General features: G+C 41.4%; 9 protein-coding genes across 14 annotated transcripts; 5 read left to right on the forward strand and 4 right to left on the reverse strand.

Annotated features, from left to right (window-relative positions):
- Positions 1–960: 960 nt before the first annotated feature.
- Positions 961–32,480, reverse strand: EPM2A (EPM2A glucan phosphatase, laforin). Of its 2 annotated transcripts, none has more exons than XM_033143937.1 (4): positions 32,348–32,480; positions 20,166–20,340; positions 6,197–6,438; positions 961–2,341 (listed from the first exon to the last, which is right to left on the reverse strand). In XM_033143937.1, exons 1-4 carry the CDS (start codon positions 32,397–32,399, stop codon positions 2,067–2,069), a joined length of 744 nt encoding a protein of 247 aa, XP_032999828.1. In that variant the 5' UTR covers positions 32,400–32,480; the 3' UTR covers positions 961–2,066. The 2 variants fall into 2 exon arrangements, with proteins under 2 accessions (XP_032999828.1, XP_032999827.1); XM_033143936.1 differs by lacking the exon at positions 32,348–32,480 and adding an exon at positions 31,736–32,183.
- A 1,525-nt stretch (positions 32,481–34,005) lies between these two features.
- FBXO30 (F-box protein 30) lies at positions 34,006–53,294 on the reverse strand. 4 transcript variants are annotated; one of them, XM_033143938.1, is made up of 7 exons: positions 53,099–53,294; positions 43,697–43,737; positions 43,325–43,424; positions 42,303–42,334; positions 40,628–40,732; positions 38,217–40,281; positions 34,006–36,839 (listed from the first exon to the last, which is right to left on the reverse strand). In XM_033143938.1, the coding sequence occupies exons 5-7, from the start codon at positions 40,690–40,692 to the stop codon at positions 36,636–36,638; spliced, it is 2,334 nt and encodes a 777-aa protein (XP_032999829.1). In that variant the 5' UTR covers positions 40,693–40,732; positions 42,303–42,334; positions 43,325–43,424; positions 43,697–43,737; positions 53,099–53,294; the 3' UTR covers positions 34,006–36,635. The 4 variants fall into 4 exon arrangements, with proteins under 4 accessions (XP_032999829.1, XP_032999830.1, XP_032999832.1 ...); XM_033143939.1 differs by lacking the exon at positions 42,303–42,334; XM_033143941.1 differs by lacking the exons at positions 42,303–42,334; positions 43,325–43,424.
- Positions 53,295–56,640: 3,346 nt separating this feature from the next.
- Positions 56,641–72,785, reverse strand: LOC117043834 (pancreatic secretory granule membrane major glycoprotein GP2-like). The gene is made up of 9 exons (XM_033143942.1): positions 72,626–72,785; positions 67,057–67,145; positions 65,876–65,980; positions 64,600–64,760; positions 63,438–63,573; positions 62,151–62,245; positions 61,204–61,372; positions 57,652–57,769; positions 56,641–56,930 (listed from the first exon to the last, which is right to left on the reverse strand). Exons 1-9 carry the CDS (start codon positions 72,705–72,707, stop codon positions 56,758–56,760), a joined length of 1,128 nt encoding a protein of 375 aa, XP_032999833.1. The 5' UTR covers positions 72,708–72,785; the 3' UTR covers positions 56,641–56,757.
- A 7,970-nt stretch (positions 72,786–80,755) lies between these two features.
- Positions 80,756–120,463, reverse strand: SHPRH (SNF2 histone linker PHD RING helicase). The gene is given in 31 exon segments (XM_033143944.1): positions 80,756–81,158; positions 82,649–82,729; positions 83,209–83,387; positions 84,699–84,785; positions 85,088–85,180; positions 86,079–86,267; positions 87,163–87,234; positions 88,646–88,747; positions 88,987–89,130; positions 92,823–93,048; positions 93,380–93,442; positions 93,741–93,914; positions 94,662–94,804; positions 96,523–96,579; positions 96,581–96,631; positions 98,570–98,662; positions 100,619–100,683; positions 100,686–100,706; positions 101,969–102,090; positions 105,184–105,440; positions 105,530–105,693; positions 107,328–107,406; positions 108,370–108,621; positions 109,216–109,896; positions 110,957–111,213; positions 112,757–112,862; positions 114,197–114,347; positions 115,009–115,090; positions 116,224–116,442; positions 118,471–118,600; positions 119,775–120,463. Coding segments are annotated over 31 exon segments (5,076 nt in total). The 5' UTR covers positions 120,414–120,463; the 3' UTR covers positions 80,756–81,061.
- Positions 120,464–137,919: 17,456 nt separating this feature from the next.
- Positions 137,920–300,659, forward strand: GRM1 (glutamate metabotropic receptor 1). 2 transcript variants are annotated; one of them, XM_033143946.1, is made up of 10 exons: positions 137,922–138,097; positions 139,706–140,604; positions 185,882–186,131; positions 256,701–256,936; positions 265,769–266,015; positions 272,205–272,373; positions 273,726–273,852; positions 275,515–276,445; positions 291,244–291,328; positions 299,425–299,532. In XM_033143946.1, the coding sequence occupies exons 2-9, from the start codon at positions 139,842–139,844 to the stop codon at positions 291,302–291,304; spliced, it is 2,784 nt and encodes a 927-aa protein (XP_032999837.1). In that variant the 5' UTR covers positions 137,922–138,097; positions 139,706–139,841; the 3' UTR covers positions 291,305–291,328; positions 299,425–299,532. The 2 variants fall into 2 exon arrangements, with proteins under 2 accessions (XP_032999836.1, XP_032999837.1); XM_033143945.1 differs by lacking the exon at positions 291,244–291,328 and having other exon boundaries at positions 137,920–138,097; positions 299,425–300,659.
- Positions 300,660–321,768: 21,109 nt separating this feature from the next.
- RAB32 (RAB32, member RAS oncogene family) lies at positions 321,769–344,483 on the forward strand. Its single transcript, XM_033143947.1, has 3 exons — positions 321,769–322,266; positions 340,677–340,954; positions 343,218–344,483. Exons 1-3 carry the CDS (start codon positions 322,029–322,031, stop codon positions 343,365–343,367), a joined length of 666 nt encoding a protein of 221 aa, XP_032999838.1. The 5' UTR covers positions 321,769–322,028; the 3' UTR covers positions 343,368–344,483.
- On the forward strand, positions 327,248–330,157 carry LOC117044511 (small nuclear ribonucleoprotein F-like; the record flags this gene model as incomplete). Its single annotated transcript, XM_033145330.1, is given in 5 exon segments — positions 327,248–327,302; positions 329,908–329,993; positions 329,996–330,026; positions 330,029–330,126; positions 330,128–330,157. Coding segments are annotated over 5 exon segments (300 nt in total), but the record flags the coding sequence as incomplete, so codon positions are not given.
- A 5,979-nt stretch (positions 344,484–350,462) lies between the features above and the next one.
- LOC117044615 (androglobin-like) lies at positions 350,463–358,857 on the forward strand. Its single transcript, XM_033145422.1, has 4 exons — positions 350,463–350,631; positions 355,615–355,792; positions 357,718–357,810; positions 358,810–358,857. The coding sequence occupies exons 1-4, from the start codon at positions 350,558–350,560 to the stop codon at positions 358,855–358,857; spliced, it is 393 nt and encodes a 130-aa protein (XP_033001313.1). The 5' UTR covers positions 350,463–350,557.
- A 406-nt stretch (positions 358,858–359,263) lies between these two features.
- LOC117043838 (androglobin-like) lies at positions 359,264–412,953 on the forward strand. The gene is made up of 32 exons (XM_033143948.1): positions 359,264–359,331; positions 360,800–361,009; positions 362,395–362,534; positions 365,017–365,103; positions 366,324–366,523; positions 368,749–368,877; positions 369,697–369,791; positions 370,534–370,708; positions 371,612–371,702; positions 373,479–373,611; positions 374,818–374,869; positions 376,693–376,858; positions 377,791–377,854; positions 379,982–380,084; positions 381,316–381,460; positions 382,555–382,669; positions 383,933–384,100; positions 385,799–385,934; positions 387,741–387,872; positions 388,826–388,919; positions 390,499–390,633; positions 391,070–391,223; positions 392,486–392,673; positions 393,445–393,629; positions 394,771–394,967; positions 397,491–397,602; positions 399,164–399,348; positions 400,522–400,677; positions 404,163–404,265; positions 407,167–407,269; positions 407,924–408,107; positions 412,580–412,953. Exons 1-32 carry the CDS (start codon positions 359,320–359,322, stop codon positions 412,748–412,750), a joined length of 4,320 nt encoding a protein of 1,439 aa, XP_032999839.1. The 5' UTR covers positions 359,264–359,319; the 3' UTR covers positions 412,751–412,953.
- Positions 412,954–547,237: the final 134,284 nt, after the last annotated feature.

The raw sequence follows: 547,237 nt of genomic DNA on the forward strand, positions 1-547,237 counted from the left end.
ACTGAAAGGGGCACACACACACACACAAAAGAAAGGAACAGAATATTGCAACAAACCAGTTTTTGAAGTGAAAGACAGAAATTCTAGCTGGAAATGCAGAAGAACAGAATGGCAGAACAGAACACAGGGGAGAGTCATGCCATAAAATAATTTCACAATGGAACATAGGAAATCCATCCACTCCTAGCTAAAACAATGTTGTCATTAGATTCAGAAAGAACTTGAGTCAAGAGAATTGGGGGTTAGCATTCCCAAGCTGTCATAAAACAAAAATAAATATGCAAAAGTTACATAACTTACATTTTTATTGGATGCATAGGATGCACTGGAAGATGTGTTTAGAAACAAACAAAAGCAAAGTAGGATGCTATAGATAAGCATTCCACTGTGCCACATATCATTTTATATGGCTTTTGGTGGAGGTGTAAGTGTGGCTCAATACTGACTGATGCAACTGTCAATTTTAGGAGCCTGCAGCGATCCACTTTCTTTTCTCTTTTACTTTTCTGTCTTTCCCTATAATTTCCTTGTATTTTTTTTTCTTTCAATCTCATCCCTTTCCTTTCTCTGATTAATCTTCCCACACCCATAACTGACCTCACACACGAAGAGCCATAGCCACTGTTGTTCCAATCCAGCAAATGCCATCACTCGAAAACTGTTTTTCCATGCAGACTAGTCCTATAAGAGACTAGTGAGTGGGAGGGGTGGGATTCTGCATATGCATCTAATGTAAGCCATAAACTCAGAGCTCTTGCATTGTACATATGCCGGCTAACAGGTTCGTCAGCAGCCAAGCTGTGTGAAAAAACTGGCATACTTTTTGAGCCATAGTACCAAAAGATGAAACAAAATAATTCCCAACCTCAGAGATTTTATGACACAATATAATAAAAATTGTTGCTTTCAATGTATGAAATCTACACAACATTTGAAATACACTAAGTGGATTAAAACCTAAGCTTTAAAAGTTTATTTTTTTATTTATTTTACTTTTTACTTAATTATTGATAAACCACATTATACATGCTTAATACACAAAAATACAAGATAATGATCCAAACATAAATGCAAATGATCAAATAAAGATATAAAGGAGACATTCCTGAGGACCTTAAGAAATCATTTTCAACAATATTCCTGGCTTCTCTATCCTCTGGTTTTTCTTCAGATCATATAAATATTTTGCTGTTAAAAATCAGTTAAAATCTAAAACATTATACACATCCTAAGATAAAGGTTTGCACACACATTACAAATAAATATGTCAATGCAGACAAGAGTAATACCCCCACTTTTTATTTTTCTTTAAAATTTTATTTCATTACAACTTCTATTTGCCAAAGACTGTGCTAAACGCTCCCTTTGAAATGACCAAATAATCCAGACTGCGCAGGTGTGGGGGAAATGGTTTTTTCGTTTGTAACAGCTTGTGTTCCGATCCATTCTGACTTCTTCCTATCCCAAGTGTTTCTTTTAACTCTTTGCATAATTCACCCATGCCTGATATTGTATAAGAATCTTATGTGTGAGTATCCAATTGGCTAGGAAGTTTAGAGGAATTTTGCCCTGATACAGCTAGGGGACATACATGCTTATCTTTAGCTGGATGATGGAACTAAATGCACAATCAAGTTCTAAACTTGCAGCTCCCCTCTTGGTCCAGCTGCCAGGGCTCTGCATGTGGAGTCTTGTTACTAAATCTACAGTGGTGCTTGTGAAGGAAAGGAGGAAAGATGGATTTAATTCCAGCGGCTTCCCCTCCCCAAACAGCTAATCAATGTGCCAAGCAGCTAATCAATGTGATTACACCTTTTCCAACAAAGCTGCACAATCATAGCCCTCACTGCTGCACACACATTCGGCTGAATCGAAGCCATTTTGCTTAATTGTTTCAGAGAGAAAGAAAAGGCAACATATGAAAGATAAGACCCAGAAGACATCTTCACCGTTATCACCATCATCCCACCGTTTCCTCAGGCAGTGATACTGTTTTTGGAGCCAGTGTCACAATTCCTCAAATGCTTGGGTTTGGCAACACTTCTAGTGATGTCCTCTTTTTCTTGCTAAGGCTTGCATGAGGAGCGAAGAGGTCCAAATTTCTGAAAGAAATCCTCCTCGGCACGCACCAGAGCTTCTTCATCGATGTAGACAGCTGCTCTCCTGGAGGCCACAAAATACTGCACTTTTCTCAAGTTCCATCCTAGCACATATTTTAACCAGCCGCAGACTGCAGCTGTGGACCTGCCAACACCAGCATTGCAGTGGACATAGACATTGTGCCCGTTCTCCAGTAGCCCGTGGAGGAGACAGACAGCCTGAGGCAACATTTGGACTCTACCTAGAATTAGAAACAGGACAACTGTCAAATGTATGACAATGCCACCCCCACAAGTTAGAAACACTGGTAGTGGTTTGCGTTTAAAATGTGTTGTGCCTTGGTTCTAGGTATGGCCATATTTAGCTTGTGAGGATATTCACTGGTGAAATATGATTGCTCTTTTACCTTTGTGAACTGTAATTAAATAACTGCTTTACAGTGACAGGTCAGAGACTAGCAGAAACAGCAACTGATCAGGAGTTCTTCAGCCTGTGTGTCCTCAGGGATTAGATTAGACTGAGGACTCTGACCACAGTTCACATAAGTTGTTTAATGCTACTGACACTAGTGACCCTTAAAGGTTTAATAATAATAATAATAATAATAATTTATTTGTACCCCACCCATCTGTTGTCTTTGTCCATGGAGTTTTCTTGGCAGGGATACTGGAGTGGCAGGGATACTGGAGTGTTCTCGAAGCTACTAACATGAGTTTGGCCAAACTACGAGAGGCAATGAAGGATAGGCGTGCCTGGCGTGCTCTGGTCCATGGGGTCACGAAGAGTCGGACACGACTGAACGACTGAACAACAACAACAACACCCATCTGGCTGGGTCTCTCCCCCCCCCCAGCCACTCTGGATGGCTTCTACAAATATAAAAATACATTAAAATATCACAGATTAAAAACTTCCCTAAACAGGGCTGCCTTCAGGTATTTTCTAAATATCAAGTAGTTGTTTATCTCTTTGACCTCTGATGGGAGGGTGTTCCACAGGGCGGGCGCCACTATCGAGAAGGCCCTCTGCCTGGTTCCCTATAGCTTTGCTTCTTGCAGTGAGGGAAGAAGAAGAGGAGTTTGGATTTGATATCCCGCTTTATCACTACCCGAAGGTGGGGTTAGTCTCAAAGCGACTAACAATCTCCTTTCCCTTCCTGCCCCATAACAAACACTCTGTGAGGTGAGTGGGGCTGAGAGACTTCAAAGAAGTGTGACTAGCCCAAGGTCACCCAGCAGCTGCATGTGGAGGAGCGGAGACGCGAACCTGGTTCACCAGATTACGAGTCTGCAAGCATAACTTGACACTGCCCTTTGGCAACTGCCTAGAGGTTGGTTCTAATGATATGGAGAAGACCAAACTGTTCCTTTTGAATTGGGAAAATAATGTGTTCACAAGAGGCAATAATGGACTACGTTTTGTTGTGACTGTAACTCAAGAACATATGAAAACTGCACATACTAAAAAAAAAAATGGCAATAACCAGACTTTATACATTGAAGTCATTTCATAAGGGCCACCACCCACTCTATGTGGCTTTTACCTGAAGTGGAGGGATGAGGGTGTGTGGGTGGGATTAGAGTTGATGACTCTTCATTCCCTTTTGCCTTCTTGCTTCTAGTACAAGAGTGACTACTAACCTGTGCACTTCAACTATCCCAAGCACTCAGGTTAACAATAAATATTAAAAATTGCCTTACATTCCAACTATGATCTCCAACATGGCATTTTGTTAAGGGTGCTGGAAATTGTAGATCTGAGAGGTACTCTACAGTTCCCATGATTCTTTTTTTTGGGGGGGGGTTGCTTTAAATTGGCTTTAAATGGTCTTCATGCAGTTTTAATCTCCGGGTAAGAGCTGGCCTTTTTCAGGGCAAGTTTGGGGCACTTTGAATTTGAAGTGTTCCTCCTGCTAGGTTACTTTCTTTTGTTGGCTCTTGTTCTTTTGCTTACTGCTGGCTAATTTAATTTTATTAATTCTTGCTATTAAGTTGCAGTTGTAGTTACTGTTTCCATTGTAAAAAAAAATCATCTTTCATCGCTAGGCACTTTGCAAGTCCTTTTGGTTCAAAAAGGCAGGGCACAAATATTGTAATAGGTGGTAAATAAATTTTAAAATGTTCAAGCACTGTGACTTGGAAAAACACAAACATGAAGACCATTATGGAAGTATATTGATTTTGCCTAGAAGCTATTGCTGGAACATTAAAAACAAAAGTGTAATTGTCTTCATCACAAATTAATTTGAAATTCATGGGGGTAGCGATCTAGTGCGTTGCATCAGAAGCACCATATTTTTGTGACATGAACTTTTGTGGGGAGCAGCATACTTCCAGTGCATTAAAGTCACTATGAGTGACCAATGTCAAATGTGATTCTTTGACTTTTTTGGCATATCTAGTTCCTGGGGCAAAGGGTAATATTTGATGTGAGTAGGAATGGATGAATCTTTCAGTTTCAGTTTCTCCGATACTTATTTTTCTAATTTTAAGTTCAGGTTTCCACATTCCTGCATCAACTTGCAAACCATTTTTTAAAAAGGAAATCATCCTGAAAACTCACCAGCATTGTAGTGTGACTTTCTCCTAATATACACATTTTTGCATGCATTTTTGCAAAGCAATTTCCCCTAATATAATGCGTTTTGGAATATTATTTTCTACTGATATATGCCCCTTTTACTCAAATATATACATTCTTGTACACATTACTTGGCTGGAAAACTTTATTGCAAAATCCAGAGAAGTATAAATTTTGAAAGGTGGCTCTGTTTTGCTTCAGATTAGATAGATTTGCATTAAATGTGAAATGAATACTTTCTCCTTCCACATCCCTAGATGGGGGAAAGTGTGTGCTACCTTTGAGATCAATTGTGATGGTGTACTTGTGGGAAAACTTCAGATTATGAAATAAATCCCTGTATATTTTGAGTACTACAGATAAAAGCAACTTTTAATATATTGGGTATATATGATTGCTTATCTTCATTATCATCATCGTCATATTAATCTCAGTAATAAGGATAGAGCTTTCTTTCAGGTACTGTTGAACATCAAGTGCATTCAGCGTATTTCAAGATTGCTCAATGCAGTTAAGAGCAAGCAGTATGTCCCCCCAAGAAGTACTGTTCTTGGGGGACAGGAGGCGGGCAGGTTTGGAGGACTCCCTAGTCCTGAATGGGGTAACTGTGCCCCTAAAGGAGCAGGTGCGCAGCCTGGGAGTCATTCTGGACCCACAGCTGTCCATGGAGGTGCAGGTTAATTCTGTGTCTAGGGCAGCTGTCTACCAGCTCCATCTGGTACGCAGGCTGAGACCCTACCTGCCTGCGGACTGTCTCGCCAGAGTGGTACATGCTCTGGTTATCTCTCGCTTGGATTACTGCAATGCGCTCTATGTGGGGCTACCTTTGAAGGTGACCCAGAAAGTACAACTAATCAACTACTGCAATGCGCTCTTTGTGGGGCTACCTTTGAAGGTGACCCGGAAAGTACAACTAATCCAGAATGCGGCAGCTAGACTGGTGACTGGGAGCAGCCACCAAGACCACATAACACCGGGCTTGAAGCCACCCAGAGTGGCTGGGGAAACCCAGCCAGATGGGCGGGGTATAAATAATAAATTATTATTATTATTATTAAGCACAATTTAAGTTTTTATATATGAGAGCTGCTTGCTAAATCCATAGAACACTCTGATCTCTATCTCTGGGCATATGGTGTGCCATGGCAGCAAATTGCCTGGAAGATAACAGTAAGTACAGTGGTACCTCTGGTTACGAACTTAATTCATCCTGGAGTTCCATTCTTAACCTGAAACTGTTCTTAACCTGAGGTACCACTTTAGCTAATGGGGCCTCCTGCTTCCCCCATGCCGCCGCCCGATTTCTGTTCTCACCCTGAAGCAAAGTTCTTAACCCGAGGCACTATTTTTGGGTTAGCGGAGTCTGTAACCTGAAACATCTGTAACCCGGGGTACCACTGTAATTTGTGATGCTGTGTGAATGTTGATGCTAACCTTTCACACAATGCATATCTTTTCCTGAATGCTTTTCTTATTCTTCAAGTTATTCTAACTCATGGCAGAATGTGAATATTACCTTCAGTACTCATGTCTGGTGTTGGCATCCAGACATAAGCAAGGCCTTCTTCTTTATATAGCTTCATGAGAACTTCTGGACTCATAGGTTCAGGATAGCGATTACATCCCCAGGAATTCTGAACAACGTCCCATTCAGTCTGGAAGTTCATTACAGCTGTAATGCCCAACTCTCGTTTTAGCTTTACAGTCACATGCTCCACTTGACGAGGGCAACTTCCTAACCATATATTTGGCAAAATTCTGAAAAAAAAGACTTTCTATAAACCAGTAACATGATATAAATACATATGAAGGACATGATGGGTTTATAGCTGCAATAGCAAGACACCTATGCGCCTGTCCTATGTATTTATATTGCTGTATAGCTGGGGTGGCTAACCACTTTTGGCTCAAGATCTGCACTGACAGCCAGCCAAAGTATGAATGGCTGAAGTGTGCATGGCCCACACAGTCACTTGCTGGGCAGAGGAGGAATGGTGGGGACCACCTCCCCAGCCTGACCCTCCCAGAGAAGACAGCTCAGAATTACAACAGGGGTTTGAGGGAGGTCACAGCTCAGAGGCAGATGAGCAGAAAAGCTGGGAAATAATGGGAGAGGGGGAGGGGGAGGAAGCACCAGGAGGGCAACAGTTGACGGACACGGTGTCTTTAGAAAGCATTCCAGACCACCCCCTCCCAGAACCTGGCGAGCCATAAAAGTAGGAGAGCAAAGGGCTCAGAGGCAAAGGGCCCTCGGTGCCACCCGTAGGGGAGATGATGACAAATGAGGAAGTGGGAGAAAAAGGGGGTGGAGAGTCACTCGGGACAAAGCCATTATTCCAAGAGGCTGCATCCCAAGCCTCTCTCTGTAAATATTGAATAAAAAAGCAGGTGGTAAAAACTTTTCCTTGTCTTATCTGTTCCCAGCAACCTGCCGTTGGAGTTGTTTCCTCTGCCGCCTGACACTTGCACACTACATGCTCATTACATGCTCATACAGACATTCACTCAGGCTGGCAGACTCGTACACACATTCAGACAGGTAGACACAAACATTGAGATAGTGCTGGTGGGGAAAAGGAGTCCGTTGCTCTCCACAGACATCTCACTGGTGTGATAAGTCAAATTCTGCCTGAACAGAGTTTGGAATAGGGTAACTTACACCAGCATGCCTTATGACTGGAATTTACCCCAGCTTTTTACAGTTAGCATTGGTCTATGAGTCTGCAATAGGATTAGTCTGGATATTATAAAGCAGGATACAGTGTCCCATTGATTATCATTTGTGCTCCATTAACACCCACAGTATTCTAGCAGCCATTCATTCAGAAGGAAAACAGTGTTCTTGACATCAAGAGCTGACAGCTTTAGAAACTCTCAAAGAAAGTATTTCTACATTTGCAGCAGAAAAGCCTTTTATATGGATAATTGATGTGAGCACTACAATATGACATACTTGTTAAACAAGCACACTGTCATGAGGACTGCCAGCATAAGTTATAATAGCAATTTTTACCATTCTGTTTTTTACAAAATCTGCCTTAAAGAGTTGGTTCATTTGACTGTGCTTTAATGAGAGAAGTTTAATTCCTCCATTAAATTTATCTCTCTAGAATGTGTGGGCTCTGCTTCCGCACAGTAGTAACAAATGTATTCAATACTGAATATTCTCCCTGTATAAGGTAAACCCTCTATTAATAGCAAAACAGACTGTGCTCAGTTGAAATACTGATTGTACCAACCCAGTATCAGGACAACTGTAGCTCAAGTAATAAATCAATCAAATACCTGGTGGAAGTTATGAAACTTGCAATTGTTTGCAATGTTTGTTGTTGTTGTTTTAAGCCTTCACTAAGACCTTCCTTTTACATATAAATCATTGAGGTCAACATCACCTCACTACATTATTTACTTATTTTTACATTGCATCACACTTTTCCTCCGAAGGAGCTCCAAGTGGCATAAACAATTCCCCCCCCAATTTGTTTCCTTTATATTAAAATGGAAAATCAAGCATAGAAGAAAACCATCACATAAAACAGATGGGAAATATTGAAGCAGAGACAAAGAGGGACCATAGATTTCAGTAATACATTCCAGACTTTTGATACAATAGAAATTATAACAAATATATAAAAATAAAAACACCATTGATATGGTTAACCCTTATTTTCCAGGGAGATGAGCTTCATTTTCGGTTAACTTTAGTTTGTAAAGTTCTGCACATCTTCCTGTTTTACTGTATTATCCACAGCCATTTATAGACGGGGGTAGGGTGAAATTGGTTATGTTCTGCATTATTAACGTAAACAATAAAATCTTATCAAATAGAAAGAAAATTGAACTTACCTGTTTGTCTTACCTGTTTATATGGTCATTTTTAAAGGGCTGATTCCCTACATTTGTGTACCAAGAAGAAATATCTGTTCTGGCTAGATTCCTCCAAAATCAGGCTATTCTGGCTCCCCCTCCCTTCCTTATTGTCACAGCAACCCTGTGAAGTAGGTTGGGCTGAGAGACAGTGACTGTCCCATTGTCAGCTAGAGAGCTTCATGGCTGAGTGGGGATTTGATCCCTCTAACCACTACAGTATGATCTCTGTAATGTACAAAATGCTACACAAATGGTATGTGGGGGTCTAACTGACCTCACAGTTTTTTAATCACAAAAAGCATTATCAAAACTTATTCGATGGAAAGTTGGCATTAAGTCTGGCAACCTGGTGAAGTGAGGGTGCAGGCTACTTACAAACATTTGTAGATTTGACTGGGGTCTCAGTGACCCCCACCAAAAGTTGAACTAGTAGGTTTTGTGCAAAATAATGGGTGGGGAAGGTTCACAAGGGATGTTCTAATTTTGGGGAAAAAAATGTTTAAACAATTCAGGTTTGTAAAGGCATTCTATAAACCTGTGGTGTACCATATGTTCTTTCCCCCCGCCCTCAGTACTGCCAATGTGGTAGAGTTGACCTCAAATGCCATAATAGTAAAAACATTGGTGTATGTGTGCCTCATGGCAATTTTCATCTCAACATGGCTGAGACCTACCTGGAACATGGAGTTGTGAAAGAGTGACACAAAGTTTTATTTTTGTCAGTGCTGCTGGGGTACATTTAGTTGAGTGTGTTGTTGATGGAGGATTAAATTGTATATTTTAACCAGAGGGCCATGGAAAACCAACGTTCATATGATGTATAATCCTTGTTCATTATTTTCTTGTTTCTAGAAGTGTAGATCCCAAATCAAGCAGAAGAAATGAAGGCATTTTCACCCTCATGGCATCTATATGTGTTCTCTGAGCCTCCTGTGAAATCCAAAAACTGATGTGGGAACAAGCTCCATGCACCAGACATTTAAAATTAAGTTCAGATCCTATCTATAGTCCATTTGGTCATCTCAAGTCTACAGTGTCATATTGGCTCCCGAGAACTTGGCTTTCTCTTATGTGTTCTTGAGAAGCTGTTTGAGTAGCAACTATCATTTTCTATAGTCAACAAAGTAACAGGGCAATGCAGAGCTTATCCCTGAGTTAGAATCAGAACACTAAGGAGCAGTATATCCATTATAGAGATGAGGAAAAGAAAAACAAACTGTGAATGACTCACACTTCTAATTTCCCTCCTTGCAGTATAACATGAGCAGTGGGACTTGGGGATTTATCCTCTGATAAGATTCACAAGCCCCAAATAACTACTGGAGCTTAGAGCTCTCTCAGTGAATGAGATCTCCAAGTCCCACTTTCCATATAATGGGGGACGTGAGAAAGTGTGCGGGACAGAGAAGCACAAATAGTTGGAGTTCTTTTCCACCTTTATATAATACAGAAGTCACTTCTGTCGAATGTGGACAGGACAAGAGGCCTACAAAAACAAGTCATGTATATCAGAGCAAGTCAGGCCAACAGAGGGCAAAGGATGGTAAAACTGTCTGGACCTGAAGTGCAGCTGGGAATATTATCTACCCATTGTGACTCCTGCCTCCTCTTATATTGACTGAAAATGGTCAAAGAAGCCTGCCCCAAAGCCAGTGATACCCCTAGGAGACAGAAGGGTAAGTAGCCATTTGATCCTCAGTGCCTTTGAAGACTATATTACAAAGTAATGCAAAGAGGTGGAGGGAACATTCTTTCATATGTGGTGGACTTGCAAAAGGGTAAAAGAATCCATAATTCTTTTGGGAAATGGGAATTCTTATGGGAAATGATCCATAATGAATTGGGGAAAAAAATGTTTGAAAGTACTTCCCCCAAAAAACCAGAATCCTTTCTGTTGGGGATAATTCAGATTGAAATTCCCAGGTGTAAAAAAAAGGTTATTTATGTATGCTACTACTGCAGCCCATGTTTTGTTAGCCCCAAAACTGAAAACGAGCGAGGTCCCAACAAAAGAAAATGGCAACTTAATTTGACAGAATATGCACAACTCGCAGACTTAACATATAGAATAAGAGAACAAGAAGAACATACATTTAAAGAAGATTGGAAAACATTTACTGAATATATGGGAAATAATTGTGTACAGCTGAAAACACTAGCAGCATTGATAAATTCAACAGTGTAAGCGAGTTTTGATGGATGCAATAATGGAATACTGAATGGTATAGTTTTTGTAAATTATGCAGGGATTTATGATATGTAAAATGAACCATGGAAAGAGAAGGGAAGTCATTGATATCTTAAGAATTTAAAATGAGTATTTTAAATTGTAAAACAGAAAACTTAATAAAATTATATACAAAAAACTATCTTACAAGGATTTCCACTGACCTGGCATTCTCATGTAAGGACTTGACAGCAAATTCTTCAGCACTAATCTAGATTCATTTTTTTTTCTAGATTTTTCTCTAATCTTGGGTTTTTGTGTAGAAACCAGTATGGAGGAGGATATCTCTTCCCCTCAAGACTAAGGAATAGGCCAGGTTCTGGAAGTCTGTGGCAATTTGGAAATTGAGCCAAAAAGAGCAGAGAAAACATGGGATCCTGGGAAGTCACTTTTACAGAGTGTTTCTTCCGTCAGAAGATTTTAATTAGTTTAAAGATGCCAAAGCACCAAATGCTTGGATGACTCCCTCCCCACCTTTGTAGATTCTTAATCAAATTTGACAATTCACTCTAGATATAGCTGAAGCCACACATTCTTTTCATTTAATCAATACACACGTGAATCACCTTCTCGCCCACAGAGATGTTGTGAGCCTAGAGCTGTAAAAGATCTTTGCTGTTTTGACACTATTCTGCACTGCGCACCGCCACTCTGAAGCACTAAAAAATCAGCAGCCTCATAAAACTTGCTTCTAGTCTCATGAGCAACCCGTCCCTGTCCAGAAGCCTTGTAAAAATCAGCCCCATGTAAGCAGACTTTAAGTGGGGCATTTAACTTGCTTATCTATAATGAGGCACTATATGGCCATCACCTATGGTTAAAAGGTAAACGCTTGCCAGAATTAAGCTACTTTGCAGAAGAAATTGGTAATAAAGTCACTCACCAGCCATTAAAGTTGTTTATACTGCTGATTTTGATTAGATGAAAGCCAATGCATTCTTTTAAAAAACACAGCAATGAACTCCTACTTTAGTATCTACTTAAACTGTGCTAAGTTGTCAAGAGAAACAGTTCACTCTACTTGACCAGTCATGTGCTGACTCAATCTTTTTGAAGGCTGCTTCACACTCTACATGGCAGATGTTCTTCCAGAGGGTGTGGCACATGTCCCAAGGGTGAACTTTTGCAGTCTGATCAAATGCAGCATCAGGTATTCCTGAGTCCATTGATTTGAATAGGCACACTAACACTGCATAGGATTTGGCAATGTTACATTTGAACATAGCTTATTAATGCACAATGGGCACATCAGGGAGCAGTGACTAATTTTGGATTCCTGATCCATGCATTCTTTCTTAGATACTCATTTCCCTTTCAGAGCTTCTGCTGCTCACTGGTACATAGTCACACCCTGAAGGGTGCTCTGCCCCTTGCAGTGTTGAGCTCTCTGAAGGGAAAGAAGAGTGGTCTGGCACATTTGTTCAAAGGCAAAACTGAAAGAGGTGAGATAAAATCAGGTCCAAATTCCAAAGGGCAGTCCAGGCAGGTCAGAGGGAGAAGTAGGCAGTAGTGGGCAAATTTTCTTCCTAGTTGTTATTTAGTCTACTTATCTGATATCCTCACAAGGGAACAGACTTGGCAACTAAAAGGAGGCAGGCACCTTTTTATCACTGTTTAACACCACATTATATAGTGATATACAACATGTTTGAAACCATGGGATAATAAGTGTTATGCCACCTGCTTATGAAACTATTCATGCTGAATTAAAGAGTCTTGTTTTCTGACCTACAAGGTGAATAGTGCATTATATTTGCTGCAACAGGCAGAAAAATTATTATAAGCTGTCCGCCAAGGCCCTTAGCAATTGCCAGGTAGCCTGTAGGAGGGAGTTTGGGAACCACTCTGTTAGAAAATCCCAGAAGGAGCAGCATGAGTGATAATGGGTAGTTAGTTAATTGGTCCATTCATTATAATAAAAGGACAATTCACTGATGGAATCCTGTCATTGTTCATTCAGGGATGGGGAACTTGTGGTCCTCCAGTTGTTGTTGCACTCCAATTCCATCAGCCACAGCCAGCATGGCAAATGGACAGGAATGATGGGAGATGTGGTCTGAAAACACCTGGAGGGCCACAGGTTCCTTATTCCTTATATACACTAAAGTGCAATCCTATACCCCCTGACCTAGAAGTAAGCCTCACTGAGCGCAATGAGACTTACTTCTGATATGTAGAAGATTGTGCTGCATAAGTCAGCTTGCTTCAGTTACAGAAAGGGGGGGGGGGATCCCAACATCAATAACTGATTTGCAGAGTAGTTTAAACCACTGAGCATCTTGGGCTTGCCGATCGGAAGGTCAGCAGTTCAAATCCCTGCGACAGGGTGAGCTCCCGTTGCTCGGTCCTAGCTCCTGCCAACCTAGCAGTTCAAAAGCACGCCAAAAAGTGCAAGTAGATAAACAGGTACCTCCGGCGGGAAGGTAAACGGCGTTTCCGTGCACTGCTGTGGTTTCGCCAGAAGCAGCTTAGTCATGCTGGCCACATGACCCAGAAAAACTGTCTGTGGACAAACGCCAGCTCCCTTGGCCTGTAAAACGAGATGAGTGCCGAAACCCCAGAGTCATCTGCGACTGGACTTAACTGTCAGGGGTCCTTTACCTTTACCTTTTTATACATTGCGTAGCAAGTTACTAGTAAAAATAAGCAATATTTTCCCAGCATCATGAAAACTTGGAGTGCTAATAGTCTCCCCCACAATACCTTTATTCCTATCTTTCCACCTCAGTTGTCTGAACAAAGTGTAATTGCTTTCTCTTTTTATAGGAAGCGGTTAATTTCACTCTCAAAATGATGAAACCCATTTTATCAACATGACCTCTTCCCTTGGATTTAATTTTAATGGAAAAAATGCATGTTCTGCCCAATTCCTTTACTCTTTTGTATCTATCAGATATTTATAATCTTGGTTTTAAAAAAAAAGTTGTGGGGAGCGGGAGGGAGAATATGGAATGAGACACATCGTTCTGATTTTCAAGTCTTCAATGTTGCTTAGCCAGTAAAGAGGAAATGAAATCCATATTTCAAACAAGTTGGCAAACTGACAGAGCTCAATTTTTTTATCGTGGTTCACAGAGATTTGAACAACATTTTTAACTGTTATAGGAGCTGTACATCTAGCCCCCTGAGTATCACAATAAAATCTCCCGCTGCATAGCATTAAAGCAGGGAAATGGGAGATTTTTCAAATGAGCCTCTTAAGTACTCTCTCTACAAGCACAGCCACAATTCAACTGTTTGGAATTTTGTTTTCTGCAGAAACAAAAGGTCTCTTGGGGGGAAAACTGCAATAATTCAGTAATGTTTGTTTACTTTTAAAAATAAGAAATGTTATAAAAACTAAGCTATAGGCGAGGAATATGCAAGTTTTCTTCTGATAAACCATATATAGGTTTCTGAGCTAAAATATGAAAGTTGTAGATAAGCCTGAAACGATATACAGTCCGAAGACACAATGCGGTTGCATCGGTAGGATTCTGGAATCCACGAGGATTTGAACTTGTGTTCTCTTATGATATATGAGGAGGCAGGGGAAAAGAGTCCCTGTGCTCTCGCTGGGTCTGTGGGGTGCTAAAGTATAGTCCAGAGCAGAGAGGAAGGAGAAAGGACATTTAATTACTTACTTCAGAATAAATACACTCATGGAATACTCAAGTGCTGTACGGGCACTACAGGCATATGCCTCTGGATTCGCACATAGCTGCAGCAATCTCAGGGTAGCTAAGGAGGGAGAAGAAATTCAGATTGCACTTAAAAGGTGAACCCACCTAATTCACATGTACTGAAACACAGCCATCCTTTGAAAATTCATTGACTTTTGCAATGCAATTCTCCAGCTAAGCGATGTGTACAAAAATGCATATATTGGGGTAAGTGTGCATTAAAATTCACATGTCTGAGAAAACAACATACAAAAATGTGTATATTAGGGGACACAGCTAACGTAGAAGCTGGGGTGCCAGAAGAAGTGTGGATAAGTAACTGATGAGCTTGGCCTATGAAGTTTTGTAGCCAGTAGCCAAGTTTAAAAGGCTTTATCTATTCTAGAGGCTATCAGCAGAAACAAAAGAGTAAAGTTGGAGGAACAGTCACTGTAACTGGAAGACTTTGGGGAAGAGAAAGTGTAACATGAGAAGCATGATTGGCTGCCTACCCTGGCTTGGAGAACTGTCTGCAGACTGGAATCATTGGTGAGGGAAAACAAACTGTTATAGGTCTAGTTACAGGTAGGTAGCCGTGTTGGTCTGCCATAGTAAAAATAAAAAAAAAAAATCCAAGAACATACTTAGTTGGTCTCTAAGGTGCTACTGGAAGGAATTTTTTGTTTTATTTTGTTTTGTTATAGGTCTGTTTACCCTAAACAAACCCCAGACAATATTTAATGAGTGGAATCAGTGAAGATTGGGGAGCATGTCTGACTTTATCTGAGATCCTGTGCAGTAGAAGCAATAGGGATGATGAAGGGGAACATTTGTTACCCATAGCAAGAAATCTAGATGAAACAAGAATACTGTAACAAGCCAAGCTTTCAAGCCTTGGAACCATGAAAGCCAGGTGCGTTCAGAGAGATGGTGGACAATGTGTATTTTATACATATTTTGGATACACAGGCATACACACACACACACACACACACACACACACACATTGAAGTTGCACTCCTGTATACGCTTGTTTGTGAGTAGTGCTTAGCTCAGTAGGACTTCTAAGGAAGTTTCCATAGGATCAGGCTGCCAATTGGAGCATTTTTAAGACAACAGCTTACACAGTAATAACAACAGAAAACTTAGGGTGACATTATTTGACATTGCTTTACTCTTTTTTCCTTTCCCCCCCTGCTCAGTTACTTACGTGGGATAGTTAAATGATAAATGATGCACTAAATATATTTAACTTTCCTGAGCTATTTGGGTTCCAATGCTGTTTGGTCTGAAATCAATGGCAGAATTCCCACTGACTTCAAAAGGGACAGGTTAAACCCATTAGCATGCATTAAAAGCAACTCAAGTCTTGTTTCCCTGTTTTAAATGAGAGCCTGTATCTAGACTCTCTTTAAAACTTACAATACAATCAATGACTTTGGCTCTGTAGCTCATTATTTTTTAGCCTTGTTACTGATGCAGTTGCTATTGAACTTCTAGGGAAAGAGAAGGGGAATTGGGCCTCAGAATTTAGTTCCAAAGGTAGAAATCCCAATAGATGTCATAGCTCTGTTCTTAATTAATTATTTAACCACAGGGCATCTTTTCAGCTTTCTACTCAAATGGCACAGCTCACTGAATTCCAGTTAAAAGTCGTCACTTTCTCCACCATAGTTCATGCTATAATTTAGCAATAAAAAATCACTCCAGGGTGACACTTAGCACACAGGTTATTTTTCTTTAAACAGCCGAATGGATTTCTTGCTTCTCTTTCATACTTGGTTCTCATATATATTCCAGACAAAGCATTATTCTTTTTAGAGGTATTTTAATAATTCACTGTTGACTTTACCTTTATTAATGATGAATAGAAGTTTTAATGGCCTTTATGAAACAATTAATTTTGTTACAGCAAGGCAAAGAGTCAAAGCTAACATTGCCACCACCACAATACTTGCTGCAATTGTTCTTATAAAATGCTTATCAAAAAGATTTTTAAAAATCCAATGCATTTTGAGTATAAGACTCTTCCATTTAGGGTAAGTAATAAAGCAATCTTGAACACTACTTATACCTGACTTCAAGGTGGCATTTCGAGTTAAGTTCATTATCCATTCCCAAATGTTTTATTTGAGGCACTGCAGTACCACACTGCACATATTCACGCCTAAATTGTTGACAGCTAGGCCTGCATGTGGTCTATGTGCTGACAAGGCAACAAGCATTAGAGGGATGTTGCCATCAGTTCTTGGGACCTGACTACATTTGTAGTGTGATGGGGATCTGGAAGATCAGACATTATCAAAAGCTTGAATCTGAGTTGCAAACTACAAACTACCGTACTGACCAGTTTATTTTCAATTATTACAGTTTTGCAATATTACAATTACACTGCACTTGATCCAGCAAGGGAAAACTATGCGCTGAAGGAAGGTTACATGCACATAGCCAGCATAGATGTGTATCTGCACGGTTATACTCAGCCAGTCACTTTCAACGCTATTATTTTTTAAATGGATGACTAGAGCTGGATCAAGGCTATAGGATTGGGTAAGGAGTAAGAAGAGATGATATGAACCTAGGGGTGGAGGAAGGGGGTGCCGTGGGGACGGCACGCCCCGTGTGTCACCACTGGGGGGGGGGGTGACAAAATGCCGGGTGGCACTCACCTCAGGGCCTGCAGTGCGCCTGCGTCATGCAATTCTCCTGGGAGTGACGCGGTGGCTTGGGCACGCACAGGCTCTGTGCTGCCCCAAACGGTCTGCCCGCCACCTCCCCCCCCCAGCTGTAGGGCGGCTTAGTGGGAGGAGGCAGGCAGACTCCTTGGAGGCCCAGTGGAGTGTCCTGCCCTGGCTTGCCCTGCTCCACAGGCAGATGGCCCTGCCCCTGCGTGCAGGGCACGCACACCACCCCAGGTACCCAATCGGCTTGCTCCGCCGCTGTATGAACCCCAACTTTTAAAGAGCATATTTGGAAAAATCTAGGTTACTTCAAAAAGTCACATTGTAATACATCTCAGTTTGAATGTTCTGCCTTTCCAAGGCTGGTTCCTTTGGGGCAAATGGCAACTTTCCCCTTATATATCACATCTTCAAATGCACACCCCCCCAGTGGTTTTCCTTTCACATAAGGGGTTTCATTTTAAGATTACTTATTTATAATTACATTTATACCCCACACCTTTCATCCAAGCAGTTCAAGAATAGGGGAAGCATGCTTAAAGAGCCAACCTTGGCATCTGGTGCTCTCACATAGCTCTGTCCCATTTGCTTCATGTTGGCCAGCCTCAGCCTTACAAGAAGGGAAGCCAGCTGCACCTACAGTATGGCAGTTTTGTGGCTTTGTTTAAAAGAACCAAACTTGCTTATCTCCAAGTGTCAGGCTCCTGGCACTGCACCTGTCTACCAGTCTTACACCTGCTGCTGCGCAGCTTCCTGACCCATCATCTGGCTTCATTCTCAGCTGCCAGCTTCTGGCTCTGCTCATCGCAGTTTGACTGTGAATTCCTTATCTCATCTCTTTGTTTTCCATGTTTATTCTCTTCACCATTGAACACCTGGCATCTGTTATTACCGCTATTAGTCAAGATGTTGAAATTGGAAATTAGCTACCTATCTGCAGATGTTGTAGAATGCTATTGAGAATCTTGTTTACTGGACAATAACTATTTTAGTTCTAGAGGGCAGACAGGACAATGCTTTGCTACTTCAAATAAAGACGACAGCAGCTGGTGTTAAAAATAAGCATCCCGTGTCATAATCAAATTGTCATTTGACACAATGTCAGATGTTTCTAAAATTATGTAAGTTAAGTTGACTGGCAGTTTTTTGCATTAGCTGATTCCAATAATTGATCTTCCAAGTGGTATCAGTAAATACTACCACTTATCAAGTGCCCCATAAAAGCATGCAAAAGCAGTCTTCTGATCATCCAGGGCAGCTAGAAATTCACCTTGCGGGTGGGGGAACAAATTTGGTCTCTAAGGTGCTACTGGAAGGAATTATTTTATTTTGTTGTGAGTTTCTAGTCAACACAACTGCAAGCAAAACTTTTGAAAATGTGACTGGGGTATCTGGGTATCTGAGCACCTACATGTTTGCATATGATCATCCATCAGTAAATAATACCAAGTATTTTGTTTTCCCAGCTAAGTCTGCAATCTTTATCATACTTATTAGGACATAAATCATCCTGAACACAGCGTGACTTGCTTCTGAGTAGACATGCTTAGGATCATGTCATAAATCTCCATCTTTGCGGGGATTCTTTTGCTGGAGCCTCCCGCGCACAGGACAAAGTCAACTGCATGTGGGATACCAGTTGCCAGGGGATCTGGTGGCCAGCGCCTCACGTGCACCCTTGCACGGAGCACCGGCCAAGTCTGCGGACGGGACGGCCGGTAATTCCGGAGCCCAGCTCACACCGCGCCGTGAAGTTCAGGATGTCCGCCAACTTGAATCTGAAGGATGAGTGAGTTGAGTGAATGAATGCCTCGTAGATGGATTTGCAGGCGTCTGCGACCTCTTAAGTTGTTCCCGAAAGCAAAGAACCAAAGTAAAGGGCGGCCAAAACTGCGGCCAAATGAAACACTGGTAAACGGTAAAAATTAAACTAAAATGAAATAAAGACTACGACCATGGTCTCTTTGAAGGCGCCTTTGGCTAACCCCGCGTGGGTTGTTTCGTTCTCTCTATACCTTGCCACGCAACTTTCTCTCTGGGCTTGTCCGCTCTAAAACCGTCTTCCACGCGCGTTCTATCTCTTTGTCTCTCACACGATCTCTTCTATCTCTCACACTTTCTCTCTCTAACTATCCCTCTCACTATCTGCCCAGCACGGGGAGCCGCAGCCTTTTATTGACAAGAACAAACAACGTCATGATCAATACTTTTACCAATCAGAACACTGTTACTGCCCTTGAAAAGGGCGGGAAGCAGATTAACTGACCACCAAACAATTTGAACTTGGAGCCAAAAAGTCCCGGCGGAGGGATCTCAGCGGCAAGTCGCCTGCTGGATCCTCCTTTCACTTTCACTTTCTTGCGGAGGGATACATTAAATAATGCATAATTAATAACAACAGTGCTGTCAAGTATCCCGTTTCCCCCGGGATTCTCCCTTATTTCAAGCAGTTTCCCGCTGCTCTGCCTTATTTTTTATTTCCCTTAAATTTCCCGTTTTTAATGGAAGCAGCTCCTCCCCTGCTGGCCAGGGACTGGGTGGGAAGACCTCGCCTACTTGGAGAGAAAAGCCTCAGCCCTCAAAGCAAGTGGGAGCCGTTTCCCGTGCTTACAGGGGGGTGTATTCCTCCCCCTGCATCAGCCCCTGTCCGTTGCCACCGAGCCCCTCAGCTAGCCAATAGGGTTAGCTGGTGGGCGGAGCCTGGCTGCCTTTGAGCAGCTGCTGCTTCCTGTCCTGTTTTGATGGGATCAGACAAGAAGACGATGGGGCTCCATCGCGCGGAGCACATGGCTGCCCTCCTCTTTGCTCCGCTCCAAGCCCGAGCCCGCTTTGAGTTTACATTGCTGCTCCGCCCACTTTTGCTTCTGGCTCCGCCCACCACTGACATGTAACTGTCCCTGGGATAGGTGAGACTGCTGATCCCTTATTTTCAAATCCGAAACTTGACAGCTATGAATAACAAACAAACATAAATGACCGCAGGTGCAGATGCACCCACGAAGTGTATTCCCACACATCTTCCCATTCTGTTTTCCATAACACCTAATCTCTTTTTTTTGTTGTTACCTGGAGTAGTGAATTGCTTGATGTCCAGCAATATTAAAATAAAAGTCAGTTGTATGTTTCATCTCATCAGTATGGCCAGAAACCTCAATCCAATGGCCTATTGGGAGGCAGTAAACTCCATCGATCAAATTGCTTGGGTTATAGACACTACATCGATCATGGTGGGGCCCATTGCCTGAAATGAGAACACACACAATTTGTCAGTCAATATAGCTCAATGATGTAAAAACAAAGAGCTCTGAATTCATGGGATTTTCATTTGGTAGATAGGGAGGATACATATTCTAAACACACACACACACACACACACTATAGGTTGATCTAGACTTAATTATGCTTAGAGTAGACCTATTGAAATCGAAGAAACTTAAGTCCAATGGATTTCAGTTGCTCTGCCATAAGCATGAGCAAGTCTGGATTCAACCCTATGTGTCTCCTGTTGTGGGGAAAGCAAGACAGCCATCCACTGGAGTAAAAGTCATTTTCCTTCAGGAAATGGAAACAAAAGGTGTTGTGTAAGTAAAACCTAAATCTAAAGGGGGAAATAACTCATTTCATTAACTGTCACTAGAATTCCTTTTCTCACAAGCTATGTGCAAACACATGTGCAAAATGTTGCTATGTGCAAACACATGTGCAAAATGTTGCTATTCAGCAATGACTTCAAAATGCTGTTTCATCTACAAGGCTTTCTAAAATTTTCACCTTCCTTATTATAAATCCATCACACAAGGAAGCAGATGTGGTGAGAACTCCTGAGCAGACGACTGCCACGTTATGTTTCTAAATGAAGTGACCTAGACACCAGCAACTACTTTGTGCTAATTCTGCACCAGAGATTTCAACACACATTGTTTATCTGTGGATTCCTTCCCTATTTCAGGCATTAAGAGTGCCATCTGCTGTGTGAAACATGGCATGTGCCACCATTTGGCACAGCTTGCTTTTGAAATCTCTTGCCTGGATTTGTAAACCCTAATTCCACATTTGGAAAGCCAAACAAAGTTTTTTCTAGCTTTTACAGACTGTTCATGAAACATCTGGTTAATTTTTGTTGTAAAGGTAAGACGTACTTTAGTGAAAGAGAATATAACTACCAGAAAGGTAGATCAAAGAGACAGGAAGCAATATCAAATATGGATCAAATCCTGCATAAATCACCATTAGCCCAAATGGACTTGTTCCTGAGAACAGAGAGTCCTCCAAAGAATCACCACCAGGCCCCTTCTTCTTCTTCTTCTTCTTATTCGTCTTATTATTCTTGTTCTTCTTCTTCTTCTTCACTCCCCCCCCCCCCCCATTGCAGGATCAGTTTGGTCTTGAGCCAGAGAATAAAATCAGAGAGGCATCTAAAGGAGAAAAAGTTGTGCAAATGTGGTAGATTGAAAAAGGTATTCCTTTTTCTTTTTTTTAAAATACAAGTGCACAGGAAAACACATACATACACACTTGCCCACAATCAATCTTAGGTTTCTAGAACTTATGGTGGGTAGGGAAGTACTAATTGACACAAACGGACAACAGCACAAAGTGCGAATACATCCCATCAAGCACTGCCCAATGATGTAGATGGGAAACATAAGAGTAGATTTCAGAGGCATAAAACTGGAAGCCCTCATGTGTGGATGAAGATGCACAAATGACCATATGGAAACTGCTACCTACATATGCATTAACGCCCCACTGTGGACACAATCAGATAGTGGCGACAAGAGATGAAGTTCTAGACCTTATTGAGAAATTGAAAAAGGACAAATCATCAGGTCCAGATGGAGTTAATCTAAGAGGTGGAAAATCCATATGAGATTGGGGGGGATTATGGGGAGGGAAGGAATGGTATCCCCTGATAGACGTTTTCTCTTGTCCAGGCCAGACCATTCTGGCAATAGGGGAATTGGAAATGCTAAGAGTAGGAGCAGCTACTGAAATCAGCTCATGCCTCTCCTCCTGTGAGAGACACAGATCATCTCTCCAGGCCTTTAATGAATACAAAAAGATATACTCATTCACAATCTGTTCCTTTGTTTCAGAACGAATGAAAAATAAACCTAACAGGCTCTTTTAAGTTCAGCTTTCTATTTATTCTGAAATTACTTCCAGCCCAGATTTGGATGTACTTCCTTGGTGTTCCCTCTGAATTAGCAGATTTAGTTGATTGGTCCTCAATCCACACATACAAGGAAAACAGGCTTTGGGGCCAATCTTGAAGGATGAATTTCCTGTAGAAATATCTGGACATAAAATGCTCCTGTACATGGCAGAATATGCAGCTCACATCTGGCAAAACCACAGTAGGGCATCAAATGTATAATATATCCTCACATGCAGAGAAAAGAAATATCACCGGATTTACCAATTTTTGCTCAAAAAAGAGTTAACAAAGTATCACACCCTTCATGAGGAAGCTTTTTGGTGTTTTGAGGGAAGGACTGTGATTGGTTACTTAGTTTGTAACTTTAAGCAGTTATACATTGAAAAAAATGTCTGTAATAGACCACTTTAGAAATAATGGCTGTTTAAATCATCAACCTTTCTCAATTTCCACATATCCCATTCTCCCATACAGAGTTTAAAGGACAAAATTAATCAGTTTCCACCCACCTCCTCTTTCACTTGCTGAATAATAAATGAAAGAAACACAAAAATCACTTTGGAATAGGGATGTGGCCAAACAAAGAGCACATTAGTAAAGTCCAGATCGATTGACAAATACATTTTTCTCTCATTGCGATAGCTTTAGCTTTCCTGTTTGGATAAATGTAGTTTTAAGAATTTCTTTTTTAAAGAAAGCGTTTTCTTAACATGAAATAAAGCACAACCTTGTACAGCACCATTGCAATATTTAATCTATTTCATTTACAAATCACACAATAGCTCAGATCCTATAAGTTAGCTCAAGGAAGTTCATGCACGGGAAGTTCCTGGTCCTTCCTTCCCAATGTAACCATCCTTGCCTGATTTTTGCCCCCGTCCTACATTGTCCAGGAGCAGTTTTCCAAAGGACAGAACATCAACTGCTGACATTTCCAATTACAAAAGTTAGATAGCAGGGAATGGGAAAACCCTATGCTTGAGACCCTGGAAAACTACTGCCAGTCAGAGTAAACAGTACTAAGCTAGATGGACAAATAAAGCAGCTTCCTATGTCCTTCCTAATATTTATTTATTGATTGGATCGATATATCACCTTTTCCTCCAAGGAGCTCGATGAGGTATACATGCTTCTCCCCTCTCCCACTTTACCTTCACAGCAACTCTGTAATGTAGGTTAGGTCCAGAGACAGTGACTGGCCCAAGCGTACCCAGTGAGCTTCATGGCTCAGTGGGGATTTGAACCCTGTTCTCCAAGGTCATAGTCCAACACTCTAACCATTGCATCATACTGGCTTTCCAGTACACACACAAACACTTCTACCACACTACAGAAGGAGTGGTTGAGAAAGGGCCAGTGGAAGCCTGTAGGCTGCTCTCAGACTCTTTTGCTCTTATGCAAACACAATTGGCATGGGGAAGATGGTTTCTGTGCATGGACACTTTGCTAGACGCGGTGCGCAAAGCCTAAAAGCTGAAGCTGTGTGCCTGCATTATGTCCGTTACTGGTGTGGCCTGCATATCCTATGTGAAAGGAGATTTTCATGTCTAAAGGCTAAGATAAAAACAATGGAGCCCATCACTGACAAACATTAGGAAGCCAAATAATGGTTATTCTTGAAAGGATATATTTCTGTACCAAGGTTTCCGAACTAAGTCGTTTTTTATTTCACTGTTGTTCAAAAACTCTCCCATGCAATTTGCTTGCACATCAACATGTCCAAGAACAAAGCAATCAGCAAACTCTGCCTTACAAATCAATCTTTGTGAACAGTCTTTCTTTCAAAGCCTGCAGGACTGCCCATATGGCTCCTGGCATGATGCGTAAGAAAGATGATCAAACTGGCATATCAAAAAGCCACTGGCTTTATTGCAAAGGAGATTAAAACAAAGATCTCTGAGCAATGAGCGAGAGCTCATATGGGAGAGAAGAACAAACAAGAATATGAAAAGCAAGTAAGACATGATCAAAAGAAAGAAGTAATCCAGAGTAGCCCAAGATCAGTGATGGGAGGGAAAACATAAGCTCCAAAAGGGTGTGGGAAGAGGGAGGAGGTGCAAACATCAAAAGAGCTGAACTCAAGCACACAACATGGTGGGTAGCATCTTATGCATGGAAACATGTAACACAAGCAGGCTAAGAGTCCTGGGGCAGTTCCAAGTGGTCCCAACGTTCTTGTAAGGCGTCCACTATCCACTTTCTTAAAAAAAAAAACTTATTAATGGTTGCAAAGAAAAATAGGCATAGATAGCAATGTTTCTGAAAGAAAGATCCAGCTAGCCAACTAAGAAAAAAACATATTGAATGCACCATATTTCATATGCTCTCCCAAGAGAATCAGAGTACAGAAAACAGATTTTCTCATGGTGTGATTGTTCACTAGATCTGAAATTGGTGCCCTTGTTACTGTTCCAGAGACTTGATCACCACACTGGGTCTGGCAGGCCTGTTTGTAAGTTCTGTTTTCTGGATTGTGACTGCACCAGCCATGCCATTTGTGTGTTCATCAGCACTGTCAGACACAGGACCAATAATTTCAGGGTGTGTCCTTCCCAAGTGAATCTACTGACACTGGAGCTCACATTGCATCTCCCAAACACTGAGGAGACATGTCTGCTACATGACAACAATGACTGTACTATACAGACTCCTCAGTATCAGGAGACCTCTGTGGAGCTTTCCCCAAACTTGACACTCCACTGCCTAGAAAAATCCAACAGCTGCAGAACTGGGCAAAAGATTCCTGCATTGCAAGAGGCTGGATTAGATTACCTTCATGGTCCCTTCCAACTCTACCATTCTATGACTCTATGACCTTGTGTAACTAGCCCAGGCTACAAAACTCTGCCAGCTGCTCCAAGGCACCACTGAATACCACTAAATAACAACTTTATTTTCTGCCTCTGCTACACTGCCACAACTGTAACCCTGATCTTACCCAAGGTCTTGGCCTTGCTTTGCTTTACCTATCATGTTTCAGAACCCTGGCTCTACTGATCTCTATCTTGCTTGGGTCATCATCACCTTCCCTTGGTGCTGAACATCACCACAGATCAGGACATTTCATTAAACTCCCCATTATGATCTTGAGCTCAGTCAAGATCAGTGTTTATGTGAACTTATTATTCCCCCCCCCCATGTGTTTTACTTTCCCCTTGCTTACACTGAATTGCATTTGCCATTTTAATGCCATTTTCACATATTCTGGATACATCTTTTGGAGCATTTCACGAACCTTTTTTTTTTCTACCACCCTCAGTGGTTTGGTGTCATAACTTGGCTACCTTACTGCTCATTCCAGATCATTTTTTGAACAAATTGTTTGGGAGAAAGATGACAGAATTATGTGGAAAAAATTAAAATTTTATTAATAATAGCAAAGGTTGTTGTTGTTGTTGTTGTTGTTGTTGTTGTTGTTGTTGTTATATTTCCCCAGAATAGCTCAAAGGTTGAAAGCTAGTCTGTCCTATATAATTGAAAGAGACAGCTGTTTAAATCCAGACAACTGGGTTGCAGCTCAGCAGCTGAATTTAACTGAATAAACTATGAGGGGGAAAGAGCAAGATTTTACAATATGTAAAACTGGATTAATGATTATTGAAGAAATGCAGACAGGCAGATTGACACAGAACTCGTGAATGTGCAATATTAAATGGGGAGGTGAGCATTCAGTTTAGCTGTCTGACCAGATGCTTTTTTAAAAAAAAGTTTCATAAAGAGATTCAGATAAATCACTTCCAACTTTCTGTAGTCTTGCATTACAATGAAAAAGAAAATTCATTGAGGTCCAGTTTTCACTTACTGTACTTCAAGGAATGATATTTACCTGTTAACATTATTAGGCTTCACCATTGAACAAAACAAGTCCCAGGTTTCTAAACCTTTTTAGATTGGAGTCTGTTATGGAAGCATCCCTGCTATTTTATGTTTTGACTGAAATTCAGTATCAGATGGCTTGGAATAAAAGACTGAATTGGTATTGGTTGTTACTGTATAGAGCTATGGGCATGTTGAGCTTCCTTTATCTAAATAGAGATGGCTCAGACCTCTTGGTGATGGGCCTGCTTGGTGTCCAAATAGTATTCCCCCTGTACATTTCTAAAGCCTGGCTTAGCATATCAAAGATGCAAAGGTACATTACAAAATATACATTACAAAAACTGTATACCTGGTCTCTGTTTTTCAGCAAATTATGGTGGATAATAACTTAAGTAGAGGTATAGTGTCGTTGTCCCCCTTAGTTGTTTCAGCAGTAAACAATGGGGGGGGGGGAAACAACTCACTTGCTATTCTGCATGCGTTAATTTTTGCTCATTGGATCAGTTAAAAAACCTGTCCCTTCGTTCAGGGAACTGAGGCATTGCTGTGTTAAGTACCGGTACACATATAAGCTTTATTCACACACACACACACACACAAATCTTGCAAGTCAGGAAGAGAACAAAACCTTTCTGTTATCAAGTACTTATAGGTGGCACAGAGGCAGAGATAAGGCTGCAATCCCTTATACACTTACCTAGAAACACAATGGAATTTACTTCTGAGTATACATGCCTAGGATTATGCTGAAAGTCTCTTTCACTGCTCTTATTTACAACCAGCAAATGGACAATTGCAAAGATAAAACTAAAGGCTTGATAAGCTGTAGCTAAGGAGCAGAGCACATGCTTTGCATGAAATAGACCCAGGTTCAATCTCCAGCATTTCTAAGCCGAAAACCCCTTGTCTAAGACCCTGCCAGACAGTTCAGACAATGCTGAACTAGATAGACCAATGCTCTGACTTCAGTCCCTGGCACAACACAAGTTGGTCTGAGGAGATAGACTCTGATGGTAAATTTCATCCCCTGATTTTTGCCCCCACCCTAGAAAATATCCAATATGCCTCCACTGCCTTTACAACCTATGCATGGGGGCACAAAACTGGAAGGAGAAAATCTCAGGCTAGAGTTGCCACCTGTGCCTATAAAAAATGGGATTCTACTGGTTTTGAACAAAAGTGTATCCCCTGAAGTGTAGGTGGGTTCCCACAAGGCAAGACATAGTGATAACAGCAAGAACCTTTATTGAACTACAGAACTGGACAATAGTGACAAAGCAACTGCTTATATACATTTCTGAAGGCCTGGGCCACTCCCACTCCCAACGTGATTGGCTGCCTAAACTTCCAAGCTGCAAATCGTAAGTTAGAGTTTAAGGGACAATGGCAGAGGCCCAAATCCTGAAATGTTCTGTGACTGGATATCAGGCATCGAATCGGAACACAGGGACTCAGAATCCTTAGTCCAGACTCAAGCTCAGGCATCACAGACCACTGACTATATAACATCCCCTTTCCCATTTGGACTTCAAACAGGACGCCTTTTCCTTCACATTTGAGCTCAGCCATCCCCAAATGGAAGTTGCATCGCTGTTGGTGTGGTTGATGAGGAGCCCAGCCAAGCACAAGGGACAAAAGAGAAAAGGTATAAGGAGCAACCTCTTCTCCCTCCCTACCTCTCGCTGGTGCTCCTCCTCTGCTGCCGCCCCCAAGTCTAGCATGGTGTGGAGCTGCCACTGCTCAGCCCCCTCTGCCACCCTGACCTAACCTCTCCTCCTCCCTCCTCCTCCGTACTCTAGTCTCTTCTGATACCAGCCTGGGCAAGAGGCTGGAGCTTCATCTCAAGTTGCCTGTGGGAGCTGGCCCTTGCCTGTCTATGCGAGTTGAGGCAAGAGCAGGGCCAAAATGGTGAGGGAAGTGAGAGACCAAATGCAGGGAACCCCGCTCCACAAAGTGGGGGAGAATTTGGTGCCATGAGAGTATGTGTGACCCACCCCACCCCGGCCTGTCCTTTATTTTGCCTAACCTGTCTCATATTTTGCCCAACCAAAGGTGCCAACCCAATTTTAGACCATACCAGAAAACTAACCCATAGAGGATTGTTCTATTTTCAATGTTTTGATTTTACAACATGTTTGTGTTTACTTCTAGTCACTCACAAAGTATCATTATACCTGAAAAAATTAAAAGATCTAATACTGTTTGCCCAGCAAAAGGATTGAAATAAGCCGTGCTTTTTTAAAATTAGGCAGTCTGTACCAGTTGTACTTAATGTTCCTTCGCTTCTATTACATTTTAGACAAGATTGAAATGCACAAAGGGAATAAAATTTAAATTTGTTGAGTTAAAAGTCGATTAAGCTCTCATAGTGCTGTCTTGTAGGAAAAAATGAGGGTTTTCGATTCTCAGGTCCAAGAGGGACATCTAGTGGGAGCAGAAAGTATTGAATTACAGACCATTCTAGCTTGAGGAACTCCTACCTACCTAGCAGTTTGAAAGCACGTCAAAGTGCAAGTAGATAAATAGGTACTGCTCCAGCGGGAAAGTAAACAGCGTTTCCATGCGCTGCTCTGGTTCACCAGAAGTGGCTTAGTCATGCTAGCCACATGACCTGGAAGCTGTACGCCGGCTCCCTCGGCCAGTAACGCGAGATGAGCGCTGCAACACCAGAGTCAGACACGACTGGACCTAATGGTCAGGGGTCCCTTTACTTTTACCTTAGCTTGAGGAAGAAAAAGAGAGAGAGCAAGAGAGCAAAAGGTTGAGGAAGGGAATAAAAAAGACATGAAAGGGAACAAGAAATCACAACTGCCCTTCTCTAGAAATATAATTATTTCAGTAAAATCTTCTCTGGAGGTCACAGATTTGGAGAGTGTGTTATAGGGGTAAAGACTCACATTAAATATCATGCCCAGAAACAATATTTAAAGTTTATTTATTTGAATTATAGTAAAACCCCTATTGCTGCCATATTTTATCATTAGAACATAAGGAGTCTTTATGAAAATCGTCTCCACAAACTCTGATTCATGTGATAATTAACGTGTGTGCCCATTATAAGGTGTTTGACTACTTGAAATCATACATTCTGCAATTCAAAATGTCATTCATTCTGGATGTTTGTTAAATAGGATATCAGTAATCAATTAGTAGAACAGCAGGTGCTTGACATATTTTCTGTAGTACAAATGGTATAAAAAGCTATAGAATAAAGCTATAGAATTCCTAGTTGTCATAATTAGATTTTACTAATACCACGAGGAAATGATCGGCTACCAACTGTAGTAGCAAGTTAAAGATGCATTGTTTCTGAAACCTACTGTCATTTTGCAATGGAACAGGAAGATTTCCTTATGAAACCGAGCTACAGTACAACAATATAGAGCTACCTTCAGTACCCAGTCTATTCTTCCCTTCCAACAATTTATCAACTTTAGCTTCTCCAGGTCTTCTCCCTATTTCCAATACAGTATTGTCTAGCTTTTCTATGCAATTATAAGTAGAGCAGAATAGATTCTTACCACCATTACACACACACACACACACACACACAATCCATAAGAAATGTACTCAGGTGTTTTAAAATAACACCTGGTTTTGAAATTTTAAAGCAATAAAGCACAATTCCAAAATAATAATACCAAGATAGTGTAATTATATACTACATGTCTTAGCTAAATATTAACTGTACATGGTGCAACTTTCAATCACACACCTTACTACTCTCAATGTGCAAATAAAAACACTTAACTGCAAAAGAATGCCTTTTATTTTCACCAGCCTACTGCAACCTTGAAACAATGTGGCTTTCTTTATTTTCCTCTCGGTGCCATAAACCATGCTTACTTCCTTAGCTGCAACAACTCATAAACCTTTTTGTCTGGAAGCTGCACTATGTAAACTATACTCTCAACTTTCATTATTATTAAGCCCTGCATTTGGATGTGAAGCCATCTTGTACACTGTGAATGGGGAAATATAAATCCTATGTGACCTCTGTGGGTGCAGTAGTTTCTTTCCCACCATCCCTATGAGCCTGCATAGCATTATTGTGAGTCATTCACCCCTTGAAAAAGACGTCTACACCTTTCTAGCAGTGTTTCAAAGTTACCAAAGAAGTATGACCGACTGGAACTGTTGGCCTTCACCAAAATACACATGCCCACAGGATATTTCAGTGATTGTTTTGGATACAAGTGCCTTTCTTTCCTAAATCCTGCCTAAAGGTATCCAACCACACTTTCTTCGCAGGAGCCTACATTTCATTTAGAAGAGATTTATGGCATATCTTTGCAACAGTGGGGTGTATGGATGTACCTCTAGTGGGGGACACTTTGTGCTCTTTCTGGAAGAGTTTGTTCACCTTTGGTCCCCACCTTGCGCTCACTTCTCACCTGTGGCTCCTAGAAGCTGTCAGCATGTGGACAGCGGCCATACCGTGGAAAACAGCTTCTACTGGCTGGCTAATCCAGGTGAGGGTAGCCGATGGGTCTCAAGTCAAACCCTGGCAAATTGAGCAAATGAAACCAATAGTAGGTTCAATGGTCAAGAAGGCAGTTTCTGCATGTGCTGTAGAGGAAGGTGGGGGACAGATGGAGCTCATCAACCTGGGAAGGTAGCTCATCTAGGAGAAGAAAGACTCATATCCTAAACCTCTGCTGCCTTAGATCTTCAGAATAAAAGGCTAAGGATTATAGAATCATAGAATCAATTCCTTTGGGACCACATCAGCAAGGTTGAGAGGGGGGTCTTGTTGTCTAGGCAGCCCAGGACCTCCATACACACCAACCAGGCTTCCGCCTCACAGAGAAATCACTTTGGTGCTGTTAATGCAGCGGTTTGACTTCATTGTCTCTCTAGACAGCCAGATGCCAACAACAGACCTGTGTGCCCCTGTATTCACTCATGGCCCTTGTTAATTCCCTGTGTTCATCACAAGCTAACCACAACTACAGCCATACCTCGGAAGTTGAACGGAATCCATTCTGGAAGTCCATTTTACTTCCAAAAAGTTCGAAAACCAAGGCGCGGCTTCTGATTGGCTGCAAGAAGCTCCTGCAGCTAATCGGAACCCATGTCAGACATTGGGATTCCAAAGAACATTCACAAACTGGAACACTCACTTCCGGGTTTGCAGTGTTTGGATTGGGAGCCAAAACGTTGCAACTCACAAGGCGTTTGACTTCCAAGCTACAACTGTACTTGGACAATGCGTTCCCAGTACCAACAGAAGGATGTGTGTGTGTGTGTGTGTAACCTAATAACTATCTCCACCCACCCCTATTTACAACAAACAACAACAACAACAACCTGTCCCTCCTTTTGTAGCCAACACAGCACCATCTACGCGAAGAAATATATCTCAGCACGCTGAGTGGAAGACTTTCTGCATTTGTGAGCTACCTAGACCTAAAAGATCCGCGCTCAAGGCAGACTGGTTTTTTTCTTTATTACATAACGGTGACACAGCTGTGCTGATGCAATAAGCGCGCGTCCCTCGCGCTTCCCACGAAGCGGGCAAAAACATTCGCCCGCCGCCCACGACGCGAGAACTGGCCGTCATGGCCACACCCTCGTCGCACGCGCATGCGCGCGTGCACAGGCACGGAAAGGAAGAAGGCGGGGGGGCGGGGAGCTTGACTTGCTGAGCGGCCGTTACCTTCCCAGACGGCGTCCCCCGTCTCGTGCCGCCTGAGGAATTTGTACCAGAAGGTGCACGCGGCCTCGTCCTCTCGCAGCGCCGCCTCCGCGAGCCACAGGACCGGCTCCTGAGCGGGCAATGGAGCCAGCGGCCGCGCGGGCTTCATGGCCAGCGCCTGCTTGGGGTCCCACTGGCCCAGCTCGGGCCGGGAACCCGAGACGCACAGCGCCGTGCCGCCTTCGGCTAGGCGGGCGGGCACGATGACCCCGAAGCGGAACAGCATGGCAGGAATCGGCGGCGGAGCAGGCAGAGAGAGTGGCGGGGAGAGCGAGCGAGCGAGCGCGTGGTTGGTCTCCCTCACGCCGCCGAGCGACTGCGACGTCACTTCGGCCTCCGTGAGGCGCTGCCCGTCCGCGCTCCGCTACCGAAAATGGAATGCGAGCCGGCGGCGAAAGAGCCGGCGGAGGAGGACACGTGACACTTAGGGAATCCGTTATAAAGGCCTCTCGCGCCGCCTGTTATTTTATTTTAAAGTCCCCTGCAAGCTCGCAAAGGACCAGCGCTTCTCGAAGGGAGCGAGAGCGTCTCTCTCTTGCATTGTATTTGTTCCACGGTTCACTTCCATCCTACCTTTCCCTCCAAGGGCTTCAATGCGGCAGACATTGGTTCTCCCTTTCCTCATTTAATCCCCACAACCACCCTGCCAGGTAGTTTAGCCTGACTGGCAGTGCTCGCCGCAACGTCACCCAGGGAGCTTCCTGGGCCACCAGGGATTTGAACTCTGGTCTCCCAGGTCCTAATTCGATGCTGCATCACACTGGCTCTCCTACAGGGTTCAGGAAGAGAAGGCGAGCAAGTGGAGGGCCTGCTTTGTAGGCTCTCCTGTAGGTTTGTGCGCAGGGAGAGGAAGAAAGGAAGGTCTGGTCACTTCGTCAGGCAACTGGTCCATTGAGCTGTGTTACTGGTTATCCCCACCGTTGCAGACAGTAGTCGTTCCAGCCCTCCCTGGAGATGTCCAGGATCGAGCCAGTACTGTATGTGCTAAGCAAATACTCCAGTGCTGAAATGTGTCCTTCCTGCACAGCTCCAGGAGTTGCAACTCATTCCCAGCATCTTGTTCACACTTGGTGGTGATCGGTGCTTGGTTTTCCACAGTTGCAGCTTAAGAGGGAAGTGGGTGGGAGGGTTAGATGGGGATAAAGGAGGCATACCATGTCCCCTACTGCATATAGCTGCCTGCCAGGCCAAGTTACTGTGTCCACATACAGCATATATGAGAACCTGTTCAAACCACTCAAAAGATTACATTGAGGTCTCAGTGTGCAGCATTCAGTTAACTTTCTGGCCCCAAATGTGTTTTTAATAGGTTGGGGAGAGAAGAGCAAATACTAAACTTTTTAAAAAGTTGTACACCTGTATACCAGCTCCCTGTAGCCAAAGTAGCTTGTTTGAACACATTAGTAACCATGATTTCATTAGGAAATACTGAACCTTCATACTTAGGATATGACAAACACTACAAAATAACCTGGAGGGTGGGGAGAAGAGACGAAAATCCATTGGATTGCTACTTGGGACTGAACAGTGGAAACTGAATGGTTCATTACTCAGTAAATTTCTTGAAAAATTCCAGAAAATTCATGGTTAAAACAAAATAAAATAAAAACATTCATTCCAGTAGCACCTTAGAGACCAACTAAGTTTGTTCTTGGTATGAGCTTTCGTGTGCATGCACACTTCTTCAGATTCATGCTTTGCTTCCTGAGAAAATGATAAATTCTACTTAGCAGCTTTGGAAAACTAACAATAAATCACAGCTATACTCAGTTTTAGACCCAAATTGGTTCAATATTGTCATGCCATCAGTCCATTTAGCAGAGTATTGTCTCAGCTATACTATCTATACTCAAAACAAAATTAAAAAAATCCTTCCAGTAGCACCTCAGAGACCAACTAAGTTTGTTCTTGGTATGAGCTTTCAAAAGCTCATACCAAGAACAAACTTAGTTGGTCTCTAAGGTGCTACTGGAAGGATTTTTTTATTTTGTTTTGACTATGGCAGACCAACACGGCTACCTACCTGTAACTGGAACTATCTATGCTGTTAGCAACTCTCCAGGGTTTCAGAAGGGATACTCCCAGCCCATTGTGTAGATTGAGCCTAGGACCTGCTTGCAAAGCAAATGCTCTACCCCCTACCTCCACACCATGGCCTAGCACAAATAGCATGAGGGTCACTAGCACAAAACACATCGTCCTAGATGAAGGAAAAGCATGCACTAAAGAGAGAAATGGCAAATACATTTTATTAAGATTATGACAGACATTGCAAAAAATGGCATTAACTGAAAACATTCAAAGGAGTGGGGTTGGTGAGAAAGGAATAGCTGGAAAATGTAAATAAAGGCAACCAACTGGAACAAAGTACTGGGGCAGATTTGTGTATTTAAAATATAAGGTACAGTACAGGAGAAAAAGTCAAGTATTGAAAAACTACATGCCACTGTTTTGTTTAAAAACTGCATAGCAGTATGAAATACTGATATCCTAGATTTGCATTGAATTCCTGCACACAGAAGAATATACCAAACAGATTATTTAGCATTAATGTTTTAATAGCTCTGGATTAAAGTTTTTAAAACCCCACAGTATCTAAATTTCAAAGTAAAAGTGCACAGTATTGAGAATGAAGTGTTCAAAAAGCTAAATGTGGAAAAATTAATCAATTTTCCTAACAGGTACAATTACTTTTGGAGCTAGGGAGCCTTCTAGTGTAAAAGGTCTCATGTTACAATATTTGTCTCAAAGAGGCCAAGGCATATTTTTGCCTATCTCTATATTTAACACACACACACACACACCCAAAACCCCACAGTTAATACTTAAGTACACACTGGTGAGATATTTGATGGTTCAAGATTAGTGTATACGGAAGTATCTTGTAAAAGCTGTGGAATGGACATTCTTGATTGTTCCTGGGCTGACATCTCTGTTTTGGAGAATGGCAACTTCCCACAGATTCTTGAAGAAAATGTCTATACATGGGTACTAGAGATTTATTGGTTGTAAGAGCAGTATACTTGAATTTACAAAGAATGTTCATAATGATGTCCCCTTCTCAGGTATTACAACTAAAATTAGAAGTGTTCTATTGATTGAAGAAAAATTATGCAGGATTAAAGGAAAATTCTCTAGACCCTTCAAAGAGAAAGGCAGCTTTGTGAGAAAAGTTAACTGATCCCAAGATCCATGCATTACCAAAAGCCATGTAGAGCAAGCATTCCCGTTCCTTAATGGTATCAATATATGGCACTAGAGAATGAGGCTGAGGTTTGTTTTTCAAAAAATAGGGCAACTTGTTATGAAAAAGGCAATTATTTCCCAGATTGGAGTCATATATGCTGAACATATGAACTCTTGGATCAAGTACTTAAATGATTTCATTATAAACACTTCAAATGTAGCCATTTTTATAACCATCTTTTTTCAAAATGGAAACACCCTATTAATACAGTCTTGGCTTTAGTCTATGGCACAAGCTCAAACTAGCATTATGGTATAAAGAGAGTTATGGTAGTATAGTTAAAGGCATTCTTATAATTACAGTAAACATTCAACACAATGTCCTCATTATGGAAGACTGGAAAACCATGGAGTCATGATAAAGATGAACATGCATTTAAGATATGCTGTTTGCAATGAACAGGTTTTCATCTTATAAAGATGGCATGACACCTCTAGCCTAAAAGCATTTGCTTAGAAGCAAATTCCAAATTTCAGTGGAACCAACTTCAAAGAGTGCTCAGAATCAAGAGTACTATGCAATTTAAAATAGCCTGGAAGCAACTAGTACATTTGTAGACATGTTAACAATAAAATGTATTACGTTGATACCACAAAACAAGCCCTTCATTAGATCAATGAATTAAAAATTGTGGATCCTTTGTAGCTAATTTACAACAAGCAACATGAATTTTGTTCAAGTTCAACTTTTATCAATCTTTGCCAACAGAAGATGGGAGAAAATTTATTAATCCAAAATGCTAGTCTAGGTATACATCGAAGTCTGAAATAAAATTAACTTTTGTTCCATTACACCAGAGCTGGGGAACCTTTGGCTGAACTGCAATTTCCATCATCCCTGATTTCTGACCATGCTGGCTAGTTCTGATGGGAACTGGAGTGCAGGAACATCTGGAGGGCTAAAGGTTCCCCAGCCCTACATTAGACTTTTAGCTGCAGCAGCCTTTGTTGACCATGAAGAAAAAGTGTCATTAAAAGGAATTTTGCTTCATTAAAATCAGGAGTTTTTAACGGACTTCAAAGAGCTTTGATTGCGCCCCTTACTTACTTGCATCAACACCAAAAGCACCCAACCTATATAAGTCTCCTTAACTAGAAACTAGAAACAGTGTTACATACCACTGAATCAACTTAAATGAGCACAGCAATCTTTCAAAAATGGAAAAGATTGTTCATAATATGCACTGCTAAATGCTAAGTAGCATTCAGCTTCTCACTTGTATCCTTATTTGAAAAGAGACCAAATATATGCTGTTTGGTCAGATTCCTGTTTATATAATTGCTCCTGTCTGAATGTGCATACCTCTAGAAATGAATAAAAAGAAACAGAACCGTAAGTCAGGAAAATCCTTAATGAAAAGTTTACAGATAGGAGTTTTATATAAACTACCCTGTCCAGCAAGTTCCATTGTTTCAAACAGTAAGGCAACTTTCATTACTTTTAACCAGACAGTATTATAAAAAATAAATGCCACTTCAAAAATTTATGTACATACTGACAGAGTAGATTTACCTAGAAATTGTATTTAGTAAATTAATAAAGTGTCACAAAGTATTACATAGAGGTTACATCAGGTGCTTGAGTGTATGTGCAATTGGAGTAAATTCTTCGTGTTTAAAGTACAGGTTTCAAGACAGAGCGCAATGACCGTCCTTCTTTTGTAAGTTCTCGTGTGACACACATACACGGTAGTGGTACAGCTTCCTCCCGTCTCTCTACAGCATTATAACTGCATTTCTTCAAGTGGTCAGCCATGCTTACAATGTCAGCAAATTTCCATTCGTTTACAGTACAAAAAGCTGTGCTGAATCGCCACACCTAGAAAATAAAATTTTCTTATCAAAGTGCATTTAGTTCTGCTTTTTCAGGGTTCAAAGACTGCATTTATAACAGTGTTTGGCAGCAGTGTTTTTCAACTACTAAGTGCATGGCAGTACAGCAGTAAACACAAAACCCTAAGTTCATAAGAAATACAATGGTCTGATCAGGAAGCTACAGTTTGATTATTAAGACTCTTCCTCCAGCTCATCCTCCTTTTTGGTATGGGAGGTAACTGGCTAACATTGCAATTGCAATTGATTTTTTTGCTAACCAGTTACTGCCAAACCATGGTTTGAAAATATATTCATATGAGGGTTTGGTTATCAGGTGTTGGTGTAGATGTAACACTAACCACTTATCGCCAAAAGTGAAGAGCGTAGGGAGGAGGGAAATGTTCTTACTGGCAATTAAGCCTGTGAGATGTTATCAACCAAAGTGTAATGGTTTGGCAACCAGAAAACCTTTCATCTGCATCCACCTTTCTTAGCAATAAGAAGCTATGGCAAGAATAAGTCAAAATGAAAGACTCAAATAATAGTTATCAGTAGGCGTCCATCCTCCTGCCACAAACACATGAACTTCTATGGCAATTTTAACCACACTGGATCCTAATGATTAGCTGCCTCGAGAACCAATCTTTAATAAAAAGCAGGATATAAATATTTTTAAAGGTACAGGGCATTATTAACACATTCTTATTGTTTTTGTAACAATAAGAACAATAAGATTTTGTAACAGCATTCCCTTAAACCATGTGGTGCTTTTATTCTCAAATTGTTTTAGATCAAATGTGCTAGTCTTACAGAGATAGCCCATCTACAAATATTTATTAGGGTTGTGTTTATGTTTTACTACTGATTCAATGTTCATGTTCAATATTTAGCTTGTGCTCACTAGCATAACCTTTTACAGATCCAATTATTTATAAACTCACTACAAACTCCTGCTTCAGCCAGGGTCCCACACTGTCCAGTGCCACTTGGCTCATCCAGCATATGTCTCACTACCTTGGCCATACATCAGCTTTGGTCTTACCTCTGATCAATTAGCACACCACACAGGCCAATGTTTTCTTTGCTTACTCTCATTACTTTGCTGCCCACTCTATTTGCTATAGGCTCACTAGCCACTGGTTGACAAGGCTAGGGAGGAATCTGACCTGTGTTCCCAAGGGGCCATTTGCTTCCAGGGGTTTATGAGGCACTAGAGGCTTCCTGTTCAAAAAGCACAATTCTTACCTTTAGTTCCTCTTTTATCTTTATTAGCAGTGATGAGGACCCACCATGCTTGGGAGACCACAACCCATAGACAAAAGAACATACGAATTCTAAAACAGAGGTAAAGGCAATTCCATGTATGGTTATGCATACAAACCTTTTCTTTTATTTGCCACGAAGAACTTCCATCTGGATATGTCCTCTTTTCCCACAGTAGTATGACCATTCCTCGTGCCTGTAATAAACTTCCGCACACATCCCTCATTAATCGCGACACTCGTGAAAGCTGACATAAACTAAAACCATCTAGAAAGCCTGCAATGTGTTGTAGAACTTCAAAAGGAAGATTACTCAGGTGGTCACTACGCAGTCCTAAACAGCATCTCTTATCGGGCTCCGTCAGCACAGTAGATATACATGGCTGAACCCCAAATGACCGAAGGTGCCGGTCATGAATAATCTTTGCCCCTTGCGTTGAAGGACAGAATCTGCGTTGAGAATATGTGCATCCATAATATGCCAGAGGACACCTCTGCTCCATCCAGCCATTGAGGCCAGCATGAATGTCACCATGTACATTCTTAAAATGCGAAGGAAATTCATTTCGTCTAAACAATTGTCCACAAACAAATGTAAACATTGAACGCTTTGTTTGGTATCTAGCCACACATTCTAGCACCAAGTCTAGCCCAAGAGTCTGGAAAGGGCTTGGATTTGAGAGCTGTGGATTTGCATGATCGCATGCAGAGGCTGAAGCAATTTCCCCTACCATTGTATTTGTGGCCAGAATTGCAGAAGGGAGAGAAAACGTCTGCGTCCCAAAATCAACACGGTATCCGTCAATAACACGACTATCAGATATTCCCCTACCACCGGGAGAGTCTCCAAGACAAAACAGTAATGCTGCTGTGATTAAATCTATTCCATGAAGACCCATAGGATCTTCTGTTATCTCCAAATCTGATGTATCCACTGCTTTGTCTTCCTTTGGTGCAGATAAGTAGTGATTTGCAAGGAAATTGTAGGTACGATGAGGAATTAAAGAAAATACATCTATGCTTCTCAGTCTGTCTTGTTCAATTTGTTTCTGTATCAGTTCTTCATTACAGTACTGTGGCAGATATACATGATTGACAGTGCCATTAGACAAACTGTGGAGAGGTAATTCTTCCTTAAGTTGTGTTGCTACAGGAATAGGGCTGCAATAACCCAATGCTTCAACATGGGAAGCATTACATATACCATTTGCTACATTAGATTGGTCAGAATTACACATACTAAGTTCTTTACTCTGTTGCAGTGTATCTGCGCCTATATTGTCTGCATGAAAGCCATTGCATAAAGAGGTATCAAGACCCATATTCAAATTGTACTGTTGCATGGTGTCGTAACAAATGTCACTTGAGCCATTTTGTTCCAACTGCGTATTTTGATTCAAGATATCCAGGTGAATACCACCAACTGCTCCCATGTTATCTTCATCTAGACAGTCAAGTTCTACTTTATGCACTCTACTACAATTTTGCTCTTTTGGCTGAAAATCTTCACTTGTTTTAGGTGGTGAAATGCCAAGCTTTGAGCTTAACATGCTTATATCTCTAGTAGCAGTGTTCAGGATATCTAGAGCTGTAGCTAAACTCTTTGTCGTTTCCACAGTAGCTTGATAAAGTGCACCATAAGACTCTTCATCTACAGGCATCAAGCCATTTGAAAGTGCAGCATCAGGGGCACCTGCAACAGAAGTCTGTTCTCTGGATTTTACCACCTCATCACCTGTTTTCGATGTCATAGTTGCTACTTTGAGAGATTCAAGGAGCATTCGTTGATCCTGAAGAGCAAGAGCCATGTCTAACTGTTCAACTTCATCAACATCTTTACTAAGATTTTCATAAGATTTTCTATCTGCATAACTGACAGGCCATCTGTTCCACTCCATAGTGCAGCATACCACACTTGCAGGGCAAATTTCTAGATGTTCAGCAATTTTGTTTCGGGCTACAGTAAATGGACAGCCAAAGCCACTGTTGAGACAAGGCACTCTTTCAAGTGGGCATAAAAGGCGATGCTCTGCAGCTTTGCATGAATGAAATACTGCTCCACAAACCAAAGGGCAACCAATCAAATCACAGGAAATGCCAGCCTCTGGTCTGGTCATACAACGCCGACTAACACAGTTGACGCAATGTAGATGTTGATGTTCTTCCACGGTGGCAAGTTCAGCTCTAGGAAAAGAGAAAGATAAAGCAGACCTAATGTCCATATTTGTTTTTAAGCAAGCATCAAAACTTGTGGTCATATAAAATATCTGCAAGTGCCACTGTATGCACATTATATGCCATTGTATGTAGGAGATTTGGCTACCGCATATTAAAAAAACCCATAATTTCACATGTTTTGCCAATCTTTGTATTCAAAAGCATTTCATTCATTCCAAAAGAAAAACTATTTCCTAGGAGCTCTACTCAGTGTCCCACAAACTTTATAGGTTTGGGATTTTACTACCACCCCACATTGACATTTCTAGTCCTTTTTAGTGTTTTTTAAAAGCACTGGAGCATTAAAACTTACTTGCGTTCAGGCACACTCAAAGCAGGCATAGTAGGAAGTCCTCCCCCCGCTGACAGTGTAAACATGGTGACAAAATCACTTCACCGCTGCAAAGTCCTGTGGCACCTGTTTCCAAGATAGATTTTAATCAGGGGTCAGCAAACTTTTTCAGCAGGGGGCCTGTCCACTGTCCCTCAGACCTTGTAGGGGGCCGGACTATATTTTGAAAAAAAATATGAACGAATTCCTATGCCCCACAAATAACTCAGAGATGCATTTTAAATAAAAGGACACATTCTACTCATGTAATAACATGCTGATTCCTGGACCGTCTGCGGGCCAGATTTAGAAGGCGATTGGGCTGCATCCGGCACCCGGGCCTTAGTTTGGGGACCCCTGATTTTGATCAAACCCTAGATAACATCAAAACAAATTTGCAAAAATAGTTAAAACAAAAATAAAAATAAAAATAAATTCCTTCCAGTAGCACCTTAAAGACCAACTAGGTTTGTTCTTGGTATGAGCTTTTGTGTGCATGCACACTTCTTCAGATCTGAATAAGTGTGCATGCACACGAAAGCTCATACCAAGAACAAACTTAGTTGGTCTCTAAGGTGCTACTGGAAGGAATTTTTTTTATTTTTTTATTTTGTTTTAACTATGGCAGACCAATACAGCTACCTACCTGTAATTGCAAAAATAGGATATTGTCTGGGCATATACAAATGGATATTGTCTGGGCGAATACAAATGCAGCAAACAAGGCTTTCAAGCTAAGACGAAAGTTATTTGATATTTACACAAACTCTTTGTTTATTATGTTAAATTTCAAAATGGTATTTTAGCTCCCTCTAGTGACCAAATAATGAATAATAAGCTAATATGAATTTTCAAGGACTTCAATACCTTGTTAAAGAGGAAGGAACCCTGTAAAGCTCTTCACCAACACACACCTGTGTGTCTGCACAAGACCTATAAAACGGCACTACAGAAAAACTGTTTGATCTAGGCTTAAGAATGTATCTTCCCAACAAACATAAAGTGAGCAATGAGTTCTTTCATGTTTGTCTAATACCACACACAAGTTGAATATATATACCTGCTAAGATCCTCAGGTGGAAAGGTGCTTTACATGCTAAACAATGTAATTAGGAGCTATATGCACCCCAAATTCTTGATCTCTTTTATTTTTTTGCAGAAGAATTTGGTGTGCTAGAAAATACTAATAATGAGGAATAAGCTATAATTTAGAGACCATATCCACCTCTTAAATGCAAAAAACCAACTTGAAGGTAGATGTTTCTGCAATACGACCCCAGGTCAAAGCCTACTGAATATGTTTCAGTAGAGTGTGATAAATGGTAACAGCCTAATCACATTGTATCAATCCTTTCCCAACTAAGTTCAGGATTCATACATAGGACTATTGAATTTTATCTTCACAAGTACACTGCAAGCACATTACAAGCACATTGCAAGAAATGTGGCTATGGCTGTGAAAAAGTTTTCAATGCACCTCCCATTCAAATCCAACATGAGCCTTACTACACTGTCTCTGAATTAAAAACTGGCCCCTGAATAAGCCAATAAAAAACTAAAAGCATAAGAAACCAAAAACGTATTTTAAGCCCAAATGTTTCACCACCAAATTTAAGAAAAGTATTCTTCAAATAAACCAAATCTTGTCAATACGTACTTGAACTTGCTCCTCTAAGATTTGGAGAGTACCTGAAAAAGAAAAAGGTTGACATCCATCACTTTGACAATACCATCATACCAAAGAAAGAGGGCTTCATTGAGGAGTCCTATATGGCATTAACAGTATTCTAGTCTCTTGCTTTACTCATGTGTCATTCAAGGATGAAATTAACAGATGCAGTAAAGAATCACGCTTGGTCTTACTCCAAAACCATGCAGACACCACACACGAAGAAGAGAGCCATCTGCCTTCTTTTAATGAATACTTTAAAAGATTCAGGCCCAAAGATGAAAGTGGTGACAATATATGCACAAAATTCACCTTAACTTTTAAAAAGCCATATTTCAGGTAATCCAAGGTGGGTACCAATTATTCACTGCAGCTCCACCCCACCCAAAGGGATTCAGGAACTTAAGAATTAGTGGAATTTTCCTTTTTTTATTCCTCCCTCTCAATCTCTTTGCCTTCTGTGCCATGTATTTTTAGATCAAGGACAGGGAACCTCAGGCCTCTCTACCTGGTCCTAGATAAGAAAGGGAGGGGTGTGCAAGTGTGTAGAAACTAACCTACTGGTACAAAGGTAAAATTCACATTCATTGCCCTGCTCGTTTTTGTCTCTGGCCCTGCCCACCACTGACATGAGGTTCACACAGAGGAGAATGTGGTCCTTGGGCTGAAAAGCTCCCCATCCCTGTTTTGGATTGTAGGTCTCTGAGTAAGACTGTTTTCTAGTTCTAATCCATTCTGGGAGCCCTTTTGGCAGAAGAGTGGGATAAAAATGCTTTAAATAAATAAAAATAAGCTTGGCTAAAGCCACCTAGTGAACTTGCAACAAATGCAAGAACTCCTCAGCTCACAAGCCATTCAAATACACCAGGCCTTAGAGCAAATTCTGCTACTTATAAATGCAACCAAAATAGCAAGACGTCATTTTTCAAGCTTCAGCTCTATCTTCTCTTGCTCAAGAAGTGGTTCAGTACTGGTTTTGAACATCCCTATGAACAGGAAAACTGACTCACCAAATCAAGACCTTCCAAGGAACAGCAGAGCAATGAGACTTTTCTGTGTAGACTTCATTCCTATAATATGCAGATGAGGATAATCTCACAGCTAAGGAAACTAGGAAAAAACAGAATCAGATATCAGAAACTATGAATTATCATATCCCTTTCCCCCTTTGTGAGGTGAGAAAATTTAGTGACTGACACTGCTAATTACATCTATTGCAAGAACTACAAAACTGATAAACTCTTATGGTTGTAAGCATCCAATTATGATAGCAGCATATCTGATGAAGTTTCCTCACCATTAGTTTTTCCATTCAATGTATTTCCTTGTGTTTTCTCCCCACCCCCCGCCCTCCAGCCCCCTTGTTATAAGAGCTTACTTACCAGTTTGTTATTGCTGGAATAGAGTTCAGGTTGATTTTTTCCTGTAACAAATCATTTTCAGTAAAGTTAATTTTTTAAAAAAATAGTATCAACCTTTGAATTATAGTTTACCAACTTGATTAGAAAATATACATATACATACACATACATATATATACACACCCACCCACCCAGCCACCCACTATCTTCTTAACACCAATGTAAACTTTAAAAATTATTAACATTCTTTCACAAGGCAAGTTTTTTGATAGACTAGCGGAGAAGTAGGTGTTTTCCACATCTGGACATTGCTATCAACTGTGGAAATAGCCTGTTATATACCAATGCACCCTAGCTGTGTTTTGTGAAGCTGCTTCAGAAGCAGTAAGTACAGAATGGAATAAGCATGTGTACACACACACACACACACACACACACACTTTTCTGTTCTAAACGCCACTACTCCCTTAACAAATAAGTCACTGGGGTTTCACAAAACGTGGGCATATAAACTGTTGTTATGATTTTCAATATTGCAATTCAAAGCACACTTCCATGGAAGTAAGTTCTATTCAAATAAAGAAATATATGTGAAAGTAAATATACTTAGCATCCAGATAAGTTAAATTTATAGAACACCAGACAACTGATAATAGAATGCAGTGCTTTATTGGTATTTCACCATGCAGTACCATGCCGTTCTTTTCATGGCTGTAATATTTTAATTCCTGGTAATCCAGGTACTAAACCAGTTTCCACAGTCAGATGTGATGATCTCGTGTTTCAATTCAGTGCATGTGACAGTAAATCCCATAAATGCTACTCAAACAGCATATTTGAACTCTGTCCATAAATTGCGACCTGTAGAATTTTCTTTTTTATATCAACATTTAATTATTTATCAAAACAGGCATCTCAAAATGAATTATATGCATAATTAACAATTTGTTTTTAAAGCTCCACCTCTGAAAAGCGTGCATTTAAAATAATTTACAGGGTTGGACAAATATTATTCCAATTCCTAGAAGTCAGAAAGTACTCTTTCAAAGAATAGCAAGAAGAAGCTGTTACGGGTCACTGCATTAATAGTGAAACAGGAAGAGAAACAGAAAGTGATCAAGAAGCAAGAACACAAAGAAAGCACACTGGAACAAGAAGGAAAGGAAACAACATATTGATGTAGAATAGAGAAATTTATGTGGTAATGGACAGTGAAAAAGTTAACCAATGCCCTTAGCTCAGTTCTACCAATAAAAATGATTTTGTATGCTGGTTCAGGAGCAGAGAACTGCAGGACTCTTGGCTGAGAGTCCTGGAAGACCTGCTCCCTGCCTTTTTCCACCTGGCTTGAGAGGGTGGGACCCTCATAGACTCTAGCTACAAAAGCTGAGGCTGCTTAAGAGGTCAGAGACCATCTTGGCTACCTCTTAGTGCAGACCTAGGTCATTAAGCCTCAGCTTCCAGTCGCTGCTGGATTGGCAGCAAGCAGCAGATATCTTCTAGGATTATGGTAATATTTTATTCTTTTGCTAATTGTGCTGTTTTAAATGTGCATTTTATATTTTGACTTCCTTTAGTAATGTTTTCTTTTTAAACGTTTTAAGAGAATATTTTAGTTTCCTGTTAATTATGTTCCTTTGAATGTACACTTTATATTAGTATACTCCAGTGAAGTGATGTTTTATTTTGGATTGTTTTATCTGATGCTGTGGTCAAAGTGTCACAAGATTTTCAGTTCTTTTTAAAGCAAGCATGCACACAATGCCTATGCATCATTTCCCAATAATTCCCCTCCCAATCCCTCCTTGCTGGTTGCCAGCACTGGTATCTGAGAGAAAGGGTGTGCAAAACCTGCAAATGCCAACACCGTACCTTTTAAAATTCTGACAGTTCAAAGTATTATTTTTCATAGAACTAACTACACTACATTCACTTGGAAGAGCAAGGTAGTTGAACTGCAATCCTGGTGAAACAAATATATTTCAGCTGGCTCCTAGACACTTGCTTGCCAAAACCTAGTCTTATTGACCATTGTGAATCAGTACGGTAAGGTAACAGCTTCTGATATACTGGTCTCTTCCTAATGAACAAACCTAGGCAGAACAGCTGCTCATTTCTGATTAGGCAATGTCAGCAACTGGGTTCAGTTCATCTGAGATGTTGAAGTATGCGTGCTTGCCTGTTACCAACCAAGAAACCTAAAAATACACACAGTTCTGGTGAGATGTACACTGTTCTTAGAAGGTACAGATCACCTGATGTTATTGTACATACTACAATCAGCTGACTAGAGCTTTCAAACTGTGTTTGGAACGTCTGCTGCCAAAACTAAAATTCCAGCTGTAGCAAACAACCCGATGACCAATGTTTGTATGAACAACTAAGAGCATAATAATGACTTGAAATAGAAAGCTCTTGGTATTCAAAGTGTAATTCAACTCCTTCTCTGCCTCTTGTGTATCCAGTTACTATAGCTACACTTTAAACTTTGAACACTGGAATTCTAACATGTCAGTGTGTATTTTTCAACTGTTTCATGCATTTAATAAAGTACACTAAGATAACTGTTTAAAAGTCAGTGATATGGTAATCTCTTACCAATTGGTTAACTAAGACATCAAACATCCTGGTTTGTGTTAGGTGCAACTCAGAACCTACCCTACACCATGGTTTGCACTTTCAGAACAAGTAAGCTGTGGTTTAGAGCTGCTTGTCTTCTTGTGTTTTTCATCTGCTTAGCACTCAACTTCACAAATTCATAAATTTACTCCCACCTCCATGAAGAAGTAAGCCTCTTGAGACAGAACCATGGGAGTGTGGTTCTGAATTCAGATGTAACAGCAAATCACAGTGAGCCCAAGCTGTATTGTGGAAACCTGCATCAGTTCAAAGTATGGTCTGATATGAGTTTAGCAGCCCCTCACAAATCATAGTTCATACACAGGTGTAAGTTCAGGATTGCAAAACTAATGTGCTGAAGCCTCTTAACAGTAAGTAGTATTTCAGATTAGTTTGTAACATCAATTGCTCAAAAATATTGCTTACAAGTTCTAAATTATTTCTGCCTATTTTCAGAATTCAGATCAAAATTACATCACACTGAGAGCTCCACATGAGCACCTTTCATCATCCTCTTCTTTTCCTCTTCCTAATATTCAGTTTTAAAGTCTGAGCTGGGATCACTGCTGTGAACATCTCAATCCCCTACCCCAACGTGAGCTCTGCTTTCCCATTTCAAATATCTTTTTAGAACGGCTGGCCTTCTAACTTTACATACCTTAAGACAATTGGTACAGCTGATACTACAAACCCTCTATCTTGCCTCCAGAAACTGTACTTAATTTCAGTATCTGGCCAATAAAGTGGCAAGAAGAAAATCAGAGCATATTGTTTGTTACTGTTACTTTAAGTCATTAAATTCATGTACAATGGAAATATTTCTGCAATAGACTTTCAATTATTTTACAATACTTAGCACATTCAAAAGTAGGCAATAAATTCCTTATTATTGCACATACATATACTACACACAAGTCAAGCAAAGCATGGGATAAAATATCTAATTTTACAGTATTTTTCTGTCTTTGCTTTTTAGGTGACGTAGAATTCTGTTTATTTCACTATTTTCAATTAGAATTTTAAGTTTATTACTAGATTACAATCATTTCATTACAAACGTTTAGCTTTGAGATGGCAGTTCAAAATAACTGATTTTCTTAATGTCTCTTTTTTTGGTAACTTATCTTTCTATCCTCAAAACCATTATTTACTAATACCTTGATGAACAGTAAACGTACTTGTTTTAAAAATATCTTTTTTAAAAAGATACAAGTATATTTCTGACAGATCCGCTTTCAATCACATGCTTTATTTTCCTAAGTACAGTACTTGGTACAGTAGGCTGTTATACAAACATAGTAAAAAAAGAACTTGGATAGATCAGACACAGCAGCACTACCTGGTTAAATTAGCATAGGAACCCAAGCAAAGAGTCAAATTTAATGTGTAACACATTTCTGCACATTTCTCCTCACATGCAGCAGGCTGTGCAGAAGTAGGGTATGAAACATTTAAGGGAGAGGGTTCTCTTTAAGAGTCCAACAACTGTTCTAGAGTTGGGGGGAAACAATTGATCACTTAAAGATTAAAAAGCCAAGAATAGCTATGTGTAAGTTCCAGGTTTTTAACTGCATCCATAGAATGTTATGATTGTATCCTGAGGGCCCTTTGCTCTCCAGCCAAATACCCAATCCCTCATTTGGTTTCAGGTACCATAGGCTTTGCAATTTGCTCCATAAATTTTCTGCCTTCTCCTCTCCCAATTACACCACATGACCAAGATTTTCTTACTAGTCATGTGCCATAATTATAAGCATCTCTGAACAGGAACTGGAACACAGGAGTCATGATGAAGCATGAAGCAAGATGAGGCAAACATCAGAGCAGCACAGACTGCAAGTGCCCAAGACTATCATCAAATTCACTGCATTAGGAAAGAGGGCTTCCTTATGATCTGGCCAGGTTTCTGTGAAACTCTGGAATCTTAAGAATAGTCGCTTCTGTACCGTAATTAGTACAAAACTGTCTGTGATCCATGCCATTATTCTAACACTGAAAATACCTGGTCTATAGATGAAACTTCTCCTTCTCTGTTAAATGCTACAACTAAATTGACGTTTCAGCTCTATTTGCATTTAAGGATTATAGCTTTGCACAGTACTGTACTGTGTTTATACAAAGGTAATCTTTAAAAGAAGCATTCAGCTTTAGGATTGGGGTGAGAAATCTACCACACACATTACACTACAGTCTGCAAATTGTTAATTTCTGTAGTTGCACTTGCGCTAAAGAAGCCACTTGCATAGCTTGGAATCTGAGGCAAGGAAGATAGACTTAACACTGAGGACATAGTATTTTATACACAATTTTTCAAACATTACTTCTAGAAATTAACATAAATTTAGAAAAGAGATGCGTTTTTCTCAAAATAACGTTTTCAGAAACAGTTATCCAGAGTTTGCAAGACTGAGCCTGGACCACCAAATAAATGTACAAAATAAAACCCAGGATAGTTGTAACTAGGCATCTGCACTCAACTGCTTGCCCTCTACCTTCACTGCTAAATTTACCCCACCAGTGAATTATAACTATTTTTGCTTTTCCTGTCACCCATAACTTTATTTCTTTATTTTTATCTTCTGCACTGCAGCACCAAACTCAGTGCTGGTCCTATAGCCCCTTTGTATTTTCTTTCCTTCTGACCATAAGCACATCTGGTTGAAAGTCTACTGTGCAGTCTGTCTTGTATACTTTATGGTGACCTGCTGCTGCTCTCAAATTACCCAGTAAGAGCATCAGATAGTGACATGTCTGTACTGCAAAGGAGAGGGGGGAAATAAACCCCTTCCCACCTCACAATTAATGAATGGAAACAGCTCAAGAAAACAAAAGTAATTTAAAAATGTGGGGAGGGAATGAATGGACACAAACATGCAAGTGTGACGTGCCAAATAAAAGGAATAAAAATACAAACAAAGGGAAGTGTTAAATGGCAGTAATAAAACCATTAAGGAAGAGGTGTGGATGTACCTGTAGTTACAAACGAAAGGAAGCAAATATCAAAATAAGCATGTCAGCGAGCATTATCAGACTTATGCCTGTCTTAACATTAATGTTCTAATTTTAGTTTTAATATTCAAGGGTAGGGGTTTCTGAAATAATTTATTTAACTGAATGTTCAGATCCCACCTCCTTTTGGTTTTGCAACTCCAACAGGTCTCCAAACACCCATTGAAGCTCTCAACTCCCCAAAATGTTCCCCATCCCTGTAGTAAAGGCTATTTCATGCATCTTGTGGTGTACAGCCATCCATTTACTAATGCCTTATTTTTAAAGCTTAATAATAATAATAATAATAATAATAATAATAATTTATTTATACCCTGCCCATCTGGCTGTTTCCCTAGCCACTCTGGGCGGCTTTCAACAAAATATTAAAATACAATAATTCATCAAATATTAAAAGCTTCCCTAAACAGGGCTGCCTTCATATGTCTTCTAAAAGTCAGGTAGTTGTTTATTTCTTTGACATCTGATGAGAGGACGCTCCACAGGGCAGGCGCCACTACCGAGAAGGCCCTCTGTCTGGTTCCCTGTAACTTTGCTTCTCACAGCGAAGGAACCGCCAGAAGGCCCTCGGTGTTGGACCTAAGTGTCTGGGAAGAACAATGGGGATGGAGACGCTCCTTCAGGTATATCTATGTATTCTAGGCTGTTCCATACATTTACATCTTATGCTAATAGTATTGTCAGTTTTCACTTGATAGAAATTAAGGGTGCTTATTAAATTTAGATTAAAATATTATAAAAGTGATTAGTTCTCTCAAAATGCTATGAACTAAAACACATGGCAATGTGTTTTCAATATTTCACAATTATGCAAAGACTGCCTACATTCCTTCATCATGGTTCTGGACACCAAGTGTGTTTTGTACCTATTTATTTTTATTTTAAATATCTGTAGCCCAATGGAGACTTTCAAACTTTGGATTTAATTTAAAAGCAAGATAATGGTTTACTAGATATGCTGACTTGTTTTTGCTGATATGCCCTGTTCTAACATCTGCACCTACAGAAAGAGTTCTAAACTGGGGCCTAGGGCACAGATGATGCACAGAGAAAAATCTGCATCCAGCTTCAATAGCTGTAAAGTTTGCTGCTACTTGCTGGATTGGAGAAACACATGCAGCTTTGAACAAATGGTGAATGTGGTTAGGTCGGTTGGAAACAGATTCCAGACACCAATAGCCTTCTCTTTCTCAGCAAGAGCTGTCAGCACCCAAACTCTGCTCAACACAAAGCCTGTTGCATAGAGCAGCATGTCTATAGCCTGCAACTGTGTGTTACAGTTTCTAGATTGGGAATATAATCTGATGTATGACATAATGTGGAAAGAACCCCCACCCCAAGGTGTTACTGCCCATAAATTGCTATTTAACATAGTAAAGGTAAAGGTACCCCTGACAGTTGGGTCCAGTCGCACATGACTCTGGGGTTGCGGCACTCATCTCGCTCTTATAGGCCAAGGGAGCCGGCGTTTGTCCGCAGACAGCTTCCACGTCATGTGGCCAGCATGACTAAGCCACTTCTGGCGAATCAGAGCAGCGCATGGAAACACTGTTTACCTTCCTGCCAGAGCGGTACCTATTTATCTACTTGCACTTTGACGTGCTTTCGAACTGCTAGGTGGGCAGGAGCTGGGACCGAACAATGGGAACTCACCCCGTCATGGGGATTTGAACCGCCGATCTTCTGATCAGCAAGCCCTATGCTCAGTGGTTTAGACCACAGCACCACCCGCGTCCCATTTAATATAGTAAATTCCTTTAAAATCAAATGGGCTTAATCTTGAAAAATGTGGTTGGGATTGAAGTGTTTTCAGAAACAACTTCACAGATCAAATGGCTTAATGTACTACAGCTGGGCAATAGTTTCTCCATATGGTTTCCAAAGCTATGTAATTTCTAAAAACTCTGGAAGTACTGCAGGACATCTTTAAGAGACATTATAGTAGTATGTAAAAATAGGAAGCCGCCTCAAAGCTTGCTTAAGCACATACATATTACGTTATCCACCCAGCCACCACATCAGCCACCCCTTGATTGCACCTAAGATAAAGAATGTAGGGAGAAGCTTAAGGAAAAGGTTGAAGTTTGTGAATACAGAAATTCAGTGCCTAATCACAAATACTGAATGACTCCAAGGCTTATTTTCAAAGAGCTGCTCACAATTGTAACAACTTTTTTCAGATAAAATAAGCATTATCAGATACATATACAAACCATGTCACTTAAAGAATTTCATATTTGATAATGTTTTATTGAACAGGATTACCCCCACCCCTCTTTTTAAGTTCAGGCTTAAGCCATATACTTAAGCATAATTCAAATCCCAGCTATATTCTTTCACTATCAATTTTTTTTTTAATACGTAGCACAAAAACTACAAATGGTTCTGTTACAGTAGATGCCAACAAAATGTGATAGGGAAATTCTTTCAGAGAACTAAAGTAGTGTTAATATTCCTCTCTGAACAATAGTCCCTATGGTCACTGTTTGATGTCTTTTTAAAAATCTGACAAGGTTCTCTTATTTCACAATAACTACAATGTCTCCTTTCCCAAACTGTAGCTTTTACTGCATTCTGCTTTCAGCTTACAAACGTTTACAAAACATTATACCCATCCACTCTAATTCAATAGGCGATTTTGATTATTAAAGACTCTTCCATATTAGATATGTAGGCAAAGATTCAAGATGCTATTCCAAGAATCAATACCACTTTCTATTGTGTTCTATTCCTCCTTATAACAAGTGACAGGCAGAGCCATACTCCTTCCCACCCACATGTTTAACATAGGGAACGATGCCGTCTCCTTTTAAGGCTCAGGCTTAACCACAGGACAACCCTCAATGGAGCCAAGTCATCTAGGGCAGAACTGCCCTTGCATTTAACCACTTATTTTTAACACACGCCCATATAGGAACCCAGGGAAATCCCCGCCGGTGAATCTAACACGCTTATCTGTACTAATTTGTTTAACACCTTCCCTTGAGGCGAGGACCGGGGGCGGGCGGGCGATGCCTTGCAGCAGCCTCACCAACACACCCCAACTCACAATAGGGCTTTTCTGACCACTGGGAGCTGGGAGTCTGTGTGTGTTGCGTGTGGTTGAGCAGCTCCGCATTATAACTGCCGTAGCCATGCTAAGTAATCGGCTCAAGGAGGAGGCGGTCCATTCCCCTCTGTCCATTGTTTCCATCTACAGTACACCGAAGGGGAGAGAGAGAAGAGGAGGGGCGGGCGGCGAAGAGAAGGGAAGGAGCCAGCGCCACAGGCGTTATCTTCCCCTTCCCTCGCACCCACCCCTACCCTCCTTTGAGACCCGTCTTTAAACACAACGGGGGGGGCGGGGGGAGCCATAAGCAGCAGCGCGACTGCCCCAAGGAAAGCACCTCCCGGGGCCTCCTCCTAAAGGACCGCGCCAGCTGTCAGCCACTCATTGCAACGCCTCCCCCCCCCCTCCGGGCCCCGACGACCACCATCACTCCCATCCCGCTTCACAACCCTGCGAGAAGGTGGGCTGACCGCCCCAGACCAGGCCGGGCCCGTCCTGCTCCGGCAGGAGTCAGAGGGGGACCCCGCAGCTCCACACCACACCACGCACCGCACCACCTCCACCAGCCGCCATTTGTTTACTTGTCGGCCGGCAGGGAGCAGCAGCAGCAGCCGTAGTTCCAGCCCACCGAGGGGAGCAGAGACAGACAGACTGAGAAAAGCCCTCAAGACTCGTCCCGCCCCGCGTCCGTGTTCTCTCTCTCTCTCTCTCACACACACACACACACACACACACAAAAGACTCACCGCTCGGTCGCTCTCCCGCCTCCTGCGCGTAAAAGCAGCTCGAACGCGGAGGGAGGAAGAGAGAGGAGCAGGCGAGAGAGGCAGCCGCTCCCCCGGACGCCCTGAAGATTCGATCCGGTTCCGGTGAGGGGTGGGGCGGAGGACTTTCCAGAGCTGGCTCGCAGCGGCGCTTTCCGGCTACGCCGCTCGCTCGCGCTCTCTCTTCCCCAGCTGCACGCAGCGGGGCGGTTGGGGGAGCGGGTGTCGTAAAGGAGGGAGGAGGAGGAGGAGGAGGAGCAACGGGAGTCCTTGCGACCAGAGGCGCCGGTGACGCAGCGAAAGGGAAGCGAGCTTCCCACCGGGGGAGCGTGGCCGAGGCTGTCCCGGAGTCCGGCGACACCTCCGCGTCGCTCTCCCTTATTGTAAAATACAAGGGCGCCTTGTATTTTATTCGCGGCCATTATCTCCGGGAATTATGCTAATTTACAGTAAAAGTATGAATTGTTATTTCGGAGGATAATGGCCCCGGAGGAGTGCAAGCGATCATGCGGGAATAGTTTTATTTTGTTGTTGTTGTTGTTGTTGTTGTTGTTACTGCTATTATTATTACCATTATTATTATTATTATTAATCTTCTTCCTTAATACTTACGGAATTAAGACTGTTGCAGCCGTACTCTGGAATTTGCTTCTGAGGAAGCTCCCCAGTTCCAGGTTTCTTTCGCACATGCTCTGCTTCATATATGATACGGCAAGGGACCGGGGAACCAGACTATTGGTTTTGAAAGGCATGATTTCCACTGCATGCGGATGCAATGGGATATATACCGATGCTTTGCGGAAGGAAAAAGAAGGCCCTGGCATGGTGGTACTTGCAGGCAAGGGAGAGGTCTGCCCTGCTTCATTTTTCTTTATTATTATTTCAAGAGTTTGACAGATACAGCTATCTTGCCACATAGTAAAAATGTAAGAATAAAAGACAATTTCCATGGTACCTCTTCATTGTCCCCCTAAAATGAGACTGCCTCACTGTTCAATGGCTGGCTTTGCATTCAGTGTAGGCACTCGTGACGGAGGCACTTTTCTGCTTTATTGCATTTTCCACTATTCTTCTGCTGAAAAGATTCTGGGGTGAAGGCTGCTGTCATAGGGTACAATTCTTTGCTGGTATTTTTCTGAACCTCTTATCTCCATTTACAGGGCACTTGGATTTCTGCTTACTATCATTACACCTTGTTTGTTGATGGTGTCATTTCCTTACTTTGAAATACAGTACAGTAATCATATCCAAAACTGGCGGAGATATGTCCCTGGACATGAGAGGCTTTTGGCCTTGCTGGGCTTGGATATGGATCGTCTCACAAAGAAAGGTGTACAAATTCCTTCATGTTACTCGGAAACACAACTAATTTGTGCATGTTTTGTGTGTACTGGTTGTCAAAATGTCTGAAGTATGAGCTAATTTAGCTATTATGGTTTGAGTGCCTGTGCCTCAAATGTCTAATTATTTTCTGTTGCTATTCTACTATCTACATTTGTATTTCTTCTATAGAGTTGCTACTACTCCTCGTTCTAGTTAACTGTCTGCAGTTGAGCAAATGTTCCTCAAATAAATGAGATTTTTCTTTATTCCCAGAAGATACCAAATTACATTTGCAAATATATGCAGCTGAGTTTTTATGTGATTGATTAAAGCATCCCATTAGGATTATGATATTTATTATATTAAAGTACCAGTTATTATTACATAATAATCTGTCTCACCCATTTGCCAGCACCTTGTGAGAATATACATATGTTGCATTAAAGGGAAAGGTAAAGAGATCCCTGACCATTAGGTCCAGTTGCGGAACACTGGAGTTGCAGCGCTCATCTCGCTTTACTGGCCAAGGGAGCCGGTGTACAGCTTCCGGGCCATGTGGCCAGCATGACTAAGCCGCTTCTGGCGAACCAGAGCAGTGCACGGAAACGCCGTTTACCTTTCCACCGGAGCGGTACCTATTTATCTACTTGCACTTTGACTTGCTTTTGAACTGTTTTCAAATGTTGCATTAGGGAACCTATAAAACAAGGATCATCCTCTAGATATCATACCTGACAATTGGCCATACTGGCTGGGGCTGGTGGTAGTTGGAGTCCAACAACGTCAGGTTATTTATTCATTTAAATCATTTTTATCCCAAAAGGAAAAGAATTTGAGGGCATCAGAAAAAAGAAAACTCAAGCACTGTTTCTTAAATGCAGAGTTCTTGTAATGACCAGCTGGAATAGAAGAATTTCAAGAAGAGCCAAACATTGCTGGTCTTTCAGCAGACTCCTGGAGTCTGATGGAATGGCTGCTGTAGATTATAGTTGCATGATGAGTTGTTGAGCTATAAAGAAATGTATTGTGCTGATAAGGCCCAGTCCCAGTCCTTGGCATCTTGAAGATGGGTGGTAAAGATGGCTGGAGCTCACTGCCATCAGAAGGGCTGTGGAGATAGAACAAAGCATGCACCCCCCCCCCCCAACCTCTTTTCAGGGCAAAGGAGCATACCCCTTTTACTACTGAAGGGATCCATTTCTCCTGGAACCTGTGGACAGGAGAACCCAGAACAATTTTGTCTGTGTTGTGCTTGCATCCTGCTTAGCTAAATTCTTGATAAAGGTATTCTTTGTAGCATCAACTTGGACTTGAGAAAATAGTGGGTTTGTATGAGTGAGTGTACTAAGCATGCTGCTGTAGTTGTCACAGTAAGATGTTAACAGTTAATCTTCACCTCTTTTTTGTTTTTGCTGCTACAGAGGGGGCATGGCTACCTTTCTGGAGGTTATGATAAATATTGTAGTCAGGGAAATAAGCTCCGAGTGATTTTTTCATTCAGCATTACAAACTTTTTAGCAGTAGATCAGTGTTTATTCAGAAACAATTCTATTATCTTTCTCTTAAGTAGCTCAGACAAATCTTAACAGTTCATAAAATTAGCAAGTACTGCACTTGCGGAATTGTGCCATAATTCTCTGGTGCAGCACAGAGGGGGGAAAGGAGTAAAGGGAAGATGGGTCACACAATTTCACCGTTTCTGCTATTGAACAATGCTTTGCTTATTGAGGACAATTGATCGCAATTAATAACAACATAAGCCATTTCATAGCAAACGGTAGGAAAGCCGTAGTTTTCATCTGAGTGTCTGAGCAGCAGATTATACCTATAACATTCATTAAAAATGAAATGACAGCTGACTTGTTGACTGCTTCCATGGGGGGGGGGATCTCAGAAAATAAATGTTTTTTCCTGAGAGACATTTATCTAACATGTAATTGAGGAATGGCTATTCAAGCATGAAAAACTTCTTATGTGAATAGCACTCTTCTGATGGAAAAAATATATGCAATTAGCATGCAGCTCGTGAAGTATAATGAATACACACTCATCCATGGCCATGCACACTCACCCAGCGATTATACTGAAAAGCATTCCATCAGAACATGCATGAACACAGCAAAATGTACATATATATACAATCTTCAGGGCATTCTTTGTGCATGAGAAGTTGAGAACACAGTTCACATCTGAAGTTGTCCTCAAATTGTAGGTTCACTTGCATTTATTATTTACCTACTTTGGGTAATCTTTACTTATAGCTAGATAAAAAAATCTGTAGATTTCTATAGAATATGTAAATATATGGGAACAGTTAATCATGATGGTACTTCAGAATTGAGAAAACGGGACATTGTTAGTTGTGCTTGCATAGTAGGGTAGGTCCTCCGTGACTGAAGAAAAAGGTTTCCAAAAATTACAGTTGTCGCTAGTACAGCCATCAGAATTCCACTAAGGATCAAAATTTCTACTGGTAGAAGTTTTCCTCCGTCTGAAAGAAAGCAGAACAATTTCCAGAAAAGTTAATACTTTCGCACCAAATATAATGTGTGAAATAATGTTAACCATCATAAAACTTTGAATTGTATTTACATGCTGCTTTAAACAGAGTAGCAACATGAATTTCACCTGCACCAGATGGCAGCAATCCTGACCTGAAGTTGCAGTGTGCTAATCACTGGTCCATCTAGCCTAGTGTATTGTCTACTCTGTCTACTCTGACTAGAAATGGCTCTTCAGGATCACAGGCAGAGGTCTTTCCTGACTCTCCTTACCTGGAGATGCTGAATATGGAACCTGCAGACATACACATTTAGGTGAGTTCTCAATGTGTTTAAAGTCATTCTTCTGGGAATGGAGGCTGAACCACTACTTATATTATTAACCTTAGGATTTTTAATTGATGTTGCTTAATTGATTTTTTTTTTAATTCCTGCAAAAAGACTTCTGTTTACTCAATAGGGCTTTCCCCCATCTCCCTGCATCCCCCCCAGAACAGTGCATGGGGGCAGGAATGTGGGTTGTACTGTCTGGTAAGCTGAAATGCTTGCTTAGGAAGGATGTTAATCAAGCATAATGGTGAATTCCATCCATTATCTTTATTCTACTACATTGGATATTTGTATGCTGCAAAAGAGAACCACTATTGTTCTCTGTACTGTAACTCTATTGAAGAATTGTATTTTAAAGCATGCACTTTTTAAGCCACTTACCAACATTAGTCTCTTCATTATCTTCCACCTTTCGCTTTATAGGGCCATAAGATACCATGTGACTAGAAAAGGGTGGGACTTCTCTTTTAGTTCTGGTCAGACTGTCACCTGTGCAGTTCTAGAAAAAATGCAAACTCGTAAATATGTGTGAGCCTAAAGTGATTATCAGAGTACAGTAGTACACAATAAGAAACCCTAAGATTACAAGTAAAATCCCATTTGGTTAAGTAAAAGGCTACTTAGAATATAATTTGCCAATCAGAATGAAAGGTATTGTTACACACCACACCAGTCTCTGGGAGTGGGTGGCACTGTGGTCTAAACCACTGAGCCTCTTGAGTTTGCTGAGTGGAAGGTTGGCGGTTCGAATCCATGTGACAGCGTGAGCTCCCATTGCTCTGTCTCAGCTTCTGCCAACCTAGCAGTTTGGAAGCACACCAGTGCAAGTAGATAAATAGGTACCACTGTGGCAGGAAGGTAAACAGCATTTCCGTGTGCTCTGGTTTCCGTCACGGTGTTCCGTTGCGCCAGAAGCGGTTTAGTCATGCTGGCCACATGACCCGGAAAGATATCTGGACAAACGCCCGCTCCTGTGACCTGAAGCAAGATGAGCGCCACACCCCATATTTGCCTTTGATTGGACATAACCGTCCAGGAGTCTTTTACCTTTTCTTACCTGCAAGATTCCAGGGGTTCCAGGTTCTAGGGTCTGTGTTTCCTTTTAGATATGAGGCAATGCAGAAACTGGTGTCTCTATATAGGTTATTTACACATATATAGAACCTGAGACTGCAATGGAGGGGTCCACAACATTAACACCCCAAAATGGTCTTGTTTCTCCCATAGCCATAGCCTTGGATGTCAGCAATATCAGCCATGGCTCTCTAGCTTGCTGCCTTTACCAGACTGTAACTTTTCTCCCTAGGTCATGTCACAGCCAACTCTTAAGACTCTACTTCAATCTCTGCCTTTGTCTTCTCACTATATAGGAGTTGGAGGATTGGCCCTGCCCACTTTCCTTCTGGCAAAGACCCCATTCTCTATAGCTTTCTTAATGGGCTATTGCCTTCATTTTGCTTTCTTGATGGTTTAACCCCACTCAGTTACCAATCTGGCCTGGCTTAGATTTTAACCCTTGCTGGATCCAGGGGTTTAGACAGCTTGATTAAATTCTAACACCTACTGGAGCCAGGAATTTAGGGTGTCTAACAAACTCATAAGTATATTGCCAAAGTTTTCCAACTTAAGTACTGAAGGGTGATATGCAGGACATGTATGAATGTTCAGTCATAAAGTTGCTTAACACACCATGCCAGACTATTAGAATCATATAGATGCATAACCCACCAATCTCTTGCAATCTATTCAAAATAGGAACATAGGTAGCAACCTTACATATATATACCTTTGACCCATCTAGCTATGTACTCCCTACACTGAGTGACAGTGGCTTTCCAGTGTTTTAGGCAGGAATCTTTCCCAGTCCTAACTTGAGGTAACAGAGATTGAACCTGGGACCTTTTGCATGCAGAACATATGTTCTAACTAAGAGCTATGGCCCATCCCCAACGGGAAGTAGAAAGAAGATGGCAATGGGTATGACTAGAGGAAGTTAAGCATTGTGTGTGCATGTGTGTGAGAGAGAGAAAGGGGTGTGTGGATGAACTGAAGGTTTACTGCAGAAGATACTGCTCAACATGGAAACCAGAAAGAATAGCAGAACAGCATTTCTTCCTTTTATGTTATGTAGGAATTTGAGATGTAATGTCTCCTATTTTTTTACGCATCTCTATTCTGAGCAAGCAAGTAATAAGTCCCATAGTAAACTAACCAGAAAACTCCCTATGATCCACATGACTCACTATTTTGGAACTCTACACTACTACTCTGTGCAAAGTTCTCATTCTACATACACTGTAGACTCTTAAATTTAACTGAATGTGGCTTGTTTGCATAAGACTCACTGCTGTTATTGGCCTGAACAGTTTTATAAGCCATCTAGTGCTAGCCTCTGATATAACTGTTTCCATCCAAAACGTCACACTGACTTCAGAATTCATTTTGTCCTTGCTTAGTATTTAAGTGTAGTGACATTTTCATTATAGCACTAGGAAAATAAATCCTTTTCTTGAGTTTTTTCAGAACGATGACAATTGCTGCTAAGGTAGAAGCATCTATTTTCTAAAATAATTCACAAGGATACTAAAGTGTACACTATTCAGTCACCTACCAGCTGATGATTCAGATACAAACAGTTTTAAGGAACAGTGTCGTTCTGAAACAGGATATTATACTGCATCCGTTAAAAAGCCCTGCTTCAATTGCAAGGATAATTTGCTAGTTGACTGCCAGTAAAGGTCACCTTGTTATACTGCCATTGGGACTGAGTACATTTTCAGATATGTTCCTATGACACTGCATTGTGTGTTTGAAAGGCTGTGATTCAGGAATCTGTAAAAGCAGTACATACACTATAGTCCTTAGCCCTTCTCCACCCAACCCCAAATTCCCCGCTGACAATTGCATGCTATATTGTAACCTTCCAAATCAGAAAGGGGAAGAAGCCACAACAATCCTTATATGCGAGATTAGAGGAATTCCTCCACCACCTCTTCTCTGTCTCAACCCCAGAAACCATTCTGATCTCCTTGGCCTTCCCATATCACAGACTCTGGGTCAGGAAGAAAAACCCAGAAGGCTTCCAGTTCTGCTTTAATAAATGGTGATGCTGGATATTGATTGGATCATTCCTGCTCTGATGGAAAGAGAATGGATGAGTCATACAACCATGCTCATTATTTGATAACCTGTAGCTGTATGAACTGGCTGCAATTAAAGCTATGAAATGATAGTTTTATCTGCAGTGATAGCTCTCTTAGCAAGAGGGGAAAAGCACAGAGGAAGAAAACCAAAAAATGAGCTCCAGTGTATAACCAACTGTTCAGTCAGCTTGTGTTTTTTTTTTTTTTTTTAGGATTCTCCTTCATTGGCAGCTGCAAAAACCATTCAATCTCTTAGCTTTGACAAATCAGGATCTGTTAAATGCACACATTAACATATTTTTTCTTGAAGCATTCCTACACTTAACTCTAATTTCAAGATGACTTTTCCATTCAGAGTACTGTACTCTGATAGCTTATTCCTTTCTTAAAGTTGCCACGAAATGATGAAGTGATAAGTGATGAATATTCATGTGTGTCACACTCCGGAAACACATGGATAGAAGTGGAACAGCACAACAGAAAATACTTGAATGTGAAGAACCAATGAGGGGGCTTCAATAGTGATGTGCATACAAGGGCTCCTGTTGAAACACCTTGTGTGCTTCTTTTTGCCTCACAACTAGTCTCCCCAATCATTCCCCCCCCAAGCCAGGCTCACTTCCATTCAGAGTCCAGCTGCTAGAAGGAAATAACATCTTTAGCATTTTCTTTTCATTCCCTTTTCAGTAACACACCAGAACAAAAAATAGCCTCAACTTTGAGTGCGAAATGCAAAGTTTTAATTCAAATTTTGAATGTGAATTTTTTCTGTAAAAAAAACCCAACTTACTGGTTTACAAGCAGCTGTTGTGCCATGACAAATCTGAACTGTGCAGTGTAAGAAAACATGGTTGTATGCGATGCCAACAAATTTGAACATTTGGATCCTGAAGAGTGCTTCTTCGCCTTCTCCATTTGTTATTACTGATAGGGTTTCATCTTTTACAAATTGTGGGCAGCTATGCAGGAACAAAACCAAAAATATATTATTACATCAAAAGCTGGAATCTCTTCAAAAAAAAAATGAATACAAACATTATGGATAGACTACCTAGAAGAAACCCAGTCTTTGTGCAAAGCACTTGACTCAATAGTATACTACTATTAGAATGCTTTTTCAACTGTGAGCATTTCTTGCATCAAAGAGGTCTATACTGGACATCTTTTTTCCATTTTACCAGCCCTTTCAGCATGACCAATGTTTCCCTGCTCCTCGCAAGTCAGAAAAACCATCTATGCCAAGGTACTTGAGGTTACCATTGAAGCTATGGGTTCTGCCATTGTTCAAGGCTGATTTGCTGAAATTATACTGTTTACATGTACAGTTTTAGAGGTACAGGCACATGTGGACAAGCATGTATTTACTGTCACATAAAGAGAGATGGGCCCACAGAGGATGCAAAGGCACCTGCTATTTGTGAAAAATAAGCCTCTGGCTCATTTGCTTAAGAGAAGAGGAAACGGGGAGAGGTCAAATTCAGCACCATTCACCAAAGCAACCTTTTGCTAATACTAACATTCTCATTACAGTCTCCCTCAAAGTGTGTTCTAGTATTCTCAACAACAATGAGATCAATGAGTATGATGCTGATAATACCTACACTCAGCTCTTGAAGCACAGCTTTGACTTCATCTGGTCACAGCGGTCATTTTGCTTTGTTTTTTAAAGGAAATGGAAAGCTCAGCCCAATATGTTTTCAGAATGAGATGTCCATTTTACTATAGCGGGATACAAACCTGTCTCTGATAAAAGAATACTGGACAGCGTGAACAGGATCCTTCGTTGGGGTAGACCAGCAGTTTTCGAGCCTAATGATTAAGTTGCCTGGGACCTGCCAAGTGCAGAGACAGAACATAAACCGGGTTCTTGTTTCTTAAGTCAGTAACTTTCAAAAGGACTAGATAGGTACATGGACTGTCAGCCATGATAGCTAATAAGAAACTGTGACAACTAGATGCTGGGTACAAATAGAAGGCAGCTGTCACCAGGGCTAGACAAAGCTGTCAATTTTGGGTTCTCTGTTTCGTATTTTTCCAGACTTCAGTTCTGCATCAGTTTGCAAATCTTTTTTTTTTTTTTTAGTCCTTGCAAAAATCCACCAGTATTTTAGTGCACCTGTCTCCTAGAGATACAGATTATTGCAAGCAATTTTCTCTTCTGCATTCCCCCCTCCCCCCAATTACATGCACAGACAAAGAGTACCTACCCCATCCACAAAGTTGGTGGATGAGCAGTGTTAGGAATAGGGTACAGGTTTGTCTCGGCTGGCTTCTCCCACCAGCAGTGGCAAATGGTAAGCTCCAAATCAGGACATTTTGGAGTAGGGGGCGGGTGCCAGAAATTTTAGATCTCCTGGATCCAATTCCTCACATGTCCCCTGAGGGGCCTTATCTCAGGCCCCTGAGCTATACCATTTCCTGGCATGGCAAAAAATGGGGAAGGGGGGTCTTGTACCTTCACCCTTAGCTGGTGTTAGAGCAGTAGGGTAGACTGCTGCCTTAATTCCTCCCCAGGCCCCTGGTCATAGCTGTCAACTTTCCCATTTTTTTGCAGGAAATTCCCTTATTCCAGCGCCGTTTCCCATTGCAAAAAAGGGAAAGTTGACAGCTCTGCCCCTGGTTAGGATTTATCCATGAACAGTAAGGCTGAGGCCTACAGGTGCATGTCGATTCTCTGATTTGGGTATTGTTAGCTCTCAGTCCTAATGCTCCTGATATCCCTATTCCCACTGGCCCTACCTGTCTGAAACCGTATACTGTATTTGATAGGAAATTCATTCTCTGTTTTAAAATATTATGTATTTTATTATCCTCTCCCAACCCCACTCCTGCAAATAGATGATAATAAAGTAAGTTACAAGTAAACAGTAACATTCAAAAATGTTCTCAGATTTCAGTTGCTTTTGCTTCCCCCCCCCCCAATGGATTTTGGCTTGTGCCTGGTGGGATGAAGCTGTCTTGCGTTTGCTGTCTATCCGCCACCTCAACTCTCAGATTCATCAGGGACTCAATAACCCCAGGTACCATTTTCACTTTGACAAATATGTTGTCCTCTAGAGTCAGAAAGGGAATGGTAGTCCACATGTCTTCAAAATGCCAATCTTTGTACAGCATCATGGATACAGAGAAATTTCCATCTTCTGTATTTAGTGTAATGGTCCTGTCATAAACAAAGACAAATAGATATGATGGAGATGCTGAAATGACACAATTTCCATGATAATTTGTCATCATTACACACACACGCACACACACGCACACACACACACACACACACGTGTGTGTGTGTGCATGATTTACTAGGGAAGCCTAATGGTGAGGCCTGGGCCAGCTATGGAAATTACAACACTGGTATCACAAATACTGGTACTTCAGTATTATACACAAATGTCTAGGATCAGGTTGCAAGGAATGGAGCAGCTCTAGTGGCCAGTGGTGATGAGATACCCTTTTAAGTAAAGTTGCAACTTGTTTCTGGCAAGCTCCTGTGACTTGGACCAGCTGCATGACAGGCATAAACTTTCAGCTGGTGAAAGTTTCCCAAGTATGGTGATACGATGCTAAGCTTGTCCTAACTAGATGCATGCCTGCCTTTCATGCACAGAAGTTATGCTATGGAATACAGGGTAAGAGCTCTAAGCAACAGATTCCCACTCCTCTCAAGGAACTTCAACAGAGCCCACCATTTATGCAGCTTACTTAGTGAGTGATTAACCCAATATTGTCTGCATACTTCTCAAGTGACTTTAATCCAGATTTGGGATGGAGGACGAAATGAGTTCATTTTGCATTTTAATGTGAACATATGTAATTTGCACTTCCCAAACCAGTATGTGAACCAAAAGGCACACTTCTGCAAACATTACAGTGCAGTTATGCAATCAGAAAAGCGTGCCAAAATACTGCACAATATGGAAAAGTGCACACAAAAATGCTTGCATTTGTGGGGGGAAATTCAAAAATGTATCATGTAAGGGAACATTGCTTGCAAAAATGGATGTATCGGGAAATGCTGTACCAAAATATGTGCATGTGGTTGTTGGTTTTTTTTTAAAAAAATCACAAACTAATTTGAAAATGGTGATAACTGAATTGGAAAAATGAGAAACCAAAGTTTACAGATTTGTCTATTTCTAATCCAGGCACAACGCTGGTATACAGAAAACAACAAGGGCAACAGGCTTACCTGATATCAACACTGATTTTATTTTCTCCATTAGGTTGCTGTACCATATAATTAATAGGATATCGGCAGGCAAATGTGATATTGATAAAAGTTCTTGTGATTATATCAGAGAGGTTGTTCTGTATGGTGTTGGTGAAAATAATATGTGCACCATCGGAATCCTGCAAGTTAGTAAAATACAAAAATATCCCAGTAAGTCCCAAAACTTAAGTTGATAGGAAAATAAAAATAAAAATAAAAATGTAGTGGGAATTGAAGGTTGCTCTGAAGCTGTGCTTCCTGACTTGGAAGCTTTGCTCCTTAACCAACTAGATGCACCCAGTAAGGAAAGGAAGGTCCTCACTGATGTCTTATCAAAGGTCCATTGAGCAGAGCCCCAGACCCAGGTCAGTTCTTAGCCTTTCTGCTCTCCCAGTTCAAAGAAAGAGATTAAGGATCACACAAGTAATAGCATATTCTTTGTGGGCAGGGAGAGGGGAGAGGCGCTAGAGACCTTTACAGACTGCTTCTATCCTTAAACCCAGATGTGTAGTGAAATACTTTGATAAGTCACAAATGCACTTGTGGGATTTTGAGTATTGGTATAGTTTCTGCCACCCTAGAATGGCCACATCCACATAATATATTTAAGGCACATTTAAAACACATGGCTTCACCCAAAAAATCTTGGGACCTCTAGTTTAGCCCTTACAGAGCTACGCTTCCAGCACCCTTAGCAAACTACAGTTCCCAGGGTTATTTGAGGGAAGTCAGGTATTTTAATGTATGGTGTGAAGGTGACCAATGTTTAACTAATGGTTTTTGCTTCAAAATAATAGAATCCAATAGTATCATGGAACTTTTGAACTGTTTTTAATATTGTATTTTTAAATTGCTGTAACCTCCCCTGGAACCTTATCATGAAGGACATGTAAGAAACGGAAAAAATAAAAAGGAACACCACACACACACACTTCCGCAAACACAATCAAGTAAGCTGCATATAAATCTATGCCACCTCTGTATGATTCACATGTTAATCGGGTTCTTGGTGTTTTGGATTTTCTCAATCAGTTTCTAAAAGGCAGGAATGATGTTTCTGTGGTTTACATTATGAATAGAGATAAAGCAGATGATTGTTTAATCCCATATAGCATTTAATGTGTGTGAGATTCTGTCATTCTTCAAAAGCTGTTCTTTCGTATACTAAATAATCAGGATGCAAGAGGATAAATGCAGTGTACAGAGAAAGTACGCAAAAAGCCATAAGACTACAGCAACAACTTTTCCATATTACCATTCGTGTTCCACAGTCTGTGAAGTTGGTCTTAATGCTGAATATGTAGAGGTTTCCTACTTGAGTACCATGACATGCTGGGTCATTAAGGTGTAAATCAGAGACCTGCAAAGGAAAAACCTTTCTTTTTCCTTTTAATTTTACAATATAATTCTCAACACAATTTTAGATTATGTTTACAGTTGCGCTAGCTAATCAGCATATCCTTGGTCCTGACACCTGTCATTTCACTTCAAAGCATGGCATTATTGCATGAAAAATGCCTCCTCCTTTGCCTTCTGGGACTCACAGCCATCAAGATACAATCTTACCAAGTGCCAACCTGCCTTCTATCGACAGGTACATTCTATCATGCGATAGTAACAATTTTGGGGGGGAGTGAAAATCCATTCATGTGATGTAGCCTATGATCCCATTAGGAGTTGGAAAAAAGAGAAAGCGGCAGCGTGAGAAAAATCTGCCCCTCTTTCAAAAGCCACTTCCCCTGAATTTTCTGAGCACAGCTAAAGTATTTCATGGTTGAAGGCACTAAGAAAGGCCTGGCATTTTCCTAATATTTTGATGTGATATAGTATGCAATATACCAGCTCAGCTCACATTTTATCATCGTCTGGCTGGCAACTCCCAGAAAATTAGAATATAAAGCATATGACGATGAAGATAGCGGAAGATCTCTATAGATAAGATTGGGACAAATAATGTTCCCTTATGCTACAGTTCTAGAAACTAGAGGCAATGAAATGGGCTATTAGCCACAACTCTTTGTGAGCTCCTCTGGGTTATTGAATTGTAATAGGAAAAAGGAAAGCAGCCAGAAAAAACCCCCCAAATGAGATCTACAACAAAATGTTGCACTGTGGGGTTTTCGTGTTCAGGGGGCCAGCCGTGCCCTTCCATTCTCATCTCCTCTCCACCACACACAACAGTCAGCATTCATGGCAACTCAGTCCTCCTTGGGCTGTCTTTGGGTCCCACCCTCCTTGTTGGGTCCACCCCCCTTCTTTTGTTTGCAATTCTACAAACCTCAGGGTTCCTCCCGTGTGTGTGTGTGTGTGTGTGTGCATGCAGTGGTTGCTAAATATGCATTGGCGCTCACATCCAAAATAAAGGGGATTACCTCATGGTAAAGTGACTGAATGGATTGTTTTTTTGAATTAAAATTATAAAATCACAGTACTTACTAATATTGGAGGCTTCTTTGACAGGAAGAATGTACTCGGAATTTCTACTTCAATCAGGTCCTTAGTACATATGATGGTCTCATTGATTTCTGTGTCTGTATATAAAAACACTGCTTGTTAAAGGGGAAGGAATGGGAAGAACAGACCCGGCTTTCTGTTGTGTGTGTGTGTGTGTGTGTGTGTGTGTGTGATCTGCATGTGAGTATGTACAGAGTTTGAATCTGGATCGCTGAAAAGCAAAGGTGAAATTCCAAAGGAAATATTATTCTTGGGATACATTCTAGAATACAGGTGGATTCTGCAGCTTCCTAGAACTCTTGGGATTCTTACCAAAGTTAAAGCCCAAATCAGATGCACTGGCTGCAATTCAGAACTCACGTGTGCATGGCCAGTTTTTCCCTAGCAGTGTACAGGTTTCTTAGCAATTTCCAAAAATAGCACAGCCCTACTTGTAATGTGGGGCCTTATTGCCCAGTTGCAAACATTGTCAGTCACTCATGTCCAATTCTTACAATAATTACTACTATTCTGGGAAAGCGAACACTTCTGTATAGCCCAGTCCTATGACCCACTGCAATAAAGATATCTCCTCATGTCTTCAGTTTTATTATGTATTCTTCAGTGTCTCTGAAATGCTAAACTAGTTTAATGGTATCTAGGATTAGACCAGATTATCCCAGCTGTGGAACAGCTACAGTGCCTGTTTCCTTACTGAGGATACCAGTTGTTGCTGCTTATCCAAGCTTGGTTTTTTTTTGGCAGGTGTAGTGTCAGTATTCTTGCCTTGCTATAAGATAAGGAATATTGTGGGTGAAAGCTATTCCATTTGCAGGAGCAGTTCAATAGGTTTTGATTTGTATGGCGGGAAATCATATTCCTGCTTGTGATGGAGGCAGACTGGAGTCTCCCCAGACTTGGATCCTTCTGCATTTGAGCCTGGCTTATATTGTAGGACAGCCTGCCAGAGCTGTCAGTCAGTCTTCCCTCCCTTCTTACCATCCCTTTCCTTCCCCCAAACTCACTTGGCAGTAGTGTGACCCCAGCAAGAGCTCTAGATGGATCTGTGTAAGGCTTGCCTCTCTCCCTGGCACATACAGTGCTCTAACAGCTGAGTAAAAAACGTGAGAGAGCTTGTAAACCAGAGTCCTCCAGGGTGTTGACTCAAGACACTTGGGATAATTACATGTCACAGCTCCCCTGATGCCTAGAACTCAACAGCAGCATCTAAAATGCAAGGGCTGCTGGGAAACATGGCTTCCCAATTTCTCTTTCACAGGTGGATTGGGGGATCTGAAGAGAGTGGTTTGAAAGGAGGTGTTTTGACCTGTTGCATTCCTGATTATGAGGATCATTACAGAATTTACAAATGTGAGGGGGAGTAAGCTATTTTTTTTAAAGTTTTATTGAGCGTTTTGAAGATAGCTGGTTTCGTTGAGTTCTATTCTATTGATTTCCTGGTCAATCTCTTTGTAGATATGAGTCAATATGGTGCCAGGTCTTTCACATCTCCAATACGTGGCAACATCAGAGTGCTTAAATAAATATAATGGGAGACTAGTGTTTCCTCAATAATTTGCTGTATGAGTCACTGCCTTAAGTGTTGAGGTCACTATAGAGTTGAGAGTCTGCTTGTGGTTGGGGTAGCTTGATAGCAAATCCTGTTTCTGTATTCCAGGTCAAATCAGCTGCAGGGCTTTTCATAAAACACATTAGTTTATGGATGCAATGGAAGTATCTTCAGAATACCAATTAGCTTTGGCCTTTCAGAAATGGTATATTTATCAAACCCAAATAATGTTAACAGAGCTTTTGGCTGATTGATTCTTGCATTTCTTGAAGCATCGCAGAGCAGGTTCCATTGAAGGTCCTTACTTACTAATGGTCTGCTGAAATGTCACAGAGGTTATTGGCTTGAAAGAAATATAATTTACATTCAGTAATGAATTGTTAGCCTTTGGGTGGCTAAAATGGGAGATGAATTAGCACATTGCTTTCAGTGGTTGATCAGTATGTATTGAAAGCCTAATCTTAGCACAGAATTGTTTTCAGAAGTGAATGACTAATCTAGATTGTCATATTTCTATCAACTGGAAGATGAGGTTAGCAAATAAGGCCTCAAAGGGAGGGGGAGGGATGGAAAATAACCCCTGCCCAAACCCCTAGACTATTATTACTATCTCAGGTTTTGTTTGTTTGTTTGTTTGTTTGTTTGTTTGTTTTTGGAATCCTGAAAATAAATTTGAGCTGTAGTCTAGAACTGATGGAAGAACATTGAACTGATCTATCCCTGAATTAGTAAGTGGTCTACAATGCAGTTTACAGAGTGGTTTACAATATAATACTGCTGCTGCTGCTGCTGCTACTAATTTTATTATTTATACCCTGCCAATCTGGCTGGGTTCCCCCGGCCACTCTGGGCAGCTTATAGCATATCTAAAAACATAATAAAAACATCAAGCATAAAAAACCTCCTGATTCAGGGCTGCCTTTAGATGTCTTCTAAAAGTTGTGTAATTCTTTAGCTCCTTGACACCTGAAGGGAGGATGTTCCACAGGGAGGGCACCACTACTGAGAAGACCCTCTGTCTAATAGTTCCTTGTAACTTCGCTTTTCGCAGTGAGGGAACCAGCAGAAGATCCTCGGAGGAGGACTTCAGTGTCTGGGCTGAGGCCGTTTAGGGCTTTAAAGGTCAGCACCAACACTTTGAATTGGGCTCGGAAACATAGTGGGAGCCAGTGAAGATCCTTTAGGACTGGTATTATATGGTCTTGGTGGCCTCTCCCAGTCACTGGTCTAGCTGCTGCATTCTGGATTAGTTGTAGTTTCCGAGTCACCTTCAAAGGCAGCCCCACATAGAGCACATTGCAGTAGTCCAAGCGGGAGATAACTAGAGCATGCACCACTCTGACAAGACAGTGTGTGGCCAGGTAGGGTCTCAGCCTGCGTACTAGATGGAGCTGGTAGACAGCTGCCCTGGACATAGAAAGGGTTTCATTCTTAGATGTATAATGCAAAATAAAAAGTTGAACAAACATATGGAAACTCTGATTAAATAATAACTATTCTATGAAAATATTCTAATAAAAATATTTCTAAAACATTTATAGTGTTTTTTAATGTAAAATGTAGAATAGAGTGGGCTATTTTATAAATTCAGCAGAAACTGTAAATTTTTAAAATGGAGTGCCACCTGTGTTATTCTAAAATCAGTGATAAAGAAGTCCTATGAATTTTAAGAAAAATATGTTGTTGTTTATCAAGAATCAGGGGAAATATTGTTGTGTCTCTCTATTCACTATCAAACTTTATCTGGAGGACTTATGCCCAAAGGCTGGTGGGCCAGCTTTCAAGAATTTACCCTACTTGTCCACATGTAAAATGATGGGTTCAGAATTACTCCTGTTTTCATGTTCCCAGAGTTTTGTTGAAAGAAGCTAGAGCTTTGCAGCTGCCAATCTGTCTGTAAAGCTGCCAAGAAGCAGCAGTTAATTTACGGGAAGGGAGGAGAGTGCCAGCAAAAATCTTGAACAACAGCATGCACAGAATAATTCTGAGCATGACTGTGCTGTACTGATGGAAAGTGACTAGGCACAATTCATCTTAGGATTCATGTACCTTTAACAGTTGTGTGATAGCATGGATGTCAATAGATGTAGCCTCTTTCATCCTTGAAGCATTGGAGCACAGGGCTTCCAACAGAATTTTCTGTACCCAGTCCACTGTGTGTAGTTTAGGCCCTCTGTCCCACTTGCAAAAGAGGAGAGAGATTTGCATAACATTTACAGATGCTTTGTGTCATATGCAAATTTGTAACCTCTTTTGCAGGTGGATTGGAGAGTCCAAAAAAAAAAAAAATCTTCTGCCACACACATGACAAAATGTCTGACAGACAGAATGTCAGCAGGTGAAGCTTTCCCCAATTGTAAGTCCATACTAGAAAATGCTTAACCTGTTGAATTTTTAGTTGCCATTCAGCTCTTTAAGGCACAAGAACCCTGCTTTCCCCCAATGCCAACCCTAAACCTACACTGCGACCCTGTACTCTCTTACCTGGGAATAAACTCCATTAAACAGCAAAGACTCATCAGTAGACATGTATAAAATTCAGCTGCAATAGTGAATTCTTGATGCATGTCTGGTCTTTAGCTTTAAATGTGCCTAAGCTTTGCAAAGTTTTCCCATTTGTTAATTTGGAGTGGGTGGGATTCTATAGCATCCACCTGCACTTATTGTGTGATAGGATTTGCAGAAAATAACTTCTAGAGTACTAAAATTAACCCATCACCAGGAAACGTGCATCTCTAGTTTCTAGGCAAACTATAGAAATTTCAAGGAGTACAAAATGAGACAGAAGCAGGAAAAGTGCATTAAGGACAAAGTGAAAAGAGTGGATCCTAAGGACTCAGGGATTTCTATCATGTGGTGTTCAAACTCCTTAATAACCTTTCAGACTTCACTTATAGTCTAAAACACTGAAAGATGGGAGCAGCCAGGTTGGCTCATCTCACATAAATTGCTTAGAAGGATGCCTGCAGAATTTGCTTCATGACTTTCCAGGAGGGATCAATTCTTCCTTGTCCCCCCAAAAAAGACAACTCAGACTGACTTGTGTTCCCTCTTCTAAACTTTCACAAATGCTAATGGCATAGGAGTCCTCTCCTTGAATGCAAGACTAGAGAATCATTTTTTCTCTGTCACGGTCACATTCCCACAGAGGTAAACTTTGTGATGGTGAGTGGCACCAAAGCCAGTGGTGGAAAGTTTGCGGCATTATAGTGTGTTGTGTGTTTGTTTTTGCTCTAATCTCTCCATCTCATTTTCTCCCTTGCCACAAGTCTGAGCTGATCACTTGCAGAGGATTTTCCCTCCTCCTTTCCTCCCTCCATTTTTATTTGTGCCCCGCCTCCCACTTTTTGCTCCCTCGCTCTTTCCCCACTGTGGGCTCCCCCAGCCTACATGAAGGACGGCTGGCTATTGTGTTTCTTAGGGTTCATCCTTGCTCCTCGAGAAAGCTTGCATTCCTTAGACCAGGAAAATTGGACTTTAAAAAGTCACCCAGATACTTTCTCTCTCAGTTTAGACTATTATTAAAACTGGGGACATCAGTAGCCTAAAATCACAAGCCTCACATGGTAGTTTATTATAATCAGAAAAATTATATTAACCTTTTTAAAGAATGTATTTCAACAAGTGATACTTACCCATTGAGGCAAGCAGTTTCAGGAATTTCAGAGGAGGTACTTTAACACTGTATTATTTATTCTAAAATCTAGAACTGTCACAAAGGTGGTGTGCAAGTCCAGGCCAATTCTTATTACTAATATTGATTCAATAGAAAAAGGTGACTTTGTAATTTTTTTTAAAAAACCTGTTAAGATATCTATACTGAACCTTTACCACAATGCATAGAAACATTAAAGTGTGCTGCAGGCTATGTTTTCAAAGCTACATTATGATAAACACATTTAAAGTGCAGATATAAGACAAAGGTAAATTTAGAATTGGACCAATAATATCACAGAAGATCTAGACATTGTTTCAAAGTAGATTCCTCCTGAGAGAACTCACCCTCCTCAATGTTGGTCCCACTTGAAGACATCAGCAGAGAAGCCGCCAAGAGGGCAGAGAAGGGCATTTTGCAAGGTGCCATCACAACCGGAATTCCCTCAAAGAGCACCAGCCAGGAACTTAAACAGAGACTTCCCGCCCTTTCAACTTTGTCTCTTGAATGAGGGTTTGGATGAGGGTGTGGTATAAATGGTTCCTCACAGCTTTTACCCTGTGGTGTTTCCCCCCTCCCTTTCTAAACTTGTTCACTGCGATGAATGCCTCCTGCCTGAAGACACAAGGGTGTTCTGGGTCCAACAATAGGATTCCACAGAGATAGCCACTGGAGACCATGATTACTCATGCCAAAGTCACCACCTATTTTAGAGCTGAATTCTCCCCAAGAAGAAAACCCTCCCCCCCCCCCACTTCGCATTTTTGTCTTTACTATAGCAGCCGCTTAGCACGTCCTTTATCTGGGAGAAGGAAGACCTCCCTCGACTCCCTTTGGGATTCTCCCCTCTGGGTGTTTTATATGCTTCCATTCTGCTCTGCAGAAGGGCAGTAAATGATTTACAGCTCCTTATTTATTTATTTATTTATTTAGGTTGTTGTTTCTTGGGAATGAAAGCGCACAATAATAGAAGACACTAACATCATCCCCATAGAAGACAAAGCATGAATTGGAAATAATGTCCTAATTTTCTCGATGGGCAATGTAAATTAATAAGTGCCTTTCTAAAAGAGGCGAGAGTTTCAAACTTACTTTCAAAATTATGCTATTAACTTGAAAGAATGTATACTTCTCTCAAGTCACTGTCTTCCGTTATTTTCAGGAAATGACCCCGACCATTTCTATGGAAAGAATTTCAGTAGGAAATACAGCGGCTATAGCTGCCTGAAGAATACGAGAGAAACAAACCTAAAGATTTAACGGGCCCAATATAAGGATGGATTGTCAAGAGTTGTTAAGCCACTTTTTGAATTGTCTGTTGCAGCCCATGGAATTGTATTGGATCGAACAACTGTTGGAGTTTTGTGTTAGAGGGCAGGTGTTCATCCACAGCAGTATTATGAGGTAAGAGGATTTAGGAAGACTATCAGTAGAGAATGATGCCAAAATATCATTCAGGATCCAAATGACAGTGAAACAAATTCCGAGAGCCCCTAAATTCTCACACCCAATTCTGCAAATCAAACTGCTTTTGAATCTGAGTTTTCAGAAGATGCTTGCAATCTAGTGTTTGGAAAGGAGGTGACCAGCTGTTCAAAAGAGAAAAAAACCCTACAGTTAGTGCAATCCAGAATGTAAAAAATAATAATAAAATCAATGTCAGTTGGACCATTCAAGGGCAAGTAGTACAATAATAATTTTATTTAGTATATAGTTATGTGTAATGCTTTAGTGCTGAATGTTGTAGGAATAGCAATAAAGGTTGCAATCCCATAAACACTTATTTTGGACTAAGCTCCCTTGACCTCAGTGGCACTTACATGAAGATTAGGGTTTAAAGCAAATAAAGAAGATTTAGGAAGAAAATCCACTACCATTAGTTTATCAATTTTTGGATTAATTCAGTGGGAACATTCCTCCCAATACAAATAGCAGCATTGGAAGGTAAGGAATCATGGTGAGATCATGGTGGCAGGGTGCATGTGAGAGTGTGTAATTAATGTATTTGTATTTAATGTCACACTGATAGTTTGGCCCCTTTACTGCTAGTCTTGAGTCCAAGACTAAACATGTGCAGTGAGCGTTCCCCACATCAAATGGGGTGTGCATGTTGCGAGGTTGCGGGGAGACCCGTTGGATCACGGTGGCAGCTCCTGGCAGTTGGTTTAGCTTCGCCTTCCCCAGGTTGGGATACCTGTGGACTCCACCTACTCTAGCAGCCGCCCAATCCCGGCTGGGGAGGTGTTGCCAGGGGGATTGGCCAGGCAGAAGGAGGGATTATACAGTACACACAATAGAGAGTGAGTCATACCTGGGAAGCGACCGTTGGATTCAGAGCTTCCCCACCCTCCACTCCCTCAATTGACGCTTACTTTGCAGGTTTAACCACCTTTTTTCCGCAGCCACACAGCCACGCAGGCGCTGCTATGACAAGGTCGCTGTTGAAGGGCCGGAAAGGAATTTCCCTGCATTGGCAGGTTTCGCCTTTCCCGTAGCAATTCGTCACAACTTTGGCGGTTGCAGGCCTTGGGTGGAATCCTTTAGTCATTTACAGGATTGGGGGGGCACGGGACGGTGACCCCCGCCCCCATTGTGGTGGCAATAACAGGGTTCCCGTTAAAGGGGTCTCAAGGGGAGGCATTGACCAAACGCCCAGGGTCGTCACTGCCCTCCCCTTCCAGCGGCAGCAAACATAGGGGGAGTGGGCTATCTGCTTGAACATATGTTCTCCAGACTAGCCCACTTCCCAATCATGCTGGATAACCCTGAAGTTACCCAGAACCCCGGCTGGGGGGCTGGGAAGGATAAATGCCCAATGCCTGAGCCAAGGTCTTCCTACATCTGAAATATTAATAAAGTTGTGGCCAATTTAATCCCATAGAACGTTGTCATGAGTCGTTATTTCCCTCAGGGGCTGCCCCGGGGTACGGGGGGACTTTGCTTGGCCACACAATTAACAATTTCTTGCACTCCCTGCATCTCATTGGTACTGAAAGACGGCAAATGCTTAGCTTTCTCTGACCGTAGTCTTTACTTGCAGGCACAACAAATTCTTAATTCAACTGGGAAAAGGAAGAATTAAAAGCCTTGTTTGTGTTTTAATCTAGGCAAACTTCCTCCTTTTGTCAGCTGGAGGAATCCCTCAGCTAACCTAGCCAGGAATGGCAACTCCAGACATTACGATCACAGTAACTAGGTTACAAAGTTAGTAACAGAAAGGCTATTCCCAGGAGCAATGGTTCCAAACTGAACTCTGGAACAAATTTCATTACAGAACTCTGGAACAAATTTCATTATAAAATGTAAATCTTCAAACTTTCAAACCCTCTCGTTTCTTCAGTGTACTATATAATTTAAACTCAGCAATGGACCAAACTAAATATGATGTTTTGGATGCTCCAAACAAGAGAGATAGCATTCAACCTGTGTACATTATAGTGGTTTATAAGATAAGCCACCTCTTTCTTGATTATATCGCCTGATGGGAAAGATGAGGCATCTTTACAGTCAACACTTTAATGTGAACTCATATGTTTAGATTTAAAAGATTTCTTAGGCACCCTTTTTTTAAGAAAAGGGGGAAAAGATGCAAGGCATGTTACAGTAAATAAAATACACAAAAGTAAAAAACAGTACAGCATAATGTACGAAAACCACACTATCTCCCCATTCCAAATCCTCAACAAATCGCGCATGAAGAAGCCATTTCAGGTTCATGAGGACCAGGTGTGCAACCTCAGGGTCATTTTGGATTCACAGCTGCCCATGGAGGCACAGGTTAATTCTGTGTCCAGGGCAGCTGTCTACCAGCTCTACCTGTTACACAGGCTAAGACCCTACCTGCCTGCACACTGTCACGCCAGAGTGGTGCATGCTCAGGTTATCTCCAGCTTGGATTACTGCAATGCACTCTATGTGGGGCTATCTTTGAAGGTGACTCAGAAACTACAATTAATCCAGAATACGGCAGCTAGACTGGTGACTGGGAGCAGCCACTAGGACCATATAACACTAGTCCTAAAGGATCTACACTAGCTCCCGGTATATTTCCGAGCACAATTCAAAGTGTTGGTGCTGACCTTCAAAGCCCTGAATGCCTTGGTCCTGTATACCCGAATGTGCACCGTCACCCATCTTTCAGCCTGGACACTGAGGTCCAGCTCCAAGGGCCTTCTGGCAGTTTCCTCATTCCAAGAAGTGAGGTTACAGGGAACCAGGCAGAGGGGCCCTGGTAGCGGGGCTCACACTGTGGAACAGCTTCTCATCAAATATTGAGATAAATAACTATACAACTTTTAGAAGACATCTGAAGACAGCCCTGTATAGGGAAGCTTTTTATGTTTGATATATCTGTTTTCATATCTGTTGGAAGCTGCCCAGAGTGGCTGGGGCAACTCAGTCAAATGGGTACAGTACAAATAATAAAATTATTATCATTATTATTATTAGGGAAACCTCTATCGACCGTAGAAAGCACAAGTTCTGTTAGAGTATAATTTCTACAGTACATACTCAGTTTGTGAATTTCTAAAACAAGCAGTTTTGTTACTAATCTTCCTGCTTGATAAGCAGTATTATTATTTTGGAAACGACACTTATTAAAACACAAAAGGGGGTAACGAAATTGTTTTCTGCAATGGTTGTGTTTGCTCCTTAATTCACTGTGGGTATCATCTGCTGTATTACACAAGTATTTTAAAAAGATGGATACAGTATTCACCTGAAAGGCTCTTTGACCCGGTGAAGCTTTTTAGCAGAACAGGGATCACAGGGATTTCTTCTTCCCCTGCCTGCCCCTTCAGAACAGCGTGAGGAGCTGCAGGAAATCACCAATCATTGCCTGCATACTTGCTCCACTGAATCAATAGCCTCTTATCACAGGACCACTAAATTGATATATCCAGATCCCCTTTCCCCTTATAACCATGTGACTTGATTTCTTGTGATGTATGCAATCCCTGCTGTGGTGCTGTCAAGCATGGTACCTTCATTTTGAGAGGTAGGTTTTGTTCAAGTCACCACTTCAACAATGGGATTTCTTGTTTTAATGAGAAACAAATGCAATTACCACGGTTAATTACTCATGGTTTAATTTGGGAAGCCGCAGGCAAGTAAATTATTATATTTAAAACTCCAATTGTAATTCAAACTGTGGGTTCCCGTTTCATGGGGCTGCGTAACTTGTGGAGCAGTGCGGATGGGTATTCTAGGTGTGATAAACAGGAACATTTTCCATGCGCCTAGCCCAACGAGAGTAGCCAGTTGGCATTTTTCACCATACTGAAGCTCGGTCAGCTTTTAAAAGGACACAAATTCCCAGAATAGTGTTGCTGAGTGAATAACTTCTCAAAAGTGGCTTGGCTTTCCTACAATGTTAGTTCTAAAACACACTTTTCATTGCAGCCAATTTATAGATTGTGACTCATCTGCCCTAATGTCATTGACCAGACACAATCTTTGTCAGACTGAGCAAACGAGGGGGGTTGGGAGCAAGCAAGCAATTTCCTTGGCTTCCTTTTTCTCCCAGCGTGGGATCTTTTTTCAAGCCTACGTTTATAGTACATGACCATTCTCGTAAACAACTTTTATGTTCCAGGCAACCAAAAAAGGAAGAAAAAGGCTGGTTGTACCAACGGATGCTTTGCAGGCCAAGTCCAGCTCCTTGAAACGGTCGAAACTCTTGTTGTGACTGAACCAGCAGCTTAGAGCTTAGACAAACACACACGTGCTGCTTATTTGTACTGTGTTTTAGCTCAGATATTATTTGCCTTATGCGTAACGATGTTAAAGATGCTTAAACAGAAATAAACATGATCTTAAAAATCTGTAAAGAAGTCTAAAGCAGCTTAAAGATAGCTACATCCATCACCCCAATAAAGTGAGGCATCCATGTTTACATGCCATCCATGCACAAGCTTTAGCTCTAGCAACCAAAGGTAAACTGCCAAGCCACTGAGCCTCAGGGAGGACTAACACTAAATCAAGGGCAATAATCATAAAACAACTCAGAATATGTCCCCAAAGTCTGTTTTGGAAAGATTAAGAGGCATGGGGTGGCATGGGATCTGCCAAATGGATTTATAATCCAGGGTTTTCTTCACAGAAAACCCATGTGTTACAGCACAATCCTTTACTTGTGTACTCAGAAGCCATTGAGTTCAATGGCGCTTATTCCTAGATAGGTATATGATTACATCCTTAAGTAACCTATCCCCATTTTACAAGGAAAGAATCACAATCTGCAATATTTAGTAAAATATTAAGATACTAAATACATATGTATATTTAAAAGAGTGGATCAATGACCACAATCTATTCAACAGGGGTGGCTAACATAAGAGTAACCAAGATTCCTAAGCCTAACAGCTCCATACAAAAACAAACAGACTCATATGGCTGATAAACACAGCACACACCTCAATTGTGTCTGTTCTGGGACCCTGCTCTGAATCTTTGGGCATTCCCAATAACCCCTGCTAACACTGTTTCTAGAGAAAGGGCATGGCTAAATGATTATTCATCTCCACTTTCCTAACAAACCCCAGTTCCGTGGAACCAATGTTAAGAATTTTCAGGGTAGGTTCAAATGCTATCACAGTATTCTGCGATGGTATGAAAGTCTCTAGCCTCCAATATGTTGGTTTTGGTTAGGTCAGGGGTGGATAACCTTTTTTAGTTCAAGGACCACAATCACTTTGGGGTGGGGGGAAGGACATGAGAGTGATGAATGGGGCCAAATGCAAAAGTAGGTGGAGCAATGCATGCAAATTTTAACTTTGTGCAGTACATACATTCACACACCTCTTTCTATCCTCTATCCAAGGCAAGCAAAAGGCACTACTGCAGCTCAAAGATATGCATAACAGCTAGGTAAAAACACTCAAGGGGTGTGGCCAGAATGTACTTGTGTGGAGACACTGAAGAGCCAGACAATGAGACCTGGAGTATTTGGTCCCCAGGACTGAAGTTGAGTGCTATTTGCAGGGAAATGAAGTTGGAATTGAGCCCTGTGTAAAAATATTATTCCTTCCACATGTGGGTTCCACTTCAACCATCTTTCTGCTTAATAAGAGACCTCCATGGTAGCAAACGATAAGTAAAGATTAAGGACACACAAACACCCCCATACATTCCAAAAGACAGTTATGATTGATGACAGCTCAGATGCTGCAGGAAGATGAGTATGCAAAATACCCATTTGAGAGGTGTACTTGAAAGTGACGGCCCAAGCAAGCCAGGACGATGTTACTTGTAATAGGCATTCCCATGTGAAGACATACTATGAAAAAGTCCCTCTTAAAAGGAGTATTCCATACAAGTATTTGTCTTCTCCAAGAAGCTCTTATTGAATCTCAGTGTTTGAACAATTTAATTTTTCAGTGTTGAATACACATCTGTTACCATTAATACTTGCCCTGTGATGTAATTCTGATAAGCTGCTAAACTGATTAATAGATATCAAGTGAGCTACACAGGAGGAAGCTTTACCAGTTTAATAGGATACAAGAATCCAAATTTTAAACAAGAATGTAAGAATGTTTAAAAATCTATCAAACAGATGTTTTCAGCTATTATTTCAAGACAAAAGATCATACAAAAGACATAATTTATCAAGAGAAGAGCAGACATTAACAGCAAACGTTTAAATATTAACAAGCAAAATATTTTCATAGAATCATAGAGTTGGAAGAGACCACAAGGGCCATCCAGTCCAACCCCCTGACAAGCAGGAAACACCATCAAAGCATTCCTGACAGATGGCTGTCAAGACTCCGCTTAAAGACCTCTAAAGAAGGAGACTCCATCACACTCCTTGGCAGCAAATTCCACAGCCGAACAGCTCTTACTGTCAGGAAGTTCTTTCTAATGTTTAGGTGGAATCTTCTTTCTTGTAGTTTGAATCCATTGCCCCGTGTCCGCTTCTCTGGAGCAGCAGAAAACAACCTTTCTCCCTCCTCTGTATGACATCCTTTTATATATTTGAACATGGCCATCATATCACCCCTTAACCTTCTCTTCTCCAGGCTAAACATACTCAGCTTTTCAGATTTCTACAACATATCATCACGTCATAAATAACTAGAAAATGATTACAAATGCCAAAGTGGTGTCTAAAAATTAGTAGCTAGGATTAACTGGTAAAACTTGCATGATAATATGTCAGCACCGCTAGAAGCCCTTTCTGAAAAAAGATTTGCTTACTCACTAACTTATTTTAGTAATTAATTCTAGGGGAAAAATGAAGGCAAAACAATTGCTCCAGATTTTCACACTCTTTTCTGCCATGCAAAGCTTTCTTTCCTCAATGTCTAGTCAAACACCTTGAGCAAACAAGTCTCTTGTTGGTTTAGGAATGTCAGGGATATCTCAGATGTACATCTGGGTATGGATACTATCTACCCATACTCCTTGCTTTCAATGGTATGTGAATCCCCATCTGTTTTCTGGCACAACTAGTCATACATTTTTTTTAAAAAAAAAAAATCACACAACTAAAGCTGGACTGGGGTGTTCATGTTCTTTGGAAGTGCAAAGCTATACTTAATGTAGTGCTTGTGTAAAGTGCAAGTTTTCTTCTTAACAGAAATGCGCTGAAGAAATCCACAACCACAGAACTTAGTGGAAACTGTTAAAAACACTTATCAGTTCATAGAACCCTAATAAGGGTGGGTGTTTGGTGACCTCTACAGGAAGCTCTGAACAGTTAGCTATTTGTGTTGTGTTGCTTAGAAAACTAGGTTATGGCCCTCTTCTGGTCTCAAAAGAACATGAAATCCATTGCTTCATTCAAGTTCTTCAGTTTCTGCTGAGAAAAGGTCTGCGAGATCAGCTACTGTTAACACAGAGGCCTCCGACTGCTTCATGGAAGAACTAGAGTGGCTTTGGGGGATGGGGGAACATGGGAGGGGAGAAGGGAAAAATACATTTTAAAAAATGAGAAATGTAGCTCACATCTACATTCATTACATACAAGAGGCAGCTCTACTAAAGAGGTTTATGTTGCAAAGATCATGGTTGAAAAGGAGAGTCTCAAAAGCACAGCACTAGGTTTTAAAGGTGGACTAAGCTGTCTATTTACCTGAAGAAAATAGTCAAAAGTAGGTTTGCAAGGACAAGCTGCTTTGTGAACTGTTTTCTTTCTAAGCCAGTGTTTTGCTTTAGTCATTTTTGTATTATCAAGGTTCACAGAATTATGTCTTTCAAGTTGTGAAAGTTGCTAGAATTTTATAAGCAAGTCTTCTTTTATTGAAACAGCTTTTGTGTATTTAAAGAACCTTATGAGAGTTGTTATCAACATGCTAAGTTACCTACAAAAGATGGTCAGAAGCAAACTTAGATTTCTCTATTATCGTAAAAGCGGACTTACAGAAAAGGGCGATTTGTACTTGTGAATGGTGAACAGGTAGATAGTTCTTCACCTGTTAACAACCTGTGCTGCTTTTTGTGCACGCTGCTTTGCATGATACCTGACAATCTGGGCTCACTATGAATATCAGACAATGAATATCAGACAATACAAAAATTCAAAGTAAATTCACTCTGTCTTAATTTTGTTTGGAAAAATGTCCCCATGTCAATGAGGAGTAAAGTTTGAATCTATGTAATGGCAAACCACATCACTAGTTTTGATTCTAGGGCTCTCTACATACATGAAAGATCTACAAATCAGAAGGACAAACCAGAGAACCATTTCCATATGATCAGTTTATATTGAAGTGTGCATGCAGTTACTTACCGCCTAGGATTCAAATGTTTGATCCTTGGGGGAACTCTTCTGCTGTAGGGGTTTGATTTCCACAATACTTCAAGGGGCTTTATTTTGCTTGTGGTAAGCAATATACTTTGGGCAACAAGCCCACTTGTTGCATTTGTGAGTACTGTGTAGAAATTTGCAATCATTTGTGACTGCAGAAGTATCACTTGCATAATGCCTCCCCTTCTTGCACCATAATACATTTTTGTTAGCATTTTTTTCTGGCTTCTGAGTTCACTCAGCCAGTGTGGTGTAGTGGTTAAGAGCGGCAGACTCGTTATCTGGGGAACCGGGTTCGCGTCTCCACTCCTCCACATGCAGCTGCTGGGTGACCTTGGGCTAGTCACACTTCTCTGAAGTCTCTCAGCCCCACTCACCTCACAGAGTGTTTGTTGTGGGGGAGGAAGGGAAAGGAGAATGTTAGCCGCTTTGAGACTCCTTCGGGTAGTGAAAAGCGGGATATCAAATCCAAACTCTTCTTCTTCTTCTTCTACTAGGACTTCCTTACATAGCAGTAAGTGTCTAGGATTTCAGTTTCTATGTCTGGGGTAGCTGCCCTTGCAAATCTGAATACAAATTTGAAAAATGAAATATTGTATAGACAGGCTTTACTTACCTCCTTTCTACAGTTTTCAGCATTGTCTGCATTCTTTCTTCAATTGTTGCTTTGATTAAGAATCTATGAACAATTGTGGGCCTGAAATTTTTTTGGGGGAAAGAAAAGACTATTCAGCACAAGCTGTTCCACTTACTAGAAAGGGAGTATAGGATTATAGTCTTAACAGTCTTTATTGTTCAGTCTATAATAGCTCCAACAACAAGCATGTGGTGTGTATTATAAACTAAACCACTTACTTTTCAGAAGATGCTAGAATTATAATGTAGCTTTAGGACAATACTGGCTACAGAAATTTTGACATGTGTTGACCAGCCAATGTCATTATGAGATCAGTTTATTGGCAATTGGTTGGTTCTTGCTGGTACTTCGTTTCTACTGACCTGCCACTTACTCTCAATTTATTGTCATACACTGTGTGAAATCCTAACACTGCATTTATTTAGTTAATTTATTTCATAGAATTTATATACCGCTTGATTGTAGAAAACATCAGAGTGGTTATCCATACACTGCATTAAGAGGAAGTTAGGTGAGCCCACAACAGTTTTGATCCTTACTTAGTTTGCCCAATGCGATGCACTCTGCCAATGGCCTGTAGCTCATGTGCTGGATTCAAGATAGGTTCTACTAGGAGGACATGTGTTGCCTCAATAATATTCAATCCATTTGAGCCAGTATGGAGAGGCAATAACAATATGTTGATCTTGGGATCATACTTAAATGCAGATAGATTTTCCTGAAAGGCAAAATAAATAATAATATTCAAAACTTCATCAGCTCCCTGTATATTTAAGAACAAATTCAGTTGCTATGAAGTGTGATAGACTAGTGACACTCGAATCCTAAATTCTTTACAAAGACAGAGTGGATCTGAGAGTTACAGGTAGGTAGCTGTGTTGGTCTGCCATAGTCAAAACAAAATAAAAAATAAAAAAATCCTTCCAGTAGCACCTTAGAGACCAACTAAGTTTGTTCTTGGTGTGAGCTTTCGTGTGCATGCACACTTCTTCAGATACATTGAAGTGTGCATGCACACGAAAGCTCATACCAAGAACAAACTTAGTTGTTTGGATCTGAGAGGTAATGGCTAGTCAGAAGGGGGTTTCAGGGCTTGCATGAAATGAAATGGAACCCTTAGCCACAGTTAACTTCAAAGCAGCGATGAACATGAACAATGGGTGATCAAATTTTAATCCCACATTACAAACCAAAATTGGCTCCCTAAGCAGACACAAGACTAATTAAAATCACTATAAATAATTAAAACACAATAAACAGTCTTAGGCTAGATGTGATGTGAGAGTGTTGAGACAGAGAGATCAGGTGTGCACTATACTTGAGCACACGTATGTGGGAAGGGTGCCTGGGCATGAAGTATGGCTACAGATGTATACAGGAATGATAGAGGGTTGCCTGGTTGTTGCCTCCTTTCCTTCTGAAGACCTCAGAAATTAAAGGTGCTAGGTGGGCATGAGGGGGCTTTTCAGATGGAGCTTAGTCCAGACACAATTTGTGTGGGTTTTTTTGGGGGGGGGGGTTTACATGCACATTCCTGAGTTATTTTGACTTGCTTAGCTGCAATTAACAGAGAGTGGGCATTATCTTTCTAGTAGCTCTAAAATTAGCCTTGCTCTCTGACAGTTTAATTCTTTTTATTTCTGCACCAAGCAAGTGCTATGTGCTATCAGCTCAAATGCAATGTCACAGTCTTCTGATCATGCCTTCAGCACAAGTATTTCAGCTTGCCAAATGGAACAATTTCAGCTTGCCAGATAGAACAATCTCCCCTGTTCTCCCTACCCCCTAGTCCTGGGGATTTGCCATCCCCCACCCCGCCCCGCCAATTTTGGGGGAAAGGGATGCACAGGAAGAAGCTCCGTTGTGCAAGCAGAAACCCTTGAGCAAGGCTTCTGCTAATGGGACTTGTTAGGTGAATCCTGTCCCAGTATGTTCCGGCAGACGTCTGTCCTCTGAAATCCTCATATTGTTACTCTCAAGACAAAGCAAAGGATTAAATTACAATCAGAGAGCAGTTGAAGAAACATACCTGAAATTTGTTAATTCCATTGATTTGAGAAAACTCCATGCTATTATCATATAGCGCTTTTGCAATGATATCGAGCACATCTTGCCACTATAAAATATAAAGGGAAGATATTTCCACATTACAAACAAGATGGTACTTATTAGAGCATCCAGCATCTAAAATAGGGGGGGGGGGAACCAGAAGATACACTTTCCCGTGTATCCTAATTTCATCTTAACTTAAAATTATCTTCATTAGCTATACAATCACCCAATCCAAACAGATTTGAGGTCTGTATGTGCATTTACAATCAAGCAGTAAACAAAATGTATGAAATAAACAATCTAGCTATATACCACCTTTTGAATAATGTACAGGTACATCTTAATTTTTAAAACTTTTAGACATACCGTTGAGAAAACTAGGGATTTGGCCCCTGGATCTTTGAATTGGATTTTCTTTAGAGTCCTGACCACAGCTTCCACTTTGGTGGAGTGACTTCCCTTTGAAAAAGAAGAAATTGAAGATTATGTTTCCTTTACATAGTTCACATCTCATTAAAGTCATTCAGTAACACTGTGTTGATATGTTTGTTTACATAAATATATACAGTTAAATTTGCCATAAATGATTTCCATAAAGAAATCTATCCTATTTTTAAAAGTTAGGTATAAACATTGTAAGCATTTCGCAAAAATGTTATTCAAATGGAAGTTCCTCCATGTGATTTATTTATTTTTTTAAATTAAAAGTAATTAGTTGCGGACTGAGGTGCAGTGGAGCACAAGGTGTGAGTGAAGCGGGCACACGCAAAGTAACACAAAATAAGACACAGGACAGCAGTATTGGGATTAAATGAGGCCACAACTTTTAATGACTACAGATGTCAGAAGGTTTTGGTGTAGGCATTGGGTGTGTATATTGAAATCCAATTAGCCCAATGGCTGGTTGATGGTTGAAGGGTATTTGGGGCTTAGCACTATAAATATCAACAGATTAATCAGTATGTTTTGCTATCTAAAGAACTAGAGTTTATAGTTTATAGTGATATTGTATTATTGTTTAAGAGTTTATAGTGATATTGTATTATTGTAATTGGTCATTGTGTTGCCTTGGTTATTACTGACTATTGGTTGCAACACAGGGGTTTATTTATTTATTTATTCAGAACATTTGTTGAATGTTTGAAGTCCTTGGTTGGTTTACAGAAAACTCAGTTCAAACTCAAACATACTAAAACATTAAAAATTAGTCATTTGGTTTCCCTCCTAAAAATCTAGGTTTGTTGCCAGTCAGCATGGCATCTAAACTTTCTTCCAAGTAATAAAAATGTAAATACTCTTACAGGATGATTAGAAACTTGTATCAATATAAAAAGTGCCCATCTGTATGACGGTTTACCTTCACAGGTATGTCATCTTCTTGGTTTGCTGCCTCTGCAGTGAAGACGTAGGAGATTTCTTTATGTGATGTTGTTTGTCTGCAGATGGCACACTTGATTGAACTTCTGCGGGTGCCAACACTATACTGTTCTATAATAATAGCTATACACTCATTGCAGAAGCAATGTCCACATGTCAACACTGCCCACTAGAGGGAGAAATAACAGCAAGTAAGTACAAAGACATATGTGATGTTGGAGTTCACATGGAAACATGACAATACATTAGAACTAAGTAGAAAATTGAAATTTTTGACATTCAAATTTAAGTTCAATGAAGAAATCCAACTACAATGCTGGTTGCAATTAATATGTTCACATTACTTAAGGATTCTAAAGGCATGAATCAGGGAAGAAGTCAGTAGTGATGTTGCTACCCCATACTGTACACTGATCTCTGGAGTAATCAGAAAAATCTCTCATATCTATCTATAAATCTATATACAGTTGTACTTTGGTTGTTGAATGGCTTGGCTCCCGAAGAAATCAGCTCCTGAATGCTGCAAACCCGGAAGTGAGTGTTCTAGTTTGCGAACGTTTTTTGGAAGCCAAACATCCAATGCAGCTTCCAATTGAGTGCAGGAAGCTCCTGCTGCCAATTGGAAGCCGCACCTTGGTTTTTGAACCATTCTGGAAGTCAAACAGATTCCTGGAATGGATTAAGTTTGATAACTAAGGTACCACTGTATCTATATCTACATCTATCTATCTATCTATCTACATACACAGAGAGAGACAACACAAGGAGCTTTTGATTATAAAGTCAGAAGAAAGGTAAAAAACAAGGAGTTAGTGAAATGGATATAATTACAAATCTAGCATAAAAACACAACTGAAACCAATCTGGACCCTGTCATCAACATCAAGGGCCCTTCAGGTGTCTCTTCCAAAAATGTCCAGAGGGTGGAAACACAAGAATGGGCCTTTTCTGTGGTGGTTCTCTGTTTGTGGAATGCTCTCCCCAGGGAAGTTTGGTTGGCACTAACTTTAAAAATACGAAATCTTAAGATCCTCTACAGAAAAATCCATAGGTGAACTTCTTACCTGTTTTCCCAGTTGCCGTGCACAAATTGGACATGGCTCTGGATTCACTCCTCCAGTTGTTTTATCCTGAGACTATGGAAGTGTTAAAGAAAAACATTCTGGGTGAGGGAGTAGAAGTAAATTAATACTGAAAGTAATACTACAAATGATTTGAAGCTGGAAAAACTTTAAAGCTTGGTAAGTTTGGCAATTCATTATACAGGACCTGTTTGTAAGTATGTTAAAAATAAATCAATACCTGGAAAAATAAAAGCATTAGCTTGGATTCAAAGACTCATGTTTGTGTTAGTGCTATCCCAAGTGTTCTTGTGCAAGCTTGTGGAAGACATCTTACAGTGCAGTACCACAATGTATTTGGGATTGCATTACAGTATGAGAAACATACAATACAAGCTGTAGCATACCAACTCCATTAATAAATTTGTGCAAAATCTTTTCTGAATTGGGGTTACTTTCTCATGCTATGCTCTCTCTCTCTCTCTCTCTCTCTCTCTCTCTCTCTCTCTGTGTGTGTGTGTGTGTGTGTGTGTCAACAGCCCTTCTGTAACCACAAGGGCATATTTGGATTCAAGCCAATATTTTTCAGGAGTTACAAAACTAAAAGAGAAAATGCTATCTGAGATTCGGTGATCAGCTTTAGGATTTCTATGAGAGATATTGTTTAAAAAGAATTGTTTAAAGCACTATAGCTGATGAATGCAAACAACTCTATGGAAAACTCTATTAAAACTTCCAAGGGACAACTAGGGGGGTAATTCTGAGTCATGATTTTAAAATACAATCCAGACAATTTTAGGTGTGTCCAAGAGCTTGTACAAGCCCAGTGGGACTTCTGTCTTTTTAGGCAATAGCCTGCTTCAGTATTGCAAACTGGATTTGAAACTTCCCTGAGAATTAGTTAGCTATGTAGTATGGTAAGTTCATGTATATAAGAAAGAGGCAATGAATCCATTTTGTGCACAAAATGGCTTGCATAGTTCTCATAACCATGATCAAAAAATTACAAAGCTGGCATTTAAGGAAGAATGAAATTTTTCCTTTTGCTTAATTAGAGCAGTTTGCAATGATTCAAATCAGCAGAAAGTCCCAGTTATGTGAAGGTTAGCAATTTGTATATTTTTTTACAGCTATGAAGCAATAGTCTGGAAGGTATGCTGCTTCTTGGCATAGCTATACTAACATCTGCAATAAGTATCTACAGCTGTTCAAGGAGTCATAGTTTGAGTCTGTATTCTTTAAATCCACTGGACATACGTGAAGGAATGAGGTAAAATCTGCAGAACCTCAGCACAGCTTTTCTTGTCTCGGCTCCAAGAACCCATTTGAGGATAATGCCAATGCAAATTAGGAATCCCTACTCACTCAGTTTCTTTCTTTTAGATATTCAAACAACACGAGGGAAGATTAAAGAGAAAATCGTATCTACAAGGTAATAGAGGGTTCCACGTGAATGCAATTTGGAAATGGTGCAAGTCAACCTTACCTTTTCCAAATTTGTGAGGTAGAGGAGCTGGCCCAGTTTCTTTTGAAGCTGTGATTTGGCAACTGCTTTGTCGTTCAGGAGTTTCACTCGATTTTGTTCTACCTAGAAAAGAAATGTAACCCTTCAGTGATCATTAAGGCAATCTCTAGATATAATATAATAAACACATAAACCTGGTGTGCAAGTTATATATAGTCCCAAACAATGAAGAGATGCTACAAAAAGAACATTCAACCAACAGCAGGGCAGAGGTTTTAAAGTCCTGTTTAGTGACAAGCAGCAGTCCCGAATGGTGGCTTAAGCAGCACTACTGTTCTTCAGATACAATGTAATCTTGTCACCTCATGCGGCTCAATTATGTGAAGAACAGGGTGGTTGGGTTTTGGCTCTTCTGGATGACGCACTCTAAACCGTTCCGTAGCCATGGCAAGCTCATCAATGGCAGACACGTGATCTCGGAGGACCATCCAATATTCATGAAGCAGCTGAAGGGAAGATAAAAAGATAATCAGCAACAACACGGTAGGCTGTGGTTAACAAATAATTCTGTGTCCCAGCACTAAGGATTTCAAAATAACACAAACACAAAAATAATGGAAAATTACAGCTTTGCACTGTAAATTACTGTACTTTGTAGTGCAAAACATATGCATACCCACCCACACAGGGTACACAAAAGGAAAGTTACAGTAAACTACAAATTCTGTGTTAGCTATGAGTGGGAAAACCAGCTATTTTTGCAAAAATAAGCATACTTCAGTATGCACAATGCCTGGTTGTTATTGCTTTTAAAGGGTCCAAAGAAAGAATAAAAAGCCCACTTTCACAAAATAACTTGAAACGTAGTAAATATAAGTCAACATTTTAAAAGGGACAGTACTCTTGGCACATATATCATGTATATATCATTACAATGACCTAGGAAAGGAAGCCTGTAATTATTATCATCCCCAAATTGCAGCTATGGATCCAATGCTGAGGCACTACCTCTTGCCTAAAGACTACTTAAAGGTAAAGGGACCCCTGACCATTAGGTCCAGTTGGAGACGACTCTGGGGTTGCAGCGCTCATCTTGCTTTACTGGCCAGGGAGCCGGCGTACAGCTTGCCGGGTCATGAGGCCAGCATGAACTAAGCCACTTCTGGCGAACCAGAGCAGCGCACGGAAACGCCGTTTACCTTCCCGCCAGAGCGGATACCTATTTATCTACTTGCACTTTGACATGCTTTCGAACTGCTAGGTTGGCAGGAGCAGGGCCGAGCAACGGGGAGCTCACCCCGTCACGGGGATTCGAACCTACTTAATTTCTGCCTAAAATGAGACTTAACCTACGGCTTCCTAGTTTACAATTCATTCTCTTGCCAACAGCTATAGTCTGAGGAATAAAGAACTATACAACTTAGGCTTCCGGCGGCTGACAGCCATTATGGGTGGTCGTGGTTGCTTCGGCTGCGAAGCACCCAGTTTCATCCCGGGGGTCAGGAGCCCTGCAGCCGCATAGCTGGGCTCCGTTGGGGTGGCGGGAAGAGCTGCCGTGCCCTGTGCTCCCCGGCTGTGCCCGTTAGTGGCTCCGAACCCTTCCCCCTCGCCCCCCTGTAAAGGGGGAGTGGGGGTGGAAGGGACTACGAGCCGGGCTATAGGGGACATGCCCCAACCGGGATGGAAATGCGGCGGCAAAGCCTGTGATGAGCGTCTAAGTTCTACCTGTCATCAAGGAGCTGATAAGAACCCAGAGCTGTGAGTATTGATTGACTCTTTGTATTCCTGGAATGCTCTGGGGGAAAGAAGAAAGGCAGCCCGCCTCCCTCCCTTCGAGTGGGTGAAAGAGATTAACCCTTTAAGTGACTGCTGCTACAACAATTACAGAAAGTACTTGGAATTTGAAAACTGAGTCTGTTGAGATCTCCCTTCGGGGGTTAATTGGGGGAAAACATATCTCCGTTTGAAGTTTTGGTCTTTATACTCCGGCTTCGGAGAAATGGCGGCGACTTGGTTTGTCGTGGGAAAAATTGAGACAAAGGAAGGAAAGAGACAGGAACTGAAATCTGATACTCACCCTCTCTCTCAAAATGCTGGACTTTGTGATCGCACTGGCATCGAGCTCTGATTTAAGGATGAGGAAATGCTCACTATTTTGCAGATGGAATTGCTTAATCGGAAACTACAGGTCTTGAGTGGAATTATTCATAAAAAGGATGTACTTTCCACAGAGGAGGCTTTTCAAAAGTTCTACACAATGGAATCAAGCCTTGGCAAAGAGCTGGGAGGGGCGCTTGGAGGATGGTCGGAAATGGCTGGGCGAATGGAAAAGGAACCTGAAACAGGAAAATTTACAATATCCAGACCCCGAGGTGGCAGCTCGGGGGCAGAGACATGGAATTAAGATTTCTACAAGAAGAAGGAGCAAAAGAATCGCCCAGAATGGAGATGTGGAACGCCCTGAGGCTCGATGCTGGGGTTTGATGTGGACGCTGCCTGGATCTGTGGACACTCAGAGGAAGACATGAGGGACTTGGCTGTGGAGAAAGACAGAAAAGGACAATGGACAGAGGGGGAGTGGGTTGAAGCCTCAAATGTATAATCTGAATGGTCTGCCATGGTATCCGAAATCGAGTGTGAAGTCTGTTAATCACAAGTTTATTTAAATAAGTAAGGAGATATTGAATTTTAAGTTATAAGCAGCATGATAAAGGATAGAAGAAATAAGTTTAGCTATAAGAATACTTGGTTAAGATTTAGGTTATAATGCAAAGATTAAGACAATGGTGTTTTTTCTTTTAAGTAAAGTTAAATTTTTATAGGAGAAAAGTTGTTAAGAAAATGGTATATTGATTTAAAATCGAAGGTGTATAGGCGGGGGAAGTCAAACGTCAAGATTCAGAACTAGAATTTTTTTTTTTTTTGTAAAGTATATAGATAAGTAAGAAGAATCCTGACATTATGTGTATATGTATTTGTTTTGGTATTTGTAGGTGTGGGGTTGGGTTTGTGTTATATTATTAAAATGTCAATAAATTCTGTTAAAAAAAAAAAAAGAAACTATATCACTTAAAAATGCCTTCATAGGAATCATTTTCAGTTTTTAAATGCTGCTAGCCATGCAGCACAGAACACGAGGCCTTGGTAGAGTTACCAGGTACAGTACTGCAAAGACTACATAGCCAATAGAAAGTTTATTAATACTGGACAGATGGAAGATACAAATGCACAGCCTTTTGTCACTGGTAACAGGTTTCCATATGTGTCCTCAAAGCAACCGTATGTGAAGAGACAATTTGTTCCCCACTTGCAACACTAGAAGGACATTAATGTCACAAATGGCTGATTAGCACCAGTAATTTGACTGCCTCTATGACAAAGCCTCCATTCCTGCACTTAAGAGTTGAGACATGAGCAATGAAGAGCTGGGAATGGCATTTCAAAATGAGCCCTTTAGTTTAGAGAAAACTGCTTTGGGAACATCTATAACAAAGAGCTCTGTGGCACATTAACCATTTTATTGTGGCATACCCTTTCATTAATCAGAGCAGAACCTTTTGAGTATATGTTACCCAACATATTTGGTTACATATTTGCCCAATGAGACCATTTACATTATGTGCATCTCCACCCAAAGGAAAACTACTGTGAACAGTGAAGTCAAAAGATTATGAAATGCAAGGGGTCATGGTGGTCTGTGACAATTGCCTAACACAGCAATAAGAATTTACATACTGACCACACATATGAAATGTTGTGGTTGTATGTGCTATGTATTATTATGATCCTTATTCTTTATTGAATTATCATTGTATGAAATGATTATCTGTTAGGTAAAAGGTAAAGGTAAAAGGACCCCCTGGATGGTATGCTTTGGAACTGCTAGGTGGGAGAAGCTGGGACGAGCAACGGGAGCTCACCCCGCCACAGATTTGAACCACCAACCTTCTGATCAGCCAGCCCAAGAGGATCAGTGGTTTAGACCACAGCGCCAGCGTTATAATATTGCTGTTTTATGACTCCTGGCATTATAATTCTTGTAAGCAGCTTTAAGCATGTTTTTGTGGAAAGGAGGTTTACAAATAAATCAATTGCTACGACTGGTTATGCATGAGTTGTCTATATGCCTATCAACCAACCAATTCAAAATGCTCCTTAGTGTTCTGAACTTTTCACCATGAGTTTCTTCTTCTTGTACCTTATATTCCTTTTTCCATGCTTCAAAAAGTTCCAAGAAGATGCTTCCCTCTTCAATTGCCTTGGCATCTATTCGATGAGCTTTGGCAAAAGACAGTATAGCTTTCAAAGAGCGCTCAGTTTCACTTGCTGCCCAGAGACCTCTGCTTGTGGTAGGTAAGCGGTCATCAACCAGACCGTCTTCATCTTCTATCATTTCTTCAAAGATTGCCATCTGTCCCTTTACACTTAAATAATGTAGAAGAATTAGAGTAGCCATCATATCTGAACTTCGTATGAATCTTAATAAAATCAAAGATAACAGGCAAACAAACGCTACAGTGCTTGATATAGTGACCTTATTTAAAAACTAATACCAATTCTCCTTACAAGAACACAGTGAAAGAGAACATAATTCACCTGAGATTCACACTCCCAAGAGGTGGAGCAGCTCTCAAAGAGAAGGAACTTTGTTTCTATCCAGAAACGATACAGAAGGTCACAGCAGAAACTGCTTTCTGATCTATGAAAGAAGTTTGCTTTCATCACAAGTGCACAAAAAGGGAGAAAATCACTTACGTATGGGAGAAGAGCTTTGACTCATATTCTGTGAACAATTCATCGGCCTTACAGAAGACACAGCTGGAATACAAGATATTACAAAGAGAAGCATTTAGAAGATCAATAAACAATTTAATTTTCCAAAGTTTGGTAGCAGTATTCTTTCAATTAATAAAAAGATTCAGAAACAAACCCCACTGAGATGACTAATAAGAAACGTAACATGAAAATCAGAAAAATATATTTAGGTTTTAAAAACTCAACAGGATCCATGCACACACTTGATTGCTTCACTTCAGTTGTGGGATATGTGTCTCATTATTAGGAGAAATGCTAATTGGAATCTCAGTGACAGAGGTGTAGGTGTTTTCACACCTACTTGTTTAGGGGCAACCTCACAGGGCGCAAATGGCAGATAGTGGCAGCCTCGATAACCTCTTTGGAAGGAGGGCCCTCCAGTTTTTTCACAGCCTCTCTCACACGTTTCTGGAATTTCTTCACTTCTTCCATTTGAGTTGTGAGCAGGTACTGAAGGCCTCTGCAGTCACGGAATCTAGCAAAAACAGGAAAAATCAAAACTTTATTTTGAAATCACTGGATTGACTCACGGCCCATATACTGTATGCAGCTTCTTCTGGCTGAACGATATGAGGATGCAAATCTTACTTCAAATTTTTATCAGGGGAACAATCAGAACTAGCTATGTGGCTAACAGCTTGCAAACCATTTCTGCTTTTGACTTTTGGCAGAATGCAGAGCTATCTCTGTGAGTAGCCTATTAAGTGAGGTAATGTGCCTATACAAGACAAATACAATTTTCTGAAAAGGCAATTCAATGAACAGCATACACCAATATATACTTTAAAGCAATCTGACACGCACAGTGGGAGAACAATTGCCAGTGACCAAGCTGATTTTTAAAATATACATACAATTCTACTTATTATTAGAAAATGGTGCTTTAAGAGCAAATGTTGTAAATTTTTTAAAAAAAATGTTACGCTCCAGAGCAAAAATAATTGCTAAAGAGATGAATGAATCCATAGACTATTATCTCAAACATAAGAATACACCTAATGCACAACTAAGATTTAAATCAACATAAAGGGAAACAGAAGACTTACATTTTTAAAAACAAATGTTGTATTTGGATACATCGTTTGAAGCATTTTCAAATTTTAAATAATAGCCCAGATGGTTTCAAGCAAGCAGTGCCTGGGGCATGGTGTATGAGCGGTCACAAACTGAGTAAAACTTGAGAACTATGATAAGGATCATTACTTTGTAGTTGCTGACTTACTTGTCTGCCATAGAAAGTTTGTTAGTTTGTTGTTTGTAGTTGCTAGTAAGATCATTTTGCACCCGTTGAACAAGCTCCTCATCAATAGCATATTGTATTGCTGACTGGATCACATCCAACCACCAAGGTGAATTGGAGCGCATCTAGGTGTAGGACAGAAAATAGGCCCATAAATACATGTGCCATATCTTGTGTGATAGAAAGCTGTGCCTGAGAAAAAACACACTTCCTTGTGACTAAATACAAGACCAGCAACTTTTCCCCAGGTAAATTTTGACACACTGCAGTCATCTTAGATAACTTCAAAACTGATTTTTAAATATATACAATTGTTTAAGTATTTTCTGCTACTTTGTTTACTTATCTTTTGTAGCGTTTAAGACAGAGAGAGACAAATCAGTAGCTAGATTTAACAATGAAAAATAAATGAGGAATATTTGAAACAGTGCAATTAGGTGGGCATAACTCTTTAATGACATGAGTACTTCCCCCTTTTCTTCATATGTTACACCCCAAAATGAGGCTTAAAAGGGAAAGGCCTATTGTAGTGAATTATTTTCTAAGATCTTCCTTGAGGAGCTACATGTTAAAAACTGACATATTCTTGCCTTAAAGTTATTTTGCTTCTTAGAAAGAAATGCAAGTCTCATCTGAAGAACTGCTTTTTATTAGTTTTAGAGAAACACAGCATCTCCAAGTGAAACACCATTTGTTTAAGGATTACAGAAATGACACTACCCTTGATCATGCTGTTCCACACCTGGTATAAGCGATTGCTCAACTTACATTTGAAGAAACAAATGCAAATGTGATTCATTGAGGAAGTCAAAGTGGATGCATTTGGATGTTAAAATAAACCTTGGTTTAGAGTGTTGTGAATGAGCATAGGTAAGCCTCAGAAACTCCTACTCTCCCAATGCAAACAGGAGGAATGAGCTGGCTTCTTTTAAACTAGCAACTTGTCAGTTTGAATGAAACAAAATGCCAGGCATAAGCGAAAAGGGAAGTGAAACCTTCTGAACTCCTTGCGGCCATGCCAAGGCAGTAGGGGAATTGTGTGCAAGCCCCAGGCTCATTCACATCACAGTGTTATGCCTGAACATAGCCATCAGTGTTCATTATCATCCCAGCGCACAATGTCTCGTAGAGTGCAGCAGCAAACAGAGTGTCAGACTAGACTCAGAAGGATCAGCCACGAGCTTCAGCCAATCATGCTCTTTTATCCATTGTCAAGTGTGAAGTAAATTAGCCGAAGATGGAATGAGCTCCTCGGAGGAACAGAAAAAATCCGTGATACAAGAAAATTTGCTTTATCTATTTTATTTTGGCAGTTCCCAGGTTTTTATAACATTTGCATGTATTGAAGCTGTTAACTTGTATATTCACAGGTCAATTCATGCATCTTAAATGTTTACGGACAGGACTGAGGCAGAGGGAAACATGAACATACATTATTCCGTAGAAACTCTGTGGAAAAACAATGCATTGGTTGCATCTAAAACTGGCATGCACATTTTAATTCACGTAACAGGACTTTTCCTTCCTCTCCTCCCTCCCTGCACCCCCAAAATATGCTCTGGAGCAGACTTTTGAGGGCACAAGTGGGGCTGCAGGAAGTAGGAGAACAACAGAGAGCCTGTTATATGGGTAGAAATCCACATGCACTGTGGAAGTCTGTGTGCATGAATGGAAACTGCAGCACTGGATATAACCACTGAAGGTCAGTTTTCTACAACTCCATTTCTGATCAAGCTTGTTGCAGTAGGGAATCTTTTAATGGACAAATTTTTAGAGATTTATAAGCTCCCACGTATCTCACATATCATCAAAAAGCAAGTCAAAAATATTACTAAATCCTTACTTTCTTCTGGAGTTCATGGATTGTCTGTAGCACTGGTTGCAAAGCCTGGTGGGCTTCAGGAAACTTCTGCATTCGATTTACTCATATAATGTTGACGGAGTTGCTCACACTGTTTTTTAAATGATAAATGCAATTAGCTAGGTATTCGAGAGAAAGACACCAAACACTGAAATACTTACAACATTGTTACTTATAGTTGATACATTATTACCAGTGAATGTAGATGAAATAGAGAATACTACATTTTTTTAGAAGAGTGTTAGGCCATTTTAAATTACTTTCACTCTCCAGAAAGGCCACAACATAATTGCTATACCAAGCTAGAATCACATATGAACACAGCTGCTACCTACAACAAAATCTACAGAAGGACTCAAGAGACATTTATGTTGAGATTCCTGCATCACAGGGGGGTGGACTAGATGACCCTCGGGGTCTCTTCCAACTCTACAATTCTATGATTCTATGGGCAACCCATAGTACGTAAGACCAACCAACCATAGGGAATATAAAAAAGCCATGTTTCAGTAAGGACTGCCCTTATCCCTAGAACATAGAGAAACTTACACAGCTTTTCTAAATAGAAAGGATATTCACATTTATCTGGAATATCACAAGTTTGTTTGAATATTATCAACACAAACGTAACTTACCAGTTCTGGACAACAATGAAATATTACTTTGTCCATAACACTTATCTGGATAATTACCTTTAACATTGTGAATTTCAACTCTGGGCAGAGATCCTGTCTATCACCTTGTTAGTGTTAGTATATATTAAGCATTAGATGTTTTAATGGCATCAGAAGAATAAACTGATATTAAGGTATATAAAACTCTTAACTCCTTGAGACCAGTTTACTTAAGAAATTCACCTTGCCCCACATGTGCCTATTCAATCACTTTGATATGCAGAACCACAACTTTTGCAGTCCCATAAGCCTGTTGCACATTTGTGATGAGTTTTTCTATGTGTGGTATGTGCCCTGGAATTCCCTGGCTACTGACATTAAGAAGGCACCATTACAACATTGTTTTAAAACACATGCTGAAAACTCTCCCATTTTAGCAAGCCTATCAAGAAACATCTGTTTTAAAGTTTTTTTGATTTTATCTTTTTTAAAATGATTATCTTATGCATATTTATTTTTAATTGTTTTTTTGCCACTTTTTATCTGTACATGCTTGGATATATATATATATATATATATATAATATATATATATATATATATATATGCCATTTATGAATAAATAATACTCCTTTGTATAACCTGAAACATTACTCAGGCAACTGTAGTAGCTAGCAAAAGATAAAAGAAAGATCTTGCCAGGGTTTGAAGGTTTTGCCTAGCTGGCTCTTCTCCTATCAGCAATCAACTGAAAGTAGAACAGTCTCACTAAGCAAGACGAAAATTACCAGCCTCCTGAGTGGATGCCATCATTTTTATAGTGTATTTTATGCAATCTTGCCTTCAAACCATTGTTTTCTGTCCAAATTGATTTGCTTGTTATCCCTCTTAATTCTTATTCAAATATAATGCTACAACTATTGCCACTAATTCCCACTCTGTGTTCCAATTCTACAGTTCTTCATTAAATGTCACATCCTTGTTTTGATCATCTGTGAAAGTTACTTGGTCAGCTTCAAAACATCTGATCTATTGGTATTTCATTCTTGCCTTGCTAGGTTTTCAGCTTCAGTTATCCCAGCCAAACATTTATCCAGGCCCTGATAAACCTCAGGGCCTATTAACTCTACAAGAATACCCAGGATAAGGATATGAAGAAGTTAAGCACAGCAGTCTCCATAAGGAAACTATTCATTTGTTCTTGCAGCTTGTTACTGACAGTTGTGACCTTGAAGTGCACTACAGCTGCATCTGGAAAGATGTGGCAAACATGGAACTTTCCTTACATCTGACCTTAGGATTGTAAGCATTTCTGTAAGAGGCCTCAGAGCTATCCTGTAACAAATTACATTCTTTATAAATTCTTTTGCAGGAAGTATTCCTAACCACACTGAAGTGAACAAAGGGTACAATCACCTCTTCTTGAAGCCTGCTATCACGCAAAGTGGGTGATATCCCAGGATGCTTTCCTGCCAGAAGCTCCATCAGGTTGTGCGTAGAATGAAGTCTCTGCGTTTGTCAATATACAAGGCAGCAGTGATTAAGTTTGACATACTGTGACAATTACGAGCAATAAGCAGTTTAAATTGGCAGTAAAATCCCCACAGAAACATGAATACATTACCACATAGAACTAAATAATCTTCTACCCACATCTCAAAGTTATGGCACTATACTTATTCACGTTATACAGAAAAGAACAGTACAGGTGACTCCCCATTTATGTGGGGGTTATATCCCGAACCCCCGCATGCATATGCGAAATTGCGTAAAATGGGGAGCACCCTGGAGAGTCCTCCTGACTCTCAAGGAGACCCGCCACAGAGCTCAAAGAGGGCCTCTTCTGGTTCTGGGAGAGTCTCCTCATGAGCTGGAGGAGCAACAGGGCTTTGCTGAGGTTGGTTAGCCTCCCTGACTAACAGCTGATGCACTGGGTAGCACAGCAACCACCACCACTTCCCCACGCATCAGCTAAGGGAGCCCCGATGTCCCTCCAGCTCGTGTGGAGACCTGGGCTCTGGAGAGGTTCTCTGGATGAGTCAGAGGCTATTGAGGCTGCCTCAGATGACGTGCTGGAAACCTTTCCCATGTGTCAGCTGAGCAGCTCAACCCAGCTCCATTGCCCCTCAGCTCCCACAAGCCAGAGGGAAAGTGGAGCTCAAACAGCTGATGTACGGGGGAAATCAGCTGGGCCCATTCAATGGAGTCACACTGTCCCTCAGGCTCACATGAATGAGCTGGAGGGACACCGTAGCTTACACAGATGATGGGTGGGGAAGCAATGGCAGCAGCGGCCAGCAGCCGCGGCTGCTCTCTACCCCACACGTCAGCTGTTAGGCAGGAGCCCTCAGCAAAACCCCACTGCGCCTTTGGCTTGCAACGAAACCCTCCCAAAGCCTGGAAAGGATGTCCTCTTTGGCTCTGGGGAGAGTCTCATCGCAAGCCAGGAGGGACTCTCCAGGGCTCTATCCATTTTCCGAGATCAACTTCTGGGATCCTGGCACCGCGTGTGTGCATGGCCGTGCGCAAATAGTGCACACGTAATGGGGAGTTGCCTGTAGCAATTAACATGGTGCACCAGATGTTTCTGAACTCTAACTCTCTTCATCCATGACCACAGTCCAGGCTGGCTGGGGAATCTTATGAAGCCCCTTGCAAAACACCCAGCAAGATAGTGCTTTGCAAGTAGCCTTCGAAGGATTAAAAACACAGCTGAGTGTCACATCTTGTATAGTACTTTGAAAAGCTCTCTGCAAAATCTATGTGGGCAAGTAGGGTCAAAAACATTTGGAAATAGGTGTTTGGTTGGTGGGCATCTCTGTCCACTGTTAAACTTGGTCCATTGGCCAGGTCCTTTTCTCTACTCCTGTAATAGTGTAATAACTGACTCTCGTACATTATAGAACTATAGGTGCCCACAGGTATTCCATAGTGATGCTTTAAAAAAACACTATCACCAGCTGAAAGGCCTACCTCACTGTTACATTGCTCATCTGGTACCAAGATTGAGTATTACTGTTCAAAATATTTATATCTGGTCTTCCATACTTCCAGGGTGGTTAACAATTATGAGATCCTTGTGAAGAAATCATGGTTTTTACTGGCAGTCTACGCACTAGTTGCAACCCAATGCTTGCCTAGCACCTGCCTATTCATATGTGAAGCTGGCTGTAACATATTCAAACAGAGGAATTAGTTTTCCTCTTTGTGGATAGATTGAATTAAACTGATGCAAAATATAAGCTGCCTCCTAAATATCAGAATATATGCCTGCTGATAATGATGATTTTTGAAAGCTGACAACCTTACCAGGTCTCTCTTGGCAAAAGAGGTTGGTACTTGATGGCTGATCAGATGATCAATCTTTAGTTCATGAACAGACATAAAAGCCAAGAAAAGGCAAAAAAAAAGTTCCACAAAATTTCTGTACTAGTTTAAAGAGTGCCTTCAGAGATTAGCACCTACTTGCAATGAATCTGTTTTGAGCTTCTCTTTGTGCTCCTCAGAGGAACGCAGCACCTCTCTATACTATCTGCTGCCAATGCATATTCACCTGAAAAATTAGCATATTTCAGACTGGAGTATTGGGATTTCTATCTTTCAAATGTCTAATTACCTACAACTGTACACACAATGCCATCAGGATTTCTTAGTAAGCACTTTAATTAGAGACATCTATGCTGCATAACAAATTATAACTGAACAGGAGTTGGAGAATAAATTTCCAACTGTGAAACAAAGCTAAACACAGAATTCTACTACTACCACTGTGATTGTTCATTCCAGGGAAGTAGAAGCAATGGGAACCCTCTCCCTACCCTGGAAATGGAAGACACAGACACTTTCTATGTCTGTTCCCAAACAGAAATAATTCCCTATTTACAACACTTAGAAACCTCACTGTAAAGCATTACCGTATATTAAATTGTTTGGCTATTTACATATGGAAGCTTGACAGAGACAAACCAGCAAACCTGTTGTAGTATTAAGATCAAAAGTGTCAAATTGTGTATGCAGCCACTGATAAAGTTAGCATATTTTTTAAATGTTGTAAAAAATATTTTTTGAGAAAAGAATGAGATATAAAATAAAGCTGTATATAGTCACTATTCCCTATTAGATTCAAGTACTTCTTATGCTGATGCTGATTTGTGTGATTCAGTGCTGGCTCACCAGACTTTTGAGTGGGCCTGTAAAACTGCCCTCCTCTTTGCTGACTGCTTTAAAAAGGCATGCAAGTATTTCCTCAAGTGCCATCTTCATTTCTGATTAAATTTCTCTTCCTGCATCTTGGTGTACCAAGTCCATCTTGAAGTAATATTTATAAAACTGAAAAAGCAGCAACTTACACCTCCTAACTTTCCACAGGCTTACAATTCTACAGCTTTGCTTGCAGCTAGTACAAATGTCATTTCTTGAGTATCTTGAACATACACATTTTCCTTTAGGATCTACCAGTAACTCTACTAAAGAAATGCCTAAACACCTTGCCTGGTATTTAACTATTTAAGAAACAACAAACAGATTCCACAGGTTGTCCAATTTAGTTTGGTGCTCAGAGCCAAGGGATATTCATAGTTAGTAAGTGGCTAGATACAGAGGCTTATATTTTACTTAGAGGAAACTGAGGCAAAACAAATCAGCCCTTTGGATTTAGTCTGAATTAACCAAATAGTAAAGAACACACACACACACACACACACACACACACACACACTATATATATAAATATAAATAAAATATCTTTGCAATTAACTTCAACATGGGCTACAGCACTCATAAGAACTGCACCAAACTATTTTGAGCCAATTTTACCTTTAATAATATGAATACCAGCTAATCCATTCAAAGCACACACCAGTTGCCTATGGACTTCCTCACATTCTGTTCGACATTTTTTCTGTAGTGATGTTAGAAGCTCCTCCATTGTCATTGTGCTGGAACAGAGACCCAAAGCATGAAGTGCAGGCATTCAATATACATCAGAGGTCACAAGTCCACCTTTTCAAGAATGTACTTTTTATTTACAATAATAAACTGAAAGAGCTAGCAACTGGTATAATTAAAAAATGATGCTGTTCTACTGCTTTAATATTTTTACTAAATATATTCCATATACAGAAAAAAAATAAGGAAGTAAGGATACAATCCTTGCCTAGATGCCTTGTAATCCCACATTATATGCAAAAGTGTGGTGAGAGACTATAATGACAGACTTGACATGACCAAGTGACATGACCTTAGTGACACAATGAATAGTGGAATGGCACTGCTAGCCTACAGGAGTATGTTAAGCAGCAGGAGAGGGGGAGAAGTAACTGCAGTTGGGATTGTACCCAGTAGAAGGGTCTCCTTCTTTCCCCCCAGTCCATGCTGCTCACGGTCTCATGATACCATTGGCCAAGCCAAATAAACTTCATTATTTGACACACAGCCCAAACTCTCCACTGGACCTGCTAAGCTGACCCATGGAAAAGGGAGAAACACTTTAAAAACATTCCAGTCTGGGCTTGTTGATGGTGACAACGTTCAACTCAACTTTTTTTAAAAAATGTTTTTAATGCTGTGGACAGTACACTGCTATCTCATAATCTGATGAAAGTGGAATGAGAAGGAACAGAAACCTGCAGAAGGCTTCCAGGTGGAGGCACCCTAACAGAGAAGCAGATTGTTCTAAGAATATCAGAGGAGCCCATCTGGACCAGAGCAAAGGCTATCTAGTCTCGCATTCTATTCTCACCGAGCCAGCCAGATTATCTATGAAGTCCACAAACAGGATGTGAGCGCAACAGCACTCTCATGTTCACATTCCCCAGGCACAATACAGAACCAGAGTGGGAGAAACAGAGAAAGTAGCCATTGTTCACTGTCAGATTCAAATTGTAAAATAAAAAATAAATGCTGATTTCTAAAAGACAAGCTCTGAGGAAAAGTATATATATTTAACAACAGGCAAAGAAACCTGAGACTGGTCCATGCCATTATGTAGATAAAAGACAACCCAGCTTCACAGAGAACAGGATAGAAAAGCAACAGTGAACTAGCTTGCTAACCTGATAGAGATGATGGGTTCATTGTTTCTATTATTCAGAAGCCCTAGCACTATGTCATGGACACAGAAGTAAAAGGATACCAACATGTAATTTCAATCATTTGTTGTAAAAAATGGACTATTGCTCTCAGACAAAAAGAGCTTAGAAACAGGTCCTTTTCTGCAATCCTTTTTATGGGAGCTACTTGTTTTGTTACTGTACTCCTCCTTTACTGAAGTGGCTATGTTGCTGCTACCCATGAATATTCCACTGAATATAGGTTGCTAGGACAGATAAACAGTTCAGTTAAAATTAAAGCTGCTTTATTTCACTGACACATTTCCTGAACTTGCTGCATCAACTTAAACGCTAAAGAGTTAGTGGCAATGTTCTGCTCCCAATGCAAGCTAGTATTATATTTCTAGAACTGTGAGAGTATGTATAGTCAACATCAGTTGTCATACTGCTATGCTATTTCTTCTCACAGCAGAGTACAGAAACATGTAATCTGCAGAGTTGAAAAGGATTAATCAATCAGTACTATTACTTATCCCCTTCATGGATCACTGCCTTGTTGTGGCGAAGGGGCTTGAATTACTCAGGGAAGCTATGGACAGGTCAAGATGGACAGGTCATAGTGGAGAGTTTGGACCAAACGTGATCCACCTGGAGAAGGAACTGGCAAGCCACTCCAGTATCCCTGCCAAGAAACCTCCATGGACAAAGACAACAGGCATATAAAAGATATGACGCTGGAAGATGAGCCCCTCAGGTCGGAAGGCGTCCAACATGCTACTGGGGAAGAGCGGAGGACAAGTACAAGTAGATCCAGACTGCAAGAAGATCAAACCTATCCATTCTCAAAGAAATCAGCCCTGAGTGCTCACTAGAAGGACAGATCCTGAAGTTGAGGCTCCAGTACTTTGGCCACCTCATGAGAAGAGAAGACTCCCTGGAAAAGACCCTGATGTTGGGAAAGATGGAGGGCACAAGGAGAAGGGGACGACAGAGGATGAGATGGTTGGACAGTGTTCTCGAAGCTACTAACATGAGTTTGGCCAAACTGCGAGAGGCAGTGAAGGATAGGCGTGCCTGGCGTGCTCTGGTCCATGGGGTCACGAAGAGTCGGACACGACTGAACGACTGAACAACAATAACAACTATTACTTATTGGTTGCAGATCAAAATATGAATTTCAATTGGTGGTGTGCGCAGTGAAAGATTATTCAGCACTGTTGGATTTATGGTAAATGAATAGTTTTGAGTCAAGAGCAAAGACCCAACAGGTCAATGGATCCCAACTACAGTTAGGCTAAACCTATCTGCATAGTTTAGATCTATTTATTTCTTTGCTCAACTAGTTGCCTCAGAATACTATCAGTTAAAGTAAAGATAATTAAAATTAAAAGATTTGATATCTTTATATTCATAGCCTTGGATCAAAAGCTGCTCTTTTGCAAGCAAAGGGCACCTCTGCTTCCTTCCTCACTTTCCACTAATTTCCCCTTCCCACTACAACCTCACTTGCACTTTGTTGATGCAAGTCACAATGATTAAAAACATGGAGTGGGATCTCAGTTTTGCATATTATCTTAAATTTGAACTTCAATAACTATCTTTAATGTTCCATCAGGTGAGGTAACAAGACCACAGCAGGTTGCACACATGTATGTATATCTTGCTCTGTATGCAGAATATACAGAGTATTTTCAAACACTGTCTTATACTTATTCAACTTCACAAGTACTCTGCTATTTCTAGAGTCACTGCCTGGAATATGAAGTCCAAACAAATAACAAATAGCTTTCTCTTTCATATACCAAACTGGTGAATTTTACTCACCAACCGACTTTAGAGTAACTACAGAAAAAGCCCAACCTTTACATTTCAATATTGTAGGTCTACCCAGAAATAAGTCCCACTGACCCATGTACATCAGTATAAGAGTCCCATAATTATGAGAGGTCTACAGTCACTTTAAGAATAAATGTAATTAACCTTTTCTGCAGTGGCAGGAATTCTCCACGTACAGCTTGTGGGTGACAGCAGGCCTGCCTCAAGCGCAACAAAGGGTACAGAATGGAAGCAACTGTCCTCCGATCCAAGCTGCTAAGTTTGAGGGACCAATCAGAAATCTTCCTGAGTTTTGCCAGAGCATCCTGGCAGCAGACCTCATGTTGGCGATGATAAAAGTGTCTCTCCACAGGAGAAAAATAGAGCCAGTGTGTATCTTCTGTCTGAGCAGGGATCTGAATCTAATTATAAAATGAAATGACAAATGAGTAACTCAAATATTAGGTGAAAATGTTGTCTATGAACATATTCTTAGAACTTGTGTGTTTACTTGGTCAATCACGTCCTTCTTTGCTGACCTCCACATTATCTTGGCTATGAAGTTGTAGAGAGGATGTGTGTTTTTCCTGCAGTATGGTCGATACAGAAGCTGATCCCACCAATATTTGACCCAGTAAGGATCAGCTCCAAGGAACAGTACTAATCCATATAAATCTATGATAAAGGAACAGCACATTTAACTGCATGCAAGAAATACTTTAAAAAAAAACAAAGCTTATACACAATTCAAGTTAGCTAAGCCTGACAAGTTTGGGGAGGAGAGATGGAACTTGGGTGCTGTGTATACAATCAAATCTCTGTGAAAGCTTAAAATCCCCTTATAAGTATCACACAGAGTCCATCAGCAATTTCAAAGCACTGACATTTTTCAAAATCTGGGCTTCAATCACAAATGTAAACTTTATATGGAAGTTCATGGAAGGACAGTTTCCAGCTTCCTCCTAATTCTTAGGAGGCTTTCCTGAACAAGGATTACTGCATGGAGGCAATGATAGAGGGTAGAAAATTTTCCAGTGCTTAAAAAAATATTTTTGTTGTTGCCGTTTCTTAAGTTTATTATGAAAAATGAATAGATGCCAATTGTAAATGCAATTATTAGGCGCTCATAATCAATTCAGTGTTGGCCAAACTTGGGTCTCCAGCTGTTTTAGGACTACAACTCCCATCATCCCTAGCTAACAGGACCAGTGGTCAGGGATCATGGGAATTGTAGTCCCAAAACAGCTGGAGATCTATAATACTGTAGATCAAAAAGGTGGAGTTCATTCTGTTTTAGAGAAGGTCCCACTTCCCTTGATAATGAAGTTCACACTTGGGGAGCAATCCTGGAAACTGGATACACAGGCAACAGGTTGTTGCTGGAACTATGTTTGCATAGCTTTTGCTAGTATGTCAACTACATCCTTTACTTGCGATACGGATTTGGCCATGGTAACACATGCCCTAGTCAGAAGAAACAAAAGGTAGCATTTCTTCATACAGCACCCAACTTAACTCTGGAATTTACTACCACAAGATGGAGTCTTAAAAACAGGGTTAAACTCATGGAATATAAAGTTATAAATGACTACCTGCCATGTACCTCTAGTACTAGAGGCAGTATGCCTCTGAATAACAGTTTCTAGGGAACACAAGTGGAGAAACTGCTGATGTGCTCATGTCCTGCTTGTGGGCATTCTATAGGCATCTGGTTGGCTACTGTGAAAATAGGATGCTGGGCTCTACGTACATTTGGACTATTGCAGTTGCTCCAAAATGCTGCAGCCAGCCAGACTGCTAACTGGAGTAGCTGATGAGGAGCGTGTGACTCTGATCACAACAACTGAATTGCTTTCAAATTAGTTTCCAAGCCCAAATCAAAGTAGGGCTGCTTTTGACCATTAAAAGTCCTAAATGTTGTGGCATCAGTGTATCTGAAGGACTGCCTGCTCCAATACAAACTTGCCTGGGCATTAAGATCTGCAAATGAGGTTACTGTCTGTATCTCACCAATGTCATAGGTACATTTGGTGGGAACATAAGAGAAGGCCTACTTGTACTGTTTAGTACTGTTTTGTGCTGCTTTTTTCTTTGGTGTGTTTTAAAGCATTTTAAAAATGCTTTAGTTTGCACTTGATGGATTCTCTTTTATTATTAGCTGTCTTGAACAATATGCTGTTGGATAGCCAGGACACAAATATTCTGGATTTTTTAAAAAAAGAATTGCTTTCTAGAAGGGAGTTTGGACCAAAATACTCTTCCCATTACTGCATGCTTGTTGATACAGACAGATTAGCTATACAATTCACCTTCCAATCCTCGTTGCACTGGTGTGCCACTGACACACCAGCGATTGATTCCACTCAAACGGAGAGCCATTTCTGCAGCCTAATAAAATATTATAGAAAATATAATTAAAACCCATGACTACTAGGAACAACCTCATGCTTAGCCCAAGAATATTAAGCAATACTAAGGGTCCACCTGCCACCATGCTTTCTAAATGTACTTGCTACGTGACTTGAATGGCAAGAAGGATGAATACCCCAATAGTTAGTGAAGAATAACTGCTTTAGGAGATTGACAAGATGGTAGTTCCCCACCTTTCTATTTCATCCCCCTATAGAGACCAACCAGAAGAAAGAGTCCTAGTGAAAAATGCTCAGATGGAATATCCCAACAATCTGCACAGTCCACACTGCTATAGCTCAGTTTTGTGAACAGGGAAGGGGTGAAATAGGCTGAACATTTGAGCAATGTAAACTGAAGTACTGAGATAACACCCCATTTCTATTTTCCTACTCAGGTGAGTTCCTGGCCTGCCATCATTACTGCATCTTGCCATCAGAACAAAGCCCCTTATATTCACAGACACAATTCCTTTACTGGAGGTGAAGCAGGTATTCACAGCAGTATTGCTTTGCAAACAGCTGAAATGGTCCTGCTTAATATTTCTTAATGTCAACAAAGACCGTTTTACAGCTTCTAGACCCAAGGGCAGAACCTCTGCCTGTTTAGATAGGCACTGAAACAGACTAACATCTTGCTTTCAACTATCAAGCAGTGTAATATACATGATGACCTAGTTCTTTAAACTGCCAGAATACATTGTGTTAGGAGATTAAATAATAAAAAAGTACTAAGCTTCATAGCAAGTCAAACCTCCGGCAGATAAAACATTTAGTAACACCTCCAAGTGAAACTATATTATTAGTCACTTCAGAAAAATAAATGTCAAGGTCAAATTTATATGCCTGCATGTTAAAAGGGTATACAAGTAGGCTCTTCATTTGCTTTTATGTTGTACATCTTCAACAGGGTCATACCCAAGCAACTCATGTTCATTCTCACCTTTGCAGTGGTGCATTCTACCATCTGTGCTTCATCCAGACAAATTCTCCACCACTCCACAGCTACCAAAGGACTTGGGATAGCCATATAACGCTTCTGGTTCCTGAAACGGCGTCCATCTTCACTATTACTGTGAGGAATGTCCACATAGTTCAGCTCACTACGAAGGACATCATATGTGGTGATCACTACTTCCTGCTCTGCCAAGATGTGAGGCTGTAAGAAACCATGCTTCTTCACTCCTTGATAAACCTGCATAAATTTGGGCACAATGCACATGAGAGCAAGCATTGACAATTAAATGGGGGGGGGGGCACACAGAGCACTGAGAAGCTGAAAATTTCCTGACTTGCAAGAGGATTTTAACACTATGATGACAGCTTTATTCACAGTTAAGCATCCTGTGGTTAAAAAAAATGTAGGTTCCCTATAACTTGGCTCTTAAGTTTCACGACAGAAATAACTGCTAAATCAAGGACTACTTTAGAAACAAAGATTTACAAGAAATAATCTGTTTCAGAAGGTAAGAGGAAGTTCTGTGACAAAAGCAGAAGTATTTGCACGAACAATTTTGTTCGATACAGCCCTTGATTCCCACTGGCAGTTTTTCCTTGTTGATTTTAAATCACTGATTTAAATTGTCTTAATATAAATCAATCTATCCTGCAAAAAATTTTTAAGGATTACTACCAATATCAAAATGTACTGAAATGCTGGACATTTATTGTAACAACTACCCAGGAGTAAATACATTTTCATTCTACTCACTTAATAACTGTATTTGCCGCACTCTACCTCAACATAGTATACTTCCCCTATTGGTTGCTGTGAAACACCTTTTCTTACCAACACTCGAAGAGAAGATGATCTCACATGCCTGTTAATCTCATCAACCCACTGGTGGCAGATAGAACTTGGAGAGATTATCAGAGTAGCTCCTGTTGGAACTGGTTTCATTGCTACAAGGCAATGGGGACAGTAAAAGGGCTTGATCTTTAGATTTTCTTCTTTGTAGTTCACACACTCAGCATGCTGCCACAGGTGGCAGTTCAGGCACTGCACACGTGCCTTATAGTCAACCAAGCCAAGCTCACCACATATGCATTCAAAGCGATAATCAGAGGTATTGAATGGAAAAATAGAACCAGGATGTGGTACAAAAATGCTTGTGTGTTCTTGAGAGGCTGGAGACTGGCCTTCTGAGTTGTCTTGCTGCTCTTCAGCTTCATCATCTTTTTTAGAAATGTCAGTAGAATACATTTTGTTTTTTGAAATAAGCATATTTTCTTGCAAGTCAGCAGTTCTATGCAGAGAATCTTCTTGCGTTATCCAGCCCTTAGGATCCAGTTCTGATTTTGTATTATCTTTGCTTCTTGTACAGTAATCATGCTCTTCTGCTGTGATGTCTACTGCCTGAGATAGTTTAAGACCACTTGGATAGCATGTGCCATTATCTCCCAATTCTTTGGTTTCATTCTTATTTTCTGGTGGATTTTTCTTCTCAACCCTATCTGAAGTTTTTATTTTCTAAAACAAAACAAGCAAACAAACAAATAAAAGAAACTAAACTTATTTTGCTTTTTCAGCTTCATAAAAACACTCTGGACTAAATCAAACACTTGATTAGGAGGCACAAGGGAAGGGGAGCTGGAAAAGTCCCAATGTGCACGCTGCATTCTGTGCATGATTGGAACAAAATACACTTTCAGGATACTGAGTAGACTTTTACAAAACTTTTTAAAGGGAGTTCCAGAGAAATTGTGTGTGTGCACGCACGCACACACGCATGCACACTTACTAGGGGTTGCCACCCCTGCTCTGTTCACCAACCCCTTTGCCCTTTCCCACACACCTGACCAAACCCCCACCCTTTTATATCTCAACCCTTACCTACCCAACTACTGTGTGAAGGGCTTTCCCCGTTAAACTGTGCTATAGCATCCCACCCCTTCCAATAAACAGCTCATTGATAGGCTGCCTAGCAGTGGCCTTGCAAATTGCAGTGTGTTGACATCTTGCATTTTAATGTGTATAGGAATATGTGTTTGTGTTTGTGTGTGTGTGTGTGTGTGTGTACAAACTGTTATACATTTTCAGTTCTTTTTTGTCCTCCAATTCAGCACTGCAGTCTAACACTAAAAAACTACACCCCAAACTACAATGCAACACATCTGTAATTCATTAAACAGTGTAATCACATTACACCCAAGAGATCTACTGCACATTATAAGCGGTACATTCATCCTCATTATCAGCCACTAGGGTTCATACGCAGCTCTCCCTGGCGTAAATTACATGCAATTATTTCAACCCGTTAAAATGTTCAGGGATTGATATGAAGATATCTCACAACAACTTTTGAGATGACAGTCATTAAAGCAGATGGTGGAAAATATCCAATGGCAAATCCAGATAAGATTTCCTACACAGCAATTGCCCCCTGAATTCTATCAACTCTTGTTCAATTGACTTAGCTGTTCTGTTCTCATTTGCTCCCATTCCCCAAACTACTATAATGGACATGTATCAAAACACTTAAATGGAAATTATTCCCTCCATGGATTAAAAAAAAAACCTCCCAGGTTACCTCTTTTTTGAATTTATTACAAAAATTCTGTTCCTTGTAGTTTCTGCCCAGCTTGAAAGAACCAGCAAGACCATGACCTTTGACCTGTTCCACTATCTTCTCTGCAATTAATTTTTCCAGAGTCCTTTTAAGAATGCGACGGTTTCTGTGTGTGTCGTACTTGTATATGGCATGGACATACTTAAAAATTGCTACAATAGATGCTCCCTTCTTCACATTCATTTCTTTTATAGCTGTTAAGAGCATCACTCGCAAACCTATTGTGAAGGCAAAAATATCTACGATAAGGAGTTGTGCAAAAAGAGGTAGCAAAATAATGTTAAGATTTTACCAGTATTTATGTATTTATTTAGGAATCACTTTCCATGAAAACTTCTCAAAGTTATGAACAATTTCAAATACAGTACAATAAAATACTAATGCAGCACAGCTATTCTTTTTTTATTGATGTAACATTTATTTTCATATATAATCAATTCTGCAAAACTAGTTAATAGGAAAAGATTAACAAAATTAAAGGAACTTATTTAAGTATTTCAAATAATTTTGAAAAAAACAAACCCTTAAACATAATTATTCAATTGTCATATCTGCATGCAACCAATTTAGGACCAGCCCTGATGTGAAAAACATCATTATCATATACAGTGGTACCTCTGCTTACGTACTTAATTCGTTCCGGAGATCCATTCTTAACCTGAAACTGTTCTTAACCTGAAGCACCACTTTAGCTAATGGGACTTCCCGCTGCTGCTGCGCCGCCACAGCACAATTTTTGTTCTTAACCTGAAGCGTTATTTCTGGGTTAGAGGACTATGTAACCTGAAGCGTATGTAACCTGAAGCATGTATAACCCGAGGTACCACTGTACTAAAACCTCAATAAATAAAGATAAATTTTGGAGGCTTGGTAGTAAATGTTTTAATCATTTCACATATGCTAGAAATGACTTTTATGTTAAAAGTATTTTTTTTAAGACCACAGTCCATTTTTCCTTTGATCTCATGTGAGCCTCAACAACTTTTCAAACAATACACAGTGGTACCTCTAGTTACAAACTTAATTCGTTCTGGAGGTCCGTTCTTAATCTGAAACTGTTCTTAACTAGAGGCGTGCTTTTGCTAATGGGGCCTCTTGCTGCTGCTGTGCCGCCGGCACATGATTTCCATTCTCATCCTGAGCCAAAGTTCTCAATTCAAGGTAACTCTTTCAGGTTAGCAGAGTTTGTAACCTGAAGCGTTTGTAACCTGAGGCATTTGTAACTCGAGGTGCCACTGTACTCAACAGTGTTCCCTAACACCTGCTTGAGACATCTGAATGAACCCCTCGCCCCGATACAGGAACCATCTCTGCATCTGTGCATCAAAGTAAAATGTAGCATATGCAATGCTAATACATGAACTTTGCCTCTTCTGTAATATACACGAATCCAAAATATGTCCTGCAGTACTGATCTGTCAGTTATTTTATATTATCAATCTCCTCAATCATTTTTATGCAGCAATAAACATATCTGCAAATATGTCGCACCAAATTGGTACAAAGAATAGTAGGAAACAGAGGCAGAATGTATACTGTATAATGGCAAATAAATATTGGCCCGGCTGTGCAGTAAGGCTTTTAAATAATTTGTTTTCAACAGCAGTTCTACCATTCTTTGCCCACAAATTCAAAGTAGGCTAGTTAGACAACGTTTCTGCAGGAAGGAGTCTTCAGACCCAGTACCAAATCTACTGTAAATGGTACAACATATTTCTTATTATTGCTTCTGGCAGATTAAACCTACTGAAGAACACTTACTAGGATAGTGCACTTTTTCCTTCAATTTAAGTTCCATTTTCTTTATGTTTTTCTTTTTGCTTCCTTCACTAGGTTGAGGCGGAACAAAGAAGTTTACCAAAAAACCCTAAGAGATAATTTTAACAATATCAAATTTATGTTCAGCTTCCATGCTGACCTGCTTCACAAAATTAACATTTGCATCACTGAGGCTGACACAATTAATGTATCTTAAACAAGCATGCCAAGAATATTTGAATATTAACTCTCCAGTTTTGAAAACACATAGAAAAACTAAGGCTGGGGGGGGGGGTGTAAAGTGACAATGCAATGGCAAACAGTAACAATTCACTAACAATATGGTTAAGATTGGTGATATCAAACAGATATCCCAGCTGAAGTGAAAAGCTAAGATTTAAAGGTATTTAAAAAAATTGGTGGTGTGCAGGAGGAGAGAAGAGGGGAAATTCCACCAGACAAGCAGAAGTATTTGTACAAAAGGAATGACATCATGGGACAACATGAGAGTTTGATAATGACCAACATAAAATAGTAAAAGAAAAAGTTAATGATAAATAGATTGGGCACAGAGAAAATATTAATTTGCTATTACCAGATTGGCCCTAGTATATAGAATATGATGCATAGGTATGAGGCAAGGTCTTCAAAACACAGAAAAAAACACACAAGGTTGTACATTGACCTGAAATTTGTTGTTCATAGTAATTTACAAATAAAGATCATCTCTCAATAAGCTTAGCCTAGTGAATGCTGTATATTTTGCTTGGCCCTGGGAGAAGTACATAAATTTTGTCAACAAAAACAATTTTCCTGACTTTCATGAACCCTGTTCTGTGAAACTTGGTGCTTCTAGTATCTTCCAAAATTGTCTAATACTAAATTTATTATGATCAGCCAGATTATGTAGATCAATTTGTTCAATTCTGGAGGTTCAATTCTGGACTAATTTGGCATTTGGTTCTAGATGGTAACCTGTAATCTATTGTATAATAGTAAGAATTTCAGTCCCAAAAAATCAGGCATGTCCAAAAATATGCATACAATCTGGTCCAACATAAATCCGAGACTGATGGTAAACTCTTGCTCAATTTATACAGATTTTAAAGTTGTATTTATTGATGCTGAAGATACACTGTTAAGCAACCAGTCCCATGTTTGTTTTTGTATAGATATGCTTAAACTCCTTAGATCTTCCCCCCATTTTTATTAAAATGGGATTTGATTATGGATGGACATGAAACTAAAGACTTGTGGAATTGAAAAAAAATGAATAATTTATTATAATAAACCTAAAAGAGCAGTTCTAATATACCCCTAGTTCAATGTTCTGCTACCAATAATGGTCTCTTCTCCCTCACCACCTACCCCGGCAAGAACCAAATCATTTCTCGGGTATTGGAACCATTTGCTTCATTCTCACACCTACTACAGGTTTCTCACCTCAGGTAACATCAGAGCATCCTGTTTAACATCCTTTCGAGTGTGTGTCAGGATAAGGGACAATACTTCTACTGTTTTTCCAAGGCCCATCTCATCTGCCAATATTCCTCCAGGCCACTGAGGCCCAGCAACTGGGCGTTCACGAATAATGCTGAAGACCAAAGATTCATCCTAGTTAAGAACATGTTATGTGTATGTATAATTTCTGATCACAAATTTAACAGAAGTAAATGACTACATTGGAATTTTCTAAGTAGGTAACATTCTAGAAGTACATGCATTTGGAGAAGGAACATGGACAAACCAGTATCTAATATTTAAGATGTACACATAACAAAATCCATCCTAAGAGCTGCTTTAATCCTAGTACCTACACATTTTTTTAAGAACAGAAAGGAGATGATATATATTTCATTATCAATCAAGCACAGAATTAAATAAAACTGCTCATTTGCAAAACTAAGCAGGATCCAATATGCTTTCAAACTGGATGGAGGACCATGTGTTGAGATTTCTGTGTTGCAGAGGGTTGGACCACATGACCCTCAGGGTCCCTTTCAAGTTACAATTCTATGATTCTATGAAATCACACTAACAATTTTAATTCATTTCCCAATCTCTGTCATATTTTCCTTTCTCATCTTCAGAAGTATTCAAAAGATATTTATATAATTTCTTATTGTTTAAATCTAGGAAATAGTCACATTAAGGCATTTTCATAAAACTAGTGCTGGAGTGATATTTATAGCATTAAACACAATTACTTAAATTGTATGCACTTTGGCTGCAATAATAAGACCAATAATCCTTACCAGCCAGTAAAAGGATTATAGTACAGTTTTAGTCCATCTAAAGTAATAAACTCTCTCCATAAGAAGTGGAGTGCATTTTCTACTGAGAGAAAGAAGAAAACAATGAGATTCATACAAATGCTACTCATATGATCTAAATTTATTTTGACTGCGTCTTCGCTTATCTTCAAAGTTGAAAGTACAGAAACTGAAGCTTCAAGGAATCTTATTTGATCATTCCACAATCCCTCGAGCCCTATGTTCTGTTACAGGCCAATGCCCCTTCAGCTTCTATAAGATTAAATGAACCCATACAAATAGTTACAAGACCCTTAAATGACCAGATTGTAAATCTGGGTAACACCATCACTTTGTACTTTATAGTGTTTTACATACACAAATCCTTACAGTAATCCCATAAAGTAAACCAGCATTATTAAGCCCAGTTTTACAGATCAAGAAGGTTGAAAGACAACCTGTCCAAGTACATGCCTAAGTCCAACTAGTGGGTTTATGATCATGGTTAGATATGAACCAGAGACTTTCTGACCCACAACTTATTCTCTTAGCTAGTGTGCTATGGTGGGTCTATTTTATTCCTTCTCCAGATTATCGTGTAAATTGAACAGGAACTATGAATCACAGACAATCTACAGAAACTAGCTCTCAGAGCTCATAAGCAGGTTTCCAGCATTTAAGCCATCCCCAGATCCCAGTTGCCCTAAATGGAAATTTACATGGAGTAATTACTATATTCCAGACGGAATAATCTAAGATTCAGGTTACATACATTTCCTGCCTACAACATCAAGGAAATAAGCAATAACTAGGAAGGAAATTGCCAAAAATATAAATATGGGAGAGGGGGAATGAAATTTTCCTAAAGGGGGTTTTATTCATAATTAGCCACTTCTGAACCAAGTGATGCACATTAATGCCACACCTGGTATGTTAGAAACACAAACAACCCTTATGTTGTGTATAAACTAAGTGCTGATGTATGCAATATGAGCATGTCTCAGACCAGCAATTCAGGTTGCACAATGGGTTGTATTCAATGGCAACTTTGCCTTAGCAGAAAGCAGTTCTATTCACACATGCAGGGAATCAATTTTTTGCTGCTTGAGGTGGGGGAATTATGTGCGACTTTCTTATAACTAATACATCATCATGAATTTCTATCAGTATCACTGTAATAAAGATATATATTTATGTTGCCTTTTTCTAGATACTTGCCATTGGTTGGTACATTTTTGAAGTTCTCACGTTGCAGCATCCAGTTTACAGCCTCAGTTTGATATGGCCTCAATACAGGAATCAGTGCAGAGTGCTGTACGTTCTCCTTCAAAAACTGATTTTCTTTTTGGTGTGTATGCCTCACATAGTCATAAAGCTCTTCAATATTTTGCCGCTCTATATCTCTATCGGATTCCTCCTCATCTTCCTCCAGAATATCTAAAAGAACCGTATGGCACTGATTCACAGTCAGTAATGCTTGCAATACCTTAAACGTACTGCAACGAAGTAACAAAACAAATCGATAAAAATAGTATCCCAGTACTAAGAAATATTAATCCAGTACCATGTTGTTCCCAATCTTACGTACAATACAAAATAGTTATTGGAGGGGAAGAAGAGAACTTGGCTCTCTTTTAAGATCAAAAACATGACCAATAAATAATACTAGGAACTGGCTAGAATACAATTTTTAAAGTACTGAGTTTGTATTAAGAAATTATAATTTATTTCCATTATTTAAAAAACTTACAGTCAATTCGCAATTTTTAAAAACAAAATCTTGATTTTGTTCACAACACTTTCCTTGTACTTGGTGAACAGTGAAGGTGATGCCCATAGTTCTGTGGATAATATTATAATCAATGTGTTGGTTAAATTTGATGAACAAATACTCTTGCAGCAGCTGTGATGCAGAAAACCAGATGCTATCCTTTAATAGCCAACCATTTCCCACCCTCACTGTACAAAGTAAGAAAAATAATTGGAGTGGCTATGAACAGGGATAGGGTTGAGCAGAAGGAAGAGGAGCATGTGAGGGCTTGAGCAGATGATGAAGGGAGAGAATGAAGAATCAAAAGACATTTAAAAATGCAAGGCCAAATTATTTTTCTTTCGCTCTCCTCTGCCATTCTGTGTGGGTCTCCACTGGTAACAATTTGCAACTTATGCATTGATTCACTATACTCAATTATCACCTTTTTCAACTTTACTAGCAAATTGTGACTATTTTACACATTATGAGCCAAGAATACATATATTTAACTAAAGAAAGAATCTAAAAATGCACAAAACAGAGTTGTCAGTTTCATTTACTCAGTGCAATTTCGCCAATTTCAAAATAAGTCACGCCAATTTACATAACAGACACATCTCTAGCAATATTGTGCAACCATTGACCATTTGGGTACAATAGTTCAGACTGATGTTCTCTACAGAGTCTGGAGGTTATCTAATAAAGTTATTGCTTATTTTCATACGAATAAATATTATTAGCATAGTGTCAGGAAACCCCCCTCCCCGCGCTTGGGGGAGTCGCGGGAGCGTTTGCAATATAGAGAACCCCCTCAGCTGTTCACCAGCTCGTCCTCCCCCTCCTCAGCCGGAAGCGACCATTCCTCCAGCGGGGAGGGGGAGTCAGAGGCAGGAAGGCGGTGCAGGGGCTCTGAGAGGCTCGCAGAGCCTCAGCACCAAGGGGATAGCAGGGAACGGGGTCAGGTTCCCACGCTCCGAGGGCGCAGGCAGGAAGGACGTGGAAGCGGGAGGCGGGGGTTCAGAATCCCGTGCCTCTTTTGCTGGACAAAGAACAGGAAGGGGTCATTCCTGGACTCTGCGGAGGGATGAGATGGACGTTTGATCTTTTGCTCCACTGTACATAGCTGTGCACAATAAAGAACTTAGTTTAGAAGTTCTGCGTTTGGCGTTTTACTCATGAGCAACCACTGAACGTCCTTACACATAGATTTGACCAACACAGCACAGTTTTTGCCTAGAGTCCTAGACCGACAATTGAATGATAGTGCAGGACATATACGAATATATTTTTACAGTATTCTGAATCATGCATATTCTGCTCTTTATATAAAGGCACACCCAACTCTAGGCCACGTTTCCATATACTTTTATGTCTGGCAGGCATTTCATTTCTTGATTATTTCCAGAATCCTCACCCCTGAGCTGAGTGAAGTATGTCCTATTACTTTGCTGTACCAGAGAATGTTCTGTGTATGTGTGAGGTTTACTCATGTTGAAAGTATCAAATGTCAGCGAAAAATGTGACAGACTTTAAATAATTTATGCTCTGCTTTCCACACATTAAGAGAAGCTAAAACCTTTACTTCAGAAACAGTATTTAGAAGATAAATCAAGGTCACCTAATAACACCAAGATAAGAACATTTCCCTCAAAACTCCTATATATATTTTAATGGTATAACTAATATGTGTCAATATTATCAAATAAGATTACCTGGAATTATGAAGTGGTAGAATTTTTCCATCAGTTTTTGAATAAGTTGATTAGCTTTTTTTATTCTGCCACCACCATCACTAAGGAATTCTAGCTTGCTTAAGCCAACTTCAAGAAGATACATTCCAACCTGTGAATGTAGTTTTTAGATGAATTTTGGAACGTGCAAGAAAAGGAGAAAAATGTGAAAAAAAAGATCAGAAGCTTACTGGTGACTAAGGCTGGAATTCTAAACTTGCTTACCCGTAAGCGACCCCCACTGAATATAATAGGACTTATTTCCAAATAAACGGCTAGAATTGCAGAGTTCTTAGGTGACCACCCTTGACAACTTGAGGCTGAAGGACCAAATTATATGTATGTGGGAGATCCATTATTAGATTTTCCATTATAATTATTTTCCCGTAAGCACAGCCATGGGTCAAAGCAACAATACTCAAGGAAAGATAGTTTACCCCATCCTCAGATGCCTTATTTTATTTTTTGCTTGCTTGCTTGCTTTTATAGCCCACCTTTCCTCCAAGAAGCTCACAGTGGCACACGTGGTTCTCCATCTCTCCATTTTATCCTTACAACAACCCTGTGAGGTAGGTTAGGCTGAGAGACATTGACTGCCCAAGGTCCCCTAGTGAGTTTCATGGCTAGAACCCTGGTCTCCCAGCTCTTAGTCAAAAACTGGAACCAATACATCCTTCAGCCAACTGCTGTTTGAATTATGCCCAGAAGCTAGATAGCAGACAGTGCAAATAAGTAACATTTAGCACTCTGAAAATAATCCTACTTCCCTAGTAACATAAACCTTCAGGTGTGAAATGTCAATGCTCTCTGGGGGAGCCCAAAGTCCATCAGATGTAAGCCTCAGTCAAGCATAAATTGGGGATTCTACATGTAATCCTGATTATAATGTTATATTCCACCCCAAGTGGCTCAGATAACATTCCATGGTATGAGTAAACTACAGCTTCCTGGATCCTAGAATATGCTAAACTAAATCTTACCAAAAAACTACCTATAATGTTCATATTGCAGGCAAGCATTTGGCTAGCTTTTAATATTTGTTGGACCCATCTTACATTGCAATGCTATGCATATTTAGGATTGTGCGCATAATGAACTCAATGGAATTTAATTCTGAATATGCATGACTATATTGTTAATGCACATAGAGACGATTCTCTGAAAATCAAACAGAAAGGATACTCTTTGAATCATATTACGGTGCTGCCAGATGTTAATTCCAACTACGAAATAAATGGCTTATTCTTAGCAATTAGCAAGTCTTATTAATTACGTAAACCAAGTACCTTTAAGCAATGGCCATCTCCGAATCTTTGACAAAGTACAATTACTCTCTTCTTTTGCAGCCACATCAAGTCTTCTAACATTTCATTACTTAAAGATGATTCAACTAACACGTCTTCTTGGTAAGTGTTCTGTAATGATTCTTCCCTCTCATCCACCTTCTCAACGTTCTTTGCATGGATACAGATACGCAAATGATCACTAGGTTCTGCTCTCATCAATGTAAAACTCTTTTTATGGACATTCTCACTTAGTTGTTGTCCAGGAAGAGGTTGCAGAATGAACTCTCCAAGCAAGGTTTTCCAGTTAGAATCAGAAATATAAGGAAATATCACAATATTTAGCTGTATGGATATAGAAGTCAAGAGATGGCAGGAATCTTCTGCTTCATCCAAAGTGGTTGAGAAGCTCAATGATTTTAGGTTGTTTACTTTGAGCGTCAAAACTTCATCAGTGCTATCATCATTTATAACAACATGTGCTGTAGAAGATGAGCTTGTACCTGCAAGAGGTTGGTCTTCATCCACTGCATCCAAATCTATCACTTCATTTTTACGGTCATCATGCATATTCCAGCAGAGCTGCTTCTTTTTCTCATCATTCATCCTCGATGGAGGAGCACGCTTTCGACGGCCACTCATTTTTATGTTTCACTAGCAGTGTTTAATCTCTGTAATATAGATTGACATCCATCTATTTACATTTCTGCATGGATTAGTATTCTTTGGTTTATTAACAATAAAGGCCTGATTCAAATGTATAGGTAACAATCCATAGTTTATTGAACAGAGAATGAGTGCTGTGTCCCATCTCCTCTCTCTGTCTCTCATCCACCCACAAAAGAATATTCTGGGGTTTGATCAGAAACCGTGGTTTAATCTCTAACTGCAAATGATTTCAAGGCAAGAATGATAAATAGTAGCATGTGAAGGAGCCACAATACTTGTTGAAATTATATAGGCATATCTAAATGTAAGTTCTGAGTAAAAAGTAAATATATCTTAATCAGTTTATGCTTACAACAACAATATTTCACAAGCTAAATATTCCTCCCTCCAAATTTGTTTTCTAATTCTAAATATACTTCAAAACATTACTATCTCTAAAGTGTGAATTCACCAGTGGATCTGTACCCTTCATCTTGACACATAAACCTATTTAATTATGAAATGGTGTTATTTAAAAATAGGCATGTGATTACAAATGGATGGATACCATGCACCCAATATATAGTATAAATCCCAAGAGGTACTCATTAATGGTTTCTCATCTTCCTGGGAAAAAGTGACAAGTGGGGTGCCGCAGGGTTTTGTTCTGGGCACGTTGTTGTTCAACGTCTTGGATGAAGGAATTGAGGGGATGCTCATCTAATTTGCAGATGACATCAAACTGGGAGGGGTAGCTAATGCCGCAGAATCAGAATTCAAAATGATTTTAACAGATTGGAGAACTGGGCGCAAGCTAACAAAATGAATTTCAATAGGTAGGAACAAATGTAAGGTTCTGCACTTAGGCAGGAAGAACCAGATGCACAAATATAGGATGGGGGACACCTGGCTTACTAGCAGTGCCTGAAAAAAGGATCTGGGGGTCTTGGTGGACCACAAGCTAAACATGAGTCAGCAGTGTGATGCAGCAGCAAAAAAACCTAAAGCTATTCTAAACTGCATCAACAGAAATATAGTGTCCAGATCAAGGGAAGCAATAGTACCACTCTATTCTGCCTTAGTCAGACCACACTTAGAATACTGTGTCCAATTCTGGGCACCACAATTTAAGATGGATGTTGACACGCTGGAACGTGTGCAGAGGAGGGCAACCAAGATGATCAAGGGTCTGGAAACTAAGCCTTATGAGGAGCGCTTGAAGAACCTGGGTATATTTAGCCTGGAAAAGAGGAGACTGAGAGGAGATATGATAGCCATCTTCAAATATATTAAGGGCTGTCACATCCAGGGAGCATACTTGTTTTCTCCTGCTCTGAAGGGTAGAACTCAAACCAATGGCTTTAAGCTGCAAGAAAGGAGATTCTGACTAAATATTCGGAAAAGCTTTCTGACAGTAAGAGCTGTTCAGCAGTGGAACAGACTCCCATGAGAGGTGTTGGACTCTCCTTGCTTGGAGGTTTTTAAACAGAGTTGGATGGCCATCTGTCATAGATGCTTTAGCTGAGATTCCTGCACCACAGGGGTTTGGACTAGATGACCCTTCCAACTCTTAAGATTCTATGAAAATGAAAGACTTGCTTTAATCACCAAGTTAATATGACAACAAGGACCAGGCATATGAATACCTGCTGATTAACAACTTAAAAAACCATAGCCCTGTTCCTCAGAAAGCTTCTATCTGGGTAGCCATTCAGAATTTGCCTTATGCCACCTTATACTACAACACACCCTCACTGCCTTAAAGCTAAAATATTTGGACAGATGAGGGATGGAGGCAGAGATGAGGGATGCAGGCAGTATTTTTAAATCTTCATGAAAGGCCTATTAATGTTGGTAACAACACATGACATTTTGTCTCAAGGAGGAAATCAGCCACACAATCAAACCTATTCCAAAGGGATGGCTGTGTTACTCTCTTGGAGCAAAACACACCAAAAGCCTTATGGCATCTTAAAAGATTAACAAATTAATCACAGCATAAACATTTATAGACTACAATCATGCATCCAAAGAACTTGATAATCCAAAGACCATAATAAATTTGATGGTCTTTAAGGTGCCACAAGACTCTTTGTTGCATATACTATGAACCATATTTGCACTTAACAAATGAAAGCCATAATTAATACATCTACATCAAACAAAGAAGTTATGCCACAGATACAAACCGAACTTGATACATATTTATTTGCATTATATTATCTACAGGTGACCGAGAACTCTGGGACCAATCTGTTACTTGGGACATTTAATCCACATCAGCTGACAGGAAGTGAAATGGGCAAAGAATCCATATGCGCACAATCAAAACCAAGTAATCTGGATTCCTTACTAAACTGTGTAAATTATGCTACCATATTCTAAAGTGGAGTAGACACTGGGCAAAGACAGCGGGGTTTTGCCCCTCCTTCCACCTCACTGTATGGTCATAAACAAAGATGCTACAGTATTAAAATATTATACGATTGTTTCCAACTACATTATCAGATAAATCACGAATATAATAAGCTCTGGCTGTACATGCACATGACATACCAGAAAATGATTATTTTGTTTTTTGGAGGGAGAGGATTAGCGTGCTCCTCCCAACAACGTATAAGAGGGGGCTGGGGTGGGGGGAAGAGAAGGAGAATGAGATACAAAACCGCAAGAGAATTATTAATTATATTGTGCAGATTATAATATACAGATAACAGGGATACAAGGCCAAGACGCCAGTAACACCCCCCCCCCCATTAAGGCCTATTGCACGTCATAGACCAACGAAGAAGTTGTATCTCCCTCTATATATAAAACTATATATATAAAACTCTTGAGTGTGTGTGACAGGCGGGGGCGAAGCCACTAACTGCAGCCTCCCACCCGCTGCTTCTTCTGGGTCGCCCTCAGCCTGACGCACCTGAGAAGGTTGGAATCAGCACCTTGGGGCTCCTCCGCGGCTTCCCCTTCTGGGCCCGGCGGCGGCGGCGGCGAGGCTGGCAGAAGAAACGAGCTCCTGAGCAGCTCCAAGGAGCGCAGCTACCATCCTTGAACCAGGAAGAGGAAGGAGCGAAGGGAGGGCTGGGGGAGGGGAAAAGCAAAACAACAACAACAACAAGATTCTCCCCTCAAAGTTCACCCGCCGGACGGAGGAAGGAGGCGGAAGCTCGAAAGCGACGCGGTGGCCCCGCCCACTCCCCCTCTCGCGCTAGCACGCGCCTGCCCCCCCCCCCGCCCCCAACGGCCGGGGAGCGGCGAATGTGCGCGTGCGCGGTGCTTTCTTTTTCTAGCCCGGCGCGTTCCGTGTTTCTGCGGGGAGGGCAAACGGAGACGGTTGGGGACCAGCTGCTGTAGGACCCGCTACCCAGATCAGGTTGCTGTGATGGAGAGGGCTTAGCCAGAATTAGTTTGGGGCGTGTTGGTTGGTTGGTCTTGAGTTTCTGCGAAGGTCTTGAGCCTTATTTTCAAATTATTGTTTTTTAAAAACCCCAACCCCGTCTTTTCGACTTAAGTTAGATGCAACTTTTTAAAGATGTTGTAGTGCGGCAAACACTTTGGAACTCCCTGCCTATTGAAATCAGGCAGGTGTCTTCACTGTACTCTTTTTGGCACCTGCTGCTAAATACATTTTTGTTTAGGGGAGCATACCCATGCATCTTAGAATGCTTGTGTGCTTTTATATTATTAGTGGTTTTAATTGTCTTAATTGTTCTTATCAATAATGTTATTTTTTTATTTGGTTTGGAAAATGTTTAGGGTTTTTTAAAACAACAACAACAACAACGAAGCTATATAGAAATTTTATGAAACATATAAATAAATAAAATTTGGGTTCCACAGCAAAATGGATCCAACAAGCCAGAAGTTTTCCCACCTTGGTTCATAAGAGTAAGAGAAAGCAGGTCAGCTAGCAGAAATAGCTCTTCCTTTTGCCTGTTTCTGGCTCCCTGCTGCTGAGCCAAATCCTTGCTGCTGCTTCACCCAAAGAGAAAGGCCAAGCAAACAAAGGGAAGCAGCAGAAACCATCCCTGGCTGAGTGATCCTAAGGAGGCAATGGCTACTGCTGCCCTGAACCTAGAAAGGAGCGGGGTGGAAGGCTGAGGATGGCAGGGAAGCATGCAAGCAAGCTCCTGCCTCTTCTCTCTTGCCCACCCTTGCTGGTGCCCACCTGTCAGTCATGTGGTATCATCACAACATGCCGAATAATGTTTTTTGCAGAACTGAAACTGCAGTGGAATGGAAGCACTGCTGCATGCACTGGATACAGAGCAAAATAGAAGATGATGGATTATCACAAGTAGACGCACATCTAGCAGCAGATCTAGGAGAAGTTCCGGTAGTAAAGTGTCAACCTTGGTGGAACATTAAGGGAACATTGCAGGAATATTATGGTGGGGTTGCAGGTGGACATGATGTCACAAGTACTATGATCATTTTGCTGCATTCAGTAGTTACCGTGTTTCTCCTAAAATAAGACACCGTCTTATATTTTTTTCCCCTCAACAAAACGCTGTATGGCTTATTTTCAGGGGATGTCTTATTTTAACCGCATCACATCGGTACGCTGCATAGCCACGCCTCTCCAGGCTGTTTTAATGGGAGGTGCCGCATCACTATGGCTTATTTTCGGGGTATGGCTTATTTTCGGGGAACGGCTTATATTTCGCAAATGCATAGAAATCCTGCTATGGCTTATTTTATGGCCATGTCTTATTTTAGGAGAAACAGGGTAGGAACATAGCCTTATCCTGAGTCAAACCATGGATCCATCTAGCTCTGTATTGTCTGCATCATCCCTGGCTGTGGGCCATGCTAGCTGGGGCTGATGGAGTCCAACAATATCTGGAGGCCACAGGTAACCCCCTCTGATCAGGACTTACTGGCAGTAACTGTCCAGAGGTTCAAACAGGGAAGATTCCCAGTTTTACTCGGAAATAGTAGGGAATCTTGGGTTTCTGGCATACAAATCAGAAGCTCTATTGCTAAGCTACAACCCTTTCTGCAGTTACTGAATAGGAACCATTAATTTTACAAGTTGAATTCAACTTTTAATAATTTCTTTTTTAAAACAACACCTTAATGAAAGATTAGAAGACCAATACAGCTAGTTAATGTTGACACTACATAACTGCAGTGACCCAACACACTCAGGCTCCCCCCCCCCAAAGAAGACGTTTAATAACATCTACCTGTCTGCTTCAGTAGAACAGCTTTGACACCTTTCAAGGCTCACAGGGATATGGCGATAATTATTTAATTAAAGTGTGCAAAAGCTTGTGAAGATTTGCCGACAAGAACATAGCCCAGCATAAATGAGATGTTTTACTACAACAGACTATAAAACTATTCAAGCATAAAGTTGCTGTACTTAAGTTTCAGATCAGTGAAGAGATCAACTTTATATAACCCAGTAGGGAAATTACCTCCAGAGGATTTTACACCTTCATTTCCCTCCTCCAGTTTAATTGCTTATGTTGTATACTAACCTTGGGACACGGGTGGTGCTGTGGTGTAAACCACTGAGCCTTGGGCTTGCCAATCGGAAGGTCGGTGGTTTGAATCCCTGCGATGGGGTGAGCTCCCGTTGTTCGGTCCAAGCTCCTGCCAACATAGCAGTTCAAAAGCACGTCAAAGTGCAAGTAGATAAATAGGTACCGCTCTGGTGGGAAGGTAAACGGTGTTTCCGTGCGCTGCTCTGGTTTTGCCGGAAGCGGCTTAGTCATGCTGGCCACATGACCCAGAAAAACTGCGGACAAACAGCTCCCTCCACCAGTAAAGCGAGATGAGCGCCGCAACCCCAGAGTCATTTGTGACTGGACTTAACTGTCAGGGGTCCTTTACCTTTTGTATACTAACACACCAGACATCACAGAGGACTTCTGGCAATGTTCATAATGTTCTTTTACACTAAGTAATGATCCTATATGGCTGGACTGAGAGTGAAAGATCCAGATTATTTGGGGTGATGTTACTTAGCATAACACTTAAGGCTTTTCAAGATGACCCTAAAGGTGGGTGTATTGCTATGATAACACAGAGATTCAGGTAGGTAGCCGTGTTGGTCTGACGCAGTCAAAATATATTAGCACCTTAGAGACCAACTAAGTTTGTTCTTGGTATAAGCTTTTGTGTGCATGCACACTTCTTCAGATACATTGAAACAGAAGTCACCAGACCCTTATATACACACTGATGGAGCTAAACTCAGAAGGACAGTAGGGCATGTCTGCTTTGTGGCTTTTCAGTACCCGTCTCATTATAAATAAATATTTCAAAGTATACAGGGGTGAGGAACCTGTCACCATCCAGATGTTATTGGACTCAACCCCCATCAGCCCCATACAGTATGGCCAGTGGTCATGGATGATGTGAATTGTAGTACAGCAACATCTAGAAGACCATAAACTTCCTATCCCTGGTATAGAGGATTTCACTGGCAGTTGACTCGGTAAGGAACAGAGGCCAAAATTCATTCAGATACACAGACAATCAACACATGTGCCCATACTGCACTGAATTTCTATCCCCTATTTGAAATGTCTTTGCATAATGTTATTAATATAGAATTTCACTGTGGTAGCTGCTGACAGGCAATAGCTCTGTCTTACAATGGTACTAATTTGTCTTTTAATGCTGGTGAAATGCCATATGCTATTACAATAGGGGAGTTCAGATAAACATTAAAAGAACATGTGAGGAGCTTGTGCACAAGATAGCCCTGATGTCAACACACCCCGTGGCCCCATCCTCACCATCCACGTCTCCTACATGCGTGAGAAGAGGCTCTCTGTGTGCACCACTATATGCATGCAGAGAGCCTACACACATGGTGATCCAAATGGGCCCAGGAGTTTACTCCCAGATTATCCTTAATTAACTGCTCGGCTGACATCCGCTATCGTGGGATCCGCTGTTCACCAAGGCAGCAGCACCGGAAGTGATTCCTATGAATATTTGAACCCCATAATGGTGCTGTTATGATTAGGATAATAATTCCACCCTTCAGTCTGAAAAGTTTTGGTTTAAAATTTAATTCACTTTGAGCTAAGTGAAAAAGAAAGAGTACTTTAAAGGAAGGCCTTATATCTAATTAAGTAGTCCTATTTCATTTCTGAAATAGCAATCATGATTTCATTAGGTGAAGAGTTAACTATCTCTTAAGTAGTGTGTGTGTTTTATGCTCAGGAGCATTTTGGCTTTAGATAACTGAAATACTAAGCCAACTCATAAAGTGCAGCTGGAAAGCATTTTACACCCCTGAAAATGTGGCTGCAAAGCCAATTTAAATTCTCTTGAGTCTGTGGCTGCTCAGTATACATGTCACTGTTGTGAAGGGAGCAATATATTATTCCAGTAGCTGCCAATTTGGAACACCCCAAGGAGGGTATAGTATATTATTCTGCTAGCTGTTAGTTGGGAATACCCCAGAGACAGAGAGGGTCTGCTTCAGATTGTGAATGAAGATACCATTTTTAATGTTCCCTTACATTAAAATAAATTGATACCTTCACCTGCATTCTGAAGTGGTACAGTCCATTCTATTACCCCAGAATTTTTCTACTTAATTATCCTGCATAAACCAGGCTACATGATTGTCCCTTAATGGTGGTTTCTCTGATAAATTTCCTCCTCGCCTTCACCCAAAATTCTTCAACTTCCTAAACTTACCCACTAAATGTGTCAAAAATGTTATGGTGTCATGTGACTCGGGGTTTCTCAGGGACTGAGGCTGTGGGTACAGAGGAGGAGGATTTCCCCTCAGATCCAGTCTTGGTTGTTCCTGTCTCAGGTGTTACATCACCAGAGGAGCAGGTGATGCCTGCACTTCTCCAGCCCCAAGAGGTCGCACTGCCTTTCTCAGACTCTAAGGGTGACAGCTCAGAGATCATAGAAGAATCCTGGGCTGCTCTGAGCTGCTAGAATCAATGGCTCCCAAGCAAGATTCCAACCACCAGGAGCGAGGCTGGCTACTCAGTGGAAGCTGCAGTCCAGTTAAGGCTAAATCTGACTTTGCTGGATGTTGGAGCAGCATTCAAGACTGTCTTGTCAAACTTCCAATCTATGTGATGTGGAGCTGTCCAGGGTGCTAACTTCCTTTGCCTTGACCCCTTACCTGCTTCTGCCTGGCATTGCTTATCTGAATCTACTGCCTCTGCTTTGTCTGACTTTGAATTGGCAGATTTCTGCTTGACCGCAGTGAAGGATCCTCAGTGAGAAACAGTGTGAACATCTCCCAGAGTAAGAAACTGGGAAAGAAAAGGAAAGCTCCCAGGCGAGAGCTCAGAGTGTCTGTCATTTTCTGTGTGGGGCTGGGATTAAGAGCTACTTTGGACAGAGATACAATTGTGAATTTGTGCACTGTTTTTGTATTTTAGATACCTGGCTGATGATGTTCTCCTTCCTTTTTTGTTTGTGCTGTTGCTGTTATGAGAATCTGTATTTTATCTTTTTTATAAAAAAAAATCTGTACTCCATTATGCATTTTTTACGACAGTTGTAATTATATAACCATTTTGATTTTTATATTGTACAGATATTATGTTATGTATTGACATTTGTGTTCTGTGTTTTAAACTGCCCTGTGCTCTTTCATTGAAGGGTGGTATATAAAATACACATAATAAGGGCGATATATATAACAATACTAATGATATCAACAACAATAGCAAAATAACAATAATATAGTATATATTTGAACTGGCTTCTCCCATCCCAGCATGACACCATACCACACTGATGCTATGTATGGGTTGTGCCCATAATTAATCTTAAATGCATAAAAACATTGTGTGAGTTAGCTAAGCTCATATTTTTCCATCTCTATTGTGGTACTAAATCCATTTTCTCTCAAAAAAAATTCTCTTCGGCTATGTACAGGCACCACACAGGTGTCTTAACATATTTTTCATGTACAATAAAAATGTGAACAGACTGAGTTTCTCTTCTGCTGTCAACACAGCACTGTGCATTCTGTGTTAATGTCCAAAACACTTCCTCCGCAGCACCACCCCGTGATTCTCTTTCAGGAACATGACATGAAAACATCATGTCTGCATGACATGAAAACATCACAAGTCTGTACATACTCCCGGGATGGGATTGAAAGGATTTATTTAGTTATGTTATAAAGCTTCCGTTTGGTGCTTCAGACAATTGTAGACGGAAGATTATATTCAGTGTAAGAGGGACCAAAGGCCACTGGGAGGCTTCTAGGAAGAACCTCATGGCAAGGGGGAGGCCAGCCTGGCCCCATCCGCTGGCCACAGAAGGAGCTTGCTTTCTCCTCTGTGTCAGAAAGAACACTCCACTCCAACTTCTAGTCTGCTTTAGTACTACAGAAGCAAAATGAGAGGACATTCTGACCCCATCCATTGAGAGCCATCAACTGCTATTCAAGCAAGAACACTTGCAAGCAAAGATCAACCTGGCCCAGGTGACTATAAATGCCTGCTTATGGCTCACTGCTTCAGTCTGGCCTTAAGAGTTGATGTTCAGTCTCTCTATCTTTTCCATCCTCTTCCTTTCCCTTGTGGGTCTTTGTGTGCCTGATGGCAATGCTCCTCTACTCTTTCAAATTGACGCAAGCTGCTTTGGGAGAGAATAATTGCCTGAAAAAGAGGTGGGTAGGTTAAAAATATGGTAAAATAAATAAGCAAACTGTTTTGAATGCCACCGAATCAGCAAGTCTATGAGTGAACCTCAGACAATAGAGATTAAATGTGATACGAGAGGATACTGTTTTGTTGAATTGCTGCTGGAAAGAAAACAGGACCTAAACTGGTATAGTTAATGCAAGAAATGTATGGTCTAATGAAGCCTCAGTATAAAGTATACATTAATATTCCTTTTAGGTTAATCAAATGTCATGAGGGCCAGTGTCAGTGCATAAAACAGGAAACTGCCTCATAGAAAATCAGCTGCAAGGGGGAAAAGTGGGGGGTGATCATAAAACTATACATGAATTTTTCATGTACAGTTAGATAGTTTGTTATTTTAAGTTCTAGCTTTCTTTGTATTCCCATAATATCTGATTTAATCTTAACAGAATTCTCAAGAAAAAAACCATAGGTACAGTACATTTCCCTCAGTGCATGGAAATTAGACACAGTTTTCTCCAATAATAAGTGCTTTGCAATTTGAAAAGTGTAGCTATTTCAGTTGTATTCATGAGGCAATTACCGTATTAATGACCACTAAACAAAATGAACCAAGGAAGCACAGGGTTCTCTCCTGCTTTTTCATACTGTGAACTTTTTGAAGGCTCATACTGTATTTTAAATGCATATCTAAAACACATTGATTTAATCAAAAGTTTAATTTATTTTCCAAACTAGGCTACCAGGTTACAAATAGAGCAGCTCTGCTGTATTTGTTATGCTGCTCAAGATTGAATGAGACGCCTTAGACTTTCGCAACCTCATTTTTCAAAAATAATGGGAGTGCTGGATGGTCTGCACTTGAATGCCTGATATAATTTACTGTCACAGCCTTGGGAAGGGGATCTTATCAGAGCAGCCCCTGGGTGGCAACATCTGGACAGATGTGTCACCCAGCAACACAAACCCACGAGCCTGTCTTGATTGTGATGTCTGCAGATTACCAAGAATTTATTTAGCAAGATTAGTTAAAGAAAGGAATATGACTTTGATTTCTCAGCAGATGGGATATATCATTTAGGAAATGCTGGATCCTTGCTTTCATTAGTGGACTTGCTTTGTGCTGTGTGATAGGATACAGGGAGGACAGAAGGATCTCTGCACTAGTAGTGGCAGGTCATTAGTGGCCTGTTTTGGCTTTGACTTGGGGAGACTGATCTTCTCCTTTGCTGAGTTGGTCAGGTTAAGAGTATAAGAAGAGTCCGGCAGGATCAGACCAGTGACTCATTTAGCTCAGCATCCTGTTCTCGCAGTGGCCAACCAGATGCCTATGGGAATCCCACAATCAAGACCTGGTTAAGTTCTTAAGGGAGGAGTTGGACAGGTCTAGAGAGATAACTTCTCCCTTCTGGTCATTGGTCTGCCTATCCTTGGCATCTCCAAGTAGGGTTGAGACATTCTCCTGCCTGGTATGTGGCCTGGAGAGCCACAGCCAGTAAGAGTAGATGATACTGAAGTAGGGAGACCAACAGTATGGCTTTAGCAGACCCAACCATTGTTTTCATGCCCTGCCTGCCTTGCTACTGCTAAGCTAGAATAAAATAAGTTGTGGCTGACTTCTCCCCCTCTGCCATCAAGGGTGTCCTGTGTAATTTCTAGCTACTCTCCTCTTTGCCATTGTAACAAATAACAATATGGGTGAATCAAGGGGATATTTGAGCCAGTTCACATATTCGTTTGTTTTCCCCATTTGCATCCCATTTTTCAGCCTACAGGCATCTATTTATGTATTAAACATGTTGTTTAAGCTCTACCAGCTCTACCAGTGTGAGCCAACCAGCTTTATCTATCCAAGCTTCTCTCTGTTGGATATTGTAAGAACACTATGACCCTAAGATTTAAGTGTGCATTAAAAAAAACCCTCCCTTTAGCTACCAAACTTGGATCTTAACTAGCCATCTGCTAATGAAAGGGCTCCTTAAATTCATGGAGGGAGCTGGTATCTAGCAGAGTATGGGGTGGTATGACATTTTTTTTGCTCATCTCTCCTTTCACCAGGAGCTGCGCAATACCTTCCCCACTTCCATTAGTGAGAGAGTCACGTGATCAGAACTCCACTCACATGACACTTCCACCTGCAGAAGCTTGCTTAGGCTGCACTCCAAATCCCACTTACCTGCAAATAAGCCTCTTTAATTTAAAGAGAACTTCCTTCTGAGTAGACATCATTAGGGTTGCAACCTTAGGATCTAAGTCAATGACTTGTGAGCAGAGCAAGGTGCTTCAGGAGGTGGCACATGATTGCATGGTCCATGATTAGCTAGAACTCCCAAGGAAGTTGGTGTTCAGTTCACATATGACCCAAGACAGACCTATCTGAGACTTTTCCATATTAAGCTCAGAGTGGAGTTATGTTAGAGGGTCGAGCTACATTCCACAAGTGGAGATGGAGGACTTTTAATGGGGTTATGCTGTTCATATCAGTCACAATTCCAACATGTCAACATGCTCTTTTTTCATAGCCATTTCCAAATTTCCAATATTTTATTTTGTTTGTTTTGCTTTTTAAATCAGAACTTAAACAACAACAACAACAACAACAACAACAACAACAACAACACAAGCCTTTTTAAATTGTAGGAGACTCAAGGGAAATTGGATGACCCTTTCTGACTTTTGTGATTCTGCTAAGATACTTTTGTGCAATATAAAAAAAATGAAAAACTAAATATGGCAGGATGCTGAGGGGTGCAAAGAGCAGCTGATAAATATTTGATGCAGGCATTCTCTTCTGTTACTCATTGTTTGGGGATGGGAGGGGGAGTAAGCCCTACCTTTTGCAGCAAATGTTCCCCTTTTCCATGGGGTTTTGTTGTTCGATGTCAACAATCTGGAACGAGGGACTTTGATAACTAGTCCCAGATATATTTCATGGCAGGTTGCCAGAAGAGAGAGTGGCTGGCCTGATCTCTGTTGCCACTTGAGTGCCATCATTGCTAATGGCCAGAAGGCAATTCTGTAGCTATTTAGTCAGCAGAGGTAAGGTGACATAAAGGGCCAATGTTGATTCCAACTGGCACTTTAAAAAGCCTCTTATTCTGCTTTGACAACCCATCCTTTGGGTAAAAATCAAGCTTTCTTCAGACTATCCCTACAGGCTTTTCTGGCTTTCAGCTCCCAATCCACCCACCTGTCAGCCCAGCTATGCACTAATTCACTTGGCTGCCAGCTTTATCCATGAACTTTATTGCACCTTCTCCAGACTGCCAACGCCAATATTTGTAAAAGAAGATCATGGGCTGTATGGAGTGCACCACCTGTGATCCTCCAGATGCTGCTAAACTACAACCTATATCAGCCCTAGTCAGCATGGCCAATGGTCAGAGATGATGGGAGTTGTCCTTCAGCAACAACTAGAGGGCTGTGGCTTAGCCACCCCTCTTACTGTCATTAATGCAAATATATTAAATGAAACCTGTGGCAAACTTCCACACCCTCCTTACACATGGAAAATTTAATCAATTTCAGTGGCATTATTAGAACTGCAGCCTTATTTTAAAATGCTGGCATGGCTTCCAATAACTCATCGAGTTCTGTGTTCATTTCAGAGGTTTGTTGGGCTACCTTTGCACTTAGCAGTAAAGCTTAGTAGCATACAGCGTGCATTAGTTGTGATTCTCAAATTGGCAGCCCTTAGCATAGTCTCATATGCCCAGGGCAGAATATTATCCACACCAGGCTCTTTGTTTAAAATGAAATTACCCTTAATGATAAAAGTAACTTTTGTTTGGGTTTGAAAGAAGCTCAGGATTCTGTCACATTCATTACGTGAACCACAGGAGGCACTTCTCAAAATGGGCAGATTGGAATTAAAATGCTAGCACCTGTCAGCAACCTGGCTGCAGCATTTTGTCCCAAGTGCAGTTTCTGAAAACTTTTCAAGGGTAGTAGTTCCACACAGTAATCCAGTAATCCTGTGTAGAGGATGAGAGTACATCAGTACCAATATAGTGCCCTCTGGATGTCGTTGGACTCCAACTCCCATCATCCCTGACTATTGACCATGTTGCCAGGGGCTGATGGGAGTTGGAGTTCAACAACAGAACATAATAATCTGCCTCAAGTCAAATTAACAGTCAAACTGGCCCAGTATTTTTTTTACACTAACTAGTGGCAGCTCTCCAGGATTTCAGGGTGAGGTCTTTCCAGGCCTACCTTAACATTCTGGAAATTCAAGGTGGGACCTGCAAGCCAAGCAGATGCTCTACTACAGAGCCATGACCCTTCTGCATACACCTAGAAGGTACCACATTGGCTTCCCTTTCACAAGTGCATGAATGACTGTGGCAAGGTAAGTTCTTAGTTGGCAAACTAGCCAAAGATGGGACAAGGCACCCTTTACAACCAATGCTACCTGCCTATCCAACAGGAGCAATGCATCAAGGAATACTCACAAACTAAGTACCTGATATTTCACAGGAATCGCAACTCCATTCAAGATAGACTGCAAACTCAAACATGAACCATCAACAGTTTCTGTTGAATCTGGATTGAACCTCTGCTTGTTCTACCACATCTAGTCCTTCACACTTGGGGGCTGGCATATAGATACAGGTATGGATAAAATACTGTGACAAATGCAGGCAATTACTGAGGTAGTACATCTGGATGAACATAAACTATGCATTGCTTGGGAGAGACTAAAGCCCCTGAAGAGCATTGAAAACACACAATGTTGTCTCAAGGTGCCGGATAATGCATATATTTCACATTTGAAGATGCTTGAAACCACCACGAGATGAAAACTCCCTATTGGTCAAATCTCTGGGGAAGACTGTGTGATTTGCTTACTTTAAAAAAGGGTATATGGAATTCATTATGCTAATGAAATACCATCATGGAATTTATATTTCAGTTGAAGATAATATGTGAGGTCTTTCAGCCTTCCTGTATTGCTGCAGAGATGTGTTTTAAAACTTCTATTTATCAATAATCTTTCTGGAGGTGCTACAATAACTCTTACTTGTTTTGCCTTAAGGATGTTCCTATCTTTCCAAATCATGCTAGAGGTTCCCATTATAATCTTAAACCTGCTGCTCATCCTCATGACTTTTGTTGGACTTCCAGGAGTCTACATGTTCTATGCATACTGCAGTTTATTATAATACTTTTATATATTCACAGATATATCTGAAGCATTCCTTTGAACTTGAGTTAGTAATGTATATTGGCCATATCCCAGAAACACCAGATTGTTTCTAAGTAATAGTTGATCTGGCAGTTCTGCCTATCATTCTCAGCAAAATGTTTCAGTCTATTGTGAAGATGGGAAACAACTATCCATATTTGGCTCTGTAAAAATTATGTTGTGGTCTTGGAGTGTTATCAAGCTGTGTGTGAGGGAGGTGATCCCACTTTTAGCAGGGAGTGGAGGGATGGGACAGGACTCAGAATTGAAGCTGTGTAAATCAATGAGTATCCTGTCCAAGTTGGTGAAAAAAAATAGAATGCAAACATTGTATGGGCAAAGAAAACACATATTCACTTGAACTGTGATTGTTGCAAATCTGGTAAATAAGCTAACCTACCTATGTTGGGGGTGGTGATTTGTAGCACAGCCACCCATTGCATTCAGAGCAATGCTGTCTCACAGCAGTCAGGTGGGAATGGCCCATTCATTTGTTTGTTAAATAATTATGTAAATTCACTCCCATTGCATACAATGGGAGGGAATTAACTATGCCAGATCCATGGCTAAAAGAAACTTAGGACCTTTGTTGAGGGGGTGTTGCAGGAGTGAAAGGGGCATTGGATTCTGCATTGTCTGTTGCTGGGCTCACCTCTGTTGGAACACCATTGTCAGAACAGAAATGGCAGTGAGCTTTCAGCTGCCACACTGGAGAGATCACCCAGTGGCAGACTTCCCCCTCTGGCAGTAGGGGGAGGTGAGATGGGGGATGTCAGCAGCATCCTGTGGCTCCTGAGACATCCTCCTAAGGAGCAGAAGCTTATCCCCTCAGGTATTAAAGGTGCTTTTTGTTGTTATGCAAATCATGGGTGCTCTAGAAACCATCCTACATTGGGTATTAAAATTGGGTTGTTGCATGACTATCAGTTTAGAAGTCAAATATGGCCACTCAAAAGTATGTTGCTATGGTATGACTTTTACCTACTCAGGTGACTCCATATGTCTATAGATGTGTAGGCGTGAGCTTCTATGAGCTGAGAACTGCCAGAACCTATGGGATGCTGAGGTCAAAAGCATAAGATGTGAGTATGTGTGTAATTGACCTACCTGCAATATATGTATCTTAAAACAACACAGGTACTGTATGACAACAACAACAACAACAAATTTCAAAAAGAGATTAAAAATACTAGATTATTTCCACCTCATCGGCTGGAGATGTTTGACTTCATAGTGAATGACAAAGACAGAAATTCTCGCCTTTGCTGCTAACATTTGTTTGAGAGGGGAGCATAGCTGTCCAATCACATGTGTACTAAAATCCTGGATTTCTTCATTGCTTTTATTAAGCAACTCTCACTTTTTCCTCAGGGGAGAATTTCCCTCTCTTAAAATAATTTCCCAAAGATAAAGCATAAACCAATCTGAAACTCCACCTGCATGCTTCTTAATCCCATTATGTGGGAAACAATTAACTCATAAGCCACCATTCGTGTGTTGGTTCTGCAAAAGATTGATTCACTGTCCCCTGTTGTAGCTTCATGGTCTCTCTTGATTTCATAAATGAATTTGATCTTACCTCTGGGAATGTCTTCTCGCATATGAACCCTGTTCTTTGAGATAAGCTGGTGAGACCTTACACTAGGCCTCCTTCCTTAAATGACACTGTGGCGCTTGAGGCAAGAATGCTCCCACAGGTGGCATTACAGCTTTGGAGTCTGATTCTCAGTAAGAGATGTCAGGCCACATCAATGATGGAATTTAGACTTGGAATGGATTTTAAAAAGACATTTCCTTGCATTGCAAATGGTTGTGCAGCTATTTTAGCCATGGTCTTTCATCAATTACTTTAAACCCCATTGTTTTAATTGTTGAGTGGGCTTTTATAGGATGCACATTACCTTGGGTGTCCTTCAGGCAGAAGGAAGATTATTCTTTTTTACCAAAAACATACCATAAATCTCACAGGTCCACAGGTTTTATTTTTTTAAAAAAAAAGTAATACTGGAACTAATGTAAACAAAATGTAACACATAAATGAACTGTGTAAAGGTAACAGAGATCACACAGAGAGAAAACCATGGCAAATAAGCTTACATAAAATGGTCCTTGGATTCTTGCAGTCATCTCTTTGCACAAGGTGTCTTTGTCTTTTCAGAAGTAGGGCAACTATCAGCCCTGAAAGCGTCTAGCGTTCCCAGTGGGGTCTTATTCTAACTTTAACTTTCATATAATAAACTAAAACACTAGAGTCCTTTAATTCAGTCTGTGTAGCAAGCAGGTCAATTGCCTTTTTCAGCCTGGTATTATTTTAATCTTACATGCCTCTTAGCATGCAAGCTTTAGATTCAGCTGGAAAAAAATTCCATTCTAGACAATTCATGGGATTTTGCTTTGTTCTGGCAGGGTTTTAATGCAATAGTAATTGGAAAATTAAATCTTCAAATGCAGTGTTAGAAATCTTCACTCAACAAATTCTCAGCAGGGTGCAAATGTGCATGTCTGTCTATACCTCTGAAACCAGTTTCTCTCTTGTTTATTATACTTGCTTCTGTGACTGGGAAGTAACGAATTTATGGCATTGAAATACAGTCCAAACCAACATATATATGGAAAGGGAGGAGGGCTGAGAGCTGGTTGAAGAAGGGGAAAGAATGACTGATCTTTATGCATGAGATAATAGATGAGCCTGGAGTGACCTGTTTCCACACACCCCTCCCCTTTCCCTCCTTCATGCGGTAAAACAGCGTTGAAGAAAGAGGGCAGTCGCGTACAGCCCATCTCCTTCGATTCGCCTGTACCAGACTGTGGCAAAGGGAAATGTGAACAGGAGAACTGGCAATGAACGCATCAGACACGGAAAGGAACGACCAGCCTCACCGATTCGGATTCAGGTAGGTCTTGAGTTTAATCCTCCAAAAGGGACCGGCGCGAACCAGAACGTTGCAGGCAAGAGAGCCAGACAAAAAGACCTTCCTTCTCCATTAGATTTCAGACGGATTCGGGTTCCTGTGACCAGTTTCTCTGGATTCCGTAGATGTGCGTGTTTGTGCGTGCGCAGGGAGAATCGGCACTTGCTACACACAGTGCAGTCCTTCTTCCCGCTTTCATCTCTCGCCTTTCCCCCTTCTTCTGTCCTTCAGAGGAATGGGGAGAGAGACCGAAGGAAGGTGGTGGTGGGGAGGTGGCAACTAGAAATCTGGCTTGCTTCATAGAAACCCACCAGCAGCGCTTCATTCCGCAGGCATTAAAAGCCTTTCAGATAGAGGGTGGGGAGAAGAGGCTGCTGCAACTGGAATTCTCTATATGTATTTTCTACTATGTGTTTTCGGGGACTGGATAGTAGTGTGGGTGCAAAAGACCAAAGCAGCGGGTGCAAGAAGTTATTGGGGCAAGGAGCGCAGCGTGGCTGCAGATTCTGTTGCACCGAACGGAGGAACTCGCTAGGGATCGGGTTGCCGTGGACGTTGTCCAGGGTGCTGAAATCCATAGCAATCCCTGCCCATGCAACAGGGAGCCAAGGCAGCCGAGCGAAGCGAAGAATACCCGACTTTCCAATCAGCAATTATCTCCAAGGAGCGGCCGATCGCCTTTTAAATCGCATTAAACTACTTAAACTCTAGCCGCCTGGCTTGTCACCTCTCCTGCCCAAAGTCTGCATGAAAAGCAAGCGGTGCCAGAAAAGCACACCAGGACTTTGCCTGCGGTTGCCTTAGTAACTAATATGTATTTCCCACAGCTTGCATAGTTGTCTCTTTTTGTCGAAACTACAGCTTTTCCCCTTTCAAAACCCAAAGATTAATCTAGCTGGGAAAGGATGTATCTTGTACGGGTTTTTAAGAATTCTGTCTTGACCTTTAAATGACATTTTCTTTTCTGAAGATTCTACACAGAAGCGCACACACCCCGTCTTTCTCAAGGTGTTTAAACTAGCATAGTTTTCTTGTTCTTGACTTAATAATGAAGGGTTTTGTTTTTGTTTTTAAAAAAAATCTAATTAAAGACATAATGAAGTTCTCAAACTTGTAAAGGGTTTTCTTTGTTTTAAGTGTCAGAATGCAGGTAGCAGCATTTTGCCTTAGTAGATATGGGATACCAATTTCTGCACATGGAGGTGGCTAGGTATAAATGAATATATCAAGTCACACACTGCACTCTTTTTATAAATGCAAGATTCTTCGTATATTACATATGCATGCATGCAATAGGGCATCACTACTTTATTGTGTGTGTGTGTGTGTGTGTGTGCAGACACCCACACCCAAACCTACACAGTGTTGGTCTCAGTAGTGTAACTGTGCCTTGTTACTCTCTCCCTGCTTTCTCTCCTTGAGATTTGAAATCGAAAGACACCTGCTATTTGGAGCCATTTGATTTGGTGTCTGCTAATATTCCAGGCAGGTGGTGAGAGATGTTCATGAAGAAAATGACCTTTACTGAGCTCTGCTTTGACATATTTTCAGCTGATCAATGTGTTCTGTTCTTTCTTCCTATGTCAACAGGCTACAATTCACTCCTATGATGACTTCTGTTGCACCTCCAGGCGATTTGGTTTAAGGGCACATTGTAATGGGTTTTGGAGGCACTTGAGAAGTAAAACAGTGGAGCGAATCTGCCGCCTTTGTCATATCTTTAACAATGTGCAGGCGGGAAGAGCCCGTGAAATTGGTCGCCAGAATCTGGATGGCTTCCTGCAACAAGATGATAGGTGTGCTGCTGGTGTTCTTCCCTGCAATTTTCCTGGAGATGGACTTTCTCCCCAAGAATGCTGGCAGGAAGGTTTTGATCTCAGGTGCTTCCTCCCAAAGATCAGTAGCCAGAATGGATGGTGATGTCATTATAGGAGCCCTCTTTTCTGTTCATCACCAACCTCCAGCTGAGAAGGTGCCCGAAAGAAAATGTGGTGAGATCCGAGAGCAATATGGCATCCAGAGAGTTGAGGCCATGTTTCATACTCTGGATATAATTAATTCAGACCCAGTCTTGCTGCCCAACATCACTTTAGGCAGTGAAATCCGAGATTCCTGTTGGCACTCTTCTGTGGCCTTGGAGCAGAGTATTGAATTCATAAGGGACTCTTTGATCTCCATTCGAGATGAGAAAGATGCTCTCGGCCGCTGCCTGCCTGACCCTGCATATCACCACCAGGTCAGGGAGAAAAAGCCCATTGCTGGTGTCATTGGTCCAGGATCCAGTTCTGTGGCCATCCAGGTTCAAAATCTGCTTCAGCTCTTTGATATTCCCCAGATTGCATATTCTGCAACCAGTATTGACCTGAGTGACAAAACTTTGTACAAATACTTCTTGAGGGTAGTTCCATCGGACATTCTGCAAGCCAGAGCCATGCTCGACATAGTCAAACGTTACAACTGGACCTATGTGTCTGCTGTCCATACAGAAGGTGGGTATAAAAAGAGAAGCTCATATTATTAATTGCTCCTGTAGGGCATTTCAGGTATAAATCACTTTGTAGTCTCAATCCAACTTTAACCCTAAAGGATTGGCAACATTATTCCAATTCTGAGAAATTGCTGCTATGAAGGAGTGACTTCATATCAGAAGAGAAGAGGGTCCTGATCCTACTCCAAAGTCCAAACCATTTAACTTAGGTCTCTTCCTTCCTTTTGCTTTGAACTAGTCTTTCTCTTACAACCATAGATAGCTCTCCACAGAACTTTCCTATAGTATACGTAATGAGCTTTGCTAAACAGGCATATACAGTATAATAGATACATTTTGGCTCTCATCTCATTAATTTTAGCTCTCAGACGATTAATTATCCATGATTTTGGAAAGGATAAGAGAGCTATACTGTACCTATACATTGCTTAGGGTGTATTATTATTATTATTATTATTATTATTTGTAAAGCTTTTTGGGGAATATTCATCTTCCCCTCAGTGGGACAAGCCTCTATCGGTCTTTTATTAGCAATCAACCTTTCTCCTGAATCATGGGCAGCTAACTCCCCAAAGACTAAATATTTGAGCATGACAGAGTGAAACTGTTAGCTAACAGCACTTTTGAATCCATGCTCTTGAGATAGAAGTTGAACATCTAGAAGAAGAAACATGCATACCCACACTCACACACCCCTGATAGTGTTACTTTGTACTAAAACCAACCTTTTTATCCTCTTCCTCACAGAGACTGAATAATTCCAATTTCAAACAGTCTTTCATATCTAATTAAGTAGGTAGCAGATGTGGAAATCTACAGGCAAAGTTAATAATGGCATGAACAAATCATTCTCAAAGAAAAAGTGCCAGCTCAGTAATGAAGTTTATAGATTTTCGATGAGGCAAGTTCTGCAGGCTTGCCTTGAAGAGAGGGAGAGAGAAAAGATGTCTTTCATGTCAATTGTATTTTTGCTCTAGTGAACACCAAGGTTGTTTTAAAAAATAAAAATGGCATTTGACCCCTAGGAAATCTGTTATCTGTGGACACTACCAGGCAGCAAGGATGAGAGCAAAAAATATTGTTGTTACATATTTCATAAAAACAACTGATGTGGGCAAAGATCTCTAAGCGTGCAAGTATACAAAAGAATTAATAGTCATAATGTGTTGATGCTTTGTGAATCGCCAGATAATATTATCTTTTAGTGACTACAAGGAAGAAGTTTACTATACTTTAAAACTATAGTGAAGGAATTGGGGAGAAATGTTATTAGAAAATATAAGCAATAATTTCTAGCTAGATCATGACAAATAGATAAAAAATAATTAAAGTTGTCCACTAGGGGAAATGTTCAACTTTGATATCTGTTTAAATAATAACTGACTTTTTACATGCAAAATTTGGACTTCTTAAGCATTGCATTTTGAATTTCCTGTTATACTGAGGTTTTCAATGTCTTTTTGTCATAACAAATAGGATTTTTCATGAACTTTTTGTGATCAAATAATAGCTGGAAGAAACAAATTACAAGTATATACTTGACTCATGAAATAAGACAGCCTTCAGTTAGTCATAGGTGATTTGACTTAGAGTGGTGTTAGCCATTAAAAATGTGGAATCAGCCTGTTTTTTTGAAACATGTGAAGAAAAGGAAATAAGTATTCATGGAGTTCATTCTGTGGCAACCTAGGAATAAAATAACTGTAACTCATCCCTGTTGTTGCATACTCCTGGCACTCAATTACAACACTGTTTGTGCATATAGCTAGATCTTCTGGCAGGTGAAGGGGAAGACTATTCTTTATTTATCACATATGCTATTTCCCCCTCAAAAGTAAATGGGGTCACTGAATCATTCTGAGAAATGTATTTTAAAATCAGTGCATGCTGTAAAGCCTAGGCGAAGGGTATGATACTTTCACTAGTAATTACATATACTGCTTGCAAAATCTTTCAATAAGCTGCCCTTTTAAAGTGAAAATATTCCTTATCAGGAAGTAATTTAAAAGTAACCTCTCCCTTCTACTATGATATTTTTGGGATTTGGGGTTCAAGTCTGCTTTGCAACATGCTGACTTCTCACTGTGCGCCATCATAAATGTTTTACAGATACAATTGCTGTGCACATTTTTGTTTACACCCAACATATTAGCAATGTAAGATGTGCATCCTGATCCCATGCATGTTTACTTGAAAGTTTGGTGGGACTTACATAGGTCCACCTAGGATCTCAACAAAACCCTATTAAGGAAGAAATAATACTGAATTTGCAATATTCTTGGGGTTTTCTACTCTCCAAACCTCCAACAAGGTTATGACACTTCTTTCTGTAAACTACATAAGGTGTTGAGATCATCATCATAATCACTATCCTGTTGTTAAAACGAGGAAAGCAAATGCCCCAAGGATAGTGAGAATGGATGCACCTCTCTTCAGTTTGCCATCTTGGGGGTTCTCTTGTTTATATATTATATAAAGGTAAAGGACTCCTGACAGTTAAGTCCAGTCACAAACGACTCTGGGGGTGCGGCGTTCATCTTGCTTTACTGGCCGAGGGAGCCGACGTTTGTCTGCAGACAGTTTTTCCAGGTCATGTGACCAGCATGACTAAGCCATTTCTGGCGAAACCAGAGCAGCACATGGAAACGCCATTTACCTTCCTGCCAGAGCGGTACCTATTTATCTACTTGCACTTTGACGTGCTTTTGAACTGCTAGGTGGGCAGGAGCTGGGTCAGAGCAATGGGAGCTCACCCCGTTGTGGGGATTCGGCAAGCCCTAGGCTCTGTGGTTTAGATCACAGCGCCACCTGCATCCCAATTATATGTTATATAAGCATCAGTAAAAGATCTATTAGAAATTAAATACCTCTCTGTTTTGTACAATTCACAATAAAGATATACTGTATTTTTTATGGTTTTGCCCTGGGAGTCGCCCATTGGACCAGAGATAATGAAAGACTATTGATTTGACCCTCACTGCTGATTTAAGATCAACTTTGGGTTAGACAAGATATGGCATTCACAAGTGGATCACAATTGGATCATCCAAAAGAAGTTAAAAGCAGTTGCAGTGGGTGAAAATTGGGTCAGTGCAACAGTACTAGCAGAGGCAAGTTATTCCAATCCCTCATGCTGTTTTCCCCAAACACCAAATGTGGTTTGTCCTGTAGGGGGAAACATACAAGAACAATACTGGTGTCTGATGTTTCCCCAGGGGTCAAATAATAGTTTGGGGAGATTATTCAGATTGAAAAAGGTATCAGCCACCCACTACCACAATGCCACAGCTCTGATGGGATATGATGGCACCACGGGTGGTTTTAAATTTAAACAGAGTGGGAGATTTTGATCACAGATCTCTCACACCTCATCTAGTGGCACTGTGAACTGTATAACTGTTGATAAGAGAGTGTACCATTCTTCTGTACTGTGATTCTTTCGAGAAAAATGTTCAGTCTAAACATGATGTGGCCCATATCTGGTGCTGATGTGAGTTTCCTTTTGTTAAATTGCACCAGTGTTTCGTTCATAGGAATGGCATTTTCACACATGAGGTGTCCTAAGTAGTTCTTGTTTCAGTGGTTTGCAATGTGGATGCAAAGTCTACATTGGCCAGAATGCTTCCTCACAAGTGCCTTTCAATCTCAGTGATCAGACTTGACATAAACAGCATGAGAGATGCTTCAGTGGTGATTTAAGTCTCATGTTTGAAGACATTGCATGATTAGTCATCTCCAGAAAGACAGTCAAGCAGCCAAGCCAAATATCCTCGGACGTTTGGAGGAGATTAGTGCTTATATTGGGGGGGGGCAGAGAATGCTTCCTTTTAAAATTACTTGTCACCAAGAGATGGGACATGCTAAAGTTCCTTGGAATGGGAATTATTCCCATTCCAGACCAGGAAAAAACGCCAGATTTCATTTTTTAATAGTTTAGTAGTAATAATACCCTTAATATAGCAATATAAGGTGTGTGAGTGTGTGTGTGGCTTTACTCATAGTCTGATACTAGACTCGCTTTGAGCTCACCTTCCCACTCCACATATGTTTCAGCTTTCAGCTGGTGATCAGTTGCTGTTGCTCAGTTCCAAACAGGGATACATTAATGGATCTTCTAAATAGGTTAGTTATTTGGTGTCCTGGTTTCATCAGATCCTTTCCCCTGCAGTATTCCACACAGGGATTCTCCCCTCCTGGGGCAAATTTTGAGGTTTTTCTGCAATGAAAAAATAACCACACAGAAATATGTGTTGGAAATGTTAGATTGGGATTTTTCATATCGCAGGAAAAATCGAATAAGTTTTTCTTGAGATTTCAAATGGAATCTGTGTTTTTGAGTAGTCTGAGGGTACACTGTGTAGCTCAGGAGATCTGGATCTGGTTAGTGCCGGGATGCAAAATCACCTAAGGACCCTAGGGGTTCTAAGGGAGCTGCCTTGAATTCCAAAAAAAGAGAAAAAGGATGCGAAATAAACAAATAATGTTTCACCATGGATGTATTATAGGGTAATGCTATATTGTAACTAATTTTTGATTATGGGTTGTATCCAATTAGGTTCTACTCAGAGTAGACCAGCTGAAATCAACAGACTTAAGTTAGTCATGTAAATTAATTTTACTGAGTCCACACTGAGTAGGCATAGCTCTGGCTATAGTCCTTTGGCCACAGGTGGAAACACTCTGTAGGAAATTGATCTTGCTTCCCAAAAGAGACCACCATATCTTTTACCTTGGTAAATATGCAGCTTTTTCTGGGTCTGGGGAGGGGGTAGGGATTATACTTTAATTTTACATTATTCTGCCAACAACATAAACATTTCAGTCAGTTTATTTTAGCTTGTACAGTAGCCATTTAGGTGATAACAGTGATCCAATTTCGGTAAGGTACCACAAACACATTTGTAAAAATCTTCTTAGCATTTTCGATCATGGCAAGTTTGATGTCATTTGATAATTATGGACATTGTTCCTTCACATTCATAGGGTCTAGAGAAGAATCAGAGAACACATGCCTTATTTCCCCCCTCAACATTATATGTGTGCCTGTGTGTGCGTGTGCGTGTGTGTGAGAGAGAAAGGAGAGAGAGAGAGAGAGAGAGAGAGAGAGAGAGAGAGAGAGAGAATGTCAGCCTGCACTGAAGAAGACAAATAAAGCCATACAGTCAAGAGAAATCACAAACAGCTAATCTTGCCAGATTATCATGCAACTGTGTCCTGCAGCTGCACATCAGGGAGTGCATTATTTCGAAAGGAAGCAACAGTCAAGTTACAAAGTGAGAGGATCTATGCATCCGTCTGTGCAAATGCCTGTCACCAGGCATCCTTGCTTCAAGGCATTTAATGAAATTTGTTGCTGCATTTAAAAGAAAACACCCTGCTGCTGCATGTGCCTCCTCTGAACCCTTTGACTGGGTTCAGGAACTGCCTGCATTTGGTGCTCAAGAAAATATGCTTAATGAATGAAGAGGCATTTAAACCTTTTCTTGCCTCTTGTAGTGAGGAAGGCATTCGCATTGGTGGGTTTCTCTTTTGCTGTTGGCTGAAACTTGGCAAATGGCATGGATGGTCCGTCTTAGAGGAGCATGTGAGGGGGAGTTCTGGAGCAGTAGTCTGAAGCAAGCAGAAAAGAGAATGGCTGACACCAAGAGGGGATGTGTGTTGTGAACTACAGAAGAAATGCAAAAGGAGCAAGATGGCTGGATAAAGCAAGAAGGGGAATGTGCCAAGGAGCTTAGTTCTAGTCTATGGATCAAATTGCTATGGCAGAACGAGCCCACACATTCTGTGCCAACTGGTTTCTGGGGAGCCCTACTATATAGAATGTGAAAAAATTCAGAAGGCACTTGCAAATGTCCTGTTTTGTATGAGGCACAGGAACATAGAAAGCTGCATTATTATTATTATTATTATTATTATTATTATTATTATTATTAACTGAATTTATATACTGCCCTATACCCGGGGGTCTCAGACCATAGGCCAATTTAGCTCAGTATGGTTTACAGCAACTGGCAGTGGTTCTCCTGGAAATCTTTCCCAGCCCTACCTGGAGAGGCCTGGGATTGAACTTGGGACCTTCTGCATGCAAAGCAGATGCTCTACCACTAAGCTATGGGCCTTCCCCTAATGGAGCTACCCTAAGAATGAATGAACAGAGTGGCCAGTTCCCATTTGTGTTGGCTGTAAACTGGCTTGTATAGCACTGTAAATTAGACCTATTATCAATATCACTGAACTGTAGAATTAAGAAGGAAATAGTTAAATACAAAGCCCTCAGTTCCATCCATCATTATTGCCACCGCTCTACTGAAGAGCAATTGAGTGGCTGTGATATCTGCAGCCATTGTTACACACTAGTCATAGGACCGGTTCCCTGAACAACTGCCTGCTTTAGGCTGTTGGGTGTTCATACAAATATATGTTGAGGTAAAGCCACCACATCTGATTATCATTTTACCAGATGCTACCAGCTATTTGAACATGACACAGCCATATGCTTCTGTAGCATCTCACTGCCAGCAGGGCTCTCCTTAAATTCTCTGGTCAATAGGCACTAAAGGCAAAAATGAGACCTGCAGAGATCTTCAAAAACTTAATAGCTGTTCCTTCTGTTAGGGGTGTACACTGTGCACAAGGTTTGGTTTGGACCCTGATTTAGCACATCAGTGAGCAGCCCAATTTAGTCCAAAATGTTTCAGAAGTTGTCTGATTCAGTTTAGGTCTAGATTTGAATTCCAATTTAGACAACCATGACTCCAGCTTTCTCTACTGGGAGTTATGTGCAACACACATTTGAATTTTATTCAACCCCTCCACCCTGCACTGTCTATAACTTAAAAAGAAATATTTCTGTAGAACTGGATGAATTTTCAGACTCGTTAGCATCTTTGGGGTGTTCTTGAGAATCCTGCCAAATTCTAAAAGGAAAGCTGTAGTGGTTTTCCTTCATGGGTGTCCTTTACTGTTTTTGGGTGGTTAAAAAGGATCTACTTACTTTCCCCTGTTGTTTTGTGGGCAATTTTATATGAAAATAGCTTGCTTGAGAGAGGTGCTCCTAGATAAAAAAAAACTTCCACATTATGGACAAATCAGTCTAGGAAGATTTTGTGCTTGTGCCTTTAAAATTGATTTTGTAGGGCAGAGGAAGTGCTAAATGGGAATTATTTTCCTCCCTTTGATTTTGTGGGCATCAATTTTCTAGAGGCTTCTATAGGAAAGTAATTGCAAAAAATCATAACGTTAGGTGTAAGGTACTGAGTTATGGTGAAGGGAGGGGACTCACAGCCTCAGGCTTCTGTTCTGCTCAGCTAGCACCAAGACTTAAAGAAATTAAGTGCAAAGCTGATTTGATAGGAATGGGTACATGGGTGTGTGGCACAGAGGCAGAAGAACTTGAATGTCCAGCATTTCCATGCAAGCATTACTAGCAAAGATGCAACATAGACAACTACAAGCTGATGTCCCTTCTCCAAGCTATGAGATTGGAAAGTCATTTTCTCTTAGTCAGAAAAGAGGCCTCCTTTCTTGGTGTGTGTTTTCAATGGTTAGCATAGAGAGAAATGTCAATTTTTAACAGATCCACTGTATGTGTAGGGTTTTTGTTTTTGTTTTTGTTTTTAAAATCAGAATCTCTGAGCCACTTCAGAGATCCCTGTTTCAGTTTAGGGCACCTTGGAGAAATCCCACTAGAACCCAGGGCTTATCCCCACTCACCTTTTGCTCCACTCTTTCTAGCAGAGGTCTGTGCTTTAACACTCCATAGTCGAGCATTGTTGTTGCCCTGAGATTTCCCAGCAAAAACTCACTCTTTAAAGCTCAATCGGAGCAAACGTCAGTTCAGGTTTACCACAGACTGATGTTTGCCTCCATTGAGCTTTAAAAGTGGGTTGTGTTTTTTTTTTTTGCAGGGAAAGCTCTGGACCACAGACACAGAGCTTTAAATCGTGGATCATCCTGGAAAGAGCAGAGGAAAAGTAAGTGTGGATAAGCTCTCAGACAAGCCCTGAATCTGTCCAAAGTGGCTCACTATGATTCTTGATTGTCCAGATCTGATGCAGACCCCTTACTTCTTGCTTTTTTTTATTCTAGCTGCAAGAAGCAGTGTGTGTGTGTGTGTGTGTGTGTGTGATGTATAGGCTGCTACTAATGATCTAGAAAACTAGTCTTAGGATGCTTCTCATTAATATGGGAAAGGAAATTGAGTTTCATTTCATTCTAGATAGCAGGTTCCATTAATCTTAAAATATCAATGCACACTTTCCTTTAGCCTGTCATGCATTTACTTGTGTATGCAGATTGGCGCCAGAGCACAAAGGAGTCCTCTAATCAAGCACTTCTATTGCTGTGCATATGACAATTTGCATGTGACAGATTGTGGAAGTGTTACAGGCTGTGCTGAATCTATACATATGCAGATTAATGAAAAAAAGAGATTAAATTATTACCTTTGCTTGTTGATGGATTTTGTAGCACTTCATTATTTGCCCTAATCTCCGTGTTCCTCCCCAGTTTTTTACGTGATGCATTTTGGTTTTCAACAAATGTAAACCTCTGAAGCAGTTCCAGCGTAATGACTGGCATCATTTTTAATTTAAACATTGAGACCAAAGAACCTTTCTGTGTTGCTGTGTGATAGTTGTTCATGGCTGGCTATCAGTCTACAAGGTGATTCTGAAGAAAATAATATCTATGCACAAATTAATGCAATAAGGAGAAAAATATGGAAAATGGCTAAATGTATGCATGATCTCATTTCCAAGAGAAATATATCCTTTTGGCACTGCCAAGTGAGCTTGACATTTTTGAGTGCTGAGAAATGTGTTTTTTAAATTATATTGCCCTGCTTTGTGCAGTGGGACAGAAATGCTCTCTAATTCAGGCTTGCACATTGGTGGCTGACCAAGCCAAATGTAGCTTATCAGCCGTGTGCTGTGGCCTGCCAGATGCTTGACAAATCCCAGTTCCAGACAGGCAGTAAAAGCAGAAGGTGGAAGATCCTCTAGTGGGCTAACATATATAACTGGTGGCTGCATTGGTAGGACAGATGTTGGGTAGACCTCCTCTTAATCATTACGTGACATAAAAAAGACCATGCCTGCCTTAAGGAACAAAAAGCAGAATTATATTCTACTGGAATTGCATCTTAGTTATAAAACACTTTATCCATAGGAGCAGTAGAACAATCTCATTCCCTGCTTAAGGCCCTAGACAAGGGCAGGAATGGTCCTCTTAAGTCCCATGCATTTTGGTGGCATCATTGGAGAAGAGCTGGGTACAGTACCTCCTTTGCATGCAGAAGGTCCTAGGCCCTTCATCTCTAGGTAGGAATGCATGGATAGCTCAGTGGGTTAGAGTGTGGGGCTGATAATGCCAAGGTTGCAGGTTCAATTCCCCTATGGCACAAGTACATATTCTTGCATTATGGGGGATTGAGTTAGATGATCCTCAGGGTCCCTTCCAACCCTACAGTTCTATGACTCTATGACTGGGAATGTCTCCAGTCTGCAACTCTGGAGAGCTGTTGCCGGACATTGTAGACCATCTTGGGATAAATGGACCATTTGTTCTTGTGCTATGTCAGCAGGACCTTTATGCATGACCAACATGGGGGGGGTCAAAAAGTGGGCAGGCTGTGGTTGTGATAAGGGAAATATCAGGAGGAACTTTATGCTCACTCAAGACTCATTCATTCCCTATTATGTCTATGAAAGAGATGATGAAATTTAAAACTCTGTGATTGAAATGAACAGTCCCAGCTGACTATTCTCCACCTGTTCCCTCCCTGTCCTCCCTGCTGCAATGGAGGCCAGAATTCACAACACACCTCCAGGGTCATTTAAGACTGAGCCAGGAAACTATAATTTCACATGGGCATGTGGCACTATGTCTTCTTGTCCCCAGCATGCAGATTGCACAAGTGGGAACATGGTGTGTGGTGCACCCCTCAAAGGCTACAAACAGCAGTGTCTGACAGCAAAGTAGCTCATGTGATGAGCTATCAGAACTGCAGCTTGGCCATGGAGTAGTCTCAGGCTCTGGCCTGCCAGCTCCTCCCTGAGGCCTGCCATCTTGGCTGTGAGTCCCGGGACACCAGGTCCCTGCCTTGTTAGCCTTTTCCACCTGACCTGGGAGGGTGGGGCACTGAAGGACTCCAGCTACAAAAGCTGAGACTGCTGAACAGACTCTTGGGCTGCATTGGGGCATTGCTTCGGGGTTTTTGTTGGGGGGGAGGGTTTGTTGCTGTCATTGATGCTAATTTTCTGTATCTTTATTTCAGTACTTATTATGAGTTGTGTGGAATTGTTTAATTTGGTTGTGTACTTTTTGATGTTTTATTTATTGTTTATGACTACTTTTGTTATGTTTGCAATTAAGGATTTTTTTATATATATTGTAAAGCCACCTTGAGCATGGTTTGAACTATAGGAAGGTGGCATACAAATAAAATGATGTATGTTTGTATGCTCCTAAAAAGTGATGGCTATAAAAGGCTTCCTGAAAGGACTGGGCAATGAAGTCCATTTACCTGAGCAACAAGGTCTTACTGGTTCTAATGTATTCCTCTTCTGACTGCCAGTTTAGTACACTACAAAGACTTGTACCATGAGCCTCCCTTTTGGCTTTCTTTGAAAGTTGCTCTAGAGAAGGGGAGGTTGGGGGTTCTGCCTCTTTCTGCTCTGTGTCACTTTTGCACATGATCACTCATAAGTCATTTTTTTTCTTTTTTTGCTACTGCACTGATCTGCAATTATTATTTTTCTTTAAAAAAAAAGAAAAATCAGCAAAAAATGTGCATTTCAATATGTAGCCTTGAATGTATTTTCTCACAAAATAGTGCTAAATGCAGTATTTTGTATTTAACTATACAAAAGTCCGTATAGTTAAAGCTATGGTTTTCCCAGTAGTAATGTACGGAAGTGAGAGCTGGACCATAAAGAAGGCTGATCGCCGTAGAATTGATGCTTTTGAATTATGGCGCTGGAGGAGACTCTTGAGAGTCCCGTGGACTGCAAGAAGATCAAACCTATCCATTCTCAAAGAAATCAGCCCTGAGTACTCACTAGAAGGACAGATCCTGAAGTTGAGGCTCCAGTACTTTGGCCACCTCATGAGAAGAGAAGAATCCCTAGAAAAGACCCTGATGTTGGGAAAGATGGAGGGCACAAGGAGAAGGGGACGACAGAGGATGAGATGGTTGGACAGTGTTCTTGAAGCTACTAACATGAGTTTGGCCAAACTGCGAGAGGCAGTGAAGGATAGGCGTGCCTGGCGTACTCTGGTCCATGGGGTCACGAAGAGTCGGACACGACTGAACGACTGAACAACAACAACAAAAGTGCTAAATGCACAGTGTCTCAAACCGTTCTGATGTGCCTTTTGAATTAGGAGCTGCACAGATGAGAAATGTGAAATCCAAAGAACAGAGATGTTCTGTTGAGCAGATTAGCCTGGAAGGTTAGTGTGGATCTGGTCAAGTTGTATCTCAATTCACAAAGAACTAATTCCTCAATTTCTCCTAATAGCAGCAGTTTCTTTCTCTTCCCCACTGTGCCATGGTGGTCATCATGGGCTGGTGTGGTCATTCCCTCTCCCTGATTAACTAGCTCTGGTTTGTTTTGTTTGTGTAACAGAGAAAGGAGGGTGTGCTGTGTAGGGTAGCATCACTGGATATCAATTGATATGGGGTGACATTGTTGGCAAGTGAGCTTATGATTGATGCATGCCGATGATGTTTCCAGGGATGCTGTGCTAGTGGCTGTCAGTGTTGCTCTCATTTCATTGCTGTGCTTCTGACTTTCGTGCTGGTTGAGCACAGGATTGCATTATACTACAATTAGGACCTTGCATAGCACAAACTGCTTTGACTAGACCACAGGATTGCCCCGGCCCATGATATAATAGTACTGATGTGTGCCAGACACTGTATGGAGCACAGAAGTTATAGGCCTTCTCCAGATGACGATTCACAAGAGGCAGAGAAAACAGGGGAACAGGAAGAGGTCAGGTTTCAGGTCAGAAGTTAGTTATGAGGGAAGAGGCTAAATTTGGAAGGAACAAAGGGAGCTGACATAAGTTGAGCATGTGCAAAAGTAGGACTGGGGGGGGGGAAATCACTGAAATGGAAATTTACATCCAAGAAGCCTGCATTTGGTTTCACTGCCGTCCACTTATAAAGTATTAATCAGTCCAAATTCCTCCAAAATGGGTCAACTGTGCTTCTGGTGCTCTGGTCTACACTTAAGAAGGCAGATCTCTATATTTTTTGGTTTAAGTTGTGAAATCACTGGATGATGGATTTCTGTTGCCAGAAGGAGAGCATTTATAAATAATGTAGCCTTCACAGCTCTCAAAGTCACCACTGAAGCTTATTCCAGGATTTTTGAGACTTTGGAAAGTGTGATCCTAGGCAGGTCTACTCAGAAGTAAGCCCTGCTATGTTCCATGTGGCTTACTCCCAGCTAACTGAAAGCTAAGTGAATGAATATTGTTGCTAACCAAATGCTGCCTGGCAGACTATGTGGAAAGAGCTAGAGCTCCCTGTGAGTTTTTAAGGCAGCTGGCATTCACAACTCAGAAGCCACTGTCATAGATGGCATTAATTAAAACCACTACTGTGAGGCTCCGTAGAAAGGCTCCCTGACTGACTGCCCATGGAGACTGAGAGGAACTGCCTTACCCCTGAAGGTGACAGAACTGGTATGCACGCCAGGAGGAAATCAGTGATTCCCCCCCCCCTTAAATGTTAAGAAAACCTTTCCTAAGATGGAAAAACAAAAATTTTATGGCAAGGCGGCTTACGCACCCTCTCTCTCTCTCAAATCAATTCAGAACAATTAAAATAACATAAACATAGATTGAGGTTGAAATCCTAACTCAATTTCCCTAGGATTTACCCCTGTAAATTCAATAGGATTCTGAGCAGACATGTTTAGGATTGCAATGTAATGTGTTAAAAGTTGTTTAAATATACAGGTATATCATCTATAAATATGTGTTTATGATAAAAGACAGTGTATTTTTTCTACCACATCTTTCTTTCATAAAAATGATCAAGGCAGCTGTCTGCTGTGTTTTGATCTTTCCTTCCCTTTAAAGTGACCATGTACTCTACAGAGGACAGCCTGTTTTTAAAGGTGATCTTTATTTAAAGGATTGTACATGCTTAGTTTAAATATCAAGAACGATAATAAAGCAGAGCAGGACTCTTCTCCTGGACAGCAGACTGAGCACCCCACACGCAGGCCCCAGACCCTGCACATGCCACGCTGAGTTACCCTTCCTGAATAGAATAGCTCACATCAGCAACTCTTCTCTCTTTTCATAAAGGTATGCACATATCAAAAAAATACATCCTGTATTTCTCATGGTTGCAAAAAGGCCTGCAATCTATTATTAGACAGATGCACTGACCATTTTTTGCAATTAAAAAAGTTCCCTAATGAAAACCACACCTTACACATGCCTTGAAGTGTTTTTTCCCTGAATTTTATTGCATATTTGAACATTTTAACGCTTCTCGCACAGTGCTAATTAACACATTGATTGAGTGCCACGTATAGTGTTTTCTAACAAGAATATGCATATGACTTCTCTTTTAGCAGAAACATGTCATTTGGAGTTCAGCTATCATAATGGAGCACAAGGTAACGTCAGACACACTTTGGGAAGGGTCATTGGTAGAGCCCATGCTTGGCAGTTTTGTCAGTACTGAGAGCTTAAAGCAGCTCCCTATGATCTTTCTCAAAGCACCTTTGGAGAATAGTGAAAGCTACGCTGTTGAAATGGCGAGTGCCACTTGTCTTGAAAATAACAGGTTACAGTATTTCCTATCATTCCGAAAGCACCCAGAGTTTCAATCTGCATTCAGGTCTGATAGTTTCCTCCATTCTTGTGTTCAGCATGGGCCATTTTTCAGCCTTTCTATACTTGAGTGAGATTTCCTTCTCATTAAGAAGCAACAGTTCATACATTTGCCTGAAGAAGAAGAAAAGAGACAATAAAAATGCATGTCTGTAATTGTTCTGGCAGGCAATACTTGGTACCTTGTCTCATCATACCTAATGCGAACCACTAAAAACTGAGTGCTCTCCTTCCTGCATAGTTTGACCTTCAGTTCCATTGCTAAAAGAGTGCGGCAATTTACAGTATTTGGTTTTGCTATGGCCACTAGGTAACACAATTAATAAACTGAATCGGATTGTGACAATGCGAACCCAAGGAAATGTAAAAATGTCAATGCAAGTGGAGTGCATTGGACTTGGAAAAACCATGGGTTTTGAAATGAAGTGAGTTGCTTTGGAGGAGCTAAAAAGCTGCTCTGAAGCACTTGACAAGTTTGCTGTTACACACCTCACCTGCATTTCAGAGCCTAAGAACCACGAGCATAACATTATCCTTTCACTTTTAGTGTTTCATTAATGTTACTCTGTGGTTTGAGGGAGATTCATTCTTACAGAACTGAGAAACCGACATATTTGTTCTGGAATGTTTGCTCTTCCTATGTGGAAAATGAAAGAGCAGAGGGAAGATTTTTTGCTTGTTCAGCTGACCTGGTGTTACTTTTAACTCTGCCCTAGTTTCTTTTTCTTTTTAATGAAACATAGAGAACATCTTGATTTCCTAGGAGGGTTGACTCTATTACGCCTATGATTGTTTCACTTAGCTTGAAGTATTGATGTATAGCAATGCGCAACACAACTAGTGTTTCTATAGCCAGGTTGGACTAAAAATCACAAAGGCCATGTATGGAGCCACATTATGGGTCCCCAGGCTTCACTGGCTTAAATGCTACAGTCCCTCCACACCTGCACTAATATGGGCTTAAGAGGACCTAAGCTTGTGTTAACAGACACTCTTTCTTTGCCTTCTGAATTCCAAACCGATATAGGGCATCTATACTATTTTTCTTCCAAAGCTGTCATTCCCCTGTATGTTGTTGTTCAGTCGTTCAGTCGTGTCCGACTCTTCGTGACCCCATGGACCAGAGTACGCCAGGCACGCCTATCCTTCACTGTCTCTCGCAGTTTGGCCAAACTCATGTTAGTAGCTTCAAGAACACTGTCCAACCATCTCATCCTCTGTCGTCCCCTTCTCCTTGTGCCCTCCATCTTTCCCAACATCAGGGTCTTTTCTAGGGATTCTTCTCTTCTCATGAGGTGGCCAAAGTACTGGAGCCTCAACTTCAGGATCTGTCCTTCTAGTGAGTACTCAGGGCTGATTTCTTTGAGAATGGATAGGTTTGATCTTCTTGCAGTCCACGGGACTCTCAAGAGTCTCCTCCAGCACCATAATTCAAAAGCATCAATTCTACGGCGATCAGCCTTCTTTATGGTCCAGCTCTCACTTCCGTACATTACTACTGGGAAAACCATAGCTTTAACTATACGGACTTTTGTCGGCAAGGTGATGTCTTTGCTTTTTAAGATGCTGTCTAGGTTTGTCATTGCTTTTCTCCCAAGAAGCAGGCGTCTTCTGATTTCGTGACTGCTGTCACCATCTGCAGTGATCATGGAACCCAAGAAAGTGAAATCTCTCACTGCCTCCATTTCTTCCCCTTCTATTTGCCAGGAGGTGATGGGACCAGTGGCCATGATCTTTGTTTTTTTGATGTTGAGCTTCAGACCATATTTTGCGCTCTCTTCTTTCACCCTCATTAAAAGGTTCTTCAATTCTTCCTCACTTTCTGCCATCAAGGTAGTATCATCAGCATATCTGAGGTTGTTGATATTTTTTCCGGCAATCTTAATTCCAGTTGGGGATTCATCCAGTCCAGCCTTTCGCATGATGTATTCTGCATATAAGTTAAATAAGCAGGGAGACAATATACAGCCTTGTCGTACTCCTTTCCCAATTTTGAACCAATCAGTTGTTCCATATCCAGTTCTAACTGTAGCTTCTTGTCCCACATAGAGATTTCTCAGGAGGCAAATGAGGTGATCCGGCACTCCCATTTCTTTAAGAACTTGCCATAGTTTGCTGTGGTCGACACAGTCAAATGCTTTTGCATAATCAATGAAGCAGAAGTAGATGTTTTTCTGGAACTCTCTGGCTTTCTCCATAATCCAGCGCATGTTTGCAATTTGGTCTCTGGTTCCTCTGCCCCTTCGAAATCCAGCTTGCACTTCTGGGAGTTCTCGGTCCACATACTGCTTAAGCCTGCCTTGTAGAATTTTAAGCATAACCTTGCTAGCGTGTGAAATGAGTGCAATTGTGCGGTAGTTGGAGCATTCTTTGGCACTGCCCTTCTTTGGGATTGGGATGTAGACTGATCTTCTCCAATCCTCTGGCCACTGCTGAGTTTTCCAAACTTGCTGGCATATTGAGTGCAGCACCTTAACAGCATCCTCTTTTAAAATTTTAAATAGTTCAGCTGGAATATCATCACTTCCAATTCCCCTGTATATTTGTCATCAATCTGAAGCATCCTGCACCTTTAAATGAATTCATACTTAAAAGCAAAATACATATTTTTAAAAAAGCATTTAAATCTCAATAAAGCCAGCTTTTTGTGTGTGGACAAAATAGCTGTTTCCCACCAGACAACCATTCTTCAAATATCACATCATAAATATGCCATTGTTCAACAAAATCAAAAGAAAAAAAGTAAGACAAAGTATAGAGAAGAAGAAAAATATTTGATTGTATGACTAAGACTTTTTTTTTTAAAAAAAAAATCATTTCTTTTCAAACAGAAATTCGTTGATATGCACACATATTGAAGCCATCCTCATAAACAATTTCTCTCAAAATGTTTTGTTTTTTAAAAAGTTTAAATTTCTCATCAGAACTAATCAAAGTGGACAATTATCAGTTACATTTAGATATTCCCTTTCTTCTGGGTGGATTAAGCTGTAAGGCAGGTTAGGCTGAGAGACAGTCATTTGACTAAGGTCAACCAGAGTTTTATAAGTAGACCATGATTTACACCTTCGTTTCTTGCAATGAAACACAATCCCTCAGCCACTGCAGCCCTCTGCTTTTAACTGCATTTGTCTCTATAAATATCACCCACACACTTATTACTAGCTAAATCTATTGCAAGGAAACTTAAAGAACTCCCCGGGGTAGGCTAGTCAGGGGCAGTAATGCTCAGTGCTTTTTTTCCAGGGGGAACTCATGGGTATGCAGTACAGGCAGCTCGTTGTTATTGTTGTTGTTGTTATTAAAAACTTAACTGACTGTAACAACTTCATGGTGAATACTGGCACCTATTTTTCGAGAAAAGAAGCACAGGTAATGCTTCTGAATACCATTTTCTGGAGTCCATGGGTGGGGTAAAAAGTGAGCCTGTGCTCAGGTCCTGCTTGCATGTTTTCTACAGGCATTTGGTTAGCCACTGTGAGAACAGGATGGTGGACTAGATAGGCAATTTGGCCTGCCCAACTCTTCTTATGTTCTTAGTCTTGCAGCAAAATCAGGAAAATGTATTGGGACTCCTTAAGGATTTTCTTCCGATATGGTTCTGAGTTCCAGAGCACACCACATCAGATGCATGAAGTGTTGACCTTGGCAGAGGTACATATAAGTACAAAGGAACAAATTGTAAACTGTGAGGCCACGCTCTGTGACATACCTACACAATGCCTTTACGAAACAAGAAAAACAGACATTTCTGCCCCATCCGTTGTAGATGTTTGATAGGAAGCAGGCATCAAACTGGCAGAGAGTAGTAGAAGATGGCATAAATCAGGGACTGAGCAGAGCTTGAAAGGAAACCGAAATGTCACGGCAAACTTATTATTTGCAAAACTAAAGCACTACATTTCCCACTAATTCATTTTGACAGATGATCTGCCAACACCTATAACAAAATGTGATTAAGTGGATGTGCTTTGGGAAATGACTATTAAGAGATTTCCTCCACCATCGCCACATTATGATGACAATGAAGCAGGTAATTCATTAAGAAGGAAGCTTGTCATTTTCTGCTGACAGATTGCTTTTATCCTACAAGCAAAAAAGAAGAAATGGACAAAAAGCACAGGTCATCTACTTACTCTTTCAGGCTAACATGGAAAATAGAACTTCCCTGTGCTGATTTCTCTGTTCTCCAGAAGCCATTCTCCTGTGGTTGAAATGTTTTTGCTACTCCTGAATCTATCACTTCCCCAATTTAATTCTTGGGAAATTGGCAGGTGTGCTTCTTTCTTCTTTAGAATTCAGCTCTGTTCTGAACTGGCTATGGCTGCTTATTTTTTTCCTGTTTCTCAGGGAGCTTCTGGAGATAGGCATATCACCTGTAGTAGAGAAATTTGCTAAGATGATATCAACCCCTTTTAAGATCTGATACAGTTTCTCAGAACACATAGCCATTAATATTAGGCATGGGCTGCACATTCCATCCTGTGAAGGAATTGAACTACAGTTGTGTGCCACTGGTCAATATGTCTTGCTGCATCTGGCAAGGGGATGTAAATGCTTCTGCTTTGTCCATGTGGGGATTATGGGGTTAACTAGCTATGCCCTGAGGCAGCAAAACTCCATTGCATATGTGCAGAATGGCACACCTGTCTCTCATGACAGGAAATTTTAAAGTTCTAAACTTACTTGAGCAGGTATCCCAAGGGGAAGAACACAAGATTGATGAGGAAAGTATTTTAAAACAGATAGACAACCAGGAGGAGGGCAGATGTAGGAGATCTCAAGTGATATTAATAAGTTTTAGGAAGCCTGGGAGCAAGCCTGCAATGATCAAAAGGCCTGCTTACAAGCAAGAAAAACTCTGCTAAGAGCCTTGTGAGTCAGGGAATATTCTGAACTAGGGATAGGGTAGGGTATTGAAATTTTCCAATTTTCATTTGTTTTTGCTTCAATGGAATATGTTGGGTTTCAGGAATGTGAGGGCATCAGATTTCTTTCTCTGAAACATTCACTTGTCATATATTATTTTTCCTTTGTAAACTCATTTCTTGTTTCATAAGCGCTGTGTAGCCTCACCTTAAGGCCTATATAACTTTAGCCTTATGCTGCACAAGGAGGTTTCAGAGAGACCCTACGGAAGTTAAATAAGAGGCAGCCTGGTAAATAATTGATCTCTTATCTGGTCTCTGCAAGTGCATTTAATGGGAAGGATACAAAAGAGGGGCACCCGTTGTTGTGGCCAGGCCTCCCTTCCCCAGGTGGCACAGGACCCAGGGAGCTGTGATATGGCCATTACATATTCACTGTGGGGATCAGCATACCTGTGAAAAGTCTCCCACACCGTGCTGTAAGTTTTTCCACACCTGCTCTGTGCTGCTGCTGACGCAACCAAGAAAATCACTCAGTGATGACCATGAACTGCAGAGTGAGTGAAGGAAAATTCCCATTTGCCATGAGGATGCTGATCCCTGTGGCAGATGTTATATATAGCTCAAGTCTGACGTGTATGCATGTCTGATTATGACTAAGCCCTTGTCAAATGTACACTGGTCTATGTGGTCAAAAGTCCCAGAATGCCAGAAGGCACTGCTAGAGTAAATATTTGGAGCCAGATTCAACTAAATTGTTACACTAGAAGAGGCCTGTGCAACAAATCCTACTTTCCTCCCCCACATACTCCCCTCACCCTCTCCAAATTTAGAGAGTCAGGAGAAGCCCCCAAACAGTGTGTAGAGAGAGGAAAATGGAGATTGTTATATCTGGCAAGCAGAAATGCTTGCACTGATGGAATTATCACCTTTGTACGAAGCTGAATTCCACCCTTCGTTGTGAATCTGAGTTTTGGGGACCGTTCCCCATCTACAACTCATTGTTAACTTGGGACACTGAAACAGTGTCCCTCAATTAAAGACAATTAAGTCTCACAGGCTGGGATGATGGCTAAATTACTGAGATTATTGGTGGTGGTGAGAGTTCCAGGAAGAAGCTGAATGGATTTCAGATGGTTGTTTTATTATTTTTAGTTTTAAAATGTGCTATGCTTTCTATAACAAAATGGTGTTTATGCCCAAGTGAATGTGTTTAGAGTCAGGGCAGCAGAAGCAGACTCCATTTTGTTTCAGTAACCATAATGGTGCAATGAAATTTTGTGAATTTAAAATACGAAACTGAAAATCCCTGTGGGATTTTTGGTTGTGGTGGGAAAAATGATGATAAACTGTTTGTCCTTTGCTTCTTAACATATCAGGATTGTGGAACCAATTGTAGAACATGGAAAGTGGTAATGGGAAATTAGAAATTGTGCACTATGTTTCTACCTGGAAGATCATTAAGTCTAAAATTAACTTAGCTGTGCCACTGCCTGTATTATTTTTGTCAGTCAGAATGGCCTTTGCAACCACAGACATTCGGATGTCATTGGCATCCTAGCATGTGCACCAGATCCAATAGATTGTAGCACATGTGTGTCCCTTTTAAGATCATAGTAATCTGCCTAATACTGAGTCAGACTGGGATCTCTCCCAGCCCTACCTGCAGTTACCAGGCATTGAACCTGGGACCTTGACATCCAAAGCAGATGCTCTACCAATGGGCCCTGGCTCTTCAACAAGCACCCGGCAACATAGTCTTTTCTTTTCTATTCTTAATTGTATTTAGTGTACAAGCTTTCCCTAACTAGTACCTCATTGCAGCCCACTCCATTATTCCCCAAGAAGTGTGGCAAGATCTGCCAAGTTTTATGCTACAGCAGAAGATGCCTGGATTGCTTATACTCCTTTTCCTGCTTTTTTGGCACTGCACAAACCAGTCTTGATTTATCTTCCTGTGCCTTTAAAGAGCTTTCCCTTTCTCTCTTTTCATTTTGAAGCTACAGTGCAGTATATTGGTTTTATATTCCCACACAGCTTACCAGCTTAAGCAGCAGAAGGTGTAAAAGAGGCAACCTAAATTTGCTTTATCTTGTGAGATTTCTCAAAGACATTGTTTAAAGCCAAGCAGTCTATACACTGCAGTTCAAAGATAAAGTTCTTCTAGAGCTCTGGTTCTTTCAGGAGAAGCCATGAAAATCATTCCAGCAAGAAAATAAAAAATTCAAGTGCATTTAAAGAGGAAGAAATAAAATCAATCTGCAAAAAGCAGAACATTCATCACCAAAATATACTAAGCACCATTCAGTATTTTTTCCCTTGCCTTACCAGAAATCACATTCAACCTTATTTAATAGGTTGGCGGGAAATACTTGTGGCTTCTCCATTAATTTCAAACTATAAAAGCAAAAAGGCTCCCCCTGCTACTTTCCAGATGACTCTGGGACTATGTCTCAAATATAAACAGATAGTTGTTAATCTATCCAAAATATTTTAAGTGAACTTTTTAGAAACTCTTCACCCTTTCTACTGTAACTAAACTGAGATAACTACATAGTTTTGTCAAAATTTGTATTGTATTAATTTATTTATAAAACTATGGATGCATTTAGATTTGAGGATTATTGCATTAGTTTTCCTGGTTATAATGCTAGTGCTTCTGCCCCAATTTCTAATGTTCTTTTTACACTATATTTGTTGTGGAACAATTTTTTTTGGTTCACTATATAGTGTTGTGTTGTGCTAAATTTCATTCATACCACTGGTCATGATGACACAACAGCAGATCATCAGACATGTCACCACATCATCCTTTATGTCTTTCTGTGCTTTTGTTACTCTATAAATCACCCATGAAAATGGAGGGAAAGAATAATAAGCCACAATACCACCCCAGGGTATTAGTCCAAATCAGACAGATACATCTGGTGCAAACAAAATAGCATGTAAACTGTGTGCTGAAAGGAAGGAAGGGTGGGACATAATTTGAAAAAAGAAATGCATAAAGAAATCATAGAACTTTTTGAATCTATATGAATACATGGAAATAGTCATGTTCTGTTCCAAGCAATGGCCACTGCCATATTGAGATTTTGGCCCAAGAAGTATGAAGCTAAGGCAAAAGTTCTAGTTTCAGTAGAGCAGACCAGAGCGAGGCAAAATAGGATGAGGTCCATGTGAAGCAAAAATTTGGGATTGAGACAGCACCATGGACAGCTCCACATTGCACTCAGGCTGTGGACTCAAAAAAACAACTGAAAGGTGGCTTCAGCAATTGGCAATCCCAGACTGAGACTTAAATGGATGGATAGCTCCATGTAGGTGGCTGTCTCTGCCTTCAATGGGAGGAATCTCTTCAATTAAAGGGGCCTAAGCTGCTTTACCAGCTGTTAAATCCAGTAGTACTGGAGAGATGGTAGTTCTTCTGGAGCTTCTGGGCTGGAGTCCTTGGAATCAGAGCAGGGCAATGCAACCTCCTCAGACTGGAGCGGTGCTGGCACAGTAGTCTCTTATGGTAGTGCTTCTGAGGTTGATGGGGCATACTGGGCTAGCTCTGAGGGCAATTTCCTCTCCTATTCTGATATCTCAGCCTCAACCCCTGAAGATGGAGGGTTTGGACTCTGAGCGGTCATGACAAAGACTCACAGTTGTAGGGTTGTAAGGGATCCCAAGGGTGATCTAGTCCAAACCCCTGCAATGCAGAAATAACAGTTAAGGTGCACTAATATGAATACTGTAGTACTTACTTCCAAGTCAATGTGTTTAGAATCACAGCCCTAATTACTGGTACTTTCATGCTGCAGAACTTAACCAGACAATTTATTGGCTCTTCTATGGTTAATGTTTTGCCAACAAATGTTATACATCTTGAGAGCTCATTCAGTCAGCTTCTCTCTGACAGGCATTGTCAGAGAAGTTCTGGCATGGAGCCTCCCAAAACTCCCTCCAAAAAAAATGTCCCTTGCAATCTGGCTATCCCTACTTTTTTATACTTTGGTGACACCTACTTTCTTACTTTGCTTATGCCTACTTCTACACTTCAGACACATCCACTATTATACATAATCTCTGGAGGGCTAATCATGAGTCAACATGGCCCTCAACCCCAAAAATGTTAGCTACCCCTGCTTTATAAGCTTGTTTCAGTTTGAGCTTGAGGTGAAATTTCATTTAATGCAAACCATTTTGTTCCTTTCTAGCCTTTATGTAAATATGGTCAGGTTGAATTCTTTGCTTCTAATATACAGTATCAGACATAAAACATCCCCTGGTGGTTCATTTTTTTACATTTACCATGCAATCCTATGCATGTCTACTCAGAAGTCTTCCCACTGAATTCAACAGGACTTACTCCCAAGTAAATATACAGAATTTTGCAGCCCCTAAAGATTAATAGGCTACTGTTATCATCTGTTTGAGGCTATTTTTTGAAAGAACCAATCCAGCTTCTACATAGACCCTGAATTTCAAAGACATTTAATTTTATCTGAAGAGTGTGCCTGATTCTATCCCATCCATACAGCAGACTGGGAACTCAGCCAAGAAGCATGAGCTATCCTGCACTTTCTGAACTGTATGTTATGAATGCAAGATAGCTTGCAGAGAAACCCATAAACAGAGTTGTTCCAGCATTTCTTAGTATATGCAGAACATTTTCCTGTCCAGGAGAAACAAATGTTGTTCAGACCAGAAAATCAGACTAAACATAGACTAAACATAGACATGACAGCATGCCAGATCAGCTAGTTTACTGAGCAATCAGGTTAGGTGTGAGTAATTCTGGAAATGCGTTATATATTGCATAGAGATGTCCTACTGTCATTCTTTCTAATGTGGCACTTGGTAGCCATGTGCCCATTAAATGGACAGTGAAACAGAGCCAAAGACAACCAAACCAGTCAATGAGGGCTGAGTATGCTCACTATGCTTTAGGGAACACAGTATGATGAGCCTTAGCCAGTATGATGAAAGAAAAAGAGGGTATGGAAATTTGACTTTGATTGAACCAGGAACTGGAAATCCACTCCAGTTATTTTGCCAAGAAAATTCCATGGACATAAAAAAGGAGAAGCTTTGAGAAGAAAGCGAGAGTTTCCAAGGCATGCTCTGGTTCATGGGATCACGGAGAGTCGAACACGACTAAGACATCTAAACAACAACAACAACACCTTGGTGCCCTCCAGATGCTGTTGGACTACAATTCTCATCAACCCCAGCTAGCATGACCAACAGCCAGGGGTGATGGGAGCTGTAGTCCAAATCAGCAGCAGGGCACCAGCTTGGGGAAATCTGACTTTTGGCATCATGTGGGCCAGGGGATGAGGGTCAGTCAGGGAATGTGAGAGTCAGGAACTGTTGCCAAGGAAGTCTTAAACTCCTCTTAGAGCTCTCTGCTTCATGTTTCTTCATTTCACCTGGCAGAAGGATGCCAATTCACCTCTCCACCCCTCCCAATTAATCAAAAGCAAGAAATGATGTGCTTGCTCTTGACTGACTGTCGGCCCTAGTGAATTGGTGTCCCTAATAAATTACCATTGGCCTTGCTTGTTTGGCTTTAAAAACAGATTCAGTCAAATTTAGTGATGATAGAGCTATTAGACTGAATGGAACTTCTATGTTCCCTCCACTCCTTGCAATCTTTTAGAGGGATCTGACAGGCTGCTGTGTAGAATGCTAGAGTAGAAGGAATTTGGATCCTACTTGGAAGCCATTTGTAATTACTTATTATTGAACACAAAGTACTCACCTTTATTGCCATAAATGTTACTCTACAACCTTTAAGGAAGGCATTGATTGTCTCCTACATGGTTCTAAGGCAGAATGATAAAGTGAGCTCCAGAAACAGGTTTTTGGTGTAATCAGTACATTTTTCGGAGGGACGCGGGTGGCACTCTGGGTTAAACCACTGAGCCTAGGGCTTGCCGATCAGAAGGTCAGTGGTTTGAATCCCTGCAACAGGGTGAGCTCCCATTGTTCAGTCCCTGCTCCTGCCAACCTTGCAGTACGAAAGCACAAGCGCTGCAATCCCAGAGTCGTCCACAACTGGACTTAACAGTCAGGTGTACCTTTATCTTTACCTTTACCTTTAGTACCTCTTTCATTAAACCAAGCTGTGTGAAACTAAAATGCCAACTGTCTGTAAAATAGGCTCTACACTTATTCCTGTATTTGAATTTATGCTCTCTCCTGAAGGCTTGAAGATGAGCAATGATTTTTAATTAAAATGTAATTTAAACCCAATTAGACTTATATAGTATAAAGCCCAGTAAAGTCCACAAGTCTCCACCAGCTTACCTGGCCTGCCTCCATCCAGAGAGTCAGTTCTAGTAGAAATGCCTATGCGTCAAAGGCCAACAAAATAGCTACTTTATGGAAGCTACTTTAAATTGCTGCTCTTGGTGCCAGTCTGTACACAGTGAACCATTGATGTTTGCAGTGTGATGTGGGGGTACTCCTCCTGCCAAACGATGTCACTGCAAACCCTCTGATCCATCTGATGATCTGCATGTGACTCCTTGCGCCATTTGAAGACCAGTACCACAGGAAGCAGTTTTGGGGCCTTGGGACCGTTCTGAGAAACTGCTCACCAGGCAAGGATTGCTGGAGATTGCACTATAACCATTGCAAATACTTATCCATGCATATTTATTACAGATTTCATTCTGCATATGTTGAGAATTGCTGAGGCAACCTTCGGAGAGGTGCCTATTGGACAGAACGGTTGTTCTGGCAGTGACTAAGAACAGATAAACTGAGATAAGAAATGCTTTAGAAGGGCACACTTTTAATATAGAAAGTTGTTGCTCTTGTTGCTGTTGTTATTGCTGCGGTGGCTACCACAACAATTATTTCTTCTCCATCTTTTAGGATCCAAATTCTTCCAAGGCAGCATACAGGTAACATTAAAATACACTTTAACATCATCATCATCAACAACAACAACATATCCAAAGTCACCAGGATCCTTGCATCAGAATAGCTCTGGGTGGGGACAGGGCAGTTCCAGTGTAAAATGAGTAGGCTTTGTGGTCTTTGTCAGCTTCCCTCAAGGAAGGGGAGCCTGTGGCCACCGAGAAGTTGCTGGACTACAACTCTCATCATCCCTGACTGTTTGCCATGTTGACTGGGGCTGATGGGAGTTGAATTCCAACAACACCTGGAGGACCACACCCTTCCTATAAAAGGTAAACATGACTATAATAGTACTTGTATTAAGAGATACTTTGCCATTCGAGAAAAGGTTTTCTATACAGAAATAACACTGGCCTTTTGTGGGAATGAATCCCTCGGTGTGCTCACAATGCAATGTGGATTTGCTGAATTCTGGTAAAATTGAGACAGCTCTCTCTACACCTTTACAGTCTGTTGTGAGGATGTAAGAGAGACAACAGTGAAGCTGGAAATTGAAGTCCCTTTTATGTTACATTATTTTCTTCCCCCAAAAGCAGTATATATGAGACGTGCTGGTATTCGTATATTGATAGAAATGCCAATGTCAATGGCTGCCATGGGCAGCAACAGTGGATACTGTCACAAAAAGGCCAAACACACATACACAACGCACATGCATATATTCTGCATAATTACTCTTATTTCCTTTGTTTACATCTTTTGCTAAATGCAATATAATTATCCACTTGAAAAGCTGCCAGTATTTGCATCCTGCACGCGTGTTAATATTCATTTCACTTTGGTTAATTGTCTTGTGTTTGGACTGGCTACAGAGGCAGATGATATTTGGCCTGAGAATATTCTGTGTCTGAAAGATTCATTATCTATTCACTGTGTGTTTTCTTGCATCTTGTCACAAGGCATTATGTTATTTCATGCCAGGGGCTTGACAGGAATGCTAACTTCTACAGTGCCACGCTGGAATTTGGAACTTTATTTTTCCTTTTTGGACTCGTATATCTTTGGCACAGTAGATCTTCTGGCATGTTTTCATACAAATACTTTGATAGGGCTTTTGATGGAATGAATCTGTTGGCCTGTGTAAACAATATTCAAGTTTAAAATGAGTCCAAATACTCTGAGCCTGTCTCAAATTAATAAAAATAAACAAGCCATATTGATGCTGAAGTGCTGATGAAATGGATGAGTGGGTTCTTATGGTACAAAAATTGTACAAAAACATATAAGGCCAGTTCTTCCTGCTCTATCATGGTATAGTAGGAAGTCCCAGGCTGTGTGAGAGGAGCCTGCAATTCAGCTCCTCCACATGCCAGCCATGACCTGCTTTTCAGAGGACAGATGCTGGTGTGAGAAACCAACTACAGTACAGGTTTCTCCCCTGTGGCCTGGAGCATCTCACATTACCTTGGCATACCACCAAGGAGAAATGCTACGGTGGATCTCACATGACCAGACCACTGCAGTCTTAAGAATTTTTGGAGTGGAGCATCAAAAAGTGTTGTTTTTTTTGGCAGGGAAGGGTTTCTCTTCAGATTGCCCTGGATAAAATATTGTTCCACAGTATTCTGGGAGGAAAAGGAAGGCCTCGCTGGCAGCTGCTATTTTGTGTGTGTGTGTTAGGGTGGTGGTGTCATTTCCCTCCAGAATGCTCTGGAATGAATGCTATGTTTGGCCTATTCTGAGGGGAAAGATGGAGGCTGCTAGCCACTGAGAGGAACTCTTATATCATTAGGATGAGATTGTCCCTAAATTACCCCTGAAAAGATAAGATAAGGATAGTGAAATAAGTGTTTGTTTGTTAAGATTTTTGTATTTTTTGTAGTTTTGTAGTATTTTGTAGTGTTTTGTTGTATTTTGTATTTTGTGTGTGTTTCATTGTAAAAATTTAATAAATTCTTATAAAAAAAATAAATTACCCCTGAAAATGTACAGAAATAGAATGGGGCATTTCAGCTTGGCTTTAATTTTTTATATGCTACCTTCTCCCCAAATAAGACTGAGGAACTTCCCAGAGCTGTGCCCTGCAGATTGGCACAGTGATTACACAGAGCCTTAAAGTCAGCATCTGGAAGCTTTTGCACAGCTCTGACTGTGCTAAGATGCAATTAGTGTGCATGTCTTGGCAAAAACCAGAGAAACACTTTAGATTTCTGTCCTGTTTGACAAAAGAGTCTTACTGAATGAAACAGATATTTTTGTTGAGCTCCAGGCTGAGCTTCAGGTTGCAGTCCTATCTTCACTTAACTGAGAGTAGGCCCCACTGAACTTACTGGGACTTACTTCTGAGTAGGCTTGTATAGAATTGCAAACAGACTTTAGCACTGGCATTTTCTGGCTCAGCAGCAACAAAGGTGTAGCTTAAAACTACAGCTATTTCAGCTCATGCAAGTAATAAAGGGTTAAAAATACCATGCTAAACAGATGAGCTAGTTGTCTTTAAAATTAAACGCCCTTAAATTGAAATATTTGTCTTTAGCGAACAGAAAAAAGTATTAGCTCATACTAATGGCTTGCCCTAGACCTAAGCTGAAATTTGCACAGAATTTTTCCCATTGCTAACATAATTAACTAATAAATTTAAAACTAAGGGGAAAAAACAGATATTCATCTTTTACAGAATTTAGAGTGCTACAATCAACTGAGGGCACATTTGGTCTAGCTAAAAGGCACTGCATATACTCCACAGCTAAGAAAATGTTTGTCTAAGTCTCTTTAATGATTTTTTTCCTGAGCTTAACAGCAGAAGGGGGGCAATTTTCATCAGGATTCTGGGAGAGGGAATGGGTGAAGGTTAAAACTCCGCCTGCCTCTGCTTGGCTGACTGGGATAAAGTTAAGAGTTAGGTTATCCTGTGCTGGTTGGGTGTCTTGTTTAGTTGTCTTCTCTCAACACATGACTGACAATGCCATTCGGAAAAAAGCGTTTGACAAAGTGAGCAGGCAGACACTCGCCACACACTCCAGCAGACTTTGCATGTACACCTGCATTGCTCTGCTCATGTGACACATGCTGGTGCCATCACTACTGTAGTACTGCATTTGTTTGAGTGAATAGGTACCAGGTAGAGCAACAAGAAAGTGGTGGTGAAATGTTGGAGAATGGAACTGTGGATGAAACATGGCTTCTCTTGTACCCCTTAAACTTGCTTGTTGTAGTGGAGGACATTGTCCCATCCACTGAGTCTTGACTGCCATTCTGACTGGATTGTGTTTGGGTAATGGGGTGGACAGTCTGAATGAGAAAGTGGTAAGGCCATAGCTCAATGGTAGAGCATCTGCTTTGTATGCAGGAGATCTCAAGGTTCAATCCCTGACATCTTGAGGTAGAGCTGGAAAAGACCTATGCCTGAAACCCTGGGAACCTGCTGCCAGTCAGTGTCCATAGTACTTAGCAAGATAGACAATGGTCTGACTCAGTCCAAGGCAGCTTCCTTTGTTCAAATGTTCTGATGCATAGGTTGTTTCACTCTTATATGTCAACACTTTACCTTTGTCCACATTAACCTTCATTTTGGTCCAATGCCAATTCCAGCTGAAGAATAGCCAGGAGAAAACCACTCTGTACTGCCAGGCATTTGAGTGATGGAGTGTTGCTTCTTGGGAGTGCTCCATTTTTATGTATGAGTTATGTGGCGATCACTAAAGTAGTTGTAACTTGTTACATGTTTTACTGATGTGGTCACCGGAATGGAACCTTTTTTGTGCTTCAAATTGTTTAATTTCTATATGTTTCTGCATTGTGTGATATGCTTTTTATTGTAAATCATTTAGGGACAACTTGCGTTAGAAATCAATGAGTCTGATAAATAACAAATATGATGATCATTTTTGTATTTAACTAGCATCTGATTCATTATTATGTCAAACACTGATTGCTTCTTTTCAATCTGCACTGACTATCTCACCCCAACCTCTTTTGGACATAAGTCCCACAGATCCAATTGAATGTATGTTATTTTTTAGTGATGTGTGTCTATTAAGACTAAAGTGTTTAAATTTTAGCCATTTGTATAGTTTAGGAGAAGCCATGTGGGACTAGGTGAAAAGTCCTGCTGAAACGGAAGCACTCCGACTGCCTTCCCTTTGCCTCCTAAACCATTTTTAATCAAAAATAGAAAACTAAGCTGTTCTCAACAAAGCCATGTTGATTGCTAGTAATCATGCATTTTTTGTCTAGATGCTGGCAAATAAGTGGCTTTATCATTTGCTGCACTATCTTTGAGGTAAAGTAATCAGATGAACTTGTCCGATAATTCCCTGTGGTCCTTGTGTAAAAAATACGCACTATATATTTGCTTTTATTCCGTTTTCTGGAACCTGATCAGTTTTCCATTAATTTTCAAAAAGAATAGGCTTGTCAGCATGACAGTCATAACCACCCTCTTATTGGTACTGCACTCCTCTCCCCTCACATTTATTTTGTTCTTTCCCCATATCTACCTCTCTCTTCTCTGTTATTATTTTGTATGCATATTTATTACATTGTTAAAATGTACATGATGTCCCCTCTTCCCACTGCATCCTCACAATCCTGTGAGGTAGAGACAGGCCCAAAGTAAGCCAATGAGCTTCGTGGCTGAGCAGGGGACTAGAACTCTGTTCTTCCAGGTCTTACTGCAAAACTTTCACCACCACACTGGCACTACACCACAATGGCTCTCTACACCACACTGTTTATTTACGCTTATATTTTACGTTGATGTCATTGCAGCATGAAGCTGTATCAGTAGGAGTTTCATGGGCCTGATGGCTGCCACTGGCTTAGCTTGTCGTCTCCCTGATGTGTATGTTTGCAGGAGAGACAGGTTGGTAGTTTGCCTTGAACCAGGTTGCTGGGTGCAATTTCAGGCCTTAGAAGCTGAATTTTTATTTCTCTGGGCAGCCCATGAGGAATTAATCTTCCTCTGTGTGGCAGCTTTTGAACAATATATTGAGGGTGCAAATTGGTTGACTGATCTCCAGACAAAGCTTTTTTTTAAAAAAAACACCACATCGTTGACTGATGGACCTTGTTGCAAATAAGGCGGTGCAATAGTTTTGAGGTTTGCCAAGTGAACTCATTAGCAATCCTTAGGAAAATGTTATTGGCGCTCCATTGACTTAAATTTGTTCAAATTGCTCGAGTGTTTTCTGGAATTCTTCTTTGTCACCCTTGGTCGCTTTTCTTGCCTTGGTTATATCAGCACTGATTGATGTCTCATCCCTGCTTCCTTTCTTTGTAAATACTGAAATCAAGTCAATATTGATTTCTTCATTTGCAAAGGTTACCTGCCGTTGCTTGCTCTGCAGGTCCTTTGTAGAATGTTCCCCCTGCATTCTGCCTCAACACACTGCAGTCTTGGTTGTCTCTGCTAATCTGAAGGACTAGGGTAGAAGGTTTAAGCTTCTGCTTGCAGCAGGGGGAGAGAGTAGGTGAATTTTTGGGTCCCTTCCAACCTGACAATTAGAGTACTGCCTACTCCTAAAGCAACATTTCCCAATTTTCAGAAATAATGGCCAAATTACTGAGCCTTGAACTAACAATACTGGACATGTCTCTTGTTCCCAAGGAATAATATCTGTTCAGAAATTCAAGGTAGCAGCCTCTTTAAGGTAACTGCATTAATGACTCATATGATTGACAGCACTAATGGGATCCTGAAATTAAAACTTCATTCATATGTTACAGTTTAGTGGTTATGCTACAACGAAGGATTAAAATCTGTATTAACATTTCAATATATATATATTAAAAACTGCTACAATTTTATCACTATAAGAAGCTAGTCTGGAGTGTGTATTTTCAGAATTATCCTCCTTAATACCAAATTATGATGGTTGAGCAATGGGTATGGGGCCACTACCTATTCTCTGTATGCAAATTCATATTAAAACTACTGTTTCATTTCTTTTTCTAATCTAATTTAGGATGTATGATCAAAATAATGGACTTTTGTGCTTATGTTCATCTGCAAAGTGACAGGTAGCATGTATTCTAATGGCAGCAAAGGAATTAACATGTATGGTATTTAATGTTAAAATAATCACTAATTGATTAGGATTACTGTGGGATTACTGTGATTGCAGTGCATTCAGCAACAGAAGAGTCAGTGCTAGAAACTACTATTAATTTAATCTACTTCATATGCAGGAGATACTAATTTCGTCGGACTGGCACATCCAATACAATATGCTGAGAGAGCAACACATTCATTTAATAAAATGGAATTATTTTAGTAATTGTTATTCCCATTAGTCTTGTCTTCATGGTTTTATTTTGAAATAGGGAGCACAATTTCATGGTGTACAGTACTGTCTTCTGTGTTGCATCCATCGTCTGTGTTTCCTGGTTGCTGCTTACAAACTCCTGGGAGAGTGTGTTGACTGCCGAGTTAGATGAGACTAGGGATGTTGGAGAATTCTGAAGGAAATGAGATCTGAAATTGCCAGTGTTTGCTTATATCTGGAACAGAAATCAATCCAGCAAATATGACCAATATTTGTTCTTCTTGTTTTCAGTCTGTAGATACTACTTAACATCATCACCATCATCATTAATGTATTAAATTTATATCCTGCACTTCGTCTGAAGAGAAAAACAATTAGATCATATAAAAGCAAATTTAGTTCAGCTATAGACTAGGACAGATTTCTACTTAAAAGGCTTGTTGAAAGAGGAAGTTCTTCAGTAGGCATCTAAAAGACAACAGAGATGGTGCCTGTATGTTATTGCCTCATCCCCATTTGCACCGTGTTTCCCTTGCATAGAAGTGAATGGTGTGAAACAACTTCTTCTTCTTCTTCTTCTTGTTTAGTCATTTAGTCATGTCTGACTCTTCGTGACCCCATGGACTAGAGCATTCCAGGCACTCTTGGCTTCCACTGCCTCCCGCAGTTTGGTCAAACTCATGTTGGTAGCTTCGAGAACACTATCCAACCAGCTCATCCTCTGTCATCCCCTTTGCCTTATCAAATGAATTATACAATAACATCAAATTTCACCATAACTGAAAGTAAGACGAATAATGTAGTTTTGCAGTGGAACTGAAGCAAGTGCTGCATGCAATGAATATGAGGTGGGATGGAGATAAATGCCTTCTTACATCCGTAGTTGAAATCTTATACTCTGTTGTGGCCTAGAGGGCAGTGAAGGGGGGGTGGGGATTTTAGTTACTCCATTTCAAGTCTAGCAACTCCTGCACAAGCAACACCCAGTCCTCCTAGCTCTGTCCAATTTTATCTCTTGCACTGGTAGAGTTTTTCTGGCAGTACATAGGCTGGTTTATCTTGACTTTTGCCAGTACCATGGGCCTTAAGAGTGATCCTGTCCCTCCCAGTCAGCATAATTTAGGAATAGGGTCAGCCTGTTAATTTCTGTTTAAACATTTATTGCATTTATGGGCCTTCTCCACCATTTTGCTCGTTTGTGAGAGAGAAATAACATACACACTTTGATGAATCACAGCAGCTGAGGTACCTGTGGTGAGGTTTAACAAATTGTTTGTGAATGCTCACATCTCTGAAATGTCAGTTCATTCAATTTGTAATGGAGCAATTCTCCTCATGTTTTTTGGCCATACTACTATAAACAGCGGATTTTTTTTTTAACTTCAAAATCTTGATCCACAGGACTCTTCTCTTTAGCTCGATTTGAGGCATGGCTCAAGTTCTACAGTGCTTGAATAGGTAGCATGTACTTCAAAGAGTGTGTTTCAAATGGTTTGAGCTGCCTTGCTGTAATGTTGGTGATGGGCCTTTTTGGATTAATTGGCAGCAAATTTCCATAGTGCCATGCAAATGATGGGGGGGGGGGAGAGGCAGGGTATGTGTATGCAATTAGCTTATCCATTCATTGTCGTATGGAATTAATACACATTTGAAAGAAAGTTACAGGAACACTAGTGTTAACTGTGGTGGTGCTAGTGTTGTTGTTGGTTGATATGAATGCAATTTATAGTTTCCTGCAGAGGGGCATAATCAGAAGATGAAGAGGTGATCTAATTAAATTCTTCCTCACTACTACAACAGAAGCCTATTTATTTATTTAGTCTGATTTTTCATTTGAAAATGTACAATAATATGGCAGATTGGCAGAAGAATACAATATCATATTACATATTTGGAAATTAGCAACCCAAATATTTGACAAAGGTTTCCTTCAACCCCCTTCAATATTTAATAGCCATACTAATAGAAGTGTGTGAGCCAAATGGCACCAATAGCCAGAACAAGCAGAATGCAAATTTATGTTTAAGGACTTCACTAAAAATTCTTTTGAAGTTTCATTTTCTTGCACAGGAAAGGCAAGAACAACAACAGCAATGAAAAACATAAATCTGATGGTGGTGATGATGATGGTGACATAATGTTCATTTGCTTTATAATTATCTGGTGGATGGAGATTTTCTATAAAGTTGTTTCATATGATCTACAGAGGCAAATAAATATCAGGATTTTTTTCCTCAAGTGTGCAACTGAATTTATTCCCCTTGCAACCCAAGGAAGAGATTGGCTCTTATGCTATGGTTTTCAGACATAACATAGCTGTTGAATTGAGCAAGGGAGTAGAGATGCTCAACTGAGTATTAGTGGCCGAGTTCTATATGACACGAGTGGCGCTGTGGGTTAAACCACTGAGCCTAGGGCTTGCCGATCAGAAGGTCAGCGGTTCGAATCCCCGCGACGGGGTGAGCTCCCATTGCTTGGTCCCTGCTCCTGCCAACCTAGCAGTTCGAAAGCACGTGAATGTGCAAGTAGATAAATAGGTACCACTCTGGCGGGAAGGTAAACGGCGTTTCTGTGCACTACTCTGGTTTGCCAGAAGCGGCTTTGTCATGCTGGCCACATGACCCGGAAGCTGTACACCAGCTCCCTTGGCCAGTAAAGCAAGATGAGCGCCGCAACCCCAGAGTCGTCTGCGACTGGACCTAATGGTCAGAGGTCAAGTACTTCCAAATCTGTATGTTGGTTCCAGTAAGTATGTTGGTTTGTGTGTGCAGATCCCCCAAAAGGATGCAATCTATTGCACCCTTGTGGCAAATGCAGTCTGATTCTGTCCTGATCTAATATTTAACACTACTTTCTGTGGCAGCGAACACCATAAGCACATTATGCATCGTATGACAGGCAACCTGCATGTGACATTGGCCTATATGAATTTCACTATTTGTGACAATGACACACATGGGTTTCCCACTCTGTGTGCACATGGTGTGGATGCAATGGGATGCATGGTGTGGATGCAATTGCACAACACCCAATCTTAGCTTGCCAGCATGAATACATGAGGCAAGAATACTCACATGTTGTCAAACATGACAATCTGACAGCATATCCTAGCCCCCTATCACACATACACACATACAGAAGAGTATTCTGTTCTATTGTCATCTGGTTTTATCATCATTACCTTGCCTAAGGCAACTCAAACTGACTTAAAACAAAAAATAAAAACAAAGACCCACATAGATACATTCAAACCAATCAGAGCCCTGACTACTCTCAAATGTGAACTCATGGATTTTGTACATGCAAGATGCTCCACATTTCAATGAAAGCTGAAAGAAGAAACATGCACATAGATCAGAGCAATTGTGTTTTGCTGAACATGGGCAAATATCTTTATAACGAATGTGTTAGGCCTGTTTTATTACTGTCACTTTATTTTCAGCTGATTTGTTCACATTTTATGGATATCTGTGCATCTGTTTTAATTCTCTCACTTGGATCAAAGGAATGCCTGTCTACATCCATACATTTGCCAGAAACCAGCTGTCAAGTAATATGACTGAGGAAAGGCACAGCCCTTTCTGACAGATACACCTCTGCATCTGCTGCAACCTCTATATTGTACATTGTTACATTTATATCCTTCCTTTCAAGTGCATGATTTCCCCCCTCCTTTTTAGAGGGGGATAAATTGCATGAACACATTAGCGACTATCAGTGTGCTGGGTGGAAGTGTTTTGTGCTCCTTCTCTACTATGTTATTTTCGTGCTGACCCATGAATTAACTGCTTCTGTCTTCAGATGCTGTCCAGGGTGCTAGTCTGGCTCTGTTCCCATCCTTTATGACTGCTAAGCTTCATAACTCCCAAGAAATGCACCTCTTCCTTTGCAGTGATTATTTTTGCACAAGGGAGTGGATGTCAGGGGAAGAGGGGCTATGCCCCATAGATGAGACCCCCGGGCTGATGCTTCTTCTCCCAATCCAGCCATGCTTTCCTAAAGAATTGGGAAGAATATGGATGGGAATGCACACTCAGATACACAAGAAAGTCGTGCTGCATGGGATTATGGCATTTGTATTCTGTGGCACTGTGGATCCATATTCTTATGCCCATCTCATCCCTGAACTAGTCATATGTAACTCTGCATCAAGAACTGTATTAGGATGCAAGTCTTGCTGTGCAGTGCTGGTGAGCAATAAACTTGCTAAAGCAGCATAACAAAGTAGGGAAGGCTGGACTGACTGCATGGGGAATGGGGGTGTAATCCTCTCTCAAAGCAACAGCAGATTAAAGGAAAAATAAACAAAAACATGTATGAGGTAAGTGGGGGGGGGTTGTTAACATTTTCACCCACCTCAAATGGCAACATTTCAGAGGGAAAATCTAACCTCATAAAATGAACACTGCAGCACTCATGAAAGCTATTGAACTCATACAGTAGTTTCAATTGGAAACTGAACTAGCAGTTAACTGGGAAATTCTACATCTTCAAGTAAAAGCCCTTCCTAAGAGCTATTTTTCTCATCATGTATTGGGATTTTTGTAGTATACACCTTGCATCAATATATTTGCTTCCTGTTTGGAAGTCTGGTGGTGGTATTTCCCTGACTTGCAGTGTTTTTAGCTAAATTTTGATCAGTTTTTCAAAGTTCCCAGCTCCATGTCAATCATTCTAGCAAAGCCAGTCCCAACTGGTATATTGATGTCTGGCCTATCCTGTTATCTGAATTCTGGTAATAACATGTCCACAGGAGTCTCATCATGGATCCCAGCTGTCTGTGTTTCTTTCCACCAGGCCTCCCTCGGTTGGTCCATCGGACTGTTTTCCAGAAGCTACATCCATGTATCCCACATCTGACATCATATAAAATGTCTGGTGTGTGGCAGGTAGAGATGCTGCAGCAGAAAGGAGAATCGACTCCCCTATATATCAGCTGATATGCAGGGTGTTTAATCCTGCTCATGAGGCCCACACCAGTCAGTCCTGATTGGTCCACTACCACCACCACTGATGGCCAACGTTGGCAGGTGGGTGGGACAACCCACTTTTTAGTCAGCTGGTGTCAATATGGTGTCAGATAATTGACAGGTAGGTGGTCCTATCCACTTGCCAAAGTAGGCCTGCTAGGATAGGAGAAATAAAAATCACCAGGCCAAAAAAAAATGTTCCCTATCCCAAACTACAGTTTCATAGTGTAAAGGACAGATTTTTCTGTTCCATTCTCTGTGGATGTGTTTATGTTAGGATGGCTCTAAGCACATGTGCTAAAGGTGACTTGCAGAAATCACCACAAAACAATGTAATAAGTTGTAACAGAACCAACAAAATGTCATCATATAGACACAAAGCTACAGCAGGAAAAGAACTCTGGGTCTTAAAAGACTACATCTGATTTCTTAGCACTTAACCACCAAGTAGTAAAGGACAGCACAGTATAGTGGGACTTGGGTCAAGGAGATTTGAGTTCAAAACTCCACTTAGCCATGAAGCTCCCCAGATGACTTTAAACCAGTCATACAGTGGGATGAGCCCCATTTATGCTGCTTTGAACTCCTTGTTGTGCAGATCCGGAAAGCAAGAAGGATTGAAAAGCAAATTCTTTAGAAAGGGCATCTTCCACTTTACTTAGTATATGTAGGGTTTGGTGTCAGCATTGTTTGTGCAGGTTCTTTGTTGTTCGCTTGTGCTCCGTTGGTGGTGATAGAGGTCTGGGTTGGCGTAGGGTGTGGTTGTTCATTTGTGGTTGGCTGTGGTGGTCTTTGGTTTCCTGTGTGAGTGGGGTGGATGAATGTTTTTGATCAGGTTAGCCATATTGATTTGTATGCTGTCGGTAGATTTTTGTCATTGCCTTGTTGGGCTGTGTGTGTGATGAAGGGGAGCCATACCGAGGTGAAGGCGTCTTCTTCTATTTGTCCCTGTGTCAGTTTCAGCTTACTGGTTAGTTTTTCTAGTAGGCTGTTTCCCATACTACTTGGTACCATTGGTCCATGCTTACTCCTGACAGGTACCTCCAGTGTCTGGTTATGATGTTTCTAGCTGCTGAGAGTAGGTGGGTTATGTCTTTTCCCCTTTTCTTCCTAATGTCTCAACAAACGAAACTGATTTGTAAAAATGTTACATGGAAAAAAAATACGAGAGAGACATTACACATACCTTTGTAAATCAATAAAATCTTAAATAATTTTTTTTACAAAAAAAGAAAGGACATCCTCTACAATGGGAAGGGTAGACTCATGCATGTGTGCTTCTTCTGAAAGTTGGCAGCAGAGAAAATATAAGGAAAGTTGGCCCAGCAGGCCTAGCTGGAAGCAGAGGGAGGTTAAAGAGAAGTAAGTGGTTACCAGCTTCCCTTCAACCACCTGCTTTGTGGCCATAGGGTGTGATGGCTGTGTTCAGTAATGTGCTAGGCATTCAAGGATGATGAATGTGAATTGATCTATTTAGAGGAAAGGAATTGGATAAGTGGTCGAAAGTGTATTTATTGGGTGGTTCATTTATCCATATTCCCAGACTGTACAAAATTATGTGGTTGCCACATAAGCTTCTTTGCTGGGCTTTGAGCGTGTAGCTTTACCCTCTTGTTTATATAAAACCTCAAAGGAGCTTGTTTTTGATGGGAGCTTTTATTCTTAAAGCAGAAAGCATTTAGAGAATGCTGCTGCTCAAACTTCAAAGTGCCAAATGTGCCCTGTGTTAGCTTATTAGCTGCTACCTCGGAAGCCTGCCCAATACGGATCTTTATCAGGCACTCTGTTACCATAGTATCAGATCACCTCACCATTTTTTCATGTATTTATCCTTACAATTCCCATATAAGGCAGCATATTACTAAGCCTGCTCATTTTATAGCTAAGGAGTTAAATGAAAGGGGACCATAGAACACTGTATGGCTCAGAGGGGCTTGAAGGTTCTTTGTCATTACAGCCAACAAACCAGATAATGTGCTACAGTAACAATGATCAAGAAAGATCAAGGTGTCCCATGCTACAGGTGCTTAGATAACTGAGGATACATTTAGTGAAATACAAGAACTACGAGCCTAATGCACCAGGAACTGAGGCTCATAACAAAAACAGAAACAAAGTACTAACACTCATTTTCTCAGAACCCTTATTGAAACCCTTGCTCGGGACTCCAGATACAAATACCCACCAGGAATCTCAACTCTACTGCTGCAGCTGAGGCTGTAATGACATGCCGCACAGGTAAGTCAGACAGAGGGAGAAACAGCCATGGCTACAGAGTGTCTCCCCACCCAGTATAGTATGATGAAGCTATGCATTAATTAGTTATATTTTAATAGTAATTTTATTATTTAGATGCCGCCCATCTGACTAGGTTAGCCCAGCCAATCTGGGTGGTTCCCAACAAAATATTAAAAACACAATAAAACATCAACCACTAACTAGCTTAACAACATACCCCACAAGTTAGCATTGGCTGTGTTTGCACATAACACTAAACCAGGATTTATTTTACCCATGGTTTATAGACCAAACCATGATCAGTCTTGCAAATGACCTAAGAAACTATGGCTTGTTTTACCCAATCCTGATTTGTTCTCAGAAATGCCCATGCAAAGTTCCCGTACTGCCATTTATTTGAAAAAAATAATATGTTGGCAACATTAAGGAAAAAAGTATCATGGCAGTGAACAGCATGAAACCAACAATTGCAGCCATAAAACAAATACAAAATACACCATAAATCAGCAGCTCAGATTAATGCATCAACACAGCTGGATCAAGTGATGTGGCTGGCATAGCCTCACCACATCACCAGGTTGCCATACAGATTTTCCTGGACATTGCCGTGATTTCAAAGGCAGAACTGACGTCTGGGGGGAATTTCTGAAAGGTGGTGCTGGTTTTTACTTTCTGAAATATGGCACCCCTAACTATGCTCAAATGGGGCATGGAATTTTTCTAGGGGATTTTGGGCTGCTCTCAGCATGCTCCACAACCTCCCTTCCTGCCGCACACAATGTAATCTTGAGACCAGAAATTAGTATCCCTTTCCTACCAGTGCATTATGAAATTATGGAATTTTCTTACGCATCATGTAGGGATGGTGACTAACCTGGGTGGCATTAACTTTAAGAATTGTCCTTAAAGTTATTTGTTGACTGAAATTATTCATTCACAGAGGTGAGGGGTTGTGAATGCTTTCCTTGACATTCCAACAACACCCATTGACCCCCAAGGGAAATTTTTACTACACCTTCCTGTTAGCATAGCTGTCAACCCTCCCTGCTGTTTCCCAGTGCTATAATAAGGGGATTTCCTGTGAAAAAGGGAAAGGTTGACAGCTATGCCTGTTACCAGTAGTGATTGGTATCTTCAAACTTTTAGCAAAGCATTGGCCAAATTATTCCCGCAGACCACCTGGCAAGATGGATCATTCCCCTTCCCCTCAAAAAAAAGGTGCTATTTTGCCACCTAGCATCCAACTCTTTAGCAGGAAGCCCATGCTAAATGCATGCTATGTCGTTGGAGCTATTGTGCTGGGTCTGCAAGGCACCACTGCAATAGCTGTCCCAGGATCATTGATTGGTCAATTAAGTGTCTTAGTAAGAAGATCCCAGCAACAGTGCTGTGGAGTGGGGACCCTAAGCTTTGGTTTCTCTTTCAAAGTTATTTGTTTTTATCCTCTGAAGGTCATTCAAACCTGCTAAGAGTTAAGTTGTGCTTTCAAAGTACACTTCTGGATAGATCTTATTCAATTAGCCAATTAGTTAATTTTCCTCTCCTTGCAAAGCAGTAGTGAAGCTAGACAGGTGGACTTGAGAGGGAGGACTTGTTGGGGGGAGTTGGAGAGGAAAATCAGTCTGTTACCAAGTAGAATGAGGAGGGAGGGCTAATTCTCAGAAAACACCAGTGAGAGCTGCTTGGTTTTGTTTTCTAGCTGTTCTTGCCTGTAGCTTGGCGAGCAGCTGGGGTGGCTGCCAAAACAAACCAGAATTAAGCCAGTATCATGAGTTCAGGTGTAGTGACAAACCATGGTTAAAGAAAGCAGATATTCTAAAGCTGGCAACAAACCATGGCTTCATACTGTGGTTGTTGCTGTAAAATAAACCATGGTTAGTTGCTTGAGGTGGGTTCAGACATTCAACCAAAGCACAGCTTAGGTGAAACCAACTATGGTTCAACATTAGGTATGAAGTGAAGAGTGTCTCCCCCACAAGGGACAAGGAGTAAGTATTGATGTTGGAGAAAGTTTTTACCTATTGGTTTCAAAGCCCAAACTGTAAGTAATCTTCCATAATGAACACCAAAAAATCCAGAACTCTATTGAAACTGCTAGTGAAACACCCAAGACTCCTTCTAACTTTCAGGTTCAGAGCCAAGACACATGGAGCAGAACAAACAATGAATGGAGACACAATGCCAGTACATTCCACTACATGAGATGTGTGAGTATCGTCTTTATTACTACATTGTCTTCTCCAACAGATCAATCTCTAAATATAGGCCCCATGGGGAATGTCACTAGGGAGAATGGGAGCTGGGCTGGGGCATCCAGAACTGAAGAACATCTATGGTGGTCCTCATTTACAATCACACAGCCCCATGTATTGTCTGTTGCAGCTGCTAACTTTTATTCATCACACTCCTTTCTTGTCTCTCAACAGGCAATGGGGAAGTCTTCCAACATGCACAGATATAAGGATATTCCTCACCCAATGTCAAGCAGGCAACCAGAAGGGCTGCAACAGAAGCAGCAGTAACCAGTAGGAAGCTTGACGTTCCTGTGAGGGCCGCCATCTTTGTTCTCCAACGTCTGCTTCTGCCTTTCCAAAGAGCAGGACTGGCAGTAGTGTAAGAGATTCAGTGGTACCCAGCACAAAGTTACAGTGAAAGGGAAAGCTGTATCTTTATCCTACTGTCTTTCATATAGCTGCAGGAGCAGAGACAGACTGCAAGAAGAAAATGGTTGGCAACTGTACTTTTATGCTTTGCTCACAGAACTGATTTTCAATAAATACTGTGATGGTTTCAGCAGTGTCTGTTCTTGTGAAGGTTAGGCTTGCCTTTTTACTCAAGCCATCTGTCTTTGTGATTGAGCATAGAAACTGGAACAGGGGCCATTGCGTTCTTCACCACAACATCCATCATGGCTGCTTCACATCATTGATCTCACTTCTTTGAGCCTCAGTGAGGGTTCAAGGGAAGGTCCCACCACCCCAGTGGCTTTCTGAATCCCTTTTTGGTTACAGCTGGTGTATTAAGCCAAGAAGAAGCGAAGTGAAAGAAACCAAAACAAGAACGTATATCCCCTGGCCAATATACCCTACTTGTATATGCAAAAACTCAAGGTTTTTAATATATATTTTTACATACACTGAACATGCAATTTCAACACAATTGTCTCATAAAATAAATATCACATCTAACAATGGCTAATGGTTATATTTACTTTCTATATTGCATGAACCAACCTTACCTATGTGTCAAGAACTGGCAGGACAACAGGGAGGAGGAAGAGGATCCTGGCAAGGGGTGTCGCTTGGCCTGGGACACACCGGGACAAGCTGGGAATGGGGAAGGAGAGGTTGGAGTAAGAAGTACTCACAGGGTTATGGAGGCCGTTGTGGGGATGGGAGTCAGTCCACAGGAACCAGAGCAGCAGGATCCAGAGTCAGACAGACCCCTGTTTCCATGAACACGGCAGGCTCGGAAGTGTAGGGAGCAATGGGCGGGGTGCTCCAGCAGGTTGAGGCTGGCAAGGGCCCAGAGCCCAGCTCCCTAGCTGGCCAGGTGGGGCTTGCTAGCTCTGAGAGGAGGTGTGTAATTCCTCAGCTGGAACAGGTGAGGGTCAGATGCCTCAACAAGCCCAGATGCTGCGGTCAGCATGTAAAGTATAAAAGGGCAGCAGAGCTGAGGTGTTTGGTCTGCTTAAGTGCCTATGTTGATGGACCTTAGCTTGGATGTTCCAGGATTTCTGTGGGACTGCTTTGGTTTGGATTTTGGACATGTGGCTTGACCCTGGACTGGGGACTTGACATACTGACTTGCCACCAGGTAGGACAAGGGTTCAAGACAGATGCCGTATATAGAACATATAAAATACATGATTCAGGCCAATGGTCTGCACACCCTAAGGTATATTGGCACATCCACTTTGCACTAGCACTTCTTACAGTAAAATGTCAAATATTCTATGCCTCTGAATATTAACTGCCCTACTTAGTCTTTCCATAGGCATCTGGTTGGCCACTGTGAGAACAGAATACTGGACTAGATGGGCCATTGACCTTCTTCTGTTTTTAGGATCCATGTACTATTGTAAGCCTCAAAATGCTGTAAAGGCCCATATAGAGAATACGTTGAACTGTAAATGGAACAAAAAGTCAGGACTACCTTGGTTTGGTTCTTTTCAGTTTCTGATTCCTTGATCCAAGAAACCAGGTCTGTTTGTCTGCGTCTTTTTGTCCTTAGACTTTCTCCCGCAAATATCCTCTTAATATATACAGCCTTGTGTGTTCTCCACTTCAGTTGCTATCAGTTGCATAGGTAAAGATCAGAGGAAACTTCCTCATAGCAAACAAATGTTCTTGGCTGTCACACACAATTAATAGCACTGCTTGAGTTTTTCAATAAAAAAGATCTCTTCAGGGAATATTTTTTAAAGTGTTCTGTCCTGACCTAAATTTGCTCCCATTACAGTCAATAGAAGTTTTATATAAAATTTAAGAGAAAAGGCCAACTCCAGACCTCCTGCCAGCCCCCCCTCCACCTTTCAATGACACATGGACACTTTAAATAGAAATAGTATCATCCATATAATATGGCTGAGGCTTGTAAAGTCAGGGGATCTTTAGACTTCTGCTACATTCTAAAAATGTGTCTATGTCATGCCCAGCTTTAACCTGGACACTGACTGACTGAAGACTTGGAGGAGCAGGCATCCCCACCCCATTGCTAGCCCTGAATGTTCAGAGAGTTCAGGGGGAACTTTGCAGGGTCCTTCCAGGGGTGCCATTTGTGTGACTTCCAGTTGGAGCATCAATGGATGAGCTCCTGGTGGAGTCCATGGGAAAGGTGGAGCCACCACTGCCAGCAATCTTCAAGGGCATGGATACCTAAAGATTCAAGCTGTAAACCCATGACAAAGTGCACAACTGAGAGCCCAAAGTCACCATGTGGAGTAATAATAACTCCTTATGAGTAAAAGTACTTTTCAAGAGGAAGGGCTTTCAAAACACGAGCAGTTGGTATTAGAATACTTGAATTGTAGAGCTGGAAGGGACCCCAAGAGTCATCTAGTTCTACATTGCAAGAATCTCAACTAAAACATGCATGAGAGATTGCCATCCAACCTCTGCCTGAAAACCTCCAATGAGTTCAACACCTTCCAAGGAAGTCTCAACTAAAACATGCATGAGAGATGGCCATCCAACCTCTGTCTAAAAACCTCCAATGAGTTCAACACCTTCCAAGGAAGTCTGGTGTACTGTTAAATAGCTCTTAGTTCCAGAGAGTTATTCCTGATGTTGAGTTAGAATCTCCTTTCTTGTAACTTGAAGCCATTGGTTCAGGTCCTACTCTCCAGAGCCAGAGAAAACAAGCTTTCTCCATCTTCCATGTGGCAGCTCTTTAGATATTTGAAGATGGCTATCTTCTCTCTGTGCAACAAATGAAGACTCCTAAAAGGCAGAACACAAAAAGCATAGCTAAGCCACCTGTGAGCTCTGAACCAATGGAGGGCTGCTCTGAATTATATTCTTATTGCTGCAGTTGGAAAGAGAGAAAATGGTACCTTGCCCATCTGAACACTGGCGGTCTTGGTTCACTGCTTATTCTTTGTGCCCTAACAAGCTGACAGCACCATTGATTTCTGTTTCCTCTGTCTTTGGCAGTAACAAGCCCCCAGAGACAGTGAAATCCTTGCTTTCTTGGTTAACCTCTGCACCGCTTTCCTCCCTTTGCCTTTTTTCCAAATGCTTGCCGCTTTCCAGTATCTGTTGACAAGGGAAAGTCAGCCTCTCTAAGTCAAGTATGTTTTTCTAGCTAGAAATACTCATTATGTAAATCACTGTTGCTTTTTTGGCCAGATAGCAAAGGAACCACAAAATGAAGAACACATCGTCTGTATTATGCTTGGACCCCCGTTGCCCCACAGAGATTGGTTTGGTTGTACAGACTTACCGGTAGTTATTCACCTGGCTTGGATATTGATAGCATTTTGACAACCCAATTTGAGAGTGAAGTTTCCATGCGTTAATTTCCCCCCAAATAACCAATAAAGGAAAAGCAGTGGTTTAAGATGCTTATGTGATTTAACTAGCCAAGATTTACAATGGGAGAAAGCAGCTGTACTATTTCAGTTTATTGTGTCTGTTAATTCAGTAAGCTTTCAGATGCCGCTGGTGTCAACCCTGGAATCACAATTGTAATAATAATCCATTTTCTTTCTATTTTTTGTCTAGGAAACTATGGGGAGAGTGGCATGGAAGCCTTCAAAGAGCTGGCTGCTCAAGAAGGTCTTTGTATTGCTCATTCAGACAAGATCTACAGCAACGCAGGTGAAAAGAGCTTCGAAAAGCTGCTTCAGAAGCTCCGTGACAGGTTGCCAAAGGCCAGAGTTGTGGTTTGTTTCTGTGAAGGCATGACCGTCAGGGGAATACTTATGGCTATGAAACGTCTGGGAGTACTTGGGGAGCTCCTCTTGATTGGGAGGTAGGTTATTTCAGTCATGTTTTACTGGTGTATTGGGATAAGGACATTTCTGTCTGGAGACAAGTCACAGCAGCTGATTATTCTAAGCATGGGCATTTATTTACTTATTACCTTTATATACTACTTTTCAGCCAGAATTCACTAAGTGATTTACAAAAGGCTATTACAACACCATGTATTTTAAAATACAATAGAATGGACTTGTTGGTTTAGAAAAAGCTTCTCATGCTTACTCTATCCTCCGCTCAGGGCAAGATGGGCCTTCAGAGGTCTCTGTGGTGGCAGCTGAGGGAATGAGCCACTATGGAACTGGATGGTGACACATTTTCAAGCCTCTTTCTACTCCCCTCAGGGCAAGATGGTCTTTCAGATTTAAGGGACAGTGAAGCTAGTTAAAAAATAAAGCAAACTATTGACATAAATGAAGACAGGAGTGCCTGGCGTGCTCTGGTCCGTGGGGTCACGAAGAGTTAGACATGACTAAACGGCTAAACAACAACAACAATTGACATAAATATTTCTCTTTACAAGTCCCAAAATGGTTTGTGGTGTTTATTTAATTATCATTTAGGAAACTTAACTTCTGCCTTTCCCCTAAAACAGAACTCACATAGTTTAGATTCACAAGTACTCACTGGAATATAAATTGAGGGATGTGGTGCCCTCCAGATGTTGTTGGATTCCAGTTCACGTCAGAAGCTTTTGGATTCCAACCAGCATGGCCAATGTTCAGGGATGGTGGGAGTTGTAGGGTGGTTAACTGACCAAAAGGAGGAAAAACACCCCAATCTAACAAACATGGCTTTAGCTTTAACGCAGTGGGGCATAATAATAATCTTATGGCAATCCAGAGTATTAGTTCCCCACTCTGCTCATGTTCTACACATCTCACTGCCCCATACCAGATGTTTCCAATTACTTAATTTTAAATGCCTTGTTATATTTCATATATCACTTTTATGAAGACTTCTCAACTGGTGTTTTACAGCAAAGGCTCTGCAGAGTAGCATACCCTGGCCCCAAATTAATATGTTTGAGTATTCTGCCCCTGGAACAGTTTTTTAATTACATATTTGCAAAGTATTACTTTGACTAAGGACCAAAATAAATATTTCATGGCAGAGATTGTGATAAGTTTTCAAGACTCTTTGAGAGGATACTTAATTTGATCAGAGCGGCAGTGCTGGAGGATGAGTGTTTAACTCTTTCCCAATATGATTTGTAATATGAATTCCCTTCTTCCACTCTGCTAACATGCCCACTGGGAGGAGGATATTGGCCACATTTACACCACAGATTTAAAGCACTATGATGTCACTGTAAACAGTCATGGCTTCCCCTAAAGAATTCTGGGAGTTGTAATCTGTTAAGGTTGCTGACAATTGTTAGGAGGCCCCTATTCCCCTGAGTGATTCAACAATCAAACCCTCTTCACAGAGTGAATACACCTAACCCTCAGGAGCAGATTTTGGGAGGAAGCAGGAGACTACAGGGAGGAAGAGAGATAGGGGAAGTCCTGTTGCATGCGTGGACTTCTGTTCCTACTGTGATGGTTACAGCCCATTTTAAATAAGGTTGGAAGCAAACCTGCACACATACAATTGCTTTTCCGGTGTTCCCAGCTGTGCAGTAATAACCCAACATATGTCAAGTGTTTATGTGTAGGGCTTGTTTTGACCTTCAGATGAATGTGTGAAGATTGGGAGCAAGGAGAGCAGATATGATCTGCCATCTACCCTCTCCATGTGTTGAAAGAAGGCCCGAAAAGTTCAAAATGTCTTCCTGAGACTTTCTCTTGCTGATCAATTTCTGGAGTTGGTTTTTGGGGGGGGGGGGTCCTGCTTCTCCCAGCCTATGAAGTTGCCCATCCCTGCTCCAGGTTATTTCCTATTTATCAGAAACCCCCCAATTCAGATCTAGACTTGGCCATGAACTCAGCAGATTTAGGAAAGTCACAATCCTATTCCCCTGGTAATATGTACATAATGACACCAGCCTAGTCTGCAAGATTGTTGTGGGGATTACTGACAATCTATGAGAAGCATTTTTCTGGAAGTGACCACTTGAGAAAAACAGAATAATGCACTGTGGCATTGTGGTGGTAAATTTCATACTTTTGTTGTTCAGTCGTTCAGTCGTGTCCGACTCTTCGTGACCCCATGGACCAGAGCACGCCAGGCATGCCTATCCTTCACTGCCTCCCGCAGTTTGGCCAAACTCATGTTAGTCGCTTCAAGAACACTGTCCAACCATCTCATCCTCTGTCGTCCCCTTCTCCTTGTGCCCTCCATCTTTCATACTAGGATTTGTATTAAAAGTATGAAAAGGACCTAAGGAGAATTGGAAAGAAACTGGAGTGTTTGGAGAAGGGCAGTGTTTAGTTTTAGTTTTGAGTGTGTTTCTGGAATAAAGAAGCTGCAAACATTTGTTGGGGGCTGCTGGGAGTTGTGGTCCAAACCCCCTGAGGTGTTCCAGGTTAGGGAATGTTGGCATACATTAACTAGAAGTTGCTCTGTTGTATCCATGAATCAGAGGGAGATGTAAATCACCAACACTTTATTCTATAATAACAAATAACAACCTAACCAAACTGAAGAAGTATACCCAGACCTCACAATATTGTTACTTCTCATTTCCTTTTATAGGCTAACTCCCTTCAGCTGACAATACTCCCAGCCAGTGCTTCCCCCCCCCCCTAAAAATGTTTGAGGGGACTCTCATTTTCCTACTCATATTGAAATTCTGCCCCTCAATGAGACCAAACTTAGATTCACAAAATATTTAGGGGTATGCGTACCCCCAGAAAAAAGAACTGCTCCCAGCTGTCTTTCAAGAAAGCTTAAAGGGAAACTACTTACTAAATTGCCACAGTCTTCCCTCAAGCCCCACCTGGAGATACCAGTGACCTGGGGCCTTTGACCTATAGCTTCCTGTAAGGGTTGCCTTTGAAGAGTTTTCGAACATTTCAACTGGTTCACAGTGCAGGGATCATGTTATAGTTTACATTGTTGTATAAAAATGTCAAAATTGTATTTTAAGCAACAACAGCAACACAGCACCTGGGTTTGCTAACATTTTCTCCTGGTGTTTGCTGCCAGATTTCACAAAATAAAAACCAGGCCAAAAATGTGTCCCTGTTTGGAGAACCAAGTGACAGTTGCAACCATGTCACAAAGTCATCCCCCCCCCCACAGTCCTTTGAATGCAGGTAATAATCCTTACATCTTCAGGTTGCCACGGATAGCACTGTGGATAGTTGCTGCATCCCAACATATGAGGAGCTGTCATGGTCTTCAGTAGAGGTCATGTGTGTGGTGTCAGAGGTGCTCTTGTAGACTTCACTGCATGCAGTAATTGTGACCAGGTCTTCAGACCTTACAGATTCTATTCCCCATGCAATTTAATTGATGTGCGGCAATTTTCATGTTAGTCAAATCAACAACTGTAGAAAGTATTGAGTAGCATAGGGTCACCATATTTCAATAAATAAAATTCCTGACATCCACAGTGATTGTAAGCTTTTTTGAGCTGTTTCTGCTGCTTTTTCAATTGCCATACATCTGGGTCTTTCCTGATGTTTACCGATGCATAAAAAATACCCCCCAAAGCCATTTTTACACCTGAAAATCAGGACATGTTAGGAATTATTCTGATGTATGGCAAGCCTACATTTAATCAAGAAAGTTTCAAATACTACACACTTTTGTAAACCAAGAAAATCTCTAATAAAAAAAGAAAGTTTCAAATACATAAGGTGAGATCACATCTCTTTGTAGAAGAGAAGTTTTGTGTTTTTGCGTTTCTGGCTAAGTTAATGCTAAGAAGGGCTTTCAGTCGCATACATACAAGGTTCCTACTAGTCTTGCTTCAGGCCCAACGTGAAATTGAGACAGCATTGGTAGTATTTTTGGATGATTCCTCGTGGTGATAGACACAGGTGAGACAGTTACACTGATAATGATTAAAAAGTGTTGTGACCCTGGCAACTTGCCCCAACAGGAGACAGTAAAACTTGTTAAATTGCCTTCATTCATGTCTTCATATCAGATTTTAAATAGCTGTGATAGGTAGCTGTTCCTCCTCCTGTTGCCTGAGGGATTAAACCCTGTCACTGCTTCAGTCATTTGTCTCTTATGGCCCTAGATGAAGTTTCATTGTACTGAAGTGTTGTGGACTGAGCTGTCAAAAAAGAGACTGATCATGACTGGAAGCTCTGAGGATTTTGTTTCAGTTGGCACAGACACTTTTTGATACCAAAATGTATGAAGACAGTTGACGTGTGGGTGAAGAGCAACCTCAAAACAAGGTTCATCTCTTGTTCCCACAGCTTTGTCTATTAATAAGTCATCCATTTTGTATTTGAAAGTCACATAGCTTGAGGGCAATTGTACCCCCCCCCAAATCTCTTATGCCTTCATTTTATTAAAGCAAAACATTCTCATGAAATTAAAAGGTGCACAAAACTATAATAAAGAATAGAGCTAAATAGATAAAAATAACTGGATATTTGCTCCAGTGCATCCCTTCGTCCACATGGTATTTGCTGCTTCAGTTACTTAAACCAGTGTCTCTTCTGATGTTATAATAGCTACATAGAATTGTCAGTTACTATTATTTTATCAATATCCGTTCACTCCATAATATCTGACTTCTGTTTCAGTGTATCTGAAGAAGTGTGCATGCACATGAAAGCTCATACCAAGAACAAACTTAGTTGGTCTCTAAGGTGTTACTGGAAGGAATTTTTTAATTTTTTATTTTGTTTCGATTACGGCAGACCAACACGGCTACCTACCTGTAACTGGATCCATAATATAAGTTCTCTGTGTGATCTAAGGGACCCCTCGCCTTTATTATTTGTTTTTATATTAGATGTGCTGTGCTGAGTTAGAATGCCAGTTTCCTCCCTTAACACAGATTTCGGGTCTTGCCCTAACTTTATGCAAAGCAAGCATAAATTAAACCTATTTCACACCTTATAAAATTTCCTTAACTCTTTTCCGGAAAACACCCCAAGACTGGACTAGATGAGAGTAAATGAGTTGGGTGTGTTTCCTGGATGTACCGGTAGTTCACCTGACTCCAAAGATTTTAAAGTCCAGCTTTCTCTTTCCCCTTGATTTAAAATTCCCTCTGATGCTAGGAAGGGAGAAACTAAAAGAATCCTTTTAAATATTTTTCTTCTTCTGGACCAGCAGAATTGTTGCTGTGTATAACATTTCCCTTTAAAGTGGATCTCTGTGTGCCCAGGTCACTTGCATTATAGATTGAGCCCCTTCCCAGGCCAAGTCACATGTTCAAGTTAGGACAGAAGTCTACCTTGTTTTGTTTTTCCTGAACAGGCAATGAAAAATGTAACAGAGCAGCTTATCTATCCTTCACCATGTTGCATGACAATCTGCCTCATATATTCAGTCAGATCATTGGTCCATCTGGCACTGTACCACCTGTATCCCTAAGTGGCAGCAGCTCTCCATGGCTTGGGAGCAGAAGTCTTTTCTAGATGTTTGAAACAAAATAGAAAATTCTTTCCAGTAGCACCTTAGAGACCAACTGAGTTTGTTCTTGGTATGAGCTTTCGTGTGCATGCCATGCACGAAAGCTCTTCAGTTGGTCTCTAAGGTGCTACTGGAAGGAATTTTCTATTTTGTTTCGACTATGGCAGACCAACATGGCTACCCACCTGTAACTAGATGTTTGAGATTCCTTTTAACTGGAGATGTCAGGAGTTGAATCTGAGGCTTTCTGTGGTCAAAGAATAGGCAGTGCTACTGAGCTCTAGACACTCCTTAAAGGTTAAGTATTTAACACTTTCATTTATATGGCTGTAAGAATTATACTCTTGATCTCTGAGTAATTAAAAAAGAAACACGATAATGTATATCTGTTTCTGATCTGGATGTAAGCTTATTGGAATAAAACCCCAACCAGGTTGGTATTTGGAATAAGACCCTCATTGCAATAAGTCCCTTGGAACCTGGTCAGGCTGATAAAAGTATGCAAAACACTTTTGTTGCTGGCAGGGGAAGCTCATTTTCACTCTAAGATAACCCTTTTCGTATGTTTGATTTAAAAAATAAGATAACATGGCTGGCGCGTGCCATATAAAAGCTGTGTTGTTTGGGGTGGGCGTTGTTTCTTTAAAAACCCTTCTGGTAAGCTATGTTGCACTCTGCACACTGTAAAAGGAACTCTGGAAGCTCAGAGTAATTAGGGTGAATGTGAAATATTTTTACATTGAATGAAGTTTCGCTTTTGAATACTTTGAGGAACTGCAATGAAAACAAAGGGGTAACTATGCAAACAGATCTAGTAAAAAAAGGTAAAGGCAAATTTGGGGGGGGGGTCATTGCCTCTCTCTTGCATTCAACAAGGGATGGTTGCATTTTTAATGGTTTTTGTATTTATTTATTTTTCTTTGCTGCATGTGAAATACCATTTATTAGTGCTTCATAGAAAGTATTTAGGATCTTCCCATCAAAAGGCATTCAGATACAAATCTACTGATACAAATTTGATTTACCGGTAAATATGTTAATTTGTAGATCCATTATCTGATACATCCAGTGAAAACTTACTCTCTGACCACATTGGGCCTGATCCAAAGTCTTGTTTGTGCAGTGGTTTTCTATCAAGTTCTCCAATGGAACAGGAATTGCTCTGTTTTTTAATTGCCTCTTCATTCCTGTTCTCCTACGTACAGGAGGAGATAGGACAGCCGAGGCAATAACTTGGAGTCACTGTAATATGGTTGTTACATGGAAGTAGGTCCTATTGATTTTAACATAACTAATCTAATAGGTTATTGTAGAATAATTTCTGCTGACACTGGATATTGGTCTGTGTTGAGAGTATCTACCTACATTGTACAACCAATTTAGTCACCTTTTCTTTGGGGCAAAGGGCTGTGCTGTGATCACGCACCTAGCCAGCACTTTACAGAAAGGAATGCGAGCTTTGCCACAATGGTCCCCCCTATCCTTTGTGCTCTGGGTGCAGAAGATAATTAGCTATGCATTAATGAAGAGAGAGGTTTCCTAGCTCTAAACCTCCTCTTAATCTCCTTTATGTGACATGCACACTTTTGGTGGTAATATCCCTGTGTAATGTGGGATCACTCTGCTGTATTTTGACATAATGAAACAAAGAGACGATGGTTTCATGTGGGATTTCAGCAGAGGTTTATCACCATACTTTTTTTTTTAAGTCATGAAAATATTAGCACAAGTGTGCTTGTGTAGAAAATTACCATATTAGTAGGTGGCTGACTCTGCATGCAACAGTTAATATGTTAAATGAATGCTGCAAGGCTGGAGAATATAGCTCAAGAAAATATGTCTCTATGAAAGCCTCGTCATATAAAAAAAGATGAGCTCTTTATGGCTTCAATACATTTGCATCTGATTTTGCCAAGCCAAAGAACCAAGGGGAACATCCATCAGGTTTTTTTCTTTTTTCTTTTTGCTGATCAGTAATCATATTTGTGTCTCTCCTACATAGACTTTTAAAATTGTATAAAATATGGGGTTATATTTTTCTGAAGATTACAGTAGAGAAATATATTCTTTGTGATAGCCACTCTGCCACCCTGGAACTTCAAAATGGTGGTAGAGTAATACTGAACAGTTAGCAGTCCACAATACATGGCTGATAGACTGCACAGATTTCAAGTTGAGATGTCCTGCTACAATTCCTGCAAAACACAGACTTGCCTGGCCTATACTGGCTTTATTTATTTCCTTAAAATTTTCTCAAGGAGATGGGACATGGGAAGGAGTCCCAATTTGCCCACCAGCATCTTCTTCCTCCTTGTACTATAAGTATGAAAGGAGGGCCAGCATCTCACACGTTTCTGTAATTTTGGTGTGGTTTGTGCATGGGTGTTATAGTTGCAGCATATTATCTGAGATGCAGCAACTGAGCCATCTTTTGCTTAAATGAGCCTTTCCCAATTTGAGGCTGTCCTGGTGTACAATTCCCATCCTCTTTGACCACTGGCCTTGCTGGCTAGGGCTGATGGAAGCTGTGGTCCAAAACTTCTGGAGGGCACAATGTTGTGGAAGGGATGGGTTAAAGGGTGTATGGGGAGAAAGGGGTTGCAATTGCTGGATGCCTTCTGTGTCTTGATTGCAAAGGTAACATTTTCCAAATAAGATGCAGGATCTAATAGTTATCTCAGTACATCTAATTCATCTTGGCTCTCTTGCATTGAAGAGTCCCATTTCTGGATCACCGTCAGCCTCCCTGATCAGTTCAGTACTACAAACGGCTGAATAGTTTCAGTACTATGACATCTAAGAGGCTGACGTACAAAAGGGTTCAATAACTTTCATTTAAGCTTTGTGGTCTGATCTCTGTGTCAGACCTTCCTCCCCCCCCAAAAAAAAAAACTGTCAAAAAAGCATAATGGAGTATATTAAAGGATAAAGATATTATTCTGCCTCACATTGGCAACCCCCCCCAAAAAAAACCCCAAACAAACAAACCTTGAGAAAATAAGTGGGAAAAGAGTCTGCCCTTAAAAATCAAATCTCCCCACCCCGCAAAAAACAAGGCTTTCTTTTAAAACATTTAATTCTGGTTTTGAATGTACCATGGAAACATAATAAGAAGGCAGATAATCATATTGTCACTGACTTTCTTGGAGGTGTAGAGGACACAGGGAAGAAAGATCTACTAAAAGCATCCCTTCCTTTCTCTTTCTCTTTCTCTCTCTCTCACACACACCCATGAATGCATATAAAAGTGCATCCTAGGAAAAATAAACCTTATGAAGAAATATTATTGGTTGGGCTGGATCTCCTCCGTAGGACTTACCGGTACTATTTGGCAGAGGATGCCCAAGGTGCACTATGTTCCTGAATGGCTAATATGTGAACGTCTACTCTGAATGTTAATGCATGTATTTCACATAACTTTTGCATAATAAAAGCTAAACATTGGTTTTCTTCATCTGTGGCCCAAGGTGTCATAAGTGGGGGCATGTGTTGTCACGATGAAAATGAAAGCACAGTTCAGGCCCTTTCCAAGGCCACAGTGACAAGCACAGATTTCAACTTTGGTGCCTTCTGCGGGATGCATGAGGTGGAGTGCAAACCTTACTAAACTATAGCCCTACAGATGTTTAGGACTATAACTTCCATCAACCCCAGCCACCATGGCCAATGGATTATGGGATATGTTGTCCAGAACACATAGAAAGCACTAGGCAAAGGAAAGCTGGTATATGCATATCCTTCAAGACACTACTGATCAGACTGCAGGTGTTTATCTTACACATGATAACACATCTGAATTAAAATTAAAGTGCCGGTCAAAACAAAGCAGGTACAGTACAGAAAATTGAATTATGGTAGGTTGTGTCATTGCATTGATGGATACAAATATCTTACCTGTAGAGAATACAAAGAAATATACCGAACAGATAAGAATCATCTTTTTGAAGATGTAATCTCCTGCTCTTTCACTAACCTTCTATGTCATAAAACAACGAAGAGTCTTATGGCTCCTTTAAAACTAAAGTACCCTATGTGTGATGCGTTTCACAGAGAGGTCCATAATATGTATGTGTACTCTTTAATATACAAGCAACATATACTTTTTTTTAGACTGCAAATACCTCTAAGGACACCAATCCATCCAAGATCCATAAGCTTCCCAAAAGTGTTCCTGTTTAGCATCCAGCGAATTTAAAACAGAACACCTTTAGTACAAAAATAAACGTGTTGGGCTGAATGAATATCAAATGAATTCTACTCATCAGTACAATTACAGTGAATATAAAATGAACTCAAAATGTGCTTGGAGGGTTCAAAGTGAATTCACAACAAACTTGCCACCTTCAATTGCAATATCTCTGGTAAGAAAAATGCTATGAATAGGAATATTTGAGTCAGGTCCTTTAAGCTCACAGAATAATACCTGTGTGGTCAAAATTATTTGAAGCAGTTTATGGACCCAGTCAGTGTACACTGAAGCAACCTCCCACTGGAGGGGAAAACACAGGGCAGACCATCCAAATCTGTCCACCATCCCTGTGGGATAGGGGTGAAATTTCACCATGACAGCCTGTTCACACAAACCCATTTACTCCACCAGTACCAAAGGCCAAGTTGATGATATGCCCTACTGGACAGATTATGAGACTTCATTGTTATAATGGATGCCATAAAGTCCTAAACTGGAATGCTAGCCATCAGCATGGATGTCAAATAGCCCCCAGAACTTTTTTCCCCCTATGATCCTCCAACTGCAACAGAGACCAACTGCCAGTTTGACCAGAGAAGCTGCTGGGCATCAGCATGTGCAATATATCAGTTTATTGTCTCCATGGCACAAGGCCAGGTGCAGGCCCTCACCAAGGGGTTTTCTGGAGACAGAGGTGGAAATTTTATGGACCTCAGCAGCTCCCCCCCCCCAAGTCTCTGAAGCCTGTGCTGATGCTGCATTGAGTATCCAAGTGCGGTGCTGGTGGGTCAGATCAACTTCCCCCACCTCACCTACCCAGGACTTGGTAATGCATGCCAGATCAGCACCCTTATCCTGTACCAATCTGGTGTTAAATAACAGCATGCACAGTAGACAAGTGACTAGGAATCAGGTTATGGGAGGGGAGGGGAGGGAGCAAGGTGCAAGGTATAAATAGCTTTGCCATCATCTTCCATGATGAATTTCCTCTCCCTATGGCCATGTCTCACCTTATCCATGATCACAAAGGCTGGGGAGAGCAGCAGGAGAGACGTACTGCACCTATGTCAGGATTGTGCTGCAGCTAATTTGGTGCAAGGTCTTGTTGTTTCAGGCACATGTGTGCTGTTTCAGTCCCATTCGGTGGTGTAGGAAGGGGTGTGTGGTGGGTGCGGGCCACCCCAGGTGTCATCACTGAGGGGGGTGACCATGGGGCCTGCAGCACGCCTGAACCACACGTCTCTCCTAGGGAGTTAAGCGGTGGCTCAGGCACCTGTAGGCTCTGTGCTGCCCGAAAGGGCAGCGTGGGGCTTGCGGACTCTGTGGAGGTTCTGTGCGGCGTGCTCTGCCCCGGTTTGCCCCGCCCAATGGGAGTTTGCCCCGCCCCCAGGCACATGGGCACCCGAGCAACTAGTTATGCCACTGGTCACATAGTACTGGGTCTACCTCACCAAACCTAACTAAGCAGATAATTTAAAATCCCAATATTTATAGGGCCACTCACATGGTATTAGTGATCCACAAGGAAGAAAATGAGTGCTAAGTGGGTGATATCACTGAAAGCTCATCATTCTTCAGTGTATTGTTGATGTTCTTTTTGTATCAAAACTGGTCTATAAAACAATGAAGGAGGATTACACCAAAGTGTGGATATATTCTGTAAAATATTTCTGTGCACGGTGGTAATGACCTACTTGTTTTGAAAACCATGACGGGATCTTCTGTCTGCCTGTATATAAAAGCTGGAGGGGAAAGGTTTTTGGCTTTGTTTTTAAAATGTTAAAGCTCTGTGTAATTACTGGCCCTGCAATGAGACTGTTTACCTTTTTTTATCAAAGGGACACTTACAGATGTTGAAGACTTGTTACTCATAGTAAAGAACCACGTCCAATTAATCAAATGCTTCATTAATCCTAGAATCCAAAGGGAATCAATTGCTTTTGTATAAGAGATTTGTACATGAAAGGTTTCTCCTCTTTGAAAAGCCAAAATCCCTACACAGATATTTTATTTTGGGAGACCACTCTACTACCTGAGTGTGTCCACATTAAGTTGCCCCTAGATGCACACCTTTGGCAGCAATCCAATGTTGGAATTGTTTGTTTTAAAGGATAAAAAAGGATAAAGGTAAAGGTAAAGGGACCCCTGACCATTAGGTTCAGTCATGTCCGACTCTGGGGTTGCGGCGCTCATCTCACGTTACTGGCCGAGGGAGCCAGCGTACAGCTTCTGGGTCATGTGGCCAGCATGACTAAGCCGCTTCTGGTGAACCAGAGCAGCGCACGGAAATGCCGTTTACCTTCCCACTGGAGCGGTACCTATTTATCTACTTGCACTTTGGCGTGCTTTCAAACAGTTAGGTGGGCAGGAGCTGGGACTGAACAATGGGAGCTCACCCCATCGCGGGGATTCGAACCGCCGACCTTCTGATCAGCAAGCCACCCGCGTCCAGGATAATTCTGGGGCAAATGGGGAATGTGCAGGACTAGAGTGAAAGAGAATGCTTCTTTAGTACCTAGACACACATACACATATTTGATTTACAGCTGACTTAGGATAGCCACCAAATCACCAAAAGAGAGGAAATGAACATATTTGCACCAAGATGTTTGACCGGGGTCGGCAAAGTTTTTGTGGCTTGGGCCTGTTCACGGTCCCGCAGATGCTGTGGTGAGCCAGTGTGTGTGTGCACGCATGCATGCACAAATGCTATTTCCAGCGCTCCTTCTGGTGCGGAGGAGGTGTGCACAGCTTCCCATTGGCTACAGGAGCTTCCTGCAGCCAATGAGAAGCCAGCCAGCATCGCAGAAGGTGGTCCCCGCTCTGCTCCACGCCAATAAAGCATGGTGCACGGGAGCCGACCGAGCAGCTGGTGGGGGTCCATGGGCCGGTTAAACGACCCCCATGGGCCACAGGTTGCCGACCCCTGTGTTTGACAGATCTTGCACTTCATAAGAGAAGCTCTGCTAGATAAGACTCAAGGCCTATGTAGTTTAGCATCCCCTTTTCCCCGGTGGCAATCCAAAAATTGGAAGTCCACGGGCAGGACCTAAGGGCAATAGCCCTCTCAGTCTGTTTCCCAGTGATTTTTATTCAGAGGCATGTCGCCTCTGATCCTGGTGGTAGTATAAAGCAGCAGTGACTAGTAACCATTTGAATTTTGACAGTGGTGGAGGCAGAAAGGATGGGGAGCCTGGCCCACTGGCATGGGTGCCCGGGGCTGCGCATGCTGCATGCATGCTTGTGTCTGATGTCAGCATGCCCATGGCATGCACAAAGAAGTGTGGGTGTCTAGCCCCCGGCACCTATGTAGGGAGGGAAGCAGTATTAAATAAACAGTAGACAATGAGGAGGAGTAAAGGGGGGGAGAGAACATGGGAAGAATGTGAGTATATTAAGCTACACCTGCTTAGACTTCATTTGGGTTGGGTTCTGTCATTCAAGGCCAAGCTTCTGCATAAATATTTTACAAGATGAGGCACCTCTGCAGTTATTTTTCTCACCAACACTTATCAACAGCACACATGGAATCTTTTATACGATTATCAATCAGTGTGTCGTCTTCTGAGCAGGCAATGTTTACAGACTACCATCTCAGCTGTGATGAAAGCTCGGAGCATGCTGACTACCTTGATTTATTATTTCATTTACTTTCTCCCACCCCCCACCCCCCAAATAAATCATGGAAATGTCTATCATACTCCCTGAATGAAAGACAATATGCTACCTAAAGAAAGGGAGAACTCATTTCAGAAATTGACAAGAGTTGTCAGCTGCTCATCAGTGATTCCACAATCAACATTTATAGGGAAGGGAGGGTGCAGTCTCAAGGACTGGAAATCAAGCCTGTTTTGGTAGCACCAGCTGTCTTTAGAAATGTTTCTCAATATAAACTGATGGGCTAGCGTACACTATCCATCAACGCCGATTTTCAAAAGTACACAGTGCTATTTGCCATAAAATGAGCATTCGCAGAACACCTTTACCTTTCTCCAGCTTTATGTCTCAACCCCTAAAGTCCAAGTCTTATAATTATCCTTGAATAATTGTCTGAACCTATTTAGCAGGCTATGCCGAATGCTTGTGTTTATTATACATAAATGTGGGCTTGGAATGCAGATTCAACATCTGGTTTCTGGGGTAGAATTTGGGCGTTCTGGTATTTCATTTTGTAACTCTCTTACATGTAGAGAAAGTTTGGGAAAAGCCAGGTGGTATCTTCTGAAGAGTCAGAAAGAGATATTTCATGTGCATACTTTTATTTGTCTTCTGGTTCTAATGGTGTTCTAATACCCTGAGCTTCTCCATGCATTCACTTGTGCTATGCCTAGAAAGCACAGGTCCAAGCAGTTTTTCACTTGCCCCACTTCTTCCCAATGGAAGATCAGAACAATAGATTCTTTCCAAAGCAATAGATCAGAACAAATAACAATCTGGGGTGGGGGGTGGGGTGGGAACCGAATTGCTGTTTGCTCCGACTGAGCACTAAAGAGCAGTTTTCCCCAGGGGAAAGGAGTGGGACAAGAGAAGTGAGCCCCCATTGTTAATCCTTAGCATCCGGCTGTCCACGTTATCCTGTCCCTGAACGGTAAACTGCACAATCCAAGAAAGTGCACCACATGATCCAAAATACCTTAGAGGACAATTCAAGAGTCCTACCTTAACATATTATGCAACATTGTAAAAGGAATTCTATGGTGGCTCCTTTCCATTTTCATACTGCCTGAAAAACACAGCAGCTCCTGAGATACATAAGTACAAAAAGACAGAGGATTAACAAGTATAGGGAGGTGTCCAAAATTTCCAATGTCTTTGGATACCATCAGGGTTGGAGTTGTGTTAATTTTCTCTGTTCTTTCCCCAGCAACATGCTATGGATAAGGTTGGGAACATTGAACTTGTAAGTAGGGTTGCCATATCTTGAACAGCAAAATATCTGAAGAAGTGTGCATGCACACGAAAGCTCATACCAGGAACAAACTCAGTTGGTCTCTAAGGTGCTACTAGAAAGAATTTTCGATTTTGTTTTGACTATGGCAGACCAACACGGCTACCCACCTGTAAGCAAAATAGAGGACAGCCTGAGCCACTGCCAGCCTGAGCCAGAGAAGGAGGTGTGGGGCAGGAACAGCTCAAGCCCCCCCCCCCAACAGACATTTGCTTTAAAATGCAAAAATCCGGCCAGATGGGCATGTTGCCCCCCCAAAAAAGAGGACACGTCTGGGTTTTCCTGGATGTATGGCAACCCTATATAAGTGCAGTCAGCTGAAATTCTGCAGACACCTTTTCTAGGAAATGATCTTGGCTCCAGGGGTTTGCGATTTGGATGTTCTCAGCAGTAGCTCTGTATTGTATTACAATGCAACTTTTAAAATTGTTCAGTTGTTGTTGTTTTTTTTGTTTTTGTTTTTTTGAAATACAAATGCATTCTTTCTTACCAGGGTGGGTTATTGCAATGCGCTCTACGTGGTTCTACCTTTGAAGAGTCGTTAGAAAACCTCTTTTGGTCCAGAATGCGGCTGCAAGGATGTTAGTGGGTGCTTGCCCACCATGTGCCTGTACTGGTTAGGAACACAGGAAGCTGCCTTATAGTGAGTGCAGTCATTGTGCATCTAGGTCAGGATTGTCTACACTGAGCGGTGGTGGTTTTCCAGTGTTCATATTTGTATTGTTTATTGCTAGCATGCCTATTTTGTTGTTGGTGTGATTTCAAAAAGTCACCACATACTTTCTTTCTTTCTTCCCCCTCTCAAAAAGGAAAACTCATTTAACACTTATCAGGTTTGCTTGGATGAGTTCTGGCCCTGGGAGTAATAACCAGAAAGATTTACTCTTGAATGGAGGGAGACAGTGACACTGATGATAGGCTTTCTCTGATGTAAACATCAGCCTTTGTTCCTTAGAGCATGAGGGTGCTATTTCCTGGTTTTATTAGTCAGGAGCTCATTTCTCTAAAGGGGTGGGAATTCCAAGCTATTTTGATTGCTTTTGGTATCCTAGTTAAAAAAAAACAGCCAGTTTCTTAAGTCTAAAAGTAATCTGCTTTCTCCATGTTGTGGACCCTCAACTTATAGCATTTCTAGTTGTTTTTTGAGTTACAGTTCCACTCATGCTCTGACTCAGGGATGGAAAATCTGTTGGACTACAGATGTTAGAATCATAGAATCATAGAGTTGGAAGAGACCACAAGGGCCATCCAGTCCAACCCCCTGCCAAGCAGGAAACACCATCAAAGCATTCCTGACAGATGGCTGTCAAGCCTCCGCTTAAAGACCTCCAAAGAAGGAGACTCCACCACACTCCTTGGCAGCAAATTCCACTGTTGCTGGACTCCATCTCCTATCATCCCTGTCCCTTAGGGACTTCCGGCGGCGACGCCATTGCGGGTGGTCGTGGGCTGCTTCGGCTGCGAAGCGCCCAGTCCATCCCGGGGGTTTGGAGCCCCGCTACCGCAAAGCGGGGCTCCGGTGGGGTGCGGGAAGAGCGTCCCGCACCCTGGGCTCCCCGGCTGTGCCCGTTGTGGCTCCGAACCCTTCCCTCGCTCCCCCTGTAAAGGGGGAGTGGGGGTGAAGGGACGACGGAGCCGGGCTATAGGGGACATGCCCCAACCGGGATGTAAATGCGGCGGCAAAGCCTGTGATGAGCGTCTAAGTTCTACCTGTCTTTAGCGAATTGAAAGAACCCGGTGGTTGTGAGTATTTGACTGACTTTGATTGACTCTTATATTTTTGAAACGATCCGGGGGGAAGAGGAAAGGGAGCCTGCCTCCCTCCCTTCGGGAGAGAAAGAAAATAACCAGTTTGAGTGACTGCTGCTACAATAATGGATACAAAGTGTTTGGAATTTGAAAACTGAGACTGCTGAGATTTCCCTTTGGGGATTAAGTGGGCAGAAAATATCTCCTTTTAAAGTTTTGATCTTTACACTCTGGCTTCAGAAAAAATGGCGATGGGAAATTTGGACTGATGTGGGAAACAATTGAAACAAAGGAAGGAAGAGACAGGAACTGAAATTTGACACTCACCCTCTCCTCCAAAATGCTGGACTTCGTGTTTGAACTTGTTTTGAACTCTGGTCTAAAGGAGGAAGAAATGTTTGCTGTCTTGAGGCTGGAATTGCTTAATCGGAAATTGCAAGTCTTGAGTGGGATTATAAATAAAAAGAACTTACTTCCCACAGAGGAGGCTTTTCAAAAGTTTTACACAATGGAAGCAAACCTTGGCAAAGAGTTAGAAGGGGTACTTGAAGGATGGTCTGAAATGGCTGGGCGACTCCGGGAAAAGGAACCGTTTTCTGGGGGTGGCAGCCCCGGAACGGGAAAATTTACAATATCCAGACCCCGAGGTGGGAGCTCGGGGGCAAGGGACATGGAATTAAGATATCTACAAGAAGAAGAAGTATGGTATAAAGAAACGGAGGAGCCTAGAAAAGATGGGATGTGTACCCTGAAACTCGATGCAAGGTCTGCTGTGAATACTGCCTGGATCTGTGGACACTTGGTAAAAGAAGACATCTCGAGGATTGGTTCCGGCGAAAGACAGAGAAAGACAATGGATAGAGGGGGGGTGGGATGAACTACTAAATGTAAAACCCAAATGGTTTGTTATGGTATCTGAAACCGGAGAGTGAAGCTTGTTAATTATAAGTTCATTTTGAATAAGTAAGGGGATATTGGATTTTAAGTTAAAGCAGCATGATAATGGACAGAAGAAATAGGTTTAGTTTTTATAAGAATATTCTGTTAAGATTTATGATACAATAGGACGATGAAGATAATTGTGTTATCTTTAATTTAAGGTAAAAAAATTTTTATAGAGAAAAGGTGTTAAGAAAGTAAAATATGGATTTAAAACCGAAGGTGAAAAGGCAGGGGGAGTCAAACGTCAAGATTCGGAAATAGAAATTTTTTTTTTGTTAGGTATATAAACAAGAAGAAGAATCCTGGCATTATATGTATTTGTAATTGTTTTGTATTTGTAGGTGTGGGTCTGGGTTTGTGTTGTATTATGAAAATGCTAATAAATTCTTCTAAAAAAAAAATATCATCCCTGTCCCTTAGGCTAAGGGTTAATGGGAGCTGGAGTCCAACAACATGTGAAGGACACCAGGTTGCCTACCTAACTGAAGTAGGTTGGAACATAGCCAAGTCACCTATGTCAACCTTCTTTTGTTTCAGCCATTTAACTGCTGGGCAGCAGTATGATGCATATGGTCATATTAAAGACCACATGATCAGTCCTGGGTCTCAAACATTGTTTAGGTGCTGTGTAAAGAATGAGAAAAATATTATGAGATTTTCAAGATTCCAGCAGTGGGGCTTTAGGAAAACACCTGATCTGAAATGTGATTATTATTATTAGTATTAGTATTATTTACAGAAAAACACATTTCATTTTTAAACCATAATTGTTAGGTGTGTGCTAAGAATCCAGTGTGTGCTTGCAACAAATGCCTATTTTCATGCATTTGTGTCTTGCAGGTTTAACTGAGAGAAAGAGAGAGAGCAAGAATTGGCTGCGGGTCCATATCACAGGTTGATCCATTTACCTGTAGTGGCAAACCTGGACTTGCTTCTATATAATGTGTGATGATGTGGTTCTGAGGGGGCTGATAAGTAAAATCCAGAAATACTAGTTGATAGAACTGGGGACTTATAACATCAGCTTCAACCAACCAGTAGCATTTTTAGTATTATGTTTATCCTGTTTATCTGGCTTTTCTTTTCTTCTCCTTTGTCTCCAGCCAGAAGACTTCAAAGTCTAGTCTATAATTTTTGAGTATTTTGGGGGAAGGAAACAACTTGCGATGCACTCAGATAATTACTGGCTGACATAAGCCACTAGCTGGCTGCATCAAAATGGGGTGGGGTGGGGGTGGGGGTGAAAAGGTGCTCTTCAACACATTGAGATTGTGTATACAAGGTTCTTACTGGGTGCTAATTGCATGCAGTTACAGGATTTGTTTTTCTTAAGTGTTACCAAGCCAATTTCAAAATGATAAAAGGCAGGCAATTTTCCAGCATTGTGTATGTGCTAATTTATAAAGTGGATTAGCGCTTCTTCTCCATTTTCCTCTCTTGCTTGGGAATACAAGCAAGAAAAAAATTCCCAGATATGCAGATACCAATTAAAATGTTCTAAAAATGAAGACAGTGTCAGTGCCTAGAGCAGAGAATTTCAGACTATCGCTATTTCTTAACACGTGCAAGATTGCTCTACGTAGCCAGTTTATACTGAATGTACTGCAGTGTCATAAAGGATAGAGTGTTGTGCAAAGCATTTTTATTTTTTTGCAGTAAGAATTGTATCGTTGATTATAAGCAATGCTACTCTTACAAAATATTTGACAGGAAATTTTGGCGTAGGGAAAAAGGGAATAGTGCACAGAAATGGGACGCTGTTCCTAATTTGGCTCCCAGTGAGAAATGCATCTTGTAGAGATTTATGCCAAGTTTAGTGTCGACCTCATTAGCAACAGTGGGGTAACCAAGAATCACCCACATTTATAGCTTGAACTAGGATTAAGACACTGGCCAGTTAGCTAGTCAAATATTGCCAAATATTCCCTGAACATCCTTCTGTGATCAGTAGCTTGTTTTCAAAATGGCATCACTGCAAGGGCAGCAATGAGGTTCCTTTGCTTTCCAAGCCTGCGAAAATCGGGTACTGAAAACATACACAAGACCAACCTAGATAATGCTTGGAAATATATGGTTGCATTTCACATATTGGTGCCAGGAACCAATCATGTGCATGTGGGGATCATGCACTGCTTTCGCGATGCAAATCACTTTGGATGGGATTCGCCTAATGAATCTCATCAGCAAAAGCCCAGCACTAGGGCAACATGGCTTCCCCATTCTCTACCCATGCCTCCGCTCAGGCGGATCAGGGGGGACCACAGAACAGCACACAGGGGATGGTGGTCGTTCTGTCTGGCAAGCTGATATGCTTGCCTGGTGCAGACGGAACGTTTGTAGCAACGCGGCACTGAAGTTCACCCATTGTCTTGAAGACTTAGTTGGTCTCTAAGGTGCTACTGGAAGGAATTTTTTTATTTTATTTTATTTTGACTATGGCAGACCAACACGGCTACCTACCTGTAATTGAAGTTGTTGTTCATCTTTGGAGAGAAGCTGCCACTGGTGTCAATAGCATCATCTTTCCTGTGGGAAACTAGTTGCTTTGGTGTGTGTGTGTGTTTGAATGAATGAATGTTTCATTGCATGTCATAGTCCTGTTGCTGATTGTCTCCCCAGACTTTTGCAGCTGCATTGTTCCTTTTCAGAACCAAAACAACATTTAGAAACTAGTTTTGTCTTTAGTTGCTCTGTGAGGTTTATTTGTTTAATTTCACTTTTAGAATGCAAAACTGTTTGGGCTATCCCTCGGGTTCCAGGAGAGAACTTGAGAAATAGTGTCTTTGGAATTTCATTATCATGCATTTATGTTTGCATAACTTAGCCATAAATAATTGATTGCAGAGATTTAGGCTGTAATGTCATTGTTTCATAACAGCAGCTAATTAACACACGTTTTAACTAAAGCTTCTCCCTTTGTCGCAGTTCTCTAATAATGGCCATTTTTGGACATCAGATCAACTTGTCAGTGGACCATGTATTTTTATGGTTGGTCAAACAAACTGTAGATTCAATAAAACCTGATTCCTGTGTTCATTGAGGCCATTTGAAATCGTTACATGTATCTATCCACTCTCTGTGGACCTGCTCTTGACATGTACCCAGCTGTGATAGTGTATACACACAACACACAGAGAGAGAAAGAGAGAGAGAGAGAGAGAGAGAGAGAGCGCACCACAGACAGGAGAGAAAGCTTGCAGTAGTTTCAAGCCTGACCAATACAGCTTTGTGAACTTTACAATGTAGCTTTACAAAAGCTGCTCCAGTGCTGAAGCCATTTTTATCATTCGTGTGCCCCTCAAGTCCTTTCAAGACCATAGCTAAGCAATGTTTTATTTCCTTCATCCAAAATGTAATGTGCTTACATGCTTTAGGATATGGACCAGTCTTAAACAAAAGCCAGCCGTATGGGAGGGAACAAACGCTGAATCCAGAAAAAGTCACCCAAAGAAGTGCTCCTGAACTTGGCATAGATCTCAGGAAAAAAGAGCTTTATCACCATGGATTCAAAACATTTAGCATTTGAGCAGGGGCATAGCAAGGGGGGGGGGGCGTAGGGGGCGGGCCGCCCCAAGTTCCATAATGGAGGGGGTGACAAATTATCAAGGAACAATTACTGCCCTACTAGGGCGGTTCATAAAAAACTTTTTTTAAAAAATGTCTGCTCCAAAGGTCTTATCTTGCTATACTAGGGATTATATAGCTATATATGAAATTTCATGCATATGGGTTAATCTCTTGACCCTCCTCCACCAAAATAGCTGTTCACTTGGCTGTTTTCCTATGTCGTGAAGGCTGAAATTTCAGTTCAGTGGAGCACTTACTGTTCCCAACCCTAACCCTGTGGAAAGCCATCTAATTAGACTTTAATTTGATTTTGAGATGTTTTTAGGAGGTAATTTAATTATTGTTTGATTTTATACCAATGTTATGTATCTGATGTTAGCCACTCTGAGTCCGACTTCAGTTGGGGAGGGCGGGATATAAATAAAAGTTTATTATTATTATTACTTGTTATTATTATTATTATTATTTCCTTTGTAGGAAAATATGAAAAAACATAAAACCATTTTTGCAGGGCAAGGAATCAATTGGGGGGGGGGTTGACAAGAAATTTTCCGCACTGGGTACCACCTGACCGTCCTACGCCTCTGCATTTGAGTTCAGTTCAGGTTCAGTTCAGGTTCACCTGAAAAGGAAGTTGTTCTGGTTTGCTATTGCTTTGTTGTTCAGGTCAGGGATCTTACTAAAGGACTCAGGGGACAGGCCTGTGACACAAATTTGCATATGCTAATTATACATATGCATGCCTCTAGGAAATTAAAATGTTGGGTGATTGGGGTCTCAACAGCAGTGTGTCCAGCCACCCAATAAATAAAGGAAAACAAAACATTTGATAAGGGGTAGGATATCCATAGGTAAAGGTAAAGGTAAAGGTACCCCTGACCGTTAAGTCCAGTTGTGGACAACTCTGAGGCTGCATGCTCATCTTGCTCTATAGGCCGAGGGAGCCGGCGCTTGTCATGTGGCCAGCATGACTAAGCCGCTTCTGGCGAACCAAAGCAGTGCACGGAAATGGCATTTACCTTCCCGCCAGAGCGGTACCTATTTATCTACTTGTACTTTGACATGCTTTTGAACTGCTAGGTGGGCAGGAGCAGGGACCGAGCAACAGGAGCTCACCCCATCGTGGGGATTCGAACCACCGACCTTCTGATCGGCAAGCCCTAGGCTCTGTGGTTTAGACCACAGCGCCACCTGTATCCCTAGGATATCCATAGTCTAATGCAAAAGATCTAGGGTATGGGTCACCCCCTGGTTCGAGTTCAATTTGACTGTCTGCTCTGCACCCAACCGAATAGCTGATTAGGCTAGGATTCTTCCAACGAGTTTTGTAATAGCATGGGAAACATTTGGGCTCTTTTCAATACCCTTAATTCCAGGGGTTTTTATACATTAACCCCATAACTTATGCACATTAAACTCATGGGCATTCAGATTTATGTGCTTGGCAAAAATATTTTAAAAATTAAACAGGGGGTGGGCATCTGGGAAACAAGATTTTGCCAATTCCACCTGCCATTAAACCCAATGGTTCAATGGGGTTGTGGATATACACAATCTTAGCTTTAGGTATGATTCCCAGAATGTAACTCCCATGTAAGTTGCGGGCTTGCTGTACCACTGGAATTGGTCCGAACTGGCAAAGTGATCCACGGTATCTAAAGGTCATCAGGTTAGCAACTGCTGGGATAAGGCATAGTGTGGATATAGCATTCTCAACATCTTAACCATGGCTACAACATCACAAGGGGACAGCAAGATCATGCATACAATCGCCCAGTCTCTCACTAGAATCCTTCTCCCTTGCTTTAACTGTGGTTTTGTGTTATACAGGCATTAATAGTAACAACAGTTACCACAAGTGTGGTTCCCTCTTAACTACAGAAGCAGCCACAAATATTGGTTTAGACGGTACCCTGGTTAAGGCTGCCAAAAGAAAGTGGAGGCAGGAGAGGAGAGAAGGGCACAGTCCTTTAGCTCCTAATTTTCTCCGGTGTGATTTCCTTTTAAAACTGCTGCTTGTTTGTTATTAACTGCTGCTGGTTTTGCTTGTTACTTTGTTTTGCACTCAGGTTGCATTTTGTCCTGTTTTTAGGGTACACTTTTCTATCCAGTTCTGGATATTTTTGTAGAAAGCTGGAATGCACTTTAAGAATGAATAAAAATAGGAAATGCATTTTCCCTTCAGTCTGACACCAGATCATCATAGAAGGGGGCCCCTTAGGTGATTGATGGCACCCGTCCCAGACTAGGGAGCCCCATCAAGCTGGACTTATACCAATTTCGTATAACACAACAGCAGTGGCATGTAAGAGAGCAGCTGCCACACAGCAGGATGGTGGTGAGGTGTGCTAGGTGGTGGTGAGGTTGGGGAGGCTCTGGGCTGGCACTCCTAAATAATTTTTAGATAACCTCTGTCCATGGAAGAATGTTCACTCTGGGATGCCCTTAGGATGTGTTTGGCCAGAAACTGCATACTTTGCTCTGCCTGGGTAAGCAGTAGAAGGGATGTGTGGCAGCTGGTGGAACAGCAGACCACCAGATGCATATAAATGACGGGCAGGAACGCCTCTGCTTACCAGGAATAGTTGCATATACTGAGCACCGAGCACTGTGGCCAAAACAAAGCCAAAATGGGAAGGTTTAAAGCATATTTTGTAGCAGCCAGTTGAGCTCTGCATGCAGAACAGTTTAGGTCTGGGATCCCCCATGTACCCTTGGGTGTGGTTTTTTTGAGGTGGTGGTGGTTTCTGAGTGGTTGCCAGTTATATCTCCTGTGAAATGGCTATTTGTGGTGTCCACGTCTATTTCTTAGATTTCTAGCTGGGTCTCTGGGCCCCAAAAGGTTGGAGAATCATTAGTCTAGGACTAGGTTATGCCCCAAACTTGTCATGGACTCCATTCACACTGCAGTTATGTTTCTTCCTGCATTGCATTTTAGCTTTCACATGACATAAAAGCCATTTGCAGAAATACAGCTCTTTCCCCTGTTATTTGCTTCCAGGAGTAAGGTCTGCTTGCAAATAATGCAGAAATGAGTAGTAAACTTGCATCATATTCCACTACATTTCTGGAAGTGGCTTTTATGTTGTGTGGAAGCTCAGATATCGTACAGAAATAAACAGTTAGGAAAATGTCAGGAAAACAGAATGAACTGCCATGGGTTACACCACCTTGGTCCGTAGCAGCAAATGCCTGGTGGGGAAAAAGACAAAGCCAAAAGCTTGTAATTTTAGAGAACATTGGAAGACATAGAAGAATATAAAACTGTACCACCTGGGATTACTTTGCCCTAAAAAAAACACAACACCCACTAGTGCCTTTGAACTCCCTTTTATAAACTGGGGCATATCATTAGCTAAGATAATGACATTTAAAGGTTTTGTCAGTGTTTGCACTTTGTTCTTGCTGGTTGCACCACTCCTGCACAACTTTTTGAAATTTAAGCTACAGCTGCTTTTCTCCACACAATTATATACCAGGAAAAGACGGGTTGTGATTAATCCCTCGTGAATAATTGATGAGACCCATGACGCTCTCTTTCAATTTGCAGCTTCCTTAAAAATATGCATCCATATATCTCTTTAAGATTGTCCGTTGCATTGTATATATCCCACTAAGGCTGCGATCACAATGATTCCCACAATGCAACATAAACAAGGAACAAAGAAGAAACATGGGCAACAGGACTTCCTAGGCCAACTGCACTATGTTGGTTTCATCCAACGCTGTTGGTGTGCAAGCAGAATAGGTGTCTGCTCATGTACTAGGACTTCGCCTTTCACTCCTCACCCTTCCAGTCCTCCATGTGTCTCAAAATCTTGGAGGATGCAGAGTTTGGAGATGGGTGGGGCTGCAGGGGAAGGAGAGGGTGGCAAAGTCCCGTTGCCTGAGTGGAAGTCTGTTCACACAATGTTGGATTCCATCATATTGGATAGGGCACACTTGCAGAACAGGACAACCAATCTGCATTTAATTGTAATCAGTGTCCCAAAGTTCAGCATGGTAGGGATTTTGCCACAGCCTCACTGTTGCGTACAGGACTTAACATGAATCAAAGTTCACCTGGAATAGTTCTGGGAAGCTCTAGCATTATGCTGGTCTCTGAGACACCTGATAAGAATGCAGTATGTTTTGTAGAAGATTTGGGGTTTGGAAGAGAATACTGAATGGAAATTTCTATTCACAAGAGGTCACACTTTGGGTCTGTCCTCCATATTTGAATTTGAACTCCAGTCAGCCCCATCCAACATGGTCAACAGGCAGGGATGTTGGGAACTGTAGTCCAGTAAGTTTGGAGGGCACCAGGTTGCCAAAGGTTGGTTTTAAAAAAAACAGTATTTTGCCTTCTCTTGAATTCAGTAACTGGCTAATACTGCATGCCCCTGCATTCCCTCCCAGCTTTCAAAGAAATCTATAGCTTTCTTTGTTATCTATTGGCCAAACAATTTTTCTCCGATTTCTCTCCAAATTTGAGTGCACCCCTACTTCTCAAACAATTCCTCTTTGCCACCCTAGTCAACAACATCTTTGTTGCAAACGAAGCTTCCCAGGAAAGACAGTCCTTTCTGCAATCAAGTGGTCCAGAGAGCCACTTTCCCATTCTGCTGACATGGGTAAGCTCTAAGGGGGGACAGATGAAGAGGGAAATGACAGCTGCTGAGGTCACGGAGGAAACCTTGTGGGAAACTGAACCATGGAGCACACTTTTATGAGCTCTCATTTGCAATTATTTATGACATCCCCCAAGTGCTTTCCCTCAGAATGAACCACTATGGGAGTCTTGCGGGTCACTGCAGAAGGTTCCTATTGACCTGCCTCTGAAGAGGTCCTTGCTAATAGTCACTTGTCCATGGCATCTGGAGACAAGGACACGACATATACTCTAGATACTTGAATGTGAGCCAAGGCCATGGCATGTGAATTCCTATTCAAGTAGGTCCTCATCCTTCCACTTCCTTCCTCCACCCGCCGCAGATGATAACATAAGCAGGGTCTAGGAATTTCTATGTGTGGTCCCTTGCTGATATTCAAAGTCCTTTATACTGCTGGGGGAGCTGCAGAACCTGAGGCTCATTTCTCACTGCCAGGTATGCGTGATCAGGCCTTTAACCTGTAGAGAATTATAATTCCTTTTCTTGAATTGGTCAGAAACAAGACAGAGGCCTATGGCACGTTTGCAGCTCATGTGGGTGAGCAGTCAGTACTCAAAATCACTATTGTACTATTTCAGTCCCATAGTGTCCCTGGAGAATTCAAGTAGCCTGAGCTATGGGAATAGGGATATAGGAAGCTCCCTCATACTGAATCAAACCAATGCTCCATCTAGTTCAGTGGACACAGATTGGCAGCAGCTGTCCAGGGTTTCAGGCAGGGGTCTCTCTCAGCACTACCTTGAGATGCCAGGAATTGAACATGAGGCCTTCAACATGCAAGGCAGATGCCCTACCACTAAGCCACAGTCCTGCAGCTTTGGGGGGGGGGCTATTCCATAGATGTGCTCTCAATCCGATTCCCAGGCACAAGGGCCATCTTTCGGTTCCTTCACACTTGCAAGCCTAGCAGCCTATGCGACATGGTGTGCTCGTTCCTGTGAATTGCAAAATAGAAATTATGTCCACTAATTAACACTGCTTCTGCAGCAGCAGCACATTTTTATTAGCAGGGAATTATTGTTGCGAATCCTCCTTACGAATAGTGTATAAATGTCTAGGTTTTCTGTCCTCATGTCTAAGAACTTTATATAGTTAGTATGCCATTTCTGACTCCTTGCTGTTTTAGTACCAGTGTTAGCTGGCTGCCCTGGCTGCCCTGTGGGAGTCTTGTTGACTAACAGAGAAAGATAAGAGTCAGGCCTGCTTTTACGAGTGCATACCAGCAGTGTTATTAGGGGACAAAGCTGTTAAAAAATATTTTAATTTTCTGTGAGGAAAGAATGAGCCATTATGACTCCTCACCACCATTTCCTTACAAGAGTTTTAATTGAGGCCATTGGCTGAAGAGGATTTATAGACACACACAAATCCCTCTTTAAAAAAACCAAACAGTAGAATTCCTAACATATAGAGTGGTGTATTTTAGCATATATCCCCCATTGTCATCTCTTCCCTCTAGCGGTAAATGCTTTCTGTTGCCATGCCAACAGTTTGTTTGAAAGTTCAAAATGTGCTGCACTTCATTGTCTTGAATGTGAAGGCCTTTACCTTGTGAATGCTGTTGGTTTTCTATTCAAGTTTTATAAGAATGCCTAATTGGGAAGAGCAAAAAAAAAAAAAAAACAACAGGAGGTGGGAAATGGGGCGGAGGGGGAAGCTACCCACAATCCTGAAACAGGAGATAGCACCAGTCTGGGGGGGGGAAATGCTCTTCTTTTATTTAAGCCTGAAAACATTTTCTTACTTTTTTGGGGTGGGTGGGTCAAAGATTCCCACACATTCACCTCTGCCATCTTGGAGCCTATAGAAATCTTAGTCTTATGAGTAGAAAAGCTGGATTACTATTTCAGGGGGAAAGTAATGACCCCTCCCCACATCAAATGGGGCGCCTTTTGCATGGTCGCACGCAGCCCCCCAGATCCCAGTGCGGCTTCCGGTAGTACGGGCTGGCTTCGCCCTCCCCAGGCTGGAAACCTGGAGGTCTCCGCCCACCTCAGCCAATCGCCCAATCCCGCCTGGGGAGGCGTTGCCAGGGGATCAGCCAGGTAGGGGGAGGGACTGCCCTGCCCACACAACAGAAGGTGAATCTTACCTGCGAAGCGTCAGTTGACTCCAGAGCTTCTCCCACTCTGCCCTCCCTCAGTTAAGCCTTCTTTTTCAGGTTAATGTCTTCTCCACAGGTACACTTGAATAGATGGAAGGGAGGAGAGAAATCAGGTACACGCTTCTCATTCAACAACCTTCTAAGCTGCTAGCAAAAAATATGAAATAAAACAGTGGACAATATCAATATTGTGTTGGATATCAGTGTTGGAGTGAGATTTAATGTCCAGTTCAACTGGCTTCTCTTTGTGGAAACAGTAGATATGTGTGCCATATTGTCCTTTGCCTTAGGCAACAAAATGTCTTGTGCTAGTCCTTGGCACCACGAAAGACTGACACGCTCATACCGCAATAAATCTGTTTCTCTTTATGGTGCTACTGAGCCCCTAGTTTAAAAACAAATGCTACAGCTGTAGATTCCACCCATATAGCAGCAGAAATATATTCATGCCTAGTTTAGTTGGGAGGGAAAACCAACTTAATAGCAGTTAAGAATGCGAAAGTAATTTATATTTCATTTGCATCATGTGAATTATCTATGAACTATTGAAAATTATTTTGGAGGCAATGTGTTCAATTATGATTGCAACAGTTCTAATTCTAGAGTTTGGTTGAATCCAGCTAAGTTCTCCTCACTGTAGAGGCCCATTAAAGCCAATAGTCTTAAATCATATCTATTACTTTCAGTAGGTCTACTCTGAGTGTACTCTGAGTCTTTCTTATTACTGTTTGAGGGAAAATGTGCTTCTTAGAAAGCAAAGTGCTTTAAAAATTATGTAATAATTTTCTAGGCCTGGTAAAGTATCAACAAATATACCCCAGTAATGTTTTGGCCATTCTTGAAGGAATGACATGAAAGACTTGGTTAACTGTGAGAAATAATAAATGATAGATAGACTGGTAATACAGATGTGGTATTGTGACAAAGCATGTTAGCATCAAAGGGACATGTATAAATAAAAGATTCATACACTGAATAAAACATGTAAATAGATTTCAGGGAAGGAATTGATGGGTTGGTGAATGGATTAAAAGAGAACTGGAAGAATGTGTATTAAATGTGTTTTGAGTACAGCAGCAGTAGTCAAATTATGCTGTGGTGGAAAATTACTTTTATAATAATCTTGGCAACTGCATGACAAAATGTAGTAGCTGAATGCATGTGTTGTACCTGGGATAGCTGTGGCCTAATGCAGGGATGGGGAATTTGTGGCTGCCTAGATGCTGCTGGACTCCATGTCCCATCATCCCTGATCATGGGCCAAGCTGACTGTGGCAAATGGGAACTGGAGTCCAACAACATCTGGAGGGCCCTCCGCTTCCATAATCGAACTACACCCGAATCAGCATTTTCCATGGGAAGCTTCCTGTTCCTCTTCCTATTTCATCTCCCCGTGTGCTTAATTACTTTTTGTAATATTTTCCATTGGGCTAAATTTGCTGTGCTTGGTTCACAGCAAGGTAAATCCTTTACCAAGGGCAAGAGAAAATTGTTACGGCACATTATATTTGAACTGGGATCAACACAGTCCCTTGAGCATGTGGAAGGCATTTAAAATCACGTTCGTTTCCCTCCTCCCCATTTTTGCTCGTTCCCTCCTCTGCTCTACATTCCATCTAATTCCCTGATGCTCAGGAAGGGCAAGGTGGAAGCCCAATTGGGTTTGATCCTAAGTTTCTGTCCATGAATGCAAAAGATTCTTCCCCTGCCTTCCTTCCTCTGCAGCCTTTTTGAAAACCTTTCTTTGAAGGTTGGGGGGTCCTGGGCAATGGTATGGAGGTATTGGAGATATCTATGCTATATAAACAAATATATGCTCTGCCTCCACAGTTAGAGGCAGTATGCTTCTGAGTACCAGTTGCTCTTGTGCTTGGGTCCTGCTTGCGCATTTCCCACAGGCATCTGACTGGTCACTGTAAGCACAGGCTGCTGGACTAGATGTACCATTGGTCTGAACCAGGAGTCTCTTTTTATGTTCCTTTTGTGTGGGAGTTGCAGACTGGGGTGTGTGTGGAGTTGGTGGGCTTTCTCTCCCTCCCTCTTAATGTGAGTCGAGGAGCAACTTAGGATCCAAGCATTGGTGTGAGCTGAATTCTATGGAGACTTTTCAAAATCCTTCCCCATAGTCTTTCAATGAGTGAAAGACATCAGATATACATAAAAACTCAAGATAATAAATAACGGAAATGCAAGTTGCCACTATCTTGCTTATATTAAAAAAAACAATGAAAACCATTTTTTTCCCCAGTATGTTTTTCCAGAATTAGCAGCAATAGAATTTTTGAGTATTTAAAACTTTTGGTTGTATGGAAAAAAACAAACCCTGAGGGCATTTCCATAGGAGCAACAGTTGGACTTCTGATGTCATTAGTTGCCAGCAAACAAAGTGCATAGTATCCCCCAAAACACATACACGCACATCAACACATGCGTGTGCTCGCATACACACACAATGCACTGGATATACAAAGAAACATAGCATTGATCTAAACTGCTGATTATAAAAATAGCATCTTCTGATCCTGCTTTATACTTTGTGGTGAGGGACAAAGCCTTAAACATTACTTGTCAAAACACAAAGTGCACTGAGTTACACGGAAAGGAGGAACAGGAGTCACCCTTTAAACAAAAAAAAAACAAAAACGAGGTAGTGTACAATGAAAATAATTGCCGAGAATTATCGCTAATTGACACCAATCTGAATAGTCTTCCCTGAAATTGCTGACAGTAAATTTGAATGAGCATTTCTCCGGCAGGGTGGGGAGCACACGATAAATAAATAATAAAAGTTAATTTAATATTCTCAATAAAATGCTCCTATGAATTCTGCAATAACACTTGTGCGACAAGAAAAATATTTCACAGGGACAGAGAAACCCTGTAGCACTGGTATACCAGGCAGCCATTTCTCCCAGCTTAACACCAATTTAAAATAGTTACACAATCCTATGCTCAAACAGCAGCAGAGTTAAACACCAAAAAAGAGCTGCAGAAACAGGTACTGATGCTGCAGCATACATAGACATGCCTACGGTGTCCCTGGAAACTCTGCTGTTACCATTAATGAATTTGCTGGCCACCGATTTTTGCCACATTACCCATTACACCAACACCCAAATGTCACTCAATCCAGCACACACACCTTTCATACACAACTCTCAACCAGGCAGCCAAGAGGGTGAAGGAGATAGCAATACCTTCCTTTGTACAAGCTGCTGTGGTTCAGCAATGAAAAGTGAGATAGTCAGATTGGTCCAGACAGTCTGAATGAGACAATTTTCTGGCCTGGGCATGCTGCAATAGACCCTGCCACCTCCCATACCTCTTATTCATTGGGTTGATTACCCATGTTATAAGGTTTTGCATTTGTTGGCCCAGTTTTCTACAGCTCTGTTGCAAATTTGTTCCAAATAACACGTTTTGGGCAACTTTGCACCTCGCATACTCTGTAATTTCAACCTTGCAACAGCAAAGCAGCACGAACTCTGGACAATATGCCTTGTGGGTTTCTAGCTTGACAACATGTTCCCAACCCCACACTCCTGCACCATACACCACCAGTGGGATTACCCTTCCCTGTGTTTTTTTTTTTTTAACAATCAAATGTTAAAAGTGCTCAGCACAAAAGCCCCTGGACTTCTTTGCCTGTAATTTGGCAGGTTTTACCTACTCTGGAGAGGCTACTATGGCTGCAAATTTCATTTACTTGTGTCAGAATTTTGGGCTGTTTTTTTAATTATAGCAATTTCTTCATTTCTCCAAAAGTAGACTCAGACAGACCCTGAGCACAACCAGGCAGTGTACGGTGTGCCTCAGACTGAGCAGGACTGTTTTCCAAAATGCCAAATTGGAGTCAAAACCAAAACGTTTGGTCACTGCACACCCTGACTTGGAACTTGGACACCTGTTTTTAGACTCATGCTATAGATCATTCTCCTTTAGGACTTTCCCAATTTCTCACAAAAAGACACAGCTTTGCAGTAAAATGATGTTAATGCTATAGAGATATCAAAATTGAAAAGATTTTAAACTAGATGTTATAAAAGGCTTTATTTTTTTTAACCTTACTATCTTAGGTCAGTCCTGAGTTTGGACACTTTCTAGCCAGTCATTTTCTCAAGGAAAGTGATATTGAATGTGCATGGTAGCAGTAAAGATTGAAAGGCCATTTGGTGTCACATTAACAACAAAGCTTCAATATGTGTGAAATGAATGACAGGTCATAAATAATACTTGCGCCATTCCACTCTTGCACAGATTATGTGCACATTTCCATTCATTCCATGCCTGCCCTTTCTCTATTGCTGCTCCCCCCCCCTTTTTTTTGGAACTTCCTGAAATATGTGTTTCTCCCTCCCAGCAAATCCTCAAAGCATGTCTGAAAATGAATTTTCTCTCGAGCCTTTAATAAATGATCTCTGCCTCTCATTTTTTCTTTCCCTAATCATATTGTCTTGATGCAAATTCAGGCAGAGTGTTCCCCAACATTATTTTTGTAGTGCCTACTTCTTCAAGAGATTTGTAATTGTTAACATTACAACAACAAGGATTATTCTCAAAACCCACAAGAGTTAGCTGCCGTATTCAAGTACATTTTTGCAACTTCACAGTAAATCTCTCAAGCAACAGTACATCCCCTCCCCCCTGTGCTCAATTTGTAAAATGGCAACAACATTTCAGAGCATAAGCAATCTGGTGTTGATTCCATTGTAAGTGTAAAGAATGGGACACATTGGCTTCCTGTCAGGTGCATTTGTTTTGAAAGGATGCAAGTGTTTACAACATCTAGTCATGTTATTGGATTTTGTTGGCATCTCTATGGTGACATAATTTAGGCACAACAGTCTACAATTCCATTGAAAGGCAAAAGGAAATATGCCATCGGTGTTGCTGCACCAAAGGGGGAACGTTCAGGAAGGGAAATAATCATCATCAAACTGCATTTGCACAAGGATTTAAAACCTGGTCTTTGCCAGAGTAATTTCCTCAGCAGTGTTCCTACGTGACAGCATTAACTAAGCTGTGCTTAAAAAAAAAAAAAACTGGTTCCATTCATGCTGCAGGCAGCTTTTTAATTCATATATGTGTGAAAAATCCTCGTACAAAACCAAAATGTCTAACTATTCTGCAGGGCCGTCTTAAGTATATCTGGTGCCGTGGTGCAAAGATCCCTCACTAACCCCCCCCCCTTTCCCAGAGTTGCTGAGCTTATTTAGGGAGGATGGTGCTGCTGGTGATGCGCCCAGCTTTGTGGGGGTGGAGGAGGCGGGCAGCGGCTGGAGGGCTGATGCCGAGAGGCGCCGCGTCCAGCCTCTGCCTCTTCCCTGGCGCCCTCCATAACTTAGTGCCCTGGCGCCCTGTCCCACTAGCCTCTATGGGTAAGACGCCCCTGCTACTCTGTTCCTTTTGGGTTCCTTGCCTTCAGAATTCTTGTTAGATTGCAAGGCGGAGGGAATGGTCATACAGGAACAAGGATGTCACCCAAGGTTTCACTGATATTTTACAGCTCGTCAGGCATACACAGTGGGTAGCCCACAAAGCTATATGCAGCCTACAAAGGCATGTATTGTTGCTTGCCATGTGCTTAACACCCACACACATTTTGCAGTCCCAGGCAAGGAGCAAAACTGGAGTTCTACTGACCCCTCCATATGTGACTAGTGGGCTGTGTTTGGTTTAGTGGATCACAAGCTGTGCACTAATGAAGGGGTAACACCGCTCTTGGAGAAGAGTAAGTTAGGGTTGCTCTATGCAACCTAAGAGCTCAGTCTTAGAACTAGAGGCCTTTGCTAGAGAAATTTTCCTGGAAGAACTGATCAGGGGCAGAGGAATGGGGGCGATGGGAGCGCACCACCCCCAGTGGGGTTCCATCGTGGCTGCTCCCCTGCCTGTGCTGGGTGCCCCACCCCTGCAAGGTGCACATCTCGTCCCCAGAACGCGCACCACGCCCACGCGGGCAGTGTGCTCTGCCCCAGAACACGTGCCACGCCGCCACGGGCGGCGTGCTCCACCCCAGCATGTGTGCCCCGCCCCTTTGAGTGGCGCCCCCCGCCCCCAGTGCTGGAGAATGAAGCTCCACAACTGGAACTGATGGCTGTCCATGACTGGCAGCCAAAACTATTAGAATAATGAAATCTGTTGAGCCAATGGACTTATTTCCTTCTGCCTTTCCTCACTTGCTTCCCCGTTCAGTCTGCACAAAGGAAGGAAAATGGTGTTTTGTTAGCACATCATTTGGGTATGAAGTGATGGAGTCAGTGGCAGCCTGGTTTGTTGATTCTTGCTGAAGCAGAAATCTAGGCCTATTTATCCTCCACTGCTCTTGGCACACCATGGGAGCTGCTGTCTAGTGAGCCTGCTGGTGTGGTTGCTGTGCACAGCCGTCGGGTTGTATGTACCTTCGGCTTAAAAAAGTCCCTGAGGCAAGTAAAAACAAGCCCTGATTCAAGTAGTTGAAGAACCAGACAAATAATGCACTTCAATGTTGTCTCACTAATTTCTTCTCATTATTTTATTTCGTTCTATAATTTTAATCATAAATGGATTTCAGGGTGGTATGTTTAAAATTACAGGGGGGAAACCACTACAATATAAACCAACAGTACAATAAATTTAAGAGGAATTAAACTACTCAACAAATGAGTAATATCACAATCTAAAATGCAAAGGCAAATAGAAAGGTTTTAATTTGGCACTGAAAATAATGCAGTGTTTGAGCCTGTCTTTCCTCTCATAGGAGACCAATCCACTGGCGGGGCAGCATTACAGAACTCCTAGAGATAGGGAATGGCTTCCTCTGATGATCTGAGTGTATGAAATGTTGGTATGGGAAGAGGTGCTCTGTGAGGTATGCGGAGCCCATGAGATGCAGAATGGCATGAAAAGTTCCTTACAAGAAGCCTTCTAGTGGGAAAATGATTCTACAGGATGATATTAGTTTGCCCTGTACTGAACTCAGCCCCATTAACCCCATGAGATTTCTTTATATTAAAGCAGAAATGGGTGGCCCACCAAGCTAAGCCCTGCCCAGCCATCCTCTCTCCTGTTTTGTGTTCCAAGGTAGGATGAAAAAGGTCCCTGACTGGTCATCGTGATTGATTGGCAGCATGCGTTTGGCTTGGTGAGTTAAGTCTGCAATTAAAGCATAGCAGCAATATGTCATTGTTTAAAAGAGGTTAATATTGACCATGTATCCCTTCTAAGATTTCTTATTTCTTAGTTTTTAAATTGCACGTTGTCTTTATCTTAGATACAATTAAAAAAGAGTGCTTGAGTGGCAAGGTTGTGCACTAGAAATGAAGTTCCTGTTCAAAAACAAAAAAAGTTCCAATAATATTACATTTGAGATGATGATGGAATTGATGCATGGATGAAGTCCAAGTGAGAAAAGAATAAACACATTTCATCTAAATCAAAATATATGAATTTGTATTGTAATGTAAAAGTGCCAAACTGGGACCTGTGTTCCAGTCTCCACTCAGTCATGAACTTCACTGCATGACTGTAAGCCAGTCATTGGCTCTAAGCCTAACCTGCCACACAGGGCTGTTTTGAGTACAATATAAGAGAGGGGGAACCATGGGATATAGACATAATATTGAAATTAAATAGAGAAATATAACCTTTTTTAAAACCTTGATGGCAGAAAGTGAGGAGGAATTAAAGAACCCTTTAATGAGGGTGAAAGAGGAGAGCACAAAATATGGTCTGAAGCTCAACATCAAAAAAACTAAGATCATGGCCACTGGTCCCATCACCTCCTGGCAAATAGAAGGGGAAGAAATGGAGGCAGTGGGAGATTTTACTTTCTTGGGCTCCATGATCACTGCAGATGGTGACAGCAGTCACGAAATTAGAAGACCCTTGCTTCTTGGGAGGAAAGCAATGACAAGCCTAGACAGCATCTTAAAAAGCAGAGACATCATCTTGCCGACAAAGGTTCCTATAGTTAAAGCTATGGTTTTCCCAGTAGTAATGTATGGAAGTGAGAGCTGGACCATAAAGAAGGCTGATCGCCGAAGAATTGATGCTTTAGAATTCTGGTGCTGGAGGAGACTCTTGAGAGTCCCATGGACTGCAAGAAGGTCAAACCTATCCATTCTTAAGGAAATCAGGCCTGAAAGGACAGATCCAGAAACTTAGGCTCCAATACTTTGACCACCTCATGAGAAGAGAAAACTCCCTGGAAAAGACCCTGATGTTGGGAAAGATGGAGGGCACAAGGAGAAGGGGGCGACAGAGGACGAGATGGTTGGACAGTGTTCTCGAAGCTACCAACATGAGTCTGACCAAACTGCGGGAGGCAGTGAAGGATAGGCGTGCCTGGCGTGCTCTGGTCTATGGGGTCACGAACAGTCGGACACGACTAAACAACTAAACAACATGTTTTAAGAATAGGCTAAAAGCTACCATTTCCTACTCTTTTCACTGCTTTGTGTAGACAAAAGAGTGGTAAAACACTCCTAAGGCTTCACTGCTATATAAGTAAGTGTTGTTAATAGTTTTATCAGAGAAAAAATCTGTGTTGCTGTTGAATGCCAATGCTTGCCGTTTTTCTTTTCCTTTTTCCTAATCTTCTTCTTCTAGTTGTTGTTGTTGTTGTTGTTGTTGTTCTTCTTCTTCTTCTTCTTCTTCTTCTTCTTCTTCTTCTTCTTCTTCTTCTTCTCTTTCTTCTTCTGCGATCACTTGTAGCTAAGTAAGATTGTTTTCAACGTGGGTAGCGCTGTGGACAAACACCAGCTCCCTCGGTGTTTATTATAATAGGGTTTGTTATATTTTTTCCCCCAAAGTGGAGGCTTACATGTAACTGGTTATAGGAAGGGGCCAGTGCAATTTGAATCGGGCAGAGTGCTCAGTAAGCCTCAAAAGGAAGTCTGCAGCCTACGTGTTGTATTACAATCCCATTGGGGCACTTGACACCTTTGGGTGATGGTTTTCCTTGTGAATCTCAATCATGGGGTGAAAAGTCACCTCTCAGTGGGGGAAAATGTCAGATCAATCCACCCTAACTGTGTGATGGTTCTGCAATGTGGCATTTCAGTAAATGTTTTACTTGAGATTACAAAGATTAGGGATATTTCCCGAAGCACTTGTTTCAGGATGCTAGGACACACACACACACACACACACACACCACACAACTGGATTTGCCACTGATTTGTTTGAGGATGACAATTCTAGTGATTCAGCTAGATGTTTTCCATGTAATTCAAGTTCCCTAAGGCTAGATGGGTTATTTCAGTAAGCCTCTGCTACAATGACGGCATGTTACTCTTTCTCCTAGAAGCCTTATAGTGGCAACCAGGAAGGCATCATGTGTCACCATGGGGCCATTTACACTATTATTTGGTGCAGTAATTACTAGACTCTCTTCTGTTAGTTCTACTCTTTCTTTATGTTTTTGTTTTAAAGAAGGGAGAAATAACAGCTTGTCGCTTGGAGAGCAAATAGCACTCTTTTAAAAGCTGTTACTAGGCAACCTTTCAGCTTGGGTGGGATACTGCATTTGAACTCATATCTGAGCAAAACCAAACCTCCAATTAATATCTGAGCTTTATAGATCTAACGGCATAACCTGATAAGGAACATGAGATTTTCAGTGCTGTATAGAATAATATGGGTTTGCATATAGCAAGAGAAATGGGTGCAGCCAAACCATATCACTACCCCCTCCCCCCCAAAAGCAACCTCTTTTCAAAATTAATTTGTTCTCTCTCATCACAAGTTTGAAGGTGAAGAAGAGGAAGAAGCTAATGAGTGCCTAAAGTAGAATGATTACATAAGGTTCTCTGCAGTGAAACATGCTGGTTCAGTTGGATTATTGAACAGCTGAAGCACTCGTGCAGTAGCACCAATGGCATAAATGCTCGCAGGCTTCATTTGCAAGGATCGTAAATTATAACCGACAAGCTGGGATGAGGGGCTGTCATAAGGCAGCCTTTTAAGGTATATATTAACATTTAGTAATTTAATGACTGTCAGGTTTCAGCCCTGCTGAGTTTTCAAACCCGAGGTCTTTCAAATGACCTCTTCCACATTGCCAATAATACTGAGAAACCTTTAGATCTGAGCATCCCTGTCCCAAGCATGGAGTTTGCCAAAGCAGCTGCCTGAGTTATTGACTGATTCTCAGGCAATCCCACCCCAGTCTCCCCCAGGGCAATAGGAGCAGAGAAGATATCAAGCCAAGCAAAACTGCAGAGCCATCAGCAAAGAACCCAGCTAGCTGCACATGAGGCTACTTAGATGAAGAGGGAAGTGCATGGCAACACCTCTTTGGATCAGGGCCTGACTGAGAGCTTGGAAGGAATGGAATCTCCAGTTCCTATATCAGCTGTCAGTCTGAGCTGCCTCATTGCTGAAGCAACAGCTGTCAGCCAAGTGCCAGCCTTTCTGACCTGGGGAAATGGAAAATGATAGAGTATTGTATATAAGTGCCTCTAATTACATAGATCAATGTGAAAATGAGATTCTCTGTGGAATATTGAGACCTGCTGAGAATTCCAACACATTCTGGGATTCTGCATGGTCTCTGATCACTTCACAATGTCTTACCCATTTGTTTATTATTATTTTTTGAAAGATAGTAACTGTGACCAAGACATGTCACTTTGGATGACCTAGCAATGGGAGGAATTTACTTCCCTGTAGGATCATGTTAGGAAGCAAAGCATGAGTTTACTGGCTGGGAAAACGCTGCACAAGAAATGCCGGCTGACACTTTTAACATGCAATAGCTATAGAGGCACAAAAAGTATTGTCCAGCAAGTGAACATGCTTCAAAAGTTCCTTACGCTCTTTTGTAGCAGATGAACTGCAGCCTCCTGGCTTAATAAAATGTAAAAGGCTGGATGGCTTCCAATACACACACACACACACACCATTAAAAAACTTCCCTATACAGGGCTGTCTTCAGATATCTTCTAAAGGTTGTTTGGTTCCTTGACTCAGAGGTTGCATAAATCCATACCCTCCAACATTTCTCCAGTGAAATAGGGACATCCTAAGAAAAAGCAGGGCAATCTGGGATCAAATCAGAAACTGGGGTGGCTTCTTTAAATCTGGGACTGACCCTGGAAAATAGGGACACTTGGAGGGTCTGAGAAGTACCAGTGGCAGCTGTTCATTGGTCTGAGTTATAACACCAATAAGCTGTAGCACCCAACCAGGGATGGAAGCTGTGACATGGCAGACTTCATAAACTGACAAATGACCAAGATCTCCCACGTTCAAAGAGACCAGGCCTAGGGGAACAGGACTGCTACTGATTCCCCCTCTAGTAGGAATGGCAAGAGTGTTATCTGAAGGAGGGATGAGGAAGCCCTGTACGAAGTTCCTTGAGAATCTGAATGTAAAGAAAATATTTTCTGTACTCACCATCTATTCTCCCTAACAAATGGAAGCCTTTTATAATTCATAGATTTCTTTCCAGTGTTGCTATAGTGTCAAACTACAAAGCTGAGAAGCACCATTGCAATGCACATCTGGAAAGCACTGGGCTGGGCTGGGGGAGTGTTTTGTGCAAATTTTATCAAATGATCCTAGGTGTGAAATATGCATACAAAAGCAAAATAATTTTCTTATGAACTTATGGGGTGTCACATGAGAACTGTGGTGACTATGCCAAGCCATTCAAATGTGACATCCACTGTTCATTGGAAACCTTATCTAATGATGACAGGCTTCTGGATCTTCAAGAATCAGGATAGGTTCACTGTTGGTTTACAGAGAAGGGGCAGACAGCAGGGAGATTCGTGCCACACTCCTCCCCACTGGACACTCCTAGTTTTAGGGTTGACCTAGAATGGATGATCTCCTCTTTTTGAAAGTATCAAATCCTTTTGTTATCCAGATTCGTTTCCCTACTTGGGCCAAAAAACACAGATTTTTTTGATGGGTGGAAAATAGGAATATAAAGAAACTAGACAGTTCTTATGTTAACGAAGTCAGAAATTAATTTTAGGTGCTGTGCTAGGCTTAAAAAAACACACAATAGAATCTGAATTAGGTAGTTTTATCTAGTAGTTTTCCATAGTTTGCTGTTGATGATGCCCAGGAGGCAACCAATTAACATCTCGTGAAAGGACTTTCCAAACCCTTTCTTGTCATATATTCTGCCTCTTGAAATAGTGACCTTTTTACCTATAAAAGTGTTAAGTGCCAGCCCTTTGAGCTGATTGTTTTCTGCTAGGAGTGCCAAATGTGAAAATAAAGACAATATAAAATGATTGATAGCACTCCCCTTTAGCAAACTGCAAGGGGAAAATGTAGGCAAGATTGGCCAGAGACAAAAAGATCTTGTTGGTTACCCAAAGAGATCCATAATATCAACTAAAATGGACATAACTTAGAGCTGGAGGGAGATGGATGTTTATTCTCTGTGCCATTTGCTCAAGCACCATATTGTGTCGTAATCAACACCAGGGACAGGGATTTAAAGTATATAGACGCAGCTGTGCAGCCAGGCTTAAGGGGCTCCTCAGCAAGATGCTGTCCCACTTCCTTCACCCAGTTGCTTCTTCTCCTCAGTTCCTTACACCTGGTAAGTGGGGGGAGGGACACAAACTCATTTTCCCCCCCAAAAGAAAAATAAATGGAATTATTTTTCATTTCCTGCTACCTGGTTAGCCATTTAGGGGAGGGAATGGACAAATGGGTTCTTTGCTGAAGGGAAGAAAAAGTAAAGAAAAAAGTCATATCTCCCAGATTACCAGGTGTTATGATTAAAGGAAGGGGTGTGTGCCTGTTGCTTTCTTTAAAATGTTTTACAGAAGATATGCTCTGGTGCACCAAACAATGTCTGCAAAAAGTTTCAAAGAAAGGAACGTGGACCTGCTCTATCCTTCCCAGCTACTCACTCTTCTCCCCTCCTTCCCCTTACCAGCTGGCAGGGGTGGCAATCACAGCAATTACTTCCTTGCCTGCAGGGCCAGACCCAGACATCTTGGTGCCTGAGGCAAACCACAAAATGGTGCCTCCTTCCCTGTCAGGGAATAAAGGAAGATGTGCCTCAGGAATGAGGGAGGAATAAATATATATGTAGGGATCTGCTGCCCCTGTGGATCCTGCTGCCTGAGGTGATTGTCTCACCTTGCCTCATGGGTGGACCAGCCCTGCCTGTGCCCCCCCCCCCAAACAGACACACTGCAGAGCTCAGTTCCTGACAGCCATGTCCTCCATCTTCATTTCCCAGAATTCGACATGTGCCTAGAGGCACAGTTCTTGGAGCTTCACTCAGCAGCAATCTGATGTAAAAAAAAAAAGATGTGGGCAACTGCAGTTACATACATTTATCTGATGAAAATACGGATGTCCTGTTCCATAATAATAATAATAATAATAATAATAATAATAATAATAATTTGCCACAGCCACGCTGGGAGACTTCCAACATTAATAATAATTATAGTAGTAGTAGTAGTAGTAGTAGTAAGAATAACAGCAGCAGCAGCAACAACAACAACAACAACAACAATAATAACAATAATTTATTTATACCCCACCCATCTAGCTGAGTATTTTTATAAAAAAATATGAAAACATTAAACTTTTTTTTAAAAACCTAAACAGGCCTGCGTTCAGGGACGCACGTGGCGCTGTGGTCTAAACCACTGAGCCTCTTGGGCTTGCTGATCAGAAGGTCGGCAGTTCAAATCCTCACGATGGGGTGTGCTCCTGTTGCTCTGTCCCAGCTCCTGCCAACCTAGCAGTTCAAAAGCATGCCAGTGCAAGTAGATAAATAGGTACCGCTGTGGCGGGAAGGTAAATGGCATTTCTGTGCACTCTGGTTTCCGTCACGGTGTACCCTTGCGCCAGAAGCGGTTTAGTCATGCTAGCCACATGACCCGGAAAGCTGTCTGTGGACAAACGCCGGCTCCCTCGGCCTGAAAGCGAGATGAGTGCCACAACCCCATAGTTGCTTTTGACTGGACTTAACCATCCAGGGGTCCTTTACCTTTACCTTTTACCTCAGATGTCTTCTAAAGGTTGTGTTGTTACTTATCTCCTTGGCTCAGGAGTCGCCTATCTCCCTACCCACCAACATTTCTCCAATGAAAGTGAGGACATCATACCGTACTTTCCAGCATTTCTGATGAAATAGGGACCTTCTGGGATCAAATCAGAAACTGAGATCGCTTCCATAAAATCAGGACTATCCCTGGAAAATAGGGACACTCGGAGAGTCTGCAATTATTTGAGAGATCCCTGAGCAGCAGGACCTGAGATCTGTGCTCCATTATCCAGCCGTAGTGACACAACAGCATTAAAGCAGGAGAGTCAGTTGTCTGACCAGCTGCCTTATGTTCACCTTATGTACAGGGAATGTACATTTGCCTAGAATTGCAACATGTTGGTGGTTTCTCTTTCTTTTAGGACACAAGGCATGGCCTGTGGTATATCCAGGAGCTGTACACATTGATTGTGTGTGGGAACCAAATAATGAGATAAACTGGAGTAATTTGGGAGCTGCTTCTTCCTCTACTCCCCTCAGTGCCTGAGTCAGACTGGGCTACAGAGATACAAAGCTACATAGTGCTCTGTTTCTGTGGGGATGCAGCGTTATGCTCCCCTATCAAATCTTTGTGTTTCTCTAGATCCATGGGCTTTGCAAGAAGTGAGGCTGTCAAAAATGTTCCCTGCATAGGACTGAAGAGCCCTGTTGTTGTTGTTGTTGTTGTTGTTGTTGTTGTTGTTGTTGTTTGTGAAAGCACAGCAGTGGATGTATTTTCTTAAAAGTCAAGAGTTTCATTTAAGTTTCTTTTTAAAATCCTATGTTGCCGTGCTTCAACAAAAACGAAACACAGAGCTCTTCAGAACTCCACAGGTAGCGCTCTAGACAACCTCACTTTGTAAGTCCTGTCAGGAGGAATGGTGAACACAGCCACCAAAAGAAGGACCTCTAGGAAGTGGCAAAGTTTTCAAAAGGATTCAAGCAAGAATACCCACCACTTTGCCATCTCTTAATTATTTTGATGCCAGAAAAAGGCAAACCCCTGGTCCCTTCCCCAAGGGATGATGGAGGAAAGTGGCAAATATCTTTTTATAGTGTTTTCAAAGTAGAAAACTACCCACGGCAGTAATTTCAAGTAACTAAGGCTGCAAATCTCTGCATTCTTACACAAGAGTAAGTGCCATTGAACTTGGTATAGGATAAATCTGTTTCTTACTGGGCTGGACTTTGTTGCAACTATTAAGAACCTTTATAGCAGCCTTGGAGCATTAAAAGATTGAAGATAATATAAAATTGATGTTTCTGGAGAAGACCTGTTGCTTAAAATAGACATGTCAGTAGTATATTGTCCTTTTGGGTGTTTTACTGAGCATTTGCTGAGCTTTCATGCGGTTTCAAAGAGTTTGATATATACACGCACTACTAAATTCGTGTTGCTGACAATATGTCATCCAGACAGCAAGTCATTTTTGTTCCATCTGCACCATTATATAGCACATGCAGATGCTACACTGGGCTCACATTGCAGTGACCTTGAGGTGAAAAATAGATGTTTGTTGATGAAACGTGCAGAGGGCACACAATTAAGAAGCACCAATAATATGTGGGAGGACCAGGAAGTTGAAAAGCAGGGTTGGGAATCCTTTTTCAACCCATGGGCTACATTCTCTTTAAGGGAATGTTCTGGAGGTCACATGCCAGTGATCTGGAGAGAGTCCCAAGGGCCAGCTCAATTGTCTGGAGGGCCACATTCAGCTCCAGTCCTTTCATTTCCCATTCGTGTTACACAGGATGACTTCAGGAACAAGACTTTACCCAAGAGTTTGCTATTTACCCAGACATTTGGTTGTTAATTGGATCGTGTGGCATTCATTAGGACCCTGCCTATTATGGTGTTCATCTTGTAGCATAGTGGGGGTAGACTTTGTTCTTTTTATAATCGCAGACTAAGCGATTTTAGTAAGTTAATGTTGTTTTATTCTTCTTGATGTTTGCTTTAAATCCTTATTTGTGTGTGTTTTGTACAATTGTAAGTTGCTTTGAGACATTTTATGTAGTAAGCCTCTAATAATTATTGATACTAATAATAATCTCCAATAGCACAACATGTAAAATAGCTGAGAATAACATAAGAAGAGCCCTGCTGGATCAGACCACACATCCATTTACTCCAGCATCGTGTTCTCAAAGTGGTCAACCAGATGGAAAACCTGTCAGCAAGTTATAATATTATGGGATAAGAACATCTCTTCATCCACATCACCTAGTTTTATACTGTTCCACCAATTCTCTCCTTACTTGCCTTTTTAATAAAACTAATAGGTCCCAAACATTGTAGACAGTCTTCATAGGGCAATTGTTCTAGCCTTTAGATCAAATGTCTTCCAATGCTGTCAAAGCAGATATTTTGTAATAAAGGCATTACGATATAGGTAGTTTTGTTTCCTATACCTTTTCTAATGATCCTTAGATCATTAGCTAATGTTTTCATCAGGCTATCCCACCACAACCCCAAGACCCCTCTCCTTGTCAGTCACTGCCTGTTTCGGTGTTCATCTTGTAGTGGGGGTGGGGGTGGGGTAAGAGAAATTTGATTCAGTATGCATTTAAAGCTAAATCTATCCAGTTTGCACTTTCCAAAACAACACACAAGCGGAAACTCAGCTATTCTTCAGAATTCACTCTTTTTTGAGTTTCCAAAAATGCATATCCTAGGAGAAATTGTACACTACATTTCCCATGATTTCTGCTGGCCATGAATAAAATTAGACATAGAAGTGGAACTACTGGAAGTGACATCAAGGGCTATCAGATACATTTTGAGGAGGGAAGTGGTTGGTACGCATGGGTAGGAGTGGTTGGAAAGAAAGAAGTGTGTAGGTTTAATTATGCTTTTCTGCACAAATGGCCTGTCATATGTTCAGAGGCCCAGTTCATGGGGTCTTTGACCACTTCTTTGAAGAGGAAGAAGCACCTGAATTTATCCCAAGTAGAATTCATGTAGTGCAGGCATGGCCAAACTTGGCCCTCCGGATGTTTTGGGACTACAATTCCCAACTACCTACAGGACCACTGGTCCTGTTAGCTAGGGATGATGGGTGTTGTAGTCCCAAAACATCTGGAGGGCCATGTTTGGCCATGCCTGATGTAGAGGAATCAAATTGACAAGGAAGGCTTTCTGCATGGTGCTATTAAGAGCTTGTTCTGCTTTTTCACCACACCATTTATGTACTGCCACCCACTAAATGTATAACCCATGGCTTGATTATGGGCAATTTGATAATATACAATATTATATAATGCTGCACAATATTTTCCAGAGATGTTTAAATCAACATTTATACCCGATGAGACTTTGGGTGTGAGTGGAGGAAATAAACTTAGGTTTTTTTTATTGCCTTAAGCTTTGATTAAGCAGATTTTTTTTTATAAAAAAATTAAGGCCTGAACTTGAACTGACAGTGTCCTTTATGATATACAGAATATTTAAAGTATGACTCATGGCCTTGCTATAATCTTAGCTTCACCCTGTTTATGCTGCAAGAGGAATGCCAAGGGTGAATTGTATGTTTGAGGTTTTTGAGTAGAAAATATAGTAAGTGTCCACTTAGCCAGTCATAGGATCGTAGAGTTGGAAGGGATCCTGAGGGTCATGTAGTACAATCCTCTGCAATGCAGGAAAGTCAGTTAAAACATCCATGACAGGTGGCCATCCAACCTCTGCTTAAAATCCTCCAAAGAAGGAGAGTCTACAGCCTCCTGAGGGAGACTGTGGCCCACAGAAGTCAGGTTGGTTAGGTATTTCCTCTTCTGACACTTAACGGTCCTTAAAATACAAACAAGTGATGAAAGGCAGATAACAAAATGTGAAAATGTCCATATTTGAAAAATCACATGTACATGTTTGCGTTTCTGAATGTGCACACAGAATAGAACGAAGTGGACAGAGTTGTTGATAATGAGGAGTTGTAGAAGGACATGTTTTGAAGAAAAGAAAAGTGAAGGCAGAAATGTTAGGACAAGGACTGGAATGTTGGTGAAATGGTTGTTGTTTTGACAAGCAAGGGGAAATCTGGGCAGGCTAACTTCTCAGTCAAGCAATAGCTGACCCAGGCAAAACTCAGCAAATTGTGCACTTGGAGCTATCCAAGGTGCTGAAAATCAAGCTGCTTTAGCTTTAAAAGAAAAAGGTAAAGGACCTCTGACAATTAAGTCCAGTCGCAAACGACTCTGGGGTTGTGGTGCTCATCTCACTTTGCTGGCCGAGGGAGCCGACATTTGTCCGCAGATGGTTTTTCTGGGTCATGTGGCCAGCATGACTAAGCCGTTTCTGGCAAAACCAGAACAGCAAACAGAAACGCCATTTACCTTCCCACCGGAGTGGTACCTATTTATCTACTTGCACTTTGACATGCTTTCGAACTGCTAGGTTGGCAGGAGCTGGGACCGAGCAAAGGGAGCTCAACCCATCGCAGGGATTCAAACTGCCGACCTTCTAATCAGCAAGCCCTAGGCTCTGTGGGTTACACCACAGCGCCACCCGCGTCCCAGTGTGGGGAGAAAGGGGTTGCAATTGCTGAATTCCTTTTGTGTCTTGATTGCAAAGGTAACATTTAGACCACAGTGCCACCCGCTTTAGCTCGGTCTATTAGGAAGTTTCTCTGAAATTACCTTGCCCTCCTATTCCCAAGCCTGGCCCTCTAAGGTTGCACAGAAACTGCATTGGAGCTTTTTCTCATTTCCTTCAAGTGGCCAAGACTTTGAATCAAATATAGAATATTGAAGGGAAAGGGAAACACATGCAACAGCACGTTTTCAACTGCAAACAGCAAAACTAATTGTAAGATTGATGGAAGTTAATGATGCATAACAAAATTGAGTGATTATTTCTATTTTCCCCTCCCCCCCCAACACACATACAAACACACATATTCCCAGTGGAAGGATACAAAGACAGAAGGAAAAAATGTGCCTTTTTTGTTTCTTTTTGCTATAAAGCGAAATGCTTTGGAATAAAATCCAAAGAAGATTAAAGCTGACATTTAAAGTACTTCACAGAGAAAGCTTACCACTGTTTAACTAGCATTAATTAAATGGTAGGGGCGTTTTGGTGGGTGAACCTTTATTTTGCCCTTTTAAAGTTCTGCACATTCAGTTCACCCATGTGACTGCATGATTATAATTAATGCAAGTGGTTAGTGTGTGTTTTTGGGAGGGGAGTGAGAATCATAGAGGAGTACGTATGTTTTCCTTACCTGGAGAATATGTTTTCCTTGTCCAGTTCCTGGATCTGGCTCAAATATTAAATATTTTGTTAAGGATACAGAGGGGAGATGACAAGTTCAGATGGGTGGACCATTAGCTGTCATGTCTACTAAACAGGCTGGATGTTGACTAGCATTCCGTGGCTCACAAATCTCAGCTGGGATGAAACATTACAAGGAACACAGGGCTGCTGATGAAAATGGTAACATCATTCCAAATTGTCTCTTTACTTCTGCTGATATTGCACTGTGCAGCGGAAGCGGGGATCCCACTGAATGGTATTGGCTGGAGGCAAACATAGCATAATGTCATTAGAGCACAGGGTAAGTTGCATGGGATGTTATGGAAGGGGGAGATGAAACAGGGCTGCCTTTTTGGCAGCATCTCAGATATTACAATACATTGAGCATCTGAAAGAGCATCTGAGACCAGAAGTCCCTTTAAAACCAATTGTGGAAAACACCTGGTTAAAGAATATAATAATTTTAGGGTGGGGTCACATTCACTTGCCTATGGAAAAAAATATTTTGTTGATCATTCCATCGGAAGGCAATGATGACTCTCTTGAACTTGAAGTATATAGTACATAAGTGAGGCCCGCTTGGCTGCAAGGAGACGCTAGCTAAAAAGCTTGGAATTAACTGCTGTGCACAACATGCCCAAATGTTCACAATATGTTAGCATCATACCTCAGGAGGCATTTCACTCATGCAAGAAATTGAACATGGACTGAAGATTACTGTAGAGCCCAGTAGGCATTTGATACAGCACACTCATTTTCCATTATAATTCTCATGACTGTTGAAATCCAGCTTGCTCCAACAACTGGTTTTTGAGATAGAATATGGCGGGGAACAGGAAGATTTTAAATGGTAAATGATTCAGTAGCTGGCAAGTTCTACATTTGCATGTTACTTATGGCCTAATAGCTAAAAGCTATAGCAAAACTTGAAGTAAATATTGTGAAACATTTAGCATCTGAGACCTGGAAAACCTCTAGGCAGAAGTCCCATAAAAACCACAATACCTACTCCATAGGGGATGGAAACACATGAACTATGTTCCCTTTGAGTGCATTAGAATGGATCAGTAATTACATGGTGCTCAAGGACTTTTGAGTGGGTTCGTTGTACAGAGAGTGGCAGTCCTGACTTCATTTAGCCATGCCTACATGTTGGGAAGCATGCACATTCATTACTCCAAGCTACTTTAATGTTTCTGTCCAGACTATGCTCTTCCTAGCAGGTTTCTAATTCTCTATGTCCATGACTGAATAGCCAAAGACTGAGGTTCTTAAAACTGGGAAAGATTCAATACGATATTCATACCTTATAATTTTCTCTCAGTGTGTGTGTTTTCTTCAACATTCCTGCTGTGAATTCTCCCAGTGAGTCAGGAATTCAAATGCAGGCTGTCCACTCCAGATGTGCTTTATTTCTTTTCTGTGGTGATGCAGAAAAGTTCAAAATTGTGCTGTTTTGGCTCAATAATTGGGATTACTGGCTTTCTTGGCAACCTCCTATCAACCTTCAAAGGATGTTCTTGAGACAATTGTGGTGTGTGCTTTATGGCGTTTTGTTTGCAGGATTAATGATAGACACCCTCATACTTATCCCTGAAAGCAAGGAGTGTGTGTGAGTTAACAGGCCTCCCAGCAGGGGAAAGAGTCTTGCGGCAAAACAGGTCATTACTTACTGCTATTTTCTTGTTTCTGCCAGGGATACAGTTTTGGAGCAGACTTCCTAGTTAAACAATGAATATTTAAGTGGACTCAGTGGGGTTTCAGGAAGTCTAGAACAAAGAGTGAAAAGAAGTGGACAACCAGTCTCCTGTTCATTAGTTTTTACTACTACCCTTTCCAAAATCTGAAGCTGTTATGTTGGTCTTGTGAACTGAATTGTTAATTTTATTCTATGGGAAAACAAAATACCTATACTTCAGACAACAAAGCAAATGGACATTTCTGGTGATGCCCCAAAGCGAGGATTTGAATGCTGTGTAAATAAACTCATATCAGACAAAATGCAAAGTCCTCAAAAATCTAGACGGCACATCCCTTCTTTTCTGAGTATGAATAATCATGTGTCCTTATATATCAGAGACCAACAATGTTATCCCCACAAGCCCTTTTCAGATGACGTATGTATATTCACTTAACTGATGAAGCTTGGAAACAGAATCAGTATGGAGTTTTAGCTGTCTAGCTGTGCCAGAGCCAAACTTGGGGAAGGCTTCTGTACTTTAAAGGGTTGCATTGAAAAGAAAAAATTGCAGCTGGCAAAATTATACATTCTATGCAAATCAGAAAAGAAATGCTCTATGCCAAATAAATGCTCTCTCATCTGGTTGGCAGCCTAGAAGGCAGGGCCAGTAGGGGTGGAAGAAGAGATTCTATTTTCTCTCTATGCAGCTAAGAACTGGGGTGTTAAGAGAATAAGATGTGCCTGCTGGATCAGGCCAATGGCATTCTGTTTGCACCATGGCCGTCAACCAGATGTCTGTATGAAGCCTGCAAGCTGGACATGAGTGCTGCAGCACTCTGTCTACCTGTGAGTCCTAGCAACTGGTATTCAGAGTCATCTGTTCTGCTTACAGAATTAGAATACAGTAGTACCTCTGGTTAAGAACTTAATTCGTTCCAGAGGTCTGTTCTTAACCTGAAACTGTTCTTAACCTGAGGTATCACTTTAGCTAATGGGGCCTCCCGCTGCCGCCACACCGCCTCCACACAATTTGTGTTCTCATCCTGAGGTAAAGTTCTTAACCCAAGGTACTACTTCCGGGTTAGCAGAGTATGTAACCTAAAGCGTTTGTAACCCAAGGTACCACTGAGTGTTATTTTCCCCAACACCTTTAAAATAATGAAGATCCTGGCATTCAGTCCATGATGATGTGTTTAGCATTAGCAGATGTATAAAGCTTAGTTCCACAACCCATCCCTAATGTGACTTTTTTGGAAGAGCTCAGTATACTTGAGAATTTGAAATGTAAGGTATTTCTCAAAATCACAAATACGTTAACATTTGGAATCTATTCTTTAACTTTCCCCTAAATTCCTATTATATAGTGTGACCTTATTCACACATAATGTTAAGCCATAGTTTTGATCTGAAGAACCACAGGTTAACCATGGATTGTTCCACAGATGAACAAACTAAGCATGGTTTGTTTCTCCAAATGTTGGTTTTATTTCCAGCTGCTCTTGCCTCATGACTTTGTGGTTTGGTGAGCATCTTGTAAGCATCTGGGAGAGGTTGTCCAAACAAACTATGGTTAACCATCGGCTGTGGTGAGGACTGCAGGGCCTGCTCCCTTCCAAGGCCTTTTCCAGCTGGCCCAGGGGGCAGGGAATGAGTGTTCAGACCCCTGGGCCCTCACTTGTGGGGTGCCTCAGGGTTCTGTCCTCTCCTCCATGCTTTTTAACATCTACATGAAGCCACTGGGAGAGATCAGCAGGGGGCTTGGGCTGGGTGTCCATCAATATGCAGATGATACCCAGCTCTACCTCTCTTTTAAATCGGAACCAGTGAAGGAGTGCCTGGAGGCGGTTGGAGGATGGATGGTGGCTAATGAATTGAGGTTGAATCCTGACAAGACAGGAGTACTGTTCTTGGGGGACTGGGGGGTGGGCTGGTGTGGAGGCCTCCCTTGTCCTGAATGGGGGTAACTGTGCCTCTGGTGCGCAGCCTGGGAGTCATTTTGGACTCACAGCTGTCCATGGAAGTGCAGGTCAGTTCTGTATCAAGGGCAGCTGTCTACCAGCTCCATCTGGTACACAGGCCGAGGCCCTACCTGCCCAGGGACTGTTTCACCAGAGTGGTGCATGCTCTAGTTATCTCCCACTTGGACTACTGCAAAGCACTCTACATGGGGCTACCTTTGAAGGTGACCTGGAAACTACAACTAATCCAGAATGTGGCAGCTAGACTGGTGACTGTGAGCAGCCGCCAAGACCATATAACACCAGTCTTGAAAGACCTACATTGGCTCCCAGTATGTTTCCAAATACAATTCAAAGTGTTGGTGCTGACCTTTAAAGCCCTAAACAGCCTCGGCCCAGTATACCTGAAGGAGCGTCTCCACCCCCATTATTCTGCCTGGACACTGAGGTCCAGCGCTGAGGGCCTTCTGGTGGTTCCCTCACTGCGAGAAGCAAAGCTACAGGGAACCATGCAGAGGGTCTTCTAGGTAGTGGCACCTGCTCTATGGAATACCCTCCCATCAGATGTCAAAGAGATAAACAACTACCTGACATTTAGAAGACATCTGAAGGCAGCCCTGTTTAGGGAAGTTTTTAATGTGTGACATTTTAATGTATTTTTAATCTTTGTTGAAAGTTTATTATTATTACTAATGTCACACCATAGTTAAAACAAACCAAAATGTGTAAGCTAACAACAAACTATGGCTCCTGGACCAGGTTTACATATAACACTATGCCATAGTTTAGCATTATGTGTGAGCCAGGTCTCTGTGGGAATACATAATAGGAGTTATAAGGAGAGTTGCAGAACAGTTTGCAAATGTTAGTAATGAAATCATCAGTCCTGTATTTGTGGAATTATTTCTATTGCATTATGCCAGTGTTTTATTTGTGCTTCATTTACATGTCTTAGGAACTCAAACGGTTGTCTTCTAGGTCACTTAAAAAAATATTGGGTCACTTTTATTCTGCTAATTTCAAACTTTCAGCAATACCACAAGGAGAAGGTATTTATATCCTGCTGATATTTTCTGAAGTCTAGTTCATTATTTGACATTTACAGTCTCTAGAACAGTCCCTGCTTAGGTTGTATCCCCCTGAAAGCCTTTTTTAAAAATAGTCTTGGTACCATTCATATATATATATATATATATATATATATATATATATATACACACACACACACACACACATACATACATGCCATGGTCTCATGGTACCATTTGATGATGCTGGACTGATTTCTCTGTTGTTGATGATGTTGTTGTTTTCTTCTTCATTTATGTATTTTTTCATCATTAATACAAAGGCTTTTGATTTATAAATTAGGTTGGAAGTATTTCAATCAGAGAAGGAGAAATACTCAGTCTTTTGTCAATATTCATCTCATTTTATTTTAAAATTTACTATAGTGTCCTTCCTTGGAGTAAGCTTCATATTGCCTGCAAGGCTGATCATTAAGGAATAATTGAGTTTAGCCTCACTGGTTATATCACATCTGAGGAGTCCGGGAGAAGTATGATAGCTTAATTAGAATGACTTATGGTTGGGACTGCATTGGCTCCCAGTGCCTTAAGGCTTTTGCTCCTCAGCTGAATTTTGGTTTAGTCCAGGCTATGGCCAGAGTTTTTTGTAATCAGCAGAATGAAGACTACAGATTGCTACAGCTAGATATATATATTTAGCGCCAACTGTAATTAGGTGGCATTCAGAACAAAGAAGTAATCCCTGTCCAGTCAACTTGCGTTCGAAAGATTTATATACTTTCCCCTTTTAAATTCAAGGGAAGGGGAAATTCTTCTGCTCCTTTCAGGTACCTCTGCTACTAGCGGCACACTGAATCCTGCTTTACTAGACTGTGCATTTCTGTCACACATCAATGGCTACAACTGGTGGGGGCAAAATAATTTATAATGTGATGGTGTCAGATAATGCGTATGACAAAGAGAGGGGCTCTGGGACAATCTCCTACTTAGGCAGATAACAGGGCCAGACCTTCATGAACGTTTGTGTTTCTGCATAGAAAGGAAAACATACAGGTTTCTATATATGCAGTATCTTCTCCGGTAGAGGAAAAAGCAGCTTGTTGGTGGGGGTGGGGTGAATTGTTGAGAAAGAAAACACTGGACATGAAAATGAAATGTAGCCTGGAATGTAAGTGCAAAGTAGAATGACCTTTAAATATGTTGTTGTTGTTTAGTTGTTTAGTCGTGTCCGACTCTTCGTGACCCCATGGACCAGAGCACACCAGGCACTCCTGTCTCCACTGCCTCCCGCAGTTTAGTCAGACTCCTGTTGGTATCTTCGAGAACACGGTCCAGCCATCTTGTCCTCTGTCACCCCCTTCTCCTTGTGCCCTCCATCTATCCCAACATCAGGGTCTTTTCCAGGGAGTCTTCTCTTCTCATGAAGTGGCCAAAGTATTGGAGCCTCAGCTTCAAGATCTGTCCTTCCAGTGAGCACTCAGGGCTGATTTCCTTAAGAATGGATAGGTTTGCTCTTCTTGCAGTCCATGGGACTCTCGAGTCTCCTCCAGCACCAGAATTCAAAAGCATCAATTCTTCGGCAATCAGCCTTCTTTATGGTCCAGCTCTCACTTCCATACATTACTACTGGGAAAACCATAGCTTTATCTATAGGGACCTTTGTCGGCAAGGTGATGTCTCTGCTTTTTAAGATGCTGTCTAGGTTTGTCATTGCTTTTCTCCCAAGAAGCAGGTGTCTTCTAATTTCGTGACTGCTGTCACCATCTGCAGTGATCATGGAGCCCAAGAAAGTAAAATCTCTCACTGCCTCCATTTCTTCCCCTTCTGTTTGCCAGGAGGTGATGGGACCAGTGGCCATGACCTTAGTTTTTCTGATGTTGAGCTTCAGACCATATTTTGCGCTCTCCTCTTTCACCCTCATTAAAAGGTTCTTTAATTCCTCCTCACTTTCTGCCATCAAGGTTGTATCATCAGCGTATCTGAGGTTGTTGATATTTTTTCCGGCAATATTAATTCCGGTTTGGGATTCATCCAGCCCAGCTTTTCGCATGATGAATTCTGCATATAAGTTAAATAAGCAGGGAGACAATATACAGCCTTGCTGTACTACCTTTAAATATAGTCTCTCGATACAGAGGTGACAGATTTTGGTGCTGGTTGATTTTTGAGGCAAATGTTACCATTTTGAAGGAACTGTGACTGCTGAGAGTGAAACTAGTATCTCTAAGCTTGTCATAGCACCACACACCCAATCCCTCTGCCTCACCACAGCATTGCACCCTGGTGCTATGGCAAGCTTAGAGATACTACTTTCACTCTCAGCAATCACCGTTCCTTCAAAATGGTAACATTTGCCTCAAAAATCAACCAGCACCAAAATCTGTCACCTCTGTATCTACAGTCAAAAGCATCCTCTGCACAGAACAATGAGTGGACATCAACAGTTAGGGCTACCTCATTTTGGTGTTCATGAATGAAACCAGGGTAGAGTGCCTAGTCTAGATATCTCAGCACAAGTGGCAACAACAAAACAATTTCCCGTTATTTTAGAAGGAGCTCACTACTATAAATGTATTTTTTGTTTCACGGCAATAAGATCACAATGAGCTAGTTAATTAGACTGGATGATTCTAGACAAAATAGAAAGACCTTCAGACTAATCTATCCACACTCCAGTGCCTACAGTTATTCTTATTTCCACATTGTAGATGTAGCCTTTGGTGGAGGACTTCTCTGGGGATAGCCAGACAGCTCTGTTTATGTTCATCTCACCAAACAAATGTCTCTCAGGTCATCCTCTCACAGCTTAATAATCTTAGTTATTTCTGGACGTTATTTAGGCAGCTGCAAAGCAAAGAGAATAATCTTTCCTATTGATAAGTGAAACTCTATGGCTGTATCCCCCCCCCCCCCCGGATGCTTCACTTGATTAAAGCCACAAGGCAAAACAGACTCGGTACCAGAGAAAGACAGAAGCCGCAGGCATCCATGTTAGCTGTCTATGAAATTCCTTTAATACAAACCAGAATAAATGCTTTACTCAATGGTGGCTTTGATTTGAAATAACCAGCACATAAAATGCCAAGAAGGAAGGTGAACGGGTAGGATGCCAGGAAAGAAATGTAGTTTAAATTGCCCTTGGAATTACCATCAATACTATCCAAAGAATGTTTTAGCTGCCGCAGTCAGTGATTGGCCTTGCAGGTATGTCTGCCTTTTGATGCCCTGGGTGAGGGAAGGGAAGGGGATCTGAGATGATGGAGAGAGGGTACCAGAGCTTGCCCATTCTGGCTCACCAACTACATCATTTATTTGTGGAGGTGTTTGCTAACAGGTTGTCACATTGTTAAGAAAGTAACAGGAGAGTCTTAACACTGTATGGCACACTCAGTGCTACTTACAAGAGAAAGGGAACGAGAGGTACACTTGTGGAATTTTTTATTATTTATTTATTTGTTTGTTCCATTGATAGGCCACCTTTTCTCCAAGGTGCTCAAGGTGGAATACTTGGTTCTCCCTGGCCCCATTTAATTCTCATAACAGCCCTGCGTGGTAGGTAAGACTAAGAGGCAGTGACTGGCCCAGTAGGGTGACTGAGTGGGGATTTGAAACCTGGTCTTCTAGAACCTAGTCCAACACTCTAACCATTGCACCAAACTGGCTTTCATTGGCATGTCATTATTGTATATTGGTTAAGGCTTTACAACAACTGTGTATAGTAGGGAGCCAGTGTGGTGTAATGGTTAAGAGCATTAGTCCCGTAATCTGGTGAACCAGGTTCGCGTCTCCGCTCCTCCACATGCAGCTGCTGGGTGACCTTGGGCTAGTCACACTTCTTCGAAGTCTCTCAGCCCCACTCACCTCACAGAGTGTTTGTTGTGGGGGAGGAAGGGAAAGGAGAATGTTAGCCGCTTTGAGACTCCTTTGGGTAGTGATAAAGCAGGATATCAAATCCAAACTCTTCTTCTTCCTCTTCTACTGTGCAATTATTGTGTTTAAAATTCATACTTTCCTGCACAGGTTTCTGTGCCTTCATCTCAGAAAGGTTATTTTACTCTCCTCTCCCAAAGCTTAGAAAAGATGCAGTAGCTGATATAGCTATTAATGATAAGCTAACGTGTGCCATTAAGGTAAGACGGGGAATAAGCAGGAGAAATAATTTTGAGGAGATATGGAAGGTGTTTGTAGAATCTGTACTGTTAAAACGGAAAGGGGTCAAACCATCGCAAGACATGTTGAAATTTTGGGAGGTTGGATAGTTACAATGGAATGGTCTTAGGGGTGGGGTGCACATTTTATTCTTATTTATTTTTTATTATTACTTTGTCAAAATAATAAAAAGATGCAGTTGCTGCATGCACACAAGTGGGTGGTGTGTGTGTGTGTGTGTGTGTGTTTTTAATGCCACAAACAAAGTGTAATAAATGTACCTTCTGTAAACATGTCTTTATACACTCACGGCCACAATGCTGTCAGGCAAGAATGTCCAGAGTGAGGAATTAACTCTTTATTTTCAAAAATACCCTTAAAAGTTACCAAAAGGCATGTCCAGTCCTACGTTTCTCAGCTACTGTTAGGTGTGCATCCAAGGAGGCAGCTGCCACAACAGAACAGCACACAACTAAGTGAAGACTCCTTGCGTGTAGCCTCCTGCTCCCCCTGCTTCAATCCTCTTCTGGTTGTGGGTGACGATGGAGCAGGAGAAGTAGGAGCAGGAGGAGGAAGTGTGGAGGAAGTGTGACTCTATACCAGCCTGGCCTATCTCTCCTGTCCTGTCCTCCTGCACCTGTCCTTCACTCTCCAATCCTGCACCTTCTCCTGCACCTTCTGACTCTCATCTCCTGGGTTTTACAGCCCCCCACCCAGTTCACCGATCCCTCAGTCTCCAAGCCCCCTTCTCCAAGTGCCCGGTCATCGAAATCCAGCCACCACTCCCCAGTGTCCAACCAGTCCCTGATGCTTATACACAAATGTCTGGGAGCCCTGCCCCCCAAAAGGTCCCTAAATGCACATGCATTTAAAGTTTCTGGTACCCGGTAAATAGATGACATCTTCTGCATCTCCAGGGTTTGCAGAAGAAAGCACCAATGTAGCATCAGTCTGCACTTGGCTTGCCACCAAAAGAGTCATGCTACTTGTGCTTGATGCCTGTATGCGGCTGTCTTGGGCTTATCCAAAGACAAATACACAGTCCTAGATAAGAAATAATTTCTGAACAAATGCTGAAGTGTTATCTACAACTCTTCACAGGCACAGCGCGTGCATAATTGACTGTGTAAACAAATATTTCAGCACTTACATAGTCTTCTTCCCTCTAATCTCAGAAATTGCTCACACCTTGTATGAAGGCGACCCAAAATGCAGCGTGAAGATATCACAATTCACAGATTTAAAACCCCTCAGGCTTTCTTCTACTTAATAATCTGCTTATTGTCATAAATTAGTAGCACACACTGCTCCTTAGTAGATAGATGTGTAAACTTGCCTGATAAATTAATCCACAATATATAAAACTAATAAAATGCAGAAACAAAATGAAAAAATTCCTTCAAGTAGCACCTTAGAGACCAACTAAGTTTGTTATTGGTATGAGCTTTTGTGTGCATGCACACTTTTTCAGATTCCATAATAAAATGCCGAATGTTATGATGGGCTGTGGAAGGGAAGGTGGGTTTGTGAACTACAGGAATCCTGGATGAGGATAGGTTCGGCTCCTGTTCCATGGCTCCCTGAGCATATATCATGCCTTTATCCTTTAGAAATTAATCGCAGCCATTCACTTCAATGGGGGAAAGCAAAGCACTGAACAGCCCGCCAATTATTTCCACGTCCAATATTTATAGAACTTCTGTAGGGCAGCTTTTAGTTCTCTTAAAAGACATCTACCTTCTTAGATGTGTTCAGAGAATTAGCTCTGCCGTTCCTCTGTTATTTATGTGCTGGAATGGCCAGGCCCACTGACTATTCTCCTTCCAGCCAGTTTCTAAGGTATTAATCAGCAGCAGACATTGGCATTCATCTACCTCAAGGGAGCAACTTATCCATGCTCTGTACTTGCTTGCCCCTCATTCATACAAATGGATGCTGAGCTGGAAACGTGCTGGGGGATTTTACCTCTCTGTTTTAGGCTTCCAGCATTTGTACATTACATGACAGAACATTTCTTCTTTTGCTTAACAGCTCACTACTGTGTATCCTAAATTGTAATTAACCAGCCAGTCCCCAAAGACTTGTGGCTGTTACCAGCTTCTATCTGTATGATCTCAATTTCTTCCCTGTCATCTTCAGATATAGATCTCCTTTATCAAATGCATCCCTGGAGGATGCCTTTGGGATGAACTGTGTGCTTCTCTCCCCTTGAAGAGAGCTTCCCTACCAAGCTGCGCCTTGTAGAGCCCTGAAATTGCAGTAGAAGAAGGAAGTTCTTCCAATTTAAAACAATAAAGCTAAAACAATACCCCTTTTCTCACCCCATCCTTTTTAAATGCATCTTTTGTGTTGAGACATGACAGCATATGCATTCTGGGATCTTGTTTAAGCTGAAATTTTACTGAGCAAATCACATAAGCACATTTGCAAAACCTCATACTTATTATTATTATTATTATTATTATTATTATTTTCAATTTATATATCTCCCTTTATCAAGGGTGGTATACAACATTAAGAACACATTTTACTGAGCACAATAATAAAGCATAATAATAGACACCTTATTAATAAAACAACCATAACAACAGTTATGCAGCTTTAACAGGCCATAGATTATTTAATGGCCAAAAACCTGAGTAAAGAGGAATGTTTTTGCCTGGCGCCTAAAGACATGCAATGATGGCACCAGGCGAGGCTCTCTGGGGAGAGCATTCCACAGTCAGGGAAGCACCACTGAAAAGTCCCATTCTTGTGTTGCCACCTTCCAAACCTCTCAGGGAGGGGGGACATAGAGAAGCTTTTGCCCAAGCATAGTTGGGGCTTCTGCAATGTTGCTCATGTTTTTCTGCAGTGACAGAGAGTTGGCTGCCAACAACTTCTATTTCGGCATAACCTTCTGTGGACTAGAGTCTACTCATCTGTACAATATCAGAAGTTTGGTGGGATTTTTTGCTTTTTGCATACTAATATGGGTGCATTCTAGAAGTCATTTGGAAGCATTTTGGCATCTAAGCGGCATATAATAGATAATAATAATACTTATTCATAGAAACATAGAACTGTAGAGTTGAAAGGGACCTTGAGTGTCATGTAGTCCACCTCCCTGCAATGAAGGAATCTCTTGCCCAACATTGGGCTCAAATCCATGACCCTGAGATTAAGAGTCTCATGCTCTACTGAGTGAGCTATTCATCATTTCTGTATGTTGGATAAGAAACAGACAGGTTGCCATTAATCATATACAATATAAAACACAACCTGCATCCAAGCTATGCTTCGTGTGTGTGTGTGTGAGAGAGAGATTATATATATATATATATATATATATATATATATATATATATATATATATATGGTGTGTGTGTAATTTTGCTTGAGCCAACATCTTAGATTTTGCAGAAAGCACTCAGAAAAGAAACCATGTGTATGTGAAATGAAACAAACAAGCCTGAGCTCTGTGTGTGCTATAGTTGTTCAAAGCAACAGTTGTTCAGGTGACAGAAGGACTGCAAAGGCTAAGATAAATGTAAGAGAAATGCTTTTTGACTTCTTTTCCTACAACTATTTACATATGAACAGATTGCCAAACTCTCAGATGAATTCATTATTCTGAACTACCTTCACATTTCTTCAGCTATTCATCTGAAAAGTCTCCACAAGCTGTTCGTTGCAGCTGGAGTGTTACTCATGTGGTGTTAGGGGGTTCAGAAGTCTCATGGCGTTACTTCTGTAAATCGGTTGAATGATTTATGTAACCATCCAATGCATAGTCTTGAACTGAATTGTGGTAAATACATGAGGAGGTTTAGGGCTGTGCCAATTGTTTGCCTGTTTCTGGCAAAGATAATGTTTTGTGGGGGGCATCAAACCAGAGAAAATGTTCATCTTTTTCAGATAAGGTCAACCTGCTTCTGACTTGCCATCCTATTTTCCCCCCTTAGGCAGGGCTTCACTTTCCTTCATTATATGACCCTAGACAATCAGAAACTATATACCATTTGATCCAGACTAACTGTGGGGGAACTCTGCCTGTGAGGCTGTCTCACTGGAGGAAGTGGGGAGTGATTTCTGCCCCTCTATCAAGTTCTACAGCCATCCTGTGGCCAATGAAAAGCTGTTTTGGAGGTTCCTCTGGAAGGGAGGTAGAACTGGTAGTTGCAAGGGAAAAGGAGAATCAGTAACAACTGCCTCCCACTCCCATCCTCCTCCAGCCGAATCCTCTTCTGGATGTTTGTCCCCTCTACAAATGGAAGGAACCCTTTTGCAGTATGACAAGTCTAGCTCCAAACAATTATAAACACTATGACTTTGCAAAGCTGAGTCAGTCAGTTATGGTTGTATGCTGATGTTACTAAGGGCACATGAAACTAATTCCGAGGAGGGAATGATGCTTTCTGAACATGAAATTTGAGAACAATTTCCCTTACACAGCCATACTACTAAGTTCTCCTAAAGGGCAGGTTGCCACTGTTCATGAAAAGCATTTTTGTTTTTTTGTTTTTTATAAGAATTTATTGACATTTTCATAACAAAACATAAACCCACACCCACACCTACATATATAAAACAAATACAGACATAATCACGATTCTTCTTCTTGTACACATATAAGAAAATATTCTAATTCCGAATCTTGACGGTTGACTTCCCCTGCCTCCTCTCCTTCGGTTTTAGATCCATATCTACTTTAATAACATCATCTCTCTAAAAAATTAAATTCATTTAAAAAGATTCAAATCTAGACAATAATATTAATCCCTAATAGTTAGTAACAAATCTTTAAATCTTAACAAATTATTCTTATATCAAATCTATACGAAATTCTTCTATCTCTTAACTGCTGCTAATAACATAAAATTCAAAATATCCCTTTTCTTATTGAAACATACAATAAAACTTCATGTCTTAACCCTCCGATTTCAGATTACCATAACAGACCATTTATATTCTACACTTAGTACACTTCACCCTATTCCCCCTCTGTCCATTGTCCATTTCCATCTTTCACCGGAACCACTGCTCCAAATGTCCTCTTTTCTTGTAAGTCCACAGAACCAGACACAGTCCCCAACAGTCCTTGCATCGAGCATCAGGATACACTGTTCATCTTCCATCGGCTTCTCCCATTCAACGCTGTATTCTTCTTCTATTTGAAAATGTCTTAATTTCTTGCCCTTCGCTCCCGAGCTCTCACCTCGGGGGCTGGATATATCATTTCTCGCCGTCCCCAGGCTGCCACCACCGAGGAACGCTTCTTTTTCCGGGAGTCGCCATGCCGCCTCTCTCAGTTTTTCAATCATCTCCTTCAGCTCTTTGCCAAGGCTTTCTTCCATAGTATCGAATATCTGAAAGGTCTCCTCTGTGGGAAGTAGATTTTTCTTCATATCCCCACTCAAAACCTTCAATTTCTGATTAAGCAGTTCCAGTTTCAATATAATAATCCTTTCTTCATCAGTTAGTCCAGAGTTCAAAACAATTTCAAAGACAAAGCCCAACATGGTGAGGACGGGCATAGGTATCAAATTTCAGTTTCTATTTCAATGTTATCCATCTTATAGCAGTAATTTTCCACTTCGGTTCAGAGTTTTCGCAGCCATTTTCTCTGAAACCGGGGCGCAAAGACCAAAACTTTCAAAAGGAATATTCTCCATCCTCTTCCTCCCCAAAGGGAGATCTATGAAGTCTCACTCATAAACAAATCTTAACAATGTAGCCATCCAGTAGCAACAGTATCACAGACCGTTATTTTCTTGCCACCGAAGGGTTAAAGGCAGGCTTCCTTTCTTTAAAGCCTCCCGGGTCATTAAGTCTTTAAGCTCAACAGTTAATCCAATCAATTACTCACGACCTCCGGGCTTCTTTTCCTTTCATCTCTCAGGGAGAACGTCGTCGCTCATCAAGGCCAGTACTTGCCGCTTTTCCGCCCGGTTGGGGCATTTCCCCTAATGGCCCGGCTCCGCGCTCCCTTCACCCCCACTCCCCCTTTACGAGGGAAGGGTGCGTAGCCTAGCGGGCCCGCCGGGGAGCCCGAGGCACGGGACGCTCTTCCCGCGCCTCACCGGAGCCCCGCGTAGCGGTGGCGGGGCTCCAACCCCCGGGCTGGACTGGGTCACCTCGCAGCCGAGGCAACCCAGCGACCGCCCGTGATGGCGACCTCGCCGGAAGTCCCACTGTTCATGAAAAGCATTTTGGTCTCAACCCTGCATACCTGAGGGAGTGTCTCCATCCCTGTTGTTCAGGCCAGACACTGAGATCCAGCTCTGAGGGCTTTCTGCTGTTCCCTCACTGCAAGAGGTGAGGTTACAGAGAACCAGGCAGAGGGCCTTCTTGGTAGTGGTGCCTGCCCTGTGGAATGCCCTCCCATTAGATGTCAAGGAGATAAATAACTGCAGTCAAACCTTGGTTCCTGAACAGCTTAGTTGCCGAACAAATTGACTACTGAACACCGCAAACTCAGAAGTAAATGTTCCAGTTTGCAAGTGTTTATTGGAAGCCGAACATCCAATGCAGCTTCTGCTTAAGTGCAGGAAGCTCCTGCAGCCAATCAGAAGCCACACCTTGGTTTTTGAATGGTTTCAGGAGTCGAATGGACTCCCAGAACAGATTAGGTTCGAGAACCAAGGTACCACTGTATACAACTTTTAGAAGACATCTGAAGGCAGCCCTGTATAGGGAAGTTTAAAATGTTTGATGTTTTATTATGCTTTTATATTTGTTGGAAGCTGCCCAGAGTTGTTATTACTATTATTTCCATGACTTTCCCATTACCAAATGTGCTTGGAGCTGACCTCTCTAGTCACCTTGCCCAAACCTGAACACTGAGTGTCTCCTTCATATTCACATAAAAATGTGCTGGCCATTTTCAATAGGCTATTTGTCATTAAGCAAATCACACAATGTTGACTTTCTCTAATAAAGAGGGCTTGGGTTCATCTAGATGTACCTTGATTGGAAAACCATCTATACAGTTAACTGTGAGAGCATGGATTACAGAGCCCACGTTTACCAAGACAAGCTATGGCAGGCATCCTTGAGAACAGCTAATATACAAGCATAGCAGTCACTCTGACAAAATGCTGAAAATGCTAACAGTGTCAGGGATCCTCATGGTAACAATTCCAAGATGACACTGGTGTGATAGGCCGATACAAATGCATTATGAAAATAAATATATGCAGTGCATATGGTACTTTTGATTCTTGAATACATATTTGCAAAACAGACTGTCATTGTCTTACAAGTCATAACCTATATTTTTCATGGTTTGTAAAATATCTGTTGGAAGTATAAGAAGTGAGACCCTGAAATATCTGTTTATGAGGGAATCCTGTCATCCACCTGTTGGAGAGGAATGCTGTTCAGTTCCATTCATCACAAAGTATCTACATACATGCTTAAAAATTACAAAATATGCAAGGTGCAAGATCATGGAATCTTATGAATTGCGTAGGTATAATCATCAAGAAGCAGACGTCGTCCCCCCCTTTTTTAATGTTCAACTAGTTGCAAGTGATTGTGGTTGGATCCCAGTCTCAATATTTGCATCGGAAAGATGAGAATTGTAAGAAGAGAGATTTTCATTTGCTTAAGTGACCCTATTGTTTCTTAAAGAAAGAAGAAATAGTTAATATTACATTAACATTCTTAACTAGTTCCTAAAATACTGGTGGTTTTTCAGCTCACTAATCTAAAACAAAAAAGGACATCTATTACATTTTTAAAATAATTAGGATAGAAAGTTGCTGATTTTCCCACGAGAGCCTATTTTCTTCATAGGTGAATTATTTAAAACCACAGCCACCTTCAGCCACATTGAATGATTGCTAATTTCAGTGTGACTTTTTCAGGGCAGTGCCCTACTTCTATTTAATGGTACTAAGAATGCAGATTCAGACACACCATCCATTTATATGCTGTATCTGGGCCAAGTGAGCCATATTCACTATCACTGTAATATATTAGGTTTGGTTTTTTGAAGGAACATAAATCCTACTAAAACATGACTGACTTTTCTCAGAACTATGCAACTCGTGGAGCAAAATTCTGCCTGCAGTTTTACAACAGGACTAATAATATGACTGTATTTGCTCTTATTATCATCTGTGTAAATACCAGAAGTCAACACTTAAATCTCTCATTCTATTTGTCTAAGAGCAAATGGATGTTTACGGGTGACTTGATGAACATATGCTTGCTTTTGGACTAACAGAATGAGAGATTTCAATGTTGATTTCTGGGTATTTACAGCAAAACAACACACTTTTAAAAGCAAATGAATAAATAACATATAAAAGCACCTGCAAACATATAAAAACAGTCACATGTGCTCACAGCCAATATAGAATCATAGAATCATAGAGACCACAAGGGCCATCCAGTCCAACCCCCTGCCAAGCAGGAAACACCATCAAAGCATTCCTGACAGATGGCGGTCAAGCCTCTGCTTAAAGACCTCCAAAGAAGGAGACTCCACCACACGCCTTGGTAGCAAATTCCATTGCCGAACAGCTCTCACTGTCAGGAAGTTCTTCCTAATGTTTAGGTGGAATCTTCTTTCTTGTAGTTTGAATCCATTGCCCCGTGTCCACTTCTCTGGAGCAGCAGAAAACAACCTTTCACTCTCCTCTATATGACATCCTTTTATATATTTGAACATGGCTATCATATCACCCCTTAACCTTCTCTTCTCCAGGCTAAACATACCCAGCTCCCTAAGCCATTCCTCATAAGGCATTGTTTCCAGGCCTTTAACCATTTTGGTTGCCCTCTTCTGGACACGTTCCAGCTTGTCAGTATCCTTCTTGAACTGTGGTGCCCAGAACTGGACACAGTACTCCAGGTGAGGTCTGACCAGAGCAGAATATAGTGGTACTATTACCTCCCTTGATCTAGACGCTATACTCCTATTGATGCAGCCCAGAATTGCATTGGCTTTTTTAGCTGCTGCATCACACTGTTGACTCATGTCAAGTTTATGGTCTACCAAGACTCCTAGATCCTTTTCACATGTACTGCTCTCAAGCCAGGTGTCACCCATCCTGTATTTGTGCCTTTCATTTTTTTGCCCAAGTGTAGTACTTTACATTTCTCCTTGTTAAAATTCATCTTGTTTGCTTTGGCCCAGTTGTCTAATCTGTTAAGGTCATTTTGAAGTGTGATCCTCTCCTCTGGGGTATTAGCCACCCCTCCCAATTTGGTGTCATCTGCAAACTTGATCAGGATGCCCTCAAGCCCATCATCCAAGTCATCTATTAATATGCACATCTATTAAGTTTTTTTAATTAGTAAATTGGTGTGGAGGAGAAGCGTTAAATTATTCCACCTTCCAGAGCCAGTGTGGTGTAGTGGTTAAGAGCGGTAGTCTCGTAATCTGGGGAAACGGGTTCGCGTCTCCACTCCTCCACATGCACCTTGGGCCAGTCACACTTCTTTGAAGTCTCTCAGCCTCACTCACCTTACAGAGTGTTTGTTGTGGGAGAGGAAGGGAAAGGAGAATGTTAGCTGCTTTGAGACTCCTTTGGGTAGTGATAAAGCGGGATATCAAATCCAAACTCTTCTTCTTCTTCTTCCCCCCTTTTCCTCAGCATGCAGCCCTTACTCTGCAGCTGCCAGGGGTTTTTTGTCATAGAGTTCAACATAAGGTAAAGGTAAAGGACCCCGGACGGTTAAGTCCAGTCGAAAGCAACTATGGGATTGCTGCACGCATCTCGATTTCAGGCTGAGGGAGCCGGCGTTTGTCTGCAGACAGCTTTCCAAGTCATGTGGTCAGCATGACTAAACTGCTTCTGGTGCAACGGAACACAGTGATGGAAACCAGAGCGCACAGAAATGCTGTTTACCTTCCTGCCACAGTGGTACCTATTTATCAACTTGCAGCGGTGTGCTTTCAAACTGCTAGGTTGGCAAGAGATGGGACAGAGCAACAGAAGCTGACCTTCCGATCGGCAAGCCCAAGGGGCTCAGTGGTTTAGACCACAGTGCCACCTGCGTCCCTATAGAGCTCCACATAATATAGATTTGACCCCTAGATCTGAAGTATTAGAGTTGCCTGGAAGTTAAAGATCCTTGCATCCTCGAACCTTCCTAAACTTTATGCTGCAAAAAGCTTTGCTGCAACGTGTACAAGCATCTAAACTGAGTCTTGGCTTAGAGGAAGCCAGTAGGAAGCCAAACAATCCAACTCAGCATCATGAGAAGCTCACACAGACCCTGGCAATGCTTTAAATGAGAGGGTAGGTCGATGAAAAGGGCAGTTACGCCTTGCCAATTTGCCCCAAGGCAACACTTGGCAAGGAAGCATGCAGGCCCAAGCACTGACTTGGGAGGTATCTATAATTGTATTCAATTTCAGGTATAAAAGTACAAACAGTGGAAACAAATAGAAATACCAGCTGCTGCACAGTAGTGCACTACAGAAGGAAAAACCCTTCAGGCTTCCTTTTTATGAAATGAAATGGTGCCAGTGGGAAGCTATGCCTAATCCAAAACAACAGGGAGTAATCCTTAGGTTTGCACCATTTCTTTTTGTATTGGATTAAAAAAAAAAAATCGCCTGTAAAAAGCATACATTGTTGTTGTTGTTGTTGTTATACAACATGAGGCATCTAAACAAGTGCAGCTTGTAGAAAACTGGCAGCCACTTCGACTGTGGCAAACGCACTGTGAAACAGCAACGAAAACAGTTGGTTGTCTCTTTCTTCATGACAGTGAGGAGTGCGATTGCTGGTTCTCCACCCACACACGCACGTCCCTTCCAAGCAACCTCTCTGCCTTCACACTTTCAACGCCCTCGCCGAGCATCAGTACTTTTAATTGTTGCACAAATTGCCAGATTCAGAGCAAAACTACAAGGTTACGCTATGACAAAACGAGCTAGTTAGGTAGGTTTTAAACGTGGATTAGTGGCTTGTGTGCAGTTATTTACTGTAATTTGTCAGCTAATCTTAATAGGTATTTTTAGGTTGACTGTTTTGATTTCAGGATTGTAAACTGATATGTTATTGGTGGGGAAATGATTTAACAGAAGGGGGTAGTAAGGGACTCCAGTCTCCAATGGTACAATTCTTTATTATAGCTTAATAGTTCTTGTATCACTGAGCCCGCCTTTATTTTGGTTTTTTCATTTGAAGTCTGCCCAGCCATTTTTCTTGGGGAAATATTTTAGGCAAAAATCCTGTGCACACTTTCTTGGGATGAAGCCTCAGTGGACTCAGGTTGGCTAACTTCTGAGTAGACTCTGTAATATTTTTGTGAGAATCTTGCATCTGATTGGCAGAACTAACAGCTTTGCATTCAAGACTAGAAACACTTATTTAAAAAATGGTTGCAGGCAGGAAGAAAGGATGCTGAGAAACGATAGTTGAGGAGGGCTAATCCCAAAGATCATGTATCTAAGATAAATTGTAGTCCTTGGGATGCTTTATATATTTTATATTTTTCCCATTTTCAAAAACACAAAAATATACCTTGGTAGCACATCTTGCTAGCCTCTCATGTCTAGCAACTGCCTACCAAAAAGTATGTGGAAAGCAATTAAAAAGAAGTTTTTATATAAAATTTTAGGAAAAGATAGTGAAATTGGGACTGCCTACTCAGAGAACTTAAAAGGAAATTATGAGTGGTAGTGAAGAGGTAGTTGGGGTGTATGTGTCAGTGAAGTGCCCTATTAGGATCCATCCCAAAAGCAGGCAGTAGCTGAGTGGAGTGCGGCTGCCCATTTTGTCACATGCATCAATTATATTACCTGTCAGTAGCAATCAAATGGTATCTGAATCTTTTTGAAATAAATAAAACTCCCACCAACCCTGATCATTGGCCATGCTAGCTGGCGAGGGCCGCAATTTAACCACCATTTAACTATTGACACTCTGCAAAGCCCTATAGGTTTAAAAGAACAAGTAAGCTCTCCTGAATTCCTTTGGGTTTTTTTCCTGTTCAAGTTCCCAGATTGTGGAACTTACTTCCTAGAACGATTTAGCAGCCCACTCTCTGTTAAAACATCTGTAGTTCACTTCAGTTTTTGAAATCTGTAATTTTTTCTGCTGCTGTTTTTCATGTATGACATGGTTTAATTTGTATTAAATTGTTTTATTGTGCCTGAAGAGCAGCATGCAAATACTTTTATAAGTGAATGCAGCTGCAGTTCTATGTATACGTGCTAGAGAGTAAGGTCCACCATATGCAATCAGACTTACTTCTGAGGAGAGGGTTGCATGGGCCTGCACTATAAATAAATACATAACAACCTAGACAAGGTTTGACCATAGATCTGCCCTGGAAAGCTTCCTCTTTAAATATTGGTTTGAAATCACCAATTCCTTGACTGCAGTTTTGAGAGTAAGAGAATCACCATAGATGCCCTTATGGCTTAAAGACTAGTTAAATCTTCATGAAGTTCTGCCTGTATTGATCTGTTTTTACACCAGATTTACTCTAAGGTTGCACATTGACCCTTGCAATGGAACCCATGTACATTTTGTCTCCTGGGTGTCTGGAACAATTCTTGCAAGTAACTCCTTATCTTGTGGCTTAGGTCAGCTGTACGTTCTTTATGGTAAGTCTCATTGATTTTTGTAGCACTCTGCTGCTTTGAGAGGCAAGCAGATTAAGCTCTTTAAGCGACAGAAAGAGTTGCTGGTATCATTCCACAAGGATGCCACCATTTCTAAGATACCAACATAATCTGTTTCTTTAGCGACATGACCACACACATTAAAAATTAAATGCAGACTGACTTGCATTTGCATTTGCACTTGCACTCAAATTAAACTCCAAGCTATTAGTCTCTGGGGGACAACAGAAAGATTTGGAGAAAACCACTAAAAACTATGATCCAAAGAGTTTATTAGCTAACCTTTACGAAGTCAAAAGCTCCTCACCCAAGTGATTCATTTGAAAAGCATTAAAGTGGGTCTTATCAGATAAATATCACCAATAAAAATATGTCCGTCTCTTTGGAAGTGTTTAGAATTCTTTCTCATTTTTAGCACAGCCAATTTGCCTTGACAATATCACAGGAGGAAAAGGATTATTTGCCTATCAGAAAAAAAGTTTGTGTATGAATAGCAAATGGATGATTTTTCAGTGGATTGAATTTTCTTACATACGTTTCATTCCTCCCTGTTCTGACACATTGGGATGCATTTATTGGCCCTTACAGTGGTACCTCGGGTTACGAACACTTTGGGTTACAAACTCCGCTAACCCAGAAGTAGTTGCTCCAGGTTGTGAACTTTGCCTCAGGATGAGAACAGAAATCGCACCGCGGCGGCACAGCAGCAGCGGGATACCCCATTAGCGAAAGCACGCCTCAGGTTAAGAATGGTTTTGGGTTACGAATGGATCTCCAGAACGAATTAAGTTCATAATCTGAGGTACCACTGTATTTGGTTTAAATTAGATCATCAGCTTCATGAGTTGCGCTTGAATCCACAAAAAGGTTATTATAGAGCTGGAAAAAAGGTGGAGACAAAAGCAACCAAAACGATTGTGGGGATGGATCAGCTCCTCTTATGAGGAAAGCCTTTAGTTGGAGAAAAGGCAAATCAGAGGGGACATTATAGAAATGTGTAAAATTATGCATGATGTGGACAGAGAACACCCCCCCCCCACAACTCTAGAACCCAGAGACAAGTAAAGAAGATGAAGGGTGGAAGATTCAGGACGCATGAAGTCCTGCTTCATACAGGATATAGTTAACAATGGGATTCACTACCACAAGATGTAGTAACGACTGCCAACTTGGATGGCTTCAAATAGGGATTCGACTAATTTTTTGAGGATTAAGCAAGCACAAAATTAGTAGACACACAGCCATGAAACACATTGGGTGACCAATGGCCAGTCACTGTCTCTTAGCCTAACACCCTCCACAGTGATACTGTGGTGATAAAATCAAAAGGTGGGGGGGGGGACACACACACACACCATATATGCCACCTTGAGCAACTTGGAGGAAATGTGGGATATGAATCTAATAAATAAATACAATTATGGCTTACATATTATCTCCAGTACCAGAGGCAGTATCCTTCTGAATACTAGTTTCTGGGGAACATGAGTGGGGGAGAACTGTTGTGCTCATGTCCTGTTTGTGGGCTTCCCATAGATGCTGGACTAGATGGGTTGTTGATTTGATGCAGCAGGGCGCTTCTTATGTTCTTATGCTTGTCCGAAGCCATGTTCAGCTTTATAGATTAAAACCGGTACCCTGAATGGGGCTTAGACATGCCCTTGCAAGCAGTGTAAGCGAACAAGAACTAGTGTCCTTTAGCAAGGATGTAGCTGAGCACTTCTTTGGGCCTGGGAGTTAGATACTTTGAGAATAAAAATTTGCAGTACTGCAAGTGGAGACGACAACAAAATGTTGCAGCGTATAGTGCTCCTGCTCAGGATTCCAGACAGCCAGTCATGCCCTGTTCCAGGATACTCCATTCTATGCCCCTTCCCCCATGTTTTCCATCCCTGCTCCCACTTAAGCAGCAAGTTAGGACTCCCACTTTATTTTTAATACTTCTGCACATCTTGAAGTTTCCGCAAACTAGTTATCACTCCCTTCTTGAGTGTTGTTGGCTACAAAAGGGCTGCTTCAGAAAGTATATCAGCCACCATCTCTATAAAGTCTCCTTTTCTGCAAGTGATTTTGAGTGCTCTACCAAGCCGGATAAATAACAGAAAGTTATATCACATAGAGGTGATGTGGGAGGCGAAGCATATATTCTCATAGTTTCCTCTAATACATCATATTGAAATGACCTTTTGATTTGCTAGGGGGCATCTGCTTCAACAAGATCAAGATGCCTTTTGACATGATCTCCTTCCTCCTTTTGGCTCCCTCCTAATAGCTTTTCCTTCTTTTTTTAAGTGATGGATGGGCAGATAGAGACGAAGTCATTGAAGGGTACGAAGCTGAGGCAAATGGGGGCATCACAATCAAGCTGCAGTCTCCGGACGTCGTGTCATTCGATGACTATTTTTTGAAAATACGGTTGGAAACCAACACGCGGAATCCCTGGTTCCCAGAATTTTGGCAGCACAGGTTCCAGTGTCGCATTCCAGGACATCCTCTAGAGAACCTCAACTTTCAAAAGAACTGCACTGGTAAATATATAATTTATTATTATTATTATTATTATTATTATTATTATTATTATTATTATTATTATTTTCCCAAACAAGAGCTTGCCCTGCCCTGCCCACGTGTCTTCTCTTTTTCCTGCTTGCACATTGCAGTAAAAGCCTACTTGAAATCATGGAGGAAACCACACCATCAAATCATGGTGGGGTGGTAGGCAAGGTGCTGTGTCAACATGGGGCAATCTCGACTTTGCTACTACTGTTCCTTGATGAACTAAGGAACTCTGCCCCTGGCACTCCAGAGGTGAATGTTCAATGATGAGATGTCTAACTGGTGTGTTAGGTCAGGCTTTACCCATTGTGGTGCTCTCCATATGATGTTGGATTCCAGTCTCCATCAGTTCCAGCCAGCATGGCCTAAGGGGCAGGGCTGATGGGAGCCGTAATCCAGCTGCATCTGAAGAGCACCGCATGTTGGGGAAGGCTGCCTGAGTTGTCCTCTGGCTCTGTTTAACCGGTTCTTAATTGGTTTTTCTCTCTTGCCGCAGCAAAGCAGAAGTTTTTGTTTGATTTTGAAATGAATTTGCAGGTGGTAAAATAGGAGAACAGAGTGAAAACCTGGCTTGATTGCCGACAAGGCCTGAGGCATTTTTTCAGACTTTCGCACATGGCGCTGAAACTGCCTTCGAGCATCTATCCTGCTGTTTGTGTGCACATTGTTAAAGAGGTCAGAAAGCAGACAAGAGCCATTTTAAAATCAAATGTGCAGTAGAGCCAGCGGACACACCTGCTACATACATGGGGAAAGCAAAGCAAACAAAAACCTGCTTTCAGCGAAATGTCAAAAAGACAGTGAGGTTATAATATAACTAGTGAGCTATCCCTGCTCCCAACTGAACAAATTGTTAATACAATTATTTTTTAGGAACAAAGGAAGATACTTTATGCCAAGTCAGACCAAGTCTATCTAGCTTAATATTGTCCATACTGATTGTTTGCTGCTCTCTATAAATTTACAGGAGTATCTATCTTTGCCTTCCCTGGATATTACGGAGGCTGAACCTGACTGGCACCATTTGCATGCAAAGAACGTGCTCTACCAATGGGGTGCAGTCTCTCCCTGTTATTATTTAGAGACAATCTCTGGGAGAGTGGGCTTGGCACCCCAGGTCTCCCCACCATTACCACCAGTAGGATTGTTCTGCGTGACAAATGGCCAAACCTCTTCTCGTCCACTGGGATAGGTGTGCCCCCCCCCCACCAGCAAGTGCCCCCATACTGAGGGGGTGGAAATGACAGATGGAGCAAATAAAAATGCTTGTTCAAAAATATATAATTTGGGCTTTTGGGGTGCATAGTATGCCCTGTATTAAGAAAAAATGCTTGGACAATGTGCAGATATATTCAGCAAAATCACATATTAAAATGTGTACATTAGCACTAAAATGCCAACGAACTGATAAATAACAAGGAGTAAAATGTTGGTGGATTTTCATGAGAGTTTTTAAAATTCACAAACTTGTGGAGAAATGTGGCAAATGGAAAAGTAAAACCATTTTCCCCTTCAAGATTAGAAATAAGAGGGATTCATAGATCTATTTCCCATAAACTTGTTCTTATCCTTTCTGAAAAGCATTCCATGCTAGTTTATATATTGAGGGGGTGGATTAGATTTTGGTGAGAGACAGGAAATGCAATGTAAATGTGTGGGATTCCCCCCCCCCCTATTTTCTTCAAAGTAATCACAGAAATATGCTGTGTTTGTACATTTTTTTTGCTCCTCTGAAAAGGCCCAGCACAGCTGATTTTTGTTCTAATCACTAATTTTAACCCCTTATTGATCAGAAGAGATAGAATTAATATGTGCAATATGGGGTTTTATGTTAGACGCCTAGATGCAACACTAAAGATCAGGGATAGCAAATTAATGTGCCCCAGCTTTACCTGCCTAGATATCTGGCCATGTTATTATGATGCACCGCTCATGGCTGATTTGCCCCATGCGATTTCCCTTTCAGATCAGCCCCACAGACTGCAGGTGTGATCTTCATTTTAAGTTTCCTTGGGAATTGTGGCTGTTTGCGAAATGGAGTTATAGCTTTGGACTTATGGAATGTGTCTTGGTATGCAATCTGTACTGTGGCTACTGGTTGGTTTACTGGCACATTAAAACAACATTAAGTGGGTCCATACAGGGAGAGATTGCATTATACACCCTGCAGCTTTCTGTCACGTCTTTGAAATTAGGATTAGTCTTGTGTTGGCACTGTGTCCCTTGAGCACCACTGGAAAGTGCCAATGCGCTAACCAAAGCTAAGGACAAAACACAGCATGGAACAGATTGCATGTTAAGGTCTGCATTCCCTGTGTCTAAGAGCATCAGTCTTGATCTTAAACAAGCTCGTCATGTTGAATGATGTGAACAGTCACTCAAGGGAACAGAGATCTCAGGAACAGAAAAGAATGGGATATTATGTGTGTGTAGACTACAGAGACGGAAGAACTGAATTAACCCTGAGGCTGAACATAAGAAGAGCCATGCCGGATCAGGTCACATGCCCATTTAGTCCAGTATCCTTTCCTCACAGTAGTCAATCAGATGCCTGTGGGAAGCCTGCAAGTAAACATTACTGCAAAAGCACATTCCCCACTTGGGAAAAACAGCAAATGGTGTTCAGAGGCATACCACTTCTGTTATTGGAATAAGTACACACTCATCATGACTATTAGACATTGACAGCCTTATCCTCCATGAATTTGTCTAAATCCTTTTAACGCCATCCAAATTGGTGGATATTACTACATTCTATGGCAGCAAATTCCATAGTTTGAATTATCTTGTAACTGGTTCCATTACTATGCCTCTTGTGAGTCTGGTAGCTCACAACAGAGAGCTAGTGTGATAGCTTAATCATGGTGTGTTACTAGCTGATAGTTCAAATTGAGCTAACCTTTGTGAGGTGGTTGTTCATCCATTTAGCCAGAAGTTTCTTACTTAGAAACCACACAGTGCTTCCAAAGAAAAAGGAAATCATGAGTACGGTGAATGAAAGGTTTCTTGCATGACACTACTGACTCCATACATTTTATCAGATACCTTGCAAAAGTATATTTAATAGTATTTCATATTTAACTATATACACAATAGTATTGAATATCTGAAATATTTTGCAGACAGCACAATGCGTTTAACAGATGATGGCTCCTAAGATATAATTTTTTTTTAATATACTCAAATTCAGGAAGGTAAAATGTTGCACTCAGCATTGGAAATGTTGATGAGTTTAAATATCAAATATTTGGTAATACCTGCTTCAACTCTGTATTCTACATGTTCCATGGCATAACTGTGTAATTAAGTGGGAAGTGTCAACGAAGCAGATGTACAGGGAAAACACACATTGCTGTGTTCAGATGTGTATATGGATGCTGATGTCAGCATTTGATGAAGAGAGTAGTGCCATTTTTTGATGATGACATCCAGTGGACTACTGGCAGCATTTTAGTGCCAAACTACATGTGATATTTATCACATAGTTTGTCCTTGAATGCAAAGTTTCCCCCCAAAATTGCCAGCAGGGCGTGAGACAACCTAGATCAAAACCCTGGCAAGGGAGATGGTGTGCTTTAACTTGTTATTCCATACTGTGCATCCAATCAGGTCCCTACACCTGCAGTTTGCAATGGGGAAAAGAGCTCTGATTTGCCCCACAATTTATGAAAGAAAAGTTTGTACTCAAGGACAAACTGCATGTTTATTGCCGTCTGTTGTTTGGTCTTTTTCTTTCGCGACATTCAAGCTTACTTTAAACTTGATACAAAAGCCTGGAAAGTTACAGCCTATGTCACCACCCCTTTCCTATTTTCCATTTTTTAATGCTATGGGGGAAAACATGTGAGGGATTGTCTCTCCAAATAAATATGTAGGATTTGTGACAGACCTGTGAGGAAGGTTAACTCATTTCTGTCCACCACTGCTGAAAGAAACCCAGCAGCAATTTCCCTCCATCTCCTTTACCTCAGGAATGAGGAAATCTCATTTCTGTCAACCCTAGCAATAGCTACCATACAAGCTTTACCTCAGTTTTTGATAACTAATTTGCTTCATTAACTGGGTTCAGGGTTTGGCATTAATTTCACCCTTTCTAATATTATCCCTTGGAAATTAAGTGGAATGCATATTAAGATGCCTGTTTTTTTCCACTGAGAGTGAGACATTCTAATTTTAACATTGTATAGAGCCTGGTGACACCAATGTTCGTGTCAGCTGAAGGATTCCAAATTGTTGAATGTTTTACTTTCCCTAATTTTCCAGCCGTGTATCTGAGCAAGAAACGAAAGTTCATGGCAGGGAAGAATGATGTGCTCCCTCTTGTGGACAAAATCTAGTCATTTCTCCTTTGTGAATGCTATTCGAGATAATTACAGTGGTACCTCAGGTTACATACGCTTCAGGTTACATACTCCGCTAACCCAGAAATAATGCTTCAGGTTAAGAACTTTGCTTCAGGATAAGAACAGAAATCGTGCTCTGGTGGCGCAGCAGCAGCGGGAGGTCCCATTAGCTAAAGTGGTGCTTCAGGTTAGGAACAGTTTCAGGTTAAGAACCTCTGGAACGAATTAAATTCTTAACCCGAGGTACCACTGTAATGTGTATATCTGTATCTCTTTCAATCTTGAGACATGAAAAGGTAAATTGAAGTGGACTGGACTCAAAAGGACTATAGGTCCATGCAGTGTTTCCTGTTCATATGATTTGAATACAGTGTATTAGGAACTGATTTGAATAGTTGCTTGATTTGAAACTTTAGGCTATTCCATAATTCACTGAAACTACATAATCAACACATTCTTCTCCACATTAGGTGGCTCGGAATCCTAAAAGTGTTTGTGCCAGCAGATAAAATGGTGGAACTACATCTTGTTTCAAAATATCCCATCACTATAGAAAATAGTGGGGGAAATTCACTCCTGTCCTCTCACCTACCACTTACATTCTCTTCTTATTGATAATTAATACTCATTTCTGGAAGAATTATGTTCCTGGTTCCCAAATATTGGCTCCTCAGAAGGACTTGACTATGTTTCCATGGGCTTTCCATGAAGGGCTAGAATACTGAACATCCCCTTTTCAGAAACTTCCCTAAATCTGAGCTCTTTATGGCGAAGCAGGAGATTTCAAAAGCACTGGAAAGAGGGAAAGGTGTCCTTTTCCTTCCCCTCTCTTGAAACCTCTCCCACTCTAGAAACCTCATCCACGCAACAGCAGGATGTATATGATAAAATAAATACATTAAATACCTAGGCAGGGAATATTCAAGGTATGCATAAGTATATAAGTTTGTAAACTAAAAGAAAAAAGAAACATGACCCTTAGTTCAGTGGTCCCATGGAACATTGAGGGTATAAATTTTCCCCTCTCAATATTTTACAATATTTGTGTCAGACAAATTCATTCTCTGGGTAAAGGAGAAAGCCCCACTTCCAAGAAACTGGTGAATAAATATTAGTCATGGCACAGACTCTTTCTCCCTCATCTCCCCTAATTTGTGTTGGCTCTAGCATGCCTATTGGGCTGTCATGTCATACATCTGCCCGAACACTGCTGCTGAATAAAGTATTCCAGATCTGTCCAGAAAATACCTTTCAGCTAAGTATCACTAGAAACTTCCCAATGGCGAGAGCTGTTCAACAGTGGAACAGATAGACTCCTTGCTTGCAGTATTTATGCAGAGACTGGATGGCTATCCATCAGGGACGCTATAGATGCAACTTGCATTGCAAATCCTGCATTGAGTTTGACTAGATGATCCCGGTGGTCTCTCCCAACTCTGTAAATCCAAGTAATTCAGACACAGGTTGCCTTGCTTGCTATTAGCAGCCCATGTTTTCCACCATTACCTCTCTGGTTGTTGCAGCTGTAATTAGCTAGTCAAAACAACTTTTTAGGGGGGGAAATTGAAGGTTGCGTTGCAATCAATAACCACCACCATCTTCACAACCTCAATCAATAGCACAGTGTGAATAGATCTGGGACAGTTTAATCTCTACAGTTGCAATAGAACGCATTGATTAATTAATGTTTTCAATTAGCCTCCTTTGTAATGTAAAAAGGAAAGGTTCTGACATCTCAATTTGAAACAGTTGAGTGTCAGTTCCATATTATTCCTCCAATGTTACTTCAGAAATGCTTTAAAACTTCTGCCCATATGGCTTTGCTTTAGAACAGAGGGGCCTAACCTTACTCAAGACAAGGGTTATAGTGGCCCACAGTCAAAGTTTTTTTATGTTTTTACAAAATGATAAATTGAGAGGAGAGTTGTCACAAAACATTTATTTATAAGGGGAGTTGTCACACACACACACAAACACAAACAAATAAAAATGGGGAGCCTGGAGAGCAAAAAAACAAAAACCCTTTGGCCTAATGACACCACAGTGGAAGACCCATACCAACACTAAAATAATAATAATAATAATAATAATAATAATAATAATAATAATAATAAATTTATTTCTTTTTTAAGATAAAAAATGGGGATGAATCTTGGGAGTCCACAGAAAGCAATGGCAGATAATCCACAGCCCATGTACACCACTGGGCTGTGGGCTATCTGCCATTGCTTGTTAGCATGATAACATAACATGCAACTGATACCTATTCCGCTGGGAGATGCTTTGCTTGAACCATTCTGCAAAGAAGCTCTATACTTTTCCTAGAGCAATATTTGAGCAGCTATGGAGGTGGTGCCATTGCACTAAAATTCATGTGATTGACATACAAGTAACAGTGCTCCAGTCTGAGATATCAGAAATGTTAGGCTGGGAGCATGGCTGCTGAATGGAGAACATTGTTTTTGTCAAATTTACCTGTGTTTGAGAGCAACCTGGTGGAAGGCAGTAATCACCCACCTTGCTCAAGATATGACTAAGGAGAGCCTAAGTATGCTGTTTGATCACTTGGTCCTTTTGCCTAAATATTAAGAAGTCTCAAATACCTTCTTTCTTTTTTTTGCACAAAACACAAAACTTTCAGATATTTACATTGCCACAAGGGACACAGGTGGCACTGTGGTCTAAACCACTGAGCCTAGGGCTTGCCGATTGGAAGGTCAGCGGTTCGAATTCCCGCTATGGGGTGAACTCCCATTGCTCAGTCCCAGCTCCTGCCAACCTGGAGAATGCAGGCAAAATCTTGTCAGCATCAGCTGAATGTATTTTGAAATTACTGGCGTGTGGGTTAAACCACAGAGCCTAGGGCTTGCCACTCAGAAGGTTGGCGGTTCAAATCCCCATGACGGTTTGAGCTCCCATTGCTCGGTCCCTGCTCCTGCCAACCTAGCAGTTCGAAAGCATGTCAAGGTGCAAGGTACCACTCCGACAGGAAGGTAAACGGCGTTTCCGTGCGCTGCTCTGGTTTCGCCAGAAGCGGCTTAGTCATGCTGGCCACATGACCCAGGAATACTATCTGCAGACAAACGTCGGCTCCCTCAGCCAGTAAAGCGAGGTGAGCACCGCAACCCCAGAGTCGTTCGCGACTGGACTTAACTGTCAGGGGTTCTTTACCTTTTTATTTACATTGCCGCCACTAAACATTGATACATATTTTTCCCAAAAATGTGGTGGAGTAGCACGCAGATGCCACACATAATGAAAACAACACTTTGATGCTATTGGGGATGATTGTGTACTTGATACTAAGCCATAGGTGCAAGCAGAGAAGACAACTTTGCATAATAGGCTCGTAAGGATCATAATAGAATTGTCGTATTTTCTGTTGCGTGAAAACAGAGAGATAAAGAGCTGTCCTGTGTAGGATTAAGGAAAGAAGGCTGACGTTTTGGATTTATCTCTTCTGGCATATGGCACAATTGTGGGCCCCCTCCAATACATGAGGGAGGCTTTGAGAATGGCACAGAAGCACCAAAAGAGAACATTCGAGTCTTTTTTGTGATTGCATGTCTTCCTTTCAGTGATATGTATGGGGACCAGGGGCGTCACTGGGGGGGTGGGCCACCCCGGGTTCCAGGGGAGGAGGCGTGACTCTCAGCATGCCCACCCCACAACTCATAAGTTGCTCAGTGCAGCAGCTGGCTTACACAGCACACACTTTGCTTTTTCCTTCCTGCTGGGAAGAGCCATAGAAGCACAGCTCTGCCCTGCCAGGGCTCCACCCAGCAGCCTGGCACATTTCACCAGGGCACTGCCCTCCCAGGGGGCACAAAGGTGCTATCTTCAAGGGGTGACATTTGGCACCTCCACCTAGAGCCTCAAGCGCAAGCCAGAGCAAATCCAGTAGCTTTGGGCTTAGAACTCACCACAGTACTGCAAAAGCATTAGCTGTGCTTGCTTTACTCAGTCCACCTGGACCTGGGGTACCATCCGCCCACACCCCTTCAAGTCACAGTGAGCATTTTGCATTCCCCCACAATGCTTTTGTGGCACCTCATTTGCCGCTAAGCATTGTGGGGGAATGCAAAACGCTCACTGTGACTTGAAGGGATGTGGGCGGATGTGGGGGGGGTGTGACAAAAAAATCCAAACTGGGTACCACTTGGGCTTGCTATGCCTCTGATGGGGACATCTCATCATAGAATAGTGGGGAAAGGGAGATGCAGGAGAGGCTAACAGTACATTATATACAAATGGGGATAACGGAATCCCATACCCTTTTAAAAAGAAGAAAAGAGCAGTCACTTGGGGGGGGGTAATTTAGAAGAGGGAAGCAGCATGTGGGTGTGCACTTAACTTTGTTCACAGGTTCCCTAAAAAAAAACACCCAATATTTATATATAAATAAGGTCTGGTATTTTTGTATGTTTAAATTTCATCCTATGCAATATCTTTAACTTATAGGCAATGAAAGTTTGGAAGAAAACTATGTCCAGGACAGTAAAATGGGATTTGTTATCAATGCCATCTATGCTATGGCTCACGGCCTCCAAAGTATGCATCATGCCCTTTGCCCAGGACACATTGGACTGTGTGATGCCATGAAGCCCATTGATGGAAACAAACTCTTGGATTTTCTGCTCAATTCTTCATTCATCGGCGTTTCAGGAGAGGAAGTTCGAATTGATGAAAATGGAGATGCTCCCGGAAGGTAAGCAACCATGGCGTCTTGCCTTGTTAATCCTAGCTTGTACAATTGAAGCAAGAAGCTGATACTTTTAACACTGTAAATCAGGGGTGGTGATGGGGGGCACTGTGCTCCTCTAGTTGCTGCTGTACTTCAACTCCCATAAGCCCTAACCAGCATGGCCAATCGTCAGGGATAATGGGAGTTGTAGTTCAGCAACATCTGGAGGGCCGCAGGAACCCCATCTCTGCTATATAGTACAGCAGATGGCTAGTATCAGTAAGGGGGAGCAACTTAGCCAACCATCATGTTAATCAACAAAAGAAAAAGCCATTGAGTTCCTTCCTTCATATGATAGCGTTAGGCACCAGTAAAGAAGGTATGGCACAGGTTCCAATGAAGCAAATATAAAACCCAAAAAAGTTTCATGTAAAGAACTGTTGGGGGAAAATATTTCATTTTCATACTTCTTTTTAATAAGAATGTTTATATGTTAATTACCTGCAGTAGAGGTTTAAAGCTCAGTTATATGAAAATACTGTTATGCTATTAAGCTTCAAATTCACACATTTTGCTGCAGCATTCCAATATAATATAGCAAAAAGGTAATACTTTTCCTATTAAAAAATGAACAAACACCACTTGTGTAAGAAGCCTATGATGGACTCAAAGCTTTAATATAAGGTGTGCAAAGCTGAGCAAGAATGCACTCCATATAAGTTTATTCACAAAGAATCACTCATTTTTATATTAAGAATTCTTAATTACGGTACATTTATTTTCTTCATTGGAGAAATAATAGAGGCCTTTATATTTGACCATGTTTCTATACAAATATATTCAGTAAGTATCAAAGCAGGAACAACAACAAAATGCAAGGATACATATCAAAAACATTTTATGCTTTGCTGATTATTTCATAATTGACTTCTTTGATGGATCTATTTATGAGCCACAACTTAAATAAACTGTGTAGACTGTCAAATGTTTTTATTTTTTGCATACTGTGTGCATCAAATTAATGATAGAAAGCGAAGTTCTGTTCCAAAACATGATTCGTGTAAGATACGAATCTTACATGTGCAGCATTTGCTAACCAGCCCCAACTCAGATGTTTTTGACTACAACTCCCATCAGTCCCAACTAGCATGCTGTAAAAACAACTATTTAAAATATTCAGAAAATTAAAGTAAAAACAGCAATAAACTAAAAACAGACTAGCAGGTGCTGAAAACAGTGCAGTGAAGGCACTTACCTGATGTCACTAGGCAGATTCCCAGAGTATAGATGCTGCCACACAAATTAGGAACTGGTATTGTGTGGCACCTGTAACAGTGGCAGTTCTGCACATCAGAGTGGTTGAGCAGGCATATTATGGGGTAAGGTGATCTCAAAGGTAAACCGGTCCCAAATTGTTAAGGACTTTATATATTAATAGTAACACCTTGAAATTAGCCTGGTAGCAAATTGGCAACCAGTGTTGATACCTGAGCACAGGTGTTCTATGCTCATTCCTTTTAGCAATTGTGCTGCTGCATTCTGCACTAACTACAAACTATGTACTTAAGAAATATTAAGTGAATATATCCCTGTAGATCTTGTGGGCTGGTGTTGGCCGTAGTAAAGATCTATAACAAATATTAAAGGGGAAAATTCTTCAGGTGAGACATACCGGTAAATAGCCCTGAGTCCTTCACTAGCGCATCAAAACAGGCTAATCTAATGTTCCTTCACAGAAGATAACTGGCTTCTGGGGAAAAAAGATAAATGATGTTTATGCAGCCTGGGGTTTCCAAAACTGGGAGGCTTTTTGAGCATCTGGCAAAGTGTGATAAATAGCTGGCATTTTATGGACAGATTAGGGGCCACAGGTTTGACTGGCCATCTATCTGTACTTCATCAAAACACATTCCAAATTCTAGTCAGGTTTTAGTGTCCGCTATATGCTCAAAAGCAGAACATTAGAATTAGGCTCAGTCAACAGCAGGTGTGTCATTAAGGCTGCAGCCCCACTGAACTCAATAGGACAAGCATAAGATTGTAAGGTGACATTACAGATGTAAGAAACCATGTTGTCATGACAATGTGCATCAGGTTTGTGTGTTGCCCAGGGTGGTAATGCATCCTGCTTTAACTAGAATAGCCTTCTATTTGAAGGGCCATAAGAAGGCAGGCCTCTATTTGAAGTCATCCTCTAGTTTCAGAGATGTCCAGTCTAAGATCAAGAACTGTAAGAAGGGAGAGCAGGTGCCTTGAAGATGCCACACAACAGTTGATGACTGTGCAACAGACTGAACAACTGCACTGGTCCAAAGTCTTCCTTGCCATGATGAGATTTTTGTATTTCTATTTAAATTATAGTGATTCTTTCCAAATATGTATCTATACATAGTGTTATGAGTTGGGGGGGGTGCCAGACCCCATAATCCCTGGATCTAGCAAGTGTTAAAAACTAATAAAATCTTCTAATTCTGGGAAATAGCCAAGCTAATAGTTTCCTGGTGAGGTGATGGGGTTTAAGGGGTTCAGTGTAAGATAGCAAATGTGTGGGGTCCACTCCCTCAACAGAAAACGACATAGTTTGGAGCAGAAATGGCAGAGAAGTGATCTAGAAGGAAAGCAGCAAGCTAGAGAGAGAAACAGAACGTGTCAAAGCACAAGGAGACACAAACCCTGACAAAGTGCCTGGAACTCCTGGAATCACACGCCATTCAGAGATTGGGATGGCATGCAACACTATAAATCAGTTTATGCAAATTTTGTGCACCTCTGTGTCCTGTTTTGCCCACCTTCTTTTAATGATACGCTTCCTCTTTTCTGGCCACAGGAGTTTGCATTTTATAACAAACTGTGCCTTGTTTCATAATGCAAACTGCGGTATGGTAACAAAGCATGGTATCAAACCAGGATCTAGTTTGGTTTGATAACTAGCTATGGTTTGCACAAACCATAGTTTCCAACATTCCCTGTTGTTTTAAGAGCCCCTAGCAAACTGGGGGGAAGCTCATAAAAAAATACTTGAAATGTTTACAGTCGTACCTCGTGTTGTGTTCACTGCAGGTTGTGAACAGCATAGGTTACCAATGTGCAGAACCAGGACGTAACAGAATGGATTACTTCTGGGTTCGGTGGGTCGCGCATGTGCAGATGCGCCAAATCGCAGCCCACGCGTGCGCAGAAGCGGCACTGCAGGTTGCGGACTGCTCAGGATGCGAACAGGGCTCCGGAACGGATCCCATTCACATCTAGAGGTACCACTGTACATTTAAGCATACAGAAACTGAAGTAAGATGCCCTTGGAACTTTTGGGCATGAAATCTTCCGGAAATACAGTTTACAATTGACTTGCAGAAATGTGAGAAAGGAATTATCTTGTTTCAACCTCAAGGGGAGAAAAAGATTGGGGCACTGTCCTTCTGCTCTTCAGAATCTGTTTGATTTGCCTGCTCCTCATTACTATTCAGGACACAAGCACCTGTCTGGCTTTTCTGTGCAGTTTTTCTCTGCATCTGTATGGTTGTAACACTCAAGGGAGCAAATGCCTTTGCCTGAGTCTAAAGCCACCAGCCAAACAGACCAAGCAGCTGCCCCGAAAGTAAAGGGTTTCTAGCTGCTTCTTTCTCCTGTCCCTGAATCTTGATCAAAACACTCCTCTGCTTGCCACCCACAACCATCTTTTCTTCTCTATCTCAACAACCAGCTTGTCTGTCTAGACTCAGTGGTGATTCCGCCTCCTCCTTCCTCTGCTCCTTTCACTCCTACTTCTTTCTCCCCCACCTTGAAATTACTGCTGTCAATCTTCCCTTTTGCACAATCCCTTTTCCCTGTAAGAAGAAAAAGCAGCATATTGTGGTGGCAGCAAACGACTTCTTACAATGTAGTGCTGGTATGCGGTGGGCAAGGAGCGTGGGCAAAGGATGAAAAGCCTTTGGAAGCATGTAGGCTGACTTTGTTTTGGTCTTCTGCAAACATAGCCCACCTCCCATGAGCAGGCGAACAGCAGATTTTCCACTTGGATAACTAAATGTTCATGAGATGCATGCAAAGCCGCCTTCCATCCATTATTAAACAGAACCCTGTGATTAATTTATGTCAAGGATTCTCAGAGCACATCATAAGAAGCCTCCGTAAGTCAATGAGAACACGGGTTGGGCCTCCACAGGTTTAACAAAGACAGGTGGCTCATCTGCCAGATCGCGTTAAAAAGATTTGCCTGCTGTTCCCTGAGAGAAGGTGCCAGGAAGGGAAAAGAAAAGAATGGTCCCTGAGCCGTCAAGCTTATCTTATCAATGACAGAACCACTTCTTTGAACCTGGGACTTGCCTCATTCACAGGCAAAATGGGGAGGTGCAATTTGAAGGGCCAATGGAATTTTAGTGGCTGTTGCATACAAAGATTACAAATGGAGACTGATAAAACTAATGCCACTCCCCATGAGTGTTGGAGAGGCACTGATATTTCAAACCCCTGGTGACCACACCACAGCTTGTTGTTGTTCAGTCGTTCAGTCGTGTCCGACTCTTCGTGACCCCATGGACCAGAGCACGCCAGGCACGCCTATCCTTCACTGCCTCCCGCAGTTTGGCCAAACTCATGTTAGTAGCTTCGAGAACACTGTCCAACCATCTCATCCTCTGTCGTCCCCTTCTCCTTGTGCCCTCCATCTTTCCCAACATCAGGGTCTTTTCTAGGGAGTCTTCTCTTCTCATGAGGTGGCCAAAGTACTGGAACCTCAACTTGAGGATCTGTCCTTCTAGTGAGCACTCAGGGCTGATTTCTTTGAGAATGGATAGGTTTGATCTTCTTGCAGTCCATGGGACTCTCAAGAGTCTCCTCCAGCACCATAATTCAAAAGCATCAATTCTTCGGCGATCAGCCTTCTTTATGGTCCAGCTCTCACTTCCATACATTACTACTGGGAAAACCATAGCTTTAACTATACGGACCTTTGTCGGCAAGGTGATGTCTTTGCTTTTTAAGATGTTGTCTGGGTTTGTCATTGCTTTTCTCCCAAGAAGCAGGCGTCTTCTAATTTCGTGACTGCTGTCACCATCTGCAGTGATCATGGAACCCAAGAAAGTGAAATCTCTCACTGCCTCCATTTCTTCCCCTTCTATTTGCCAGGAGGTGATGGGACCAGTGGCCATGATCTTAGTTTTTTTGATGTTGAGCTTCAGACCATATTTAGCGCTCTCCTCTTTCACCCTCATTAAAAGGTTCTTTAATTCCTCCTCACTTTCTGCCATCAAGGTTGTATCATCAGCATATCTGAGGTTGTTGATATTTTTTCCGGCAATCTTAATTCCGGTTTGGGATTCATCCAGTCCAGCCTTTCGCATGATGAATTCTGCACATAAGTTAAATAAGCAGGGAGACAATATACAGTTCCTCCTTTATCTTCCCTTTCAGACACTGCTAAAAAAGACTACAGAGATTTCTTCAGACACTGTTAAAATACATTCAGTCAGAAACCTCCTCCCTGTATAAAGAAACTGATAAATAACATCATCTGATTCTGTGTGTTAAGGACTGACGCTGCAGATTTTGTAGTGAATTTAAAATACTAGTATTATTGAAATGAACTACAGTTTGTTTGATTGCAGTGAATCCATCCTAGAGTTGGTTTCTTGTAATGGTGCTTTTAATTTGTTTTTCTGTTCTGGTCTTGTGAGGTGCTTTGAACACATTAATGTGGAAAAGTGACAATAATAATACAAATAAATAACCACCAAGCTTTTTTTCTGTCTTAAAATGAAAATCATATATACAATTATTTCCATTTTTATTTCAATAACTCAGCGTTGCATGATTGTGCTTTACATTACTTAATTTAAATGAAACACAGATAATCACTGACACAGGATGGCATCTCCATACTGCTAAAGCCGAAAGTACCAGCAAGACGGTGGTTCTTCGATAAATTTACATTAACAGGCAGGTGCCCCAAGTAGTTGCCTAGCTTATCTTTAGAGTTGTGCTGGCTCTGGGACCAGGCAGTTATTTCATTGACCTGACTTGATCCTGACAAACTGAAGGGAAGTCGTGGCCCAAACAGTCACTTCTAATGATTTGATTTCACATGAAGAACATGAGCTGAAAGAAGTTAATGGGAAGAAGTCTTCCATTTAGAAGCTGAGCAGAACAGGAAAAAGAGACTCTGGTCCGCCTAGAAATGTTTAATTTGACTTACCGCACTCTGCTCTTCTCCCCCAGGTATGACATCATGAACCTGCAGCACATAGAAGCTAACCATTATGATTATGTTTATATTGGGACGTGGCACGAAGGGGTGTTGAATATTGATGACAATAAGATTCAGATGAACAAAAGCGGAATGGTCCGGTCAGTGTGTAGTGACCCCTGTTTGAAGGGTCAAATTAAGGTATGTTGCCAGTGCTTGCTCATCTGAGGTATCTCTATTGTGCGGCGGGTGGGAGAGTCACCATTAAGATAAATCGTAGCCCTCCCTTGGGACAGAGTGCAATCTGTGCCGGGGGCAAATCTGTCATGGATGCTTTAGCTGAGAGTCTTGCATTGCAGGGGGTTGGACTAGATGACTCTCAGGGTCCCTTCCAACTTACCATTCTATGCCCTCCCCACCCTCCCATGGTGACCCAACCCTCCTGAGCATATCTTTGGAGGGTGTGAGGGGCTGAAGCGAGAGTAATAAGAAGTCATCTCCTGCTTCCACTCTTGGAAGGAGAGACTGGATCCAAGTTTCAGTTTGTTTCCTGGGTATCACCCTGCCACTGTGACATTAATTTATTTCACTAGCATTCTCTCTTTAAACTTCTAACAAATGCTTGTCCCTTTGGATACATGAAAAACCTATTGATCTTGCACATGAAACCTGGCTTTAGTTTGTATAATTAGAACTTTGGTTTCTTCCTTAATTGACTTTCCTTAATGGGGCAGACCGCATTATGAGTACAATATGTGATGTAAACGTTACTGAACCAAACCAATACCTAGCATATTAGCAAGTTGTAAAATGTAACAGCAGATCCCTTGAGTGGGATCTGTGCTCCCACCTCACAAGCAGTTTTGAACGGCATGCAAAATACCTACCTACCAACTCAGTTTATAACTCACTAAAGGCAATTTGCCATCCACCATGCTCACGTGGCATAAAAGGAGGTATTAATGAGAATATATTGCATGTATAAAGTTAGCTTGCAGGAGCAAAACCTTCCTTTAAAAGGGGTCTGGGAATAATTTTTTTGGGAAAAAAAACCCTTCAGTTTTAAAGGTAAGTGGAGTCCAAAAAGATCTAAAGAGCCACAGGTTCTCCATCACTAATTTAGTTCAGTATTTACGTGGAGAATTGTTTTTAGACAAAGGTATCTACTTCTCCGCTGCTACAACCAAGGATTCTTTTATATAGAGATGTCAAGGACTGAACTTGGGAACACCTGCATGCAAACCATGTGATCTTATGCACGGAATCTGTATCCACTGTAGTTTCCGGGTTTATTTGTTTGCTAGCTTGTGGAGTGGGAGACGAGAAGGAGTGTTGGAAAGTACAAATCAGAATTTGTACTTGTAAAAAATTAATTTAGACCAAGCAAGTTGAGACATGAATACAAGTTGAAAGATTCAGTTATCACTATTTCCCAAGGCTGTGTTTCACTGCACTATACATTATATTACTGTAGGGGGGACAGAGTGAAATCGAGATGTCATTTAATATATTTTTAAATAATGTTTTCCATTGTTTTGGGTTTTTTATTGCAGGTTATAAGGAAGGGAGAAGTGAGCTGCTGCTGGATCTGCACAGCTTGTAAGGAAAATGAGTTTGTGCAGGATGAGTTCACATGCAAAGCTTGTGACCTGGGATGGTGGCCCAACACAGAACTGACAGGTATTGCAACTGAGAGGGAGAGTGTGCTTAAATACAAAGGGGAAATGCCATGGCACTAACAAAAGTGTGTGTGTGTGTGTGTGTGTGTGTGTGTGTGTGTGTGTGTGTCTGTCTCAGGGCATTGGTCCATTGAGCTCCATATTGTTGACACTAACTGGGAATCGCTCTCCAGGGTTTCAGGGAGGGATGCTCCATTCCTGGAGATGCCAGGAATTGAAATCTTGTGGCTGCTGCACGCCTATGTTATATACTGAGAGTCTTCAAAGGCCCTTCTCTGGGTGCCCATGTCATCTATTTAAGGTGGGGATCAATGGAGAAGAGAGCCGTGGCACCTCACTCATGTACCGGTAACTTTTTTCTCAGAAGCTCATCTAGTGCCTTTGATCATGCCAGGCACAGAACTTTTTATTTTCCCACGTCTTACTTCCATGTACAGTATTTATCCCCTGCTATTATTGTTTCCAGCATGGCCTGTTTCTGTTTGGGGTGTGTGTGTTTGTGTGTGTGTGTGTTTCAAGTATTGTAAACCACTCTGAAAATGTTGAATTAAAGAGTGGCAAATCAATCAATCAAGGGTCTTTAGGCATTCCCCCCCCTTAAAGATGGCCTTCAAGTCATTAACTCAAGCTTGTACAACTGCTCTGTTCCAAAAGCTTGGAAATGTATATTTTAAAGAATCCAAAACAGCAGGTATATTTACAATAGTTTATCACCACATGTCTTATTATGCTTGACTATAGCAGCACTGAGCTTGTTGGAACATTGTGAGGGAGTAAAATTGTGTGTGACTAAGAATTATTTAAAACATCCAATCCATACATTTCTTGGAAACCCCTATGCCTTTTTCCTGTGCACAGCAGGCACATAAAATGCAAGCATATACAGACATTACTGTACATTCCCATACCTACACTTTCAAAACAATAACTTTTAGCTAATCAAATATGTTAGCACATGACATTGGTCAGTTAGCATAAACATGCTAAGAAAATAAAAATGTAGCTACATTTAAAATGATATAAAATACAAATAGATGTAGTTTTCTGACTCTACAGTAAGGTTGCCAGATTTTTTTTCAATGAATCCAGAGACACTTTTCAACTTCCTACTAAATAGATGGATTTTGTCAGAGGACTGATTTGTAAATATGGGGACTGTCCCCCGGGAAACAGGGATGTCTGGTAACCTTATTCTACAGGTTACACCACCAAGCCATGTTCTCAAATTATCATGCTGCTAGATTATGCCAGACAGAATAAGAACTAGCATACAGGTTATTAAAAGTGTGTGATAATATTTAAAAGAAAAGCAATGACTATAATTAATCCTTTTATTATCTAGCTTTGCTTAATAATAGCAAAAATGTTTCAAGTTCTTTCTTTCTTTCTTTTCTTCCTTCTCTCTAATTTAGTTTTTGCATGGAGTGAAAGAATTCTACCCTTCCAATATTGGGTTGGAGGTATAGAGATAAATTATAAGTTACAAATCATTATTGTGTATGTAAGCCACCCTAGAAATGTTAGAGTTATTGGGTATAGACTTTAAAAATAAATTACACTTGATAAATAAATATCTGTTAATTCAAAGTTTCTCTTTTGAAAAAAAGCTTTCTCTTTAGCTACACATTTAAACTTATCTGTCTTTCTTTTCTGTATCCTTTAGGCTGCGAACCCATCCCTGTAAAATACCTGCTATGGAGTGACATTGAGTCCATTGTGGCTGTGGCCTTCTCTTGCCTGGGTATCCTGGTCACCCTGTTTGTTACCCTTATCTTTGCCCTCTATAGGGACACCCCTGTTGTCAAATCCTCCAGTCGGGAGCTTTGCTACATTATACTTGCCGGAATCTTCCTCGGCTACATCTGCCCCTTTACCCTGATTGCTAGGCCCACTGTCACCTCATGCTACCTCCAGCGCCTCCTCGTGGGGCTTTCCTCAGCCATGTGCTACTCTGCCCTTGTAACCAAAACCAATCGCATTGCACGCATCCTAGCAGGGAGCAAGAAAAAAATTTGCACCCGCAAACCGCGCTTCATGAGTGCTTGGGCCCAAGTCCTCATTGCCTCCATCTTGATCAGTGTGCAGCTGACCTTGGTGATTACCCTAATCATCATGGAGCCCCCTTTCCCCATCCTTTCCTACCCCAGCATCAAGGAAGTCTTCCTGATCTGCAACACCAGCAACTTAGGTGTGGTGGCCCCAGTGGGCTACAACGGACTCCTTATCATGAGTTGCACTTACTATGCCTTCAAAACTCGCAACGTGCCCGCCAACTTCAACGAAGCCAAGTACATTGCCTTCACTATGTACACAACATGTATCATCTGGCTGGCCTTTGTACCTATATACTTTGGGAGCAATTACAAGATCATCACCACTTGCTTTGCGGTGAGCCTGAGTGTGACAGTAGCTCTGGGGTGCATGTTCACACCCAAGATGTATATCATCATTGCCAAGCCCGAGAGGAATGTCCGCAGTGCCTTCACCACTTCAGATGTGGTGCGTATGCATGTTGGGGATGGGAAGACACCTTGTAGGTCCAACACTTTCCTCAGCATATTCCGGCGGAAGAAGCCAAGTACTGGAAACCCAAAGTAAGTAACTTGAATTTGTGCACCTGCCTGTCTTCGTTTTTCACTATCTTACTCTTTTCCCGTTTTCAGGAACCTTCTTACTTTTTCAACAAGGTTTGTGATTCTGCTACAACTTCTTTACATGAGGAAACAATGGAGGAAATGAGTTCTGAACTCTGGAATAGTCTACAAGAACAACCTGTTCTTCCTCTCTGCTTTTCCTGTGCTATGTGTCAGGTGCAGCAGGCCTACATGCTTTTCTGCCATTGACCCCCCCCCCCCCCAATCCTGCATTTAACCTATTCTGCTGCGGTCCACGGTGATATGCATACAAAATGGCAGTCACTTTTTAGCACTGTAAAGTAGCAACAAATCTTGGTAGCCATGTTTCTACATTTGTTCGAAATATTATTTTATGCTTATCACAGTAATGCCACATACGGAGATGGCGGTCCCTGGCTGGTGAGCAGTAATCCCTGTTATACTTGTTGACTGGTTAGGACTGATTTTAAAAAGCTAGCCTGAACATTCCTATCTTGGAAGAAATATTTAGTCCGAAATACAGCTGTGCATTAATTTCCCCCAGCCAAGAGCATAGGAGAGAGCTGTTGCTTCAAGCAATGAAGTAGTTCAGACCGGAAGCTTAAATAGGAGCTGTCAGCCAACCCCTGATCTGAGTAGGTGCTTCCATGCACCTCCACTCCTCCCATGTAGCTTCACATGCAGCTACCCAGGCATTTCATCAATGGCTATGAATCTCCTGCTTAGTTAGCTGACTCTTCTGCTTCTGTGGCCCAGGGGGAGGTAGGGAGATATGAGAGCCAAACAGGAACCCAGGCAGCTGGTGTGGGGATCTCCCATCCTGGGGCAGGGCCGTATCTGGGTCCATTTGCTCCCCAGTGGAGCTCTGCTGGATTGTTTTTGCACCCCTTGCTCCTCCTCTGAGGAGACCTGAGTTTTGAGGTCTGGGCAGGGCTGAACCCCAGCGGTGTGCTTTCAATGTAGTCCCATCTATGGCAGGTAAGTAAACTACTGTAGAAGGTTTTCTAACTGCTATTCCAAATCCAGGATTTTCACCTCTCTTGCTTAGCATAATATGAACAGCCATGATGGAGTAGCTACTCTCACCCAAACCACCTTGCAAGTAGTCTGGGAAAGCTATTGAACTATGCAGCACGTTTCTAGCAATCAGTCAAATTCAATTTAAATCAATGTAGTCTTCAGCTGACTGAATATTTCCCTAAGAAATAGTAATTCTCAAATCAGGTTTCAAGGCTTGGTAAGGAAATTACATCTTCTTGCTCTGTTATATGAGAGTGACAGAGCCTTACAAAAAGTTAACCTAAACATAGTATATATTTTTTACACTACAAGACAAGGAATCCCAGTAATTCTTCTGTCTAGAGATATAATTACATACAACCCTTCCAATGGAAATTAACAGTTAGATATTTATTGAGCTAGATAGAGAGTATGTGATGGAATGGAATGGAATGTCTAAATCTGGAAAGATTAAACGGATTTCTCAACTGAAAAAAAAACAGAACTATACACTCACTTTTATAGTACAAGGTAGATGGTTTTGGAGAGTTTCATGAACATCATCAGACTATTGCTCTTGTATTATATGCATACTTGATTAAACTAATAGGATTTTAGCCAGTCTTATTTCAATCTTTGACATGTTGGCAACAGTTGTCTAACTTAGAGTAATAGATAAAGATGAAAAGGATCATCTTGATTAATTCTGCAGAAGTTTCAACTATACTGGATGTCCTAGTCTGATGTTACCAAGGTTTCAAATTTTGGATGGTTCTGAATCAATTTTCTAGCCATATGTTTCTTTCACAGAGTGCATGCCAAAGAGACAGAACATTGTAAACTGCAATATAGAGACAGGTACTATTTTCCTTGAATGTAATTCAACCTAATTTTCACAACTCAGTATCTTTTCTCCATGAAATAACTTTATTTGTTGGGTAAAGGTCATGGGTAATTGCTGTTGATGTTTCACAGTCAGTAACAGACCCGGTTCTAAGGATCCTCACCGAAGTGATTTTGTGCGCCTTGAATCACAAGCAACTTCAGCAACCACTCTTTTTCTCCACTCTTAGCAAAGATTTCAAATCAACTAATAACAAAACCTGGACTAACCCCTTCAAATGTAATTTTGAATGACAGGGAGTGGAACTAAACTGGAGGAGCAATATTCGCCTTCTATATTGTTCATTCATAATTTAGACTTTGCACTCAGCCTTAAGTACATATTACAAGAAAACATTTCTCTTCCTTTGGCCACTAAACAATCTGATGCATTTTGAAAAGCACTGAGCACATTCTTGAGATATTTTCCTTATCTCTCTCCCTCTGGCTCTTCTCCACCCAGGAAGTATGTAATGATTGAAACAAACAAAAACAAACGGTCATTGTACCTTTACTGTGACCTGGAACTAAAAGCCAATTAGTTTGTTAATATGCCTTCTGTATTTTGTGTTTGTTCAGGGCACATGGATCATTAACACACCCAAAACAAAAGCAGCAATGTGACCTAAGTCTCCTAATAGGCTATTGCTGCCAGCCTTAGCATTCACAAGGCCTTGCTTGCAATGCAGGAATATGCTGCTGCAGCAGCAAATCTTCTTTTCAAGATTTATAATAGCCATGCTATTATTATGCACCAACATAAACATGCTGATGGGCATCCCAGAAGATAACTTTGGCTTTAAAGCACTGCGTCAGCAGCCCAAGATAAGCTATATTTGCACTTCTTGAGAAGATAATCATAGAGTTGGGAGAACTCAATGATCATCTAAGGCAGAGAGGCTGGATTTGCCATGACTAAGCCATCTCTGACTGTTTACTCAGCTTGATTTAGGCAAGAAAGCCCACACAGCTTCCCCATCTATTTCCCTGGCCAGTAGCTCCCCACTAGCCTGACTATAAAACATAATCTTACATTTTTGTCATGTAAATCTGCTACCTCTTGTTAGGAAAAGGCACTCAGCCAGTTGCTGATTCCTAATGGAATAATCAAGGGAAACAGTTTCTATGCTGGGAGGATATCTGGGATGATAAAATCAGAAAGAGGAGACTCAATGTCTTGAGGATGCATTGCAAATATATGACCATAATAGTGGAAGTATGAGTTGATTCTCTCCTTTTTAAAATTCCATTTCAGAGGATTTATTTTACCTTTCTAACCTTTGTAATAGATACAGAAATGTGTATAGATAACTGGTTTCTAATTCCTGTGTCAAAGAATGCTTATCAATAGATCTAGGGCATTAACTTCCTTTATTCAGGGTCTCATAAGTTCTGGCTAAAGACAGTTTCTTTGGAGCATAACACGGGGGGGGGGGGGTTTGCTGCCATCAGCCTTCAATGCACTGCTTCATTTTCCCAAACTAAAGGCATGTTGCAAAGCATCTAGACACTTTTTAAACTGTTAACAACAGTTTAACAGTAGTCTTAGAAATGTTAGCTCAAGTGAGATACTTTTATTGGTGAAAGACTGAGAGACAGACTTCAGTAAAAGGAGCAATTCAAAAAAATGAAAATAAAACAATACAACTTGAGTGCTGGTGTTAAACAGAACTCAAATTGGATTGATTCAGTGCAAACAGCTTTCCTTATTTGCTTTGTAGACACTGAATTCCTTTAAATTGTTGCTCATCTTCATTTTTCTTGAATGCTCACCTGTCCAAAGCCTGATTTTGATTGTAAGTGAAAAAGCTGTTGGAAGGTCATTCTTAACTCACTTACTTGGAAGTTCCACTGAAATAAATAGAGCTTATTTCCAAGTGATGATGTTTAAGGACACATTATGAATTCCTGGGGAAAGGGGCTGGGCTGTTTTGTTTTGTTTTTAAACTAAATTAACAACCCTGGGAAACAGAGAAATAAGATGAAACAACGTTAATCAAGAAAGGAAAATAAGGACAGGCAGGAAGGCAGGATATGCAGCGGGTCAAAAAGAGAAGAGATTCATTCATGCATTACATTGAGGGTGTGAAATGGGTTATCCTCAGCTATGAAAAAGCCTTTCTTTCTACTTCATCTTTCAGCATGTGACTCTGCCTAATAAATTCACTTAAAACTCTCCAGATTCTGCACTTAATAAAAATAATTCCATAAAGAATTTCTAGTTTAGTATTCTGAAAGACAGGCTATTTATTATTAAGTGATTTGGCCAACACCCTACACCGTATGCTGGAAAGCCAGGGTGATAACTCACCCTTTAAATGCCCAACTCAGCTATTAAACCCAGAGTTCATCCTTCCTCTTTCTGTAGCTCCGTTCATGGAAATATATTTACCACAAATCACTCACCATCCCATTTTGGCACAGACTAAAGCAAAGAGTCTAGAGTGAATACAATGTAATCGAATAATTACTCACTGCTGTAGGATAAACACTTCTGCATTGTAAGATGCCCATGAAGGAAGGAAATTCAAAGGTATCTCTTTACTGAGAATCCATAAATGTCCTCAGAGATCCTGTGGGATGGAAACATTTAGTCCACAGGAACTTTGGAATGGGTCAGAGGGCCCCATATGTTAATAACCAGATGTTGTACTTTGCTTTGGGATTGATTTTAATGAAGTTGTTGTTTAGTCGTTTAGTCGTGTCCAACTCTTCGTGACCCCATGGACCAGAGCACGCCAGGCACTCCTGTCTTCCACTGTCTCCCGCACTGTCCAACCATCTCGTCCTCTGTCGTCCCCTTCTCCTTGTGCCCTCCATCTTTCCCAACATCAGGGTCTTTTCCAGGGATTCTTCTCTTCTCATGAGGTGGCCAAAGTATTGGAGCCTCAGCTTCAGGATCAGTCCTTCCAGTGAGCACTCAGGGCTGATTTCCTTCAAAATGGATAGGTTTGATCTTCTTGCAGTCCATGGGACTCTCACGAGTCTTCTCTAGCACCATAATTCAAAAGCATCAATTCTCCAGTGATCAGCCTTCTTTATGGTCCAGCTCTCACTTCCATACATTACTACTGGGAAAACCATAGCTTTATCTATAGGGACCTTTGTCGGCAAGGTGATGTCTCTGCTTTTTAAGATGCTGTCTAGGTTTGTCATTGCTTTCCTCCCAAGAAGCAGGTGTCTTCTAATGTCGTGACTGCTGTCACCATCTGCAGTGATCATGGAGCCCAAGAAAGCAAACTCTCTCACTGCCTCCATTTCCTCCCCTTCTGTTTGCCAGGAGGTGATGGGACCAGTGGCCATGATCTTAGTTTTTTTGATGTTGAGCTTCAGACCATATTTTGCACTCTCCTCTTTCACCCTCATTAAAAGGTTCTTTAATTCCTCCTCACTTTCTGCCATCAAGGTTGTGTCATCAGTGTATCTGAGGTTGTTGATATTTCTTCTGGCAATCAAATCAGATAGATAGATAGATAGATAGATAGATAGTCAGGCAGACAAAGAGATAGACACATAGCTGCTGTGGTCACCCCTGGGCCAGCACATCATCCCTGTTTTGTGTGTGAAAATGTGCCTTGGCTCTTACCATCTTTGCAGATGCCTCTTAATTTTTCCTCATATAAATGTCTCCATTATAGGAAGTCTGTCTCCCACTGGAGCACTATGACAACCCCTCAGAAGAATGCAAACTTGATCAGGGGTGCAGCTGAAAACATATACACCAGCTCCATATCTAATGTCCCTCTGCCTTTTCAGTAGAGATGACTGCCATGCCTCCAATTTTGATCTCTGTATTTGCTATCTCTCATGCTCAGTGCATTTTTCAGCTATTTGTCATTTATTATTTCTTTGTGAAATGTATAATGGCCCCTGCAGCAGGTGGGCCAGCCCCCCAGGGCAGAAAATACATGGGTTCATTAAAACACAGCACATTAAAAAAAAGAAGATGGAGGAGAAGACACATAGCCATGTGGTACCCAATTTAGAACGGCTTATATCAGTGCTTCCCAACTGTGTGCTCTGACCCACTTGAAAAATAAGGCACCGTGTAACAGCACAGTGTGAGGACAGGGGGAGGAAGAGAAAGGTGGGAAAGCACTGTTGGAGCCACATGTGCTGCCCACTGCAAGGACAGGAGGGCAAGGCAACACAACAACATTCCTAGTTTCATGTTTCTCTGCCTGTCTCTGCTTCCAGGTTGGGGCTAGTTTACAAGGAGAGACTCCCTTGATTAGACGCTGGCCAGTGAAGGGCCTGACCGCTGCCCAGTCCACCAGATGGGTACTATATTTGCCCCACCCCGGGCACTGGCAACCCACAGTATGCCCCTGTGTAACAGTCACTGTGTCTGACAGAACAGGGAAATAGTAAGGATTGTGATGGAATTCCCTGATACAACATGTGCTAGATACAGCTGATAGGTGAGGGACTTTGTCAAAATATTTTTGAGAGTCAGAGACCACCATTATCTACCTGATCAGCCCCATCCACATATTTGCCGACACTTCCAGAGAACTCTAAAAGGAAAGTGAGCCAAGACTAGCTTGTAAAAAGTCATGCTGATTCTTCTTCAGCAAGACTTGTTCTTCTACATGCTTGGTAATTCTATATTGAATAATGCTTTCCATAAATTTGCCAAGAACAGAATTGATTTCCTGGATTCCCAGATCTCTCAATAAAAATTGATGTTGCATTGCTCTATGAGGCACATACATTTGTATCTTAGGCAGACAGAGGACAGGTTTGTTGCCAAACCCCCAAACTTTAGAACAAAACCATGTTTTATTCTTTACTGTTTGTTATTCAGATTTTACCAATTATTCTGACTTCGGTAAATGCACCTTTTCCCAAATACTGCAGGCAGGTGTGCAGCTAACACAAAACAATAATTAAAGATTTAAGTGCCAAGCATCTACCCCAGACAGTCACACGTTTGCCAACATTGCTGGCTCAACTTCAGTCCTTTTGTAGGACACACAGGACTGTGACAAATAATGGCTGTTTTCCAGCTCTCCCTTTTGTGTGAGATGAATTTCAAGTAGGAAGTTCAACAAGCTTAGATGCATTTTATATTGTCAGCTTATAGATTTAAGAGAATATTTAAAGCACCCGCGAGATGCAGGGCAACAATTTTTTAAAGGAACTGTCACAGTTAAAATGGGTTTTTTTTGGGGGGGGAATACAATGGAAACGAATGCAGCCAACGAGATCCAAATTAACATTTAAACCTTGATTGCACGAAAGCCGAAGGCCTGCTCAATCGATTCAGTCTCTCTATTTATACTTTGCCTCATCTCATTTGCATTTAATTTCATAGTGTAGGCTGCTGTGGCCCTGTCCAATGCAAATGAATAGGGACACACACTCAGGTTATTCCATATTACTCTAAGCAGCCATGTTGCCAGGTATAGATTACCAAGTCAGATTGGGATGGAATGAGCATGGGAACAACCTAAGAACATAGGAAGCTGCCTTATACCATGTCATACCATTGCCCCATTTGTCTCATTACTGTTTAAACGGACTGGCAGTAGCCCTCCAGGTTTTCAGGCAGGGGACATTCCCAGCCCTACTGGACCCTGTCATGTTATCATAAACATGTGAACAGAGAGCTGAGTGGGTTCTGGCAGCATAGTGGAGTAAGAAATGAGAACCTAAAAATTTATCTGGGCAAGACACACTTGTGGGAGGGATTTGACTTTTCCTGTCTATGACAGAGGGAGATAGATTGGATGAAAACGCCCCCATCTTCATCGGAGGAATGTTGGAGAGTATGGGTTTCTAAACCTCTTGCATCTCTCCATCCATACTGGCCAGAGGTATTGTCACAGTTCAAGCACACATCCCAGCCAGGCAAAAGCACTGGAGAAGGACCAGGGAAGGGCATGCTCTGGGCAGAGGGGGCGTATCTGAAGAGAGTATTGAAGGCCAAATAGAGGGGCCTGGATAGCCACTCTTGGCTCCCTGGCCTGAGGTTCCTGACCCCTGATCCACAGCAAGTTAATAGAGCTTTCCCACAGCATACGTCATAGCTGGCATGGGCTATTCCAAATTGTGCATTTATCATTCTGTCCCTGCCTTCTTACATAGTCAGTAGCAAGATCATTTATTCAATTATGTGGTGTTGTTTTTCTGTAAAAAGCTATTATAAAATTGAAAATTTTACCTAGAGTTCCAACTTTCTCATCCATCTTCCTATTTTAATTACTCCATCCATGACACAATTTAAACAAACAAAATAAGATAAGATGATTTATACGGCACAATAAGTGCCAAAACATCTTCCTCTACTCGGTTTTGGTATGATAAAGAAGTTGCCAAATGGATTGTACTAAGCCAAGAAAGTCCTGCTGTCAGCCAAGGTTCTACAAGGAAGGGGAAATATTTGGAAACAAACAAGTTCTACGTTCTAGATTATGATTGGTAAAGAAAAAACTATTTATATGCGTTGTATATGCAATATAACATTGGGCCACCAGATGGCACTGTGGAGTCCCGTTTTTCTCTACCTGTTTTCCCTGTTTAAATTTACGACGCGTTTAACTGAAACGCTTCTTTGATGTGTCTAGATCCAGCCTTTGTATAAAATCAGCAGGTTAAATTAAATGCTTTACCATCACCTCAGTCCGCAATTGTCTGCAATATAGATTAAGCAAAATAGCTTATTATCACATTAATGGTAGGATTAAATAATTAAATTAAATTAAATTTTTAAAAAAGCTTTCTGCAATTGGTGATAAAGGGAAAACTGTTCAACTTTTAAAAGCCAAACATTCCCCCAGGTTAACAACAACCCCCTCATAGGAACTTTAGCAACTCTTTGGATTCTGATTATAATATAAAACAAAATTGCATCTCAATATTGAGGAGGTTTTGCAATTTTACAAAACGTTCCATGTTTCCCAAGTTGGAGGTCACAAATATATCACTGTGGAAAACTTAAGGAAATGCTTTCGTCATGGCATAACATGTCAGGAATCATCCACACGCCAGTTATAATTTAATTTCCTGCTTGACTGAATCTCATTCTACATTTTCTTGTATTGGTACCTTTGTGAATATACGTATATTTCATTTGAGCAATAGGAAGAAACTCACAACAATTCAGTTAGCCTGACATGGAGAAATGTCTCTATTTAACAGTGAAAACTGTTCTCACCTGTATCAAGTGTTTATTTTGGTGCCGTCCCATTTTGAAGTCCTTCTATCCATATCAGAAGTTCCATTTCTCTTCTTAACTGGCTCAGATAAAAGCTCAGCCTTGCAGCTAAGTATCTGGTATGCGAATGAGATATGAGAATCTTTCCTTTTTATGTAGTCTTTCTGACAGAACTTGCAGTGACAGCATCTTACTTAGGGTAGAACTATTCTGGGGGGCGGGGACAAGTTTGCATTGTGATAAAAACTGTTTTTCTCGCTGAACAAGCAGAGTAGTAGTTCAATGGGTCATGAAAATTATGTTTTCTAAATGTTTGTTCTCAGGGATGGGGGCTCGCTGCATGTCCTCTCCTCAAAACAAAGATATATTTGTGTCACTCTCCATCAATACGGAGGCTTGCTGAAATAAAATAAAATGCAAAAGAGAGTCATATTCTACAGCTCTGAACTGCTTCAGGTTTCTTTACACCTTTCACAGTAACATGGGATATAACTTGTATTTATGATGTAGAGTTCCTGAGATGCAAGAGTGTCACAGACTTTTCACCTAAAAATAACCCTTACATTTCTATTCAGAAGTGAGATCCTTATATGCATCTGTGGTCACAAGTACCTGCTGTTGGCTATGAAGATACGTAGCCTGGAACTTAAGATGCCCTGAGAGTTAAGCCAGTGTAGTGGTAATGCAAGACCTAGAAGGCCAGGAGTGGCGGGCGGTGAAATTTTTCGTAGGTTAGGGCCAGAGGCGCCAGCTTGTGAGGACGATGTGGGGGGAGGGGCTCTTGGGCCCATGTCATGCCTCCCTCCCTAAGCCAGGAAGAAGCTTCCTGGGTTTTGGGAAGAAGGTGCCAGGCTTTAATACTTTAATATTCTAATTTACCAGTGACATTTAGGGAACTAACAAAGCCTGACTACATGCCACTAAAAGGCAAGGGTTCAAATCCAAACTCAGACATGAAGCTCACTGTGCGGCTTTGGGCTAGTCGTCATGTTCTCTCAGCCTACCTCACAGGGTTACTGTGAGGATAAAATGGAGATGGTAGGGGAACATGTAGGCCTCTGGGAGGTCCTTAGAGGAAAAGTGGAATGTAGTAGTAGTAGTAGTTACCATCATCACATTTCATCGAACTCGGTGGGACATTCTGTCACATAATGCTGGCATTTCAACAATATTATGAAGCCACCTCATGCACTAACACCAACTTTAGGGCCCAGGGGCCAGCGCTAGGGCTGTTGGTGGGTGGAGACTTTTGTGCTTAGTTCTATATCTCCACCAAGCACCTTACACTTGGGGAGAAATTTGGGGCATTATATATGTTCAAGTTTCTGTGATTAAGCTGTTCATCACTGCACCATGTTAATGGACAAACTACCCCGGGGTAATCGGGATATGACCCTTCAGTTTGGCCTATGCAAATGAAGAAGTGAAAATAAGCAGATAGGATTCTCAGTTGCGTCCCTTAAACTATTTGTGGCAAACAAAATTTGGAGTACCATGCATTAGGATCAGGGGTGGGGAGCAGCTCCAGCTTTTTCAATCCTATTGCATCAAATCCCTTACCTGAACAAACTGTTCTCCCTAATTTGAACCAAGACAAGTAGATAATTAACACATAACGATGCACATCATTTTTCAACCAGGAGTCAAATGATCACATATCAGGCTGCCTTTAAACTTGGACTAGTTAATCAGAAACATTGTGAATTTGAAAGGCCTAATAAAAAGGCCAAAGTTGCTAAGCTTCAGACTGTCATTGCATGTATAATTCCTTGTTTTGGAGAGCCTGTCATTGCTGGTAAAGGTTTTAATTGCGAGTGAGACACCAAGGTGAATGGAATGAATGCGAGCAAACGACCCTGGAATGAGACAGACTTGCACCTTTAAATTGCGTCAAAAAATTCAAGTAATCATTCAATCAAAGAATCCTTCATTTTCTTAGCCAAATGCAATCTTAATACTATGCATATTGATTATTTGGTTGAGAGCAGAAATTGCAGAGTTTTGTTCTACATGCTTTTAGAGCAAAACTACATTGTCTTTTTGCAGAATTCTGTCTGGTAGAAGATCTATGCCAGGACATAGCAATGCTGACACTAGGTGAATAAATTTTCTTTGAAATCCGGGATCAAATCTTCTGTGAAATACGCAATCTGCCAGAATGTCATATGTAGGACACTATATCCCTCCTTCTCATCATGGTCATAGTTCCCTCTATTCTGGTGAAACCAACCAATCAGCTGTATGCAACAAAATCCTTGCATACACACAGAGAGCAATCCTAACACAACTACACTAAACAAAATATTCCCTGAACCCGCATGTGTTCATCCATGCCCTGCAAGAAGCTTGCTCCCAGGGTCCCTGGTCCTAGGTAGAAAAATGGTTCTTAAATTACAGTTTCTCAACAATTATAAGTCATCCTCTCTCCCAAGGGATTATTCTGCCTCAAGCAGTTCCATCCATTAAAATCCTAAACCTCCCATGGGCAAACTGTTAGGCACCTCACTACCATGAAGCCTACAGCAGGGATGGCGGAATATGGCTTGAGGGCCATATTCCTTGTAGGCAGCCTTCCAGAGGCCACATGCCAACTGTGAACAGGGCCAGAGGCAAAGTCAGCAGAGCAACAGATGTGACTCCTACCATTGTAGAGTACGCTCCATTACAGCTGTACACAAGTATAAAGGTTTTTACATACACACACCTCTTCATCCAGTCAAGCAAGGTTCATTTGCTTGGTACAAAGACACACTTCATCCAGGCTTAAAAGCACTGTAGGAAAGCATGGAGCAAGACCAGTGAGCAGGTGCGATCTGGGGAAAGTTTTGAGGACTGAATAAAGATTCCCATATTTTGCTCCCAGATCTGGTGTTCTCTGCCTCTGCTGAACAGAAGTCAGAGGACAGCCCTTTGTTTGTAAGACTGTCCAGCCCAAGTCAAGTTTAAAGACAAAGAACCATGTGAGGATAGAGTACAAGGCTTAGAAGTTGCCCGTCAACAGTTATCACCTAGAGAGCTGACTAAGCAATCACATAGATCAACCGGTCACAGTCTTCTCTTGTTTTCGTGACATGTAAGTGGCTTTTCATAGTATGTAGTTTAGTGCCCCACTTAAACGGACACATCAACACCCGCCCCCCAAAAAATTCTAAGTCTGAATGTGCTAATAGCACATAATGCTATGTCAGCTTATGGTTGCAGTAGTTCATGGTCACTAAATCACCTCCTGCTAGCTGACATTAAAATCCTGATTAGACTTAATAGCTCGTCCAAGCCAGCAGAAAGGTAGTATTCATGACTTTTTAAAAGAAAACATTTCTGTTTAACTTTGGGAACATTGCATTGGCAGCTTGCCACTGCACAGTATATCGAAGAAAAGAAAATAGAAATGTAATGTAATTTAACATATCTATAGTTATAGGATTCCAACCAATCGTAACTTCCAAGCCAGATACATTAAAAGGGAGGTATCTATTTAACTTTACAGGGCAACTTTTGCATATACATGAGAACCAAATTGTTCCCCAGGAGTCCAAGAAACCTTTTGCAGTAAGATATTCCAACAAGTTTCTTCTAAATTCATTTATCCTCGCATCTTCACCCCATTCACAATAGCACATATGTCAGTTGGCCCTTCACACTGAAAATTTAGCCCAGAGTTGTAAGAATATTTGTAGCAGAAGTAGCAGTTTATTGTGAAGTCTTTGCAATATGAAACAGATGCTAGCACAATGTAACGCACACATCTATAATAAGAAATTAACATAAAAAGGAGGGGAGAGGGAGAAGCAAGGTTTAGACCAGGCATGGCCAAACGTGGCCCTCCAGATGTTTTGGGACTACAACTCTCATCATTCCTAGCTAACAGGACCAGTGGTCAGGGATGATGGGAACTGTAGTCCCAAAACATCTGGAGGGCCGAGTTTGGCCATGCCTGGTTTAGACAGTCTGTTCCATCACTCCTACAGTTTGGTTCATTCTTGTCCACAAACTGAAACCAGGACATTTTGCCACTGAGGCAAAACAGAAAATGCCACCTCGCCAACTCCTCCCCCACCCCCGATGACAAATCCTCCCCACCCCGCAGCCCCACTGACCACCTTTGCCACTCCCCCCGCAATGATGACCATGAGAAAAAAGGGAGAAAAAGGAGACCAAAAATGAGACCTATGGAGGGGAGGAAGAGGGGGAAAGGCAAAGGGGGTGGGGGGTGCTCTCCTCATGGGCCCGGATATGCCATCCATCCCAACTGTCCCATATCTGCTGTCCTGAGGCATCTGCCTCACTAAGCCTCAGTGATATGCCAGAAACTGAAACAAGAAACTGGATAATTTTTTTAAATAACAAGTTTATCTACATAATTTTCACAAATATAACATGTGAAACCGTGGCTAGCCTACTATTCTAGCAAAAAAAAAAAAAAAGGTGGTGGTGGGGAATGGGATAGGCTAGTAGTTCCCCTCTAGCAGCTCAGTAAATGAAGCACAGAATGTTTGTGAATATTCTTATCCTCACACCAGCTCAGGTAAGTGCCAGCCTATGCTGACTTCAGGTACTTTGTTTTTCCCCTCAAGTTCCTGTGACACTTTTGATGGTGACATAACTGCAATTTTATCAGTAAATGTACTGTGCTTTAATTTGTCATCTCCCTCATCACTATGGCCCAAAATATCACCCATACTGAGACTCTGAGTTTGGAAACAAATTCTAAAAAAAAAAATTTAAAACTCAGAAAAGCAAATGGTGACAATTGCTTTTATGGAAAGGCAGGTCCTGTGCATTGCGAAAAGCTATCAGCAATCCAAAAAAGTGGATGTAGAATATATGTTCCCTCTTTCCAAGCACTCGATCACTGGGAAAGGAAAACGTCCATATGCTGTGCAAGTTCCAATATGAATGTGGCATATAGACCCACCTTGCAAATAAATTACTACCCCACAATTCTCCTCTAAGCCTGGCTATCCCTACGTGTTAATTGTGCTAGTTACTTCTGACAATCAGTAGTCCAAGGGGAGAAAAGAACCGGCTGACTGTGATTGCTCAGAATCAGGTCTAATTCACCACAGGCAACCAAACAAATAGCTAATTACAAGCTATTTAAGCATGACTAAGAGGTGTTTCCACTCATGCACAGCACCGTTATTATCTGGAGCAGGCATAGGCAAACTCTGGCCCTCCCGATGTTTTGGGACTACAACTCCCACCATCCCTAGCTAACAGAACCAGTGGTCAGGGATAATGGGAATTGTAGTTCCAAAACATCGGGAGGGCCAGAGTTTGCCTATGCCTGATCTGGAGGTTATATGTTATTTAGATTTCTTTCCTGCTCTCCTGTAGGAAGCTCTGGAGGACAACCATTATACATTTCTCTTATTTTAGCTTCAACATAGGGCATTAAGGGTGCTAGTGCATTGCCCATTCCATGAAGCACAAGGATTTCCACCTGGCTGCCCCCTGTCCAAAACAAAAAAAAAACCCTCACAGCACTGTATACACTGCATAACCACCCTGATTTTCAAATGCGTAGCAAGTCGGTAGGCGAAGAAGAAAGGAATACCATATGGCGAACAGGGTAGATAGAACCACTTAAGTCATGCAGACCTGGAGAAGACACCTGAAGCGGCACAAGGAAGGCTGGAAGTAGGCCAGGGACAAGCACCCAACTGAGTGGTACAGCTGCCATGAATGTGCATGTGGATAACCACTCACTGGGTGTCTTTTTCTTTTCAATCCTCAGGAAGAGGCAGCCAGAATTCTCGCCCACCAGCCAGTGTCCGTCGGCCCATGTGCAGCTTTGAAAAACCCCAAACTGCAGTGAATGTGTAAGAGAAGCTGCATGACAAACAGTGGTGTTTGTTGTTATATATTTTTAATTTTTATTTTTTACCCATTGCTTTCTCTTTCTCATGACTTTTCTCATTCCGGATAATGGGACAAATGTGGTGCATGCCATTAATGATGGAACAGTTGCTTATGTGTCCCATTTTTCACACTGCCTTGACTCTTGCTTGCCCATATATTCTTCAAAGGACACTGTGGAATAATTTTTGAAAGAAACTCTTTTCCTGCCCCGCCCCCCCATGGTTGTCACTTCCAGCATCTGCTGATCAAATTGCAAAACGAGAACAAAAATACGTATTTTCTTGTTTGTTTTATCTTAACCCCCGTCCTTCAGCCAACACTGTTTCCCCCTGTTCAGAGTTTTGCATGGAGCTGAAACGACCCTGCCTACTTTCAATGACAGCTTTATATTTTCTCTAGCGGCTGCTGCAGCTTTGCTGTGCCTGATCCTTCTTGACAGCCTGGGTTGATGAACTTCGGCTGCAGGTTTTCACAAAACACTGGTTTGGTGGAGTGTGCAAAACACAGAGCTTCATGCTGACGACCATTTGTGGGATCTCTAGCTGGCCATACGTGAATTTTGAAATGCAAACACTCAAGCAATGAGATAGAAGATTTTAATTATTACTTTTGAAAGTAACAATTAAACCCAATTGATTCTTCCCTTTCTCGTCATATTAACATGTGTCTACAGATTAGTAGGTGCTAAGTCACAGATTTGGGGCTGATGAGAACTGGTTAATAAGCAGAATTATGTTAGGAAAAGGAGAAGAAAACAGTCGTTATAGAAGAGGTATGTTTTCCAACATGATGCTTGTGGTAGAAAGTGGGAGACAATTAGTTTTATCAAAGTTCAAATCAAGCTGATAATGAGAACAGCAGTATTCTGGTTGGGAAATTTAACACAGAGAAGGTAGTGACAGACAAAAGTAGCAAGAACATGAACCAAGTGGAAATAATAATATGACAGAAGCCGTGAAACAGCTGTTAGCCAAGAAAAGGAGACTTCACAGATATAATGGTCATTTCAGTGTTTTAACAGAGTTGCCAGGGATGTGGGTGGCACTGTGGTCTAAACCACTGAGCCTGGGGCTTGCTGATCAGAAGGTCAGTGGTTCGAATCCCCGCGACGGTGTGAGCTCTCGTTGTTCGGTCCCAGCTCCTGCCAACCTAGCAGTTCAAAAGCACGTCAAAGTGCAAGTAGATAAATAGGTACCACTCCAGCAGGAAGGTAAACGGCATTTCCGTGCGCTGCTTTGGTTCACCAGAAGCGGCTTAGTCATGCTGGCCACATGACCCGGAAGCTGTCTGCGGACAAACGCCAGCTCCCTCAGCCAGTAAGGCAAGATGAGCGCTGCAACCCCAGAATCGTTCGCGACTGGACTTAACTGTCAGGGGTCCTTTACTTTAACAGAGTTGCCACTGAAACCCAAAGCAAATCTTCAAAGCAAATGTTGACTTTCCTACTCAGACAAAATACTCAAGGAAGGAAACAACCAAAAACCCAACAAAATGATAAAATACTCTTTGCATAGAGGATGTGCATCCCGACCTAGGAGCTATGGAGAAACACGCATGCTATTGACTGACAAGCTGTACAGTGGTGCCCCGCTAGACGAAAATAATTCATTCTACGAGTTTTTTCGCAGAGCGAATTTTTCGTCTAGCGAAGTGGCAATGGAGCGCGGAGGTTTTCGCGCAAAAAAAAAAATTCGTCTTGCGAAGCAGCCCCATTGACTTTTTCGTCTTGCGGGGCAGCTTCCGCTAGATGAATGCCGTTCGTCTAGCGAGTTTTTCGTCTAGCGCGGCATTCGTCTAGCGGGGCACCACTGTATTGTTGGCAAACTCAGCATCTCACCAGCACCAAATTCATGCTGGGCGGTCCAGGTTTTGTGAGAAACCTCTTCATGCAGTTGACAAAGATCAAACCTCTGGAGTTACCCCCAAATTTAACCCACAGCAACATTCTGATGTAACTTCTTAGGAGAAACCTCCTTAAGTTTAGACTCAACACATTCCAGCAGTGGCAGGGAACCTGTGGCCCGCCAACTATTAATAGACCACAAGTCCCATCTCTCACAAATAACCATGGTGATGGGAGTTGGGAGTCCACCACCACCAGGAAGACCACAGGTTCTCCACCTCTGCTTTAAAGGTAAAGGGACCCCTGACTGTTAAGTCCAGTCATGGACGACTTTGGGGTTGCGGTGCTCATCTTGCTTTATTGGCCGAGGGAGCTTCCAGGTCATGTGGCCAGCATGACTAAGCCGTTTCTGGCAAACCAGAGCAGTGCATGGAAACACCGTTTACCTTCCCACCGAAGCAGTACCTACTTGCACTTTGACGTGCTTTTGAACTGCTAGGTGGGCAGGAGCAGGGACCAAGCAACAGGAAGCTTACCAAGGCCTGTGAAATTTAGGCTGCAATCCTAACCTGATAGTAAGCCTCCTTGAATTCAATAGGACTTACGTCTGAGTAGACATGGTTGGGATTGCACTGTTAATCTCTGAATCAGACTGAAAGTCTAACAAACTCTTGTATGCAGTTTTTAAAAACAAATGTTTGGTATGCAGCTATTTCTGATATATTTTATTAATATTTATTAAATTTCTATACCACCCTTTGTTTGGGGATCACAGGAAGGTTTACAATATAAAAATTAAATAGCAACCGATGAAACAACCACCATCACCACCCCAGCCCACACTCCACACACAGTTTAAAAACTGTAAATTGTTTAATTAGCCAAAGGCCTGGGAGAAGAGGAATTTTTTTTCCTGGCACCTGAAGATATGTAACAAAGACATAGTATGAATGAAGCAGGATTTGCAATATTTACTGGCAGCTCTCAGATTTTCAGCATATCATAAAATGTCAGTTATAGTGACTGAAACACCATCTAGAACCATCTAACTAACTGCAGCACAAACCTTTATCTATGTAGAGTGCAAATCCAGAAGATCTTGCTTATGAGTAAGGTGAATTAAAACATGATTTGCTAGGAAATAGGTCCTGATGAATTGCATGTAAGGACAGCTAAATTGGACCTTTCCTTAACAGAAAAACATCCCTGCCATAATATCAAAAGTCCATTAGCATTTCCTATTTCAAAGCATGGTTCTGTTGTAAGCAGACTAAATTCATCAAAGCATCCTTATTAAAATGGAAAATAAAAGTGTGTTAGTTCTGTGTATATCATGCAGGTAGGTTTTCTGTTTGTGTTTATATGTATTAATCAGTATAACTATTCAAAAATGTTTTATAGTGTAGTGTGTATTGTCTTCCATTCTATACAAATATAGTATTACAGAACTTAGTCACACAAGTCCAAAATGACTCCCAGGCTGCGCACCTGGTCCTTCAGGGGCACAGTAACTCCATTCAGGACCTAGGGAGTCCCCCACACCTGCCCGCTCCCTGTCCCCCCCCCAACAATACTTCTGTCTTGTCAGGATTCAGCCTTAATCTGTTAGCCGCCATCCATCCTCCAACCACCTCGAGACACTCACACAGGACATTCACCGCCTTCACTGGTTCTGATTTAAAAGAGAGGTAGAGCTGGGTATCATCCGCATACTGATGAACACCCAGCCCAAACCCCCTGATGATCTCTCCCAGAGGTTTCATATAGATGTTAAAAAGCATGGGGGAGAGGATGGAACCCTGAGGCACCCCACAAGTGAGGGCCCAGGGGTCTGAACACTCGTCCCCCACCACCACTTTCTGGGCACAGTCCAGGAGGAAGGAGTGGAAACACTGTATAACAGTGTCCCCAGCTCCTCTAGATGGTCCAGAAGGATGTCATGGTCAAAGGTATCAAAGGCCACTGAGAAATCCAGCAGAACGAGGAAACGAGGAGTGTGAGGAAATTAACCAGGAACTTTCTTTATGCAGCAAAGAATGCATTTTATCACAGAGTTCCAATCATCCCCCTTCCTAGTTCTTCTTTAACTCTCCCCAATCCCTTCCTAAATGGAAAAGCTCTTCATATTTTAGAGACTCATTGCCTGAGAGCAAAATCCTGCCTCACCTCCTTGCTGAGACACAACAGATTGCCTGTGCCACAAATCTCCTTAGCATCCATACCTTTAGGACTCCCTATGCTTAAAGTTTTGTGTGTCCCTTGCTTTAAATGGATGTGGTATTGAATCTCACTGTTTACAGTGCCTTTGTACCCAATGGTCTCAATCTTCTGGATGTTGCCATATTATTAGCACACCCTTGTTTCTAAAATATTTGGGTTTTCCCAGGGCAACTGGTTGTTCCTGCGGCTTACCTTGCATACTCCCTCACACTTCTTGAATCTTTTTATGTACTAACTTACTTACTTACTTACACACACACACACTATTGTATAGTCATAGGTATCAAATATGTCTGTATTTGTATTTTATTACATTTTTTTGTCTTAGTGATTACTGAGCCTGAATTTGTACCGTGGAACCTGTGTGTTTGTTCTAAACGTAATTGGGGGAGAGGGACCGCTTCAAGCTTCTGTGTCTCTAATCGGCAAGATGAATGAATGAATCAGTTTATTATGGTCACGGACATATACAGCGATAGAGAAAATGGGCAAGATGGGATAGATGAGTGACAACATGTCTGATAGATAGAATTCCAGTCATCACATAGTTTGAGCCAATTTTGCCTTGCTGTTTTTTATCAATTCCCATATCTATTCAAGTGATACAAATGTGGGCCAAATGCACTTTGTAGATTTTGCAGACTTATGCTGGATGGATGTACTAAGGCTACATTTAAATAATAATGCTTTTGATTTGCTATTTGTGCTAGCACATGATAACCAAGTCACTGGAAGCCTCCATCCCAATAGCCACCATTGAAAAAGCTCTTCTCTATGTAAATAGGCTGCTAAGGGTTCGTCTGAGTTCACTCTAAGGATGCTTCCAGACAGGAGTTTATAGTGGGTAATTAGTGCTGCTCATGCACACAATTCTTTTTTGCAGTGCCCACACAATATCCTTGTCAACAAAATGTCAGCCCGTACTTTTTAAAAATTTAGCCCAGATTTCCCATTTCCATGGAAAATCTGATTCATAAAAATAAACCTTAGTGATCTGCAGTCACTTACCAGCACATTAATTTAGTCTTGGTCCATGGTTTGTCACACATTGTGACATTTTGGTGGATGGATTCTAATGCCGCACTCTTCCAGCCATTCTGTTTTCAGTGGGACAAATGATACAAGTGTGCCTATTTCCAGCAATTGTCACATGCCGAGGGCACACCTGAATTTCAGCAAACCAGTTGCTATGAGTTTTTCTCAAAAGATCTCCTAAAAATACACATGGCAATTACCTCAGAGGTTATGTTCACAGTACATACATCTGTATTTTTAATTACCATCAACAAAACCAATACAGTGATCTTGTGCAAGATCCCATATCACTCTTGTACTAGGCTTAGATAAACATCACTCATAAGCAAGTCGTCAGTATTTTTTAAAAAAGTGGAAATGGATATTGCTCACACCCATCCCTCAAATCACAAGTTCCCATTTTGCATGTTGTGGCTGGTAATATTTCCTCTTGCACTCATGAGCACTTCCTTTGGTTGTTGTTGTTGTTGTTGTTTTTTTAAAAAAAAGTTGCGAACACACACAGAGAGGGAGAATACCACTGCACTTGCCCAACAACAGCATTGGAGGGCTGGAAATGAGTGATTGAGGGGAATGAGATGGGAAGCCCTCCAGGTACATTTCCTCAATCTTCACCCACTTGTGTGGACAGCAAGCAGCAATGAATATCCATGACTGAAAAAACAGGGATGTGTGGAAGTTAATGTGCTTTGAACAACCTACTTGCAATATCAGGCCCCTGTTTGGAAGCACCCCAAGATGGCTGGTATTAAGTCTGCTGGAAATTTCAACAAAAGCCCTTTAAGTAGAGATCTCTCCCAGTCTGTGTCTGTATTGGAATGGTTTCTAATACGTTTTTGTTGTTTTTTCATTTGTGTGTTTGCCGCCTCCAGCTCCTTTGGGAGGAAGGGTGGGAGCTAGGTTTAATAAATAAAATGAATGGGGCTTAAGTACCACTAGGCTGTTAGTGAGGATAAGAAGAAAGTAGTTTAGTATATTGTTTATTTGCAAAAAAAAGTCTATAACCACTAATGTTAAGGGTGGGGAGACCATGCTAGTGAACAGCTGTAAATCAAACACTGTAATTACATGCATAAAACAAGTACAAAAAAAAATCACAAATAAGTACATTAGCTTAATACATCAACATAGCTGGCTCACCCCCTCATGGGAAGCCTGGGTGAAAACATGAGTTTTAAGTAGGGCACCTAAATTCCAAATCACGCCTGGCATTGATTTAGGAGTACATTCCAAAGGCTAGTAACACCACACTGTAGGCCATAGTGGATATCAGTAACGTACAGCACCTCTAAGAATGCCTTTCCTGAGGATCAAAGTGACCAAGCAGTTAAGGTGTTATTGGGGATAACCTGGTTCCAAATTCTTCAAGTTTTTCTACTTTTCAGAATGGAGGTATTCCCTTAAAAACTGCCATCATGAGTCACAATTGAGGTGAAACTATTTCGATGTCTTAAAGACACAATTAAATCTCCCAACGGTAATTACAAACTGTATAATGGAAAATGGTAACTGTCCAAAACAGCTAAAAGCATCATTTAAATAAAGGAGAAATCAACTTTTTACTACAGGTTCCAGTTCCGACAAAACAGATTTATTCAAAACATCAATACGCATTTCCTTCCATGGGACATGGAATCCTTTGTCTGGAGCAATGTTGAAATCTCTTCCTTTGGTGTTTTCTAAAAAAAAATTGTATGAGAAGCATTGGTCAAATTTAATTTGGATATAAGATTTTTACCATTTCAAGGGAATAAGCTTGATCATGAACCTCAATATAGTACGGTACTTATTATGAGTGGACCAAACACTGATAATTATTTTTAAAGCGTGATGGAATAAGTTGGGATTCTGTATACTAGAATTGCCTGAGAAATGTGGCAGAGAAAAAAGCATAATACAAGCTTAGATGGGACCCAGAAATGTAAAGTGTATGGCACGTGGGAATATAACATTAAATATTTTAATTCTACTGCCATAGATTTAGACATGAGTTCTAATGATTATGGATTGCATCTTCCTAAACTTTCAGGTAAAATGAATCTAACATTGATAGTGGTTCCCTATCCCTGCAGAGAACTTTGAAACCAAAATAACTGAAGTCATCCGAGTTGCCTGACCAGGGGGCACATTTGGAATTTTGAGAAAGTGCCTTTGTTGCAAGTCACAAAATTGCTGTCATAGGGGTGTGGCATAACACAAAATGGCTGCCACATCTAAAACAGCTGAGATACTGGGCCACAAAATGGTACAGGCATACTCCCTCATCAATTCATAGTGGGGGGAAGTACCTACAATGTCCACCATACCAGCTCAAACAGAGGTGCCCTTTGCACCTCCTCTTCAATGTTCAGAATGAAAGAGATCCGTCTTGGCATACAATCCGTGGTGGAGCTGCATGCTCTAGCACCAGGAGTGGAGAACAGGTGGCGTGGCTGGCATGCGTCCTGGGGGGCGTGGTGCTCGTCCCGGGGGGTGCACGGCATGTTCCTGGGGGTGGCTGTGATGGCACCCTGCCAGGGATGGCATCCAGGACGGACAGCTCCCCCCCCCCGCTCCCCTTTGTCTGCCACTGCATACAATAAGTTGTGGGAATGTTTAAGCAGGTGTGCTCAATGTAGGAGAATTTGAGCAAATAGTCTCTTGTATATTGTGGATCTTTGAGGTTCTATTTACTGAGTGACACAGAAGGCACATTGGCACCTATGGGCGCCTCATTTGTGACCTCTGTTCTACAACATGTTGCCCCCACAACAAGGAATAATTAGGTTTCCCTTTTTTAAAAAAGCAGCAAGTGTTAGATTTAAAAGTCTTTGCTGTTTCTCAGTATAGTATTTCCATGTAATTGCTTCTGAGTGGAGGCAATATTACAAAACAGAACAGAACTAAGGACAGTTTTGCTATTGTTGCCTCTGTTTTCCTGAAGCAAACGCAAACCAACCACCTTTGCTTTCTTCATAGTTCCAACGGCAAGTCTGTGTCCTGGTCTGAACCAGGTGGGAGAGGTGTTCCCAAGGGACAACATATGTGGCACAGACTCTCAGTGCATGTGAAGAGCAAAGAGCCAGGATGCAATCAGACCGCAGTGATCAAGCCCTTGACTAAAAGCTATCCAGGCCAAGGCAAGAGCCTGACTTTTTCAGACATCAGCAGTAAGACTCTGTACAATGTGGTGGAGGAAGAGGAGAGCGAGCCAGTGCGCTTCGGCCAACTCAATAGTCCTTCCATGGTTGTGCATCGGCGAGTCATGGCAACACCTCCCCTGCAGGCAACAGCAGAGGAAACCCACCTGTTCTTGTCTGAGCAGAGTCCCCAAATCCTACCACCTCCACCACCACAGAGATCCGTTATGGAGCAGCTGCAAGGTGTGGTCAACAAATTTGCCACTGGCATCCCGGACTTCAACTCTGTGATCCCCGCACCTGGTGCCGGGAACGGAGTGAGGCCTATCTATCACCCTCCATTATTGCAGCAGCAGGTGTTGCCACTCCAAATGGGTACATTCAGCAAAGAGATAGTTTCGTCCCCAGCTGAAGAAGAGGGGCAGGAGGAGGAGGAAGAGGAAGAAGAAGAAGAAAATGAAAAGTTTAAGCTTATCCAAGGGTATGTATATGAGCGGCCGGGGAACCTAGAGGAGGATGAGGAAGAGGAAGAGGAGCGGGCAACCAGCAAACTGACTCTAGAAGACTCACCAGCACTGACGCCTCCATCTCCTTTTCGAGATTCGGTGGCCTCAGGCAGTTCTGTGCCCAGCTCACCGGTATCAGAATCAGTGCTTTGCACACCTCCCATTGCAACCTATGCCTCTGTTGTTCTGAGGGATTATAAGCAAACTTCATCAACCCTGTAGAACGGAGGCTGTGCTGATGAAAGCAAGTGGCCCACGTCCCCTTGGTCAGCTTTGGTTTGATGGGGAAAAGCAGCACAAGCTATGTGAGGGCAAGAGAAGGCAAACCAACATGGTGTTGTGTATAGGAGGGGGCAGCAGCAACAACAACGAGCAAATGTATATCCTGCACTAAATCTATTAGAGGGCTTCAATTCTTTACTTGTTGTGTGTGTGCGCGTGTGTGCGTGTTTTAAAGGGAAAGTCTTGTATTGTTTTCAAAGTATTGTATTCTGAGAAGACAGTAGGCATTTTGACAAAGCACAAATCCCATCTACAACTTCTATAGCAAAAACAAAATTCAAAGGGGTAATAATAAGTACAGGACACGTTTCACACACACTGTCACACACTCTCTTGGCAACACTTGAACAGGACTCTGCATAACACAAACCACAGAGGACACCTTAGCACATCTCACCGCTGGACATCTTCACTGAATGCAACAACTTTCCCTTGGAAAGGAAGGAATAAAAGACTTCTCTGCAGACGGCACACCTGGGTATATCTTTTCTTATGCTTTCTTAAGTGGGTGACTTGGAAATAACAAGTTGTCATGTGAAGTTTGTGTCAGAGAAGCAAAAATAGCATGTGAGCATATAGTTTATCAGGAATGTTTAGAACCTCTGATTTAGTATTCCCCCCGCCTCTTGTGCTGATTTTAAAAAGAGCCAGAATAAACACAGCGAAGACACAAAAGGGCTGCTGATGAGAACCAAGGCAGAAATTCCTGTAGTGTTGAGCCTTTGCCCTTTTTCTAGATGATTGCAAGCCAGGTGGCTAAACTGTTAACACTACATTTCCTGTAGCAAAACAATATTTACCAACTCAACTTTCATGATCTGATGCATCTGCCATGTGGTTGCATTGTTTGTTTGTGTTACTATGGAAACAACTACATATGAAATAATTATATATTTTGAGCAACAGTTACTACTTTAAAGCAAAAAGCAATTCTTAACCATTGCTCATTAGATTCATGGTAGAGGCAAGAGAATGAGTGTAAGTTGTGTCTTTGTGTGTGTGTGTGTGTGTGTGTGTGTGTGTGTGTGTGTGTAACTGTATAGAACATGTGCTGTATAACATCTAATAACTGCCACTGGATGATTGTCCTACAAATATATTATCGATATTTTTATGTTTCAATCATGTTTTATATTGCATTGTTTAAAAATATACTATAGATCTTTGAAGGTTTGTAAGCTGTGCTGAAACATTTTTAATAAGCTAAGCCTTCCCTTATAATAGGGTGCTTGATTTTGCTGATATTTTTGCCATGTGAAATTATGCTGTTGAAAATAACCAGTGCTCCAATAATTTATTTTATGTATTTTAAACAAATGTATTTAATAAAGGATGCATCTCTTTTAGAAATCTTGCACACAACAGAATTTAAAAAACTGTAAAGGCAAATTTGGAAAAAGTATTTAGACCATTTCTCATTATGGATAACTGAAAGACCATACCTGTGGCAAAGAAATTTCTATGGTGCTTGAATCTGACTACCATTGTTATTCTTCCTCTCATGCTGTTCCCCACCCCCACCCCCCAGTTTCTGGATTTTGTGTAGGTTTCTTTTCTAATAATCGAAATCATTGTCAATTATTATCATGCTGTTTTAACAACCTTTTTTCTATTACGTTTCTTTTCATATAAGGGATTGAAGGAAATGCAAAACCGAATTGAATTTGGAGAATGTGTAACTGAAAAGCATTGTATGCAATGGCAGCTTTGATTTAGCTAAAAATGCTTTGGCACGGACAAGTGAAAGCATCCAGTTTTTAAATGATCCTACCAGTTGCAGCCCTCTGCACCATATCCCATTCTGTTGCTGATGGTTCCTCTACTCCTAAAACCAGCATTTCAGGCTGGGCTTAAATGGGCAGTGGGGACTAGAAACAAGCAAATATCTCCAGGGTGTATGGATGCATTCCACTAAGACACAGATACCCACAGAGTTGTATCCAAAAATACACAAGTGTAAGGATGCTTGTGCAAAGGGACTTTACTGCTCTCTCTTCCTGACATCAGCCCCAAGAGCTGCTGACCTGAGATCAGGCAAAGCTCCAGAACAGCACAGGATGTGACCCAGATCTTACAGTGGGTAAACATGGGAAAATCTATCAATTTCATTTTATTTCAGTATCTATGGTCCCCCCCCCCCGATCTTAAATTCAATCCTTCACATTTACACATCAGTTTGTGGTTTTTTTAAGTCATCGTGAAAGTTTGGAATATACATTTTTATATGCAATTTTGCCTAATGTGAATATTGCAAGGATTTTTTTTCAACATTTGTACATCACAAATTTTATGCACACTTTCCCATAATTTATGCATTTTTGTATGTTTGGTTGGAGAACTGCCTCACAAAATTTGGAGGAATGTAAATTTCAAAGAATATGGGAATAGCAGAATTTGCCCTTGATTCAGGTAAGTAGCCCTGTTGGTCTGACACAGACAAAATAAATAAATTAAAATTTAAAAAGTGTCCAGTAGCACCTTAGAGACCAACTAAGTTAGTTCTGGGTATAAGCTTTCATGTGCATGTTCTGAAGAAGTATGCATGCACACGAAAGCTTATACCCAGAACTAACTTAGTTGGTCTCTGAGGTGCTATTGGACATTTTTTTTAATTTTTATTTATTAGCATTTGCCCTGTGTATTGTTTCAGAAAATGTGGATTATGCAGGTCTGCTGAACTTAACTTCTCCCCATCCCTAGCATTAAAAGAGGACATTGTTGCATGTGCATTTATATTGTCCTTTCTGGTTTTCAGTTAACTTCTTATGCCTTCAGTGATGTCATCATGCAGCCAAATTTGGTTGACCATACTTAGCATTGTGATGCAATTCCATCGACTATTTAATCCCTGATTGGCTTCGATTTCCCTGCCATGTCATGGTTTAAATTCTCTGCGGCCACCCCCATTGGTGCTGATTGGTCACTGGGGCCCGCCCCTTGAGCAGGGCCCCACACAGTGCCGATGGCATGGACAAGCAGTGGCGGGGAGGGTGCCAGTCTCTGTCCCTGGGCCAGATCAATGCAACACCACCCACCCAATAAGTTGAGCAGAGCTTCAGTCACCCCCCCCCCCCGGCCTATGTAATCCAGAAGGAAGAAGCAGTAGCTGGAGAACAGGAAATTGCATGGAAATAATAGCAGCAAGCTAGCATGTTGGCACTGAACATGACTGGATGGTGATGGTAAATGTTTACGTAGTCTAAAGGGGTATTTGTGGAAATATTTTACACCATCAAAATCACTATTTTTGCCTGGAAAAGGCGAATATTAGGGCAGCCCAGAAGTGCACTCAGCCATTGTAATCAGAGGGTTTGATCCACACTTAATTATTGAAATCAATGGAATTTAAATTTTAAAAAATTCCTTCCAATAGCACCTTAGAGACCAACTAAGTTTGTTATTGGTATGAGCTTTCGTGTGCATGCACACAAAAGCTCATACCAATAACAAACTTAATTGGTCTCTAAGGTGCTACTGGAAGGATTTTTTTTTATTTTGTTTCGACTATGGCAGACCAACACGGCTACCTACCTGTAAATGGAATTTAAGTAAGACTAAATTAATTAGTAGTCCATCAGGTTGGAAAGGCTGCTCTAAAGTATCATGAAACTCAGCAAGTTAGAACAAGGCTAGGACACTTTGCTTCTGCTCATGCGAAGTGCCTCTGCCCAATTTTTGCCAAATCTCTTTTCTTCCTTGTAACCCCCCTAATCTCATTGCAATACAGTAGCCTGTCTTCTTGAGGCTGTAGATTTGACAGAAAAGGCTGCAGCTTTCTTATTAGAGGCAGTGAGTTGACAGAAAGTACTCCTGGCTACTGCTGCAATCTGGATGTCCAACGCTACCATAAGCCTACAAACCTGAGATTGACTTCACTCTTCCAGGGCAAATGCTCCACAGACAGTAGGCTACAATGAAAAAAAAATATAAAGCACAATAAAGCCACATAGTAAATTACTAAAAACAGTAGCAAAACAGAAGGGATAACTGGACAACCAAACATTCATAGGACCCACTAAGACTTTGAAGTGAGGGAGACAAGCAAAGTTATCATTTCACAGCACGCAGCGAAAAGTGTGCTTATTTATTTATAAGATTTCTTAGCTGCCTTTCCGCATCAGGCCCACTGGCAGGTTACAACAACAAAATATAAAACAGCAAAAACCACTGCAATTATAAAGCATGTAAAATGAGTCCAAATGAAACAGAACAATATAAATTCAGCAAAAAAGCAGGGTCCAAAAAAATTAAATACCTTAACTGACAAAGGCCAGGGTAAAGAGACATGTAGCAAAAGCTAAAGATATAAAGATAAGGTCTTTATACTATTTGGCAAATTTAGCAATCCCCACCTTAGTGAAATCATGCATGTTACACATGCAGTTAACAAGTTCATAATATTTTTCTCCTGCCATGTAAATATCACTGTAGACAAGTGTAGAATGACTTTTTTTTTTTAACTGGCCTGACTCCTCAGTTGGATATTACTTCAACACAGGTGACGAGACAGCATTCTTCATTGCACCTGAGACGGCAGAATACTTTAGTGGGGCAGGACTGTCCATGTAACATACACAGCAAATGGCTTGGGGGCTTAGAAGAATCTGCCAGAATCTAGCCTCTGCTGCTTGAGGTTGTCATCTCACCTTGCCTAATGGCAGGGCCGGTCCTACTCTACCACTGAAGAAACACTGTTTGAACAAAACCTTACAATAAGCCCTCTCTAGTTACCAAGAAGGCAACATTTGAAATGGGATAATTCACTGTTATGACTGATACAAAATCAGTACCGCAGTGAGAATAGCTTTCATATTCAACAATAAAATGTGAAGAGGAAGCACATCATCTATCTGCACCTATTTTTGTGCCTATTTGATGGTGGCAACGTGTACTCTGATCTAGCCAATCTCAACATAATAAGTAATCGTTTTACGGTACATAAATATCAATGGATATCCATTTTATTGACGCTCCTTATATTAGCTCTTCGTTTGTAACTGGAAACTGGAACTGTGATATATGTCTCTAATGTTTATCCAAAGGTGAAGACCTTCACATATGTGGTTGTACAAACTTCTAAGATTTCTGTAAAAAAAGTATATTTTGGGCCTGTCATATGATTAATTAAAATTGCCTTTATAACACTGTCTAATAAGTTTTTTATATTTACTTTGAAAGAAGATGATCTTACATTTTTACTCAGTGAAGTTATCATGACTTAAGATACAAACTACATATCTGAAAAAGTAACACTCCAAGGGTTTTAATATCTGCACATAGTGTTGTTATTCTTTAATTTATAAAAATATTTATATACTGCTATTCAACAATTATACATAAAACTATACATCAAAAACCATATAAAAAGTTTAAATCAGAAATAATCTTTTGTGAGCTGATTAAAACATTACTTGATAAAGCCCCCATCCCACAGTCACTTGCAAAACTCGGCCATTTTTCTAGGCTCCTGTCCTATACAGGTGCGGTTTTTCACTAAAAGGTTGACCACAACCACATGTGTGAGGCTGAGCATGTAGTTCCTTTCCAAATGAAGGTGGGCCTACCCATCAGATTGGCCCCTGGTATGTTCTAGTGACGTTGAGGCATACCACAGCAGGTGGTGCTGTGGTCTAAACCACTGGGCCTCTTGGCCTTGCCGATTGGAAGGTCGGTGGTTCAAATCCCCGTGATGGAGTAAGCTTCCATTGCTCTGTCCCAACTCCTGCCAACCTAGCAGTTCGAAAGCACACCGCTGCAAGTAGATAAATAGGTACCGCTGTGACGGGAAGGTAAACAGTGTTCCGTTGTGCCAGAAGCGGTTTAGTCATGCTGGTCACAAGACCCGGAAAGCTGTCTGTGGACAAACACCAGCTCCCTCGGCCTGAAAGCGAGATGAGCACAGCAACCCCATAGTCACCTTTGACTGGACTTAACCGTCCAGGGGTCCTTTGCCTTACCTTTTACCACAGCACATGGGATAGAATCACAGATACAGTAGTACCTCTGGTTACGAACTTAATTCATTCCAGAGGTCCATTCTTAAGCTGAAACTGTTCTTATCCTGAGGCGTGCTTTCACTAATGGCGCCTCCCGCTGTGCGCGCGCCTCTGGCACATGATTTGCGTTCATATCCTGGGGCAAAGTTCGCAACCAGGAGCAGCTACTTCCAGGTTAGCAGAGCTCATAACCTGAAGCGTTCGTAACCAGAAGAGTTTGTAACCAGAGGTACCACTGTAAGCTGCTTGGTGAGTGAGACAGGACTCAGCTCAATGTGTAAACTGTCTCTGGAACAAACTTGCTTGCTTTAGGGAATGTCACCACACCATTTTGCACAGGATCTTGTCTACTTAAAATCTCCTCCACCTCAAAGTTGCTTCTCTGCTACAAGACCTGTATAAGGATTGCCTTTAGTGTATGGCATTCACTTTCTGTATGGGTATCTTTTCAGCCTCGTGGCCCTCACTGCTCTCTAATACATTACCTAAGAATCAACTTGAACTGCACCAATTTACACCATTTAAAACAACAAAACTCATGTTAATGCTAAGCGCAGAGGCAGAAGTATCAAAAGATAAGCATAACATTTCAGTTCTGGTTGTGCTTGCCAGACCTAAGACTTAAAAAGCGCCTACTTCAGCACCAAAATACATCTGCCTATGAACTATGGAGAGCATCACTTTCCCAAAGATGGTGATTTCTAAACCACCTTCATCTCCTGTCCCATCAATCAGTGCATATGCATGCTGTGTGAATGAATTCTGAAAAGAACAGAAGTGAGAACCAAGCTTTGAAATGTAATTCAAATCATTTATTTATTTTTTACAAAAATTGTTGGCTAGAGGAAAATGAAACATTTTAACAAAGGTCAATGGCACACAACTTAATCTTTGCTGAGTGGTAGAACCAGAAGCAACCAATCCTGCCACTCCCCTGCTGAAGCCTTGCTTACTGCGCATGTGCTGCAGCTTCCAGATTCCTGTGAAATCTCATAAGAGGTCTGTAAGATCTCGCCAGAACCTGGAAACCACAGCCACTTTTCTCCTTGCTTCTCCAGTGGCAGCAGTGGGGGTGGGGAGAGAGGGTGCCTTTCAGCCATGGGAGAAGTGAGGAGAATCGGCGGCCATGGAGAGATCTTGTGTGAGCTCTGTGAGATCCCGGAAGAGTTCCATGGGATCTCAAGGGATTTGGCGAGAAGCCGCTGCTGCTTTCCCTCCCTTCTCCACTGGTGACGCCCCTTGGGACTCTGCTGCCCGAGGTGGTTGCCTCAGTCTGCCTCACAAGTGGGCTGGCCCTGGGTAGAGCATCTGCTTCACATAAAGAAGGTCCCTGTTCAATTCTCAGGTAGAACTGGTGAAAGACTCCCAGACTGAAACTCTGGAGAGCTTCTGCCAGTCAATGAAGACAATGCTGAGCTAGATGGACTGATGGTGTGACTCAGTATAAGGCAGCTTCCTATGTCCCTAACTATTTGAGCTGAAGTCTTTGGGAGTATATCTTAACAACCTATTGGAGGGTATTTTTAAATAATTGGATCAGTAAAATGATACTTGGCAAGTACCAGCCTGCAAATTCATCAAGGAAAAGAAGCAGCCAGCCTACAGCGTGCCTTCCTTAATGAGGTATTTAACAGACACTTCTTTAAAAACAAAAAACAAAAAAAACATCCTGCTGGCAAGTGATGTATGTGATTATTACATCATCATATTCTGGAACAGAGCCCAGAGCCTTTGAGAGTCCAGCTACTTTCGCAAATGAGCTGTTAAGAGCAGATCTCTTTGGAAAGCTTGCAAACTAACTAACAGCAGTTGGTCTAATAAAAAAAAGATGCCCATAACCACAGCATGTCTTGCTCGTTGTCTGGGATGACTAATAGGAGTAGTAACACATTGTACAGTCCAATTTTCAAGATTAGAAAAGAAGCTGAATAATTCCTTTACGGATATATAAAGCTGTCTTACGCTCAGCAAAGCCACTAGCCCATCCAATTCTATAGCATCTGCTTCTGACCAGCACAAATTGTCCAAAGTGTGATGTAAATAAAGGGACTGGGGATCAAATGTCCAATGCAGTCCTACTGCTACAGTGGCAAGGCTGGAAACAACAACAACCATGGACTCCTGCAAACTTTAATAGTTGTGTAGGCTAAGCACACAATTTCAGCAGGCATAGCTTGTCATGCATTAAAGCTTAGCGTGGCTTATTCCTGAGAAAACATGCATACATTTGGCTTGCATGATCTGTGAAATAGATATAAGAATGGTTAACTTCATAGTACCATCATATTATAAAAGAAAAGTGAGTAGGATGGGGCATTTCAAATTGAAGTAACAATACAACCAACACTTGTACCGCTACTTGCTATATGTGTTTCCAAATTGTATCTATGAGGTCAAAGTAGTTTGTTTCTCATGTAAATTGGGATCGGCTCAAAATATGAGTTTGGACAAGATCTCAAATTCCAAACAGCAGATTCATGAAAAATCAGGGTAAGCTCTAATTAAATAACAATGATTGCTGCTAGAATACAAGCAATCAAAATATGGAATAAATTTATTATATTGTTACCCCTTTGCATAAACAGCCCCTGATGTGGGAACCATAGCTGTCAAGTTTCGGATTTGAAAATAAGGGATCAGCAGCCTCACCTATCCCGGGGACAGTCACATGGCAGTGGTGGGCGGAGCCAGAAGCAAAAGTGGGTGGCACTGGTGTGAACGTGCGCAGTAGGCTTACTGTATTTTGGAAACGCTGCCCGTGGGATACGACGCCTGTAAGCGCAGGAAATGGCTCCCGCTTGCTTTGAGGCTGCAAGGAGGCGAGGTCTTCCCAGTCCCTGGCCAGCAGGGGGAGGGAGAGGAGCTGCTTCCTTCGAAAAAACGGCAAATTAAAGGGATATAAAAAATAAGGGATAGCAGCAAGAAACTGCTTGAAATAAGGGAGATTCCCGGGGAAAACGGGATACTTGACAGCACTGGTGGGAACAAACGCTTTCAAGAGTTTCTAAACTGACTCCTTAAAGACGATAAACAAGGGAGAGCCCACAAACCTACAAGCAAACAGTAGCAATGTGATCCCTTCCTTCTTCAGAAGAGCCCACAGAACCCAATAAAAGAGATAAAATGCAAAAATCAGATTAAGTTTGTTTGCAGAGCAAAAGCATTTAAGCAGACCAAATTACCGATGTGGCACCCCTCCCCACAATTGCTTAAGGTTTTGAACTTTGCCTACAGGCAGTTGCAGTTATCATGAAGCCATGGAAAATGTACTAAGCCTCAGAAAAATATCAAGACAATTTACAGAAAGTATTTCAGCACCATTTACTGTGACATTATCGGAAGGTAGGATATTATTAGCGGAGGAAGCATAAAAAGAAGAAGAAGAAATAAGTTATATTTGCTTTCAGAAATGCACACTCAATTTTTTGGGGGGAAGGTATAAAGAAACTAAAGGGTCGGTGGGGGAAGAGGCACCCAAGAAATATGTGCAAAAATAACTGGACAATTATGTAAGTGTATGTATATATATATGAGAGACTGGAAATTATTCTGAAGGGGCTGGACTGACCCCTGAGAAATAGGCCTTATGACATCTAGCTCAAAAGCATGTTGTCTCTCCCCACCCATTTTTTGTTTTTTTTCTGTGGTTGTCATGAGAGCCCTACACTGTACTAGTTGTTCAAAGTCAGTAGACCAACTACATTTGTAAAGATAAAGCGCTTTATATACGTTATAACACTGTGACACCAGATGGTGCTGTGGAGTCCCGTCTTTCGCCAATGGGATTTCCCTGTATGAAGTTTACAATGCGTTTAACTGAATTGCTTCTTTGATGCGTCTAGATCCAGCCCAAGTAGTCTGAGTGGACAAAAGTATTGTCTGCTCTGACTGAAAGTTGCTTCCGAGCATTGCAGAACAGTATTAGGCAGGTTGCACATTTCATGAAAATTGTGGGCGAACTGCACTGGGAATATCTAGTACAAAACTAATTTATGCAGACAACAACAACAACAATAATGATAATGATATTGTTGTCAGTTGATTACCTCTCTATCATCACCACCAGCATTCCCCATTTCTCCCTAAGTAGCATGTAGACAGTACTCTATTTGAAGGGTTCCTTAAAGATAAAGAACCATAATACTAGGGCTGAGATGTATTATATTTCTATTTAAATCAACATCTTTCTTTCTACATTTGTATTTACACATATGAATTAGCACCCACACATTTTATGGAACTCTTTTTGACAATGCTCAGGTAGCCACCCTAACTTGAGCCCTGCCAGAAAAAGACTATTATTATTATTATTATTATTATTATTATTATTATTATTATATCCCACCCATCTGGCTGGGTCTCCCCAGCCACTCTTTTGATGGGACTCCTCCGTCTTCAATCACATATTGCCTAAATGAGTCCAAAAATGTATTAATTGTCATGAAAAGGTTGTCTTCACATCTCTTCCTCCAAAATCCTCACAGGGAAAAAACAGCCATGTTATTCCTGCTGAGAGCTGCTGACTGGAGACAGGAATGTGTGTGCCCTGGGTAAGACTTCATGTAGTTTTCACCTTTACACAAACCTCAGGCTGATTCCTCAGTGTTTTGCTTCCTGTTGCCTTGGGGGTGAAATCCTTGGCAATTCACGCATTCAAAATATCTCTGGTGACATCTGTGATCTCCCAAGAGGTGGGTGCATGTTGCTAGGGCATTTACAGTCAAAAGCAGGTTTGCTGGTACAGAAGGTAGCTAGATTGACACTCCCAATATTGAGACTGCATATATATTAGGCCTCCCCCCCCACACACACACACCTTCCCAGCTCTGCAAGGAAATATTAGCAGGACTCGCAAATCCCCAGAGGAATCAAATGAATAACTGACAATAGAAAAGAGAGAAGAAGATTGAATACACAGAATAGCTTTTTTTAGATAGACTTTTCCTCACTCTCTCCCTCCCATCTGTTAAATAAGACCCCAGTAGTTTGTTCCTTAAGCAGTTTTTAGAAGGCCGTACAAATGAAGCAAAATTCAAAAATAGTATTCAGTTGGACAAATTGAGTCTGAATCAATAATGACTTTCTGATTTTCATGGTTGCAAAAAATAAAATAATAAAAATAAAAATACTTAAGTGATTTCAAGGCAGCAATTTCCGTTAGGATGTGGGAATATTCTCCATCTCTAAGCCAGTGCACCTTTTCCATAATACTATGCTGTATTTGAGAGGTGAACCATTCACAACTGAAAAATTCAAACACCTAGTTTTCCAAGTCCAACCTGTCACCTTTTGAAATATACAGTCCAAGAGCATAGCAATAATCAGAGGCTATTGCAGCTGGTCAGTCATTTACGGTCCACTGGCCAAAAATAGCAGGATAAAAGTTGGTTATATAAAATATGCACATAAACGATTGCATAAAATATCAGAAGAGTAGCCACATTAGACTCTTGCAGCAAAAGAGTGAAACAGTCTTGTGGCAGCTTAAAGACAAACAAACATATTATGGCCTAAAGCTTTGTGGAGAAAAGCTTACTCCTTCAGACACATGAAGTGTTTGCAGGTATAAAAAGGGGAAAAAATATAATATATATTAAAACATAATTTTTTAAAAAAATAGAGTCAGCAAAACAGATCACAGCTGATAATACTGAATTAAATCTCATATCAATATAAAAACAGAGGCTTTTGCAGAGATGAAGGATCATCAAAATATTAATTTAAGGATAACTAGGATGATTTCTACCCCCCTAAAGAACTTCATGGTCATCATACATCTCCTAAAAGCCTAAGGTACAATTTGCTTCTCTCTGTATATTAGCACTTGGTATATATTGGCTTCTGAATGACAGCTGCTGAGAATCACAAGTGGGGAGTTTGTGCTCAGGTTCTGCTTTCGGGCTTTCATTAGGCATCTGCTTTGCACCTGTGAGAATGGGATGCGACACTAGATGGTCTACTGGCTTGATCCAGCAGGTTCTTCTTCTATTCTTATTAGGCAACTAGTTAAGGCAGTTGTACTAACATTGTCATTGGTTTTATTTTTGCCTCAAGGCATTTTATCACAGTTGCCTGCATATTTTCAGAAGAAAGGGATCATTCCTCACTGCTGCCCCACAAAAGAGTTTTCATTTATTGAAGTAAGATAAGCCACAATATCTGAATTCAAACCAATTCTGGCTGTGGTCCTAAGGAGACTTGGGAAGAAGGCAGACAGGCAGGCATTCCAAGTGTGGGAGAAGTGGTTTTGCAGCATGTATATTTTCTGCCCTGGAAAAAAATGGTTTTAGCCTAGTTCAGATGCCCCATATCTGATTTGGCTACAGGGTGATAATGAGCAATTGAATGGGAGAAGTTAGTAGGATTTGGGTTTCAGTTCTGGTCCAGAACTTGCGTGTTGGGGCTGCTTCCCTATGCCCCCAAATATTGTTCCTGGCCACCAGCCCCACTCTTTCTCTCAGAAATATAGGTTCCCTGTATGAAATAGGTGGATCTGTCTGAAAAATTGATTAAGAAATATATTATGTAAAATGAAGAATTTTTGTATTTTCCTATTCTCAATTCAGCACTTATTGTTCCTCTCCAAGTTTTTTAACAAATGGAAGTTATTCATCTGTGGGTGATTTGACAGTATAAATGATGCTATGTTGTGTTCTTGTTGTCATTACAATTAATCAAGCAAGAGAGTCTGACACATTCTGTTTCCAGCATTGTTCATCTTGAAGTTGAATAACCAAGATATGGTATTATCCACACTCTGAAGTTCAAGATGGGCTTCTCCCACTTGGTAATAAAAGTTTAGAAGGCCCATCTCATATATTAAATGTTAGAAGTTGTAGGTTACTTGGTTCTAAGATATCCCAGTAACCAGACTGAGATGCCTCAAAGCTTTGGATAGGAATTATAGAGAGCCACACCAAATCTCCCAGATCCATTCTTGACAAGAAATTGCTTTTTTCAAAAATTCTCAAAATACCCTGTTCTGGAACATTGCCCCACCATCAAATTGAATGTCACATAGAACAGGATGGAAATAATGTGATGTGTCACCAAGCTTCTGAATAGCTCACCTGTAGTAAATTGTAAATGCAGTCAGGAGCACTCAGTTATCCCACGACAAATGTGACATGTCCCAAAACTCTAGACATGAAGAATAGACAAACCTTCCTGCTCATCTCTCATAGGACTTCTGGGTAAGAGTACTCTATACAGACTGACAAGCAGAGAGATGTCATGACAAGCCTCCATCTTGCCCAGCTAAAATATAGAGAGCAAGCCAGCATTGGCTGGAAGAAGATCATCCCTCTTTTATCTGTTGTTGTTGTTGTCAGATGAGCACATGAACTGTGTTAGTATTGAGGAATACATTCCACTCCCAATGTTGTCTTCTTAGTGTTGTTGTTTTGAGTTAGGCAAGGAGCTGTGCTTTCTGAGCTTAGTTTTGTTCCACCAGTTAAAAAAAGCACTGACGCCATGGATGGTGTGGTCTAATGATATCTATGGCCCCACAATGGATGAATGTTTTTGTCTCATAAACAGTCATGGCCAATTCCATGTGCAACTGTTATTGCTGCAGCTTCTCAGACATGCCCTGCACTTCCCAAACACTTAAATGCCCTCTTTGGCAAATTGCCTGGTAGTAATGCCTATTAATTTCACGAGAAGTGTATTGTTAATTAAAAGACTGCCTCCTCAAGCTATTAACGTTAAAGAGATTTCTTCAGTGATTGGCATTTCAATATCCTCTTCTTTCCTATTATGAGTTCCATTAAACCCCAGAGGGTTTAGTCAGTAGTATTGACAAAAAGCACACTTTGAATAACCCTGTTGTGTTGCTAAATAACATTGTAATATTTACATAGAATAGAAATCATGAAAGTAGGTGTAATAACCTCGATTTTTCATTAACTATATTGTAATAATACAAGTACTACTGACACCTGAGATACGTGTTTCAGGACCCACTCTATTCTTGTGAATGTAATATGGTTTAACTGTTTTTAATTCTGAATTTAAAATTGTTGTAACCTACCCTGAACCTGTTGGTGAAGGGTGGATAGTAATTTTGTTGTTGTTGTTAAGAAGAAGAAATCATGTTGCTGTTATTTATAGTCTACAACTGCCCATTGATGCTGAGCATGAGACAGTTACAAAAATAATAATAAATCATGGCATTATTGAGTGAACTACACAGTACTCCACTATCTACAGTTGTTGTCAATAGAGGAAAATCCTGGCTCAGTGCGCCTCTTCCAGGAATGAGTGCTTCTCCTTGACACTTGCTTATCTGTCCAGATACTATACTATCCCTTAGGTAATCAGAGAGACCGTTGTATGGGATGGTGCTAATGGAATGGGGGTTTGGATTCAATTAATCAGCTTCAAAACAAGAGACTCTGAACCGAGATAATTTTTAGAGGCATGTCTCAGCACCGTGATTTTTCTTGGCATTGAAAAATTCCTTATTAGCTTGAAGAACTGGTGAGCAGCTGGAATGCCTCTAAATCCACTTGGAAATCACAAAAAGCAGCACCTTACATACAATGAAAAGATACAGCAAGCATGGCAAAATGAAAACAACACACCAAAACCTCCAACCTCTGACTTCGTTGACATATTAAGCAGTCTTTGTTTGCATTATTCCATTTTATGTTTCTGTGTTCCCCATTCATTTGGGCTTAAGCCAATCTCTGTCTGCCAAATCACAATAATTTCTGGAGAGCTTTCTCAGGATTCCTTCAGGAACTTTTGGAGCACCAGCCCTCCCTTCTCTGAGCTATATGAGACATTCCCTTTCTTGATGAAGTAAGTTGGCAACTCCTCAGCTTCCTCCTGTGGGTTACACAAGGAGAAAGCTGCTATTTGAGCATATAAAAGAGTATAATAATGCTGGCTCCACCCCTGTGTCTTTCCTTTTTTCAACATTCATACTACTTGCCCCTCTAGAAGCGTCCCTGCACCCTTCAGCACTGTCAAAATGGCCAGTCTATGAAGCAGAGCAACAATTTTCAGTGTCTGGTGCTGATGATGGCATGCTACTGTGATTAATGGAGAAACCACATTTTAAATACATACAGTGGTACCTTGGGTTACAGACGCTTCAGGTTACAAACTCCGCTAACCCAGAAATAGTACCTCGGGTTAAGAACTTTACCTCAGGATGAGAACAGAAATCGTGCGGCGGTGGCATGGCGGCAGTAGGAGGCCCCATTAGCTAAAGTTATACCTCAGGTTAAGAACAGTTTCAGGTTAAGGACGGACCTCCAAAATGAATTAAGTTCTTAACCTGAGGTACCACTGTATTTAGAGCATATTGCAGGCGTGGGACCTGTTCATGCAGAACGTACCTTTTGGGAACATTCAGTCAAGATGAATATGATACTGTGAATCACTGTTTTAAGCAGAACTCAACTTTGGATATGCGCTAAGGAAAACTTATGCACATGATTCCAAGCTAGACATGAAAAGGTCTTTCCCCCATTCAGGTGGTCCTTTGCAATTTAGTCAGTAGAGGTCTACCCACTGCAAGTTCCATCTGATACATTAGCTTGATAGGGTTTTGAAAATTCCAGAAGACTGCAGAAGCAAAGGAGAAATCTCAAATATAAATGGAGCAATGCACATACTGCACCACCATGGATCATACACAGCCTCGGGATCTGGAATGAGGTTGATAGTTCATAGACAGATTCTCCCTTGTTTGTTGCTTTACATACATTAGTGGGTTGAGATGAGAGGAAACTGCATTGAGATCCCCAGCATGGTGTCCATGGGCGCCACTGTGCTGCCAGTACCTCCTATGGTGCCTGCAAAAGGTCTCAATAAATACCCCATTGATACATGAAAGACTGTTTAGTCTTCCTGCCTATTTACACTAGCTTAGCCTCTTCTACACTGAACGCATATCTTGAACATGCCCCAATTTCATTGGATGCTTGGACTGGTATGGACAACCATTCTCCTTTTTACTCCGAGCAGAGAATATGTGCAAAGAGCTTTTTTTTCTGTGAGTGGCCGATTTGGATGCCCTTTCCACCACTGACTGGCAGGCTAATGGGAAGGAAGTCTGCACCATTTTGTGGCCCTGTCTCTCTTTCTGCTCTTTCAGAGATGACAGTCATTTAGAGTTATGCCATAGCCTATGACAGGGGTCAGCAAACTACGGCTGCGGGCCAGATCAGGTCCAATTGCATTCAGGATCCGGCCCGTGGACAGTCGTGGATCAGTGTGGGGATTCTGTTCGTTCAGGCTGGGCTGTGCCATTTTTTTTCCTGCGCCATTCCCTCCCCTCCCTCACACACACCACAGTGGTGCCTCCTTCCTCCTCCTCCTGGCTTCTCCCCGCCCTGCCTAGAGGAGGAAGGGGGCTCTGCTGAGCTGGCTGAGCGCCATTTTAAGCAGCCCCACTCCGGAGCCAGCCCTTTCACGCCACTCATCTTCCATCCGCCACTGTGCTGGTGCTCCTGTGGGCCAGAGCATGGAGTTGACGAGTTCACTCTGCCTACACATGAGAAGCAGCAGCAGCAGCGGTGGTGGTGGTGTCAGCAACAGCGGCAGCCCCTGGGAAGGTAAGCGCAGTGGCTGGGGCTGGGGGTGGGGAGGAGGACCACTTGCCCCCCCTCGCCTCTTCTTCCAACTCCCCACCCGGTGCCACTTCTCCGGCCCGCCACAAGGTCTGAGGGACAGTGGACCAGCCCACGGCTCCGCGGCTAAAAACTTTTTGCTGACCCCTGCCCTATGACAACAATTTTTTGACTGGGCTCTGTGGCACTTTCCAAAAGTTCCAAATGTGCCCACTCACACAAAAGGTTGGCAACTGTTTTTATGTAATTGTTTTACATTTCATAGGTTAGTATAGGAAGTTCCTAACTTGTTTAGGAAAAAAGTTTTTTTTTTAATGCTTCATTGAAATTTAAAAAACAACGAACAAAAATTCATCCAAAAAGTAAAAACAGTAATATATGTTACATAAGATCACGATAAATTCTTCTCATGTCTATAACGACTTAGGAAAAAATATTTCAATGGTACCCAAATACTTCCCACCCTCCTACTTCTTATCGCATGAAATCAGTGGCCCAAAAGAAGTTTCTGATGCATCTGTTAAAATTTTCTGAAGCTTGACCAATCCGATTAGGCAGATTATATGCCATTAAAGGACAGGGCAATTAAGCACAATGTTTATCAAGGAAGCTTCTGGAAATTAAGTCTTGCCCAAAGGCCCAGCAATGCACAACATGATGTGCTTTTAGTACATGTGATACTGTATGATTGCAATCAGTTTCAGCTGGTCAGGAATATACCAGACAGCAAGACTGCCTAATGTTAAAACAGCTTCCCCTGTCTCATGACAGAACTTTTCAGAACTCAATGCAATTCGGTAACATTGTTGCTGAGTTTAGATGCTTCGGCCTGGGCAAAAACTTTTGAGGGATTTTGGGAAAAGTGAAAATATTTGCAATAAAGTAGTGAACTAAGTGTGTGTGTGAAAGAGAGAGAGAGAGAGAGAGAGAACCCTGATTTCACCTAATGAGAAATATAAGGTGAAGTGAGAGTTCATTGCTTAGATAAAACCTCTGATAAACTTTAAGGGAAAGCTAAAAAGAGTAAGAGTTGTGTGGAAGGTGTATGTACCAAATCCTTACACATGAGCATAAAAAGTGCTGGATCAGTCAAGCATTCAGTTCCCCACAGTGGCCAACCATTTCACGGTTCACCATGGATTTCTCAGTACACAGACACAGAAAAAGGCAAGCCAAATTATCAAAGGACTGGAGCAACTTCTATATGAGGAAAGGTTCTATATGGGGCTTTTTAGTTCAGCAGAGAAAATAAGTCAGGGGAGACAAGATACAGGTGTAAAGCTGTATCATTTATATCATTTTAACACAACACTATACAAAAGTACATATGGATGTTTTTTCTTCCCGTCTCATAACACTAGAACTTGGGATCATCAGGACGGACAAGTAGTTTTTCATACAGTGCATCGTTAATCTGTGCAATTCACTTGCACAGAATGTAGTGGTGGTCACCAACTTGAAAGGCTTTAAAAGAGTATTAAACTAATTCATGGAGGATAAGGCAATCAATAGCTACCAGGCTCAGTTGCTATGTTGGAGACAGGATGCCTCTGAATACCAGTTACTGGGAATCACAAGTGATGGGGAGTGCTGTTGCACTCTGGTCCTGCTTGTGAACTTCGCATAGGCATCTGGTTTGCCACTGTAATAACAGGATGCAGAACTAGATAGGGCTTTGATCTGATCCAGTAGGACTCTTCTTATGATCTCATTATTCCACACAAGATGAGCAGATGGTGATTTGCTTAGTGCTTATCTTATGTGATTCCCATTTCAAGTAGAGTGTCTCATCTCATTTATATCATTCCAGCTCAGAAAATCCATTTTCATATTTCGCAGTGTTTTAAATGCTCCTGGGCAAGAAACTGAATGGACAACCGGTGAGATTGATTGAATGAATTCCAAGGTCACTGGACTTTGGTCCACAAGATAGAACATCAGTGGCTTTTGGCATTAGGACTGCAGCATGCTATTCTCCAGAATCCTAAAATTCATATCACCTTCCATTGTCAAGCAAATGACCCTAATTAAGAATGACAAGTTTGTTCTTCCAATTTGTCCTCAAGTAGATTTCATTCCCACTGTAAAACCAACTCTTATAATTCTGAGTTATATTATTGTCCTGAACTTAATTGTTAAAATCAAATGCTGCTTCTTGTGACAGGTTTGCACAAAACAGAAGTCATAAGCAAATGAACAACATTGTTTATCATTCCAATAAGCAGGATGTGCTTATTAAAGATGACAAGTGAAAATTTTCTAGCTAGAAAACAGAATCATGTACTCTGCTGCCTGAGGTTAGAAAGGATTGCACCAAACAATAATGAAAAGAGAAATGAAAGTTTGGACCAAACATTCTGTTCCTATGAAAGCAAACAGAAAGTTTCAGTTAACTTTATTGGGGCTCTCCTAGTTGCTTGGCAACATTTCCCTAAGTGCATCATGTATCTGAACTTGGAAGTTTCAAGAGAAAGTTAGATGACAAGCTGAGACGTGGTTTGTAGAAATGACAAACCTTGCAAAAAAGACACCTCTGGTCCTCACATATTATTAAGAGTATGAAACATTTGTGTCTTCCTGAGCAGTTTTCTAACTTTGTTTCATGGACAATTGTAACGGCTTATGCAGTGAGAAAAATGATAAGAAAGACAGCTTGTCCTGAATTACTGATCTCCACTCTGCAATGCATTGAGTCCAGGGAATATCGTGGTTGTTGTTGTTCAGTCGTTCAGTCGTGTCCGACTCTTCGTGACCCCATGGACCAGAGTACGCCAGGCACGCCTATCCTTCACTGCCTCTCGCAGTTTGGTTATTACGTAGTTATTAGGGTTATATGAAGCCTCCAGATTCAGAGGCAATATGCTGCTGAACACTAGTTGCTACAGTTGGCGAGGACTGTTTCTAACAATCCTTTTATACTGTATGACCCACTATGGAACTGTGGCTTTTTCATCAATATACTGCTGTGTCACATTTACTTTCAATCACACCAGTGGGTGTTAGACACGTCATAACCTGTAACATGCATGCATGCTTAGGTCCCCCATGGTTCCCCTCATGATAATGGCAGGAAAGAGCTGCATACCAGAATACCGCCACAAATTTTGTCTCATGGCATGTTCCATGAAAGCGGTGGGGAAATTACAGTGCAAAACTCCCACAATTTTCTGTGTTAATGGGGTTGCAAACAGATCTTTTTTCTGGAAGCAATTAACACAGAAAGGAGCATTAAACTTCTGCTAGATTTCCATAAGCGACTTTTACATTGTGTGAAAGCTTACATAAAATGTAGACATTATCAGGTAAGGAAACGTCCGGAAAATTGAATAAAATGCTGTCTAAATGCAGGTACAACACAATAACATTTGAAAGTAAATTCATCACTTGGAAAATAGCTTAACTTTGGGTGTGATTGACCAAAGTAGTTCCATTAGTCCAAGAACTTCTATCTGAGGAAAGGAACTTCCTTCTCCTCTCCCCATGCCTAAATAAATTTAAAATGACTTGCTAGTTTACATTGTGTAATGCCTTTTAATGTGAATCACACTGTGATTTAATTAGAGCCGATTAGAGCAATAGTTATGAACATTTTATTATTAAAAGGTGACAGTTGTTCACAATAGGTCCATTGACAGCTACTACCCCCAAAACCTGGTGGATCATGAAAGCATGCTGTACTTTTGAGAACACTCTCCACTATTCCAGAACTGTGGTGTCTTCCAAGGGGTTGCTGGGATGTATAGCTTGAATTCTCCAGCACCTCTACTATTGAAGGGGACTCATTGGGGCACTCCATCTGGTTCATTTCTGCTGAGCAACAAAGTAAACTCCATACTCAACTAAGAGGAAGAGGTATGAGAGTGGGACTGTGAGTTTAGATGCTTTATGTTGGAAGGCTGCTTACCTTTATTTACCTGCTAATGACATGCTGCTATCCTGATCAGTCAGGTTACATTTTGTTTCCTTAGTATTTATTTACATAGTACATTAATGCCCCCGTTTCCTTCCATCGTGGAACTCAAGATGGCATAGACTTCTCAGGTAGTCTTTCATCCAAGCACTGCCCAGACCAGACCTGCTTATCTTCAACAAGATAGTTGCATCATATTCCACCCAGGCCATACCCTGGCACATTTTTTGTTGTTCAGTCGTGTCCGACTCTTCGTGACCCCATGGCACATTTTATATTCACCCTGAAATCAGCTACTTCCCATTCCCAGCACACTTCAGTCAATGCAATATTTTATACAATTGTACAGGACAGATCTTATTGTGACTTATGTCTGATGGAAGGCCCGCATTCCTGAGCACACTTGCAGACCGAGCTTACATGCATGCTTCCTGAAAAGAACACCCCGCCGACTTCATTCCGCAGTTAAGTGTCACAGGATAGTGGCCATCCTGTGGCATCCAAGTGGCCGCGACACATTAATGTGGCCAGGCGGCAAAGGGGGGCAGACAGCTTTAAGAGTGGTGCAGAAGAGGGAATCCGGTACAGCAGCGCGCCAATCTCCCCCTTCCGTGCAGCCATTAAAGGCGCAAGGGTTCTTTTTCGTTTCGCCACCCTAAGCCCGAGAAGGCTCCCTACTCTCTCTGTAGCGAGATCCTCCCCTCTGTGGAAGAAGACGCCCTGTTGAATTCGGCGGGGCTTAGTCCCATGTCAGCTGGAGTGAGGCCAGCCTAACCCAAAGCAAGGCAGCAGCGTGAGGGCGAGAGAGCGCCTGCCTCCTTTGCGCCTCGCGGCGTTGGGCTGAGAGGCGGGGAGGAGCTCGAGGACCCAAGGAGGCGGCGGCTGCGGTTCGTGCTCCTCCGCCTGCGCTGCCTCCGCCCCTCTATGGAGTTTTATAACTTGCCGGGTTTCCGCGTCCTGTGACTCCGGTCAGGTGGTTCCCTCGCTCTCCACAGCCGCCTGCGGGAGGACGCGCCTTCCTACCAGAAAAGAAGGAGTTGAACAAAGAAAGTTTGCCGAGCGGCCGCAGCAAAGCTCTAGGAGCCTTCCTCTTCTCGCCCCGCTCCCCCTGAGTGTCGCTGGCGGCTGGGGAGCTCCCGGGGGGAAGGCGGGCGAGGGGCGCGAGAATGGCGGGGGGAGGCGAGAGAGGCGGCGGCGGCGCGGGGCTGCCGGAGAGTCGGGAGCATCTGTTCAAGGTGCTCGTCATCGGCGAGCTGGGCGTGGGCAAGACGAGTATCATCAAGCGCTACGTGCACCAGCTCTTCTCGCAGCACTACCGGGCCACCATCGGAGTGGACTTCGCCCTGAAAGTGCTCAACTGGGATAGCAGGACCCTGGTGAGGCTGCAGCTGTGGGACATCGCAGGTGAGGAGGCGACAGGCGGCCGATGCCGGCTGGGGGACCTCGGGGAACCGGCTCTCGTATGGAAAAGGCGCTCTGCATGTGCTCGGAGGCAATAACTCGTTATGCGTGCTCCAGTAGAAGCTTGCTTTTGGTTTTGCTTTCTTGGGTGGAAAGTCAGTGTGGTGTAGTGGAGAGAGGGCCGGGCTTGTCCAGGGAAGATGCGAGTTCATATTCCTGCTCACTGGGTGTCTCTAGGTCAGCCAGTTTCTGTCTCGGTCTTAATTCACCTTATAGGATGGGCATGATCAATAGGGTAAGTAGAATTCATATATGCCACTTAGAGCTGCTTGGAGGGGAGGGTTACCCCAATGGGTCTGCCATTATTTACTTGTTGGGGAGGGGGAAGAGTCTCTTTCTGCGTGTCAGTTTTCTAAATGCATATGTTTGGGTTAAGTGGAGATACAGTTTGATAAAGCTATTCATGTATGAATCTTATCTATGCTTTTCCATGCACACAAGTTGTAGTCTTTTGTATATACCCACACACAAGCAGAGGCACTAAGCCTTAATGGGTAAAATATGTGTATGTGTAAACTTTTAAAACATGGCCATAGGTTAAAGGTCTGCATGTGTGACAGCTGTGGAGGTTGTGGAGCACCAGCCCTCCCTTCCCTGAGCTGTATGAGACATTCCCTTTCTTGATGAAGTAACCTGGCAACTCCTCGGCTTCCTCCTGTGGGTTAAAAAAGGAGAAAGCTGCTATTTGAGCGTAGAAAATAGTATAATAATGCTGGCTTCACCCCTGTGTCTTTCCTTTTTTCAACATTCAAACTACTTGCCCCTCTAGAAGCTTCCCTGCACCCTACAGCACTGTCAAAATGGCCAGTCTATGAAGGTTGTGGGGCTTCGAAGATGTTGCTAATCTTGTGTTGCATTCTGGATTTTCCAGAAGTTATCAGTATCAGCTTAACTACCGGTAGAATATTTCCAAGTGTACTGTTTACATTATTCCAGACTTCTGGTGAAATGTGTTAAAAACTCTGGATTTTGGAAATGGGTGTCATTTCTTAAGATTTATGGCAGTTGCTGTGTTGTTCAATAAAAGGTGTTACTTCTTGTTTTAGACAAACTTGTAGTAACTGTAAGTTGCAGGGAGCTTTTGATGTGGCATTTTCTTCAGTTGCTTCACTACAAGGATGTAGTCTTGAAAGAGAAGTCTTCCCAGTTTTGCAAATTCGTTGTAATAGTCTCTTTGGTTCCTCTTTTTCTTTAGACAATTGCTAGCTCCCAGTTTGCTCTACCTTTTAAGACTACAAACTGTTTTCTATAGCAGTGGAATGCAAGGAGGATTTCTTTTTCATCTGCCAAGTTGACAACTTTCCAGTTATGGGATCAGCACTCTCTTCCTAGTACCCGCTCCCTCTCCACAACTGAGTCCAGCAACTATTTATCAGTTAGGGTCAGTTATGGGGAAAGCTACTAAAACTGCAATTTAAAATTTAAAAAAAGTAATGTGATTGCTGCAAACCTTTTGCACTTCTGACCTTTTAGTGGACTGAATTGATGTGATTGCAGAGCAGCTTCCAATTGGGGGTGATGCATAAGCCGATTTGCAATGACATATTTGGATAGGCCAGATTGCATGCAGCAGCATTTGAGCTTTGCAAGTGTACTTTAACCTGGGTGGCATCAGGCAAGTTGCTCACCGTCAAATACTAGCCTGTAAAAGTGAATCATAATGACTAACTTAATAAGGTTGCTAGGACTGTAAAGCAGCCTTTATATAAAGGTACTGTTAAAAACTCCATTCTGATAGTTGATTAAAAATGAAGGCTCATCGCTTCTCTTTTCTACATTTGTATTACCAAAGCAGTCACTAATATGGGGAGCATTTATATTGGTGTGATTTTTCCCATTCCGCTGGTAGCCTAGAAATGGTCGTTGTTACATATACTTACATCTACAGAACCAGTACAATTTAACAGTGCTAACAAGCACCACCTGTAATTTCTCTGTTGCTGTTACTGCCTTGTTTGGGGGTGGGATGGGGGAGTGAGTCTGATGATTGATTTCATTTGTAATAGCTCAGCAAAGGTTTCTGACACCTAGTTGTTAAAGAGCAGCAATAAAATGACTTTCCCAGCTAAATTAGGCTGTTGAATGAAACAAGCAAATCAGGAATGGATTTTTGTGTGAAAGAACTATGAACTTGGTACAGTTTGGCATGGAGAAAGAATTCCTGGGCTCAGAATGTGCTCTGGGGGAACTTGTTGATTAATTTTAACAGTACAGTATGTCCTTTGCATCTGATTATGATGGGTAGGTCTTTGTGTTCTTCTAGTAAACAAAAGTACATCCAACAAGCCTGCCCATCCCAGATGTAATGGTTGGAAAAGAAGAACACCAGTGTTCAGTAACATATATATGAGTCTCAACTGACCGCCAAACTGTTGCAAATATTTGTTTCAGATGCTGGGTTTCATTGAGTTCTATTGAAATTATCTTTTCAAGATGAGGTTGCAGATTGATGTACTGATCTGCAGATATTGGGTGCTTTTGATCTAGTCTTTTAATTTTATTTATCTTAAGGCTGCTCTACAACAATAAACCTAAATAGTGTTTACTATTTTCCTCGGTAGAACAACAGAAAATGACAACCTGTTGGCAGTAGTAATGAGACTGATGGTAAAGGACTAACTTTCAGATATTCCACATCCTAACCTTTCCCAGACAGCGTCAGAGATGGGAATAGGCATGACAGGGACAGGGATAAACGAAGTTATGCAGCATTCTATAACTGCCTTCATTCAGTACTCGGCATAACTTTTGCCAGCAGAGTCACTGGTATAACTGAAATGCACCATGTAGGAGTCAGTGGAAGGGAAGCTAGTGAAGGTTTGTGCTGCCCCCCCCTCGCCCCCACTGCAGGACGGGGGGGGGGGGGACCTGGCCAGAAGCAGTTAGAATGTGGCTTATGTTGCACCAGAGATACATGGGCATATCTTCCTGGTTAAAATTCCTTTGTGACTGTTGTGTTTTCATCATATCGGGATGAGAGAATTGCCTAGTTTAAGTCTCTTGTTCAGTTAGTTCCGAAGCACAGTGTGTGAAGAACCAAATTCTGGTCTCCAAAGCTTTGTGTTACATAATGGTCTGATCTTTCTGTGGTCTGGCACCTTTCAGTTTTCAGCTAATCACTGCCATGAAATGTACTTGTAATTGGTTGCGCTTCATAAGTTAATGAAGTGCAAGTCAGTAGAGCGAAACATAACAATTCAGAGAATGCAACCTAGCTGGCAAGGAGCCTGTTCAACCAGTATGTTCCTTTTGTCAATCCCCTAGATGTTTTGAAGTGTGTTGAAAACAGTTTTGCACTACACTTTCTACAGAAGTGGTTACCCCAATAATAGAACAATATAAATATTGCAAGATACAAACACAGCGATCACGTGAAGTACTGAAACCATATGTTCTTGGAGAAACTACCAAAATGGAAAAAGCTGAAGTTTTACTAAGGTGGCTGTGTAAGTTCTGCTTATTCCTTTTATGAGCAGACAATCTTCCACGCAGTGTTAGAAACTCATATATATAAGCTAGGTGCCAAATGGATCCTCAAACCAGGGTCACAGTCGCCAAAATGGAATGCCTAGTTCCATTTTTGGGCCAGACGGCTCGGAAGTAGTATTTTTCAATACGACTTTTTGATTCCTGAAATTCATTCTGATTGTATGGTATAAAGGTAAAGATACTCCTGATCGTTTGGTCCAGTTGCGGATGGCTCTGGGGTTGTGGTGCTCATCTCGCTTTATTGGCCGAGGGAACCGGCATACAGTTTCTGGGTCATGTGGCCAGCATGACTAAGCCGCAGTGCACAGAAACGCTGTTTACCTTCCTGCCGGAGTGGTACCTATTTATCTTTTGCACTTTGACGTGCTTTCGAACTGCTAGGTGGGCAGGAGCTGGGACCGAACAACGGGAGCTCACCCCGTCGCGGGGATTTGAACTGCCAACCTTCTGATCGGCAAGCCCTAGGCTCCATGGTTCAGACCACAGCGCCACCCGCTGTCCTTTCTGATTGTATAAAGTATAATAGATAGAATTCTACAGGATGTGTTGCTAGTGTAAGGATCCCCAGGCATGCACCTCCAGATGGTGGAGGCATCAGGCACCGTCTGATGCCAAGAAGTGGTCAACAGCCACGTGCAAAATGTGCTTGGCAACCTTTCGAACTCTGCTTCCATGCAAAGAAAAAGAAGGTACCTTTATCATATGTGGTGGGAATGCAAGAAAGTGAAAGTCTTCTGAGATATGCTATATAATGAGATTAAGAAAATGTTGAAATATACATATGTTTAAAAAAAACAAGCATTTCTACTGGGAATTGTAGGTACAGAAATTAACAGACAAGATATTAAGCTTTTCCTATACGCAACAATGGCAGCAAGAATTTTATTAGCACAGAAGTGGAAACGAGGAATTACCGACAAAGGAAGAATGGCAATTGAAGCTAATGGAGTATGCGGAACTGGCCAAAATGACGGGAAGAATCCGAGAACAGCGGTACCAGAAGTTCATCAAGGACTGGACCATATTTGTAAATTATTTGAAAGACACTTGTATTCAATCAAATACGTTGGTAGGTTTGCAAGAAGCTTTGTAAGGAAAGGTACAAAAACCACTGCAGATATGGATAAGAATGTATGATGTTTTAATGTTTTTGATTTTAAAGCAATGGTTAAATAGTGTAAATGCAGAAATTTGAAATGAAAGATAGAAAATCATAAGGAAGGTTTGAAGAAAGACAGGGCCCTAAAAAGCCAAAATGTATAATATAAGAGGAGATACTGCAATGGAAAGTATTATTGTAAAACTAATAAAAATGATATAAAACAATAATTTCAAGAGGATTTATTGTTACATGCTGAATTTTAAGGCCAGGAAATATGTGTGCCCAAATTAGGTTACTGAGTTGATGATTGCAACCAGGGAAGCTAAAGCACACATGTCTGACAAGAGCCACTCTGACCCTAGAGCCGATTATCTTCTGAGAGAAACAAGTAGGATCCACAACAAAATATTGACATTGTGGCACGCTCTCCTTCTATTTTCCTGCCAACCATGCTTTCTTACAGGATACTCCAATCCATTATTAGCACACTCATGCAAAAGTTCCTTAAACATAATGATGTCCCCCCTTTCCCCCCTCACTGCTTGCACTTGAACTCCTGATGATGCTTCCCAGCTGAGTTTGCTATTAGAGGAAATAATGAAGGTTAGAATATTGGGGTGTGGGTGTGTGAATGTTGAGTATCCCCTGCAATGGGGCAAGCCCTTAACTAGGCTCTAATCTTGGTACATGCTAATGTCAGTGTCTGCTAGCACAAGTTGTCTAGGATTTCCTAAACAAAATAAAAAATACTTCTTCCAGTAGCACCTTAGAGACCAACTAAGTTTGTTCTTGGTATGAGCTTTCGTGTGCTGAAGAATCTTATCTGAAGAAGTGTGCATGCACACGAAAGCTCATTTCAAGAACAAACCTAGTTGGTCTCTAAGGTGCTACTGGAAGGATTGTTTTTTATTTTGATTTGACTATGGCAAACCAACACGGCTACCTACCTGTAACTAGGATTTCCTAGTTTACTATTCCAGCATAATTCACGTTGCCATCTCCTTAAAATTGGGAACTAAGTTTTCTATGGGCCCTTATTGCAATGTTTGTTTATTTCAACAATTTTGTTTTTCATGACTGTCCGCAGGACCGGACTCTTTTAAACGTTAAATCATGAGGGGTTTGGGGTGGGAAGGTGAGGAAAGCATTGAGAAGCAAGTTCCATTAAATTCAGTGTGACTTTCAGTGCAATCCTCAACATGACTACTCAAAAGCAAGCTCAAATCAACTCAGTGGGGTTTACTTCCAGGTAACAAATTATAGGATTATGGCTTTCAGCAGTGCATACTTGTAAAGGAAATGGTGTGGTGATGCATACAACCAGCAGAGTGTCTGGTGCAGAGAAAGAGACTGTCCTGTGGCAAGAGAACTAATAATGTGAGCAGTAATGAAGAGCAGGCAAGCTGTGAGAAAGTTATAGTAGGGATATGAGGCAACTGCTCAACTGTTTGCTAGGCTGAATGTGTGGTGCCTGAACATGGAAGTTGCTTCTCCAAAGAGTATCCACCATAGGCTAATGGGAAGTGGTTGAGCAACAGGTTTTTTAAAAAATAAAAAGTGCATGGCAGTAGACTTCTCTGAAGTACCATTCTTGATGAAGATAAATGAGACTGTTTAATTTTACAGTAGTCTCAAATTTAAAATGTTCTTTTTCACTTGAAGAATTCAGAAGGAACAAAGCACCACACTGATAATCTCTTAACCATTCCTCTGGCAACTCACCTAAAAGAATTGTAGGCTGCAGTCCTATGTGTGTCTATTCTGCATTACAATAAATTGTCCTTGGTTAGCTACCAAATGAATGTTTTGCAGCAGTAAATATGTTCAATATTTGGGGTGCATGCAAATAGTAAATGGAAGTGTCAGAATGTTCCTACAGATGATTTCCAGTTGTCGGATGCATTCATAAACCAAACATGCAAGTTCTTAGTAAAGCTTGCCCTTTAGAAAAAGGGAGTGACGCTCCAGAGTGAGCATGTGATAGTCATTCTCTTTAACTTTTCATATTGTCTGTCTTTGCAGTATTGATGTGTGGCGACAGGCAAAATAATTCTAGGCTTGTTTTGTTTTTTAAAATGAAATGTGGGTATCTGAAGCAAATAGGAAAATGACTCATCTACATAATCAAGCTTAAAATCAATCAAAGTTGGTATTTATATCCTGTATAGAAACAAATCGCGTTTTCAAGTGGAAATGAGTGGCTAACTGGGGGTACAGAATTTAATTGCAGGAGTCAAGAGTGAGTTGACTGTTTCAATATACATATGATGGCTGCTGCTGATGTATAAGACTTGGTACATACTTCCGTGCCTTTTCTTTTTAGAGCTTTGATGGGCGCACGTGCTGCCCAATAGTAATTTTTTGTTGCCGTAGCCACCCTTTGGTTGGCTGTGAGTCTGCCTCTCAATCCAGTCAAAACAAAACAAAAACCAACAAAAAAATCCTTCCAGTAGCACCTTAGAGACCAACTAAGTTTGTTCTTGGTATGAGCTTTCGTGTGCATGCACTCTTCTTCAGATACACTGAAACAGAAGTCACCAGACCCTTATATATAGTGAGAGAGTGAGGAGGGGTATTACTCAGAAGGGTGGTGGGAATGGGTGATTGGCTGATGGGTGTGGAAAACCTGTTGACAACTGTTAACGACTGCAATTGGTTTTACAGGAAAAAGCAAGGGGTGAGATGGCTAAAGATAGCTTTGTCATGTATAACGAGATAAGAATCCAATGTCTTTGTTCAGGCCAGGTCTCTCCATGGTTTTCAGTTTGGTAATTAGTTGCAATTCAGCAACTTCTCTTTCCAGCCTATTTTTGAAATTCCTATGTAATAAGACAGCTACTTTGAGATCTTGTATAGAATGTCCAGGGAGACTGAAGTGTTCTCCTACTGGTTCCTCTGTCTTGTGATTCCTAATAACAGATTTATGTCCATTTATCCTTTGGCGTAGGGTTTGGCCTGTTTGTCCAATATAGAGAGCTGAAGGGCACTGTTAGCATTTGATTGCAATCTCAACCCAAAGCCCTTTCTGAATGGGCTGACTGGGAAACCAGGGATGGTGAAGCTGAAGTGGGGAATGGAATACAGTACAAAGGCTACCTCATCTCCGTCGATGGCAAAAGAACATGCAGCTTGCCAATACAGAAAAATATATTGATGGTGCATTATCTGGACACCTTGATGAAGTTCTGATAAGGTGTAATAATGTCCTTTATAATAAGGGGTGTGGAAGAAGATGGAGAAATGAGAGAAAAACTAATTTTTGGGGGAGGGATTATTATTTTTAACTGTGTTAATAAATTTAGCTGTCAGGTTTTTTGTTTAAGGTTTTGTCAAGTATTTCTATGGCCAAAAAATAAATACTATTGTTGAAGAAAAATTACCACTGTGGAAGAAAAATTGAGATACTGTTTCTGAAAGTGTGTTGTTGTTGTTTTAAAAAAAGACTTTGTACATAATTGCTTTGACCATTCTTCTGAGTGCAGCCAGTAGGATAAAACTAAAGCATTAATTTAGGGCTCATCCACACTTACTTTTTGCCCCATGCTTTCAAGACATAAATCTGCGTTTTAAACCTCTGTGTGTGTCTAAGCACCTCCCCCCCACCTCTTTCCACAGAAAAACCTGCTCTTAAACATTGAATAGGAATTAATGGAAATTTGGGTTTTAAGCGAATTGCCATTTGGTCCGATTCAGCAGTAAAAAGCTGGTTTTTGTGGGGAAAGTGCTGGGAGTTAGGGAGTGCTTGGACACAGAGCTTTAAAGTGCGTACCTGTGCCTAGAAACCTGGCAGAAAAGAAACTAGTATGGATGAGCCCTTAGAAATGCATATCGGAAATGTTGGGAAAGATACTTGACCTGAGCATCAGGCTTGGAATTGATTATGACAGCATGTCCCGTACCCCCCAACAAACCCTAAGCACAAATTTGAAGAAAGCTTTTGCATATTTATCTTTTGCTGGTATTTATCACCCTTAAGGCTTTACAGGGTAGAGAGGAGAACAAATATATGCTGAAGGTGTAAATCGTGAGCCATGCTGATATGTCTGGTGTTTTTGGTTCTGCCTGAAAATTTAAGCCTTCTGCAGAGTCATAATAAATTAAATCAAACTTGCAACAGGATATGACTCTTCTGAACACTCATTAATCTTGTCATTTGTCTATGCATGATTTGGTTTTGTCAACGGATATAGGAATGTTACTTCATTTATTAACAGTGGCACATATGGCAACTTGTTTTAACTGGGGGACGGGGGACACTCAAGGACTCCTTTATCAGACGAGTGGATTTTGCAGGTCTGGGAATTGGCAAATACATTCTACTGTAACAATTATATGACAGTGAGGGAAGGTGGACAATCTAATGATTTGTTTATTGAAAAATAGAATTATGCCTATCCTGTACTAGTGTAATAAAATGTGACAATTTCCATCCGCATTTAGGAACATCATAAAAATATATTGAATGGATTGGCACTGTGGGTTAAACCACACAGCCTAGGGCTTGCTGATCAGCAGGTCAGCGGTTCGAATCCCCATGATGAGGTGAGCTCCCATTGTTCGGTCCCAGCTCCGGCCCACCTAGCAGTTTGAAAGCACAAGTTTGCTGACCCGTGCAAGTATTGCACATATATATGACTCCTGCCTTAAAAAGAATTGCATTAGCTGCCAAGCTAGCCTGAAAAGGCTTCATATGCAGGAGCTGTTGCAGAAGTCCTCGCCACGCCCCAAGGCACTGTGAAACTAGCTACAGTCGTACCTCGGGTTATGTCTGCTTCGGGTTACGTTTTTTCAGGTTATGTACTCCCATAACCCGGAAGTGTTTTTCGCCCCGTGCGCAGTCTGTGCATGTGCAAAGCGCAAAATCGCGCTTTCGCACATGCGTGATATTGCCATTCGGGTTACATACTTTTTGGGTTACGAACGGCACCCCGGAACCAATTAAGTACGTAACCCGAGGTACCACTGTATATATTTACAAGGGGCTTTAGGCCGTTGTGCCTTGAACAGCAGACCTGTATGAGAAACCACACATTTTTTAAAAAAATATGGTAGGGAGAGGAAAGAATTGGGACTTGTACTGTTGTGTGCTGCACTCCTCCTACTCCAGTGGTTCAGAGTGCCTGTTAATTGCTGCGTGCTTGCTTGTCTCCCTCTAAATTTTAAAGCAGAATTTTTTTGTTCAAAAGTTGGAAATAAGCTGCTCTTGGATGGGGGTGGGTCAGCTTGCCACTCATTTGCATACACAACTGTTTTCCCCCTGTGCTTCATCCTGGAAAGAAGACTTACACATATAAATAAGTAGCCTTTGGTAGACAGGTTGGTGAGAGTAGCAGTCCAAAACAGCTGGAGGGTAACTTGTTGACAAACGCCAAAATAAAGCATGATTATTTCCCCTTTTGCAGTAGTCCTCCTCCTATGTATGCACTATGAGTGTTTCAGTATGGCATAGGAATCAGCTTTTTTGGAAAGGCAGGCTTCTCAGTACACCTAACTTGGTCCTCTTCATCCTGGCCCAAGTACAGTGGTACCTCAGGTTGCAGACACGATCCGTTCCAGGGTGCCATTTACACCCCGAAAAGTCTGCATCCCGAGCGGCGATATTGCGCATGTACAAAAGTGTGATATCGCGCTTCTGCGCATGAGCAAACTGCGCAGAACGCTTCTGCACGTGCGGCAAATCCCAGAAGTAAACACTTCTGGGTTTGCCGCGTTCACAAAAACGCAACCCACAGCAGACGTAACCAGAGGTAAGACTGTATGTTACTTGCTTAATACAGGTTGTGGATTGCAAGAGCAGATCACAATGTTCCAGTTCAGATACAACTGTCACAGAAGGACTTCCAAGAATGAGTAGTGTGTGCTAATGCAAGACTTAAGCAAAAGTCCCTAAGGTCTTGTGGCTTGTGGCTTTAGTTTTGCTCTTGTGGAAAGACATGGTAAAATGTAGAAGTGACCATTCATTCTTTTTATCACATGAGCTAAGTCTTGTGAATGGAGATCCATTAGCCTGAGTTTTAAACTTATTTTCAAGACTCCTGATTAAGCAAGATAATAAGGAAGTGCTGTTTTGTGTAAATGTGTAGTTTCAACTCGATCATAAATTAGAAATTTGTTTCCTCTAAAGCAGAATAATATAGTTACAGGTAGGTAGCCATGTTGGGTCTGCCGTAGTTGAAACAAAATAAAAAAATTCCTTCCAGTAGCACCTTAGAGACCAACTAAGTTTGTTATTGGTATGAGCTTTCGTGTGCATGCACACTTCTTCAGATATCTTCATGCACATGAAAGTTCATACCAGTAACAAACTTAGTTGGGCTCTAAGGTGCTACTGGAAGGAATTTTTATTTTATTTTGCAGAATAATATGTTCAAGTTTGTGCCAGTGTGCAAGTCTAGGAACTGGGTGTTCAAATCACAGGCTGCCAGAAGTTGATGAACATCTGAGGCTAACTAGAAAAACAGGATATGTATGTTACAGAAAATAGCTGCAACACTTGTGTCTACCCACTAACCTTTTCCCCAGTTGTCTTAAGAAGTATCTCTTGAAGATACTTTGTCCACTTTTCAAAACGTATAAACAACATCACCAGAGTAGGAGGTAACAAAACAAACAAAAACCCCAAAGAAAAATATAAAGTTGCAAATTAAAATGGCTAAAAATGGGGAAAAAACAGAAGCGGGATAAAATCCAGATTTAAAAGCAGCAGGATGAAATCACTCGGTATAAATTCTAGGCACTGACATGAAATCAGCTGGGTAAATAAAATAGTCTTGGCATGACAATTGAGAGGAATGGTGCCAAGTGGGTCTCTCTGTATCCAATAATAATATCATGGAGGCCCAAATCTCCACTTGGCCATTAAGGCTTCTGGGTGCCCTTGACAAGTCATTCATGGTGGTATACTGGTGATAAGTGGACTGAAGATGGTGGAGCATAAAAGTCTTAATCTCAGGGTCATGGGTTTCAGCCCCATGTTGGGCAAAAAAGATTCCTGCATTGCAGGAGGTTGGACTAGATGGCCCGTGGTCCCATGATGCACAGCCACCCTAGGAAGAAGCACCTCTAGCAAAGAACCCAAACACGAGGTCCCTTGCTTCTCTGCAAGGAAGCTGGGAGGCAATCACTTGCAGTGCAAAATAAATTACTTCCAGTGCAGGGCTTGCCGGGACAGTTGTAGAAGAGCACAGTCTTGACTGTGAGTAGAAGAATCACAAGCCTCCAACTGTAAATCTAAAAGGAGAAACAGAAGAGACTAGCAAAATTCAACTGGGATATCAGTTTTAAGGCTATGTCAAACAGCTCCCCAAGTCTGCTTAGATTAGGTAGCAGAAGGCGTTGAAAGGATACTGAGGTAGAAGGGATTTCCTTTCAGATATTATTAGCAACATGGTGTGCATGTCTCCGAGTCAACTGGAGCTCTTAAGTTTAGTTTATACAATTTCTTAGATGTCGTTTTCAAAACAAGACACATGGCATTGCAGAATAGTTAAAATGCATTAAAGTAAAAAAAAAACAACAACAACAGTGTAACCCCACCCCCATCCCAACACACTAACACATCAGGGATAACATTAGTGAAGGCCAATATGTATGAAACCAGCCCCTTATATAACATTTTATGCTAATTCCTGACTTGCTTGAATTCAGTTCCCTAGATTCATATGTGTGGTTAAGGAAATGGTAGCCTGGAGAGAACAAGCTGCACATGACTCTGACCCTGAAAATTTCTCTGCTAGACACAAATAAGTCAAATAACTTACAGAACATTTTAGCAGCTTGTTTGAGTCTCTTAAAAGGAACCGGGAAGAAGCACGCACCAGAGGTTACAACACCTCCCTCTGTATAAATTGGGTCACTCCACTAACTGTTCCAACCAGTATTGTTTGTGTTACTTCAGAAGATGAATGGCCTTTAAAATTTCATAGGGCAGAAGAGATGATAGATGTGTGGTATGGCAGGTCTGCCAGTTCAAGAGGTTTCAATGTGTTTAAAACCTGTGATAGTTGTTAGTTGTTGGCAGAGCAGAATAATGTGAGAGCTCGCTTCAGCATGGGCTGTAAAATGCCACACAGCATTGTGCAGAGATGTTAGGCTGGCTTTGTAGCCTTGGCTGCTTTCCAGACAAACTTGCGGCAAGCAGATGGGAAAGGAGGGAAGAAATGAGAGAAGAAGGTGCTGTCACACCACTTGCTGTGCTGCAGTAACTGTTTCTCATTGGGGCAGAAAATCTTTCAGTTAGGGTCTGCTAAAACAAGCAGGTAAGTCATGGTAGTTTTTTGTTTGTTTGTTTGAATTTATATACCGCCCTATACCTGAGGGTCTCAGGGCAGTTCACACAATAAAATCAAGATATAAAATCACAAAATACCTAATAAAAATAAAAACAACAACCCAATAGCCCCCCCCCCCAAAAAAACCCCAACAGCACATTTTAAAAGGGCATAGGATGTAAATCAGATCAACCAAAGGCCTGGTTAAAAAGGAATGTTTTTGCCTGGTGCCTAAAGGTGTATAATGAAGGCACCAGGTGAACTTCCCTGGGGAGAGCATTCCACAGATGGGGAGCCACTGCAGAGAAGGCCTGTTCTCATGTTGCCACCGTCTGGGCCTCCCAAGGAGGAGGCACACGAAGGAAAGCCTCAGAAGATAATCTTGGGTTCCGGGTAGGTTCATATGGAAAGAGGCAGTCCTTGAAGTATTGAGGTCCTGAGCTGTTTAAAACAAAAGGAAATTGTATACTTTGCTTGTAGTCAGTGGTGATTAGTTGGGGTTTCCAGTATGCAACTTGTTGCCATTTGTTTTCTACAAATATAGAAACCTCCATTCATTTCTCCACACTTGGATTCTATACATGGAGAACCACTGAACAGGGCTGAAGTGTACACACTGCATGAAGCGTTGAAACCCCTAAGACAAGGCAAGGTGACTTTTGAAACTGGTTTTGAGCAATCATCTCTTCAGAGCTGACAAGTGCATTATGTCTTCCTTCGGTTAAAGGAAATGATTTTTCAGTATCCAAAGCTGTTTTAATTTTAGGTCAACTTTTACCCTTAGGATGGCGGGAGAAGCAATTTAAAATATATCTAAAACCAACTTTGGTTTTTTTTTAAAAAAACATACAACGGAACATACATTTCAGGGGACTAACACTGATTTATGACTTCCTAACACATTTCTATAAATATACATATAGCCCCATCAAACATGGTTTGGTAGAAGCTCAACTTTACCATGTACCTGCAGCATGGGAAATGTTGGAGAAGTGGCCAAGATGTAAGTTAACCAGAACTTGTAAAAGAAGCATGAATAGTTTGCGGGGGGGGGGGGGGATAATGAAGGCAACAGTCACAGAAGAGAAGTTAGCCGACATGCATGGAATAGGCATTCAAGACTGAAGTGGTCTGGCCTTACATTAGGATCTGTTTTTTACTTTTTCAGGTGCAGTAGCAGTAATTTGATTCAGCAACTAGAAATAGTGGACCAGTGGTAGGGAACATGTTGCCCTGGATGTTGTTGAACTCTGCTCCCATCAGCTCTAGCCAGCATGACAACGGTTGGGCCTGACAGGAAATAGCAATCCATCAACAACTGGAGGGCCACAAGTCTTCCATCACTGGAGTAGATTGGTGGTCTATTTACAAGTCAAACTCTACTAATACTATTGTGCGCAAGCTAAAGAAACTTTGAGATTCTGACTTTTCAGTTCTATGTTGTGTTTGGCGGATGACCATGTTAAAGGGTTTCTGTCATGTTAAACTTCAAAACTTTTGCCCAGTTTTGAACACCTACAATCTAACAAGGATAAAGGTAAGGTCTTGCTACTATAAGTTTTGACAGAATTTGCCTGCACCCTCACCATTACCTCACTGACTTGTATAAATATCCCTGGCTTCATCCAATTACTGGTAGAAGATGCTAGTTTTGTTACCATTGTCCTAGGATTAATTCATGGTAAGTAAGAGCAGATATGTCCATTAGATAGGGTAGACATTCTGAAGACTAATTAGGCTTGCACAGTGCTGTTGCATGTGCAGAGTTCCAGTTAAAGCAAGCTTCTCGGTAACAGTACTTGCTGCTGGAGTTGATGCCCACATGAGTACTGTTTTAACAGGCACTGTGTGCAATAACTAACTTTGTGAATTGGGAATTCCACTTTTCTCAAACGTGATGTTGCAGAGAATACCAAAGGATTCATGGGGCAAGGTGTTTTGTGTGTTTGCCCTTGACTTGATCTAGGGATGGATTAAGGTATATTCTAGAACTGGTGTCAGCTTCACTTTAGCTGATGGGCCTAGTTTCAGTAGACTACAGAATGCTGCATTGTAGCCAGGTATGTGTGACTTCATGGGAAGCTGAAAATTGCACTGATTCTCCGGTGCTGGATCCATCACCTTCAAATGTTTGATCCTAGCACCTGAAGTATAGTTTCATAATGAGTTTAGTGAGAGGCTTTTATGTCATTAACTTGGCTGGTTAATATTACAACAGTGCGTACATGAACAAATTACAAGATAAAATGTGGAATAATGACCCAATTTTTCATTACTGTATTGGCCCCAGTACCATAGAAACAGCCTCCCCGTGCCCTGTTTAATTCTGTTGCAGTTTTTAAGATCAGCATGCATAATCCTCTTTTTCACTGTGTGCTTTGTCTCTACAAAAGATAAAAGCCTTCCATGCAAGATATCCAAGATAATTATACCGGTTTTTACAAATTTGGCATATGTGGTCAGAAGGGGGGAAAGGAGGATTGGTTGATATAACGTCTTGCATTCTTCCAAAAATCAATTGGTGTGGGGAGGAGGGGGAGAAAAGCATTGCATAATTTTTACAAAACTATATGAAGTCTTGTGGAGCCCATAACCCAAAATTGCTGGGGCTACTGCCTACCTAAATTGACTCAGTCAAAGCAATTCTCTGGCAGTGGAAGAAAGGTGTGTTCTAAGTCCTAGCCCAATGGCTTGTTTAAGCAGTCTGCTCTCAACAGGCCAAAAGCCAATTAAATCCCCACACACATTTTAAGCGGTGCTGTAAGAATTCTAAACATAGTAGCCATGTTAGCAGAATTGTTATTTAAAGCACACATGCAGCAGTTGTTCACAGTGCTACCCATGAAAAGTTGGTTCGTGTTGGGCTGGCCAACCTATCATGTGACAATGTTGGCCTGAAAACAAGAAGCTGAACTAGATGGGCCATTGCCCTCATCCAGCAGGCTCTTCTTGTATTCTTAAATGATAGAATTTTGTATTTTGGCATAATCGGGAGTCTGAGCTGTTCATGGTATGTCAGCTAATTCAGATGCCAACTCTGTCTACCAACAACTTGCCCAACCTTTCTGTCAACATCTTCTGGCCTAACTGTGCGCTATGAATGTTTTAACTGAAGTCCCTGGCACAAATTTATTTGACAATTTTGTGGCGAAGTAGTTAAACTCTGGAAGGGAGGTCCTTGGGCAGGGAGATGGATGGACTTTTTCTGTTGCTAGGTGGGTGGGTGCTGCAGTGGGTGAAGCCAGCAGCATGTGCTTTTGATTGATTGATCCGGAATAAAATACCACCTGCTTCAGTTTGCAACATGACCACCGCTGATTACAATTCCCAGTACCATACAGATCTCATTGGAAGTAAGCCCTGTTTGTTTTAATGGGATCACCTCAAAAAGTCTACAGAGGGTTTTGTACAACATTCCAATACAGCTACTGTTCCGGAGGTTAAGTTAAAGTAATTCCTTTCTGACTTTAGTGTGCTATATACAAATGCACACACCGACATATATAATAATAGTAAGCAGTTAAGAGGCAGAAGACTAACAATTGTTCCCAGGAAGCCAGGGCAGAGGAATGTGCCATTTCCCTAACCAATACATCCAGGATTAAAAAAGAAACAAAACCAGTTAACTTTTATTCTCTTCCTTTCTATGTGAAATGAGGGGGGGTGCAGTTAGAAAGTCAGGGAAAACTTAAGAAGAAACAAGGAAGGGAGGAACTCTGGCATGGAAGAACAGGGTATCTTCAGAAGGTTGCAGAGGACACACAAAATGATGTCAGGGACTTCAGGTAGGCCACCTTGATATGTGCTCTGGTGGGATCTTTAAAAACTCGCTCCTCCTTTCTACCTTGCTTGTACACAGGGTCATTAGGCAGATGACCTCCAGCACTTGACAAGGGATCTCAATCTCCTGTTCATCGAAAGACGTCCTAGCATTCTTAGTACTTACTCAAAGCTTGACCATTAAGCAACTAGAATTCTTTTAAGTTATTATCAATGTGTAAATGTTAGTTTGATCCCAGGGTACATGAATTTTGCAATAAAACATGCACACCTTCAGCCAAGAATGATGGCTTTTGCTTGAACGACTAATCCACTGCTAAGCTGAGTAAAGCTATTGCTGTGGGGATTAGCTTGAAGGTAGATGTGGCCAGGGTGTGTCTGTGTCTCAAGCCTACTTTGCAACAACAAAGGGTTGGGCCAAAGTTTATCTGAAACAAGAATGGGTCTCCCAACATCTCAGGACATGCACACCCCCTTTGCAGACATCCTAGGCTCTAGGAACATAGGAAATGTCTTGCATACAAGCAGAAGAGCTTGCTGCATCAGGCCAATGGCCCATCTAGTCCAGCATCCTGTTCTCACATGTATAATATACAACTACATGTACAGGTGAAACTCGAAAAATTAGAATATTGTGGAAAGGTTCATTTCTTTCAGTAATTCAACTTAAAAGGTGAAACTAATATATGAGATAGACTCATGACATGCAAAGCGAGATATGTCAAGCCTTTATTTGTTATAATTGTGATAATTATGGCATACAGCTGATGGGAACCCCAAATTAACAATTTCAACTTTGGGGTTTTCATCAGCTGTACGCCATAATCATCACAATAATAACAAACAAAGGCTTCACGTATCTCACTTTGCATGTCATGAGCATAGCTGCCAACCCTCCCTGCTGTTTCCCAATGCTATAATAAGGGCATTTCCTGCAAAAAAAGGGAAAGGTTGACAGCTATGGTCATGAGTCTATCTCATATATTAAACTCCAGTAGCTAATGAAAACAATTGCTTACATAAATGGACTTTTCCATGATATTCTAATTTTTTGAGTTTCACCTGTATAATAAAAGCATGAAAATAGAACCTGAGTGCAACACTCCCCACTTGCAATTCCCAGAGTCAAACCACTGGTCTATCTAGCTCAGTATTGCCTACACTGATGGGCAGCCACTCTCCAGGGTTTCAGACAGTGGAAATTCCCAGTTCTATATGGAGATGCTGATGACTGAACGCAACACTTTCTGCATGCAAGGCACCAATTTATGGCACTTCCTCCAGGCTCTAGTGCATGTCTGTGATGTCTTCTACATATCCCAGACTTCTGCAGGACTCTATTCACCATAGATGGATACTGTGTTCAGGACCCTTGTACAAATCGTATTCTTCACTCTTCCAGTTGACCCTTCCAAGAGCTGTGCTGTGCAGGCCAGTGGTGTTTGGCCAGATCAATTGTTTACTGCTGGATTCCCTAAATTCTGTAGGGGGGTGGAAATCCTCAAAGTCTTGTGCAGGCAGACTTAATTATTTCACTCATCTCTAGCTCTTCTGGGTGCTAGCTCAATTGGACATACATTTTGCCATATTCACATGACCGGCTGCCGCATAACCTGGTTATCAGTATTGAACAACCCCTTTTTGCTTTGGCTACTTTTAAGAAAACAGTGCCTAGAGCTGCCCTTCATAACATTTGCCCTCTTGTCTTTCAGGTCAAGAACGTTTTGGCAACATGACCAGAGTGTACTATAAAGAAGCTGTCGGTGCTTTTGTAGTATTTGACGTCACAAGAGGCTCAACATTTGAGGCAGTTTCCAAGTGGAAACATGACTTGGACAGCAAAGTGCTTCTCCCAAATGGCAGCCCAATCCCTGCAGTTCTAATTGCCAACAAATGTGACCAAAAGAAAGACAGTGGCCAAAATCCTTCTCAGATGGACCAGTTCTGCAAAGAAGGAGGTTTTGCTGGGTGGTTTGAAACCTCTGCAAAGGTAAGAATATTCTTAAACCAGGGTAAGCTTTAAAGCTTATGTGTATATATGTGAAAAATGAAAGCTGTGCAAAGGGACACTTACAAATTGAATTTCAAAAGTTGCTCGCCTAAAGAAATGTTTGTTATCTGATTTCTTTCATATATCTGTCTGATTTTGTCTCAAATAGTTTTGGGGAAACAGCTATTTTTATTTTTTTTCAATTATTATTAATTTGATTATTTTCTTGTGACAAATTCTGTTACAAAAGAGAAAATTCAAATACAGCTCTAAAATATGACATAATAAATTTGAAAAAATTGTTGCACAGTGTGTATTCACCATCATGCTTACCACTGAAGTCAATCTGTGTTTGATCATGTAAAAAGGCAAATGTCCCAGAGCCTATCCTTTCTTAATTTTGATGTGGTTCTTAATTTAGTGTAGTTAAATCTTCTTGCCATGTAATTATGTGGTATATGATACTTATGTGTTTTAGTCATATTGACGGTGAAGCATTAAAATCCAGGAAATGAAACTTTAGACCAAACTTTATAGTTAACGGCTGTGCTTTTGATCTAAGGAGCACATCACCTGAAACAGTAATTGCTTCTAGGAAGCTCATACCCATGTGACTCTTAAAAGAAATGGCAACCCCACTGCTTCTTGCTTTGAGCAAACATTTGAATAATTAGAATCACAACCCATTTCTCATGATAAATGTGTAAGGAAGCATAGCTCATTGGTAGAACATTTGACTATAAGTTCCAGTTCAGTTCTGGGTATTCACTCAATAGCTGTTCTTGAAAGGAAGACGTGTAGCTCAGTAACCAAGTACCATATTTTTCGCTCATTTTTGCTCCATATGATACACTTTTTTCTTCCTAAAAAGTAAGGGGAAATGTCTGTGCGTCTTATGGAGTGAATGTGTGGTCGATCGCTGGCTCCCTTTCTGGCCCCGCCCCCTTGCCCAGGTCTCCATTGTTGAATGTTCTGCAGACGGAGGCTGTTTGTTTCCTCAGTGAGATGTGACTAGGCTGATTAGATTATCTGTCTGGAAACTGTAGAAACGGCTCCCTTTCCTTTCCTAAAGAAACTGCAGAATTGTGAGTTGAACCCCATAAAAACAGGATTTTTTTCCCTTTGCATAGTAGGCCCAACAACTTTGACCTGATCCTCAAAAAAGGGGCTTTTCCCCTTTGCAAAAGAAGCTGCACAACTGTGAGCTGATCCTCCTCTAAAAACTAGGTTCTAAGTTTCATGTATCTCTACTTTAAATAGCTTGAGGTAGGACAGCTGATGCTGCCACACATAGCTGACTAATTGGGGCAAAATTGCAGATGGGAGCTAGTATAATTTCATCCTTCTGAAAATCACGCATTCAGGTGCAGATGTTGTCCATGAGTAGCATATTACTTTTGACAAGGAATGGGCATTCAGATCTAAATAGGCACCCACATTCTGCCCCAACTACATATGTAGATGCAGAGAAATCTTGTTCCATAGCAATGATGGACAATGGAACTGCCTGTAAGCAAGATAGACAGATGTGAATAAGGCACTAGGAAGTAATCTTGATTTGATGTCAAATCTCAGCATGTTCACTGTCTGATCCCTGCTTAGCTAGGCTCGTGCAGGGGAGAAGCAAGCTCTGAAAATGGTAGCGATGGTGCTGCAGGAGTGTATCTGTGATGCCGAAGCAGGCAAAAACAAAACAAAAAAAGGACAGGAAACTAAATTAAAAGCTTTTTAATGCAGCTTCTTCTATCCACCTGAAGATCAATTTTCTGTGTAGAAAATGAAATTCAACATGGCACTGGTTTTGCACTGGCTTTAGAAAGGTAAAGTTGCAGACTTTAACCTTAAACCAGTTGCATGGAAGCGGAAATAACAGTCATGAAGTGCTTTGCTTGTAAACTTTAGTTCTGAACAGTTTTCCTACATTGTTTGAATCATTGTATCAAAACACCTTTTACACATATACAGGATGTCTGCAACTTACGCAGGGGTTATGTTCAGGGATTCTACCTAAAGCCAAAATAGTGTATAGTCAAAACCCATTGAGTGCATTGGTGGATGGGATTGCTGAAGTCTTTTATTCCTGGGTGCCCACCCGCTTTCTGCCCCCTTTTAATTATTTTTTTTAGAAAAGGTTTGCTGAGCATGTAAAGCTGTGCATTAAGTTGTGGGCTTGTTGTACAAGGCTTGCATGCTGAATAGGTGGCGTTCTTAGATTCTTCTGCCCAGGAAAGCATTAACTTGTCTCCTATGGTTTCCTCCACAGGATAATATCAACATAGACGAAGCTGCTCGGTTCTTGGTAGAAAACATCCTTGCAAATCTCAAAACCTTTCCTAGTGAAGAGAATGATGTCGGGAGACTAAAACTGGAACCAGGTCCTCTGACAGCAGAAAGCAAATCTCAGTGCTGTTAGTCACATCCAAACTTGCAGTGACACACTATGTTGGAGCAGCGAGATTCCTGCTCCTCATGTTGGACTGCTGCTATGGTGCTTCATCACGACAATCCTAATGAGGAATTGTTTTTTGTAGAGTTGATCACACTCCAGGCGTTTACACTTTTTTCCTTGTTGGGTAGGACTTCAAATTGCCTTCTACACTATATCATTGTCTGGTTGTGAACCATTTAGCACAGTTGAAAGCTGCCTCCAGTACGAAAAGGCAGTATTTATCCTACAAGGCAAGGGTCAGTATGAGTGACTCAATCCCAATATTTTATCTTTCACAGTGCAATTTCAGAACTAGAATAGGAACATCTGTCTATGAGTGAAAATGTTCATTTTGATAAATGCTATTATCGTTTGCTTATACCCCCTTTAATGCATACAAAATCTTATAGCTGCCCCCTTTTGCTTTTCCTCTAATGTCTCCTCCATTCGTCTTGAGCACCAGGGCCACCAAGCCTTTAGGGACACTTGGCACCCAAGAACACTTCATTTCTGAATAGCACAAGACTGATATTAAGCAATGGTAATCTTAAACTCTATTGCTTGGAAAGTCAAGATAGGAAGATTATTCTGTTTGAAAGGGAGTGATAAGGATAAGTCAGTGCTGTCCCATCTGACCAATGAGTAACAGTCCATTTCTGACTCGGATAATGGAAACAAACATTCCAGTACACTTGCATACATTGCATCTGTGCACAATTAAACTTTTAAGGAAAATCTCCCTTCTTGCACAAGCACAATTCTTTCTGTATGTTCTTACCGGTATCTGATGGGTTAAAAATGAATAATGTGCCTGATTAAACTGTCTTGATTTTTTTAAAAAATGAAATCAGATTGCAACACAGAACTGTCAACTTTGATCTTTTAACTTATAGGTGTACTATTAGAGATCTTTTCTTAATCATGCTATATTTATAGTACTTGTATTTTTCCACTTTTACTATTTAACACAAGGAGTCACACTTGATTCAAGTCTTGCACAAGAACAATTTGCAAATGTGGAATATATTATTGGTTTTATTACTATTGCTATCTGCTAAAGCTGTGTGTGCTAAAATAAGAAGTCTGAAGTATCTGCAAAAACTGCCTTTTTCTTATGGTGTGTGAGAAATGGGATGACTTCTGTAAAAAATTTAACACATTGCATATTACAGTCTTAAAACCTGTTAATCCTGTTTTGGTTTCTGCACCTTACACCTATATAACATATCATGCCAGCCACTAGACATCTTGAAGTACTTTTGACCTAACATTTCTGAAGGCTTAAACTGGGTCACGGATCTGTTTATGTGACCAAAGATGTTTTGATATGATTTAAATACCAGGCAAATATTTTTATGATGTAAATGCACAAGCCTAGAGTTTTTAGAAGGTATGTTCAGGCACTTTGTCAAGAATCCAAAGAGAGCACCTGATGTTCCTAGACTTCTGTTCTAGGCTTGCACTAATTTTGTTGAATTCCACAAAAGTCAAAGCCCCTTTTAATCCCGAATCCCCTAACCGTTGTGGTTCTCATTTAGTTTTCTAAAATAAATAAAAACACTTGGAATAGCTTTTAATACACATGAAGTGCAAACTCTAAATGTGAGCTTCAGTAACTCGCTCTGTTTTAAAAAAAATCAAAATAAGCTTCCTAATGGTAAATGTAATGGTAAAGCATCCTATAGCCAAACATGCTGCATTGGATGTGGATTAACAGATGTGTGCAGAAGAACGTTTATAAAACCTCATTGGAGATGCGGTCTGCTAGCCTCCAGCACTTCTTTACCTCTGAGTAGGGCAATACCAAGAGACATTCTTTGGGGGCTCGTCTTTGCCAGGCTTTCAGCGTTCTGCTTAACATGGCAGTCCTTTGAGCAGAAGTAATCTCTGCTTGTAAGGAAACAAACTTATGCACAGATCAGCAAGACGGATAACATCACACTACTTGTTGATACTTGCCCAATGTGATATCAATTTACAAGGGGAAAAAAGGCTTTGTATACTTACCGTGAGTTCATGCTGTCCTTGAGAAAGCATTGTACCCACTTTTTCTTAAGAAGGAACTCTCACTTCTGCAGCTTTTTAATTAAACAGTTTAGTTAAATCTTATCTTTCCACTTACACGTTTTTGAATATTTCTTTCCAAAATCTAAGTGAGAAGTTTACATTGCATTTTGACAGTAGGTGTTTAGAGCTCTGATATCAGCAAGCTGCTCTGATCACATATAGAATTCTTATAACATTCAAAAATTAAACTTCATTGCAGTATATAAAACAGGCTGGATACATATCACATGATTTGTGCTATGTAATGGTAAAGCAGGTATAGACACTAGAAATGTACCAAAGGTGGAAAAGAGACATCAGCTAGCTTGGTGATTGTAGCAAGGCATTAATTCATGCTTACCAAATATTTATTGGTGTGCACATTTAACAATTCAAAGCACATTACTGTTGATAGGGTGTCTTCCATGAATATTGTATTGTTCTAAATGGGGGCAAAGCACTTGCATAAAGGGGCATGGTGGTGCATTTTGGCATAGGAGCCATAGAGTACTCAGTGTTGCACCTCAGTCTGTCTATATAGTACAGAATGTGGTATTAGCTGTAGAACTCAGCTTATTTTTTTTTTTTAAAAAACCAACATGTTGTGCCTCTTAAACTAGCTTAAAGCATGTAGGCAATGCTTGGTGGAGCTCAAAAGCCAGAGGCGGTATTATATGTAATCTCTAGTTGTGGGGGGAGGGAGCAATAGTGCCTGCTGTTCTCTGTGAGTAGCAGAAAGAATGTTGTAAAGTAAGTTGTTGATAGCTCCACCTCCTTTCTTTATCTTTTAACCTTAGCAGCATAATTGTATAACTTGATTTCCATGCATGGCTCTTGAGAAGTCACTCTTGTCCAGAGAATGCAAGTCCAACAGCAGTGACCACCTTTCTCCCTTTGAAGTTCATTCAACTCCTGTCTTATAATTGTCACTCTTAAATTTGAAGGGTAAATGAAATGTGGTTTATTCCCTGGCTTAATTTAGTGTATTTCTCAAACTGCACAGTGACCTTACTGCTCCCTGATGAGTGACTGAAGGGTTGATGGATCCCACTGTAGAATATTTAGTTAAAATCCCTACACTATAAGGGCTGGGAAAGATCTCTGCTATGTGCTCGGACAGCTGCTGCCAGTCAGCATAAACAGTACTAGGCAAAATGGAATGATGGTCCTGGTGTATTATATTTGTATTTCTAAGCTAATATTCTCCATTAACAGCCTTGTCGTGAGGTTAATTTTGACGTGCTTGCCAGGGCTAATGGTAGTTACAGTCCCAAGACACCAGAAGGGCCAGGATGGAGTAGGCTGGCCTAATTCAAGGGTTTCCTGAATGATGGACAAGAACCATGTTCTGGCTTCTTTTCCCTTCATTTTGCTGTGGTGTGTCCTCTAGTTGAAATGAAGGATTCTCTAACACTATACATACATGTGTGTACATATACAATCACTGTTGTTTATCACACGTCTGTGTTGTTCACAAGTTCTACAGGATTAAGAACAATTTATTCTCTTGGAATAATTTTTCTTCCTGAGAACTAGTTGTCTCAACTTGCTTCTGGGTCTTTTTCTTTGTCCCTAATTTACTTCCTCCCACATAAACAATCCGCCTTAAATTTTTAGTCATACTTGGGGATGGTCAAAAGTTAGTTATGAAACTTTGTCCTTCCCCAATCTTGAGTCTCCAAATATTGTTGGACTACAGCTGCCATCATCATTCCTGATCTTTGGCCTGCTGGCTAAGGCTGATTGGAAATTGTAGTCCAAAAATATCTGCTAACCAAAATTTGGGGAAGGCTGACCTAAAGGATCCTTGCCACAATAAAGCTTGAGACCTATTGTATATATGAGATGAATAAACTGAGCCAGCAGTTGTAAAATGAATGCTTTGGCTGTATCCACACTGCTTACTCACAGAATATAACTCATGACGTACTGGCAACAGTTGGTGTCCTTGCATCTTCCTAGTTGTTAACCCTGTTTGGGACTCTTGACTGCTGCTGTATTTTTGGCTCCTGGTTGGATGTGGCTCTTTAAAACCATACAAGTTCGAAAATATTTCCCACATTAAGGGCATAATCTGCTGCCTAAGAGTTATATAGTGCACTCTAATTCTCATCGTTCAGTTCAGCTATTTTCCTGCTTAGCATAAGTACATAGGTGCATGAGCAGGTAACGAGACAAGGCAGTATGGGGAATGTGTAGCCTGCATATCCCTTTCACATCCAGCCTGTGCCACCCTCTGCATCAACACTAACTAGGAAGATGGGTCTCCACTGAACCCTTTTGGAATCCAACATGTGTTGCCTGTGTCTATTTAGGCACTAGAGTATGTACTATATATTTCTAAATATTTTTGGAAGAAAATATATGTTAATAGTTTTTCTACTTTGTACACTAAGTTTTTAATACTAAAGCCAATTGTTTGTGTGTGTAAAAGCAAAAGCAACTGTCTACTTTGATTTGCTCCAATACAGTGCTCAGGATCTGTTCTCTGTTCTCATCCTTGCTTTTTTGACACTATTTTTATTTTCTAAAACTTTAAAGTGCTCTTTATATTTTGTATAAATAAAATTTGTAGTCAATACATTGTGTTTCAGTGGGAGTCAAGAATTATCCCATGTGGGTTAAGTACTGTACTGGGAGATGATGTTTTGGTAGAAACGGGATGTGGATTAGCAAACGTCCGAAGTAACTGAGTAAGTCATTTCCCCCAGAAGATCCATTATTAAGTTCTAGGAGGCATCATGAGCTTTTGTTGGACAGGTTTTACAAGATGCAATGATCTGTACATTCCCCCCTCCCCTGTAACTGCAACTGATACTGTAAAGAAGAACCTTAAGCAAGTCAAACATTCACAGGGAGGAGTCAGACTCAAATCTCACCATAAGAGAACTGGATAGGCTGCAGCTCTCTGCTGTGTACATTCAAGGCTGGTCCACATATGTAGCAGAACAAAGCTGTACTACAGGGGACTGCATATTTCAGACTTTTCACTTTTTCCCAACACTGCTATGTTAAACCTCTGCAAACAGAAAGCCAATGTAGTTGGACAAATTTTTTTCTCTCCGATGCATTGTCTTCTGCTTGCAGGATTTTTTTAAAAGCAAGTACCGGTTCTCAAAAGTAACACCACTCACTTCTTGTCTGAAGTGGTGCATTACATTCTGCTGTATGTATAGACCAGTCCTTCAGACATAGTCCAGCTGGAGGGCCACAGGATCCCCAATCCTTGCAAATCTGAGTTACTTGAAAATCGGTTGCATTTGAATGCCAAACTCCTTTCCCTGTAATGTTTTGTTTCCCTTATCTTCTCTCAAAGAACTATTCTGCTTTTACTCCTATTTCCTTGAGTGCGTGCCTCACTGCTTCCCAGCCTCACTGCTTGTACTGAGCACAATTGATCTGGTAAGGTACTCCCAGGGCAGGCCCAAGACATTTTGGCACCTGAGGCAAACTGCAAAGTGGTGCTCCTTCCCTGCCAGGAAAGAAGAGGTGACTGAAGATCTACATCAGGAATAAGGGTGGGGAATAAAATCTACCTAGGGATCTGCTGACCCTGCAGATCCTGCTCCCTGAGGTGGTCACCTCACCTTGCCTCATGGGTGGACCAGCTCTGGGTACTCCAGTATCATTACAGTGGTGCCTCTGGTTACGTACTTAATTCGTTCCGGAAGTGCGTTCTTAACCTGAAACTGTTCTTAACCTGAAGCACCACTTTAGGTAATGGGACCTCTCGCTGCCGCTGTGCCACCAGAGCATGATTTCTGTTGTTATCCTGAAGTAAAGTTCTTAACCTGAAGCGTTATTTCTGGGTTAGCGGAGTATGTAACCTGAAGCGTATGTAACCCGAGGTACCACTGTATTCTGTACTGTAGGTCATACATATATGGGGACAGGCTAAATTTAAGAGTGGCTTCTGACACCCTTGTAAAAGGTAAAGGTACCCCTGACAGTTAAGTCCAGTCACAAACAACTCTGGGGTTGTGGCGTTCATCTCGCTTTACAGGCCAAGGGAGCCGGCGTTTGTCTGCTTCCGCAGTTTTTCCGGGTCATGTGGCCAGCATGACTAAGCTGCTTCTGGCGAAGTCAGAGCAGCACATGGAAACGCTGTTTACCTTCCCATCAGAGCTATTTATCTACTTGCACTTGGATGTGCTGTCGAACTGCTAGGTTGGCAGGAGCAGGGACCGAACAATGAGAGCTCACCCGTCATGGGGCCTCGAACCATCGGCGTCCCCTTGTAATGTAGTCAACTAATATTGCCACATTAATGATAGAAAGACACCACAACTATTCCATCTCGAGATCTTCTACTTCTCAGATTAGTCTAATGTTAACAGATTAAAAAATTACTTTCAGTAACGCCTCTGGACAAATATCTTCAGCATGAGTCTTGCCTCCAGCAGAAAAGATGTACACCGTTGGGTTTTTCAAATTGTTTTACTGCTCGTGCTGCATTATATATGTTTAAGTTGAACCCCGCTCCGCAACCTAAACAAACAAACAAACAAACACTAGTGCAGATTTGAAGAGCCGTCACCTTCTCACTCTTTGTAGTTATGAAGATATTCAACATGTTATCAAGATATGGATAGGCAGCAGAAGAACGATTTACGCAAGATACACAGATACTTCATTTTGTTGACAGCATGCAATTCTATTGTATCTAAATTCCCTGAAAACACACAGCCACACCGTCCTCTCTGCGCTCAGCTGAGCGCGAACCCCTTGCCCTCCGGCTTTGTTCACTCGTCGGGCTTTTCGCCCAACAGCGTAAAAATACAAACGATAAATAATAACAGGAAGCTAGGAGGCGCGTGTTATTATCTCTATGGACTCAGGGAGGCGTTTGTCTACCCGGCGGCAGCTCTATGGTAAAGAACATTCCCTATCTACTGTGCTTTGGAGGAACGGTTCCGGACCGGAAGTGGGCAATGATGTTTGCGAGGCTGGTGTGGGCGTCTCAAGCTGCCTATGCTTTTTATTGTGCCGGAAGTACGCGATGCGTGTCACTCAAGCCCCGTTTCTATCTTTGCGGCTGAGTCGGCGTCTCTTAGCAACGGAATGGACGCCGACGCCTGAGGGAGGCGAGATATTGCGGCGACGCTGAAGCTCGTCTAAGGGAGCCTGGCATGTCGAAGTTAAGCAAAAAGAAGGAGCTGGTGAAGAGCAACAACGTTCTCCAGACGCCCTTCGCCCCTAAAGAGTAAGGCTCCAATACCCTCCGCTTCTCAGGCGGCCCCCATTCCTTGCGGGTTGCCCACACCTCGCCGCCTCTTTCTGTTTTCCTGTTTCTAAGGTTAAGGACTCGCTCCTGGAAGATGTGAAGCGATAACAGCGGGAAAGAGTGTTTCTGGGCGCGTGCAGAGTGCACTATCCTTGTCAAAGCATACCCGCAGTGTCTGGGGTCTAGGGAAAGGTTGAGCGTATGATGATCAATATTTTTCTTTCCAGCTGCAGTTTAGCTATATCTAAGCTGTACATCAAGTAAGTCTTGCCTGTGCCAAATGTCCTTGATTCTTGTTTCTAGGCCACATGCCATATCTGCCACATGTACTTTGCGGCTGTCGGTGGCTTTATTTTGATCCTTGAGGACCTGCAGCACCTGGGATTGGGTGGGACCCAAAACCTTAAACGATTCTGTGTAGATTGCTCATTTATTACCTCTCCCTTCCTTCAAGAAACTTGGGAAGGAGCTTGTCGTGTGACATATACACTTCCGTTTCCCAGACCTTAACAACAGGTGCAGGAATTTGCCTGGGTGAGTGTGAAGGCTGAGCAGAGACTGAACCTGGGCTTTTTCACTCCAACTATCCTTCCACTTTCTACTTTTCCTTAAAAAAAATATGGGTGCTGTATCTTAGAAGTGTCAAAGATTTTTCTTGTATGGAATATGCAGACTTGCTACAGAAGTGTTGCTCTGTTCCCAGAAAATGTAGTCTGGGTGGAATCCAACACAGGCAGGTTAGAGGCAGGGAGAGCAGTAGGGGTCAAGTAGAGTCAGCCACACTTAAAAGCAGTAGCTGTGTTTCCTTGTTTGCACAGATGTACGTTAAGGGCAGCATATAAAGTAGGAAGGAGAGGCTCTTAATTTCAATGAAGTTCATTGGCAGTAGGCCTGGGATAGATGAAAGGAAGGACTATTTTACTCAAAACATTAACTTGCAGAATGTATTACCACAGAATGCAGTGGTGATTGCTAGCATTGGTAGCTTTTTTATTACTAAAATTCATAGAGGATATGTTTATCAGTGGCTATTAGCTTTAATAGCTAGGGGCATCCTCCATGTTTGAAGAACGTATATCTTTGAATATTGGACACTGAGGAATCATAAACAACAGGGAAGAGCTATTGCTTATACCCTCTGCTTGTGGATTCCAGGAAGTATTTGGTTGGACTAGATGAACCTTTTGTTTGATGCAGCAGGGCTTTTCTTATGATTTCAAAACACTTGGGGATATGTTTTGGGAAGATAAGGTTAACTGCAGCTCTCTGGGTCTGCTGCATGTTTCCAAACAGACTTTCCTCTTCACGTTATGTGCACCTTGTTGGTACACAGTAAGCATACCTGCCGTGGTTAAGAGTGAATTCATATGAAATATGGAAGAACTGTCATCAGTTAGTGGTGTTGAATGAGTGCTATTGAGATTCTGGGTACAGTACCAAATTGCTGGGTGTTGTACTGTCTCTTTGGTTTTGTAAGCCTTGGATTTTCTTTGTCTTCAGTGATGTGTGTCTGCCTCTCTCACCACCGCTCCCCCTAATAAACTAAAAGAGGAGATGCCACGTCTGTCTCCAGGAACTTCTGAATGAGTATATCAAGCTGTTTCAGCTGTTTCCTGGTAACTGGGAATTAAATAAGTTACTATATCAGAAAGCTCTCATACTTTTCTTGAGCCTTGAATACTAATGTCTTCTGATGCAGAAAGAAAGGAGTGTAAAGACTGATTGTGTGGCCAGAAGACATGTCATGCCTATCTGAGAACTAATCATATTTACTATTTTTTTGGAAGGGCTGGAACAGAATTTCAGCAGGTGTTGGTTAAACCAGTAGCTGATTGGTAATAATAATTGTGCAGGGTCATGCTAAAAAGCCATCAATTCTAGCACTGTGGATTTGATGGTGGCTAGCCAGATGCCCCAACACAAGATAATGACAGCTATTCTCAGCAGCTGAGAAGTGTCAAATACACTTACATCCATCATGGTTAGTGGCCACTGATAAGCAAGTCTTTGGGGTATTTATCCACTTTTATCCAATTCATTTATTTACTAATATAGCATAAAGAGGCCTCACCCACTCCTAGTCCTCTTGAAAAGGGTACAAGGGGGGAACCTGGGGGTGAACAGGAAATAGAATGTACCTGTAGTACTAAATGTGATATAATTGTCTGCTTTCCAAATTTATTTTAAAAAGTAGAGCACACCCAACAGCTGTGCTCTATATATGTCCTGGGTCCTTTTCAAGTTCAGCAGGCAGAAGTTTCCAAGCTCAGTTTCTTTGTTATTGATGGATTGTTTTGCTGTCTTGTCTAATATGAAAGTGGAGAAGAAACCCTTGAACGAATAACCTAATGACAACAACAACCAATCCTGACATTGTTCTGCAGATTGACCTTAGTCAAGTCACTGCTTATATATCCAAAAGGATATATATATGAAGTCTTTTACAAAGCTGTACTCGAAATAGTGTCAGGTCAGAGCAGCATATCTCTCTTCTACTTTGACAAACCACCAGCTAAGCCTTCTGGCCCCAGCTGTCAGGAAATATTTAAGTTTAGTTACTGCTGAACTGTAGATAGTATTTAAATCAAGAGGTTGATGGCAGCTTGTTGTTATCTATTAAGTGGCATTTTTAACTATAAATACATACCGTATTTTCTGGTGTATAAGATGACCCCCAACTTTTCCAGTTAAAATATAGAGTTTGAGATATACTCGACCGCAGATTCTCCACCCTGACTTTTGAGAAGATTTTCCTGGATTAAAAAGTAGTCAGTTTCTTTCTCCTAGTTTGTTGGCATATGTCTGTATGCATAATATTGAATATTTAAGTCTGTATGTTATAAATAAAGCACCTGGAATGTATTAGGAAGCCTTCCAGCTTTTAAAAATTGAACTAATGAACATGCTTTCCATAAGTCTGAAAATCCCCAAATGCTGTCTTGTCTAATATGAAAGTGGGGAAGAACCTTTCCTCTTAGAGATGTGGTTCCAGCCCTATGAACATTTGGTTGCCCATTTCCACACATTTTCCAGCTCTACAGTAGCCTATGTCTTTTTGAAGTAAATAAAGACACAAACTGTTATCTAAGGAGCTGTCACTATTCAATATAATAAGAGGAAATGAATTACCACCACCCTACAGACTGTTACACAATGGGAAGATATTGGAAAATCTGCTTGTCTGCTGTCTTGAACTTCACCTTCTTTGTTAATTTCTCTTGATGTTTGCCTTAGAGGTACAATAATGAAGACATGTTAAAGAAAGTAATTACTACGGTCTTTATAGACATTTTATGGAAATAATTTTAATAGTAGGTACTTAGAAACTAGTCTGAATCTGAAACTGGAACTGGGTGCACTGACAGTAGCTACCTTATATATAAATGTAGCTTAAATATTTTGTCTGGTAATGAAAGTAGCACATCCAGGAGTCAAGATTTGTATTGCTTTAATTAAAATGGTTATTGCTATGTTCATATGTTCAAACTGTTTCACAGTATTATTTGTGATTATCTCAGAGTAATTATCTCAAGTCAGTTGGCTCAGATGCTGGAGGAGGCAAGGCAGCAGTCTCCATCTTCCCCAAAATAGTCCTAGGTCCCCTAAGCTAGCCTGCTTCACCCAGTTATGGTAGTGGTGTTGTCCTGGCACTGTCAAAGTAAGATTCAATTGTTGGTCCATTTGGGTTATTTTTTACAGTATTTTTAATTTTTATTAGTCACTTGTTATCAAGGTCTCCAAGGGACTTAACATTTAAGAACATAAACATAAATACATTATACTGTTAAAAAGTCATATAAAACATTAACATTCTCATGCATTCTCCATACCTTCTCATGGAAACACCTACAGTTAATGCACCCTCCCATTCCCTGGGTAACATCTGCAGGAAACTTTCAGCAGCACACTAGCAGCAGAACAAAATCAGCTCAGCTTTGGAAAAGGTCTTCACCTAGCACCAAAAATATGTCATGCAGACCTCACTGGGAAGAGTATTCCACAGATGGGAAACCACAACTGAAATGGATATTAAGGTTCCATTGATAGCTCCTCAAAGGGTGAGGTGGTAGAAATGAAAAGCAGTGCAAGAGCAAAGTCTACTTCTCTGTGCAGGTGCAGACTTAGTCGCAGCCCCAGTGAACATTTATATTATGTAAAGCATTTATTTGAGCTTGGTGAAGGGGTGGTGTATACTGTTTGTCAATAAGGCACCCTTGATTATCAAACTGGCATAATGCTGAGCAAACAATCTCACTTTGAATGTCAAACAGCTCAGAGGTACATGGCTCTTCAATTGGATGCTAGTGCTAGTAGAGTTTTCGCTGTTTCCCTGTCAACTCGCTAGTAGGCTTGGACAAAAATGCCCCCCTCATTATTTGGGGTCATTTGTCTCCCATAAAAGTTGCAGGCATTTTTTTAAGACTGGAAGGGGAGCAGTGTGTGTTTTCAGGTGGGTTTTCTGATCATGCAGTAGAGCATTGTGATCTGTCTTGTAGAAACACAACAAAAACCAAAAAAACTTGCTGCTACATCAAGTAGTGGCAGAGCTACAATAAGCAGCAACCCAACAGCGTTCATCCTTGTGAATGACCAATGGGAATTGTATTTCATCATAGCATCTTTCCCAGGGTCATTCTTGGGAAAATAAAGATTTTTTTTTTAAAAAAAATGCTGTTCCCATTACTACAAGATTCTTGTTTTGGTTGTAGAAATGATAATTGTTTATACTTTTTCTGAGGGACTGTGAGCTATGTCAGTCATAAGGCACATATGATAAGCTGCTCAAATGAAGTATTTCTTATCTCTTCATTTTATTTGTAGTGGTAGTACTTGCATGGGGTTCAAAATGAAGATAATGTGCTTGTCAACAGTATGAAACTGAAATTAGAATAAGAAAATTTGGAAGTTGATTACCATGTAACTAACTGCAAGTTCTCTTCTCATGCTAACATTTTATTTCAGCCTTTGGGGTGTCACTGGATCAGCCTCTGCTGTAAACCCTCAAGGTGCTTTGGGTGAGTCTAGGAAGCCAAGATTTCCTATCTGGCCAGAATGGAACGAAGTAGATATCAATGCAGAGAAGTGGGATGCAGGAAAAGGTGCAAAGGAAAAAGATAAAGCTGGAAGAAGTCCTATTTTAGTAAGTTTTCTGTAGTAATCAGAAAAGTTCTTTCAGATTCATCAGTATATGAAAATATGTATTAACACTGTATCTTCTTAAGCACACCTTTTAAAGTTTCATCAATGAATGAGCGCTCACCATTCTAGTAATGCAAAGAGGCTTTTCATTAAACTAATATTAAAGTTAAAAGTGCTTAGCTATTTCTGAATCATACCTTAGGTCAAGCATTGCCAATTAGTGGTCACATTTTTGCATTTTAAGAGAGTGATGTGGGCACCAGTCATAACGCAGCTGCTAGTGGAAGCCAGCAAAAGGACTCTGACTACTGCAGTGGTTATCTCAGCACCCTCTCCTCCCTCTGTGTGCCCTCACGCCTCCCTTGAAACCACCAGGAGAACTCCCAGAACAGCATGTAGAGGAAGGAGAGCACTGAACTGATAGAAGGACCTTGTTAGCACTACAGTGAATTATACCCCTGATCAGGATTGTGCAAAGTTACCTCTGCTGGTATCTTTGACTAAGAAGAATGCTGCCTGTTGGGGAGGCTACACTATGGTGATGGTCCCAGCTTTGCCTAGGTGGGCAGACAGCTACTGCTGGAGGTTTTCACACCAGCAGTAGAAGGAGAATGTCTGTAAATGAGGAATTTCTGAGTCAGGGCACCAGTAACTTTGGATATGCTGGTAGGGTCCAGCCAAAGTTAAGCACTTTTTGGTTGAACTGCTCAGATGTGTGTACATCTGTGTTATATTCTATATTAAAATCAGTAAGATTTAAAAGTTGAGCTCCCCAATTTTTGGCTGATATTCATGGGCAACCAAAATGTTGTGGTCTCTGGTATCATACACCTTCCCCTAAGGGTCAAAGTCTTGTAACTGACTTGGTGCTGTGCTTTCAAGACACAGTGTGAGGCTCTCAATGATTACTATCTGCTGTTCTCTCCCACTCCAAGCTATGAGCTGGAAAGCGTTGAGAGGGATTTTACGCATAGTAATAATGAGCTCCCGCCCCTCAACGGCTCCATGCGGAAGGGGTAAAGAGGCTTGTGCAGCTCTGTGCTCTCCAAGTGACTGGCAAGCACAAAGCCAAGCCAACATGCTTCTGCCTTCTTCCTCTATCTCCCGAGCTTTAGGGTAGAGGCAGAGATTTGTTTTCCAGTGCTTGGCAAGCACAGAGCCAAAACAAATTCCAGGCTTCCTCTTCTCTCTCTCCCCCCACTCTGCAATAGTTCCAGGACTGAGAAGAAGCCTGAGACCCATCACACTTCCCAGAGCTATCTGTGTAATTATCACGATGTGTGCAGCAAACAAAATACCGGTAGTTTACTCCTGCTTAAAAGTATCAGACTTTGACTGGTACATGCCCCAGATTAATGATGATCATGATGCTGGTGTTGATTATATATTTCTGAATGGCCTTTTACATGTGTCTCAAGGAAATTGACAAACATCATAAAACAGCAAAAATAATTTTATGGCAAAGAATAAAAGATAGGTTTTAAAACAATGCAGCATAAAACCCTAAGGCAGCTGGAAAAGCTTGTAAAAAAAAACACGTCTTCAGTTATTTCTGGAAAGTATAGATAGTTGGTGTCATGAGTTACTGTGGAGCTATTTATGCTCTTCTAATGCTAGTCTTTTAATGCTAGTCTCTACAACACACATTGTTGTTTTCCTTATATAGTTGTTGTTGTTATGCCATCTATAAAAATTCAGAATTAAAAATAATTGATATTTTGCATTTCATACAAGTGTTCTTTTATTTCTATCAATTGTTTAAGCTTTGGTTGTTTATCACTATTAGAATATTATAATATTAGGTATGCTACTAAAAAAGACTTGCAAGTCAAAAGTTTGCAACTTGTCTTTGAATAGTGTGTAATTGAATTTCTTCAGGATAAGCATATAATTGTTATATATATTGTAAATGAATGCTTTTTACAGCATTTCTTTGAAGATCCAGAAGGAAAAATTGAAATGCCCCCTTCTTTAAAAGTTAGTTTCTGGAAAAGGCCACAAGAAATCTTAGTCACTAAGGTGAGAATATGTTTGTTATTTGATGTTTATTTTCTACAGCAGGGGTTGCTAACCCTGCACCCATTGGTACCCCCATCAGATTAAGACTTTTCTAAGAAAGAAAGAAAGAAAGAAAGAAAGAAAGAAAGAAAGAAAGAAAGTGTCTCCCTTCCTAGAAAGACAGTTACGAAGCAAAATATGCAGATATCCTTATAATCCATTTCTGTGAAAATAGCCAGCCTGGCTCTCCTGCCTGTCAGTATTTTTAGACAGTGAGTGAAGTCAGAGCTGTGATTGGTAAGTGAGTTGTTTGGACACCAGACAACATGAATCCATTGAGTCCTATAGAGTTTCTGTTTTCCCCTCCCCTTTAGTGCACTTTTCCAGCTTGTGTTTTATTTTTTAGCCGCTCTGTTTACTGTATTTTGTTTTTCTGCCTGCCAGCCACATGGAGCAGGGGCTACTTGAAAGGCTCTTTAAAAATGTCTGTGTTGTGGTAGTAGAAAGAATGTGGGAATTGCCTGTCAGTCATTTTGCTGCCTGCAAAGTTGTAGTGGTGGGGGTTCAGGGGTGCCCATTTCAGAGGCATCATTATGATCATCACCATTTGTTCCTGCCCGTTCCCAAGTTGTTTGAGTAGGGGAGAGAATAGTGCAATGGTAGAAACATAATTACAGTCACATCCTCATACACCTCCAATTTTGAGAAGCTTGTAGATGACTTTCCTCCTCAAACATTGTCCAATCTGGGCCAGTATTGTTTAACTATCCCACTGTTATTTATATTCAAAGGTTTTGCGGGTGTTTGCCTTCAAAACTTGCCTGACCAGTGTATAACAATTGGGGGGGGGGGACATGTATACCATGGGAAACAATGCCGCTATCATGCTATTGTATGTTGCCCGCTGATTATTTCACTAATGTCCATACTCAGTTCAACAACAGTTCATCAGTCTTTTTCAGAATTTTAGCATTGATTACTTTCAATTACCTTTCTTAACTTTTGAATAACATTTTGTAGGCAGTTATAAATTATTTCAAGATTTTGAACATGTATAAGCCTTCATAAGCACGGGTGGCACTGTGGGTTAAACCACAGAGCCTAGGGTTTGCCGATCAGAAGGTTGGCGGTTCGAATCCCCACGACGGGGTGAGCTCCCGTTGCTCGGTCCCTGCTCCTGCCCACCTAGCAGTTTGAAAGCACGTCAAAAGTGCAAGTAGATAAATAGGTACCGCTCCAGCGGGAAGGTAAACGGCGTTTCCATGCGCTGCTCTGGTTCACCAGAAGCGGCTTAGAAATGCTGGCCATATGACCTGGAAGCTGTACGCTGGCTCCCTCAGCCAGTAACACGGGATGAGCACCGCAACCCCAGAGTCGGACACGACTGGACCTAATGGTCAGGGGTCCCTTTACCTTTACCTTTAAGCCTTCATAAACATTTTAATAAAAGAATTACAATTATCTTTTTAGGTGCCTGTGGTGGTGAAAAATGAAACGTGGTTTGACCTTTTTTCACCCAATGAACATTTAATGGGCAGTGAGGTATGTGTACGATCTCTTCTTTAAAAAGAAAACATATTAATTGTGTAGATGAATGGAGGAGACATTTGATGTTGTCATAAAACAGGTAAAATGCCTTTGATAGGGCAGGGATGGCTCTACCATGCTGCAAGGTGAAGTGACCTGTTGCAGGTGATGCCACAGAAGGAGGATTAAATGAAGGGAAGATTGAGTGCACTTACATTTTCAAAATGGTATAAGCTACCTTGAGCTACTTTAAAATTCAAAATGAACTGAGTTTAAAAAATCAGCTTGGGGGTAGAGTGCCAGCTGCTGAAGAGGTAGCTTATATGAAAAAAAATATGATAACATGGATTGAGAACGATTTCCATCTTTGGGAAATTTTAACGAGGGGTTTGGTGTTATAGGGGAGCTACTGAAAGGGAAAAGTGGGGGGATCCAGGTGAATTTAAGCATGTTGGGGTGTCATTGATGTCATTGGCCTTAAGCATACATACCTACATTTGGATTGCACCTTACCTAGGAGTATGTAACCCTGAACCCAGTAAGGCTTGCTTCTGAGTACGTAAGAATAGACTTGAACTGTTAATTAAGGAAGGGCTACATACTAGAATACCTTAGGCCAGGCTTCCTCAACCTCGGCCCTCCAGATGTTTTGAGACTACAATTCCCATCATCCCGGACCACTGGTCCTGCTAGCTAGGGATCATGGGCGTTGTAGGCCAAAAACATCTGGAGGGCCGAGATTGAGGAAGCCTGCCTTATGCTTTAGTTAAAATTAACTAATCTATTACTAGGCTGAATATCAAGTTCTTGGCCCCAGTCTAGAGACTGGATGCTGTTCACCCACAACAACATACAGGATCTTCCACTTTGTCCCCATGCACATATGATCCAGGCTGTCAGAGCTGCTGGTGGTGAACAACAACTGTGTGGTGACAGGAGAGGAAAGGAGTCGTCTATTCTCCCAGATGACAGGGTTCTGCTCCTTCTCCCTAACAACATTATTTTGCAAATGTATGGCCACATTTGGTTCCGGATCATGCTTGCTACTTTAGGTTCTCTTGGTTTCAGATTTCTTAATACTGACACACCACCTGCTGTATGTGATCCAGGAAGAGATCCCTCAATAAATTCATCTGGAAAAGTCTTACCTGCTTTATTTTGATTTTTCTTCTGTAGCATTGATTGTCTACTTTTATAAAGGCCTGGTGGTTTATAAATAAAGTACTCTCTGCACCTTTTAATCTGTCTTTCTGTCTCCCATACCCTTCTCTCTCATGTCATATTGGTGCTTAGATTCTGCTGTGTTGAGCACAGACTTCTCTCTGCAGCACTTGCTTTATTAGCTTCTGTACAATTAAATGGTATTGTTATCATTATGTATTGCATTTTAAAGTAGTTAGACTATATGTGTATATATTTATGTATTGTGAACCAAACTGACTTCTGTTATTTCCTCCACCACCCCCAAAAAACATGACATCAGCTGATAAGATGGATAATAAGTGAAATCTATGCAGTTTGGAAATTGTATAATGCACCTGCTTTGAGTCCCGATCCTAAAGCTAATGCAAATGAAGCACCTCAGCTTTCGTGGAAGCCATGGGAACATATATACTCGTTATGCAAAGCTATCAAGGGACATATGCCATTGTACAATAGCTATGGAAAATACGTGGTAAAGCTTTATTGGATGGTAAGTATGCATCAGTCTTTTTAGTATATATTATGCACATCATTTATTTTACATAGGTTGCAATCCTGTTGTGGGGAGGGGTGTTTGAAGGCTGAAAGCCTTTGAGTGGCCTCATCCAAAGGCCTAATGATCTTTCGCTGGAAGGGTGGAAGTGAGGTTCTTGCACTCTTATGTCCTTCTTCTGTTTATTATTTTATTTTACAGTTTTCCTCTCATTAGTAGCTCCAAAACTGGCATGGGTTTCTTCTTGGTTTGTAGGGGTGGGTGTGCCAGAGAATTGGACAGGCTAGGAATCCTTTGAATCAGTGCCTTCCCCCAGCACAGACCCCTTTCATCCCTTTCCACACAGAGGCTGTGGACGCTTCTGCAATGACAGGGAGGGTTGGATCTCTCTACGTCTCTCTGAGATCTGACATGGTCTGCAGAAAAGGAAATCCAATGCTTCCTATAGACTTAGGTTGGGGAAGCTACAACTCTCCAGATGTTATTGGATTGCAACTCCCATCAACCTCAGCCAGCATGGCCAATGATTTTAATAAATGAATGACAAATATTGAACCAAAATACTGACCAGTATATGATGCATGAATATAAAGAGATAGCACAAGCTGAAACAAATTTCTACCACTTCAGCAAGAAATTATACATTTTAAAATTTAAGTTGTGCCCACAAGCTATTCAAAACCCAACATTAAAGCATATAAATTATAGTAACATTTAAAATAACTAAACCATTTGATGTTAAGGAGAAACCACACTTAGGTGAATGTAGATTCAGGCCGATACAATCCATGTATTGAAAAGGAGTGCAATCCCATATGTGAGATGTCCTATATATACAGCATAGGAGGAAATATTTTTTCCTTGTTCCAGATGCTTTGGAAAGGTCCAGAAAAGTGGATTCTAATATATTGCTATGGAAGCATAACAAGCCATTCCCAAAGTAGCAGAACATTGCAATAACATTCTCCCTCAATGGTTGTTCAGTGGCATCTGAGTAGCACACTTTGTCCCATCCCATACTTCCACTTCATATGAGTAATAATGATAGATGACAAACTGCTTTTATCATTATGCTTTTATAAGATGAGAATGTTCCAACTAATCCTTTTAGTTCTGAGAACATAGTTTTGCAGTGGTGAAGAACATATGAGAAGTGACAATTGAGGAATAGCTCATTAGTACCCCGCAAACAATTTCTAAAGTACTAGCAGTGTTGCTTCCCATTGTGCAGATGGAATCTACTGGACTCTCATATTTGATCTCCCTGTTTATTAAAATTATCTATAATGAGGGTCAAGTTCTTGGAAGGTCACACAGATTTTCATGCTGGCACTATTTTTCATTGCCACCTAATCACATTTAATTTCCTTTCTCTTTTGCAGGGTAGCTGGCGAAAGATCATTGTGGATGACAGCATACCTTTCAATGAAGACAATGATATGCTGCTTCCAGTAACAACATGTGAAATTGAACTTTGGCCATTGATATTATCCAAAGCCATAATTAAACTAGCAAACAATGAGTATGTTTTCTAAGCTTTGTGTCTGTTTTGAGATTAAAATAGAGCTATGGGCAACAAAGCTAGAATTTAATACATAGGGTGGATGCTTGTTTGTTAAGAATGAATGAATTGCTAGGGGTGCTTTTTGAACCCTATAAAATACTGTATAGTAAACAAAGGAAGATCCTCAGCTGCACCCAAAGTCAGTGGGTATGTTAACACATAATATACTAAGCCATAGTTTAATGCTACATGGATGAGCCTGAAATGTCTGACTGCAGCATTAGCTTACATCCTCCCTGCTTTACTCCTCTTGCACATCTGGGAGGAGGACTTTGGCAGAGTTTAGTCCCACTTTTAAAGAATCCCAGCTTATTGTTATTGCTGAACCAAGAACCTTGGTTTAAAACAAACTGGTTAGTTTTAAGAACTGAGCTTCATAACCCGTGGTTTGAATTTGTATTCTTCTGAAACTTAACCAGAGTTTGTTTTAAACGGGAACTCCGGTTTGAACATAATGCTAAGCTGGGATTCTTTGAAAGTTAAATTTGGCTCTTTTCAGCTATACAGGAGAAGGAGAAAAGGCAGTGCATTAGCTTAGACCTTTTACTCAGACTTGTTCAGGCTCATCCACATAGCAATAAGCTATGGTTTAGTGCCACATGTAAATGCAACTGGATTATATTTACATTAATGAACAAACACTTTAATTTCAATCCCACAGAGGCCCAGGGTGTCCTTGATTTTCCTTTCCCTCTGCTGCAATCTCCTGTACCCCAATGAACACCATTGGGGGGGGGGGGTCCTTCAACTCTCAGGTGAAGCTTTTTGAAGTGAACATGAAGTTGTAGTAAGAAGAATGAAGTGGGGAAGCCCCTTTCCATTTTCGGAACCCCCTTTGCAGTTGTAGATTCTAAGGCTCTGTTTTGTTAATGAGGTATTTATATTACACCCTTTAGCCAAAAAGGTTGCCAAAGTGACTTTTTAAAAAATCAGCTTTAAGTTGGTCCCTGTCCTTAGGTTTATGATCTAAAAAGATGACACATGAGGGAAAAGGAGTGGTCGGGGAGCGAGGTGGAGTGGGGAAGCAAACTGGAGCTTAATACAGTTCTTTATAACTTATAAGATTCTGTTTGTGTAGAAGAACAGCATCTACTCACAGGTGTCAGAGGCAGTTATGGCCAGGGCTTTCTTTGCCAGAAGCACTCCTCTCCTCCGGTCCAGGAGCAGAACTGCTGAACAATGTGCAGGACAGAGCAGCTTCTGCCACCGTTCTTCCCTAAGGCAGCTGCCTTAACTGACTTGATGGCAGTTAGAATCCTCTCGGGAGGGGGCTTGATGGAATTCTTTCCCTCTTCAACCTATGTCTGTGGCAGCATGGTAGCTATAGACCTGGTATCTCAAAACCCGAGGCCACCCAAACAAGGAAATGCTAGGAAAGTGGGGGGGGGGGGAAGATTCAGGATGTTAGGAGGGCATATGTTATAGAGCTCACTGCATTGTAGATCATGAATTGTGTTGGCAGTTGGAAAGCTAACACAAAAACTATAACACAAAGTACATTTGCATTGCCAGCCTACATATTAGCCTGTTTGACCAATAATTCTATAACTTTGTGTCTAGCAGTTTCAGTTGCATAGCTTTGGAACAATTATAATGAAAAAATTGTATGAAGGCGTTAAAGAAATGTAGATGTTATAGCAGCAGAATTCCAACTCCATTGTGAGAGGCAGTATTCCTCTGAATTCCAGTGTGCTTCACACATGCTTCTGAATGGCCACTGAGAACAAGATGATGGATTAGATGGGCCATTGACCTGAACCAACAGGCTCTCTTTGTGTTCATATGTTAAAATTTTACTGAGAAGATGTAGAATGGCAATTTTAAATAGATTTATAGATGAACATTTAATATGGAAGCATGTCTTTATTGTCATGAAAGTTTATGGCTCAAGATAAATTTTCATTTTTCAGTTACCTTAAGACTAGCTGGCTAACGTAAGTTTTCCTTTGGAATTTGTCAACTGAATTTGTTCACTAAGTTACAGCAAATTGTATTGCTAATAAAAAGTCATTGGCCATGGTTTTTGATCTAATTCTTCAAACCAGGCTTCCTCAACCTCAGCCCTCCAGATGTTTTGGCCTACAACTCTCATGATCCCTGGCTAGCAGGATCAGTGGTCAGGGATGATGGGAATTGTAGTCTCAAAACATCTGGAGGCCGAGGTTGAGGAAGCTTGCTTCAAACCTTTGAAAGCTTGAATTGCTTAATGCTCCATACCTATCTGATGCTATATTTTGTTTCTGGGAAGATAAGATAGGAGGCCTGTACCCCTCTGACTGCAGCTGTACTGTGAACTGATTTGTGAATATTCTTGTTTGCTTGCAATGGAAATTATATAAGAAATATGAAGAATTTGGAAGGATATGAGTGACTGTTGTGACGGAATTAATATCTGAATAGAATATTGATCTGCTTATATGCATATTTATATTTGTTTTAGCATAAATGATGTAGGAAAAAGGGAACTGGGGGAATTCACAGTTCTCCATGCACTTACTGGATGGATACCAGAAATTATTCCTCTCCAGTAAGTTCCACTTTTATTATATGCAGTTCTTTCAGCTTTGCATCCTGTATACTTGGTTGATCTGGTGTTTGGGGTGGGATGGGGTGAACAGATACACAGTATGACTCAAAACTTAAAAGCAGTCAAATTCAACTCTGTGATTTTTTTTTTATAAAAAAGTTAAAAGATCATAAGTTGATTGTTGCTGGGGTCTTTTTCTTGTCTTCCTTTCTGCCTGCTCGATACTCACTCGCTATTTAATCACTTTATGACTCCTTTAGTGAAATATTACCTTTTAAAATTGTTGTACACATGTTTTATTTGTTGGGTTTGTCTAGTAGTTAATGGTGTGCATAGGATTCCAGCCTAAATTAATTTCACATTCACACTTACCTGAGAGTTAGACCTGTTGAACTCAGTGGGGCTTTCATCTGAGCAAGCATACATTGGATTGTGCTGTCCAAGGCTGTAGGGGATCATTTTAAATATCTGATTTTGAAACTGCTTGGTTTAATTTTTTGTTTGTTATTTCTGAATGGGTTTACAGAGTAATCCTAACCTTCCGATCTGTGCTGCTAGAGAGAGTTAAGATAAGATGATGTTCCTCCACCAGTGGAGGACTCCATTGCTGCCAAAAGTGCAGGGGTTTGAAAGGCTGTTTGCAGTAGTTAGTATAGGGCTCCAAAACATAGCCTTATAGAATCATAGAATGAGGGTGGGGCAGGCACAAAGCAGAACCAGCCATAGATCCACTAGATGTAAAGCTGCTCTATCCCCTGATGGGTGTGCCAGCATAGAGCCCCTCAACAGTATCAGCTTAGAGCCAGCATTGCAAAAAACAACAACACCATATTGGCTGGCTCAAGCAGCAGGACTTGGGCATGTGGCCGTTGTTCCACTACTTTACTCCCCTGGTTGGGGTTGCTTTTGCTTTGTCCCTTACCTTTTGGCAAACTGTTATTCTTGTCTTTGTTATTTTCTCAGTACTCTAAAAAAAAAAAATAGGTTACATTTCTTTTCAAGGAGTGGATACATTCTAGATGACACTAGGTTCCAAGAGTTACTAGAATGGTTCCAGTCATAACCAAACTGTTTAAATGGTAGTAAAATTCAGCATGGTTGCTTCTTGACTTGACTCCTATAGATTTTTTTTAAAAAAACTTGATTAGCATAATGCATATGCAGTAAATAAACAGCAGACAGAACTACATTTCAAAGTAATGTTTATGTATATTTTAAAGATCTGGATATATGGATAAAGTTTGGGAATTCTTAAGAGAGACATTGCCAGAATTTAAGTTACCGGAAGAATCTGTTCCTGAACTTAAGATGTCACTTCAAGACAGTAAAAAAGATCTAAAATCATCTGACATTAAAAATGATGCCGTACCTACTGTTAAGCCACCAGAAAAGGTAGAGAAACCTGAAAAAACTGCCAAAGGTATGAAATTAGAAAGACTGTAAATGATATACAACAAAGGACACGCTCTTGCCAGAGAAACCACATCTTTATTTCCTTGCACTTTTCTGTATAGGCGTCAAATAATCACATTAAATTCCAAGGAATCCAATTAGTTACCAGACTTGAAGGTGTTACGCGTATATGTGAGAGAGAACTGAGGTTCGATGTAAGGTTGCAATCCAGTGCACAATAAAGTACCTTTAAATCCCATTGAAATCAATGCAACAGTGTGCTGGATTGAAAATTTAAGACTGCCATCAGATAACTCAGCACCACTGAACTTAGTGAGATTTACTTCTGAGTAAATATACAGTACACTGCCATAGTAGATACATTAAGCCTTGTTGATTTCAGTCAAATTTCAGTAGATTTAATTGTGCACAGGATAGTGATGTGCAAGTCTAGTTGTAAGTACTGCTCAAATAGGATACAGAAAAAATATTCTCCACATAAATATTTTTTTAATCTAGTCTTAAATATTATCTGGGGTTTTCTTCTTTAAATTACATAGTTTAGAGCCAAAAACATTTGCACCAATAGCAATTGCATGATTTTTTTATAAGGTAAATAGCAGGAACCACAGGAAGGTAAAGGATCTCTGTTTGTGGCCCAATTCCTGTCACATATTCTCTCTCTCTCTTTCTCTGTATGTATGTATATATATATATATATATATATATATATATATATATATATATATATATATATATATATATATATATATATATATATATACTGTGTGTGTGTGTGTGTGTGTACACACACACAGTGCACTTTCTAATTGCTTGGAATGGGGTCATGTCAAGTTTGGCCCTTGGAAACTGAGGAGAGCTCTACTTTTAGCACATAGCAGCTTCGACCAGGAGTGGGGTTTTTTTTGGCTTAGGCTTGTGAGCCAGCTCTGCCCTTCCCTTGAAAAGGCTGACCATCCTCACACATTCCTTAGTTATCTTGAAACTGGATTATTGCAGCAATTTATATAGGACTGCCTTTGAAAAGTGTCCAGAAACTTCATCTACTGCAAATGGTGGCAGAAACAATTTTACTTAACTTGATTCTTTAAAAAATAAAAGAAAATCATTGGACTCTGCTGCTTCATTGGCTTCCAATTTGTTTCTGAGCACAATGCAAATGCTGGCTCTCACCTTTAAAGACCTGAAATGCTTGTAATCCTGCCCATGCTGCTTAGATCTTTAGAGGCTCTGCTCCATGACTAAGTGTGGTTGATCAGTATGTAGTCAAGACTTTTGTTGTCGTCATGCCTTACCTCTGGAATTCCTTGCCACAAAAAGCCCAGATTAACTTATTTTTGGTGAAAACATTTTTCCATGGACCCAGGCTACTGGGATTTGTAATTTTTTTTATCCCTACTGTAATTTTACTACTATAATGTTCTATAATATTTTATAGTTTTGCATAAGCATCATATTTTTATTGTATATGAATAGTCTTTATCAATATTGCTGTTAAGTGTCTTAAAGTTTTTTTTAGAAAGGAAAGTACATTGTAAAAACACTTTAAATAAGAAAGAAAGGTGATTATTATTTATCCTTTGTGCTTTGTTCTGCTATAAAACCGCTAGGCAGGCCAGTAAACAGGCATAGTGTTAGTTCTTTTCCAGAGAGACTCATATAATCTGCTCACGAAGCCCCTGCATTGGGATTCCAGTCTTTGCTGGGTCTTTGCATGGGGGCATCTGTGAAGATCACAGCCTCTGCACTGGTTATTGATTCTCTTAGTTGCTAATGGGTGGTGCTGGACTATGACCTGAGAGACCAGGGTTCGAATCCCCATTCAGCCATGAAGCTCACTGGGTGATCTTAAGCCAGTAACCCGTCTCTTAACCTAACCTACCTCACAGGGTTGTTGAGAGGATGAAATGGGGAGGAGGAGAACCATGCACACCACCTTGAGCTCCTTGGAAGATAAAGGCGGTATATAAATTTAGTTAGTTAGTTAGTTAGTTAGTTAGTTAAAATAAACTGCCTGGAAAGGTTATAGATAAGGTATGAGTGGCGAGCCGTTAGTAAAGATTGCCTTGAACACAGAATCATGATTTATCTTGAACTTAACATTTATCTAAAACAGAGGCATGAATTTTGGTTCACGGTTTTCTGCACTATCCTTTGCTTGAGACAAGGACCACTGAGTGTTGTGTGACCATGTATGGTAGAATTCACACATGCATTGTCTTTCTTTGGTAGAGAAGCAAGATCAAAAAGATGTTGGAAAGAAGAGAAGCAAAGATGGTGAAAGGGATAAATTTAGGCCAGGGCCTCATTCTGGACGTGTGTCTTCTGACTTTCAAAATTCTCTCCAGCTGTTTCTTGATGGTAAATTATAATTGTTCCTAGATGTATGTAACAACTGGTCTCAACAGCGAATACTTTATTGACTTCTGCTCACAATTAAGAATTGTAGGCTTTTCCTCAGCTAAATAAGACTGCAAAAGATTACAACAGTCTGCATGAAACACAATGCCAAAGGCAGGCAGAAAGTACTTCACAGTTGGTTTCAGCCTCAGAGAAAGTGTATATTGCCCCACGTTCCCTTCATCTTCTTTTAGGTGGTCTGAAGAAGTTAACCTCTTCAGGTAAACTGCAATCCTGAACATGTCGCTAAAATTTTGGGTTTGTTGTGGGAAAAGCAGGTGGTGGCTGGGAAGGTACATGGAACAATTCACTTGGAGGTTGCTAGTTCCTTCCATGGTTTCCCTAGCTCTTTTTCTGCCCTAAGCACAAGAGGTCAGGTAGAGGCAGATCAGTCCCTAGAAAAAAGTGAATAAAATGTATGCTGTTTAAGTGTAAAGCCCTAACTGATCATGAAACCACTGTTCTGAAGTAGCTCCATTCATCTGTGCCTGAAAGGTTACTTAACTGGAACATCAAGTTTCATTTCTTGCCTTTATAGCAACATAGCACCTAACAAGGTCTATAATATTTATGATAATATTGAACTATTATGTGTGGCAGCATTTCAGAGGTTTTTTTGTTACTGTTTTTGTTTTGTTTTATCATGTATTTTTATCTTGTGAACTGCCCTGAAATCTTTTGATGGGCGGCATATAAATCTTAATAATAATAATAATAATAATAATAATAATAATAATAATAATAATAATAATAATAATATGTAATGGGTTCTTTTTATAGGTTCTGCAACACCACTGCAACCACAGATGGTGGTATATGCTTGCTATATGCCTCTTTATGTGTCTGAAAGAAAGATATTTGTATTAGGGAAAATGGTAAGGCTTTGTTTATTTTGCCTTCAAAATATGAACTAATAATCAAATAAAAACAGCAAATATATCAACAAAGAACACAAAACATATTTGTGAAAACGTCTGTTTGTAGACCAATTTTCTGCCTCTGTCCAGCTCAGGTTTGGGGTTGGTTTTAAACCTTAAGTGCTTTGACTTGTAAAAATGAAATGTATGTTTCAGAAACATTCCTTTTTTGAAACTTGGTTCAGCAATGTGCAGTTAATTGGAATCCTGGCATGTATAGTATTCTTACCTTTGACAAGGAGATCTTCCCAATGTTACTGGAGACTTTCCATGTAGGTCTAGCCAAGAATAAGTTGCCCATCATAATGAAGGATAATCAAGAAGTAGACAGGGCTATAATTATGCTAGTGACTGGCCAACAGTCTTTGAGAGAAATTACAGCTCAATTACAGTGCAATATTTTATTTCCACTCCAGAGCTGAGTCTTATTGTTTTTGCAGGACTGTGCAGTTCTTCCTATATTCCCCTATAGACCCCTTCTACCTCTTTGATACTCTGTCTTGCCAGCGGTTGAATTGGAGCACTCAAATGGGGTTTAGGGCTGTTGATGGCCCCACATACAGAGGCAATGTGGTGCTCTCTGTCCTTGAACAATTATGATAGTCATAAATTACATAATTGTGCCAAAATTAGTTTCCTCTTGATATTTTTATGTGTAACGGAGCCCCCATTGTGCATTTTATTTCTCTTTCTTTTGCAGGCTGATTCATCTGAGCAGTTGCGGCAATATGGTCTTTCCCACATATACAGTCACCCTGCACTGCTAACCAGAACAAGGTCCGGTCCCCTGGTAGCCCCTCCAAAACCACCACCTATTCCTCGTTGGAAACTTATCCGCCAGAAAAAAGAAACTATTGTGACTGATGAACCCCAAGGTTTGTCTTTCCAGGCTTTGCAGTATACTTTTAACTAACAATAAGCCAAAATGTAATACTTGTCTCTATTGATTTCACCCACACTGCCATTTGGAAGATCTAAAGGATTAATATATGAAAATTCAGATGCTTTTTACTTTACTTTACCTAATAAGTATTATTCTGTGCTTGAAATGAATACTGAAAGTAGTACTATTGTGTGGTTTTTGTTGTGTTTCCCTTGTCTTGACAGCGTTTGAGACATAGGGATATATTGTGTCTTCTGAAAGCAATCTGGCCCACAGCGATACACATACATACACAAAATATAGTATAGGACACTTCTCTGGTTTGGCACAAAAACATGCAATGTGGAAAGTGTTTTCATATTGATGGGAGGAATGTTGACTTTTTCTTTGGGACAGAGTAATGAGAAAAGAGAGTGGCAGATAAGAATATTACTATCATATTATCTCCCCTCTAGCTCCTAATAGTCAACATCTGTCTTTGAAGCTTTACAGCTGTGGCAGAACCAACTGGAGGACTCTAGGCATCTGAGCCTCTTTTCCTGCCCACAGGGCAAGACTGCTGCTGGTGGGCTGACCCCAAAGGGGTGACATGAAAGGGGATCACCCAGTTGGGGTCATTGTTTTGGTACTGTCATAAAGGTGAGGCTGATGTTCTTTACAACATTAAGAATATTTTTTTCTTGTTAAATCTGTGCTGTTAACATTTTAACATAAACCTGCTAACATGTTTGTGTGCACATTTCACCTTCCTTAATGAAAGGCAGTCTAATTGTGTAGAACCTGCAGATAACATACTATTCCCTGGATTCAGGTCTTTATTTTTCAATGAGAGTCTTGTTTTGTGGAGGGTTTCTTAAACTATGAATAACTCCTGTTTTTGTTCTTTACCTTCTAGAACCTGTCATAAAAAAGCCAGAACAATTCATTGAGCTTGCTAGCCCGTTTCTGAGCTATAGACTTTCTCCAATACCAATACCAAGAGACACGTAAGTACATGAACCAGTGGGCTTCAGTGAATTATTTTTGGAAACTGCTTTGAGGTTTTCTACAATCCAGCATTATATAAAATTTAATAAATAATAATATTTTGTGCAATAAAGGTGAATTCAACAACAATTTAACACTACAAAGTATTAAAGGGGGGTGTGTATCAATAGAGGAAGAAAGGGAGGAAAGGAGGGGAAGTGTGCCCCAAGTGATTTGTTTTCTTAGTAGTTCATGGTAATGGTGTAAAAAAAAATTTTAAATGAACTTCAAAAATCCCATTAGACATATATAATTTCCTATATGTCCAAAAGACAATATGTTGGAATCAGACTTGCATTCATGTTAGAGGAAGGAGAGGCACTTTTCTCAGATTCTTTTCCACCCCCCTGAAAAACTGAACCAAAGGATTTGGAGATTCCCTAGAGCAGCATGACAGGCAGCATGCATGTGCAAGGGGCTGGGTGGGTGGGCTACATAAGGAATTGGAGATGATGATGAAGATGAAGATGATTTCATTTCTAATGTGTATTTCCACTAAGGCCCCTTTTAATACAACATTAAAAGCAGATTTAAAAACAAAAAAAGACAATCACAAAAAACAACTATCAGAAATGATGGCTTATAATTTATGCTTCAAAAGTATTTGTGCAATGTATAGTTGTCAACATGGTGCCCTTGTTTTCTCCCAGGCAATGGTTTCAGCCAGGACACAAGGTTCTTGCCCAAGTAGTAGCATGTGCTAGACCCAAATTCCAGGGACTCATTGTCACATATGACTAGCTCCCATTCAGGCAGCCAGGCCCAGTAAGGCACAGTCTCAAAGGAAAATGTAGGCCTAGATCAGGCACCTCCAAACTCGGCCCTCCACATATTTTGGGAGTACAGTTCCCATCATCCCTGACAACTGGTCCTGGTGGCTAGGGATGATGGGAGTTGTAGTCCCAAAACATCTGGAGGGCCAAGTTTGGGGATGCCTGGCCTAGATAAGCAAAGTAAGGTCTATGAGGCAAACTGGCAAGGTTGGTAGATAAGTACCGGTAGCACCCTGGATAGCTCCAAGTAGCACCTATGTCAGGGGTCAGCAAACTTTTTCAGCAGGGGGCCGGTCCACTGTCCCTCAGACCTTGTGGGGGGCTGGACTATATTTTGAAAAAAAATATGAACAAATTCCTATGCCCCACAAATAACCCAGAGATACATTTTAAATAAAAGCACACATTCTACTCATGTAAAAACACCAGGCAAGCCCCACAAATAACCAAGAGATGCATTTTAAATAAAAGGACACATTCTACTCATGTAAAAACACGCTGATTCGACCGTTTGCAGGCCAGATTTAGAAGGTGATTGGGCCGCATCTGGCCCCCGGGCCTTAGTTTGGGGACCCCTGACCTAGGTTGGCAATGAGACAAGGAAAGCTTGAATGTAGCTCCAATAAACAGTGAACCCAGACTAAGCCTAAAACAGGTCTTCCATTTCCTTGGAACAGCTAGCCCAGCCTCTGGTGAGCAGAGTCTCTGCTCTTAAAAAAAGTCTACCTTCTTTTATAGAACAAGTACCAGGATTAGAAGCTTCATTAGTAAATCCCACCACCTCAAAATGGAAGGAAGTGTTTTTGATTTCTGAACTTAAATTAATTTTCCTTGGATATTCCCTATTTTCCAGTAGGACTTCTTTTTATGGTAACTGCTAATGGAGTAGAGTTACTCCGCTGGACATTTTAATATATACATTTTATTTAGAGATGAATGTTAATTTATCTGTGTTTTATTTAGCCATTTCCCACCTTCTACATTCAAAAAAGGATCTCTTCCTGCATCCAGTCTTCCTGCTGTCACTGAAAATGATGAAAGCATAATTGACTCTTCTGCAGATTCAAATTTAACGAGTACAGAAGAAATTTCTCAGGTTAAGATTTTACTCTGCATGTGTTGTTTCCCATTCACGCTAAAAATTGTGTACACTACTTCCTGTATGATCAGTTTTTTGAAAAAAGATAAATGTTGCTGAGCTCTTTCTTTTTGCATTTGAATAAATCTGAAGACTGTGATTCATCTGAAGTTTGTAGTAAAAAAGTGATGTTCACAAATCATTCTAGATCAGTCCTGCACAACTTGCAAAGCAAGCACAACTCAGCCTACCAGCCATGCATGTATAACCTGTTGGGGTTTGAAATTGGCCCTGTTTTTTGCAGTCCCAGGTGGGCAGCAAAAACAGGATGCTTATCAAGCACAAAATGTTGCTGGGTTGCATTTAATGTGTCTAGTGACAGGTTGTATAAACCTCTGTCCTATTCACCAGTGTCTCCCAAGTCCCATGAGAGGCTTTAAGGGGCTGTGTGGATTAGTTGGGAAATTCAGCTTCCACCATCCCTCTTCTGGGAGCTGTACAGTCAAACCTTGGAAGCTGAACACCTTGGCACTCGTACGTTTTGGCTCCCAAACATCACAAACCTGGAAGTGAGTGTTCCGCTTTGTGAACATTCTTTGGAAGCCGAACGTCCAGCGCTGCTTCCAGTTGACTGCAAGAAGCTCCTACAGCCAATCGGAAGCCACACCTTGGTTGCCAAATGTTTTGGAAGTCAAACGGACTTTCAAAACAGATTCCGTTTGGCTTCCAAGGTACGACTGTACTCTGGATTCCAGATTCTATCATTTTATAACCTTTATTGAGCATACTGTAACATGGAGGACACAATTTGTAAAAATTCAGAAATATTCCCTTAAATTGGACTTCTAGTACTATACAGTATTGATCTGAGAGCAGAACAATTTTCCTAGAATGGAGTTGGTGGGCATGATCCTAAATCTGTCACCATGCATAGAGGCAATTTGGTAGTAGCGGGCTGAGCATACTTCTGATTGTCCCTAGGGACGAGAACAGAGTTGTTTTAAGCTGTCAGTTATTGCCTCACATCCTGCAGTGAAGCCAACATTAGTCTCATGCCCACACAGTCTCATGGAAATGAGTGTGTAGTGAGGTTTGCCAGACTGTAGATGATTGCTACAGATAACTACCTTTCTATGACACTTCTAATTTATAACACATTTAATTCATTTTGCTTTTTGCTATTGTGTCAGTATTGTTCTAAACAAACTTTCCCCCACTCTGCAGGAATCTGCTTTAGCTGCACCACATACTGGTACTGTGGAAGGATCCACCAAAGGTAAATAATATGATTGTGAATAATGAATGCTCTGTTTAATAGGAAAATATTTATTCAGTTATTTAGTTATAAATGAAGTAAAAATTCTATAAATAGCTAGTTTCATGGTGTCTTACAATGCAAAATTATAGGGGGAGAACAGCAATGAAAACTTGCCAGAGAAATAAGCAGTTGATAAAAAGGAATTTCTGATATTGCATCACATTAAACTAGTCTTTCCCTCCAATAATTTTGGACTATAGCTGACATAATCTCTGACCATTGACTTAGTTTACGCGGGGTGATAGGATTGTAGTCCAAGACATTTAAAGAGCCTCAGTTTGGGGGAAACTATGCTAAACCATGGTTTGGTTTACATGTGAACCAATCCTGTGTCACACTCCCAAATGTTAAAGCTCTGTGTTCTCTGAAGTCCTCTTAATAATACCTAATCTCTTTGAATGCTTCATGACCTTTGTCAAAACATGCACATAGTACATGAGTGCTTCTCTATCTCAAAAAAAGCATGTGTGTTAATATTTCACATTGTGTTATTATATAACTACAGAAACATCACAAAGCAGTAGCCTAATTAGGGATGGATGGCTGTTTACTTCTGTTCTGCATCACTTTTTCTTATGTTCACTTGCAATTATATTTATCGCATCTCCACATTAATCTGTAATTTTGGGGGGAAATGTGTTAAATAGGTCTTTTCTGTCAAAATCTGCATTTCTTAACTTACTTTCTCTCAAAATACACATTTAAAAATGTATTTCAATGCTTTTTGAGCCAAAATCTGCACCAAACACTAGGGAATTGCAAAAGCCAGTTAACTAAATTCAGGTTGTCATATTGATCCAAGAATTGTTGTTCAGGTCCTTTCTTATCAGAGTTAGCACAGATTGGCTTCTTGGAGCACAATGCTTCCAGAACTTCAGTTGGGCTTGTCTCTTAAAAACAAATTATTTTAAAATATGGTATATAAGATAGTTTCAAGGATGTGTATTGACAACCCTGTATTCTGTAACTTCCTTTACTAGTGATTAGGTAAAACAGAGAAGCATTCGTTGCCAGCATGCTTCAGGGCTAACCTAGAGAGCCCTCTAGAGGTGAAGCATAACCATTATGTTTTCATTTATTCAGTATTTTTGTGAATTGGGTTTAAAGGGTTCACAGCTTCACAACCTTCATTTCAATTCACAGTCGTCAAATAATTTATTTCTTCTTTTGGAAGATGTATGCAATCTTTAAAATGCAAGCAATATGTTGGTTTTAGGGTCCTGTTTCAAGTGGTTATGGACAAATCTTCCTTGATTCAGTCAATATTTAGCAGCTATCTTGGTGTATATTAAAAAAAATGCTTGTCTGCTTTTGAGAATTCTCTTCTGACATATTGATAGTTCATCTGTGCTTATGTTGCTGGACAAACGTGCCCTTCCCAACCTGGTACCTTTCAAATGTTTTGTACAGTGTTGCTGGCTGGGACTGATTGGAGTTGCATTCCAAAATATCGGAAGGGCACCAGGTTGAAGAAGGCTGCCTTACTGTGCTGCTTTCTGTGAGTTAGAAATTCAATATCTCTCATTTCTTTGCCTTTTTAATAGAAGAAAGAATAGTTCAGTCAATTTACCTACAAAGCAGTAGCCTTTGTAGTTCATGTAGCTTCACAGCAATCAGTGGGGATTTAGGCTGTTGCAGGTATACATATATTGCTAAGTTGCTTTATGATAAATTACTAGGATAATTTTGCCCTGTTTATGTTTCTCAAGCTTACCAGTAGAATATAGTCTTTCATTTCTGAGTGTAAACTTAAGGAAATCTCCCCCCCCCCATCTGTGCAGGGGAATCAACTGAAAAAATAAGTAGTGAAGCAGCTCCAATGCCAGAATCAACAGAACCTGCTAATAACCAGTTGGGAAATAAATCTCAGGAAGAGATTGAATCAGATAAGAGCCCCATCTCCAAGGAAATATGGATGGACTATGAAGATTTCTGTGTTAGTTTTCAGTAAGGCATGCTTTTATTATTGATACAGAGGCTATATCTTCTTTTGTGGACTTTTGCAAATTATCCTTCAAATTTGTGTAGATGACTCATGGCTGCTACACAAAAGGCATCCTTAGTCCCTGTGGTACATACTAAAAATTCAGCAGATTTTCTTATAAATCTGCCATGTGATGATTCCTAGCAAATCATGTTGTATTTTCTTTAAGACAATGGATGGTGTCGAGTGATGGCCACCCCATCCCTGAAACCAGTTTCTTTGAACTTACTCTACATGCTTTCACATTGGTTTTTGGTTCTATGTCTCCTGGACATAAGGATGACTCACTGGACACATTCTTCCCTCATACATAAATGACATGATATGCCAAATATTATTTTATTTATGAAAACAGTTACGGTGAAATGAAAAAAAATGTCCAAGTAAAAAGGTCCTTTCACATAACATTTTAGCATTTAGGGAAATCTTAAGCACATGGTTATATTTTTTCCATCAGATTTGATGCTGATAAACATCCTAAATTCAGCCTGAACATGATAAAGGTGTAATGCAAGAGTTCTGTCATGGATGCAACCATGACTATCAGTGCAATCCTATGCACATGAGTTAAAAAATAAGTCTCATTCAATTCCATGGGGCTTACTCTCAGCAATGGAGTACAGGATTGTAGCCTAAATGAACAATGGAAACTTAGACTTAATTACTGCTTGCAGTTCAGAATGGCGACAGATTATTCACATTTTCAATTTCAGAAGCTGACATGTATTTGGAAGTTAACTTCTATTGCTAGATGATAATAACATACTGAGTAACTGTTCAAACAATACTGATGGTTTGTTTCAGTTGTCTTATAATTCAGTAAAACGTGGTGCACAGCACGAGGGAGAGGTTTCTGTATAATTAATGCTAAAATAATAATGTTTGCTTTCCTTAGGAATTTGTATGTTTTCCACAAGCCAAATACCTATAGCTACACCTATCAGAAGTCAGATTTTAGAGTAAGTGTACTGACTACATGATTTATTCATCTCTTTGTAAACTATAATGGCATTGTGAATCCCAGTTTTGTATCCATTCTGTAAACATTTGCATTCGCCAGTAAAATGCTACTATCTACAAAAACCTAGAACAGAACTAATTGATACAAATCCTAAAATATAAATGACAGACATTAAAAACAATGTTATCATGATACTTCGGGATCAGAAATACTGCAAAATTTCAGTTTGGATCTGACAGGGAAACTAGTTCCCTTAGCCTAATTTTGTATAAACACAAATTTAGATAATTGTATTTTTTTAATTTTTTCCTCTGCCATCAAGTCACTCAGAATACTTTGAAACCTCTTTGTAGTTTGTAAAGTAGAGTAGGCTGACATATGAGCTGGACAACAACACGAGAGATATGATGAACTTTTATCTCAGGCCAAATCCTTAAACCTCCACCCCAGTCAAATACAGCCACAACCCAGTCCAGTTACTTGAGTCAGTCTGTCTCTGACCCACCAAATTCGTCTAGTTGCTTAGACAGTTTAGCCAGCTTAAAAAAATCTGCTTGTGCAACCTCTCTCTGTTAAGACCTTTACATAGGGCAGCCTCTCAGACCTATTCAGTCACCAGCTCCCTTCTCCTGGTTTTCACTAGATGGAGTATTAAAAACACAATGGGTATTAATATTCAGGACTCAACTATCCCCTCTGATTTCCCTGTCTTTCCCCCAACTCCTTAACTGACCATTTTTCAACTCCTTTCCTGACTATTGACACCCCCCGCTCTAGAATTTCTGTACAAAGTCTGCTATCACCCAGCCTAATCGGAATGAATTTACATGATCTAAGCCCCGCCTAATACCCTTTCGAAGTGATCACCTCTCTTCCCTCTCAGAGCATGTCACCAAGCAACCACGTACTATTATAGAGGCTTTCAACGTAATAACAGTATAAAGCCTCAAACTCTGTCACCAAATTTATATTGGGTTGAATCCAGATAAAAGCCTATAGAAACGCTGCTGGCCTACCCCCAGCCATCTCATGGAAGATGCCACTGTCTGATTTTCTGTGATCTCCCTCGGCCCCTCCATGCCACACCCTACCCCATTTAACTGGGTCCCCTGATTCTCATTATAAACTTTCTGGGAGTTGGAAGCTGCCAGAGGAGTGAGGGGTGGGAATATCAACTTATCCCAGTCCACTGCTGAGGAATTTTCTGTGGATCCGAAACATTTTGGAATACAGTAGAATAACGTCATTAGGCATTCATCCAATTCAAGTACCCCTTGTACCCTAAGGCCTAGAAGAAATTGAGGAGAATTTCACTTGTTTTACATTTTTAAAGCAAGTCGCACATTCTGGACCAGAACATGGGAAAGAATTCAGTGTTGTACTAAGGTGATTGTTCCACCAGGACAAGCATTTAAGCCTGCCAGATGGAATGATCCCCTTTCTCCTCACTCATACTGTTCTGTGATCCTCCTGACCCCCTCAGGGCCAGTTTTGGGGGGCAAATGGAGAGGAGACTTGTGTTGTGTTTAAGTATTTTGAGCTAAGTAAAATCTAGTTGCAGAATTCCTATACCCATTGCTTCAACATGTTAACTAGCTTTTGCGTCTTCTCTTTTAAAATAGTTAGACCAATAGTTTACGAAGGGTGCTCATTAAAGATTTCCCCTGATGTAGGCCTACTTCCCGTGCACCGAGGCAAACGAAACTGGGCACAGTTATTAGTCCTTCTCTACATAGCTACCAGCAAGAGCCACACACTTCTCCCATCGCTTTATGCAGCTACAAATTACCACGTTACGTATGGAGAGATCTATACATGTACAATTGCATCCTCCTACGATAACAGAAGTGGGTCAGGGAAAATCTTTAATGAGCAGCCCTCGTAGGAAGCCATACATAAAATTATTCTTAGGATAAACTTAACTTTTTTCAGTAGATTAAAATAGAAGCTAAATGTTATGGGGAAGCAAAACCCAAGGTTTTGCTTGATGAGCTTTCATTGTTCACTTTATATCATACATTGATTTGAAAAATAGTGTTTAAAATATAACCCAAATGCTACCAAATACTAGTCGCTACAACACTAGATAAATAATAAACATGAATACTTTTTTTTTCCCTTACAGATGGTGGACGATCGTATTGTATATTATTTATCTGTAGATAGTTTGAAGGCTATTGATATCCTGGTTAGCTTTTCTGCATTAGTACACTGGGGGGAATCAGGAGGTAAGATCAGTATCAAATAGATAGGTAATGGAAGTATTGATTCTTGTGGAAAAAAAATTCCACAAAGAGGTACTCAAATATAGAACTCTGTTAGAACTGCAGTATTTGTGATCTTCTCCAATGTTGACATGCAACATTCTCATTTTACCATGAGTGTTTGGTGAAAGTAATTGTTCTTAAGCCCAGAGTCTGTAGTAGAACTGCACAAGTTATTAACAAACAAATCAAAGTTCAATCAACTTCCATCCTCCTCATAATAATTTGAGGCTTCTTTTATGGTTTGCCATAATTTGCAGTTGAAAACAGCCTCAAGGCATATGTCAGAATAAAAATGCCTTACATGTGGCTCAGTTGTTACTGGAGTTCTAGGGTCTGCAGCCCTGCTTGCTCTGCTCACCACCGTCCCCACCATTCCCCCTACATTAATCTCCTAGAGCTTCCCTTCCCAGTCCACACAACTACTAAGCTTTCTATTTTAGTCTTTAAGGAAGGCACATAGTACACATAGTCGCTTCAGCATTAGTTCAGTGCACATGAGGCTCAAGGAAACCTATGAAGGACCAGTCTACTCTGTCTCCTATCATTGCCTTGAGTTTGGTTTATTGTTCACCACAAGAGGCATCTCATTACCTGAGATCTGGGGAGGGTAACATAGCATGTTCCTCATTCCTTGCATATTCAAGATTTGACCTGTTCAAGAAGGTGTAGAAGAGAAACATGTTAGACTGCAATTCTTTGTTCATGTACCTGAAGTAAGCCTCTTAATGGTAGGCATATGTAGGATTTGAGTGTTTCGTTGTTTCTTAATAGAACTGCATACAAATTTTAATTATTTGCTTTCCCTGGCAACTTGACTTAACATCTTATAGGCAGAAAGGGAAAGGCTAATGAGCTCCCTCCTTTCCTTTTGTTTTATTGTCTACTCTCTTGAAAGACTGCCTGCCAATATTTATAAGATATAAATCATGTTCTATGAGGTTTACAAGGAACAAACTACAGGTTTTATCTAAGAACAACTTTCAGAAGACATCTGAAGGCAGCCCTGTATCAGGAAGTTTTTAATGTTTGACATTTTTAAATGTTTTATGTGTTGGAAGCCGCCCAGAGTAGATGGGGCAACTCAGCCAGATGAGCAGGGTATAAATAAAATCCTCAGCATATATAAAGATATTGGAAATGGTTACATTTTGGTGATAAAAAAACAAGTTACCTGTATACTTTTATTTTATAGCAAGTGCACAAAAAGAAGGTCATGTTTTGCCCAAGGGATTACTCATGGTTGAAAAATTCTCATGGAAAAATTTGGCTCCAGGACAATTAATCCTGAAGATCCATACATATGCCACTAAAGCTGCTGTGATAAATCTTCCTGCTGGGTATGTGCCAGTCTGCTACACCCTTTTGATCCAGGAGTTAGAGGCATAGCAATAGTGATTTAAAGTGTTCAAAGTTCTTTACACACCTCAGATTTTCTCATCCTCACAGCAATCCTGTAAAATAGGTCAGTGCCATTCTTTCCATGGAGTTACTGAGGCTGAGAAATAAGCATTTATTTTTACACTACCTCAATATTTAAATAAATAGACACACCTTTATGCTTTTATCTAAGCTATTGTCACATTGTATGTTGTATACCCCCTTGCTGTATCTTTTATGAAAAGTGCAGTTTTAAATATTTAAATTAATTAATTCATGGTAGGGCTAAGCCTCAGCACAGAAACTCTGTTTTCTAGTGGGCAATAGGACACTTACAACTGGGATCTTGTTCCTCCCTGTGCTTGCAGACAGGAAATGTTGACATTTTCAAAGAAGTTGCTGTGTGCCTCTCCCTTGGAAAGCCACAATCTGATTTCTTGGTTTCACTCAAAATTGACCGTCTTTTAGCTTGTGCTGCCTTTCTGGCCTCTTCTTTCTAATCCATTTGTGATTTTTGTCAGTTTTGTATGTGTGTTTTTTCTAAGGTGGGGTGCCTTCATGGTGGTTTCCCTCCCTGGCTGTCAGTATTGTTGTTGATTTACCTCTGTATGGTTTGGACTTTTAGTGCTAACATGTCTCACTAGTCCCTCATCTCTTCTCATGTGTCTTGTTCAGAGCTCAGTTTTATACCAGGAACTCTCTGGTTCCCATCTTAGTTTCAGCCACAAGGGAGAGCTCAGCTCCCATCTGAGGAAGAAGATAGCTATGGTTACTTACTTTGCAAAATAAGCTACATATTTATTTACTAGTGGGTAGATGAAATGCCTATAAGCCTTAGCATTTTTTCACATATAACTTATTTCAAAGTGTACAAACACATGTGGTCCACCAAATAGTCTTAGAGCCTTCTCTTTCCTTTATACATTAAATGTTTTGAGAGCCAAGCAATAAATAATGAAAGAGACAAGAGGGGTTTACTTACACTGACTGACTGTTTATAATTTCTGTTATGTTTTAGTTTCTTTGTTCATTAGTGTGCTTATTTTAAATGTAGGCGCCATGTGTTACTCTTCACTGCGAGCTCTCCCGTAGGGCACCATATCCATCTTTGTAGCATGGTCCCATGTGTGTTTGGTGAAGAGGATATTGTCCTGCCAAATCTTGAAAAGGTATTTGTTACCATAACAACTGGAGCTATATTCCCATTGGGAATAACCAATGTTCATTGTCAAGTTTTAACTCCTATTGAAGTGAGAGTTTTGTTCGAGAAGTACATGTTCTGTTTCTGAATGAAAAAGATCACAGATCCATAAGTATCCTGCAATTTAATTTTAAAATGGGCAGAATCTGGAGACACTTGTATAATCACAAAATAATGCTAAAACATACAACTGCTTATGCATTTTTGAAATTTGGTTGCAGGCCACACTGATGGCCAAAGGTACCGGTAAGTGCCCAGCATTTTTTCTCCAAATCATACAGGGAGAAAATTCTGCAAAATGACTACAGACTGAGCTCCACAAGGATCTCACCTAGCTCTTCAAAAAAGTAGTTGTGGTTCAATTTCTGCTGGATTTTTTTTCTAGGGGATTTTCTTTGTAGGTTTAACAAGAGATAGCAAATACAAATAACAAGTGGAGTTACAGGGTAAAGTCCTTCTGTTCATGGTTCCAGACATTCTATTCTTTTCTCCACTCATCTCCTGTTTTTCCTAAGTTTTCCTCTAGCAGACAGACAGCATTCCATACCCACTGAGCATGCTCAGTCTTCATTCAGTAGTCTTTTTCCTTTTGTTACTTCACTATGTTTAGGTTTCTGTGGTTCCTGATATGATCTACTGTATTGGCCCAAATAAAAGCCACACTTTCCCCCCCCCCCCAAATTCTGTTCATGAAAAGTTAAAGTGCTGCTTATATTCGCAACCTTATGCCACCGGCAAAGCGGCACGACTCCCCCCCCCCCCCCCGAGCAGCCTGGGAGCACAGAACAACGGCACCTGTCCCGTCTGCGGCTCCCAAGCCTCCCCCCAACCGCCAAATTTTAAAGTTGTGGCTTATTTGCGAGTGCGGCTTATATTCAGGCCAACTGATTCTTTATGTGGAACTCTCTTTTCTCTCCCCGGGGACATTTAAAAAAAAAAACCCTCATAGTAATGACGTATGAATGTAATAGTAACATAGGTTTAGTGCTTCAGTCATTCCTAATGAATTGAACATGTGCATATTGTTGAAATAGTGATATATTTTTAATAGTTCTGGCTAATGGTAGTTTTTGCGACTAGCATGAGTTTTGGCCAAACTGCGAGAGGCAGTGGAGGATAGGCGTGCCTGGCGTGCTCTGGTCCATGGGGTAACGAAGAGTCGGACACGACTGAACGACTGAACAACAACAACAACAACAACAAAATGGTAGTTTATGTATTTTCTCCTCAGGAAAGCTATCGGTTCATAGAACAAGCCACCACTATCATGAAAGCCATTGGAAATGTGATATTTAACTATGGGAATGCAGAAAACCTTCCCGCAGCCATAAAGACACTGGAAGCAACGCATTGTCCTCCTGGCCTCTGTGCTCCAGGAACAATTAGAGAACACTTCAAGGTAAAAAAACAACAAGAAGATGAATCTTATCCTTCTGTTAACATGCAGAATATATTGTGCTTTCCAAATGATTGTTTTCTAGTGAGGCCCATTAGCTAAAATTCCTGATAATAAAAATTTAGGCTGTCTCACATGAACTCCTGTAAACATGCTCTTGTGAATTTCACATCAGATAGTTTGAAAGGTCTAGATTTTCCTCAATGTTGACAAGAAACCTAACCCTGTATTCTGTACTAGCTGACCCTGCCACGCGTTGCTGTGGCTCATTTTGTGAAATGGAAAAGGAAGATGTAAAAGAGAAAGCTCATGCCTGCCCACAGCTTCTCCCGTTGAACTCCTGCCTGCCTCCTGTTTGTCTTTCCCCTGTTTTCGCCTGCCTCCCCACAGCTTCTCCTGTTGAACTCCTGTGGTGTGATTTGTTCGCCTCCCCTGCAATCTCCCTGGTCACCCTGAAACTCTGTTGCTTACTGTTGTATAATTGCAAATGGCGCAGCCTGAGGCAAGGAGTTGTCTTTGCGGCGGCAGTTGAAGCATGTTCCGGCCACTCCCCCGCCAGCAGCCTATTGGCTGAGCTGACCTCAAGTTCCTCCCCCTCCCTGTCTGTCTGTTGTCCTATAGTGCTGCATTTTACGTCCACTGGAGGGTGCTTTTTTTGTACAAAATCGCATTTATAGTTTGGTAGGTGTGGTTTTTCTTCAATGTAAGTACATAAGATCCTTCCCATATGCTCAAGGAATGTTGTGTCCAAATTTGAATGGAATCGGTCAAGCGGTTACGGAGAAAGGCTGGCGCATTCACGCACCCAGCTTTACCATTTATATATATATATATATGAACTAATAATTAATCACACTGATGGCTGTTCTCTGGCTGCTTAGTGACATAAGAGCATAGAGTAGAATCAGCAGCTGTGCTGTTGGAGCGAGGTGATCCTTGGACACTCTGTAAATGAAATTATGGTCTTGTGCCAGTGTGGCACACAAGGGCCATTTTTCAAATCATGCAGACACAGTGAAGAATGGATGGAATCAGCAGCATTGTCTTCAGAACAGATCTCCACTCCCTAATTTTTCAGTACATTATATAAATAATGAGAAAGTGAAGTATGAGTTTTAGAGACAATTACAATATGCTCCACTTATCTCAAAGGACTGTCACTTTAGCTATGGCTGTTCAAGTATTAGGATCATGTTGCCCATGTTGCAGAAACTGCCCATTTCTCAGACAAAATACTTTGACTTTGGATGTAGCTTTCAGCTAACTGTTGTTGTTGTTGTTGTTGTTGTTGTTGTTATTGCTGGGTTGCTAGTTGTTCAAACACCACAATGCCCCAAAATCTGAATTTTCCCCAGCCTTTGACTGATGTTGAAAATATACATTTGTTTGCTTATGCAATTAAATATTTTGGAAACAGTAATGTCACTAGGCAAATATCTGATACTCTGAAAATATACTGTTTATATGTCATCAAATCTTAAGATAGTGATCACATTATGTGGCTGGTTTGAAATATCAAAAGGAAAACTCATTTAGTTGGAGTGAGCCATTTTATAGATTCTACAAATCCACTCTATCTAGTAGTCAAATATACAGGTTGGTGTATGTGTTCAATAATATTTTCCTCTGAAAATCATTAGTAGAAAATATTTGAACATTTATTTATAATAATTTACTAACCATTTCTCTTTTACATTTTAGGCTTTCAATAATGCTTTTTGGCATTTGATAAAACAGACATTGGGGAATGTTCCTCTCAACTATAAATTTGCTTACAGATGTTTCACTTTGGATTTTAAAGACAGTGATGTGTCTGTTGAAGACACAGACTCCTCAGGTATACGGAAAACATGAATAATTTATCAGCAATATTTATTTTTAATAATCTATTAAGAAGATATCATTACAGAAAAATTCTGCTGAATGTTGAGATGTCCTGCCATTTTTAACACAACAAACCAGACACAAAATTCTTAGGTGGTATTCTCTCATATAACTGATGGTTGAATTTGTTTGGTTTTTGTGTGATAACCTTGAAGTTTACCCATCTTTGATTCCAACTTCTGGGGCATCAAAAGGAATGCAAAGGAAGACTAGGACAACGTTAGCAATAATGGCCCTGGAATATTTGAACATTGTTCCATCTAGCTCAGTATTGCTGACACTGACTGACAGCAGCTTTCCAAGATTTCAGGCAGGTGTCTTTTACATCTGTATGCGGAGTTGCCAGAGATTGAACCTGGAGCTTTTTCACGCAAAGTATATGCCCTAGCACTGAGCTATATCCTTTTCCCGTTTCAACAGCACTGCAATCATTCAAATGCTCTGCAAGACCAAAAAAAAAAATAAAAAAAATCAGTCATATATATGTTCTTAAACTTTAATTGGATTTCAGTTTTAATTAGCATTTGACACTAGGAGAACAGCACATCACTTACCTAAGCTTGCAAGACATAAGTCTAGCACTCAATTCAAAAATCAATTTGCATTTTATGTTCCCAGACTTAAAGTGTAAATGCATTGCATCTAGTGTGGAGGATGAAACTGTATAAGCTGTGTGTTTGAGGTCATCCTGGACCAAAACTAAGTACTTTGTTTAGCTAGTGCTTTGTCTCCAATAGTTGCCAGGCCAAGCTCTGGGAAGTTACAAGCCACTACTGTGGTTGGTGTCTAGCATCTGACAATTAGCAGACAATTGCCTCTGAAAATTGAGGTTCCATTTTTGGCAATCAGGATTAATCAGGACCAACAGTAGATATTGCACCCCCTGAGATGGCAGCAGATGCCACCACCGTTTCTGCTGCTCCCCTCCACCAACTACTCCCTCCCACTCATGCTCTTCTGACAAAGGACTCCTTTCTTAAAGCAAGACATCTCAGAGATGCTCTGGGCTGTCATTTTTCTCCATTGGCAGCAAATGACTGTTTAAAACTTTTTTTTTTAATGGCAATTTAAGCAGTAATTTGTAGCTGTAGTACAGACACTATCTAGGAGATTTCATTGACATTACCTTACTCTGGGGAAATACCACACCCCCCAGAGCAATTCATGGAGTACATGCCACCACTCTTGGCAGCAAATAGGGAGCAGGAGGGAGCAGGGGCAGGATGAGGTGGCAGCAGGCAGAAGAAGGGAAAGGCAGCCAGCCAGTTGTGAGCACTGTGGGGGGGGCACATAATCTGCCAACCATCCTGATTTGCTGCCTGGACTATCTGGATTTTTACTGATTTATGCAGCACAAACTTGCTGACATAAGGTCTAATAAACATTCATTAGATGAGAAAAATGTTTCAGATCTATCAAACTGATCTAAATTCATGTAGATGTCCTGCAGTATCCAGTTACCTGAAAACATTTTGCAGGGAAACAGTACAGAACCATGTATTTTCATCAGAAATGTTTCATTAGACTGCTTTCTTTGGGTTCCTGGATTGTAATGAACACGAGGGAACTACAACCAAATGTTGCAATGATCCCTCTTATGTGTGACTACATAAGAATCCACACTTGTAGATGCAAATTTAATATTAGCATATAGGATTTCATCATAAAACAATAAAGTACTCCATTGTTGGTTTTTGTAGACATGACGTAAGCATTGTAATCTCACAGGCAGGTAACTTTTGTATTAATTTCTTTTTAGAGCTGACAGAGGCAAATGTTTCTGCTTTGCAAATCAAAGATCCCACACCTGAAGAGGAGAAAGTTGCACTTAAACTGCAGGCTGTCTGGAAAGGGTCTTATGTGCGGCTACTAATGAATGGCAGAAAACCAGGTCAGGATTCTTCTGAGGGAAGTGACAGTTGCAGCCCGGCACAGCCCCTAGGGGACGGAGCAGGGCGGAGCCTTCGTCCTTTGCAGACAGCCATTTCCTTTGGCTTCAACCAGCCACAGAGGATGATGGGATAGCCCACCAAAACTCTAAATTTAAAAATAAAAATTTATTTTTATGTTATGTTTTCTTTATGTAAGGGGATAGGAGTTTAATTTTGATGGTGGTGGGTTTGTTTGTATGTATGAGTTGTTGTGGACTATGTTGTAAATAAATAAATTTGTTTAAAAAACCCTCTAAATTTAAGTTGGCCAATGGAGGCCTACATGCGGGGTTGGGTGGGGCTTCAGAAACAGACTGAAGGAACCAAGGCTTCACTCCGGTCTGCCACTGAAGTATATAAGTGGGCTGCACTGGGTGCCAGCTCATGTGGTAGATAAGCATTGACTCTTTAGTCTACTCCCAGCGGGGTGAGATGGTGCATCAACCCACCTTTTTTATCAGGTTTGATATACCAGGGTACTCCTGTAAAGGGATCTGAATGAAAGATTTTGTCCAGAAGCCCAGATGAGGAGTGGAAAGGACATAGAACTTCCAAATGGCTGACAAACACAATTTTCCTGACTTTCAGATTGGGGGGCCAGGGCCCAATCTTGACACCTAGAATCTTGAATTATTCACAGAATGCCATATGTGCTTGTATAATGCAGTTGGTCATTATATCATAAAAGCTATTTATTTGTATAAAACATGGCATTGTTGGCTACAAATGTCCTCAGATGATGTCTTGCAGAAGTGTTGGTTAGCTAGTCTTTTCAGCTAGACATGCTTTCTTTCTGCTTACTATCAGAGCTTTATATTTTACCCTATTTCTTCATGCCAGTGTTAGGAATGATAACTATGTTGAATATTTACTAATAGCCAAAATTGTTTTTATTTGTCTTTTTATTTTTCAGGTACTAAGGAGAATACTAAAGTCAAAGACACACTTCAAAAGTTGTGGGCTCTAATAGAGCCAAATTTTGAACAATGTTCTTTGACATTTTTGAGGTAATACACACTATGGTTTCTGCAGGATCATGTATATCAATCCCATGTTTTGCCTTACAACACCCCCCCCTTTATTTTCTCTCATAAAAACTGGCCTGCGCCTGTGGAGGTGCTATAGGGAAAGTACAGAAGCCCAGTTTTGGGCATCCCTATATTTAGTGTTTCAGATGTAAAAGTGACATTTAAAGAACACCCTGCTTAACCATTGAATCAATTTTTATTCTGCCTTATATTCAGCATAAAAAACTCAAGAGACAGACTATGAATTTTACATCAATTTGTTGCTGAAGAATTAAATGTAATGTATCTGTCAGGGGTCCTTTACCTTTTACTTTTATGATGATGATTGCAAAGACTGGGTTGGTTCATATGAGGAAAGGAAACGTATTGTGGTCCTGAGCCATTTAAGGCTTTATAGATTTTACACCGCTCAGTAGGAACAGACTTGTGACTTGATCACACAAGAGGTTTCTTCTTGCTCACAGACTGAGACACTGCCTCCCCAATGTACACATCTGTTCTGAGTTGACAGCTCAGCTTCAGCCAGCAATAAGGTCTGAAACAGGGTATTGCAGAGGTAGTCAAAAGGTAGACCTAGACCCACTGGATCCAAAGTTTCTTTGTTTTCCTGATAGGCCCCAGAATTGGATCCCTAAACTATGCCAGCCTGGATGTAGCATAGTTATTACATTGATACATTCACTCTCCACAGCACACTTTCCTTTCACAGCTAATAGCAGCTGGTGCATGTGTGAATTGGATTGGCCGTGATCCAAAGTGGGGCCCCTACAGCTGGTTTTAGCAGGAAAAAATATGTTGAAATATGCATTTGAGCATCTCCCATGCTATTTATAGTTTGGCCAACTCTTGAAATATAAAAAGGTAAAGGATCCCTGACAGTTAAGTCCAGTCACAAGCGACTCTGGGGTTGCGGCGCTCATCTCCCTTTACTGGCCGAGGGAGCCGACGTTTGTCCATAGACAGTTTTTCTGGGTCATGTGGCCAGCATGAAATATAGGTCTGTGTAATTAAGCACAAGGAACAAAGGAGGTCTGCTTTAAGAGCAAAAAAGGTGTGTAGTGAGGCTTTAAACCTGAGCTTATTGCGGTTTTTGCTCCAGCTGCTTTCACCTCCCAATTAGATTCAAGCTGACAGAGAAGTGAAATCCAAGTTAAACAGAGGTACTGGTAATTCTCAGATTGGGGTATAGTTCAGCACCCTTCATCCCCATATTCCTTTTGCCCTTTAAATCAGACTCCTACTGTTTATTCAGGTGTGGGGAAGCCATTGGCCTTGCTTGCTGGGGCTGATGGGAGTTGGAGTTTAGCAGCATCTGGAAGGCTTGATCCCTAGTTTGTGAGATTGAGTAGACCCACACTTAAAGTGTTTGATATGCCTCTGCCACAAGTAATTTGTTGCTTGTTGAGGAAGGCTTTTTTTTTTCATAATACAGTTGCCACTGCTTAATCTTTGGGTTGCTATTATATCTTATGTATATATAAAGTGGAGGCAGCTTGAAGCTCAGTACTGTTGGTTATGATCTCAAGTGATTATTTTATATTCTTGTTGTCTTTCATAGAGATATGTTCAAAAGTAAATGTAAGTCACTTGAAAAATACCGTTGCGCTGAAGATGAGTGGACTAAGACATCTTTTGCTGATTATACTGTAACATATGGGGACCAGCCTGCAAATTTTTGGTTTGTGGTCTTCAGGTGAGGTTTGTTATTGATGAGTCACATACAGATCTATCATATTATAATTTAACTGTTAGTTCTGTTCATGTGACTGAAAGCCAAGTGACCACATGTTGAAACATTCTTATACTTGTTCATGAAGGTCATGCTTGAGGAATTCAGGCTTTGTTAATTTCGATATGAAATTATCTGATCCACATCTCTAGAACTAACGTGTGGATCAGAACTTTGATGTTCACTAGTTTTCAACCCTTCTTTGAATGTTGTAATGCAGTTCTAGCCAGTTTAAGCATGTCAAAATCTGCCTGTAAATAGGCATTTTGAACGATTTTTTTTTAAATTAGATTCATGCTGGAAGTGACATGGAAATATGGATACAACCTGCAAAAATGATGAATTGGAGAAATACAGATTCCCTTATCTTTACATTACCCCCTTCTCCCTTTTATTGTAGAGAGGTGTTTTATGTTCCAGAAGATATGATCATAGCAGCAAAGTTTTATTCTTCCATACCTACATGCGCATTGCACGTCGTAGACAATGATACATTGGAAGAAATGCCTCGGATCTTTCTCAGGGTTGCACCACATCTTTATACAAAGAATAAGGTGATAAACACAAACATCTTCATATTAATTAGAGTACTACTACCTCTCTCTCTCTCTCTCTCTCTCTCTCTCTCTCTCTCTCTCTCACACACACACACACACTTATTACTGGCAAAATTATTACATTTATTACTGACACAACAGAATGAAATCTGAAATGTGAAGCATACATAGTCCAATACTATTATTCTTTTTAGTAAGGTATTTATTAAAGGCAGTAAACCCACAGAATATCTAATGTGTCTCAATTGTCCAATGCCAGACATGCAGTCTAGATCCCCCCCTCCCACAACTGGACAGAGAGCCTGGGGAGAGGGAGAGAAAATTTCTATAGACCACAGCAGGCTTCCTCAAACTCAACCCTCCTGATTTTTTGAGAGTACAATTCCCATCATCCCCGACCACTGGTCCTGCTAGCTAGGGATCATGGGAGTTGTAGGCCAAAAACATCTGGAGGGCCAAGTTTGAGGAAGCCTGGACCACAGCAACTCCCTGACCCTCAAGTCTGCCCTGATGCTGCACAGGTGGGCAGGTGAGACTAACTCCCTCCTGCTCACCCATCCAGGTCTCATTGATACAGATTGGCACCCACAATCAGATCATGGCTGATTCAAAGTTGACCTGGCATTGAGGAGGAGCAGCCACAGATGCTAGGGCTGGCTGATAGGACAACCACAATTCCCCAGGTTAGGGGAGGGACTGACATGTGCCACAGTCACTAACAGCCTGTGCCATGTGCCCCCTACCTGGCCTGCCCCACCTCCCACACCATACCTCCCCCTACCCTGAACCACTGCTCTCCCCCTCTCATCTCCCCCTCTCCTATCAGACACACTCCCCAAGCAACAACTATTTGCCCAAATATATAAGAAATTGAAATCCCTTTTTTCTTTTAAATAGTTATTTTAATCTGAAAACACATAATTCAGTAGCATATTAAAATGAAGAAATTAATATGAAAAAATATGATTGTATGAAAGCTAAAATTTAGCGCGCACACAAAACAAACTAACAAAACGATACAAAGGACCTGTTACTACACACTGATATAAATAACAATTATTTTCCCCAGGTACTGTGAATGCAACAACACAACCTGTAATTCTTCATAATGTACAAGTCTTTGCCATTGTAGGGCCATTTTGGGGTATATAGTATTGCAGCAGCAACAGCAGCAGCTATAATATTTGCTCTTTATTTACCAGTACTTATTGTATCATATTACTTATGTTAATAGCTAACAAAATTAACTTTAATTTCAGAGAGGATATACTTTTATGGCTGAAGTTCAAACTGGCGAGTCACCAGTGTTGGCTGGGAAATGGAGGCTTCGACTCATAGGTTCCTACAGTCCCCTTCCAGTTATTTCTCGTGAGACTATAAACAATGTATATTCCTTTAAAGAAGCTAAAGACTATTATGTACCAAATGCTAAGAATATTATATTCAGGTAAAATTGAGGAAACAGCAAAGGTATTTGCATATGTACGCTATTTGAGTGTTCATATGTTACTTTGAGCATATTACTTACTGAAGCATTAATGAGTAGTAATCATAGAATCATAGGATTGTAGAGTTGGACGGAACCGTGAGTGTCATTCTAGTCCAACCCCTGCAACACATGATTATTTTTGTCCAATGTGGGGCTTAAACCCACAAGATTGTCTTATGCTCTGCCAACTGAGCTGTCCCAGTAATGCTTTTGTATATTTCCCCAAATGCACCTCGTTGGGCATTTCTAAAATGCTGGGTCAAGTCCTGGTCTTTCTGAAAGTCAGACATGAAAGTTGTTTTTCTCTCTTACATGCATTTGCAAGATCTAGGAAATAAGGTTTATATTCTAAAAACATGAAGGAGTAAACCACACTGAACTGAGTAGTGACTCACTTCTGTGCAAACATGTATGCGATTGTTCCTATGGTAGGCTACTCAGGGCTTTGCACAGGCCTGTTTTTTATCATTTGTCTAATATGTTTGTTCAGAAAGTTTATTGTAGTCAATCTTGGCATTTTAACTGCAGTTTCATTTTGATAACTGGTTTCCATAGCAACAAATGGCCTGTTCTAAACATATGTGTTAACTTCCATCTCAGAGCTTACTGAGCTGGGGCTAGTCTGCCTTCTTGAATAACAATATTTTAAGGATTGAGATCTTAGACTTGCTGAAGATAATAAAATCTGGCTCAGTTAACTATATATCTTTACTCCCCCTTCTCCTTCAGGTATGTAGTAAAAGTAACAACACCACTTATGGCTACTGTGCAAGTACAGACCTCCAAGCCAGATGTAATCATTAAAGTCCAAGTTCTGGACTCTGAGGAAGAAATGGTGCACTCTGTTGGGAAGGGTCATGCTGTTGTTCCTGCATTTTATTTCATATCTAATGAGCGGCCTCTAAGTAGCATGTGTAAGTATGGTAAACTGAATTGCTATGATTATTGTGGACAAAGAGACTGCCAATACATTTGCATATGTACCTGCCTTAATAACTGAGTTAATAATTTGTGGCATATGCTAAGACCTCAGTTAAGGATTACTGACTTTGCTTTGTCATGCTTGCTGCTGAGTGATCAGGCTTGCATATTTAGAATCAGTTTCCAGCATATGGAGCCATCAGACTATGCAGAATGGGTATACCATTCCTTGTCTAGTGAATCAAATTCTGTTTCCCCTCAAATTACCCTACAGTGGTAGGTTAGGTGTTCCAAGAGAGCCATATCTCATATGTTGCTACACCACATCTATTTGGGCATTGTCTCTAGAGATTTCCACTAGGGTGCTATTAGGAGTCTCACTGCAGCTAATAGCAGGAATAGCAAAGTCTTATGTGATACCTCCTCATTCTGATGGTTAAGCTTTACTTAGAACTAACAAGCTTCCAATCAAGCAGTTATTTTGCGAAGACTAATCTACATTTATAAGCTCCTTACTGTATAAACAGTTCTGAGCTGTTTTTCTGGGTTAATTATTATTCAAATGTGTATTATTCAAAACAATAAAGAACAAAGAGACCAAATTCCATTTTAAAATATTAATTATTCAACTTAAAGGAGTGTGTGTGTGTGTGTGAGAGAGAGAGAGAGAGAGAGACCACCAATCTCCATATGGGCCTGCCTGTTCACTGAAATATTATTTGGTAAGTTCTGCCATTATAAATTTAGTGGGTGAAAAACAGTTTGACCCTTTTTGGTAGTGGTACGTAATTATTACATTCTGTCTTTGAAGAGACTTGGCTCTCTCAGTTAGGTGTCAGGTGAAGACTTCTTATTTTTTCATGGCATTTTAAATAGGTATTTTATCTAATTTTTATACTGTTTGATATCAGCATTTTGGAAGTTGTGGCTATCTGTATTTTAGTATTATATTATTTATCTTACTGTGTTTTAAAATTCCCTGGGAAGGTTTATAAAGGGTGGGATGAAAATCCTTAAGAGTCAGTCGGTAAAGCAGGAGAAGGAGAGAATACCAGAAGTAGGTATAAAATTGAAATTAGTAAGACAAATGACTAAATGCTAAAATACTCTTTAAAATGTTATTGCCTCTTCCAGCAACATCAAGTAAAGGTGGAGTTGCCCAAAGCGCTCCCAAAAAGGAACCTGAAGTAGTTGCAGCCTCTAAGAAAAAAGGTTCTGTGGCAACTCAGAAGAATGTCAAGTCTCCAGCCAAGATGTTACAGGAAGGCCCAACTTCAACAGAAGAAGAAATTATTGTTACCCCTGTTCTTGATGAAAATTTATTTCAGCAGGTGAGAGATCTTAAATATATTTGTGGAGGAATTTTGAGAATAATTCCTACTACGTTGCTTCATAGTGTAATAAACATGGTATCCTAAAGTTCCTGTGGAAGGTTGAACAAAGCAGTTCTCCAGGAGTGAACTCTAAGGTATCGTGTTTCCTAAAACAAGAGGATGAAAACAAGGTTCAGGTAATTCAAGATTCCTGCTAAATGTGGGTTTGGAATTAAATGAAAAGGAAGAACAAAACGGAACAAGGCACCACCAGCAGTGGGGCTATCTTGCCGAGTCACCACTCTAGCTTGTTAGAATGGTGCTTACGTTCTTCCCAGGGCTACTGAATGGCCAAATGGAGGCACATGCTTGTGGTGGCTGAATTCAGGTGTAACACAATACACAAAGCACAAAAAGCTGAATAATAATAACTGTAAAGATTTTATTGGTTATTTCCTAACGTCAAGGTGTAGCCCAGTATGTGCAACATATACAGTTCATATGTACGGTATATAACCTATGAGACTAATTACAATATTAATACATTTCTTCTTTATTTATCTTTTCTTATTGTTTCTTCTTGTAAGTTTCTGTATAACACAATCCTTAGGTGAAAATAGAAAAATCCTCAAGGTAATGAGAACAACACAGCTGATGTAGACTGCTGGCACAAGCTGGCTGGTGCAGGTGCAAACTGCTAACTTGGGCAGAACAAGGTTTCCAGATATCTCCCTTGTTTCACCCCAGAGGACTTCCTCAGCTGATATTAAATCTATACAATATAAATAAATACATGGTAATACAATATTTGGTATCCAAGGTACATGCTCATATTATAATGCATTGATGCTTATGTTTGTAATAAGCTGCAGGTTGTTTGGAAACCTCTGTGTAACAAGCGACTAACAACTCAAATATATAAGTAACTAGCTGACCCGGCCACACGTTGCTGCGGCTGATTTTGTGAAATTGAAGAAGTTCCCCTGTTCAACTTCCATCTGCCCCTTCTCTCCCCTCCCATTTTTAATTACTCTCTTTTCGCCCCCCCCCCCGTTCAACTTCCATCTGCCCCTTCTCTCCCCCCACCCCTTTTTAATTACCCTCTTTTCGCCCCATCAACTTCCGTCTGCCCCTTCTCTTCCCCCCGTTTTCAATTACCCTCCCCCCCCCCCGTTTTCATTTTTTTCAGGCCCCCTCCCGTTTTCAATTACCCTCTTTTCGCCCCCCATCAACTTCCGTCTGCCCCTTCTCTTCCCCCCGTTTTCAATTACCCTCCCCCCCGTTTTCATTTTTTTCAGGGCCCCCCCGTTTTCAATTACTCTCTTTTCCGTTCTCCCCGTTCAACTTCCATCTGCCCCTTCTCTCCCCCCCCCCCCGTTTTCAATTACCCTCATTGCCCCCCCATGTTTTCAATTACCCTCTTTTCTGCCCGCCCCCCTTTTCAATTACCGGTTTGCGATCTCGCAAATGGCCAACGGAGCTCTGCCAGGGGAAGCTGTATTAGCTGCAGTACCAGTATAGCCGCCGCTAGAGGGCGATGTTTTGCCTGTGATGTCTAATTGTAGTGCCAATGTTTAGCTTTTGTGGCTGCAGTACCAGTTTAGCCGTCGCTAGAGTGTGATGTTTTGCTGGTGACATCTAATAGGCGCACCAATTTTTGCGTTTATTATTTATTTTAGGTATGTCAGGTGTGTGTTTTTTTTAAAAATGTAATTATCCTATGTTATTCCCTGATGGTCATGGAATGCTGTTTCCTAATTTGATGCTGTTTGGTCCAGCGGTTACGGAGCAAGTTGGTAACACCTGCACATGCAATGGGAACATTTATATATATATATATAGATATGTGCAAGTTTACCTGTAACAGAGAGGGCAGCTTTTGTATGTCAAGGTTTGCTTCCTTTCTTGTGCTGACCCATGCCTTTGCTGGGCACGGTCACCTGTAGAGCAAACCTGTAGGAAACAAGGAGTTAAGGGACGTGCTCATGTTGTCAAAGAGGCAGCCCAATAATGCCTTGAGGTGTGCTCTGTCTTTCCTTGCAGGCAGAAATAGGGCACCGAACCCGTTCTTTCTCTTCTGCTCCTCCAAACCAAGCCCCCTTGTCTGTGGCATATAGTTGGGCAAACCCCATCATGGTATTTCTTGCCTCTTTTACCCATAATTCCATTGCCATTTCTGCATTAATTTGTGCATTTCTAAAAATTATTCTAAAAGTCCTTTCAAAATAAATATTTAAGTGCATATTTTGATACTAAACAGCCTAGAACTGAATCATAGCATTCAGAGAAGTGAAAGAACTGGAGCCTAGTTGAACTTCAACCTACATTTCAGTCTAAGAGGTTTAGATCAGGTTGTTTTGTACAGGAATTCACCACATTCAGATTCTTCAAGCACTTTATTTGACCCTTCTTTACTTCCCTACAGAAATCCAAGATAGCAGTCAAAGGGGTGGTGGCTAAAAGCAAGATTTTTTAAAATATTAAAATAAGAAGCTGTGATTATTTCTGAAAAAAGTAATTTACTGCATTTGGCTTTTACAGCCTCACAAGTATATTATACAAGCCTCAGTGTTGCATAACAGTTGGCCACTTACTGAGAACCAATTGGTATTTGTTCAGGCACTGAGAGAACTGGAAAAAAATGAAATCAAAGGTGAGTGAGTCACTTTGCTACATGCTTATTTTTTATTGAAATGTGTCATAACTGAAACACCAATTTCTTTGATTTCAGTTAGCTAATTATGTAACTTACATTTAACAGAATTGTGCTGAGAACTTACAAATAGCAAATTTAATTATTTCTGATAAATGCCTTTAATACCACCCTGAGAACTTTATCAGAGAGAGAGAGAGAGAGAGAGAGAGAGAGAGAGGTCAAACCAGAAAAAATCAATTGTACTCAAGTCCATTAAAACTATGGTGCATAGGTTTCAGGGCAATCCTATGCATTTTTACTCTGAAATATATGCCATGAATGTCAATGGGACATTCTTCCTAGTAGGTGGTTTTAGGATTTCAGTAAGACTGGAGTGCAAATTTAGTATGCTCTTACACCAAGACATTAGAAACAGTGTACTGAAATGAACAAATATGAACATACAGTTGAAGATGAGCTGTTGCTCTGATACTACGAGAATGATATCACTATTTGTTTGTTTGTTTGGTCTTATTTTTCCAACTTCTTCTACTTTGAAGTGCCATTTGTTTTGAATTATTCCCCCAAATGATGATAACTTTTTTACCATCCTTTATACTGATTGAAATACAGGTACAGTGGTGCCCCGCTAGACGAATGCCTCGCTAGACGAAAAACTCGCTAGACGAACAGCATTCGTCTAGCGGAAGCTGCCCCGCAAGACGAAAATTTTTCATCTTTTTTTTTCGTTTAGCGGAGCGCGGCTGTCATTGCCGCTTCGCTAGACGAAAAAACCGCTAGACGAAAAAATCCATAGAACGAATTATTTTCGTCTAGCGGGGCACCACTGTAGTTATACATGTGGTGCATTAAGGTGGTAATGGTTCTATCCAGGGCCCTATTTCCTTTGTGGCTGAAGCTATTGGAAGAATCTGTTGCCTGTGATTTTTATTTATTTGTATTTTAATTTTCGGTGTATTCCACCTGGGGCTCTGTGGGATCAGCTTCCTTGTGGCTGACTGTTCTTAAGACCACTCACTGGTATCCAACTAACTGTTCTTAAGATCTAAGTTACTTTTTGTTTATTTAAAGTACCTACTGAAAGTCCATCATTATAGTAACTTGGAAAAGTAGTGGTAGTGTTTGAGTGTGAAAGCATCCATTTTCAGAAAGAGGCTGTCAAGAAGAGTTGCAGATATGCTGGATGTAGTCAAAAGTATTTTTTTATTCAAAGATGCTGATACAGTCCTGCATCAAAAGAACATGACACTTGATAATTTCCAGAAAACACTACTGTGTAAAAGGAAAAATAGAAAACCACTGCTATAAGCTTCATCTCTCATCCTAATATTTCATAAGACAACAGTGCCATCTAGGGTAGATTTTAGTGTCCAAATTAAGTAGCTAGGACAGAACACTACTTCTAAAGTGAAATTTACTGCAGTTTGTCATAAATAAGGAAGAGTGCATAATTTTTAAGACCTGTTTCTTAAAGTAAACTCTTCCATAACAAACAATTATGTAGCTCCAGAAGCATAAATGGAAAGCATAAATAAACACTACAATGAAATTTACACAGCACGTCCTATTGAAAAACATGAAGAAAGTGTAAGTGTCCTAAGTCCAGACATTCACAGCAACATGGAAGGACAAAAATCTGCAGGCTCTTCCAAGGGAGGTCGAAAAGTGAAGGAGAAAACAACTGAGAAGGCAGAAAAAGCTGCTAAAGAAAAACCTGTAACTGTTGTTAGGCCCGAATCACAGGTAATAATAAATAAATGAGTTCATAAAGTGAATTTTCAAATGTTCTGAATGATGTTGTATAGGGTAAATTTCTTCTTTATTTTTCCACATATATATATATATATATAATTGAATGGAATGCAAATTGAATTGAATTCAAATTCTATTTGAATTTGCTGGAGCAATGAAATATTAATATCAGTCGCAATTTGCATCACTAATGTCACAGTTGTGACAACTGAGAGGTTTCACAACTTGTTCTGCCCCTCATACACATTTCATTCACATCTTCCACTATCATAATTATCACCGTCTTTATTTTAATGACCCTTTATTTAATGACCCTTAATAGGTTTTGATTAACTTTCCTCTACACCTCCACTTGAGGATGGAAATACATTGCCAGACTTTTTAGGGTGTTCTCATCTATCTGTCTACTTAGATCAACTTGAGGTGCCTCTTTTTTTTATTTACGTTAACTTGTTTCCATCCACATTTCTTCATTTTACATGGTGATGGCCTAGATAAGCCAGGTAATACTAATTATCCACAAGAGCCCCCCAAGCAACTTGCTTGATATCTTAGCTATGGCAAATAAAAGCCATCGTCAGGTGACTGGACAAGGACTGGACAAGGAAGCAAGCATTTGTAAAGGGGAAAAGAGTTTTTTTTTCTTCCTTTCAGGCCATTGATGTGCTGCAACATAGTGCTACTCCATGGCTACTCATAGTTTGAGTAGCAGAATCACATGCTCTCTTTCCTCCCCAGCAATTACCTCATTTGTACAAATTTCTCTTGGCACTCTTAATCACAGTCATATGCTAGCCATGAATAAGGGCACTCCTGAACCCCAGTTTAGAAACCAGGTTTTAAAACAACTCACATTGGGGTTCACTTCAATCCAGCCCTCCATTGACCCATTACTGCTCCGGTCTGCTAAAGAAGATATTGACTGAAAGCAACCTTTGCTGCATGGGTGGGGGAAACAGACTAGTTTTGGGGATGGTAACTCTTGTGGGTTCCCTTGCAAAGTTGAGCACACATACGTCAAATGAAACCAGAGGATGGCATTCTTTGACAATAACAGTCTATCATGGACAGTGCTTCTCGATAATGAATTGGCCCTTTCATTCATTTGAGAGTTTCAAAGCAATATGTGCTCATCTGATTTTGCTTTGTGCATTTCATTTCCAGCAATCTGATCCTAACAAACCTTCCTGGATCTTACGTCTAGTCGTTGAACAAAATGAAATAGAAGCAGTGGATTTGAAGAAAGACACTGAGAGAGCAGATGAGATCAAAGCTATGAAGCAAGCATGGGAGGCTGCGGAGCCAGGGAGAGCTGTTAAGGTAACCAGGGCTTATCGTTTTACACATGCATTTAAAATGAATTCCGAGATTTAGCAACCAAAAAGTCAAATCCCTGCAGAGATTTTTCAGTATCAAACTCCTGTTTGAAGAGTGAGTGCTGAGGCTGAACTGAGAGATTGAGTTGAATAAATCACGGTAGGCAACTAGGCAGTGAAAGCCCTGAATTTTCATCTGTGCTTTACAGTGCTGGCTGCTAACATTCCGACTTGGTTATGGCTGCAATGTTTAACATTGCTGTTTTCAGCACAGTAGCCAACATGAGGTGGCTTACAATGGGTGCAATTAAATTTTGTGCCAAAGCAATTGCCCTCTCACCTGAAGCATTTCTGCTTGTCCACACGTGCCAGCTTCTGAATATGATTTTTTTGGGGGGGGGGTGCACGGTGCATGTGATGTCAGAGGAGCTGGGGCAGAGCTCAGCGCAGTGGCAGTACAGCTTCAGTGACCGTGGCTTCTCCTCCTGCTGCTGCTGGGGCTGCTTCCAGCCTCTTTCCCCTCCACAGTAGGAGGAGGGAGGAAGAGGAGGAGGAGCCATGATAATTGAGGCCACACTGTGCTCAGCTGCATGTTTTGGATTGGGGGGGGGGGGTTCAGCCCCTAGGAGATGGCACCCCTGTGCTTGCCAGACAGAATGATCTCCCACCCCTCCCACTTTTCTAGGGGTACTCCTGATCCTCCCAAGCTGATTTGGGAAGGGGGGGGGAGCAAGGGATCCATACAGTGGGACTCATTACTCATTGCACCGGATTCTGCTAGCACAACAACTTCGTTTAATCCAGCCTAATATGTTTAAAAGACAATACCAGTCACTGTTGGACTCAGAATGCTGGATTAGATGGGCCTTTGATCCATTCCAGCAGGGCATATTTTATGTTAATAATTGAGCATCAGCATGACTGCAAAAACAAAACAAGGTGTTTTTCTTTTATAAGCATTAATAATCTCCCATTTTCAGTTGCTTTTAAAACTGTTATGCTTTATTCAGTGCATTTTCCATGTACCCAAAGTTGTTTTTGTTATTTAACAGCTAGTAGTCAAACAGCTTAAAATTGCATAATTTAAGGAGAAAATATTGATTTTTTGTTTCTGTTCCTGTCACTCCAAGCACTGCAGTTGAATGTTGTGACATGACTCATATACCCATGTGTGTGCTTTAATTCTGTGACTCATCATTCAGTTGTCAGCCAGGCCTCCATCACTTATTAAAATAATTAAGCCGCTCGGCTCAAAATTTAAATGATACGTTCTCTCGGTGTGCAATGATAACATGCTACTGTTGTACAGCCAGACCAAATCTGAAGAGATTGTTATTTCATATGCCGCTGCAATTACATGCATGTGCCTATGTTGCTATGGTAACATCATAGGCAATACAGGAAGCTGCCTTATTCCACGTCAGGCTTTTTGACTATTTATCTGTTGCTTGACCTAACATTGGCTATGCCTGGTATATTGTGGCCATCTTACCAGCAGTGGCTCTATTATGGGGAATGTGCAAAGGATTGGGTGAGAAAATGCAAGCTTATTTATTTGTTTTTGTTCTCTAGGATAGTATTCAGTTCAAACACAAACAAGTAGTCAGCAGGGGAGAAGTCTGGATGTAGCCAACATGCAATGGTTTAGACTTCCCTGTCTTTCTTAGAAATGTTTGCATATAAGTGCCTCACATGAAGTAGATGTGGTAGTAGATGCAGGGCCGTCTTTACCTGGTGGTGCAAGGGGTGCAGGGCACTCGGGCACCGAATGTATAGCTAGTGCTCTCAATTGGCGGTAGTGAAAAGCAATGGAGCGAAAGTCCCTGCCCCCCTCCTCCATCGCTCTGTTACCCTGTAGCATCAAATATTCCCAACAAATTAGGAAACAAAAGCATTTTTTTCCCATTGCTTCGTTGTTATAGGTGAGCAATTTCCCCTACCAAAAAAGCTCAACAACTGTGAGTTACCCCCCCCCCCAAAAAAAAGGTCAACAACTTTTGCTTCCCCTCTCCCCACAAAAGCTTAATAAAAATTAATTTGGGGGTGGCTCAACTAAATTTCTGGTGAAGGAACTTGCAAACCACTCCAGTATTTTGCCAAGAAAACTCTGTGGACATAAACAAAGGAGAAGCTTTGAAAAGAAAGTGAGGGTTTCCAAGGCATGCTCTGGTTCATGGGGTCACAGAGAGTCGAACATGACTAAGACAACTAAACAACAACAAACTAAATTTGGGGGCGCTGGGCAGCACATATGCTAAAGATGGCCCTGAGTAGATTCGTATCCTAACATAACCAGTGAAGTGTCGATTCCTGGCTTTCTGTAGCCTGCCTTTTACTTTCTTTCTCCATACAAAGTCAGACACAATAGCTGCCTTTTGGAGTTGAAAAACACCTATCACCTACTCATTGGACCTGCTTCCCCTAATTTTGAACTGTATTTAGCTACTCCCCGCCAGCTTGCCTCTGGTTTTGGATTCTGCTCCACTGCTCTTCTGTCTGAGAAGCCAGATCTTCCCCCATCCCATCTGGATGACAGTTATTGAGATCATTTTCCTAATTGTGACACATTCTTTGTTGTTGAAAATTTGTGCCTCTCCTTTCCCCGAGTTCCACTTATTTGAAGGGGGAAGGGAATAATAGATTTCCAGATTACTTTTAAGAAAAATGGCATTAGTGGAAGTAAGGGAGTGACCACCTACTCATTCTCCATCACAGACAGCAAGGTTGTGGATGACCTTGCTTTGTATTGCCTGGCTTTTTGTGGATCTGCTTCAAGGACTGTTTTGTCAGTCATTTCAAAATTATAAAATACAGGGGAGCATTCCTGCCTGGCACCCTTTTCCTGGAGACTGTCAGCCATGAAAGGACCTCCTGTTGGCAGGATTTGATTTGGAGCAAACAGAGGCGACAGCGGCATTCCAAGGCTACAGTGTGTTAATTTGGACTCACATTATTGCAATAGACATCAATATTATGTGGGAAAGGATGGGAGGGTTTAAAAATTGCTTCACCATCAATTTAAAAAGTCACCAGTTGTCGCTGGATAGAAGAACCCTATTTCCCGATGTCCCAAGTCTGTTTGCAATGCCAACCCAACAACAAACAAGCCATGCCAATCTTGTTTGTTTACATGTGAACTGGGAATCATAATCAAGATGTTGGCTTTGGAAGCATCTTCCAAACAGACTTGAGGGTGGGAAAACTATTAGAATTGCTTTTAGATTTTCATGCTAGATTCATGTTGGTATTGATAAAACCAAGAGGCTTTAAATCCATGTTGCTAGCCAGTGCTCACCAGTGCATGGATGCATAGAATTTTTACGATCATATTAAGCTTTTAGCCTAAAATTCTGGCCTTTGCATCTATAAAATTCATGAATTATTGAATATATCTTTTGCCAGTGCTAAAAATGTTCATATATAAAAATGGCTTGATAATTAATATAGCATGCAGTACTTCAAATATTTGCAATAACACTCTCTTTGCAGGCTGTTCAGGAGCGCATGCAGTTTATTAATAAATGTGCGCGGAAAGGTTTTGTTGCGTCTGAGGCTGACAGTGTCAGCATTAGAGTGAGTTCAGGAGAAACAGGTATGTATATGCCTACATAAATAGGGTTGCCATATTTTGAAGAGCAAAAAAGAGGAGACTATGATGGTTATAACAGTCATTCAAAGCAAATAAATGCAATTTGTCTCAAATTTTACCGCTGAAAGGTGTCCTGGAAAAAGAGGACACATGGCAACCCTAAAATAATACAGGCTTTCTTACCTATGAAAACCTTGAAGAAACTGTTTTCAGGTGTAGGATTTGTGGAATGAAATAGTAATTTCTGCCGCCATAAAATGGGTGTCATTACCAACCAGGCTGTGTTGGTAATAGGCAAAATATTCTTTTCTTCTATCGTATGCTGCTTTTCAAGTCACTTCTGAATATACCCCACTTTTGGAATGCATTTTAGCAAAATGCCGCCCTGAGATCTACAGGTATAGGGCAGTATAAAATTTAATAAATAATAATAATAATAGTACTGCAGTCCAAACTATTATTATTATTTATTGAATTTGTATACCGCCCTATTCCTGTAGATCTCACGGCGGCTGACAACATAAACAACCCTGCTGCACAGGCCCCTGATCCAAGTCGGGCAGCAGCTTGGAGGAAGGATGTTTCCCTCGCTATGTTTTCTTAGTGAAAATCCTCCTGGCAGTCTGACATTTGGCTCAGGAGGGAGTCTGCTCTTTGTTTCCATATCAACTTCCCCCCTGGGAGCTTCACTGGCCATTTTTGTTGGGAGAACAGCATGGAATGAAAGATTAACATCCACTGTGTAACTCCCAGTCAGAAGGCCTAATGGCTCTTGTATATACACACATATTTAATCATGCACTTAAGGTATCTTCATTTGTATCATTTGTATCATACTAAGTTTTCTGGGCAGTTTACATAAATTACAAAATACAATTCACAGTTGAAACACTTACACCGAAATAAGATAAGCTACAAAAACAAAGGAGGAACCAGAGACCAAATTGCAAACATGCGCTGGATTATGGAGAAAGCTAGAGAGTTCCAGAAAAACATCTACTTCTGCTTCATTGACTATGCAAAGGCATTTGACTGTGTCGACCACAGCAAACTATGACAAGTTCTTAAAGAAATGGGAGTGCCTGATCACCTTATCCGTCTCCTGAGAAATCTCTATGTGGGACAAGAAGCTACAGTTAGAACTGGATATGGAACAACTGATTGGTTCAAAATTGGGAAAGGAGTACGACAAGGCTGTATATTGTCTCCCTGCTTATTTAACTTATACGCAGAATTCATCATGCGAAAGGCTGGGCTGGATGAATCCCAAACCGGAATTAAGATTGCCGGAAAAAATATCAACAACCTCAGATACGCTGATGATACAACCTTGATGGCAGAAAGTGAGGAGGAATTAAAGAACCTTTTAATAAGGGTGAAAGAGGAGAGCGCAAAAGCTCAACATCAAAAAAAAAACTAAGATCATGGCCACTGGTCCCATCACCTCCTGGCAAATAGAAGGGGAAGAAATGGAGGCACTGAGAAATTTCACTTTCTTGGGTTCCACGATCACTGCAGATGGTGACAGCAGTCACGAAATTAGAAGACGCCTGCTTCTTGGGAGAAAAGCAATGACAAACCTAGACAGCATCTTAAAAAGCAAAGACATCACCTTGCCGACAAAGGTCCGTATAGTTAAAGCTATGGTTTTCCCAGTAGTAATGTATGGAAGTGAGAGCTGGACCATAAAGAAGACTGATCGCCGAAGAATTGATGCTTTTGAATTATGGTGCTGGAGGAGACTCTTGGGAGTCCCATGGACTGCAAGAAGATCAAACCTATCCATTCTTAAAGAAATCAGCCCTGAGTGCTCACTGGAAGGGCAGATCCTGAAGTTGAGGCTCCAATACTTTGGCCACCTCATGAGAAGAGAAGACTCCCTAGAAAAGACCCTGATGTTGGGAAAGATGGAGGGCACAAGGAGAAGGTGACGACAGAGGGTGAGATGGTTGGACAGTGTTCTCGAAGCTACTAACATGAGTTTGGCCAAACTTCGAGAGGCAGTGAAGGATAGGCGTGCCTGGCGTGCTCTGGTCCATGGGGTCGCGAAGAGTCGGACACGACTGAACGACTGAACAACAACAACACAAAAACAAAAAAGCTGAGCAAAAAAGCAACTAAAGCAAGCAGAAACCTGGAATTTAAAATAGTTAACAGTAGCATAAAATCCCTGGCACAAAAGCTGAAGCACTCAATGAGTTATAATTATAAAAGGCTTGGAAAAACAAGGAGCTCTTTTTCTGGTGTCATAAAGACCATAGTGAAGTGCCAGGCAAGCTTTGGGGGTGGGGGTGAGGTGGGGGAGACATTCCATAAATGGGGAGATACCACCACCTTTCCCCAGTAGCTGTTTTTTCTCACTTAATTAGGTAGGAAACCTGGAGAAGGGCTTCCAAGGAAGTTGCAGGGTCTGGACAGATATGTATGAGGGATGGTGAACTGTCAGGTAACCCAGCCCTAAGTCATTTTAGGGCTTTAGAGGGTAAACCCAGCAGTTTGTATTGGTCCCGGAAATGGAGTGGAAGCCAGCTAATTAAGTCTGTAGCCTAGTGATTGGAAGGATATAGGAAATAAGGCACAAGGAGAAAGGCTTATGCCTTGCTGTGCAGCCAGGGATCTCATACATAGGTGCCGTTTCATTCAGAGGGGTAAAAAAATGTTAGCTTTGACAGTACTGACAATCTGTTTCTATAGACTGGGATAGAGCCCAAGCTCTTCTATCAGGCAGCAGTTCGGTTTGGGTAAAGGTGACTTCACTGGTCATCAGATCATCATGTCACTTTGCAAATATACATGCTGGTGCATATTTATGTATTTGGATCAGGTCAATATACAACTATCATGTATTCATAATCTGGGATAATGTGGTACTAATGTTTTGACCAGTTTCTTTTTTCTGGTCAGGGACTGCTTCTCCTGTTTCTGAACTAGTGGTGTCCCCCCCTGGAGTAGTTGCTGAAACGCAGCGGAAGGAATTCGAACCTTTAGACCTATCTCCCTATATTAGGTAAATTGCAGCAAGTGTTTAAAGTTTGGTTACGACAAAAAAAAAAATATTAATGTGTAAAAGTTAAGAAATGTAGGGTTGCCATATTTCAAACAGTGACAGAAAAGTCGTTGAGCTTTTTGGTTTTGTTTTGCAAAAAAATGACTTGAATGGAATTTTGGCAAAATTGACACCACCAACATGCGTTGCCATACATCCCGGACATTTTGCTGATTTCCGCCTGGATACTGCTGCCAAATGCAGTATTCCATATATGGCCGGGAAATTCCAGATGTATGGCAACCCTAAGAAATATTTTAAAGTACTCATCCAGCTCCTATGGCTAGTTGTATCCCATGAAGTTATCCTATTAGCACAAGAACTCCCACTTGTGTGAAGGCACTTCACCTCTAAAGGGTTGAGAATCCAACATGCACTTGAAAAGTTCATTCCACTCAATCAAAAGTCCTTTTGCAAAAAGCATAGCTTCCTTGGATACAGCCCTTTATATGCCTTTATATTTAGCAGTACACCATGTTGTCTCATTTGTGCCTAGTCCCATGTCCTGCTCCCAAAGCTATGGATATGGAGTGGATGTGGATCTGAGCGCCCTGAAATAAATTCTAACTAAGCAGCACATCAAAGGGAACTATTTAATCTCTGCTTTACCCACAGAAAAACACTACCTGAACCTGTCTTGAAAAATGAAGCTATTATTCAAGAGCAAGAGATGCGTAAGGCAGAAGAAATAAATCATTTTAGACAATTTCGAGAGATGGTTGGAGAACACAGAGAGCAAGAACACACGGCTAGGAATCAGTTGAAGCAAAATGTACTTGATATGTATGACAATCTTCAAGTAAGTATGCAAAATTCTGCTAATCATTTGAATAAATGTCTTATTCTTGGGTATGCTTACCTGTTACGTTTTTGCTCGTTTCATATTTTTTCTGATTTCCTTTCACTTGCTTTTCTTCCTTTTCTTTCTTTTTTATCATCAATCCAAATTTGGCGTGCTGAGGATGGAGAGGAAGTACAACATGCAGTTGTAGTGACCCGAAATTGCAATAACATGATCCTGTGCATGTTTACTCAGAGCAAGTCCTGTGCATGTTTACTCAGAGCAAGTCCATGGGGCTTACTGCCTAGGCAGTTTTTTTTAGTATTGCTACTTAGAGTTATGTATGAACAAACAGCCCCTAGACACACATCTTTTAAAAAACCTTTAGTATAATACTTCTGTGTGGTCATTAGAAAAATAAAAACTTTGTGAGAAAATATAGTTGAGCTCTAGGTAACTAAAATATTCATGCTTTTATAAAAGTTATGAAACCCACAGTATTGAAGAGATAATACTTAGGGTTTTTTATTACAGTACTTTTTATGCTTCTACAGACTTTTGGGAAATAACATCTTGTAATAATTTGGAAATCAAACAAATTGCATACACATTTGATGTGTCTTATACTTTAAAACATTTGTTGCATTTTAACATTATTGTATCAAGATGCAGATTTTTTCCATAGGTAGAAAAGGCAGGGGGTCAGATAATAAGTAAGGAAGTCATTGTGCAATTTTCTTGGTTGTGAAGTAAGCATTACAGAGTTTTAGAACACTGAACTCTGCTCAAAATATTTGGTTGTTTTAGGTATACACCCAAGATATATAAGTATACACTTGAAAAGGTAAATGATAGTTTCTCCCATTTGATATAATTAAACAAAACTGACAAGCCATGTAAATGGGAAAAGGAAAGGACCCATATATTTATGGAATAAATGAAGTACTTAAAATGTTACTAGAGAGGCACTAGATTTATTATATACCTAAAGGTTTATTTTTGAACAGAGTGGATGTGTTTGTCTTTGGATAGGCATCCTTAGATGAAGCACGAGGCAGGGTGCTCAGCGTCCGGGAAGCATACAGAGCTAAGCTATTAGAAGCTGAGCGCTTAAGATTAGAAGCACTAGCAGCTGAAGAAGCCGCTCTTCGAGCAGAGCAAGAAAAGAAAACCCCAGATGTGCAGAAGAAGAAAAAGGGAGGAGCAGGAGGAGGAGGAGCAGGAGGAGGAGGAAAAGGAGGGAAAGGAGGGAAGAAAAAGTAAATTTGCTTGAAATAGAAGCTGGGTAAACCTCCTTACTGGTCAGAAAAGAGCACCAGTTTTTGCAGTATTTTGGAATGCAATTCTGTCTTTTTCCCCAAGTGTTATTTTTGAAATCCATTTATAATCTTTAAATGATAGTGATTTTTAAATTGATTTTTAAATTGTAATTGTATGCCATCACTTTGGCATTATATTTTATGCTTTAATTGCAATAAATGTTTGCAACAAAATTACCAATATGCCTTTCAGTATTGTCAGACAGTTTTTAGAATAAACGAGCATCTAAATCAAGAAGGGCTGGGCCAAGAGGTGGTGATACAAGTAAAAAAAATCCTGAAAGAGAAAATTCTGAGCAAAACTTGACCATGTGCCTGCTTCTGATTGCCATTTTGCTATATATTTATGGATTTTACTCTAGAATCCCTTGTTGTAGAAGTAACTATTTGGGGAGGGGGGAAGGATATATGAATCTAGACACACAGCCTACAAAGTACAGTACATGACCCAGCAGAGGAACACTAAAATATTCTTAGTAATCACAGTATTGGTATTTTGGGCTGTCTTTGTTCTTCACCTTTTCTAGTGAAGAGAGAGTCTGTGAAAGGTTATTGCCTAGCATTACAAAAAATGACAAAAGATAAGGATGCCTCATTCTCATGTGTTATAACTAAAGGAATGTTTGCAAATTATGCTCAGAACATTGTTAAATGATATATTTTTTATCAGCTTACTTTCAGTTGTCAAGGAGCTAGTTTCATCCTACACACGACCTATCATTTTTCATTCTTGTTTAGTTCCTTGCCAACTACCATAAGAGTATTGTTTCCCTTTGCAACAGTTAGTACTTTAGAGAAGTATGGTATGTTCTGAGATAAGCTTGAACAAATACTTTGCAAAATCCTCTCATTTGAATTAGAAGGATGGCAAGATAAATAATTTTGCTTTGTAGAAACGCAGCAGACTAATCTGTGAATCCAATTTCCTTTAATGACACAGGTATTAGATCCCAGGACCTTTCTCACACTACCAGGCATTGCTTATTGGCAGTGTGTACTAGCCCACGTAGGCGAGCGCTGACTAATCTCATTCTGTGGCATTGCATCTGCACTGGCCTTTCTTTTGTCCAGCTGGAAGATGTTTCTCTCACAAGCACCCTAGCTGGATGATGAATAGAAAGAAAAGGAAGCAACAAAATACTTTTTGTGCCAGAAAACACTGCATTCTATTACTCCAAGTAGGAAAATTTGTTGCTTAGAAATAAATACTGGGGGACTGGCAATCATAGGTGGTGAGTGTTTTGCAGGCTGGGATGGTAAATAATTTCTGAAATTGGGTTGGCTCGGGAAATAAGCTAAGGTATTTCAATTTTGTAAAGTAGTTTGACTTATTTTCCAAGTCAGTCTGGTGTTGGCTGATCGGAAATCACCCATCACTACTCAGCACTCACTCTCCTGAAAAGTCTTTACTGAAATTCGCCTTTTAGCTCCTCTGCTACATCCTCTCTGTCACCAGTGTATTTCTCAAAGTTAGTTCAAAGTTCACTATTTCCCACTAAGGGGAAAGTTCAACTATTTCCCACTAAGGGGAAGCCTTGCACGGCCTCCATTGTGGCAGGGCATACATTTCATAAATAAATGGGACTTGCTGGTAATGGAAAACATTGTTTAATCATTTTTCTTAGTCTTTATTTGTATTTTGAATTGTTTTCAGTTGCATGCTATGTAATTCTGTTTCATTCACCTTTGTATATTTTGTTTACTTATTTTTTGTTGCTTCCCTCCCTTGTTATCTATTTGTGTTAAATGTGTGATATGTAAAGGCTGCAAGATTCATAGAATTAGGCTAATAAATTAATCAATTTAGAACATTTCGCTTGACTAAAGAGACCTCTAATTAATCAGGCCGCAGGTTGTTTCTTTATATAAAATAAGGTATTTTTATTTTAAATATTTTTTATTGATTTTTCCAAGTATACATCCTCTAACAATATTTCTCTTAAAAATTTCCATATTTCCCCCCTTCCTCCACTGGACTTCCCCCATATTCCCGTTTTGTTTTATTTCCATATTACTCACCCTGAATGTTGTTACCCAGGTCACAGGTTGTTTCTTTATAAAAACGTATTTTTAATACACACAGTTATAAAAACCGCAGTGTGCCAGTTTAGAAAGTAGGAACGCCTTTTCTACCATGCGGCAACATTTTTGCTCCTGTCTAAAAGCAAGACTTTTACAAGCACAATTGTATTATCATATGCAAATTTATGCACAAAGGTATTGACTAAATCTTACAGAATTAACCAACTACATTTTTTATTGAATGGCAGCCCTGGTAATAATATTATGAGAAATAAAGTGATTTTTAATAAATGTAGAAATTGCTTTTTCTTATTACTCATGACAGATATGAGTCTTACAAAAACCTGAGGAGTAGGTGTGCTCACAATAGGCTGACATGGTCAGAGTTGTGGTCACAGGAAACTGCTTCCCTTCACAGATGCACAAAGCTCAGTGTCTTACAGGTGTGCCAACTTGAATAAAATATTGAGGTGCCTAGGTAAGCCCCACCCCACATAAGCAATCACATGACATGGTGCACACACACCATTTAAATGGTAAGGCCCATCAACTTTGGGACCCCCCACCCCCCACAAATACTTTATTGGAGGGGGCATACACCCCCTCGGCCCCTAGGAGTTGACTCCAATCTTAACATACTTTTAAGTACAAAGCTGTAGAAGCACAACTACACAGATACCCAGTGTCTCTAACATTACACAACAGAACAGTTGGTAGTTACAGGTTGGCAACAGGCTGTTCACGAAAACACCCCTTGCATGTTGAGGGGAAAGTGAGATTGTGCTGGCTGGGCCATGCCCAGTGGTAATGGGCCCTGCATATGTAAGGATGTAGAGGCGTAGGGCTCCTCCAAATGATGGGAAATATTGATTGGCCCGGGACTTACAGGAGTCCATGGAGGAATGTTGAGTTTATAATACCCAATCTCACTAAGGCTGAGCTTACGAGTGTGCGCTGCAGAGAGGGCATATCTGGCTGATGCAAAGGGCCATGGCTGGACGATGCAATTCTCATGTCCCCTCATATTGTGGAAAGGGATCATGTGTATTCCCTCCCCAAATACTGTAAGTATAAGCAGGGAACCATGCAACATTAATCCAGATTGTGTCAGGCTTAATTTAAATTAAATGTGCTTATTCTTTTTTAAAGAAAAATAGGAAATACAGATCAACAAGGGAGGGTAAAGGTGCCTTTCAGAGAAAAAAGAAGCTAAAAAGAAAATATAAAACTAAGGAAGACCAGACCACTATCCATGCTGAGCTAGGAAAAAGAAGAGCAAAACCCATGGTTGAAGCATGTACAGACCACCTCACCTACTGACTTCAGAAGGCCTCTGCTATGGCATAGGCCCAGCTATAGTCAAGCTTTGTGTGACTAATGGGCCGGGTGTGTGCTTGCATCCCTCCATATCAGAAGCATCCATCAGGCTCAATGGAAAGCAGTTCACATCTCCATCTGGACTGACCATCTACGTGACCGACGTGTTCAGCTCTCTCTTGCAGAATTTGAGAAGTAGAGGAACTCACAATCTCTTAGCCTATTAATACTTGACTTTACCTTTCACTTTAATGCCACATTTAAAATGCTGCTCTAGTTCAATGTTAAACTGGATTGATACAATGAATTATTGATTGTAGCCACCTATTTATTTCGAATAATTGAGAAGTAGCATAGAACAATGTTTGTTCACTTACCACCCTTTTATAGTTCAATACATTTTAGATAATATCATTCATCTGTATGTCAGAGGCTGTCTCTGTATTTATTTTTTAAGCTGCAGAACTACGCTGACATTTGTCAAGGTTATTCACTCTATACAGCTGGAGCCTTTCCAAAAGTATTGTTACAAATATTTAATAATTTGGTTCCCAAAATGGCAATGTCTTCTTGGTGGTTCTACAAATGGATTTCATTTCCCCCCAATAAAATGGCACTTTTCCCTGGCAATGCCACTGCAGAAGGGAGGGACCACCTGGTGCTGCTTGAAAAAGATTTGGCAGACAAAACTTTTCTATCTGGAAGTCTGCTAAAATGGAACAGGTGTGAGTGCCTGCGGAATTTTAAGGGAGCGGCTAATATTTGGGTATTGTCTTTTTTCCCCTCCCCCCCCTTGAATTTTAAAGGTGTGGCTTATATTCAGGCCAAAACAGTAATTCCAGTTTGCCCACCACAAAAACAGTTGGGTGGCTTTATGCCCTGGATTCCTAATAAGTTACATTCAGGTTCTTGTAAAACTTAAGACCTTGTTGTGATTTACATTATGTTAATATGAGGGTGGTTCACAGCAATACATTTGCAATTCCAATAGAATAAAAACACTAAATTAAAGTTCATCACAACCAAATACCTCCCAGGTCCAGTATAAACAACCCACAAATACCTGAGTGAATAGCTGGCTCTTTAGCAAGTTTCAAAGGCACATCAAAGCTGATGCTTGCCTTGTTTCAGGCAGGATTCAGTTGCATTAGCTAGGTACCTCAAATGGCCCCAAAGTTATCACAAGATGGACCTCCTGAGGCTGCAGCACAGCATCTATTCAGGAGGAGGCATTCCTTGAGATGTCTAAAGGGAAGGAAGTATGCAGCCCTTACTAGCTTTCAATCTTCATCCACCATGATAGTAACGAACATGTTCCATGCAGAAAATGCTACAGCAGCTGCTCAGCAACTCCTTCTCCCCCAAAATATGTGCACCTATGATAATAAAGCATCCGAATTAGTAGGCTGAAATGAGTACATTATCAATATACCTCTCTAGCATACATTACGGAACAGTTTCACTTCCTGAATTATAAGGGCTTTGTCACTTAAAAAAAAATCACATCTTGATTAAAATACAGTAATCTTCATTATGTTCTAGATGTGAGCAATTGGCTATAATTGATGCTCTCTAAAGGTATAATTTATCCCTGTTACATCTGAGGAAGATGTTGTGGTAGGAGAGAATATGCTAGTTGAGAATTGTTTCAGGTCTTGCATACGTTCTAGCAGAAATTCAGTAATAAACTGTTCATCCACCTAAGTGTGCTACAAGCCTCTCACAAGGGCTATCAGAGGAGAGACAAGTTGATGGCACCACTTCACAGCTCCTGAACCTGGTACTGGGGCCAACTGCAGTGTGCGGGACTGACATCATCTTCGTCTACCCTCATGCTACACTGGTAAGATCCAAATTTCATATACAGTAATATGATTGCAAAGGCTGGGAAATCCACACCTCACCTCAGCCGGGAACTCACCAGTGGGCGCTTGTCAAACCACTCTCCTCTGGGGCAGGGCTTTTTTTTCCCAGCCAGAACACACTGGAACTCAGTTCTGGCACCTCTCAGGTGGGTGCCATTGCCATTCTAAGAGAACAAGGGAGGTGTTCATGGTGAGCTCCAGCACCTCTTTTTCTAGAATAATAGCACTCCTTGGAGGTCTCAGCCCCCCACCTGCAACATGGTGACAAAAATACTGCCAACTCAGGGTAGTCCAACACACAGTCCAAGGCAACTTTTGATGCCTCCCCAGCCCTCGTGCTGCCTTCCCAAGGCTGGGTAAACGAGGTGCTGAGCTTTGGAAAGGAGGCATGAGGGCTCTTGTGAAATTTTGCACCAAGTTTAGTTAGCAAGTTAAGCTGAAGTATTTCAGCCTAAAATTATTTATTCTCACAGGGCGCCTAATATAGTAGCTTAAATTTAAGCGCTCATGCATAATTTTCTTCACCTGGAAGGTAAAATCTACAGCAAAGGCTTAGGTTGCCTATCGAAAGAGGTCACAAATTACCATCTTTAGTCACTAGAGGGAGGTATTTCTATATATCCCCAATATATTGCAAATATTTTTGTTTCCAAACCATTTTTACTGCATCGATAACGGATTTGTTTGCAGCTGAATAGTTCTTGCATAGGTAGCTACTTGTGACAATGAGAGTTTGACTTCGTCAGGCTTGGAATGTTGATAATGCACAAAACAAGGTTTACACACACACACACACACACACACACACACAAACAAGAGGGGGGGGGAGGAAGTATAGTTTCCCTCAAGGTTGCTTAACAAAAATAAGTAAATAATAAAACAATAATAATTTTGTATCAAATATAGGGTTGTTGCTGATGTACAGCTGACAGAAAGGCTTATTAGGGATTTTAAATTTTTGTTTTCTGATTGCTATTGTTATCAGTGCTTTTTTCTGGGGGGACGCAGGGGTACACATACTCCTAAACATTTTGTGAATCTAAGTTTGGCCTCATTGAGGGGCAGTATTTCAACATGTGTAGGAAAATGAGAGTACCCCTAAATATTTTTAGTGGGGGGGGGAACACTGATTGTTTTTATTATTAGTAGAGGTAACAATAGAAAAAGTGGAATAGAAACAGACTGACAGCCAAACAATCATTACCTGGTTTACAAAGATGCATTGGATTGTAAGTGAACTTTAAATAACAGTGATTATTATTTAAATCCAAAATATAAAGTCAACAAAGAAGAAACAAATAGAAATTTTAAAAAAACAACACCAAAGGAGTGAGAAAAAAGAAAAAGAAGAAAAGAATATTTATTTTCCGGACCCAAAGCATCCAGGTGATTGTGCTTAAAGTTCCAAAAGTATTACTGTATAAACCATTCCCTTATATAGAGGTGTTTTCCCCTCCCAATATTTTGCATACAAAATCCTTGCTGCTAGAACCATATGATATAAGAATTTTTCTCTGTCCTTGGGGGAATGCATCCTTAAAGAAAGTTATTAAGTGTGCTTTGGGGTCTAACTGTACTGAGTGCTTGTATTGTTTATATTAGACACAGTTTCATGCCAATATTTCTTAGCCTCAGGATAGTTCCACCAGCAGTGGATAAAATATGCTCTATCCGCTCTATGCTTCCAACATCTATCATTTCCTGTCTTGTATCTTCTAGATATCCCAGATGGTGTTAGGTACCACATTATCCAAAGTTTAATAGAATTATCTATCAATGCTAACATTGCAGTATATTTGGTAATACTTTCCCATATACAATTCCAGATATTTATTGATGTCCCAGTCATTTCCTCCCATTTTTTGTGGCATAGTCAACTTGTGTATGAATAACAGATTGACATTTGTGAAGCAACCATTTTTCTGGGTTTTGACAAAATTATTTGGCTGCCTTACTCCTCCTCTGTATATTGGCAACCAATAATTTTAAAAGTCTCTAACCTGAAAATATTTGTATATATCTCCCAAACCGCCCCTCACTTGATCTATGGTCTTTATCTGATTATTGCCAATCCAATCAACAAAATGTTCAAGCCCTCCTTTATGACAGCTAGCAAATCACCCTACAGTTCCATTTTACTGAACTATTGATGAAATAGCACAGATGTGATTGTTAATGTTGAGAGGCACAGTTGGGTTTTGTTGTTGTTTTTTTAAATTTACCCCATATCCTAAATACTGCTGGAATCTCTTCCCTACAGCAAGAGCTGTACTCAGTGCTGAGTAGCTGCTATAAATAAACAGCCCAAATCAAAAGCATCACTGAAAAGCATTGGCTGGCAAAACAGCAAAAAGTCTGATGCTATTCAAGCCACAAAAAGATGCACTCTTATCTTGGCCAATAGAAAATCTTGACCTCCTAGACAGAAAGCATCAGCAATCAAGTTTCTCTGTACTATGACTGTGCTCTTTTCCTTTCACCTTGGGCAGTTCTTCTTGATAGAAGGATGGATAAGGAAGTGAATGCCTTTCTTTCCTTTGGAACCAAGCCTTGGGATCCTGCAATCAACACTTTTTGTGTATTTGCCGAGGGGAAACCTGCAGCCAACGTGATTGCCATATGACATGCAGAGGCGCTCTAACATGCGTGTAATTATTCTTCTACATGCAATAGACAAGATCTATTATATCAAATACAGAATGTAATTAAATTTCCTGGTATGAAATATTATGGCCCTCAGATCTAATTGCTGTGGACTTTTGAGATCTGAAGGTAATTAGAAGCTATTTTTTGTTTTGTCCTCAGGCAGTGTAACGCCTTAGATGACCTCCCTGCTCCTGACCCGTTAGGCAATGATACATGGTATTGATCACACTGCAGTAAAGATTCATGCTGGAATATCGATAGCCAATTACCCTGTGCAAGAACATTAAACTTGGAAAATGCAAGTTTTTGTGGGGAGCAGATCAATTGTTAGTTCTTCTCAGCATCTGTCTGAACACTGGACTGCCACAAATGTGATATGATTTTATTGATGTGGCCTCAAGACACAACACAGCAAGAAGTTAGAAAACTAGGTCCAACAGCTGGCAGCAAGAGCTCCTGCTCCTGTTTTAAACAGCAATGCTGAAGGTTTTTCTATCACTTCTATTAGGACAAAGGGTTTCAAAATTGTTTTTAAAATTAGTGTGAATGTCTAAAGATTGTTAGCAGGACAGCAGGACCATTTTAATAAATAGACACTTTCATAGAATCAGAAGTGTAGAGTTGGAAGGGACCCCAAGGATCATCTAGTCCAACCCCTTGCAATGCAGGAATTTCAACTAAAGCATGCATAACAGATAGCCCTCCAACCTCTGCTTAAAAACCTTCCACAAGAGAGAGACCACCATTTTCTGAGGGAGTGCTTTCCGTCTTCTAACAGTTCTTACTGTCAGAAAGTTCTTCCTGATGCTTAGTCATAATCTCCTTTCTTTTAACTTGATTTGGTATGAAACAGCTCCCTATGCTTTTCACTGCTTCTACAAATGAAGAAAACAATCAACTGTTACATCATGTGAAGCAGCCCAAAGCTTTTCTTTATTGATCTGTTTTGGCCAGAGCACCAGAAAACTCTCTTAGATAATTCAGAAGCTGTGGAGAAGAATGGAAAACACCTGGAGAATTAAGGGTCAACCAGCATGAATAAGGGCATGTCGTCATCACTGATAGTGTCTTTGATATGTGGACATTAGTCATTTTTGCACTGCCCTCAGGTTTGATGCTTTCTGACAGAGACTCTGTGCCTTAAATATCTGCATGACAGCCATAAATTTGATAGGAAATGTTTTCTGCTCGGAGCATTTCCATGCTGGGAGAGAGAGAGAGAGAGAGAGAGAGAGAGAGAGAGAGAGAGAGAGAAGACCCATTTACTGAATGTCTCTCTGTCACACAGCTTAAAGCACATCATCAACAGCAAGCCTGAAGAGTTGCAGCCACACTTCGATATGCAGTGATGTGCAAGGGTGTGTGGCTAAAGCACCCTCAGGTTTCATGCTTGTACCTCAGGTTACAGACTCCGCTAACCCAGAAATAACACTTCAGGATAAGAACAGAAATCGTGCTCTGGCGGCGCAGCAGCAGCGGGAGGTGCCATTAGCTAAAGTGGTGCTTCAGGTTAAGAACAGTTTCAGGTTAAGAACAGACCTCCAGAACAAATTAAGTTCTTAACCTGAGGTACCACTGTATAAAGAAAAACGGTTGATTCAGAATCAAACCCTGTTTCAGCAGCCTCAGGCACCATGTAAATGAGTTCTGAGTTTGCATTCCAAGTGGAATATTCCTATGTAAGGAAGAGTGATTGCTTTGAAGATGCTTAACATTTACTTTGGCCAGATTCTGTTCAATTTCACCAACCATGTTATTTCTCTAACTTAAGCTCAGACCATACAGCTTTTCAGTTTTCTTTATGAATCTGTTTGGCTTCAGTCTTTACTTCCTGTTGAGCCTTGCTATTTGATTGACATGTTTCAGTCTTGCATGCACTGTGGTGTCATGTTCCTGATATGATGGTGATGATAATTATTTATTTATTTATATATACCCCGTCCATCTGGCTGGGTTTCCCCAACCACTCTGGACAGCTCCCAACAGAATTAAAAGCACAATTAAAAAAAACCAAACATTAAAAATGTACAAAATGTTGTTGGAATGGCATTTGAAAGATGAAGAAGTGAGGTCCCGTGACTGGAAAAAAATGTTACCTGTTGACTTATTTGCAGCAATGTTACTTTTACAGAAACAGACACCTTTGTCAGGAAAACTTTCAGCAACCCTGACAGAAGTAAATTGCAAAAAAATTAAAAAAAAATTCTAATGAAATCTAACTAGGATTACCAAGCTGCATTCCAGAAAATGAAACACGTTCCTTTAAATGCACCAGTAAAGAGGACATGAGACAGCTGTGGCTGCTCAGGCCATATTCTTAGTCTTCCCACCTGCCAGCAACAGGGAGAACATGGAGACTTGCCCTTCTATTGCCAGCAAGAGAAGAGAGCAAAATGAAAGCCTGTCAGGAGAGAAGGTGGGAGCAGCCACAGGTTGGAGTAGACAGCATATTCAATTGCATCTGCTTATTTGTTTGTTTGTTTGCTTGCTTGCTTATTTGAATTCACTTTATGTTGCAATGGATGTTTCTTGAAATAAGTTGAATAGATAACAAAAAGTATCTTACAATTATTCAAGTTTAGACATTGTGTATATTGTCTCAAGGAAATTATACAGTAGTACAAGAAATGACTTTGGAGTGACATAAACTTCCCTTTATAAAAACACTGAGAAACCATAACATGCACTGAGTAACCACTTGTGCATCCCACAATAAATTTTGTCCCATTTGTCCATACCCTGTCTTAGATTTTATTCTCTGAATCTGATAAAGAGGATTAATTTATCCATTAAAACATAGTCCCATGTTTTATCATACCACTTTTTAATTGATGATAACTTGACTGCATATCATTCTATTTCCATTCCATGTCAATTTCATAGGCACTTCATCATAGATCTATGCTGCCCCCATTTTTTGTGGAAAAAAATCACAGTTTAATTGCATGCATTTTGTATGCATTCTTCCTCCCCCCCCAAAAAAAATACACTTTTGTAACCTTATCGTTACATTCCCCCCAAAGTATATATTTGGTATCCTTTTTTTGTAAAAATATAGGTATTTCTGATTCCCTCCTAAAATAATAATAATCTAAACTGTGTTGAAAAATGTGGAGAAGTACACAATCCAATAAATAACTGCATACCAATCCACATGTAATTAGATTTGTTTGCTTTAAAATGCAAATTGAAGCACCCCACCACCACCACCACCACATCCTTAGCAGGTAGAGTATAATGGTTAGAGTACCAGCCTAGTACTGGAAAGACCAAGGTTCAAATCCCCACCTATCTATAAATCTCACTTGACCCTGAGCTAAATCTTAGTCATACCTACCTCACATGTTTGGGGTGTATTTGTGAAACCCTGTTTATACAGAGCAGATTGGAGGAAGGGCAGAATACAAATGCAACGAAAACAGAAATCTCGTGCCTTAGTAATGCATTAATTGAAGGCGCCTGACCTCTAGGTGTTGCAGTGGTGAATCTTTCTTAAAAGGTCAATGTTGGGCTTTCAGCCTGCCTGGAAACTGTACCCTCAAATGTTCCGCCATGGGAAGGGGCTGATTGTTGTGAAATTGTTTGTTTCCGAGGCGGTCTTATTTAATATTGGTTCAGAAACAGGTACAATTTGTGAAAACAATTTGTGGCTGTGCACCTCTCATAAAAAAATATCATTATATAATCCCAATTTGGCTAGGCATGGCTTATGCCCATCACTCCTTAGATGCGAAGGCCTCATTAGCAGGCTTCATAAAATACAGGTTTTCCTTCAGTGTGAGGATCATTTCCAAAGACTAGTCTGACATCTAGTGGCTGGAGAGAAAAAATACACTTTCCTTAACTCATTAATGCTTGCTTTAAAAATTAATAGAGAAATGTAACGAATGCCCTTAAGTTCCTGTTTAGTTCCTTTTTGGTGCAGGAATGTTGGGTTGTGTACAACTTGATAAAAAATATTTTTCCATTGCACTTTTTAAAAATGATTTCAATGTGATACTGCAAAGCTGGGGGGGGGGGGTGTGCAGAGACTCCTGTGTGCTGCTAAGCCATTATGGTGTTGCTTTCCTAACCTTTCATTCTGCTCTGACTTAACATTCACACAAGCTAAGCCAATTACACCTTTTCTTTTTTATGGAATGGAGATAACTTGCTCCAGGCAAAGTATGGTGTTCAGGGGGTCCTTCATATGTTGTATGAAGCCTGTCTCACAATCAACTGCAAGCCCCTGAGCTGGAAATCATTCAGGCATAAATGCAACTATTTCTGGAGAGAGCATTGATAGAGGTGGGTGCAGGGAAACAAGTTAGCTAGTACAGTACAGCCTTTTCCAAAGGTGGGAAGGTAGGTGTTCATGGGATTTTTTGCCCCAGGCAGCAAAATAATTTGGTGGCCCTTGGATGTAATAGACGCCCTGGTGGGGAAGCAACAGAACGCCTTGGGCTGCCCCTGCTTGTAACATCATCAGACAGAAAGGAGAATGGGATTTCCTGCACTTTCCCCTCCAGCTTTCTTCTTCCACCCTAACTGCACATGCCTGGACTGTGCCCAATAGTGGAGTTGTTGTTTTTTCAAACACTGATGTCCTGAGAAGTGGCAACCCTTTCTTTCCTCATTACAAGGTGAATTCAAAACAAGTATGAAACCTTTTCCATTGAGTCCTCATAGATTTGGACTGGCTGTGTAGGTACTGCATTCAGCTTGCCAAACAATATGCTTTTGGAGCCTGTCAGTTTCCTGTTCTGCCTCTTTACACGCTCAATTTTCCCTCTTCGCTGCTCCTGTGATTGCTTTCCTTCAGCCCCTTCTCTCCCCTCACAAGCAGGCCTCTGCCTTTCTAATTTCTCCCGAGATTATATCAGCAGGGATGATCAGCAGCTGAGTTCCTTTCATTAATGCTGATGCAGGCGGACTGGCAGACTCAAGCTCCCTGCAGAAGCCCCTGGGTCAAAAAAAAAAAATTCCCTTCTAAAAAGAGAGAATGAAAGGCAAGCTGACAGATAGAAAAGTTGGCTCTTCTTGATGCTAGTTCCTTTTGTTGCTTTCCACTGAGAGTGATGCAAGGGAAATCACTGGTGAATTACAGTTGCTGGATTTTGCCAAAATTATAAAGCCAGGGTTTATAGGCCCCAGCTTTCTGGTCTATAAACCTCAGCAGCTCTGAACATCAGAACCTATAGTCTTGATTTTCCTCTTTTTCAAATCAGCAGCTCTTTATCATCCCGGGCTTCATACTGTAAAAAATACTGGATGGAATAACGGGAAGCAATGCACACCATCATTGCCCTGGGATATCCTGTAGACTCCACTGAAGCAAGAGGCATTGATGTAGGAGGGTCTCTTGACATTGCTGGACAGGCAATGCCTCAGACATCCTGCCTATACCTTTAGAGCAGGGGTCCCCAAACTAAGGCCTGGGGACTGGATGCGGCCCAATCACCTTCTAAATCCAGCTCGCAGACGGTCCGGGAATCAGCGTCTTTTTACATGAATAGAATGTGCGCTTTTGTTTAAAATGCATCTCTGAGTTATTTGTTGTTGTTGTTCAGTCGTTCAGTCGTGTCCGACTCTTTGTGACCCCATGGACCAGAGCACGCCAGGCACGCCTGTCTTTCACTGCCTCCCGCAGTTTGGCCAAACTCGCTTCGAGAACACTGTCCAACCATCTCATCCTCTGTCGTCCCCTTCTCCTTGTGCCCTCCATCTTTCCCAAGAGTTATTTGTGGGGCATAGGAATTCATTCATTATTATTTTTTTCAAAATATAGTCCAGCCCCCCACAAGGTCTGAGGGACAGTGGACCGCCCCCCTGCTGAAAAAGTTTGCTGACCCCTGCTTTACAGGGAATGGGAGAGGAAACCACAGCTATGTTTCCTACCATGTTTCTTTGTCTCTCTCATCTGTGGAATCCATTATATTCCTTTCTACTAAAGAGCAGGGGTGGAGCCTCCAGATGTTGTTGGACTCCAATTCTCATCAGGCCCAGTCTGTGTGGGACATGATGGGCATTGTAGTCCTGCATGGTTAAAGGGACCCATGGAGGAAAAGGGCAAGAAGTGAAGTGAGACTCTCTTCCCACTCTCTTGAAATGTTTGCAGACAGAACCTAGGGCAGTTTACTCAAGTATTCCCCACTAAGTATGCATAGGGGCTCAGCCTCAAAGGTTTAGGTAGGAACCATAGACTGGGATCTAGTCACCTTTTCTGTGTGTGGCAGATTGATGGTGGGAGGAGAGTTAGTGGGTGGGTGCTGCATATACTAAGAAGGCTAGCATACTCTCTCACTTCTCCTACGACAAAAGGTCCACGCTTGCTCTCCCTATTCCGCCGGCCCAGCTCCTTGGACCATTTCCTGCGCATAATGGTTACACTTTCGTATTTCCCCATGTAATAGTGGCAACCACACACCCCTTTTTGGAAAGGAAAGATCGGCACAAAAATTACGGCCGTTACACAGTGAAATTCAGTACTCTCAGAGCATTCGGTGTATATTCTGTTTAAAAATTATTGTCTTTGCTCGCTGTCTCACATTGAATTTTGGGTAAGCTACTTACCTTAGAGCATTGTTGTTATTTAAAATTTAAAAAGATTAGGCAGGGTAGATAAGTTTTAAATTAAGCAATAAGCAACTCTTCTAGGTTATTTGGGGCTATCAGCATCCCTTTGGGCTCCCATGTCAACATGGGTTTTGTTCCTCAGGGCAAAGTGTGAAATATAGAAGTGTTGGAAGAGCTGTAAAGGTTGAATACTTGGACAAATATTGCCCTCAGACTGTTTGCACAGCACCCAGGCAGCTGTTCTGCAGATCATTTCTGCCTGATGATCCAAGGCTTCATGAAAAACTAATGCCATGTTCCTGCAGAAAAATCAACCTGTTTTATTATGCACAGAGAGTGAGGTGGTGGTTGTGTTTTGTTTTTGATTTCTTGTTGCTAATAAGCTGGGGGGGGGGGAACTGACTCAGACAAGCTAAAGATCGTCTTAAGGACTGTTCATTTTTGCAAAAAGCATTTCATCCACTCTGGGGAGCATGATAAACATAAACCTGCCTGCTACCTTATAAATTATCCAGCCACTACTACTCAGATTATTTTCCTATTTATATGAATTTTTATCATGACAGCTACCTGTACCATGGATTGCACCGCACAACTGTTTGATTTGTAGTGCTGACATACTTTATCAGCACATATGTTCAGGGCAGGGCTTCAGAGCTTACCTTAGTCCTGTGGTTGGGAAGAGGCTGTAAAGAGAAACATATTCCACAGTGAACCAGAACCCAGTATTACGTTTCTCCTCACTTCTATCATTTTGTATTTTCATGCGATGATGGACTGTGTCACCGAGGCTGGCTCAGTTATCCGAGCACAGGTGGCAACTCCAGTTGAAGGAAGGCACATTTCAAATTCACATTTCAAACAAAAGCACAAAGGCTAGTCCCCCACACCAGTGAGAGAAGGACACATGTAGCCAAGCTTTTTAGAGTGCTTTCCATTCATTAAGAGATGTCCCAGGACCAGATCTGTGCTATGGTACTTCAACAAAGGTGGGCCAAAAACACTGAGCCAGCACTGACTGCATAGCAAACATGGCTAACCTGCCCACCCCCCACTCCCCAGAAAACCATTTTTTTCCTGGTTCCCTATGACTCCACCAATTTTGGCAAGGAAAAAGATAAAGCGGACACAGCACTGCAGTGGGCAGAGACTAGTGTGCTGGTATGCAAATAAATCACACAGACACAGGCACACACACACACACAGTAGGGATGGGCAAATACCTCAGCTTTGTTGTCTGTCCGTTTTTCATTTGTCCAACCTGAAATTCAGCTGTCTATATTTCTGCATCAATTTGCAACTTTGTAAAATTCTCATCAACATTTCATCTTTGTAGGGCAGCCTAGTTTTTACAAACCCCTCTCTAAACTCCATCCAGGCAAGCCTGAGGCATCTCAGAGTTCACCTAAGCAAAAGCCCTCAGGGGACAAAGCAGAGTGAGTGATAGGTGGGGGTGTGGCTTCCAGAAGGTTCCAGGGGCCAGAGCTTCCCCACGCCTGCTATAGAGTCTTCGACAATAGCTGCTGCAGGAATAACCTACTTAAGGAAAACAATGAATCTCTTTATTGGAAAGCCCATCATTATTCCTCAGTGCGGCTGATGAGAGAGATCTTCAAATGACTCAGTGTTTTGTCTGTATGGTGCTTACCTCTAGTTTAAAAGTCCCCCTCAGTGCCCCCTCAGCCACCATCAAGAAACTACAATACTGTATTCAAACCACTTTCTCTAGTGTAATGCCATTGACGTCAATGAGGCGGTGCAGCTGTATGTTGCTTCAGAGTATCGACCTTCTCTCTGCGCCCAACTTTGTAAAGCATCATTATCTAAGATCCACAGGAGGATTTGTAGAATGATGAGCTCATTTAAGATGTAAGAAGAAACTATTATTTTTCCACCTAGGAGAGTCCATGAGAAATACCAACTTATTTCAGACAATCATATATTTATTGAAGTATATGGGTTACTGAGTCATAGCCTCCAAAAGAAAAGAAAAGGGTGGAGTGTTGTCACCTTTTCCTTCTAGAACTGCCGTACGACACACTGCAAATGAATTACTGTATTAGAATTTCTCTTGTTTTCTTCGCCTTCTTTGACTTTGAGCTACTATATTTCTGAAAGACATTATTTTTTTTTTACCCTTTCTCAATGAGGCAATGGGGGGAGGACTTTTAATAGACCCAAACTACAGCTTTTTATTTCTGAAATAAAAGATTGTACCCTTGACTGATGAATGAAAATTAACCAATAAGCAAGAAGCTTATGGTCCTAATCCAGAATGCATTAGTCATGCTTAAGTGCCATTGAACCAACAGGGCTTAATTGATCATTTATTTCTAGATAGAGGCTAATACATTTGTTTTGCATCAAGGAATGCACCCAGCCAAATTAAAGGTATTTACTCCAACCTAGCTGTGTATGCTTTCATGAGCATCCCTGCTGTTGAAAAAGTTTGGTACTGTTAACTCTGCGGTCTTAGCTTTTGTGTTTTATTATATTGTACTTTTTTCTTGTATGCGGCACTGAAATCTAATATCATGAAGTGTGACATGTACATAAATGAAGCACAAGACACCTAGTGGGGAGAATAAATGAGCTAAGCTCAGTTCCCTCTACTTTCAAACAAGTGATCCAGCGATCTCACCTGCCTAAATTGGACTATGCTGACAGCATATTTACACCATACAATTAAAGCACATGGCCTTCCCCAAATAATCCTGGCAACTGTACCTTGTTGAGGTTGCTGGGAATTATAGTTCGGTGAGAGGTATACTACAGTTCCCAGATTTCTTAGGGTGGGACCAGGTGAGTGGTAACCACTTATGTGGCATATGTTTTGTCCAGCAAGGGTGTATGTGGAAGTCTGCAGCAATACACTCATTGCCATTAGAAATGAGTGAGAAGCTTTGTGGCCATCCCAGAATGCATTAGGCTCTTGGAGCATTTCAGGCAAGTGCTGGAAAAGATCCTCAAGGGGTTTTCATTGTGCCCACAGCATCTTCACTTTCCAAAGAGTTAGAGGAAGGGAGATAGGCAAGAACAAACTTAGTTGGTCTCTAAGGTCCCACTGGAATGAATTTATTTTATTTTTTATTTTGTTTTGCCTTATCCAGAGTCATCTAGCTAAGCACTGTGACACACTGATGGGCAGTGTCTCTTTCCAAGGTGTTCCCAGCTGTTCCTGGAGATGGTGGGGATTGGACCTGAAACCTTTTGCATGCAAATCCTGTGCTCTAGGATTAGCAGGCCTCTCTGAAGCCTGCTGAATGTTTGTTATTCAAGGGATAGAGGAGCAGGTGGTGGAGGGCAAGGAGGGCAAGCAGAATCGAGGCTAACACAGTCTGCTCGCAGCAGGGCATGCCTGCTTCAATTCTGCTTGCAAGAATTTGAATAGGAGTCTTTGAGTAAAGGTAAAGGTAAAGGGACCCCTGACCATCAGGTCCAGTCGTGTCCGACTCTGGGGTTGCGGCGCTCATCTCGCTTTATAGGCCAAGGGAGCCGGCGTTTGTCTGCAGACAGCTTCCGGGTCATGTGGCCAGCATGACAAAGCCGCTTCTGGCGAACCAGAGCAGTGCACGGAAACGCCGTTTACCTTCCCGCTGGAGCGGTCCCTATTTATCTACTTGCACTTTTGATGTGCTTTCGAACTGCTAGGTGGGCAGGAGCTGGGACCGAGCAACGGGAGCTCACCCCGTGGCAGGGATTCGAACCGCCGACCTTCTGATCAGCAAGCCCTAGACTCTGTGGTTTAACCCACAGCGCCACCTGGGTCCCTCCCATCTGCTCAAATTTCAACACACCTAATCGCCCTTACTGGACACAGGTGGCGCTGTGGTCTAAACCACAGAGCCTAGGGCTTGCCGATCAGAAGGTCAGCGGTTCGAATCCCCGTTACGGGGTGAGCTCCCGTTGTTTGGTCCCTGCTCCTGCCAACCTAGCAGTTTGAAAGTACGTCAAAGTGCAAATAGATAAATAGGTACCACTCCAGCAGTAAGGTTTCTGTGCGCTGCTCTTGTTCGCCAGAAGCCGCTTAGTCATGCTGGCCACATGACCCGGAAGCTGTATGCCAGCTTCCTCGGCCAATAAAGCGAGGTGAGTGCTGCAACCCCAGTCGTCCGCGACTGGACCTAATGGTCAGGGATCCCTTTACCTTTAATCGCCTTGGCTAGAGAGAGGGCCAAGTACATACTCTCCAACATTTCTCTGATGAAAATAGGGACGTCCCATCCCATAATGATGATTTTACTATTTATATCCCACACATCTTACTAGGTTGCCCCAGCCACTCTGGGCAGCTTCCAACATATATAAAAAACATAATAAATCATTTAACATTTTAAAAAAACTTCCCTATACAGGATTGCCTTCATACAGCTCAGAGGTTGCATATCTCCATACCCTCCAAAATTTCTCCAATGAAAATAGGGACACCCTAAGGAAAAGCAGGACATTCTCTAAATCAGGGGTGTCCCTGGAAAATAGGGAAAATTGGAGGGTCTGCAAGTACAGTTCAGTAGATGGCAACTCTTTGCTACAAGAAACAATCAGACATATTTCCCCCTTAATCTCATTCTACCTGATCTGATTAAAATAATACATTTTTATCAAAAATCTGGATTCATTAAGCAGACAGATAATATACTGCAGATAATGATATACAAACAATGCCAAAACATGTTACTAATTATGTCAGTCTTCCTGCCAGCATAATTAGGATTGTTCCCAAGCTAAATCAGTCAAAATCCAGTGTAGTTAAAAACACTGAACAGTTATATTGGATCCACAGAAGCCTTTTGCTCTAATATTTGCCATAGAGAAAAATGAGATACTTAATGAAGGTACAACACTAGTGCTTGGAATTAGCCTTAATTAGGAAAAGTGATTAGGCATGAGCACTACAGACAGGTAATGCCACATATTGCAGCTACAGTGACATTTCTCTTAATAATGGAAATCTGAGGAAGATCTTAGTGTCTCAAGGCCAGCTGATTCATTGGGAGGAAAGGGGTATCCAAGATACCATCTGTTTTTGAAGGCTCTTATAGAAAGAAACAAACAGATGTGTGGGTGACAATATGGCACCTGGCACTATTTAATTTGAGCCTGCTATTGAACAATGAAAAAAAAATTACAGTCATTTTCCTGCCACTTGTCTGTGTGCCCTGGCAAGTGGGGAGGGCACAGAACTTAGAACAGAATAGAAACTTAGAAGCTGGAAGACAGAAAGCATCCTTCATGAACCTCAACCAGTGAATCTCTGTTTACCCACAAGTAAGCCTGTGCAAAATTTATATGAATTATTATGCATGCATTTTTTTCTGGGACCTTTGAATATTTTATTAAAACTCAGTATTACTAGGCCCTATTCACTCAGCACTGGGCTTGATATTGACTCACATTCCTATGCATGCCTATCTAGAAGTGAGCCCAATGGTGTTGATTTCACTGAACTCAATAGGACATATTTCCAAGTGGGCATGTACAGGACTGTGTTGTTAAGTGTTTCTAGCAAATCAACTGTTGCCTTATTTTAGTGAGGTCCATCTATCCATTGTATACCACATGTTGCTCACAATCCATTCTTCCTCAACTCCAGCATGCTTTCCTGAGCAAGGAACCCATCCAGTATAGGATCTAGTAGTGTTATCTAGAGATCTGGGAATGTTGATAACTTACTTAGCATGTCAGAACATGGGTTACTAGGCTCATGGTGAATGTTGAATCAGCAAACATTTTTTAGATAGGTAATCACACCATAAGATGATAACAAGCCCTTTGTGAGTGGGTTCTTCTTTCCTTGGCTCAGTTGGATTTTTCCAGCCACCATATGGCAACGGTGGAATCTCGTTAGCTGTTTTTCATTGCAAGGTGACTTTTGTGTTCATCTCATGAGGCCTCTCCTCCAAACTCACTACACAGGACTGAGCCAAAAACAGAACTTAATGTGGGCTCAATCTTAGTATGCCAAAGCTCAGAAAATAGATGAAGCTGCCCCTGAGGAGGTAGAATGTGGTTCCTTTCAGCACAGAATACCTATAAGAAGAAGAAGAAGAAGAGTTTGGATTTGATATCCCACTTTATCACTACCCGAAGGAGTCTCAAAGTGGCTAACATTCTCCTTTCCCTTCCTCCCCCACAACAAACACTCTGTGAGGTGAGTGGGGCTGAGAGACTTCAAAGAAGTGTGACTAGTCCAAGGTCACCCAGCAGCTGCATGTGGAGGAGCAGAGACGCGAACCTGGTTCACCAGATTACAAGTCTACTGCTCTTAACCACTACACCACACTGGCTCTCAGGATAGCGGATCTTTGTTAGGAATGAGATTACAAGGCGATTACAAGGTGATGGTCATGTTGACCCTTACCAGTATTTTCTAGTTAGGGGGCTACATTAGTCTGCTGTAGCAAAAAACCACAGAGCCTTGTTGCACCTTATTATTGTTTATTAAATTTGCATACTGCTCAATATCCGCAGGTCTCAGGGCTAGAGTCAGCAGTCCTAATATAGTGCTACAAGAGTCTTTGTTGTTCCCACCAGAAGTGTCACTGAGCAGGGCCTGCGCGTCCATTAAGGCAAACTAGGCAATTGCCTAGGGCGCCAAAATAGAGGGGGCACTGGCCAGGCTTGGTCGGGGGGTGCGGGACGGGCTAGCAGCAGCTTCTCCGCTGTAGTGGAGAGGTGCTGCTTGCCCCCTACAGAACCGCCGGCTCCCGCTAAAGCAGGCTTTGGCGGGGGGCAGGCAGTGGGACGGGCGAGCAGCAGCTTCTCTGCTACAGAGGAGAAACTGCTGCTTGCCTCTCCACCAACCCCACCTCCTGCTAAAACAGGCTTTGGCGGGGGGGGGGGGGCGCCAGAAGGTGGTCTCGCCTAGGGCGCAAGAAGCCCTAGCACCGGTCCTGTCACTGAGGGCCACGGTAGACATTCTCTTAATATGTTGTATGCAATTACAAACTTTGTTTTCCCTTAGAAACAAGATCCAAGGAATTCTGATTCTAATTGGGAGGGAAGCATATGGGAAGGGAGGTTACCTCTTCACTTTCACACCATGATTGGACTGGATATTGTCCCCTACAGAGCCAGGAACCTTAAGGGGTGGGGTGGAGTCCCATGAATGACCTTCTGCAGCAACAGGCATTTTCTGAAGGACTTCTACTATAGTAAGCTCATTAAAAATGTGTGTCACTCAAAACTGGCCATTCAAAATATTCAACATTATAGACATCTTCAATTTTGACTGATTCTAGTTCTATCTAGGTAGACTTCAGAATTCTAGCACCCTAATCCATGCAAACAATGATTACTTCTAAGTAAACATGCTCAGGATAGCAGCATCCTTGAAATTCTGCTCAGGACATAAATAAGTGAGATGGCATTTATTCAGATTCAGTTGATTCACTTCTAGCTCAGAGCAGAACAACTTATGAGTGAACCAAGCTCAAATGTGTCACCATTTTGAGTGGCCTTATCTTTTCTTGAAAATGTCACAGGCATAAACTGTGCCAGAAACTAGCAGCTGAAAAAGGGAAAGATTCCAAAGGAAGTGAAATGCATGGCCTTGGTATGCCTCTCAAATCTCTCTCATCGGGCAGAAGAAAATTAAAGAGTCTCCTCTTGTTATCGTAGGAAAGGTTAACAGTTAATGAAGGCAAAGGGATCAGGACAGATAAGAGCAGAAGCAATACAGAATTCTGCAATAGCACAGTCTAAAAAAAAGAAAAGTCCCTAACAAAACACAATAAAAAAGTGTTATCAGTCAAAGAAAGTCTGTTGTTTGCAATATAAACTCAAATTAAACACACAAAAGGCCTTGAAACAGAGTTCTGTAAATCACAATTTAATTTTATGGGTCTCCTAAAAAACACAAATGTTCCTCCTTATCCCCTTGGCTCACCTGCCCAAATTGGACCAGCCTAAACACACCATAGTTGAGGTATTAAACTGGCACACTAATAATGTGTAATCACAGCAATAACTGCAAAGAGACAGAATTTCTGAATATGTCTCCTGAATTTGCACTGGACAAGGTCACCGTTTGAGAGTTCTTAGGTGGGATATTATTCTCATCAAGGTACAAGACGTGGCCTTGAATATTTTCACAATTAATTTTTAAGCATATATTTGAAGCATGAAAAGCATAGCATAACAAATGCTAGGATAACTATAGCAATGTTTTCATGAGGTTTAATATGATCAGTCAATATATATCGGCTACCCCCTCTCCCTTAAAAAAAACCCAAGTAAATAGGTTTATACCTTTATTGTGCATGCCTATCAGTGTGCATAGCGATGTCCATTGTTTATATTAGTCTGTGTGTGCAACCAGTTGCCCAGAAACAGAGGAGTCCTGAGAAATGATACTCGGAGCTTGGGGGAAGTGAAACAATGGCTGCTTTCTCCTGAACTCCCCAAATTGTGTATTTTGAATTGGTTCTCTACAATTCAATAGTCTTCAGCAGGATTTCAGTTGAGTCCAGTTAAACTAAAACCAGGCTCTTAAAGAGGTACGCTCAAAACCCTTTCCTCAGCGCCCCCCCCCACAACACCATGCTCACCTCCAGTCATTGGGGGGGGGGGACTGGATTAATTTCACATTTAAAGGTAAACCTCACTAATTCACACTTTCTGAAACAATGCATAAACCGAAACACGGACACCCTTCAAAATTCACCCTTTTCTGAATTTTGTATTCAGTTTCTCTAGCCAAGTAATGAGAAAAACAACAACAACAACAACAACAACAACAACAACATGCATATACTAGGGTGAAGTGTGCACACAACTGCATATACGAGTGGGGGGGAAACATATACAAACATATTACGTTAGGGCACTGGGCAGGTTGCTCTGCATAAGTGTGTATATTAGGCCACATTGCATATAAGGCCACATTGTATATTGAGATAAATCCACACTAAAATACCAAAACATTTTCATGAAGATGTTGGTGCTTTTAATTACAAATTGATATGCAAGTGTGGAGAACCAAACCTTAGACTGGAAAATGGAAAACCAAGAGAAGCCGCAATTGGCAGTTTCACCCATCCCAACCTACAGATGATGGTTTTCACAAGCTGTCTGAATTTTGCCCCGCTAGACCCTCTCCCACTTTGCACTTGCGACATTGAGGCACAGATAATTAGAACCATCACCCCTCCTTGTTCAAAACTGCTATCACTAGCACTGGTTACATCCATGCGTGAACATGCTACCCAGAGAAGCTTTCTTTCCCTTCTCTTAGTTTGAGCCGCTGTAACATCCTTGCTTCAACAGGGTGTTTTAGTATAACTATAAATAAAGGAGGTCAAATATTTGCCTTTCTTCTGCTGTTTACAGTGTTGGTTAATCCATGCCAGTACAAATGCTGTGAGAAAGGCAGCTCCCGCCATCTAAATGGCACATATGTACTGCCTGGAAAATAATAGTTCTGTGCTCATGAAATTACAAAGGTCAGATTAATTCCCTCTGATGTGATGTGATGACTCGGGGCACTCTGTACATTTTATAGTATCGGTCAGGTTGCTTCATATCTTTACAAAAGAAACAACTAATAAAAGCTACTTGTGGAAGAAAACATTTCTTCTTGTAGTTGATCTGAGGTAGTACTGTCATATCGAAAGAAGCAAAGACCTTCATGTCCCTGCTCCATAGCAGGGCAGGACTTTGGTGCTAACACAGTTCAGCAGCTCAGGAACACCATTTAGGGCAGCACAGCTGGCTGTGGCTGATGAGAACAATACACAAAGGCTGATTTATGGGGCACAAGAAGGGAAGTTCAGTGGCTCTTCCTGAGGAACACCTAGGAACACAAGAAGCTGCCTGATACCATGGGCTTCTGCAGCAATTTTCTCTCTGTCTGTGTAAATTAAAACACTGAAAGGAGGAACAGGTTGATTTCTCACCAAGAAGTTAAGAAGGATAGCGTCTGTACATTTTGTTTCCTGTCTCAGGTTCTACAAATCCTACAAACTTTCTATTTTTAAAAAACTGGGTCTGGGAATTACGGTTTATTAGTGATTTCTAGGAAACTTCCTGATTTATATCCATGCCTCATACTGAGTCAGACCATTGGTCCATCTAGTTCAGCATCGTCTGTTGTGATTGGCAGAGTCTCTCCAGGGGTTCAGATAGGAGACATTTCATGCCCTACCTGGAAAGGCTGGAGATGTTTTAAATATATATCCTTTCACATAGTCTTCAACTATGGAGATCTCTAAAAATTCACAGGAAAGTAAAATCTCCCCTTCCCTTTCAAGGAAGGGCTTCCTCACACTTCTCCTTACATTTTTCCTCACTTCAATATGCTTCTCAAAAGTATGCTGTGGCAAGAAACACAGCCTTTACACAAAATTCCCTGAGGCTGCTGAATAGACTCACCCTGAGGTAAACAACTCCCCTTCTCTATTCCCTTTCCTCTGGTGAATTTTCAAAACACATCCTCTTTTTTCCGCTGAGGAGCTTTAGCCTTTAGCTCAGCTGGCTAGTTTGCTTGTTTGGTGCTGTTTATTCCCTTGTTCTTATTTTGCAGTCTTTTTCTACTTTCCGTATGCTGCCTTGAGTGTGTGAAAAGCTGGCTAAAAAGTTATTTAAATAAATAAACAAATACAATTTCCCGGCTGAAAGGACCACTTGGGCCCTGAGAATGCACACCAGTCTTAACCCAGCCAGAAGGGGCAGGATATGATAATAATAATAATAATAATAATAATAATAATAATAATAATAAGCCCAGTTCCCTTTTCTTTCACAATTGTCTGCCTGCTTCACTGGCTGAGAGGGATGAGCGTCAGGCACAGGGAATCCCTCTTGGTGATGTAAAGAAATGGCCTGTTGTGGACTGGGGACACATGGGCATGGAAGGAGATGGGCAGATCAAATCAAGCCTTGCTATGAATATTGCCTCCCCACTCCAAACCTGAAATGCCACTTCTTGTCACTTTCTTTAATAGTTCTTCAGAAGCTGGCACCTGCAAAAATTGCCAAAGCTATGCCATATAATGTATATTGAAGCACCCATAGGATTTAACTCCTAAGAGCTGAGGTCCCTTTGTGCCTCTCCATAAAATATTTGAGGGAGCCACCATCCAATTTGAAAAGTCACATTTATTTCTCAGTTTAGCTGAGGTATGTACATTTGAGACAGCTGTTGCACATGTGCAGATTACAGTTTCATGAATAGGATTGGGGGAGGGGTTTGGGCACAGGAAAGCCACACAAGTACTGTATTGTGCATTGGGCAGTTATCCCTTCATCCTCTCTGGTGTGTACAGCAATGTGCAAATGTGACTTGAAATGCAGTAGGAGGGAGAATGACCTTGCTGTGTTTTAGGCCGCTAATGTGCACATAGCCTCTGTCTCTTAAGCCAATATGCTACATCAGCTTTCCTAATTATAGCCCAGAGTGAGGCTTGGAAAGGCAAGGGAATCTTTCGCAAGCCATGAGTAGCCCATATTGCTCTGAGGAATGAGGGTGGGAACGGGCACTGTGATGCAAGTATTGTAAAGCTATTTGGGTTTCTTCCCTCTTGTGTTGTGGCTGCGCTGGGGAAGTCAGAGCCTCTCACTGTCACCCTCTATCTGTCTCTTGTTGAGATGAATCACACACACTTTGCACACTGCGTTTCCTCGGGCAAAACAGCTCATGGAAATGCAAGCTGTGTTTAGTCATAGCTGGAATATGATCTGCTAAAGCATTCTGTGCAAGTAGGTGTGGGTCTTTGCCGTGAATGAACCTGTGGCCTGGACCACAGCTGTAGTTTTATTTCTTGCCAGGGGTTTTTTTTTTCAAGCCTGGACTATGTGGGGGGAGAGCAGGGAAACCACTGGGAAGGGGGAGACCCTCACAATGAAAATGGCCACTTCCGCACACACTCTGTGCAGCCTATGTGACACATGGTCACATTGAGCGATGCTGTGAGCATCGATAGACTTTGTGCGTCACAGTGAACTGCCTGGAGCTGACTGGAGTTTGGGTTTCACAAACATTGCCAAGCCTGTGGGTTGGATTTATTTTAGGGTTTTGCTGAAGAAGTAAAATTTAATTTTTTCCCCCCTAAAAGGCAGCATGCTTCTTATCTTCCTTCAGAAAGGCAGATATGACTTTGAAGGGATCTTTCAAAGTGGTTTGATTAAATACAGGTATCAAACGCTATTGATTATTATTATTAGTATTTCTTGGTATTTGTTACTTCTGCTTTTCAACAGAATAAATTATTATGTAATTTTACCTCACACTACTTTTATTATTGCAGTTTGTAGCAGAAGGGCCGAGTTTGGGCCTGCTTATTGGATTAGCATCCTATACTCGCTTGGGTAAAACTAGAGTGCAGTGTACCCTTGCCTCAGACTCAAAGGATTTCGAAGCTGTTTGCTGAGAGATTAGTTATCTGCCAGTGGTGGCTGGGTGTGGCCTAACCTTTCTACTTCGTGAACCCCTTATCTGAATATGTAAACAGATAAGAGAGCTGTACTGTTCCTTCTGTTTTCAGGCAATAGCCATGCTGTGCAAACTACCCGGTATATGTGGTCCTCATCCTTTTCAGAGACTGGTGAGGCCGTTGTTACTTAGTAGCCTAAGTCTTGTGCTTGTTGCTAAAACAAGCTTTCGACTCAATTCATTGTAATGGTATGGCAAAACAAAAAACCCCAAGACAACAATTCAGGGCAGAGTCTTCAAATGTGACTTTTAAAAAAAAGTAAAGGGATAGATAGACCTGATTAAACTTTGTTCCAGAGCTCTATATGTGGCAACCAGATTTAAGGTGCACACAATAACATTGTGTGTGATATGTTTAAAGCCTTTATTGCCTGTTGACTTGAACATCACTCTGTTTGTTAATTGGTGGCAATTTATTTGTCAAAATGGACGTCTACAACGTGCCAAACATTTACCACCCCTACCCTGTATCCAGCTGCAACTTTTATAGTTGATGTACAACTATTTCAAACATTTGCATTATCCTCTAGAAATTGTGTTATCCCGCCCCCCCCCCCCCGCCGTCGCCCAAATCCATGCCTGTCATTAGCTCAGGAAGAACATTTTGGTTTTATTTAACAAGGAGACCATTAAAGCAAGTTTCAACCATTGGCAGGTTGCGTTGACCTAGCTTCAGGGATATTTGAATGATGCTGATTATCTTGGCCCTTTTTAGTCTGTATTTTGATCGAGTCTGCTGCCTTGGCTATGCTGTGAGGCGAATATGTTAGTGACATCAAGACTAGATTATTGCAGAATGCTCTACATGAAACTGCCTTTGTCAACAGTAACTTTGTCAGCTTCCAGTTGGTTCCTGGGCTCAGTTCAAAGTATTGGCTTTGATCTTTAAGGCCCTGAATGGTTGGGATCAAGAATATAATAAAGACCTCAATCTCTCACATGAATCTGCCTGCATTTTAAGATCTTTCCTCATGGCAATGCTCTAGGTCCCACTGTCATTGGTGTTATGTTGGAGGGCTACATAAGACACAGCCCACTCAGCAGTGGCACCAATGTTATTGGTTTCACCTGAGGAAGATTCACAGTCTGCCCCATCTCTACAGATCACTAGGTGCTGAGCATGGACAGTCCCTACCCCCTGCAATCATTTGGGGTTGTCAGAGTTTTCCATCAACTCCTGCTGCTAATTTCAAGTAGTTACCAGTTTCCTTTTTTATTGTGTATGGGCTTTTAAAGAAAAAATTGTGGGTTTTGATTATTTTCTTTTGTATTATGTATTTCAAAAATTTTGTAAGCCACCTTTTAGATATTTTAGAACCAAAGTACAGGTTTCAAATATTTGAACAAATTAATACACAAGAAGTAGAGGTAGTTAATTTGAGTACATTCAGAGTTTGAAATATGACAAAAACTACAAGTTCAAATGGTTCCAGCTGCTGATGTAATACCCCATAAAATTCTTATTTTCCATCCCTATAAGAGACCCTCCCCCATTTATGATTAAACTGTGTTCAGTTCTTATAAATAAACACTCTGGGATTAAATGCACTCACGGGAATTAAAGCAACCTTATGCCAGTTTGCTTAATCCTTCTACGTTGCATAAGCAGTTCATATAGTGGTTGCCAAAAAAACATTCCTGGATTGCTGGTGGGGTGGGGGTGGGGGAATGCTGTACTCTTATAGCATATTGGCAGATATTATTTGTCTTTCTCTTTTCTTCCTTCCCCATGTGCTGGTATGAACTTTTCATCCCTAAGGTTGCTGGTTCAAGACCAGCACAGACTGATAGAATGTCAAAATAGAATAAGATGAGTCCCCCCCCCCCTCCCTCAAGTGGGACATGTACATTCAAGGAATTTGCAATGCGGGTGGAGGTTGACATGAAAACTGAGGGCACGTTACAGGAAACCTCAGGGACTATGCATATTAATGTAAAGAACTGTCTACACAGCTTGTTTGTGATGACATTTGGAATTTCTGCAGAAAAAAACTGCCCCCCTTATTACTGACTCAGTTTTGCATATCAACAAATCCTCCTTCTTCTTTTTAAGAACTGGCCCCACCTTTCTACCATAGGAACAAGCTGTGTGGAAGGGAGCTACAGATGCAACATTCCAAAGCAAAGTTTGTGATATGTGAAGATAGGCCAAAATTTCCCTAAAATCTCCCAACGTCTCAAGTGACAAGTAGAAATTGGGGCACTATAGATGACTGCTATTGGAATGAACACCCTGATTTTGTTGCAAAGGATTTAAGCACAGTAGTTGTTGTTTTTTTTAAAAAATAGAAACTTACATAAAATAAAAATTCATCTAATGTTAGCTGTGCAACAAAACAACTATCATGGTGGCATTGGGTGTTCTTCACTATTCAGCTTTTGGCAAAAAAATGAAGATGAAACTCTCCCCCTTTGAGATGTGTGTTTTCAGGGCCCACTCTGTTCCTTTGATTGTTAACTGTTTTGAATTTTGAATTTTGAATTGTAACTCAATCTGGGACATGTTGGTAAAGCGTGTGTAATTAATGATGATGAGTATAACAACAACAACAACAACAACAACAACAACAACGGGAAATAGTAGAAATTGCTTTAGGTATGTGCATTTTTTTTTTTGTCACTAACATTAGTAATCAAGAGGAAAGGAGAGCAAAATTTTCAAGTTCAGAGGTCATCATGATTTCCAGCACTTACTGGTATTTCAGCCCTGATACCTATGGTTGTTGTTTGTTTGGGGGGGGGGAGCCGGGAGGTAGTTTATTCCCATGAAAGTAGATGTGCTTCAAGAGTTAAACAACAAACTACTGACATATTTTTTTTTCATTTTCACCATACTTTTCTGCCAAACAGGCTCTCAACGGATTATTTTGATTAAGCTGATTATTTGGATATCATTTTTTCAGAACCAATTACTTGGTAAAAATGTAATACATCATCTTTAAATATCACATTCTAAGAACGCCCAGTCCTGCCTGACTCCCCCAAGAATCAATGGGACTTCACCAATTCCTGAGTTGCACCATATACAAAATAACTTTTTTAAAACCCTGTTGCACCAAGCCAGTGATCCACCTAGTCCTGCATCCTGTTATCACAGTGGCCAAGCTCCCCTCCTGCAATTTCCAGCAGCTGACCTTCAGAAGCATGCCATCAAGAAGTACCACTCCAGTTAGGATGACTTTACCCTATATAAGAGAGCAAAGTTCTATGAAACGATTTGGTTTTCTTTCTTTTTGTTTCTTTTCTTTTCAAAAAGCACTCTTTGGGTGAGGCATATTATATCAAATAAAAACAAAGGAACAAAATGTTAGGGGAGTTAAAAGGTTGAAACAGGCTTGACATCCACTTGATTGGAAAGTTGTTTTGGTCTCTTTCTCTTTATCCCACCACTCCATTCATACTGTTAGAGAATGGATTAACTATAAGGTATTCCATTCTAGATTAAAAATGAGCTCGTTCAGTCAAACATAATTAAGAATAATACTTTTTAGTTTCCACTTGGCATTCCTACTTATGCGGCTGAGTAAGATTTACTCAAATCCAGTTTACAATTATATAGTTAAAACAATAGGCATCTCTGATGAAATACTACGTTTTCTCTCTCTTTTCTCTCTCTCCGCCATCGCAGGAGGCTGGACTAGATGACCCTCAGGATTGCTCCCAACTCTACCATTTTTGATATGATGAAATACTATACTATTACTACATGTGTGTGTGCGTGTGCGTGTTTATTTATTTTATAAAATTTATACACCGCTTGATTGTACAAATCCCCAGTGGTTTACAAAAGACAAGCCAGTAAAAGCAAGAAAAAATTACACCCTTACTTTAAAATGTACAAAAGTAAAAATACTAAAACTGATTAAAATTACCTCAACTTTTTAAGCATCTGGGTAGGTTTCTCTAAATAAGAATGTTTTTAAACAGGGGCAGAAAAGAGAACTGTGAATATATGTGTGTGCATATACAGATGTGTGCCTTTCTCAAACTCGAATCCCCAGATGTTGTTGCACTACAACTCCCATCATCCCTAGCTACTAGGACCAGTGGTCAGGGATGATGGGAGTTGTAGCTCAACAACACCTGAAGGCTGACGCAGTGGCGGAGTAAGGCTCCGCGGTACCCGGGGCGGCAAAGGAAACGCCCCGGGGCGTTTCCGGGAGTGCCGCCACTGCTTCTGCAGCCCCCCTTTAAGCCGAAGAGCCCCCTTTTAAGTTCTGCGGCTCAAAAGGAGGCTGTGGAAGCGGGTGACAGAGGGAGCGGCAGTGCGTGGGAATGGTGGGAAGGGCTGCTGCTTGTCACCCCCACGCGCCGCCGTTCGCTTTGTTGCCCCGGGAGCAGCAGCACCACACACACCGTGCGCTGCTGCTCCCGGGGGGACAGATCGAGTGGGGGCGCGTGGGGGTGACAAGCGGCAGCCCCTCCTGCCACTCCCCACGCTGCCGGTCACCTCGGGAGCAGCAGTGCTGCATGGACGGGGTGCTCGCTCGGCCGTGCGCTGTTGCTCCTGGGCTGACGGAGGGAGCGGCAGCACTTGTGAATGGCGGGAGGGGCTCCCGCTTGTCACCCCCACGTGCCGCTGCTCGCTCCATCGCCCCGGGGAGCAACAGCGCATGGCCGAGGGAGCATCCCGTCCGTGCAGCGCTGCTGTTCCCAGGGTGACCCGCGTTGCGTGGGGAGTGGCGGGAGGGACCGCCGCTTGTCACCCCTGTCACTCGGGGCGTACCGCCCCCATCGCCCCTCCTAGCAGTGCCCCTGGGCTGACGTGTGGGGCTGGAATATACCAGGTTTCCCTGCCCCTTTGAGCCACTGGGAGCCAGCTAGGACCACCCATCACACACACACCCCTCCCAGCTAGGAGCACCCATCTCTCTCCCCCCCCGTCCTAGCTGGCTCCCAGTGGCTTCCCTCCAGCTATTCAGGACGCCAGCAAACCTTCCAAGAATGCACCGAGAGTCAGGGAGGTGGAGCCATGAGAGTAGGAAGGAGCTAGCAATCAGGTGCCTGGGACCAAACACGTTTCCTGCACCCAGGGGCGGGGTCAGCTGGGGCAGAAAGCTCTGCGGGGCCTCCAGGGCACCTCGTTAGTAGCACGCTCACTCCTGAACTGAATGGACCAACCGCAGCAGAAGAGCTGTGCTCTGTTTGGCTCTCGGCTCTTCCCCAGCGTCCCAGATGATTCCAACTCAGCCCGGACTCCCAACCAGGCGCCCTCTGGAGCTTTTGCGCCCTGGTGCAATGAGCCACTTGGGCCACCGGGTAAAGACAGCCATGGCGCTGTGGTCTAAACTACTGAGCCTCTTGGGCTTGCCAATCAGAAGGTTGGTGGTTCGAATCCCCACGACGGGGTGAGCTCCTGTTGCTCTGTCCCAGCTCCTGCCAACCTAGCAGTTCGAAAGCATACCAGTGCAAGTAGATAAATAGGTACCGCTGCAGCGGGAAGGTAAATGGCGTTTTGGTGTGCTCTGGCTTCCATCACGATGTTCCGTTGCGCCTGAAGAAGTTTAGTCATGGTGGCCACATGACCCGGAAAGCTGTCTGTGGACAAACGCTGGCTCCCTCAGCCTGAAAGTGAGATGAGCACCGCAACCCCATAGTTGCCTTTGATTGGCTTAACCATCCAGTGGTCCTTTACCTTTTACATTACCTAGTAAATATTTCTACACCGTCATTCAGATAGTAATTAAAAATGACAGTGGGCTTCATCAAGCAAGCATCTTCCCCAGAGGTTGTATGTATGTATATATGTATGTATGTAAACCAGGAACTTGATAGGTAGGAGGAGTTCCCTGTTGGTTTTGTGGCTTTCATTGTGCAATCAATAATAGTATCCTTTTGGACCTCATGGCTAGTACTTTGAGGCATCATTTCTTGGTGGTTCTGGACCTCCTTGGAAGGTGATGCTGGGAATTCCTGTTTGACATCTTAGCCATTGGTCTGTGATGTCCATCTTCCATCTTGTCCCCCAAGCTATTTAACATCTACATGAAAATTCTGAGGAGGTCATTGGGAGTTCAGTGTCACCAATATAATGATGATCCCCAACTTTATTTCTCCCTTCAAACCAATCAAAGGAAACTGTTCGAAGTTGTGAATAAGTGCCTGATATTAGTAATGAAATTAGTTCAGTGATTTCATCTTTGTTTTAAGAAAATCTATATTTGTTTATTTATTTATTTTTGAAAACTAGTCCACATCACGCACAATACAGAGTCTCTGTGCCCTGTGGAAATCTGAAGGATGCATGCTTTCATCTGGATCACAGCAAAGTGCTTATAACTAGGTTAGCTTGCAGCCAGTTAGGACAAACAGAAGGAATTCTATAAATAGGATTTATTTATTTTAGGTTATTGTGTTATTGAATCAGTCACAAGTGTGTCCTGCCTTAGAAAATATATCACATAGTTCCTCTATGTTAATTTCCACTCTCCCACCAATATTACAAACAAATAGGTCTAATACGATGGTTCGGTTGCTTAATCTATCCCCTGGGCTCTTTAACTTCTGGGTGCCTACATTCAAAATAGTTCAGCAACAATGGAAATCATTCAATCAAGAATACTAAAAGGATATGGAACAACTTAACATGCTCCTGAACTCTCCCTTTGGAATTTAGCCACTTTCTTTTCTGAGTACTTTATTTAAAATTATTGAGAAGAAAGGAGGTGTCCTCTGAAAGGCCATGCCATCTTCTATTAATGTCATCTGGCTAATCAAGACAATAACGTCATTGATTTCTGGGGCAAAGATCTAACAGATCTACTAGCCTGGGCAGCTAGTAACAAAGACAGGGAATTGTAAAATTGCCTGACAGAATTCTGGTTTTAATTATAGCTTTCTCATGCCACACAAATGGCAATTCCCCTGCCCCATGATCTGTGTTTGTATTTTGTTCACTGTAAAAATTAAAAGATGCTTTTCCCCCCTTGAGTTTTCATAGGGAGCAGAAACTGCAACTAACTGCTATAAACCCTTGAATATCGGTAGGTTCTGGCCTATGATAATTAGAGGTGGAGTCTCAGTGGTATCAGTACTTGTTAAAAAGAACCCAAACCTCCCTTTATTAAAATCTTGTCTTAAACTTATCTTCTGGGTTAACACTGCTAAGTCTGAAATAATTTCCTCTGTAGAGTTTTCAGTGTTAAGTTCAAATTGCCTTTCTTTTCCTTTTCCCCTGTGTCTCCCTTCTTTACATTTAATGCTGTATTTTTGTTGTATAAATATGATCTGCACCTTTGTTAAGATTTTCAAACTAACTTTTAAGTAAAAAACAGAACCTATCTGACTTTCCCTTTCCTCATCTCATTTCCCAAAGTGTAACTAAAAAAAAACTCCAAAGTGAATGCTAGTTTGGCATTATTGGCTCTTGTCCTTGTGCCAAGAGCAAGGAAACAGAGGGAAAGAATAGACTGCAAGTCTAGAGAAGCCCACTGTGTGCTTTTAAGATGCCTGGCGGATGAAAGGAAAGGAAAGCTGTATTTTGAAAACAATGAAAAGGGTAGCATTGCTTTCCAGGACTGATAATCACCATGATATATTCAGCACAGACCAGGAAATACCGAAATGTTTTCCAAGTTTTTGTACTCCTGCCTTAATCAAATCACATGGGTGCTGTTGAATTGCCAGATGCTGTTTTACTTTAGAAACATGGGGAGCTGTCTTATGCAGAGTTGGACTATCAGTTTTGCTCTTTACGTCATGCCTATGCTGGCTGGCAAGAGTTCTCCAGGGTTTCAGGTAGGAGTTGCCAAGCCCTGCCTGGAAATGCTGGGCTTTCCACATGGAAATCATAGGCTACAGCCTCCCCACTAAAGGAATTTCAAACTAATTTCTTATTCCAGAACATTAAAAAAAGGTAAAGGGACCCCTGACCTTTAGGTCCAGTCGTGTCCGACTCTGGGGTTGCGGCGCTCATCTCTCTTTACTGGCCAAGGGAGCCGGCGTACAGCTTCTGGGTCATGTGGCCAGCATGACTAAGCCGCTTCTGGCGAACCAGAGCAGTGCACGAAAACGGCGTTTACCTTCCCGCCGGAGCGGTACCTATTTATCTACTTGCACTTTGACGTGCTTTCGAACTGCTAGGTGGGCAGGAACTGGGACCGAGCAACGGGAGCTCACCCTGTCGCGGGGATTCGAACCACCAACCTTCTGATCAGCAAGCCCTAGGCTCTGTGGTTTAACCCACAATGCCACCCATGCGTCCACCTATAAAACACAATGCTGATTGTATACTGTCCACCTGACCAGCTCAGTTAATTTACAATGCCTATTCTTTATTTTCACTTTTTCTTTTGACAGTTTAAAAACAATAGGTGTTTGTTAAACTAGCAGTGTTATACCTTCTGATTTTTGTACTAATAAAAAAAATCTGCATCCATGCAGTGATTGCTTTGCTGTTTAACTTATTCTTCTCACTTAGAAAAAATATATATTAATGTGTGGTATGAAACTCAGTTGTCCTCAGAGTAGACCTACTGAAATTAATTAACGTGACTACATTAGACCTGTTCATTTCATTAGGTCTACTGCGAGTAAGTTGAGCACCAATCTACACGTTTAATAATATTGTTAGCATAACTGTGATTTTTAAAAAGAGTGGTGTGATGAAGCCACCTCATTTTGGATACATTTTATACTTAAGCCATCTATACATTCAACAACTGCATGCAAGGTTTAATCACATAGATGCTGAATTAATCACATCCCAGGAATCAGAAAATGTGGTGGAAGGGAACAGTCTCACTGTCCAAATAGTTGCAACAGCTTTGTGTCAATGTCAGGTAAACTTGGGGAGTTTTCGTCACAAAGGTATTTGAATTACATATATGCATGGCATTCAGGAATTCTAGGTCTCTCTAGGCTTTCAGCTGAACACATGGAGGTTTAAAGTGCATAGAGGAGTGGAGTGTGTGCCTGTAAGCTCTGGCCCAATGGCCCTTGGTGTATGGGCTCCTCTTTCAACATTGACTGCAAAGATCCGAAGGAGGCTTCTCCAAGCATTGGAATGAATGTGCTTAGAACCTTCCATGTTATTAGGAATCCTGAAAAGACTCGTAGAGGCTTCAAAGAGGAGATTGTGTGCCTGGGGACACTGTGGGTGAGGCTTGTGTACAGGTGAAACTCGAAAAATTAGAATATCGTGGAAAAGTCCATTTATGTAAGCAATTGTTTTCATTAGCTACTGGAGTTTAATATATGAGATAGACTCATGACATGCAAAGCGAGATATGTCAAGCCTTTGTTTGTTATAATTGTAATGAATATGGCGTACAGCTGATGAAAACCCCAAAGTTGAAATTGTTAATTTAGGGTTCTCATCAGCTGTACGCCATAACCATCACAATTATAACAAATAAAGGCTTGACATATCTCGCTTTGCATGTCATGAGTCTATCTCATATATTAGTTTCACCTTTTAAGTTGAATTACTGAAAGAAACGAACCTTTCCACGATATTCTGATTTTTCGAGTTTCACCTGGTCTCTATACACACTTTTAATGCTTACACATTCAGGCAAACACCTGAAGATGGCTATTGATATTCACAGTAAAGAAAATGTATATCCTCTTCCATAGGATTATTGCAGTTCCACTATATAATCTACTATTGCATTATGTAGGTTCAGGTTCTATAGCTTTGTCTATAAATCTTTCACATGTCCTTTATTGCTTTCTCTGCTATTCATTTTCACTTGAGCTTGTCAAATATGCTTGCAAAGTCTGGTAACATGAGCTGTATAAGGGCTTGTGAATGCAATAATTTATCTTGTAGATTAAATCTTGTATGACTTGTTCTCACATAGTGGTTGTTATAGATACTAGCAAAAAAGAAAGAAAGGAAAAAAAAAGCCAAGTCAAATGCATCCAACAAACCAGCTTTCACTGTAATAATTATTTATTTTCTGATCTGTCCTTATTTTTTAATCTCTGTACAGTGCTTGGGAAATTTTAGGCACTTTATAAGTGATAAATTATCATCATCATCTGCAAACACAATGACTGCTTTCATGCTTTGAGAGAAATTATCCCACATCTGGACTTACTTTTGAGTTCAGGCTCCTCTCTCCTGCTACATGAATGAATAATGCATTTAAGTAAATGATGAGATCTAATATAACCCGCAACAGTGAAATGTGGGGGGAGAAGAGATATATTCTAGGGCGTTCATCATACACCTATGTTGGCTCCAGTGGTGAATGCTTTTGAAAAAGCTAGTAGTTATTAGGATGCTTATGAAATTTTCGTGCTCCAAATGGGGTGGGTCTTGAATTATTTATTTCCTGAATTTCTCCTGTCACAGAACCCAATTATCCGTTCTTCTTTGGAGAGCAGCACAGATATGTCGACAATCTGCTATTCTTCCGGGTTTCGTTTCTGGAGTTTATACAGACTGCAGCATATGGGTAGATTGCTATAGCTCTCAATTCTTCTATTAATTCATATCTTCCCCCCCTGCCAGAATGTTGATTGTGAATGCTCACAAGCATGTGTGACACTGGCAGAAAAACAGCACAAAAAGGATTCTCAGTGTGATTGATGGAGCACTCAGCCTCATTAAGATTCTTCCCTGCACCGTTAGTGCGCATAGGCACTTATGCAGGTCAGTCACCTGAATGTGAAAGAAAAAGAAGATATGAATGAACAGAAGCAACAGAAGGGAGGGGGCTGCGCACGTGCCGGTTTCAAAATTAGTTTTGCAAATTATCTGTGTCAAATTGGAACAAAGGTGGAGCAGAAGACAGGGAAGAGTCAATCCAAAGAATAATAGGACACTTCAATGTATCACTGTTTAGATAGTGCCATCAATATTTATGACACTTAAAGAGCAAAATTACTGGCACATGGGCAAGTTCAAGTCCAGGGATTAGGCAATGCCACTCAAGCAAATACATTGTGAGATAATGTAGTCATTCCAGCCTTACCTGTGTGGTTTGCCACCAGCCTGTTGAACTCAAGATCAGCCAGCAGTGTAGACTGGCTGAAATGAATCTGCCTGAATCCTTCCTTTCAGTGTCAATTGTGACGTGTCACACAGGTGCTACATGTTGTATCCAAGGAAGTTGTCCTGTTCACACAAGGACTTCTGTCATAGGTACCATCTCGTGCCGAAAATTGTGCGAAGCAAAGGGCTTTAACTTTGCCTATTGACTTGGTGGGGGCCCAGCCCCCAAAATATATTACTGTGAGTGCTGAAGCACCCACGGCCCCCTGAAGTTGGCTCCAGGGACTTCTGCTTCTGGAATAGCACATCCCCTCCTCCCCTGCCCTCCTGGAATCTGTTTTGGATCCCCTGCCAATCCTCCAGGGGAGATTTGAGGGGCTATGTGTGAGCCTCAACCTCTTGAATAGAAATGGCCCACAGACTGTACTTTTCTGAACTGTCTTCCCCACAAGAAGACTAAGGATGAAAATACTGTACTGTAACTTGAAAACTTATCCAGTACTAAGATTGTACCTGTTAAGTTGTGGGTGGACACAGCAGACGACACAGCGATCTCCAAACAGCTCTTGTTTATTAGCAGGCTGGAACAGAACTGAGCTGGAGGCCTCAGCCACCAGCTTATATAGAACTCAGCTACAACGCAACAGTAACCATATTCTGCAGCTATCCAATCCCTGAGTGTCAGTTTATAATCCTTCATTTGCATAAGCTGACCTGAGTGAAAACCGCAGCAGAATAAACTATATACACACACCCCTGGTGGCCAAGGTGAGAACTTCAATACATAACACCCCTCCCCACCGAGATAAGGCGTTAGGTTACAAGCATAGTGGTTCCATTATATACAGCAATATTCATTAAAGCACATAGCATAACAGTTCAATTTCCGATGCAGCATTATGTGTGCAAATTGTGTGTAACATAGTCTTTTAGATACGCTGGGCGTTTGGGAACCCTACCTGACCGCCGTGGGCCAGTATCAGAGCCCGGTTGGCTGCCCGAGTCCCGTTGCGACTGCTGTGCAACCACTGGTGTCGTTGGGCCTGAGGTCCCCGGCTCCGCTGCTGTTGGAGGGCCTGTCACGATCGGACTTGGTGGACACTCAGGCAAAGCAGTGGTCGGCGTCTCAGGCAAAACCCCTGCAGTGGCTCGGCTTGGCTCCATGTCCGCAGTTTGTGAAGGGGGTGTAGATGGAGCCTCGCCTTCCAATGGTGTCGGTTCTAGAGCTGAGGCTGCCGTTGAGGGTACTGCGGTATCGTCCAAAGTCCCAACCCGGCGCCTCAGTTGGTCTATGTGCCGGCGCCACAAACGCCCGTCCTCAAGTGCCACCTGATATGAGCGGGGCCCAGTGACTCCCACTATCGTGGCCGGCACCCAAGGAATGTCACCCACATAGTTTCTGGCAAAAACCTTATCCCCGGGAATGAAAGACCTTGGTGTGTTAGCACCGCCCGGGGGCTCGGCTACCCCGAAGTCTGGATGCAACCGGTCGAGCGGAGATCTGAGGCGACGGCCCATAAGCAGTTCAGCTGGACTCCGCCCTGTGGCTGCATGCGGGGTAATGTGTTGCACGAGCAAGTATTCCGTAACTCGCTCATGCCAGTCCTTCTGGTCCAGGCGTGCCAGTGCCTCTTTCGCTGAGCGCACCATTCTTTCTGCCTGTCCGTTGCTGGCCGGGTGGAATGGAGCTGTTAGGGCGTGGCGGATGCCTAGCCCCAAGAGGTACCTTTCAAAAGCGCCTGATGTGAACTGTGGCCCGTTGTCGGAGACGAGGACATCAGGACATCCATGCGTTGCAAATAGGCCCCGCAGCGCCCGGACTATGGCTTCGGTAGTGGTGGAGGGCATCAGAGCCACCTCCAGCCATTTCGAATAAGCGTCCACCACTACCATAAAGGTCCGGCCATGAAAAGGGCCAGCAAGGTCAATGTGCACTCTCGACCAGGGTGTCTTTGGCGTCTCCCAGGTGTTGCCCTTAGCTGCCGGTGGTGCCGGTCTCGATTCTTGACACGCTTGACAGGAGGCAACCCAGGAGGTGATGGCATCGTCCATGTTGGGCCACCAGACGTAACACCGAGCCAACGCCTTCATTTTAACGATCCCTGGGTGGCCGATGTGCAGAGCCTCAAGGACGCGTTGGCGGAGTCTTTGGGGAACCACGACTCGGTCTCCCCACAGTAGGCAGCCGCAATGAGCCGAGAGCTCATGCTGTCTGGTTGCAAACGGCTGGAACTCAGTTGTGAATGGCCCTTCTGGCCACCCCCTCCACACCCAGTTGAGCACACGTCTGATGGTGCGGTCCTGGGAAGATGCGGAGGCCACATCGGCAGCCGACACTGGTGCAGCTGGAAGGTCATCAAGCAGGAGTACCGATGAAGCAGGAGCCGGATCTTCCACAAACGCCGGAAGAGGGCAACGACTGAGGGCATCAGCATGGCCCAGCGATTTTCCCCGGGCGATGAATGAGCCGATAGTTGTATGCTGCCAGAAAAACAGTCCATCGCAGCATGCGTGGCGAGAGGATTGGCGGAGTTGGTCTGTCCCCTGCAAGGAGGCCCAGGAGCGGCTTGTGGTCAGTGATGAGGTCAAAGGTTCTCCCGTAGAGATATTCGTGGAACCTCTTCACTCCAGCCACAGGCGCCAGTGCCTCCTTGTCGAGCTGGCTGTAATTCCGTTCCGCCGGAGACAGCGTCCGAGAGAAGTAAGCAAGTGGTACTTCCCTCCCATCCGGGAACTGGTGACTGAGGACTGCACCGATGCCAAAGGGCGAGGCGTCACAGGCGAGGACCAGTGGCCTGGCTTCACTGTACTGTACCAGCACACTGTCTGAGGAGAGAAGGGACTTGACCGCGTTGAAGGCCGCTGTCTCCCGATGACCCCAGGACCATGGTGCCTTCGTGCTGAGCAGGCGGTGGAGAGGCTCAGCTAGCGTTGCCTTGTGGGGCAGGAACATATTGTAGAAGTTCAGCAGCCCCAGGAACGCCTGCAACTCAGTCTTGTTCTTTGGAATCGGGGCCTCCTGGATGGCCCGGATTTTGGATGCCGTTGGGTGAAGGCCAGAGGCGTTGATGAGGTAGCCCAGGAACTCCACCTGTGGAACGGCAATCAGACACTTTTCTTTCTTCACCTTGAGTCCGGCCTCCTGGAACCTGGTCAGCACAGCGCGGAGGCGCTCGAACAGCTGTTGATTTGAGTCTGCGAATACCAGTACATCATCGAAATATGGTACCACGCCTGGCAGTCCTTGCAGGAGGTGCTCCATGAGGCTTTGAAAGATGCCGGGAGCCACGCTCACCCCGAACTGTAGTCGGCGGCATCGGAACGCTCCTCGGTGGGTGACGATCGTCTGAGCTTCAGCGGTGGCGTCGTCAACAGGCAGTTGTTGATAGGCTTGGGCAAGGTCCAGCTTAGCAAAGACCTTGCCTTCGCCCAAAGAATGCAGCAGGTGTTGGACGACGGGAACTGGATAAGCGTGCTGCTGAAGCGCCTTGTTGATCGTGCACTTGTAGTCTGCGCATATCCTCACCGACCCATCCGGCTTGACAGGTGTGACGATAGGCGTTTCCCACTTGGCATGGTCGACCGGCTCCAAAACCCTTTGCGCGATTAATTTGTCCAGTTGTTCATCCACCTTAGCCTTGAGGGCGAACGGAACCCGGCGTGGCTTTAGCTTGATTGGAGCTACTTGCGGATCAAGGCTAAAGGAGATGGGTGTGCCTGTATATTGGCCCAAGGTGCCATCGAAAACCTCGGCAAATTCTTTAGTTAACTTTTCCACTTCCGCGTTGGAGATGCAGTTGATGCCGGTGACTTCCAGGCCGAGGGCGCCAAACCATTCTAGCCCTAGGAGGCTGGGCCGCGGGTCTTCAACTACCACGAGTCGGAGTGGGCCCGAGAAATTTTTGAACTTGACCTGGAACTGGCCGACGCCTGTCACGGGAATGTCGTTTCCCTGGTAGTCCCTCAGATGTACACGATGTCGGTCAAGCTGCCTCTTAGAAAGCCTGGGCACAAGTCTTTTGATAGTGCTCCAGGACACAATGGACAGGGCTGACCCGGTGTCGATCTCCATGTCACACGGAGCTCCTTCGATGAGCACCGTGATGTGTAGTTTGTGTCGCGTAGGCGAGTCGGTTTGTCCAATCGTGGTTCCGGATGAGCAGCAACAGTTGGTGAGAGCGAAACAGTTACTGTTTGTGGACCGGGTTGACGACTTGGACTCGCGAGGTGGTGAAGAGGCTGTGCTTGATGGCGTAGATCGGCAGACCTTGGCGATGTGACCCCTTCTGGAACACTGCCGGCAGATGGCGTCTCTGAATCGGCATTTGACGCGGGGGTGGTTGCCGCCACAGCCGGCGCATTCTGATTGGCCCTTGGACTTATGTTTGAACTTCCCGCGTTCCCGCTTCGTCTGGTGCACGTCATCGTCTTCGCTGGTTGATGCCTCGTCGCTGCTAGCCTCTTCATGGTGTACAGCGATTGGCTTTTTTGTAGGACGTGGGCTGCTGGCCTTGCGGATCTCTTGGGCGGAGAGTTCAGCCGCTTCTGATGCCGCAGCCTCCTCGATGGCCTTCTGCAGCGTGAGGTCTGGCTTGGCAAGGAGACGCCGTTGCAGACGGTTGTCCCAGACCCCGCAGACGATCCGATCCATCATGGCATCGTCTAAGTCTCGGAACTCGCAGGTCAATGCGGCCTTTCGGAGGGCGGCGACGTAGTCGTTGATCGACTCCCCCTCTGCCTGGTTCCGGTGGTAAAAGGCATGGTGGGCCGCAATTTTGGAAGGCTTGGGCGCGTAGTGGCCGCGTAGCTTCTCTTGTAGCGCGTCCCACGGTGCTCTGTGAACTGCGAGTGGAGCGATTAAAACTCTGGCCGTCTCAAACACTTCGGGCCCGCAGAGGCTGAGGAAAAGGCCTCGCTTCCGCTCCTCTGATATTTCTGTTAGCTCGTTTGCCTGAAGGTAGCATTCGAACCGAGCGAGATATGAGTCCCATGATTCAGAGGCCGGGGCAAACGGCGGTAGAGGCACTAGTGTAGCCATGATTCCGATGCCGACGTGGTGGGCGATGGACGGAACACAGTGCTCTAGCCAGAACGGGCAGCTCTGAGTTGGTTCTGTTCAGTGATTTCGCTCAGTGATTCAGCTCAGTGATTCAGCTCAGTGATTCAGCTCAGTGATTTGCCCTTGCTCTGAGACTGGCTGTGTGCTGTCTGTGTTCTGATGTCCATGATCCCACCTTCGTCGCCAGTGTTAAGTTGTGGGTGGACACAGCAGACGACACAGCGATCTCCAAACAGCTCTTGTTTATTAGCAGGCTGGAACAGAACTGAGCTGGAGGCCTCAGCCACCAGCTTATATAGAACTCAGCTACAACGCAACAGTAACCATATTCTGCAGCTATCCAATCCCTGAGTGTCAGTTTATAATCCTTCATTTGCATAAGCTGACCTGAGTGAAAACCGCAGCAGAATAAACTATATACACACACCCCTGGTGGCCAAGGTGAGAACTTCAATACATAACAGTACCAGTCTCCCTTTCTGCCCAAAATCAGGTGCTTAGATGCTGGGGAATAACAATAGCTAATCATATTGTAACGTGAACATTTTCAAAAACATTCCTGTTAGTCTGTTGCAGCAAAACCAGCACAAATGTCTTGTTGCAAATAGAGTCTAATGCATTTATTATGGGAACTCAAGAAAAATTTCCTACTGTAAAACAAGACCAGGATGTGAATAATTAGCTTTTCAAAATGTATATTTAACTGGGCATTTCATAGCAACCTTCTAACAAGAATTTTTTAACCCTGATCCTAGAGAATTTGACGGAATGCATTGCCAAGTTCATGGGGTTGGATTGTTAGCATAATAACAATTTCATTTGTCCAGATATATGTTAATCGGTGCTTATTTAGAGCTTCATAGGTTCAGTATTTGATGACACTCAGTGTTTGCTAGGTCATTTACATGTAGAGTTATAATCCTTTAATAATTCTATATTTGTATAGTTTGCAAATGGAAAGCCGAAACACTGAGTGTTTGCAGTGTATTAAAAGGTTCTGTGTCTGCAAACATTAAATCTACCTGATCATTTCTTAGGCACTCCTTGGTCAAGCCTTCCAAGGTAGCTACCAATGTTTGAGCACAAAAGAAGGTTTTGCAGGACGATTTATGGGGAGTGTAGGTTTTCATGTAAGAAGCAATGCATTTGTATATTGCTGATCACTGGATCATTTACCTTTTCTTTACTTGTTTACTATGCGATTCCTTTTTGGTATATTTTCAGTTGTTTTAATGTATAATATGCCTTTAATTACACTCTACACCACTTTAGTATACCACAGAAAAGGTGATAAAATAATTTTAAAATAAATAAATTGTTGAGAATAAAACAGCAGCACTTGAAATAAGTTCCCTGAAAAGGCAACCTGTTCTCTATCCTGCTGGATTCTGTCTCTTTTAGAAACGACTTGTTTTCATGTAGATTGCATTATCAGGTTTTACTTCCTTCCTGTTTCTTCTCCAAGTTAGTTACAGCATTAGTAAGCATAGGATGGGACACGGGTGGTGCTGTGGGTTAAACCACAGAGCCTAGGGCTTGCCTATCAGAAGGTTGGCGGATCAAATCCCTGCGGCGGGGTGAGCTCCCGTTGTTTGGTCCCTGCTCCTGCCCACCTAGCAGTTCAAAAGCACGTCAAAGTGCAAGTAGATACCGGGTAAATAGGTACCGCTCCGGCGGGAAGGTAAACGACGTTTCTGTGCGCTGCTCTGGCTCGCCAGAAGTGGCTTAGTCATGCTGACCACACGACCCGGAAGCTGTACGCCGGCTCCCTAGGCCAGTAACGCGAGATGAGCACCGCAACCCCAGAGTCATCCGCGACTAGACCTAATGGTCAGGGGTCCCTTTACCTTTCCCTAAGCATAGGATGGTGTTAACTACTTCATTTTGGCCAAATACAAAGCCTGCACTCAGTCAGAATGGCATTGTTTGCCAAAAGTAATAAACTTAGTTTGCTTTATTCTTTCAACCAGCAGTCTTACCAGGCTTTTTAGTTCTGCATTCTGCTGAAATATATTCACCAAACTCCAAAATAGATACCTCCCTCCCCACTTTTCCTGGATTATATAGCTCTAATGAAAGTTGAATGCAAATAAAAGCTTATCCCTTCATCCCATCCAAACCCATCCCAAAGGATTCTTTGCTGAAATGTCTTCCTCAAATTAGACCTTCCTTGAGTTCGCTCCAGTGCAGAGTGCATGCATTGATTCTTGGGATACTAGTTTTAGGGTATTATCTGCAAATGTTGAAGGCTTCCTAGGTGGGGTTGACATTCCCAGTAGTTAACAATGCTACTGAGACACAATCCAAAGAAGCAAATAAATGTACTGGTAGATAAGAGCTACCTGTGCAGGTGGGACTTTCTTTGGAATTTGTCTTGCAGCATTGTGCAGTTGTGATTAGCTACCATTGCCGCAGAGGAAAGTAGTTCATTTTTAAAAGCATCTTGTCTGTTGAGATGGTAAAACAAACAGCTTCAAAAACCTTCCAGCTCCAAAAGCAGTTCTTCCCACCGATGCATTTCTGTGTGGATGCCTGTTCGTAATGGCTAGTCATGTTCCCTCTCTTTTATTTGCTTTCTGAATGTTGTTATGTTATGTAAACATAGGTGAAGATAGCAACATCCTCTGTAAAGTGCACTTGTGCCCTCTCACACTGCATTATGAAAACACTGGAAATTATTAAGAGTTCAGTGGCTTTAGGAGGGGATCAAAGGGGAACTTGTTGTTTCTGTCTTAGAGATGGATGAAGAATACTTTCTTTTAAAGGCAGAGATAAAACCTATAATATATTAGGAAGAGGGGCCCTTCTTGAAAACACATCTGAGTAGAATACATGTGTGTGTGTGTGTGTGTGTGTGTGTGTGTGTGTGTGTGTCTATGTATGTATGTATTTGATTTCACTTCTAAATTGCTTCCGATAAAAGTATCAAAGTGATTTCACTGTAAAAGCAATAAAAACAATGGCACAATTTCATATATACAAAGAATTATAGCAATCAAAAATCTGATGCAGAGACATACTGGGATAACGATCCATGTGGACCTGAAACACAGGAAGCCTGTCTTATACCAGTCAGACCACCAGTCAATCTAGGGCCACGTTGTCTAACCAGGGGCAGCCAATGTGTCACCCTCCAGATGTCAGACTACAACTCCCAGCATCCCTGATTATTGCTCGTGTTCACCGAGCCTGATGGGAGTTGCAGTTCAGCAACATTGGAGGGCGGCACATTGGCTCTTACTGGTCTATACTGATTGGCAGCTGCTCTCTGGCATTTCAAACAGCTGTCTTCTCTAGTCATACTTTGAGATTCCAGGATCGAACCTGGAACCTTCTGCATGCCAAGCATGTGCTTTGGCACTGAGCTACATATTAAATAGTGGGTGGACATAGCAGACGACACGGTGATTTTCAAGCAGCTCTCTTTATTCTCAGACTGGAACAAAACTGAACTGAAGGCTGAGCCAGCCTGCTTATATAGTATTCAGTAACATGCAACAGTAACTACTCTCTCTCTAGCTACCCAATCCGTGAGCAGCAATCTCAATCCTTCATTTGCATGTGCGGACCTGAGTGAGAACTGCAGCCACGGTAGGCAGAGTGAAACTATATACACAACACCCCTAGTGGCCTAGGGTGAGAACTTCCGTACATAACACTACAAGTCTTCACACCTTGAAGTAAGTGAGGTGATGTTTCAGTCGGCCATCTTGATTCAGAAGGACGTCCAGCGTCCAGACATCAATAAGGACTGCCACCCCAACCTAAGGAGATGAAAAACAAACCAAAGGACAAATGTCCAAACCATTTCCCAAACTATATAGTAGATGCAGGAGGAAGCAGGGTGGTAGATTCAGTTAATGAACTGGGCATTACTTTGGCAAGAGACTTAGGCTGTATACATTACCATTTTCTCCAGTGTTCTCCCACTGCTGGTGTTTGAAACTGAGTATGCATGATGTTAGCCACAATCCATTTGTATCCTGTGGGTTTTGAGAACTACAGCTGTTTGATACATTTCTCCTCAAACCAGCTCCATTTGATTTGAAAACATAAGCTGCAGGTACGCTGAGGTGTGTGTAACAGCCATTGCACATGAGCAAACGGCAGCTTCATTGAATAAGAGTTTGGAGGGTTGCAGGTGCAGGGAAAGAAATCAGGTAATGTGCATCAGGTGAAGAGACGCTCAGCCCCATCTCTGGTGTAAAAATATGACTTGGACTGCAGCTGCGGAAATGAATTTACAGGGTTTGAAGCCACTAATGTGTACATAGCCTTACACATATTTCTCAGACTGTTGAAGGACAACCAGCATCGCCCACGATATGCATACTTATCCCACTGTCATCTCTGGTAAACAGGTTTTGCAGAGTTTGAAGAGCTGCTAAAAACCTGTTTGATGAGAGATGATGGTGGAGTGAAAGAATTGTCTTTGCAGAGTTTTACGATTCTCTTAAAACTTTTAACTCTTAGACAAAATGGTGTCTTCAGCCTTTATGTACTTCTAAAGTCCTCCTCCCACAAAATTGTAAATTTGCCAACCCATGACTCCCCAAATGTGAATTGTCATTTGATTTTGTAGTCTGTTTGTAATAACTTTACAGAAGTATTACCTTAATAAGGCAGAAATAACTATCCTGTCAAAAATTCTGAATTTCTTGTGTACCTGTGTTTGGAACTATAGGTATAAATGTGTGTGTGTCATTTATGTTTGAGAGACATATTGTGTATATTTTGCATTCCTATTTTTCTTTAGCTTTTAAAAATGCTGTGTGTGTTTAGTTGGGTGTTGTGAGAACAGAATGCTGCAATAGATGGGCCTTTGGCCTGATCCAGCAGGCTTCTTCTACTGTGGCAGTTCTGCATTGTACTGTTTATAGAAAAGATACCGGTAATCTGTTGCAGAAGCTTTTTAAATACAAACAGAGGTTCCTCATTGCTGAGGCAGGTACTGTACACTCTGTACATTATCATGCCAATTATTTCTGAGGTTCATAGCTCCTAATCAGGTCTCCCCTGCTCAAGTTTGTTAGAGGAGGCTGTGGTTTGCGAGGAGACTGTAGTGGTGCTAATATTAATACCCCTTGGGCTGCATCATACTTTAATTGGATAGAATATTGCCTGCACATTTTCTTTCCCGGTAAGCCAATTGGCAAAAGCCTCCTGTCTTTATACCTTTATACATTTTTTTTTAAAAAAACAAGCATACCAGAGGATTTGAAGACTTAACTTTAAAAATCCTCTTCTTTGTCACTGACTCATTCTGTGAGGTAGGATACGTTACTCTGGTATCCTTTCAATCACAGGAGTAGCCGACTAGCCCTGGCTTTCAGCAAAAATGAAACAGCAGTAAAGTAGCACTTTAGAGGCTAGCATATGTATTATTCCATAAATTTTCATGGATTACCAAGAATGATTCATCTGCTGAACTGGACTTTAGCCCCCCCAAAGTTCAGGCTGTAATAAATGTATTGGTGCTTATGGTCCCAAAACTGTTCTTTGTTGCTGATTTACTCAAATTGTGCAGGGCTGTTGTAAGAATAAAAAGAATATAAAACACTCTGGCAAATTTAAAATGCTGTTACAGTACAAAAAGTAGGATGGCGCCAGAGTTGGCTCAGAAGAGAACTCTGCATGCAAAGCCTACATGTAGGAGGGCAGCATGAATTGCTTGTTTTAGATGTTTTGCATTAGAAAAGAGCACAAGAAGAGACAGCATCTTCAATATACTAAAGGTAAAGGGATCCCTGACCTTCTGAAACTAGCTCTCTTATTTCTTACATCAGAATGAAGCTACCAGGTTTGGATCTTTTTCTGCATTAATTCACTCTACTGTTTCCCTATGAACAGCCTAAACTACACACAAATACACACACACACACACTCATACGCTTACACTCCTATTGGATTCAGAAGATGGTCACCATTAGCCACTTGAAAAGCAGCAGTTGCTAGGCACCATGAAGAAGTTCAGCAAAAAGGTGGGTGGGCAAGGACGCACACACAAAGATGTAAAAATTCAACAGGAATAATGATAATCACTAATATAATCGCTAATGACATTGTTTCCTTTAGGTTAACTTGCTCTTAACACACTACTTGCTGTTTTTAAAAAGAGTATTCTGAGTTAGTTGTAAATTATATATTTAAAACAGTTAAAGGTTTTTGTGCTTATTCCAGTATAATAGTAACTGTAAATAAAGAAATCTGGACAAGGTGCTTATATAGAGAGGGGGGAGAGGGGGGGAGAGAGTGGTAAAGGGACCCCTGACCGTTAGGTCCAGTTGCGGACAACTCTGGGGTTGCGGCGCTCATCTCGCTTTATTGGCCGAGGGAGCTGGTGTACAGCTTCCATGTCATGTGGCCAGCATGACTAAGCCACTTCTGGTGAACCAGAGCAGCATATTGAAACGCCGTAAAATAAAATATAAAAATATAAAATAATATAAATATAAAATGAACCCAAACTTTTGAAATCACAGTGTATATAACTTGTGAAAACCTTCCTTTAATACTTCCTTAGCAATTAGAAAAGATTTTCCAATTCCTTGAAAAAAAAATCTCTTCCAACATGTTCCTTTTTTGGAAGGGTGTGTCAACAAAATACAAAAGATCCTGCTCTTTGCTTTCCCATATTACTTTCAGTTTTAAATTCTGTCTGCTGCATATTGCTGTTCCTTAGCTGCTGTTAAGTACTTTCACAGATATAGGATGCCAGCTGCTTTAATACAAGTAAATAATAGGGCTACAAAACTGTGTGACGGCAGGGACTTTGTAGAAGCGGCACAGTGCCTCCATCTGCTAGATCTATGAAGCCTAATTGTGAAACCGTAAATGCTGCGCTGGATTCCAAGAACATATTAAAATGGTGTGTTCTCTTCTAGATAAAGGTAAAAGGAAATAAGGTTCTAAGACAGAAGTGCTTTAGCAGAACTTATAAGCATCTAACTGTAATTTTCTTAGGCAAGCCAGTGATCTGCAAAGTGGGACTAATACTTCATATACCTTTTACAGGATTACTGTAAGGGATTACTCCGATAGTGCTGGGGCAGACTCCAGTAGCTATGAGATTTTTTGCTTCTTTGTCCCATTAGCCCCAGGGTTCATTCTACAAACTATTTAGCACCTTGCGAGGCTAATCCAGTTATACCTGCATAACCCTTCCTGTGCTTCATTTTAAGACTGTTAAAAATGGCAGACTTGGATGAAGCGACACCATGTTCAGCTTTTATCACTTCACCTTCAGTTTCTTTAGCATCCAGCCGGATTAGGCGTTTTGGAGAACTCAAGAGCTGGCTAATATCTTGACAACTTTTTTTTACTATTCTCGATTGTATATTTTATTTTTTAAAAAAATCCTAATGAACCCAACACTGCAGCCTAATTCTGTTGTGAGACCAAGGCCACCAAGGTCCCCACAAAATTCCAAATAAAAGAGTCAACTATCCCCAAACTTCTATGCCAGCAGCACAAGCATGCCATGGGGCATCCTCCTCCTCCTCCTCCTCCTCCTCCTCCTCCTCCTCCTCCTCCTCCTCCTCCTTTTTCTTCTGCAATCACTCGTAGCCAAGTAAGATTGTCTTCCATAAACACGGTTTTAACAATGAGTCTGTAAGTCACTGTGGAGGCCAATTCTGAATCCACACGTCCTTCAACAGTGGGAACATTGGTTTCTGGGTTGATCACGGTGTGGATTTGCCAAGCATGCCTTCCTCTTAGCACGATTCTCCTTTGCCTCCTGAGTTTGAGTGTCTTCAAAGCCCATGACACCTTTGGTAAAGGCTGTTCTCCAACTGAAGCGCTCGCAGGCCAGTGTTTCCCCAGTTGTCAGTGTTTATACTACATTTTTAGATTTGCCTTGAGACAGTCTTTAAACCTCTTTTGTTGACCACCAGCATTACGCTTTTCATTTTTCAGTTCGGAACAGAGTAGTTGCTTTGGAAGATGATCATCAGGCATCCGCACAACATGACCAGTCCAACAAAGTTGATGTTGAAGAATCATTGCTAGTGATCTTTGCTTCTTCCAGTACACTGATATTAGTTCGCCTTTCTTCCCAAGTGATGTGTAAAATTTTTCGGAGACACCGTTGGTGAAATCTTTCAAGGAGTTGGAGATAGCATTTATAAGTGGTCCACGTTTCACAAGCATATACAGTGATGCCCTGCTAGACGAATGCCTTGCTAGACGAAAAACTCGCTAGACGAAGGCATTTGTCTAGCGGGAGGCAGCCCCGCAAGACGAAAAAGTCTATGGGGCTGCCTCGCAAGACGAATTTTTTTCAGGTTTTTTTTTCGTCTAGCGAAAATCACAGTTTACATTGCCGCTTCGCTAGACGAAAAAAACGCTAGACGAAAATATTCGCAGAACAAATTATTTTCGTCTAGTGGGGCACCACTGTAGTAAGGTTGGTAGTACAATAGCTTTGTAAACAAGCATTTTCGTTTCCCTGCGAATGTCCCGGTCCTCAAACACTCTGCGCTTCAATCGGGAGAAAGCCGCACTTGCAGAGCTCAGGCGATGGTGGATTTCGGCATCTATGTTGGCCCTTGCGGAAAGATAACTGCCTAGGTAGGAGAAGTGGTCGACATTTTCCAATGTTACACCGTTGAGTTAGATTTGTGGTGCTGCAGAGGGGTTATTTTGTACTTGTTGGTGCAGCACTTTGGTTTTTTGGATGTTGAGTGATAGGCCAAGCTTTTCATAAGCTTCTGCAAAGATATTTAGGATGGTTCGGAGGTCATCCTCTGAGCGTGCACACACTACATTGTCATCAACATAGTGAAGCTCTATGACGGAAGTTATGGTAACCTTACTCTTTGCTTTCAGCCTGCTCAGATTGTAGAGTTTTCCATCTGTTCGATATATGATTTCTACTCTGGTGGGGAGTTTTCCTTCAACAAAGTATAGTATCATGGTAATGAAAATAATGAACAGTCGGGGCAATAACACAACCCTGTTTAACACCTGATTCCACTGTGAATGGTTCACTTTGAGAGCCATTGTTATCTGCGATGCATGCCATGGGGCATCCACGCACACGTCAGCACCCCCGTGGCACACACATGCAACATCAAGCCATGGCGGGCACTTACTCATGCGTACACGCTGCAGGGACATCACACAGCCCCAGCCCCCCTCAATCATGGGGGCAAGGTGGTGCGTGTGTTGCGAGATAATGTAGATGAAGCACTTTAAAAATGCAATGTAACGTACTTAGCATATCTGTTTTTACTGAGACACATATGTGAATGGATGTTTTTGAAATACGAATTTTCTAGTGAGAAGAATTCAGTGGCAGAAATTGACAGAAAGTATGTGTCTTATATCTGTGTAGGAAGTATGAAATTAATACTGTACAGGATAATACTGTACCCACCCACAAGGCCTACCTACTGGCTGTGGGCCTGAGAATTGACTTTATTTTCTAAATACCAAGTAGATTTCAGGAAAGATTCATTGTCATCAACACAGGGAGCTTGGTTTTCTGTCTGAATTTGTATTAATATGCCTCATCTCCTTCTTGGCAGATGCTAGGATCAATGTTACCCACTGACTTCAGTTGTGATTGATACAAATAAGGACTCCTCATTAGTTGGAGCATATTATGTTGGCCTTATCAGCAGCAGATGCAGAAAAGCGCTGTCTAGAAATGGTCACCCCAGCTCAGCAAGCCTGTTCTCTTTAAGTGGACATCGTTCCCTGGTTTTATGATGTATGATTGCATCTCATTTCTTCCTTTGCAAATGTCATGCTGTGCTCGAAACCAGACATTTGAGAATTGAGATATGAGACGTGGGAAGCTGGCTTTCAACTGAAACGGCAAATAAGAATTTGCTGTCTTATTTGGCAACAGTTATTAAGCAGTGTTGAATACATATATTTGATTATCTGGTATGCTGTGTGTTTGAGCTTTATTGTCTTAATCCACCCATCCGAAATTCTTTGGTCTAACTAATGGGCCGTTGCCAGAAGTGGGCAAACAACCAAAGGAGTGCCAATCAGGGGCAGGAGGGGGGAGGGGAAGAAGGATTATTGCCCTAGGACTTACAGGGTGTTGACAATTCCTTTGATACCATCGATCATTTTTTGACTTCTTCCCACACTTTGGTGGGAGGAGGGGAGAAGCAATCCAAGACCTACACGGGTTCAGAATGTGTTCAGGAAGTGCCAGTGAAACGTATTTATATTTGACACTCTGGTCAAACACAGGAAAGGCAAACTAGTCTGAAAGGCCGAGATTAGAAGTCATGCTGACAACTGAAATCCGCAGAGGAAACAAGTATGTGGGAGACTAGTGGCCATTTCTTCCCACCCCCACCCCTTTTCCTTTTCTGACATCTTCCTTGTTCTTTTTTTAAAATTAAAAATTTAATAGATTTTTTTCCACATTTTAAAACAATTAACATTTGTTTTCAATAACATATCTTAATTGACATTGTTTATATAGACTTCCCCGGTCCCCCCCCCTCATTGGGTCCCTCTTTTAATCCATGTTTAGCAGTTTTCATTTTATATCTTAAATCCTATTAAGAGAGATTAACCTGCAAACAAAAGAATTATTGACTTGATGACCGCAACCTACCGCAGCAACTATAAAGAGAAAGTTGAGTTAATTAGAGGGAGGGGGTGGGTGAACCTGCGGGAGAGAAACGAAAAGGGGGGAAATCTGGCGGCTCTGCCGCTTTTACCTGGCCCTTGACCCCGCCCCCGGCCTCTGTCCTTTGTCCCCTCCTGGCCAGAGGCAGGTCAAGGGCTGACCTGACCCAAGGGGAGTGGAACCTGCCCAGGTGATCCCGCCCAGTGCCGCAAACACCGCCCACCTGGGAAGGGAGGGCGGGAATTCCAAACCTTATATCTTTTCATCCATTTATCAACATCTTCCTTGTTCTTTCCTGGGCAGTGGATTCAGCTGCACTGGGTTCTAGTCAGAGTTGAGGGGTGCATGCATGTTAAGACAGCATCAAACAAGGCAAGCTTCAGGTTTGGATGAGGTAAGTGCATGCAAAGCAGAAGCTAGGGTTCCAATAAGGCAAGTCAGGACTCAGGCCTGACCAGAACTGAAACCTGAAATCTCATAGGGGGAGCAAAAACCACCAACCCCCCAGCAGGCCTGCTGCCAGTGACTCAGAAGAGCCATAGGATTTGTAGTGTCCTGCCCCACCCAACCATCTGCCTGGTCTCCTGAATGGAGCTCAGCCCCCCCAGAGCTACAGGAGCAGAGGATATAGACTGCCTGGGAAGAGCTCCAGGGCTACCACTGAAAAGCCTGGCTAGCTCCACATAATGCTACTTGGGAAGAAGGAGAAGAACACAGACCACCTTCCCAGATCAGAGCTTGACTGAGAAGTGTTAAAAACAACAAAGGGGTAGAGGGGAGGACATGTTTGTCCATGTTTGAAGCACAAAGGAAAGAACAAGGAGCGCCTCGGAGAAAAGGTGGGATATAAATGCAACTAAGAGGTTTCCTCCATGCAGAAGATGAACAAATGTTTGTGGTGACCAAGAAAGAAAGAAAAACTGTGGGCAGAGTTTGTGTGTCATTTTAATTGTTGCTGGAAAGCAGGGAAAGAAACCTCCTTTCTCCCAATAATAACCCTTTTCCCGACATGTCATTACTTAAAGAAAACATGAAGATGTTGCTACGTGCTACGTATTCAGCATAAAATGAACATTCGGCTCAGACGGCTGTCAGCCATAGTAGGCTCACAAGCCCCTTTCATGTGTCTATCAACTTTGCCAAGTTTGTGTGTGTGTGTGTAGAAAAGCTGTAATCATCTGAGTCATTATGAGGTCTGACAGGAGGTGAACCTCCTCCTCCTTCCTCAAGGGGAGGGAGAGTGAGAGGGCTGTTCTCCCAATTTCCAGCTCTCAGCTGTTCATGGCAGCAACAGGAACCAGCTCGCTGGGTTGCAGTGCAGTTCTGATTTTGCTGTTTATCTCTGGAAGGGGCTCCCAACAAAAGTGTATTGCCAAGCTTCTGTCAAGTGGCCAGCGTGGTGCTCTCCAGATGCTAATGGACTACATTTCCCATCATCCCTCATCACTGGCCACACTGGATGTGGCTAATGGGAGTTGGGGGGGCCAACAACATCTGGAGGGCACTGAGTTGGCTACCCCTGTTCAACATTATTTTTATTTTTTTGACTGCACCGAGACCTGGTACACTTTTGAGTGGCTGGGGAGCCCAACTCAATTTCCCTCTTAATTCCCTAAGAGAGGGCTCCCAACTTCCATCAGCCCTGGCCAGCATAGTCAGTGGTCTGGGTTGATGAGAGTTGCAGTCCAAGAGCATTTGAGAAAGTGGTCCCTTATGGAACAGCAGCAGTTGCTTGGCAATATGCAACGCTTGCATAGAAAACAAGTCTCTATAGTACGGGTGCCATTGCCTACATAAATGAGGATATTTCCTAGACACCTATGCAGCAGTATATTTTCTGAATAATTGTTTTTCTTTGACTGCCTCCTGTCTGTGGACCATAAATAGCCTGTGTTGTTTTGAAATTGTTCAGCTGTGTGTGTGACATGCATTTGCTACCCCCTTTCTCCAATCAATAACATTTCATAATCTCAGAAAATTACATTGCTCTAAAGGCTAACGTCATTACTTGGAGAAACTGAAATCATGCTTTCTCCTGAAACAAACAAACGAAACTTTCAAACTTTTAAAAATGAGATAATCTTGTGGGCATATGTGTGTGTGTGTGTGTGTGTGTGTGTGTGTGCATTTCTTCCAAAATTCTAAGCAAATTCTTTCACAAAAAGACTATTTTATTGTGCCTGGGAGGGGGTTAAATAATGCATGTCATATGTGAAGTAATTGGGGTGGTATAATATACCAGCACCAAACATGCAGAAACCCTGCAAAGGAAATTTTGACAGCATGTAGATTTGGGGAAAGTATGAGCACACATGGGCATGTGGACTTTTATAATGCCTGTCATTTTTCAGCAAAGAGAGGAGACTTTAGATGCTGGGAAGGTTTATATTTTACTGAGTCTTTTGCGACTTTATATTTCCCCCTTTTGACAATGTTGTCTGAGATTTACAGAACAAGTAGTCACCAGCCCAAGACTGGGCACTGGGTTGAATTTGCATATGAATACATAAAGTGCAAAAAGGGATCTCCAGAAAACAGGATGCCTTTAGTTAAGCATTTTGAACATTTCAGAAATCATCTTTCTCCTCCAAGAATATTGTCTTGTAGTAGGTAATATTCTTACCCACAGCTATAATAATAGTATGCTACTTCTGTGTGCATTTTATAGACTGTACATTTGCTAAGTCTACTGGTCTGAGTGGTTCATGAGACTGGTTAGCAAACATATCATTTTAGTAACTGGAAGAGACTTTGGGCACTATTTTTGGATGGGATGCAAGAACCAGTGTGGTGTGGTTCTGGTTAAGGTGTTGGTCTAGAATCCAGAAGACCAGGGTTCAAATCCTCATTCATCCAGGAAGCTCACTATGGGACCTTGGGCCAGCCACTGCCTCTTAGCTTAACCTACTTCACAGAGTTGTTGTTGAGATTCAATGAGAAGGGAGGTTGCCATGTGCAGCCCTTTGAGTAAATGGAGAAAAAGATGAATACAATTATAAAACAAAACATAATCACATAGTGGCAAATACAGGTTGCAGAATTTTAGTAGATTGGGAGGTCTTGCATAACAGACCTGCTTCCCCAATATATTTATGAGTTTTTGAGATTAAGGAAAATGATTATTGGAAAGGGTGGGATAATGCTTGCTTTGACACATCATCATCTAACCTCCCCACAAACAAATCAAAACAAATGCTCAATAAGCAGGTCATCTGGAAGTACCCAATGAGTGTGATAAATAATAGGTTAGCATCTGTCAAAGCCCAAAGTGCAATAGGCAGAGGGTGTGGGAAGTTAATCCCTTCTCTTCCTACATTTCTCCAATCAAACATCAGAGAGTGAAGGTGTACTGCTTCATTCCTGCGGGTGACAGTCAAAACAGCATTAAAACATTCTCAGTACATGGAAAGAGACTCAGCAGGCTGCTTTCAAAATAAATTATCCCAAATAATCCAAAAACAGCTTGGCAACCTTGGGGATCTGGCGAGCATGAAGTGACTTATTTGTGTCAAGTTAAAAATCAAGATCTGGAGTGGAAGCTGAATAATAAAAGCTAGCAAAGTGACCTTTTTGTCAGCAGATATGAGAGGACGCTCTGCCTGCCTGCCTGCCTGCCTGATCATCGTGGACAGTGAGATTCTTCACCCTACTCCTACCCCCACCCTCACCACTTTCCATTGCAGAAAGTTGCAATGAATGTTGAAAAGGAGTGGGTTTTTTAAAATTTAAATAATAATACCAACAACAATAACCTGACAGTGGACGGTAATGCGATGGGGTTAATTTTTTTCTTTATTGTTTTCAAGGAAATGTTCAACTGAACACAATGCAACATGGGATGTACTAACATGATTATAAATTTCTCCCTACAAAGGTTTGTTAAGCTTTACAAAAGTGGTGAGAGCATTTGGTAGAAATGGCTATAGATTGATTTACAGGAGTGCTAAACAATATGTGCAGCTCAAGGCTAAAGAGAAAGAATTTGCTATAGTAGATTTTATACAGATTTTCCAACCCCAAAGAAACAGGATCACATTTCCTGATGAATTCCTCATCATTGCTGATCACATATGAAATGACATGGTTGCAAATGTGTTTTATTTATTTATTTCAAAGTTGGATTGTTTCAGGCTTGTTATGCTGTAATCTGTGAAATCATCTTCAGCTGTGTTGCAACAGTGAGCTCCCAAGGTATCTCAGTAAAACTAGATATGCATAAGAAACAAAAGGGAAAATATAAGAAATGCCCTATGCCCACCCACAGACATATAGAATGTAACCATATAAAACAACAATTTCTCATTCTCTTTTGGGACAGAATCTTTCAAATCGGCTAATTAAAAAGTTTTGAATCCAGACGTGCTCCTGCTTCCTTTGGATTTCTTGCCAATAATCCCTTGCCACAGAACATGGCCACCAGCAATGAAAGAAGTCAGCCCCGTCCATTTCCAACATTTGGTGTTAACATTATAAACCCTAGATGATTTGACAGGGGTTAGGTCCCAGCTTGTTCACATTTTTAATATGTTAGCTACTAAAGGGAGTGATACCACATATTTATTAATATGTAACCAACCGTAAACACCTATCTCCATAACTTGTCTTAGAATCATCCTGCTGTTATTTTGGTATAACTGATGCTGCTCCCCTATTTCTTAGATAGTATAATTAAATACATCAGAGATAACATTCTTTCATTCATCATTTTCCCCAAAGTAATGTCTTGTTCTGATACTGTAAATGATATACATTTAATCTTTTTGGGACTTGACTTGCTTGGCCTTAGCTTGCATTTGATCAAATAATGAATTCCTAAAGTGTCGGAAGGTGACACACTCTAGCAAAAAAGAGACTTTTCACCATAATCTCAACGTGAGGCTATTCCTGTACAAAATTTGAGAACTTTTTGAACTTGAAAGTTAGCTGGCCTCAAGGCTACATTAATGTTCAGATTAAAATCTATGGAAGGAAGAGAAAATCTACAGAAATTTGCATCTAATTTTGTGGTTTAGAATGACAAAAAAAATTGATTACTGAACATCAAACGTTTGAGGAATTTAGTTAGGAGAGAGTGTAGAGAATGTTTAAAGAATAAATGTTCATTCCAGTCTTCTTGGTAATTAACTTGAACCAACAGTCCTCTGATGCGCATGGGAAAACTATTCCTACTGTTGGCACACCCAGCTTCATTCTGTCATCCATTTATATATAGGTGGATGTAGGAGAATTAGAAGTGGGAGTGGAATTCAGTTCTATTTGTTCCCTTCCACTGCCACTTGTGGAAGGTGGCTTGCTGGGAAACACTAATGCTATAAAAATAATTGTTTTGAAGAAACTTTCCTAGTACAGTACATAATTCTGTAGAAAGAAAGAAAGAAAGAAAGAAAGAAAGAAAGAAAGAAAGAAAGAAAGAAAGAAAAGGAGGACATAATTAATAATAGAAGAAAGAATCATGCATCGCTGTTAACTGCCAAGTAAATTAGGTTAGCAGAAGAAACTTCCTTTTTTTTAGATATAATTTTTATTATTTTTTTATATTAAACTACAATTAATACCACATTCAAACAAAAATTTCTTACATTCATCTTTGGCTAACAAGCCATGACTTCCCTCAACCCCTTCACATGGCTTTCTAATTTATATCTTAACATTATACTTCTTAAATCAACCATTGCTTATCACTATCAAACAAAAAAAAAAGATTTTTTACTTCTATCCTACTTACAATGATAACTCTACAAATTAGCTACAAAGCTTCTTGAAATCCTATTAACGTATTCAATTGTAAATTGTCTTTTAAATAGTTTGTAAACTTTAACCAGTCTTTGATGAACTTCTGGTCCCGCTGCTCCCGGATTCTTCCTGTCAATTTGTCCATTTCTGCGTATTCAGTCAGTTTCACTGTCCATTCTTCTACTGTCGGTAATTCCTCTTGTTTCCATTTTTGTGCTAGAAGGATTCTAGCTGCAGCCACAGCGTATTGGAAAATTCTAGTATCCTTCTTTTCAATGTCTGTACCTACCATACCTAGTAAAAATGCTTCAGGTTTCTTAACAAAACTATATTTCAACATTTTTCTTAATTCAAGATATATCTTATCCCAATACATTCTCACCTTTTTACATTCCCACCAAACATGATAAAAGGTACCAACATTTTCTTTGCATTTCCAACATTTATTATCTGTCTTATACATCTTTGCTAGTTTAACTGGGGTAATATGCCATCTATACATCATTTTTAACAAATTCTCTTTTATTGATGTGCTTGCTGTAAACTTCATTCCTTCCCTCCACAGTTTTTCCCAGTCTTCTAGCATAATATTATGTCCAATGTCCTTTGCCCAATGAATCATAACCGACTTTACTTCTTCATCTTTCAAGTTCCATTCCAACAGCGTTTTATACATCTTAGCGAGTATTTTAAAGTCACTATTAAGTATTTCTACTTCAAACTTTGATTTTGTCTCGCTAAATCCTGCCTTTTTCATGTCGCTTTTAAACATCTCATTAATTTGATGGTACTGCAACCAATTGCTTACATATTCTTTCACTTCCTCATATGGCTTCAATTTCCATTTATTGCCTTCTTTCTTAAGCAATGTCTCAAGAAACTTCCAAGAGCTAATGTCTGATGAACTGAAGGTGATATGGGAAACGGGTGTATATCCTGCTCTGTGCATGATTTCATTTGCTTTGGAAGAACAGGTTCACAGTGTGGGTGCACTCTTGGATCCAGCATGAACAACTGAGGCCAAGGTGGCCTCAGGCATTCAGAGAGCCTTTTACCAGCTTCATGCTCTGGTAGCTTCTCAGTCCTGTTACTATAATGTGTTGTGTCGTCTTCTTCTTCTTTGGTGATCACCCGTAGCCGAGTAAGATTGTCTTCCATAGACATGGTTTTAACAATGTAACAATGTAAGTGACTGTGGAGTTGATCACGGTGTGGATTTGCCAAGCGTGCGTTCCTCTTAGCACGATTCTCCCTTGCGTCCTGAGTTCGAGTGTCTTCAAAGCCCATGTCACCTTTGGTAAAGGCTGTTCTCCAACTGGAGCACTTGCAGGCCAGTGTTTCCCAGTTTTCAGTGTTTATACTACATTTTTTTAGATTTGCCTTGAGACAGTCTTTAAACCTCTTTTGTTGACCACCAGCATTACGCTTTCCATTTTTAAGTTTGGAATAGAGTAGTTGCTTTGGAAGACGATCATCAGGCATCCGCACAACATGACCAGTCCAACAAAGTTGATGTTGAAGAATAATTGCTTCAACACTGGTGATCTTTGCTTCACCAGTGTTGAAGCAATGATTCTTCTTGATTAGTTGGCCTGTCTTCCCAAGTGATGTGTAAAAATTTCCAGAGACACTGTTGATGGAATATTTTGAGGAGTTGGAGATGGCGTTTATAAGTGACCCATGTTTCACAAGCATGCAGTGAGGTTGGTAGTACAATAGCTTTGTAAAGAAGCATTTTGGTTTCCCTGTGAATGTCCTGGTCCTCAAACGCTCTGCACTTCAATTGGGAGAAAGCCGCACTCGCAGAGCTCAGGCGATGGTGGATTTCAGCATCAATGTTGGCCCATGTAAAACTATAATAAGCAATTAAAGGATTCATTTTTTTCCAGTCAGGAAAAGCATTATATATCAGGTTAGGGAAGGTTGCTCTAGAGCTTGAATTTCAGTGTTTCAGAGGCCTCATTACCCCTATCCCTTTTAAATATAATTTTGTGACCAGACAGGCAAGAGTTAATGGTGGTTATATCTTCTATGTAAGAAAAATCAATCCATTTGGCATGTATCAGAGCATCTTCAGCACAGATTCCATTTAAAGAAAGCATCATCGGATAGTTGTGAAGCATGGGCTGGGCAGAACATTTTACAAAACAAATCTTTCCAACTTTTAAAGAAAGTTCTGGAAATGCATATAATAAAATAATTAAACAGCAGGATCACATGGGTGAATCTTTCACCATTTTTCAAGTGATTATATAGCACAGTGGGAAACGGAATTGTTAAATCATCAAGACATTTTTTATTTTTTGTAAAATGATTATTTTGATGCTAGCAAAATCTGCAATGCCTTCCTGATTGCAGAGTGTGCCCCTGGCATTTTGTATATGTAGGTCCTCCTTTGCATGTCTGGATAGGGAATAGCTCCCATAAAGGAAACTTCTCTTCCTACTGGTCATTCTCTTTCTATTTGTTACTTTAAAGGGAGTTATGGCCAAAAGCACCTCTTTTGAAAGGACATGCCAGGTGGCTGGTCAGAAAATAGCGTTGTCAGCTTTTTATTTAGCTGAAACCGTGAATCAAAATTACAAGTATTTTCCATGCTGTGTAGGAGGAGAAAAGTGCTGAATTATTCATGTCCCAACTTAATTCCAAAATCGTGAGTTCAATCACTTTATGATTAAAAAATAAGCTGGTGTTGATTCAGACTAAATTTTGTGGAGAGAAATACCTTCTAACAGTGGTTAAAAGGTTTTTAACCATCACCCATCAGGCTTGTTAGAAGACAAATTGTATGTTCAGGCCTGAACATGCATACTCTGTATCCATTAATGGGGGTACAGGATGTGCATACAAGCCCCAGTTTTCCTGGTGCACCTTACACCAACCAACCATCCCCATATTGAGCAGGGGAGGTCTGCAGGGGGGTTGCACTTGAATGCAAATAGGACCACCTGTGTGACTGAGGACTATGATCAAGCAGAGTCCCCAATCACATGAGGCATTTTGCTCACATTCAAGTGGAAGTGACCTTCCACACCCAATACAGAGATATGTGGTTGGAGACAGAGGGGGGCATGATGTATGCAGGACATTGGGTAGGGTGAGGGTTGCCTGCACATTTTTGCCTGAAACCACCAAATATGGAAGAGGAAAGTCACTGTATTATTGAATTCTGTCCAAAAATGAAAAAAATATATTATTTTACATACAAGCTTCATTGCCTATATTGACTACCACACAAATTCCATAAGTGTACTATCCATAATCCAATACAAGGCTGAGCACAGTTAAGGCCATTGATTTCAGTTAATTTAAGTGTGCTAAACTCTGTATTGGATTGTGGACATTTAATTTTAAAAGGTCCCACTGGAATCAGCTGCTCTTACTTTTGTGTAAACATTGATCAATCTGTTAGGACAACTTTGGTCATATATTCACTAAGCCGTAGCTATGTTCAATAATCAGTTACAGTTACCAAAGGTTACTGTAAAAATACGCCAGAAATGAGTGCTTTTATGTATGAACTTGTGTGTTTGAAGGCTTGTTGTGAAAGGTTTAGCATGACAAGTGTACACATCCAAAGTTAGTCTTTTTAAAATGCTTTGCTGAGTAATCTCACAATAAAGAAATATTCTTATTTTTAGTATATAGTTCCAAAATATCCCTACTGATTGTGTTTCCAATTACACCATCCTACTTGTGTTTTAATATGTGGTAGTTGGTGACCACTATTTTAGAACAAGATATTAATGTGACACTTGACTAGCCTATTTGTATTCTTTAAGTTATGACAGGACTTCAGTTTCATATAAGAAGAATGTAAATGCAGCTTGATTTGCTCATGAGTTTGCCGTGACAATCCTAAATACTAATTTTTGTTGCACTGTATTGTAATTGAGACAGCTTTTGATCTGCATTATGTAATTTGGCTAGTCTTCTCAGTTTCTAATTGTATTGATGGTTTCTCATTGTAAAGATTATTTTTCCATTATATCTTATTTTGGTTTTGAGTAAGATTTTACAGTAAGTAGTTTTCCACCTTGTGATATGATAGGGAGCTTTTGATCATTTAAAAATCACTTGGTAATTTAAATAGCACGTGGCTTGCCAGTATTGGAAATTGGATGCTAAACTGATCCAATTGAACTCTTCTTCTGAAAAGAAAATGGCAAATGGAATGAATAGGTTTTCTCTTAAAGTTATCTTACCATGATGCATAAAGGACAGGACAATGACCAGGAAGATGATGTGCATGAACTTTTTTCCTAAGCAATCACAAATTTTGACTTCTTTAAGAAGTTAAAACATGGAATGAAAACAATGACACAGCACTCCTGCTTGCCATATGGTTATCTGTACTGGTCATACCACAATAAATAATATGGAGGCACATTTTGAGAGATTGGCTTAGCCAAGGGCCAAATCTGAAGTAAAGAAGCCAGAACCAAGTCAGCAATCTCTCCACCAGACAGTACTAACAGGAGAGCCACTTCCTATGTCATTTTCTGAAACACGTGCAAGGAGTAGACCTGAAATCTCTGGGAGGTTTGTATCTAAGTAATCTGCAAATGCCATTGCATATTTCCACCCAGTCTATTTTCACATACTACTGCCCCCCCTTTTTGGTAAACATGCAACACATAGTTCAGAAATGACACAGGCATACATCTTTCCAGCCACCTGAGTCTATTTCCCTACACATAAAGAATGTCGCTACATAAAAATGCAAGGGGTGCTTCTGACACCTGCATGATCGCCTGCATGATCTCATTCCTGGAGTGACGACCGATATTGTTTGTTTTTCACCCAGGTAATAAGTACTGTAGATCGAAAAGCAAGCTGCCCACTGAGCACAGATTGTGCGGTGAGAGCCTGATATTAATGAACAGATGTATGACCTGAAATTAGTTGCATCTGGTTAAATGATCAGCTGGTTAAATGATCTGTTCGACACTGTGTTTCCTGTAAGCAGAGGCATTCTGTTGCATAATGGCCTCTTGCCATGGGTTTTTCACCCCAGCCTGCCTGATACTTAACTTTTCCAGCTCATTTGATGGAAAAGCTTTGCCTGATATCTGGCTGAGAGCATTTTGATAGTAAAAATATGTCTGCTCAGGAAGGTTATGCTGTTTCCTTCAACCTCATTTGTTTGTTTCACGTTGACTGCATTGCAGTGATTCAGTTTCTCAAAGTGGAGACAGAGGCTAACTGTGGAAACCAGAAGAGTTCCCAGCAAATCAGGAGTGTCTTCCTAACTGGTGTGTTGGACAAAGAGGCACCATAGCTGCATCACTGCATCTCTTGTTATAATTGGTGAGATTTTTTTTTTAATCTTTCTAGCTTGCCCATGTGCCTGTGTGTTCTTAAAAAAAAAGAAGACACACATAAAAGCACACAGTATGAAAAACTTCATACATCTCCAAATTAATATCCAAATAAAATTTCTTCTTTCTCCCCAGGAGATCTCCTTGCCTTGGGGCAGGCTGTGGGGACCTGCAATTTGTTTTGGACCAGCCTCCCTGCCGCTGACTGAGCTGGTCTTGACTAGGGATGTTAGAAGGCATTGTATTTCATTCCCCCTTGCATCCATCTCATGCAATGCTGTTTCCATCCCCATACATTTCGTCTTCTGCCAAAAGAGAGAAAAGTGTGGTCTTCTGCCAAAAGAGAGAGCCAGTGTGGTGTAGTGGTTAAGAGCAGTAGACTTGTAATCTGGGGAACCAGGTTCGTGTCTACACTCCTCCACATGCAGCTGCTGGGTGACCTTGGGCTATTCACACTTCTCTGAAGTCTCTCAGCCCCACTCACCTCACAGAGTGTTTGTTGTGGGGGAGGAAGGGAAAGGAGAATGTTAGCCGCTTTGAGACTCCTTCGGGTAGTGAAAAGCGGGATATCAAATCCAAACTCTTCTTCTCTTCAAAAATTATATTATTCATATTGCTTTCTACTGTGGTGGAATTATTTAACTCACATAATTCGCACAATTCATTACGATGCCATTATATTTTTCTACTCCACTCATTTCAGTGCAAAGGAAACACAATGCACACGAGGAGGAGAAATGTAATCGCTTACATATCGTTTATGGACCGAAAGCAACCACCACAACCATTACGGATTTTATTCACTGGATAGATTTCCATTCCAGATATGGGACAAATAAGTGAACATTGGCCATTTTCTCTCCCATTTCCATTGGAATTCTCTGACATTCCTACTCTTGAGCATGGTGTTTGAGAATCCCACAATGGTTATCCTGGGGGGCTTTACTGTCTTGCTGCTATTACATTTTCAAGTAACCACCCAAAAGAGCTTTTGTGAGTGGTGAGAGGTTGTTAGCATCTGTTCCAGTACATGGCATGTTGGAACCCTTCTGTGGTGATGGATTTGCCAGGCTCATTGAGAGTGGAATTGCATTGTCCTGATCACAATGATTTGCATGCTATGGTCATGACAGGTCCATATAAGGTGTACTGTCTGATCTGGTTTTACGAGTTTAAGCTTTTGCAGCCTTTTGCGGTTTTGTGACCAAGGTGCTTGTAGCTGCCCACCTGACTAAGTTTCCTGGCTAATTCAAGCTACCTAAGGGGGATCGAAAGGATGGGTCCAGGATGTGGTTAATGCTACTTGCAGGTGTGGTGCCTGCCATAATTAAGGAGCTAGTGGCATCTCCACTCCTGGAAAGAAAACCACTCTGGACCTAGAGATTGTTAACAACTCCCACCTGGTTGCTAACCAGCCCCCTGTTGAGATAAGATGCTTAAGAGAGTAGTGGCAGTTCAGCTGCAGGCACTCTTTGGTGATACTAAGTATCTAGATATTTTCCAATATGAGTTCAAGACTAGTTGTCAGAATGAAATGGCCTTGGTCAACTTGATGGGCCACCAGTGATGATCAGGTCATCCAAGTAGACACAGTGAGTAGGAGCTCCTCTCATCAGCTTTGGCTCGAATCCTAACTCTTATCTTTTTTTGATTGAGATACATTGGCCACAATGTCAGTAAGCTCAGGAATGGACTACTGTAGTACACACTATGTGGGGCTACCCTAAGGCTTGGTTTGGAAGCTGAAGCTGAAGCTGGGCTGCTAACTGCCATGCCTACTACCTGCATTTATGTGACAAAAATGGAGCTTCATTTTTAGCTACCAAGCCCAGTTTAAGGTTTTACTTTGGATTAATAGACCCTGAATGACTCAGGAGCAGGCTATCCAAAAGAGTATCTTTTCCCATATGAATCACTCTGATCACTAATATCTTCAAGGAAGCCCCTTTGGTGGCACCACAACCTGCATCAGTTGACCTATAATGGCGCCTGTATTTTCGTACAGTCTCTCTCTCACAGGTTTATACAGGCAGGTTTATACAGGCAGTGAAAAAATGTTCTTCTTTACCCAGGGAATTACTGGGCACCAATTTTCTTCCCAGTTATCGTATGTTCATTGTTTTATTGTGCATTTATGCTATTTTAATGACAGCTGTTTTATTATTGTGCACTGTTTTGGTTCCTATGTGAAAAGTGGTATGTGGAAATCTTTTTATAAATACATAAAAGGAAAACAGATTTTAACCGGGGGGGGGGGGGTTAAGCACAGCATAGCAAATACACTTCCTGCTGGTCTTTGACCGTATTAAAGTTTTACTTACTTACTTACTTACTTACTTACTTACTTACTTACTTACTTTCGGTCCAAGTGTCCTCCCCCCACAAAACCCTAACCCTGAAAAGATACCAGAATTTACAAAAACATTTTATAAGATGGCCAGCTATTGTCTCCCTAGTCTGTTGTCACTACTTAGCAGTGGCGGCAGAGGCACTGCCTTGAAGGAAGACTAAGAGGGCAACATGTAGTACACAATGCAGTCTGACTAACTGAATGACTGCAGCCACCGAAGGAACAAGGTGTTTTGGAGTTCAGGGTTCCCAGTTGCATCATTTTGCACCATCTGAAGCTACCACATCAGCATCACTTTATTGGGGAAGCTGTACAACATTACAGGTGGCTTATCCCTGCAGCTATAAAGGCCTGAGCAATTACAAGACAGTAATTGCTCACATCTAGAAGTTGATTAAGAGGTAGCTAAGTCACAGGGAAGGACTAACATGGTGTCTGAGGGGCGGGGGAGATAGTGATGTGTGATTGTCTAGGAAATACACTGGGATGTTTTATTACCCCAGCCCAGCTGAACAGGCATGGCACAAGAGTGTTTTTCCACTGTTCTTCTTTAATTTAATGCGGATTGTTTGCAAGAAAACTTCCCAGTGGGTTATGCCCTCACTTAACATTTAAATAACATTCAGCTGGACTGTACTAAAATTATATTGCATTGTGAAGATATCATTTGATTGTCTGGTTCATTTGATTGTCTCACTCTTTGTTCATGGATCTTTTCCCTTATAACGGGTTGCTAGTCCAAAATTGCTTGCAACAACAGCACTTATGACACTTAAAAAAAACTTATTCTTGTTTATTCTTGTGAGATACCTTTAAAAGGTATCTCAATATATATATATATAAACTATTGATATTGAATGATTTTTCCCATGTGAAGGTTATTTGTGACCTAGAAAGTGTTTGCATGGCTGAAGAAAACATAATTATATGGCACACAAGATTGCATCAAAATATTATTTTGATTTTTCAAGATAATGTACTAATTAACGTAGCTGTGAGGAATTAAAAGATTAAGGTCCCAAAGGCTATGAAGACCGCTTTCAGTGCAATTTCCATTTATTTCAACAATAATTGCCTTATTAGAATAGCCAAGAGACAGGGCCTGTATATCATACAGTTCAGAATCTAATTCCTATTGATTTCAATGAGAGAGTTAAAAACGTCGTTAAATATTTCATTAAAATCAATGGGACTGAAAATGACTAAAATTTACATTCAAGTACTAACTAAAATTCAAGCCTTGACAACTTATGACCCATCAAATTAATGCAGCCCACTAGTGATTTATGCAACTTTACACTTTTCTGCTGCCTATATGAGACTGCAAAAACAGGCAGGTTGCCAAGACCTAAGCAGGGTACAATACATGGCTGGTGGTCTACATTAGCTTGATAAGTCACAAGTTGTGCAAGCCTGGTCTAGTCTGTCTGGAAATTTTAAGTTACTAATAAGTCAATGAAGTCAATCACCAACAGAGTCTATCTTAACATTGCTGTGTTAAGTGTTTAGGCATGAAGGAGACTTGCAGGAGACTCAAAAACCCTAAGCAATGGGACTGTACAAGAGGGAGGAGAAGCATTTCTGCAAGATAAGGCGATGGTGCTTTCTTCCCATTGCAGCCCTGGACTTGGTTAGAGAGATTTAAACCTCTCCTTTCAGCCTAGCTCTGTGATGGAAAATCACACCATTATGATACTGACCTGAGAGGTTTAACAATCCCGTCAGCTCAGCATTGCAATGGATAAATGATGCTGTCACAGGGCTGAACTGGAAAGAGAGGGTTAAACATCTCTTCTCAGCCCAGTGCTGTGGTAGGATGCTTTGAATCTCCATTGCAGACGTGGCTGAGAGGAGACTTTTAAGTCTCTCCTTTCAGCTCAGCATTATGATAGAGATTAGTGTGGGTATGTGTCTATGGATGTGGCATGCATATATGTTATGTTTGTGTTTGCCATAGGCTTATGGCCCTCTGAGGGTTGGCCAACACTGTGTGCTATCTTTTTTTTTAAGGTATACTGCTCTTAAATAATAATATTGTGCAATATCTGAATGAACATTTTCATAAAGCGTATTCGCACTCATCAGGAAGCCCTGTGCTTACCCCCAAGAGTTTAGCTTATCAATGCTGCCCTTTCCTCTCTTTAGACTGCACTACCTGTGCTATGCCCCCCAGTCCTTTGTGCACTGCAAAGGGTTAAGGTGGGAGATCTGGGTGGGCACAGAATGAGCACCATATACCGTGTATGGCTTGGGTGCACTGAATGAACTTATGCTCAAGGCAGACGTAGGGAGCATGAATGGACTACTATACAGGGCAGATTCTGGAGAAATGAATGAACTTCTGTGCAAGGATGCTGCTGAAGGATTTAATGCTCCAGAGGAAAAAGACATTCAGCTGTAAGTGGACCCTAGAGTGAAACTGCTGACACTCCAGAGGTTTCTTCTGAAGTTTCTACCGCACGAGAGGCAAGCTGATTTCCCATCAGCTACAATGGAAATGTCTCTGGTCTTCCGTAACATCTGTGTGGTTCTTGCTCATGTGAACACATATCTTTCTAGGCTATTGTGTCCAGCACAGGGGCAGGAAGTCTTTCAAATTCCCTACACCATGGGAGGAAATAGTGTACTTCAGAAAGAGCAAGTAATCCAGAACAGATGATCCTTCGGTTTATTTTTAAAAATACTGACCTAACTATATCTTACAAGGTGCATCATTCAGAAAGAGCAAGTAATCCAGAACAGATGATCCTTCGGTTTATTTTTAAAAATACTGACCTAACTATATCTTACAAGGTGCATCATTGTTTCTCATATATAGAACTGGTGGTTTCATCTAAGGTACACACAGTTAGATGTAGTATACTAGAATGGAGAGGACCAGGGAATGAATCTGTTAAGAGTATTTCCCCACCCCACCCCAACAAGTAAATAAATAAAATTATGTGTAGCAACATAGTGGGGGCACGATTCTGCCAAATTAAGCACCAATTACACTGAGAGTAAGGCCCCTTTACCCAGTGATTACACTGAAAGTAAAATGCAGCTGGGACTCCATGTGCTCAATAAATTCACGTAAGGTGTTAGGGTGTTGTGTTGTGTTGTGTTGTGTTGTGTTGTGTTGTGTGCGTAGGCTCTTGGTGTAGTCCAGTGAACATCTACAGTGTGCCTACATGCATATTCACATCTTCCCCGTGACTAGGGGCTTGACTTTGTAGGGTTCCCAACTACAAGAAAGATCCCTATGTATACCCATTGGCATGCGTATAGGAACACTGCATACACGGATGAGGAGGCATGCAGAGTAGGAAGCAGAGTCTGCCACTGCAATGCTGCTCTCCAGCAAAACACACACCCCAGCGCCCATCCAGTAAATGTGTGCAGCCTCAGCCACACTTCTAAAAGAATACTTAGAAGAATATTTGGTTAACTCTCCTAATTTCCGAACACTTATTATCTCTGGTTGGAGAATGGCCCTTTGTTTATGCTTCCTGCTTTTCTGTGATTCTATTGTTGAATATTGTAGGGGGGAAATGCTTTTCTATCAGTCATCAGTACAGCATGATGAGGGAATTAAAAGAAAGATCTCACGAGCCTTTTAGATAAATGAATTAAAGTTTCTACCAGAAACTTGGCATTCACCGACTGGGCAAAAATAAAAGGTTGCATGCATAGGAAGTGGAAATGAGACCATCTGGACAGTATGAAATCTTGTGCCAACAGGGCCTTGGGCGCAGAGAGAAAACAGCAAATTGACAGTGTGACAACTTTTTTTTTGGTATAAATTTTGCTTTAGTCTAGGATTTTGTCTTCTGGGTTACCTATGCAGTCAGTAGGAATTTTATAGGTTATTGTGCTCACCGAAGAATAATGGTAAGGTAGCAAGAATGCAATGACAAGAAGTAGCACAGAACTGGCCAGTGAATTAAATTTGTGATGAATAGGAGTTACTAAAATAAGGCATTCCAGATCTTGAATGAATAGCTGTGTCTGATACTAGTAATGGGAAGAAATCACAGAAGCCCTACCACACAGTAGGGAGAAACCATTTCCTTCTAGATACACCATGGGAGTGTGCATAGATCAGGCGTGGGGTGCATGCAGTCCTCCAAATGTTGTTGGACTCAAACACACATCAGACCAGGGGCCAGCAAACTTTTTCAGCAGGGAGCCAGTCCACTGTCGCTCAGACCTTGTGCGGGGCCGGACTATATATATTTTTTAAAATGAACGAATTCCTATGCCCTACAAATACCAGTAACCCAGAGATGCATTTTAAATAGAAGGACACATTCTACTCATGTAAAAACATGCTGATTCCCTGACCTTCCACAGGCCAGCTTTAGAAGGCAATTGGGCCGGATCCAGTCCCCGGGTCTTAGTTTGCCTACCCATGCATCAGACCATCAATATGGACAATGGTCAGTCAGGGATCATGATGATAACTAGAGTCCAGCAAGTCTGGGCTACTGCTGTGTGTTGTCTAACTTCCAATTTCCAACAAAGATAAGGTCTTTTTGTATGAGCACATATTGTGCAGTTTTTCTCATCCACCTGTAAAAAGCGGTTTTCAGCGTCATCTCTCTTTAAGGATTCCTTGGTTTGATTGACTTATTTGGACATAACCCTTAATCCACTTCTCTGGGGACAGGTTGCAACAGTTGTAGAGCCCAACCAGACAAACAACCCTGGTTCAGTAATTTCCTGTGAGCAGAAGAGCTCCATCATTCATAAGAAGTTTAGAGGAAGGATATTTATAGCAACTGAAATAGCTATGGTAGCAGCATGTTCAGGGGAAGTATAGAAGGGAGAAGCAATAGGGGATAGCTGTGATCTGCACATCCTGGTGGTTCGTCTCCAAGAGGATCTAACTGGCTCCTATTGGAACTGGTATGCTGGGTTAAATGGACTTTAGTCGGCTCCAGGCAGTCAATTCTTGCTGATTTCATAAAGCTGCCCCCACTGTGAAAGTGATTGAGGGCATGAGCACACACAGAAAGACAATCTGCTAATTAAAGGAATTGTGATTAGGCCAGTAGCCTACTCTTATTTGTGGGTGTATTAAATTCCCAGATCCCCCTTAACTCCAGCACAACCATTTTTATGTCCCTTAATTATTATTTAAAAAAAGCACTGCTGTTTGTGAAATCTGACCAGTCGTGATCATGGAGGTAGTGTGCAATTTATTGTTACGAGTGCCCCTGTCACTTCTGCAGCATGTACATATCTCTGATTTCTATGGCTGTGCTATCTTGCATACAGCACAAAGTCTGCACAGTTTGCAGTGATGAATCGGGTGTCCCTGCTGACATTATTAGATGTAGCAGCTGCCTTTTGTAATGCTGATCATGAGGTGTTATTGACATGCCTATATATCATAGAAAGGGAGCACACGTTTCCTCTCCAGTGACTTTCTGAGAAATAATCCAATATATTTCTTGTATGAATGCTCTGAGCTGCCTCTGTTCCTTCTCCTTCACAATGAGCATTAGAATGAGTAGAGGTTTTTTTGGGTTCATTGTACAGATGCTCAGTTTTGCCTGTGTATTCCTAGTATCACATTTGGGTGGGGGGGAGTTTTGCTTTTTAAATGTCTAATGTATTTCAGATTACACTGCTGGCTAATGCCGATATCAATATCTGAAGAGCAATGCATTAGATAGAGTTACAACCTGACCCTATCCTTGAGAACCTACCATTTGGAAGTCCCTCTCACTGTGTAGATGGGGCCAGAGAGATAATTGTTTCTGAGTGCCCTCTCCGACATCACAGAGCATATTAGGGTCCCTTATATACTGGGGAGCTACATGCAACAAAACAGGCCAGGCAGTGGCATGTGGTAGAAGTCCCACTGCAAAGTCATTTGTCTCCACAGAGAACCAAATGCCATGACTGATGCAATCCTCAACTGAGGTTTCCAATGTCCCATCAAGCCAAGTTTTATGGGATCATTTTCAGTTTTTACAGCCTGATGATGTTGACAAGGTGTACCTGATGACATGCTCTTTGGATCCTTGCCCTTAATGGCTAGTGGCAGCTTTCAGCTCTCAAATTTCAGCAATGCTAAAATCCGGCACACGCACACACCCCACCTCTTGTGCTCTGCTCTGCAGCATTGTTGTGGCGCCCCCTACAGTGTGGCAGCCAGTGCTGCTGCACCAGTTGAGTCACCCTAAAACCGCCTCTGTAATGGCTGATTAAAGCTAGCCAAAGGGGCACGACTGGGTGGGTTGAGGGTGCGTTGAACATTCTTCTACATGAGTACATGTTGCATTTATTTATTTATTTATTTATTTATTTATTTATTTATTTATTTATTTATAAATTGCCCTTAATCCAAAAATAAAAGGCAGGTCACAACATAAAAATATAAAATGAGAACTCAAAATGCATAATAAAAACAAAAACAAGCAAATAACCTCCCTCCCACAAATACAAGGCCTGGTTATAGAGAAACATTTTTGCCTGGCGCCAAGATAACACCTGGCTTGTGGGATTTACACGGGCTGCCAATCTGTTATCAAACCTAGTTCAGGGTGTTGGTATTAATATATAAGGCCCTATACAGCTCAGGATAGGGTGGCAACCATCTTATTCCTTAAGTACCCAGTCAATCACTGCAATCTGTGGGACAGTTTATACTGCAAGTTCTCAGAAGACTCTTCCACTGAGAGCAGGGCTTTTAACATGGCTGTTCCTCTTTGGCGGAATAACATTCTTGCTGAGTTATGACAGGTACCTACTACCTGCAATTTTCAGAAATAATTGAAGGTATTTATTTGTAAGTAAAGAAGCAAACTTTTATTATAGCAGTCTAACAGTACAAACTCAACAGCTAGGAAATAGAATCTTATCTAGGTGCTCTTGCAAGGCAGAGGCGTGAAAACAATAAATCCAAGTCAAGAGCAAAGGCCAAGGTTGAAGAAGCCAAGATGAGTAGCCAGAGCTCCAAGACACTGCACAGCAGTTGCAACAGGGTTCCAACAAATTTCCACACCTACCCACCAATCTTGTAAGCAGAGACAGAAGGCTCAACTACTCGCAAGAATCTCTGTGAGAATTCCTGGCCTGAAGGTGAGCATTTCTCCAAGGAAGATAGATCTCCTTTCTTACCTTGAGGAACCACTTTTACCTGGGAGACATTTCATCTGAATTTTCCTGCTCTGTCACAGCAGGCTGCTCCCCCTCAGCCTCCATTGTTGTCCACAGACTGGGTAGTGGCAACCTCTGGGTCTCATCAGGTACAGGTGCATCTGGGGTCATTGTGGGAATAGGTTCCTCCAGTGGACTTTGCTGCATAGTCTCATTCCCTCCTACTCTTCCAAGCCCTCATCCTCAAGTGCCTCCCACTTGAACCCAAGAGCTCAGAAAGAACCATGGCTGTTATCCATTTATCAAAGTTAACTTATAATTTGACATTGTATTTTTGAGATTCCAGTTTCTTTCCCTTGCTGAGTCTTGTTTTGCCTGAGCTTTTCTGAAAACAAAGAAACTTTGCATTGGTATCAGTAGTATGCAGTGTGAGGAGGAATGTCATTATGGATGTAATTCTGCAGAAAAAGAAAAGAAAAGGCATATTAATTTCACATTTCTGGCTATCTCAAGAACTCTACCTTATAAGGTTTCTATTGATAAATTTCAGTGTCATGCTTCTGTTTCACCTGTCAAGTATTATATTTAGATGTTAGACTTTAATCTGTTTACCCTTTTTATTTTCGTGAATCAATGTAGCAGCAATTAAATACCTTGTCTACAAGGCAATCATCTATATATAGCCTGTGAAAACCAAGTAATGAAAGGTCACTGGCTGTAGCTGGTGCTCTAGAATGTTTAGAGAAGTCTCTCCAAATGGAACTCTGCTCTTGGAGACTTCACACAATATCACACAAACAACAATATAAGGTGTGCAGAATTTGTTCTGACTACCTTCTAAGCAGTAAGCCTCAGAGTTGTAATATTTTATTCCCTGAAATTGGAATGCTTTACCATGAGTATATAACTTTTGGAGGCATAGTTTAAAATCTCTGAAATAAACTGGAATATTGCCATTATACAAGTTGGATATCAATAGTCTGTGATCCACTGCCCAGATAAGGAACTTTACAGATGACAAATATCACTTCTGTGTAAATTATTTTGGGTACTTTGCATGTATATCATCATGTATAATAAAAGCATACTTATTTACTGTGTGTATGATCCCAATGAGTACTGACTTCTTTTGGAGTGAAATTGTCTATTTATTTTATACACATTTGTAGTCCACTTTATAACAAAGCCCCTTCATGGATCACTGCCTTGTCGTGGCGAAGGGGCTTGAATTACTCAGGGAAGCTATGGACAGGTCAAGATGGACAGGTCATAGTGGAGAGTTTGGACCAAACGTGATCCACCTGGAGTAGGAACTGGCAACCCACTCCAGTACCCCTGCCAAGAAAACTCCATGGACAAAGACAACAGGCATATAAAAGATATGACGCTGGAAGATGAGCCCCTCAGGTCGGAAGGCGTCCAACATGCTACTGGGGAAGAGCGGAGGACAAGTACAAGTAGATCCAGAGCTGATGAAGCGGCTGGGCCAAAGCCGAAAGGACGCACAGTTGCTGATATGCCTGGAAGCGAAAGGAAAGTCCAATGCTGTAAAGAAAAGTATAACAAAGTTCTCTGTGCTGATTACAAGATAGCAAAACACTCTGCAAATGAGTATATATTCATCACAGGGGTAAGCTGTGAGCAGTTCTGTTCGCAGAAGTGGCAGTTGTACAAGAAATTGAACTTGAAATATGAATTTAAACTTATGCACACTTAAGACCTAATGAAAATATATTGCATATCCAGTAGAACAGTGTTTTTCAACCTTTTTTGGGCAAAGGCACACTTGTTTCATGAAAAAAATCACGAGGCACACCACCATTAGAAAATGTTAAAAAATTAAACTCTGTGCCTATATTGACTATATATAAAGTAATTATCTTGAATTTTTCAATTTTTCCCACGGCACACCAGGCAACATCTCGCGGCACACTTGTGTGCCGCGGAACAGTGGTTGAAAAACACTGCAGTAGAACATGCTGACTGTGTGATGTAGTGGTTAAAAAAGTGTTGGATATGAGGAGAAAGTTTAGTTCTTCATTGAACAATGATTCTCTCTGGATAGGCTGGGGCAAATTACTCTCCGTCAACATAAACATTCTTAAAAATGTCATTCTGACTTGCTTGGAGGAAGGGTGTGATAAGATATAAACTAATGCAAGTACATAACTATAGAGTGAGTTTCACCTTTAGTATATTTACATAACCAAATATCAGAGCCTGTATCCAAATAAAATTGAAAATAGTTTTGTGAACTCATGAATGCATTTAGTGGCAGGCAATGAAGTGGGGTGCAGGGCTTGCGATGGAAGAGAAGACACACCAAATTCAGATGGTATCTGTCACGGAGTGTGTACTCTGCATACTTAACCTTCAGTTGAAAGTCTTGCAACACTCACCTACAGTACATGACCAACATTGTTCATATGTTTTGTCTTTTATTAGTCATGAGAAACTTTACAATAGCAGTGTGCATTCAGCCAATGGAGTATGTGTGAGCAACTGCCAGCAATTGTGATTCGATCCATGCATGCAATTCTGTCGTCATATATGGCGGGTAAATTATGCATGCAAATAATGTACAAAGTTGCAAAATGAACAACATAGCCAATAAAATGAATATACTGAAGATGGATCCAGCTTTCATTGTCCCTGACTATTGGCCACGCTGGCTGAGGTTGATGAGAGTCCAAAATCAGCTGAAGGGCCAACAGTTCCCCATCCCTGGTCTAGGCTTTAAAAGAAAGTTAAAAAATATTTCCCAGCTCTTTCTCTGGTGACAATAACTGAAAATAACTGAAATACATGATAAACAAGTGTTTTTTTAAAGGTTCCGGTGTAAAATGTTATACCCTAGCCTTAAATAGGGTTACCAGACACCCCCAGATTTGCAAATCTGTCCCTAGGAAATGTGGCAGCAGCAGCCTCAGCAGCCCGGAGCCAGCCTGGTAGCGCGGTTGGCTCTGGCTGGCTTCAGGAGCTGCTCGCTGCCATGGTGCCTGCCATTTTTCCTTGCCAGAAGTGCCCATATGATGTGTCTTGCTGCTGACTGCCACGGTCACCACTACTGCCAAAGTGGAACCGGGGACGTCCAGCGGTTCAGTTCTCCTTCCCCCTTTGTTTTGACTGATTGGGGGAGGCTCAAGAGTCGCGGGTGCAAAAGAAGGGATTTGCACCTTTATACAATATGCATGTGTGCTTCGGCCCAGGGTCTTTTGCCTCACCATCCCCACTACTGACTCCCTGTTGCTACTCAGCTTCAAAAAAAAAAGTGTCCCCGAATTCATTGAAAAAAATCTGGTAACCATACGGGCCTAGAATCTTTGCTCAAATGGTGGAACCTCAAGAAGCAAGAATGCTCTACCACCAACCCCCCTTTCCCTTGCCAATAGCACCATGCCGTCCTCTCCCACCCCCTATGTCAAGAGAGCTGAACCCGCCAAACAATGCACATAGAAGGTTAGCTAGATTGGGTCTTCCTGATTCTTGCATCTGGAGTAAATAATAGCTTCATTGCCTTCAAAGTTCCAACTCCACAGAGCTTCTCTGTCTGGACATTACATCCTAACATACTCATATCTAACATTATTATTAACAGAACACAACCATAATCAGAATTAGAGAATGAAAACTATTGTCAATTTAAACCAACAGACGCAGCCTCAGCACAGAACATTACCTGGGGATTGACGGATGGCAGGGTTTAGTAAAGCAGAGCATAGATTGGACCATTAACTCCTCCCAGTGGGTTACTGATCCACCAGGAAGTACCTTGTGCCTTAATCATTATTCCCAAATGATTCCAGCATTGCTGTATTCTTCTAGATTTGTGACATTAGACTCTCAAGCAGGCATGATGAAGGCCACATACCAACAACTGTATTTGCCCAACTCTTAGTTTAGAGCAGGGGTAGGAAATGGTGCGCAGGGTCAGAGGCAACAAAGGGAATGGCTAGAAGCAATAGTGGGTGGAGCAAAAGATGTGTCTCTTGACTTCGTACAGTAAGCTACATTTCAGCCACAAAAGCAAGAAGTTTCTGCATACAAGCTCTTATATCTCCCCTCTTCATCCAGACAACCAAGAAGCATCACAGTCCCTCACAGTCCCACAAATTTCAGTGAGGAAAAAGTTGTACTCAAGCAGAGCATGGAGCAGGAGTGATGAAAGATGTGGCTTAGAGAGTGGCCTTTGTGATTCCTGAGGGCCAGAAGGCTTCATTCAGCCTCTGAGCTTGAGGTTTATCACCCTGCTTTAGCCTTTGGATTTCAACATATTTCAGCACATCGTGCGGGGAAAGAAGGCAGCAGTAGGGTTCTCTCTCTCAGGTATCCCAACTGTTCTAGATCATTTCTCAGCCTATTCAAGTTAGTTTTTGGAAAGACTTCCTTACAAGACAGTAGGAAATAGAAAAGAATTGGGTGGAATAACTCACAAGCTGGGAGGTATGGGCTGTATAGGACTGTCTCTTAAACCAGTGGACACTCAGAATTTCTCGTTGCATCTTGTTTGCTTTTCAGCTGTGTTGCTTTATAACAATAGCTGGTTTTCCCTATGTGTGATCTTGCAGCAGTTTTAAAACTGGGGGTGCTGAGAGTTGGAGTCCAACAGCATCTGGAGGGTCACTAAAGGATACATGTGGATGCCTCATTTCTTCTGAAACATCCTCTCTGTAGATGTTCTAAACACCCAATATTTGGTATTTGGCTGATATTTGGTATGAGCAGTTAAAATGGAAATTGCTACTGATTTGTACACAAGTTTTCCTTTAAGAGTTCCCAACTCACCCTTTTGAACTAATAAGAATTTAAGATTGCTTCCAGAGGATTTAACTATTGAGCATTCATTCTAATTGGTCTGTGGGATGGGTAGACAGTGCTGCATCAAGCAAGTATCACCCCACACTTCCAGCACATTTTCCTATTATTTTCCTTATTGCAATTTTTTTAAAAAAAATCTTTTGGGCCTCTCCAAATCAGTGGTAATTGCACAATCTGAAATTGTGATTGAATCCCATCTGAAAATAGTGACAATCTGGGAGTACCCTAAGCAGCAACTTTGATATTTAGAAACAAGACTGCCAAACATGCACACCCCTAAGCAGCAGGAGAGGAAGATGAACAGACCATCGAATCAGGTAGAAAGTCAGTGTGCCTTACCATCTGCTGCCTGCCTGCCTGTCACAGGTTCTTCTCCAGAGACTCTTTATGCCTACAGAATTTGGCATATAAGAGGGAACCAGGCCTGACTCAGCAGTTTGCATTAGCCTTCTGCCAATTTTCATCAGGCTGCATCAGCTTCCTGACACAGGGACTTCAAAGTACCGGTAATGCTGCCTTGGATGGCAGGCACAGTGCTAACAGGCACACCCCTTTGGGAACTGTGAAGGTGCTATTCTGTTTACTCCTCTTTTAGTTATTTGACTGGGTCACGGTTAATCTGGAGATGAATGGGTTATTCCTAGTATTCTTTTAGACAGGTTGGCCAAGTTAGATGTCAGAGGTCCAATTCCACACAGATGGCCATTTCCAGAAGACAGTACTGGTAAATTACTGCTTGACCTCTAGACAGTCATACTACAGGATTCTACAGACATCATTCTTTCTCCAGTGCTGTTGGACAGATACATAAAACCACTAAGAGAGGTCAAATCACATGTGGATGACACCCAGCTTTCTCTTTTTTTAATCAACTGCAGGTGAGGCTGCTATCTGGAACAAATGCTTGGGTGCGGTAATAGACTGGATGAGGGCAAACAAACAGATTCAATCTAGACAAGGCAGAGGTGCTGTTGGTGGTGATTCATCCGTCTGGGTGAGTGGTGTTCAGCCTCTTCTAGATGGGGTCACACACCCTCTAAAAGATCAGGTTCATAGTCTGGTGGTACTTTTTGACTCAGCATTATCATTTGAGGTTGCACAGCCTTGAAGTGCCTTTTATCAGCTGTAACCTCACCTGAATAGAGCCATCTTGGCCAAAATTATCTATGCTCTGCCTGAGTCTCATTTGACCATATTACAAATTATGAAAATTACTAATATATGGGGCCAGGTTATTTGAAAGATTGCCTTTCCCAATATGTATCTACCATAACCTTAAGATCTTTTTTGATGCCTGGTTCTGTGTCTCCCAAATAAATGAAGTGAGTTGGTAACCACTAAGGGCTTTTTTGGGGGGGGGGACAGAGACAAGAGACAACCTAGTTATGGAACAGCCATCTCAGAAAGGTTCGCTTGGAACTTTTGGGGATAGGCAAATACAGTTCTGTTCAACTAGCCTTTTTAGTATAACCCATGTAGTCTAGGCCTCTGTTTTTAAACCTGTGTTTTAACATTGGGATTGGAGAAAAGTCCCCCCCCACGCGCACAGCTGTGTTCATGCCATCTTTTGTATTTAAAGCCACCAAATAATTGTATGTTATAAGACACCATACAAATGCCAATACTACTACTACAATTGTACTACTACAGCAGTACATGTCTGTCTGCTCATAGGTAAGTCCCACTAAATTCACTGGGACTTATTCCCAGGTAGGTGTGCATAGGAGTGCACCCTTAATGTCTAAATATGTGTGCATATAGGTGCTTCACAGCCACCCATTTTAAAACAGTCGCATTTGGAATGGGATATTTCACTTTAACAGAACGACCTCTGCTGTGAAGTATTCTCTTACCTGAAAATATGCTACAGCGTTGCACAGAAGTAGTAAGGCTGGCAAGACTCCATTCTCTGGTTTCATGATCTCTTGCGAAAGTGGTTGTAGAGTTACGCTTGTGATATGTGATATGCAAAAAGAAACTGTATTCTAAAGATTACTACGGCAGGGAAATAGTTTTACTAGAAGTATGTTGTAGACAGAGAATAGCCTTTGCTTATGCAGATTTGTCTTTATCACACAGATATATAAATGTGATACTGCAAACCTCCAGAACTCCGGTAGCCAATGTGCTGCCCTCCAGATTTTATTGAAGTGACGCTCTCAGCAGCCCTGCCAGCATGGCAAATAGTCAGGCATCGTGAACAAACATCAGAACAAAGTTGTCAGTGGAGGTCCTGTGTCATCTTGTTACAGTCATGTCATCATTAAATCCCTCAACAATGCCATTTTGTTCCTACTACATCTCTTCACATCATAATCTTGCTGGTGCAAGTCCTGTAGTAGGATATTTGGCCTTTGCTGTGCTGTTCCCAATGCTGTTAGTCATTCATTGCAAAGTTTGGGCTTCATGGTTTCTAACTCCAGGCCACAGGGGTAATACTGGTCCATGTCAATACTAATGACAGATGAGAGTGAGTGTTACTAGATCCAACTGAATGAGATGTCACTTAAACAAACTGTCACCAATATGATGTAGTACCCAGAATCAACCTTCCAATAAAGGCTTAAAGCAACATTTTGCAACATACAAATAAAAAGTGAAGCATTGGCGATAATAATAATAATAAATAATTTCCTGGACTCTTTGAGCTCAATCCATAGAAAAGGATGCATACCTAAATTCTGCTGCTGTTAACAAAAGAGTGAAAAGTGCAGTTAAACTCTTAATCCCATTAAATTCAACAAGCCTTGCTTTTCTGTGGATTGTGTCCTTTGACCACAAAGGAGATCTGGTTTATGAAAGAAGTATCCAAAGAAAGAAATCTGACACTGATTACCGGTAGTCTCTTAGTCCATAGCATGGGAATTTCTGCAGTAAAGGCAAATAAATAGTTATCGACACAGAATTTAAACAGAAGAGGGGGAGTATTTCACCATTTGACAACCTTCTTCAGCAGTTTTTCAGCCCAAGTACTTGCAACTAAAGAAGCAATGAGGAGCAGTATTTGCCTTCTGATTTTCAGGTCAATATTCATGTGAATTTAATGACTGATTTTCTTGAAACATGGTTAGAAACACTTTAAAAACTATTTTTAGACCTTGACGGTGGTGTCATCTGGTGGCGTCATTGCTGGCCAGGTATACAATCCATTCCTTTTTTATACAAATAAGACAGTTCTATACACATAAGGCAGTTTCCTATATTCCTTTCCCAAGTCAGACAATCCATCTAGCTCAGTATTGTCAATATTGAATGGTAGTAGCTCTCTGGGGTTTCGGGCAGATCAGTTTCCCAGCCCTACCTGGGGAACTTAGGACCTTTTACATGCAGAGCATGTGTCACTGAGCTGCAGCCCACACCCACATGGACCGTGATGGCTGAGCAGAAACAAGGTAAGGCAAGAAAGGCAAGCTGAAGCAATGACAAAAGGAACTTGTGAAAAGGTACAGTAGCATGCTGTGGCCTTTGTTGCTTAAAGACCTGAAAGGTCTTCTTGGTGTTTGCTTAGATGCATGCTCTGCCTTGGGCTGTTTTTCAATGTTTTGGAGTCTTTTATGAAACAATAAGTTTTGGCTAGCTTTTTCGTGTGTGTGTGTGTGTGTGTGTGTGTGTGTGTGTGTGTGTGTGTATAGGAAGAAACATCATCTGTCACAGATGTGTGTGCCAGTCAGTAATCACACAGTTCAAGGTAAAGGTAAAGGTAAAGGGACCCCTGACCATCAGGTCCAGTCGTGTCCAACTCTGGGGTTGCGGCGCTCATCTCGCTCTATAGGCCAAGGGAGCCGGCGTTTGTCCACAGACAGCTTCCGGGTCATGTGGCCAGCATGACAAAGCCGCTTCTGGCGAACCAGAGCAGCACACAGAAACGCCGTTTACCTTCCCGCTGGAGCGGTCCCTATTTATCTACTTGCACTTTGATGTGCTTTCGAACTGAAGTTAATTCTTTATTTCCAAAAACATGATCTCCACAGGCTCAGTCCTAATGAGCAGAGCAGGTCGCTCCCGGTGGTCTTTCTCCCACCCTTCCCTGTCATTAGCACCAGATCTACTTATGGTTGCTTTATGCCTGGCAGGATGAAGTTGTGACCTCTGCCACAGTAGAGCTCCTTCCCCTAACCCCCTATTCAGAAGCCAGTGGAGAGGAACTCAAATTCCCTAGAGCCTTCTGCCAGCAGAATAGGGATCAAGGTGATCTTGAGAGACTCCTTGTCCCCCCCTGCAACCCCCTTTGCAAATTCCATACCATTCATAAGGGTCTCCCAACAGATTCATAAGGAACAGATTTTTGAAGGGTTTTTACATGGTGCCCAAAAGACAATTGATCAGGCACCGGGAGAGGCTCCCTGGGGAAGGCTTTTCCATACCTAAAGTGCCACTACTGAAATGGGCCTCTCCTTTTCATTCTGTTGCATTTGCAATAGAATCACAGTATCGTTGAGTTGGAAGGGACCATGGGGGTCATCTAGCCCAACCCCTTTCAATGCAGGAATCTTTCACCCAATGTGGGGCTCGTATCCAAAACCTAAGATTATGAGTCTCATGCTCTACTGACTGAGCTCTCCCAAGTACCCTCTCTACAGATTGATCCCTAGGCAAAAGTGCATGACAAAGAGCTGTGCTAGATTTCTATGGTAAGATTAGACAGACTGTTTACATAGCAAGAGTCTTACAAGGTCCGGGAAATCACCAGAGCCGTAGCTAGGTGATCTTGCGCCCCTGGCAGAACCGTCCAGATTGCACCCCCTAGCCATGGACAAATTTGTTCTTCTTTCTGCCTCTCCTCCAACCCCCACCTTCCACCCATTCAATTCACCCTCTATTTAAAACCATTTCTTTTGAGGCAATAATCAATATTTATATTTATGGACATATTTTAGCCGATTTTGCGCCCCCCTTATTGCCTGCGCCCCACCTTGCCACCCCCTAGCTACGGCCCTGCCAGACACCACAATAAGAATGCTTAAGCGAGAGTGCAAAGGCTTATGGGAGAAAAACCAATCTATTTTTTATCTAATATTCATTACACATTAATCTTTAAATGACTGCAGTTTGCAGAGGTACCTTGTTTATGTGAATGAGCCATTCCAGATCAAACTCCATATACAACCCTCTTTATTGTAGTCAGTTCACAGATTCAGCTGCGGAACCTGACACAAAAGGCTCTGTGTTAATGACTCTTCTGAGCCAATGCTGAAATGTTTATTGAGATCTGCAAAGCAGCAATAATAATGGTCATTAGGAATGTATTGATGCATTTACCATCAGATGTTGCAACATAAATTATATTCAGTGTGTTACATACACAGTGGTCTCATTTATGCACATAATAACTGATTAGTTCATAAGAATGGAAGCTAGAAATTCATTCAGTAATTCAATAATTTATCCGGTTTCAGAAAACCTTAATCAAGAATAACAATGAACAGTAATGTTGATACTCCATTAATTAATAATAATTGCAGTGGCTAAAATTCCAAAAGCTACACATATAACAGGCTTTTCCTCATTGTCCTATGCTGGGAGAGAGGAGGAAGCAAATAATAATAATAATAATAATAATAATAATATCCTGCCCATATGTCTGGGTTTCCCCAGGCACTTTGGGCAGCTTACAGCATATATAAAAACATAATAAAACATCAAATATTAAAAACTGCCTGATACAGGGCTGCCTTCAGTTGCCTTCTAAAAGTTGTATAGTTATTTATCTTCTTGACATCTGATGGGAGAACGTACTCCAAGGAGGGTGCCACTGCGGAGATGCCCTCTGCCTTGTTCCCTGTAACTTCACTTCTTGCAGTGAGGTAACTGCCAGAAGACCCTTGGAGGAGGACCTCAGTGTCCAGGCTGAGCTGAGTGATGGGGGTGGAAATGTTCCTTCAGGTATACTGGGCCAAGGCCATATTTAGACCTGGCAGTATCTGTTCAGCAAAGCATTTTTAATACACACATACAAAACCTCACAATACAAGAGCAACCTGTGAGATGTGATTCAAGATGGTGGCCCCTTGCTGGTCAAGAAGTTTTCATATGTGTAACTTGGTCAGTGAAAAACATTGTGTCAAAATCAGACTGAGGCCATAACATCAATCTTCCAGGCTGCTAGCTAAATTCTGAGAGAAATGTATGCTTTCAGAAGCCTTTGAGATGTGGACAGCACCTGGAAAAACCTATTGCAGTGGTGGGGGAACTCCAAAGGATGGAAAATTAACTTTAAACACACAGTTCTGAAAGACTATTTCAACAGTTGCTGCAAGGCAACTACCAGAACACTTAAGATTGTGTCAGGAATGTGCAGCCTGTAACTGTATAGGTGTTGTTGGACAAGCTCCCATCAGCCCAAGACAGCAGGGCCAAAGGTCAGGATTGGTAGGAGTTGCAGTCGAACAGCATCTGGAGTGCACCTTTCATCTAGTTTTTGAAGCCCTATTAAGACCATTGCTCTAGAAGTCTAGCAATGTCATTAGAGCTCTACTGGATTAGACCAATAGTCAGTCCATGTAGCATCCTGCTCTCACCAGTGGCTACCCAGAAGCTTCTGGCAGAGTAGGTGGGCTACTTTTTGGTCACCACAGTTTGTGTTCAGAGGCATAATGCTCCTCCCGTACACACAGGACCTGATTCCATTCAGAGGCAGATTTAGGGCAGCACATTGGGTTCCATTGTATTACAGCCTCCAGCCCATAGTGGCCCCTCATTCACTGTAGAGAAGCATGAGGTGAGACAGGTTTTGAGGATGGTGAAACCGAGGAAGGCTGCTGGACCTGATGGCATCACTGGAAGGGTGTTGAGGGGCTGTGCGGATCAGCTGGCGAGGGTCTTTACTAAGATCTTCAACAAGTCTTTACACCAGTCTATTGTCCCACCCTGCCTGAAGTCGTCAACTATTGTTCCTCTGCCTAAAAAAATCCACACTTAGTAGTTTGAATGACTACAGACCATTTGCACTGACTCCAGTTGTCATGAAGTGTTTTGAGAAATTGGTACGCAGGCACATTATTTCCTGTCTTCCATCGAGTTGAGCAGAATGGGAGGTGGGGAAGCACCAAATCTTTGCCTTGCCCAGGGCGCCCCTGAAATTCCAAAGATCAAAGTATGGCTCATTTTTTTATAGCTGGCCACAAAAAAAAAATTCTCAGTGCCTAACACATCTAAACTCTTCTTCCCTTCTCCTGACACCATCATGCCCAGTAGTTGCTGACTTATCCTTCATGATTTTTAAAGAAATGTAAGCCAGCAGCCATCAACTTGTGGAGGTAAATTCAATGTTAATTATATATTGTGTGAAAAACTGCTTTTTTGTTTTCCTGAATCTACTGCTGATCAATTTCACTTGACGACCTCAAGGTCTAATATTATGAGAGGAAGAAAAAAAATCCTTAGTCTGCTTTCTCCATTCTATTTGTAGTTTTAGAGACCTCTGACTTGTTTGTAAAAATAGATCCTGGCCACCCCTCAGGAATGGCTGCTGTCTGTTTAGTTCCAGTAATAACTGCAGACATTTATCTCATTTAGAAATATGATTAATATTTGTACCTTTCTCATGATTAAATTTATTTAATCTGTCTCTGCGAGAGTAGGTGAAGTTGCTGAAATATCCTGTTTTGACTGCCCCCTTGATTTCTTTCTCCATTTCAAGAGCACATCAGAATATTTGCCAGGGGACAATAGTATATGCCTAAAAATAAGTTACTTTTGAGGCCTGGTATTTTCACCAACAGCAATTTCTTTTTTAAGGTTTTCTAGGACTCTCCTTGGAGCTACATCACCCTGAATCCAACTATCCTTATCCTTACTTGTTTGTTTGATTTTTTAAAAAAAGCATTACAATTTATCCTGCCCTTTCTCCAAGGAACTGAGGGTGGCAAATATGGTGCCACATTCATGTTATCCTTGCAGCAATGCTGTGAGAGATGTTAGACTGGAGGAAAGTGATTGGCCAAGAGTCCCCCCAATGAGTTTCCTGGCCAAGCAGAAACGAGTATCTCAGTCCAATTGCAACAATATCAGCTCACCATATTGGCTATTTACACACTTTCTATCCAAAGATAACCATATTCCATTGGTTATCACTGTTGTAGTAGGTTTTCATAAAGTTTATGGCTTTGTACACTCCGTACATTTTGAGCACATAACTTATCCATCTTCTTAGTTCCTGAGATGAGAAACAGACAGAGAGACATAATGGATTTTAAGTAAATAATATGGCATCTTGATACTAGCCTACTTCAGACCTAAGAAAATATATTAGCGGTGTTGTGGTCAGGCTTGCTGAGACATTATAACCTTGAATTTTATTAAAAATCAAAAAAGTGGCAAAACTCAAGCTGTGTTTTGTACATTTAAATATTATCTTTTTCATCTGCAAACCCTTGATAAAAGATGGCTTAGTTTTCTTTTCTTTTTAAAATGGCACGATGAAGAATACTCACCACACATTTAAAGCATATTCAACGCACATTTAAAGCACATGTCTTCCCCAAAACAATATTGGGAAATGTAGTTTATTAAGGGTTCTGGGAATTATAGCACTGTGAGGGTGTAAATGATTGTCCCCATGAGGAAAGGTGTGTGCTTTGACATGTTTTTTAAATGTATGGTGTGTATGCAGCCTATGCTCCCTTTTTTTCTTGCTGTCCAATTTTACCCCTTCTAGGTTTTGAGGATTCAGACTTTAGCATATAAATATAACAACATTAGTCCTCCTGGTTAAGACCAAAGGCTTATTTAGCCCAGCATTCAGTTTCTTACAGTGGTCAGCCAGATGCCTATGATAAGCCTGCCGGTGCAACAACCCTTACCCACTTGTGAAACCCAGCAACTGGTGTTCAGAGGCATGCTGCCTCAGATATTGAAAGTAGTGCATAGCTATCATTAGCAGTAGCCTCTGTTTTTTTTAATCCTTCATGATCCTCTTTTAAAGCTGTCTAAGTTGACAGCCTTTACTGCATCTTGTCATAACAAATTCCAGAAACCAACAGTGCACTGTGAAACACTGCCTTTTGTCTGTCCTTTATCTCCCAACATTCAGCTGCATTGTCTGATCCAGCATTATGAGAGCGCCTGTACACTGTGACCCTCTCCAAATGTCCTCCTTCTGTGCAATTTTTCCTGGGGCTCTTTGGTCCCTTTAATCCTGTATAGCTGTAGACAGAAGGGGAATATTTTCTTACCCACTCTATAATAACAAAACCCAACTTCTATAGTAGTAGTACTCCTAAATCTGCACCACTACCACCACTCAGTCTTACTTTGTCCCTCTGGACGCTTAATTTACCAATAACCTGGTAGCCATGGGTTGCCATACGTCCGGGACATAGCCTGGATTCAGTAGTCAGAAATAGTGTCCAGGTGGAAATCACTGAAATGTCCGGGAAAATCTGGATGTATTGCAGCCCATGTCGGTAGTGTAGATTTTGGCGAATTTCCTTAAAAATAGCTCCAAAACTTCATTTTTTTGAGGTTTTGCAAAAATCTGTGTCCAGATTTTCACTTTTTGAAATATGGCAGCCCTAGTACAGGCATGGTACAAAGACAGTGAGATACAGATATTATATTTAATAAAGGTATTTGCATTTATTTCTTGCAAGATTATTAATTACACAAAGTTTTTCAAGTTACTTTAATCTATCTTTAAATGAGTATATGCTTTGTTAACCTGTTAGCTGACACTTTTAATGCCAATCTTTATTAATATAACACTCAAACAGCTTTAAGTAAGCAGTTAGTTACCCTTTAGCCAAATTGCCCTTTTATTTTCTCCACCCTTGTTAAGCCATACCGACACTCTGAGAACTTTGCTGGAAGTCTCTTTCCCCCCTACTTTTTACTGGTCTTTTGAAGCAAAGGTTTGTTTTGCTGTCCCGTCGTGGAAATCTTCCCTCTGATACTCCTACCAATCAAAAGAGATGAACATCCCAAGCTGCTTCTCACTTCTCCCCTCAGCACTGCAGGTAGGTTCTTGGCTCTTGAACCTAAGCCGCCACTACAGTACTTCTTCTCCTCTCCACAAACATCAACAACTCCTACTAATTCAACTCTCCAGTGCCCAGCCATATATACACTTCTTCCAGCCCCTCTAGTCCAGCCCCAGCCAATCATACTCCCTAACTGAAAATTCTAAACCTGCACCAACCAATCAAAATGCATGTATGCTTTTTGTATACTCTGAATTCTAACACCAGCCCTTTGTCACAGCTGTTATTTAAGGCCCCAAAGGGACAGTTAAACTAACTGAGCTAGATGGACTAGCAACAGGACTCAGTATAAGGCAGCTTCCTTTGATCACCACAAGGCAAAACGACAGGTACCTGTACTGCACCTATCTGTTTTCCTCAGCAAGCTAACAGCAGCTTTGGAAGCCAGTTTCACTGAGGGAAACAGCACCCCTGACCTGTTCCCTCAGCAACACTTCTCTAATAAATGAGCAGCTCCCCCCAGCAAATAAAAGACATACATCACATGAGTCACCTGAGTAGCGTAGCCCTCAGTGGAAGCAAATCTTCATGTTCCAAAGATTTTTATTTATTTTGAAGAGCAAAAATATATAAACATGAGCATAAACGCAAACATTATCAAAGCAATTGGTTCCCCCCCCCTTCCCACCCCTCCCCCCAGAACAGAAGAGTAATGCATCAAATTTTCCCATAAGTTTATGTGCGTAGTGAGTGGATACCAGCCATCAGGCTGTTCATTTGAATATTTTATAAAGAGGTACTATATTTCAACAAATCATCCATATCAAATATGTCATTCTGGGTGTGTACTCGCTTAGTTTCTCAGATAAAGCAAACATTCATATGTTCTGTTTCCATTGTGTGAAAGGTAAGTGATCAAGTCCAATGCCAGATTAAACCTTGTGGAGGCCACAAGGCAGTCAGAATCTTGGGGGACCCCTCGTATCCTGCTTTAGCAGGATAACATTGAAATAAGATGGTAATTTCAAGGTCAAATCAATATTATTTTGATCCGTTGTCACAGGGCCCCCAAAAGGCATGGGGCCCATAGGCCGGTGCCTACTCTATTTGGTAATCCGGCAAGTACTTTACAGTTCTTGTGCTACCAGGAGAAAGGCATAAATTCCTTGTGTAATAGTTCAAGTTGAGTATCTTTGAAAATCATTAATAAACCTGGATTGCACTGTATGTCCTGGTTCGCAATTTTGATTTTTTCTGTAAATACCCTTTCCTAAAATGGTTGCACATGTCCACCACATATGGAAAGTCACACCAGTTACCTTGCACCCTCTCTCGCATGCTGAAGAGGATGTTTTGTCTATGTAGCTGAGTCTTACAGGTGTTAGATGCCATCTGTGTATTATTGGAGAGCCAGTGTGGTGTAGTGGTTAAGAGTGGTAGACTCGTAATCTGGTGAACCGGGTTTGCGTCTCCAGTCCTCTACATGCAGCTGCTGGGTAACCTTGGGCTAGTCACACTTCTTTGAAGTCTCAGAGTGTTTGTTGTGGGGGAGGAAGGGAAAGGAGATTGTTAGTCGCTTTGAGACTCATTCGGGTAGTGATAAAGCGGGCTATGAAATCCAAACTCTTCTTCTTCTTCTTTTCTGTGGGTTGATGTTGATGTTGATTTTAGGGGTGGTGGTATTGTCCATAGATAAAAGCTGCTTCTTCAGGCTGCTTCTTCAAATTCTGTGTCCAAGTCCTTTTCCCAGTTTTGTTCAATAGCTGAGCATTGTCCAATGGCTAGATCAGTGAGTATTTTTTATACAATTGATAGATTTAAAAAAAAAAATCAGTTGTGTTCAGAATTAGTTTTTCAAATGATGCCAATGGTATAATTGCTTGAGAGTTGACTATTGAATTTGTTTTAGTTTCTATTTTTGCTTGCATCTTTGAGGGGACATTCAGACTTAATAGTTCCAATTTTGTTTTATTGATGGACAATCTAGCTATTTTCCAAAAAATACTTCAGTTTTCTCTGTTGGCCTCTGACAGGGATGTCTCTGGGTCTGAGACCATCAGGGAAATATGATCAGCAGAGAGGTTCAATGGTAATCTGCCCATATCTTACTACTCCTTTTATTTTCAGATTGTTTTGAATAGCATTGGACAATAGTTCCCTTAATAGTGCTAGTGATAGAGGTGATAAGGGGCATCCTTGTTTGATTCCTCTTTGCATGTTCAGATATTCTGGGTCTTGTCCATTCACCCAAAGCAAATATTTAAAGGTCACAGTCTTCCCAGCTATCTTCTTACCTTTGTAACCTGGAGATGCCAGTGACTTACTATGGGGCCTCCTACATGCAATGCATGTGCTTCCTTGCAGAGCTCTCAGTGACTCTTCTCCAGGCTGCTACAAATTACCGGTAAATGGTTTTCACAATTATTCCCTTGATGTGAATTTCATTGGCATCCTCATTTTAAAGTCTGGGAAATTGGTTGCAAGTGGCATTAATTTCGTAGGGCCCAAGTTTAAAAGGCCATATTTATTTTCCAAAAATATGCACTGAAACCAGTAACAAAAAGTTTACCTCCCACCTTGGCACTGTAATGCCATTTCCCTCTCTTTCTTCAGTCCTTAACGGTAAATTATCTTCTGAACATGACATATTTCCATCCTGAGTACTGAATGTCATCCAGAGGGCAGTGCTGATTTCTCCGCAGGTTATCCTGCTTCCAAATGCTACAATACCAATGCTGCTGTTTTTAGCAGGATTTACTACTTTCTCTCTCTCTCTCTCTCTCTCTCTCTCTCTCTCTCTCTCTTTCTCTCTCTAGCCATTGCAGAAATGAATTTGCACTGGCTCATTGCCACCTAATCAGGAGGAATCGGCTACTGTTGTCTGAAGTGAACCGTCTCCACAGTGAATGAAAAATAAACCCCCCTACTGTCTAAATGGTTGTGCACATTTTAGATGTTCATATACTGTACACATATGTGGAAAGGCGCACACAGAGAAAGAGGGACATAGAAAGATATTCAGCTCTGAAAGGCTACAAATAAAAAAATTAACTTGTAGGAAAGTGATGATGCATTATGGATATGTGCCTTATAACTGGCAAATGGACTCAAATCCTCTAAAGACAATGGGGTGGATGCTGCTATTTACTTAGCTAATGTTGGGATTTGGTGTGCACTATGCAGATTTCCAACTAGCAACCTAATGTCAACAGCAGAGATTTTTCCTACATCTGTTTACACACTTGAGAGGCTGAGCTGCTACTTCCACAGGAAAGTCTACCTTGTGAGAGAGTCCCAATGCACTCAGGTCTATCTAGGCCCCTGGGGACCCCATTATGCTGCCATTATGATGAAACTTGTATCACACTGTTCTCTCTCTTGCTGTTCCTCAGCAGGCTCTCTTGTTATTGCGGATGGAAATGCACTCAATAGATTGACAAAGAAAAAAGAGTCACAACCAAGAAGTGAAATATCAGCGCAGCCGGAGTCAAACAAATGACATTTGATTTCCACACACCCCTCCACCCCCACCCCTCTGCAAAGGAAGCCATGCAGCAACAAGCATGCAGCTGTGCCTACTGTTTGGCACATAATGGGAGGTGTTTGATCACTTCGCTTGTCTGCTTGCCAGTCAGCACAAACATTGCCTGGGTGGAGAGGAGGTTGTGAAGGGCAGGGCGGCCTCTCTCCTGCGCTTTCAGAACGGGGAGATGCACGGAATTTGCCTCGCCTACTGCTGCAGTTATTCTGTCAAGGAAACACAGCCACTTCTCGCCTCTCCTATTAACTGACTACCCAGTATTTCATTTTAACTGCTGGCCTGAATGAGAAAAATTAAAGGAGATGTGCTGAAGGAAAGCTGGGGATGCCTTTGGTAATCCAGGCAGGACAGGAGGTGGGAGCATAAGCTGACCTGAGGCATTTTGCTGACAAATAGTGCCCTCCCTAGGCACCTCAGTCAAGGGGCAGAGTACCCAATGCCAGCCAAGTTATTTTGACATCTGAGGAAGCAAACCAAACAAGCTCTTCTCCCCTCCCTGGCAACAGAAATGCAACATTGATAAACATAATAACTAACATTTGTTGCCCCTTTGTGATAAAATCAGCTACCTGAGGCAGCTGCCTCACTCTACCTAACGGTAGGAGCAGCCCTGTGAAACGAGACTTTCTCAGCCCTTATTGGCAGCCATTACAGACCCTTCCTTTTTCCTCTTGCTCTGCCCACAGCCCCCAACCCAGTGAATCTGACAAATTGCAATCCATCCTGCACCCCCACCTTTGGATATTAAAATTACTTGCACTATCATAAGTTTACAGCCAATGCATTTTGAGATTTTCTTTTGCCCTCTGGTAAGCTGTACATCAGCAGAACACACAAATCAGTCTCTTAAAAGAACTAATACAACATTTGCTGCCAGGCTCGGAATAGCTTGCTTTTTTTGGTTTTTGCTTTTGCTTTTTATTAATTTTGAGAACAAGCAATACCAGCGATGAACTAAATACAATGCACATAAAACCCCCTGCTCCCTGAGCTCTCTCACAGCATCATCCACTGAATGTCTGCTCTGAACTAAGTAACCCTAGTGCATTCGGTATTGCCTGTATTGTCATAATTCAATAGGACTTACTTTCAGTTTAAGTGTACAGGTATATGCTTTCATCTATTTTGGGTTAATAAATAAATAAAAAATAGCAGCCCCTTCCTTTGACCATAGAGGCACTTTTCTAAATGTGTGGGTGCAGGTGGGCTCAGATGTGCTGTGTGTGTGTGTGATTGAGAGAAATGCAGTTGGGCAGAGAGAGGTGCGTGAGAGAGAGGAGCTGAGGTATGTATTTCTGTACAGTCTGAGAGAGGGGTGGGTGTGAGAGTGATGCACTTGGGCGGAGAGGGAGAGATGTGGGTGTATTCATGAAGTGTATGAGTGTGAAAGAGATGCATATGTGCCTGTGGTTCATTTGCATGCTCTGAGTGTGGGTGTATGTGCTATATGTGCGACAGAGCATGTGGCCGTCTTGTCTATCTTTCCTGGTATTGGGGGTGTGTTCCCTGTCATTATTAGACAGCAGAAGCATCATTGTGTGTTTAGGTATGTGAGCAATACTGTGTGATCTTCACAATCAGCACCAGCAGGATATAGATGACTTCCTATTGTCCGAGATGTGGGAGAAAGCGACAATGGCTGTACACTCTCTAATTCCGTGTTTTGCAGTGCTTCCATTTGGGGACTGGCACCTTTTCAAAATGTGCCAATGGTCCAATGAGTCTGCCAGACACAAAGGCATTATTTATTTATTTATTTATTTATTTAGGAAAAACACAACTTGCTGAGCTTATTTACTAAAGATGGAAGTAGGATGATATTAAGACCAGGAGCAGCAGTCACTCTTTTAATCGACTGCCTTAAAAATTGGTTGGTTTCAGAAGGTTTCTTGCCAGAGTTAGCTGTTGTTACTTTTCCAATGACCATTCAGTCTTTCAGCATTCTGTTGCCCATTGCATGATTGATTGTTCTTTTTCCACGTTGCACAATGCAAGCAACTTTTGTCATTTACATCTCTGAATGCTCTGTTCTTATTTCGTTGGTTTTATATTCTGATTGTATTGTATGGTGTTTTTAATTCATTCTGGAAGGCAGGATATAAACATTTTTAGATAGATAGATAGATAGATAGATAGATAGATAGATAGATAGATAGATGATAGATAGATATCCATGTGCAATGATAGGGCTACTGTACTTTTGCTGGTTTTATGGAAGAGGCAATCTTTTCAAGTGCAGCTTAACATGAAGCAGTAAGAAAATCTGTCAGAGAACTCCCACTTTGCTTTGAACATTGAAGTTAAAGGAGCCTATCTTTCTTTGCAGCTGATCGCCTTATTCACTAATCTTGTAGTCTGATACTGGTACAGTATAACTTTCCTGATACGAGAACAGCTTTATGTGTTTTATTTTTGCATGGCAAGGGATAGAAAATAAATAAACGAGTGAACAGTTGAGTTTCTTCCTATGAATGGTATGGCTGTAGATAGCTGAGAGTACAGACTGTAATTATATTCAAATCTGGTAAAAACAAAAAACAAACATAGATTCCGTAATTACTTGCAATCTAAATAACATAGTAAGGTGCAGGGAGAACCCAGGTTCTTTGAGGAGATTGTCATGCTTCTATGATTTGTAGTGCCAACATCTATAAATCAGTTGGACAGAATACAAAGGGTGAGAAAGCTGGATTTGCCCAGTGTCAGAAAAAGATTATGCTCCAGCATTGCTGTGCATCATTTAGGTGTCATGGACAAGGAGACACAAAAATGTCCAAAGAGGGTGGCATTCCTATTTAATTTGAAGCTTAATGAATTTGTATTACAATGACCATTATATCTGCAATCCGAATTTCAGTGTCTGACTTACTGAAAGCCTTATCAGCCTGGGGGAGGGAACCATGAATATTTCCCTGTATTATTCAGAAGGAAAATAAAGCAAGAGTCTAAAGACTGCATCAGCCTTTAAAAAAAAAAACAACCAAAAAAAACCCTGCAGTGTTGATTTGGGAAGAAAAACTAGGTTAGGCTTTATATTTAGCTTTATTCCTTACCAGATGGCAATCTTTGGAATATAAACATAAAGTCCGGGGAGAAAGGAGCAAAAAACTTTACTAAATGTAAGGGAAGTTTACTTGATGAGAAACTAAAGTTCTTTGCACGATCCAGCAATAGATAGGCACTCCCAACCATGCTTATTGGATAGAAAGATAGTAATAATATAATAATAATAATAATTCATTATTTCTACTCCGCCCATCTGGCTGGGTTTACCCAGCCACTCTGGGCAGCTTTCAACAGAACCTTAAAAACAGAATAAAACTCCAAACATTAAAAACTTCCCTAAACAGGGCTGCCTTCAGGTGTCTTCTAAAAGTAGGATAGTTGTTTATTTCTTTGACATCTGATGGGAGGGTGTTCCACAGGGCGGGCAACACTACTGAGAAGGCCCTCTGCCTGCTAGGAACAATTTTCTCACTTTCTAATTATTTCAGATTGTTTCATGCTCTCCACTTCCCTGTACAATGAGAACTTTCAGGGTTGGGTAGTACATACCAGGGTTCGGCTTCCTTTAGAAGGCAAGTTCACTGGAGACTTCTGGTATTTTGTAATATCTGGGTTTATTTACAAATATACAAGTTTAGCACATGTGGAGGTAGAGAGCATAGCATTCTGTCAAGCAGCTGATTCACTGTCCCACATTGGGTCTCCAGAATGGCAGCCAGGCACTCTCAAAGTTACCTTTTCTCCTAAGGTTTTCAGGTCAGTTTTCTCTGCCCAAGGCAGGGGCATAGAAAGGGGGGTGCAGATCGCCCCGTGTGTCATCCTGAAGGGATGTGACATTTGACACGCCCCCCCCCCGCAATGCTCCCAAGCCCAGCGAGCAGCAAAGCGGTAAGCGGCAAAGCAGCTGCTGCGGCTCTCCCATTTTCCCCATCTTGCTGTAAGCTTGGGAGTCACAGGGGGCATGCCAAATGTCACCTCCCTTCAGCCTGAAGGGGGGTGACATTCGATCGCCCCGCCCCCAGGTGCACGGCATGTGTGCCATTCCGGGTGCTGGAGCACCCAGCTCCACCACTGGCCCAAGGTCTATATTTATCTTTTCACACCATCAAGATCTACCCTTTGTTAATGAAGACAGCAGAAAGAATGAGCCACTTTGTCCAAATTGGCTTTCACATTCTAGACTTTCTCTTTATAACTCAACTATTAATTTCTATGGCAGGGTCTTGAGCCATTAAGGAAAGATCAACTGGTTATTCTGGCCTATAACAATCTTTCTTTCTGTTATTGCAAGAGGTATTGCAAAGCTTATTCAAGCAATGCCGTGTTCTGGTTATCATAATCAATTTACAGTATAAACAACTTACAACACAATCCTATGAATGCTTACTTAGTTCAATGTGACTTTCTCCCATATACAGTATGTATATGACTGGGACCTTTGGCTAAGGAAACATGCAATGGGATTGCATTGTTAGTGTGTGAATTCTTTCATTCCATTACTTATCTGAGAAGCCCCAAGCATAGTAGCCATCCATAATCACTACTTTTTCTTTGTGCCAAGGGACCTCATTTCATTTTATATAATCTACTTTTTCTTTTGACCATAGAAAAGATTAATGTAAATATTACTGTTGCTAAAATAAGACTGGCATGATTCCAGCATTTAAAGAAATATACTCCCTATTAGCTCAGAGCTATCTGTTTCAAAATCCTTCACAGACTTTTTTTTATTCCACATTTTTTTGAAGGGGAAGAAAATGCTTGCTCTGTTTAGTACCTCCATACAGCTGTTCGTGAGAAATGCTGACAAACCAGTTTCCAAGCAAGCAAGAGCAGCATGACATAGTATAATGCATGTCCACGTTGACCTTTATCTTGTATAATTTGTGACTGAAAAACAATTAAAAATGCTGAAGCCAAGAACGTGGAAACAATGTGGCATAATTGGGTTTGGTTATCTGCATCTCTAGCTCTATTTCCATGTTTTATCATCCAAGCATTCACATACAAGAATCAACTGAGCCATTCATGCGTGTGCACTCCATGTAGTGGTTCACTGTGTCTGATGGCTCAGAAGACTGATGAAGCAACATTGTCAAACAATTGAGCACAAGATGCTCCAGATATTAACTAAATTGTCACTAAGCTACAACGTTAGCATAAATTATCTGTGCAAATTCATCAAGCGATCCCAAAACAAGTGTGCCAAGGAAATCATTTACAGCTGTTGCCCTGTTCCGGCCAGAATATTATGGACTTGCCAAGTCATAAGCCAAACCTAGGACGAGCAACTAGAGTTGCTCAGGAGTAGTAAGTAAATCATAGGCTCCAGGCAAAAGACCTGGAGAAAGCTCCAACAGAGACGGAGGACTTGGGAAAGCAAAGGCAATTGGTAATCTGAGTCCAGAGTATAAATGTATATCTCCCATTCCAAATTCTTCTCTGAATTTGGGAGTCTCCAAGGAAATAGCAGCCAGTGTGAGTGGATTTTCACAAGGACTGCATCAAGGTTTAAATTTACCCTTTCTGTATGCCATACATAATCTGGCACCTCCCCCACCACCCTGGCTATTATTTTTAAAAGGAAAAACAGGACACAAGAAGCATAAACATATCATCTAACCTTCAGCTGCTATTGAGTGCAAAAGACTATAGCTGAAGATTGTGCACCATCAGATGAAAAATAATGGCTGGTCTTCTATATCAGCCTGTGATGGTTGCGCAAAGCAAACCACTCTCACATTACACATACAAATCATACAAAGGATGAACCTGAGGGTGCTGATATGCACTGAATTATCTAACACCAATTGAGAATCAGAAGTTGGACAACCCCTTAAGTGATGCTTTAAGGCCCAGACCAGCAGCATAAAGGTCTAAATGCAGGGTTAGTTGATAAAAGGTTCTTAAAAATAGGGTTGTAGAATTTACTCCAATACCTTTGCACCTTGTAGTCTACCCTGGATTTACTTTGCAATCAAGGGTGGGGTAAACATATGCTAAATAATAAATAAATACTGAAGAGATTTTTGCCACACCACATCTGATCAGATGCCTGAAGAGACAGGGAAGTAGCAAAATTCTCCTCACCTCCTGGCAAAACAATATAGACAGTTGGCTTACCAAGAGTTTGAATGTATTCATGCTCATCTGTATTCACCTCATGATAGCCTGGTAAGAGGTCAGCTCAGCTGATCATATCTACATATTTTTGTAGCTTGTTACATTTTAAAGGGACCATCTGCTCCTCTTCAAAGTGGTGCAGTTTGGAAGCAACAAATTACGCCTGTCAGCTATATCCAGAAAAAAAGGGAAAGTTGCTCGTTTTTGGCCACTTAAACCTCACTTACCATTTTCTGAGTAGGCTGCCTGCAGAAGGCAAACTATAGATGAAAAAGTACAGAACAACCACACCCATTAAAAGCAAAAAAGAGCTCACAAAATATTAAGTGATTTGCAAGTGGTGTTCAACACATGTGTAATGCCATTGCTCTGTGCTCAGGGTGGCCTGGGGACACTTCGCAACCGTTCTCGTCCCAGTCTGATACTCTCTTCAGGAGAATTATTTTGTTCATTCCACTTCACAGGCAGCTGCATTCTTATTCTAGCCCATCTATTACATCAGCACTGCTAACCAATTTACTAAGGTGCTCTATGAATTTTGTATAATGGCCACCTCTACCAGCTGCTATCAAGGTTCATGCAGTCTCGGAAGATAAGCGCAATGATGGTGCTGAAAATATTGATGTACTGGAATAGTCAAGTAAATATAGAGAAAAGTAAGTGCAGTAGAATAGAACATAGGAAAGAGCTCATAGCTCAGTGGCAGCACACATGTTTTGCATCTAAAAGGGCTGAGGTTGAATCCCAGCACCTCCAGTTGAAATGATATCACCACAGAGCTGAGCTGGGAAAGACTTATTTGGAGAATTAGTGCTGTCCAGAATAGGCAACACTAGACTAGAATGAACAATAGTCCAAGCAACATTCAGATCTTCATATGACACAAATTTCTATATTTTGAAATGCTTTCTCAAATCTGGTTACCTCAAAACAATTCAGAATTCAGAAAGCAATTCAAGTATCAAAATATGATAAAGCATGCATTACTTTCCAGGTGGAGCCTGTTAATTGTGCAAATGTTGCCCCAAAAATATAAATTAGAAATAGCTACATAGCATGAGATGATTGTCTCATTTTGTTTGTATTGTGAACTCCCTTGGACCGAACTGTCATTGGGAAAACCACTGGACAATACACATCTTTCCTGCTGCTTATGCAAGACAAACTGAGAATACTCAAAAGATGAACTGCTCTTGTGATCATATCTGCTTTTGCTCTTACTTCAGGACAGCATCAGTACAGATGACCCTGCTTGAAAACACTCTTCATCATTTACTCCATTGTAGTTTTAGTGTGTAATTTTTACAATTGTTACGGTCATTGAAGGCTGATCCATTAGGGTGACTGGGCTGCTGCCCTCATCAACCTCAACTTGCTCTCAGCCACCACTCCACCACCTGCTTGCCTTCCTACTTACAACCACTATGGGAGTGGCACTGCCTGTCAGCTTCCTGTCCCCTAATCTCTGAGTTGGTTTTGTAGAACTCAGCAGGGAGGAGGATGGGAGCAAAACTAGAACTAGTTGGCTCTACCTGTCATTGACTCCTGTTGGTCTCCTTGCCTTCTCCCCTGCCAGTCCCAATGAGCACCAGGCATCACTGGTTACTGTACTGATATTGTGCATTGTTTGGTAAGTTTTATTATGTATTATATACCATTAGGCATATGTTGTAAAGTGACATACACATATAATAAATCAAAACAAAACAAAACAATGTACTAGAGAGAAGCAATGGCGGGTACAGCTCAATCTCCAACCCCTGATTATCTTTAAGAGTTCATTGGATGCCCCATCTTGGCCATCTTAAGGGCTGCATTTGGCCATAACTGGGAAAGGTCATTGTCTCTGAAAATACACAATGCATCAATACTGCTGATGTTAAGCAGGATTTGGTCTGATCAGTGTCCAGAATGGAAATCTGCTGGGAATCTGATAAATGCTGCCTTGACTTCTGCTATGGAAAAAAGGTGGGAGATAAATGAAATAAACCTTTAATGGTCATGAAAATGCAAGGAAGATGCAGTGCAGTGCTGAAGTTGTACGCAAGTTCAGCCCACATCAATTGTGATTGTGGGGAACTCTTCTCACAATGCCTAGAAATGCATGAGAACACTCCCGATAATGTCACTGAGAGGGATGATCAGAACCCCCTGAGAAATGCCATTAGTCTTATTTGAAATTTTCTGTTTCCCTCACAATTCAGAATTTCACTTTAGGTGAAATTCCATGGCAACTCTAGTCAATGGGGATTTGGGTCTTTTGGCTGGTTCATTTCTTGAGCATTCCCTTCTATCTTGCACTCCTTCCAATCCCCTCTCTACAACAAAACACAACCTTCAGTATTCTGCTGCCCTTGGCCATCTCATAGCTGGTGGTCTGCATAATGGAGGCGATGAATCGCTGGCAGGCTCCAGAAACTGACAAGGGCTGTTGCATTTCACTTGCAGGGCATATGTTATATAGGCCCAGAAAATGGTAATGGACACAGTTCACTGCACATTTATCAATGTTTGAAACACAGGCTGGAATGCTCACTGAGAGGACATGTGCTGGACTGCAGCCAGTAAAACAACTCACTATATCTATTGAATAACACATTTGGCTTTTTCTTTACAAAAAAGAAAAGAAAAGAAAAGAAAATCAGGTTTATTGCTTACAAATGTTCAGTATTGGAAAATATTAATGAAACACCAACTAAAACAGATGGCAGTCGGTACATTATTTTCAAAATAAACTATATTGCTGTTTTATATTTTGTATTCAGTGCCTTTGGTACAGCTATTCAGCACAGAGTGCTTTTATTTGTTGATCTTGTAAAAGTATATACTCTTCATCGGAATTTAAAAATTCATGAATACTAATACAAACAAGGAACCTAAACCATTTTTCTCCCAGATGCATGTGTTTTCCCTGACACTTAACCAGATTTGTTTGTTAAAAGCAAGATGTCTGTTGTTTTTATTCTGCTGTTACACAACAGTTGATCTGATTGGTTGTCCAGACATGATTAGTTCATTTATTAGATTATAAAAATATTTATAAACGACTATAACATAGAAAATATCAAACTGGCTAACAACAATGATATTTCTGTACAATAGATATCTGACCTATGGCCTGTGCCTATCTATGTTTACTCAGAAGTTCCACCAATGTCATAGGTGCTGACTCCCAAACAAGTTAGATGTGGCGAGACCATGGCCTTGATATCAAAAGATGGGCAAGTTCAACTGGACATTAGAGAGGGCAAGGTGGAGCTTGATTCACTGCTACTACTTTTGGAAGTAACCATGCCATTTGTTTAGTATAACATCTAATTTTACCCAGAAATTCAATCATTTTTATTGGAAATGATGTGTGGAATTCTGACATTACTTTTGAATCCCTGTTACTCGCAAATCTTCAACTAAAGGACTTTCAAGTAGCGGTGTCAGTGAAAACTAGGCAACATGTGGAATGAAATGGACACTTTGCTTTTTAAGCTCCACACAAGGACCCATTCATTCTTCCTTGGGTGTTTTCCTTTCAGGTGAAGGAATTCATTCACCTGTGCCACAAATCTAGCAGCACTGGAAATAAACAGAAGCTGTGCAGCCAAAGAGGTAGTTATAATGGCACTGGCAGTGAAAATGCAACAGCTAACAGTCCTGGAGGAGCCAGAAGCAACACACAAGAGTGAAGTGAAACAAAAGACTCACTAGGCAGGCGATGAATAATAGCTAGTTTTGAAATGGATAGTGTTAGCAACTGAAAGCCTGTAGGAGAGAAGGCTGTGTTAAGTAGGTCCAAGTTGTGGGTGGGTCAGTGGTTGGCAAAGGAAGAAAACCTCTCTTGCCCAAGCCTGTGACTCCCTTGCCCATTATCAACCAAAGTCAATCATCTACATGCTTGATCACAAGTGGGGGATTCTTACAAACACTCACTTTTCATTTGGGCTATAGTTTTCTCCGCTTTAAAAAGAAGACCACATAGAAAGTTTCTTACTATGTGGATTTATCACTAGTGACAGTTAGCTGGGCATCCTCGGCACCTTCTGACTGGAGATCAAGCAGGACAGTGTATCTTAATGTTTCTCAAGTCATGGCACAGGTTTTTCCTCAATTAACATTGATTCTCTCTTGAAGGGTTGTGCAATGCATGTACTGACCAGATCTATGGGTTTCAGCTGCTGCAATATTTTTTCAAGGATACTTGTGAAAACTGGATCCTGCTGCCAGGACTAGGCCATAAAGCTGAACTGTATGTTGTACAAATATGTTGTACAGTGGAAAATTGTGTCATGTGCACTAAAGACAGCCAAAGTCTGAAATCATATCTGAGTTCTGAACAGCCCAGGCCCACTATTAATTAGAAGTAAGTCCTGTCCCATTGAATTGGAGCTGCTGCTTGGTGAGTATGCTTGGGATTGCAGCCTTTGCTTACAGAACATTACACACAAGATTCACAGAACTGTCAACACAGTCAACCTTGCATTATTATTAATTCTCCCCCATCAGCTGATGTCATGAGTGATGCCAGCTGATAGGTAGGTGGGCGTGGTTTGGGGGGGAAGTCTGGTGCGAGAAATTGGACCTCATCTGAGGCCCGTCTCCATGTGCTCCCTCCGAAGGAGGTGCAGAGGGAGACGACACAAGAACAGGCCTTCTCAGTGGTGCCTCCTCATTTATGGAATGCACACCTGGCACCATTGCTATCTGATTTTAGATGCCTGGCAAAAACGTTCTTATTCACCTAGGCCTTTGAATCTTAATTTTGGGTGCTTATCTTTTAGTAGAGTTGGATCTGTACATATTACTTGTGTGTTTTAGGTTGTTTTATTCTTGAGGTAAGTTGATTCATATATAAAGGGAGGAATTCTTTGTTGCACTATTCTGATTGTTATGTGAGTGCAGGCATTTCTGCTCGCCAGACAGAACAATCTTCCCCCTCCCCGCCCCCCATGCACTGTTCTGAGAGTTCTCCTGAACCACCCTCTCCCCGCCCCCCATGTCAGTTTGTGTGTGTGCGCAGGGGCACATGGGGGATAAAACACTGCTGCACTAGCAGGACTTGTGCCAGCTTCTGCTAATAATAGGCAGCACGTGAAATGGTTCTTAGTTGATGCAAGTTCCTGTTCCGAGGAATGGGGTGTCACTTCTTTGCCAATATCTTTTGAAGTACCGGTAGCTAATATAAATACATTCTACCTGAACAAACTGATCTGTAACAGCCCTCCAGCACAGTCTTCTATCAAAAATTAAAATGTAATATAAATGGGCACTGAAATATGAGATGGCAAAAAGTCAAAACAGAAATAAAATTGCAGTTTTGTGTCCTGCTGTCCCTTTCCTTGCTGGCAGAAAAAGAGGAACAGCAGCAGTCTCTTTCTTTGCTTCCCTCCTTTTCCAACGAGTCCATAAGAATGGCCTGAGTGTTAAACTGAACACTTTTATTTTAAAATTATGGAGAAAATTCAGTTATGTTGGAAGAAGACTGTGGAGACTAAATAAATGGACTAAGTGATATCAGTAGCTGTTATAGATAGAGATCCCTGCACTGTCAGCATTATAGGCTTATCACAACTGAGAGACGCACACAGTGTGCAATGTTTTAAAGGCACCAGTCCTGCAATTCTAAGGCTTGAGTGAGGTAGTGGAACAGAATGTGGTTCTTCCGCCTTATTCAACACTCTTCAGGGCTCCCACTGGCACAGCATAAATTAGAGCAGAGCACCACTCTTGTGCTCGTCCATCTTTTAAAGAAAAAAAAAGTTTCAAAATAAACAGGATTGAATTACTCAGCTCCTAGGCTGGCATAATTTTCTCCATGGTGTTTTTTTTTGGGGGGGGGGAGGTCAGAGGATTGGGGAAACTATCAATTATTCTTTTGATTTATGTCTTCCTATAGTCCTTCTCCAGCATACCCCCCCCTCCATTATTATCTTGTTACATGGAAATGCCCTATGTACAAGAACGTCCCTTGGACTTCACTACTATGGGAAAGTGGACAGTGTAAATCTGTGCAGAACCAAGAAACTGCCTTATTCTGCCCCTAGTACTCATCTAAGGGGAACCCTTTTCAAAAGCCCCTTTGCCTTACATCCTTCGCTGTTGGGCCATAGCTCAGTTGGTAAAGCATGTGCTTTGCATGCAGAAGGTCACAGGTTCAATCCCTGGTGTCTCCTGCTGGGGCTGGAAAAAGCTCCTGCCTAAAACCCTGGACAGCTGCCAGTCAATGTGGGCAATCCTGAGCTAGCTATACCAGTGATCTGACTTAGCATGAGGCAGTTTCTCATGCCCCTACGAAGCTTGTTTCTGTTGAGTTATATTTAATGATGTTTGACAATATGGGCAGATGTAAGGGATGTTTCCTGTAAAAAAAAAAAGAGGACCAAACCCACTTCCTTATACCATAACCACTTATGCGTCACTATAAAGGAAGAAGTGCATGGTAAAAAAAAGCTCAAAGGGGGGAAGGTTGGCATAAAAATGAATATGGATTTTAAATTTAGCCATGGTAACTGTATTTTGGCTGGATTGGATGAATCCCAAACTGGAATTAAGATTGCCGGAAAAAATATCAACAACCTCAGATATGCTGATGATACTACCTTGATGGCAGAAAGTGAGGAGGAATTAAAGAACCTTTTAATGAGGGTGAAAGAGGAGAGCGCAAAATATGGTCTGAAGCTCAACATCAAAAAAACTAAGATCATGGCCACTGGTCCCATCACCTCCTGGCAAATAGAAGGGGGAGCAATGGAGGCAGTGAGAGATTTCACTTTCTTGGGCTCCATAATCGCTGCAGATGGTGACAGCAGTCACGAAATTAGAAGACGCCTGCTTCTTGGGAGAAAAGCAATGACCAACCTAGACAGCATCTTAAAAAGCAAAGACATCACCTTGCCGACAAAGGTCCGTATAGTTAAAGCTATGGTTTTCCCAGTAGTAATGTACGGAAGTGAGAGCTGGACCATAAAGAAGGCTGATCGCCGAAGAATTGATGCTTTTGAATTATGGTGCTGGAGGAGACTCTTGAGAGTCCCATGGACTGCAAGAAGATCAAACCTATCCATTCTCAAAGAAATCAGCCCTGAGTGCTCACTAGAAGGACAGATCCTGAAGTTGAGGCTCCAGTACTTTGGCCACCTCATGAGAAGAGAAGACTCCCTAGAAAAGACCCTGATGTTGGGAAAGATGGAGGGCACAAGGAGAAGGGGGCGACAGAGGATGAGATGGTTGGACAGTGTTCTCGAAGCTACTAACATGAGTTTGGCCAAACTGCGAGAGGCAGTGAAGGATAGGCGTGCCTGGCGTGCTCTGGTCCATGGGGTCACAAAGAGTCGGACACAACTGAACGACTGAACAACAACAACAACAACTGTATTTTAAGTATAGGAAGGTGCCAGCATCTGCTGTCCAGGTACTGGCTATTAATTGGCAACTCTGCTGTTTCCCCTTCTTTTGATTCTTTATCTTAAAACCAGATTGGACCTGGGCAGGCCTTCAAACAGAGGACTGCTTCAAACAGAAGATTGTCCTCTGACAGCCCTTCAAATAAAGGACTGGCCTCTGTGAAGTAGGACACGTGACCACCCTGCCTCTTGTGAAATCAGCCACAGAAAAACCTTACCCAACCTTATTTGGAAATAAGCTTGAATTAATCCATGATCTCTTTCCTCTCTCTGTGCTGTTCAGATCTGCAGCTTTGTTTTGAGCAATCTAATTGTATTTGGGCCTGACTGCTCCACAGATTGAACTGTATACACTCCAATTAGTTTGAAGCCTCATAGGAGGGGGAAAAAACGTGCAGTTTGACACTAAATGAGGACCATGGCTCCATATCAGGAAGTAGTGAGGGAAATAACACATGTCGCCACAGTACTTGTCAGCTCCATGGCCTGGTGATTGGAGGCAGTGTTCCTAAAATTGGGGCAAAGAGCCAGATGAGAGACAGCCTCCAAAATGAGTTATGAAAAGCCTGTTAATTTCAGACAGTTCTGGTTACTTTGAAAAAGGCACTGTCGCTGAAACAAAGGTATGGCTTCTATTTATAAACTGAACAATATTTTCCAATTCCACAAGCCTTCAAACCCCAATCACAATTGTATAACATCTCCAAGCTAGTGTGATTAAAAGAAAACCCAATAAACAGAGTGACGCAGGGAAGCAATTGTGGCCTGCAGGGTCCTGGGTCGAGTCGTTCCTTCCTGATTCTTCATCTTATGCACGACATAATTGTTTGGATTTATTTCAGAGGGCGAGATATTTCTTCTGAACTATTCCTTGCCTCAGGAAAAGCATCTATTTGCTTCTCATAGGTCAGGTTGCCACTGGGGGCACAACCTGGATAGGGCCATAGCAACATCAAATCCTATAACCATTTATTTTAATTCTGATAAGATGGTTATACCAATATTTCTTAATGCTTCTATCCTCTCAGTGGTGGCATTCATTTATGAAGCACCAACCAGATCTGAAAGTCAAAGTCCCATGCCCAATCCTAATGTCAATTTGTATACAATACATCCATACAATTACTGCGCTGCATGTGACTTTTCCAATCTGGTCATTTACAAGGGATGGAGCTGTTTGAACCTAGTATTTATAACTGGCAGCTGCCTCAAACTATGAGTAGCAATTTCTCTGGCTGTTGTCAAGCATGTTTGATGACTTACCATACAGGAAGCCTGCAGGAGAAACAGGCACTTAACCCTCTGTCAGCCCTATGGGAACAAACGTGTACAATGAAAGAAGAATCGATCTTGTTTTGTTAGTTTGCTACATCTTTTTCCGGTCATGAATTTGATAAGATTTTGTACTCTGAAACCCCCTCCCCAATCTCTCCTACACATATGCACATATAAGCCCAAACATAAAAAAGGGTAGGCTAGTTTGATTCTCTGAAATAGAGAAGCAAATTATTTACAATATTATTTGTATTTATCAGGCATGGTACGTAAGCTGAGCAAACCAAGCATGTGCCCTGTTTGTAATCTTTGTGCCCACGAGTCACTTCCCCAAAAAGTGATTGTTACGAAGAGTTCCAAGGATCTTTGGCACAATATTAGAGTTAGCAGGAGTGATGGTTTATTGGCAATGGCATTCTGACATGCTGCTCTATCCTGTGTAGCATGTTCACATGGAAGCAAGATCCACTGCATTTAGCTGGAGTTATTCCTGGGTAAGTGTGCATAAGATTGCAGCCCTAAACGGGGGTGGTGGATGGGGCTTGTGTAACTGATTTGGGTCTGATACTAGGTAGTTAGCACATACTACTTTAAAAACAAATTGTTTTAGTAAATTGTAGGTTTACACTTTCTGTAACTCTGCAGCTTCTATATTTTTGCACATGAAGTAAAAGTTGCCAACACCATCCTACTGTGGACAGTAGGATGTGTACCTGTAACACCTGTGCATTAAAAGAAAACTGGAGTTTTGTTGTGAATGTGTAATCCTATTTGTTGCAAACCACCTTGAGTGACGTGTACTCATTAGATAGGTGGGGAAATTCTCATATAAATAAAATGACTGTAAAGTTCAGTCCACCTCCAGCCTTTGCTGGAGTAAGTTGCTCACTGGGAGCTTTCCATGGTGCTGGCATCACTGGCCTGCCTTGCTTCACGGGTGTCCAATTGCAGGTGGGTCAGAACAGCCTAGTCTTCATACATGGCACTGCTGACTTGATAGAACATTTATATTGCCTCTGACATCCATTATGCTGTCGAGCTGTTTCCCAGAGGAGCTGATGGAATATCTGTGATTGGTACTCCTACAGCTAATTTAGTCTAAACAATAGAATACCAACAGTCTGGCACAGGCGTGGTGACACTGTGCATGAATGAATAAGCTGTTTCTATCCAAACTGATTAATTAAATTATTGGCAGTGTGGGAACATCAGCCGAATATGATGAATAGCTGTAATACATTTTGCATCACCTTCTGTTGACGTTCCTATCACCATTTGAAAAAAGCCTGCTTTAAAAGAAACATGGATGTTCTGTAGCTTCTCTGCTTTTGCGGCAGTAACATGTATGATATTGGGGAGGGGGAGAAACAGGCTGCTAGTTTTATTTAATAAGTTATTTGCATGTAACAATACAGAATGGGTTTTTTAAAGTACTTTTCAAATGGCGTTGAAAATGTCACCAAATATAATAATCTGCAACAAAGAAGAATCTCATAATGTTATTACCATGCTGCATTACTAAAATTGGGGGCTTCATATGTTTCACACATTCTGTCAGTACACTTAAATTTAAATGCCAATTAGGCCAGAAGCACTCAGTGGCCCCAGTCCCAGAAACATAGCTGTCAACCTTTCCCTTTTTTTGCAGGAAATTCCCATATTATAGCATTGGGAAACAGCAGGGAGGGTTGACAGCTATGCCCAGAAACACTGGCCCCAATGCAGTGTGCTACTGTATGAGTAGCTGCATGTGGATAGGAATGGAGAGGTGCATACAGACTAGAATGTGCATCTCAATCAAAGCAATGCAGTGCAGTCTGCATCCTCATTTTGGATGTGCAGCTAATTTGTGTTCATAATTTCAAAATGCATGAATCATGTTAGCTGAATTGGGATGGATCTTTCCACATAACAGGTATGGCCAACTTTCATATTGTTAGGGCTAATCCATGAGGGGTCAGCAAACGTTTTCAGCAGGGGTCCGGTCCACTGTCCCTCAGACCTTGGGGGGGCCGGACTATAAGCCACCCCCCCCACTGTCTCTCCCCTCTTTTCTCCACAGCACTGGACAAGCCCCAGTGGCTGCTTACCTGTGTCTTTCGAGCAGCAGGGGCTGGCGGTGGCGGCAGAGGGACGATGAGTGGCGCGTGAAAGGGCTCCAGAGAGGGGCTGCTTAAAATGGCGGCTGCTTGAGAGTTGCTGCTGCTGGCACCAACAAAGCCCAGCTCCCTTCCCCCTCTAGGCAGGGTGGGGAGAAGCCAAGAGGAGGGAGGAGACGCCGCTGCCGCTGGCACCACCATGTGAGGGAGAGGGAAAGAACATGCATGCTGGCAATCCACGCGGCGATTCCTGGAACATCCGCGGGCTGGATCCAGAAGGCAATCGGGCCTGATTCAGCCCGCACCCTTAGTTTGCCAACCCATGTACTAGCTTACTTGGCTATGGGTGATTGTCAAAGAAGAAGAAAAAGAAGACTTAGCTGAAGGCCAGAAGTAAATTTTCTTAGGTCTCCATGAGTGGTTGGTCAGGCTCCATAATAATAAAGGTGTGATGAACCAGTAAAGACTCTGGAATATGTGTTCTCAACCACAGTATTACAAATTTGTAAATTTGTATTATATATATCCAGCAAGAGGTAACATATTGAACATATGGAATATGCTCACTAAGTCTGGAGGCTGTGCAGCCCTTAAAAAAAAAAAAAAAAACACCACCAGAGGCAGCTGGTGGACAGTGCTGGCAAACAAATCTAATATGGACATGCCAGGGTCTACTTTTGCACATTTAATTGATCCCAGGCCACCCAATTTTCCATTTCTAGGCAAGGTGTCAATGGAGATGTTTAAACTAAAATGATTGTGCAGGGATCCAAAATGGAGGTGAAATTGTAGTGTTGACAGTGAAGTTCAGGCAGATATGCTAATCAGGACTGGGGGACTGGCAACTACTTGGAGCAGCAGAGAAAAGGGCAGACACGCCGGCATTGTGAAGAGGACTCATTTGAGAAAGTTGCAGTGATTCAGTTAGCTGTGGAGCTCCAAGGCACTTATGCAAGTCTAAGGATGATCTGCTGAGGAAAGGAAGAAAAACTATGTTGATCACGGTTCTTGATTACTGTTCCGTTCCTCAGCTGAAAAACAAAATGAAGATAATTTATTGCTCAATAAGGTTATTATTATAAGTCATGTGTCAGATTCAGGATGTGGGCTCTGGGACTATCTTTTGTAGGGAGGACTTAAGGAGACATTGCAAATTGTCTATGAAATCTGCTGAAGCTATTTTTAGAATTGTAGAATATCCTCCTACACTGCCAGGGAAGCCTGTCAAAAGCACTTCTTGATTTGTTCTGCTCTTCCAATTCATGCTTGTTTGCAGTAATGATATTTATTGACCAAAGGTGGGTGGTGGAGCTTCTTGGCATCAGTCTTGACTGATGTGAAATTAAAAATGCAGCAGCTCTTTCTGAAAAGTAATCTGTATGTTAGAGGCCAATCAAGATGAAAGGAAGAAATACAGATGACAGCCAAGGGTCAATAGAAAACAAAAAATGACTGTATAACAATAAAGACTACAATCCAGCATTAATTTAAGGTAGGATGAATATAGCCCCAGCCTATTGATTAGTGTTTTATTTTGTATTGAAATTTTAGTATTTTGTTTTACAAAAAAACGGCAGCAGCTTGCAATGTCAAATGAAAGGTGGCATAAAAATTTTAAATTAATAACAAAAATACTAACATCATGATGCTAGGAGTAGATACAGTTGGGAATATTTAATGATGACCATCTGATCCCCCAATTTAAAGCCATTTTAGAGCTACAACAGCAAGCTTGTAAGACAGTTTGTGAGGCCAATTTATTAACATTTAAGTGTCCACAATTCCGATCAGTTGTGTGAGAAGATAAAAGAGTGGTTTTCTCTGCCATTTGCAGAGTTGTGTTGGGGGAATCCAGATTGGGAGGGTTTGGAACAGGTAGGTTAGTTTTGGAAGGGTGATCATTTTGATCATGGCTATTTTGTCAGAGAGTGGAATTCATGTTGTTCCACCTCTTTAGGTCTTGGTTTATTTGTTGCCACAGGGGTTTGTAGTTGTGGAGGTATAATTTATTGAGGTTTTTGGTTATTTGTACCCCTAGATATCTGAACTTGGTGTGACAGAGTTTTATCTTGGTGATATTAGTGAGTTCTCTTTGGATGGGGGGGGGGGTGTTGAAGCACATGGCTTCCGATTTTGCAAAATTTACTTGTAGGCCCAACACTGTTGCAAATGTGTTGAGTTCTCTGATTAGGGAGGATGTTGTGTTTAAGAGTTCTGCTGTTGTGACCATTAGGTTGTCTGCAAAAAGCCCTAATTTATAGGTTCTGCCTTTTATTTCCACCCCCTTGATGTCTGTGGCTGCTCGGATTCGGATTGCTAGGGGTTCCAGAGCCAGGATAAATACGAAGGGAGACAGTGGGCATCCTTGTTTTGTGCCTCTTTGGATTGCTATGGTATTTGATTCCATATTATTAATTCTGCATTTTGCTGAGGCTTGGGAGTATATTTGTTTGATGATTTGTAGGAAGTTGGGGCCAAATTTCATGCTAATTAGTACTGCTGATAGGTATTTCCATTCTAAGCAATCAAAAGCTTTGAGGATGTCTAGGGACATAATTGTCAATGGGAGTTTAGCTGCCTTGCTGTGTTCGATTAGGTTCAGTAGTTTCCTGATGGGGTCTGTAATATTGCGACCAGGGACAAAGCCTGTCTGGTCTGGGGCTATTAACTTGGATAAGAATATTTTCAGGAGGTTGGCCAAGATTGATGTGAATATCTTGTAGTCTTGGTTTATTAATGAGATCAGGCGGACAATTCCGATCAGTTGTGGTGTCATGCTAAAATTCACTTTATTGACGCACGACTACATGACACATACCAGCCTCACGGCACCTCTGTTAGTAGCCACTGTGTGGCAAGTTCACTTGTATGCAATCTGTATAACACCCCATTCAGTTGTGTGGAAACTAATTGAAAGTGAATCTGTATGGTGGCTTCTTCATCCTTTCATGTGAACTGGTTGGCTTTCTGGGCATGTAATAGAGACCCAGCACCCAAGCCATGTGGAAAGTTATGCATTCAGCACTTTACCATGTTGTGCAGCAGCAACGCAGAGGAAGTTTTCAAGCAGCCTTCACCTGAGCACTATACCATGTGGTGGCCTCCAATGTCACTCTAGTGCTTATAATGTGGAGAGCATGAGAACATTGTGCTGTGCTGGAGAGCATTGATTTACATGTCCTTTCAGTGCATTGTTGACCACCTACTTTCTAGCTGTGGCCTTTTCTGTCAGCTTGAATTCTTGTGTGCCCCTGGTGAAGCAGTCATCTGATCCTTCAGTCCCCAAGATACAGCATGCTGCTGCTAAACAGATTTTATTGTTGTTTTTGTTTTCAGAATGATGTTGACTAAGAATTTGTGCTTATGACAGTGTTTGGATGACCGCTTTAACAAGAGCATGCTGGAATCCAGGCTGATGAAAATGTCAGCCCGGAGGGGGAGAAAGTAGCTGGCTACATGCCCCAAAGGTTGTGTGAATTGGACCTGAGAGCATTCCTAATTATCAAGCTATTGTCAGGTTGAATCAATCTCTCAAGATGGTGCCACATAAGCGGTGCAAGCTAGACCAATATAAACTTCCAGGAAGCTTATGTATGGTTCTGAGAGTTCAGTGATGTAGTAGTGTGATGCTTAGCAGACATTGCTGATACTATGCCTGGGTACAGTGCATTGGCGAAGAGGGTGTGACATGAGATGTGAAGTGCTGCCTTAGCCTCAACCTCATTAGGAAGTCTTAAGAAAGTATTTTTCAGCCCCAGCCTTTCTGTCTGGAGCATGGGGATAAATACTGACATATCTTACAGGATTGTTGTTAAGGTCTAAAAGGTAAAAGGTAAAGAGACCACTGGACGGTTAAGTCCAGTCAAAGGTGACTATGGAGTGCAGCACTCATCTCACTTTCAGGCCAAGCGAGCTGGCATTTGTCCACAGACAGCTTTCCGGTTCACGTGATGGAAGCCAGAGCGCACGGAACACCGTGATGGAAGCCAGAGCGCACGGAAACGCCGTTTACCTTCCCACCACAGTGGTATCTATTTATCTACTTGCACTGGTATGCTTTCAAACTGCTAGGTTGGCAGGAGCTGAGACAGAGCAATGGGAGCTCACTCCATCATGGGGATTCGAACCGCTGACCTTCCAATTGGCAAGCCCAAGAGGCTCAGTGGTGTAGACTACAGCACCACCCGCGTTAAGGACTACCAAGACACTATAATGTGAAACACTTTTGAATATTAGAATAAAGTGCTAGATATGTAAACAAATATTATTAAAAATTATATGCCTGTCTAAAGCAGTAAACAACCTCTCCATGCTTTATGCCCTGACCCCAAGGATGGTAACAAAAACTGCTTCCATGTAGGGGCATTGCACATGAGAGATTGTGTTTGTAAGCTTCTCCAGTGCCACATGTGCCCGGTAGCACTCATGTTGCCAGTGTGTAGATATTCCATATTTTTCATTTTTATTTATTTAATACATTTATATCCCATCTTTCCTCCAAGAAGCTCAAGGTGAAATACGTGGTTCTCCCTCTCCCCCTTTTATCCTCACAACAACCCTGTCAGGTAGGTTTGGCTGAGAGACAGTGACTGGCCCAAGGTTACCCAATGAGCTTCATAGCTGAATGGAGACTAGGATCCCATGTTCCTTGGTCTTAGTCCAACAACTCTAACCACTATCCCAGACATGTCAATATTACAGTCCCTACATGGAGCACTAGACTGAAGTTTGGGACATCTTCACCATAGGCACTACAACACACGATGTGCTCCAATAGGTCCAGCTAGCTTAACTGTGCATGATGTGAAAAACTACAAAGTCAGCAAAGCATATCTGAAATGAAGGCCTGCCTCTCACTTCTGCTCAAGAATGAGAATGGAAACAGCATGAAATGTATACAGTCAAGTGTAAAGATTCATCAATTTAATTCAAGCAACGCTATTTTTATGTTCTTCAACTTCAACACATACATCGCAGTCTCATATACTTAATTAATGTGATAGTGCCCACATTACTTGGCAAAATGGCTGTTTTTCATCTGGTGATGGCTGTAAACAAAACAAACAATAATGCAATTAGATCTACTTTCCCGAAATAACATTAATGTCATATTTTATCTTGAAGATAACCAAAAGCATCAGAATATACATAATTGCCGCCAATTAAACTGTCTTGATTAGATGTTTTCATGGAAAACTTCATTGAACACACACTTTACAGCTGTACTTCGGAAGAAGCTTGCCTTAAATAGCAGCTTTATTATAGAATACAGGATACTCACCACCTTTAAAGAAATATACACACATTGATTTGCACTTCGGCTGCTACATTCTGTTAGGAAAACTATTTATTAGCTGCATTTAAAAAAAACTTCAGGTGTTGGCATAACGAATCTTAAATATTTTTAAAGCACTTAGCAAAGAAAAAACAGTGGAATTCTATATTGTGCTAATAGGATCATTAAGAACACAAGAAGAGTATTCTGGATGAGGCCATAACTCTTCTAGTCCAGCATCCTGTTCTCACAGTGGCCAGCCTGTGGCCATCTGTGGGAAACCCACAAGCAATTCTGCTTGCTCAATGGAAAGATCTCCCTCATGCACTGCTCTGAGGGGGCAATTTTGAGAAGCTGCAAGGATGCTGGAAGAATAAATGTGGGAGGCCCCATTGCACTAGCAGGAGGCCTTGTACTGGCTTCCAGGTTAGTTGACTGCAACCCATGCATTTCAGTCTAGGTTGGAGCCTCAAACTGGAAAGCCAGTCTGGAAACAGAAATAAAGGACACTTTCAAATAGGGGTGAGCAAAAAAAAAAGGGGGTGGGGGTGTCTCAAAATGCTGTTCATGGGTGAATATTTCTAAAATATTCTCCAGGGCAAAATACTACCATTCTCCAAAAGTTCAGAAAAACCTTTTAAAAATTATGTATTCATCAGGAAATTATTTTGTGAGAAAGACTGGCTCCCTTGATGTTGGATGAAATTCAATTGCTCATTCATCTGGTGGATAAAAGAAGCAGTAAGCCACAAGGCTGGCCCTATCATTAGGCAGAGTGAGGCAGCTGCCTCTGGTGGCAGATGCTGGGAGACGGGGAGCAGTGACAGTGTTAAAGTTACATGTGGCACACAGCCTGTGCCCCCCCCCCCTAATCTAGCCTGCTTCCATTAGGTGCAGTGGAGAATGGTGTCCCATTGCCACTGGGAAGTAAGATTCAGCCACCAGCCTAGTCAGTTTGAGTTTTCCTTTGTGGAATGAGAGGCTGGTGCCAATTTGCATTTCACATCAGGCAGGAAAAAATCTTTGCCAGTCCTAGTGAACCAAAAAAAGGGGGGACTGGAAGGAGTAGGGGGCAAGCCCATTGTTTTCTTCAACAACACTGAAATAACATTAAGTAGTTTTAAAACTGGATCTAGAGTTACTTCCAAAATTGATGGATGGCAAAACTAGGGAGACTATTTCACTGAATATCACCCCCTCCAATTGTCAGAAAACTCATTTCTGAAATATTTTGGCTAAGCTCTACTTTCAGATATCCACCTTCTTCCTTGAATATGAAAATCTAAGTAGAATCCTCCTGGATCAGTTCAAGGACCTATGTTATCCAACATACAGATATCAGAGATAACTCAGTCAGCAAGAGAACAAGACTTTTAATTTCATGCTTGTGGGTTTGAGCCCCACGTTGGGTGAAATATTCCTGCATTGCAGTGGGTTGGACTAGATGATCTTCATGGTGTCTTCCAACTCTATAATGCTATGATTCTATACTGGTTCCAGCAGTAACCAACTAGGTATTTCTAGAATGCCCACAACCAGAGAATGATGGCAACATCCCTTCCCCATTGTCCCCCCTCCACCCCTGGTTGGCATTTGGAAGCAGTCAATTTAACTGTCCTGGTTAATCACCACTGATAGATGTGTCCTCCATGAATTTAAAGCCATCTGAATAAGTGGCCATCATTACAACTTGTGGCAGAAACTTCCATAGATTAATTACAGGCTTTGTGAAGAAGTACTTTCTTTTGCCTGTCCCCTGAATCTACTGCCAATTTCACACTTGAGTTCCTTAAATACTCTCTGGTGCATGCTGTCCAAAGCCAGTGACTTGTTAATTTTTAATTCGTCAATTAGTTCTGTAACTTCATTTCTTGTCACCTCGACTTGACTAGCTTCTTCACCGGGTCTTCTCTGAAAAGGGTTTTGGGGCATGGGTATCTGTCCAACATCTTTGGCCTTGAAGGATTGTAAGGTATTTATTTAGTGTAACAGAAAGCATAACAATTTCTAAACAACTACTTTACTATAGCAGAGGAAAATATAGAAGTGTCTGCATGATTAACATATATTGGGGCTTTCCCTTCATTGTCCCATAAACTCTCTTCCAGCAGGGTATGATTAATAATGATTAGGCCATGGTCTCTGCCATCAATATATAGGTTTTGATGAGTGCCCCACTGGTATCAGTGGTCCAGATTCCTCCATAATCCAGATAATTTAAGTGTGCCTAGGTTCTGGTTTGTAAAATTATCTCTAGACTAGTGATACAACATAAAATTGCCTTAATCTCTATCCCTCTAAATTCTGTCATTGGGAGCATTATCAATTAGAAGGAAGGATATATGCTGGATATATATGCCACTCTGACTTCAGAAGGACTTCTACCAAATATGGTTCTTAGCACAGTGGCCTTTTCCTGATTACAATCAAAGCAGAATTAGTGGCATCTTATACAATCAGCAGAATCAAGTGGTAAAGCCCCCCCCCCCCCAATTGCATCTCTTCAGGCTGTGATGAAGAACGAAACATTTGAATGCTCCCACCTAGGTGTGGGAAACTCCTTGTGGTAGAAGAAAAGGCTATGTTAAGCCTTCTCTCGGACATAGTAGCTTTCTATATGCCGAGAGGGTTTTTATTAGGTTTTTTTTAAAAAAATGGAGCATTCAAGTTATACACCACCATCCAAAGCTATACAGGAAAAGCTTATCCACTTGCCTCTTTTGGTGTATGATCTGACCTTAACCTGGAAATAGGAATCAGTGTATTATTTTGTGTCCAGTGGTAGACAGCATGGTGGGGGTAGCAGTGCTCACCTGAAAACTGAAACACTGCTGCTTACCAAGAAGGAGAGGGGCAAGGTGGCAAGGGAGTTGACATGGTGAAAGCACAGCAGGAGGCACACCAGATTGTCTCCAGTATTGTATTTGTCCCACACTGATTCCTCCACCCATTGCCTTTTCTTTCCAGTAAGCAACACTGACTCTGCTGCTGGGAGTTTGGGTGAGTGCCACAACAGCATTCAATACCAGCTGTGTCAAACTATTTACTCTCAAGCAGTTCCAATGGAACCAGTGGCACAAAAATTACACACCCCAACGAAATAAAAACTAATTCAAATGTCAAATCACAGGAGGAGCAAATGATTACAAAACCAAAAGCAATCTGCAACAAAATTAGTGGGAAGTTTAAAAAGTAAAGGTGAACATCCAAAACGTCATTTTGCAATAACCGTAAAGGATCACAAATGATACTGTACTTTTCTTTTTTAAAGATCAAAAGCAAGTAAAGTGAACAATCTAAGATGATTGTTTCATAATTTTAATCGTAACTTTTATATTGCCCACAATGATACTTTTATAATGATACTTTTATACAGCTTTCTCAAAGTGTATAAAACATATCTAAAACTCTTTATCAAAATATCAGCAAAGAGAGAGATCATTTTGATGGTTTCAAAGGAGCACTTTGAAGTTCCAGCTTATAATGCAAACACATAAACCTCTCCTTTCTTAAAATAGCTTCAGATGCCAACCACCTTACAAATTATTACCTCACTAGAATATTCTCAGAATCTTTAAAAGGTGGCTAAGGTTCATATTCATGAGTGTTTGCATTCTGCTGCTGTGCTTGCTTTAATAACTGCATGGATCTGTTCCAAGTGGTGGCTTCAGAAAACAGAAGAAGAAGAAGAAGAAGAAGAAGAAGAAGAAGAAGAAGAAGAAGAAGAAGAAGAAGAAGAAGAAGAAGAAGAATGAACTATCTAGTCTTCTTTTATTATAATAAAGTTTATTTATTTATTAAATTTCCATACTGCCCGTCATCAGAGGACCACAGGGCAGTTTACAGCATAAAAACACATAACTTTGTAACAAACGAAAACAATAACCCCACCCTCCCACAGTTTAAAAGACGATAGATTATTTAATTAGCTAAAGGTGGTGGTTTTAGGATGCCCATTACAGAGAGCCAATTTGCACCTATTCCTAGATGCATGGTTATATAAATGCAGTTGCCTTTTAATTAAAATATAATTTTAAAAAAGAGAAATGAAAGTGCAATGTATATATATCTAACAATTACAATTTGTGTGTAATGAAATTTGTTTTTTTTAATCAGCAAAAAAATAAAAATAAACATATAATATGTTTGGATCTTAGTTTTACTTCCATGATCAGAATTCATGGGATTACTGGGAACAAGGGTTTCCTACTATGTTCCTATTGTAGCTTTTTGCAGCCCCAGAAGAGCAATTTACAATAGGATCCAAGCCATTGTACTCAGGCTGGTTGGAGGATGGGGAATATTTTCTCCCTTGTGCTCTCAAGAATTCTTACTGCTGAAATACTTGTGTCTCACAAATAATACTAATTTGAACTGTACTTTAAGCTAGACGTAGAGCACTATCCTGGAAATATTGCACAGATAAAGCAAATCTGTTGTTAATAATAGCTTTCCATGGGGGGGGGGAGGGTCGAGGCAAACACACTGGAGAAATGTCAACTTTCTATTCTAGAGTTCTAGTACAAATAGTTATAAGATATTAAATGTCAGGTGCTGTGTTTGTCAATATTCATACTGGGCAATTTTGAAATTTCTCCCCCACCCCCATGACCCTACACAAAGAAAAGACCTTTACTGATTTGTATTAGTTGGGAAGATAAGTAGTCCTCTAGCCATTCAGATGGCTATATATCATTATCAAAAAGGATTATCATCTTGGAAAGGCATTTCATAGTCAGAAAATATCATGGAGAATAGGGATGTGTGTGAGAGAGGGGGGGAGAGGGGGGCAGGCTGCATACACACTGACCCTTTACTGCAAATTCAAAGGACATTTCCCCCCTCAATGAATTCTGGGCACTGTAGTTTACCTCTCATAGAGGTAAAATGCCCAGCAGCAACCCTTAACAAACTACAGTACCCATAATTCTTTGAGGGGGAATGTGCTTTAAAAGTAAAGTCAGCCATGACTAAGAGAGATTATTTTCACAGCAAAGACTGGGTGAATCACACCAGGTTTTCTGACATTAGTCACTGTGCTCTGATGCAGTTTATTTCAGCAACATACCAAAAATAATTTACATTCAAATAATCCCAAATATGTACCAATATATGGGGCCTCTTTAAGACTTTTGTTACATTAGCCTATGCATGCTTACGCAGCACTAAGCCCCATTGATTTTATTAACAGGAGATACACCCAGCAAATGCACATGGAATTGCAGCCTTAGGGAGTACAGTAGTTGCATGAAACTGTAGCCATAGATGATGTTGACATGTTTTGTTTGGTTTAAAAAAATCTAATATATTATTAATCTTGTTTGTTAACCATACTGGAATTATTTTGTTTATGGTTCAATTAGCTGTTTGACATATCAGGAGTGCTTAGGGTTGATTTTCAATTTTTTTCACACTGGAATATTTCACTCTTAAAAGTACTTTGTTTTTTGTTTCACAAGCCATATGTTTAATATGTGTGTGTGTGTGTTAGAAAGTTGGTGTCCTGCTTACCATTTTTATTACATAGTTGCACAAAGTATTCCTTGTGTCCAATGTGTGTTTTGAAAAGCATAAAAATGCTTTCACAGATCATGAGTTGCTTCCGTTATGCATGGAAAAAAGTCAGAAAGTAATGTTTTGTTTTCCTTGCTATCCAATGTCAGTCATGAATGGTTGAAATGGATCTTGGTTTTTATTATGTGGGTGGACTGGTGGAATTCATTTTTACATTTGAAGTTGGAATACAACCTGTCGCACTTTGGATGTTGTTTGACTCCAGTTCTCATCAGCCCTGGCCAGCATTGCCAATGGTCAAAAGATGATGGGAGCTGTAGTCCAGCAATAGTCCAGGTTTCTCATCCCTGCTCTAAGGTTCTGTGTTTGTTTATCTAGAGTGGACCATGGGTCCTCTGAGTTGCCCAGAGGAGCAAATGTGTAGGTAAGCAGGTAAGGGTTCAGAGCACAATCTTCCTCCCAGTTGATACAATACTGAGACCAAGGTGGAGTAATCTGACAACCAGTGCTTCCCCTGGACTGGTTGTATGTAAGCATGCAGGTGGTGGCTGGCAGAGAGCAGAGTGCGATCGTTTGCCTTACTGGACCAGTTTCCACTGTAGGTCCTCCAACACAAGCTTCTGTCACATATTGGGAGGTAATGTGTCCAAGGCCAAACCGCAAATCTGTGGCAGATAACCTTTCAACACAAGCAGCCTATGACAGTTAATTACCATGGTGAGAAGATGGTGAAATGCGAACAGGAGACAGAGAAAGGGCAGAACTCCTCAATCTTCTCCAAAAAAGAAAACAATGCCCAACCTGAAGAATATGGAGCTGATGATTCAGCAGGGGAAAAACAGCCCAAAATAAGTAAGGAGGTAGTACAAGAATACTTGGCTAGTTTAGATGTATTCAAGTCTCCAGGGCCAGATGAACTACATCCAAGAGTATTAAAAGAACTGGCAGAGGTGATTTCAGAACCACTGGCAGTAATCTTTGAGAATTCCTGGAGAACAGGCGAAGTCCCAGCAGACTGGAGGAGGGCAATTGTTGTCCCTATTTTCAAAAAGGGGAAAAGAGAAGACCCAAACAATTACTTCCCAGTCAGCCTGACATCAATACCAGGAAAGATTCTAGAGCAGATCATTAAGCAAACGGTCTGTGAGCACCTAGAAAGGAACGCTGTGATCACTAAAAGTCAGCATGGGTTTCTGAAAAATAAGTCATGTCAGACCAATCTGATCTCATTTTTTGACAGAATTATAAGCCTGGTAGATGAAGGGAATGCTGTGGATGTAGCCTATCTTGATTTCAGCAAGGCCTTTGACAAGGTGCCCCATGATATTCTTGTAAAGAAGCTGGTAAGATGCGGGCTAGACAATGCTACCATTCAGTGGATTTGTAACTGGCTAACTGACCGAACCCAAAGGGTACTCATTAACCGAACCCAAAGGGGTGATATGATAGCCATGTTCAAATATATAAAAGGATGTCATAGAGAGGAGGGAGAAAGGTTGTTTTCTGCTGCTCCAGAGAAGCGGACACGGGGCAATGGATTCAAACTACAAGAAAGAAGATTCCACCTAAACATTAGGAAGAACCTCCTGACAGTAAGAGCTGTTTGACAGTGGAATTTGCTGCCAAGGAGTGTGGTGGAGTCTCCTTCTTTGGAGGTCTTTAAGTGGAAGCTTTACAGCCATCTGTTAGGAATGCTTTGATGGTGTTTCCTGCTTGGCAGGGGGTTGGACTGGATGGCCCTTGTGGTCTCTTCCAACTCTATGATTCTATGATTCTACCATATAAATAATGGGAAGTATTATCTTCCCCCTGTGGGGGAAAGATTTGGCCACTTGTTTTATGTAATCTTTTTGTGAGTACCCAAAAGGACCCAAGGTGCTTTTTTTCAGCAATTCCACAGAAAGTGAGCTGTAAAATTGAGGTGAGCCAAGGTGTTTGCACATCACTAATACCTGAATGAATGTGTGAGAGAGGGAGCCTGTCTTCTCATAATACCAAAGAGGATCAACCGAAGTGCTAGAAGTCACAGCCTTACAGTTTTAATCAGAAGCAGGACGAAGCAAGGCATTTTTACTGAAGGATAGAATGTACTTTCTCAGTTAATCCACTAGAGCCTGCATTTATTGACCTTCAGGTCATGTTGCCGAACTAATATCTTACCCAGGCCTTCCTGTAGCCAAAAGGCTGCATTGAAAAATCAGTAGTTTTCTAAGAGCATTGAGTTGTGAGGAAGATTCATATTTGGTCCTCATTGCATATTTGTTCCATGTCAATGCACCTACTTGAAGAGTACGTTAAAGCAATGCTGAGGAAAAAAATCACAAGACAAAGCAGGTTTGCATCCTTTTTGTGGGTTTCCATCCTCCTGTCAGCAGAATACAAGATCAGGCCTCCTGGCATCAGTGCAAAAGATCACATAATCCCTTGGCTCAGGCAGCAAGAGAAAATTGTGTCCCCTACACCAGTCATGCCACACTAGGCTCTTTTTTCTGATGGGAAGGAGGGAGCAATAGTATAATAATTATACATGATTTGAGGCTAGAAAGTTGCAAGCAGGCTTAGACATGGTTTCTTATTTGGCTTGGCTTTTAACCTGAGATGAAGAATTCAGGGTTCCTGATATTTTACACAAGCATCCATAGGCACCAACTATAGGGGGCCCTGGGAGCTCAGGCACCCACAAAAAATATTTGGTGAGTGGTTGGCACCCACTGTGCGGGCTCCGATGCAACTTCCGGTTTGTACTGAAAGTCAGGTTGGAGGCCCAACGCGACCTCCGAGGCAACGCTGGAGGTTCTGCCAGGCCTCCGACACAATTTCTGGTACAAACTGTAAGTTGCATTGGAGGTCTAGCGAGACCTTGGGCATGATCTCCGAGGCCCCACAAGGCCTCAGAGATCACGTCGGAGGCCCTGCCAGACCTCAGAAGCGCCGCCGGGCAGGTTGATGTTGTGGAGAACTAGCCCAATGCCAGGTAGGGGTTAACTTTTCTGACAGTTAGAACCCTCAGGGGCGGGCTTAGCCTGGGTATAAAACACCCCTCCCAGTGGTCAGTAAGGCAGTTGAAGTGTGGGCAGGAGGAGTTAGGGTTGAAGTTAAGTGCGGGGGAGTTGAAGTTGAAGTGTGAGTCAAGAGTTAGAGCTGGGAGTTTAGAGTCTTAGGTGGATGTTAGCAGAGAGGATAAAGAGATTGTGAAACGTGTTGTTATTGATATTTAGTTAACTATTAGAGGTATTAGGCCGGTAACATTTAGAGGTATTAGGCCGGTATAGGACAACTGTTATAAGCTTATTGAACAACCTTTTATTTATCAGCAACCACAAGCTTTGTACGCAATAAACATCTTTTTAGTTCACAATATCCTCGTCTGTGGTGAATGAAGTAAGCAGGATCCAGCTAGTAGTCTGAAGGGCTGCAGCTGGGGACTGTTTGTCGTTGGTGCAGCACTCATAGACCGTAAAACGTCCGGGGGTGGGCTGTACAGGGCAAAGGGCCCGCGACATTAAAGTGGTGGCAGCGTCGGGACGAAAGATAGACATAAAGTGGTGGTCACATTGAGATCAAAGATCTAAAGTGTTGGCAAGAAGTGCCAAGGTACAAGAAGGATTTAAGGGTGACGCATTGTGTGAAGTGTGAGGCTTAAAGAGGATTTAAGCAAACTTCTGTGAGACTCTACAATCTAGTCAGGAAGGGGGATCGCATACACCTGGAAAGGGAGAAGGGGAATTCAGAGAGGAATTACCTGGCCCTAGGGTGTGGTGTGATAGCGCCTAAGACTGTGAGATTGTGAGAGAGTTACAAAGATACTTTGCGTTTGAAACTATTTCAGGCAGAAAAGTTTATAGTGAGAGGTCGGAAAAGTACGCTGGATAAAGTGCACTGAGGTAACTTTAGGCGTGACTTTGGACCTAAACTGTGGAAACTGAGCCTGAAGAAATAGTTTAACTGAAACATCCTTGATTTAAGTACAGAAATAATACCACCAGATAAATAGAAAATGCCACCTAGAAAGACTAAAACAGCTCTTAGGGACTCACAAGTAGAAAGCTCTGAAGAAGAAAATGGGGTTTCCCAGATTGAGGAAACCAGTACTGAAACAGTTAACAAAAATCCTGCTGAGGGGACTAGTTTTAAAGCCTCAGAGGAATTTGAGAAATGGAAACTTGAGAAGGAATATAATTTAAAATTCGAGCTAGCGAAATTACAAGCTGAAGCAAAAGAGAGAGAATTAAATATTGAGAGAGAGAGAGAGAGAGAAAGGGAGGCAATGGCACTGAAAGAGAGAGAATTAAAGTTACAAGCTGAGGCAAAAGAGAGAGAATTAAAGTTCCAAGCTGAGGCAAAAGAGAGAGAACTGAAAGAGAAAGAAATGACCTTAGCTATTGAGAGAGAAAGAGAACGGGAGGAAAGAGAATATTTATTAGAAATGAAAAGACTGGAATTATCAGCTGTAGAAAATAGAAACAACAACAATAGTTCCACACAAAATCCTAGCAGGGTGGATTTAAAAAGATTCCCTGACTTCAGAGATAAAGACGACCCTGAAGCATTTATCATTTCTTTTGAGAGGGCTTGCGAAGATTTTGAAGTAAAAGATGAGGAGAAAATGCAAATACTGAGAGCTCGTATTAGTGGAACATTAACAGAGATTTATTCTCAAATGCCATCTGATCAATCTAAAGATTTTGAAGCATTTAAACAGTTGGTTTATGTTAGATTCGGAATTACTGCAGAACAACTGAGACAAAAGTTTAGAACAATAAAAAAATTGCGTGAGGAAACATTTGCTCAACTAGGAGCTAAAACTACAAATTATTTAAACAAGTGGCTAGAACAGGAGGGTGCTGATTCTGTGGCGAAAATAAAAGAGGTGATCGCATTAGAACAATTTTATGACACGATTAATAGTCATTTGAAGTATTTAATTAAAGAAAGACGCCCTAAAACCATCCTGGAAGCTGCTAATCTGGCAGATGAAATAAATGAAATCCGAGAACACGCTTATGATGCCCCAAAATATAAGGACAAACAGTGGGAAACAAATAAGTTTAAGAGAATGCAACAGCCCACAAAGTTTACCACAGAAACTGCCAAGAAAATTTTTCCCGCCAATGCAAATGTTCCCCATAACACGCCTATGACAACGGGGGGGACTGAGGGAAAAGTAAATAAATATAGTGAGGGTAAAAGGCCTGAATTAATCTGTTGGCAATGTGGGAGAAAAGGCCATCGACAATTGGACTGTAGAACTGAACTCAGAACTAAGAGTGTAAATAATATCCCTCAGAAGCAGACATATTGTGTCCAAACTGTGGAGACAGAGCCAACTGCCAACATGGTTGCCACGACAACCGAGGCCCAGTCTAGAGAACAGGCTGATGAGTTACCAGTGGCCCAAGTTGTGAGGTGCTATATAATTCAACAAGATGACATGTTATTACACAAAACAGGAGAAGAAATTTGGGTGAATGGTAAACCATATAAAGGCTTAAAAGACACAGGGTCTCAGATTAGTATTGTACATCCTGATTTGTTAAAGCCAGAAGACTTTATTAAAGGCAAAACAATCAGTTTAAAAGGAATATCAAAACAGCCAGAAATCTTGCCAGTCGCATTAGTTAATCTGACATATAAACAATGGTCTGGAAAATGGCAAGTAGCAGTTTCACCAGAAATCCCAGCTCCAATGTTAATTGGGTGGGATCTACTTGACCATGTACAGAGTGCATTTGTGATAACTAGGGCACAAAAACTGCGACAGTTACCTCAGGAGGAAAGGCCTGATACAATTGTTGAACTGACACAAGATACAAGTTTAGTGCCAGTTACAAATAGTCAAGCAGCTAGTTTTGCAGCCAAGCAGAAACTAGATACAGATTTACAGAAATATTTTCAAGCCACAGCCTTGAATACAGTATTAACCCCGGAAAGCCCGGAGCGGTTTATAGTCAACAATGGGTTGCTATACAGAGAGATTCTTTTAAAGCCTAATAGAGGGGGTAATGAAATCCACAGGCAACTGATAGTACCTACTGAATTTAGAACCAAGATAATACAACATGCACATGGCAGTATCTTTGGAGGTCACTTGGGAATCACCAGAACCAAACAAAGGGTGTCCCAAAATTTCTTTTGGCCTGGGATGGGCAAGCAAATAAAGTTATTTTGTCGAACGTGCCATACTTGCCAATTACAAGGACATGGGCAGGATAAAACAAAAGCACAATTATGCCCCTTGCCCATAATATCACAACCCTTCCAACGTTTAGCAATAGATGTAATGGGACGACTGCCAAAAGCCAGTCGCAGGGGACATCAAAATTTGTTGTCTATTGTGGATTTTGCGACGAAAAATCCGGAAGCGATACCGTTGCAAAACGTAGAGACTGAAACAGTGGCTTCAGCTCTAATAAGTTATATGTGTCGGCTAGGGTTTGCAGAACAAATCGTGACAGACCTTGGAGCCTCATTTACCTCTAAGCTTATGCAGCGTTTGTGGGAGAGGTGTGGGATAAAACATATCACCAGTACCCTTGACCACCCACAGACCAATGGCCTTGTAGCGCGATTTAATGTAGTTGACTACCTATTCAAATTGCAAAACACTCTCAAACGATCACTAGAACTGGCAGGAGAACATTGCAAGGTTGCTCAGCACAAACAGAAAGTTTGGTATGACAAAAAAGCACATGAGAGATCTTTTGAGCCAGGACAAGATATTTTATTAATCAGATCAGTAAACAGTGACAAGTTACAACTGACATGGGAAGGTCCTTGTAAGATCATTTCAAAACTGAATGATGTAAACGATATAATTCAATACGGTGAAGGGAGGCGGGTCATGCATGTGAAAATGATAAACCCAATCAAGTCCCTAAACCATGAACCCAATCTAGACTACAGTAGTCACGTTATTGAAAAAGCCTGTGATATTGGTAAAGGAGTGTCTACCTGCAATATGACCAGTGACCTATCTGTGAGATCAGTTAGAACAACTAGTCATAGTTACGATAAACCATTCATCAGTTGGAAAGATAGAAAGAAAGACGTACTGGAAGTTATAGCTGGCATGGGGGCCTATCGACTTTCTATGAAAGTGAAAGTGTTTCCTACACTAGAGATTGTGTGGTGGGAGGATGGGTACCCTGCTGCTCATGCAACACAAATAAATGTCCAAATGAATGTAGTTACACAGCATTAACAGGGCTACCACGTCAAAGGCATACAAAAGTAATCTTAAAATTGCTCGAAGTGGGAACTAATAAATCACTACAGACCAAAGATGAACTGACAACAAGGGAGATTGCTATGAGCAATAAGCAATCAGAGCTTGTTAGCCTACTTTCATTAAGAGATCACACTTGCCTAGAAAGCTTCAGCAAGCTGACTAAAACAGAAGATATCCACAAACTTCTGCAAATAGTTCCCAGTGCATTTAAAAGCCAGACAACCAGTGTTTATGCAGCTTATGATGATTTGGAGATGTGTGTACAAGTCTGCGAGCTTAAACATTTAACAGAGATCCTGAAGGAGGGAGAGGTTGAACTAAGAGAGCTTTTGATCCTGAGAAACAAGGACTCTACCCAGCTTGAGATCCACAATCGTTACAGACGCCTCGAGTGCAGAGATCGGAATGGGACTGTGTCATCTGGCCGGGGAAGACAGCTTACATCCCATCACGTTTGGCAGAGAAAAGACTGGTGCCCCGAGAAAGATACTTCTTGCGACGGTTAAGGACGATAAGGAGCGTGAAAGGATCCTAAACATCATCGCAGACGCCTTATAATGAAGACCCAAAGACAAAGGTTAATGGACAGTTACGGTTTTTCTTGCAATAAAGACCTAATGCTGCATGAACTATTGTATATAATGTTCACAGCTATATGTACTTTTACTGGAGATGTAACTGTTTATGCCATAGTTAGGGAAAAGGTAAGAGTTAATAAATGTAATGTTTATAGTAATGTTTCAAACTGTTGTTTGTATCAGAGGGATACTTTGGCTAGTAACTCCTCTGATACAAACCTAAAAAGGAGGGAGGTATGTGGAGAACTAGCCCAATGCCAGGTAGGGGTTAACTTTTCTGACAGTTAGAACCCTCAGGGGCGGGCTTAGCCTGGGTATAAAACACCCCTCCCAGTGGTCAGTAAGGCAGTTGAAGTGTGGGCAGGAGGAGTTAGGGTTGAAGTTAAGTGCGGGGGAGTTGAAGTTGAAGTGTGAGTCAAGAGTTAGAGCTGGGAGTTTAGAGTCTTAGGTGGATGTTAGCAGAGAGGATAAAGAGATTGTGAAACGTGTTGTTATTGATATTTAGTTAACTATTAGAGGTATTAGGCCGGTAACATTTAGAGGTATTAGGCCGGTATAGGACAACTGTTATAAGCTTATTGAACGACCTTTTATTTATCAGCAACCACAAGCTTTGTACGCAATAAACATCTTTTTAGTTCACAATATCCTCGTCTGTGGTGAATGAAGTAAGCAGGATCCAGCTAGTAGTCTGAAGGGCTGCAGCTGGGGACTGTTTGTCGTTGGTGCAGCACTCATAGACCGTAAAACGTCCGGGGGTGGGCTGTACAGGGCGAAGGGCCCGCGACATTAAAAACATGACTTCATGAGTCACGTTACATTGTGGGTGCCATGGGGCACCCCTGCAAGTATCGTAACACCCCCCACCAAAAAATTGCATGTCAGCCAAGGAAGTACAAGTTTAACCAGCTTCTCTGTAGAAAGTTCATTTGAAGCTGCTTTAATACACATATTAAAACACCATTATGTTCCCATCTGCCAAGCAGCTCAGGCAACACATGATTCCTTTCTTCCTTTTATACATGAAACTATCAAATGAGATAACTCAGGCTAATAGACTTTGTCTGAGATTTGTACTGAAGTAAAGTTCAATCCAACACTGTACACACTGGCGGGAATACAAAGTTAACAGTAGCAATGTCAGGATCAAAAAGGTAGTAAGCTGTAAGTGCTTTGCACACTTTCCACACTCTGTCTGTTGACCAACACATAGATATCCTTATCTTAGCTGCCTCAAATGACACAGTAAAGTATTTCTCCTAAGTTCTATGGCACTCATCCAAGCAAATAACTTTTAGAGATGGTTATCGAACCTTCGGGCCCTTCCTTCACATGCACAAAAAATCTCAACATGAGGGAGGTCACATGCAGAGGACCTTCACCTAAATCCATCTTTTTACCAATACTATTCACTTGTACACAGCTGATCAACAGCAAATGTAGTTGATAGTCATTACAAGATATGTAGAGAATATTCCCAGCAAAATACACACAATCCAATAACACTTCACACACTAAAGGTGAATTAGCAGATCTCTTGACAACACAGCTGCAGCCTGCCTGGAGAGCTGGACCATAAAGAAGGCTGATTGCCGAAGAATTGATGCTTTTGAATTATGGTGCTGGAGGAGACTCTTGAGAGTCCCATGGACTGCAAGAAGATCAAACCTATCCATTCTGAAGGAAATCATCCCTGAGTGCTCACTGGAAGGACTGATCATGAAGCTGAGGCTCCAATACTTTGGCCACCTCATGAGAAGAGAAGACTCCCTGGAAAAGACCCTGATGCTGGGTGTGGCGTTTGCCTTTCTAGGGAATACACAGGAGAAGAAGTAAGTAAGGGGTTAAGTGGCTGGCCCTAGGCTGTCCAATAAACAGAGGGGGGAGGAGCTAGGGGCAGCTGAGGCAGTTAGAGTTAGAGAGCGGAGAGTTAGGAGGGAGTTGATGAAGAGCAGTTGATCGAGGGAGTTGGTTGGTGGGTGGTTGTTGATTGTGTGGGTTGGTGGTGAGGTCTAGTGGTGAGCGTAGGCAGGGTTGTAACCAATATTTTGAGTTGTTGAAGTTTTTAAATAAACACTTATTATTTTGTTTAAAATTGCACCCTGTCTGTGAAAGTTATTACCAGGGAGGGGATCCTGGTTGGTGGCAGCGAAGCGTGTGGTGGCACAGGGATCAATAGTCCGTCAAACGACCGGGGACCCTGTGTGATCGCCACAAAACTGGCGGCAGCGGCGGGACGAGATCAATACGCCGGCAGGAGACATCAATAAGCCCGTGGAGGGATATTGAAATCGTTGTGCCTGTTCACCACAAAATTGGCAGAAGCAGCTGGGGTTAAACAATACACCTGGAAGGGGAAGGGTAAATCTGTGAAGTGATAACCTAGCCCGGGGGTGTAGTTGTGGGTACCCAAGGACGCTGCAAGGCTAAGATAACAAAAGGAGAAAAGAGAGCTCACAAATCTGTTCTGGCAGAGGGTTTTGACTTGGGGTCCGAGGAAGTAAGCTTAACGGGTAGAGAGAAGACCCATAGCAGAACTTTGAGACCCGAGTCTGGAGAAACCTAGCCAGGGGGAACAGTGCTGAGAGGAGATTTCTCTTATTTTGTTAATTTAACTGTCAATTCTCAATCACACAATATGCCACCTAAAAAGACAAAGAACCCTGTGAGGGAACCAGCCCAAGATAGCTCTGAAGGGGAGGAAAATGGGAATCCTCTGAGGGAAGAGCAGAGCTTAGAAGATGAAACTAATATTTTACCTGAGGCAAGAGAGCCACAAGTTTCTATAGAATTAGAAAAGTGGAAACTAGAACAACAATATAAATTTGAATTAGACAAAGAAAGAATTAGAGCTGAGAGGGAAAGTGAGAGAGAAAGAATGCAATTTCAGTTGGAAATGAGGAAACTAGAATTAGCAGCAATGGAGAATCAAAACAACAGTAATAACACCAGTAGTCAAATAACAGGGAAGGTAGATTTAAAGCGATTCCCTGAGTTCAAGGAGAAAGATAGCCCAGAGGCTTTTCTGATATCATTTGAGAGAGCCTGTAAAGATTTCCAAGTGAAGGATGAGGAGAAAATGGTGATCTTAAGGGCTAGAATTAGTGGGGTATTGGCAGAAATATACGCCCAAATGACAGAAGAACAGTCAACAGACTTTGAGATGTTTAAACAATTAATTTATACGAGGTTTGGAATTACCTCAGAACAACTAAGAAAAAAATTCAGGAGTGTGACAAAGTTGAGAGAAGAAACGTATGCTCAGTTGGGGGCAAAAATTACAAATTACCTCAAAAAATGGTTAGAGCAGGAGGGTGCGGATTCAATTCAAAAAATCAGAGAGGTTATTGCGTTGGAGCAATTTTATGCCACCATAACTGGGGAGCTGAAATATCTTGTAAAGGAAAGAAGTCCTAAAACCATTCAGGAGGCAGCAACCATAGCTGACCAAATTAATGAAATTAGGGACCATGGATTTGATAGTCCAAAATTTGGCGGGAAATTGTGGGGGAACCCCAGAAACCAATTTCAATATGCTAAAGGAAGCTCTTCTCCGGCAATGAAAAAGGGAAACATACCACAGTCAAAAAGCCCAAGTGACGTGGGCCAAACTAACACCCATACCTCTGAGGTAAAAGAAAATAAATCTAATTATACTGGGGGAAGAGATATGAGGTGCTGGTCGTGCAACAAACTTGGCCACAGAAGCTTTGAATGTAAGACTGGTGAACAAGTTAAATCTGGGAGCACAAACACTCAAAAACACTCTTATTGTATCCACTCAGTAGGGCAGGGTGAGGCTAAGCAGATTGCCACGGAAACCGAAGCTTTAGCTAGGCCTGAGACAGAGGAGATTCCTGAGGCCTCAGTAATACACTGTTACTTGATTAAACAGAATGATTTGCTCTTGAGAAGGTCAGGAGAAAATATTTGGATTGAAAACAAAAAATATCTAGGGTTAAAAGATACCGGATCCCAAATCACGATTGTTCATCCTGAGATAATCAATCCCGAGAGAATAATTCCAGGAAAAACTATAGAATTAAAAGGAATCGCCAAGGAGCCAGTTAGACTCCAAATGGCTGAGGTAAACATTAAGTTACATGACTGGAGTGGAAAGTGGCAAGTGGCCATTTCAGAGGAAATCCCCACTGCGGTGCTTATCGGTTGGGATCTCCTGGAGCATGTGCAGAGTGCGTTTGTTATTACCCGCTCCAAGGGGGGCCAACTGTCAACTGATACTGAGGGAAGCGAAACAGTTGCCAATGAGGGCAGGACTCAAAGTCATCAAGTTGAAACTTTGAGTGAGCCAGGCTTCCTAATACCTATTAAAACTACTCAAAAGACTAATTTCTCTCAGGAACAAAAGAATGACATAGGACTAAACAGCTGTTTTGAGGCAGCAAAATCTACTGTTCCATTAACCCCTGATTGCCCAGAGAGGTTCTGCCTAGAGGAGGGGCTGTTATATCGTGAAGCCCTTAGCACACCTTATAAAGGGGGAGGAGGAAACCGCAGACAACTAGTGGTTCCTCACATGTACAGAGAAGAAATCATAAAACAAGCCCATAATAGTATTTTTGGGGCACATATGGGGATAACTCGGACCAAACGAAGAGTGGCACAAAATTTCTATTGGCCAGGAATGGGGAAGCAAATTAGAATGTATTGCCAAGCCTGTGACATTTGCCAGAGGTTAGGACTCGACTTGGCACAACCCTTGCCTAGAGCAACCAAAAAGGGGAATGAAATGCAACTAGCCTGGGAGGAACCATCCCAAATTGTGTCCAAAATAAATAATGTAAACTACCTTATCCAGCAGGGGGATGAGGGGCGCAAGGTAGTTCACATAAACATGATTAAGCCTTACCAGAGAAATGAAAGCTGGGCTCTCTGTGCTATCCGAGAGGACCCAGAAGAAGCAGAAATACCATGCTGGGAGGGGAGAGGGGAGCAAGAATGTAATATACAAGAAGTTAAGCTAGCCCCTACCTTAACCCATTCACAGCAGGAAGAAATAAGAAACATCCTACAAAAATTTAAAACGATTTTCAGTAATACTCCAAGACTAGCAAAAGGGGTAGTCCAACACATTGACACCGGGATTGCAGAGTCTTGTGATTTCATATTTGTTATGATGTACGATGAACAGAGTCATGTGTGGTTGCAATGCAAAGCCAGAGCCAATGCTCCATATAACCACATCATAATGGAATATGAAAAATACATTCACATGGGCATTAATCCAAAGAAGATTGTGATGGGTGTTCCATGGTACGGCTATGATTATACCTGTCTAGGTTCAATTAAGGCCCGTATTTGTTCAATTGCAAAAGTTCCTTTCCGAGTTGTTTTAAAAAGTGACCTATCTGTGAGATCAGTTAGAACAACTATTCAAAGTTATGATAAAACATTCATCAGTTGGAAATATAGAAAGAAAAACATACTGAAAGTTATAGTTGCCAGGGTGTCCCATCAACTTTCTATGAAAGTGAAAGTGTTTCCTCCACTAGAGATTGTGTGGTGGGAAGTTGGGTACCCTGCTGCTCATGCAACACAAATAAATGCCCAAGATGAACGTGGTTACACAGCATTAACGTGGCCACCACGTCAAAGACATAAAAAAGTAGTCTTCAAATTGCTTGAAGTGGGAACTGATAATTCAACACAGACCAAAGATGAACTGACAGCAAGGGAGGTTGCTAAGAGCAATAAGCAATTGGAGCTTTTTAGTCTACTTTCATTAAGTAAACCCGTTTGTCCAAAAAGCTTCAGCAAGCTGACTAAAAAAGCAGCTATCCACAAACTTCTGAAAGCAGTTCCCAATGAATTCAGAAGCCAGATAACCAGTTCTTATGCTGCTTTTGATGACTTGGAGACGTTTGTACAAGGCATCAAGCTTGAACACTTAACAGAGATCCTGAAGGAGAGCAAGGGTGATCCAAGAGAGCTTTTGACCCTGAGAAACACAGACTCTACACAGCTTGGAATCCATAATCGTTACAGACGCATCGACTGCAGGGATCGGAGTGGGACTGTGTCAAATGGCGGGGGAAGACAACTTGCATCCCATCACGTGTGGCAGAGAAAAGACTGGTGCCCAGAGAAAGACACTTCTTGTGGCGGTTAAGGACAATAAGGAGCGTGAAAGGATCCTGGACATCGTTGCAGATGCCTTATCACGAAGACCCGAAGGCAAAGATTAAAATGGACAGTTACAAATTTTCTTGCAGTTAACTAAAGGTTTAATATTGCATGATCTATTGTATATAATGTGAAAAAAAAACCAATTATTAAGCCAGTATAAGATGAGGAGTTAAGGTTAGTAAACATAGAAAATGTTTGTTTGAATTAAGGTGTCACGCAGTTTGATCAGGAGTATAACTCTGTCCAGTTATCCCTCCTGAATCAAACTTATTTAAGGGGGGAGGTATGTGGCGTTTGCCTTTCTAGGGAATACACAGGAGAAGAAGTAAGTAAGGGGTTAAGTGGCTGGCCCTAGGCTGTCCAATAAACAGAGGGGGGAGGAGCTAGGGGCAGCTGAGGCAGTTAGAGTTAGAGAGCGGAGAGTTAGGAGGGAGTTGATGAAGAGCAGTTGATCGAGGGAGTTGGTTGGTGGGTGGTTGTTGATTGTGTGGGTTGGTGGTGAGGTCTAGTGGTGAGCGTAGGCAGGGTTGTAACCAATATTTTGAGTTGTTGAAGTTTTTAAATAAACACTTATTATTTTGTTTAAAATTGCACCCTGTCTGTGAAAGTTATTACCAGGGAGGGGATCCTGGTTGGTGGCAGCGAAGCGTGTGGTGGCACAGGGATCAATAGTCCGTCAAACGACCGGGGACCCTGTGTGATCGCCACACTGGGAAAGACTGAGGGCACAAGGAGAAGGGGACGACAGAAGACGAGATCGTTGGATGGTGTTCTTGAGGCTGCCAACATGAGTCTGACCAAACTGCGGAAGGCAGTGAAAGCAGGTGTGCCTGGCGTGCTCTGGTCCATGGGGTCACGAAGAGTCAGACACGACTGAACAACTGAACAACAACAAAATGTTAAACTAAATTGGTAGAATGCTCTCTTTTAAGGATGAAATGAAGAACTATTTCTTTTGGCATTTTAGTCTTCTCACATAGTTCAGCTTCAATGCTGCAATTTCCATATTTGTAGTTGGAGACCTTTTGCCAATTTCCTCACACTACTCCTGATCAAGGTCTGGTTGCTATGTAATTTGGAGTATTTCACATCATTAATATCCTGTCCTTGTATCATCTTAACCTTCTGGTTTTGAGCTACTCACAATCAAAACTTAAAAGCCGCTGCATAATATTTTAGTGAATAATGTACTGGAATCCCATTGGTATTTATTTTATGGACAGGTATTACTAAAATATATCAACATATACTGAAGTGACAGTGCCACAAGACATTGACAATGAAATGTGTTGCAATTACAGTGAAAATAATATAATGCTAGATCTTCCTTTTCATGTAAGTAGTCATTTACAATGTATCACCAGTGAATTATTACCTAGAATTATACAGTTTCTTTAAAATATTAAAAAGTGATATGAACAATGCTTTCAAAATGCATCATAATAGTCACTTAGAATTATATAAATCAGGAAAATTTGCAATAATTTTGCTTACTCCACTACGAACTACTTTCTTTTTGGCAAATATATTACACAGGTTACAGCATTTTATTACACCCAATTAAGATGTATCATATATATTATCTGGGCTTGTCCACTGGAATTTACTGTGTTTTGTCAGCTGTTTGCATTCTCATTTAATTTGTATAGGCTGCATGACATTACCTGCAACCATCATCAACCTCAATGATTTCCTCCTGCAAATTTGGGTTTTCTTGGTTTGCTATAATCCCAAAAAATGGGGAAAATTGGGCTCCATACAGGGTTGCAGATAATTTGTTTTGGTGTTTCTTGGTAGGTGGATCAATTGTCATTTTCTTCTACTCCCCTTTCCATGCCCACTACTCCTTCAATGCTTTTATTTAATTCCCGGCAGTCCTTGTAACAATTTCTAGTGTCCTCCTGAATGGAGGATTTTTATTTCTTTTGATACTGCAGCTTTGCACTAAACCAGAAAACTACACATGCAGGCCACATTAAAATTTCCTGCACTGGATATATTGGGCAGTAATCTGAAAAGTGTTTGTTGAGAAATTAAAGGTAAAGTGACCCCTGACCATTAGGTCCAGTCGTGTCCGACTCTGGGGTTGCGGCGCTCATCTCGTGTTACTGGCCGAGGGAGCCGGTGTACAGCTTCCGGGTAATGTGGCCAGCATGACAAAGCTGCTTCTAGCGAACCAGAGCAGTGCATGGAAATGCCATTTACCTTCCCGCCGGAGCGGTACCTATTTATCTACTTGCACTTTGATGTGCTTTCGAACTGCTAGGTGGGCAGAAGCTAGGACCGAGCAATGGGAGCTCACCCTGTTGCGGGGATTCGAAACGCCGACCTTCTGATCAGCAAGCCCTAGGCTCTGTGGTTTAACCCACAGCGCCACCCGTGTCCTGTTGAGAATTTACAATGGCTTTAATTTCTTTTCCAGAAAAGGGCACATCAGATTATCCCTCAGATTTGCACAAAACAGAGAAAATTTAACAAGCAAATTTGGAATGGCATGACTGTGTTTTTGCACACGTCTTGGGCGGGGAATTTAACAACAAGCAAGCAAACAAAAGCAAGGTGCGCACAACTATTTTTGCACATGCCCTATTGGTACTTACCCGGTAGTTGACATAATAGAACCAACAATTTAGAAGGCAAGGACAAATACAAAAAGGAGCACCTGCTTGTATGAACACAAAAGACCAATGTTGCTCCTCATATACAAGTCCAAATACATGTGGGTGTGAACTACTCTAGTCTAATTCAAATGAGGGGAACAGCTAAATAATGCTCAAATGTGGACAAGCCCTCTGTCTATAGAGCAACCTTCCCCACTCTCCAAAAACTATGTCGCACAAAAAATGGATCCAGAGCAGAGTTAAGTAGATCGGGAATAGCTTGGTGTGGTCTTTACTTTTCTCCACACCCTGACATTCCAGTAGTCACATGGGTCTAGCTACTCCAGCATTACTACTGGGACTGAAATCAATGTAAAACCGCCACTTGTCACAACAGGCTGGTTTGACCAGAAAACTGTTATATATTATGAAGAAGAGTTGTTCCTTGGTTGAGAGATCTACCTGGGCTACCAAGTGAAACAAAACTCCATCCAATTAGTGTATGTATTTTCAGCAACGTTGTCATACATACTTAGAATCATGTGGAATCAGTTTAATTCTGCTTATAGCGGATTGTGGAAGAGTAAAGCTCCTGCAGTCATAAAACGGGCCTTAGGCTATAATGGACCTGACTCCCCTAACTGCGAACTGCACTCTCCCTGTTTCTCCCCATCTCCCACACCACTCTTCTCATCTGGAGGGATATCACCTCCTCCAAGAGAGATACCCACTCAAACCGACTGTCAGATCTAAAATACAAAGAAGAAATATAAATAAAATATTCAGTTCCAACCTCTTCACATATGTCCCAGTCCCAGTTCCAACCTCTTCACATATGTTGGTGACAATTTCTCCTCTCTTTTTTTTAATGTGTTCTTAAAAGTACATTTAGAGGGTCATACTCCCAGTCTTTGGAAGAATCTGAATTATTCAGCCAGATTTGCAGTCACTGAATTTATCTGATGCAAATTTTGATAATGTGATTAGGCAAGCATAGGCTTGTACACATACTCAAAAGTAAGCACTACTGAGTTCAGTGGAACTTAATCTTAGTTAAGTGTGTATAGGATTTCAGCCTATCATTTGATGATTTGTTTGCAGAAACAGGTGTAACCAAGCAAAACAATTTTCAAATCCAGACTTATTGGACAAGTGGTGGCTACTTTTAAGATGTGCTGAATTATACATATAAGATGTGCACAACTGGACTGATAAAGGCATAATATATGTTGAACAAAAACTGAAGGTTATATCTAGACATTGCTGCAGTCACTCACAAAATTTCCATTATCTGCTATTGGAGACAGGAAAGGAAGCAGATACTCCCTTGAAGAAGCTGTCCTTGTCAATTTCAAGCTGGCCAAAGCTGATATTTAGTGGAACAC

Source organism: Lacerta agilis, chromosome 3, assembly GCF_009819535.1.
Source record: "Lacerta agilis isolate rLacAgi1 chromosome 3, rLacAgi1.pri, whole genome shotgun sequence".
In the NCBI taxonomy this organism is placed as follows: Eukaryota; Metazoa; Chordata; class Lepidosauria; order Squamata; family Lacertidae; genus Lacerta; species Lacerta agilis.

Bases quoted from the DNA above. Each gene is read 5' to 3' on its own strand.
- RAB32 (XM_033143947.1), top strand. From the start codon at position 322,029: ATGGCGGGGGGAGGCGAGAGAGGCGGCGGCGGCGCGGGGCTGCCGGAG. The intron at 322,267-340,676 runs GTGAGGAGGCGA...CTTGTCTTTCAG, and splicing joins GCAGCTGTGGGACATCGCAG to GTCAAGAACGTTTTGGCAAC. The intron at 340,955-343,217 runs GTAAGAATATTC...TTTCCTCCACAG, and splicing joins GGTTTGAAACCTCTGCAAAG to GATAATATCAACATAGACGA.
- EPM2A (XM_033143936.1), bottom strand. From the start codon at position 32,000: ATGCTGTTCCGCTTCGGGGTCATCGTGCCCGCCCGCCTAGCCGAAGGC. The intron at 20,341-31,735 runs GTAACGGCCGCT...TTCTCATTTCAG, and splicing joins GGGGGACGCCGTCTGGGAAG to GCAATGGGCCCCACCATGAT. The intron at 6,439-20,165 runs GTAACAACAAAA...CTTTTTTTTCAG, and splicing joins CAAGCAATTCACTACTCCAG to AATTTTGCCAAATATATGGT.
- LOC117043838 (XM_033143948.1), top strand. The intron at 380,085-381,315 runs GTAAGATCAGTA...TTTATTTTATAG, and splicing joins ACACTGGGGGGAATCAGGAG to CAAGTGCACAAAAAGAAGGT. The intron at 393,630-394,770 runs GTAAGTATGGTA...TGCCTCTTCCAG, and splicing joins GCGGCCTCTAAGTAGCATGT to CAACATCAAGTAAAGGTGGA.
- GRM1 (XM_033143945.1), top strand. From the start codon at position 139,842: ATGTGCAGGCGGGAAGAGCCCGTGAAATTGGTCGCCAGAATCTGGATG. The intron at 256,937-265,768 runs GTAAATATATAA...TTTAACTTATAG, and splicing joins CTTTCAAAAGAACTGCACTG to GCAATGAAAGTTTGGAAGAA. The intron at 273,853-275,514 runs GTATTGCAACTG...TGTATCCTTTAG, and splicing joins GCCCAACACAGAACTGACAG to GCTGCGAACCCATCCCTGTA.
- FBXO30 (XM_033143941.1), bottom strand. From the start codon at position 40,692: ATGTTTACACTGTCAGCGGGGGGAGGACTTCCTACTATGCCTGCTTTG. The intron at 40,282-40,627 runs GTAAGTTTTAAT...CTCTTTTCCTAG, and splicing joins TTGAGTGTGCCTGAACGCAA to AGCTGAACTTGCCACCGTGG. The intron at 36,840-38,216 runs GTTTGTATGCAT...TTTATTTTCTAG, and splicing joins CGTGGCAAATAAAAGAAAAG to GTGTGGCGATTCAGCACAGC.
- LOC117044615 (XM_033145422.1), top strand. From the start codon at position 350,558: ATGTCGAAGTTAAGCAAAAAGAAGGAGCTGGTGAAGAGCAACAACGTT. The intron at 350,632-355,614 runs GTAAGGCTCCAA...ATTTTATTTCAG, and splicing joins ACGCCCTTCGCCCCTAAAGA to CCTTTGGGGTGTCACTGGAT. The intron at 355,793-357,717 runs GTAAGTTTTCTG...TGCTTTTTACAG, and splicing joins CTGGAAGAAGTCCTATTTTA to CATTTCTTTGAAGATCCAGA.
- LOC117043834 (XM_033143942.1), bottom strand. From the start codon at position 72,707: ATGGCACCTTGCAAAATGCCCTTCTCTGCCCTCTTGGCGGCTTCTCTG. The intron at 63,574-64,599 runs GTAAGCCTGTTG...TGTTTATGACAG, and splicing joins AAAATCAGTGTTGATATCAG to GACCATTACACTAAATACAG. The intron at 56,931-57,651 runs GTAAGTGGCTTA...GCTTTCTTTCAG, and splicing joins TAATGAAGAGACTAATGTTG to ACGGAGGAAAACTTCTACCA.